The sequence below is a fragment of the Phyllopteryx taeniolatus genome, chromosome 19 (genome assembly GCF_024500385.1).
Source record: "Phyllopteryx taeniolatus isolate TA_2022b chromosome 19, UOR_Ptae_1.2, whole genome shotgun sequence".
In the NCBI taxonomy this organism is placed as follows: Eukaryota; Metazoa; Chordata; class Actinopteri; order Syngnathiformes; family Syngnathidae; genus Phyllopteryx; species Phyllopteryx taeniolatus.
Window position 1 is genome coordinate 10,600,825 of NC_084520.1, and position 463,504 is coordinate 11,064,328.

Below are 463,504 nucleotides of genomic sequence, written 5' to 3' on the forward strand. Positions count from 1 at the left end.
TGATTATTGATCCTACTATGAGATTATTGCATCAATTCCAAATAGCCGGAGTGAAATGGTCATTGTTTCTTTTCAGTTATGAAATTGAGTGGCCGCTTGCTCGTAACGCGTTTTGACCGCCAAAGTTACGAGGACGATGCCTATTTCTAATAAGTGCCTCAAAGAAATCTTGCCGTGGAATGTCATTAACTTCTGTTGAGTGGTAGGCGTACCCATTTAGCAGATATTGGTGAAGTGGTTCCATGATTTTGCCAATATTTTTCACACTGTGCCTATTTCCGTTGATGACTGCTAAAACGGCACACTTCGGCGCTGGTCAAAAACCACCAAAATGCGTTTGACATGGTTTATTGCAAAATAATTGGAGGTGGAAATTTCTTGATACATTATTATTTTATATCTACATGTTGTTACGTGATTACTGACGATACTGTTGTGTGTTAATATGTGATGCCTTTTAATGCATTTTGCCATTAATAATTGCCTGTAACATTTCACCACATCCGTGGAATGACCAATATAAATAAAACTAGACTATTTGTGCTTATTATGATAATCAAAATGAGGTTAACGTTGTTCATATGATCAACATTATTTTTGTTAATTATGATATGAAAAACATGGTTATTTTTCTCTATTGGTTATTGTTATAATACAAAAAAGATTGTTTTTCTTTATTATTAAGCTATTTGAGGTCTCTAAATCCACAAGTTGACGCCGACTGTTAGCACTGAGGTAATGGATAGCGTGTGTATGCTGCTTTTATTGAGTTAACTAATTGATTTAAAATTAAATATGGACATCGACATCCTCATCAATAGCCTCTTAACAATGCAATTCATTATTCATATTAGTGTTTCACTGCTGCTGCTTGTGTGTGTATATATGTGTGTGTGTGTGTGTTTGCGTGCTTGTGTGTGTTTAATTAAATTGCCTCACTTAGTTTTAAGGGCCCTGGTATTACATGTAGAAAAGAAAAAAAATCCTCACCATCGCCTCTGACGGGACGAGGAAGACTCGCCCGGCTCATCCCTCCTCCTTCATAAAGGACACCAGGGAAGAGACCACTTATGTCAGGACTTCATCATGTTCACAGTCTTCGTCGTCTCACTCCTGATCCTCTCTGGTAAGCAAAATCAGGCATGATTGAAATTCTTTGTATTGCTTTTAGAATACTGCTTTCATTTATATTTATTGTTTATTTGCAACATAAAGTATGCAGTGGGTTTGTGGTGAAAGATGTCAAATTGTGGGTTTCAAAGTCTGTCTCAGTTTGTTTTCTTACGGGAGATTAGCAGAATTTAATGTTACTAGTTAAATACTAAAGGCACGATCATGTTTGACTGATGATATGAGACCAACGCCCAGCTGCTGATGGCGCTTCAACACATTGGCAGCGTTATCACTCAAAGGACACTTCATTAGCTACACCTGCACTCGAGAGATCTGAGGTTCTGGGTTCGAATCTCAGCTCCGGCCTTCCTGTCTGGCGTTTGTATGTTCCTCCTGTGCTTGCATGAGTTTTCTCTGGGTCCTCCCGCTTCCTCCCACATTCCAAAAATATGCACGTTAGGTTCACTGAAAACTCTAAATTGTCCTTATGTGTGGATGTGAGTATGAATGTTTGCCTTTCTGTAGTATTTGATCCCTTCTTGATGTCATTTATTACGCTTACAGTACATCTTTCAGATTATCAAATCAATTTTAATATCTCACAAAGACAAACAAAGTTAATACAAAATGCAGTTGCTAAATGATGTTTTGTTTATTAGGGGGGTGTAAAAAAGTGCAAACTGTAGGCCAGTGCCAAGCCCGGATAAATGCAGAGGGTTGCGACAGGAAGGGCATCCGGCTTAAAACTTTGCCAAACAAATATGAGCGTTCATCTAAAGAATTCCATACCGGATCGGTCGTGGCCCGGGTTAACAATGTCCACCACCGGCGCAGTCAACCTGCAGTGCGCCGGTGGAAATTCAGCTACTGTGGGTCGAAGTCAAAGTGGAAAGCAGAAAGAGAAGAGGAAAGCAAAGAGCCGAGAACTGAATGTGGGGACTTTGAATGTTGGGACAGGAAAATCTCAGGAGTTGGTTGACATGATGATTAGGCGAAAGGTTGACATATTGTGTGTCCCGGAGACCACGTGGAAAGGCAATAAGGCTAGAAGTTTAGGGGCAGGGTTTAAATTATATTTACCATGGTGTAAATGGGAAGAGAAATGGAGTCAGGGTTATTTTATAGGAAGAGTTGGTGGTAGACTTTGCAAAAGGGATGCAAATGGCTGTAGTGAACACTTTTTTCCAGAAGAGGCAGGAACATAGGGTGACCTACAAGAGTGGAGGTAGAAGCACGCAGGTGGATTAAATTATGTGCAGACGATGTAATCTGAAGGAGGTTACCGACTGTAAGGTAGTGGTAGGGGAGAGTGTGGCTAGACAGCATAGGATGGCGGTGTGTAAAATGACTCTGGTGGTGGGGAGGAAGATTAGGAAGACAAAGGCAGAGCAGAGAACCATGTGGTGGAAGCTGAGACAGGCCGAAGAAGACTGGACAACTGCAGCCAAGGTGATCAGAGAGGCAGCCAGGAGAGTACTTGGTGTATCTTCTGGCAGGTAAGGAGAGCAGGAGACTTGGTGGTGGAACCTCACAGTACAGGAAATCATACAAGGAAAAAGGTTAGCTAAGAAAAAGTGGGACACTGAGACGACCGAGGAGAGGTGAAAGGAATACATTGAGATGCGACATAGGGCAAAGGTAGAGGTGGCAAAGGCCAAACAAGAGGCATATGATGACATGTATGCCAGGTTGGACAATAAAGAAAGAGAAAAGGATCTATACAGGTTGGCCAGACAGAGGGATAGAGATGGGAAGGAAGTGCAGCAGGTTAGGGTGATTAAGGATAGAGATGGAAATATGTTGACTGGTGCCAGCAGTGTGCTAGCTAGATGGAAAGAATACTTTGAGGAGTTGATGAATGAGGAAAATGAGAAAGAAGGGAGAGTAGAAGAGGCAAGTGTGGTGGACCAGGAAGTGGCAATGATTAGTAAGGGGGAAGTTAGAAAGGCATTAAAGAGGATGGAAAATGGAAAGGTAGTTGGTCCTGATGACATTCCTGTGGAGGTATGGAAACATCTAGGAGAGGTGGCTGTGGAGTTTGTGACCAGCTTGTTCAATAGAATTCTAGCGTGTGAGAAGATGCCTGAGGAATGGAGGGAAAGTGTGCTGGGGCCCATTTTTAAGAACAAGGGTGATGTGCAGAGCTGTGGGAACTATAGAGGAATAAAGTTGATGAGCCACACAATGAAGTTATGGGAATGAGTAGTGGAGGCTAGACTCAGGACAGAAGTGAGTATTTGGGAGCAACAGTATAGTTTCATGCCTAGAAAGAGTACGACAGATGCATTATTTGCCTTGAGGATGTTGACGGTACAGAGAAGGTCAGAAGGAGTTACGTTGTGTCTTTGTTGATCTAGAGAAAGCCTATGACAAAGTACCCAGAGAGGAACTGTGGTACTGCATGCGGAAATCTGGAGTGGCAGAGAAGTATGTTAGAATAATACAGGACATGTACGAGGGCAGCAGAACAGCGGTGAGGTGTGCTGTAGGTGTGACAGACGAATTTAAGGTGGAGATGGGACTGCATCAGGGGTCAGCCCTGAGCCCCTTCCTGTTTGCAGTGGTGATGGATAGCCTGACAGATGAGGTTAGACTGGAATCCCCGTGGACCATGATGTTTGCAGATGACATTGTGATCTGCAGTGAAAGCAGGGATCAGGTGGAGGAACAGTGAGAAAGATGGAGGCATGCACTGGAAAGCAGAGGAATGAAGATTAGCTGAAATAAGATACAATATATGTGCATGAATGAGAGGGGTGGTGGGGGAAGAGTGAGGCTACAGGGAGAAGAGATAATAAGGGTGGAGGATTTTAAATACTTGGGATCAACCGTCCAGAGCAATGGAGAGTGTGGTCAGGAAGTGAAGAAACTGGTCCAAGCAGGTTGGAACGGATGGAGGAAGGTGTCAGGTGTGTTCTGTGACAGAAGAGTCTCTGCTAGGATGAAGGGCAACGTTTATAAAACAGCGGTGAGGCCAGCCATGATGTACGGATTAGAGACAGTGGCACTGAAGAGACAACAGGAAGCAGAGCTGGAGGTGGCGGAAATGAAGATGTTGAGGTTCGCTCTCGGAGTGACCAGGTTGGATAAAATTAGAAATGAGCTCATCAGAGGGACAGCCAGGGTTCGATGTTTTGGAGACAAAGTTAGACAGAGCAGACTTCGATGGTTTGGACACATCCAGAGGAGAAATGGTGAGTATATTGGTAGAAGGATGATGAGGATGGAGCTGCCAGGCAAGAGAGCTAGAGGAAGAGCAAAGAGAAGGTTGATGGATGTCGTGAGGGAAGACATGAGGGCAGTTGGTGTTCGAGAGGAGGAAGCAGGAGATAGGCTTACATGGGAAAGGATGACGCGCTGTGGCGTCCCCTAAAGGGACAAGCCCAAACGAAAAGAAGAAGGGGGGTGTAAAAAGTAGTTTTTAAATCATGAGTTACAAAAGTTAGTCTTTGGAAAGCTGATTCCCACCAGATTCGTCAAATCAAGAAGTCACTTAAATAGTACTTGTCAGACAAAGTGAAGTAGCCTACAATATCTCATCAATAAATGTATAATGCCACAATCCAAAGTGATAAAAAACCAATGAGAAACTAAGTGAAGCCATTTAGAAGGCTTTGGGACTCAAGTGAACCACGGTCAGAGCCATTATCGTCTAATGGATAAAACTGGTAACTGTGGTGAACCTTCCCAGAAGTTGTCAGCCAACCTAAATTACTCAAAGACCTGGATGACCGAACACTCGTACCTCAAATCATCTTTCTTTTTCTTTCTCTTTAGCCATTGTAGCAGACGGCGTGGCGTCAGAGCCAGACGGCTGCAGTTACCAGGATGTCTTGAACCACCTGGGCCTGAATCGAAGCAACGAGCTTTTCTCCATGACGCGGCCCGTCAAGTACTACAAGAAGGCGACTCGTGTGTCCCTGGAAGTGCTGCTGTACGCTATCCTTAACGTGGTAAATGATGCTTATACTTTATTGACATTGTTGCAAAAAAAAAAATACAAAATTAATTATATCATCATTGTTGCATTAATTGAGCTGTTTTTCTTCCTAAAATTGGTTCTTTAAAATGTATTTATTTTTTCTTTATTCATTTATCTAAACAAAATAATTGCTTCATGTATTTATTGTAAATAAGAAAAAATATTAGTAAAATATTTCTGGGGTATTATATATGTAATTAATATATTATATATATATTATTTTGTTATTATTGGTTATTATAACTAAATTAATTATAAATCATACAATTAAAACATGAAAAGGATTTATTTTACATTTAAAAATTACTGTACTGTATTTTGTCAAATTGTTAGAATGAAAATAATGAGATAATAGAAGGATTTCATTATTAACAGATAATGCATATATAATAACAGTTTAAAAAGTAAGTTATTAAATGATTGGTTAAATATAACTAGTTAATTATGAATTATACAATTAAAACATGAGAATGTTTAATTTTATTTTTCAAACAAAAGAATTCACTTAATTTTTTTTTATTTTATTCATTTACACGGTTCATTCATGACTTGGTCTTTTTGTCCATTGACATGGCCCTGGAGTATAAAGGTTTTCGCCTGCACGCAATGGCAAAAACTCGAATCCCTCACCATTTATTGTCATCCAACGGTCTAGTATCTTTAAATTTGCTGTCAGTTGGACAAAATGTGTAAGACGAGTTTGTCTTTGAGGGACTCTTGGAAAGAAAGGGCAAACATTTCCCTGAAATGGCCGTTTCAAACCAACACAATCGACTCCCTGTGTTTCCTTGAGACTTGTTGTGGGTCTACTTACGTTGCCTATACAGTGTAGTTGTGTTTCATCTCAAACAAGACCAAAGCAGTTTTTTAAAATTAGATGTCCACCTTCCAGGTGGAGAAGGAGCAGAAGTTTGTTCCTTATGTCTGGACCGTCATGGTGAGTTCTGCTTTGAAATTGGTGGTGTTGATGTTGATCTTTTTTTTTTTTTTTTGCGCTCAAATGCACCCATATTACTGTACAGTTTTTTTGTGGCCTAAAACGTAAACGACGGTGAAAAGTTATTGGAAATTAAAAAAAGATTTTGTTTTTTTTATTTTAAACTGTTTGAAAAGTTAAACATTTTAGACAAACTTAACGCCTTCCAAGAAAGAACTCGACCGGTACTTGGTGGTAGTTGTAGTGGCGTAAGGCAGCTTGCGTAAAGCGTTTGTCAACTTTGAAGAATGTCAGCAAGTGACGTTTTCATGGAGTTACTTGAAGGAAGCTACATTGCTACTAACCATCATTAGTTAATTGCTGTTCACGTTTAAGAAGGCCTCGCTTAACGCAAGACATCAAAAATTGCCTTGTACTCTTGCTGTTCCTCCCCACGGAAATCTTTAGTAAAAGGCGAAAGATTTATACGACTTGGAAGAGAAACAAGAGTGGCGTAGCTGCTACGCTTGCAGACAGCCAAGCCATTGTGGGTGATACGATGTTAACTTACGGTGTGCGTCATATCAAACGTCATGCAAACGCCATATATATATATAAAACAACCAATGAGCAGCCAGCGTGCAGGCGGAGTCGGGTCTTCATTAAACGTACTGGCATGTGATTTGCGATTCGCCAGCGTTGGCACTCATTTCGGCGAATGACCAATGAGCAGCCAGCGTCAGGCAGCGTCGTGCAGGCGGGGGAGGGACTTAAGTGAACACTCGTTCAGTGAGCTAAGGCCACTGAAGAACTGAAGAGTAATTGGTTCGTTCAACTTCTTCGTGATTCGCTAAGGAGCGACGTACAAGTACGGTTAATGATTCGTTTGCGCAAGGAACGACGTACTACGCAGTGAACGTACTCATGAGTAATTTTAACCGCAAGTCCTGACGTCCTGGCGGGGATAGCTTTCACTACCAGCCGTTTCTTCAAGCTAACGGCTAATGTTGACTCAGTCAGGCACATGAAAACAACCACACATATTTAAAATAAATGTACATTAATAATAAATGTATACACGTACACATACATAGCATTTCCTCCGTGTCTAATGCGATTATTAAAGCTTTTATTTTATAATAATAATACATTGAACTTCTATTGCGCTTCTCAAGACACTCAAAGCCGCTTTCCACTAATCAGATGACAATAACAGTAAAGTGAGTGAGCAGGAAGCCCGGCTGGCGGGGGGTCAGCGACGGTCCACCGCGGTGGAATGCAGAAAAGTTTTTTTTTTTCTTTAATTTCCTCGCCTTTCCTAGTTTACAACACGTGACAACAACAACGCAACGTTCGGTGAACGTGTTGATTGGCCGTGAACCTCAGGGATGCATCATTAAATGAACGAGGAAGCACTTGAATCATTTTGTGAAAACGAACTGAACGATTCGGTCAACGAATCTTTTTAAGAAACTGATTCGAATGATTCAGTGCACTCAAAAGAACTGTCGTTCACATCACTAGTGTTCAGCCGTGGAAATAGCATTATTTCTTATTCACATTTTAGAAAGCCACAGTTACACAAGGCATCAAAAAATTCGTTTTGACTCGTGTTATTCCTCCCCACGGAAATCTTTAGTAAAAGGCGAAAGATTTATACGATTTGAAGAGAAACAAGAGTGTACTGCCTGTAACGCTTGCAGCACGAAGCCATTGTGGGTGATGCGATGTTGACTAACGGTGTGCGTCATATCATAAATCATACATACGCCAGTCATCCCAGTCTCTGAAATAACTACAATATATATATATATAGCAAGCATGAGAAAAGAACAAGAACAAGTTATGAGTCTTGCGACTAATTTTCAAAGTACATTGTCTTTGGTAGGATTATTGCCGGCGTAATCTTGACCGGCATATTGGTTTACTTAGCCTGCTTCAGCACCCAGAGGAGTGGTAGTAACCAACAGTGACTTGCCATGAATCCTGACTTAGTACTGTTCAGCTGCAGAAATAACATTTGCTATTCACATTTTAAAAAGCCTCGCTTACGCAAGGCATCAAGAAATTGCTCTTAACTCTTGTTTTTCCTCCCCACGGAAATCTTTAGTAAAAGTCGAAAGATTTGTACAATATGAAGAGAAACAAAGAGTGTACTGTACGACACAGTTGCAGGCGTCAGCAACATATTGAGAAAAAAACAGCAACAAAAAAACCATGAACTAGTTAATTTTCGGAAAGAAGAACTTAGTTCGAATTTTTGAATTATGAACTATGAACTGAACTAGTTAATTTTCGGAACGGTGAGCTCAACTTTGAACTAGTTCGCGTCAAATATGAACTTTCCCAACACTGTTGTTGGATCCCGTTACATCAGACCTCCGTTAAATTGATGTTCCACTCTTATCTTGAAAAACTATTGTACAAGTGCTTGCGTCAAGCGGTTTATAGTTTCCAACTAAACATAAAAGAGAGAATTTCTGGCTGTGTATTGAACAAAACCACGATAACGTCTTACTAAAGTCCTCTAGCTGAAAGCTAAGATACGACGCAAAACTCCATAGACGGGCTAAAGAAACTATTATCGATGTTGCAGCAATAGTAAACCATTAAACAACTTAAATTTGATCACAGGTGGTAGTATGACATGCCGCCAGAACATCCACTAATACTGAAAAGCATATATTCTTTATCCTCTGTGCTAAAATGACTAATATTATTGGAGATTAGTATGTCTGTATGTGTTATACTGCCCCCTGGTGGCCAAGACGCACACAACCGAATGAGCGCCACAATGCCCATTGAATTGTCACCATGCATTTAATGTATGAACAAATATATGAAAAAAGGTGGTCCTGGAAAGAGTTACACATTTTATTGTTTTCCCAACATGCTCATTGTGCAAAGAAACTGGAATTTGAAGGGTTGAAAATTACAAAGAAAATGTTATATGGTCATAGAAGCAAAAACATTTTTTTAAATCTTTAAAAAAGACCGATCTGTACATGGTCGAAAATGGCCACGAGCAAGCTGAAAGGGTGGTAAAACTGAACAAGGCCTGAGGGTTAAAAGCCTTTTTGTGGTTTTCAGAGGTGGCACAACGAATTCATCTCCTGGGATCCTCAAGAGTTCTGCGGGATCAGTAATGTGTCTCTTCCCGTTGGCATTTTGTGGAAGCCGGATCTCACCATCGAGGAGATGTAAGTGTCGAGGCGTGCTTGACGTCGAGCCCCGCGACGCCCGCCACTCAAAATGTCTCCAAACAGGGCGGAGAAGGACAAAGCCCCCCCGAATCTTTACCTGACCATCAGCGCCGACGGCCTGGTGGAGGTCACAAACGACCAAGTGCTGTTCAGCATGTGTCGCATGAACATCTACAATTTCCCCTTCGACATACAGAGATGTAATCTCTCCTTCAAGTCTATCATACACTCAGGTGAGTCTCACTCACATGTAAAGTAAACCTGTCGGCATGCGAAAACAACAGAAGCGGAATTAAAATCAATGGTATTTTTATGTAGTATTTTTTTTCTTCAAAAATGATTATTTTCATCAAATAACTATATTTAAAACTTTACTTAATATAAAAAAATATTTTAAGAATAACCCTAAAATGTTGAAATGTATGACAAATATTTTGGAAAAATATAAAACATGCATATTAAAATATTATTTAAAAATGTACATGAAAGTTTAAATGTTAAAAATGCACTTTACTGCTATTTTCATAATTTTTGCATTATTTATTCGTATTTAATTTTAATTAGAATAATTAACAATATGTTAGTTTCACCAACATATTTTAAATGAAACTATTGAGGTAAAATATTAAAAATAAAATTAAAATGTAGATGTAATTTTATTTACAATACTTTAAGATGTCGTAAACTATACATTGTATTTACAAGATATTAAAAGAACATATAGAATGTTAATAGTAATATATACATTTTAAAAACATTTACGGCTCAGAAAATGGATGGATGGATGGACACTAGAATGAAAATATTTTAGAAAAAAGTCACTATTACTGTTTGTATTAATTATTCAATTATATATTAATACTGTATTTTTGCTGTAGGTACTGTGGTTTTTATAGTTTTAATAAAAATACTGAAAAGAACATAATACTACTACTATTATTATTATTATTATTAATAATCCAAATTTGAAATAATATCAATAATAGTAACAATAATAATAATATTCAAATAATATTTGAAGGAAAATGTAAATGTTTAATAATTTTTTATAATTTTTAAATGTGCAGTATATCAATTCAAATAATCTTTAATCTAATTAAAACCATAATATATTCAATATAAATAACATGTTTAGTAAAACTATTTTTAAAGTGTCAATGTTAAAATAATTTTTCAAAAATAACTTTCAAATGTTAATTTTATTCAAATTATTTTAAAATTCTAATATACATTGTTAATTTCATTTATAATATAATCAAAATTGAATATAAAGTATTAAGTATTAATACTAAAATACAATTTAAAAAAATTTACCTTACAATGAAAATGTTTTTGTAAAAGCACTTTACTACTGTTTATATTAATTATTAGATAATTTATTTGTATATTTCATTGTAAAAACATCAAAAATGATGTATTGCATAAGTCAACAGAATTGAAGTCAAACAGGTTGCTAAAATAAAAATATGAGACGGTTTCTTTACATTCATTCATTTCAAAACTGAATGACTAATCTGTATTAATTGCCAAATGGGTAAAAAAAGAAAACAAAAAAAGAAAGCGTCATCGTTGATCCTTTCCAGTTCTAATGTCAATAGAATTCCGTCGTCCGTTTTGGGAAGAAATGAAGCGGCGCTAATGAATTCCCGACTTCCGCCGCAGCCAAGGAAATGCGCCTGCAGCCGAGCAACAACTCGTCCCAGGCCACCGAGTGGTCGCGCGATTTGATGCCCACGCAGTTCGAGTGGATCTTCCTCAGCATGAAGGTGACCGCCATCAGCGCCAGCTGCCCGGACCACCAGGATGTCATCATCTACACGGTCTGCTGCATTTGTATTGTGTGTGTGTGTGTGTGTGCGTATATATACTGTATGTGTATATATATATATATATATATATATATATGCTGTGAAGACAATGTTGACATGATTGTCCAGATTACCATGCGGAGGAAACCCATCTTGTACATCATCAACTTCCTGCTGCCCGTCCTCTTCTTCCTGGCTCTGGACTTGGCCTCCTTCCTTATCTCGGACTCGGGAGGCGAGAAGCTGAGCTTCAAGGTCACCGTGATGCTGGCCGTCACCGTGCTGCAGCTCATCCTCAACGAGATCCTGCCCTCCTCCTCCAACTCCATCCCTCTCATCGGTACAAAACCCATCGGAATGATCATTTCCAGAGCATCCGGAAAGTATTCACTGCGAATTCCACATGTAGTTGTGTGACAAGCTTATTATAAAATGAAATAAATTCATTTTGTCCTCGACATTCTGCACACAACACCAACAATGAGGCGCTGTGAATACTTTCCGGATGCTCTGGAAATGCATTGTATTCAACAATAAATGTGTATTTGTTCAAATTCTAATTGAAACGCCATCATCCTCAGCCGTGTACTGCATCGGCATCTTTGCGCTGATGCTGCTCAGCCTGCTGGAGACCATCTTGGTGATGCACCTGTTGGAGAAAGACAACAAAAGTGGCGACGACGACGTGGCCGCCGACGGACACGGAAGAAGCGACGAGCGTAACATCAAACCCGACTTCCACAAGCAACATGGAGGTGAGAACCATCATGCCTTTTATGGACAATGCTCAGACGCTGGTCATTGGTCAGTTTACATGAGCAGCCGCGATTGCTTGCTTTGCTCGCAGAGGCGAACGCTTGGACGCAGTGTGGAATCATTTACTCGATGCCTGAAACTCCAACTGAAGTGATGCCGGTAAATAAAGAGCTGAGTCTCAACATCCCTCATGTGTTCCAAGGTCACACAGTAGGATTTTAATCCCCATTTTTTTTTTTTTTTTTTTTAAGGACCAGGGTGGCGCCCTGTGCCAAATGCTGGAAAAGCTGTCAGATGAGCTGAGGCAGATGGAAAGAGCGATGACCCTGCTGCTCAACGGCAGGAAGGAGAAGCGCAAGATGGGTTACTGGGCGCAAGTGGCAGGCAGACTCAACAGAATCTTCTTCATCATCTATCTGACTGTGGTCATCATCTTTTTGAGTATTCTCTTTTCCAAGTGGACCAGTGTCTAGCGCTAAAGTTATTAACACACATTACTGCCTGTATTCTGTGTCTATGTGTGTTTGTCTGCGCTGTCTTTGCTGAGCATGATCATACAGAATAAATATAGGGAAAACATCTGCTTGCAACTTTAATGTTGGTCATCAAGACCGGCGGTGAATTACAAAAAATCAAGCACTATATTATGTTTCCAACTGGAGTATTTTCCAGTGCCAAAAAAGCATGGTGAGTCTCGCCACAACACACTTCAAATGAAAACAACACATTTTTTGTTGCACTATTCTTGCAATGAATACAACACCATTTCGACATGAAAACAACACATTTTGTCATTAAGATGCAAGTTTTGATTGATTGAATTTTGGAATGAAAATCACGTTTTGATACAACCATGCAATTCTTGCAATGAAAACAACGTTATTTTGTCATTAAAACACTAGTTTAAAATTTAGCCATGAAAATGTTATATTATGAAATAAAAATGATGAACATGGCCATGAAATCAACATTTTAACATCAAGACATACTTTTCAATGAAAACACTACATTTAGTCAATACAAGTTGTATTTTGAAATTACAATGATGAATATGACCACAAAAACACTATTCGTGCAATGAAAATGATTTATTTTGTTGCAAAACTACAAAAACTACATAAGAGTATTTGGGCACAAAAAAACAAAGAAACTAAAATATTTTGCCAAAAAACAGACAAACTCTTTGCCATAAAAACAAAATACTTTGTCCCAAAGCCACTATTTGTGCATTAACAAGAAAGTGTTTTCATCTTGTAATGAAACCTACAAACACAATATCCCAATTCAATATCAAACACAAAGAGAAAACGAGGGAGCCATATTTGAGTGTTAAAGTGGTCAGTCAGACAGACAAGAATGAATGTGGCCACAAATGAGGCGGTAACGAGCATCGACTGGCGCCATGATCGCATTTGCCATTTGGACTCAAATGTGGCCCAGCCCCTTTTTTTTCCCCCTTTCATATTTCCATACGGATCAAAGAGAACACGGTCAAAGCATCATGATGCTCGCTACTGGATCCTTCTTCTTCATCACGCTCCTCTTCACAGGTGAGCTCATTTTCACCTTTATTATTTGGTTTTTGTTAAATTCTATTTAGCCGAAGAGCGTTCATGTTGTTGTCGTTTTGTTTCAAAGGGGTGGTCTCCTCCGAGCGAGTGTGTTCTTATCACGAGGTGCTGGACCACCTCAACATGAGCACACTCAATAGTTTGTACTCCATGACGAGGCCTGTCAAAGACTACAGAAAGCCAACAGTGGTTTCACTTGAGGTCATCCTATACGCCATTCTAGATGTGGTGAATCCATTTATTTTATTTTTTTTAACAGCTTCGGTGTCTCGCACGCCTCTAGAATCTTCTTATGTGTGTATTCATTCATGAATGGGATTTTGTTTTTTTTAGTTTTTTTTTTTTCCATTTTCTATTTGATACTGTGCCTATTAAAAGCCAACACCCTAAAAGAACAAAATACAATTTCGTAAAAAAAAAGAGACGAAGAAAACTATTACTAAAATAAGAAATTCAAATGAATGATATATGCATCTTCCCTGTAGTAGCACTGCAATTTTGAATGACAATTAAAATAAAAAATTTTAAATAAACTTTTTAGAAACGTTTGGGTTACATTTGTAAATAAATAATACAACAAAATAATGCAATTAGAGGGAAGTTTGCAGTTTGAAAAAAAAAAGAAAAACACTTTATGGCATACATGTTAAAACTGTCTGTATGTAAAATTACCTTTTAAAAATTCATCCCTCTCTGGCACCATCATATGCCTTTAATTAATTAAAATGTAATTATTATTTTACAAAGGGGCCAGGCATGACAAGAACAGCCAATCAGAGACTGTTGTGGCAGAAGGCGTGACTGAGGGGGTGACACTCACACACCAGAGCCACGTGGGCCCTCACGCAGATTTGCTTTCATGGCCGGATTACAGTATTAAGAGCGAAAGTTCAAAAGAAGAAATAGGACAGCCCCAGAGACAAAACGTGTGTGAAGGGTGAGGGTAAACAAGGGCTTTGAACGTGCACCGCTAAAAGAAAAGCTGCCATCGGAGGCGTGAGAATCACCACATACTCACCCAGCACTCTAGGATTGACACACAATTATTAACATTTCCGCTCGACAGGTACATTTATTTTCATTTGTGTACATTCTAAAAAATACATTAAACAGCTAGCAATGGCTAAGATTGACTTGTTTATTGAAAACGTTACTACAATGCACATCTAGTTCGTGTCCCCGTTTGTGAGGGGCGCGGCTTTGGTCAGGTGGGCAATCAAATTTTGCTAGCAGCTTTAAAACGGCAAACTGTAGCCCAAATCGGAATTGAAAGATGAATTGAAAGATAAGATGTATGCCACTAGAGTTTTGTCCCTATAATGGTGTTAATAATGTACACTGTAATGAATGAATGTGTAAAACTAAAATCTGGAATTTTACAGCGTTTTTATTTGTGTCCCAATCAAGGCTGAGATCAAACTACAACAAATCCTTCTCTTGGAGGGGCTGTACACTATGTGCACATTTATTCAATAAATACTATAAATTGTGTCAGTGGTGACATCTTAAACAAGACTGAAAGCTTTGAAAATAATTTTGCGGTTAAACGGTCTTACCCTGACGCTGCTTGAAGGCTTTAATCCTTTAAGGCTTCTATCATATTCAATGAATAATTAACCAAGCCTGGAAAAAGTCATTAATGCTTTTATGGTTGCCAGATTGCGGGTAGGTCATCCTCCCCTTCAACAACAACTTTTTATTTACACTTTAATGCAAACTTCTTCGACAGCAGTGTGCAAAAGTCTTAACATTTGTAACTTTTCTTTTTGCCTGTCTACAGAGGGAGATAGACCAGACCTTCATTCCCTACGTTTGGATTTTTACGGTTCCTTCAAAACTCTGTCAATTTAAAAATGGACATACTTTTTTGGGGGGGCGGGAGGGTGGGGAATAATCGTTGTAATTGTATTTTCTGCACAGAGCTGGCACAATGAGCACATCTCCTGGGATCCGGAGCAGTTTTGCGGCATTAAGAGCATTTCTCTTCCCACCGAATTGCTTTGGAAACCAGATCTCACCATTGAAGAAATGTAAGAGTGCCAGTTTATTCAACCAAACATGAACCCTAAACCTAACTCCATGAACCACAAACCTAACCCTAACACCTTAAAACCCCAATGCCATAACGGCCTAACCCAATAACCCCAACCCCTAACTTTCTAAGACAACCCAAAATGTGTTGAAACGTTGCCAGATGTAGGCAGTGTGCTGTTGCCTTACAGGATAGAGAAGGACAAGGCCCCCCCGAGCCCCCACCTCACCATCTTCAGCAGCGGCAGCGTGCACGTGCAGAACGACCAGGTGCTGCTGAGCACGTGCAAGATGAACATCTACCAGTTCCCCTTCGACCGGCAGAGCTGCAACCTCACCTTCAAGTCTGTCATCCACTCGGGTGAGGCTCAGGAAAAGAGGTGGCAAAAGTACTCACACTACTCTTGAGTAGTATTAATGCAGCTAACTGAGTCAGTTGTGAAACTCTTCTTCGAGTGTGTCTCTGTCTGTTTTATACTGCCCCCGTGTGTCCAAGGCGCACACACCAGAAGGAGCAGCACAATGTCCATTGAACTGAAGCAAAAATTGGAGCACGAACAGTTGAACTTTTTTACATTCTATTTAATTATGTCATTACTGTGTGTTTTTTAATAAAGACAAATACGATGGCGAGCTATTTTTCCTTAATATAAAACATTACACTTTCTTAAGGGGGCGAGTATCGTCACGGAACGAAATTCAACTTGAAAGTCAAGGGGCCACTGTAGGAGTAGAAGTAAAATACTCAAATAAAGGTCAGATACCTGTTAAAGTATTGGTACGTCGTAATCCTCACTTCCTGTCTCAGTGCAGGAACTCCAGCTGCTTCACTCGCTCAGCTCCGCCGAAGCCACCAAGTGGTCGCGGGAGGTGATGTGTACGCAGAACGAGTGGCTCTTTATCGGCATGGCGGTCGTCAACAAGACCGTCAGCGTGTTCGGCATCCAGCAAAACATGATCGTTTATACCGTGAGTTCAACAGGTTTTGCCATTAAAACGTTACTTGTTGCAAGGAAAACCACATGTTAACACCGAAATTGTATTTTGCCCCCCAAACCACTAATTACGCTACAAAAACTTGATTTTACAATAAAAATATGTTTTGGGGTCATAAAAAACAATATTGTTTTGCTGCAGAAGATTTTTTTTTTGCATTTAAAACAATAGACATTGCCATGAAAGTGCAATAAATTAAAAATACATTTTACCACGCAAACCATATTTGCAACAAAAGCATTTTTGTAATGAAAAACATTTTTTGGGATTGAAACGAACAGGTGGTGATGACACAAAAGCTTTTTTTGAAAAAAAACAAAAAAAACATTTGGCCACAAAAACTACATATTTTGTCACAAATGCAGCAGTCTTTTCCATAAAAATTATTTTTGCAAAACAATAAATTTTAAAAAGCTTGTTTGCAGAACAACACCACATTTTGTACAAAAAATAAGACACATTTGATAATGAAAACAACATATTCTTGCCACCAAAAAAAATATTTGTCATTGAAAACAATAGATGTTGCCATTAAAATAGGTATTTTTTAATTGAAACTGAGATTTGTCCTTTAAAACGCTCCCCTTTCTAATTAAAAACACCACATTTGAACACCAAAGCTATATATTTGCAATGAAAACAAAGAGGTTTGTGCCACAAAAACACAAATTTGCTGTCTAGAAGTATTTTGCAAGATCTGGCACATGGGTCAAGAAAGAAAAACAGATTCAATTTAACCAAAATAAAAATTCAAAAACAAACAGTCCTTGAAGATGAATTGAATTGAACTAAAAAAGTAAAATACAACTGAACTGTACTTGGCCCGCATACCACAACTGCTAGTAGTCGCGTACTAGTACACTTTGAGAATCACTGTCCTATACCAGTGAGTTTGATTAAATTCCAGCATTAGTGAATAATGCGCTATCGAATGAGAAAGTGTCTCCAAACCTTTGTGGGGACGTCACAGATCAGCATGAAGAGGAGACCTGTGCTGTACATCATCAACTTCCTGCTGCCCGTCATCTTCTTCCTGGCTCTGGACTTGGCCTCCTTCTTCATCTCGGACTCGGGAGGCGAGAAGCTGAGCTTCAAGGTCACCGTGCTGCTGGCCGTCACCGTCATGCAGCTCATCCTCAACGAGATCCTGCCCTGCTCCTCCAACAAGATCCCTCTCATAGGTCAGTCAGACGGGATAGTTCACCCCAAGCGCTAACTGACTTGTTTTGGCCTTCCTCAGCCGTCTACTGCATCGGCATCTTTGCTCTGATGCTGCTCAGCCTGTTGGAGACCATCTTTGCCATGTACCTGATGGAGAAAGACACAGTTGGCGAGGACGGCAACAGAGAGCTCGACTATGTTGCAGGTTAAAAGTCGTCTGTTTTGGTGTTTCAATACTTTTGTCCACGTACTGTCTTTAGCTAGCCAAGTTATTTGGATTTTGCAACAATTAAAAAATGTACTTCTTTTTGACTTTCTAAAAAAAACTATTTTTGCAATGGAATCAATTGATTTAGCCACAGAAGAATATTCTGCAGTGATTTATTTTTTGTCATTGGACATTTTTTGTCACTGAGACACGATTTTATATTATTGTTACTAATTTTGGGGGAAAAAAACAAAACTTTAGCTTTAATCCTTAAAATCCTTTAATCCCTTACATACATTTTCAACTTTTTTTGTTGAATTATTTTACCAGGAACATTATTTTACCAATGAATACGGACACTTTTTTTGTTTTCACAAAACCCCCATGTTTGCAATTAAAATGAAAAAGATACTGTAGTTGCATTGAAAAGAAGACATTTTGTTTGTTTGCAGAAAAGAAGAAAAGTCGATGTTGTGTATGCATCTGCGATGCGCCCGCAGATGAAAATCCACCTGAAATGCTGAAGGTTACTCTCATTCTGCAAAATCGTATGTTATTTATTAGCCACATTTTCACAATAATCGGCAAAACCCTTTGCAGGACGGCCGACTGACGGAGTTCAGTTCTCTGGAGAAACTCTCCCATGAGACAAGGGACTTGATGAAGGCCCTCACGCTGCTTTTGGACAGCAGGAAGGAAAAGGAGGCCAAGCCCGGCTACTGGACCAGATTCACCTTAAAAATCAACAGAATCTTTTACATCATCTACATCATCACCGTGTCTTTGTTTTTAGCTGTCATGTGCTTCATTTGGCAGCAAAACCACCAAGAATGAGGGTTAAAAAATATCCAAATATGATTATTAAGGGGGAATCACACAGTAAACATGCTTTAGACAGCATATGCATGCTGTGGTTATACAATATTCATGATGCATAACTGATTTCCTTTTAATGTAAGATACAACATTTTTCTAATACACCATGCATTGCTGGAAGATAAATTGTATTTATTTCCATATCCCTGCTCTATTAAATAATCCATCCATCCATTCTCGACAGATCTTGTTCACAGGTGAGCTGGGGCCTATCTCAGCTGATGAAAGGTGGCGAACACCCTTGACTGGTCACCAGATAATTGCAGGGCACATAGAGACAAGGACCCTTTGATACTCACATTCACACCTAAGAACTGTGATTAGAGTGTTCGATGAACCGAACGTGTAGCATGTTTTTGGAATGTGGCAGAACACCCTAACGCCGCACTGGAAGGCCAAAGTCCAGATTTGAATCCTGAATCTCAGAAGTTTGAGACAGATTTGACAGACACACTGACTTTATGAAATCATAAAAAAAAAGGTATTTTGGTGTTTTGATCACCTTATTTTTGGAAAGAAACGCACCATTTCTTGTAAACCATTTTTACATTTACAAACATTTATTTATCCATCCAGGTAAGACATTGACAATGTTTATACTGTCTTTCCTATTAATGTAATGTTGTCTTCTTTGAACAAAAAGAAAAATAGAAGTTTATAACTTACTACCTACTCCAAAGGGTTTGAGGTGTCCAACTTTCACATGTTTTAGTAAACTACTTTTTGTTCTCTAACAAGAAGGTGAATGGCAAAATTGACGTTTTTCCCCAAGTACACCCATTTATTAAAAGTTTTTTAAACAGTAAGGTATATAATTTTAAAATTCGTAGGAAATAAATCGTCATGCAAGAGGACATGATGCAGTATTTTTTCACTCCTGCGACATTTTTTATGGGGTCGTTTTGGGGTGTAATGTGTCTCCGGTACTGTTGAGGGCGCTGCTCTCCGCCACGCCTCCACTGCCTTAAATCCGTGACGTGGATTTTCATTCAGAGTCCGAGTAGCCCCCAAACATTCTCCTTACGGCGCCTCAAAACCTCTTTTTACGTCACTTTTGTTACATTTACAACAAATAGCTGTTTTTTTGTAGCTTGCGACGCTTTCGACAGTTTTTACACGACGCAAAGCACAGGTGAGTGTGTCAATAAACCGAAAATGTAAAAAAAAAGGAAGAAGGGGAAAAAAAAAGAATCACCACAAAATTGCCGTCACGTGAGTCCTTTTTTTCTTCCCACAGGTAGACAAAATGAGTAAAAACACCAAAGTGTGGAGTTTGAAAGATAAAATAAGCGATAACGAGATGGATTTGAGTCTGTGTAACCTCTCCGAGGTGCCCGTCAAGGAGCTGGTGAGTTGGCGTGTGGGGAGAGCTTGGAAAATACTGCACACATCTTCACATGACGTGCAATCACTGACTTTTAAAGTGGAATATGAGTCAGTTCATTTCAGTGAAACACTTTCGTTACTTGCTAAATGATAATAAATTCATCCCTACAGGCTTTATTCACCAAAGCGACTATTTTGGACTTGTCCTGCAACAACATCACCTCCCTGCCGGTAAGTCCATTATTATTATTTTTTAAACCTGCAAATGACTTTTTCGTATTTTACTTCGAGAGCTGCAACATGGCAGAATTTTGAACATTTTGAAGGTTCCCCCCCCCCCCTTTATCTGGTGGAAGGTTAAAAAAATACATCATGATTTTTTTGTTGTTGTTAAAACCTACCTGTTAAGATGTTTTACCTTAATGTTTCATTCGGCTGAGTGGACGATGGAGAGAGAGAGAGCGAGAGGCTATATTTAACCAAGCATGGCAGATTTAATAGGAGCTTTTCCTCATATCAGCCTCACATACACAACAGCTATTAAGATATAAAAGTATCAAAGAATTACTGGCACAGGAAGACTCCTAACCCTAATTTGTAATTGTAATTTAGGCTCGAGACCCTAATTTAAAACCCTCACTCTTGTTTAAAACCCCAAATTTCAACCCTACTCCTTACTTGAAAATCTAATCTTACCCTAAAATTTTACTTTGAAGCCCTAACCCTGGTTTGAAACCCCAACCTTTCTTAAAACTTTAACCCTAGTTTAAAACCGGAATCATACACCTTAATTCTGTTTCAAAACCTTAACCCTGCATTAAAACATTTGAAACACTAACCCAGGTTTAAACCCTTCATTAAAACCCAAAATCTGGTTTAAAACCTTAATTTGGAACCCTACCCAGTCTTGAAACCTCACTTTGAAACCTTCACCCTGCCTTAAAACCTTACTTTAAAATCATGACCTTGGCTTGAAACCCTAACCCTCCATTAAAACCTTACTTTGAAACACTAACCCTGGTTTTAAACAGACATTTCAAACCCTAACCCACTCCTGAAACCCCACTTTAAAACCTTCCTTTCTGGCTTAACCCTTGTTGGAAACCCAATCTCAGGCTTGAAACCCAACTATGAAACCAAAACCCAAGTTGTTTTTCCTCTTCTTCCACATGGTAGCCCGAGTTCTGCAACCTGACCCACTTGGTGAAGCTGGACCTGAGCAAAAACCAGCTGACCTGTTTGCCGGACGACCTAGGGAACCTAGCTGGTCTGCAGCACTTGGACTTGTACAACAACAAGCTGATCAGCCTGCCCGTCAGCTTCTCTCAGCTGCGGGTTGGTAGAAGCGCGCACAAAACAAGTGTGGTGCCATTTTTGTTCCTGGCACTAGCTATCACTAAGCTAATAGCATGGGTTTTGTATTTTGCTGTCAGAGTCTGAAGTGGTTAGACCTCAAGGACAATCCCCTGGATGCAGGCCTGGCCAAGGCGGCGGGAGATTGTCTGGACGAGAAGCAGTGCAAACTGTGTGCCACCATGGTAAGAAAGACGCACAGAAACAAAACATGACAAAAGATGAGTAAGCCAGAGATTTTTTTTTATTGTTTCCCTTGTGAGGTTCTCAAGCATATGCTGATGCTTCAGGATGAGGCCGACCGTGCACGAGAAAAGCGACTTTTGAGGGAAAAAGGTCAGGAAACAGAAAGTTTGTTCAGAACTTTAAATATTACAACTTTTTTGGGGGAGAAAGACAAAACTATTTCATAAGATTTATTTTTTTTTAAAATATGAATTTAATGTTAAATCTTTTTAAAAAAATCCTGGAAGAAAATTATATATATATATAAGATAATGAAAGACAACTTTATGGCTTCTGTTGTCGAACAGTCCAGTTTTTCTCGGGGGAGAGTGCTTTCCTAGAAAAAAAGGAGCATTTTCATAAGAGTTTAACTTTTTTTCTCCCAAAAGAAGCGACTTTAATCTTGTAATATTGGTTTAAAAAAAAAAACAAAAAAAAAACCTGACTTTAAGTATTAGGAATTTTTCTTAAAAAAAACCTGTAAAAAAAATAAATAATCAAGACTTTATTCTTGTCATTTTTTTACTGGGATAAACAAAACAAAAAAAGAATCAGTTTTCACATTCACTTCATTCTTGTAATACGATTTTTTTCTGAGGAAGAAAAATACTTGTTCTCATCCTGTTAGAGCTGGAAAAGAAGCGAGAGGCCAAGAAGCGGGAACGCGAGGCCCGAGAGAAGGAGGCACGTAAGCGGGAGAAGGCCGAGGAGAAGGAGAAGCGGCGGAAGGAATACAACGCCCAGATGGCCGCCGCCACCGCCGCTGCTCAGGAACAGCCGAAGAAGAGGACCGAGGAGAGGAAGAGCAAGAAGAAGAATGGACAGGTCTCAGGTAGTGCAACTGCACTCCAACAAGCTCACTTCCCCCAGTTCTATTTTTCATATTCTGCAACTTCCACTGGCTCATTTAAATATCCTCAGTCATTTCTCCCTCGTGACAAAAATTGTCACCTTCCCAAAAAACTGCTGCAAAATAGTTATTCTTGTTAATTTCACATTTATCATGAAGTATTGCATTATTTGAAGATTTCAATTTGGACTTATTAAATACATTTTTATATTGTTATTATAACAGACAGCGCTACTTCCCACATGCAATCAAAAAAGGGCATTAATGTCTTTTGCTATGTAAAACTACTTCAGCCTGAAATATATAGCTACATCTCAAATTAGAATGTTAGACAAGTCAATTTATTTCAGTACTCGTACACTCAAAAGATTCATTAAACATTTAGGGGTGGGAGGTTATTGAAATTAAAGAGTATCACTACTGTATTGTAATATTTTTGCTTCTGGAACAAAACTGTCAAACTCTGACATGCTCAAAAAACGTTTTGTTGAGAAATTCGACTTCTCATAATAAACAAATTTTTGGGGCTCAAAGTAAGGGCTTTTAATAGCAACAAATGCACCTTTTTGCCATTTTAGGCTAATTTAAAGAAGAGGTAAGCCTTGTCAAGTGTTTTTGAAAACAGTCTCTGTCGTGACTGTCTTTCTTTGTGTCGCGTCATCAGAGAAGAAGACCAAGGTGGCGAGGGCGGCATCTAAGCCTCGCCGCTCACTGCTCGGCGTGGTCTTCAAACTCTTCCTGCTACTGCTGCTCGGCGTGGCCGTTGCCGTCGTCGCCTGCCGGATGACGGAGCTACGGCGGGAGGACGTGTGCGTGCCGCTAGACGCTATCCTGGACCGGGGCCTGGCCTGGGCCCGCGAGCGAGAGGGCGAGGTCCGCCGGCTGCTAAGTGACCTTTCCTCTGCCGTCAAGGACTTCCTGGAATCAATGCAGACGTCCAAAAGCTAAAACTGGGATTTTAAAGATAATCTTCTCATTAAGATGGCTGTCGCTGCTTCTCATTCATGCAGAAAGACAAAAGGGGGGAGGGGCACACGTGTGAAAATTCCTATGGAATTGTCGCCGCTCTTTGTACAACCGCCTCTTTTTAAAAAAAATGTCTTTGTCTTCTCACGCCACTTTGCGGCGTTCCTCTCGCCATGAAATAAATGCGCTGACTCCACGCTTCTGTCAAACGAGATCACATGGGAGGGTCCGTGGCAGCCCGTGACGCGGCTTCCCGTCTTTCGCCGCGGGCCGCCTGGTAGTCCTGCTCTGTCACGTGGCCCGCGTGCTGCAACAGCCTCCGACGAAGCGACACGTCCACCGCCGTCTCCAAGGTGACCTCTTTGAACACCCGACACACAGACACCTGCGAAATCGTCACTAATATTTATGTTCAACACCAGCGTTTCCCATCTCCCATGAATAGCTCAAATCTGCAAGGAATTGACCGTCCCAAAAAAGGTTTACAATTGCCAATAAATGCCACAGGATGGCGCCAAAGTACCACTTTCTATTTAACAAGAGTTATGGCCAAACTAGCTCTTGCATTCACTTCAACATAGTTTTTGGCACTAATATGGCTCCAAAGCAATGTTTTTGTATTCGACAATACTTTGGGCTGACCACAAAAATAAGACTATTAGAAACATTGACATTTCCAATGAATTTTTTTCCCCTCGTAAGAATGAAAATTTTCTAAAAAAAAATTTATCTCATAGTATGACTTATTTTCTGAAAAACAAAAAACATCTTACATTTTAGGAAAACATGCTATTTCAGTAAAAATTACAACTTTAAAGTCATGACTTTTTTTCTTATGAAAAAAATAGGACTAGTCTAAACAGTACCACTATATTTATTTAAAAAAAAAAAAAAAACTTTTCAGATGACTTTTTTGTTTTGGTTGTCAAAAATGTCTTGTTCTAGAAGAATTTATTCTTTAAATATTATTTTTTTTACCTCAGACAAATACACAAAATCTCTCAAATATACTATTCATAAAATTATAAATTTTTGTAGTATATTTTTCTGTCATAAATATAATTAAGCCGGCACGGTGAATGACTGGTTAGCACATCTGCCTCACAGTTCTGGGGACCGGGGTTCAAATCCCGGCCCCGCCTGTGTGGTGTTTGCATGTTCTTCCTGTACCTGTGTGGGTTTTCTCCGGGCACTCCGGTTTCCTCCCACATCCCAAAAACATGCGTGGTAGGTTGATTGAGAAGACGCTAAATTGCCCGTAGGTGTGAATGTGAGTGTCAATGGTTGTTTGTTTATATGTGCCCTGCGATTGGCTGGCGACCAGTTCAGGGTGTACCCTGCCTCTCGCCCAAGTATAGCTGGGATAGGCTCCAGCAGCCCGCGACCCCAGTGAGGATAAGCGGTAAAGAAAATTAATGGATGGAAATATAATTATTGATATCGTCTTTACCTGTTGGAAGTGTAGTTTCTTGAACATGGCGATGCTGATTTCGTTGTCCAGGCCAATTTTCGCTTGAAACCTGCTGATGCCGAGTTTGGCGACCCCTGGTGGTAGACAAAGCAATTATCAGAAAACCATTTTTTTTTTTTTAATCTGTGTAAAAATATTTCCTCATTAAATAATTTTTTTTATTCCCCCACAAAAAAAAAAAAAAAATACCACAAAATACATGATTGTTGTATGATTATGACTTCTCTGCAACAAAATACAACCTAATTCTTGTGAGAGTATGACCCACCCACAGCATGGCCCTAATACTTAATCATAGTAGTCCTTGTTTTAAATGTGAATGTACAAGTAATAACATGCAAGAAGCTCACCATAGTGCATCATCATTTGCGTCACCTCCTTCCCGATACCTTGTCCTCTGTAACTGGCCTCTGTAAAGAAATCATTTTTAAGTCAAGCAAGAAGCTAGTGGAGAATCTAGCTGGTTTGTTGACCTGCTATCATGATCTCCAACTCAGCCAGGGAAGGATCTGTGGGGTCTGTCAGGAAGATGTTGACGTCTCCGATCATGCACTGCGCCTCCTCTGTGCCAGAGTCCGCCCAAAGCCGCTTGTCCAGGATGATGAAGGTGCACTCTGGGAAAACAAGATAACGAACATAACCCATTGCAAAGACATACGTTTCCACATTTTTAAAATGGTTCCCAGGTTTCTTCATGTTCGGAGTAAGATTTATTTTTTATTTTTTGGTCATGGTGAAATATGCTCATTTTAGGGTGGATTTGTTTAATGCAGTGCACCGGTCTCTCCTCGCGAAAGTCTTCTCGGGAAGGCCATGTAACTTACTGTCGGTGTCTTCTCTCCAGCTGCGTTGCATGTCATATTCCTGCTCCAGCGTCAGAGGCTCCGAGGCCGTCAGCTGCTGCAGCTCCACAGACTTCATCCACTCGTGGTACCTGATAACATAGATAAAATCTGATCGATAACGGACCGATTGATATAAATTTCAGGGAAGGGCAAAGTACGTATACCTTCTTTTTTTTGTCATCTTTACTTTTTCCATTTTTTTCTTGGCATTTTTCCTTATCTACTTCCTTCCCTCAGGCCTGCTTTTGACTAATGAATCCTTCCAACTTTTCTACCTTGAGTTCTGTGTGACCCCCCCCCCCCCCCACTCCCAGACCTGCATATTTGCTAGAATCTTTCCTTCCTGACCTTCCTTTTTTTTTTTCCTGCGTCCTGTCTTATTTCCCTTAGTTCTGCTTTTTATCCATGCACCTTTCCATCCTTAAACCTGCTTTTCTGCCTTCCACCTCAGAATGTTTTTCTTTCCTTCCCTCCTATCTTCCTTTCCTCAGAACTGCTTTTTATGCATCCTTCACTTTATACAGTTTTCCACCTTCTTTCCTTACGTCGATACTTCCGTCTTACTGTTCTCATTCATGCATCATCATCAAGTTTTAAAACTATTTTTCTGCCTTCCTTTCTTCATTACCTGTTCACCACTACTTTACAAATCACTTTGTACATTTGTTTAGGTCCCCTTTAATGTATGGTCATTGTTAATACACATTTGTTACCCTCTGGTGTCAAGAATAACAAAGTTTCTATTTATCGAGTTCCATTATTTGCCCTTATTCACGATACCTGTACAAACAAAAGTTTTGAATAATAATTACAGTAACAATTCGAATACATACTTTTGGCCCACCCTATATATATATACTTATACAAGAACACCAATTAATAATATCATTAGTACATCTTTGAGTATCCTGAGATCTGCTCTGTATATAAAATCATTAGCATTATTATTGAGATGACGGCGATTACCTTGGGACGTGCTCCGCATTGTACGGCACCAGCACGACTTTATGTCCTTCTAGCAATGTGTTCTCATTTATTTTCATGCTGAAAATCTGTATTATATGAAGCTTTAAAAGTCGTTCCGTAGGCACACGTTTGCAATTTGTGAACGTGGACACCGAGAACTTCCGGGTTCATTCTCACTCTACGCTACAAATTGGACAGCACAAAAGACTACTAGCGTCACACCGTGAACATAATCGGTATTTCAACATACGGAAACACTGAATCAAGAATAGAAGTAGTCAACAACTTAAGTTTCCTCGCGGAATAGTAAAGCTATTAATAGTTATACTATTAATTAATATTATAATAGTATAACTATAACAGTATAACTGCATATTGAGCTATATATCGTTGAGTGCGTTGCAAATTGACTTCCGGGTTAGTTCTCACTCTAAGCTTAAAATCGCAGTTGCTCAGAAAAGTACAAAGGCTGCGCTACTCGCTGGACAGGAACGGTATTACATTTTTTATTTATTTATTTTTTGACTTGTACTTCACAAGAAAATGCTTTATAAACTCAACGACACTTCGAAAATTTAATGTTCAACACGTTTTAAGTTATTTTCTCTTTTTGTGTGAAACATCTCACCTGAAATGATTGCATCATTGTCAAATTGGAACGAATCAACCCCTGAGTCAGTTTGTCTCAGTAGCTTGTATTTCCATATACTGTATGTCAAATATTGCAGATACAACCTGCACACAAGGTTGAGTAGGCTCTAAGCGGCCGTGCAGAGTCCGTGCCACATTTTGACCTCCTAGTGTGGTGTGTTGACGATGTCCATCCAATCCTGCAACTGCAAGCTCCTGGCGTACATGAACGGCCCCTTTACCGTGGGGAAAACATTCCAGACGCGCCCACAATAGATTAGAAACTGCGATACAGGGAGACCATATTAAAAATAAATAGATATATTTTTTATATACTTTTACCACTCCAACATGCCTAAAACCCATTTAAATTTATTAAAACACACTTTTTAAACACATTTAAAATGTATTTGAACACAAAGAAAATAATTGGAAGCATAAAATATAAGTATAGAAAATAATATATATTGTAGTGTCTGTCCCTTTAAGAGGCGGGGCCTAGTGGGATGACATGCAATGCTATAGGACAACTAGAAAATGGTCAACGCACCAAATATAGCGGTACCTCGATTTACGAGCTGTCAGCCAACCTTTTTCTTTTTTGGTCTTGAGTTGCAAGCAAAAATTGGAGTTACTAGTGCTAGATGGTGCTAGCGAACTTCTTAACAAGCAGTAGTTTGGCAGATAGTGAAAAAAAACAAAGCCAAGTGCTTGCTTCAAGCTGTTTATTGCCACTCCCAATTGAAGTTTACTGTAAAATTAAACGGACGGGCTAACAAAACTAGGAACGATGTTGCGTTAGTTAGTTACAAAACTTTAAGCAACGGATACGTGAACACAAACGGTGGAGCAACACCTGACAAACAAAATAATACTTACGGGCATAGATTCTTTATCCTCTGCAAAAAAATAATAATATTACTGCAGCTTACTGAGCAGTTGTGACTGTCTTCTTCATGTGTGCAGTATATTGTACTGCTTCTGGTGGCCAAAGCGCACACGCCATCATTTTTATTTGTGGCTGGAACGGATTGTGTGTGCCACCTGTGCACATACGTGATGGTGGTTTTCAGTGTCCAGGTCCCTCCACAGCACCCTGCCAGCCTGTCCCAGCTCTCCTTGCAGGGGAAAGAGCACCCGGCCCACCGCGTGGCGTTTGCAGTCATGTGACACGCTCAGCACGCCCACACTGAGCGTGGTCTGTGACACATGCACTCCTGACACCTATATGTGTGTGTGGGAGCATAAAAACTGGGGTCATCAAGTCTACGAGTGTTTGCGTGTGTGTGCGTTCTCACCTGGAACAGGAAGCGGTCGTTGAACTCCGGGTCGGGCCCGGTGCCACCTGGCCCTGGCCTGGCGGGGGCGTCGGTCGTCTGGCAGCAGACGGAGCTGCACCAGGGTGACGTTGTCGTGGAAACGAGGCGGGAGGTTGCCCAGGCGGCGCAAGGAGACGGCCAGCTGCTCGCTGCCGTGACGGTACTCCACCGAGAAGCAGAGACGGGCGGGCTCTAATCCAAGCCCCCAGAATGCCAACCCTAAACACTAACCCCCTAACCTAAATCCCAAACCTAACTCCATAGCACCTAATCCACAGGTGTCAAACTGGTGGTCCGGGGGCCAGATACGGCCAGCCACATCATTTTATGTGGGCCGCGAAAGCAAATCAAAATTGCTCATTGTGTTCTGGTGTAATACCATTGAGATATTTGCAAGCATTTTTTTGTTACCAATCCCACTTTGAAAAGAAATGTAATCGTCGAAAAGCATGTTTTTTTTATAGGCTTCTGTTATGCATCAATGTGTCGTGCATACTGTATGTAATTACAGTATATGAGGTAATCTTTCATTCATATGGGTTGACAGTTGTAGCGGCCCTCCGGGGGAAGTCATAACTACGATGTGGCCCGTGACAAAAATGAGTTTGACACCCCTGGCCCAATCCACAATTCTCAATTTAACTGTAACCCTTGAGTTGCCGTAACCCCCAACTAGAGGTGGGAAGAATGCCCCCCAAAAAATGTACTTAAGTAAGAGTACTGTTACTTTTTATCAAGACTCAAGTTAGAGTAAAAAGTAGTCTTCCAAATAATTAAAAGTTGGTACTCAGTGAAAAACAATTACTCAAGTACTGACTAACTGGTAATTTTGGATTTATTATGTTTTTAATCAGAGCTTTAACGTCAAATAGACAAAAATATAAATTAAGAATTTGCAACTTCTGATATTGTCCAACAATATCACTTAACTACACTAATACTTCATTCTTTATAAAATAACAAATAAATGAAGGCAAATTCAGCGACATAACAATTCGTTTCAAACAAACTTTGTTTACACATGTGAAGCGGCACAATAGTCTCACGGGAGAGGGATTACATAGAAAAAAGTTCTTGTAGGCTGAAATGTGGACATTTTTATGCAGGCACAAATGACAGCGCATGACATAGCTTTTCTTTCTCAGTGTGTAAATTAAACATACTGCACTGTATATGAATTGTGAAGCCTGAGCCATTCCCTTTCCCCACTGTCGACCAACCTTAACATAAACACTGAACGCGAATACACCTAAAAAGTGACGTGTTGTCATCCAAGTAGCAGCAGTGGTGACCTACTCTGAACGAAGAGAGATCCCCGATGGGCCAGAATGTCCCTGCGAGCCTCCGTCTTCATCACCTCCGCCTTCTCCTCGCTCTCCTCCGTGTCGCTCTGAGACGTCGTGAAGCGAGGCGGCAACGTGAACGGGATCTCGCCGGGCCTTCATCGCAGAAAAAATACACAACACGACATTGTGGATGTCCAAAGGCAAGCGGCGCTTGTGAACCAAAGGACACATTGTCATGTACAAATGTGCACAGCTGGGTTAAAAGTCCGCTTAAAGGTATTGACCTGGCGTAAGAGCCTTGCAAAACCGGGACGACCGGAGCGGTGCATGCTGGGATGTGAGGCGCAGCGGCGACCGGCTGCTGGTATCGTCTGCGATCACGTCTCCTCTTGCTCCTCCACAGACAGAACATCACCAGGCCCAGTAGGACAAGAAGAAAAAGAAGCAGCACCAGACGTCCTGCAGCGAGGCCGACCGGAACCATCGGACCTAAAGCGCATGACACGCAGACACAAAGTTAAGCAGTGCAGGAGCTCGCATGACATGTTTGTTCACCTGAAATTGTAACTTCTTCTTGTTAACTTGTCTTCAGTTAATGTATGTTGTCTGTTACAACGTGTATGTGCGTGCGCGTGAGATGGACACAGCTGGTTTCTTCTCACATTGTCACGCCCTCTATTGGCCAGCCATTTTATTAGGGATAGAGCGTAATGGAAAGGAATGGATTGACTTAATCCCACATATTACAGATTAGCACATGAACTGAAGCGCGCGCTGGTCTTCCAAAAACATTAGAAACGCTGCATTTAGGAGCACTGCAAACTACTGTATAACCTCACAAATCAAATATTATTCTCCATAAAATGTTGTTAAAATGGCAATAATAAATACACTTAATAAATGTAATCAAATACATCAACAGAACAAATACATAAAAAAAGAACATAGCATCATTTAAATAAAGCGTGCCTAAAGTATATAAAAAAAACAAAAATTGCCTCAATAAAAATGAAAAGAAATATGAAAAATACATCAAATACAAAAACTACACAAAAATTAACTGAACAAGAAAAACATTTAAACTATTAAAAAAACTTTACATAAGAAATTAAAATGTAAAATACACAAAATCATTAAAATTAATAAACTCCTAATGTAAATTAAAAACAAAAAAAAACATGAAATAAGATTTTATACCAAAATTAACTAAATAAAAATGAACTCAAGAAACAACATTAAATTAAAAAAAACAAATCCTAACCCTACACCTTACACTATTGGAAAGAATAACTAAAAATCTAGAAAATTATTAAAATAAACTTCTTAACTTACTACAAAAATAAAAAATACTGAAGTAAAAAAATAAAAACATGAATTGAAAATATACACAAAAAGTAACAAAATAAAAATAAACAAGAAAAAAACATAAGTACATTTTAAATAACAATGGAAAGAAATACAATTAAAATAAAAAAATGAACCTTAACCAAATAAAAAACATTTTGAAAAATTATTAAAAAAAACTTAAAAAAATGAAAATGCATTTAATAAAAAATACATATTAGTCTGGCTTCATTCAAAGTAAATTGGGATAGGCTCCAGCTCCTCGCAACTCTGAACAGGATAAGATGTATAGAAAATGGATGGACGGCTGAATGTAGAGGATTTCCCCCCCTCAAGATTCATTAATATTATACTGTACATCCTGTGAACAATGAGTACAAGAATAAGTGTGCATGCAAATCCTGCCAGCTGACCTGATCTTAACTCTTTAGCCACTCACACACACACACAGTGTGCAGAGATTGACCATCGGCTAATGGGATGACAGGTGGCGTGTTAATCCTCGGGGGCCAAGAAGCGGCACACCCACGGCACCCGCTCGCTCACGCACTCTCTCCACTCCCATGATTCATCAGCGCCATATTGACGCTACAGGTTGTTTCACAGAAAACGCACACAAACATACTCACTCATTGGAGTGTGATCACCCAAAAGAAGTAAGTGATGTGTTTGAACGACTGAAAAGATGTTGGGAGGAAGACGGGACACTATTTAGCGGTGAAGAAGAGAACACCGAGGGCTATCTTTAAGGTAGGAAGTGGGGAATTCCCTTTTAAATCCAATAGGAGTCTGGTGTATTGTATATGTATTGTAGCATAAGATGCTGTAGTGTGATGGGTTCTATGAAAAAAAGGAGAATCATTTACAATCCCAGGATTATTAAAATTACCTGGATGTGTAAGGGTGCTCCCTCATCTTCAATCTGGTCTAATTGACCGCATAATCTGAACTGTATAATCCCATTTAGGTTTAATTAAGACTACAATTAAAAAAAATCATTTTTCATAGTGCTTTTCCTCATTTGGGTCGCTGGCGAGCAGGAGCCTATCCCAGCTGACATTGGACAAGAGGCACAGTACACCTTGGACTGACAAGAAACCACTCACATCATTTGCGACTATATTTCTGTGCAGAAACATATAATGTTTCACCTATATCCATCCATACATTTTCTATAGATCTCAACCTGTTCAGTGTTGAGAGAAACCGAAGCCAAGCGAAACGCAGACGACACCCCAGATTGGTTTCCAGTCAATCACAGGGCACATATAGAGACAGATAACCATTCACACCACCTGAGTGGGACCTGAACACAAGCTGCCTCCTCTGAAGTCAGGCGAGTATCCCACTACACCATCAGTGATGCTGTTCACCTAATCAAACCCAAAAAGAATCAGGAACTTAATGAATGTGGTACCTGAACACAAACTGGTCTAGGTGTTGCTTGGTGGTACTTAGGTGTCCAAAGCCATCCTGGTCTATCTCTTTACGATTGCTTTGAGGTCCTTCCTTCACGCCAGAGATTTTGAGTCTCCTCATTTAGGGAAAAATACAACTAGAAGCTCATTTGTTCCCAGAGAAATAAAAGCGATACATTTGCACAAAGCCATATACAGCTAAAGCGTAATCGGTGCATTAGCCTGTGTGTCTTTCTTTTTAATCTGTCGACTGTCTTGTCTGCAAGGTGAACTTTTCCTTCAATTGTCTTGACTGTTTTACATCATTTTAAAGTGTCTGTTAAGTGAAAATAAAGAAATTGAACACACCACAGAGAAGAGTGTTGCCAACAACGCTAGCTAGCTCACTGCATATTGCAATTGTGTTAAGCGCTTATTGAAGTTCTTTTCAGGTAGTTGAGGGCCGACTCATGCCGGACTCCAAAGTGCATCAGACGATGCAGTTTTAGCATAGCCCCCCCCCCCCCCCCCCCCCCCCAAAAAAAAAAAAATGAAAATTTAAATTGTGAAAAACAGTTGAATGCTTAACTGAACTGAACTGAACTGAACCAGTGAGGTGTCTTTCTTTTCAGGTTATTGCCATGGCGATGAGGCCTGTACGACCGGCTTCCGAGATCTACCCGTCAGTGTGCTGTTCCGTCAGTCCGTCCGTGTCCTACTCCAGCTTGACAGTGATGGAGGGACCCGAGGACGACGGCGAACCCCACACGCCCATCTTCTCCATCTCCAAGAGCTCCATGGACGTCTTCAAGCGCGACCCGGTGTGGACCGCCGTGGATCTACGCCGCAGCTCCAGCGTCAACGTCGAACAGGGCCCTCTGCAGCAGCTGCACGGGTGGCGGCGCGTGGGCAGCCTGCAGTCACCTGACCCCCACAACTCGCCCGCCCTCAGCGAGCGCTGGGTGGCCAACATGAGGCGCTGGAGCCGGTGCAGCGGCGGGAGCGGCGCGCACAGCCGCAGCAGCACGCCCGACACGGTGGTGTGGGGTGGAGGGACGTCGCGGCCCTGCAGCCTGGCGCGGGACGCGCCCTGCTGCGCCGCGCCTGCCTCCCCGACCACCCACGCCTCCTCGCCATTCATCTCCCCGCTGCTGACGCCCACTATGCCATCTGTGGATCTCTGCACCTCGTCCCCGGTGTCCCCTCTGCCGTCCCCCACCGTGCTGTTCCCTGAGCAAGGAGACTCCGAAGGGTCCCCTCTGACGTCCACCACCCCACCGCTGAAGCCCTTTTTCCGGGTGACTAGCACAGAGAATGACGCCTACCCGGGTAACCGCTTGCTTTATTTCCAGTATCCCTCCCCGATGGCGTCCTCCGTGTGCTCAGAGGAAGGTGCGTCGCTGTCCCCCGGAGGCCTAACTGAAGAGGAGACGGCGCCGATGTCCGATCCCCGAGCGCGAGTGACAAGTTCAGCGGATGAGGACCAAGAACCGGATGAAGGAGCGTCGGTGTGCCACCTCCAGTTGCCGTGGCAACCGCAGCCGAGAAGGCCGCCGCTGGTCTCCTCCCTAAGCGACTCGCTTCTGGGTGAGGGGTGTAGATGGTCCAGAGGAGGCCTTCAAAGGGAGCCCTTCTTCAAGGCGAAGGCTCGTCGGGAAGTGGTTGACGCGGCCGTGCAGACGCTCTCCCCCGCGGGCTCCTGGTTGGACCTCCGCAGGAACACCTCCCACTCCCCCCTGGGCTCGCCGCCCGGATCCAAGCTGGAACTGAAGGCCTCGGTTGGTTCTAACTCCAACCTGGTGTCGACGTCCTCCAGCATGTTCCCAACGGGAGAGGACGAAGAGGAGGAGGGGAAGCCAAAAGATGTTCTGGAGCGCAGAAGGTCAAGTCTGAAGGCCGGGGAGGAGAAAAAGGAGCTGGGGGAGAGGAGGAGGAGCAGCATGAAGCAGGTGCAGTGGGACGAGGACGGGATGACGTGGGACGTCCACGGCATGTCCGTGGAGCCGGAGGTGCTGAGCACAGCCATACGAAAGCACCTGGAGCTCCACAACAGTCCCCAAGCCGGCAAACGACCCTCCAAGAAGAAGACCAAAGCACCCAAACCTCATGCTCCTCCCGCTTCTCCTCCTGCGGCGCTCCCCGACGTGACCCCTCCGACACGGGACGGGGGAGGCAAAACGGAGGAGGCGCCTCGCGAAGCAAGCAGAGCGGAGGGAGGAGAAGCTGGAAATGACGGCATTTCAAAATCCCCCTCGCTCTCGCGCGGGACCATCCGGAAGAGGAGCGTGATGAAGTCACTGAGACCAGGGTGGTGTGGAGGCTTGAAAAAGGAAGATGACTAAGATAAAAAAAAAAAAAAAAAGATGAGATATATTGATCCTGCTGCGGGGAAATTCACTGGTTACAAAGCAAAGGACAGTGCAAGAGATTTAAAATGTATAGAATATAATGAAAAAGAAACATTATAAAAATAAACAGATGAGAGAAAAGTTTTGAGCATTACTTTAAAACAGCAATATTGTGTTACACAAATATATCTTGCACTGTGTTTTCATACACATACTGTAAGTGGTATTGAAAGTGTTTGTTTTTTTTAATTACTAACTGACTAAATGTACATGGCTACTTCTCTGTTGCTGTTCTTTGCACAGACTATTCAAACTTAAATTAAAGTAAAATTCTTTATTTTACACATTTTATTATTTTGTGTTACTTATTTATAACTGATTTACTACACTGTGGATCAGAAGTCTTGACTCACTTAATTCTACATAGATGTATTTCTTTCTTTCTTAAAACAACGACGACAAGAACAAAATCCTATAAAAAAGTATACTGTAATATGATATACGGTGGTACCTTGCGATACGAGTCATACGACTTATAAGGTTTTCAAAATATGAGCCGTAGTTCAGCCGTTTTTTTTTGCTTTGACTTGCAAGCGCAGACTTGTGATACGAGCGCCGTATGGTGGGAGTAATCTCAACTCAACTCACTTCCCAATAAGCAGCATTTTGGCAAATAGTGAACAATTCTTCAAAAAGAGGCTTCAAGCTGTTTATTGCCACTCCCAGTTGAACTTTAATGTCAAACTGGACATGAAACAGAGAGAATTTCTTCGCCTTTCAGTCCACTAGATTAATACTAACGCTAATTAGCATCTATGTTGCGGTGCTATAACCGTTCAAGTAACGGATAGAATAGAAATGGTCAAGCAACTTACAAAGAAGCACAAAATAACAGTATTCACAGTCATAAATTCTTTATCTTTGAAGAACGACTAATATTAGTGCCGTAGTGAAGAGCTGCGAGGAGGTGAGACGCCCCACTGAACAGTATAGCCATCTTTCTGTCTTATACTGCCCCCAAGTGACTGAGGCGGGCACACCAGAAAGAGCAGCAAAATGGCCATTCAATTGACGTACTGTGACAAAAACTGTTGAATAATGTAAATACTGTATGTTTTTATAAAGTGCAAAATTATGGAGTGCGTAAAATAGACACTACAATAACAATTGTAGTTGTTTTTGGGGCTGCGTGAATGGATTTACGGCGTTACCATTCATTTGAAAAAAAGATGATATGAGATGTGACTATTTTGAGTTATTAAACTCATATTTCAAGGCTCCACTGTACTGTACAAGTGTACAATGTTTCTCCAAGCTGAGCAAAGCATGTGCCATAGAGAGTAAAATTCTGATTTAAAAAAAATGAAAACATAATTAAATGAGCCGCTAAGCAATAATAAATACACAAGTATATTCAGAAAAATATGACAACATAACAATGATATCAAGTGAGTCATGTCGTACCCTTTATTTCATTTATTATATGAATAATTTTATTTAAAATTTATGTATTATTTTATTTTATTTTAACACATTTATTATTGATGTATTAACTTATTTACTATTTTATTTTAATCAAACCTGATGACTTGTGGTACAACTCGTGTTTGTGCTCTCATTTCAATTCACGTGGAATGATACCAGCTGTTTAATATAATTTTTTTCCCCATATTTACATTATTTTATGAATTACAATTATGTGAATGAAAAACCCTTTCGGACTTTTGATTAGGTACCCCTAGAGCTAGAGTGGCATCAAACATTGCACCGCTTTCTAATAATTTGGCACCTCTCATGTGATAGCTTAATATGCCATGTAGAGTTAGTTCTTCGACACAGGCTCTGAACATGAAGGCTCTGGTTAGCTTGTGCGGCTGTACCTAATGTTATGCTCTTTAGCTACAGTCAACTTGTTGAACCACATTGAGGGGCTGCAACCATTCAATGTTTCAGATGAGCATGCACATTCCCATTCACAGAGTAAAAAAAAAAAAAAAAAATCAATCAACAACAAAAACTCACTGGTGACTTCCAGTGTGCTCATCCTGTGCTCTTATTTTCACAACATGTAGAGTAGAGGTGGAACAACATTGTGATATAGTATATATATATATATATATATATATATATTGACAGATGGCATCAAATTTGGAGAAAGTCGTTGAAATGAATGAGCCGTTCTCAGATGAGAAGTTCAATCGGAGTCAAGACCGGGCTCTGGCTGGGCCACTTTCTCACTTTTCTGGTTTTAATACATAAAAAAAAATTTGAAAAAGAGTTGTGTGTAGAATTTTGAGGAAAAATAAAATTCTTCCAAAAAAAATAAAAAATTCCTGTTTGGAATAAGGCTGTAAACAAAATGTGGAAAAGTATCACACTGTGAACACTTTCCAGATACACTGTACTGTATGTATCGTGATAGTATTGTATCCTAACTTACAATGCATATTCTACCTTTTATGCAGTGTTTCTCAACTTGTATTGAGCCCAAGCACAAAAATAAATTAAATCAATAAAAAAAGAATTCTTAAAAAATACAAATCGCACGCACACAACAAAACAAAAAATGTCACACGAAGCATATACACAGTATACTGTTAGCTGAACATGAAGCTATTATGATTTTGTTGCATGAATGGCAACATGTGGATACACAAGTTAATTGTACTTTCTGCCATCTCGTGGAAGAGCATTTCTTTGTTCTGCCAGTCACTTTATGTCACTGGCATGGATACAGCGGATAAAAAAAGTCTACACACCCCTGTACAAATGCCAGGTTTGCCTATAACCTGTCCTAACCTATAACCAAGTAAAGTGATTTAATTTTTTTTTATTTTTGGGAGGGGGGGGGGGGGGGTTAAACTAAACAAATGAGATAATGTGATTGCATAAGTGTGCTTACACCTGCTTACAACTGTTCTGTGTTCAGAATTAACCAATCCAATTCAGGTTAAATGGGAGTCAGCACACACCTGCCGCCGTTTAAAGTGCCTCCGATTAACCCCCCAAACAATTTCAGACGTTCTAGTAGGCTTTTCCTGACATATGTTGCTATCTAGCCAAAGCCTGAAGGTTATGTTCTAACACTGACTGCTATTTGGAACTGTTCAAAATTTCTTCCACCTGGTCTAAGGCCCCGTGTTCAAGCTGAAGAAAAACAGCCCCAAAGCCTGATGTTGCCACCAACAGGCTTCGCTAAAGGTAGAGTGCTCTTTTGGTGATGAGCAGTGTTGCGTTTGCACCAAAACCTGGCATTTGTACAGGGGTGTGTAGACTTTTTATATCCACTGTAGATAAACCAAATAAAAATACTTCTATAATACTATATTGTTAGTATTAAAATCAATCAAAGAAAACTCATGAAAATGAAATTGGATACCTTCCCACAGCACACCTGATGATCTCTCATGCACAGTATTGGGAATCGCTGCTCTACTGTAATTACAACAGTGACTTATTCTTATTTTCTTAACTTTGGAGGGCCGGTTCACCCGAATTACAGAGAGTTATGCATACAATGTATGAATAAATGAGGGCGTTTTACTGTTGTTTATCCCCAGATGTCATTTGGAGGTCACTGTGCCACTGTAATAGGTCACATGACATGATGTTTGTGTACACCGACGTGTGTACTATGTGCGTGTGTGATGAGGCTTTTTTTTTTTTTTTTGTGGAAAGTCATCGCTGCAGGAGAACAATCCAGCGCCTCGTTGTGATACAACTTATTGTGTGTTTGTGCGTGTGTGTGTACCTGCTGCTATAAATACAGTGGGTTACGCGCGGCCTGGCGATTTAGCGTGGAAGACGATGGCTGCCGCGCTTCATGTCGTGTGTTTGCTGATGCTGCCCCTGCTGAGTGAGGCGGCGTACACATACACGCCTGGCAAACAGCATAAGGTGCTGCACCTGGGTAAGAATACACACACACACACACATTATCATGATAAAATGGTCGGTGGCCAGAACATGGTTGTGTGTTTCTTCTAGACTGGCCCAAAGACTGCGGGATGGCCTACTTCAAGCCCAACATGGTCGAGAGGATCGTGTCAGGCAACGAGGCCAGACCGCACTCCTGGCCCTGGCAGGTCTCTCTGCAGGTATATTCATAGGAAAATATATTCTATACCAAACGTTTTGCGCTCAAGGGGCCACGTTTGATTTTTAAAGGGATAGAGGGTCCCGGTCATGCGTAGATGAGGAACAACCCCCCCCCCCCCCACGGTGATTAACTAAGCAATTCATAAATTACATGAACAGTATTTGTAATTTCCTTCTGTTTATTCTCCTATATTTAGATTTCATTTCATGTTATTTTAAGACTTTGTTCTTATATTATTACAAGTTCATTATCACAAAATGTAGGTTTTTTTCCCTTGTAATATTAGGATTTTATTTATATAAAACCTTTTTTTTTTAAGTCTCATAAATGTAGTTTTTTCCTTGTACAATATTATCACTTTACGTAAAAAATATGCATTTTTTGTTGTAATACTAAATTACGACTTTATGCTCGCAACTCACAACTTTATTCTCTTAAGATTTCTGCTTTTTTCTTGTAAGATTATGACATCATTCTCTTAAATTTGAAGTAATTTCTTGTAATACTATGGATGACTTTTTCTTTTAAGATTACAACTTTGTACAAAAATGTTCTCATAAAATTCAACTTTTTTTCTTGTAATATTACAACATTTTCATAAAATCACCTCTTTTCTTTTGTACAATTACAACTTTAGACACATAAATTAGAATTTCTTTCTTGTAATATTCTGACTTTGGTCACATAAATTCCGCCTCTTTTTCTTTTCCTTTTTTTTCTTCTCTTAAATTTGACTTTTTTTCTTGTAATATTATGACTTTATTCCCCTAAAATTACAACTATTTCTCTTGTAAAATTAAAAGTTTAGACTTATTTTTTTGTAATATGACTTTATTCTTGTGAAATTGCACATTATTTAAAACTTTCTTTTGACTTCAGTACTTTACAAAAAGCTTCCTATCTGGCAAGTTCAAAACCCTGCACATTATAGTTATCTATTGTGTTAAGCAGTGGATCTCGTGATTATGAGCTTGTAGCATTTTACCTTTGTAGATTGTTTAAGCAATAAGTTTATGTGGTACGCGGACTCCCTCTAGTGATATGTGAAGGTATCACCACCCAAGTCCAGTTTAGTTATATTTAACTTATAATTTACAGTTAATACAACTGAACTTTGAAGCGTTATATTTAAGTGCAGTGTTAATGTTCAAACTGTGCATAAATGTTACAGTGGCTTACAATAATACTGAATATACATTTTAGGAATAAAACCTCAGTCTCGGGTTTGGTGAACACTTCGGCCTTCAGCGGTGCTGTATTTTAATATCGGTCATGATAGAGGTACTTGGAGCGCTAAGTATTTTTTAGGTGGTACTTGGTGTAAAAAAATTGAGAACCGCTGCAGTAAATGACACACGACTTACTGAGGCTTCTTCTTCTTCATCTGGTAATTTGTCAGGTTCGCCCCAGAGGCAGCAAACATCACATTCACGTGTGTGGAGGAACTCTGATCCACAAGAACTGGATCCTCACTGCTGCTCACTGCTTCCAAAAGTGAAACCTTAAAAAAAAATAAAAATTTGAAATTCAGCACAGTATTACACACTCGAGCAGTTAATAATAACTTCCTTGTTCCAGGGGAAAGGCCGAGGACACCGGCTCGTGGAGGATCGTGGTGGGCAAGCACCGGCTGAGGCGCTCGGAAATGGCCGAGAGGGTCTTCCCCGTGAAGCGCATCTACCGGCACGAGAACTTCCGCTACCCGGCGCACAGCGAGCTGGACTACGACATCGCCCTGGTGAAGGCCGCCGCCGACATCCTCCCGTCCAACTTCATCCGCTACGCCTGCCTGCCGCGCAAGCAGACCAACCTCAAGCCGGGACACTACTGCTGGGTGACTGGCTGGGGCGACACCCGGGGTGAGTCTGGAGGAACATCACACGTGGACAAAAGTATTGCGTAGATCTCTACTTTTGGGAGAATTTCAACAATGTAGCAGTTTGAAAGAGGCCTAAACATTGCTTTGGAGTTAATTGGAAAAGCAAACCAATACCTAAGGACCATTTTTGCAAGAAAAAAATGGTAGCATGGCATCACAAAATGAGGCATATGAGTAGCCATATTGGTATTGGGCAAAACCATTTCAACTAAGAGCAAATTGAAAAAAACCTAAAACCTAAGGACCATTTCGCAAGGAAAAATGGAAGCACATCAACACAAAGCACGTCTAAACCACTTTATTGGTATTGGGCTAAAACCAGTGCTAAAACTTTTCGGCAAATGCGCCATTTTAAGTTGCCAAAACATTGTTGAGAAATTTATTGTATGGTAAATTGGTACCTGAAGTTCATTTTCCCAAGGAAAGTTTCAGTATACGGTGACAAAATTAGATGTTTGGTCAGCCATATTGGTATTGGCAGTGCATTTGGTACCAGGGCCTTCAGTGGGGATTTACCTGACCTAATCCACCTCTTGATACCACCACTATATATAGAAACAGTCAAATCTATCCAAAAACGCAATTTATCAAACATGAAGAAAAGAAAAAAAAAAAAAAAAAGGTAATTAGATCATACTCACCAGAAATGTTGATTATTAGCTGCATCAATGCTTGCAGATGGCTACATAAGTGTTTTGCTAGTTGAACTTGGATCGCTGGCCAACCATGAAGGATGTAAAAATGCTAACTTCCTGTGAGGAGACTTTGACGTGATGAGCCACAATATTGGTATGCTGCAAAATTAGTCCGCTACAGTGAGTCGTGAAATGGTGAATTTAGAGATGGAAAAAAAAGTCTCTTTGTATTTAATTGCACGGAAAATGTATATTCAATGTTCATTTGGCAAGAACAGTGTCAGTATGGGTCACAAAATAAAGTATTGAAACACCTTTGGTACCAGGCAAAAGCCAGTTCGCCAGTGGGCATGTTTCTTGGCGAGCTTTGGTGAACTGCCATCATAAAAAAACAACTTGATACACTACTTGCCTTTAAATCAACTTTTGAGGACTTCATGGTATGGAAAAATCTTACAGAACCAACCAAAAACGTTACAGCTTTAGATTTAGCTTCTTTATTTTAGTGAGACATTTTTGGACAGTTGTGTGCTTTGTGAAAGTTTGGGGAGAGAGAGAGAGAAGCGGTCATTACGTTTCATTCAAATATTCCAGGCGGCAAGGAAAACGTTTCCCTGGCAGAGGCGCTCAACCAAGCTCGACTCCCCATCATCGACTTCAAAACCTGTCGGCAGAAGAAGTTCTGGGGCGACCGCGTGCGAGACTCCATGATCTGCGCCGGGTTCAGGGACACTGAGGATCCGCCTGCCGCCTGTCAGGTTAGTTTCCGCCGCCGTACTCCTGCCGGCCTCAGGCGGGAAATTAAGACATGAACCAGAGCGTCGCTCTTTTCAGGGGGACTCGGGAGGTCCTCTCCTGTGCCAACTGGGCCGCGAGCGCTGGGAGGTGCACGGCGTGGTGAGCTTCGGCCCCATCGGCTGCACGGTAGAGAACAAGCCCAGCGTCTTCACCCAGACCGGCACCTACATCCCCTGGATCGAGGCCACGCGCATCCGAGACTTTTTCCTGCACTGACGCCACTTCCACAGCAATAAAATGTTTGCTTTTCTTTTTAATGGTATTTCCCCTTGATTTATTACATCAGATGATGGGAGACACATACACTCTTCTTCTTGCAGTACAGCTTCTAATGATCATCACCGTGAAATAAATACAAGTGTAGCACTGACAGTAAGGCAAAGTTCATCATTAAAAGATCCACTCGCAGACCTGCAGCCACTCACCCACACGTATACACACACCAAGCACTTCCATCCCAAAGTCTGCACACTGCCTCTTGGAGATAGTTTGGCCCTAATGTCAGAGGAGGAGGAGGACGAGGAGGACGAGGAGGAGTTCAGTAAAGCCGAGAGGACGACGGCGACGACGTTCCGGTCAGGTGGTCCCAATTGTTGTAGACGGCGTAGGCACCGGACAAGGCCAGACCAGCCAGACCCCCGCGGGCCACACCCTTCAGGCCGCCTGCCAAAGCACAGATACAGTGGTTATAAAAACTCTACACACCCCTGTTCAAATGCCAGGTTTTTGCAGTCTAAGAAAATGAGACCAAGAGTAAGCATTTCAAAACTTTTTCCACCACTAATGTAACCTGTAAATCTTAATTGAAAGAAAAAAAAAAACAAAAAAAACCACATCTACAGGTGAAGTAAAAATAAAAAAAACTCAGAATGTGGTTGATGGCTATTGTCAGAATTAACAAATCACATTCAAATTCATCACATGGGAGCCAGAAAAGACCTTCCACCATTTAAAGCACCTCCAATAAAGTTCAGATGTTCTTGCAGTGCAGCAAGAAGGAATAAAACCCTGGACCTCATGTATGGCAATGTGAAGGGAGCATACAGCTCTTCTTCTCCAACCTCAGGGCAATATGACCACAACTTCAATGGCAGGCTGCCAACATAAATACTGCGATAGTTTGGTCTAAAGACACAGAAGAGGCGCTGCAGGGGTGTTTCCATGTCACCAACTGGATTTAGGTTTTTAAAGAGGTACATTTCTATTTAGGGAATATTTTATTTATTTATTGTCATTATTTTATTATTGTGTTTCATCTTTTATTTTTTTGTAATCATGTAGGGCACTTTGTTTCTGCTGCGGTTGTTTTTAAGTGCTCTATAAAGCTAAAGCTTAACAGCAGAATAGACACCTACCGGCTGCCTTAAAGAGCATCCCCGTTAGCGTGCCGGCAGCTACTGTGTTGATGTCGTCCTCTGCTCCTCGGGCCTTCTCGATCACCACCCCGAACGCGCTGTATAATAAGGCTGCAACCACACCACAGACATCATTGTCACATCAATGACATCAATGTGTTTATATTACGATTCTGGGTTGAGTCTTACCTACTGAACCCAAAGTGTTGGCCCATGAAGCCCCTTGCCTGGTCACCATGTTGATAATCCTGGTCAGACAACACAACATTTAGAGGGCAAACGTTTGTGCTCAAGGGCCATGTTTGACGACAGAGTCGGAAGCTAATCTTCCGAGCGGGGGTTTGGAGCGTGGGGGGGGGATAGACGGAGTGTCCCGATCAGACGTTAATCATCGACGTGGTGAGTGGCTGCACAGTCTACCGATTGTCCCAAAAAAAAAAAAAAAGTGCTCGTGGCCCAGTAATTGGGGACCCCTGGTATATTAGCTCGATACTCACTGCACATTCCGCGGTTTGGACCACGCCATGTCTCTGGTCTCCTTCAGGCCCATCCTGAGTCCGTTTAAAGCGCCGAACGAAGCCCCTGTAACAACATTAAAAAACAAGCAAATGCATAGTTGGTAATAGAACGAATAAACAGAGAGCTTTGTTGTATGTTGGAAGTTGCTCCAAAAACCAACAGAGAAGAGCCACAAAAGGCGCCAATGACGTATTTTCGTTCCAACGACAAATGCTTTACATGATTTTGTGGGTTTCATACGAGTAAATATTGCTTCTATAACCAATCACATCTGAATTCTCGTTTTCGTTAAACAACAAGAAAACTCTTCACAGAAAAAGTGTTTGTTTGCATGGCATATACACAAGTGCTATTAATCAAAGTAGTATCACCTCATGTCTCAATTTGAGCCAGGAAAAACCCTGCTATTGTACCCTGAGTGGTCATTTTTCTTGGCAATAATAACTTGAAAAATTTAGTCTTTCTTTTTTCTATTTTTAAGACATCTGTTCATGCACCGCTACCGTTTTAGCAGCGGTATCTGGAAAAGAAAAACAAAAAAACCTCAAATGATGCCCATCCCTGATTATCATAAGAAATGTAGTGGCAAACCTTTACCTGTGATGCAGGAGCCTCCAATGGTGAAAAAAGCCAGCTCGAACCTTCCTCTCGTCTTGTTAGCGCCTGTAGGCAAAATGAACTCCTCTGTGTCCTGAAAAACACACAATTATTGACATTAATTATACATATTTTCATAACAGGACATTAAGTCTACTATAGGCTGTTTTGGGTTCTGCCTTACCTGAACTAGGTAGCGAGGGTCGACGTTAAGGTAAGGCGACAGGGGGCTCATTCCAGTCACTAAAATGTCAGGGGGGAAAAACGACACAAATAGCAACATTAAATCCAACCACACACTCACTTCAGCATGCTAGCCGGTTAGCTGCTAAACTAGCCGCCGAGCTAGTAGGACGCGTACATGGAACACCGGCGAGCTCCGTGTTGGAATATTCCGGCGCTCCACCGCCGAAGAGACCACCGAGACTCGCCTTGAGCCCCCCGGAGCCTTGCGGGTTGTTGTCCATGTCTGGGAGGAGGGTGGGAATAAAAAACAAAAAAACAACAAACAAAAAAATCTTGCTTAGGCTAATGCGCGCTAGTTGTGATGCAACGGTGACCAATGTTAAGCTGTTGTAAGTCAACGCCAGTATTATAGTAATAATATAGTTGACCGAAAGCGTCTATATTTTTTTAAATCATTAAGTGTGTTTTACATAAGAAAACGAGCATGTCTACGTCGGGAACTTGCTGTTCTGTCATTTCCCTGACCTCCACACACACAGCAGCAGCAGCATGCTCTTGCCGTAAAGTGAGGCTGTCAAATTACGTCAACGGCACCGGTCATCGAAAGAGAGAGCCTGGCCACACTGTTGTGAAAAATATCGGGTACCGTCTTCGACGTTCTTGACCATATGTAAATTAAGTCAATCACGAAAGTTGTGTTCAAAGTTTAAAGTAAGTCTTGTCATTTTTACGAGCCACAAATCTGACATCCTTTTACGCCAATTAAGGAGGAACTACGGCAGTTCCCCCGAAGCCGAAAAAATGAATAATACTGATATTTTTTATTAATAATGTGACACATTGTCTTAATTTAATTAGTTATTCGCTTCAAAATGTACAATATTGGTTGTATAAATTTGAAACTCGTCAACCAAAGCATTTTTCATTTACTAGACATCCGCCAATAGAGGGAGCCGTAGTCCACGTTTTTTTCTGCAATGTTACGGATTTGCCAGAGAAGTTTTCACAAAACCCAACATTTTATCAACAGTGTATTTACCTTGTTGATCCACATTGGCATTTACCGTGACTTTTCTTTTGTAAAACGTATTAAAACCATACGTACATTACCCGGTCTCAAAATTTGGACCCAGTTTCTCATTCAATAGCTGCAAAGTTCAGACTTTTGACTGCTTGTGTCGATACAGGAGAGTGAATAAATCTGAAAATAAATGCAATGTTCTTTAGTTTTAGTGGTGATTGTTGCTGTTCTAAAGAATATATATTTTATTCCAAAACGTTTCCCCAAAGGCAAAACTTGCTTTGCCTTTTTTTGCTGTACCACGTAGTTCATCATTATTGCGCTAGAGGGCAGCAGCGAGTTAACAATAAGGAACAGCTGAAGAATAAAAGAGTCAAATGCTTTTGGTTCTGCACTCTTGAGGTGACATACTATGCGTTTTAAAACAATTCCAAAGAGTCTTAAAACATGTCCGTGAAATTATTTCGTCAAAATACTCACCAGACGAATAATTATGACATATTTCTACAGCTTTTTTATTTTATTTTATTATTATTATTTTTTTGCCATGGTGAAATTGGCTCATTTTAGGGGCGAATCTTTCTCACGCAGTGTACCAGCCCTCATGCTGCTTCACATAATGTTGTGCCTATGGCGAGTCCAGCTTTTGTTGTGGGGATCGACTTGCTTCTAATTGCAGAAGCACGATGTGGAAAACAAGTGAATACCCAAGACAAAGAAAACTTTTTTGTGGCGCATGGACACATCGCCAAAGACACACTCCCCCACTTCACCAGCAACTTCACAGAGCAATTAAGTAAGTGCCATTCATAAGAAGCAAACCCTGTTATCTCATATAGATTCCATCGCATTTTTACGGGTGAATGCAGAATTTCATCACCAAGCCACTAAAATACATTTGTCAGTTAGTGTAATGGTTTTGCGCCCGACATCGCCAAACACAAATACTCAAATCATCTTTCCCCATTGAAATGAAGGGGCATGCCATTAATCCATTCCAGTCCTGCCACCCCCCCCCCCCCCCCAACAAAAAATATGTTTGTGTTTTTTAATAAAGAAAAATAGCACTCTGTAATATTGTCGATACTTGATAAAAAAAAAAAAGAAAAACGTAGAATAATGACATAATTACATAAACTGTAAAGAATCAAACAGCTTGTGAATCATGATTTAATGCCGTAATCCAATTCATTGTGCTGCTCCTTTTGATGTGCCTGCCTTAGCCACCGGGAGGCAGTATAAGACTACACTCATACAGACAGAAACAAAAAAGAAAATTAATTCTACTGCTACTGCGACTCAGTAAAATGCTGTAATATTAGTCATTTTTCATAGAGCATAAAGAATATATGCCTGTGAGCATTGTTATATCTGTTCCTGTTATCTATATCCATTGCTTCTAAAACTTCAACTATCGATGCTAACCGTTAGCATGGAAATAGCGTTTTGTGTTGTTTATTATTATTAAGATAAGCATACTTTGCCAAAACAAAGTTGTTGTTTTAAACACAGTATACCGCATGTAATCCTCTTTGTTTCATGTCTAGTTTGAGAGTAAACTTCAACTGGGAGTGGAATTAAAGAGCTTGAAGCCACTTTTTTTTTAATGAATTGTTCACTATTTCCCAAACTGCTGCTTATTGTGAAGTGAGTTGAATTGACTTCACTGCTACCATGCAGCACTTGTATCTCAAGTCGAAGCAAAAAAATCAGCCGCATGACGGCTCGTATCTTGCAAAACTTGTAAGTCGGGTCACTCGTATCTCAAGACGTCACTGTCGTATGTCCCATTTAAAGTTGTGATGCTTGTTTAACTTGAAAGATTTAGTTCCGTTTGATGATCATTTGACTTGCTTAACGTTACGCGGCGAAAGTGCGATACTTGGATCCGCCCGTCAGGAGGGCTCGCCGCGCCTTCTTTCCCATGATGCACCGGTGAGATGGACCACACGCACGCACCCATACGTGCACGTTTTAAAACGTGGCCCCCCTGGGGGCCCATCTGCTGCCCCGGCTCAAAGCAACACTGAAGGAATTCAGTGTGCTGTTGCCGAATTTCCCGAATAACACAGCATCTTAGCTGGGTATTCTGCCATTGTGTATGTGTGTGTGTGTGTGTGTGTGTGTGTGTGTGCGTGTATTCACAAGGGGCCAAGTGGAGCGATGAAGTTTGCCATTGTCACCCAGTGTGGGTGTTTTTCAGACTCTCTGGCATCATCTGTGAGTTAGTGTTCTCTGTGTTGCTGCCCAGTGTGCCCACTGTCTTCCCACAATGCCCCATTCAGGCCTCGGGGCCTCTCTCCCACTCTCTCTCTCCTTTTCGTCCTTTTTTGCACCCGTAGAAGGAGGGGGTGCTGTAATCATCGTCAAATTTTTGTGAAATAGCTGTGATGTCATCTTTTATTTTTGTTTTCATCCCCACACTCGCTCTCGTTCTCTCATTTCCTTCCATCTTTCTTCCCTTTCTGTCTCTCTGTGAGCTCCCAAACACAAAAGACAAGGGGAGGCCGCGACAGGACCCCAGTGTATGCTGGTTGCCGGGAGACGGGGAGACAGTGTTGGGTCTTTAAACTGCTCTCAGTGAGTGGTGTGTGGAGTTTCTTTGGGGGTGGGGGAACTGATGGGGGCACTTATTTACATGGGAAGAGGACAAGGGTGAGCGCGAGGATTGGAGGTTTGAAATACAACTTTTTTTTCCCCCCCCCCAACACCGTCGTCGCTCCTAAAATCATTCCGCAGCATCAAATATTTACAGAGCGGAGGAAATTCAGAGCTGTTCATTATGTGGAGAATGGATAGCAATCTAAATCAACTTGTCTCACATACGCACACACACACACACACACACTTTGATGGTGGTGGGAGCCTTGGTGTGCGTTGGCTCGCCGGCTGGCGCTGACTGCAGAAGACATTAGTGAAGCGCTTCAACCCTCCTGTTGTGTCAGATTGACCCATTTGAAAGTTAAAGAAATACAACACAAAATAAAGCTGCAATTAATGGACCTTTTTTTTTAATGGAATATCCTCCAAATCATCAAACTTAGACATTGTGTAGTAAATGGCACAGGCAAAAATTTAGCATGGCCTACCTGTCCAGGATACCTGCTTCTGATTGGGGCTAATTTGGGCAAATTCGTAGAATAGCGTCGTAGAATTCGCCCAAAGTTGTTGTTTCAAATCAAAATGGCCGCCTTCCTGATTAAATCCGGACATAGATGCTTGAGACTTTTTCGTGCATCCTGTATCGATAGACATGTCCGTCTGTCGCCACCAGCCTTGGAATCATTGTCCAATTTTGATGGCATGCTCTGTCAACATTAGATGGTGCGGGCAAAAAAACCTTGGCAATTTAGTGTATTAATAGTTCAAACCCCAACACCAAACTATCAGACCAAAACATTTGAATATCGTGGGCATTTGGGCGGCATCTTAGGATGTTACAGAAAGATCACAAAACTACACAGATAAGGTAGACTGCAGCTCCTGATGTCACTCACTAGGCCACGCCCCTTAAGCGCACACGAATACAACAGGACAGTGACTCAACTCTGTAAAGCAATTTATTTCTTTACATTCTCGTTTATTATGTTTGTATACAATACAGTGCTGTTTTTAGATTAAAAAAAAAATAGTGGTGTATTTTGGCATTGCAATTCATTTCAATGGATTTGGTATAAGAATAAATTGAGTTAGGTCATGTAACAAATTAAGATCACATGTCAAGATACGACTGAACTCCATTTTTTTTTCTTACATTAGGGCTCGTTTGGACGACTTCACGAGTAGGAATTCGTCAAAAGTTAAGCCAAGGAATTCACCCAGAATTACTGCTTCAAAACAAAATGGGTCACTTCCTGTCCAGTTTCACTCGTGGGTGAATATGGCAATTAAATTTTGTGTTGTTTGGTGAAACTGGTGTCTGGGGTCAATTGTTTTCAAACTTTCAAGGGGGTGCTACTGCGTGAATTTGGCGGGACCCCTAAAATACACATATTTTCACTAGCATACACAAGCTTAAAATAATTGTGAGTGTTCGGGCAAAAGTAATAATAATTAATAATGAGATTTACAATGTCATGTTTTTTTCCTGGGTCAAAGTGACCTGTGAGCATTATTGCTGTGACTGAGAAACAGTAATAAGAGGGTTTAGAAGACTTGATTGAAAACAGGAAAAACAGACAAGAGCGCACACACCCATCCAAACACATGCATCCACTCCCCAGCAACTTACACCCCCTTCAAAAAAAAAAAACAACAACTCTTTCCCTTTACTGCTATCTTCCTGTCCAGAGGACTGTCAGCGACGGTCACATTATGTTCTTTCTCTCTCAGTAATCAGGGGAGGGGATGAAGCAGGCTCAACTCCAAGCCTGAAGTTCAATATCAAACCCCCACCACCACCACCACCCCTCGCCCCCCACCACCCAACAAAAACTCCACAATGAAAGCAGGAAGGGCAGGCAGAGGACGAATGAGCCACCCATGGCTGCATTCACCGTGGAAAACGCTGTGTTGTTGTTTAACTTTGGGATTTAAAGGGAAACTTTGTTTTCAGCGCGCGTGACGTGACTATATTTTTATTTTGAGGGCCCAAGCATGGCGTGCCAAGAAGGCCCCTATTGAAAGTGCTTAGTTTCTTTTACACTCCTTTGAGGGCTTTCCCATACTTAAAACAAATTCATTAGATTTTGCAAAGTTACATTTGGTAAGGATTGTGGGCGTGTACAGAAAAAATAAAAATAAAAAAATCGTCTCGGTAATTCAGAATTCAAAATTCAGCCCCCAAAGGCAGTTTCACTAAGCAACAGAAAATTTGCCAGGCATGTCTAACATGAGTAGACAGAAAAACGTTTCAAGAACATATGCCTGAAAAGATACAGGAAGTCTGCTATTTTAGATCAAAGCAGCCATATTAAGGTGACTTCCAACTGTCCTTCAAAAGTGAACTCCTCCCTGGTAATTTTGTCTGATTGTATTGCGGAAAAGTTTGATGACCAGGTAGCGGCCCAAGAAGCCATTCGTGAAAAGACAAGGGAAAAATGCCATTTCAGATCAAAGCAAAGACATTTTGTCCGATTGCGGCCAAATTGTAAAGCTATATAGCGGTACTTGACAGAAAAGTGACGCTAGACTATGAAACACAGTCCTTTTGTGTGGGTGGAGCTTTTCGGCCACATTTAATGACTCGCCATGAAGTCAGCTCCACAAGGTCAAATTTCGACCAATTGTCTTGTGTGTGAAGCTCTCATCCTGAAGATATTCATAGGTGCCCCCCGCTGGCAGAAAAGTATATATGCAATAGTGCTGCAGCCGACACTCCCATTTCCTTCAAATGTCTCCGTCTGGGCCCGTTGTTGTTGTAGGAGTTGCACTACTTGCCGTGATCCTCCGCAGATGTTTCAGGGCGAGCTTGCGCAATCAATTTCCCTTATATTCCCTCGACATTTAGACCTCCAAACCTGACACCCGTGGCCGCCCCCACCTCTTTTCTCCCCCTCCTTGTTATACATGTGCATGCCTCGCAGAAACCATGGTGAGCCGGGTGTGTTTTGTTCTCTTATTGCACAAATATGTGTAATGCCCTCTTCAAGCTGGAGACAGGATGGAGAGAAGAGAGGGAAAAGGGGAAGTAGGACGGAACATCTTGTGGCCTTTTCCCCACATTTCATGTAAAGGGCTGTGTTTTTTATTGCATTTGTGTGTCCGTGTGAGAAAAGGCCTTGTTTTTGGTGATTAGTATGCAGAAAGGAAGCCCATTTGCATAATTAAGTGCTATAGAGAGTGAGAGAAGCAACAAAGTTGGTTAGTTTTTACAACAGAGTTTAATGATCACAACGTTATTGCTGCTCACAATGTTAGAGTCCATCATTCCCATATCCATCTTATTATGTATGTTTTAGAAAGAACCCCCCTCAAAAAAGCATATAGACAGATACAATTGAAGTGGTTAAACACAGAAGATTTTAGTACACCCTATACAGTGGCCGCTGAAGGGCAGATTAATATGGAACTACACTGTTAATTGTCAAAAAGACAAAAAATCCAAATAAAATAAAGGCACAAGAGGCAAGCGCTGGCGCTCTTCTCCGAGGCTCCAGTTAACACACAAAACAGCTCCAGTATTTCAGGACACACTGTCGTATAGATATGTATACACAGAGCAAGGCATCAACTCTGAAAAGGTCATTTAATGTACAAAATAGCATATAAAAATACATATAAACTCGTTACAGGTGTTACGACCGCATGTTTTTTCATACCAAGGCCTCGGTTGGCTGTGTTGCATGTGCTCCTTTATATAGGATGTGTGGGCAAGTTATGACAAAAAACATATTACAGTGTTCCATCCTCACGCATACATAAAAAGACATCTTATGAATCACTGCTTAATACTGTGTGGCACTTGGACAGGGATTGGGCAGTAAAATGAGGGAGAAAGCGGTAAATTGTAATAAAAAAATTTAAAACTGGTGATTTTTTAAAAACATTTTTTAAAGGCACTTTTGTTGAGATGTTGTGCAAATGTCCTTCCACGTGTTCACACTTGGCATTTAAACCCTGCGTGTTGACTCACAGTACTGCGAAAGAAGCATCCGGATCCTTGACTTGATGACTGTGATACTTTGGCCCTTTTGGATTTCACTTTCTTTTTGCGGTGAGAGAGGGTCCGCCTTGGCATTTTACTTCGCTCGAGGAGGGTAACGGAAGCACAAAATTCAAGGCACTCTTTAAAACGTCAGTGATATTTAAAAGAAAGAAGGCCTTGAGTTCCCTTGTTTTTTTTTGTTTTAGTTTTTTTTTTTTAATGGAAGCATTAATAAAATCAAATGAAATAAAACCTCAGAGGAACTCTTTAAAAAAACTGTAGTCCCTGTAGTCAGGTGCTATTTGTAATAAGTATGGATGTTCGATACCACAAAACCACTACTTTTCAGACCGATACCAATACTTACTTGAGTACTCGCTGACTACCCCTAGTACTTTTGATACATAACATTTCAATTAAATTACATATAATTGTGAAGAAAGGCCCTTCTTACTTTTAGACAAGCACGATGATTCACCGATATGTCAAACCGCCATAGTGTAGCGCCAACTACTGCCGAAGAGGAATTACTTAATGTCAGATCATCGGTGGCTGGTATCTGCAGCCTATAGTACCAGATAAGGTGAACTAAGGCTGGTATCGGCCCGATACCGATACCTTGTATCTGTGCTATAGTAATAAGGACTGATAAAATGCTAGCATACTAACAGTTGGTATGCTATCATCTAGCAAGATAGCAGCATGAGTACAGAAAGGGCTGAGGCTAGTCAATAAGGATTTAACATTTTGCCCTGTAGTCGGGTTCCATTTCTAATGAGGATTGATAAAATGCGAACATGTTAACCATTAGTATGCTAAAATATACAGTTGCAAAGTAGCAACCTGAATGTAAAAAACGCTGTGGATTAATAAGTATTTAACACCCTGGCCTGTAGTGGGGTACTATTATAAATGAGAATTGATCAAATGTGAACATGCCATCAGTTTGTATGCAAACATAAGAGAACTCCATCGGGATGGTCATTAAGGATTTGACATCCTGCCCTATAGTCAGTCGCTATTTCAAATGACGACTCATAAAATGCTAACATGCTAACACTCGGTATGCAAATATGTAAGAGAACACTCTCTGCAAGGTCATTAAGGATTTTTTTCCCTGCCCTTTAGTTGGGTGCCATTTCAAATGAGGACTCATGAAATGCTAACATGCTAACAGTTGGTATGCTAACACACAGCAAGAAGTACAAAAAGCGCTGAGGCATGTTGATAAAGGTTTTTACATCCTGCCCTGTGGTCTGTTACTGTTACCCCAAAAATTAACATGAATTAAATGCTAACATGTTAGCAGTTGGTTGCTCGTTGAGATGAAGTAGAATGCACAATATCAACAGCTCTCTCTCTCTGTGGACGGTTTGAGTGCAGGGTGAGTTCAATTAGAATCTTCAGTAGTTGAGTTATAAAGAAGAGTAATAATTATTGCTTATGCAGGAGCTCGTTTGGACCCCCACAATGACGACGGTGGGCAATATGCGAGAGGAAGGCACGTGGGCTAAAAGTTTGATGGCAGCGGTCCCTGCTGGGTTATCGTCGCCGGGCCGCCGTCCGCTGCTGGTTAGATGGAAGGGTCGCTTCCGGGGCCGGCCTCTGGTTGGCTGAGCCGGGTAAGGGTGGGAGGGGGGCGCCGAGGGAAGGAGAGCGCCAGGGCTGGGGGGCACTTGGCCAATGAAATGGGGTAGGGGAGGGGGCTGGGGTCATCAGTGGGTGGAAAAGGTGTCATGGGTTAGTTGCCGTGGCAGCTAGAGTTAGACGGGACACAGACAGACCAGGAAAGGAAACGGAACAAAAAAAAAAGAGGCACACAGAAGGGGACATAAAAAGAAAAAAAAACAAAAGATAGAAGAGAGATTAGTTTCAGCTAGTGGCGTCGGGATGACAACAAGGCAATTTTCTTTTTTTCTACGGTGGTTGCACCCGGTGCTAGGGGCAGAATGCTCCGCTGCCCCCAGCATCATGTGACCACCGTTACCGTTATGCTACTCATGTTACCAGACGGTGAAACCATGAGGTAGAGGAGGAGATGCTGTGGTTACCCAAAGTGCACACAGCGACGACGAGCCATGACTGTGCGTGCATACATTGGCTGTCCTCGAGGATGTGTAACAGTATTCTTGAAAAAAAAATCTGCCTTTTAAAGTTTTTTTCTCAAATATATTTTTTGCCCCTCAAAAATCTATAAAAAAAATACATTTTTCCAGAAAATCTGCATATACTTTTTTCTTGAAAAATGAGATTTTTTTTTAATATCAAACTTATTCTTGAAAATTGTCGACTTTGTTTTCTCAAAAATACAAAAAAAACCTCAGATATATAATACATTTTTTGTCCAAAAATATGGTTTTCCTTGAAATTAAATAAACTTTACTTTTAAAAAAACTTTTGCGGTAAAAGACAAAATAATTTCCCTCGAAAAATAGAATTTTTGTCCTCAAAGTATTTTCTTTCGACAATATACTAGCATTTCCTTGAAAATATGACTTCTCTCGAAAATATACACATTTTTCTTCAAAAAATTAAATGATAAAATCTCTTGATCTCTTAAATTAAGATTTCTCTCCTCTACAAACTTAAAACTTAAAAAAATACTACTACTTCTGCCCTCAAAAAATAGGACATTTTGACTTTAAAAAATACAACCTTTTTGTGAAAATCTGTTTTTCCTTGAAACACCCTCAAGTTTTTCTGTGAAAATATAGGGCTTTATATTTGTAAAATGAAAAAATTTTTTGGGGAGCATAATTGTGTCGTCCAAATTCGCATCTTGCACTTTTTCCATGTGGAGTTGCCGTACAACTCCTGCAGATTTAGCACTGCGTGCACTTTGGGTAACCATGGACGGCATGGTTTCATGTGGGTGAGAGCGTGACCCTCTCGTCGTAAGGAGCTATAGAGTTGCAAGTAAGCCTGACTGATTACTAGTATTATTGATTATGCTTTGTTCCATTGGCTAGGAAGTATTAGCAGAGCGGCTAATGGCTACTGTGAGCAGAGAGGTGCCGTAGTAAGAGATAGCAATGAGAGGTTAAAAGATGGTGATTTGTTTGTTTTTTCAGAGGAAACAAATTCAAAATAGACAGTCTAACTACAAGAATTTAGAGTCTTTAGGTTGTCTTTGGAGATTTATTTTGTTCTCAATAGTCGTCTTTATTGCCTTTTAGTGTTTTTTGTTTGTTTGTTTTGTACAACAGGAGCACCACTGCTCACACATACATATTGTAGCTAGCTAGTCCATGTCTATATTGCATAAAAACAGTCATGAGGCCTGTGCATTGAGAAGGTCACCTCATCTTTAAAAACAACAAAATCAAAACAAAACAAAAACACACACACAAGCACAACAACGCTGCCTTCCAGGGAACAGTAGGAGCTACACACTCGGAACAGAAGTCTTACATGGAGATACTTCATCTATAAAAAGCATACTGTAAAAATAAAAATGTACAAACTAAAAAAAAAAAAAAAACTACAAATACTTTCAAGCGATTTTGTTCCATTAGCTTCATATAAGCACTTTAAAATCCCTATATACAAATGTATTTGTCTTTTTATTGTTTGCAGCTAAATACATGGCAACAGCACCACTCTGGCTAGGAAATATAATATGAAAGATGTAAACAGTCCCAATGATAAAGTCCAGTGGGCGACTGATAAGACCACAAACAACAGTATTTCATACAAAAACAAAGAAAAAGAGCTCGGAACACAGACTTCAGTAGTCATCACACGCTGTGTTTTAGTAGTAAAATGGGATTAAGTGGCGTGTAGTCATCGGGCACAACACTTTGATCATTCACAACAAAATGTGGGAACTAGTGGAATGAAATCGGGTATAAATAAAAGGTTCCCATAGGACGTGCTGGGTAATAAGTAGCAGAGATGGAAAAAAAACAAAAAACCAACAACAACAAAAACGAGAACTCCCGAGTCCAGGAGTCACAAGGAAGGAAGTCACATGAATGGAGTGATCCACTCTAATTGAGAGTGGCCGCCCGGGTTTGCGAACAAGAGATAAGAGCAACCCCCACATCCCCCCACCCCACCCGACATGGCTCCTCCCGAAATGTCACTTTTACTGCAACAAAACTGTTTTCACATTTTACGCCAAGCTTGGCATGCCATGCTAAGACACACACAAACACATAAACTGGTCCCTTGGTCTGAATGGGCGCACGCGCGCACACACACACTCACACACACACACGTACACAAAAAGTGGCTGGTGAGCTAACTAACCTCTGTCTGTGGTCACTACCCTTTGGTAAGGATGGATTCTCTTGTCTTGGCGGCGTACCTTAGCGGTCATGGCAGCTGCTAACAAGCGCGATGACGTTGGCCAAAACAGAACACAGAAGGTTACTCATCACAAAAAACACATCATACAACGTCAGCGGCCACTTCTGGGAGATTTGAGGGGATGGTGGGGGGGGGGGGGGGGGGGGTTGGGGTGGGGAGGTTTATATTTAACCCTCCTGTTATGCTGTGGGTCAAATGGATCTGTTTTAAAATCTAGGAAAATTGTTTTTTGTTTTTACAAATTTAGGTTAAACTTCTTCTATTAGGCTTATTTTTCCCTTATCTTTTTTAAAAATAAGTTAAAAAATTATAATTTTTGTTGTTGTTGATTACACACAAAGCGGGTCACATTGACCCATGAACATTGTTTGTACGAAACATGCAACAGGAGGGTTAAAGTTTGATTAAAAAAAAAATAAAAAATTAAAATTATGATAAAACTTGTTCTGCTCGAGTCATTTCTTTATTTAAAAATTATTTAAAAAAATAGAATTTGTGTTGTATTTTTCATGATTAAATGAAGAGTGACTCATTGACTCAAAAAATATCTGGAAAAAATATTTAGGGATTAAGATAAATCTTCCGTTGGCCTTATTTTTGTCTTTTTTCTTAATTTCTTATATTACATATTTATAAAAATGTTTTTTTTAAATATTTGCAAACACCTCCCTTCCCATACATGCTCTATTAAATATATTGACCTGGCAGTGATGCAGCAGGTGAAAGGAGTGTGCAGAAATGGCTAATTCTTTTCTTTGCAAATATTATACACTCATTGTCCAATATAGTTCATATCATACACACATACACAAACAAACACACACACACCTTATTTCACCTCAATTTAACACACAAACATAAGTGATAAGTGTTTATACATAACAGGATTGTTAAGTCATTCAAAGAGGACAGAATTTTGTTGTGTTGTGGTCTTCTGTTCTCTAAAGATTAATCCAACCCACTACTTTCTATTAAAAAAAGCTTCACTAGTCGCTTCAAAATCACACTAATGAGGCACTGGAATCATTAAACAAGCTTTTTAAAAAAAAAAAAAAAAAAAAAAAACATCACAAACAGCGCGTGCTAGAACATCTACACTAGAAAAATGTGTTAAAATTACAAGCTGAACTATTTTTCTGTTAAAAAAAAAAAAACAAGGTTAGAATTGAATGCGTCACACCACCACGCTAGTCAGCTAATAGAACGTCACGAGCGAGATGAAGCCATGGACACTTAACTATAGCACGAGGAATCTGTTGTCCTACAGTGTGAGCAAGCTGTGAGCCTTTGCTCCGTAACATACTGTAAGTATTTAGAAGGATGGGTGGGGTGTAGGTTCTGGAAAGGGAGGGTTTTGGGTTTTGTTTTGTTTTTTCCTCTGCAAGCCAGTCCGTGTGCACTAAGATGAATAGCTAATCGCTTAGCCTTTGGTTGGGAAAGCCATACCTGCGAAAACACAGGACGAAGGGACTATTAGCCCGATGATGAGCTTCTGCATGCAGGTTTACATGTGGATGGATGTATTACGAGAGCTGGACACAGATGGCTGCCATCACCCATCTTCATCTATTGTCATTGATCAAGTTGTGTGACGTTAAGGGCTGAGGAATACAATACAGAGCGTACGTGGCATCTGTAAAGCTGACGTTCGCAGCAGATTTTAAAGAGAAAGTGCTGCTCCCGCGAACAAAGCTTTACTATCACTATGACAAATATCCAATGCCACCCCGTGTGCGCGGTAAACGTCTTTACCACAACATACACTGCCTGCACAGCAGATATGGCATTTGTAAAGTTGAAGTTCACAGCAGCGTTTAAAGAGAAAGTGGCTGCATTTACTTGAAACCACCACGTGTCATTGTACAAGTCATAACCGCAACACACACCACCTGTGTGTGTGTGTGTGATATATGTACAGCTGACATTCACAGTAGCAATTAAAGCTAGAAAGTGTTGACCCGTGAACAAATAAACGCCGCACCTCAAACAGTGGCTGTAATTACCGGTTACCACCAAGTGTCGCTGTGTAAGTCTTAACCGTAACGCTAACTGCCTTTAGAGCATGCGTGGCATCTGTAAAGCTGCAGTTCATGGAGGCATTTAAAGATAAAGGGCTCTATTATTGGAGACGGCGCATCTGCGGCGGGGCACAAATGCCGGCATATCCTGATTTTCGTGCAAGCGCAAGGCTCGCTGCACGTTTTCAGGGCAGCAGAGGGAGTGTCCTTGGGAATGCGCCTGGCGCAGTGACAATTTGGTGGCAGAAAGTCAATCAAAACGTATGCCTGCTCGGAGCACGTCTAACTGCTGGCACAGACTAGACCAGTGAATACCAACCAGTGTGTCGTGGCACATTAGTGTGCCGTGAGCGCTCTTCAGGCGTGCAGTGGGAAATTATAAAATTTCACTTAATTGCTCAAAAAAGTATTTATTTACAAGAAATAATGTTCTTTGTTCCTCTATTTATGCCAGTGAGGCATAGTGACAGACAGAACAAATTAATTGTCTTCCATTAGATGGCAGGAAGTACATACAGTAATTAATGTATCCACTTTTTGTGACATTTTTGTTTGTTGGTGTGCCGTGAGATTTTTCAACTGTAAAATACGTGCCTTGGTTCCATAAAGGTTGGAAATCACTGGGCTAGACTGCTGGTCTAACATGATTATGGTGAATTTGATCAGGGCACAGGGACACTGAGGTGTGCTGACACATTTAAGTCGCCACCAATGATCAACAGCACATTCTGTATATCCACTCACATTGTCTGTTGCCACACCGGACAAGAACAGTGACAATGCTCCACTCACATACGGATTGCTGCCATTACACATCGCCATCTTCCGCACAGAAGATGTGTCTGTCGAGACTGCATTGCACCATATTTAAAGGGAATAAGAGGAGCCGCTGTGATTGGAGTCGGCTATAAATACTCCCGTAGTGGTGCAGCCTGCCCACTCTCGGGTCTGCCGGGTTGGGCTGATCTACAAAATTACCAACACCGGTCTATGTATGAATGCAGCTGGCATCTTTACCACAACACACTGCAGGACACATGTGGCATCTGTAAAGCTCTAGTTTTAACCACAGGACATATTAGCGAAAAGAGCAATTTCTGTGTGCATGGCATCGACTAAATTTTAATTTTTGGGTTGATGCCTTGGAGCCAAGCATCCAGTTCTCATAATACATCCCTTGTCCAAGTAGGAACATGATGAACCGTAGCGATTAATTACCTAACACGCCGGTCGAGTCGATGGGGTATTCCAATATGGAGGGCGTCAGTGTGTAGGGGTACTCGTAAGGCGTGTAGATGATCCCAGACTCGGGTCCTTGTTGCACCAGGGCTGGATGCGGGTTGCCGCCCGGCACCAGGGCTGAGCTCTGGATCTGACGAATCAGAGGCATGATGGTCGGCGTGGTCACGGGGGCGGGGTTACGCAGGGTGGGCGGCAGGACGGGCGTGGGGCCGGTGATGATGCGAGGGGCCTGCGGGGTGCCGAGCGGGAAGCTGGCGGTGGCTGCGGCACACACACGCACATAGGACGCACAATGATTGTGTGTGCGCACCCACACATAGACGTATACACAATGGACAGGGGACGAAGAAGGGAGAAACAGTCTCTGTTACAAGGAACAGAGGTATTGTTTGGATATACAGTGGTCTGCTGTGCAAAGACCCCCCACCATCCTCCTCCCGGCCCCCTCCCATCCTGTGTTTTGATCCTTACGTGTCTTGACATTGGCGTCTCTGTAGGTTCCATTGAGGATGGCCAGCTCCATCAGCTGCATTTTCTTCAAGTTGTCCTCACCTTCAGCCTATACAAAGACACACGCAATCTCAATCAATGTCAAAGTTGAGGTTGTAGGGAAAGGAATCTTATAAAGTCATATTAAAAATGGACGCCACCAGAACTCTGAGATTCCCAGGTAATCAGCAAAGAAAGACAAGGAAAAGGTGAGAAATATAAAGTCTTAGCACTGCACATAGTATTTTATCCTAGTGGTGTTACCGTATGACTGTAGATGTGGTTTACCGCTACAGAACGGTTGTTACTGTAAAAGCGCTGCAGTATGTAACGCCAGCGCTTATTTGTGCTTTTATATGACATGTAACTATAGACGTATTTGTGAACTTTTGAGCTGCATGTCAGCAGCCTGGCCGTATTTCTATCACTCTGCTTCTCACTGGGCGGCACAGTGGACGACTGGTTAGCACATCCGCCTCACAGTTCTGAGGACCGGGGTTCAAATCCCGGCCCCGCCTATGTGGAGTTTGCATGTTCTCCCCCGTGCCTGCGTGGGTTTTCTCCCGGTACTCCGGTTTCCTCCTACATCCCAAAAACATGCAGGGTAGGTTAATTGAAGACTCTAAATTCTCCGTAGGTGTGAATGTGAGTGCAAATGGTTGTTTGTTTATATGTGCCCTGCGATTGGCTGGCAACGAGTTCGGGGTGTGCCCCGCCTCTCGCCCGAGGGTGGCTGGGATGGGCTCCAGCGCGCCCGCGACCCTAGTGAGGATGAGCGGAACGGAAGATGAATGAATGAATGAATGCTTCTCACTGTCCCATTTGTCCACTCTGCGCCTCCTTATAATATGATATTATCGCGAATACAGTTAGTCATTCAGCTGGAGTCCATGTGCTTTTAAACCCAATTGCAGGCTGTCAGAGCAACAGGGGGCGCTGCAACTCCTAACCCCCGAAGACTAAGGCCATTTTAGCCAATCAGAGACTCGAAGAAAGTCATTTCCAGGAAAAGGCGCAAGAACATCAAAGGCAAATGGAGCAAAAGGAATGCAAGTGTGGATAATAGTGAAGAGGGGTGCACTATTGGCTAGCACATCTGCCTCACCATTCTGAGGTCCGGGGATCGAATCTCCAGCCTTCCAGTGTGGAATTTACATGTTTTCTGGTTATTTTAACTTCCTTACACATTCAAAAAAACGTTAGGTTCATTGAAGACTGAAATTGTCAATTGGTGTGAATGTGAGTGTGAATGTTTGTCTATATGTGCCCTGCGATTGGCTGGTGACCAGTCCACGGTATAGCGCACCTTTTGACCAAAATCAGCTGGGATAGACTCCAGCTCACCCACCACCCTAATGTGGACAAGCAAGAGCTGATAGAAGAGAATTGAAAAAAGCCAAAACACAAACGCTAACGGCACACACTTTGACGTCATGAATCTCAATAGTGTCTGGAAGCAAAGATTCTGTCATCGTCAGAGACTCTGAACAGCACCCAGTCTGTGCTATTCTGTGTCCAACAAGCTAGTTGCACCTTAGCTCCAGTTACTGCCCGCTGAGAAGCTCGTCTGATTTACTGCTTCAAGGCAAAGTTGTGGGGTTAAGCCAACACATATCATTAGCCAGAGGCTTCTGCAGCTACATAGAATTAACAGGTGCTGGTGCTCCCGATAACCACGACGTCTTATGGCCTTAAACTTTGAGGTTCGACTGCAATAGAATTCATGCCACTGGTCTTTTCATTCTGCCCCAGTTGTTGCAAGAGAAGGCAGCCTTGTGATTTCCCAATGTACGATTGTGTGTGTGTGTGTGTGTGTGTGTGCCATTTTCCACGTGAGCACCAGAGGGCGGGACGTATGTAGGTGGCAATGGAGAATGCTACCGATGCCGAGGAGTCCAATCAAAACGTCCCCTTGTGCGCGGACAACAACAACGACGACGAAAAAAGGGGAAAAAAAGGAATATTGTAGCCGGTCGTTGGGAATGAAGTGAGTTGTGAACGAGTGAAAGGAGTGATGGAGTGGGGAGGACGAGTGAACAGACTCGCCATTCATTCACACAGCCTTTCAAACAACCCGGTGTTGCCGTGGCAACCCCTTTTTGTGCATGTTCCCTAATTACCCTAACCCCTTACACATACTCACTCACTCACACACACACAGACACACACACACACACACTTTTGGACCGACAATCCCCTTCCCCCCTTCCGTGCATACCAAAACGCTAAACTCTCATCCCCGCTTCTTTTGAGATACTCACAGCGGGGACGAGGAGTTTCTTGACTTCGTTGATGGCCCGCTGCAGCTTGATTTTGGCACGGTTGTTCGTGTCCTCCACCGTGATCAGGACGTGCAGGTCCTCGCTCAGGTGCTCCCAGTTAGGCTTGCCTCGGTTCATCTCCTCCTGGATGGAGTAGAACAACAAGAAGCGTACTCGGTTTGTATGCGCGGCATGGGCCCTATCCCATTCATGCGCTACAACTAGCGTCATGTAATGTGGCTCAGTGGGTGTTTTCTTAATCCTCCTGTTATGCTGCGGGTCAAAGTGACCCATTTTAAAATTAAGGAAATGAAATTTAAAAATCCTAGTACGATTTAGTCTACGTACGAGTCCTGAAATTCACCCAAAATGGTTGCTTCAAACCAAAATGGCCGATTTCCTGTTAAATTTGAGGCATGGGTGCTTGAAACTTTTTTGTGCATCCTGAGATGATAGACATTCCAACCAAATTTCATTGCAATCGGTCAAACTGGAAAACCTGCAAGCAGTGATGAACAGGCCCTCGCGCCCCCTTTTTCATGCCGAGTCCCCGAAATTATGACCAAACGTAGACACTTTGCTACACCCACATTAGAAAGCATACAGTGGGTAGAAAAAAAGCTTTTCTAGCTTCATTCGTCTGTCCAGGTTACATGGTTCCGATTGGGGCTCACCTGGACGAATTCCCAAGTAGGAATTCGGCAACGTATGAGCCCTGGAATTTGCCCAAAATGGGTGCTTCAAACCAAAATGGCAGACTTTCTGTTTCATTTTGTACATGAGCCCTTGAGACATTTCATGCGCCCAATTATGATAGACATGTACACCCAATATCATGTTGATCGATGAAATTAGTGTCGAGGGCTATTTTTCAAGGGGGTGGTACTGATAGGTCATGCTTGGGACCCCTAAAATACATAAACCTTTACCAGTAGAGCAAAAAAAGGTGAATTTTTGCATGTTAACCCTCGTAAAAAGATGATTCAGTTGTCGGAAGGACAAAGTTAAAACTGTAATCAACATAAAATTATGCAATGAAAATGGTTGATTTCACATATTTGCAATGACAATTGCAATGTATTGAGTTAATAATGAGATATAATAACTGGGAACAAAGGCGTGTTGTCTCGAGAAATAACTCGTCATGGGTTATGCAACATTCTCAAACTCCCTAAATCACTAAATTTCCTGCAATTTTCCAACAACTCACAACTGTTGCAACATGTTTCTTGCTTATCATTGTTGTGTCCTCCATTCCAGAAGACGGTTATCTGAGGGAATCAGTTAGTTTTCCATTTTTGTTGGAATAATAAACGTTTTTTATTCGCTAATACGTAAAATCTGTGGAAAAACTAACTTCTGTTGTAGTAACAGTCCCAACAGCCTCCCTACAGTATGCATTTGCTACTATCTTAAAAAGTTCATGTGATCGAAAAAAGATGACATTGAGTTTTATATTTAAAAGATTTGCTTGCATTATGCTCGTCTACTTCACCGTTTAGCTGCAATGCTAAGATAGCCTTTTTTTGCTTCTCTGATCATATCAATATTTGCAGTTAGCTCAATGGGGACATATTATGGAAAATTTACTTTTCATTGTTTGCATATGCCTGACCACTCATCAAGTGTGAAATTAAACAACCATGTTTTTGTTTAGTTACAGTATGTGTCTGTGAGTGAAACAGTGGTGCTAATTAACATAATAACCACCAACATAAAGTTTCTCAGCCAATGACATGAGCGACGTTCCAGAGCGAAAGAACCACTTTGACATGACCACCCGAAGCACTATCATATCAAAGCCAAAGGGTAAGCAGAGCTGCAGCGTTACCACCGATTAGGGTTAGCCAAAGGAGTAATCAGAATTAGCTTCTGATAATAGTGTTATAAGGATGTGGTTAAGTTGTTGATGTGTGTGTGTGTGTGTGTGGGAGGGTTATTTGTCTTTGTCGATGTAATGCGCCACACTGCTGCACTAACTGAGCGCAATTCAGTGGCTTGGTGATGAAATGCTGCCATGAATGATAATGCAATAGAATCTCAATGGGCACTCGCTTTGGGTGTGTGTGGAGAAGGTGTAGTTAACTACATAGGACAAAATCCAATTACTACTTTGCTATTGGCCATTTTATTCCATTTTATAATCAGTGATGTATAAATACTCGTTTTTCTTACAACCCCAATTCCAATGAAGTTGGGACGTTGTGTTAAACAAATAAAAACAGAATACAATGATTTGCAAATCATGTTCACCCTGTATTTATTTGAATACACTACAAAGACAAGATATTTAATGTTCAAACTGATAAACCTGATTGTTTTTATCAAATAATCATGAACTAATAATTAATTTTGTGGCTGCAACACATTCCAAAAAAGCTGGGTCAGGGTCATGTTTACCACTGTGTTACATCACCTTTTCCTTTAACAATATTCAATAAACGTTTGGGAACTGAGGACACTAATTGTTGAAGTACAGTCCGCGGTCTCCGTTGTCGTATTTTACGCTTCATAATGCGCCACACATTTTCAATGGGAGACAGGTCTGGACTACAGGCAGGCCAGTCTTGTGCCCGCACTCTTTTATTACAAAGCCACGCTGTTGTAACACGTGCAGAATGTGGTTTGGCATTGTCTTTCTGAAATAAGTAGGGCCGCCCGTCCATGAAAAAGGCATTGCTTGGATGGCAGCATATGTTTCTCCAAAACCTGTAAGTACCTTTCAGCATTAATGGTGCCTTCACATATGTGTAAGTTACCCATGCCATTGGCACTAACACAGCCCCATACCATCACAGATGCTTTTGAACTTTGCATCCATAACAATCCGGATGGTTCTTTTCCTCTTTGGCCCGGAGGACACGACATCCACAATTTCCAAAAACAATTTGAAATGTGGACTTGTCGGACACTTTGCATCAGTCCATCTTAGATGAGCTCGGGCCCAGAGAAGCCGGCGGTGTTTCTGAGTGTTGTTGATAAATGGCTTTTGCTTTGCATAGTAGAGTTTCAATTTGCACTTACGGATGTAGCGCCGAACTGTATTTACTGACATTGGTTTTCTGAAGTGTTCCTGAGCCCATGTGGTGATATCCTTTACACATTGATGTCGGTTTTTGATGCAGTGCCGCCTGAGGGATCGAAGGTCACAGGCATTCAATGTTGGTTTTCGGACTTGCCGCTTCCATGCAGTGATTTTTCCAGATTCTCTGAACCTTTTGATGATATTATGGACCGTAGATGATTAAATCCCTAAATTCCTTGCAATTGTACGTTGAGGAACATTGTCCTTAAAGTGTTTAACTATTTTCTCACGCGCTTGTTCACAAAGAGGTGAACCTCGCCCCATCTTTGCTTGTGAATGACTTAGCAATTCAGGGAAGCTCCTTTTATACCCAATCATGGGACCCACCTGCTCCCAATTAGCCTGTTCACCTGTGGGATGTTCCAAACAGGTGTTTGATGAGCATTCCTCAACTTTCTCAGTCTTTTTTGCCACCTGTCCTAGCTTTTTTTGGAACGTGTTGCAGCCATAAAAGTCTAAGTTAATGATTATTCCTAAAAACAATGAAGTTTATCAGTTTGAACATTAAATATCTTGTCTTTGTAGTCTATTCAATTAAATATAGGTTGAAAATTTGCAAAATCATTGTATTCTGTTTTTATTTATGTTTAACACAACGTCCCAACTTCATTGGAATTGGCGTTGTAAATTCATATTTTGCAAAGACTATTTTTAATTGGGCACTTATTGTAGCTTGCTGTACATTGAGCAGCGACTGATTACCAATTAACCTCCACTACTGCCAATAGCGATCTGGACAGTTCTCTGCATAGTCTTGAGAAGTTTACCACAATGCTTCCTCCGGCATCAACCCCACAAGGACCATTTCCTGCCTGTCAGTGTTGTGCCTCTACTAAAATCTTCCATAAAGCTGTTCGCTGTCTTGGTGCCAGGAAATCAGGAGTTTTTGTTGTTAGTTTGGTTCTACAGAAAAAAATGGGAGTAGTGAGTTTTACTAAATTTTGATCACAAAATGGCAAATCCCCTTGTCACTTTGAATAGACGCTACCTTAACTGTGACCTGAATGACAATAGGAATTGGACTTCGACATATACAAAAACTAAACCTTTAAGAAACAATGCTAAGCTAAGCATTAGCACTGCAGCCTGCCACTGATCATGCCCACAGGCAAGAATTGTGAAGAATTTTAGCTTCTCTGCTCTAGTTCATATTTCATAACTCGGAAAAAAAATGTAATAGGAGACGAATATTTGATGCAACCACACGCTGGTCGAAAGCAAAGTTACGAAAGCGTCCGTCACAGTGTGGGCCGTGTACACGGGAGTGAGAGACGCCTGCTCTGCGAATGTTTTGTCAAGTGAGATGTATCGTTTTGAAGAGCACTAAAAGTCAACATCTTTCTCTCGCCCCCCCCTCCCACTGTGTCTCTGTTTTCCTTCCTCTGTGTGTGCGTCTCTCTCGGAGGGTGTGCGGGGTAGGGAATGTTCTAGAGAGAGAGATAGAGAGCGTGTACAAGAGAGAGAGAGAGAGAGAGAGAAAGGGAGGTGGGTGGGGGTGCGTCAGATGGAATGCTGGACTTGCTCCACCTGCCGTTTGGAAAGCTGGAGCCGTCCAACGGGAGGAGACACCAGGGGAGAGGAAGGAAAGACAGATGGACAGACCAGCGGGACAAGGAGAAAAAACTGAAAACACATTGTGGGTGGCGGAGAGAGAGAGAGAGAGACAGACAGACAGACAGACAGACAGGCAGGCAGGCAGGCAGGCAGATAGATAGATAGATAGATAGATAGATAGATAGATAGATAGATAGATAGATAGATAGATAGATAGATAGATAGATAGATAGATAGATAGATAGATAGATAGATAGATAGATAGATAGATAGATAGATAGATAGATAGATAGATAGATTAGATAGATAGATGTGGAAAGCTATGATTTCAAATGGCCCATGAAGGCAACACCCGATTATATTCTGTAGATAGAGACAGATGATGTGAGAAAAATTAAGATTTCTGACAGTCCCTGAAGGCAACACTTCTTCAGATTCTGTAGACCGACAGACAGTGTTGGGACTGCCCATGACGGCAACGCCCGATTAGATTCTGTAGATAGCTAGAGATAGATAATGTAAAGAACGCTATGGGTTCAAACAGTCCATGAAGGCAACTCCCGACTTCATGAGCTTTTATGTAGATGGATACATAGTGTGATGAAAGCTATGATTTCAGACTCTCCCTGAAGGCAACACCCAATTTCATTACATTTCCTAGTTTCTCCCATTTCCAACATTCATCTATTGAGCAACCTTGATTTGTGATGTCTGGTGACCTCCTGACACAAGTCATTACAATTATTTTGAGTGTGTCAAAGGAACAGCGCTTCCTGTGAAAACAGGAAGTGAGGCCTCGCTCGGTCTCTATTACTCTGATTAACCCAATGCCACCTTAAACCACAAATATGTATTTTTTTCCTTTAATGTAATACCGTTGAACTCATATACACTGGTTTATAATAATTTTAATAATGCTACTGCTGTTGCTATGGCTAGCACCGATCACCTACCAGCCTAGACACATCTTATGTTGTGTTAGAGTTACCGTCTGTGCTGCTATTGAATGTTGTGCCCTGCGCTCCTAAACACACCAACATGGACGGACAATGCGCATTCCCAGACTGGAGCAAAACTGTTTCTTAGTGCTAATTTAATAAGGGTTTCCATTCAGTAAATACACACCAAGATTCATGTTCTGTTAATGTTTACAACATTCATTCACTGGCTAACAATTAAAGTAAATGACACATCACAACTCCAGGGGGAGTGCTGGAGACACCGCTGTTCCTTACATATCCTTTAATAAGTGAATCTTCAGTAAATGTAATTAAACAACGTGTGCAAACATTCTTGCCGTCTATTAAGGACACGCAGAAACATTGCGTTAGCGTTTCGCGGATTCACTGAATTCTTTAGCTTCTGTAAAGGACACTTCACCAATGTTCCTAATTAATCTTTTAAAAAGTTAGTCCTTAGTTACATCCATCCATCCATCCATTTTCTGAGCCGCTTCTCCTCACTAGGGTCGCAGGCGTGCTGGAGCCTATCCCAGCTATCATCGGGCAGGAGGCGGGGTACACCCTGAACTGGTTGCAAGCCAATTTCAGTAAATTTAATTTTAAAAAAATGCACACACATTCCTAATGAGAAGCAGAAACATGTTAGCACATTGTTGGCTAACAATTGAAAGGAAATTCACAACTCTAGGGGGAGCACCTTTATAAACTGAAACTCATCAGCCAATTGGAGAAGGGGTTCCACGAGTAGCAGACGAAACCAAAGGATCAAGAAGATAATGTTGAGGAATAATCGAGTAATACTGTTTTACTCTAATTTGAAAGCATTTTTTGACCAGATTTCCTGTAGGCGGTATCACACTAAAACATTCCTCAAAAAGGAATTTTTTTTCTGACACAAAAAAATTTCACCAGAACCCATCATCCGATTTTCAAAACTCTTAGTGCATATTACTTAGGTTGAAGTTGCCATTCCAACCAGACTCAGCATTTTGACAGATTGTCATTTTGGAGAAATCCTGTCATGTTGCTGCTCTCAGGGGAGGCCTGAAGCCTCAGCTGTTTCTTACTTCTACTTTAATAAATGATCCTTCCATCCATCAATTTTCTATACCACTTATCCTCATTAGGAGGACCCGCAGAAAACACACGAAAGCAAAAGGAGAACATGCAAACTCCACACAGGAAGACCGGAGCTGAGATTCGAACCCCAAACCTCAGAACAGTGAAGCAGACATGGTAACCAGTTGTCCACCATGCTACCAAAAGGATTAATTTTATAAACAGTAATATAGTCGCAGTTTGCATTATTTACGAATTTACCTATTCATGTTTTTTTCCTGTGGATCCTCTCTTCCCACTCTTCACGTAAAAACTCATCTAGTCCCTATTTTGTGGTATGTCCGAAACACCCTAAGATGCCACAAGATGCTGTCAAAGTGTTGACTAAATTGGAACGTGTCAAGGAAGTATGTTGACGTGATATGTCTCGACTGAGAGTTAAGCTTCATATAACAGGGAGGAGCCAAGTATAGCCTGGGTTGTTAATGGTAAGTATTGAGCGTCTTCGCCGCATGTGCATGTACATGCACACTTCTGGTGCATTTTTTCAAAATCAGATCATCTATAGCCATTTAGGAGGATGTTGCAAGATGAGTTTGAAATCCGCTAATGCGTTTGTGGTATATTCACTATTTAAAAGATGACTATAGACAATTACAAACATTTTTTAAGGGGGGAGGCGTCAATAACTCATGCTTTCTTGCTCCCCTGATAACTTTATTAGAAGAAACGGTCCTATTACAGATAAGAATAAACACTGATGTAGCCTGTTAGCGCTGAGCATGTTTGTCCATTGGCCAAGCTTCTTTAGCTTCTGTGGGCTCATAACTGAAAGTAAAAGACACTTCACAACTTAAGGGGGAGCCCTGGAGCCACAGCTGTCCCATACGACTCCTTTAATAGGCGAGCCCTTTCAGTAAAGGCAATAAAACAAGATCGACAAACGACCCGAGAGTCTGTTAAAGAGCTGCTCGTACCTTCTTCTTGTCTCGCATTGAGCCTTTCCCGCGCACCATGATCTTGCAGCCGGTCTCTGCCTCCAGCTGTTTGGCCGTCAGCCCGCGCGGGCCCAGGATCCTCCCAACAAAGTTGAACTGGACTCAAAAAAAAAAAAAAAAAAAAAGAATAAAAAGAATATCATACACAAGAGGGGTGCATATGATTTGAGTCCATTTGAGGTCGGCGGGGGGCTTGTGTGATGTGTTTGTGTTACCAAGCGTGACTAAAATAGATCATCATAGGGGGCGCTTAGCGGTATGAGAGGACGGCGGCACTCGCTTAACCTTATCTGTCACAGAGACTGAGTGATTAACAAGACAGCTGCCCCGTGTGTGTGAGTGAATGTGTGTATCCTCGTCACTCACACACATACAATTTTTTTCTCAGTAGCTGCTCGTCGACACCGCGTTGACCTCTGACTCACATGGGCGCGCGCACACTGATAGAGACGAACGGCTCCTCTAAATTTAACCTTGATCTCAAGCGTTTGCTGTCATGTGAGTGAGGACAGCCTACTCGCTGATTGGCGAGCTGATGTGTGGTGCTGGTGGAAGGGAGGTGAAGGGCAGGAGGAAAAAAAAAAAAAAAAAAAAACAACAATAAAAATTGTTGAAAAAAAAAATCATGTGAGCCCTTCAATCTGAATCAACACAACTCATATTGAAGTACTTAACTGTACTTGGCGGCAATCGGGAGGATGTGCCGGATGCTCGGGCGCTTCATAGGACATTATATTTAGGGCAGGGGTAAGACTTAATCCACCTTTTTAAGTGCCTGTAAATATGGATGCGGTACGGGGCCCCGCAAACGCTGATTAAAACTGCATGAATAATCAGCATTTATCAGTAAACAAAATTTATAAATTGAATACAGTAATTTGATCATTATATCTGTTTGAGATGAAGTTGATTCAAAATTGCTTTCCAGCATTTATTTTTCGCAGATTGTCTCCTTTGTTTGACATCACAATTTATTCCCTGGTAGCGTGATGACTTTATATATCATTCATTTCTTTTTATTCCAGCAACTGAATTGTTTCATTTGTATGACTTAATAACAATAATAATAATAATAATAATAATAATAGTAATAATAATAATAATACAATTTATTTATAAGCTGCCTTTCAAGCCACTCAAGGTCACTGTGCAGGACAATTAAAGCACATTTAATATACAATTAAATATACAGATTTTTTTATCACATTTTACTCCCTCACTTCCTTTCAGCACAATGACTTTCGAAATCGTCTAATTTCTTATTATTCTAGCATGTAAATAGTTCCCTTGTATGACATCACAGGTCATTTCCTATTGATTGGATGGGTTTAGAAATAGTTTGTTTGTTATTATTCCAGCAACTACATTGTCTCCTTTGTATGCCATCACAGTTTACTACCTAATTTCCTATTGGCGCAGTGACTTATTATTATGGCACGTAAACTGTCTCCTTTTTTTCCCTATGACATCACAGCTGATCTCTTATTGGCATGATTAATTTAGAAATCGTTCGTCTTTAAAAATTATTTGTTTCTTATTATTCTGTCATGTATATTTTCTCCTTTGTAGGCCATCACAGCTAATTTCCTATTGAAGTGATGACTTTAGAAATTGTTCATTTCTCTAAAATGCAAAATGACTACTTATGGGATTTAAGGTACTTGTACTCAAAAACTCAACAAACAGTGTGCTCACGAAAATGTTGGTATTTTAGGGGTGGTGGACACTAACAGTGCGTCTGATTTTCACATAGTCCAGCACGGCTGTCCATCACTATGCAGGAAAATGAATATAGAAACCAAACTGTGAAATGCACAGGTGGTCAGCAATTTTGATTAGAAGATGCCGTCTCCTTTTTTTATAGTTTTAGTATTCTACTCAAACTGTGAATTCAAGATCTACTCCACTAACAATTTTCAATGATTTTCAATTTGCTGTTGTAGTTGTAATCTATCTTTTCCTTGGAAATGACTTTCCTTGGGCTTCTGATTGGCTAAAATGGCTTGACTGTTTTGTTTTTTTCATGCAAGTATTCTGTACATAGATTTAATGACATTGACCGGTCTAGTGAAGCCCAACTGACTTTTTGGCTTCCCTCCCGCTGCCGACAGGAGATAAAAAGGGACTAGGGTGAAAAGTAAACAGCTGGCAAAGGGGTTCGAAGGTCACACACTGGCCCCCACTCACGTCAGGGTACTCTTTGACCGGGACGTAGAGTTTCTCCTGCAGCTGGGCCACCGGGCCGACGGCTTCGGGCAACTCCTCCATGTCACGTCCGTTGAACATGCCTCCGTTCACTGTGTCGTTGTACATGTCCTTGCGTACCCGCCCGATCTCTGCCGGACAAGAAAAAAGACACTGTGAGAAACCAATGACAATCACTCCTGCTATGTTGACACATGTTCGTCCTTTTTGACCAAGTAAATATGCTCGGGAGGTCACTGTGACCCAATAATGAAACCGGACAGAAAGGATTGCTCATTTTGACAACACAGGCAACGTCTGCTCTTATGCGCAGAGGTCCAATTAAAACACTGTCATTCTTGTAATGTTTGTTTAGGCTTTGAACCGACGGCCCACAATGCCTCTGTAATGACACCCCGGCGCAATAATAAGTGCTTACATGCCGACCGCACGCACGCACACAAACACAACCCAATGGCTGCCTTGAGGCGCAAATATCATCTGACCTCAGCAGGCTTGTTGGCTAGCTACAATTCAAGCCTCAGTGATCCCTTAACAACCTCTTATGACCCCCCCCACTTTTGGGTCATGGCGACACTTTGACGACAACATGAGAAGTGAAAGAAGCTGGCGAAACGCTGCCATCATCAAGTCATCTTGCGTTTGTTTCGTGTAACAAATGAATAGCCGTCACGTCGATTAGCATGAGCTGACGTACAGCACGTGTCCACAGTACTCTGAATTGGGCTAAAGGGTGTGCGTGAGGCATCCGTCGCGTCTGTCCGGTCTGGGCGCCTGTCCACATAACTCGGGCCGGGCCAGAACACGCCGAACATGGGCCACTTTGATTCTAAACGCGGCTGTCACGCTATCATGTGGTGCGAGGGAGATAGAGACGCTCGGCCTTCCGCCTATGTGCGTGTGTGTTTAAAATAATGACTTGACCTGATGTCAAAAACTCAAGTAGCGAGCGTCATGTTTAAAAAAAGTATCAAAAATGACTCGAGTACATGATTGGAATGACGTGATTATTTGTGTATTGGTGCTTTAGTGAAGAGGAATGGAACAAGTTTCCCAGTGACATGTTGTGTCGTTCCTGTGCAGGGATGGGCTGCATCACTCCCACCATAAGCCTGCGCATTAGGTCACTGGCAAAGACTAACAACTGTCTGTTTGTTCCCATCACCAACTCACTCACTCACTCACTCACTCACTCACTCACTCACTCACTCACTCACTCTGTGTGTGTGTGTGCGCATGTAACTGATAAAGCACAGAGAAAGGCATATTGTATGAGACGAACTTAAAAAAAATCACATTTGGTCAGTTTAAAGTGACCCCCCCCAAACACACACACACACACACACACACACACACACACACACGTACACAGAAACCACCACTTTACCTTCATCCAGCAGCCGCTCCAGATGCGTGAAGATGCCGCTGAAGTTGGGCAGTGAACTCATCACCTTCCGGTCATTCATCAGCTGCATTAAGTAGTCCGGATTGGACTTGGGTCTCTCCTTCACCTCTGTCTCCCCGACCATGGCTGGAGCGTCGACGCAAAAGCACTCTGCTGGGATTTAATATAAAAAAATATATATTGTGTGGTGGAGGGGAGGTGGGGTCTTTAAAAGAAAAACAAAAAGTCCACAAATGCCAGGACAACACCGTCTTCCGGCCGACGAGCGTGTCTCTCAAGCGGCTACTCTTCAAATCACAGCCGCCCCCCACCCCCTGCTCGTCTCCGGATGATGCGAGCCCCTCCGCGACTCTCAAGTTGTTTTGAAAGGTAGGGCGGCGAGAAAAAGTTCACTTGAGAGCTGTTCGCGAACAAGTCGGCGGCGGCTGCGTTGTCCCGGAGCCGGGTTCGCTATCATATGATTACAGTAGCGCGGCTGAGCACGAGTGGGGCTCTGGGGAGCGCGCCGCGCGTCACCGCCAACGCCTGAAGGGTGGAGGCTCGTGCTCGTCCCCATTGAGAAGCGCATACTACGACGCCTCCTCCCCTCCCGTGTGGCGTCGCGCACGCGCACGCACAACTGTACGTACCGGGCAATGTGAAGGTATGCGCATCTGTTGCTTCGCCGCAACTGTCCCGCTCGACCAGGGGCGCGCGCCTGCGTTTTTCCGGCTCGTTTAGCTCGAAGGCTAGCTAGGTTGGAACATCGATGAGCATACTCTTACATTCACCAACAGGAACACTTGTTTTTCTAGATTTAACCTAACTATATAACGTAAATATATGTGTATGTTTTATTTATATTCGACATAATGTATCCAGCAATTCACGTGAATTGGATTGTTGACATACAGATAGACACCAAGTTCGTTTAATGTGACTTCTGTGATTAAACGCAAAGCATTGTGGGTAGACATGGCAGAAGAAGTGTGAATCTACGCATTGTTTTGACCTTATATACACGCAGAAATAAATTGTAATGCCATTATAATCTGTTCCAGCCCACCCAAAAACCACCATTTTTAAATTGCGTTTTTAATAAATAAAAATATCAGTATTTTGTTTATAGCAGGTGTCTTCGAACAAAAGTTAAATACATGCATATCTTTCATTTATTCAAATATATGTAAACACAAATGAAGCGTAAACATCGGATATTGTCATCTTTTGTAGCTCTCTAAGACATCCTGTGTAAAACAAAAGCCAGTGTAGACGTTTAATATTTCTGGAGTTGCTTTATATTTCTCCTGCCAATGGGCTCCGCCAGTCACCTGAACCTGAAGTGCTACGACCTGTTTTGCTGAATGCGGACGTTGGTTGCGCATAATTTCTATGTGTGCGTTTACTGGGGCTTTAAAGGGTGTGGCCTAGCTCCGACTCCAGCTTCGATCGGCCATTTACTACCAGACTTTACACCGATTTTATCGGCCTTATCGGTATCGGCCGATAATTAGCATTTTATGCTGATCGGCTTTAATGCCATAATTCGCCGATCCGATCAATGACGTCATTAACCGGCTCCGCAAAAGACATTTATTACGCGTCGGCATCGTGCACAGTATATTTAAATCCAAAAGCTAGTTTATTTTTAGCCTTGTCGCGTGTCTTTTGGCGTAGTCCTGTAAATATCTGAAGGCCAAAAAAGTTATGTCGGCAGCGTGGAACAGACAACACGTCTGAGGCAGACAACACGTAATGCCCGAATCAGACTAATGCTCTTTCATGATTGCACTATGTCAGACTACTGCAGTAAAATCTTGTATTCCGATACCACCGCATCCCATTTTTTACGATCATTGGGCTTTATTTTGTCAACTCAAATGCGACCGGATACACTCGTTACCGTGGCGACGACGACAAGAGTGGATCGCGCCGACTATATTATGTGGACAAAATGGGGAAAAACGTGTGTTGGTGGTCACCGGTGCTCAGGAGAGGAGAGGATGTTCGTTTAAGGCTTTCTTGAGGTATGTTCCCGTACTTTTAATACGATACAGCTCGCAAGCAGGCAACAAAAACGTTAGCCTAGCAAGCGAGTGGTAGCACGAACGGTAGGACGTTAACATGCCGCCGTTCTGTCGAATCATGCTCTAAAGTTTCAGTGTGGGTGAAGTCATTTAATTAAAAATAAAGTAATTTAATTACAGTAAGTTAGCAACCATTATTTCTGTCATGTAATGTTGGTTTGACCAGACTGATTAGAATACACGATCTGACTAGAGCAGTGATTTCCAACTTTTATGGAGCCAAGGAAGATATTTTACAATTGAAAAATCTCACGGCGCACCAACAAACAAAAATGTCACAAAAAGTGGATACATTAATTACTGTATTTACTTCCTGCCATCTAATAGAAGACCATTCATTTGTTCTGTCTGTCACGGTACCTCACTGGCATAAATAGAGGAACAAAGATACTTTATTTACTTTAAATATATTTTTTGGAGCAATTAAGTACACAAGTACATACAGTAAATGAACAGGTCATTTAAATAGACAGATTCCTCCATCTTGTGATCGGATCGGTGATCGGTTATCGTTTTTCTTAAGTCGCTGATCGGCCCCAAAAATCCTGATCGTGTAAAGCCTATCTACAACATGGTTAGTTCAGTGTGAGTGTGTTATCATTTTAGATTTGTGTGTTTGAAAAGTTTTTTTTCACTTCATTCGAGCGTGGCGTATCTGAAGCTCACTCAAAATTTTTCATTTTGGCTCGCAACACAAGACAAAAATTCAACCAAGCGACAGCTCGTAACTCAAAGATCTCGTAAGTTGGGGCTCTTTTAAGTCAATGTAGCACAGTATTTTGTTGGTGTACTGATGTCCCCATGATGCATTTCACATGGATCGGGAAAATGAATTCATGCGTTAATTAGCATAGTTAACTGGTTATCTTTGATTGATTATTAGATACTATAGTTTCGTTTGATAGCTTGCTAAATGCAGCATTTATTGATAAATTCCAACATAACTAAAATTTAAGAATCAATCATAACAACCTTGCTACTGTAAGTTTCAGCATGGCTTAACTTGATAGTTATCTAGTTTTGATAATTTAGCTCAAAAAATTGACTCCCTACCTAAAAAGGTTTATAATTGCCTATATTTTATAAATATAAATATTTTCCATGACAATTAATGTTATAATATCTTTACCAACCAGGATTTAGCATGTACAATAAACAAACACGATATTCTCAGTTGCTCCTTGTGAACATTTAGGAGTTAAATGCAATTTCAGTCCCAAAAAAGCTGAAGGGGAATTACCTTGGCTTTACCACACGTCGTCAATGCAGAGTTTATTCAACTTGTGAGGCTCTCACGTTGTCACTCTTGTGAGTTTGAAAGACAACAAGTGAACATAATGTGTTTTCTATTCTGTTTTCTTTCCAGTGAAGTCAGGCTAGTGGGGCGTCACACCACGGCATCCTGCGGCTGTGCGACCAGGTGGATGCTTTGCTGAACTAACAAGGCAGCGCGAAGTGTGCGCTTGTTCTCGCTGGGTGGCTGCCTGAAATGTCAGCGACGGAGGGACAGATAGGTGCTAGAGTCTAAACATAACCTGCTGTAAATCACACACACACACACACACGTAGGTGAGACAATATGTGCGTGTGTGCGTGGCTGTTGGCGGGTGGGTTGTGGCCTTGTCTATATCTGTGTGTGTGTGTTTGTGTGTGAATTGTGACGGGGCAGCATGGTAATGGCTGGTCAGCTGGTATGGCGAGTATTCAGGGCGGGGGCTGTGCATTGTCCTCTCATGGCTCCCCAACAATGCCCCTCTGAGCAGCTCGCCACACATCTACCAGTCACGGGCCTCTCTCTCACCCATTCTCTCTCTGCTGCTTTGCTTTCCGTCTGCCATATTTATTCAGCCGGGGCGAGGCGTAAAGTGAGACGTGAGGGTTGTTGTGAGAGCCGTGATGCCCCTGACCATTTGGGCGAAGGTCAAGCAGCGAGACCCCCTGCCGTCTCCACCCCCACCCCCCAACTCACCATGCTCCAAATCAAACCACGTCATTCACGCTGGAGCTGCCAAGACACATACATACCTCCATACAAACGTCATCACATGATGCACGCGTTGAATAATTTATAGAGCCTAATCAGTTCTGAAAGGCTGTTTTTCAAAAATAATGTGCTCCCGTCGTGCATATGTACACATAACTGATGGCATTTTATGATAAAGTGACAAAAGATTGATTGTCGGTCTAATGTTTAAGTCATAGGAACGTCAACGTTTGAGTGTGTTATAAATCAAAGAGCCACGGAATCCTGTCAGACACACTCCAAATGTTTAAAAAGTCAACAAGGCAACAACATTTGTATTTTTGTCACATTTCACTTACTCCAAAACTTTTGTCCAACTAATGAAAAACATGTACATCCAAATATTGTTAGTTTTATGTTGGACTAAGATAAATATTTTAGATAAAAAGGGTGTTAAAAAAACCCTCTGGCAATACGTCTGTTTTTCTTTCACTATTCACTTCCCGGAAGTGTCTGTATTAAACATGTATCCAACTTTCATGACTATATGTCTGAATAAACTATTTCTGATGAAAATGGCAAAAAAAAAACAAAAAAAAACCTCTTCACTTTCTGCTTGTGGAATTGGTCCCAAAACTTTTGTCTTGTATGAAAAAGGCGTATCTACAAATTTTGTGAGTTTCATATCAGAATAACATCAATATTTTGGATAAAAAGGGCAACAAAAAATAACCAGGTCTATTTCTTTCACTTTTCAATTCATGTGTGTGGAATTTGTCCCAAAACTCTTTCCCATATCCAATGGAAAACATGTACAGTTCCTACAAACTTTGTGAGTTTTACTGTATATCCGAATATCAAATATTTCAGATTAAAAGGGGAAAAAAACTAAACAAAACCAAAGAAAAAACACAGTTTTTTTCTATAATAATAACAATAACAAATAATTACTGATATTTCTGATACAATTACAAAATATTAATTGTCTGTTCAATGTTTAAGTCACTGGAATGCCCAAATGTATTCGTGTGCGAAATATGGCGTCTTCACTTTTCCACATCGTGTTCATCAGTGAAGGCTTGTGAAAAGACGCCTTCTTGTGGACGATGGGCACAACTATGTCTGGTCAAGATCTAAAAAGTCACAAAGATGAAGAAAATACGGAGAAAGTGAGTCTTCTAAAATCTCCAAAAGGCAAATTGTTGCAGATGATTTGTTAAATGAATAGAATTTTAACAAAGCGCTGGGGGGCGAAAGGTCTCAGGGCATTACCTCCTCTAATCTGCAGGGGGCGACAGAGCAACAAGGTGATAGCAGCAGCTTCCTCTGATTGGAAATTAAAGTACTGTATTAGACAGTTAACATTTTGGTTATTATGTATTTAACATACGAAATGTTTTATTTTAATTTGTATTTAACATAATGTATTCAGTAATTCACGTCAATAAGAATTTTGCCTTCTAGACATACAGACCGACAGATAGATAGATAGATGGCAGCATGAATTCAACTCCTCTCCTTGTTTTTTGTCTTTGTCTGCTTTCCTCCTCTGACTCTTACGTGTACGTGACGTATAAGTGCTCACGGTAGGACATCAGCCGCTCACCTGGCTGAGGGAGCTCAGGCTAATCTCCAATCCGATTAGGCTCCTTATCTACTCAGCGCTGCTTTTATGTTCTTTGGAGCCAACTGAAATAACGTACAAAGAAGAGACGGCCTCTTTCACCCTCACTGCATCAGGGAACGGGAATGAACTTCAACTACAGTGATTAAAGTCCAGATAAATGCCTCGAAACGATGACTGAATCAATCAGGTGTGAAGGAATCTTGACTCTTCATCTTATCAAGACATATGGGATGATTCTATGCTCTTAACTCTCCAGGGAAAGCTTGAAGATTGCCCTTTTCTATACATTAAGGTGTGCTTGGATGGGTTTGGTGCGGAGGAACCCACATTAGACAGCCAGAGAATCCTGACAGACATTCTCCAAACATCTTCTAGAAAGTCTGGAAGCTGTCGTAGCTGCAAACCTTGATGACAGTTATTTTCGTGAAATGTATCATATTTATCCTCAAAAGTTTGTATGTAGTCTTGTGAAAAATATACTGTACATTGAAGTTTTATCTACGAATAACAATTATTTTGGATGAAGAGGGGGAAAAACAACTGTGGATGTAAGTCTGTGCCGGTATTTCCTTTACTTTCACTGTTCACTTGTTCACATGAAAAATATACATATCTACACATTTCGTGACTTTTATATCTGATTAAGAAATAGTAAATAATAAAAAAAGAAACCTGGGAAATTCTTTTGGGTGGAAATTTTCCCAAAACTTTTATCCATATGAAAATAATGCATCTACAAATTTAGTGACTTTTATATTCAAATAACCTAATAAAGATGATGGGCAAAAAAAATTGTCTGTGTTTCCTTCACTTTTCACTTTTTATGGATGGAAGTGGTCCCCAAACATTTGTCCATATGTAATAATAAAAAACAAAAAAAATATGTACCTCCACATTTCATCACTTTTCGAGCCGAATGAAAACATGTATTTCCAAAGTTTGTGAGTTTTGTATCCAAATAATATAAATATCTTTTCACTTCTTGTGAGTGGAATTCCTCCCAACACTTTTGTCCATATGAAAAACATATACAGTACCTCCAAATTTAGTGAGTTTTATATACAAATAGAAAATATAAAACTTGGCACAGTGGCACACAAATACACAAACCACTCTTACTGACACACACACACACACACACACGTTTGTTAGGTCAAGGCATGTGAAGTCTTCCCATGTCCATCCATGTCAAAGCAGTAAAGAGCATAATTGCCTTGATCCGGTTGTGGACTTAATCGGGAGCCTTGTGGCCCTCACTGTGTCTCGGACTTCCTTGATGCGACGGCTCAAAGTCAAAAGACGACAAGACCACCATATTTTCTCACACAAACTCTGAAGTGATTTTATTGGTCTTTCCTGTTTTCTAGACACACAGCCCATATACATGCATTTACATAGACAGATTACATTATATATAGTATATATATTTTTTAAAAAAAAGAAGTTTAAATCATCAGTATTTCTACACTATGTACAAAGACCGCCACCCCGATGTTAAATATACAGAGACTGAATGATCGTCTGACAAAGGATGTGAGGGGCTTTGGGGGGGGCAAAATATTTAGCTGCCAAATTCATTCACAATATATTATTCCTATGAACAAAAATAAATAGATTTTCTCTTCAATTGTCCTGTGAATACCTCGGGTTGCTGTGACAGGGGGGTTGCATAGTAACCACCATCCCCATCCAAATCTCTTTGATTGGATCTTATTTGCAGGTGTACCTAATGGTGTGGACTCTTACATTTCATCCTCGTCTTGGTTAACTACGCCTCTGTATTTACTACACATGTACAGCAGATTTCGTTCAAGGAGCCAATAAAAAAAAAATCAAATCAATCAATCAACCATCTCACACGTCCCTTTAATCCCGTTTGGGGGTGGTAGCGGTGTCAGTTTTGGCAGGGCGTGAGGGGAGTCGATAGGTCGCTCAGCTCACAGTGGCTACGCCGCCCTCCTCGCCCCCCTCCTCCACTTTGCCGCCTTTGCCCACGGCCTTCATTTTGGCCATGATGTCGGTGAACGTTTCCTTGACCGTCTTCTCCAGGAGCCAGCCTTCGCTTTCGCTTTCAGGGTCTTCGGGGTTGGCCAGGGTGGACAGGGAGCTGTGGACGTACTGCAGGCCCACCGTCACGGCAACCTACGACAGGACGGGGAAAACGCTACTCAAATAAAGCGGAAAATGGCATGGAGTCACAATTCCATGAAAATTAAATGGGGTGGGGGGGGGCATGCCATTTTTCCTCAAAATGACAAATATAGACTGATATACAGTAAATCTATGAGTACTTCCACACCATCAACGCTAACTTTTGATTGCCTTTGATGAACTTAACTTCCAGGGAGTCGCCTTCGTCCAGGTTTCTAGAGCAAACTGTTGTCTGCTGGACTTAAGACATTACATAAAAGTGTCTGCAGCCAAGACAGGAAAAGTAGGGGCCAATTTAAAGCAGCCACCAAAACCCCCGGGTCTTGCGTCGACTTGTTTACAAGCTTCATCAGCCATGTCAACAGCACACAGAAGTTGAGCGAGAGGAGAGATTGATGAGGAATTGCTACTCTTTAGGGTATTGGTACAGGCGAGATAGTGAAGGGAAGGAGGAATGATTTTTGGGTTGTTTAGGGAAGAGACTGCAGTGAGTATAAATGAGGAAAAGGAAGAGGGAAGCAGGCGACGGAAATGCCAGCTGGGTCAAGTGTTGCTCACCTGGAACCATGTGATTAGGAAAAGTCGTTGCTCGACACTCTCCTCAAGCACTTCCTTCAATGTGCGCTGTATTATGAATATTAATTGTATGATTATACAGTACCAGGAACGGCTAAAGGTTTATAGAAAAATTTGATATTCAATATAATTTTGATATTCTATATTTCAGCTTTGTGCTATCGATGACTAAATAGTTATTAATAGGTGTGCAGGTGTGGGTATACTTATTGCCCCCCAGCTCGGACGAGAGGGTAGACTCCCTCCGCCTTCAGATGGGGGGACGGGTCCTGACTGTTGTTTGTGCCAATGCACCAAACAGCAGTTCAGAGTACCCACCCTTTTTGGAGTCCTGTGAGGGGGTGCTGGAGAGCGCTCCCGCTGGGGACTCCATTGTTCTGCTGGGAGACCTCAATGCTCACGTGGGCAATGACAGTAAGACCTGGAGGGGCGCGACTGCAAGGAACGGCCCCCCCGATCGGAACCTGAGTGGTGTTCCGTTATTGGACTTCTGTGCTCACCACGGATTGTCCATAACGAACACTATGTACAAGCATAAGGGTGTCCACACTTGCACTTGGCAGCAGGACACCGTAGGCCGCAGTTCGATGATCGACTTTGTGGTCGTATCATCGGACTTGTGGCCGCATGTCTCGGACACTCGGGTGAAGACAGGGGCGGAGCTGTCAACCGATCACAACCTGGTGGTGAGTTGGCTCCGAGGGTGGGGGAAGATGCCGGTCCGACCTGGCAGGCCCAAACGTATTGTGAGGGTCTCCTGGGAACGTCTGGCAGAATCCCTTGTCTCCGGCAGAACTTCATCCACGTCTCGGGGCAGGCGGGGGACATTGAGTCCGAGCGGACCATGTTCTGCGCCTCTATTGCCGAGGCGGCCGACTGGAGCTGTGGCCGTAAGGTAGTCGCCTGGCCTGTGGGACTCCTGAGGCAGCTGATGGGTACCGGCTGGCCAAGCGGAATACAGCTTTGGTGGTCGCTGAGGAAAAAACTCGGGCGTGGGAGGAGTTCGGTGAGGCCATGGAGAATGACTTCCGGACAGCTTTGAGGAAATTCTGGTCCACCATCCGGCGTTCCAGGAGAGGGAAGCAGTGCACCATCAACACTGTGTATAGTGGGGATGGGGCGCTGCTGACCTCGACTCGGGACGTTGTGAGCCGGTGGGGAGAATACTTCGAAGACCTCCTCGATTCCATCGACACGCCTTCCCATGAGAAAGCAGAGTCTGGGTTCTCTGAGGCGGGCTCACCTATCTCTGGGGTTGAGGTCACCGAGGTGGTTAAAAAGCTCCTCGGTGGAAAGGCCCCGGGGGTGAATGAGAGGCGCCTGGAGTTTCTAAAGGCTCAGGATGTTGTGGGGCTGCCCTGGTTGACACGCCTCTGCAACATCGCGTGGACATCGGGGGACAGTGCCTCTGGATTGGCAGACTGGGGTCACACTGACAAATAAACCAAGAACCCAAATAGACAGTATTTTTTTTTAGATCTTGTAGCACCCAACTTTTTAAAACATATTTAATGTGACTATTAAAAATAGTGTGATACCTTATAGTATAAAACTTTTAAACTTATTATAAATAATAAAATACTGATATCTTTTTTAAAAAAAGAAAAAAAATACTGACATATTGTAATATTCAACATTTTTTTCATTAAAATAGTGTAACATTTTGTAACCTCAACTTTTTTTATTTAAAAAAATTTATTCATATACTGAAATTGTGTGATATCATGTAACAAAAAGTGTGATATCTAGAAACGTTCAACTTTGTTTAATGCATAGTATTTCCTTAAACACATTTGCATGTACTGTACTGATGTTGGGACATGTTTAATTTTATTAGAATCCACGTGAGGCCAATAAAAAAAATGTGCTGTGGGTTGAAAATGGCCTGCAGGCTGGACTTTGTACGCTACTGTTTTTTGTACGTTTACGGCCCAAAATATTAGGTACACCTTCACAATCTTATGAGATCCAATCAAGCAAAATATGCACAGGTACGTGAGGGGTACCCTGAGAGGGGTTTCTAATACTCTTGGGGCAATTTTAGCTACATGAAAGGGCCTTATATTGAATCCATTATACTGATGAGGTGTACTTTACTAATATTGTGGTTGCTGAGTGGTCGTTAAGACATGCTGATGGTGTAATTGTTTTATGTTCCCTGACCTCTAGCAAGGTGACCAGCAGCACCAGGGCGCCGATAGTGGTCATCATGCCGCCATAGTAGTAGAGCAGAGCGTCGCGGCAGCCGCTCTTCCACACGTTGAGGTCCTCGGTGTAGTGGTCATAGCTGTAGTGCGCCGAGTTGTTGGTCATCTGCTGCTGGATGCACGGCCGTGGCGAACTTGGGTTACAGCAGCTGAAGGGCACGCCGTCCATCAAGTACTGGCCATCCACATTGCTCCCGATGCGGCTAGGAAACAATTATTACACTTTTATTAGTGTAAATAGTTTAAAGTATAGATTAATATGTCATTAGTCTAATTCATTTAAAGTCATCATTAAGTCTACTTCCGTACTTTCAATTTAAAAAAAAATACCAATAAGCTTTCTAAATATTGAGGGTTTTTTTTCTCTAGGTTTGTGTCGATTCGCAGTAATCCAGGTCATGGTAATCCGTAAACAGTGAACCAAGGCAACTGGACTCTTCTTGTTTGTTAAATTTGTTGTGTTTTTTCTTGTTTTACGAAAACGTCCAAATATGACCTTGGTAACAATGCTACTAGGAAAACAATGTAGTTTGCATTGTAAAAGAAAGTAAACAACAACTAAGATGCTACACTTACTTTAACATAAAAAATAAAGTAAATATCAATTTTTTTAAGTTGGGTATTTTTTGTTTTATATTGAAAATAAAATAAATGTCAATCAAACAAAAATGTTAAATCAAATAATTTTTTTCTTTTACAAATTTCATTTTTTTATGATTTGTATTTTTTAAAATACAATCCTTAAAATTCTTTCATGTGATCTGTATTAAAAACACAAATAAAAATGTAAACTACAAAATGTAAAATATATTTTCTACATGATTTGCATTACAAATACATGTGAATAAAATAAAGTTAAATAATGATATTACTATTTTTATGTGATTTGTATTTTCTAAGATAATTAAATTACAACAGATTGAGTTGATATGATTATTATTTAAAAAACACTAAATTCAGATCAAATACAAAAAATAAAAGGAAAACATTTTTAATATGATTAATGTTTCATCATTTTGTTCAGTAAAAAATAATTTACAATTATTAAAGTTATGCCCCTCTGAACCGTAACGGTTCAGCTGTAGGAACATCCTTGATTAACCATAAATAGAATTGAGCCTCAACAATGTAATGCAAAGTGTTCCGCGACAGTTGACTGACACTTGTGGGTCAGAGTCGGAAACACTTAATCCAGAATCAAACCGAGTAAACCTCTTTGATTGCACAGGAAACGCGATATATGGGTCAGTGCGCAGAACTGCAACCACTAAGGCCTTAAAATATTTAATGAACAACATTTCACCTTGACTTTCAAAAATGTCAACACAATCACTTTCCCTCCTTCTTGAAATCTTTGAAAAACTTCAACAAATTAGCTTTCCCAGAGTCCAGAGGGGCTGATTGGACAGGACGCTGATGCTTGAAGCGCTAATCATGTTGGGAACACTAAAACAAACTGGCACAACATTAGGTACACACCTCCAACTGGTGTTTTTAAGATTTTGCGTCTCCTCCTACGGTTAGGGGTTGTTTTAAAATTTTTAAAATATATAAAAATATATACTATACCTATAGAAAAAGAAGAAAAAGACAGAGGTAAGGCCAGCAGATGAAGTTTTACCCTAATTTAAGAAAAAAAATAATAATAGACCCGCAATATGACAGGATGGTTTTTATGAACCTGGATAGGTTTCTTTGGCACACCAAAAATGTTCATGGGTCATTTGTGACCTGCTGCATGTTTCATCATAAATGTCATCAAAACTGAGCATTTTTAATTGACTGACTCTTGTATTGACTTTTACTAGCAGGTGTACCTAAAGTTGTGGTGAGGAAAAGTATTTTGACGTGTACTTTAAATCCTCCCTGGGCTGGTTTGACTCCTCTAATTGGTTTCTGCCCTTAATCCCACACGACCACCCTCTCACACCCGACCCTGGCAAAACTGCCTAATAGCCTCCACCACTTACTCATTCGCTGTCACCATTTTCGTCACGCTAATCTTCAAAAGGGCGCGTTCGAATAACACACCTGCCCTTACCTACCTTCACCCCAAATCCACTTATACTGAACTCATCTTCAGAGTACCACCACCTCCATATCCCTCGGATCAAATGACCAGTAGTATTACTATATTAACACTATCAGAAGCGCTGACCTATATTTACAACCTCAATTCTAATATTTGTTCCATGAAATTGTATTAATTTATTCCCAACGGTCTATTCTTTGAATTTCGTAGTGTTCGTAATCAGATTTTGCCCTCTATGTGTTGCCAGGTCAATCGAATCAGTGCAGAGCATTCAGAATCAGTAGTGCTGGCTGATGTAACTTAAACTATATTAGCAATAGGACTGTGTCTTTAACCTGTGTCTGTTCTCTGATTGGTTGCTCTGAGCACGTCAAGTTCAACTAGCAAAACATATCTGTAGATTTGCACACATTAATACATTTAATAATCAGCATCTCTGGAGAGTGTGATGTAGTTCATTTATTTTGGGGTTTTTTTGTCATCTTATTAAATAAATATTGATTCTGAACTGCTTCAGATGATGTAGGTGGCAAAGTACCATGCTGTTATATTGCGTTTTTGTCACTATTAATGGTTTCTATAATTTTGTTGTGATAGTGGTGGTATGAAGAGGTGGATTAACCAGGTAAATCCCCACTGAAGGTCCAGGTACCAAGTGCACCGCCTGCCACTGCAAATGACACATCAAATTCATAGGAATATTGTATTCTACTCACTCTCTGACCTCCTTGGCCCTGAAGTCTAGGTAGCGGTTGCTGACCCACTGTATCTCGAACCAGTCCCGGAAGTTGTCGTTGCCGCAGCAGCGGAACTCCATCTGCATCAGGTCCAGCGTCCGCTTCATGTAGCAGCGTCCCGGCGTGTCCGTGTCCTTGTAGTAGCGCATGCCGTTGCGCAGGCCCTCAGCCAGCGTGAACTGCAGCGGGATGCGCATGATGAAGCACAGCAGAGCCGTGACCACCAGAAGGGCGTTGAAGACCACGCACACCACCAGGAAGGTCTTGAGCATGGGCTTCCACTTGACGAACTTGCTGGGGTCCAACGAGTCGTAGCAGACCTTTCCGCCAAAGGCGTTGATGCTGCACGCCACCAGCCCCATCAGGATGAGAAGGTTGGGCAGGAAGTGGCTCTCGTTGTTGTCCATCAGCTCCGAGCGCTTCCGCAGCTCGATCTTGAAGAAGAGGCCCATGCTGAAGACCAGCACGCCGGCCATGACGGCAAACCAGAACAAGAACCATACGCTTTGGGCGAGCTTCACTCGCTTTTTCAGATCAAACTTGACCTTCATCAAAGCCATTATTCAACAGGATGTGTCCTTTAAAAAAAAAAAAAAAAAAAAAAAAAAAAAAGTCCAGTTATATCCTAAGAAAACTTCTTTCTAGATGGTCGTTTTTTAGTAACCCAGTCGCGGTTTGAACTTTGACAGTCTCCTTTGATGAGTCAGTAATCCATCAGAGACCATTCCTGTTGTGCCCCGGCCAAGCCCAATTATGTTATTCATTTAAAGCCACCGCCATTCCGCCCCAAAAAAACTTCCCAGTTCGACGCGTTCCCTTTGCTTGGATTTCTCCAGGAGGATTTTTGCATGGATCCTCATGACTAAACTCACCAAGTTGCAGTACGTCATGCTAAGCTCCTGTAAGCGGCCTGATCCAATTTGCCAGAAAAAAATCCCCCTGCACAAGATCAGCCCGATTTGAAGTCGCAGCCCAGGGGACCCTTAATTGGTTTGAGTGATCACGCGGTCGCCTTGGTTACTTTCATGACGGGATCTCCAAAGACGAGCAGCATGGAAGCGACGCTATTCCAGGAGTCATTCACAGGCGCAGGTCCACAGGTTCAAAACAAAGCGGATGTCCTAACTGCTGGAGGCCATTAAGACATCAACAGTACTCGCACAAACAGTACGGCTAGTAATATTCCTGTGCACTCAGTGGACACTTGTTCAGGTACACAATCCAATGACATCCAACACAAGAGCGTCATCAAGAAAAAATTATATGTATTAATATAACAATGTTTATTATTATGGTTGTAGTTCAACCTTTCTTATATTGTTAGCCTAATAGCATTATTGCCTAAATAATTTAAAAATATATCTAAAAAAAATCAATATTAATTAAAAAAAGCAATGGCCTTGCTAAAAAGTGTATGTTTTCATGTCTGTGTAAATTTTTAGTCAGCTGCAAAAGTTGAATTGAGGCAACTGGACTTCCTGGTTTGTTATCTATTTTTTTCTGACACTTCAAAAATTACGAGAAAACTATTAGTTCTTAAGCACCTGTATTGGACTCATTTACATGCACAGGTGTACCTCTAATTATGAATGTAAATTAAAGAGTCATATATCTAAATCCCCTGAAAGTTTCACTTTAAAATAAGGTTACCGAGAAACCAACTTTAAAACCCACCAAATTCGCATATGTTGAAATAACAGTTGCACAGTAAATATAAAACTGCCCAAAAGAAATTGAGGCTACGGTCTTCACTTTGTTGGTAACATTCATTAAATAAATCAAGGACAACTTTTATTACAGCAGCTTTTTTAATTATTTCCACACATACCAACATTTTACAGTTGAATGAATAATGGTAAAGTTTGTCATTTAAAAGGCACTGAAGGGATCCTAAGGGTCCCACGTGGTCTTCCGGTCTGCTTCGGGAATAACCGTCCAGTTGGGCGATAGCGTCCCTGCGGCGAGCCAATTAAAGTCGTCCACCTGGTCCCAGTTGTTCCGCTCCGGGTCCAAGCCGGCTGCGCGGAAGTCCTCCTTCAGGTTAGGATAGGACCAGGAGTACGGCGCAAAACTGACGCCACGACAGTCCTCCACGATGGCACGGCTGGTGACGTGCAGGTAGACTCGGGTGTCTTGGGTGTTGTGGGTTCGCAGCTGCTGGCAGGCCAGAGCCATGGTGCTGCTCTCACAGCAGTCCACGAACACGGAGGTGGACACTGGGCCGCACAGGATCTCACAGCGGTCGATGTGCTTCAGGTGCAGTGTGCTCGGTGTGCCGTAGAGTCGCACCTTGCAGTTGGACAGGTGGGACAAGAGCACGTCCTCTTTATTGATCTCCTCAGCCGTCTTAATGAGGACCACGTCGCTCATGTTAGAGAAACCGCACTGTGCACTAGCAGGATCTCCATCCACTTGTGCGGCGCTGTGATCTGCAGGTGGTGAGACAACAGAGTCCTCCACCGTGGCGGCTGAGGTCGCCTTAGTGCGACCCCGGAAGCCGAACTTCTTCTTGGGCAACGCCTGCTCTCTTGTCTCGTTGAGGCACGTCTGCAGCTTCTGGAGGGCCACCTGGGCTTTCCGCTGGTCGTAGGTGGTCAGGAAAACCATGCTGTCGTTGAGGAACTTTTGCAACTGTACCGTTTTGCTCGTAGCCTCCTCCAGCCTCTGCGCCACCGCCATTTCGTCCGCGCCCAAGCAGCTGCGTAGCAGCCCCTCGACGGATGCCCGCTCACCGTTGAAGGTGTTGAAGAAGTAGTCAACGCTCTCCTTGGCAACCGAGTGGTTTTCTTTGGCTTCTTTCCGACGCTCCGCGTCCTCCAGCCTCGCTTTGTGAAGCTTCTCTAGCCGCTTCTTCATTTTAAACGCGCCCTTACAGCTCTCCGGCTCGTCCACCAGACCCACCTCTTCAGCCGCTTCCATGTTGTGGTTCGGTGATGACGTCAGTGATTCTTCTTCGCGTTTGTTTTAATGGCGGCCAGCGCCCCCTGCTCCAGATGGCGACACTACAACGTAAACAGTGAGCGTTAACCTGGCGTTTTGCAATTAAGTTTTCGTTTTATCTGTCATATTATTATGTAGCAATCTGTGAAAGTGTTCATGTTTAGTCCAAACCTAGAAAGACTTGTTAAAATTACCTTAACCTGTCGTAAGTGCGTTAGAAGAGCAATGCTCGTGTATTGTAAGCTGAGCAACAACCACGACCAACCGTGTTTCTGCATGACTTTAATATCTGATGTAAAACATGACGAGTGCTCTTTGACTAGGACAAAATGGAGGCGTGTAAGGATCTTCAGAAGGAGAAACCCTAACCAAAGTTTATTATTATTATTTTTTTTAAATATGTGGGACCCATTATAGTGAGGATAAGCAGTACAGAAAATGGATGGATGGATAGATGTATTTGATCCGTGTTTTGTTTTCCGTGTCTGGATGCTAACTGAAATGATGTATTGTCCCTACAAATGATAAAATAATAATTTTTTCCATAGTGCTTGTCCTCAAGTTAATGTATATGAAAGTAAACTTGTTGTCCTGTGTATGAAAGATGAGCACTAGTCAATGTCTGATCTTTTGTAAAAACAGTAACAGTTTTAACATAAACATCGCATGTCCTATTGGATTTGTTTATTTCATACCATAGAATAACTCACACACACTTCATCATAAACAGAGTAGGTCAATGAACCACACAAGATCCAATTGTGGTGTTTTTATTTCAATGATTATTCCCATGCAGACACTGTCCAAGACAGGAAAATGGCCATCACAAATACTGTATAGGTCAGTGATTCTCAAAGTGTTGTATTTAACTTTTAAATACAGTTCAATACATTTTTATTTAATCTTTTTTTTAAAACATTTAAGTATGATTTGCAAAACATTGTAATGGAGTCATCATTTAAATAGTTTTCTTTTCCAATCTATAAGTGCATTGATATTGTTCAAATTGTGCATAATGTTGATGTTACACTTTGTGTATTTAAAACAACCACATAACTATGCCTTAAAGTCCACGAGTTTATTCAACAAAGTGTCTGCTAGTTTAATGCAAACACATAATGGGAAATGCTATTGATGGGCTAACAAACACCATCAGCGTTGCAGTGTTGTAAACTCTGAAGAAACCGATATTTGAGTGCAAACAGTGGAGCAACACATATAGGCATATAATATAACAATACTCACAAGCATACAGTCAGGTCCATTGATATTTGGACATAGGCAATAGACAATTCTCATCTTTTTGGCTCTAAACACCACCACAATGGATTTGAAATGAAATGAACAAGATGTGCTTTAACTGCATATACACAAACTGTTGTAATTCCTACACCTTAAATATGCATATACAGTATAAAAACCATTGTAATTTCTACGTCGTTTGCCTTATTTAGATGTAAATATCCTCAAATTAAAGCAAAAGCAGTCATCTCGTTCCTTTCATTTCATATCCATGGTGGTGGTGTTTATACCAAAAATACGAGAATTATGTCCATGTCCCAATTTTTTATGGGCTTGACTTGTCTTCTTTATCCTCTGCGAAGAATGACTAATATTATATTGATTTGTCCATATACTACACCCAGGTGGCCGAGGCGCACACACCAGAAAGCGCAGCACAATATCAATTTCAGCAAAAAATGTGGCAAAAACGGCTGAATTTCTTTACATCCTATTTCATTATGTCAGTACTGTATGTTTTAATAAAGTATATTTTAGAATGTTATTTGTCTCATTAAAAAAACACATTTCAAACCTTTTTTTTTAGGGGGGGGGGGTAAAATGGATTAATGTTATTTCCATTCATTTCAATGAGGAACGATAATTCAAGATACGAGTGTCTTGAGTTATGAGCGTGACCACGGCACGAATGAACTCATATCTCAAGGCACCACTATACTTGGAGAGCTATGCTTTTTTTTTTCCTTTTCATGGTGATACTAGTGTCATTCAAACGACAATCAAGGTTTTGGCCGGCAGGGGGTTTGTGTGCACATTGGCGAATGGACAGGAAAAAAAGAATGATGAAATATTATGTATGTCAAACTTTTTGTCCTGTGTATAAAAGACGAGCACTAGTCCCAGGTAACTTTAGCCACACCTTTATAAGAGTCGCTTGTCATGTGTGACGTCACGCATCACAGGCCCGCCTTCTACTGTTGGGGAAAGTTCACTAATTGCAATACGGCGTCATTTTCAATATGCATTAATGAATGTATTTTTTAAATTTTTATTTGACCAAATCCCCCATCATGTCAACTTTTATTATGGCACAAGCAGGGGCGTCGTGCGGGTTGGGGGGAGGGGGGCCTGCTGGTGCTGCTGTGCCCTCCTTGAACTTGCTCTTCCAGCGGCGCGCGCGCTAGCCCCCACAGCCCGTGCAGCCATGGCGAGGAAACCCCGTTGACAAGGCACTGCTTTTTCATGACGGTGAGTTCCCCCCTTTGAGTGTATTATCATTTTGGGATAAAAATTGCAAGGGAAAAAACACACACGGCCTCCTTCCCTGTTCCTCCTTCGGGGAGGGTTAGGGAGACTACTTTGAAAATGGAGCCGAGGCAGCACAGTGTGGGGAGACAGTAGTGAGGCGAAATAACACGAGTGGTGGGAGAGAGGGAGAAGAAGGAGGAGGAGGAGAAGGAGGGGGCGAGCGAATTAAAAGTTGGCCAAATGGAGATATTGGGTTTCAAGTGGACTGGAGAAGGGAGTAAGAAAAAAAAGGGGTTGCCTCCGCAAGTCTTTATGTTATGCAAATCGGGATAAATATTTATAGATGAGTTTTTCCGTCGAATAGCGCTTTCAAATGGGGAGGGCGTCGACGACACCAGTGCGGGCTAGCTAACCGAAAAGCCGCTCGTTTTGCCGTCAAACGGTCTCCGGAGCGAACGAAACCGACGAGGACGAGGACCGCGTTCAAGAGCGACTACACCCGCCGGCACAGCCTTGGCTTCGGGGGAAATGTGACGTTTTGGCCGCTCGGGACGAGTGCGAAAGCCTTGCCCAAAACGCATCAAGGCAACCACGTCGACCGGCCCCCGGACTGCGAATGTGTCGATTCGGGGCTATTTTTGGAAATAAAAGCTTACAGGCCGCAAATTGAGCCGATTTTCTAGGCTTCTTTTTGAAACGGTTTTTGCAACGCGGACGTGTGACATGGCGTACCAACTAGGGCAGATTTGCTTTGAAAAGCAATTCGAGCTTTGTCCGGCACTTGATTGGCACCGAAGCTGGATTTTTGTCGGTGGTACCTAACGGCGATTATTTTATTTTTTATTTTTTGCTTATCGTTAGGCTTAAATGCATTTTTAGGCCATTCTACACGTCTGTTCTTCTATACGACGCCATTTCACAGTTCTTTAGCTACGACGCCATTCCAAACTTGTTCCTTTTCGTCTTCACGTTTGCCTTTTTAACCAATTCAAATATAAATGAGCGTCTTTTGAAATATTGTGGCCTTGATGTGTTATATGTATATATTTTATATTTGTTGTGGTGTTTTAAACAACATAATGGCTGCCCAACGATATATATATATATTTACCACAAGTAAAAGCTCCATCCCCCAACAATGACGATTCTCTGTGATATTTTCACTTCTTACGCTGTTTTTTCATTTGTTTTTCTCGGAAAACCGCTCAAAGAAGAGCATTTTGAGCTCAATGGTTGTTGGTCTGAGTAGTTCAAAGATGGAGGGTGAACGTGGCTGGCGCAGCGCTAAAAAAAAAAACAAAAAAAACGACTGTCTGGCTTTGATAGCAGCCATTTTGTTGTTCTAGCTTGTCCAGTGTAGAAAATGCCACTTAAGCCTCTCATTACTCGCAGTATGGACAATAAGCATTCCATTCTAATGCTGAAAAACTGTCCACGTTGCTCCTAAACACATACACAAGAAACTCAAAACACTGTTTATACTTGGTTGCTTTCCCCCTTGATTATTTGCTATGCAACACAACACACTTGATGGCTGACATAAAGCCAAATATCCATTATGTCTGCCCTTCAAGGTTATTTTGAGCATGGTGCAGTTGCTTCTACATGAGTGCCAATTCTCACCCTGTGAGGTGACTGGTGTGGGGCAGGAAAGTGATTTGTGGCAGTACTGTCACAGCAGCCATGTTGCCTGAATGAAGGCCATACTGCACGCCGTTGGTGATTCATTGCATCGGCTTTCTAGCTCTCCCGTACTGTGTGTCTCCTAACTTATTACCACAGTCATGTCGTCACCTCCCTCCCCGCAGCCTATCTCGTTACTGGAAACGTAAGGGTGTTACATGACTGGATCCATGCGGCCCGATACTAATCTGTGAGTGACACAAAGTAATGAATACACACACATTGGGCACAACATTTGGTACCCCTGCTCCCCATTCAATTCAACTTTACTCAAATAGTGCGAGATATCTATATACAGTGGGTATGGAAAGTTTTCAGACACCCTTAAAATGTTCACTCTTTGTTGTATTGCAGCCATTTGTTTAAATCATTTAAGTATTTTTTTCCCCTCATTAATGTGCACACAGCACCCCATATTGACAGAAAAAAACACAATTGTTGAAATTTTTGCTTATTTATTGAAAAAGAAAAACTGAAATATCACACAGCCATAAGTATTCAGACCATTTGCTGTGACACTCATATTTAACTCAGGTGCTGTCCATTTCTTCTGATCATCCTTAAGATGGTTCTACACCTTCATTGGAGTCCAGCTGTGTCTGATTATACTGATTGGACTTGATTAGGAAAGGCACACCCCTGTCTATATAAGACCTTACAGTGCATGTCAGAGCAAATGAGAATCATGAGGTCAAAGGAACTGCCTGAAGAGCTCAGAGACAGAATTGTGGCAAGGCACAGATCTGGCCATGGCTAAAAAAAAAAACATTCTGCTGCACTTAAGGTTCCTAAGAGCACAGTGGCCTCCATAATCTTGAAATGGAAGATGTTTGGGACGATCAGAACCCTTCCTAGAGCTGGCCGTCCGGCCAAACTGAGAAATTGGGGGAGCAGAGCCTTGGTGATGGGTAAAGAAGAACCCTAAGAGCACTGTGACTGAGCTCCAGAGGTGCCGTCGGGAGATGGGAGAAAGTTTTAGAAAGTCAACCATCACTGCAGGCCTCCACCAGTCGGGGCTTTATGGCAGAGTAGCTCGATGGAAGCCTCTCCTCAGTGCAAGGCACATGAAAGCCCGCATGGAGTTTGCGAAAAAAAACACCTGAAGATCATGAGAAATAAGATTCTCTGGTCTGATGAGACCAAGATAGAAATTGCTGGCCATAATTTCAACAATAGTTTTTTTTCTGTCAATATCGGGTGTTGTGTGTACATTGATGTGGAAAAAAATTAACTTAAATGATTTTAGCAAATGGCTGCAAGATAAAAAAAAAAAAGGTGAAAGATTTAAGGGGGTCTGAATACTTTCCGTACCCACTGTAAGTTTGCCAAACCACTTTACATATCATAAGCATCTTATACCTCTACAGAAGGGGGAAAAGTACTCACACTTTGTGCTAAAGTTGACATATACAGATACTGTGTAAAAAGACTGGTGAAAGTGTTGATTAGACTCCTTAAGTAAAAAAAAAAAAAAAAGTGCAGACTCTATGTACAAATGTAAGCATGCGTTTTTAGTATACATTTTATACAATTTCTATTTAGATAAAGTGGCAAAAAAATGTTTTAATTTCTAGCTAGCTAGTGTTGGCTCAGCAATGTTATGGGAACATGTTTTAATGTGAACTGACTAACAAAAATCCTAAATTAGCTAATGATAACTGAAAGAAATACAGGTTACTTGTATTTTTTCAGATTTGACATATTATTATTATTATTTTTTTGAATGCCAGAAGCTTGAGGTTTTTAGGCTGGTACAAGACACAGAACATTCTCAACAATTCATCCTTGGAGCTGACAACAGTTGTCTTAATTAAGGTCCTGGATGGGGAATAACTGTTGCATCATCATCGTTAATGCTCTCTGGTTCATGTTGCTCCATGTCGCTGCTGTCCCTGTTTTTTTCCGCCTTACAAACCCCCAAAATTAAAATCTATCAAGATAATCTCATTACCTTTTAGGATTTACGTCTTTTTTCCATTGTGTCGCCATCTGTGGAGGTTGAAATAAGTAACAAGTCTCTTTTGACAAAGGAGTAGAAAGTACATCTGTGTGCAAATGTAGGGAGTAAAATAAAAAGTCATCAGAAAAATAAAAAAGTACAGATACCTGATCAATCTACTTAAATACAGAATGAAGTACTGTACCTCTAAAACATGCAACCAAAATACTAGCAAACTACAGCTGCTATGACAAACTATCAATAAAACTGAGCATTATTATATGTGAGGAGGCAGTATTAATGCAAACCTTGTACATAATGAAGTGTCCAGTGAGTGTATGGCAGTGAAGTAATCTTTTAAAGTGACTTTTAAACACATTTCACCTGGTTTATTCTTTATCTTGAGGTGTCATGGACGATGAGGACGATCGTCATCTTCTGGATATCTTAGGGTAAATAAGCAACAACCAAAAATAACCAACATTTGCATTTGATAATAGCGTTACATGAGCATGGGACCTTTTCCATTTTTGTTCAATTACTCTTTATGGTCCTTGACCTTGACACAGTTACTTTGTTTTCAGTGATGTGGATGCATTGAATGACTATCTCCACGGCAACAACAGCAAGTCTGTAAGTGGCTTTAAAAAAAAAAAAAAATGTAAAAAAAGATATACTGCCATAAACATTTGGCATGTTAAAATGGAGCTTTCCATTCTTTTGAGGTCAGCGTTACAGTGTTCTCTCTCATGCAGATTGAAGAGGACGATGTAGCCAATGCTGCGTACGGCTCGGATGCGTCTTTCTTCACTGGTGATACTGTGAGTATGCGGGTTTGAACCTCTGGTTCAAAATAAATTGTGGTTTGCTCTTCGTGGAGAGGAATGTAGACGTGTCATACAATTTTATTGCCATCGTCCTTGCCAGTTATTAGTAACAGCTGGCACTTTTGACAATAGAAATGATCAATTAAATTGCTCGTCTTGATGTTTATTCAATATAACTGAGACCTTGTACAATAGAAATAAACATGACTAGAGATTATCCACTAAAATGAAAAAGAAATATCCATTGTGCAATGTGGAGTGCATCGGGAAGTTTTCACAGTGCTTCATTTTATCCACATTTTGTCAGGTTACAGCTTCATTTCCAAAATGGAGTAAATTGATTTTCACCAGAATTCTACACTATCACACCTCTCCGTATTTACAGTATCTTCATAACCTCCACTGTGCAAAATAGAAATGAACAGAACAACTAAAAATAAGTAACACACAACAAAATTCCACAGCACTTTCCATCATTCTTCAATTCTCTAAATGCTTTGTTTAGGCAAATGCTGGAATCAAAGATGGCTCCTCCACAATGGCAGAGTTTGGCGGGGATCCAGCAGGAGATGGCCTCCAGCTCTCCAGCAGCCACTCCTTTATCGAGGACCAGCTGGGAGCCAATAGCCCCCCCGGAGGCGGCGTGGACCTCGGCGAAGACCAACCCTTCGACATCCTCCAGAAATCCCTCCTGGAGGCCGACATCACGGAGCAGACGCTGGCACAGGAGGCTTTGCTGGACGCCCAGCCCGCACCCACCCTCGTGCAGCCCCCCGTACCCTTCCCTTCCCAGCTGGTCTCTGGGGGCTACGGAGGGGGTGTGGTTACCACGGCGGCGTTACCGACCGGACAGTTCCTGCAGGGTGTGTCGCCGCTGCCTAATGGCTCCACGCAGCACATTCAACTGCTGGGCTCGTTCGGGGCGGGAAGCGGAGTCATGACCCTGAGTGGTCTGGAAAGAACACCTCAGATTGTGCTGAGGCCGGCGGGCCCCGTCAGCGCTGCGGGGTCTCCGGCTCCGGGCGGGCAGGTGTTCGCCCCCACCCAGGGGCATCTTGGCCAAGTGGGCTTCAAGAACATCCCCCTCCAGAATGTCATCATCCAGAGAGGTCCGGGAGGGACCCAGGCTCTTGTCAGGCCGATCCAGCCTAAACCGCATCAAGCTGGGGCTCAGACTGTCTTCAGCCTCCAGCCCACGGCCTCCAACTTGTCTAGTGTGGCTAACAGTGCTACAGCGCAGTACACTGCCAATGGCTCGCTGGTGGTGGATCAGCAGCAGGCGCAAACCAGCATACAAGCGGGACAGTTCTTGCTGCCCACTTCTTTGGCCATCCACAACGGCCCCCCCACGGACTCCGCTGCTCAGATCACCGCCCACAACGCGGTGCAGATTGTCGGCGGGCAAAAATTTACAGCTCAAGCAGACGGGCAGCTCATTTTGAATCAAGGCGCGGTGAGCGGCGGCACGACGCAAACTTGGAAGGGCGCAGCGCCCACGGGGTGCGCCCCCGGCCAGCTGGGGCTGGTCAGCCAGGGGCAGCTCCCGGGTAGCCCCGTGCAGCGCCTCCTAGTGACGCAAACGCCCAACTGTACGTCGTTGTCCCCTTTACCAAGCACGGTGACGCCAGCGCAAGAACACAGACAGGTGAGGGTAACATGGGAATGTTGCTTCTTCTGGCTGTGTTAGGAATCACTCACTATCCACTATATAATGCACTATGTAGTGAGTTCGCCATTTTATAGTGCTGTTCGAATATGTAGTGACAATAAGTTATCCACCTATGTAGCGCCCTCAATGTAGTCCACATTGCATTATGAAAAGTAGGACGCAATCGATGCAATATATCCCATGATGCATTACGCTGATGAAGAAGAAAAAAATAGTTTCAGTTTCCGGGGTATTTTTTTGATTTTCATTTGACCGATGAGTGCACAGGCTGACTGGTTAGCACATCTGCTAACTGTTCTGGGGACCTGGGTCAAATGCGGACTCACCTGTGTGGAATTTGCATGTTCTCCCCGTGCCTGTGTGGCTTTTCTCCGGGTACTCTGGTTTCCTCTCACATCCCAAAAACATGCATGGTAGGTGTGAATTTGAGTGTGAATGGTTGGTTGTTTATGTGCCCTGCGATTGACTGGCAACCAGTTCAGTTGGCTCGCAACCCTAGTGAGGATAAGCGGTACGGAAAATGGATGGATCCAGAAACCCTATATCGTGACTAGGGAATGAGTAAAGAATTCCAAACACAGTCTCTTCTTTCCAATGATGGGTCACTTTCTGATTTCCCAGAATGCTTCAGGATCTGCCATTAAACAAGTGCAGCTCAACGCACAGAAGAGGCCCGCCCCCGCACCGCTGACTAAGGGAGGAATGTGAGTTCTGCCGTCGCTCCTTGACACCTCACACAGAAGAGATAAACAGAACAACTAGAAATAATCCAGTCAAAAAGTCCAAGACACGCTTGGTCACATGCACACGCTCAATGTACGCGTCATGATTAGTGTAATCGTTCCTCGCCGGTTATTCATGATACCGACACAATAGAAATAAACACGACTAGAAAGAATAAATACAAATGTAAAAAAAAAATCAACGGTATGCTCAGGTACATTATAAAGTCAATGTGATTACTCCACCAGTCATTAATGATATCTGCCGCCTTGCAGAGTAGAATAGAATAGAAATAAACAGCACGAGTGTAATTAATCAAGTCAAAAATGCCAAGGTTTTCTAATTTTCTTTTTTTTTAGGGTTTTACAGCAGCTAAGGGAACATCATGAACGGGTAGACACGCCCGACCGGAGACAGTTCATGTCGTTCAGTGATGTGCTGCAAAGGCTCCTGCCCTTTCACGTCTTCCAAGGCACGCCGCCCAGCCAGGAGGAGTTCTCACAGGGTACCTTGATTTTCTTTTTCTGCCATTTTAGGCTAATCACAGCTTTAATGTTCTTCTTTGTATTGCCAGTGGATGAGGAGTTTGATTCAGTTGCAGCGCACGTGTTGATGAGGACCCAGGCCATGATCAATAAATACAGACGACTGCTTTTGGCTGAATCTGAGGTATTCGACGCTTGCCATTTTTATGTTGTAAGGCATATCTGTATGGAAACCTTTTTAGCTATCCATGTAACTTGAAATGTTCTTATTCAGTACAGACAAATGTCTCCACCCGGTTATTGTTAATTATTTTCTCTCTTTTAACATTTGTATCCAAACAACATGGTTTATATATATATATATATATATATATATATATATATATAATAAACATTAAAGCTACCTGCCTTTGGTGGTGTCATTTCTTTAATGAAAAGATGTAATTAATTTGAATTTGTACTTAAATATTATTTTATTTATTTGTATTATTTAAGGCGGCACGGTGGACGACTGTTTAGAGCGTCTGCCTCACAGTTCTGAGGAGCAGGGTTCAATCCCCGGCCCCGCCTGTGTGGAGTTTGCATGTTCTCACCCGTGCCTGGGTGGGTTTTCTTCGGGCACTCCCGTTTCCTCCCACATCCCAAAAACATGCATGCTAGGTTAATTGACAACTCTAAATTGCCCGTAGGTGTTAATGTGAGTGCGGATGGTTGTTTGTTTGTATGTGCCCTGCGATTGGCTGGCAACCAGTTCAGGGTGTACCCCGCCTCCTGCCCAATGATAGCTGGGATAGGCTCCAGCACACCCGCGACCCTAGTGAGGAGAAGCGGCTCAGAAAATGGATAATTGGATGTATTATTTCATTTTAAAATATATACAAATTGTTTCTTTACATGTTATGTTTTTTTGGAAATACCTTCTTTTATAAAAAAAAAAAAAAAAAAAGTCCTGATTAATAACCAAAAAATAAACATTTATTTTTGTTGTTGTGGAGATTCGTTTTAATGGCATGGGGAGCCCATCTTATTAATTTATAAATAATATATAAATAAATAAATATAAATGTGTCCTCTCTATTTAGCGTATTGTCCCTGGCATAATAAAAAAAATATTTTTTTTACATTTCTGTTTTTAAGAAAAAAAATGAGCTACCTGCTCTTGTTGGAGATGAAAATGTTGTATTACTTCATTTAAATAGAATTTTTACTTAAATTTGTCTTCCTAGCATGTCATTTTCTGAATGAAAAACCATCACAAATTTTGTATAACCACATTATCTCAGCTGTTTATTTTTACACATGGACGCATTTTATTTTTATTATAACATTTCTGTTGTTTTTATCAGCTTGTGACTTGTTAATATCAATGTATTTTATGGAATAGTGAAAATGTATAACATTTTTACATCACAGATGAAACAGCTTGGATTTGTGATTTAACGTCGACTCTTTTGCGACTGTTGAAACCTTCTTATTGTTATCACATTTGGCTGCCATAAAAAAAATGTTGTCACTTCCCTGCGGGCAGCATTCCAGTCCTTCGTCAGAGATGGTGATGATCGATAGGACCTTCAACCAAGAGGAGCGCAGCTGCCTGACGCAAGACAAGCGCATGCTCCTCGTGGATCCAGGTAGCAATTGTCCACTTCCATGTGTTGTGAATCCATTTTCGGTCTCACTGTCTGCTCTGTTCTCCCAGACACTTTCTTGGATGACTTCTGCTGCGGGCTGAAATCCAAACGTTTCCAAGATCCCATCCCCTCTCCACCACCGCCGCCGCCGCCCACCACAGACACGGAGAAGCCGGCGTACAGGACAAAATCGCAGCCTGGCTTTGGCGACCCAGGAGGACGAGGCGGTGGCGACAGACTCCAAGCTTCACCTGTGGAGAACAAGAGCGTCCTGGAACTGAAGCAATCCCAGCAGCAGCGCTCAGGGCAGGAAGGTAACCACTCATCTTTTGCAACAACAGAAGGGGGGCACACGCACCACCAGACAGCGTCGCCCCCGCAGCTGGACCCGGACTCAGCTCTGGAGGCGGCCGTTAACAGCATCCTGGAATGTTAACAAACCACATGGAATTCTGTTGTCGTTCATTAGTGAAGTTTGTTCTGGTCTTTATGTAGCACTATCTTTGTTTTATTTGAGCAGATGCAGGGGGTCCTCGGTTTACGATGGAGTTTCAATCTTGGGTAACCTGAATTTGAACACAAGCTGAAACGCAGAGTTTTCTCACTAAACTACACTACATATTAGTAAAGACGTAGTTACAGTAAATATTGAAATGAAAAACACTTATTGGTCATAAATAATAAACATTACAATTAAAAACAGTAAGTACGGATCTAAATGAGTGCCTTAATGTGCCGCTCGACGCCGTATTCTTGTGCAAACTAGTTTATTACATGCTATTCAAAACCTCAAAATGTCATAATTACAGTCAATAATTGTGTGAAAAACACCTAGGCTAGAAATATAAAATGAGAAAAACGAGCGTGCCTTATTGTGCCATGTGTCGCCATATTGTTACGCTGCTGTGCAAACTCTGACATTTTGTGATGCATGTAACCTCAAAATGTCATAATTACAGTATATATTTGTTTGAAAAGCACTTTTAGGTCATGAATATAAAACATTCAATGAAATACAGTAAGTACGGTGGTTACTGAGCTTGTCTTGTTGTGCTGCATGGCAACCTAGTCTAACACTGCTGTGCAAACTAGTTAATTATACGCCATTCGGAAACTCAAAATTTCATAATTATGTCAATATTTGCTTGGAAAAAAAACCTAGGCCATTAATGTAAAACAATCCAATGACAAATCCTAAGTACGGCGCTAACTGAGCATGCCTTATTGTGCCACGTAATGCTGTATTACGCTGCTACACAAACTAGTTCATTTTGCGCTGTACATAACCTCAAAATGTCGTAATTACAGTAAATATTTGTATGAAAGACACTTCAAGACCATAAATCTAAAACAAACCAATGGAAAACAGTAAGTACAGCACTAATTGAGGAGACCTACTTTTGCTGCGTGACCACGTATTCTTACGCCGGTCGCAACCTGGAAATGTCGTATGTCGCATAAACTGAGGACCCCTGTACTCTGGAGACAGGCACTTCTAATCACCTACGACGCTGTGGGAATGTGTGCAATTGAAAGGATCCATAGTGTTTATTTCATGGCCAGTTTGCTCACTATGGCAACTCCGTGCCTCCGGCTTTTATTTCAAAGGGTTTACATGAAGAATCCTACATTTCCTTGACGAATTGCACTAAAAGCCGTTTTCATCGGACTGCACACAAGCGGCACGTAAGCCAACATGCCATAGCCGCTCATTTTTGTTTGGCATTTTCTTTGGCTGTTTTCCCTTTCTTTTGTACCTTAAAGGTACGCGAGCCCCTACACGCCAAACACGCAAACTTGCCTATCATTTCAATGTGTTTGCGCTAGGGGGAGATTAATCCTCAGATTGAGGAAGTTACTTTGTTCATTTTTTTTTTTAATCACTGTTTTTATTTACTTTGGTTTTAAGATGGAAGGTTCAATGATTGTACGCTTTGTCTTGTCTGCTCCCCCCCCCCCCCCCACTTCTCAGCAGCACAACCAAAAAAAAAAAAAAAAAAGCATCTTTTGTTGACATCACACAGCACTAAAACTACATTTTGTTTATGTATGAAAAATTAACCCTGAATGATTAAGACTGAATAAATTAAATCCAATACATTTCTGCCCAAGTTTAAACCTGCTAATAAACTTCAACAGAAGACTGAAGGCTTTTTTAAAATGTTTATTTTACAACCATTAGTGCATTTGGACGTCTGTCTCACAGCTCTTAGGTTTGGGATTCGAATCTCAGAGTTTGCATGTTCTCCACATATTCTGGGTTCCTCCCACATTCCAAAATCATGCATTTTAGGTTCATTGAAGACTCAAAATTGTCATTAGGTGTGTGCGGTTGTTTATCTCTATGTGCCCTGCGATTGGCTGGTGACAAGTCCAGGGTTTACTCTGCCTCTTGCTTCAAAGTCAGGCTCAAGCTCACTTGTGACCCTAATGAGGTCAAGCACTATAGAAAATAGATGGACAGATAGTTCTTCTAGCCACAGCTGTGCATTTGACTAAAACATGTCTGGTTTTAAAGCAAGAAGTTTTTCTTAAGCCACGCGTTGCCATTTTGTTGTCATCAGTATGCGGCCCCATGCTACTTGTTCCGCTTTCTACCCATATTGTCAAACTTGATCTGTATAGTTTGTCATTTTCTATAAACAAACAAAACCAAAAAATATTTATAATTTTTGTATGGAAGAAGGAAAAAAAAAAAAAGAATGTAAAACAAAAAGAAAATGGCAATTATTTTGGATTATGTTGGTGTCACTTGTTCAATGTTGTGTTGCCCACAGCAGCAACAATAAATTCATTTTGAATACAAATAAAGCAGCCGAGTCTCCATTGCTATTCTGTTTAAGCATGCATAATGACAAGCTGCGGCGGGGGATCAACCTCAAGAGACAGGTCTGGATATTTGCACCATTGCTACATCTGCGTTCGAAGATTTTATCCATCTAAAAAATCTCCCTGTTCCCTTTTAATCCTCTTACAAAACCAGCACACGTGATGCATGACAAACAGCCCCACGTTTGAGCACACGACTCAACAGTAACGCAGAGTGGAGCCCTGAGGAACTGCCCAGATGGCTGTGACTAATAAAATGACAAACAACCTATTCCGACTGTTCAAATTGGCAATGATTTGTAAATAACTGGTGAGAGGGGCGATCAAATTAATTATATGAAACCAACATTGTGTGACCAAGCCACATTTTTTATTTTTTTACTCAATTATTTGTAGTTGGTGTTTGTATTTGTGCATGGGAATTTTTCATCTACCTCTGATCTTAATGGTACTTCCTCCAGCGTTCATGCTCTAAAAAACAAACAAAAATTTAAGCACTTTCCTCCTAAATCTTGACACGTTAAAGACACATGTGTTTATACGTTTACATTACTTACTAAGATGAGGGTAAGACCAGACGTAGCTAAGCACACAGTATCCGGCCAGCAGCATGCCAAGGCCCCCCACACCGCCTTTCCTCACGTCGATATACTTCCTGTAGTACCACTGCCAGCCTGTGCGGGAGGCACAGTGCACGGTTTTAACAGACCAATGAGCAGGGGTACCTAATGATGTGGCTATATAGAATATGTTGTCATCTTTTGTATTCACTTCTGTGCATCATTTCCACTGCGTCTCCTGGGCGACGCGGCGTCCTGCAGGCCAGCCACTCAGGAAGCTCCCGTAACGTCACCTGACCCAGGGTCCGCCCTGCACAGTAAAATAAGAAACGCTGACAATGAGGATGTGGTACGCTTTTGACCCAAATGTTACGAGACCATGGGAAGTTGGAACATTTCTGGACAGTCCCTTTCAAGAGGCTCCATACACTGGATCCTAAGCCAAATTGAAGCAGTATTTTTAATCAAAAAAATAAAAACTGAATTACCAAAATAAAATTTATTTTCATATACTGTAAATTATGATCAAATAATATATAGCACTTATATTTCACTTTATATTTTACATTTATAAATGCAAAATATAATCAATGTTTTTATAAAATCCATAAGAATGGGACATTTTTATTTAATCTATTAAACAATGTCCAGGACTATAGAATAATAAAATGCATAATTTATTATTATATTTTGCCTAAAGTGATGAATTTTAATTTAAAAAAATAATCAAAGTGTACAGAACCTATAATAATGAAAAACACTTTAAATTATATTTTGCATTTATAAATATAAAAATAAAATAATACAATAAGGAAGCAAAATAATGTTTGGAACAATTATTTGTATGGTAAAGAATTTTTAAATAAAATGTTCATTACTGTGCAAATAACTAGGTAAACAAAACATTTAATTGCATTTCACTATAGCAATGAATGGGCAATTCAATAAAAATAATTAGTGTCCTTTGTCTTGTCTCCTGCATTTCAAAGTAAATGTATAAATGAAAATCAAATTGCATTTGAGGATGGTCCTCTAACAGGGTCCACACTGACCCTAGGTCAGATTTAAGCACTTCAAAGATTAATTTGTTTTCAATTTAAAAATTCAATATTATTTTAAGTTATATTTTACATTTAGAACATTTTCTGGGCAATTTAATCTATTAATTGAAATGTAAACTAATATATTGATTTAACTTTGGACCGTACTGCCAAATATTAACCTGAGGAGTTGTCTTTCCGCATTTCCATTGACGTGAATGCGTCTCCGCCCCTGGACTGGAGGTCGAAAAAACGTCCCGGCGACATAGAGGAGAGTTCTGTCCGGTGCAGACCCCCTTTGGATGTTTGGAGGTCGGACACAGGCAGAGGCTTATGGGAGGTCGCTTTATACCCACAGGAATCATCTTTAAGCAGAAATGGTGACTCTTTTGGTTGTAAAATGACGCTCGTACTAGCTGGACTTAAATCTGGACTAGGTTTAGTGGTTTTTTGTGTGGTTTTAATCTGGATGGCAAGCCTGCTGGTCTTGGCCCAGCCTAATGTGCTTCCAACGTGCTGGAGCGTAATCCTGGGTCTCTCCTTCCCTATGGCCACTGTTTCTTTTTCTGTGGATTTGATTTGTTTCTTTTTATAGGCATTTTTGGGTTTTGGGGACTCCGTGGGTAACAAGGTTTTGGATTTGGACTGTGCGCTTGTGGCCAGACTTTCTGGTACTGTATTCAATCCTGTTGGAATCTGGCTGGACTTTGCTGCCTCTATTGAGGCGCGGATGCCCTTCTTTTTGGGTTTAGACGTAGACAGAGGTGAAGTATTTCCACTCTTCCCAGACACCTCTGGAGACATCTTATTGAGCGGCAGCGTCTTCCTCTCCTTCGTTTTAGACGAGTCTGCTTCTAGCTGACCGGATGGCGTAGACGCAGCAGGCCCACGTTGACTCAAAGGGGGCTTGGCTGCCTTGCAATGGGGCAGGTGGCTCTTTAACCTCTTGTAGGAATTCCCACAGAATGGACACACCTCTGTAGTTGGAACAGGAAAAAAATATGATTGGAATGGAATTTTTATATACCGCATGTTGAGAGTTACACGTGCTGCTGTCATATGTTGAAATTAGTAGCAATTACCCTCGGGCACCTTTCAAAATTACAATACTTCCCTACTACTGTACGGTGCATCCAGAAAGTATTCAGTGCTTTCAGTTTTTGTAGAATTTTGAGGGGGAAAAATACATTTTTTAATAAGACTAAAATAAAATGTGCTTTAGCTACTTGCTGGATTTGCTGTAAGTTTTTTTTTGTCACAAGCAAAAAAAAAAAAAAAGCATAATTTCAGCAGTGCCTCGAAGTAAAATATTAAGAGTGATCCAATCCATTATCAAGTCAGCCTTTTTCCACCTTAAAAACATTGCCTACTCTAGGCTACTGCAACAGAGTCCTGTTCAAGTTCAATTTTGGGCTACTCTACCAAACTCTACTGCCAGTATGTCCAGAACTCCACTGCCAAGTGTTCTCGCCCCCATTGGGAGCACCATCACCTCCACCCTCGTGCACCTTTCACTGGCTCCTAATCTAGTTCCAGATAGTCGCTGAACTTCTCCTAATGACTTCTAAATTCCTCCACGCCTTGGCACCACCATACATCACCGACCTCTGTCATCTCAACATCCCTGCCCGGAAGCTGCCGCACAACTTCTGGTTTGTCCAAAGCACATATTAAGTAACATGAACAGACACACGCGCACACACACACAGATAAGCCCCAAAAATTGGTAAACGTCCTTGGTTTACATAAATAAAAGGTATTATTACAATGAATATTACCTAAACTACTACTACAAATAATGATTTATTATTAGTAGTAGCTACTAAAGTTAAGTATTACTATCATTAGAAGGTAGTTTGTCACGTGACGTCACGTATTCGAAACTTACCGGGGCCCATTTCGCACGTGCCAAGGGGAAACAATAAAATAATTTATAAAAGTTAATTTATAAAATTTTATAATCGGGAATTAAACGTATCTTAGTTTAGAAGTTACTAATTGCTCTCAACGCCGACAGACTTTAACAGTCATGTTGTGACAGGCGAGTGTAGCAAGGACCCCTGGTTACACTTTGGTGGCCAGTCCGAAGCCGGAATGAAATGGGTAAAATTAGTACAAAATGTAGTTTGGCTTTTAATGCGCCCATGAAAGGGACTGTAGATGATCGTATTAAATGTAAATAAATTAATTTAATTTACAGGCGTATTGTTACAACAAGCTGCGATGCCGATCTACTTACTCACGCTCATTTCCGGTTTGTGGTTACAAAAATAAATAAATAATAATCACAACGAAACAAAGCGAAATATTCCAAAGCAAAAAAGAGGTACTGACTAGTGTTTAAACTAAATGTGAAATAGGGCGAGAAAAATTTGCAATCACACAATGGTAACGTTTCTTTAGAAAAGTGTGTTTTATTGATAAAGTTTGAGTGGCATGACAGTTGACACAGGGAAATAATTTCCCCAAAAAGATGACAGAAAACATCTTTGGGGGAAAAGCAGTGATTTAGAACGACAAAAACAAAACAAAAAAATAAACGTTTCTACAACCATTTACATACAAAGAGATAAACCTAGGTATTATTTACAATGGAAACAGATTTGGGTATATACAACCAAAAGCTGAGCGTGGGCTAGTTTTTGAAAGGGGCGGGGAACACCTGGGAAGCTCAAAGGAGTGTGTGGCGTTTAGCAACAAATGGAAAGGAGAGCTCTGCGCTTTCATGGAGATTCTTGAATGCTTTCTAAATCAACCCTGAGAGAAGTGTCGGCTGGTGTCCGTTAGACAAAACACAACCAAGTTAACTAGTAATGGACTGTGGAAAGGAAATGCATTGTTGCCGGAAATGATCAAATTTCACTTTATTGGTAAAATAAAATAATGAATTCTTTACGACAAATAATGTATCATTGTCCATCTATTTATGCCAGTTTTGTTTTTTTTGTAATGATGAGAATGAGACGATCATCATTTAGTATACCGTGCTACCCTGGATATTTGTGAGTTGGCACTCGCTGATTTTTTCGAGCGGAGAAACTCTCCTGTTATTTGTTGAAAAACTGTTTGCCGTTTCTGTGCTTACGCCCAAGCCCTGTCTAATATAAAAGTAGTGCTTTGGGACCAAGATAAGGAACTATGTTGAAGAGAGGGGAGGGGCGGTATTTACAAATGCCATAGCAGTCTAATTGTAAGATCATGCTTTGCTGCCATCTATAGGTCATTAAAAAACTTTTAAGGGGTGTTCAATTACTTGGTCCCAGTTGTGATTAGTGGGGGAACACTATATACTTTGTTACAGTTTTGTTTGGTGGTGTGCTGTGAGATTTTTCCAATGGAAAATATGTACCTTGGCTCAATAAAGGTTGAGAAACACTACAGTAATGGTCTAATGCACTGTTACCCAACCGTTATTGAGTCCATCCATCCATCCATCCATTTTCTGAGCCGCTTCTCCTCACTAGGGTCGCGGGCGTGTCGGAGCCTATCCCAGCTATCATCGGGCAGGAGGCGGGGTACACCCTGATCTGGTTGCCAGCCAATCGCAGGGCACATACAAACAAAACAACTATTCGCATTCACATTCACACTTACAGGCAATTTAGAGTCTTCAATCAACCTACCACGGATGTTTTTAGGATGTGGGAGGAAACCGTAGTACCCGGAGAAAACCCACAGGCACGGGGAGAACATGCAAACTCCACACAGGCGGGGCCGGGGATTGAACCCTGGTCCTCAGAACTGAGAGGCAGACGCTCTAACCAGTCGTCCACCGTTATTGAGTCAAGGCACAAAATTTACATTAGAAAAATTGCACAGCACACCACCAAGCAAAACTGTCACAAAGTGGATACATAGGTTAATTCTGCCATCTGGTGGAAGTGCATTTAATTCTCCTGCCTGTCACTATACGTCACTGGCATAGATAGAGGAATAAAGACATTTATAGTCAGTAGGTTTTTTTTTGGGGGGGGGGGGGGCAATTTAGTGAAATTAGATAATTTCCCGCAGCGGACTTGATGAGCTCTCATGGCACAGTGGTTGGGATTTACTGCTGGCACAAAATGCAGGATTTTAGACAGTAATTCAGTCTCTGTTAAGGCATCACAGGTTCATTCAGTTTTTTTCCCCGCAGACATTCAACTCGTGACCTGGGAGATGGTCGGGGCTGGGAAAATTTGAGAGAAAGGTACAAGTTGGCTGTCTGCTCTTTATCTATTCACAAAGCAGCACGGGGCAGGGATGGACAGTGCAATAACCGACTCGAGTTACTTGAGTGAATTCAGTGCTCAGACAAAAAACAAAACAAAAAAAATACGGGCAAACAGAGACAACTGAAACCTTTGAGCGTCCTCTCGATTCCCCGGTGTGAAACGTTTAGCGTGTAGCCAAAAGACGTCTGGTAAGCGCTGCACTGCACCATCAACGACCAAACCACGACTCACTAACGTATAAGCAGCCGATGAGTTCTACCCGATTCTTCTTCTCGAGTCCCGCTTGTAGGTCGTGCACAGAGGGTCATTGGAGCATGAGCTGCTTGAGGTTGTCGTGGAGAATCGTGTCCTTGACGTCTCGGAACACCAGCCGGATGTTCTCCGTGTTGATGGCGGTGGTGAAGTGGTGGTAGAGCGGCTTCTGGGTGGCGTCGCGTCGCTTGGCCCGGAAGCACTCCACCATGAAGGCCTGCACGTCGGGCAGGCTGTGCTCGGGCCCGCTGTAGTCGGGGAAGTAGTCCTTGAGAGGCACGCTCTTCACCTTCTCCTCCAGCAGGTCCATCTTGTTGAGGAAGAGGATGATGGACACGTTGGCGAAGACGCGGTTGTTGACGATGGTCTCGAAGATGTTGAGCGACTCGCACAGCCGGTTGGTCTGACGGTCCTCCATCAGAACCTGCGGGGAGCATTCAAGTACCATACTAGAAATAATCCAGACAAATTGTTTCTTTAAAAATGAGCAAATCATTTCTCAACATGTTTCTACCAATAATGTGAGCTAGAATCTGTACAACACATTTGTTTTTTATCTTTTCAAGGGGAAAGTAAAAACATCAAAAATAATGTGGCTGCACAAGTGTGCACACCCTCATAACTGGGATGTGGCTGTGTTCAGAATTCACCAATCACATTCGAACTCATGTCAAGAGTCAGCACACACCTGCCAACATTTAAAGTGGCTCTGATTAACCCCAAATAAATTCCAGTTGTTCTAGTAAGCTTCCCATGACATTTTCTTTGCTTTCTAGCAGAAGCCTGAAGTTTTTGTGCCAACACTGACTACTATTTGAACTACTCATAATTCCTTGCACCTTGTAAGGGCCCAGTTCCACCTGAAGAAACGACGACAACATATTCTTTAAAACACTTGAGAAAATATTTTAGCGTCTGATGTGACCAAGGCTGCACCTTTTGGTTACTCATTACCAAAAGAACACTACACCTACAGTGAACCATGATGGTGGGATAATTACACTTAAGGGCTGTTTTTCTTCAGCTGGAACTGGGCTCTTAGCCAAAAGTGGTGGAGGGAATTATAAACAGTTCCAGATAGCAGTCAATGTTAGTACAAAACCTTCAGACTTCTGCTAGAAAGCAAAAGGAAAAAAACTGAAAAAACCCCCAACAACAACCAAACAAACAAACAGGGAAAGCAGACTAGAACATCAGAATTGTATTTTGGGTTATTCAGAGGCCCTTTAAATGGTGGCAGGTGTGCGCTGTCTCCCATTTAACATGAGTTTGAAAGACATTGGTTAAATTTGGGCGGCACGGTGGCCGACTGGTTAGAGCGTCAGCCTCACAGTTCTGAGGAACGGGGTTCAATCCCCGGTCCCGCCTGTGTGGAGTTTGCATGTTCTCCCCGTGCCTGCGTGGGTTTTCTCCGGGCACTCCGGTTTCCTCCCACATCCCAAAAACATGCATTAATTGGGGACTCTAAATTGCCTGTAGGTGTGAATGTGAGTGCGAATGTTGTTTATTTCTATGTGCCCTGCGATTGGCTGGCAACCAGTTCAGGGTATACCCCGCCTCCTGCCCGATGACAGCTGGGATAGGCTCCAGCACGCCCGCGACCCTAGTGAGGAGAAGCGGCTCAGAAAATGGATGGATGGATGGTTAAATTTGCAACAGAGTCAACATACCAGTTACAAAAATGTGTGCACACTTGCGCGACCACATTTTTTCAGTTGTTTATTTTACTTCCCGACGCAAAAAGATAAAAATCAATTGAGTTGTACAGCAATATAGGTTGCAATGATGGAAAAAGTTTTGAAATGATTTATCTTGGTCAGATTTTTTTTATATCACAAAAATCTGGCACTTGAACATGGATGTGTAGACTTTTTATATCCCATGTACCTGTCCTATAATATAGGCTCCTTACACCAGTAATTCATGGTAATGGCCACTTTTAGGAATAAACAGAACCACTACAAATAATGTACACAGTAAGGAAAGTTGCAGTCGTGCATCATTGTACTTCATTTGGTTAGAGGTCTTCATTTGGCATCTACACAAGTCTGGTCTGGAGAGAGAGAGAAAAACAAAAAAAGAGGGACGTCTCCTCCTCACCTGGTCGTACTCGGAGGAGGATACGAGGAAGAGGATGGAGGTGACCGAGTCGAAGCACTCGAACCAGCGTCGCCGCTCGGACCGCTGGCCGCCCACGTCCACCATCTTGAAGGGGACGTTCTTCAACTCGAAGTTGTACTCGTGGATCCCCTTGGTGGGCTTTCGGGCCAGTAATATGTCCTGCTGACTCGGCAGGTAATTCTGGCAGGTGCAGAGACACAAAATTATTTTATTGAAAAAAATGACTTCTATGGAAAAATTTGAAAAGACTTTTCATTAGACAGCGGAAAATCCAATGAGGGAACAAAGTATAAGAAGACAACTGCAGACTACAAGCTACAATAAACGACACATTTTAAAATTAATGTATCGTAACTGCTCAATGTAAATACATTATATGACAATAATTTTATTTTAATTTACTTTTTAATTCAAAAATGACTACTAGCACATTTTTCATATATTAAATTACATAAAAATATTAAAATATATAGTTTAAATAAAAATGCCTTAATATTTTGTTACATGACAGAAGAAAATAGAAACACCAACTACGGCCACAAGCACTGTAAAATATACAAAATAAATCAGCACTAAAATACTACATTTTGAAAATTTAATTGAAGAAATATAGATACTTAGACAACTTTAGACAAGGCACAATAAAACATTTTATATGAAATCGTTATCATCAAATCTAAACCGTTTTCATTAAATTTTGAACTTGTAATTAGTGTTGGTTCGGGTGTATTGAATGTTGTGGCTGTCTTGGCGGTGAAGCATTTATTTAACAGGATCTCCCGTGGGCGACGTTGCCTAGATATGAGGCAGCGACCTCAAAAAAGGGGTGCTGGGGGGCTGCAAGGTAGGAATCTTCCAAAAACAAACAACCAAACAAAAAACAAACAAACACAAAAAAAACTTACCGGCTCGCCAAGCTTATCCAGATTATCCAAGAAATACTTGACGGACTCGCCCTGCAAGACACACACACACACAAGCACGTTACGGTTAAGTCACATGTGGATGATGTAGTTGGATGAGCCACACAAACACAAAGAAATGGAGACACTAGGATGTCTGCAAGTTTTCTAGAAACTTCTGCTGAAGGGGCAATTAATGCAAGCCCAGACACGAGGCCGCCGAGACACACATGCATTCCTTTATCAGCTCGTGTGTGTGTGTATGGAGGGATTTTCCTTATCGTCTTTCCTGGTGTCTCTCTTTGGGACTTTTAGTTTTGTTAAGACTTCTCACTGGAACAACCTTTGCACACATTTTGTGTTCATTTCGCTATTTGACAAAAAAAAAAAAAAAAAAAAAGCAAATAATCCTAGTGCCGCATTTTCAAAACATTTTGAAAAACTAATCTGACCTGAATAACCTGTGTCCGTATTGCGTGTGTGTGCGTACGTGAGGCGAGTCGAACGGCTAAGCTAACGCGGTGAGGGAGAGAGGACGCTCAAAATGGAGGACAGGCGTGCGGCGACGTTTCGAAATCGTAAACGAATCGGTCAGACGGGGAAGGAGAGAAGGAATATAAAAAAAAAAAAAAAAAAAAAGGAGAAGCGAGACAAGCACTCACTCAGATTTTCTGTGCTGTGAAAGCGAAACTGGAACATTACTGTATATATCTATCACTCATCAGACCCACGCACACGTCCAAATTTCCATCGCGCGGTCACATATACGCTCACACCTACTCTTGCACAGGCGTGCACGCATACAGACGTCGCTCACACACTGTATCACATGCACACCCACACACGTGCAAATTCACACTCGCACACTCCTACTCAAATTCACTCGCACAGACTCCCGAGCACACTATTGCACAAAAACCTGCACCCCGTCACACACATGCAAACACTGTTTCATACTGTATATAACATTTAGATGAGGCCTGAAAACCTCAAATGTGACTGTCAAATTGTATTTGGAAAAATAGGGATCATTAGGGGTCTTCAGTCAGGGGCCCTGAACGCACCGCAGAAGAAGAGGACGTTAGCACCGGCCCGGCATAGAAAAAGAGCGGGGCGTCGTCCCTTGAAGGCCGATGACATCATTTACGCTGGGCGAAGGCTGTCCCAGTTCGAGGGCGCCTTCAAACGCAGCCTTTTACCCGTGATCTGTTTACGCAGGAAACGAGTAGGGCCTAACTGTGCACTCTGCTGGTTGCCTTTTAGACAAATCCTACAGGATCAATGAAATTCTGAACAGGAGCAAAGCTTTTAGGGCTTGTGACTGAATAAAGACAGACCCCCTTCTCCCTCCAGACCCTTTGCAGCAACATCAACACTCCATTTTCTTTCCAACACATTATGGAATTTACAAAATTACGGCAATAGTTCAAAATGGTCCAGAAACAAACGTACTTCCTGTTTTGATGACAACGACGGTCCGTTTAGGCACAACATCGTTTATTTATTTTTAAATGCGCATAATACTGTATCTGAATTTTCGTGTCAGTCCCTACACTGCGTGTGTTCCGTGTGCAAGTAATACTAAGTGGGCGAGCCACTGCCCCCCTGTTTGTAAGCATAAAGCAGTTTAACGCCAGATCAACATTCCAGTTCTGATCACACTTGTGTCTGTGTCCTGGCGTTAACAAAACACCATTGAGTACCTGCTGCAGCAGCCTTGTGCAACTCAAACAAACCCATAAAAAAGTGTATTTTCATGTGAAAGAGACGTGAGGAAGTGTCAGGCGACTCAAGGGGCGGACTGGATCTCAATCCACGGTTATAGAGAGCGTCCAGTGAGCAACTCAGCTAAATGTCTTACAACAAGGAGGAAGGTGTAAACAGGAAGCTGACCGAGTCACATGACTGTCCACTCAACAGTCAGCTGGGAGGAAAAGGAAGGTTCACTTATATTAGCTGATGCTTTTCGACCCACCAGCTGGAACTCACGACGGCGGTCGTAGGCGTGCTGGATGCCGGTGTCGGCCCACAGGGCTTTGGTGGCGGGCAGGTACTGCAGGAAGACGGGCGTCTCCAGCTGCCCGCGGACCATCTTGGACGAACGTGTGTCGAAAGCCATCAGCTTGTCGCCCCGCTGCTGGTTGCCCGGGTCCCCCCATGGAATGTGCAGCTTCTCGCGGGCGTCCACCAACACACGAATGCCTGGAAAGAGGGGAGGGGCGAGAATTGACAGGTTAATTAAACACACACAAATGCTTCGATATTAGTTGGAGCAAAATAAAAATACAGATGAAATCACGACTAAATAAATGCTAAACAAATTGACTACATTCCTCGAGCGTTAGAATAAATATCAAAATAAAAATTAATTTTGCACCAATACCAGTATCGGTTTATGCGTCGATACTGTAATTCTGTACTCTTACTTGGAAAAATGCTCCGATACTACAACACCGATGCCATTTGACCAGTGGTAGGAGCCGTGTGGGGATGGCACGGATGACAACACTTTTAGCCAACCGCAAATTATGCCCTGCAAAACGGATGAGCCCAGTCACCTGCTCGGCTCTGGCTCAGCCAACCATGCTACCGTCACGAAGCCGCAGCCAGGCAACCCGGTTGACCTTGTCTGTAGCATATCTATATACTGTAACCTCAAAGATTAAGCCACGTAAGTCTAAGAATGCACAGACATGTACAGTGAAACTGTGGTGGGGAGAAAAAAACAAATCTACCCCTCAATTTATTGATAAAACAGAGTCCAGATTAAAGAGAAGTAGGCCATGGTGTGATAATGTATTACTTTGGTTGCCCTGACAGTTTTATTTTAGAACTTAAATGCCTTGTGTTACAGGCTACATTGATGTGTGTCAAGACAATTACAGATACATGCAGTTGGATATTAAAACATCAGTAATTACACATTGCTACTATAATACCTTGTCAGTTCCGGCATTCATTTTGATATTGTTTAATTGTGCCAAATCATTTTGAAAAAAAAATCAGATTACTTGATTAATCAATGGGATAATCGGTAGAATACTCAGTTCTGAAAAGATAAAGCTGCAGCCCCATTTGTTAGTAATTTATTTTAAAGGTTAATGTAGATTTATTTTGAAACAATATTAAAAGTGTTTTGTGATTATCGTTTTGGGTATAGTTAGTGGTTGAACTATTAATAAAGGCAATTCTAAACATTTTTTAGAGGGGGCTGTCCATTACTGGCAAATTGTTTCCATTTGCATCAGGGCTTGATCCCTAACCCCTGCAAACAGCGAGGGTTTTTTTTTTTTAATCCCAACAAATTTGCATACGCATAATAGAATAAGCAAAGTAGCAATTGGTGTTGTCCCAATCTGATCATGTGATCGGAAATAGTGCCTGATCACGTAATTTTCAGATGAGAAGGATTTTTTTTCATTTTCTTAATATTTTAAAGGACATAAAGCAACATGATAACCCTGAAGTACAAAGATATTGCCAAATGGAACATCAATATCTTCTTTAATCAATCAATATATTTATATTACACAATGTAACATGATTGGGACGTGCCTGGTAAAGTGATTCCAACCAGGGCGGGCAATTGCAAATAATGCAAATAATTGCAAATAATGTATCATTGTTCTGTCTGTGCCAGAAGTTTACTGACAGTCAGAACAATTAAATGGTCTTCCACTACATGGCAGTAGGTACAATTGTACCTACAATAAATTGGACGACAATTTACCTGAGGGACGTTTTTGTTTGGTGGTAAAATATGTGCCTCGGCTCAATAAGGGTTGAGAAACACTGGATTATATAAATGTACTAGGGTTAACTTAAAACCTGCTGTTGCCCAAGTCACACAAGCATAAAGCCACATCTAGCAAAGTTTGCAAATGACCTCATTATATGACTTTAGAAACAGACTGCTTTGACTATACTCTGATTTATTGCACCCATGTCTATTTTATTGTATGGCAGGTTGACCTTAGTCTTACTTTCCATGAGAGAAGTGGCCTGCGGGAACACCTTAGTTGCTTCCATCCCATTTGAGGTGCTTGTTGAGCAACAATTCCCACTTCAAGCTACTTTAGTGACTTTGAAATAGTATGGTTAAAACCAAGCGACGATACAACCCGGTAATGTATGCATAAAACAACACGTTCGAACATGTAGAAGGGGGCTCTCGTGTAGGGTGTGTCGAGGACTGTTTATGTGCCTCTCTGGCCAACTTTTCCCGGCCATTATTAAACAAGAAAAAAGCTGGCCTCGCCGCACATCCACACGTTGAGACAGAGAAAAAATGCGACATTTGCTGTCTCTCTTTTTTTTTTTTTTTTTTTTTTAAGTCGACTTTACCTTTGATAACGTTGCTGTAAATGGTGGCTCGGAAGTCCTCTCGGGCTCTCTGGTCGAAGTCCTGGCCGTGGATGATCCGCATTTGTTTGAGGAACGTCGACTTGCCGCTCTCGCCCGCGCCGAGCAGCAGGATCTTCACTAGGCGCTTCACGTAGGTTTTCTCCCGGGAGAGCCGCCGGTCGATCTCCTTGGAGCGGCGGACCTGCTCCACCTCGCCGCTGTTGAGCAGACACACGGGCAGGCAAACTTTGAGCACGGAGCGCGACGGCAGGAAATCCGCCATGTTCGCGAGAGCCTCATCGATGCTAATTTGGCTGCGCTGTGCGGCGGCGTAAGGAGGCACGGGACCAAGCCCCTTCCCTCCACTCAGGAAGTAGACTTGTTTGGTCGGCCGTCTGCGGTGTGCGCGGACACGGCATGATTAGCTCGTTAAAACTCCGCCATATCTTATCTTTGTGCCGTTTGGACGTCGAGGAAAAGACGTATTTATATCGACTGTAGTTTACACGTATGACGCTAGCTAGGAGGAGGGTACGATGTAAGCGCTAACAGAGGTCTTGGTGTGTGTATGTGACGCCATATCAAAGCTATAAGTGACAAAAATAGGCATTTTATTATTCTATCAAACGCAGGAACGACCGTAAAATTAAACTTTAAACTCTCGATAATGGAACGTCGCCCTCCAGAGGGCAGTGGTGGTACCAGTGGTGGGTAGATTAGACAAACAATTTACTCAAGTAAGACAACTGTTACCTCACAATAATGCTGCTCAACTAAAAAGTCGTCCTCCAAGTAATTACTTAAAGATATAAAGTGTAGGGGTGGGTAAAATATCGATTAATCACAACAATAATTAACTGATCACAATATTCTTCACCCAGTTCAATATCGACTCAGGGAGTCCTCTGAATTGATTCACAGTCTGACCGCTGGAGGGCGCATAAAATCTACCTCTGCACACTTAGCTATAGCCAGAAATGAAGGTCATGTGATAGTTTTTTTAAAAATTTTTAAGTGATCTATCACAATTTCCAAGAGGTAAGAAATATTATTGAAGTTTGCAAGCCCTTTCCTTTTTCATGCACTCTGGTGTGAGTAGCCCATCCCCCACCATTTCAGAATTTGAGCTGTGCAGTGACACGGTTGGCAGGAGAGCGACCGGTCAGCAGTCACATTATGTTAATCGCCGTACCGTGGCCCAAGGTTGAACCCAGGCAGGCTTTCACCTGTCATGGTGGGGTAAGGTCTCACTTGCTGGGACAGCTACCCTGTTTTTGTGCCAGCTAGCTATCGAGCTCCCTCAGCAGCTGGCTAGCTCTCGTCAGCTTCAATTCTGAAGGCCGAGGTGCTTGACTCTGCTATGCTGTGGTTGTCCTGCTCCACCCTTGAACTCTTTTCCATCTGCCTTGCAGTGGTTAATCCTGCTTTACTTTCTCCCGCTCATCTGTCGTCCATCTCCATCTCCAGCGTTGGCTCCTTCATCCCTGCTGCTCCTCGGGCTCGGCTACCGGACACTTTTTCCAGTGAACGTTTTTCATTTTGTCTTCAAATCCGCTACGCTGGATGGGATGGACATTTGCTCATACACGCTAACCCCCCGTTACTGTTATTGTTTCTGTTTATTATACCGTATACTGTAAAGCGTCTTTAGGTGTCCAGAAAAACACTATAGATATTGATTCATTGTAATTTGAGTACTGATATTATTATGTCCCCACCCATGAGTAAATTGTTGTGTGTGCTTATTTTATGATTATAGTCCAAAGTTACTATTAAATTTTGAAGGCGAGCCTCCTCTAATGTAATTTACATTACACAAGCTATCAACAGTAGTGGTATTTGATTGACAGTTAACGGCTGAGCGTGGCGTGGTTTCAGCACATTCAGTGGACACACCCACAGTGTTTCAGAGTGGCGAACCTGGCTTTATTTGCCATACTTTTTAAGTCTCCTTTTATACAGTATATTTTACGATGTATTTTTTTAATCATTCAAATTTGGCAACGTTGTTAATAACACTCTTCTCTGTAGCGTGTCAAATTTACATGACATTTATTGTTTTTTGTTTGTTTCTTGCTTTACAGGGTCTTTAAAACTAAAATTTGTCCCCTTTCTTGAGCCTTGGGTAGTAGATACCGATTTTACTTGGGAAAACTCTCACGGCACACGTGATACCACCAAACAAAAATGTCACAGAAATGATCGATTGTGAAATAATGTTCCTCTCGTCTCAGTTGGGGCTCATCTGTATGGACTGGGTCTTTGGATCTGGAGGGAAAGATATCGAGTCCCGCTGCAGCTAAAAATGTAAAAATGGCAACCGCTATGTATTTATGTGATTTATAGCATGAAGTTACATCAAAGACACCCAGGAGTCGCAATCAAGTGGATTCATAGCACCTGTAATGTTTTAATCGTTGTTTTAAAACTGGAATCACACACAAAATGGATTTCAATGTGCAGTACGGTTTTTATTTTGAGACGAGAAACTAGTTAACCCATATGACGCTTGCTTGGAGCACAAGGAGGCCATGTAAGCTCAAGCAGAGGTTTTGGGTGTACAGTCGACGACAAATCTCAATTTGTAATCGACAAAATAATGATTTTATTATTTGTATTAAGCAGGGCAATGAACACAAACGGACACTAAAACTCAATGATGGAAACCTGCCATCTAGAGGATGCTTTTGGTCATAGTAACTTTGCTTGGGGAGAAAAAAAATGCCGCCTTCTTATTGGTCCATTGCTTTCAGGTTGAGGTATGGTGCGTTCATAGGCATCGGAGATAAACTCTTGTAAAAGGCTGTCTTTTACGGTCGAAAAAACGAAGTGACGCCTTAACCATGTTTAAAAACGCACCACACCTGAGCATTTATTATTGCAACTAGTAATTTATCGATGGGATCTTGTTGATTTGCCACTAATAGCAATACAACTCTTTTTTTCCGAGCTTTTGGGGAGCACAGGAAGACACCACTGTTACTGATCGTTGCACGTCCCCTCCAGCCAGCAAGCATCCCTACGCGAGACAGCTCACAGTTGCATTGAGCGTGTGCGTGCGTGTGTGTGTGTGTAGTAAGTGGACATTATTATCATCGGTGATCATGACAATTAGAAACACTCTGCGGGATCACGGGCAGAGGTATCGACCACGGATGGCGTGTCTGAAAAAGGTAAGGTTCTGCTCAAACAATACGATGGCTCCATGATAGTATGTATATCCATGGGCATGGAACACAAAACATGTATTGTTGAGGTGTGACACAACCTCATGTAATCTTTTGCATGGATAGATTATTTACTCTGACTAGCAACAATGATGTTGTTTGTATGGCTTCAATTATGAATGCAAATCATAACCACCAGTGAACAGGGATGATGAGAAATGCATGAAATGTTATCAGAATGTCATCTCCTGGTTACTAAACTGTGTTCACCTCCTCATAGTAATAAGGTCATGCAGTTTAATAAGCATTAAGCCGGGATCATTGTCAGTGAAGCGGACCCCATGCAGAAAGAAGTTAATCCAGCTACTGGAGCTTGACTCATCTTGCCCACATCACGCATGAGGAGGAAGGCGTGGGCATCTTTATTTATACTTTTGTGTTGATTTGGCTCTAAAGTTGTCAGGATGTCATTTTTTAGGCTCCGCGCCATACTAACGGAGGTGTTGTTTCCTTGCGTAGGTGAGAAAACCCACTCTAGCTTTAATACATGAAGCAACATCCAAAACACTCAGGAGTCATGACCCACAAGATTAATGTTATCTGTAATGTTTTAATAGATGTGTTAAAAGTTGTGTGGGACGTCATTGGGCTTTGCTCCATACTTACGAAGGCGTTTCCTTGAGAAGGTCTTGAGAAAACCCCCTTCAAATTTAAAGCATGAAGCAACATCAAACACACTCAAAAGTCACATACAAAGTGAAATCATATTGCCTGTTCTAATTGTGCTGTTCGAAAAGCTGTGTAGGATGTCATTATAAGGCAGCGCTAAATACTTAAAGAGGATTATATTAACATGCGAAGGATTCAAAGCATGAAGCAATATTAAAAGCACTCAGGTGTAAAAAAAAAAAAAAAAAAGTATTATATCGTTCAATGGCAGCACTGTACACTTGAAGTGGAGTTACTGCCACTTTATTCAAAGCATGAAGAAGCGTAAAAAAAACTCGAGTCACACACAAAGGGAATTCAGTTACCTGTTTTAGTCGCGGTGTTAAAATGTTATGTAAAATTGCTTTTTTGAGGCAGTTCTCAATAGTTACAGAGGAGTTATTACCATGTTAAGGTGCTCCAAAGAACACTTTGGTTTCAAAGCATGAAGCAACATCTAACACAAAGTGGATTAAGGTTACCTTTAATCTTTTAATAGCAGAAACTTGTGTGAGATGTCATTTTTAAGGCAGCACCGCATAATAACAGAAGCGTAATTACCTCACGAAGATGCCACAAAAACATTAATGTATTCACGGATTCAAAGCATGAAGCAAGCTCAAAGGCACTCAAGAGTCGCACACTAAGTGAATTTATGTCACATATGATGTTTTTAATTCCGGAGTTCTGAAGCTAAGAACCTAAAAGACATTTCAGTCCCAAGCTACCCTTGCAACCCGTTGTCAAAGCAACCCTTCTAGCCCCCACATGGGTTGTCACGGTAACCTCTTCCTCCCCTCGCAGGCGGAAAAGGTATTGCTGGAGATGCAGGATCCCAAATCGGGATTGAAGTCTCAGCCACAACGACTTGTCATCACCACAATACCGCATGCCATTACCGGTGAGCACACACACACACACACGTACACACAGATGAGTAGTGCATACTTCATGCTGAGTGATTGTGTAATCAGCCGATGATAGCCGAGACGCGTGGCCTCAAACTCGAGAGCTACAGATTTTGTAGCCATGACAACCCCGTGGCCCCATCAAAGTGAGGGGAAAAAAGTAGGAGGAAGACGTGGAGGAGAAGAGGAGGGAAATTAAATAACAAGTAACAGAGACGGAAGCAAATGGATAACAAGACATGGATAGAGGAGGCGATTTAAGAGGGAGAATACTTATGAAATCTACTTTACTTTCCTATCATACCTTTCTCTTTCTTGTATCAGTTTCTTTTCTTTTTTGTTCATTCTCTTTCCTGTTCTTTCCTAACTCCTCACACTAGCCGGAAAGCCCCACAGACTGTCAAGGTAGTAAACTGTTGTGTGTAAGAGGGGATTTTGCATTTACACAAGCATGCACACACACACACACACGCTCACACTAACACTGTGTCAGTCAAAGGATGTCATTTCAATATGTGGTCTTCAGGCGAAGACATTGTTGCTTGGCTGGCAGACAGATTCCAAATAGACACAAGAGGTGAGTTTAAAGCCCAAGAACTCTATAACACTTTTAAAGTCGACACAAGGAGACAAATATGTGCCCCCGTGTTGCTGTGCTCAGAGGCCAGGTGTTTGGGCTCCATGCTGGTGGCGCTGGGCTTCGTGTACCCTCTGCAGGACCACAAACGCTTGCTGCTCAAGCCCGATGCGTCGCTCTATCGCTTTCAGGTAACGCAACAAAATTATGGTTGTTTACATTCGTCACAAACCCAGAACACGCATAAGGAACTTCTCTAGGCTAGAACTTACACCCAGATGTTCACGCGCACACTAACCGGCCAACCTGACGCCAGCCTTTGGCGTCACTCACAAGGCCACCCCCGTTAAAGGCAAACATCCAACACATGAATACTACAGTATGTACCGTAAATACACTTTATGGAACCAGTTTATTTATTTACATTCTCTCGTATGCTGCGATTTATATCTTAGAATAAACGGAACAAAAGAATTGTGGCGGTTTTGGGGGGCTGGAACGGATTAATGACATTTCAATTCAGTTCAATGGGGCAAATTGATTTTGTTAAATAAGTGAATTGTGTTACAAGCTTGGTCACAGAACTAATTAAACTTCTGTCAGTGTACACCTGTATATACTTTTCGTGACATCTTTGTTTGGTGGTTTGCCGTGAGATTTTTTTTAATGTAAAATATGTGGCTCAGCTCAATAAAGGTTGGAAAACACTGCTTTACATTGTCATCCACACACGACATCAACACACTTTTCATTTCAGACGCCGTACTTCTGGCCCGCCCAGCAGTGGCCCGTGGAGGACACAGATTACGGTAAGCACGTGATCAAGTTTCTGCACATCAAACCAAACGCACACTGCATGCTCTGATACGTCTGCCTGTGCCGCAGCAATCTACCTGGCCAAGAGGAACATACGCAAAAAGGGAATCCTGGAGATGCACGAGCAGGTCAGGGAACGAGAACGTGACTGCTTCTGCATCTGCTGCGGGCGTTTACTGTTGTGTTCTTGTTATTTTCGTACTTCCTCAGGAGCAGTACAACCGCCTTCATAAGTGGATGAATCACAAGTGGGACTTCATCGTGATGCAGGCGAAAGAGCAGTACAGGTAGGACATGAACACTGTGTAGTGCCGGGCTTTGTTCAGCATGAGGGCACCATATTTGGTCCCCCAAATGCAAGTAGGAAGCCTCCCTATTAGGCTACTGAAATGAGTATTAAAATATTTACCAAATATTTACATTGTTAAATAATCAATCCATCACATCTGAAAAGTGCAAATTTTGTTTATAAGTGAGTATTTCCTTTGCCGGCTAAGCAAGATTACAGGTACGACTTGTTTCGTTTATTGCATACTGCTGGCTAATAAATCTACAAATGATAATTTTACGGCTGTAAAGTTCTGGAAAAGCTTGAACCAAATATTAAAGCTCAAATTTGAGCTTGGAAAAGGTGGATACAGTAAATCCTGCATGAACAAAAAAATACTTGAAAATATTCTTGTATTATACAGTATATACTGTAAATATACAGTGGTGCCTTGAGATATGAGTGACCCTACTTACGGGTTTTTCGAGATACGAGCTGTTGTTCGACCAATTTTTTTGCTTTGTCTTGCGAGTAAAAATTACACGTTATGTTATGTATTTAAAGCGACCACATAGCTTTGCTTTACGACAATCCGTTTAGCTTAATGCTAGCAAAAAATGTAAAACGCCACAATGCCATTACCGAGACACGTACTAAACGGATATTTGGACACAAACACATGCAAAGAGACAATAAAACAATACTCACAGGCATATATTCTTTATCCTCTGTGAAGAACGACTAATATTACTGCTGAGGAGTTGTGACATCTCCTCTGTCTCCATGTATATTTGTATTATACACGTAAGAAGCTTGCAACAGGTATATAAACCCTGCATAAACAAACAAACGAAAGTAAAATACAATATTTTTGTGCTATTTTATATACATTTATACATTTATTCGGTTTCAAATTGTAACAATCAGTCAGCATCTGTGGTTTTTAATGACTTTTAATTTCCATTTTGCACTAAGCAAGGTTTAGAACTGATAGGCTGCAGAAACTAAAAAACTGTTGAAACTAAAATAAATGCTTGCAATAAATATTCTTGTATTTTATCTAAATGAGACTTTATGTTATTCACGGGCATAAAGTTGACATTACTAGGTTCCCATTATCATTGAAATCATTTTATGTTAGTGAAGCATAACATTATGAAGTGAATGTGACAATAAAATTAAACAAGGAGTGTTGTGTGTGACTACAGGGCCGCTAAGGAGAGGAAGAAACCAGACCGTGTGGTGTTTGACTGTCAGGAGAGGGCTTACTGGGTGGTCCACAGACCCCCGGTGAGACAAACACACACACACACACACACACACACACAAAAACACACGTTACTCACATGGCAACTTCACGTGGACGCCAGTCACTTGCCGACTGGAAATAAATTGCACCTCCTTTCTTTGCGGGGTATTAATTAGCTCTACCCACGATGTCTCGTTACCATCACATCTTCCATCCTAGCCAAAAGGTCACGGCTTATTAATATTTCACGCCGCGGAGGAGAATTACCGCCACGTCGTCACTCCCATTTCAACCTCCAGACTGTACCATTGACAACTTATGTTAAGTTAACGCTTTACTTTATATTAATAATTGACAGTAATAGATGTTTTTGTTTTTTGGGGGTGAATATGCAGTCAAATTCTACAAAACTGATAGGATAATGCTTCATGATGTTGATGGATAATGACCCTAGAGACATTTTGAAGTCTTGAATTAATACAATTTAATAAATTAATAATTAATAAAATAAAATGGCCAACTGTGTATTAATTTATTTATTATATTATACTTAATATAGATTTCTTCGGGCGGCACGGTGGACGACTGGTTAGAGCGTGAGCCTCACAGTACTGAGGACCAGGGTTCAATCCCCGGCCCCGCCTGTGTGGAGTTTGCATGTTCTCCCCGTGCCTGCGTGGGTTTTCTCCGGGCACTCCGGTTTCCTCCCACATCCCAAAAACATGCATTAATTGAAGACTCTAAATTGCCCATAGGTGTGACTGTGAGTGCGAATGGTTGTTTGTTTGTTTGTGCCCTGCGATTGGCTGGCAACCAGTTCAGGGTGTACCCCGCCTCCTGCCCGATGACAGCTGGGATAGGCTCCAGCACGCCCTCGACCCTAGTGAGGAGAAGCGGCTCAGAAAATGGATGGATGGATAGATTTCTTCAATTCCTTGATAAATATTGATTGTATGTATTGATTAATTTATTTACGATAGCAACTAATTAAAATTAAGATATTACAGTTAAAATTAATTTAACTGTTTTATCAACAAATGAATAGTCAAGTAGTTATTATTATTATTATATTGTTTATTAATTATTGTATCATTTATTAGTTATTATATAATATAAATAAATATAAAAGATATATAATATAAATATAAAAGTTATATAATATAAATTATGTTTATTTTGTATATTCTTGTACTATAATTTTATTTTTAGAATATTCATTGAGTAAATTCTTTTTTCATTAATGGTCACATTTTTATTAATGAATTGATTATATTATATTTAATATATATATATATATTATTATTATTTAATGGTTAAAAAAAACTATGACTTGCCAAAATAGTGGCCCGGACCAAAGGAGCGTCTCAGTAGCTTAATGGTACATTTTAATGTGACCTCGGAAATGAAAGCTGAAAGTCCACAACACTTGATTCTTCTTATTGCTTTTATTTCTGGTGGTATATAAAGGCAAAATCATAAAAAGTGTCCGAATACCTTTACACTACTAATGTTCATTTGTGCGTGTGCGCGTGTATGTGTGTGTGTAGCCAGGCACCGTGAGTGCCATGGACTACGGACTCGACCGGCGAATCGATCCAAACGCAGACGAGGTAACCGGTGAGTGGATGTGATTTCCATCAGTCAGCTTTTATTCCGTAATACTTCCGATTGTCCTTTTCCTCACTAAGCATGTTTCCCCTTTCCCTTGTCTTCTGTCTCCTGCAGGCCTTTCTCACCGCTCTCTTTCTCCTAAAGTGGTCGTCTTCCACACGCGTCTTACCTATAGTTTGTTATTATCTGTGCCGTCACATTCAGTGTTTTTTCTTCTCGCAGGCAAAAACGCCCGACTACTACGAGAGAATTGTAAGAAGAATAACGTGTCTTGTTTCGTTGCAGTGGATAATTTATTTTGTTGTATACTCTATCGTTTATGATCATCTCTTCTTCCTCTATCTAGATGATCTTCACCCAGCAGTCCATCATGAGGCCCAGGGTCAAGTCGTCCGTATCCATCAGCGCGTACGTTTGTCGTCTTTTGGTGTGTCTTGTCTCGTCTGTTGATTTCTATTGTGCGGCTGTCATGCGTAACTGGTGACAGTTTAATTGATTGTATTACACGTACGTTGTGTGCTGCAGACTTTTTTGAAGCTGCATTATTTGTTGTAGTTATAGATTTTATTTATTTATTTAAGGAAGGAAGGAAGGGAGGGGGGAAGGATGGTTTGAGAGGAAAGAAATATGGAAGGAAACAACTTTGGTATAAAAGGAAGGAAGACAAGGATGGAAGGTAGGTAGGTATGATGGGTGGAAAGCAGGAAGGAAACAAGGAGGTATAAACAAGATCAAAGGAAAGAAAGAAGGGAGAGATGGAGGAATAGCAGGGGGAAGGAAGGGAGGAGGGAACAAAACAAGGTTATATGAAAGAAAGGAAGGAAAGAAGTGAGGAAGGAAGAATGGAAGGTAGGTATGATGGAAAGGAGGAGGGAAACAGGGATATATGAAAGGAAGGGGAAAAAAGGAAGGAATGGAGGGAGGAAGGAAGGAAAGGAAGTAAGAAAGAAAGGAATCAAGGTTGGTATAGAAGGGAAGGATGGAAGGTTGGTATTTAGGGTGGATGAAAAAAAGGAAGGAAACAAGGATGGTATGAATGGAAGTAAAGAAAGGAGGGAAGAAGGGAGGAATGGAGGGAGGAAGGCTAATTTGAAAGGAAAGAAGAATGAATAGAAAATAGGTAAGTCGGAGGAAGGAAACAATGATGTATGAAAGGAGGGATGAAGGAAAGAAGGACAGAAGGAATTGAGGGAGGAAGTTTGGTATGAACGGAAGGAATACATAAGTGTAAATATAACAATATATATATATATATTTTTTAAAGTATATACTTGGGCCCACCCTGTATTATTTCTAATGTGCGGGGTTTAAAAAAAATCTCCAGTGAATGCAGTTCTGCTTTTTAAAAATGTCTTTTTTACAGGTTGGTGAAATATAGCGCCACTTACAACAACCACGACCCGTTCCTCTCCAAATGTCTTCCCAGCAACCCCTGGCACACCGACGACATCACATATTGGACCTTGAACATGCCCAAGTAAAGTACACCATCATGTTACGTAACACTTCACTTTTAAATCACATCCTTCCTTCCTTCCTTCCTTTCGGCAGTGTAGAAACGCCGACCAAGATGCGTGTGGAGCGCTGGACGTTCAGCTTTGGCGAGCTGCTCTCGGACCCCCGTGGCCGCGACGACTTCAGGCGCTTTCTGAAAAAAGAGTTCAGCGGTACAGCGATGATGATGATGATACCAGAAGAAATGTGGGATTCCAAAATGATCGCTTTTTTTTACAGGTGAAAACTTGGCATTCTGGGAAGGCTGTGAGGATTTAAAGTGGGGCACGGCAGCGACGATGCAGGAGAAGGCAGAGCAGATCTACAAGTAAATGCTTTACTCATTCGGAACGTTTTCATATTCTGTGGATTAATTTCATTTGTTGCGTTTATTTCTATTGTGCAAGGTGGAGGTTTATCAGGAATAACATCTCCATCAAACTGCGTTGTTGGAATGGACTGATTATTATTATTCTCGATCTTCTGATCCCAGGACGTTCCTGGCCCGCGGTGCCCCGCGGTGGATCAACATCGACGGGAAGACGATGGAGATCACGGTGAACGGCCTGAAGCATCCGCACAGATACGTGATGGACGCCGCCCAGACCCACATCTACATGCTCATGAAGAAAGTCAGTAAGCGATCACCCAAGCTTGGCGGCACTTTCCTTTCAAAGAATTCACCCCTGAGTGTGGAATTGCAGGACTCGTACGGCCGCTACATGAAATCGCAGGTTTTCAAGGACACGTTGAAAAAGGCCAACTGCCCCGAGGAACACAAGTTCACGTAGGTGGTCCGTGCCTTCGCTTGTCTCGATCTCCTCCCTCCTTAAGCCTTTCTTTTAACATTTTAACATTACTCGTGCTCTTCCAGCGACGCCCAGTTGGAGCAGAATGCCAAGAGCCGGCGGCCCAGCCTCAGTCCCATCGTGCTCCGGCAGCAGGAGCTGGAGGAGCGCGCCAAGATGGCCACCAACACGCCCGTCGACATCACGCAGGTCATGAGCAAACTCAGCAGGCACAAATGATGACGCTGTCTTTGTCTGTCAGCTTGTTCTATCAGGGCGTTTTCCAAATGTTGAGCATTTTTGTGTGACTTTTATTAGTTTATTTACTATAACTTTCATTGTAAATAGATTATTATTAGTAGTAGTAGCAGCAGCAGTAGTAGTCGCAGTTGCATTGTTATTCATATTGTTACTGTTAGATTGTCGAAAAAATCTTTTCCTCCACTTTAAAATTCTGTAAAACAGGTATTATTATTATTATTTATCATTATTATTATTATCATCATCCTGTAGTATTTCTTTGACTAAGTTAGCCATTTCTGTCAAAAAATCCGTTAATTATAACTTAGTTATTATTATTTTTAATTAATCTTATTAAATAATTGGGTAATTGTTTTATTGTAAATAATAAAATGAAAAAGTATTTGTAAAATAATTTTGTTTTTATTTGATTAAATAATTGTGGCGGCACGGTGGCCGACTGGTTAGAGCGTCAGCCTCACAGTTCTGAGGTGCGGGGTTCAATCCCCGTCACCGCCTGTGTGGAGTTTGCATGTTCTCCCCGTGCCTGCGTGGGTTTTCTCCGGGCACTCTGGTTTCCTCCCACATCCCAAAAACATGCATGAATTGGAGACTCTAAATTGCCCGTAGGCATGACTGTGAGTGCGAATGGTTGTTTGTTTCAATGTGCCCTGCGATTGGCTGGCAACCAGTTCAGGGTGTACCCCGCCTCCTGCCCGATGACAGCTGGGATAGGCTCCAGCACGCCCGCGACCCTAGTGAGGAGAAGCGGCTCAGATAATGGATGGATGGATGGATGATTAAATAATTGTTACTATTATGTACAGTATGTTACAATTTAAAATTAAATCCATGATAAATAATAATGTTTAAAAATGAGGATTGATTATTTTATTTAAAAAAATAATAATTATTATTTTTACATCATCAATAAATAAAAAAAATGTGGCCCTTTTGCAAAAAAGTTTGCCCAACCCTGATCTTAATTGTTTTCATCCAGTTTTTAAAAAAATCTTTAAATGTTTTTTTTTCATTTTCTAAATCACAATCGTGGCCCTAAAGATACATTTTAAATTTACTTAATTATTATTTAATTAAGATATAAAAGAATAAAAACATATTTTATCTTTCATTTGCCTATTTTTTAAAAATAAAATACACAATTTAGTAAACATATTTTAGTTCAGACCCCAAGTGTGTCGCTTTAACTACTTTCAGGTGGAAAAAGAAGAGAATAGTGTTTAGAAAATTGTCATGTAAATCATCCATCTGTCATATTTCTGTATGTTGGCTCTGTTTACTGTTTGTTTCCCTCCCCCACTCCCCATCCATGAATCCAAGTACGACTTGTACTGTCTACCGCGTGCATGTCATGACGACTGTAATAAAACATCCACCAACGCCTCATCTGTCTGTCCCGTCATTCCCCCGCCGCCGATGTCCATCCGGCCAATGATGACCATCCTCATTAAGTTGCATTGTCAGCTGAAGAGTCTATTGATGGAAAAACGTAAGCAAAAATCATATACAGTTCTGGATTTATTTATATATCCATTTATTTTAAAAATCATTGTGATGTGCCTTGCCTTATGTCCAACTAGTACCTACAAACTGCAAAGTTCATGTTCCTGTAAAAATGTTTCATTTGGTCTTTATTCTACTATCATTACGTCTCGGGCTGGGCAATATAGGCCCAGCTACATCGCAGATTTTGATATTTTTTTATTTTAATTTAATTTTTTTATTTTTTTGTGGAACGTACTGTACTGATTGTTCTTTTGTAAACTAGCTCAACTCTGTTCGCAGCTATGTTGTTAGTGCAAGCAGTGCACATCAGTGGGGACATGCCTTGAACTCCAAAGACAAATAAAAATGTAATAAAAATCATCCTGCCAAATAGTCTTGATCGAGAAAATCACCTTGCCCTTATCTTTCCCATTTAAATGGCAACATCTGTAATCTCTTGAACCTTCCTGTGTCTTTGATCCCACAGCTATGCCGCTTCACCACCCCGGTGCCCCACCTGGCCGTGTACTCCGGCCTCACCGATTCCCCCTTCCCCAACGCCTCGCCCTCCCTCGCCATCCTTGCTCCGTGCCCGTCGCCAGTCAGCGTAGCCCCGGACAGCACCTCCGGCTCTGAGCGGCGGGCGGAAACCGGTGTAGAGGCGGAGCGGGGCGGCGAGACGGTCCAAGTCCCCGGCCAGACGTGCAAGTCGCGGGTGGCGCTCTCCCTTCGGCGGTTGCTGAGGCGAGGCTGCGGCGTGGGCGGCGGCCCCTCCGCCGTCTTCGCCAGCCTGTCGCCCAAGTGCCACGCTGCTGCCGGGGCCAGCGGGCGCATCCAGCCAATCAGTCCGGACGCCTCCAACCAGGCCCCGCCCAGGAAGCTTGGCAAGTGAGTGTAAAGCATTTACAAAGATTATCATCAGAATATTTGCAGTCAGACTGCATTATTTATTATTATTATTATTATTATTATTTCTATTGTGTAGGGAGGCATTTATCATTGATATTGGAAATGGCAACAAGAACAATTGCCTTAATCATAACTGAGTGTGTTGTGGACTTTTCTTTTTGCCTATGGATTATTTCTCAAATCATCTTTCCCCACTGAAATGAATAGAAATGCTGTTAATCATTTCCAGCCTCATAAAAACCCAACAAAAAATGTTGTAATGTGTTTTTTTAATATGGAAAATAGCACTTTATAATATTTTCTTTATAAAAAAAAAAAATGCAGTAATGACATAGTTAAACAGAATGTAAATAATTAAACATTTGCCACATTTTGTGCTTCAAGTCAATGGACATTCTGCTGCTCCTTCTGGTGTATGTGTGGCCACCAATATAATACAGACACGGATATACTTGAAGTTGGTGATCAAAACTTTTCAGCTTCAGTAATATGTCATTCTTCGCACGAGATAAAGAATATATGTCTGTCAGTACTGTTATAGTGTACGTCGACATGTGTTGCTCCCCCGGTTGTGTTCAAATATCCGTTGCTTAAAGGGTTATAACACCGCCACAAAGATGCTATTCATTAGCCCATCTATTGTGTTGGCGTTGATTTTAGCCTTAAGCTAAACAGAGCCCAATAAAGCACAGCGATGTGATTTTTATAAATACAAAACGTGTAATTCTTTGTTAGTTTGACAGTAAACTACAACTGGGATTGGCATTAAACCTCTTTTTGACATTTTTTTTACTATCTCACAAACTGCTCCTTTTTATGAAGTGAGTTGAGTTCACCGCCACCACATAGCGCTCAATCTCAAATATTTACTCACAAGTCAAAGCAAAAAATTGGCTTGTATCTCGTACAGGTCACTTGTATCATTGTATCGAGGCGGTTATCATGAATAACTGTCGAGAGGAGTTATCACATTAATCCCTGTCTTCGTGCGGCAGCTTTTTTCAGATCAAGGTGGACATCCCTCCGGAATGTCGGATCTACCCCATCGAGTCTGAGGACGAGGAAGAGGACACTCGAGGCGCCTCCCAGGGATCTTTGGGGGCCAAGGAGATCATCTGCCCTTGGGAGAGCCTCACCCCTCACAATGGGACTGGCTAAAAACAAAAACAAAAGGTACTGAAGGTTTTTTTTCTGAGCTTTCTTCACAACATTCCACCTTAAATATGATCAAATGTGCCCTCTAATGTCTGCTGTTTGAATGTCTGAAAAATTGTAGCGTTCCCATTCCAACCTAATTCTGAGTAGCCCTAGTGCAGCCTTATTGATTAGTATACGCCTTATTTAGTTTTTGCCTTACACCGACTAATAATGTCAGTAAACAAAAACAAAAAGAAGAAGGGGAAAATACAATTATAAAACGCCAAAGACAACATTTGGACTGAGCCCTTTGCTTTTAACTTTAGCCTTCATGTTTTTAATATATTTCCTGTCCAATGAAAAACATTTCTATTTTGTGAGTTTTTACTTTTTGTAACTAAGATGATTAAATAAAATAAATACAAAAATGTAAGTAATTTTTGTGAGGGGTTTGGATAATAACTAAAAAAATGTGGAGGTACAGTGTTCCACTGCCATATTGTGCTTTTTTGTTCAGGCCCCCCTATATATTGCCAATTTTTAAGCGATCGTTTTTGTTTTTTTAAATGGGATTTTACAGTATACTTACTTACTGTAATGCCCTCGCATGTGGGAAAGGACAGCCACAGTCACTGATGTGCTTTTCAGTCAGTGAGAGCAGTAAAACAGAAGCACACTCGTGCAGAAGCTGCTGTCGTCCACAGCTCTCCCCAGACGTTCACACGCAGACTTGCGGACGTCGTAGGCCAACAGGCCCCGCTTCTTAAAGGCACGTGCATGTATCTAATTATAGACATCACAATATGCACAGTATTTTCCTTACAGTTAGTTTTTTTGTGTTTAGATACATTTAGGATATGTTTAGAAAGTGTTTCATTGAAATTTCAATGTTCTTAAAGTATGTGGGAGGGGTAAAACTATTACAGTTGTTTTTATATGGCCTCCCAATATTGCAGATTTTCACCTATTGTGGGTGGGTCTGGAACATATCCACCGCAATAAATGGAGGTTCACTGTACATGTTTTTCAATGGACGTAGTCTATACATGCAGCATTGAGACGGTTTCTTGTGTATGTCGTGAAGTAATTTTAGCAAAACCTAGTTTTGTATGCGATGCTGTTTTTGTACCGTAGCAATGTTTCGGTGCTCAGCGTGAGCGACGCTTATCATAACATGTTTACAGATTGAAGAATGTGAAATGTTATTTTTAAATGGCGTGGTGTTGGACGGGTACATTCTGCAGCTTGTGTCAAGTGCCTCAATGATGAGTACATAAATAAATAAATAACTTGTGTCTTAAGGTGATATGTATTGATGATGTGTTTGTTTTATTCACTAGGAGACAGTAGAGCCAATGTCAATCATTCACAGCCAATCAAATAAGACAAAAATATGAAATTAATGGTACATGAATGTGTAACGAAATGAAGGGATTAAATACATGGGAATTTGAAAATAATGATAGCAATATCTTTCCAATAATATTAATGTTGATGGCTAATAATGATGATGATTATGATTGTTGAATTTTTCAGTATTTTTAAATTCATATATTTGTATTATTTTAAAATGTACTTTTATAAAAATATATATTTTTTATAATTTATCATTATTCACATTTTTATTTAGATTTATATTTTTAGTATTGCATTGTTTATGTAATTATTCAAACAGTCCCATTGGTAATATACAGTAGTTGAAGTTATATTGGCCAGCACAACTGATTCTGAAGGCCCTGGGCAGATTACACTGACATGGCAACACAGAGGCTGAAATCCAGTTGGACAAAATAAATCCAACAGCCACATACACGTACTGGAAGCAGTGCAGCCAAGGGAAATGTTACAAAATTAACAAGAATAGAATGTTTGGAATAAATTGGCACACTTTCATGGTCCAAATATGAGAATTTAGGTTTCTAGTGCTTCTGATCGTGTTTAGGCTGGCGCTGACTGCCCAGGACTGGTCTTAGTTGGACCTGGCCGATTGTGTCTTCCCTCTGGCAACAAAATCACTGATGCTGGAGTTCTGCTTGACACACTCAGACAGCATCAGGATGTTGTTACCAGAAGTTAGCAATGGTCCATCTCTACCTCCCTCCATAAGAACGTGAAAGATTCTGCAATGAAAGCCAGAATTTACAGCCCGAGCTTTTCTCCAAGAAAACAGTACACTATTTCAGTACTAATGTAACACGGCATGTTCCTGTTGTATTTCACGTTCTATTTTCACATTGGACTCATGATGGATGGGTTGAGTCTCAGTTGCTCATAATCTGATATAGCCCACGTCATGCATCCAAATGTCAGATGAACGAGTGAGAAATCTTTGGTTTCACTCTGAGTGGCTGCATGGAAGTTCAGAAAGACTAATTCATATCTGCTATAGATCCCATGCACTGCAATGAAATTGAATGAATTTCTTTGCATATTTATCACATGCATTGCATCATCAAGCCGATTTCCACCTGTCACAAAGACAAACCAAGTAAATACAAAATGCAGTTTCTAAATGGTTTTTTTATTTACTAAGGGAAAAAAATGGTTTCAGGGGGCAATTACTTTTTCACAGAAGGTCAGATACAATATATCAGAAAAGTGAGTACAGCCCTTACATTTTTGTATATATTTGATTAAAACCTTTAATGGGACAACACTGAAGAAACGACACTTTGCTTCTATGTAAAGTAGTCAGTGTGCACCTTGTATAACAGTTTAAATTTACCGTGTTCTCAAAATAACTCCACACACGGCCATCAATGTCTAACTACTGGCAACAAAAGTGAGTACTAAGTGAAAAAAACGTGAGATACTGTAGATTTGGTTCCCCCCCTTAATTAATGCAGTTATTGTTTAGAAACTGCCTTATATATTTACTTGGGTTGTCTTCATGAGATACTGAAATTGGTTTAATGATCTGAAATTTAAAAAAAAAAATGCATATACATTTATAACTAAATAATTGGTTAAATAAATAAATAAAATATACATGTATTCATTTAAATTTTATTACAAACGTTACCCTTAGAAATTGCACAAATTATTAATTTGTTATTAAAATAAATGATTTTACAATTTAAAAAATCATCTACCAATGACTCGCCCCATCTGTGTGTTTTCAAAATCAATTGTGGCCCTTGAGCACAAAGGTTTGCCCACCCCTGGTCTAATATAAAGATGCCATGATTGGCCATGTCAGTGTTTAATTGAGCAATATGTTCATGATTGTTGTTGCAGTAGTACTGAATCATACCAAGAACTGTTAGTTAATCAAAATATTCGAAACGTTAATAGTATCGGTGTGATGCGCTGCAGTTCTACATCTTCACTACCTTCAATAATATTGATATATACTTAAATTAGTAATCTAAAACATTTTTGTTTTTGTGTTGGATTTCATTCGATTAGTTATTAGATTAGATTACATTTTATTTGAGTCCTGCATTTTGTGCAACATGTTTTCACAGCTTTCGACCACTAGAGGAGAGTACATTCACAGACAAACGTAAATCAAATAATAATACAATATGTGTATTACTATCATTGCCAATTCTCGGTAAACCAAAACAAATTAAACCAGTGATAAAAGTGCTTTTGTAATCTATGAATTCTTATAACAATGTACTTAATGCGTGAGCAAAATGATTATGCAATTTGATTATGAAATTTCAACACATTTGTGTGCGCACACACGCACGCACACCCACGCACACAGAACTGTTTTGAGTACTTCATACAGGCAATTGAAATGCAAAGTTGAATTGTTAATCAATTATTTTCTAAGAGAACGATGCACTTCAGTCACACCTCAGTTAACAGGCAAGACAAATTTAAACGTCTCATTAAACCAAGGGTGAGATTAGTACAGCCACATGCAACTCACTACGTTGTTTAATTGAATTTAATTCCACTGAGCATTTACACTATCAAGAGTCCTACAGCATTTGGTGGATTCATTTAGCATTTTTTTTCCCTAAAACGCATTGATTAAAAACTATTCAGTGTTTATTTATTTTTTAATCATTAATCTCATTAAATAGTTGGTTAATTGTAAATAATAAAATACATAAATATTCGTACATTAACCTTTTTTTGATGAATTTTGTAATTAATCATAATTACATTAATATAAATAATACAATTTGAAAGTTTTTTGTTATTATTTTATCACTAAAATAAACAATTTACATACATTGCAAACATACAGTATTAATCAAATAATAAATTTTATTTTTATGAAATGGTTGATAATTAGTAAAATTTCAAATGAACATGAATCATTATTGTTATTATTCTGATTATTAAAATTGAATAAACTATTTTAAACAAAATAGAAAAATGTAAATAAGCAATTTTACATTTTGTATTTAACAGTGGGTAAATTAATTCTAATGAATTCATCGTGAATAATAACTTGAAAAATAAACATGCATTATTGTTGTCTTACTTAATTGAATAGTTAAATTATTTTTAATTGACTGTAAATAAATAATACAAAATTAAAATGTATTGTTTTAATATTACAAGAATTTTATGCAAAATAACAACATACATATTTACATGAATTATAAATAATTTGAAAATGAGAGTGGAGTGTTATTTTATTATTAAAATCATCTTACATGCATATTTTCGACAAATGAATTGGCCCATCTGTCCATTTGAAAATCAAATGTGACCCTTTAGCACAAAAGTTTGCCCACCCTTGCATGAAACAAACATGTCCTTTCACAGTACGTAACAAGGAAAGATTGTTTATGAATGAAGTTCTCATACCTCTGTTTGATCTCATGACATGCTCATGACTCCAAGACAAAGCACAGCTCCAAACTCAAGTCTCAAAATGACCTCTACACCACTCCCTGTTTCGCAAGTGTCTCCTCACCAATACAGCTGCATATTGTGCAACCAACACAAACGTAGTCATATCTCTTCATACACCACCAGAACAAAAAGTGCGAATTGCCATCCATCCCTCTCTACCTCTGTCCCATCCCCCTTTTTTCCTCATCTCATCCATCACACAGGAAGAGTGGTCTTCCTGAAAACAAGCACGGGAGTAAGGAAAGGCTCAAGGCCGACGGTTGGGGGGGGGGGGGGGGGGGGGCAGAGGATGTTTTTGTCGTCGCTCCGCTCCTCGGCCTGTCGCACCGTAGCTCCATCCTGAGGAAGCGGGCCTCACGTCACCGTGTGGTCGAGCCAGAGGCCCTCACGTGTCGCCTGCGTGACGCGGTAGCGTTCGCTTCAATCCATTATTGCCTCACACATGGCATGTAAAACACTGCATTGCAAACCAAATTGTTACTGACATGCCTTTACATATGTGACCTATTGAGCAACTTGAAATCAATAACAGAGAGCCTTTTATTAGAACAATTTAACTGGATTTCATACAAGTTCCATCGATCCATTTTCTGTAGCGCTTGTCTTCATTAAGGCCACGGGTGAGCTGGAGCCAATCCCGGCTGAGTTTCAACAAGAGGCGGGGTACACCCGGGACTAGTTGCCAGCCCATCGCAGGGTACATATAGACAAACTACCGTTTACAATCACATTCACACCTATTGACAATTTAGAGTCTTCCGAACATGCCTGTTTTTGGAATGTGGGAGGAGGCCAGAGTACCCAGAGAAAAAAACCTACACAAGCACGGGGAGAACATGCAAACTCCACACAGGAAGGCCAGAGCTGAGATTCAAAACCCTGAACCTCAGATTGACAGACTGTGTGGCAGATGTGCGAACCACTAGGTGCACCGTGCTGCCCCCAAAAGCAGAAGCTCATTTGTAAAAAAAATAAACAGACACTATTTTGTGCTACTTGGATGTATGAGGCATAACACATAGTGCCTTGAGATACAAGTGACCCAAGTTACATTTTGATTTTTTTTTACATACAAACTATCGTTCAGCCGTGTTTATTATTTGTTTTATTATTATGATTTTTTTTAATCTGACTTGCGTGCAAAAATTTGACATTGACAAACAAGCACACACACTCGCATTCACACCTATGGGCAATTGAGAACCTAAAACAAAACTAAAATGTTTTGGGAATGTGGGAGGAAGCCTGAGTACCTGGAGAAAATCCACGCAAACAAGGGGGAAACATGCAAACTTCATACAGGAAGGGTGAAGCCAAGAATCGAACCCCTAACCTGAGATCTGTGAGGCAGATGTGCTAAACACGTACCGCCTGCTGTCATCAGCTTTCATATGCTAAATGTAACATGTGGCGACAAGGAAACCGCGTCCTGATTGTGACAGAGGCCAGGATAATAACAGGATGTTTACAAGCTGTGGAAATACTGCACGGGTGATTATGAGAGTGGCAAGGAGCCACTGAATGAGACTGAATTTAATTGTATTCATTTCTGTCCATATGCACCATGTTTATCATTCATCTCCTTTTGATATATCGTGTGTCCCCATTAGGTCATGGGGAGCTGGAGCATACCCCAGCTAACTTTGGGTGAAAGGCAAACTGTGCCCCGATCTGGTCGCTAGTCCAGTGACTTACAAGCACTTAATCTAGTTCACTAAATAGGTTTAAAAAAAAAAAATCATAATTAGTTTTCCACAAAAGAAAACGTATCTTTATTGATCGCCAGACCTCAATCTTAAGGGGGCACGTAAAATTCATGGGGCGGGGGGCACATTTCTTTTTACCCTGCAGACAGTATATATATATATATACACAGTATAATTTTTAAAAATATATTTTTGATAACTTTGATGTTATCGAAAAGACAAATTTGTGTATTATGTTTCTGTTCCTTGTTACACTTTTGTTAACAAGAGTTTACAGTATTTTCTTGTGTAGTCGTGTATGTTGGGACCGAGCAACATTGTCTCACTTGACTTATGACTTGCTTATCCCAAGTAATTACTTGACTTGCTTGAAATTTAGTGAGGATTGAACTTGACTTTTTGCAAAATCTTGAGATTTACGTACCTGTGACTTGCACGTACTGTATGTGACTTCCTCCCATCTCTGCGATGTCTTCCATCTTCTTGGTGCGTCAGCCCGTACGTTAATCATGTCTGAAGTGGTCAGCTGCAGGTGACGGCGGACAGAAGGACGCTGGTGGTTTCTGACACCCGGCGGGGAGTGAAGCCTATTCACTGCGCTGCCTGGTTTCTTTCTTGCACGTCAGCGGTCACACATCATACCGCCGTGGCTGCGACATCCACCACAACAGTCACGGAGACTCATCATGGCCATTACTGACGTTCTAGCTGTCTCAGACATTACCTCTGCTATCAATGCGTGTAAAGGTAAGAGCTTATCACTTTCTTTTTGGTCTGCTGTTAGGATGCCAGCGCCAAGATTTAAGGTCTTATTTGTTTTTTTTTTTTACTCCAGCAAAGGATTCCTTTAACCCAAAGATGTTTTTTAAAGCTGTGGGTTTATCAAAGAAGACTCCAACTGAGATTGAGAGGGTCTTTAACATCTTGGACCAGGACAAAAGTGGCTTCATAGAGCAGGATGAGTTACAGTTGAGTTCATTACTGAGTTTCTGGCTTTTAATTTCTCTTGGGTGTGTTTTCCTATGAAAAGCATTGATATTTTCGCCATTAGACTCTTCCTGCAGAACTTCTCCAAAGGAGCCAGGACTCTGACTGCCGCTGAGACCAGAGCCTTCCTGCTCGAGGGGGACTCTGATGGTGATGGGAAGATTGGATGGGAAGGTAGTTGATAAATAGATTATTTTATTTTGATTTTTATTTGAGTGGAGCCTGGAATCTTCCCAAAACCAGACTAAAACATCCAGTTCAGTGTAGCTCATGCATTAGGAAACAAACATGCTAAATAAATATAGTTACAACAAAACAATAAATCCATACAATGTCATTAACCAACAGAAGGAACATCCAGTATCAAATTGATCACATATCACTATTAACATACAAAAACAAATAGGAAGAAGTGAAACTGTAGTTCTAAGTACCAATTCTGTGTCTATGTTGTGTAAGTGTCAAAGGGAATAATAAAGCACACTTCCAGTTGCAACCTAGAAAATAACCTTAAAGACCAGATATGTCGATTTATTACCCAGAAATAGCATACACAAAAATAGCTAAAATTTGCCATTTTAAGGTCGAGTTTTACCATTTCCAAAAAAGTTATCGCTTTATAGGATTTTAGAAATCAGATAAATAACAACAATATTAATGGCAAGACGCTACATCAACCTTAAACAAGAGCAGTAAACCCCCACTATTTGTGGGACATCGAGGGACCGAGCCCTGCTGCAAAGAGCAAGAATCTGTGAGTAATTGACGCCCCCTTAAAGGGTTTGCATTGCTTGCAGATGTAAAAAAAAAATAAAAAATGGAGGCAAAGGACTACTTTTGTCTAGATGAAGCTCCTCAACTAACTCCAAATTCTTTACTTGCTTTCATAACAGCATTGGTTTTGCCTGAGCACAAAAATGTGAATTTGAATATTACTGTTTAACTCACTTCTTATGAATGTCATAATAAGATTATATACAATACTACATTTTCTTTAATCTCTTTGCTTTATATTTCAGAGTTTTCCGCGCTGGTCAAGTCTTCTTAAGAGCAGTGTTATTGCTATGGTTTTATTGTATGGTAATGATCTCAGGGTGGACCTCTTTTTATAATGTTAACTCATGACAGCAAACAAGAAGAGATTGTATGTGTGTCGAGTAGAAAAACATTACAAGCGTATAAATAAATGGATCGTCTCTGTTATGGTTTAAATAAAGAAACTTATCTCCCTCACAAACCGTAAGTATTTGTTATTCATTTATTAGATGTAGTATGGAGTGGACGTTGCTTTATGACCAAAACGCACGGACGCATCATACACGTTTTTATAGATTATGTTGGAAATCACCATCAAATGGAGTGTAAATGATATCCACCCATCCATTTTTCTATCCTGCCTGTCCTGCTCAGGCTTGCAGGAATCTGGAGTCCATCCCAGCTGACTGCAGACAAAAGGCGGACTACACCCCAGATTGTTTGCCAGCCAATCGCAGGGCACATACAAACAAACAAGCATTCCCACTCACATTCACACTATATGGACCCACAACCACTGAAATGTGAGGCAGATGTGCTAACCAGTTGTCCGCCATGCCGCTATAAAAATCATATAGTTTATATTCTTGTTATTGATCCTAGTACAGTAGTAGTAGTAGACATATCTTGACTGTAATCGGTGTGGTGTGCAGTTGAGAGCGCAACAACTTTGGCACAGTTTAACCTGGGAACCTTGAATTCTGGCCCAGCCTCAAACTGGTTTGCGGAGAACTGGCCAGCGGCACCGCAGTTCTGTGCCAGTACATTTCCTGTTGTTAATGAGCCCTTTATTTAAAACTTTCTCACAACTTGCAACCGGACAAACGCAATGAGATGACTACGATCCGTCCTCTGCAGTGTTAAATTACTAAATGAATAGAAGTAGTCAAGTTGTATTCTGTTTTATTTCAGCATACATGTTAAGTATGTGCATGTGATTTCAATATGTTGAAGGGTTTTAGGTCATTTACGGCCACGATAAATCCAGTAAAGTTCATTTTACTTATTATGTTATTCAGAATCTGTCGGGGGGGGGGGGGCTATCCCCACTGTGCTTAAATTACAGACGCCTGATGTGCTTTAATTGCTGCTCTGCGAGGATATTTGTAATGTAACACGGATATTAAAGTAGGTGCAGGAATAGTTACAGTATCTGAGGCCCGTGTCGTTCAAGGTGAGAGACCTCGCTTGACCGTGGCAAGTGTCAACGCGGAGAAATTTAAAGACGTCTCAGTCGATTCCACCTGCAGAACTTGTCAAATACATAATTCATTATTAAAGGGGAAGCTTTGAAAAAATATATATATAAATAACGCACTGCTGGGTTACATCAACACTGCTACTCGGGCCAGGGTGAAGGCAGTCATTCATTTCACATTCGCGTGCAGCCTTTACTGCAGGAACGGTGATTTCTTTTCCTAAAATAGCAGCCTGAATACTTTCATCACCATACGGAGAAATTGAAGGGGAGTAAGATGTGGGACTATTGATTAAAAATCCAAAAGCTGGCAGACTTTGCTCTGAGGCGCATAAGCATCGAGGTGTAGTGATGCCCAATCGAATCGCAGTGTTTGAATCAGTCCCTCTGCTCTCGTCACAACTGGAGCTCATCGTGTGATTCACATCAATACACTGCAGATATCATCCATCCATCCATCCATCCATCCATTATTTCAAGTGTGTATGTGTCTTGGTATGGAGCAGTAGTGTATACTTTGTAGACACAAGAACTGAGCCTGCAATACATTGATTTAAGACATCATGCATAGAACTAAGCTCTGAGGCGCACGTTGTGGACAAACCTAACTTAGGAGGGAGTCGGTTGCTATGATACCAAACAAACTAGCCCAGCTGTCTTACATGTCGAGATGACGGCCTTACGCCAAACGAAATTTACCTTCATCTCCCACTGCGCTTGTGTCAAGTTAGACGACGCGGCCTTAGTGCGCGTTTCACCCAAACCGGCAGTGTGTATTATTAGCCCCATGCAATATCAAGCACTTTTTCACATGGGCCTACCATTTAAGCATCTTCATTTAATGGACATATAAATAGAACGGCTCTGTCTACTGGACACATTTTTACCATCTGCTTGGACCGCACTGCGCACCGTGTCAAGTACTCGGCCTATGCATCAAATTTCAGGGGAGCGCAGGTATATAAGTTGATGTGATGTGAGCACGGAGCCCCACTGCAGTGAGCAGATTCTTTTCAGTGAATCCTGTCGAGTCTTTGAGATATAACCTCAAGGTGAGTTTCACTGCAGCTTGTGGCTTTACGAGCTTCAACCTCATGTGATGGGACGTGTGCAACGCCCAAAGTTAAGAACTACCATCCAACCACAGGACTTTTATTTTGCCTTTCGCTTCTTTGTTCTGGAGAAATTGGACTACCTTTTCGTCTTTGCGAGCAACATTTCCAGTGAACCTGATGCATGCATATAACTGTGTTACTTGGATCAACATATTAGCACATCCATCCTGTTTTATTTTGTTCTCTTATCCTGTGCTCCCGCAGTTAAAGATGGCATTCGCTGGAATTCTGAGTGACTCTGATGTCACTGCAGCCCTTGCTGCTTGCCAAGGTAAAAACTCTGATGATGAAGTCACATGGGAGCCTTAAATCAAGATGCGCACTTTATTAACTACACTTGCACAATGCGATCCAACACAAAAAAAACAAACACAAAAAAAAACTAATTTCCACACATTTTGTAAATTAACTACAAGCAGACAATGTACTGTACATGCCGGAGCAAAATATGTGAGCATTGCTGACAGGGTGGACAATGGCAGGGTGGACATTTTTGGCTAATGTTAGCATCTAAGCAAGCTCCCTGTGTATTGTGTAACTAGTATAATTTGAAATTTCTGAAAGGTTTTGCATCTCATTATGATAGTGTGAGCATCTTAAGCTTGACAGCGACCAACCACACACTAAATGTGATGAAAATTATGCAAGTGTAAATTTGTATTCTGCAGCAATCCAGTTTCTCAGCCTCCATTGAAGAAAGACAAAATACTGGTCGAAACGTCACTGAAAGCACCACAGGGTTGTTTAAAGGGGCAGGTATCCCATAATGACGGTGTGGACATCAATTTCAGTGACACATGCAATAAATAAATAATAATCGCATACATCCACTAAAAAACATATAAAATGACACATTGAATCAGGCGTATCACTGCTGGTAATGTGTGCAAATATTTGGCCATAAGACCTCAGAGTTTAATTATTTTGAGAAAAGAAAAAAAAAAAACACCCCTGGTGTATGTGTACCTAATTATGTGCCCAGTGACTTTGATTAATTAAAAAAAAAAATAATAATAATAATAATCAATTATTTATTGAAATAAATCAATAATTGTTCAATTTGTATATAAAATAATTTATTTTAATAGAAAATATGATTACAAATACAAATGAATGAATGAATATATTTTAATTAACCAATTTTAGAGCGGTGTGTGCTTTTACATGTAGGCCGCACAATGGCCAGCCATAGTGTAAGTGTACATAATCAAATGTCCAGTGACATATACCCCCCTAATGTCCCTGCATAGAAAATTACTAACTGTACATGTAATTTCAGTGTCAGAATATGTATGTTGTAGTGTAAATCCCATTGATTTTAAAGCTGCGTGTAATACGAAATGCAGTCAACATGCAATAGTTGGAGATGATCGAGCACCTGTCAACCAGGCAGCGTGTGTGAGCGCCACGTCACTAATGTCCGTCATTCATCCGTGTGTGTCTCCTGGCAGCTGCCGACTCCTTCCGCTACAAAGAGTTCTTTGCCAAGGTCGGTCTGGCCGGCAAGTCCACCGACGACATCAAGAAGGCTTTTGCTGTCATTGACCAGGACCAGAGCAGCTTCATCGAGGAGGATGAACTCAAGTAGGCGACCCCTGATCCCTCCCTCCCTCTCTCGGCTTAGATTTCAACTTCTCAGAACCTTGTTGTGCTCGGATCGTGTGTCTTTAAATCAGAATGATGTCAGCTCCGCACAACATCTGAGAGGATTTGAACGGCTGGGTGTTGAACACCATGGCGCCAACGCGGATTATGTTTGTCACCTTTAAAAAATTGCCATACAGGATGCGCTATTTTGTTCATTATTAAATCATCAATCATTTAAATCATCATGTAGTGTAGTTAAAAATGTACATTGAACATGCTTAGAAGAGAACAGACCCATCATTTTAAAAATAGGTTTTTCTATAATGTGATTAAAACTATATACGGTGGATTTAAAAAATCTACACACCCCTGTTCAAATGCCACTTTTTGCGATATGCAAAAATCAGACCAAGATAAATCATTTCAAAATTTTCATTTTCAACGTGTTTGAACGTGATTGGTTAATTCTGAACACAGCCATATCCCCAGTTATAAGAGGGTGTGACACTTGTGCAACCCTTTTAGTTTATTTTTACTACCCCACTCTGAAAGATTTCTCTTTTTTTCCCAATTGAGTTGTACATGTTATACTCTAGGTCACATTAATGGTAGAAAAAGTTTTAGAATGATTTATCTTGGTCTCAATTTTTAGATCACAAAAATCTGGCAATTGAACAGGGGTGTGGAGACTTTTTTTTTTTTAACAAATCTGTTTAAACATATTTTATTTAATTCTTTTATAATATTTTTTTCCCCATTGTAAGGAGACTTTGTGGACTCCTTGTACATCCAATATCATCGTGGTGAAGAACTAAAAATGAAAACAGAGTCAAAGGTGCCTTTGATGTGACCTTCATCCTCACTGTTTGTCTCTGGCCCTGGTGCAGGCTTTTCCTGCAGAACTTCTCTGCTAGTGCCAGAACTTTGACTGACAAAGAGACCAAGGAGTTTCTCCTGGCCGGTGACACTGATGGCGACGGCAAGATCGGAGTTGAGGGTGAGAACATGTGTCTCTTTGTCCTCACAGAACTCCCCAGTCAATCACCAACGGGGGGAAAAAATGATAATTGGAATCAAAATACACTATATATACAGTATATATATATTTTATCCTATATTTTACACCAATCAGTAACAACATGTATGACCATCTGCGCAAACTAATGATGAGTAATTCAAGACAAATATTGCGTTTAAGAATAATGATGAATTTACAGCATACCTACGGTTTCCAGTATTTTGTAGATGAAATGTTCAACCAAAATAGCCAAAACAGCTCTAAGTACGATGCAGTAGAGTTCAGTTATACTGTCGTTTGCTGTGGTTTACACTGAAAACATTTGTATGCATTTATTTTACCGATTTATCAAATTAAATAAATGTTTTATTGATTTACTGCAAATTTAAATATTGTGATAAAAAGTATTAGTAAAATAAACAATTGTACACATATATTTAACATTTCTTTGATAAAATATTTGGTTAATTAATTGCAATTAAATTGACTGATTCTATTTTTATTAAAATTGAATTAATTCTTTTATATATTTGTTCATTTTTCTTTTATATATTTGTTCATTTTTCTCTTAAACATATTTGGTTGGTAGATTCATTGCAAATAAAACATTTGGTTGAATAAATATTTGGTTGATTAATTGTAATTAAACTCTGAATAATAACAGAAAATGAGAATGAATGATTATTTCATTGTTAAAATAAATATTTTTTTATCTGTATTCTAGATTTTTTTTTTCAATGATTTGTTGGCTTCAAATGATGAGAGCATAGAGTATAATTCAACTTTCTTTCTTTTTTTCCCCCCTTTCTCTCCCCAGAGTTTTTAGTTTTGGTCAAGTGTTAAACAAACAAGCTGACCAACCTCTTACTTGACTACTCTTAAGGAACAACTTGAGCCCAGATGCTCGCCTCTTCCCCTCTCTGACTTCATCTCCATTTTTTTTTATATTGGCCCCTTGACCTGTGAAGCCAAATTGAGGCGCTTCACCTCCTGTTGGCGTCGTTGATGTACGGTGACCTTTGCGGACTGTGAGATCAGTGATGGTGCAACTGTTGTGGTAATCAGACGGACGATGAGAAAACAATAAAGGTGCTTTTTTTCAATACTGTGTCTGTCGGTGGTCTTTATGCCATCACGTGTGAAAATTAACAACCAAGTAAGTCTTCTGTTGCCTATTTTTGAGGCGTTGGGAAACTCCCTCCCCACTGTTACCAAACAGTGGGGCTCATTTACATAACAACCCCCTTCATTTAACTTTCTAAGACATGCTGCTGAGCCTGCACTTTTTGATAGAATTTTAAAACAAAGATGCCTATTGTCTAAGACAATCGTCAGTCTCAAAATTGGTAGCAATTAAATAATAACAGATAATTTCTTGAGGCACAGTGGTTGGAAATTGCTAGACTAGCAACCAGTTCAGGATATTATTTGTACAAAATAATTTTCTAACCAATGAAATTGCATAATAGAATCCCATTTACTACATTATAAAGAGAACTCTTTCTATAGTACCTAAAACACCTCCGACAAAGAAGAAATGATTTCATTATTATCAAAGTAAATACAGATTTTTGAATTTGATTCAGCACTTGTGTCGGATCTTACAGCATGATGCAGGTGTGCCTAATGAAATGGCCGTCACGATTGCTCAGTTTGTGATTACCAGGTGGCACTGTCGCTCTAATTTTCTTTTTACAAAGTTGGTGAAAGCCTATTGATTTAATCATAGCTTCTGCTAAATAACACCTTCGCGTTAATTACATGAACACATTGTTGTGGTACACACAGTACTACTGGCAGTGCTGACACATCAGACCCCAGAAAGAAAAGAACCTGGAGAAAATAATGACCTTAATTCCCTTGGTTCTCTTCCCCTACCTGTGTTGCATTAGACAGAAATGCTGACTGAACCCGCCAGAGAGGAAGTTGCCTTCGCAGAGGGAACCCATCAGTGAGAAAGTAGCTGGTTGTCATGGTAACCAGGTGTAATCATCCCCCCCCAAAAAAAAACATCCCTGGAAAGAACTTCCATTTGTGCTGCAACCGGTGAATTTTTTGTTTTGTTTTTTTGTATCGTTCTTTAATCCACGGAACTGAGCATTTACACGATCAAGACTCCTGTAATTGCTTTTGAATTATTTTAACTTAATATTTTCCCCACATTTATCTCAAATAAATATAGGTAATATCAAGGAAATGTGTTTTAAAAACATTATAAATTAAAACAAATTGACGTCTTTGTGTAACATGTTTGTATTCATTTTATTAAATAATTGGTTAGTGGATTATAATTGAATTAATTATAATTCATAACGTAAAAGTTACATGAATTATTATTTTATTATTAAAATTAAGTACAGTATTTTACGTATTTCACATTTATTTATTTTTATTCATTTATCTCATTAAAAAAGTACTTCATTTGTTCATTGTAAACTGTTGTTTTTTTAACTGAAATTGTTTCATATTTGTTTGTTTTACTTTGATTTTTTTTCTCATTAAATAATTGGGTAATTCATCTATAGTAAAAAAATAATAACTAATATTAGTAAAAGAAACCATTTCATTTAATTATTTTGTCAAATAATTCTCAATTTAACGCTGACTAAATTAACTACAAGTAATAGAATAAAACTGTAATTAATTAATTGTATTAATAGAAATTACTTGTTTTACGTTTTTTTCTTTTCTTAATTTAATTTGATCATACTCATTGTATTCCCTGATGGGAAATTCAGTTTACACTCCAATGTATTTTAAAAAAAAATCCTTCCTTTATTCCATTACATAATGGGTTAATTGATTTATTGTCAAAAAATATTATTACATTATTTTAGATTACATCATTGGGTAATTAAAGACAAAATAATAACATAAAATGATGATTACATTTTTGATTATTTTTAAAGTTTTTTTGTATTTTTATGTATGTATTATTATTATCATTTATTTTAAAATAATGTTTACCGAAATGTACATTTTTCTTTTTGCCTCATCTCACATCTTTACCTCATCTGTCCATTTTAAATGTTCCAAAGTGGCCCTTGAGCACAAAAGTTTGCCCACCCATCATGTATAGATTAAAGTGACTTGATTAGATGTGATATGTGTGTAAGCTCTCGTGTGCTCATGCAGAGAGAGGAAGGGATGGAGGATGGGGAAAGGGGTAGCGGGTGGGGGAGAGCGCAGAAGAAAACTTGATTGGATGAAACCCCTTCACGTTCTAGCTGAAGGAAAGCGTGACCAGCGGCTATAAAAAGTTAAAGTGAATCGGACAGGTAGAAGAACACGAGAAGGAAACGAGGCTGTGCGAACATCTGATCCAGCATTGGAAATTCAAGCATTCCCATCAGAGTATATAAGAGTGAGGCAGCTATCAGGGGGCACCACCGAGAGTTTTTCGCCGTTGTTTTGGACCTGAGAGGACACCCAGTTGACAGAGGTGAGTCGCACATCTGCTCTAACGCGGGTGTTGGCCAGGTGAGAGACATGCGCGTTCCATTTCAAAGGGATGGCACAACACTACATGTACCCACAATAATGAATGTACTTCAATTAGGACCTCTCTGACAGGGTCAATACAAGAAAAGAGAGGATTATTATATTTACAGCTCTTGTAATGCACAGCACTAGACTGTGAAGGTGTACCTACACTCCAAAACCAAAAATCTAACCAAGATAAAAAATATTTCAAATATGCTTGTAATATATTCCTCATTTAATTATTTTTATTTCTTGTTTATTTTAACCCCAGTTTTTGCAATGTAATGCTGTGGTCGACGAGTGTTTTAACATATAAAATTGGCATTTTTCATTTTGGTGTTGCATCTACTTTGACAATCTGGATTCGTAGTATATTAAATATACAGCAGAGACCCATCCCTGGCTTTTACCCTGCCATTATCCCTCCTAACATAATAACCAATATGTAATTAAAAAGCCCCCAAGGGGCAATTTAGTCAATTAACCTGGTTAGTCAGGCATAAGATGAAGTCATAATATCCATGGACCTTTAAGACAGACTGCATGAAAACATCAAACTCAATTTTTAAATAGAAAAAAAGGAGTCTAGAGTGAATGAAAAATGGACAATGACCGAACGCGTGAAGAAGGTGAGAAAATCAGCTGTGTCAAATTTTCAGTGTTTCTTTTCACCCTGCAGAACCAGCATGTCCCTCACGTCCATCCTCGCAGCTGAAGACATTGAAAATGCAGTGAAAGACTGCCAAGGTGACACACGCATACCAAAGCATAATATATGACAGATCAATCTCCGATTTCCATGACCTCAGCAAAGAAAATTAAAGACGTTTGTAATCTTTTCCCCGGCTTTCACTTTTGTAAAGTACCCTCTTATCTCCACCTGCAGATGATTGCAAAAGCTTTTCAATCATCCCGTGTGTTTTGCTGGTGGCATGACTTTGCTAAACTTTAAAAAAAAAAAAAAAAAAAAAAAACAGTGAGTGGGGTATAGAGCTCCCCCAGGCCAGCAGCCACAGGCATTTTTCAATCTCACTTTATCGGCCTCCTCTATCAAACTATTTCATATACAGTGGTACTTCAATATACGAGTGACGCGACTTATTAGTTATTGAACTTCACAACAAACAGCAGTTTGGTCGATATTGAACAGTTCTTCTTCTTCTTAAAAAAAAAAGAGGCTTCAAGCTGTTTATTGCCACTCCCAGTAGAAGTCTACTGTTAAACAAAACAGAGAATTTCAAGTGTACTTAACCTAACTTTGCGTTGCAAAAGTCAGCTAGTTTAATGCTATCATATAATGGGAAACACTATAGACGACATACCAAAATTAGCATTGACATAGCTAGTCATAGCCTACAATCAACTTATTTGATTTGAATACAATCTGTGGCAACAGATGCAGATAGACAATATAACAACACTCACAGGCATATATTCTTTATCCTCTGCAAAAAACATTCTAATATTATGATTATTATTGACGTTCTTCTTCTGTGTTTCATCATCAAATCTATGTGAAGTGGTGCTTTTAGATACAACGGACCCGGCATGCAGTTTTTTGTGACGTGAGCCTTCGTTGGGCAGATGTTTTGCTTTGACTTGCGAGCACTTTTAGATAAACTTTTAAACTTTTAGATACGAGCACTGTATTGTGACAGTAAACTCAACTCGTCACAATAAGCAGCACTCGGCGGGTAGCAAAAAATTCTTCAAAAAAGAAACTTCAAGCTTTTTAAAGCCGCTCCCAGGTGACGTTTACGGTCAAGCTAAACATAAAACAAAGACAATTTCTCGTTGCATATTTTAAACAACCACAGAACATTGCCTTTAGAATCCCGCTGTTAGTTTATTGCAAACACATAATGGAAAACCCCATTGAAAGACTAACGATTGGCAACAATAGTCACGGTGCTAAAACCCTTTGCACAATAAATATTTGAAGACAAGCAGTCGAGCAACACATGTAGACAGACAATACCACAATACTCACAAGCATATATCACATATTCTTTATTTTCTGCAAGAAAAGGACTAATATTATTGCAGCTGTCCAAATCTCTGCAGCGATATTAGGAATCCCACTCATGCTCTAGGCAGGCCTTGGAGAGGGCGTGTCCTGCCTAGAACATGAGTGGGATTCAGAATGACGCTTACTCGTTTGGGTCTAAATGAGTGTATAATACTGCACCCTGGTGGTCAAGGCGGACACACCAGAAGGAGCAGCACAGTGTCCATTGAATTGAAGCAAAAATGTGTCAAAAACTGTTCAAGTCTTTAGATTCTATTTAATAATATAATTACTGTATGTTTTTAAAAGTACAACATTATAGAGGACCATTTTCCTAATTGAAACATAACATTTCATGTTTTTGGGGGGGCTGGCTGGAACATATTAATGGCATTTCCACTCATTTCAATGGGGAACGGTGACTTGATATACAAGTGTGATTAGGGAACGAATTATAGTCGTATGTCAAGGCACCACTGTATTTCTGCAGCTCCGGACTCATTCTGCTACAAGAAGTTCTTCGCTCAATGCGGCCTCTCCTCCAAGACGCCTGAGGAGGTCCAGAATGTCTTCCGGATCCTCGATGAGGACAACAGCGGTTTCGTAGAGGAGTCGGAGCTCAAGTGTGACATCTCATTGCTTTTCAGTTGTATTTATTTATTTCACATCACTGATAATACAATGTTTGCCCCTGCATGACAGAGAGATTACCTCATAACTCACACAGCTGTATTAAAGCCATCCATTTGTAATCCACGTGGATTATAAATGTGTAAGTGTTATTATGGGGTTTGTGTTACATAATTCAGCTTTTGGTGTTTTATCGTGATTTGACAAAGTGGCGTGTCCTTATGAATTCCTCTATTTCAAATATCGACACAACACATCTTGTTACGTGTATGAGTGTCATTTGGGTTTGTGCAGGTTTTTCCTGCAAAGGTTCGTCCCCGGAGCGAGAACATTGACCGAGGCTGAAACCAAAAGCTTCATGTCAGCAGCGGATGACGACAGCGATGGCAGGATCGGCGCAGTGGGTCAGTATCTGATTTCATGCAGTTAAACAAGCTTTCGATGCGAGTGAGAGAGAAAACGTTTTTTCCTGCAGGCTGCTATCCTGAAGCAGTGAAGTTTAACTAAACCTTTCAAATTATTTATGATGTTGGACAAATTTCTATATGCAGTACAGTTGAGTCTGTTTCGTTAAATAAAATATACAGATTTTATTTTTGGTGGATCCTTTTTTTTGTTTGGAGCCATTAAGATCACCTGGAACATTTTCAGCCCACAGTATCTACATGAGGACATTTGAAGTATCTACATGAGGACATTTGGATTAGGATGCTCATACTGTAACTGTCCATGCAAAAAATTCATTTGTTAATTTCACAATGTTTTGTTTCTTTGTAGAGTTCCAAATGATGGTCCTGTCCTGAGTTCCTGCATGTGGATCTCTTCAGTTCTTGCTTCCAATTCATTGATTTTTTTTTTTTTTTTTTTTAATTTAGTTGGCTTGTATTTTAGTCAATATTCTATGTTTAAATGTCTGCCCCTCCCCCATTAATAGACAATAATTATTAAAGTCTGCCCTTCAAACCTGTGGCAATGAAAGAAATGAAATGTGTGGTCTCTCTGTCGTATGATATAAAGTTGGTACCAATACATACTACTGGTCATGTGCCTTACAACACTAGATTGCCACGATTAATGTCGTAGTATTGTTTATGCACAATGCCGTGAAAAAGTAGTGGCTCCGATTCTGTTTAAGGGATTTCTTGATTGAATAGTTCTGGAGTTAATCAGGCGTTGGTGTCATGAGTGAAAATTAACCAAAAAATTGTGATTAGCCACAATTAATTCATGATTTAACAAGGTGGGAATCACTTTTTCACAAAAACTGTCAATTATCCACTTTGGAAACCTTTGACCCGAGGTATGTGCTTCCAAGCTGAAAATATTTTACCGAGTTCACCTGGCCTCATCTGTACAACTCGAAAAGAGAGAGAGAGAGAGAGAGAGAGAGAGAGAGAGAGAGAGCGAGCGAGAGAGAGAGAGAGCGAGAGAGAGAGAGAGCGAGCGGGGTGACGCTTACGTAAGGACCAGCTGAGCCATGCAGTTTGAAGGCTCATTTTGCTTTTTTAAATTGATGAGCATTTAAAATCTTGGTTAATTAACTTAAATACATGTTTTGACAAAAGGGACATTTTTAGAAGTAGAAGCATCATCATGATCAGATCATGTGAAAATAAAGCATTTATTTTTTTCCAGATAATGTGAAAATAAATGACTATTATTATTATTATTATTATTATTATTATTATTATTATTATTATTATTATTATTATTATTATTATTATTATAGTAGTCTCTCACTTTCAGTGGGGTCATCGGAACCATTTCGTGTTTGCAGTGTTTTTCACCCGGACAGTTTCAGACGTAAACGCTTAGCTGTCAAAAGCAGGAAGTGGACGATTGTGTCGCTCCTCTTCTTTTATCGCAGATTTTTCACTGGTGTAACACAACAACGTGCACACGAACTCGTTTATTTATGCTCTGTAAGGTGAGACTTTCTGTTTATCTTTTACGATTTCGATTTTGGTGTTTTTTTAAAGCGATGAATGTCCGAACACCGGGAACTCTTGCTATAGGCTAAGCTAAGCTAACTTGGTAAGTGCCCTCTCTAGGTTTTAGCTCTGTTGGATGCTCTCCTCGTTGCACTTTTTATTTGCAATGTGGACTTATAATAGAGGTATGGAATACGAATTTTGTTAAAATGGCTATTTGAAACCGAGATATTGATGTAAAACCTCATGGGATTCATTCTACAGTACTACATGTTAATTTATTCGTGAGCAGGAGGTAATGCTGTATTATAGCCTTGCTCTTACTTTTCAGCGTCAACTCACCAATAAAAGTGGTTTTGTTTTTGTTGACACGTACTCTTAATTGCACTACACAGCTAACAGTTGTAAATAACCAAGCTGTCTTTAAAAATGTAGTTGTTTTCTACTACACCTGCAAACAGATTTCCTTTATTTTCTTCCGTTTGGTTTTATTTACTTCCTTTTGGTTTAATCGTTACAGGCATATTGCATGAGATCATGTAGGGCTAGACCATGTGGCTGTAAGATAAATATTATTTTTTATTGTACTATGGGTTATTATGGCAACACTATAAAGAAAAAATAGGAAAAGAGAGAACATTTATCTCTATTTTTATTGCCCAGTTTATACAAACGCAAACACAAAAGTCAGTGAAAATTTGATTTCATTGATCCTGTATAGTTATGTTACCCATAAAGTGCATGTTTTCCTTCCGCAGGCAAGGAGCAAAGTGGCAAAACAATTATTCGCAATAAGAAAGAGAACATTTATATTTCTATCTATTTTTATTGCACAATTGATGTCAACAAAAAAGTCAAATGTGTGATTTTATTGATCTGTAAAGTTGTTACCCATGAAGTGCTAGTTTTCCTTCCGCAGGCAAACGGCATGCCAGCAAAACAATTATTCACGCAAAAGAAATCAAGACAAACGTGACACTGATGCTGATGATTAGGTAAAAGCGGATTCATTTTCTTTACTGCACAAGGTGAGCTTGACAATACCCTGATATAAATATTCTTGTACGTATTCTTTTGACTTGTAGCCCCAGAATGGCCTCAGGAGTGCAAGAGAAACAGTACACGGCATCTCTGCTCAATTTCTTTGTTTATAATCCCACATTTGGACCGCGGGAAGGAGAGGTGGGCTCCACATCACGGATGATGTGTGCAATTTACACCTGGATTGATGCGCTTATTGTATTTTTACCTCTGTGCTGAATATGAGTGATGTAGTGGGATGTTTTTATTACTCTAGGAAGAGAAGAAGATTCTTTTTTATCACCCCAGTGATGTGGAGAAGAATGAGAAGATCCGAAATGTGGGCCTGTGTGAAGCTATTGTCCAATTTACCAGGTAGTCATAATAAAAGGGAAACATTGCAATAAGCTAATATTAATGTACATCAGATGTGTGTGGTAAAAGAGCTAAGAGAGTAGCTCATGTTTGTTTTGGGTTTTCTCATTCTAGAACATTCTGCCCAACAAAACCAGCAAAATCCCTGCACACGCAGAAGAACCGACAGTTTTTCTTTGAGCCTGAGGACAATTTTTGGATGGTCATGGTAATGGTCAAAGCTTTTCTCCTGTTTGCTTATCTTTTAATGGAATGTGATCCATTTTTCTGTTTAAAGACCACTTGTTTTTGCGTCAAATTTATTGCTCAGGTGGTTCGAAACCCAATGATCGAAAAACCAAACAAAGATGGCAAACCTCCTACAATAGAGTATCAGGAAGAGGAAATTCTTGTGAGTGTTCGTTCTTTCTTCAAATACTATCAGCTTTAAGTTGTTTACCATGCTTTCTGTACCCATCTCCCTGTAGGACACAGTCTATGGTGCAGTGGTAAAGCAGTGCTACAGTATGTATAAGGTAAGTACTGAAATTTTTTGTCTCTTGAAAATCTACTTTTTTTTGGCATTTGAACAGGGGAGTGTAGTCTTTTTCGATCCACTATATGTGATGACTTTCCTTATGCTACAGCTTTTCAATGGTACCTTTGGGAGAGCCATGGAGGTTGGCGGAGTGGAGCTGCTAACTCAAAAGCTTGAAAAGTTCTTCTACAGGGTAAAGAATTTAAGATTTATGAAAATATTTATGTAATTGGGTTGCTGTTGTTTTAAAGTGAATTAATAACTTGTTCATATATCTAACCATTACACAATAACCAATAATAACCAATCTCATATAATGATATCACCTGATTAATGTATAGCAAGTCTCTACAAAGAGACAATAGCAGCTGGTCTGTGTTTACATTTTGACAAAGATGGTTCACAAAGTGAACTAAAAGCTACCATACGTAAAACATTAAACAAGAATGGGGTTCATAGGAGAACACCAGGAAGGAAGCCGTTGCTGTCTAAAGAAACATCGTTGCACGTTTGCAGTTTGCTAAAGAGCACTTGGATGTTCCACAGCACTACAGGCAAAATATTATGTGGACAGATGAAACCAAAGTTGTGTGCCTTTAAGGGGTGTGGCTTAGTGAGTGACATCAGGAGCTGGAGTCAGTCGGTGCAGCGGGTTATTTCAGGGTGAGTGTCGTCTGCTCCTTGCGAGTGTTCTCATTTTGTATTTGTGTGTTCGATTGGTTGTCATGTTCAATAAATGGCTGAAAGTGCATGGGCAACTGTGGCTCTCCTTGCTCACATGCGAGGGCATTACGGTGCCTCAATTGTTCAGTTTTTGTAAGCGATGGCTCATAAATTGTGGCACTCATAACTCAAGGTACCACAGTTTAATCAAAATAACCAAAACGACATAAAATAAGACAAAAAAAAAGCATTGTTTCTGCTTTGCGTATGTGTATTTAATATGGCACTGTCTGAATTTTCATCTTTCCAGTATCTGCAGACTCTCCACCTGCAGTCCTGTGACCTGCTGGATGTATTTGGAGGTATCAGCTTCTTCCCGCTGGACAAGATGACATACCTGAAGATCCAGTCGTTTGTCAACCGCGTGGAGGAGAGTCTCAGTCTCATCAAATACACAGCCTTCTTGTATAACGACCAGCTCATCTGGTAACAGGACGGGCACGTCTACTCTGCGCACGCTGCTTCTGTAGGTGTTGAATTTTCTTTGTGTCTGCAGGAGCGGCCTGGAACAAGATGACATGAGGATCTTGTACAAGTACTTGACCACATCGCTGTTCCCCAGGCACTCCGAGCCGGAGGTGAGGGACGGGCTGCAGTGCACTTCAGGCAGCGAGGATGTTTTCGATACATGCTTTATACACGCGTGTTGCACATTTTATTTCCCCCTCAATTGATCTTCTTCCATTCTCATATAGTTGGCCGGCAGGGACTCTCCTCTGAGGCCAGAAGTTGCAGGCAATTTGTTGCACTATGGGAGGTAAGTCCCTGAATCAATGTGCTCAAGGGCAACATTTGATTTTTAAAGCAGACAGATAGGCCAGGTCATTTGTAAATGAGATAAATGAATAAAAATAGAAAGAAAGAAATACAGGTGTTTCAGTTAAATAGATAATAGTTAAATGTGTATATAAAATTGTTAATTATAATAATGACATTCATTTTTATTTTTAATTTCTAAATATGATTAATGAGCCAATTAATAAAATAAATGCAAAATTGTTAAATTTACTACTCATATTTGGATTTATAAGAAATCAAGTAACCCATTAATGTTAAGATGTATCTAACATATGTATGTTTAAATAATTAATTCCCATGTTTTTAATGTTATTTATAAATAATTATAGTTAATAAATAATCTTTTAAAAGTATGGATTTTTTCCATTTTACTACTATGAATGAATACCAATGTATAATTTTAACTGATTAATTGTGAGGAAAAACTGATAAATTAATACAACAAATATCACAGGACCCGTGATAATGTAAAGTAAATCCTTGGAGGGCCAGATTAAACAACAGAGCAAGCCACATGTGGCCAGCGGTCCATACTTTTCCCACCCCTGTCCTAAACCTAGCATTCCCTTGCATTTCCATGCAAGCCACAGATTTGGGTACACCAGTACAATTTAATGTGATACAGTACAAGAGCAGTATTAAAAATATTCCTTTATGAATATAATAATGCTCAGTTTTAATTGTGGGTGCAAACAGCTCTTAGTATGACGCATGCATCCTTAGCACACATTAGCATTTTTTCTAACGCTAATTAAAATGCTGTTAATTGATCAATTTATGCAATAAAAGCTGTTTCATGTAGTAAATCACTGATTTGAGTATATCAGCATTTTAAATCAAGTATTTGAATTTGTCTGTCAACGTTACAACATTGAATGTTTTCTTGTTCCAATCTAGTCATACAATGTACCCATGTGAAAGATGTGCATGAAAAACACGTTCTACAAACTTAGATACACACACTGTTCTTTTCAGGTTTTTGACAGGACCAGCCAATCTTAAAGACCCTGAGGCCAAATTCCGTTTTCCCAAAATATTTGTCAGCGCAGAGGAGGGCCATGAGGAGCTGCATCTGATTGTGTATAAGGTAACATTTTGTAAACACAGCCAAGTCTCACTTGGTCTCCTGATTTATTCTCCATAGTTTTGCTTAGGAGTGGCAAGCTCTCAGGGCTACGATTTGATTATTGGTGCATCTTGAAGACAAGCACAAAAGGAAAGAATGAAGGAAACAAGGACGGTATGGAAGGAATGAAGGAATGGGCTCACTGCCACTCTTAGGATCTCTACCCGGTCAACACACACAAACCAACACCCGTAATTGAAACCCTAACACCGGCCTTGAAACCCCAATTTAAAACCTTAACCCTTGAAGTCATGATTTGTAACCTCAACTACAAAACCTAACCCATGCTAGAAACCTTAATGTGAAACCCTAACCCTAGCTTGAAACCCTCCTTTGATACCCTAACATGAGCTTGAAACACCATTTTGAAACCCTAATCCTGTCTTGAAACCTTACTTTGAAACCCTAACCCTTGCCTAACATAACTAAGGCTTCAAAATAAATAAATAAAAAAATCATCTAGGAGTCTTGTATTGAAATGGATGTAGCTCTGAATTTGTGTGGTGCTGTGTGTTTCAGTGGTCTAGAAAAGTTAGAGGAATGTTGCAGTGTCAAAGGAGGACATTTGAAGCATTTATGAGATTAAACTGTTTAATAACTTTAATCATATTAAGTGTAAATGAAATAAAAGAAAAGAAAAATGGCCCACCCTGTACAATGGGCAATAGGAATGTGGGCTGCTAATAATCATTTTCATCTGCTTCACGATGCATCTAAGAATTTATTATTTCTGCCATGCATAGTTTTGCTGTATGAAAGAGATGTTCATATAATGACTTTCATCATGTGTGAGTGGATGAAATCAGCATGAAATATGATGCAGCTCTGAGGATATGGTTTTTTGAGGATTAGACGTGCATTTTAAAATATTGAACATGCACATCCCATGATTCTGAGCACAACTAATGCATTTCATACCTGTGTGACCTTGTTTTTGTGTTTGAACTTCTGTTCTTTTCCAGGCGATGAGTGCGGCTGCCTGTTTTATGGTCAATGGTGAGTGTCTTATGCCGCATTTTTCGCCCCATTGCAGATTACAGGTTTGTCAAAACGTTATTTTTCTTCAACACATCTTCTGTCATGTCCACTTTCCACTTTCAGCCTCTGTGGAGATGACGAGGGAGTTCTGTGAGCAGTTGGACGGCTTGGTGGGTCCGCAGCTCACCTTACTGGCGTCTGATATATGCGAACAGTTCACCCTCAACCGCAGGATATCAGGGTCAGTTGATGCAACAAAATGGCTTGCTCTTGTTTTGAGTCCCTTCGCTGAAAACAAGGTATTTTTTTTAACACTTGAACGTTGCTTCATGTTGCAGAAACTAGCTACATGACTTTACTGTAATACAGAGCTGCCAAATGTTACGGAACATCCGTATTTTGTTACAAAAAATCACTCAACGCTGACTCATTACGGCCAGAACACTGATTGTTACGGATATTAGGAGTGAAAAAATTCCAACGTCCAACATTATCGGCCAGTATGGCTCTGTGTCTGGCCACCGTAACAAAAATGTCATAATTGAATTTGATGAAATGAACACTATATTGTTTTTTTAAAAAAAATTTAAGAAGAGAGGGGGGGAAAAACTGCTTGGCGCAACAAAGATGCATTATTTGTAGTACAGTGAAACCCCCGCTATATACGGGGGAAAGAGACCATGCCGAAAATCTGCAAATAATTGACGCCCTCCAACAAAAAGGGGTTTGTAATTGCATATACAGGAGATGCCACAGGATAGTGGCACTATTTATTATAGGCAAATTGTAACGGCCAAGGAGAGAACATAAAACACACAATGAACTAAACCTTACAAAACACCAAGATTCAACCAGATGGCGCCAAAGTAATACTTCAATTACTTTGGCCTGAACACAAAAACTGAAATTAGCCTTTATTTTCAGATAATAACTGAAAATAAAAATGTGCAAATATGCAAATTCACAAATGCTGGACCGCAAATATGTGGGGGTTCACTGTAAATAAATAATATTTTTGGGACCAATTATGTGAAGTTGGTTAATATCCCGTGGGAAACCTGATCTCTCACGACAGACCAATGTGCTGCGGCACAGTGGGCGGGAATGACTGCTGTAGTATGTATTTACTAAATTGGGCAAGAGGCTCCTAATTCCACACTAGTAACAAATGTATTAAATAGCTGACATTTTTTAAACTTTGGGATTGTACTGAACATTTTGTAGCTTCGTATAGACAGCCGTCGTGCATCCATCTGCCCCAGCACTTTGCTTCTGATACATCCGTGACTGTAATCCAAGCATCGACTTTAGTGAACAAGCCACTGAATAAATAATGACATCCTGAATTCCTTTTCTGCCGCCTGTCCTGATTTGGCCGTTGTCGACGAAACTGCGTCAGTAACTGCTTCCTCAACTAACTTGATCCATAGGCCATAATCCTCCAGAGTGACTTATCATTGTGTATAATTCATAAATCCTAGCACCACGGTGGCTATTTTAACTGCCATTATGGTTAACTGACTGACTGCAAGAACAACAATTTAAGTTTGGTATGACATGGGGTTTTCTCCTCAAATAGGAAATTATTACTACTTCACACTAATTACTTGCAGAAATCATCCTTAAGCATGACAGGTGATTCTTGAGCAAAGTCACGGTAGAGCCGCACAATTCCAATTTCATGATTGATAGCTGTTTTTAAATTGGTAATGCTGCACTGAATGCATGGTGTGTGTATTTTTTGTTCTACGTCTTCAATGTTGCATCCATGTAGGCCGGAGAAGGAGCCCCAGTTTAAGTTTATTTACTTCAACCACATGAACCTGGCAGAGAAAAGCACGATACACATGAGGAAGACGGCCAGTGTCTGTCTCACCTCTGTCCATCCTGACCTCATGAAGATTCTGGGGGATATCAACTGTGACTTCGCCAGGTAAAGCAGAGAACATTGGCAATTTTAGGAAGCGGTTCGGAAAATTGCTGGCCGCAGGTTAGGGGGCTTGCTTCAAGTAGATCACGTTGATTAGATGATGAGAGCACTAAACATCTTTTCTTTTTGTCTCAACATTGTGTGAAAAGATTTGGTTAATATATTTAATTGTGTGAAGTGGCTAAAGCCACAAGCACTGATTCTTGGAGTAGAATTGTGTCATATTAGTAGATAATGCCCCCCCCCCCAAAAAAAAATTAATAAATAATGCGGTGGTCATTTAGACAGCCATCCAAAGAGTTTATTCTACCTCCTTTATTGATTTTCAATTTAGTTTCTTCTGACAGAACACAAAAATTGTGATTGTGAGTTTTTGCTTTGATTGAAAGCGTTAGTAAAAAGGAAAATAATTATTTTTTTGTTTTTGTCTTTAGAGTTGATGAAGATGAGGAGATCATTGTAAAAGCTATGACAGACTACTGGGTTGTTGGCAAAAAGTCCGACCAGAGAGAACTGTACGTGATCTTAAATCAGAAGAATGCCAATCTGATTGAAGTCAATGGTATGTTTATAGCCAACTCTTCATACAAATCTCCATTATTCTATAATAACATTTCATGTTTCATGTTTTCTCTTCCGCAGAGGAGGTTAAGAGGCTTTGTGCGACACAATTCAACAACATATTCTTCCTGGACTGATGGAATGAACACAGAGACTTTTTGACCACACTACAAACTGTCAGTGTTGCAGGGTATCACGGCAGCATCAGTGTAATGCAAAAGTTGCATTGTAAAATTAAAAAAACAAAAATATTTCTCATCATTATTTGTAATTTAACCTTAAAAATGTCATTTTGTAAGTAAGTGTACAAATGTACTTCATTATGTCATTGTCTTTGCACATAACTTCTTTTTAGAGAATTCTTTCTTAAGATGTCAATGTGTCTTTTCATTGTACACTGTTTCTGTTCCTCAAACTGCTATTTCGAGTTTTTACATTTTTTTTTTAAGAACATCACATCAGAACTTAGTTTTTTAAACAACTACTAAATTTAAATAAATTATGTAGTAAATGTACATACTGTAAATAGCCTCTGTTTCTTATTGAAAGTTAAAGGGTGTTTTAGTAAGGTAGTACAAAAATGGCTTAGGAATCATTATCACGTGTATGGTGTAACTCCTAAATGTTTAATAACACCCATTTTTAGGTGTGTTTTTTTGTTTGGTTTTAGGCCCCCATGCTAACACCAGTGACAGGGTGGGTAACCATAGATCTTGGAGCCTTCCATTATCGTGATATTGTTGCGTTTGTAATTATAGACTACTTGCTTCAGGTGCAATCAGATGAACACATGAATGTGGTTTTAAAGAACACCTACAAATAGCCCTTCACCCCCACGTTGACGACTTATGGTGGTTAACACTGTTAGCTAACGCAGCTTTGCTTACCTTATGGCTTTGACATGATAGTTGGCAAAGGTGTTGTTTTGCTCTGGAACGTGAGCCAGCCTAGCTGATCATGTCAATGGAGGTGGTTATGTTAACTAGCCCCACTGGGGAAGTGCAGAACTCGCTCACAGGCATATTTAGAAAAAGGCAGATACCTAAAGATTTACTTGGTTGTGGTTAATTCCATACTTGATTGGTGGGCAGGAAGTCCAGCGACCAAACTATTTGCATACTAACATTAAAAAGTCAATTTTCTGTGGTATGTCTCCTTTCGATAGACATGACTGTATACAGGTACAGTATTTCTAAATGCCCTACCATCAAGTATGAATCATTAATTTTTTTTCAAGCCATTGTCAGAATCATAATATTATAGATATATATTTATTATATTATGACTGTGGGACAAATTAGCGGAACCTACAAAATTCACAAGCATAATCGTGCTTTAACGTTAACGTGTTTACAGCATCAGAGGTGACGTACAGTACAGTATTGTACAACAAAGAGTTCTCAACTGATGGGTCGGGACCCAAAAGTGGGTGGGTTGCAGATAGCTAGTAAAAAAACAAAAGCATGTATTCCTATTTTAATATTTTTCCAATATAGTACAGAGGCGTTCTAAGTTCCCACACAGACCATAGTAGGAATGTGACAATAAATGTTACATCCTTGTTCTCTAGCCACTAGTTTTACTCTGTAAACAAATGCAGAGCAGCTCAGCCTTTGGCTGGCGGAGGTAATGGCAAGTAATATACCTTTTGGTACAGAAAACTCATTTAAAACGACGTTAAAAAAACAACCCAATTTTGTTTTCTTAATTTCTATGAAAGTGGGTCACGACTTAGGAACAATAGGAAAATGCGGATCCCAGGGTGACAACACTTATATGAAATCCTTAAAAGATATTCCCTTATTTGTACAAACAAATCAAATTATGATTTTATAGAGGTCTGCTGGAGGTCCAAATTTGTTTTGACGAACGAAACAAAAACTATTTATCGAGATCAGCCGTCGTTGTTGTTTATATTCGCCTGGAACGCTTTGAGATCGCAGACAGTACAATCCGAGTGGGATAAATCCCATTTCCCAATTTTCTTGAACCCAGTGTTGACATCAAAACATTATTAAAAAAAAAAAAAAAAAAAAAAGTGTCCGAGGCGGAAGTACAATATTCAAAGAGCCAATGAGAATTCACTGTTTGCCTGACGTCAAGCCAATCAGATCCTTAAGATTTATTCAAAAAAGTTAGGCGCTGGTGTTCATTTTGTTGTTTTGAGTTTGTTGCTGGGAGAAGGCTGCGTCTTGTTCCATACGCTATTTTTTTGCTGACCATAAGGTAAGATGAGTTTTCAATAATTATCCGCCACACGGTGTTGAAAATTTGCTTTTCGTGGTTTTACAAAATTAGTACGTAGCCACCTGAATGCTAACTGCAGCCGTAGTGGACTTAGCTATGTCAATACAAGCTAACTCTCTCGTTTTTAACTTTTTTTTATTTGACCAGCCCCGACATGTTATTATCACCTTTTGGCAATTTGATTGATACTGCGTTATAACCGAAATTGCAATTAGTAGCGCCTATTTCATCCCACCATTGGTGACAAGAGGGTAAAAAGACGTATTGATTCGACTCGGGAAAAAAAAAAAAAAAAAAGTACAGTCTCTGAAATGTGATTGAGTACAAAGTAAAAGGTAATCAGATAAAAATGTATACACAAAGTTCAGACACCTGGGGGTAAAAAAAAAAAATACAAAATCTAAGTATTGTATTTATACGTATTACTTCCCACCACTGTCTCCCCTATTTACCACAGGCTCATCGTCACCATGGATTCCCGATTTTCCTACTTGCGCCATCGGGACAACAGTGTGACCATGCTGAGGATCAAAATGTCCCGCAGACTGAGTCAGAACCAGAAGGAGAATCGAGAGCGGCTTGTGGATGCACGAAGACCGCTGGACAATCTCCAGGAGCACGAAATGTTATGTCTGGATGACTCGACTCTGACCAAGACATCACCCATGAAAACTATAACAAATGTCGAGGAAAATTCTGCAAAACGTATGACCCGCGCCCCCACCCCATCTCAAACACACACACATGAATTAACCCTCATTTTGTATGTGCATGTGCACCTCATTATTAGTAAACCGTCTTTGTTTTACACCAAATCCGTTTTATCTGCAGACAAGGCCAAAGAAGAGAAAGTCAAACAGCTTGCACGTTGGAAAGAGAGAAAGGCCCTTGAGAAAGAGAAGCAAAAGCAAGCGAGAGAACGGAAGGGAGTGTTTAAGACTGGCCTGTATCGTCCTAAAGACACCGTTTTCATGATTCATCCGGTACCGGCTTCCTCGGCCAACGCAAATGAAGTAAGTAAAAACGGTTTGATGACACTACCACTTTTTTCAATCCTTCACGGTAGAGGAGCAACAATTAATTGTCAACTAATCAATTATCTAATTAATTGACAATTATAGTATTTTGATAATCAATTAATCATTCAGAGACCTTGTTTAACTTAAAAATGTCCAAATCCTCGGAATTTTGGCCTCTCAACGGTAAATATTCTCAGATTTCTGTAATCCCCCATGAAAGCAGACTGCTTATCTTTGTGTTGAATCAAATAAGACATTTGCAAACACCCGCTTTTACTTTGGAAAACAATAATCAACATTTTTGCCTATTTTCTGACGTTATGGACCAAACCAGCAATGAGATCATAATCAAGATGTGTATTTTCTGCACTGTCAATATAAAATAATGTCCTCTTTTTAAATAAAGGGATGCACATTTTAAAATGCCTTTTTGTCCCTCTAAAAAATCTGATTAATCGACAGAATAGAATAGACAAGAGCTTCATTGTCACTGTCACACAAACTGAAAATAAGTTAGGCATCTCCCAATTTGCAGCATTGTGGTACACAACAAAGTTGACATGCCACACAATTATCAAGAGAGACTCATTTACAGAATGTACAAATGTTCACATTTGGGAAAATGAGCATTTTATTATATGGTATTTGGCTATTGCACAGATAATAATCAGACAATATAGCACCTTTTTTTAAATGATCAGATTGTGATAGATTAATCGATTTATAAAATAATCGTTCGTTGCAGTCCTAGTTCACGGTTTCATTTCACATTCCCAAAACATGGATGTTTGGTTCATTGAAAACTCTCAAACTTGTTTTAATTGCGGGCCACATCGTACTTATGGTTGCCAGTTAGGACAGTGACATAGATGTGTAATCACTTGGGTCGTACATGCCAAGAATGATGGTTCGCTACGTTACCTTGGTTTTGAGGTATTGGTTCGGTTCACGTTTGTTATGAGTTGTGTAAACGGGAACAGATTTAATAACATTTCAAATTAAACATTAACAGTTTGTCTTTCCTTTCTAGGAAGGTGTAATGTAACCCTAATAATGTCTTCTTTTTAGCAAATAAATGATGTCGACTCGTGCAACAGTAACAGCTTGAACAGTGTGAATTATTGTGCTGTTAAAAACACTGGTAATAGTTTTTTTTTTTTTTTTTGCTGCTTTGGCAATCCTGCAATTGGCTGGCAACCAGTCGAGGATGTACCGTAACCCACGTCTGCCCCAAAGTTATTTGGGATGGGCTCCAGCTCACCTGTGACTCCGAGGACAAGCGCAATAGAAAATGGATGGATAGATAGGGTGTGTGGCAATACTTGCAATAATTATGCTTGTTCTTTATAGACCAAAATAAACGCAGCTCCATCACAGAGCAGCAGAGTCACCCGTTCAATGAAACAACAACAGCAGCAGCAGCAATCGCAGAAGGTGTGACTTGATCTAATCTTCATTTTTCATATGCTCTCATGTAAGATAACGCGGTGTCATAACTTTGCCTTTCTTTCCCCTCCCTTTTAGCAGCCTCTGAAGACGCACAATCCAAATACGGCAGCTAAGAAAGGTACATCCTAGTTTGCTTAAAGTGATTTTCTAGAAACATACTTTTAAATATTTATATACAAATAGTTGGGTGTATGAAGATGTAAGACATGGAAAACTATCTGATGTCTCCTTTTTAATATGACTTTGAAATATGAAATTGTATTCCGCTCTTTTCAGGTCCATCTGGCACTCAAAGACCAACCAGGGGAGCTTCGACTAGATCAGCCAACAGGCTTTTTACAGCAGCTCCCGCAGTGAAAAAACAACCAGCCGACAAATCTCCTGGTATGACTTGGTGCAATATAAATGAAAATGACTTGACTAGATGGAAAAACAAGACTTATTATATCAATAGACAAATATATATTTATATGTGTGTATAATTGGTGTTATTAATTTCTTCTCCCTGTAGTTTAGTGATTCCCAACCGCTGTGCTGTGGCACATTGTTTACATTTTTATTTGATTTAAAAATAAAAAAAAACTACAAATAATGTATTTTTGTTCATCTATCTATGCCAGCGTTCTATTGTGACTGGCAGAACAATTACATGATCTTTCACTAGATGGCAGAAGGGTCAATTAACCTGGGTATCTGTTCCCGTTAATACAACCGAATTCTTGGCACACACCTAATTAGTAAATTGGTGATTTAAATAGTAAAAATGTGCCTTGGCTGAGGTTGAGAATCACCAGCATAATACCACCTCTTTTACCGTAATAAAGTAAAAGAAAACAAAAATTGTCATTTTGAGTGTGTTATGAACTGTGTTTATCACTGTAGCTGAAAAAGCATGGAAACTGATCCTGAAAGTGCTTGTGACATTTGCAAAGGTGTATGAACTGCATGTATTGCTAACCAATCAGATCAGAGAATAACAAGGAGCAGAGCCATTGTTTTCCCTTTGCCGCAACCCTCTGCAAGTGGAAAGAACTGCACAGGTACAGTATTATGCAATTTTTCAGACTACTGGTATTACTCATTACCCCCCCCCCCCCCCTCATGAGAATAACGGGTCTACATCTTCTGCAGCCGACAACAACCTCGACTTCCATCAAGCTGCGCCCGAGTCAAGCATTTCTGTGCGTGTAACACATAGCACGCTTTAAAATGAACTTTTCCGTTTACCAGTAATTCAATTAACGTCCCTATTGCTAATTCTTGCCTTGCGTAGCAGCCTTGGTTAAAGGAGCGGGACAAGGTGGAGCCAGAGGAGGAATCTCGCTGCCTCAAAGAGGAGAATATAGCAGGGGACACAGGACTCGCTGAGAAGCCCTCTTCATTCGCTCCTGAGGGCTTTGTGTTCCAAGCTCCCGCTGGCTTGAAGGCCTTTAACTCTGCACCCCTCAGTCCTCGCTCAGCAGATCTATTTCTTGCCCCGAGGTCTGCGTCGCCGTGCTCGACACGCTCATGCGTCCATTTCCCTGCTGCCGAAATACTCAGTGATGAACGTCAGACTGAGCCAAGTGAATCTCCATGCCGCTCTGCTCCTCCTCTTACGGCGGCTTCTCCAATCCCAAGCAGCCCCGTCGAATCAAAGCATGATGTGCCGTACTTTAGGTAAACAACCTGAAATCTCTGTACAGTGTTCCCTCGGTGATTGCGTGCGGGAACACTAGAATGCAAATCTGGACTCCCCAAACGGGTCTACTGTATTTAAAATGTGTGTCCAGTTGTAAATATGTTTCTTTTATGATGTCCAGGTCAGAGATGGCCAATGAGACAGACCGACTGACATCTCTGTGTGGTCAGTGGGAGACTAAAGTGGATGATGAGTCAGTCCCTGAAGAAAGTGAGTAAATCATTGTGCTATACAGGACATTTGCTTTGGTGCAATTGAAAAAGACCCCCCCCCCCCCCCCCCCCCCACCTGTTTGTATGTGATCAGTGAGAGGCTGCATCCGTACAACCGTGGGCCAGGCCAGGCTGCTCATGAGGGAGCGTTTCAAACAGTTCAGCAGCCTGGTGGACGACTGTGAGTTGTGCCGAGGGGAGAAGATCACCACCTGCACCGATTTGCAGGGCTTTTGGGACATGGTTTATTTCCAGGCGAGTTCTCAATATACGGACCATGTTTGTTTCCAGATAGCACTGAAAGATGCCTGTCACTTTGCACGGTTTGCCTTTCTCAGGTAGATGATGTACATAGGAAGTTTGGTGACCTCAAAGAAGCAGAGGAACGAGGCTGGGTGGAGGTACACAACCCGCCGCCACAGCAGAGGAAAGCAGTCAAGGTGACCAAGTAAACTCCTTTTTAGTGTCCAGCAGAGCTTAAGTTTGACGCCTGTGTTCTGGATTGTTGTATTAGTTTCATAGGCACTGTATGTACTTACTGTATCAAGTTTGAATAATCTTTTGTCTCGACAGAAACCGGCAGCAGGTCCTGCCAAGCCAGCAGTAACCAAGGCGGCGGCCAACTCTCGCCTAGCTGCGGCGAAAGCGGCCATGAGAGCCCAAAAGCGGGCGGCCGAGGCAGAGAAGGCCGCAAAGGCAGCAGGTGACGCGATGGAACACGAGCACAGCTCGTCCTCTCAAGTAGCAAAACGCCAGTCTGATGTTGTGGTCTTTGATGGAGGCTTCTTCCGTGTGGAGAGCCCAGCCAAGACACCAGGTAATCCTAGTATAGAGATTCTGCTGTGGGGTCTATAGTTGAAATGCAGAGGTGACAAAAGTACTCAAGTAGAAGTACAGATACGCGTTTAAAACAAAACAAAAAAACTGGTTAAAGTGGTGAGTCTGAAATGTACTCAAGTACCATAGTGTCACTGTCAATTACATACACAATACCCATTTTGATAACTTGGCAAAGCTGGGGAAAAAACAAAACAAAACAAAAACTGCACACCAAATAGTTGCCCTCTTTTATTAACTTGCATAGTGCTCATACTGAGAAGAAAATCACATTGCATTTTTGTTTTTTAAACCAAGAGCTAAGCCAAGAGTCACTATTCGGGGTGTGGTAATGGAGCAAATTGGAAGTAAAATGAAGACGGATTCAACGGCTTGATTCAAAACTCCCTCCTGATATTTCCTCAATTCATCTGATCGTCACCAAGAGTGCCAGATAAACCTAGCTGCACTCCATAGCTCCTGATTAGGTGTGTAAAACAAGCTAGGGTAAGTCTTCATGACCCAGAACAGGAGGGGGTTGAACTTTGTAAATAACGCAAGGTTTATGCCCAAAAAAACGTCTAAGTCAGGAAGCACCCCAAAAGTGCTGTCTTTTTTCCATTTTGTTTTCATCTGGAGAGGTTAATTTAGACAAAGGAGTTGTTTTCGGGTGTAACTCAAAATATACAGATACCTGAATAACCTGTTTTCAGTATAGTACTGAAGTACTGGTATGTATCGTTACATCCCACCACTGCTGAAATAACACTGAGACTACCTAAAATGCTCCAGATTTCCCTGACAGAAACGTTGTGTATGGTTAGCCTCAGGGTGGGTGAGAAGATCCAGCCGACTGGGTGCTGCCGCGGCTCCACAGGCCTCTCCCTGCGCCAACGATGCCACGCCAAGAAGAGTTATTCGTCGCTCCCTTGCATTGGCACAGACATCCGGCACGCCAGTTCAGTCCAACTGCACGCTCACTCCCCTCGGCCGTGCCACCAACCGTACCTCCAGATGTTCGCCTCGGCCCTCCCGAAGAGAAACAGACCCATCTCTTTGTTTCAGCCCTCTCGTGGATGCGCCTCCAGGCGGCACCCAACTGAAAGAGCCCCCCCGTGCGAAATTTGAGCATCTGACTCTGCAGAAAGAAGGTATGATGATGCATAGAGGTGCTGTGCGCACACGCACACACACACACACACACACATACCCAGTGAATGTGTACTTGGGTTTCCATAGCCAAATAAGAGCCATAGTGTTTTATTTACCATTATGGATTATACACTGCAGTTCAAAAGTGTGGGGATCGCTGTATTTTTTGTAATACGGCACGGTGGAAGAATGGTTAGAGTGTCAGCCTCACAGTTCTGAGGACCCGGGTTCAATCCCCGGCCCCGCCTGTGTGGAGTTTGCATGTTCTCCCCGTGCCTCTGTGGGTTTTCTCCGGGCACTCCGGTTTCCTCCCACATCCCAAAAACATGCATGAATTGGAGACTCTAAATTGCCCGTAGGTGTGACTGTGAGTGCGAATGTTTGTTTGTATGTGCCCTGCGATTGGCTGGCAACCAGTTCAGGGTGTACCCCGCCTCCTGCCCGATGACAGCTGGGATAGGCTCCAGCACGCCCGCGACCCTAGTGAGGAGAAGTGGCTCAGAAAATGGATGGCTGGATACCAAGTACCTACTTGTTTCTTGGTATACAGACAGAACCAAAACAAACTGGGGGAAAAAAACAGTTTTTCTTCCAAGATAAGGCATTTTCTTAGAAATGGTCTTATTTTGACCATAAACTTATGAGTGGTAGTGGATCTGATTGTTTCTTTCCCCCCCAAACAGTGGTCATGGACGCTTTTTGTTGTAAACTCACATACTGCATTAGAAAAATTTCATGTCACATCACTAAACAAATGTCAGAAAAAATATGCAAACTGAATGAATGCTTAACTGGTCTGAGTTTATTCAAATTTAAGTTGGTTGTACCTTCTGCCATGTCGTGGAGGAGCATGTAATTGTTCTGCTTGTCACTATATGTCACTAGCACAGATAAGAGGTACAAAGATGTATTATTTGTACTGGTTAATTTCCTAATAATCTCTTGTAGTCATCACTGCACTACATGTCTTGGTGTACACTCTTGGTTTACTGTAAATGTGTCTTTTCTTTCTTCACAGTTTTGCACACTGTCACCACAGCACCTCCCCCGTTAACTTCCCAGTCACCACAGGTTCAAACTTTTATTTCTGTAACTTATGACCATTTAAATTAACATGAGACTGCAGTAACTTGATTTGTTCTTACTGTATATTCATACTGCGTTCTATTTCGGTGTGTATTTTGAAGGCCCAGACAGCTGAAGCGTCCTTGTTTCTCTTCACTCCAAACCCCAAGGACAAGATACGGCCATCTGCATGCCCGAGTGACCTGATGTACTTCACTCCGCCACCCTAATTGCTAATCCAAATTTTATTTTTATTTTTTTGGTTCCCTTTTGTGCGAGTTGCTTCTTGCTTATCACATTATATGAAGGAGGGCAACAGCAGGGAAGAACATATGTTTGAAGAAGTGATGGATCTTATGACTCCAAGCATCCAGTTCACGATCTTGGGCCAGCGTTTGTTGCCACTGACGTGCCAGTGCTGTAGAAAATTTAAGAAAACAAATATGCATTATGCCCCTTAAATTAGGGCTGGGTGACAAATAGATTTTTCGTGATTCATTTGAGTTTATTTGTTAGGACTTTTTTTTATTTAAAAAAATATGTACAGTTTCTACAGTTTAAATTGTATCCCGGCTGTTGTGCACTGCTTACACTAACAACATGACTGTGAACAGAGTGAAGTTAGCTTACAAAAGCAATAGCAGTGTTTCCCATTTATGGATTTGGATGCTATATTCAGCCACTTTTCCAAACTCTTTAGTGACTTTTTCAGAAAAGTGGCTAGTGAGTTTTAATTCCTATTAATTAATAAAAGCACAGTCAGTGTTGCAAAGTTAACATGATGTGATATTCAGCAACACCGCTCTAGCAGTGACTATTTTTTCTGAAAGCGCCAATAGTGAGTTTAATTCTCGCTAGGAAAAGAATTTGACATTTTTCCAAAAGGAAAAAAGAAACTTTAAAAAAAAAAAATCCATTATTTCTGTGAAGTTGAGGCAAGTTAATGCTTGGAAAAATGACGTTCATCAGGAGAAATAAAACTGTTTTGAATCTCGTTGTCATTTGTTTTTTTTAATTCTATTTGCAAAGGGGAACAATCAATTGAAATCGTAAATTGGATTGTTGTGAAATAAAATCGGAAATTTGATTTAAAGGCCATATCGCCCAGCCCTACTTTAAAGTAAAGCTACTTTTAGACATGATATTAACTGACTAAATAGGAAGTCATCATTTTTAGTTGTATCAGATGGTAACTTGTGTACAAACCTGAAGAGGATCGCGACGGTCCAATCTTTGGGTAAGGACCTGTCATCTGTTGAGCAAATTTAATCTGGCCTGTTACTGTGACTCACCTCCATTTAATTCTATATAACAGTGACAGAACTGAATTATTTTTTTAACCCACCCCCCATTTCAAGCAGTAAACCAAAACAGTGAATCCAAATCAAAGCGTGACCTGTGTTTTTTTTTTGTTTTTGTTTTCCCTCACGCACACTGAAAAACACTCACCTGCTGACACTTGACCTCGCCACAGCCAAGAAGAGCCTCAAAGAATTCCAGAAATGTAATCTGTAGCATAATTAAGGGCATTAGCAAAATGCAGATGTTCAGTCAGTCAGTACATCAATGGTTCAATTGGAAATACTGTACCTCATTTTCCATGCAGGCGGACAGGTTGCTGGGATCGAGGGTCTCTGCGGAGATGATCTCCATTACCCTCACGATGGTCAAATCACTGTCGTAAAGATTGAGATCCTAGGGAGGCAGACCGAGAAATGCCTTTGACAGCTAATCATGTTAGGGTAATTGTAGAGGTATATTACTTTAACAGTACAGTGATTCACTTTTTCCACATCTTATGTTAGAGCCGTATCACAAAGTGGAATAAATCGGGTTTTCACTGGGTGGGTGCACTCCGGCTTCTTCCCACATTCCGAAAGCATGCATGTTTGATTCATTGAAGACTCAAAATTGTCCATTCACACGCCGTGAACCTAATGAGGACACTCACGATAGAAATATGGGTGCATTACTTTTGGCCATGTGTACCATATGTGTTCAAAATAATACAAATGCATGATAAAATACAGACATTACATTACATTAAGAGTTTTACCTTATACATCCATAGTATATGGCGGTTTGTCATGGTGCTGTCATCCCTGGGGGCTTTGTTGACCCTGCAGTAAGCCTGATACACCTTCCAGCATTTCCCTAGGAAGTCCACGGCTACAATTGTTCGCTCTGGTGGCTTAAAAAGGAAGCCTGGACAAAAAAAAAAAAAGCTGCAATTATTAAGTACAGATTTGTATTTAATGTAGTGTAATCACGCTGAAACAACATAATATCCCATCCATCCATCTATTAGCCTGAAAGGTGGCGTACACGCCGGACAGCTTGCCAGTCAAATCGCAGGGCGCATATACTGTAGACAGTTCACATTGGAACCTTTGGAGATTTTAGCCCCAGGACCACATATGGCCTGCTCCGTACTTTCTTTATTTTTTTTAACTGTGCATGATCAACAGTGCGATAATATTTGTAGAATTGATTTACTTATTTTTCTCCTTCTAAAAATTGGTTTATTTTAATTTTAAAATGGGTGTATATTTTTATTCATTTATCGTATTAAATAGTTGGTTAATTAATTTATTGTAAATAATAAAATACAAATTATTAGTAAAATAACCATTGTACATTTAACACTGAATTTGTTTTTTATCAACTAATTAGTTCACGAACTGTAATAAAATTAAGTATAAAACATGAGAATAAAATACAATTATTTTGTTATTGAAATAAACTATTTTACATGTATCTATTTTTTCATTTAGCTCAATAAATTATTGGTCAATACATTGTAAATGAATTTTTTTTTAAAAATATCAGTCAAATGAAAGAAAATACATATAACAAATACTAACAATTGGCTGATAAATCATACCTAAATCAATTATAAAGTAAATAAAGCAATATTTTATTATTAAAGTAAACCATGTTAACATTTGAAATGTATTTATTAATTATATATTCCTCTAGTTCATTAAAGAATTGGTCGTCAATTGAGTCATTGGAAATAACTAAATACAAACTATTAGTAAAATAAACAATGTTACACACGATGCATTTATTTAATTCAATAATTGATCAGTTAATGATAGCTAAATGAAGTATACATGATAACATAATTATGTATTAGTTTGTAATTAATATGAACTATTTAACATCCAGTATTTTACATTCCCATTGAAAAATTCAATTTAAACCTCACAAGTGTAAGAGGCGCTAACATCTCTTTCACTGTGCTGTCAACACAATATTCCATTAATGTTAGATCCGTGACCGTCGTACCTTTTACATTCTTGGCATGTGGAAATATGTCTTCTATCAAAAGTTTGGAGAAGCACGCAGCCAGAAGGTGATTCGATGACCTGGAGCAAGAGCATATTTTTCACCCATGTTACTAATACAGTTTAAAAAGCTGCAGTTTTGTCTAAACTGCTCAATCTTTAAAAACTTTGCCAGGGGATTAGAAATGCAGAAAATCCAAAACATCTTACTCCATGTCCTCATGGTAGATGTGGAAGGCAATGATCACAAGGCAGCTGAGGAACCGACAAAGCATTATGGGAGTGAAGGGGGAGTGAACCTCTGCTGGCTCCGGGTTATCTTATGCAAAAGGAGAGTATTCAATCCATTAGATATGGATTTGCTATCAAGTTCCTGTGCTGTACAGGCGCAAATAGTACACTACAGGTGCATCTTCATCAATTAGAATACAAAAAATTATATCCGTAATTCAATTTTTTTTTAAATGAAATCATATGGTGCCAAAGCCCCGTCTAAATATGAAAGTAGTACAATAATTGGTCCAAGGAATTATCATAGCACTGTGGCACTGTGGCTGGGAATTACTGTACTATTTTATTGAGATGGCGAGAATACGGGGTTGTTCTCACCTCGTATGTAAAGGTCGAGCTCCGCCAAGGTGACGCCACGGTGGTGGACGTAACAGTCTTTGAGCAGGCGCCACAGCTGCATGCGGGACAGCAGGAAGGCGCCGCCTGGAATCTGAGGTTGGCCGAGTCGGCTGTAGAAACGATAGATGGACCTCAGCTCTGTCTTGTGCCTCAGCAGCACAAACCTCACCTGTTGAACGAAGTGTCAGCATGAGGGAACAAACAGGACAATGGTTACCTTGTTACGCCAGTGATTCCCTGCCAAATTAGTGTGGCAAATGAGCCACTTTTACAAATAGTTCCTTTACTCAAAAGAATTGATCTTTGCGAGTGACATATAGTGACAAGCAGAACAATTAAATGCTCTTCCACGAGATCGGTTGTTCTCAAAGTGTGGTACAAGCACCACTAGTGGTACGTAGACTCCCTCTAGTGGTTTAGTTTGAATGAAATCCAGTACAGTATTTTAAGTGCAGTTCAGTACAATTCAGTTGCATTGACTTTTAAATACAAAACATTTGCTTTTAATTATTGAGAAGCATTTGTTTTCAAACATTGATTTAGGTACATTTGTATTATTTTCCTATATTAAAGCACAGTGTTAATGTTCAAACTGTGCATGATGTTATAGCGGCAAACAAAAATGTTAAATGTACTTTTTAGGAATAAATCATCTGCTTTGTTTTTGATGAACACTCAGGCTACTATGCTACTATATTCTAATGTTGGTCACTATGCTTTTACGTCTTACTGCATTTTTGATGTGGTACAAAAACAATCCCATTTCCGATTCAATGGTTCAAATTCAAATAAGATCAAAAACGGTGTAAAAATGCTAATCATGCAGCCCTACTAAAAACTGTTAACAGTAATAATATTGATAAAGTAATACCTCTGATTGTCATTCTTTATCATTTTTTCTACAGGAGTAGCTAATGTTGTGCTAGTGGGAAGTGGGAAGCGACCTGTTTGTGCTCAATTTCGTGTTTTCTCCCAGGGATTTTCTCCAAAGCGCAATCTATGCTGACAGTCATGTCCGGTCCAAGAGAAGATTCGGCCATACCTGATGTGGGCAACGCACGTGGCACAAGAGGCAAATTATAACATTTGAACATTTTCCATAGCGCTTGGCCTCATTAGGGCCACGGTTGAGCTGGAGCCTGTACCAGCTGATTGGTGGACATTTTAAGAGTTAATATACCTAACATGCACCTCACACAAGCATGGGGATCACATGGAAACGTTGCCAAACTGGAAAATTAATTTTTAAAATCACGCGTGGCGGCTCTTTACCATGTAGAACGGGGGCTTGGTTTGCTGTCATATTGGGGGTCACCATCTTGTCATTAAGGAATTGTCCTTGAAAAACATAGCCGTCCTTGAGGGTAACTTTTCCCTAAAGATAAAATACAAAATGAGCACTTGTTGTCACTTTTAAAACATTTGCGTGACCCACACACAGTTAGACAGCTAGCGAGATAAGAGAGATGCTTTATTCACACAAAGTAAAAACATACTCAATTCACCTTCCCGTGTTTTTTATTGTCCTGCCATCCTCCCTCGTAGACGGCACCGCCAGCGTAGTAAAAGATTCCCGGTCCGTGCCTGTAACCCTGGAAAAAATTCCCCGTGTACTGATTGCTGGGACGGAATTCAGCTCCGGGTTCGCTTCGCTTCATGAGCCACACGTGTGTGCCATGGCCTTGCTGCCGCCACAAGAAAATCTGTCAGCTGAATCTCTACTATACAGTGGTACCTTGACTTACAAGTTTAATTTGTTCTGTCACCGAGCTCGTAACTCAATTTGCAAATCAGTTTTCCTTTCTAGAACTGACCAAAAATGTGATTTTGTTTTTTGTTTTCATTAAAAAAAAAGAACTATATTGTATAAAAAGCAAAAATATAAAAGCGAATGTAAAGAAATAAACAGGTTTCATAAAGTGGAATTGTGCAAACGTCACATTTCTTACACCCTACCTGGACTCCGTCGTGCCAGTTGCCAATATAGAGCTGTCCCTGATTTAGCCACCTCATGGTGCCCTCTCCATTTCTCAAGTTATGCTTCCACTCACCAAAATAAATGTTACCAGAAGGGTAGCTGTTAGGAGAAAGTCGACACGTTGTAAAAGTAGAACTAAGAAACAGGAAGTACAGATATCTGTTGTCAAATGTAGAAAGTAAAAGTGACCAAGTATTTTATTGTATTTTATTTTTTTACTTCCTACCACTCATTACATCATAATACATATACAGTCCAGTATATTTTACCGTCTTATTCCCCATCCCTCTCTTTCGTTCATCACCCAGTTGCCTTTGTACCAAGAAGTCTCCTCCTGGTTATAATACACAGTGCCCTAATTAGAAGGACAAACCAAAACAATAACAAAAAGACTAGGTTCAACAAGATCCAGAAGGTCTAGGACCGAGATCTTACATCGAGATACACATTTCAAATCAACAGATGAGGTTTTAATCAGATAAAATTAGACAGATGAAATCAATCTAAAATAAAAAAATTCTATTCTATTCTACGCGCCACAGCACAATGGTTGGGAATTATTGATCTGGAGCAGTGATTCGTAGTGTGGTATGAGTACCACTAGTGGTATGCGGGCTCCCTCTAGTGGTATGCAAAAGTATCACTGAATAAAATACAAAAAAAGATTTACATTTAAAACACAAAATCTATCAATCAATCAAACATAATAGAACTGCGCTTGTAGCTATCCATACAGCCTGTGTAAGCTTTTTTTTTTTTTAATCCAGGACAGTAATCTTTGTTTTCATGCATATTTTAACATAGTTTTTTTTGTTTGTTTCTATATTCAAATGCTGATTTAATGTTCAAACTGTATTTAAATTTTATTTGAATTAATTAAAACAAAATGTAATACAATGTTGTGTCATTTCCAGCTAAAAGATACCCAATCACCGAATAAAATTCACTTTAACTCAAAATTTGGCGAGGGATATGAATACATTTGGGCTTAAGTTGTACATCCCAAGCATCGGCATAAGTTTGCACCCCTTCGGAGGTAAAGTATATAGAAAGTGGTGTAGTATGCGTTACCTTTCCGTGCCTCTTGCTGTGATTCCATTGCCCTTTGTACGTCACGTTGCCACTTTTGTGGGTTCCGCTGCCATGCCTGACACCATTGCACACGTCACCTTCGTAAGAGCTGCCGTCCGGCCAGGTGTACTTGCCTTGGCCCACCGGCATGTTGTGCACAAACTCTCCCTGTTTGGACGACAACCACGTAATAGTGTTTATACGCATTTCTGTATATGTAATAAATAATACGTAATCCATGTTTATCAGGTTCCATTTATTCTTCAATTTATTATTAGTCATAGCCTACCTCATATCTCACCTTGTCGGCCCATGTGAAGACACCAGTCCCATGCATAACTCCCATAGAGAACATGCCCTTCAAAAACAATGCTTTAGCTCCATTATTGTATATTTAATTCAGGGACACATTTTAGGGCTGAAGAGGACTTAAAAATCTTTCACATTTTATTTTAAATGCAAAGATAGTGTTGTGCTTGTAGCCAATTTAAACAACGATAAGCAACATGGTTTTATGTATAAAATTGGGAAAGACTTTATACTGTAGCTCAAGTAAAAAAATAAAATTCAATATTCAGTTGAATCAAACATCCAAATTCTTTGCTCTGGCCAACTTAGAATTTACATTTAACTTAGAATTACTCCTGTAATATTTGTTGCATTACTTTAGCTGTTGTTTTTTTTACCCACAAAATTGTTCAATTACAATGCATTCATTCATTTTTTCTATATTTTTTATTCATTTGTCTCATTAAATAACTGGTTTACGAATTTATTGTATTACATAAAATGAAAAATATTACGAACATGGAAACTTGTGTTTATAGACATTTAAATTTGTTTGTAATTAATATAAATAATTATAAAGAGAATTAATTATTGAACGACCTGGCCCTTCTTATCCATTTTAAAATAAGTCACTGTCTGTAAAATAATGATTGTATTGTTTTCAAATGTCACATGACTTGTACCTTGTAAGTGTGGCCTCCTTTAAACTTGGCACTCCCTCTCCCGTGGAACTGTCCTTCTCTGGTTTCCCCCTCATATCTGTCAAACATCACATCCATTCGCAAATTGCGGTATTAGGAACAACAACAACAAAATATCAGCAACGTTTATTCACCTCTGAAAAGTTAAAACAAAAAACGAAGGGAGTTCAAGTAAGCCATCGTCGTGCTGCTCGTCGCCATCAAAATGCGCCTGTTTTGTCTGTCTTACTAAATTTGAACTCCCGTGTATCATCGCGACATTTTTTTTTAAAATGACCAATATTATTCAATTATTCCTTCATTCTATAAAAGCAAATCATTTTCTATTCAACTTGGGTCCAAAAGTGAAATGTAAAGAAAGGAGTCTGTCTGAAGCGCCCCAAAACGACACAGACAATAAACAGGCTGTTTCCACGGCAACTAGGAGCAGCAATAAACATACTTACGTAAATACCGCATTCAAGATTGAATTCTACGTTGACGTCGCCGCCATATTGAATGGGTCAAAGTGGAGCGATTGGACATGTCTCATTCTTTTGACTATATTACTATTATACTAAAAGAGATTAAGATTGAACAATGACTTTTGATTGTTTTTGGCTATTGCCACAATATTTTGAAAACAGAATTTGCTAACTTTTTGGCTAATTACCAATAACAATAGCTAATTTTCTTGTGCAATTAGCAGTTAGTTAAGTTAAATTGATCAAATATTAGTAGTTTCAGAAAATCAGTCACATCTGCAGTGCTGTGCAAAAGTCTTCATCCACAAGCACCAGATTGGTTTTCATGATTACAATTCATTTTGCAGGATTACAAACAACACGAACATTAAAAAAATAAAGTCCACTTAATTTTGTAGAGGGATTATATTTTGTTGTGCTGCCCATGTTGGAGAATCCCGATTAAAAAAAATACAGAAAAATAAATAAACATGTATCTCTGAAACATTTTTTATTTGACATATGTAATAACGTTTGTTCACGTCTAAAACTATACTGTGTGTTGCTGTAAAACTTAAAATGATAACATCTTGAAAGAATTTAAGAGTAAAAAATATTCAAAACAGTCACATACAGAATTTACACCAGATATAAACAGCATCTATAGATTGGGGTCAGGTTTTGATTCATCGAGTGAATCAGTGGGTTTAAGGCAACTTGAGCCAGTGAGTCTTCGAGCGTTCTCTCTCAATCTTGTGAGATGATATCCAGGTTGACCAGGTGTCTCATCGTGGGCCTCCCGTGAGGACAGTTCCACGGCTGCTCAATCTCACCCATGTGTAGCACCAGCTTCTTCATCTCGCTTGTACTCAGTGCGGTGCCAATCATCACCTGGGAAAGAACACGAGCGCCGACGACATATGCAAACGTGTCCAACTAGTATTCCGACAAATGGCGGGAAATTATAAACTCACGGATTTCCGACAAGCTCTGGAGGCGAACATCTGCCTGACGCGTGACGGCCGACACATGACGCCCGGGCTGTCGCTCAGCATGAAGATCAGCTCCTCAATGTCTGCTGGACCAAATGTCCAGTTCTTACTTGTTGGCAGAGATACCAGCTTGACCCTCTCCATCACCTGAGCTACATTGAAAGTGGGTGGGGAAAAAAATGCTTAATAGGTGAAAAGAGAAATCGGGTTTTGAACTTGATCACGCTAAATGTCATCATGCTCATACCTTCCTCGTCGACCTGAAATTCAAAGCCATTCTTTCGGAAAATGTCGATGTTTTCCATAAGTACGTTCTCATTGACTGCAGTGAGGTCAAGTTTTTGAGGGCTGAAAATGACAGAACAAATATGACTAAAATGGTAATGGTCACATATGGAATACTTCATGACGCTACACCCTCACAATCTATTACGATCCAATACAATAGATGAATACAAATATAATATAATACAGTGTGGCCAGACCAAAAGTTTTGTGATCTTGGTTATCTTAGTCAGATTTTTCTACAGGTACATTATACAAAAATCAGACCACGATAAACATTATCCACCATACATGTAACGTTTCACCTGTACAACTCAATTTTAAAAAAATGAAATCTTTTCGAGATGGGACGTAAAAATAAACTGAGAAAATGTTTTAGCAGAAGAAAGACAAGTGCAATACTGACAATTACAATAAAGATGAAAGTAAAAGTGTACGGTACACAAGTATACGTACATTCGGATACTTACACAATGAGTTTTTGTCCTTGGAGCACGGTGTGTTTCTGCAGCATCTCAAAGTTGTATTTCTCATCAGTGGCGTGCTGGTCAATCATGAAGATGTCCGAGTTGAGTTTGGTGATGATAAAGCCCAGATTAAACTGGCCCACGATCTCCATCTCTTTGAACATGGCTTTGCTGCTCAAACACAAATTCAAACAAACCAATTTCAATATAAATAGAATGTAAACAAACAGCTTACCCCCCACATTTTTTGCTTCAATTTTTCTTCAGTGGACATTGTGCTACTCCTTCTTATGTGCGCGCCTTGGCCACCTGGAGGCAGTACAATACAGACATACGGATACACATGAGGAGACGGTCACAATTGCTCCGTAATCTGCAGTAATATTTAGTCGTTCTTTGCAGAGGATCAAGAATACATACTTGCGTATTGTCATATTATCTGTCTACATATTCTGCCAAACTGCTGCTTGTTGTGAAGTGAGTTGTGTTGCATTCACTGCCACCATACAGCGTTCGTATCTTGAATTTTTGCTCACAAGTCGAAGAAAAAAAAAAATCGGCCAAACAACGCTTCATAACTCAAAAAACTAAGATGGGTCACTCGTATCTCAAGGCACCACTGTACATTGAAAAATTTGAGTTCAGCTCATGAACAATGGGAGCAAACGTAAAAGTGTTGCGTTCAGATTTATGTGATTCTACCTGATTTCCTTCTTCAGCTCCTCCTCTGCATGTTGGCTTTCACCCGGGTTGATTTTGGCTCTGAAGCGTCGGTACTGAAGCTCCTCACGGGCTTTTTGCTTCTGCTTTTGGGCCTGTAAACTCGTCATCTTCCCGGTCACTTCTTGCAATGAGAAGTGGAGCGGCACCGCCCTCTTTTGTAAACTGACCGGCGCATCCACCGCGCAGCACGGATTCTCTTTCTTGGCTCTTTTCGGATCTGGACTCATAGTGCTGCACTCGCTGTCATGCATCTCCTGGACAACTTTGTGGCTTTCTGGCTCTGTCGCTGCTTCCGTTTTTATGTCGGGTTCTTCCGCATCAAAAGCAGGTGAGTGTGGGCCAAAATTCTGACTACCTGGTGTAGGACTTATGTCACAACTGGACAGAACAATGTCTTTGGAGTCCATATCACTGCAAGATGTCCCCTTGCCATACCTGAACCCATCAAGCACTGAGGAGCCTGTATTTAAACTGTGTGTGAGTTTTACGGGAGATTTTACACTTGGATGATGGGCAGCAGTTTTCCCAGCGTCCTTAAAGAAAGACTTAAGGGTTTTCTGTGCTGGGCCGTTATTTGCAGCTTTTGAAGTGTTGGATTTGAAACCACCAATGACGCCGTGCTGACTTGAAAAAGCAGCTTGTAGAACAGCCAGGTTCAGTGGTGACTTCGGGCTCTGCATCACTGCTTCGGTGTCTTCAGATTCTAGCATGTTCTCTTCAGATTGTTTAGATGTAGTCGCTGCAAAATAAATTCACAGATAGTTTTACAAAGAAGATTTTCTAAGTTTGTGAATAAAACAATCTCATCTTACTGTTGCCGGGGATGAGACTATCGTTTAGACTGATTTTATTGACACCAGCCTCAAACATGTTGATGAGACAAGACTTGAGAATAGCCAACAAGAGCTTCTCCTCCTGAAGGAAAATCTGCCGCTTGTCTGGGGTAACGTTTACATCCACACACTCTGGGGAAAAAAAATAAAAAATGTACAGTTCAAGTTGGTGCTTCTGATATCAGAAATTACAGCGAACCCACTTTCATTTCAGGGAATAAATTCCAGACACACTCGCTCTAATAAGTGATAATCCATGATATAGAGAGACCATATTAATTACCTACATGGTTTTACCGCTCTCAAAACGTTCAAACACATTTAAGCTTCTTAATACACACTTTTTAAACACGATCTAAACATATTTGAACACATAAAAGCAAGCACAAAATGTATAGAAAATACTCTACATACTGTAGTGTCTGTGTGTTTGATGCATGTGCCTTTAAGAGGCGGGCCCTGGCGGGGTAGCATGCAATGTCAGCGAGTCTCCATGTGAGTGTCTGGGCGTGAGCCGTGGCCAAAAGCAGCTCCTGTGTGAGTGTGCTTATTGTGTTTTACTGTTCTCCCAACCTTCAATAAACAGCATTACAGTAAGTAATATTATAGTGCACCACAAGTAATTGACCCGCCCCAACTGCCGATAGATGCCACAAGATGGCAGAAAAGCACTACTTTTGCCTAAATGAAGTTCCTCAACTCACTTCAACATAGTTCCTTAACCCCGCGATGCCACAAGATGGTGGCAAAGTACTAGTTTTTTAAATGAAGATCATCAACTTACTGTACTTCAACACATTTTTTGAAACCAAGATGCCACACAATCGTGCCAAACTACTTTTGTCTAAATGAAGCTCTTCAACTTACTTAAACAGAGCTCTTTGGCACCAAGATGCCATAATATGGCGGCAAAGCAATACTTTTATTGCTGAATATGTGACTTTGCGAAAACCGAACCGCAAATACGAGGGGGTTCACTGTACTGTAAAAACCCATAAAAATCGATTGCTATGAAGCGCAGATTTCCACGATATAGCAGCAATTTTCAGGACAGACCGATAGATACAGTCCACCAAGAAATCAGCGAAATAGCGGGGGTGTGAATGACGAACCACGATATACTGAGGGAACAATGTAACAAGGCTAAAAGTCTGTTTTCTTACCTGAGGCAACTTCTATGTTCAGGGCAACAAAAGGATACTGATGTCTGTTGTACATATGATAGATTTCATTCACAAGTTTGGTCACCTGCGAGATGAGAAGAACCAAAATTGAAGGTGAAAGCAAAAGCCCCTGTTGCAACATCTTATCCCCACTAACGATTCCAGTACACACCTTTTGGGGATCACATGGTCGCTTGTTTATAAAAAAGAACTGTCTGTCCGTGGCACTTCTTCCCACACCATGGTCTGCTTGCGACACAAACCCTGTGATGCTGCCAAAATTGTGCTTATCAATATAAAATACACAGGACACCACAATGCAACAGCGGAAGTCACCTAAAGAGCTTTTTGGGGAGTTCTGCGTTCTCGAGTCCATATTCTTCCAAGACCTTCTCGTTAGGGGGTACTTGCTTAAAGGGTAGAAGGTTCTGGAGCTGCAGAAACAAAGAAAGAATGTTCAACAAGTCCGACATCTCAGAGAAATGAGTGTTGCGAAATCTATTTCCCAACCTGTTTGGGCCCAAATACAGCTCCTATGTTGTCTCTCATATTCCGGCTACCACTCGTGCTGACAACTGTGTTGCGCTTCCCTTGCCCACTTTGGTTGGAGCATGTAATGCGCACTCCTGAGGAGATGATGCAGTAAGACTGCAAAACATGCACCATTTTGGTAAACTCCTGAAAGACAAACGGCAAATCAATCCAAACATTTAAAAAAAACCAATGATGATAGAAGCTAAAGTTGTTATAAAAAGTCTACACTCCCCTCTTCAAATGCCAGGTTCTTGTGATGTAAAAAAATTTGACCAAGATAAATCATTTCAAAACCTTTCCACCATTAATGTGACCTATAACCTGACCAACTCATTTTTTCCCCCCCCAACAGGGGAAGTAAAAATAATGAAATGAAATAATGTGGTCTCACAAGTTTGCATATTCTCATATTTAAAAGGTGACACGTCTGTGCTGAATCCCATTTAACATGAGTTTGAATCAGGTTAATAATTATGAACACAGCCACAACACACTTATAAGAGGGTGTGCAAACTTATAAAATCACATTTTTTCAATTGTTTATTTTTACTTCCCCTCTCAAAAAGATTGGAAAAGAAAAATCTTTGCGTTGTACAGGTTATAGGCCAGATTAATGTTGGATTTTTATTTTATTTTAAATGATTTATTTTATATCGCACAAACCTGACATTTGAACTGGGGTGAGTAGACTTAATATTCACTGCATTATATGCAATAAACTCAAATTAGTCAATAAAACCACATTACACGACATTAGGTACTGTGCACTCTCACAGTCTAATCAGTCACTGACATGATAAATGACTGCATCATATTGAGAGTTATATAAAACAAATATTCAACTGGCCTTCTTAATATTGCGCTGGAACTCCTTGTGTCTGACCGGCAGGGTCAGGAAGAGCTGCTGCAGGCTGACCGTGGTGCCTTGCTGCCGCGGATGAGGTACCCGCTGAACCAAGTCACCTTTGTGGTCAAAGAGCAGCTTGGTCCCCACAGGGCTGGACTCATGGCATGTCACCACACTTAGGTCACTGGTGGGAGAATGACAGATGGACATCGACATTTGATTTCGATAGTATATATCACTGAGAGGGCTCACAACTTGATTCTGATGGTTAAAATAGAAAATCACAAACATCATACAGTTAATACAAAAATGTTTTTACTGTTTTTTTTTTTTTTTTTACACAGAGGAGGCAGTTGTCGGCTCAAATGGAAGCGCATTATACAATTTGAGAGCAACGGACTGCAAGGCTCCATCACAGCGGTGGGCATAGCTTTGCTCTCAAAGGCTACATTGGATTTTTTTTTTTTTTATGGAAAGGTGTGACAAGTCACATGTAGATGATGTTAAAATAATAATAATAAAGTGACATTTAAAAGTGGGGGGAGGGGGCCAAATGTGACGCCCAGGCCATAATATTGCCCTCCATTGCTCGATCACTTTTGGTTGTTGACACCAGATGCACTAATTCTGGAGGAATGTGAACATTGAGGTCTCTTTAAGTAACTTCCATTCATGTATTCTGGAGTGCTTGGAGATAGTCTAATGAGGTTTTGTTCAGAAAGGTGAGGAGAGAATTGCTATAGCCAGGACGTGAGGAGATAAAAACATGAACGATTCAGAATGAGATAACACGGACCTAAGCTTTGGAATATTTTTTAAGGCGCAAAAAGGAAGAACTGGTCTCTGTTTACAAACAAAAAGCATGGCCAGATCAAATATCACACCAAGGTTTCTCAATCTGGGTCGTCATTTGTAGACTGGGACCCTGAACATATGGCGGCTGTGGCATTAAGAAAGGCTGTAGTGATACCTCAGAGCACACAAAGAGCTGAGGGCTTCGCCTCTGAAGCCAAACGTCTCCACGTGGATGAGATCGGAGAAATCCCTCAACTTTGAAGTATGATGTTTTAACGCTGTGGGACAGATGAGATTTCACCATTCAAATATCTTAACGATTAGAATGGACGGATAAACTTGCAGATACGTACTCAACCCTTCAAAGTTGGCCTCCTCGACGCCTTTTCCATTATCCGATACCTCCACTAGTTCTATTCCGTGCTCTTTCAGCTTGACATCTGGAACATTTAATAAAGTTCTACTGCAACCTTGAAGGCGCTAAGATCCATACAACTTGAAGTATCTGTACTTCTACTGAAGTATAGTGTGAGTACTTTTGCTGCCTCTGATTCTTTCTTACCAATGTTGGTGGCCCCAGCATCAATGCTGTTCTCCACCAGTTCTTTCACAGCAGTGGCCAAGGTCAGCACCACCTGCCCTGAGCAGATTTGATGCACCGAGTGCTTATCTATGGCCTTGATGGCTCCAGCAGGTTCCGAGCTGCTAAACACACAACAGGAGATTACAATGCCCATGCACGGTTTTGCTTCTTTCTATTCAAAATCAAAAATCAACATACCAAATGTCAGTCATCTTGCAGGAAATGCTACATGAATTAGCGAATAGAACGTCCGGAGGTTTTACTACTAAATATAAACGTGCTTAATTGTAAAACGTAGATAATAGGAGACGAAATGATGTTCCCATTGTTAACTTTTCCTCATTTACTCAATATTCATTCATAAAATAGCTGAACTAAAGTTAGCCATGAAGTTGTAAACAAACAAAAATGAGCTCTCAAACCGAACCGCGCAGTGGGGACTGATTGTTTGAAAGAGTCACTGCTGCGTAAAAACTGCACATATTGACTGAGGAATAATAAACCTCAGGGACCGCGATAGACAAACTCAAAATCAAAATACACATAAAGAAATAATATCATATAAACGAATAATATCGACATGTAACCTCTCAATGCAACGTTTAATCAACGAGGGACTATTTTAAAGAGTCACTACTGCGTATTAATTTCGCATTTTGACAAGAACAAGGACCGTGATAGAAGAGAAAATTACAAAACTATCCATCAGTTTTCTTTACCGATTGTCTAAAAAAATTGAATAAAAGAAAACAAATAGGAGGATACTAAAGGAATAAACTATATCTAAATGTTACCGCTCAATGTAATGTTTCATCACCGTATGCACTTTTAACTTTGGCCGAATACGGTTTTAGGACGCACACACAAGTGCCTCATTGTGTTCAACGTACAAATAAAGCTTTGTCATGGGAAGGCAGGGAACCTATTGATTTTTCTTAAAATATATGTAAAATATCCCCTTATAGAATTTAAAATTATCAGTTCTTGTTTCACTTCTCATGTTTTTAATGACAGTAAATAATTGTTTGATAATAAATGGTATTGCCAGACGGTCCCTCCTTCTAAATCTGAGGAAAAAATGGCCGCCACCTTGGCTCGGAGTGCAACTCGTGAGAGTTTCTGTCCGAAACTTGTAACCAAGTTGATATTGATTAAACAAATGTAGCTAGCCAAGTTTTACTGTTATTATTATTATTATTTTAACAATTGTAGGTAGGTTTCGCTCACGTTAATTCCGGTTCGACGTGATTTAATTTGGCTAATTAACATGTACAGTTTAACGTCCACCAACAGGCTCGTGCGATCAGATGAATGTTCTAGTAGCAGTAATAAGCTTCTAGTTCCCCGAAGCCGCCTGCTTAAAGCCGTTGGTAATCATGACTGCACTAGCCTGCCAAGTCTTGCCACCCAAGACGACGATGAAGTACACTTTGACAGTAAGCAGCTTTTCTTCTTAATAGTTTGTCTTATATAACGTTTCCACACGTATAGTTAGCTTCGTGTTAGCCAGTAGTCGCCTTCTTGGTTTGAAATGCTAAAACGTGCTCATTGCTTGCAAATACGTTAAAGGCTTGGAGAAAATTTTGTTGCTCGAGTTAAATACCTTTTTAAAGTCTACAGATTGGGATGAATAAAAAAAATCTATCTATCTATCTATGTAGCTATGTAATCTAATCTAAAACTGTAAACATCCTGAACATGCTAAATAGTGCATACGTCAGTGGTGGGAAGTACTTTGTTACTCTTTGTTTAGTTTTCAGGTATCTCTACTTGAGTATTTATTTTTCAGATGACTTTTTAATTTTACTCCCTTCATTTGAAAACAGATCTGTACAGTACTTTCTACTCCTTTGTCAAATTTGGCTCGTTATTATTTTTTTAATATATAACTCTGCAGATGGCGACACAATGTAAAAAAGTTGTAACTAGAGAGAGGTATACATTTTGATTTACTGATTGTTTGAGATCTTGGGCACTTAGACAACGCAAACCGGGAAACAACGATTACGCAACACATTCAGAAATATATTCTCCATCCGCAGCCTTATTTAAGAGTCTTGTTTACCTTTTTTTTTTTTGCTCTGCTAAGTTATCAAAATGTTATAAAAATACATTTACAGTAAAAATTCATATTTACTTTTGTACTTAATTATGTTTCAGAGGCTGTGCTTTATTTTTTCTTTAAAGAGTTCATTCATTACTTCTTTCTTAATTTACACAAGTCCAGTTATCTGTACTTTTACTTAAATGGGATGTGAGGACAGGTAGTCGTTCGGCGCATCAGACTAGTAGTGGTGCCTCAGGCGTGTGGAAATATTTTACTAAAAATGAGACTGGTAGCCGTCCCTTGCAAAATATGTAAGTTTCTTTTCGAATATAACAAAAGCAAAAGTGCTGAGAACGCCATCTGAGAAGGTGTCAGCCCACGAACAGCCAAAATCCTCACGTCAGCTGTCAGCGAATTCACCAGACAGTTTCTTGTAACAGTGAAAAGACAGACAACATACTGTAGCGTCCGGTTGGACGACAGAAGTTCAAGCGGTGATCGATCAATAACCTCTTCATTGCGAAAATGAATGGTTAATGTCAACAACTCGTATTTCGGTCAAACCATCCCATAGACACACGGGGCGCCAGCCCCCGACTCTCATTCAGTCACTGCTCGCAGTCAGACACACAAAACCTAAGCTCCTGAACCTCAAAACCAAATGCTTTGAAAGAGTCTACAAAACACAAAAATTTAAATAATTCTCAGTTCTTTATCGGTTTACCATTTCCTTTAATCCATGTCAGTACTGTGTTTAGTTGTATTATTTATTATCTATGGACTTTACAAAGTCATTTAAGCAGAGCAACACAATTTTCTACAAAACTTTTAATACAGTGGTTCTCACACTCGGGTGTCTGAGGCCGAACTTGGGGAGCCACAAAATAATTTGCAATAAATGATGTCGTATCCAGATATCATTACAGAGCTACACATTCTGCTACATGATGAAGGAGGTTAGAATATTCTTTGAAGAGACAGCGCTTCAAGATCGCGCTGTTATTATATTATCTCATCATGCTGCCTCTCTGTTTATAGTGTTTAGGGAGGTGGAGGTCTGGTGGCCACTGGCCCCTCAAGATAAGCATGACTGCTGTACACGCCTCCTTCTATATTAACTAGATGAGCATATTTGCCTTAAAATTGAACAGGATTCTCATTAGTGCTGCTCTGGGTGATGTTATGGAAGCATGGACCGAGAAGAAAAAAATATTGTTGAAATAATAGCTAAAGCAATCGAAGAAGGTAAGAGAATTATAACTTTGATAGAACAGTTTGTGTTCAGTGTGTCTTTATTTCCAAAATAGGTTGATTGTCAAATCATGAGTGCCAAATATATCTGGAGTGTAACACTTTTTAAAGGGAAGTTATTTTTTTTTTTTCATGAGTACAAGTACTTATATTAGGATACTCGCCGATACTTGAGTATGCCATTACGTCTTGCAGTTTGGTCAAAAACACAAAACACTCACCTTTCTTGAACATGTTTAACACTTTTTATACTAACAATTTGTCATTACCTTCCAACTGCATGTTTTTCTAACAGTTACATTTCACTTGAATGGAGCCTGTGGTAAAAAAGGTGTCTTAGTGTGCTGTCTCAGTCTGACCACTAGGGGGCAATATGTCAAAGAATTACAGTTGACCCGTGCAGTTGACCCCTGTTTTGACATTTGTGAATTCACCCATTGTTGGATTATTATTTTTTTTTTTGGCTAATTTATCCGTTTTTTTTAATTATTATTGAAATTTTTTTTGGGGGGGTGGTTTGTGGTATCCCCTGCTTGTAAGCTTTTTTTTATTATTATTTTTTTTTTATTTATTTATTTTTTTAACCCAACCCCTCTCTAAATGTTTTTTTTTTCTCCACCCCATGGCAATCATAAGACAGCGTCAATTATTGCTGGATTTTTTGCTTTTTACAGTCAGGCTCGATCACTATCCCCTGCAAATAGCGGGGTTCCACTGTACATTCAGTAGATAGAGAGAAATGCACGAATGCTTTTGAGAATACCACAAGTTATTATCATATCAAACTGACTGGAAAACTGAGGCGATACTTCATTACACCATCACTTCTCTTTACTCGTTTGTGATGGGAGCCCGAAACTGAGCAGTGCAGAGCTGAACCGGCGACTGGGCTCGGGAAACTTGCTGCTTGCTGGACAGCCCGCTGCTGCAACTCGTGTAGCGGAGTTCATCAATTTTGGAAAGCAAAATTTGAGGTCGGCTGTATCGGTGTGTCGTATTGGAGTTATTTTTTATTTTTTTTCGTCAGAGTTCAGTTTGAGTATAGAAATAAGTTATCAACACCGATAGTTATTGTAAACAACGACATTGTATGACAAAGGAATCGTAATTCTTAGTTGTTATTGGTGTATGATTAATGAATTTTCCCTGTATGTCCAGCTTCTGACGCCGACAGTAACCATGAAGTGCTCATGGCAGGTAGACGCTACCCGTCCATCCAAGAGTTTGCCTCAGCTATCCCCAACCACCTCCTCCTGGGCTCTCTGCTGGAGCACCTGTGCTTTGTTTATGAGAGTAATCCAGCACGCTCTCGAATGCTATTTAAAGGTACGGACTACAATGTTACATTGATGTTAAATCCTGCTTCTGCATGAACTTTTTCAATTTCATTGTTTGTCTCTTTGAAGTTATTGGCCAGCGCTTAGCTTCTATGAATCTTCTCTCACCTTTGGCCATAAGCGACGAGTTCAGCACGGTCAGACTCCAACACAACCGGGCCTTCACCGAGCTGATACATGCTGCCAGCTCCTCACTGTACCCACAGGTAATATTCACCAAAAAATGTAATACTTTATGAGACTAAGGATATCAATATATTATGAGGAAATATTAATGGTATGACCCCACTATATAGTATTGAGACAGTGGCGGATGGTCTCAAGACTGTTGCGTTTGTGATAATTTTGACATGCATTCATTCAAATGTTAGGTGTTCCGTTTCCCCCATGAAAAATGATTTTTGTTCTTGTGATTTTACTCCCCCTCACGTGTGGCCCCAATACTTAATACTCGAGCTTTTTTTATTAGTTAAACACGAACAAGAAATCTTGATATAATTCCAGAATTGCCTGTATATTATATCACCCTTCTGTTATAATTTGGTTTTTATTTCAAGGGTAGCCTCCAAGTTGATATTTGTATATGTATTTATAAAAATGTGCGCGCGTTTACATGTTGCACAGTATCTGAATATGTACATTCTAATATCTTATTTAATTGTATCCCAACAGAGGGACAGGCCATAGTTTCATTTAGATAACTTGCAAATTACTATTTGTAACACTATTTGAGATTTTTTTCATATGGGTAAAAAATGGTATCGCTTCAATTTTGACAAAGATGACATCTTTCCTCATCGATGTCATAGATGTTATTGTCATCTACAGTCATAGAAAAAAATATTAGACCGCTGTGTTTCTTCAATTTCTTGTTAATTTTAATGTGTGTTACCACTAAAGGTATATTACCCGAAGAATACAATGAACGTGACAAAAATACTGCGGATTCTATGATACTTTATCCTGGTTGACATGCTGAAGCTCAATTGTAATTCCAATGATTTTGGTTCCTGTCAAGAAAGGCATGGAAAAATGATTAGATATCAGCTCTTAAATTCAACCATCATGAGCTATTTTTGATGTCATCATTCTAATTGTTCAAACAAATGTACCTTTAGTTGTATCAGGCATTAAAAATGAACAAAATACTCAAGAAAAAAGGGTGGTCTAATAATCTTTCCCATGACTGTAATGTCATACAAAGATAGTTAGCATTTGAGTGACCTTATTTTTGGAATCTAAATGTTTTGTTGAACATCTTTTGGGTACATACACAGTATGATAAACAATTATAATTGAGATGTATTGTGGTAATTTTACATTCACGCATTTCTAGTTTAGTTTGTTGCCGCCATTGTTTATGGCTTGATTATTGTTTATGTTCTCTTCTCATTTGATAGGAACAGCAACCGCTTAACATAAATGCACACAATCCTGCCGTAAGGTAAGGTTTACTTGTAGTTGTTGAAATACTTGAAGCATCTCAAAGTGCTTTGAAAATCATGATACAAATAAAATGCATTATCATTACGAATGATCACCTGACCTGTTAGCTTTATGACATTCCATAGCATACGCATATGGCAAGTAAGGAAAATGTGTCTTTAAGTTGCTGTTTGTTCTCCTGCAGACTGAAAGAAGGACTGTTTCAAGCACAGACGTCACGTTATCTGAGCGAGTTTGAAGAAATCGGTAGAATTGGAAAGGGATCTTATGGAAACGTTTATAAGGTACCTGCTGCATTGTTTTTTGGGATTATTGAAGAAACACAGGAATGGGATCGGTTGCCACATTTATATTACCTGTGACATAAAGGTGGTGAACAAACTGGATGGGCAGTACTACGCTGTGAAAAAGATTCTCATTAAAAAAGTCTCCAAGGATGATTGCATGAAGGTGAGCGCTCAGTGTAACTTCAAATTCGGTTTCACATTCAGATAACAGCTCCTAATTGCGATGTTCCTGTTTATGGTTACGAAATAGGTCCTCAGGGAAGTGAAAGTGCTGTCCAGCTTGCAGCATGTTAATGTCGTCGGCTATCACACAGCGTGGATGGAGCACGTGCAGCCAACGACATGTGAGTACACGCCTGTAAATCTTTTTGTTTATGGCAAGTCTGTTGTAAACGCAGGTCAAAGCTGTAATGGCAAAATGTCTCCCAATGTAGATACAGAGACTGTCCTACCTGAACTGGCTTCACCTGCACAAGAAGACACGTAAAATAACTAAAACATTTACAATTAACAATAGTAACCTTTTATGCCAAAAGTATTTATACCAATCACAGTAATCACTCAAAGAATCCACGTGGAATTTACCATTGTATGACTTGTTTGCTGTATGTAATAATTTCTATTAGCGAGCAAATAATGAGTCTAGCTTTAACATAAATTGTCTGTTATCCTTTTTTTTTTTTTTTTTTGCAGTTCAGATGAGGACCCTGACAGCAGTAGCTCAAGTTTCTCTGTAGTTTTCCAAAGCGCTAGCCAGCCACAGGCGGATGGTTGTTCAAATGCCGCGGTGCCTCCGAGTAATGGCCCACCTCCTAAACCCCTGGCACTGACGCAAGAGAAGGGTCAGGGGGTGTGCCCGAACATGATGCGACGCATCCCAGAGAACTACGTACCCTGCGTGTTCCTGGGACAGAGAGGGCCCATTAACAGTTCCAAATGTCCCGCCGTTGGTTGGGACACGTCGGGACTGTTGGAGGAGGAGTCCAGCAGGAGCAGCATTGAGCTCAACAACAACAACAACACCACCTGTGCTGAAAAGAAGTGTGAGCACTACAATAACAATAAACACATAGCAAGACCCTCGAAAGAGGTAGGTGCAGTAAGATACATTTCCTTATTCTCCCTCTTGTGTCAGTTTACTGAATCACTTCCAGTAGTAGTCGTCGTAGTGAAACACTTCTTCTTCTTTGTTTGTGTCCGCATGACCATTATACTGCCCCCAGTGGCCATGTCACACACACCAGGGGAAGGAGCAGTAAATTAATCATGATCCACAAACACTTTAAATCTTTGCATGTTTTTGTAAAGTACAATATTATTGAGTGCTATTTTCCTGACTAAAAACACATTACAAAAATTATTTTTTTTGTGGGGGGGGAGGCTTGAACAGGTTAATAGCATCTCCGTTCATTTCAATGGAAAAAGGATTTGAGAGTTTGGAGGTACAACAGTGGTCACGGAATAAATTAAACTCGTATCTCAAGGCACCAGTATGTTTGAGTGATGCATCTCGACTGAGACAAGCTGAGAATGTCGTAGAAGAGCTAAGTGGCTTCAATTTCTCGTGGTTATTCGCTTTTGTCGTGCGATCGACACTTGAAAACCAAATGTAGTCAACCAGTCTTCCCTCTCACATCCCCAGCTTGTGCAAAGTGCAGCTGCACACAGCTCTGTTGGCCGCCTGTGCGTTTGAGAGTCCATTTTAAAAGGATTTTATTTGTTAAATCTTTAAATGGTCTTGCTTCGCCTTACCTCGCTGAGCTGATTTACCTGTACACTCCTGCCAGCTGCTGCTGGATTTAAACAGAAGCTCACGAGGGACAGCATTTTCTGTTGCTGCTCTTAAAATGAAGTTGGGTGGATTGATAGCTAGCTACACTAACTTGCAGAGGAATAAAAAAAATCACTATAAGTCAGTAGTTAAAAAAAAATAAACGTTATTTAAAACTTTATTTTAAAGTGCAAAAATAAAAAATACTAATTATACATTTAAAGTCTCTGTGTCCCAATCTTCCTTTGCACATTAGCTTGGCCCCTTTACACTTTTATTTCTTTGGCTTTCCAACAAGTGTGAGACAATGATTTTGGTTTATTGTTTATAATGTATCACTGATTTTAGTAGTAATTTGCAAATATTAATCATCTGTAATTTACAGCGTTTTGTTTGAAGGATTTGTTTTTTTAAGTGCTTTATAAATAAAGTTATAAAAATGGTGTGTGCAGGTCCACCTCCACCTGATGCTCTACATCCAGATGCAGCTATGTGAACGTTCACTCAAGGACTGGATGACCGAGAGGAATTCCAAGCCCAAAGAGGAGCAAGCCTCAAGATGTATTCGCCCGGCATCAGTTACATACTCAAAATACAATATATGCATATAATTTATTCAAATAATATGGTTTAACATGTTTCCAATAATCTTCTTCAAAGGTCCTTATGGATGTGTGAATGCTGAGCAGACGTTCAGTCTGCTAAGGAAGTTACTCGAAGGGGTGGAGTACATTCACTCACGGGGAATCATTCACAGAGACCTCAAGGTAATGTGCTTTGGAGCCTTTGTACCATTCACTGGAAAAAAAAAAAAAGTGGCACTTGAAGCTAATTATCGTGTTGTCATTTCTTCCCAGCCAAGGAACATTTTCCTGAACGGTCATGACTGTCACATTCGTATTGGCGACTTCGGTTTGGCCTGCAGTGATCTAATACTAGATAGTCATGAAAGCGCCCTTTCTCCCCTAAGTGGTAAGACTTCACTGCTTCCAACATTTTAACACCAGAAAACCCGGTTATTTGTTTTGATATTATGTTTTTCAGATTGCCCACATACTATGGGTGTCGGTACATTTGTTTACGCTTCACCAGAGCAACTGAAGAGCTCCCATTATGATTCAAAGGTATTTATAGTAGGAGTAAGACAGCTGAATAAATAAATTTCAAAAAAAAATTATTTTGCTAAATGTTGTCCTTTCTCTCACAGACAGACATGTACAGCATTGGGGTGCTTGCTCTTGAGCTTTTCCAGCCCTTCGGAACAGAAATGGAGCGAGTCCGGACATTCGGGGACTTGAGGGAGGGCAAAATACCAGACTCCTTCAGCAGCAGATGGCCTGTCCTAGCCAATTACATCTTGAAGCTGACGAGTCATGAGCCCAGCGTACGGCCCACAGCCAGCGAGCTGCTACAGAGTCAACTGTTCTGCAATAAAGATGTGGTATGTTCTCTTAAGTTCCGGTTCTAATAATATATCAAAGTCATACTGTGCAACTTTATGGAATCAAATGTATTCATGGGTTACTAATTCTGTTAATACTTTCATGTGTATCACCATTTAAAAAAAAAAAAAAAAAAAAAAAAGTCACAAATTCCTAAATCTTTGGCAAACCAGATCTTCGAATGACTTCAATGAAATATTCCTGTTCCAATTTTCTTCAATCAGGTGATCTGTAGTTTGCAGAAAAAGGTTGAAGAACAAGAGGACGAAATCCTTCATCTGAGAAAACAAATACAGCGGCTCCAAAGTTCACAGAGTACATTTCAGAATTGTCAGAGCTGGGAAAACACCTGACACTTTAAAGGTTCACGGTGTATCTACAATTTAGTGGCTTACTTTGTGTGTGTGTGTGTGTGTGTGTGTGTGTGTGTGTGTGTGTGTGTGTGTGTTTGTGTGTGTGTGTGAGTGTGTACGTACAAGTGTCTTGGACACTTGTATGTAAAGGTGTATTATTCATCATTCTGAGGTCATTTAGAAAAAAAATTGTTCATTAACATATTTACAATGTATTTTACAGTATTGGGCAGAGATTGTTTTTGCCCCATTGTCAACACTTTAAGTAAATGTATAGAAGTTCTCCTCTTTTGCATATGGATAAATTATTTCCTTATACATGGTACCCATAAAGTATCTTTACAATTTAACAACTTTATTACAAACGCAAATGATTCCACAAATTTTATTATTTTGTCAATTTTAATCCCTCAGTATTTGCATGCAAGGAGAGGTACACATTTTGCCACATGCGTTTTGGAGATTTCGTTACGCTCCAGTGAAACCAACATTGAACATTTTGGCCATACTGTAATTCCAAAAGGTATGTTTGCCACAAACACAACACTGCTGATCACCTAAAAGAAGTGTGGTGGCAGCAGGCTGCTTTGGGGCTGCTTTTCTTTGGTTGGACATGGGGCCTCAGACAAGGTGGAGGGAGTTACAAATAGTTAAAAATAGCAGTTGGTGTTAGCAGAAAACCTTTATGCTTCTGGTAGAAAGTAAAAAAAAAAAATGGGTTGAGTTTGAATGTGATTGGTTAAATATCAACAAAGCTGCGTAATCATAAAGCACCACAGATTAGAGGGTGTGTGCACTTGTTCAACCACATTATTTCAGTTATTTTTACTTCCTCTCTGGATAAGATTTTTTTTCCCCCCTCAATTGAGATGTGTCGTCACAGTTGTATTAGTCACATTAAGGTTGGAAAAAAGTTTTGAAAAGATTGATCTTGGTCTCATTTTTTGTGCATCACAAAAATTGACATTTGAACAGGGGTGTGTAGACTTTTTATACTGCAAGGGTGAATGTGATTGAATGGTGTACCCTTGAGATTGCTGGTTACCAAGCCAGGGCATAATACCGCACTTCTCACTTTTATAAGAGAATCGATCGTTTATTCAGATACTGTATATCTGCTACAACGTCAGTCAAAATATGTTTCGAATCCATCAGCGTCATTTTTTTCAAGTTGATTTGTATGTGTGTAACGCGCACGGTGATGTTTGTGCGTGTACACAAAGGTCGGCGGCACGAACGTGCGACGGATCTTCACGCAACGCGTCGAACGCAAATCAAACCGCGGAAGTAGCCAATCACGGCTCTCGTTTGGGCCCAGGTACCCGGATGTTTCTGTGGACGGATCATCTACGTCATTGTTCACCGCCGGACGGACGCCCGCTTGGAAATAACCAATGGCTTTACAATCGCTACAAACGGGCTTTTAACAACATTCCAGGTGAGCGTCTCGACGCGTTTCGGGTCGAGAGGTGTTTCGACAACGCGGCCGCCGCGTTGCGGTGGACCTGAGCCGACCGGGTTTGTTGTGGGATCCTTACACCGGTTCTGTCATGTCTACTGGAGCGGCGCAGTGAACACACGGCGACCGGTGTCGAGCCCCTCCTTTCTGGGCTAGCTACGCGTTCGTTGGGGACCCCCCTTCCTCGCTCCACTCTTTAAAAGCATCATTATTATTATTATTTTCAAAAAGCCAAACCGTAATGTGTTCCGGGGATGGGAGGTGGTGGTGGTGATGTTCTCCGCCATGTCAGCCCCGTCCATCGTGCCAAGTCGGCTAACGACGTTAGCACGACGCGTTAGCTGCGTTATTAGCTTTTTTGCGCAACTGTCGCCCTTTCTATGGAGTTGGCCCATATAACGTTCACAGCGGTGCTTATTTTGGCTCGAAGCTACGTTTCAAAGTTGCTGTTGCGCTCCCGTAAGCAGGCACACATGTTTGCGGAATGCTTTATTGGAAGTGAGCGGCTGTGCGTGCTTGCAGGCCTAGCCGCAGCCAACGTGAGTCAGACAGTCCGTAACAGAGGAGTGGGAGGGAACAGCTGCTTCCCGACCAGGAAATTCGCCTTTTTTGTTTTTTTCACCCGGAGTAACTTTATTAAACGGAAAGTTCAAATTAACACTTTTTTTTTCTGCTTAACGGTCAACCCTTTGGGGAAAAAAAACAGTTTTTATGACGCCAAGGACGTTTTATGTTCGAAAAATGTCGTTTGTGGCGGGTTTTTGCGTGTGTGCAAGTGATCACATCCAGTATTCATACATACGAAAGTGAAATTATTTAACGATCTGTTATTAGTCATGGAGTCGCGATTGTTTTTGTGTATGACGTTATTTCTCTCTGGCACTTCATTGTGTTCCACGGAACGTTATTTATATATTGTAGTGGGTCCACAAACTATCTTGACAGTTTTAAGAACGCACAACAGGAAGAGGTGTATTCAATGAGGCAAAACCTTTAATACCTACTCATTTTGTAATCAACTTGTTTGCTATTGTAATACAGCACAGTGACTCGTGGTTAGCGCATCTGCCTCACAGCTTTAAGTTCGGGGTTCGAGCCTGTGGAGTTTGCTTGCTCTCCATGTGCTTGTTGATTTTCTGCGTTATTCTAGCTTCCTCACACTTCCAAATCATGCATGTCGGGTTCGTTGAAGACTAAATTGGCCATAAGTGTGAATGGTTGTTTATTTTACTGGTGTCAGGCAGAAACTTACTATGTTCCTTTTTCCCCCCCACAAATCTTTCCTATTGGTCACTGATCAATATTGTCAGTCCCCACGTCTTAGTGTAATTTTTTACAATTATTGACCAATCTAAAGTGTTGGAAATGGCTTGCCCCATTTGATGATGCAATATTGAATAAATGTGCGTTTTTGTTTTGTTTTTGTTTTTTTCTCCACTGAAAAGTGATGATTTTGAGATGAGGATTCTGCCCGATGCCAGCGATATGTCACCTACAATTTGGCTGGTGAGGTGACTGTACCCCGTCTCCCTCGCCCAAAGTCACCTGAAATCGGCTCCAACTCACCCGCGACCCAAACGAGGACAGGCGCTACATAACGTTAAACTTTAATTAGCCACAGACTCACTTGAAATATTTGAACAAAGCAGTGATTGTTGCTGATTCTAAAATCTTTCATGTGTTTCCCCCACCCGCAGCAATGAACTATGACCATTGTTGACAGATCCTCCGAAAATTCTGACCACGAGTCAGTCGGTTGCAAGAGATCCCCCTTCACCAGTGGAGACGGGATGGACAGCAGCTGTTCTAGCAGCTGGGCGGTGGGCTCCACCCTGCCCACCGACTCGCCACGACTGAAGGGTCCAGGGGGCTGCTTGGGCCCGACGCCTGGTGCTGTTATCTACAATAGTACGCCTTCCTCCGTGGACCGACCCAAAGAGCAAGGTAGGAGGTTTAGTACCTTATTTGTCCTTTTATCTTGAAGTTCTCTGATTAAGTATGTAGTATTGTATGTATATTAATATAACATTGTCAAGCTGTGCTCAAACATGACCAATAAACAATGTTTCACTATGGCAGGTGTCAACTCATGAATACCTGTTGGGTGATGACAGTGTCTTACCCTTGACAAAGTTTGATCAACCAAGAATGTAAATAGTTGTTTTGTTGCTCTGCATTCAAATGAAGCACCTCCTGGTGTTCATCCTTTTCGGATTTTGTTTTGGGCCTTCATTGCCAAGCTAAAAAGTGCAAACGGGTGATTGATCACTTTAACATGCACACAAATTGTGATTTGTTATTCAGATGAGTTTCGTGAAGGTGGTTTGCAGCAGCCTGACTGATGCATTGTCAGAAAGGCCGTGCTTTGTCTTCACATAGTTTTGCCAGCATCCCTCTTTTATTAGAACATTTGAAATATATGAACATGATGGCCCAGGGTCCTTTATTTAATAGGTAATGTCGCATAAAGGCGGGAACTGGTTAATGGGCTGCTCTTGAAAAATGCACAGTCTAATTTTCATCTGTTGTGTGTCCAGTGTTGTGCAGCGGCGACGGCATCGACGTGCCGCAGAAGGTCCTCTTCTCTCCCGAGCGCCTCAGCCTAAAGTGGAACCAGGTTCACCGCATAGGCGCCGGCCTGCAGAACATGGGCAACACTTGTTTCCTCAACTCAGCACTACAGTGTCTCACTTACACGCCCGCATTTGCCAACTACATGCTGTCGCGGGAGCACTCGAAAACATGCAAGTTGTATCTTCTTTGTCGTTCACATCACGGCCGCTTTCTTTCTCGCCACAGCCATGTGTGATGTTTCTCTCATCTGGTTCTGCCACAGGTCACGAGCCGGGCTTCTGTATGATGTGCACCATGCAAAACCACATCATTCAGGTTTTTGCTAACTCTGGGAATGTTCTTAAGCCAATTGGTGTGCTGAATGAGCTCAAAAGTAAGTTCTTTGTAAAAAAAAAAAAAAAAAAAAAAAAAAATTGCCTTTGCACAAAATGAACGACAGGAGGCGCTGTTTACCTGTTTATTTTCATGAATTTGGAGGGAACTCGTTTCAGGGAGGTCATATGTTTTGTTTATATATATATTTTATATGAATCCAGATTTGTTTTGTTTCCCCCCAAAACAGGGATTGCAAAGCACTTTCGCTATGGAAGCCAGGAGGATGCCCATGAATTCATTAGGTACACGGTGGATGCTATGCAAAAGTCCTGCTTACCTGGAACCAAGTAAGTTTGATCCTAAATTGAGAATGTGCCGTGTATACACACAGTAAATCGTAAGTTGTTGCATTTGTCAATTTATGCTCGTCAGTTAACCCTCTTTGCTCTGTTGTGTGACAGATTGGACAGGCAAACGCAGGCAACCACTTTCATTCATCAGGTATTTGGTGGTTACCTAAGGTCCAGAGGTAAGTTTATGTCATGTCAGTTTATGGTTCTATACTTACAGCATTTCTAATCTGATTATCTTTGGTTTGTGTTTCTTTTTCAGTTAAATGTTTAAACTGCAAAGGAGTCTCTGATACATTTGACCCTTTTCTGGATATCACTCTGGAAATCAAAGTGACTACACAGAATTATTTCCATCATTTTGCAGTGTGATTTATGTAGTTATATTCATTTCAAATGAAGGTATTTAACTTACAGATTGTCTCCCGTTGCAGATGGCACTCAGTGTCTCAAAAGCCCTGGAGCAGTTTGTCAAGCCAGAGCAGCTGGATGGAGAGAATGCCTACAAGTGCTCCAAGTAAGTTTCTGCAAAAAGATTTTTAAGGAGGCTGTTTTTACTTGGTGTTTTGCAGCCACTAACAAGAAAAAAAATTCTCCCAGGTGCAAAAAAATGGTCACAGCCTCAAAGAGATTCACTATCCATCGCAGTTCCAATGTGCTCACACTGTCTCTGAAACGCTTTGCCAACTTCAGCGGAGGAAAAATCACAAAAGTATTTACCAGTAACTTGATTCGCTTACAGAGTGCTTCCACTGCTTGTATGTTAATTTCCTATTCATCATCCTGTCTTTGCTCATCAGGATGTGAAATATCCCGAGAACCTGGACCTGCGGCCCTTCATGTCCCAGTCGCAAGGGGAGGCCCAGCACTACGGGCTGTACGCTGTTCTCGTCCACTCTGGATTCAGCTGCCACGCTGGACACTACTTCTGCTATGTTAAGGTACTAGCTCTACTGGCCAACTACTGTATTTTTGTGACCATAAGGGACACCATATTAAAAGGCGCAGTCTCAGTTACGGGGTCTATTTCTGCATTTAACACACACATAAGGCGCACCGTATTATTGGGCGCCGGCATGGTACGGTAGCATACATGCACGCTAAAACATACGATAGCATGCATGCTAGCGTATGTTTCTAAAAAGGCAGTTCGGTTGTACTTTATTGAAGTATTTAACAATGTCCTCACGTTATTTTTTGATCAATCCTCATCCACAAATCCATCAAAGTCCTCATCTTCTGTATCCGAAATGAACAGCTGGGCAAGTTCTCCATCAAACATGCCGGGTTCCCTCTCGTCATTGGTCAGTGGTCAGTCTCGTTGGCGGGGGGGGCTGTTCAGCAATGATGTCGGCGTTTTCCTGCTTCCTCCACTTGCGACCCATGGATTCGTTGATCTTGAATTCTCTCGCGGATGCTCGATTCCCATGTTCCCCCGCATAACTGACAGCTTGCAGTTTAAACTGTGCTTCGTAAGCGTGTCTCTTCGGAGGTGCCATTTTCGGGGGTCCTTAGCCAATATATACCTAGTACTCTTTCACGCGCACCCTTCCCCCTTTAACGTCCGCATGCTGTCCTCAGTCACGTTCGCCTTTCCTCTATATAAGCTGCGTGTCGGCAGGAAATGCTCCCAGTCAGTCAAGCGGAGCGCTCATCAAAGTCACACAACATTATTTACAGATTTTGGAACTCGGCGCACACTTAAGGCGCGCCGCATTATAAGGCGCCCCGTCCATTTTGGAGAAAATGTAAGACTTTTAAGTGCGCCTTATGGCCGTGAAAATACGGTAATTACTGATGGTCTAACTTTTTGGGCTGGTGTTAAAGTTGGTATTCCCTCTTTCATGTCTCCCAGGCAAGCAATGGTCAGTGGTTTCAGATGAATGATTCCTCTGTGACTGTCAGTGACATCAGGTCTGTTCTGAACCAGCAGGCCTATGTCCTTTTCTACATCAAGTAAGTAAACCTTTAACATCAACTGATTTATGTTTTAGTACTTGTTGCACATCAAGCGCTGCTACTCCCGAGTTCAGACTTCCTCTTTCATTTATAACCGCTTCATAAAACAAAAAGCATATATAAATAGATGTTTTATGTCTTTGTTTTATGGGCTGTTTTTTTTATTTTTATTTTTATTTTTTTTATATAAATTGTTTTTGGGACAGTGGCCTTCAGGAAAAGTACTTTTGGCCCTCTGTATGTTCCACATATATTGAGGACCATCAATATGCTACCATACCATAATAACTAATGTAAAGTGTTGTTAATGCCAGATTACCCTATATCCCCCCACTATATTATCGGTTTCAATAGCAGGCAAACATTTGTATTTATTTTTTTACTAAATATGTTGCTTTAGTACCCTTCACATCTTGCTTTTTCGACATGTCTGTCTTCTTGCTTTCGCTCTGTTTCTGTCTCGCGTCTCATTGGTTATGTTGTGTTGTTTCACAAGGTCCAGTGATGGAAAGAAAGAAGGGGACTATTGTCACATGACCCATAACTCTGCTGTACCTGGTCAGTCGTCACCCAGACCAGTGGCGATACCCCGCATCAACACCGCCGGCCACCACAACAACAACGTCTGCTTCATTGGACCGCAGCTGCCCCCACACATGGCCAAGGTAATGTTGATCTCCAAAACAACATCACGATTATCATGACCAAAATTATCATTATTGTCGGTATCACAATATTACTGAAATAAATCCAGACAAAATGACAGATACACACTTCAAAAACAAAAACAGCTACCCTATGTACACCTTAACTCTTTGGTTCAAGTTGGCTATATTGAAGTTATTTAAGGATTTCTTGTCCACTCAAGAACTGTATCCTGATGTTTCCTGCATCAAGGCTCAAGACGGAGCTTTGTCACTTCCTCGAAGTCTAAAGTCGGGGTTACCTGCTCTCTCGGGCTCATTTTCCCCGTTTTCCTGAGCTATAGTCGCATTATGTAGCCAGTGTCTGACCAAGTTTTTGTCCCCTCCGCAGAACTCTCTCCACATAAATGGGAATGGATCTTTGAGGGATTGTCCCAAGCCCAGCACCAGCAGCAGTGTTACGGGAAAACCGAACCACGGTGCGGCCTCCTCGTCTTGCACATCCCACTCAGCCAGCCAGGCGTCAGTGATCCCAGAGCACGACAAGCGCCTGAAGCTGTCGTTCTGCATCGGCCAAGGCAAACAGAATCGCCCCACCTCTTCCTCGTCCTCTGCCAGCGGCTCCTCCGCCTCCTCGTCCTCCAGCTCTTCAGCCGCCTCCTCCTCCCAGTCTACCTCAGATGCTCGCTTCATCCCACGTCAGCTTAACCACGTAAACGGCACGGCGCGCAGTAACGGGGATCACCAGGTCGGAGGCAACGGACCGTCGTCCTTGGTTCCGTACAGCCAAGAGCTCTCAGAGGAGTCGGACCAGGAGAACGGCGGATCCCTGGATAACGGCTGCTCAGTCAAGAGTCACCTTAATGGAGACAAAAAAACGAGGGATGAGTTTGCCAAGGCTCCCCCGGCAGCCAATGGGGACTCTGAAGCGCACCACAATGGCAACGGTTTGAATGGAATTACACACAGCATATCGAAAACCAACCAAAATGGACACCGTTATGGACTTCAAAAAGTCAATGGACATAATAGTGCTGAAAGAGTAAGTTATACTTTTCCTTTTTATTACGTCTTTGTAATGAGTTCCAATGTGCGGTTCCACACCACTGGAAATTAGAACCACAAGATTGAAATTTAAAAAACATCAATGACCATCAAGCTGATGATTTTTTTTGGGGGGGGGGGGAGGTATAGGTATGTTGGCATCTATTACTATCATTAAAATGCCTTTTTTGTGCCTTTCAGATCTCAGACAGTAATGATGGAAGATTGTCATCGGAGGGGACTTTCACTGTGAATGGACTGGACACTGACCACTTTCAACCAAGGTAGCTTTTCAATACAATTGAAGCATCACAATTTGCTGTCACCATTAACATTGATACAGTATAAACAATAAAATATCATTTTAAACTCATTTTACAACATTACCCTTAAAATTAATTGTCGACAGATGATACTGGAAGTGTATGAGTAATTGAAGCCTTCTAAAATGTTTTAGGATCGCCTATATTAGAAGTTTAACCATGAATATAGTACAAACTATGATCCCAAAACACTTAAAATATAACTTCAAACATCGGATTTGATTATTTTTTTTTTTAAATGCACCGTAAGTGCATGTGTAAGTAGGTCAAAAGTGGTGGCATGGTGAAGACTAATTTCTGCTAACAACTCAGGCTAAACTTAGCTCCTCCCTGACATGGAAAGCTTGTCTCTCAGTCAAGCTGTAGTACTTCAACATACTTCCTTGACACCAATTCTTATTTAGAGAGTCCTTAGGCGGCATCTTGAAACTTCTCAGGGCGTTTCAGAAAGAGCACGAATAGCTGAGGATAGTTTCCTCGAAAAAAACCATGACGAGCGAAACCTGCAAATTTTGTAATTGCTTATAGAATATGCAGGGTTCACTGTAGTCCCGTCTTGACCTTTGCCTGTCTTGTTCTCGTGATTGCAGCAAAGAGGCGTCCCAGGCTAGTTCTGTTCAGAGGATCCAACCTGCTGCCAGTGAAAGCCAGCACATTGCTCCTGATGTAAGGGCTACACGTCTGTCCGATCCCCCGCCTCAGCAAGCAGCCTGCGAAGCAGCGGCCGCTTCCGCCAACAAGATCCATTCCTCCACATCGAGCGAGTCCGCATCCATCAGCCCTGCAGCCTTACCCACCTCGCCAGACTCCTCCCACAGCACCAGCGGCACGTGCGCGGTTCTACCGAAGGTTCCCGTTCGCACAGATGAAGTCAAAGACGTACCGCTGACCAGTGGTTCATCGGCAGCAGCCTCCGAAGGGCGTGCGGATGTGAAGGAGCAGCTCCAAGCCGGTCCCGCTTCCAGAGGCTACGAAAGGCGGTCGTCTCGGGAAAGGGGTCGAGACAGGGTGTACTCGTCCGACTGGAGCAGGGACAGAGACGGTTACTTCAGGGACAGGAGTCAGGAGCGGGACGCGAATCGCTACAGACGGAACTACAGAGACCACCACTACCACCACCGCTCATACAGGGATCCGGATTATTACTATCGGGACTGGGAGAGCGAGCGTCGCTGGGATCGGACCGTTCACCACCCCAGGGAGCGGGACCGCGACCGGTGCTCACACCACTACCACTTCTATGACCACCAGCGATCCAGGGAAGAGCGCGATTACGAACGCTGGAGCTACGGCCACCGCCAGTCTCACGGCCGCTGGAGGCGGCAGCAGGACGGTCGGGAATTTCGCGGGATGAGGGACGACGGCAGGGAAGGGGACAGCTACCCCTGTAAAGACGCTTGGGCGTCGTCCACCACGCGAAGCAGGTCGCCGCATCGGAACGCTCTTCCGCTGTCGGAGGAACAAAATCATCGAAGGAGCGGTCGCTCGGAAGAGCGCCACAGCAAGAGACACAAAAAGAGCAAGAAGAAGAAGTCAAAGGATAAAGAGAGATACCGTGAGAGTGGGTGAGTAATTCCATCTGTGTGTCGTAACTACACTTTATCTTGTTTTCATTACTTGTCCCACTAGACCAGGGCTGGGCAAACAAACAGAAGGGGCAGGTCATCAGTATATAAAAAAAAAAAAAAAAATTATAATACTAATTTCATTTATTGTAATTAGTAACTGTAATTATAATTAATTGACCAACTATTTAATAAAATAAAGAATTACCATTGTTTATGTACTGTTATTGTATTATGTAAAAAACAATTTTATGACTGAACTAATGCATGCAATTTTTTGTTTTGTTTACTTATGAATTTAAAAATGTTAATTTTAGGACTAGCTTAGATTTTTTGGGAATTATTTTTAAGATGCATTTTTAAAATTAAAAAATTAATATTTGATAATTAACCTTTATTATTAGTATTTCATGTAAAATGTAAAATATTAATATAAAAATGTATTTCAATAAAATAGAGCATGCTCATTGTTTATAATTATCATTAACCAAGATGTTTATCTAACAAAACTTTATGTAAAAAAATATATATATAATTAATTAATGGATTTTTTAAATTTGTATTATTGAATAAAAAAAAACATGTTTGTATTTCATGTAAAAATGTTTACACTAATAGTAAAATGATGCACTGATTTTTATGCACAATTATAATTATAATGACTTAATATACACAAATATTACAGTATGGAATATTGTTTAATAATAAAATACTAGATGATCATTTTTAAAAATTGAATATAGTTTAAAAATGTAATTGTACTATTTTTCATTTCATTGGTTACAATAAATCAATTAACCCAGTACTTACGTAGATGAATGAATGAATACTTTTTAATTAATGCCATTTAGGAAAGACTGACTAAATGAATGCAACAAATGTTACAGGCCTCTTGATAAAGTAAACGCTTGACATGCCGGATTACAGAACAGTGGGCCGTATGTGACCCCCGGGCCCCTCTTTGCCCACCCCGTGTACTTGACTCAATGTTGCTCGCAAGGGTAATTAGCTTTTTTGAATCTCCCGTCAGGGGCTCCGACTCGGACCGAGGCTGTGAAGTCAAAAAGAAGAAAAAGCGGCGGCACCAGAGTGAGCAGCGCAGCCCGGACGGCCGCAGCCACAAGGCTCGCAGCAGCGAGGAACACGAGTGCCGCAAACGGCGCCGCCTCCAGGACGGCAGGCACGGCAAAGACGACTGCTCCACGGAGAAACGGCGCCGCCTCGACGACGACGTCAGCCGCGATGCCGCCGGCCCCTCGTACAGCACCTCCCCTACCGCGCCTGCACACGGGCCATTTCACAGCCACCTTAATGGACACACAGGTGGGACACGCTCATTATCGGAAAGTAAACATGAAGTCTGAAGTAAAAGGCTCACAATTTTTTGTTTGTGTTTCGTAGGAAACGGTTACAGCCAAGCCAGCGTTGTCTCCCATTGATGGTCCAGCGTACTGAGCAGTACCATGAAGCACTGACCGTGAGTGGGCAGTTAGTACATGTACTACATAAGTACTAAAACAAACATAAACTCATCCCTTTACATCAGGTGTGGGCAAAATATTAGTACAAATGACCCGCTCTGTTCTTTAATTCTGTCCGCTGAGCGTTTACATTATCAAGGGTCCTGTAATATTTGGTGCCTTAGTGTAGCGGTCCGTTTCTAAATTTGGTCAATTCAAATGCATTTTCTGTTTTTAAATTCCTTTAGCCCATGAAATAATTTGCACATGAATACATTTTGAAAAATAAATACTTTTTGTTTTATTAAATAATTGGCGGATATTATGTATGATTACATCAATGATAATAAAATAACATTATGAATAATAAAATAACAAATGAGGAAGCTTTACTTTATTAAAATAAGCACGTTTACATAAAATATTAAAATATAAATACAATTAAATGGCTAATTAAGTAGGATTAAATTTTAAATGATAAAATAACAAATGGGCATGGTTTATTATATTAAAATAAACAAGCTTACCTAAGATACAAAAATATTACTAAAATAAAACAAATCTATTTTAATTGATAATTGGCTAATTATAATGAAATTCTATATAACATTTTATTAAACGTTTACATAAAATATTTGTAATATTAAAAAATACATAATTATTTCATTAAAAAGGTTTAATTGTAATTACAATATTTACAAATAATAAACGATGACCTTGAACTATTTGAAATCCACATGGTTTGGATGTTTATTTTAAACTCGTGTGTGTTTTGTGGCCCTTTAGCACAAATATTTTCCACCCCTGCTTTACAGCTTATATTTGACTTTAATGCTTCTTCTCTTGTTCCAGAACCCCCTGCCCAAATATACAGCGGAGGAATGATTCAACGACATGGTGCTTCATTGAGAAATAATTGTATTTTTACCACATGTCAAGTGTTTTAAATATTCACTTTTTAAAGCATCGATTTAGTTGCAGTAACTCTCCCACTCCTGTCGGACGTGAACGATGAGAAATATTAATATATACATGTACGGAACACACAAAGCCTGGAGCTTAAAACATCTCAACTGCTGCTCAGTGGAACTCAGGACTTGAAAACTCATCATCATCCACTCGCTTCATGTTAAAGGAAAACCCAACGCTGCTGAAAAGAAGTTTGGAAGGTCGCCACGTGCGTAGATGATTTTGAGTTTTCTTCATCTTCACCACTGGGAGGGGCAAATTGGTGGGAGGTGTGGAATTTATGAACAAAACCAACAAGCAACGCTTGACTCACTGATACCTCCACGATACCCTGAACTGACTTGAGCACATTTCCCTGAGTTTTATTTTCAAACACACGCTGGTATTTTTCAACTTGTTTTGCTTTTTCTCTAAGTCATTCCTTTCTGTCTCTCTTTCAGCTCACAATCTGTTTTAACGAAACTGAAAAGAAAAGGACAATATAATAATGCTGTCGGACCATTTGTATTGCTTATTAATGGAGAGAAAAATCTGATTTGCGTCTTCTAGCATCATAAGGAATACTGTGAATTTAATTTTTCAACTGTACTATCAGTTACTTTTATATATATATATATATATATACACATAAAAGTCCTGCATCAGGATTATAAATGGATGTTGTTTTGGTTTATTTGTTTTTAGACTAACTTGTTAATTCTGCTCATATTGTCTGGACTAAAGTCAGCCATGAGTATGGATTGTGTTTTGTTTTGCAACTTTTTGACAGAAGTTGAAAACTTATTCCTTTTAATTTAGCATGTTAGCATTTATACATTGTACAAGGTAAATGCCTTAAAATACATTTTGTTAATGTCAGAAATTGTACTGTTGTCTTTGACTTTTTGGTTAAAAAAAAAAAAATGCACTGAAATAGCTGGAAAACTGATGGAAGGGATGAATTCAAAATATTTGGGAGGGGCAGTGGGAAATTTGTTTTACTTTTTACAAAATAGATATGTAATATCCATGTGTACACCATTACAGTAAATAAGCACTTAACTGAATGCAACCTGATAAACATCTGTTCAAAGGTCTAGTCATTTTAGAAAAAAAAGAAGCCCCGAGAGAATCTCATGGCTTATGAAATAACCAAAGAACTGCTCAGCGGTCATATAATTATTTTTCAAAATCCTGTAATTTTTTTTCTGTCTTTTTTTACACCCCCGTCATCTGTTTGCATCTTTATCGTCCTGTCATTTACACACATCATCATGATTGTAAATTGTTGAACTAAACCGTGAATTAATGGGCATTCAATGACTTGCAAACTATATAAAAACAAGGAAAAAAAACCATTATGTACATCATATACATGCAGATTGTAAAATGATTTTGTTAAAAGAAAATAAATTACAAAAATAATCACAAAGGTGGCGCTTCATAAAATGTTAACACAGCTTTATAAGAAGCGATGCTACTCAAAAGACACCCAATAATAGTAATACAGTAGTGCAAATTATTCTTAATCTGCTAACCAATATTCCAACACAGGGAATATGCATTTTCCACAAGTCAAATACACTACTCACAAAAAAAGTTTGAGACGCTCTCCTTTCGTTTGGAATTCCAGGATGAACCTAATATGCACTTTACAGGTGGGCTTAATTTGACCTCAAAACGTTTGGAACGTACAGTTATGCTTTCAGGTACAAGTTTAATTGGTTCCGTGACCACACTTGTAACTCAAAACCCTCAAATCATCCTACCCCATTGTAATGAATGGCAATGCCATTAATATGTTCCAGCCCCACATTTTTCTCCTTCTTGACCACCAGGGGCAATATAGTACAAAGAAGAGTTTCACAATGACTCGGAAGCTGCAGTAATATCAGTCATTCTTCGCAAAGGCTAAATAATATATGCATGTGAGTGTTACGTCTTACATGTGTTGCCACACTGTGTTCAACTACCTGCAACATCAGCACTAGTTTGGTTAGCCTGTCTATGGCGTTTTGCATTGTGCGTTAGCATTAAGCTATCAGACTTCCCTCACCAAAGTTATGTGGTTGTTTGAAGTGCACGCATAATAATCTTTGCTTTTATGGTTTGTTTGTCAGTAAACGTCAACTGGGAGTGGCAATAAACCGCTTGAATTGTCTTTTTGGAAGAGTTGTCTGCAGAACTGCTGCTTATTTAGAAGTGAGTTGTAGCAGCAGCGTTTGTATCTGAAATTCTGTCTTGGAAGTCAAAGCAAAAAAAAATCGGCCGAACATTTTAGGTTCATCTTGAAATTTCACCCAAAAGCCAATATCCCAAACTGGTTTGGGGTTGCGTATTCGTCTAAAGCTACGAATAAATCAGTCCGTTTTGCATATACAAATCAGACCAGCTGATTAATTAGCTTTGAGGCTTCCCATCAGGACAGAATTGTTGAGAGCGACGCCCTCCCCGCGGAGTGAAATAGATGCAGTTCCTTGTAAAATCCTGCTCAGGGTGCCAAAGTTCCTCCTTCCTAAATGTTGCACAAAGTTGCTTCTTCTTCATAGCTTTCAACTGAGAACTGATCCACAGGTGAGTTTTTAAACGGGGCTGGATTCTGCTCGCCTCGGACCTGGCAGTGATGCAAAGGAGAGACTTTGAGAGAGGCCTTTGGTTATTTTTTATTGGCTATCCTCCTCTTTCTGGTGGCCAACATGTCGTAGAAAGGATCTCTGCTGATGCTGGCCCTGGGAAGATTGGACAGAAAACATTACTGCGCAGTGTAATTACATTGTGTCCAAAATAAGTATGCTTACATTATCAAGTTCACGTTTAGAATGTTTTTGCGCAGTGTAGTAGTGGCTCATGTATGTGATTCACAGTTCTGAACATAGGAACTCCACACAGTAAGGCCCGAGCATAGATTTGAACCCTGGACCTCATAACTGTTGAGACAGACATGCTAACAACTAGTGCACTGTGCAGCTAAGTATTGACGCTTGTCCTATCTTGAATGCCGCCATGTGGCCGCACAGCCACTGAATTCATGTAATAATCATTACATTGTGTTCTAATCAGATTTTTTTTTTTTAATTAATTTAAGCATGTGTGTGGCAACATTAGAGAGCACAGGGGGTCTGTAATCAAATTTAGAGCTCTGAAATTCCATCCATCCATTTTCTAGAGTACTTGTCCTCATTAGGTCACATTAGGGCGAATCGGAGTAGCTCGGGGGAAAAAAAACAAAACACGCAAGTACCTCCACATGCTAACCACTAGTCCACTGTGTTACCCAGCTCTGAAATAAATTAGGAAAAATGTAGCGAGGAAGAAGATGAGGGAGATGATCTATGACCACTCAGTTGTAAATTAGCTTCAAAGTAGGAAATAAAACAAATGATTTACAGCCACCTACTGTACTTCCACATACTTTGTTCTTTAATCTGTCCCACCGAGCATTTCATTATCGAGTCCTGTAATATTTCCATTTGCATTACTTAAACACTTTTGTTTTAATCAATTACATTTAACATTTTTTATTGATGGTATTATTTTCACCAAATCAGTTAATTTAAATGTATTAGCTCATTATTTTTATTCAATTATCTCATTACATAACACATTAATTTCATGTGAATATTAATATAAAATGAAATATTATCTATGGCAAGTATTTTTTTCCTAAATTATTTGATTCAATTGTATTTGTTGCATTAAGAAAGCATTTTTACCTCTAAAATTGATTAAATGTTTTTTTCACTTTTGATTCATTTATCTAATTCAAATATGTGTTCATGGATTTATTGTTAATAACAAACAAAAATGAAAAAAAAATATTTTACATATATTTTAATTTTGGTAAATTATTGCTTAATTAATTCTAATTACATTTAATATAAATACAAAGGCCTGTCTGTCCAGTGAAAACATCAAATGTAGCACAAAAGTTTGTCCTCTCCAGATATAGGGCACATACAGCACGCGTGTGTGTGTGTGTGTGTGTGTGTGTGTGCACGCGTTGCATTGCGTGCGTGTGTGTGTGTGTGTGTGTGTGCGCGTGTTTGTGTTCACTAATCAAAAGGAAGTGAGCTTATCCAGCAGAGCAAAATCACCTCGGTGTGTTATCTGTGTGAAAGTGTGAGAAACAGACTCCTGTTTGGTCACCGCTGTGCGTGTACGTGTTCCACTGCGCGTTTGTGTTGGATATTCGTCTCACACACACACAAACACACACATAGGTGCAAGTATTGTGTCATCGTCAAGGTTACCCACGAGAACCCGACACGTGGGATGTGGCTAAGTGCCCCATCGGTGTAAATGGATCCACACAAACACAGACGCGCTCACTTGATGGATTTGATCCATTCCTCCTTCTCCTCCGGCGTGGGGGCCGATATCCTGTAAACAACGTGGTTGCCCTCGACGACCCGCCCGTCCGCTTCGGTTTTGCAGGCCTTGATGACCTGGCCTTTGTGGTTGGGGTTGTAGAGCTCAAAGCAGTTCTAGCACACATACCAGAAAGCCAACACCGTGTGAAGAACTGTCTCAAAACTTTACAAAATCTAAGGATTGGATGTGTTTCCTTACTGGTTTCCTGGGCTCATCCACCTCTCGGATGCTGAGGTTCTCCAAGGGGATAATCCCACGGGGCTCTTTATCCTGGAAAGAAACATCATCGTTAACTAGCCAGTAATAACATCATTAAATGGAATGTAAAGAATTAAATCATTTTTGCTTCATGATTTCATGATTTTATTCAGTGGGGCTCCTTCTGGTGTGCGTGCCATCGGCCACTTGGAGGCAGTACAATATATATGCACACACACGTATACACGAAAAAGACGGTCACAACTGCTATGTAAACTGCAGTAATACAGTATTACTCATTTTTTTTGCAGAGGATAAAGAATATATGCTTGTGAGTATTGTTATATTGTCTATATACATAAGTTGCTGCACCGTTTGTGCTCAAATAAAAGTTGTTTTAGGGTTATAACGCTGCAACATCAATGCTAGTTTTGTTAGCCCGTCTATGGCATTTTGCATTGTGTTTTAGCATTAAGCTTGCAGACTTTTGGCAGACAAAGTTAAGTGGGTTGTTTAAATACACGGTGTGTGATTCTCTTTGTTTATTATTTAATTTTAAAGTCAACTTCACCTGGGAAATAATAGTTTGAGTTTTTTTTTGTTTTTTTTTTAAGAATCTTTCAATTTCTGCCAAACTACTGCTTGTTGAGAAGTTCACATTTTTTTTGTTTTTTGTTTTTTTGCTTTAGTTTATGGACAGCGTGCACATATGTTAATCAATATCAAAAGACAGATTAGCAGAAATCTTTTTTCCATCTATAGTCCAGTTGGTCTCCCTTGAAAAATGGCTGCGCCAACAATGCAATGCTAAATACAAAGTTTGGAGATACAATTAGGTCCAGAAGTAGTTGCAATGTGACCGAGTTCTATGATTTTTGCTTTGATACACCGCCGCAATAGATTTGAAATAGTACCATTAAGATGTATACTGTAATTTACTTTCAATTCAATGTTCCGTGACGCTATTCAAATAAAGTTGAGCTGGATTTCCTGTACACGTTTTGCCGCCCTTCTTTTATCCGGAGCAGAGAAAAAAGTGTGGAAGCGACACCTCGAGGTGGCTACTGAAGTGTTTTTCTTGTTCATCCTGGTCACGTAGGGGACAGCGCCCCAGGGAGACGTAACCCTACGCTTTCCATCCTCCTGCTCGTGCACCATTATATCAACAGGGCCAGATGTGTACGTGCGTGTGTGTGTGTGTGTGTGTGTGTGTGTGCTGACCTTGAAGAAGAGCCCTCCATCCTTCATGTCATGGTAATACTACTGAGGGGGCACAGGAAGGGGAGTGTATGTATCCTAGCTAACATTTAATGTTCACAGTTGTGTGTGTGTGTGTGTGTGTGTGTGTGTGTGTGTGTGTGTGTGTGTGTGTGTGTGGTGGGGGGGTGTTAGTGGGTTGTCCTCACAATGCCAGGTGTGTAGTGACATGCAGCGGGTTGAAGCACTTTCCACGGGGCCAAATGTGCAGTGTGTAGCGTGCGGATTTTCCCCCAAGAGAGCTGATGTTGGTGTGAGGTTCATTTCGGTCAAAGAGCCAAGCTGGGCGGCAAAAACCTTTTAACTTAAAAGTACATTTTGTCTTTTTTGCCTTCTTCCGAAATTTCAATCCTGCTGTGGAACTGAAAGAGAATTAAGTACGACTCGTGAATAAAATCCATGTCATGTGGTTTTATAGTGTAATGGTTATCACATCTCCTTTCCGCGCAGAAGGTCCTGGGTTCGATCTCCAGTGGAGCCACAGATACTCTTGTTGTACTGATTTCCACCCTCGGGTGTCACAGAATTTACAGCTTGAAACTATGAATGTACTGGGCCAGCTTGACCCACTAGAAATAGAATCGGGGTGAATGTGTCCCACAAACTAAACCAAGTTTCACACCCCTTCTGTGCTTGAAAAGCTCAGTGGCCATCACATCTGCTTTACACGACATTTCGATCCCCAATGGAACAGTTTCATTACTGTAGTTAGCGTGTTCACTTTGATAAGCTTAACCGACACGTCACATTTTGTGTAACAATTGACGCTGGATTCAGCCGGTTGGCTTAGCCTGGATTCAGAGCAGAAGCAAAGTGTATCAATGTCTACATCGCTGACGTCAGGCCAAAAACCTCATTTCTCCAAATTTGGCTCATTTCGTATTTTTCACAAATCCATAAAATATAGCTTTGGCCATGCGTAATCCCCAGTGGAACCATGCTTATTATATTATATTTTATGTGTTAACTTTATTTTGTCAAGTTTATTTGTATAGCCCATAAGCTTAAGGTTCTGGGTTCAATCCCCAGTGGAACCAGTGTCTGAAATGTATATATGTATGTATTTTTTTTAAAACCTCATCATTGCAAAACTCAAAGGTAGCCCTTGAGCACAGACGTTTGCCCACAGGAAAATTTCGCTGATACGGAATTGCACATACTTACGGTTGTGTATTCAAAGTAATACAGGCAGTTGTCAGTCAGGATGAACCACCTCCTCTTCCACGTCTTCACCCTGCCGCCTGCACACAGCGGAAAAAAACGAGAACAAAGACTCAAGTACCAATTCCAGGTGAGCAGGTGGATGTGTGCTCGCACTACAAGAGGCTATTATACTGAAAGCTTTCATTTAATATACTGGAATCCTTTCACACGTAATATCATGGACTAAAATGCTTGCATAATTTATTGAAATCCTCTGACACTTAATACTGGAATTCTCTCATTTAATACACTGAGATGCTCTCATATTTTACATTAAAATGCTCTCACATATACTGGAATTCTCTCATTTTGAAACTAAAAGCCTCTCACACATCATACTTAAATGTTCTCACACTTACTGAAATACTCTCAAATACTACACTGAAATGCTCTCACACATTATGCTGAAATTCTCTCATTTAATATACTGAAATATGGATTTCATTCGCGTTTGTGATGGCATCTGACTTGGAGGCAGAAGTGACAAGTTGCATTTCTTCGCTTAAAGGAAAAGTCCTTTTGTCAAGACACGCAATCCCGCCTAAAAGTAGATTATTTGGATTAGTGGGTATTCAGTGATGTAATTAACCTGCATAATACAAAACAACATCATGGCTTAGTGCTATGCAGTCTGTAACATGTCTGCTGCAGACTTAACAGACTGTGCACAACACAGCCGTTAAACTGATGTAATCAATATGTAATGTTCACTTGACCCAGATTTTTCTACAGGATGGCAAGAAATCAACGTTATTTATATGAGCAAAATTTTGGTCTGTTTGCAGTTTTTAGTAAGCCCATATTTAAATAAAAGTCTTCTCCAACAGTGCAATTTTAGTAGCTTTAGTAGCAGTTGAAATTCTGGTGAAGAAACATTTGTGGGTCAGGCCACACAAATAACAAGAACAACAAAAACTGAAATGCATTTTGCGCTATGACAATTTTAGCCAATTACAAGCCCAAATATGTCTTATATGGAAATGGCCCAACGACACTGCCCAATTGTCGGAAAGGGGAATTGGTTACCAATATCTGCTATGTATAGCCGATATCTGCGAATAATTGATGCACACACAAAAAGGTTGATAATTTCCTGTAGAAGCCACAAGATGGCGCCAAAAGCACTTTCTTCCCCCCCTTTTCGTCAAAGCTATGGCGTGACTAAATGAAGCTCCCCCCTAACTTCAAATTAGGTGCGTGGCACTAGGATGCCAACAGATGGGGGCAAAGCAAAATGTTTATATGAGACACGGATTTGTCCTACGCACACAAACAGTGAATAGACGATTTTTCAGCGATGGATAGGTGGCTAGGTTCCCCACAAAAATTGAGATTGCCTAACTGCGACTATGCAGGGGCCATAAGATGCTGCCAAAGCCCTGTCTATATAGGAATTGGTGAAAAAGAAGTATGGTAGATTGATACTGAACATCTTGACTACAACACTAAGATCTTTGTTAAATTAGGGAGGTGCCACATTTAGCCTGGGATGTTAGCGGAAGTTACGTCGAATGTTCATTTTTGAAAAATTCAAATAATATGTAAACCATTTATTTTTAGGGGTAATGTTATAAGATGTATTTCAAATTATATTAAACTGTTCACTGAGTCATATATTGTGTGGCATAATTAAGGTTTAAACTACGAACACAGGTAATTGTTAAAAAATTTAAATAAAAAAAAAACTAGCGGGAGGTCTCAATTATTCGCAGTTTTCCGCTATTTGCTAACGAAATGTGTTTTCGAAAACCTTCCCGGCTGGAAAAACTCTGCTTTTCACTCTAAATCCAATTTTGGTGGCCGTTGACAACTATTGAGTGACCCCTCAGATGTGAGGTCTTGTGCATTGCTGAAGTCTACTGGCTCCCACTGGACACTGGATGATAGATTGAAACACAGCAGGATGCTCACTCCTCCTATGGTGCGCTGTATTAGTATTTATCATACTGAACTGGAAATAGCGACAGGAAAAAGGAGCGATTCATTCATCCAAAACAATCCTCAAACCGAGCGGCGTCCCCTCTGATGGAGTTCAAATGAAAATGGAATTCAGTGATGGGGGGAAAAGCGGGACCTAACTTGCTGATCTGGCAAGCGTGGCTGGCAGAGGACAGAAAAGCCAGAGCCAAAGAATGCAGATGAAAGGTGGGGGACGCGAGGAAGAGGTGGTGGAGTGGAGTGGTGGGAACTTGTGAGGCCAGCAGGGCAGGACCAGAGAGGGGAGATAATCAAAAGGGGAGAAGGTCTCCATTATTTCTCTACATAAGCAACTGCACAGCAGTGGGCGCACATTCCCCACTAGTCCATTCACTAAAAGCTTCAGCATGAGTACATGTTCTGACAGACTGCAGAACTGGATGGGGCAAAGGAGGTGGTCTCTAAAAGTACAAAAGAAGAAATGACCCAGTCAGAGGACCTTTTGTCCCTTTTTTTAATGCAAGATTTAATATCACCGCTAGTAATAGTTTCGACTCGTGTTTGCCATCTACGTTTATAATGTGGCCTCCTTGTCATTGGCCTTCATATTGTCACATAATGAAAAGCCTTAAGTTGATTAGAATGGCGCTTCCCCGTGGTTAGTAAAAGGCTAAGGTGAAAGAACGGCACTTTGCATGTGTGCACCTCTTTTCACAATGTCAGTGTGTGGGTCGGCCTCCTACAGAGCACAGTTAATGACGTCTAACACTGAATTGTAGACAACATTACCATTATTGAGATTATTCCATTATACCTGCCCACTTGGTTTTTATTGTAGCATTTTGTGATACTTAAAAACAAATATATATATAAAATAGGTGAGAAAACGGGGCAACATTTTTCCATTTTACATTTCAATTACACGTTTAAAAGCACGATCAGTCTCATGGGTTGGAGATGTGTTATTGTGTTTAAAGTGGTAATATAAACAAATAAACAAGTGGCAAGTGTGTGCTGAATCCCGTTGAACATGAGTTTGAATTTGATTGGTTAATTCTGACCACAGCCACATCCCCAGTTATAAGAGGGTGTGCACACTTGTGCAACCACATTATCGTGATTCATTTAACATGTCGATAACTTCATCATGAAGGGCTGAGTGAATGTGAGTGTACGTACCAAGCTTTAAGAGCCAGCCTTCTCTGTCGGGGTTGAAGAACGTGTGCGTTAGATCATTCCCGTCATCCTCCGGGATTTTAAATGGCTCGTTTTTGATGCTGTCGTAAAGATTCTGCAGAACAAGGAAAGGTGGACGCTATTCATCAGAGTAGAAAACTGCAAAGAAGAGGCTCATTTACGACGGGAGAGACCACCGTCGTAGGAAACCCCTCCGAGCGACAAATCCTCACCCTGAGAAGCTCCTCTGGCAAGTCTCCTCCTTCGTTGATCCCTCTGTTCATGGAGATGAAACGCTCCACGGGGGGCTTGTCTCTGACGTTGGGGTTATGCAGGCTGGTATTCAGCATGATGATAGCAAATGACAGCACGTAGCAAGTGTCTGGAAGCAGCGTTACAATATTCCAATTTATTATAGATGGGCATTTGTGGCCATGGAAGCCTCGTAGAATTTACAGCCTTAGTTGTACCGGCTGTAAGACAATGCGGTTTGGATAATCACATACAGGTGGATGGATTCATTCGGTATTTGTCTTTTACTCGTCTTCAACCAATTAGTGATTTTGCATTACTATCAGTCTCAACAAGTACTTATAGAAAAACCTTCTATTACCCATTATTACAGAGTATGAGAATTTAGATATATAGCTAGTTAGCTAGCTAGCTAGGATAGCAACATATAGCTAGCTAGATAGATAGATAGATAGACATGTCATCTATAAACAGATAGATGACATGTTTTCACAACAAAACGCTGCAGCAGTTTCCTTTTCATTTTCTGTAGAATTACCTTTTAGTGAATAATGATATGTGCAAATGTACGTAATGCTCACTTTCAATCTGCTTTGCCTCCTCATGTATGCACAACCAACCTCATTCTCTTTATAAGACATCCTAAAATATTGACCAGTGTGTTGTTGTGACTGTGCTCGTCACCAGACGCTGTTCTCGCTCAGCCGGGTTGTGTCTTTGTGAATAATGGATGTCGCTACTCTTTGCTTCCCTCCGCTGTGATGTTTGTGTGATGTTACTGTAATCCGCTTGATCCTTATTGAGCCTTAGTTATCCGACTCTTACAGCTTACTGTTATACAGTAGATGCATTCAAAACGCCCTTCACTTATGGTGCATGCTTTTGTGGACCCCTGATCAATTTATGCAGAAATCCAGGTCTATCCAAAAGGTTCACATACTTTTTCTTGAAACTGTATATAGTAGCCTGCAGTATGTCTGACCTGTGGACTGGAAGACCCCGGGGTTACATTGGCAGTAGCGTGAAGCAAAGGCCTCCATCATGCGATCGATCTTCTGAGCTTCACCTGGCAAACGGAAACTCCACAGGAACTGCCTAGAGAGCAAACAGGAAGCAAAGGAGCCGTTCCGTTGGCGTCACCAGTTATCAGGATGTGTTAACGATGCTTTTTTTTTTTTTTTCTTCTTTTGTTCAGTTTAGCTGACCGTAGTGCTTGAACGAGGTTGAGGTCAGCAAACTCGTGCAGCTCCACAAAAGCCTGCAGCACCTTGATGTTGAAGTCATCCCTGGTGAACGAACAGACACATTCCATGTCGGAAAACAACAAGGTAATCCATACGTGAGCGAGTAAACAGGTGTTGAATTGGGCCTTTCTTCAGCATTCCTGTCATGATTGCTAATTTATTCGCACAAGATGCTGAGAGGTGGCGTGTGGAAGCAATTTAAACAGCTGGCCTGTGCTTTGCCTTTCCAACCCCCTCAAGGCATTGGCTGGCACATGTGCCAGACTGATGAAAAACAGCTAAACCCAAAACCACACACACTGCGGGTTTTTGGGCCGTCTTAGAGTTCTGCGGTAAAACCTGTAGATCCGCTATCATCTTTTTGGGAGCCGAAGTGTTTCGTCTTTTAAGCAAAGTTCTGAAACAATAACATTCTTCATTTCTTTTGGGACAGGCGGTTGTTTTCCCTCTGAGTGTGTGTGCAGGGGCTTTGTTCCTCTTGAAGTTATCTGCAGCCAGACAAAACGCAGCCAAAAATAAGTCCTTCCCTTTGTCGGCCATTGAACCACGTACATTAATCCCATAGAAATGTGCTAAATATCAACTGTAATGGTGCAGTACATAGTGTTAGTGAGAATCTAACACAGAAATAAAAGTGACGGAGCCCTGCCCGAATAGCAAAAAAAAAAAAAAAAAAAAACTAAAATATTGATAATTGCCTATATTAATAGGTTAAACCATACAACATGCCACAAACTATGATCCCAAAACATCCATCCATCCATTTTCCAAATTATCCTAAAAAATAAATGGCTTACAGATGATTTGAGTTTGAAAAAATGCACCGGAAGTACGCAAGTACATGCACAAGATTCTCCCTAACTTCCACTGACAACCCAGGCTAAACTTAGCCCCTCCCTGACATACAGAGCTTGTCTCTCAGTTGAAATGTATCACTTAAACATACTTCCTTAACACCAATTGACTGTGGTCTCCTATTTATACAAGAGCTTTGGCGGCATCTTGGGGCGTATCAGAAAGAGCACCAAAAAAAAAAAAAAAACACAACCCCCCCGGATAAATAAATAGGGAATTACTATACACTTCACATGAGAACTGATAGAAGTGTGGCAGCAAAAATTCTTGCCTGGACAAAGTGAGAAATTTGTGATCACAGATGATGACCACATGTTCCCCCTGGATAGCTTAGGGATTTTCTCATGCATTCCAATCTGCAATTATCATGTTGTAGCTTTCCCATTATACAGTCTACAATACAACTTTTCAATTCAACCAAAGGAGAACAAGTTACAAATGAAAACTACATCCATCTACACTAGTTAAACAAGCACGTTGGATGGAAATTTCCCTCAGTATGGAGAGGAGTTCTATATTGATAAAATACAAATCTCTCTGAAAACTGAGCATTGTTATTGCTTTGTGCAGTATCCATCCATCCATCCATTTCCTGAGCCGCTTCTCCTCACTAGGGTCGCAGGCGTGCTGGAGCCTATCCCAGCTATCATCGGGCAGGAGGCGGGGTACACCCTGAACCGGTTGCCAGCCAATCGCAGGGCACATACAAACAAACAACCATTCGCACTCACATTCACACTTACGGGCAATTTAGAGTTGTCAATTAACCTAGCATGCATGTTTTTGGGATGTGGGAGGAAACCGGAGTGCCCGGAGAAAACCCACATAGGCACGGGGAGAACATGAAAACTCCACACAGGCGGGACCGGGGATTTAACCCCGGTCCTCAGAACTGTGAGGCAGACGCTCTAACCAGTCGGCCACCGTGCCGCCCTTTGTACAGTGCAGACATATTTTTGGTAACAGCTCTTGTATTGGTTGGCATTACATCGTTGGTGCTTACACTCTACCTTATGTTGATACCAGTGAATGAACATTACCTGTATGTGAAAGATCAAGATAAATTATACAGGTCTGGTTGCACCAATTACGATGAGAGTCCCCCAACCAAGTGCTTGTTTAATTCATTAATTTAAATTGATCCCATTCATTTTCTTATCTCTCTTAATTCCATGTGTTGTTCTTTCTTTTTCCCTTCTGTTTCCCCTCCTCTGCGTGTAATGATAGGTTGCTGCCCCAATGTAAAAGCCCAATTACTGATAATTAGAGAGTGTCAACCCTCAGTCTGGGTTTAGTATGGTAGGTGGCCCCTTTGGTGACGGTCCATAAATGAAGCTCTTTGGCAAACGGTACAATCACTTTTACAAATTCTACTTTTATACACAGTTAGTGCTTAGAAATGGTTGATATATGACCATTGGAGCAAATGAATCCCCAGTAAGATACAAAGCTAGATTCTACGTCTCACCGTTCGCCGAGGTAGTCTCCGATAACCGTCTTGTTGAGACCCTCGCCTTTATACAGGAACTGGGCAATGTCTTCTGGAGTGTGCTGAAGGAGGTCGTTCTCCAGTAGGAACTGGATTCCCTGGAAAAGAGGAAGGGGAAGAGACGGACTGAGTCCACCTCGCCAATTGCTGACTGAGGATCCAGCTTAACATGAACCATTTCAAGGTTTTCTGGAAGGTCTGAGCATGATGAAGAGGTGAGGACAGAGAAGAAGAAGAAGAAGAATACCTTTTTAGGGTCCATGTTAAATTTCTTCCTGCCCATTGCGATCTGCTTGTTTCTCTGGGTTGTTTTACTGGAAGATATGGTGACATAGACAATAAGGATATTGATCTAGTTGGACTACAACTCTAACATTTTTATGATATCTGAGATGAAAACTTGATCCTTACCAAGCATGCCTGCATACTGACATACCTCAGTCAAATGTCAAACGTGAGCGTCTTACCTTTCACCAACACACGTCAGCTGCTCGATTTCTGTCATGACCTCGGCGATCTCAAACTTCAACCTCTATAAAATGGACATTTTAATACAGATTAGATGCAATGCATTTGATATGAATGACGCAAAGTTGGTGTATTACAGTAAATGGTTAATTTTTACTACTGTAGTATCTACGTACACTGACAGGTCACACCATGACTTTTTAGCTCTCAGTATGATGTTGTGAAGTTCTACACCATTGTAAACAAACACAATAATAAAGATTTACAGACTGACCACAACACTAAGAATACTTTGCTACTACTGCACCTTTACATAGATAACTCAAAATCCATGAGTGCAGATCAGGGGTGGTTGAACTATTTAGGTCCAAGGACTCCATCATGATCCTAATGCCAATTAAACAATGTAATGATAACATATTCATATATTCATATTTTTTTCCAACATGATAAAAATAAAGATTCTTTAAGAACAGAGACGTGTTTTGTTGGGATAAAACGCGGCAATCTTAAGAGAATGAAGTCATATTTTTTAAAGACAAAGTCATATATATACGTATTTCGGAAGACTACAAGATAAAGTTGTGATATTATCATATTAAAATACATTCACTGCCATTAACGGCTTTAGAAGTCAAATATCCATGTTAACTGGGAGGCCCCAATTTTGCCACTGGGGGCAGCATAAGACATCCATCCATCCATCCATTCTCTTTTACCGCTTCTCCTCACTAGGGTCGCGGACTGCTGGAGCCTATCCCAACTATCATCGGGGGGGGGGGGGGGGGGGGAGGCAGGGTATACCCTGAACCGGTCGCCAGCCAATTGCAGGGCACATAGTAACAAACAACCATTCGCACTCACATTCACACTTACGGGCAATTTAGTCTTCAATCAACCTACCACGCATGTTTTTGGGATGTGGGAGGAAACCGGACAGTATAATACAGACATATATAATACATGAAGATGGTCACAAATAAGTGACTCAATAAGATGCAGTAATAACAGCTGTTTTTGTAGAGTATAAAGAATATATGCCTGGCTGTAAGTATTGTTATATTGTCTGTCTTTTAACTATCGTTACACTGAGTGAGTCGTGACATTGATGCTAGTTTCATTAGCTCGTCGATGGCTCATTATGTGTTAGCATTGAGCTGGCGGACTTTTGAAAGAATTTGTGGCCTGTTGCAAACAGAATGTAGCTGTCGTACTTCGTGTACAGTTTCACATAGGCACACACACACACGCACACACACACACACCTCAATGTCGTCGAGCAGCTCTCTTTTCCTGCGTCGGATGTTGCACAGCTCATCCCTTTCCTCCAAGGACAGATCCTCAGGAACTGAAACACATGATGGAGAAAACACAGCTTAAGCGCACACACACATACTCATTTGTACACAGTTCCCATCCTCCACTGCACACAAGCGACAACACATACAGATCAAAAGGCGATTCGAGGGATCGCACCAAGTCAAGGGAAAAGAGAATCCAATCTGGTACCTCTGAGCTGCGAATGGTCAGCAAAACATAAAAAAAAGTGTTTTGCTGTCGATCGCTGCTGCTTCGCTGACTGTTTCACCTCGTTTAGATGGAGCGAGACGCATCACGAGGCTATGTCTTCAGTCGTAATTAACTTGAGAAAGAAGGAAAGGGTTTTAATTAATCCACTTCAAAGTGGCCCACTCCTCCTTCTCCACTCTGCCCAAGGGATAATTCTATTAATAAAACCAATCCAGATTAAGTGTCTCCGACACTAGATTCTGCTATTTAACATCCATCCTGGAGCCTATTAGAGATCCAGGAAAAATCTGAGAAAGCAGAACGGAGGAGTCACTTTTTTATCTCAATCTATCCTTCTAAAGCACATTAACCATGTTTGATCTTGCTTTATGAGGCACATGTGGCACAAATCTCTCTGCAGGGCTAATATCGCCTCCATGTTGAGGAGGGAAATGATATTAAAAAAATTTAAAAAATCACGCCCTCAACTTAACATTTACATACTGTTCATTTTCTATGCATACTACATAACATGTTCAGGGTCAATAATTAAGACTCAAGCAAAGAATATCCTCAGAATAACTGTCCAAACAAAATTATGAACTGCAGAGCTTTTCCAAAATACTCTATATTAATAGCCTGTCTGGCAGTAATAAATAGTTAATCAATAATTTCAGAGAAAATTTTATTTTTATGTGCTACATTGCAGGTACAGTGGAACCTTGGTTTTCGTATGGCCTAGTTTTTGTATGATTCGGTTTTCGACGACTTTTTGTCGTCTAGATTTGGTCACAGTTTTTGTATGTCAGCTCGGTTTTCGTTCAAAACAACGTGTGACTCAGCCATTCATTTCCCGGAATAGGCGCATGTTCATCCGAAGCATGTCGTATTAAAGGGTTCAACAGCCGGCAAGGCGTATTCCACAATGTAAGCTTTTCTTAACAACTCAAAGCAATAACCCTCCAGGTCTGTTCTGTAACACTCAGGGAACATACTGTAGTGTAGGCTATGCGTAACAAATACTGTCAAAAGTGAGGCTTTCAAAATAATAGCATGCACTGTAATAACACAGTTTCACTACACTTTCTTGGGCCACAAAGTGGCTTATTTAACAGTCGCACTCAAGAAACAAGCACAAAACAGTTTGAGTGTGACTGCTAAATAAGCCACTTTGTGGCCCAAGAAAGTGTAGTGAAACTGTGTTATTACAGTGCATGCTATTATTTTGAAAGCCTCACTTTTGACAGTATTTGTTACCCTCATGTTGCCCCAACTTCTCTAACTGTTGCCGAGCAGCCCAGGAGGGTTGTTATTGTTATCCACAGGCCTAATATCGCCAACATGTTGCGGAGGGAACCGATGTAGAAAAAAAATCACCAGATTTCATCAGTCCCTCAAGTTAAGTAAAACAAGGTCACTAAGCTCAGAGCGAAGCATTCATCCCACTTTTACTTTGACAGCCTGTTAAGAGAAGAGTGGCCACACATTTCAATGACCTCATTGACTGTATTCCTGAAACGCTGTGTTTAGAGTCAGGGTAACTGTGGGGGGGGGGGGGGGGGGGGGATACATCTGTGGGATTTCCTGTGTGGGAGCTGCGTTTAACACGTCTTAACTTTGGGGCCATATTTCGTTTTATTCCCTTCTGCTGTGAAGGTACCGTGACAGAGGGAAGGAAAATAAAGATGTAAATTAGTGGTTGTTAGGCTATTCAAAGCCAATTAAAGGCTCTTAACAGAAAAACTTTCAATGCTGTTCATAGTTTTATGACTTTTTTCCCTCCAACCTCGTGCTGACATTTCTGGCTTCGATACATTATCGATGGAAAGTTTGGACTCACCGAAATTTCTGTATACTGTATATATAGTACAGTGGTGCCGTGAGGTACAAGTTTAATTTGATACGTGAACTCGCCCATAACGCAAAACGTGTCTCAAACAATCTCTCCCTAATGAAGAGAATGGAAGTGCCATTAATCAGTTCCGGCCTCTCTCAAAAAGCAACAAAAATCTTGTACTTTACAAATACATAGAGTAATAACATAATTAAATACAATAAAAGAAATAGTAATGAGTTTGTGCATCATGATTTACTGCTTCATTTCAATTCATTGTGGTGATCCTTCTGGCATTCCCGTCTTGGCCACCGGGGGGGTGGGGGGCGGCTTTATATAATACTGTACTACAGACACAAATAAAGAAGAGTCAGCATTACTCTCAGTGACTCAGTAAGGTGCAAACATGCAACAATATCTTTCACAGACGATAAAGGATATATGACTGTGAGTATTGTTACATTCTCTGTTTACATGTGTAGTCTCACTGTTTGTGTTCAAATATCCGTTGCTTAAAGGGTTATAACACCGTGACGATCGATGCTAATCGTTAGCCCGTCCATGGGGTTTTCAAGTATGTGTTAGCAGTACGCTAACGGGTGCATTTCTAAGGCCAAGTTGTATGGTTCTTTTAACTGCACAACGTGTAATTCTCTTTGTTTTATGTTTAGTTTGACAGTAAACTTCAACTGGGAGAAGCAGTTGACATCTCGAAGCCTCTTTTTTGAAGAATCCTTCACTATTTGCCAAACTGCTGCTTATTGTGAGATGATTTGAGTTGACTCCCACCATACAGTTTTGTGTCTCCAGTTTGTGCTCGCAAATCAGAGCAAAAAAAAATCGTCCGAATGACAGATGGTATCTCGAAGAACTCGTTAGTTGGGGTTTTAACTGCCTTTGAATCCTGCATTTGAGTCCTTCCTCATGTCCTGTTCATGACAGTATGTCTGGTGAATTATATACCACTATTAAATCCCATTTTCTATTTTCTTGTCCAGTGGGCTCATGTACAAATATTTTGTGTCTTAATTATTTGCATAAAACTTACAACTTACAACCTAATGACATCCATTTAGGCTGAAATGTAAATTATTGCAGTACTGTAGCAACAAAACCCCAAACAAAAATGGAAAACCAAGGCTTTGTGATTATTTATACTGATGATGTGCAAACAACAGGCATCCCTAAACCTCTCACATAGATGCCTGAGGCCCTACATTAGCTAATGAGCTAATGTCTTACTCACGACAACAACGCACACGATTGCAATCTTGATTCATTCCAAATCTAATGAACGGTAGCCATTGCTCCATGTCATTAAAGACCAACCCCATTACTGTCCGACTGCTACCATTATCCTCCATCCCAGGCTGCTCTTAACTGAATCTTATTGGTCTTTCCAAACTCTTAATTTGACTGTACAATCAGCACTCACATCTTTGGTCCAGTGGATAATCTTGTTTAGCGATGTTGGAGGGGCTTTTCTGCAGAGGTGGTCCGCCAATTCCATTATTAACACACTTCCTTCAGTGACCTTTCATGACTCATTTCTTAATTGGGTTCTTCAGAAAGCAGAGAAGAATGTGTGGGACTAACAATACCTCCAATAAAGGCTCACTTTATTGATATTCTACTAAAATCAATAACACAGCGAGCTTTACAGTGACCACTTGGGTCATAGTAATCAACTGTATTTTGTAATGTTACAGCCTTATCCCCCCCCCCCCCCCCCCCCCAAAAAAAAGATTCATTTTTCAATAAAAATTCTGTTGAATATTGAGTAAAATATTAATTTGATTCATTTTGTAATGACCATGTACCGTAACAAAATGTGGACAAAGTACACTAGCCTGAGAGAGCCCAGAAGGTTTAACATCCATCATGTGTCCAACCACACAAGCGGCTCTCATTATAATCTCACCCACTATCCCCCAAAAACAAATCCCCCTAAATCTACTTTTTGGAGTATAAATCCCCTGCTTCCCTGTGCACCCGAAGCGAACAACTGTCCCCCACAAAAAAAAAAAAAAAAACGCCCACTGGCTTTGACTGCTTTAATTTAAAGGAATGCAGCCAAATCTTCTCTTCCATTACTTTCAAGAGAAGTGGATCACCCGAAATGCAAATGAGCTTCAACGCCAACAGCGGCAGTCATGCAGGAGTAGCAAGGTAGTTACAGAGCAGTGATTTCCGACCACAGCAGGAAATTATCCCTTGTCACTTACTGTAATTGGTCTGAAAAATATGAGTTATTTACTAGAGATAATATATCTTTATAAGTAGATCTATGCCAGAAATGTTTCGTGACAGGCAGAACAATTAACTGTTCCTCCACTAAATGGTAGAAAGTACAATTAACCTGTGTATCAATCTTTTGCCATTCATAAAACAGAATAAAGTGGTTCACCTACAGCGCACCATCGTAAATAATTTTCTATTGCGGAAAGGGCTATATTATACCGCCCCCAGGTGGCCAAGACGCCACACAGCAGAAGGAGCAGCACAGTGTCCATTCAATTGAAGCAGAAATTGTGGCAAACACTGCTGAATTCTTTACATTTTAATTAATTATGTCTTTCATTTCAATAGGGAAATATGTTTTGAGATTCAAGTGTTTTTGAGTTACGATCGTGGTCGTGAGATGAATTAAACTCATCTCAAGACGCCACTGTATATACTTATTGTGACATTTTTGTTTGGTTGTGTGCCGTGGGATTTTTCGAATGTAAAATTCAGTTTGTGCCTTGACTCAATAATTGTAGAGAAACCTTGTTTTAGAGCAAATGGAGCTCACAGAGAGTGAAAATCCCACGCTCGCTTAACATGAGCTGCTGTGTGACGGGGACTTGATTTAGCCATGGTTCTGTGGCTTTATTCAGAGACTTAACGCACTGTAATGCTTTGAAAAAAAAAAATAGATGACCCCTGTTGCTCTGCTTGGCAGTACAGCAAACAAGTGGGTCTCTAATCTAAAACCCGACACTCCCCCCCCAACCCATTGCCTCCCACTGCATAAGCATTCACATTACAACCCAGGTCGTACAGACAGACAGACGGACGTGGTGAGACACACACACATACACACACACACACATACATAGAGGAAGACCAGCTGGCACTAATCCCACACACTCCTCCTCCCCTTCCCTCTCACAGCCCCAATATGAGCGGAAGTGTGATGTATGGCCGGCCAATACGCAGATGTTGCAGCTGCCCGATTTTAACCTACTTTGCCTCTGCTGGCTAAAAGGAAGCACGTGGAGAAGCAGATAGGCTGTTTGCTGATGTGTTGCTTCTCGGGGTTTTCGGGTGTGGTGCTACATAGCAAAAAAAAATGATGGGACGTCATCCGAGTGGAGGAGCTGGACGCTATTCATAGATTTGCAATGCTGCAAAGGATGGAGCAGGGGCTGGAATGGTGAAAATGAAAATGAGTGATGATAAAAACCATCGAAATGTTGTTTCTTGTACTTTTGTTTTCATGGCTAATGGTTTGCTGGGTGCGGCTTTTTTTTTTTTTTTTTTTTTTTTAGTATTACAAAAGACTGCATTTTCAGCATTTTTCTTAATTCTTTACTAAATACATAATGCGCAACATTTTGATCCATCCATCCATTTTCTGAGCCGCTTCTCCTCACTAGGGTCGCGGGCGTGCTGGAGCCTATCCCAGCTGTCATCGGGCAGGAGGCGGGGTACACCCTGAACTGGTTGCCAGCCAATCGCAGGGCACATAGAAACAAACAACCATTCGCACTCACAGTCATGCCTACGGGCAATTTAGAGTCTCCAAGTAATGCATGTTTTTGGGATGTGGGAGGAAACCGGAGTGCCCGGAGAAAACCCACGCAGGCACGGGGAGAACATGCAAACTCCACACAGGCGGGGACGGGGATTGAACCCCGCACCTCAGAACTGTGAGGCTGACGCTCTAACCAGTCGTCCACCGTGCCGCCAACATTTTGATGTTGATCCAAATTAGGATTTTTCTGCCTCGGTTCTGCTGATAATTTTATTACGCATTTTATTTCATCCCTATTTTCTGCTTCACTGCACTGTTTTCATGTACAGTGGTACCATGACTACGAGTTAAATTTGTTCCTTGACCAAGCTCATAACTAAATTTTCCCCATTGAAATGCCGTTAATGTGTTCCAACCCTGAAGAAACCCACAAACTTTTTTGTTAATTTTTTTGCTCAAGAAAAATAGCACTGTATTGTATAAAAGCATAAAGAAAGAAACTACTCTTATGAAGAGTAATTACTGTACACAATGTAGTATTCGTGTGTTGGATGTGTGCCTTTAAGGGGCGTGGCCAAGTGAGTGCCATCAAGAGCTGGAGCAGGTTGGTCTGGGTGTGAGCGTCCAGGCGTGAGTTGTGGCCTAAAGCAGCTTCTTGCGAGTGTTCTCATTTTGTATTTGTGTTTTTGACCCATTCAATATTTGGCTAAAATTGCATCGGGCAACAGTGGCTCTCCTTGCCTACAGGCAAGGGCATTACAGTAACGTAATTGCGATTTTTGTTCCTACTGCAAATATGTCCGACGATATCATGAATTTTCAAACCCGGTAACCAGTTGTTTCTTTTGTGACCAAGCACATCTAATTTCTCGGGGAAAAAAATGTTAACCAAGCCTTACATTTAATGTTTTTGGCTTTCGGGACATCTCATAAAATGAGCGAGTATTTTTCAAGGCGTGGTGGAGATGAATGCTTAAAAACAAAATGTTAAAAGAACAATAAAATACATTTATATGGTATTTGTTTGAGCCAGTGGTATGGTACCGCCTCAACTTGAGCCAGGAAAAACCCTGACTGTTGTTTGCACTGCTGTTAGCGCACATTGGTAGCAATAAACCAGATTATTATTAGTTTTTAAATTATCATTATCATCATAATCCATTTACTCTCCTTACATTATATAGTGCTGTGGCCTGTCTATCTGAGTCTGCGTGAGAAGAAAGATTTGGGGAGCTTCTAGTTTTAGCTTTAACTACCTCACAGAGGATATGGGGCTCAAAGAAGCTGATTGCTCGGGTTAATCTGCAGTTTTTGGGGATGGGGACCTCCTGTTGAGAACACATTTGCAATGGGGGTGGTCTGCACATGATGTCCTCATTCGATCACACATCTGCTCAGAATCAGCGCGATGATAATATGTTCGAATCGACGGTAGGATCTGAGGGGTTTTGCCGTCCTATCTCTGGCAGGCCAAAATAATCATTATGCGAGTCTGAGAATGAAACACGGAGATAATATTTCTTCTAGCATCTGGACAGAGTTAGGGTCAGTCCAAACATCTCTGTTGTAGTTCACTCACTGGTGACCATGCAAGTTTTAGACTGTGAAAAGTGTGTAACTGCAAAGTCTTGGTTGTTATTGTGCGTTAAGATGCTCGTGTTTACATTTGCTGCGTGACATATAGTAAGCACAGGCATTGATTTAACAATATGTTGAACAATAGGTTTATTATTTCAGTCAGTGATCTTTTCAAACCGATGTAATAATTCCTAGCGAAGGCAAACATCAGTGATAAAACCCGACGAGCCGACACGCTGACACGTGACAAATATTTGAAGGATTATTTCCTGACACACACCTCTGCTGCAGGCGTCTCTCAAGTGACGGACAGGAAGCAGAATGAACGTAATAATCCGCCCGATAAGATCCGCAACATTATTGCGATGTGTATCCAGCTTGAAAAGCAATTTTAAAATGCTCATGTGATCTCTACAGTAAAGGAGCTCTCTGATATGGTCTTTAGTTGGACAGGATGTACAGAGCGTAAGGGACAGGATACCGCCTTCAGGGTCACTGCTTATGCATGGGTGGCCTGTCACCTGTGCTGCGTCTATCTTCTGGATAAGGACAATTGACATTAAATGCAAATGTGCTCACCTTGTCACAGAGAAGCATGAAAACATGTACAGAAAGTAAGAAAGTGCAGGAAATGAAACAAATGTGAGCCAGAATATTTTATTAAGGTAAGAATGAGCCAGGTGTTAGTAAAATTCTCCATTATAATGAAAAGAGCCAAGAAACATTAAAAAAAAGTCTGGTCCCACTCATGTTTTGTATGGTCAGCTGGAAATGTAGCACTGTCTTCTTTTAACACCCTACTCAGGCCAAGTCTATAAGAACACATTTTTTGAGACCGTATAGTTTTTCTCAATGGGAAAACAGTTTTTGGATGTCATTCCGCTGTGTTCTGTTATAGTGGAACCGCTAAAGTCCAATGCAACTGAGGTTGTACAATTCAGAATTCAACAAAAATAACTGTGAAAATTACATTACAGGTAGAAATTTAAGATACAGACAGTTTGACGCTATTGCCATCATTATGTTGAAATGTGAACAAATGGAAGGTCAAGCAGCATCTTGGAGCAGCTCGTTTTTGTTTTGATCACCTTCTGTTATTTTCAGTTCAATGAAAACGCAAAAACTACTCCACCACAACCCTTTACATTTTGGTACGTTTTCTTAATACAGGTGTGGATACAAGAATGTACTTTAACTGTTGCAGTCCACTTGCACTGGGGCCAAGAGCGAGCAGTCACCACCAGATCCAGCGGGCACATCAAGATTTTTTCAGTCAAACTAAGACATGTTCAGGTTGTTGGCCTGCGCTCTACTCAGTACAGTGTTTCTCTGAATTCGCTTCTGGTACCAAGGAACTATGTTGAAGTGAGTTGAGGAGCTTTATTTGGACGAGAGTAGTGCTTTCCTGCCATTTCGTGGCATCTTGGTTCCAAGGAACTATGTAGAAGTAAGTTGAAGAGATTCATTTAGACAAAAGTAGTGCTATGCTGCTATGTTGTAACATCTTGGTCCCAAGGGACTATGTTGAAGTGTGTCAAGGAGCATCATTTAGACAGGCTTGGAGAGCTTCTCCTTTCGACAAGCAATAAATCCACGAGAGACTACCTCTCTGTTCAGTGTTGCCTCAGTAGCGAACCCATCCCATCCACCTTCACACACACACACACACACACACACATGCATGCATACTGTATACTACCATGGTGATGGGAACATGCATGGAAGCTTTCTTAGTCTCTCTCCTAATCAGCTCCATATGTAGTCTCCTCTCTCAGATCTTAATAGGAAAGTCTTTTGAAAGTTCCCTCTCACTCTCAGGCGCTTTTACTCGCCGTTACTATCTGGGTCGGAGCATTTGTCACGGCGCATGTGCCATAATGCATAGTATATTTAATCTTCTACTGTTGCCCCACAAACCCTGTAATCTTGGCAGTCAAAAGCAATTCTCGGTCTTCACAAAATCTCCTCTTAAGCCTTTAAACAATATAACCGATGTGAGATTGTTGTGTAGTAAATCTTCGTAGGCACACAAAGGAGACATATTTTGTTTCTAGACAGGCTGCAAGACATTTGGAAGCGTTGAATTCTATTTGGCTCAATGCTTTTATAGCAAAGGATTTTTCTTCCCTGCGGCTTAGCCAACAACAGACATTAACAGGAAATCAAGACTTTTTTTTCCCCCCAAAATGACTTCAACTTGAAAACAAAGACAGTCACAAGACTGAATTCATTACTGAGTGTTTTGTTTAGGAGAGTTATGGATTCCTTTGACTGCCTTTGAGCTATTGTTGTTAAACACCTGCAACTCATAGTGATTTTTCTCCAGGCACTCCGGTTTCCTCCCACATCCCAAAAACATGCATGGTAGGCTAATTGACAACTCTAAATTGCCCGTAGGTGTGAATGTGAGTGCGAATGGTTGTTTGTTTGTATGTGCCCTGCGATTGGCTGGCAACCAGTTCAGGGTGTACCCAGTCTCCTGCCCAATAATAGCTGGGATAGGCTCCAGCACGCCCGCGACCCTACTGAGGAGAAGCGGCTCAGAAAATGGATGGATGGATGGATGGATGTTTGCTGAAGATTATGCTCAAATAATGGATTGATTGTTTCTCTTTCTTTGTTGTAGCTACAATTGAGCAACAAGTGGATTTGTCATACAATAAAATACCTTCAACATTTGAATTTTGGCCTGTTTTACTGCCGCATCTCCTGCTTGGAGAGGGGGTTAGGTGGCAATGAGGAAAGTGAGGCTGTTGCTTTGAGGATTCTGCATCGACCGACCAGAGAAAAACCTGAGGATGGATGTTTTTTCTTGACCAGATGAAGGGGTCGAGACCAGGCGATGTCGTTGATTCTGGTGAACTGCGGGGCCTGTGAAGCCCTTGAAGACTCTTTTGTGATTGAGGTCGATCTAAATAAGCTTTACTTGACTTAAACTCGCTGAAATAAAGTGTCATTTCCTGCCATCTAGCAATTCTTCTGCAGTTAGTCCACCTCCAATGACGAGCTACCCCAAGTGACTGTCTGGTGCCCTCCCACACAGTGCGCCTACAGCCACAGCAAAGACCGTACCCTAATCACACCACTTCCCCTTCTAACCCATTAATTCCCTCCGAGGCGCAGTGCTAAATGCCAAGAAGTCACACATACAGTGAGTGGATTCAGGCTTTTACAAAAGCTGCCTTCGCTGAATTCCCCCCCCCCCCCCCCCCCCCCCCCCCCACCCTCCCCCTCCCAGCAGTTAAATGTCTATTAGGTTTGGGGGGGATAAGTTCAACAAGAAAAAAAAGAAGAGGAGAAAGGTACACATAAAATTGCGCACATGGGCGAGTGCACCATTAAAATGCTCTTACTGACAAAACAGCAGCTCTTCAGTCAGATACGACTTACAGTAATTTAGCACCACACCCACGCACCCCACCCCAAGTAAACAGAAATAAATTGACCTATAGAGGCTGGAAATGTGGTCATTGGATCCAAAACCACATGAACTTGAAGAAGCTTACGTCATGCCATCCAAAATTAACACCTATCATGTGAATTTGCCTTTCCGTGAACTATAAAACACACCTGAGGGCAATAAAAACCCAGCAAATGTGTGCTCCTCTTTTCACTTCCCTGTCTAGCTGTAAGTTGTGAACACTAATATAAAAACACTTACAGTAAGTATACTGTAAATTGTTTACCCAGCGTCGTTGATTGTGCTGTATGTAAATTCCAGCGGTTCTGTTCAGGAAGTCAATAAAAAAATGACGAAGGCCAGTCATCAGTGCAAATAAAACATCAGCACAGTTGATGTTTTAATTCTGCATATGAACAAGAATTGATCACACAACACGGGCCAAAGTGCAAGAGGTTTGCGCACTTCCGCCTTCCCAGGATCACATGACTCTGTCTATTAAGACTTACCATGTTGTTTTTACTGTGGAGCTTCTTTTTTTTTACTTTCCATCCAACCATTTTCAACACCGCTTATCCTGGTTAGGGTCGCGGGGGGCTGCAGCCTATCCCAGCTGACTTCGGGCGAAAGGCGGATTACACCCTGAACTGGTCGCCAGTCAGTCGCAGGGCACATATAGAGACAGACAACCATTCGCACGCACATTCACACCGTCACTGAGTGGGAACTGAACCCACGCTGCCCGCACCAAAGTCAGGCGAGTGTACCACTACACCATCAGTGACTTTTTACCTTCCATTTGCAGTAAATAAAAAAGAATGTTAGATACTACCACTGACACAAGGGAGGTGTCGTGGCTGGTAAAATGAGAGATCTGGGCTTGCCATGGCAATGTCAGAGGAACTATTCCCACTATTACTACAAGCAAGTGCAGCATCATGGTGATTTAAAAATGTTTTCATCTACCCATTCATCTTCTGTCCCGCTTATCCTCATTAGAGCCGCAAGTGCGTTTCCGACCAGGACCCTCCGTCAGCACCCCAACTAACCCCTTGCCGCCCGTCGATGCATATTTTCCAATTGGGAACCTCTGACAGCACCACAACTCCAACCCCTCATTGTTGGCCCCAGGCATCAGCACACCTTTGCACACCACTGTTATAACCGTATATATATATATATATATATATATATATATATATATAGTGCCAAATCACAACACACACACACACACACTCACAAACACACACAGTGATGCGTGAAAAGCAGCCAGCAATGACAGCAGCAGAGCCTGACAAAGAAGCGAACTGCGATGTGCATGTCAAGAAGATAGAATCGAATATGGCACATTTGTCCAAACTCAAGTTAATGTTATTTTATGCAGCCCGTGAAAGTTTGCCACAATTATTCTTACACGTCTGTTCAAAAGTAGCTGTGACATATTGCTGTGTGTCTGCTCACAGCCGACAGGCTCCTCTCCAGCGGTGACAAACTTATCGGCCTTACGACGCCACGCGTGCGATACGGGCCCGCCCGGAATGAAGGTGTGCATGTGAGCAATGTTAAGTGACGTGCGCAGCGGTGACCGTGCGAGCAACTGAGTGAGAGTCAGGCGACGCTCCCCATTAGTTTAACATTTATGGTAAGTTATCTGAATAATTCATTCGGTACAGGGGCTGTTTCCAGTCTGATCACAAACAGCATGTCTCGGCGCTCTCTGACAGCCCGTCACATGATTAACACTGACTACGAGGGTGTACATTTGTGGGTATGTGGTGTGGTTTTTTTATGTCTACGGTTTGGCATGCATGTCTGTCTGTAAGAGCTTAGAGTTCCACCACCTTGCTAAGCATTCGCAAACAGAGATAAAGCAGAGTTAGCAGTTCTTCCAGACTGTTAAGAGCATGGATTAACATCATTGCCATGCAGGGATACTGTACACGACATCAGGGGTGTCAGACTTGTGTTCATCACAGACCACATCGTAGTTGTGTTGGTTGCACACAGGGGACCACCAAAAATCACAGTTCGGTACATACCTTGGTTTTAAGATTGCCCCATCACATGACATAATTGACCCTGCGTTTTGGTTATTAGCATTTTCCTGGCAGTGTCCAGGTTTCTTCAACTCGTTTTCACAAATGGCCAACCACTGGCCACGGGTTTTGCTGCGATTCGAAATTTGAATTGCACCTGAACGACGTTGCAACATTGCAGAGGTAACGGCCAATTGAAAATGCCACGTCGTATGAGCTTTCACAACAAATTTACGTTTATGGGTTCCAAGCCTTGCACATTAGAATTGACTTTGCGACTACAACAGCTTCCACTCTTCTGGCAAGTCGTTGTAGCAAACCTCCATGTTCTATAGCGCTCATCGCCAGCCAATTACAGGGCACATTTGGACAAACAACCATGTATACTCACTTTCATGCCTATGGACAATTTAGTCTTCAATTAACTTAACATGCATGTTTCAAGATTCAAGGTATTGCAAGATTCAGTGGGGGGTGATTGTGCCCTAGTTTAACTCCTGATTAAATAATTAATTGATGAAGTCATTTTAAAGAGGCCCTGAAACAACATCCAGATTATTATACATTCAAAGCTCACTTTCTGCGACATTTAATCTCACTGAGTATCCACGATTGTAAAGCCAACCAATGTCAGAAATGCCACTTTGTCTTAATGAGCAAAGGCCCATTTGCCCATGCATCTTTAAACATAAGTATGGTTAGGTTTAATGAACTTAGTCCATTCCGATACAGATCTAAATATCTGGGTTTACATCCAGATGAGAAGGGGGGAAAATGGGGAAGTGGCAATGACGATGCCTGTCAGCTCTTGGTAATCTCTCACAGTTTAACTGTCACTGTTATCAGACTGTAGCCTGTTTATGCTTGATGTCAAGGTAGTGTGGATTATCTGCTGGAGGATACACTGCATGTGTGATAAGTGAGACGATCGGATGGCAGTGGTTGTAGTCGAAGCGACAGCCACCACTGCAAAAACTCAAATCTAACCACAATTTTTTTTGTACTGCAGCATGCAGGTAGCATAGTTTTAAAGAAAAAAAACCATTTGCTCTTATTTGATCTTTTCTATTTACATTCCATTCTGTGGAGGTTTCCTCACCACACTTTTCCTATAGAGTCACACAGGCCACTTGATTAGGTACACCTGCACATTGTATGAGATCCAATACAAAACTTAAACTCGGCAGGAAAACATCTGACTTTTTTTTAATGAGTTTTTTTTATGTTTTACAAACAAAAGACAAATGTATATAAAAATGATAAGTAATGTAAAGTCAGTCAATTGAGAATTTGATTGACACTTTCAGAGCGGAATTAATGGTGATTAACTGTGGCGGCACAATGGATGACCGGTTAGCACATCCGCCATTGTAGTTTTGTGGAACTACACTGTATCATAGAGAAAACTGTGTATACAGACTGTCCCCAAAGTCTAGACACAAAGCCAATTGACAGCAATGTGGAGTTATTGCATTGAGTTCATTTGAATCTTGCAAAACGCATCTACCTAATTTGCATTACAAAAGTTGATTTAAAAAAAAAAAAAAGAAGTTTTTGGTCAATGCAATGAACCCCTGCGTGTTCACGATTCGGCATTCGTGGATTTTGGGGGGAACCTATCCGCTGTTAGTCACTGAAAAACTCACCTATTTGCTGTTTTAGTGCTCAGGACAAAGCTATGTCTATATAAATGTATTGCTTTTGTAACACCTTTTGGCATCTTGGGGGCAAGGCACAATGGTGAAGTGACGGGAGACGCTTAATTTAGTCAAGCCATAGCCGTGTCTAATAGAAATAAAGTGATTTGCTGACATCTTGGGGCATCTATAGGCAATTACAAATCTTTTGCCATTCTCTGCAGCTTCATCGATTCCTGTTACGCTACATTCCAATAGAATAAAATGTTGAAAATGTCATTTATTGAAAATTGCTTATGTGTCTAGACTTGAGGGACACCCTGCAATATTGTTATCTTATTTCAGAATTTAAAATGCACAAGGAGGGCCAAATAAAAATAAATAAAAACAATTATACCATGACAGTTTCATTTTGATGCAATGATGTTCCAAAGTCCTAAAACTTGTATAATAAATCAATACATAATATAAACTGATTTTTAAAAAGTGCACCTACTGTGTTGGCTAGTGAGTGTAGGTAACAAGTGATTTTGCATGACACATTTTTCCCAAAACTGTGTTTGTTTAATCTACAGTTATCAAGTAACATTTGGTGCCACTGGATTTCATCACCAAACTACAAAGGAGAGAGATACATTGCTTGACTGACTGCCATCCATTTATCTTATCAATTCCACCCAGTTTGCAGACTTCAAATAGAAGATTGAGGGAGAGAGAGAGAGACTTTATAGCTTTGCAACAAGGGCTTCAAACACATGGAATTGGGGTGGGGGGGAATGCGGACAATTCAATTTTTGTTTTGTTTTGACGGGAGCAAACGTAGTCAAATGCTTTAAGCGATGAAATAGAATTACCCGCAGGAATGAAAAGTAGCTGTTTTTTTTTTTGTGTGTGTGTGTATGGTGCAATGATTTTAGTAGTCATTGATTTACACATAGAGCGTCCATCCATGTCAGCGAGCGAGTGGGAAAGGAGGAAAACATCCTTACCGTGATTGTCTTCATCCATATTGATTGTAGTGGTGACAGGGTAGTCCTCTTCAAGGTGTGTCCAGATGAAACCTCACAAATGTATATTTTTCCTCTCGTATTGATCCCTTTTTTCTTTTTTTTTTTTTTTTTGTCGGTTCTCCTCTGTGACAAGCCTGTGTATGTGTGAGGCTGTCAGACGTCTGGCCGGAGATAAACAGGTGATGGCAAAATGAAGGCACTAACTACGCGAGAGCAAAGAGGCAGCAATCTTCCTACGGATGAATACTAATCAGTTCCTTAATTGTGTGAAATGGAAGTGTGTCTCCGCGATGAGACTGTTCTCCCCAGCTCTCGAGTCTGATTCATCCTCCGCGAGTGTGTTCACATTGGCTTCGCTGCAACCGCCTCTACGTCACCAAGCCCCGCCCCTGCATTAATAAACAATAGACACGCGCGCGCGCGCTCGCGCGCACCTTCCCTGTTAAATGAATGAGGACGTTTTGAAGGCTCATTGTGTAAAAAGATGAGGTGATGCTATTGTGCGTCAAAAATATTCAAATATTCACAATAGGTGAAAGAAAAGTGCTATTTCACTTATTGCATTTGGATGCAAGAATTTAAAAGTGTTGTTCTTACCAATGAAAGATGAACAAAAAAAACGTTAAATAGGACAAGTCATAAAATACAGGCAGCACAGTGACATATTGGTTAGCACGTCTGCCTCACAATTCTGTGGTTTTAGGTTCGAATCTCAGTGGGTTTGTAGGTCACCCTGTGCTTGCATTGTGGGTCTTTTTCGGGTACTTCCTACCACATTCCAAAAAATGGCATGTTTTAATTGTCCATGTAGGTACGTGTGAATGCTTGCGTGTTTATGTTTGCCCTGAGATTGGCTGGCGAGCAATGAGTGTCAACTTAGTGCCAGTGGTGTGCAAAAGGGGGTGGGGGCGGGGGGGCAAACAGCTTTAGGTGGGCATCAAAACAGCCAAAATACCCCGCCCCATTGACAAATGTATTTCACTCTGAAAAGGTGCATCAAAGCAGAAAATCCTCTGTTGAAGTTGTTTGGTTTTGTACATTTAGGAAATGCATAGATAGACAGTCCGCGAAAAAAAAAAAAAAAGGTGGCTCTATTTTTGTCTAACTGTCGTGTGTGGCTTTTGCACTTGAGCTCGTCAAGTGTCTGGATATCTTTTGTCTATATAGACTGTAGGCCTACTGAATCCTCAAATGAAATAAATGAGACCCGAGGGGTCAGGACGTCAAACTCTACAGAGGGTGGAGAACGAGGGCGTCTTCATCACTTCATTTCCTGTTCTCCAACTTTCTTCCATTGTCCCCTGTGGTGTCGCACAATGAGTCCTCAGCCTCACCCCCTTCCTGAACTCTGAGCCGCGAGCCGGGTTCAGGATCGTCCCTGGAAAAGCGAGCTGAGTCACGAGTTCACATGGGCAGGGACACACAGGAAGTATTGCTCTAACTCGCATCATGTGCCTGTATAATTGTGCTTGTGTGGAACTACATCGCATCGTATTTAAAGCTGTGTCTAATATTTTGGTAACTTATTCCTGAACTTAGCTACATGAGAGGAAAACAAATATTTGATACAGGTCTCAGTATGATGCAAAGTTGTTTAAGGTGGGTTATCAATTACTCGTGCAATTTCATTATTCACCACTGATCAAAACACTTAACTCCGCAGAGCCAGGGGAAGTCTGACCGGAGAGCAGCAATTTAACACAGCATCAACGAAAACCTCGATTTAGCAGAAGCTTCAGAGAATGATCAAGCTTGACCCATGCTTCACATTGTTCAAAAGCTTCAAGCGGAAGATTATGATGCTCCACTGTTTTCATCAGTGATGGAAGTAACAGGCCGTCCGCGTGGTTTGTCAAGAACAGATCCTCTTTCGAGAAACTTGCCATGGATAGCGTAAATTGTACTACGCGTTGGCGCAGTGTGACGGCCATAAATCATCACAAACTGGCGCAGAAATGCAGTCGGGGAAAGAAAAACTTCTTGCCAGGTGGCAATTTTACAACGCTGCTCCCATGTCAATTGGCTAGCCATGGTGGAGCAGCACAATGTCCATTGAATTGAACCAAAAATTGTGGCCAAAACAGTTGTATTCTTTAAATTCCATGTGATTACTGTATATTTTTTTTATAAGGTGCAGCATTATACAGTGCTATGGTTGATGGTCTAAACCCAACTTGATATGCTTACAAAAACTGCACCGCCTAAGCTGTCAAATGCAGATGGCCTCACGTCTGTCTTTTGGAACACCCTGTATACAAAATAAAAAGTACACGTGTTTCACATGTTCTTCTCTAGCTTGCAATTTGCTTTCTTACATGACAAATATAGGTTTCAACCCCTCCCCAAGCCTCCTTTTGGCGTCAGCAAATTCTACAGCACAGGCAGTCACAAGTCATCTGAAGCATGTGACCATATAATTCCTCCGGCCTCAGAGGCAGCTCGGAAGTTATCGAGTGCTTGCTTCGCTTGAGACACTTACAGCTGGCTATTCCATGTCCGACATCCATGTTTCCAGTTCCAAAATAATATGATCGGACTCCTACTCTCAGTTCAGTCGCGCCAAAGTCCTGTGAGCAATAAAACACTAACTTGATGCATGTGTTATTCACAACATGCACTGAGTTTACCATCCAGATACAAAGCATCTGTCCTGCAAATGAATGAGGATGCGCAAATATCATGTGAGAGTCACATTTATTATTCATTCTTCGCTGATTAATTTTTGACCTACAAACTACACCCTAGCCAGCACTGAAATGTAATCTTATTTTAAGAAGAAAACGTCAAAGTTGGGCCAATTGTGCTGGAAGCTGGCCCTTACAAGGCAGTAGATGTCAGCCAAATTAAGATATGCCATAAACACATCTAGGGAGATGAGGATGAAGTGACCCAGAGCCTTGCTGAGTGCTTGCAGATGACCACGTTCGTGTGCAGCGAAGCTGAGCATGCACATGAGGGTTGATACGGTCATATCCCCCGCAATGATTCTGATAATGAAAGTCACTACTGTTGATTTACTGCAAAGGGAGAGCGAGCGCAACTCTGCAATAGTCTCCCATTTGCTGTCTGATTTAAACTACACTCCGAACCAAAAAGCATTGGACAGCTTGTCAACACATTCCCAAAGCTTTTGAAAATAGATATTCATCTTCTGTTGCTTACAAAGAGTTGTTGACAAGCCTTCTGGGAAATGTAGGCGAGTGTAATCCCTGGGGGAAGAGTTGGAACACACACACACACACACAAAACCAATTGTATTACAACATGTGATCAAAATGACCACAAATTCAACTATTTCCCAACTATTCTCTCAGGCTTTTATTTTTTTTTATTTGTTATTTTTTTTAGCTGGCAGCTCATTGTTCTGGATGACAATTCAGCATCAGGCGGCATCCTAACGTTTATGTGAGGGATATGCTGTGCCATGAAGCAGAAAAAGGACAGGGAGATTTGGCAGGAACCCTCTCCAAAAAGAGTTTATGTGTAAGTGTAGAATGGTACCTTTACTTACAAGTGTCCAACTGAGAGGGGGGCGCGTTCAGATACGATACACTCCCATCTGAGTGAAATTTAAAAAAATAATAATTAAAAAGCAACAATTAAGGTACTGTAATACCCTCGCATGTGGGCAAGGAGCGCCACAGTCGCAGACGCACTTTCAGTCATTTATTGATCGGGATAAACATGAAAACACACAAATACAAAATGAGAATACTTGCGAAGAGCTGCTGTAGGCCACAACTCACACTCGGACGGTCACACGCAGACTAAAAATGGACAAGATTATCGCACTACTAGTCACTTTAAACTGCATACATTCCTTGAAGTCTCGGCGCCCTTTGCACAATGGTCTTTGCACTGGACTATTGCGATATTAGTCATTCAAACTGCTCGAGGACTCTGAATATTTTTGCACAATTGTCAAAAAAAAAATTTTTTTTTTAAATTGTACGGGCATTACCAGATAACTAGCAACCCTTTATTGCTCAGTGACTGTTTTTCTCAATGTCTTTATTTCTCAAAAGTCTTCTCTGTCAATGGACTGTCTGTTGTCGTACTAGAGCGGCTCCAATTACCGGAGACAAATTCCTTGTGTGTTTTTTGGACATACTTGGTAAATAAAGATGATTCTGATTCTGCTTCTGATTCATTTCACAGTTGAATCCCTACTCTGTGATGACTGGTGACCAGTCCAGGGTGTGTTCTCCCTTTAAAGCGCAGGTGTAAAACTGGTGGCCCGGGGGCCAGATCCGGCCCACCACGTCATTTTACGTGGCCCGCGAGTGTGTGCATCGACTTTGTGTTTCTTGCTAAAATACCAAAATTGCAAATTGGCTTCACTTTTAAAAATATTGAGATATTGCAATATATATAATTTTAAAATAAAATTGATTCATACTGTAGTTGAACAAACAGTTTTTACTGGCTTCTGATTTCAAAAGTAATTATCCATTAATTTGTGTATATGTAACAATATGTGGCGGCACGGTGGCCGACTGGTTAGAGCGTCAGCCTCACAGTTCTGAGGACCCGGGTTCAATCCCCGGCCCCACCTGTGTGGAGTTTGCATGTTCTCCGTGGGTTTTCTCCGGGCACTCCGGTTTCCTCCCACATCCCAAAAACATGCATTAATTGAAGACTCTAAATTGCCCGTAGGTGTGACTGTGAGTGCGAATGGTTGTTTGTTTGTATGTGCCCTGCGATTGGCTGGCAACCAGTTCAGGGTGTACCCCGCCTCCTGCCCGATGATAGCTGGGATAGGTTCCAGCACGCCTGCGACCCTAGTGAGGAGAAGCGGCTCAGAAAATGGATGGATGGATGTAACAATATGAGGCAATCATATAGGTTTGCAGCCATAACGGCCCTCCGAGTGGAACTATAACTGCGATGTGGCCCGTGACAAAAATTATTTTGACACCCCTGCTTTAAAGCATCAGCCGAGATAGGCTTCTCCTCCCCGTGACACTTAATAGGAGAAGCTGCATTAAAAAAATGCAAGAATGAGTCACTACTCTGTATTAAATATAAAAGGCAATGTGCTTTTTTTTTTCCCAATGCCATGTGCAGGATGCTGTATCGCACCAACCTACTTGTCCCTTGTGCAAAATTTCCACCGCGTGGTACCCTCAAAGACAGAGGCAGTCATACTGAAGCAGGCCACACATGATGAATGAAAGGGGCGACACAACACAGGAAGGTCATGGACCATCTTTCTAAATGTGAGCTGCGTTTTAAGTCTTGTTTGAGCAGAAACTTCCCATCACATCCAACATCAGCATGTGACTCACCTCACAGCTCCATTACATCTGATCCAGTTGGCACACCAAGATGACTCATGCCCTATTGTTACCATGCCACGTTTTCTGATCAGATAAACATCGCTCTGTGACTGTTTGGGACCTAACAAGTCCCCTCCCTCCATGTGATGACTAACGATCTGCATATGCTGCACAGCTCTTGTTTCTGCGGAGATGACATTTCCGCGACAGTTTTCATTTGTGTGTGTGTGTTTCCTTCTATCGGAATAATACATTGCATTTAGCTTATGCAGGAGGTGGGTATTTACTGTATGAGGATGTGAGGTCTGAACTCTACTGCAGTGTTTGCCAACCTTTAGTGAGCCAAGGCACACTATGATGACATTCCTGTGGAGGTATGGAAGCATCTAGGAGAGGTGGCTGTGGAGTTTTTGACCAGCTTGTTCAATAGAATTCTAGTGCGTGAGAAGATGCCTGAGGAATGGAGGAAAAGTGTACTGGTGCCCATTTTTAAGAACAAAGGTGATGTGCAGAGCTGTGGCAACTACAGAGGAATAAAGTTGATGAGCCAAATGATAAAGTTATGGGAAAGAGTAGTGGAGGCTAGACTCAGGACAGAAGTGAGTATTTGCGAACAACAGTATGGTTTCATGCCTAGAAAGAGTACCACAGATGCATTATTTGCGTTGAGGATGTGGATGGAAAAGTACAGAGAAGCTCAGAAGGATCTACATTGTGTCTAGAGAAAGCCTATGACAGAGTACCCAGAGAGGAACTGTGGTCCTGCATACGGAAGTCTGAAGTGGCAGAGAAGTATGTTAGAATAATACAGGACATGTATGAGGGCAGCAGAACAGTGGTGAGGTGTACTGTAGGTGTGACAGAGGAGTTTAAGGTGGAGGTGGGACTGCATCAGGGATCAGCCCTGAGCCCCTTCCTTTTTGCAGTGGTGATGGATAGGCTGACAGATGAGGTTAGACTGGAATCCCGTGGACCATGATGTTTGCAGATGACATTGTGATCTGCAGTGAAAGCAGGGAGCAGCTGGAGGAACAGTTAGAAAGATGGAGGCATGCACTGGAAAGAAGAGGAATGAAGATTAGCCGAAGTAAAACAGAATATATGTGCATGAATGAGAGGGGTGGTGGGGGAAGAATGAGGCTACAGGGAGAAGAGATGGCAAGGGTAGAGGACTTTAAATACTTGGGGTCAACCGTCCAGAGCAATGGTGAGTGTGGTCAGGAAGTGAAGAAACGGGTCCAAGCAGGTTGGAACGGGTGGAGGAAGGTGTCAGGTGTGTTATGTGACAGAAGAGTCTCTGCTAGGATGAAGGGCAAAGTTTATAAAACAGTGGTGAGGCCAGCCATGATGTATGGATTAGAGACAGTGGCACTGAAGAGAAAACAGGAAGCAGAGCTGGAGGTGGCGGAAATGAAGATGTTGAGGTTCGCTCTCGGAGTGACCAGGTTGGATAAAATTAGAAATGAGCTCATCAGAGGGACAGCCAAGGTTCGATGTTTTGGAGACAAAGTTAGAGAGAGCAGACTTCAATGGTTTGGACACGTCCAGAGGAGAGAGAGTGAGTATATTGGTAGAAGGATGATGAGGATGGAGCTGCCAGGCAAGAGAGCTAGAGGAAGACCAAAGAGAAGGTTGATGGATGTTGTGAGGGAAGACATGTTGGCAGTTGGTGTTCGAGAGGAGGATGCAGGAGATAGGCTCTCATGGAAAAGGATGACGCGCTGTGGCGACCCCTAAGGGGACAAGCCCAAAGGAAAAGAAGAAGTGAGCCAAGGCACATATTTGAATCTAAAAAAAATCTCACGGCACATCACCAAACAAAAATCCCTCAAACAGTATACAGTATATACTTAAATACTGTATCTGAGTTTGTCTTAATTTACTCACTCAGAGTGAAAACTGTGCCTGTTTATTTGAACACAAAGCTATTTTGGTTTTTGTTATGATCAGCAACGGGTGTATGCACAGATTAATTGTTCCTTTTGACATTACTGGAACGCATTTAATTGTTCTGCCTGACACTTTATGTCGCTGGCATAGATAGATGAGAGAAGGAGATAAATATTCAGGTCAATTCAAAGAAATAAAACCGATAAGGTGCCACTGGTTAAGCCACCAAGTTGCTCATGGTAGGAGTTAAACCGATTAGTCAACTAGTCGCCGAGTCGACTTTACTACTCCGCGTCGATGTAAGCTTTAAGCGAAATGTCTGGCCAACGAGGCAAAGTTCTCCATACGTCTGCACGGGTTAATAAACTGGTTGGGGATGACAATAGCGGTTAGCCTCGTTAACTTCAGCTATTCTGATCGCCGCTAGTCTTAAAAGATTCATACCACGGGACCATAGGAATTGCGGCGAGCAACGAGGGCACCATCTTTGTCACCAAAATGACATGTCCAATAATGCACGGACAACAACCAACAGCAACAACTTTATTCATCATAGAAGTTGTGTGATACAACACCAACATCATGACACTTGTCGCAGTATGACACGCGGCCATACTAGCGTGTGGAAATAGTTTACCAAAAATGCAAAATATGCAAGTCCTCGAATACAATAAAAGCACAAGTGAAATAGAAACAGTGAAACGGAAATGCTTAATTTTTTGGAACCCGGCTACTTTGTCAGGTCTTACAGAGCGCTATGGAATGGAACACAAGATGAGATCTGCCATTTCGCTGAAGAGAAACACGCAAGCTCCCACTAATTACAACGATAGATTCAGCGTAAGGATGAGTTGTGTTTTTAATCGTTTGTTTTTGCTCCGTCAAAATATGTCTGCTGAGCTCTGCTAAAAAAAAATATCAATGACATCGGCAATTAATCGACCTAGACTCGAATTTCATGCTGCTGTAGTGGGCTAAAAAAAACAAAAACCAAAAAACTTTAGTCGTTCAACCCCGAGCTTATAGTAGTTTTTATGGCAACATAAACAGTACTGTACATGCACACTGGAACTGGAGATACTGTAATTACTGCACCAAAGCAAAAGCTTCAGCAACCATCTGTTTCATGAGCTCATTGAATCAGGGGAAATGGATTGCAGGCATGTACTGTATCCCTGATTGCGCTTTTAAAATGTTGACTTTTTCCTTCATCGGGTGAGAGCAGACTTCTTGTGGACTCAAACAGACAAAGCACTGTTTAAATGTAGATTTTCACGTGTGTTTTTAACAACTTTATACTCATTAAATTATTTTGAATTTTATTTAAAATTTTAAATTGGATGACGTGTTATATTATACAATAAAGAAAATTGTAAAAACAATGCCATTTGATTTCTTTTGATAGCGTATATAAATTGACGATGGAGGAGACTACCAAACTGGAATTTGAAAGGTTAAAAAAGAAAAATGAATGGCTATTTCATCGTAATGACATGAACTGGTGTTTTTTAAAAACTTTATGCAATAAAAGAAGCAAAAAAAATTCTTAATCTTAAAGATTCCAGCCTGTGTCGCACAAGGGTAGTCAAATCGAACAACAACAACATTCAGAACATGCACTTTTTTGTTGTTTTTTCACAACACCCAGTATGTGCACGGCTATTACTGATGACGTCAGAGGCTGCCGCCAGCAGGTGGCAGCATCCGCCTGTCCTGGTTTGACCGGAAGTGCCTCGCAGGGATTCTCCGGCTTCATCTCTGCCCAAACTGGGGCTGTTTTCCCTATTTAATTATCGACTCCAGAGTTGTTCTTTTCTACCTTGGGTGTTGCCTTCCCTTTCCTCGCAACTTTGGCGTTTCTTTCCATCTAGTCTTGCCGTGTAGGTGGCAGGTGTGTGCCAATACCTGCTTCGATACCCAACTTTTTAAAAAAATTATTATTTAAGCGTTGTCACGTTCAGGTCTTTACTGTTTTTTTAAAGGACTTATTGATTTTCGACTGGCGTTAACCGGCTAAGCTAACTGAGCTAAACAAGGAGCCAAATGCAGGCCATTAAGTGTGTGGTAGTGGGTGACGGGTGAGTTCAACTTTATTCAATATGTTCACAGCGACGTCTCAGGCAGCTTTAGTCGCGGTTAAGGGCTTAAAGTGTTGCTTTTCCTTTTATTTACGTTGACCCAGTTAGCGGCTAACAGGCTGCCAATATGAGCAACAGCTGTTGTTCCAGATAGCTCAGCAGGCATACTTATCCTCACGGTCCAATTTAGACACAGCATCTTATGCAGCAGGCATGCAAAGATGTTTTTCCTCTGTAAAATATATCAACAGAACAATAATAAGAGTGTGTGGTTATTCATTTAGTTTTGCTGTGATCTTTTGTCATGATAAAGCAAGAACACTTACCTCGCTACGTTTGGTCGCAGGTCAACCAGGGCTGGGCGTTATGGCCTAAAAGTAAAATACGTATTTTGTTTCCCTTTTAAAAAAAAAAAAAAAATCACTAAAATTCTATTGTAATCGATTTTTTTCCCTTTTCTGTTGTAGAAAAGCTAAATGACATTACTTTATTCAAAACAAGTTTTGATTTTTCTGTTTTGTTTTCCCAAACAAGCTTTGTAACATTCACACCCCCCCCCCCCCATTACTTATTTTTTCCCTTAGCATTAATTCGCATCTATTTTCTACAGAAATAATTGCCATACTTTTTTTCTTCTTTGCAAAGTGGTGCTTCTTGGAAAAATGTCCCTTTTTGTCAACACATGTACATGGTTGTTAATAAATTAACATTTTAAATGTCTGGCGGCAGTCCTGAGGTTCGGCGTTCGCATCTCTGTTTCGGCCCGCCTGTGTGGAGTTTGCACATTCTCTCCGTACTCATCTATGGGTGTGAATGTGAGGATGAATGCTTGTTTGTCTATATGTGCCCTGCGATAGATTGGTGACCATTTCAGGGTGTACTGTAGGCCGCTTCGCCCAAAGTCAGATAGGATATGCTCCAGCTCACCCGCAACCAAAACGAGGACAAGAAGTGGTACAGAAAATGAATGCATATTAAAAAGTGTAGTTCTGCAACCACAATAATGAACCAACGCTGAAATGTATACAACTTTGAGGCTGTCGATCAAAACTAAGCATCATTATCTTTTGTATAATATCCATCCATTTTCTGTACCACTTCTTGTCCTCGTTTTATCCTCACTAGGGTCGCGGGCATGCAGGACCCTATCCTAGCTATCTTTGGGCGTAGCGGGGTACAGTACACCCTGAAATGTCACCAGTCTATTGCATATCATTATTTAGGAAAATGGCTATGTCATGTTTTTAATTAAGATCCAGCCATCCATCCGCATCATGGGTGAGCTGAAACCTGTCCCAGCTGACATTGGGCGGGAGGTGGGGTGCACCCTGGACTGGTCGCCAGCCACATGTAGACAAACAATTAGTCATATCATTCTTGTAATATTGTAGCATTTTTAGGGGTGCGATTACAGTATCTGCACCATTTATTAAAAAAATATATATATATTAAAACATGCATCCACATTAATGTACACTTTAAAGCAAAGCTAATGTTCTGTTGACTGATGTTTCTCTTCGCAGGGCTGTGGGTAAAACATGCCTACTCATCAGCTACACTACCAATGCTTTCCCCGGGGAGTACATCCCCACTGTGTAAGCCACACTTGATAAGCTGGAGGGACACAATGATTATGTATTTGTTTCCGCCTCCAAATGATTTTGAACATCTCTGCCCTCAGCTTCGACAACTATTCAGCCAATGTGATGGTGGACGGCAAGCCGGTGAACCTCGGCCTTTGGGATACAGCAGGACAGGAGGACTACGACCGACTCAGGCCGCTGTCCTACCCACAGACCGTATGTAGACTAGCAGCACTCACTTGTCGCACACCATGCTGTTATGCCTTCAACTTGGCAGGCCCGGACGAGAGTGTGCGCACTCAGCAATTCGGAGCCTTGTATCCATAGTACCTATACACTGTCTGGAAGGCAGCTGAAGGGAGTGAAAAGAGCTCTTGTTTTCTGCCTTTTGTCCTCACTACAAATCTGCCTCTGTGTCTCAGAAAGTGGGAGACAATCTTAATTGAACATGGAGTTTCTCCAGGATTTCCAATGGCATGACAAAGTATTCCCCTTCCTGATTTATGGGTTTTTGTTTTGTTTGTTTTTGCATATTTATCATCGAAATGTTTTAGATCATCTAACCAATTTTAATATCTCACAAAAACACCCCAAGAGTGTTACATGAACTTATGAGTCACCAAACTTATAAGTTTTTCGATACAAGCTATCACTCAGCCAATTGTCGTTTGTCTTGAGTTGCAAGCAAACTTCATAAGTAGCAGCAGTTCGGTAGATAGTGAACAATTCCTCAAAAAAGAGGCCAAGTGCTTTCTTCCAACTGTTTATTGCCCCTCCCAGTTAGTTCACTGTCAAATTAAACATAAAACAACACATTGTGTATTTAGCCAAACTACATAACTTTGCCTTACAAAAGTCCGCTAGCTTAATGCTAAAACACAATACAAATTAGAATAGATAGGCTTATATAATAATACTCTCAAGTGTATATTCTTTATCCTGAGGAAAAAAAGGGCCATTACTACAGCTTAGTTTTGACCGTCTTCTTCGTGTATTCATTATGTTTCTAATATACTGCCTCCTGATAATTAGTACCAGGAGGCCGATTGAATTAAAGCATGAAATCATGGTGCGAAAGCTGTTTAATTATTTACATTCTATTAAATTATAATTAAACTCAGGTCAAGGCACCACTGTAAATATCAAATGCACTTTCTAACAAGCCACACATCTTCCAATTACTCCTTCAGTTTGGGCCCTTGGTAAACAAAATCATTATGGAAGTGCATTTTGTATTTTCTTGGGTTGTCTTTGTGAGGTATTAAAATTGGCTTGATGATTGGAAGCACTGAAGTGTGATAAATATGCAAAATAATCAGAAAGGAGACAGGCCACATTGAGTACACTTGCACAGTCTAATAAAATCTTCAGCAATGTAAGAGCTGTCTGAAAAGTTCTTGTCACAAAGATACGAAACTTCAGGTTTGATTCCAGAGAGGTCTTCTTTTTATGTATCTTTAAAATGTACGATTATATAATAATTTTTTTGTCCAATGTTGGGTTTTCCCCCCCCCCCCCCTCTAGGATGTCTTCCTGATTTGCTTCTCATTAGTTAGTCCCGCATCTTTTGAAAACGTCCGCGCTAAGGTGAGATTGAAGCTTCCTTCTAATAATCATAACAATAATAATGTTTTTCCATATTGCATCGTTTGTTGTCGTTGAGGCCACTCACTGTCTGTCCTCTGTCTTTGTCCACCAGTGGTACCCCGAGGTGAGACACCATTGCCCCAACACCCCCATCATCCTGGTGGGCACCAAGCTTGACCTGAGGGATGACAAGGACACCATCGAGAAGCTCAAGGAGAAGAAACTCTCACCCATCATCTACCCTCAGGGCTTGGCCATGGCGAAAGAAATAAGTCAGTGCCACACACCACAAAAAGAGCAAACCATTTAAAATACTTATTATAAAAGGGGAGTTTTCCGTCTTAAAACTGCTAGCAAGGTTTGAATCTAGCCTCACTTCACTAATCACTCCCTCCCCGATTGTGAGTCTCTGATCAAAGCCACGCCCCTCACTAACGTACACCGTGATTTTCAAACATGGCCGTTCATAATGGCATGCGATTATGAAAATGCCTAGTTTTGATAGGCACAGAGAGTGCATACCTAGCTTCAACAAAATAGCAGCACTAGCAATACTATGCCAGCATTAGCATTGTAAACAAGCCGACGTTAGACACTGATGCTACGTTGGTAGCATGACTTATTTGTAATCAGTGTTGCAAGTTACCTTAAAAATGTAACTAGGTTACTTTGCTCATTACTTGATTAGTATAACTAACTTAGATTACAAGTTACTTTCTTAGTTGCATTCAGTAGCTGCCAAGTAGGAGTCATATCGCTTATCCACAGTACAAAAGTGCATTGGCTTAACTGTACACATTACTTGGCAATACAGTCAAAGCAAGTTACAGAATGACATCAACATGAACCAATAACTTCCTGGTATATATTACTACGTAGCTTAAAGCTATATTAAATGCACTCCTTCGAAGGTGGACTACAGCCACGGCCATTGTCTTAGTGCAGACCTGAGGTGCCAAATAAGTACTTGAACATTTTATAAAAAAAAAAAAAAAAAAAGCATTCTAAAGTAAACTTCTCTGCAGACTCTTAGAAATATGACCACATTATAGTCCACAAGATGTTTAAGACACCAGTAACTACTGTACACAAAGCAGTGTGGCAAATGCAAATGAGCACAATATAAATTACTAAGCGAATGAACGGTGTATTCACGGTTATTCATTGGTGCACACTAAACACTTGCAGTGCTGTACAGACCCAATGTGGCCGCGTGATGATCCAGACTCTGTTCATTGCTCCGTAGCACGTAATGAATAATCAACCCACCATGTGTTGCGCGCTTAACATGGCAGGTAAATATTACAACGTAACTCTGTTCTTAATATGGAAATAAACAACAATCATGAACTCTAATATTTAGAACCTTTCTAACACTCCTTAACAAGAAAAATGACGAGAAAATAGTGTATACTTACCACAATTTTTTTTTTTCATGAAACCCTGACTGTGGGTTGTATGATAAACAATGGCCCCTCGGTCATGTTCGCTACATTGTAAGTTACCTGGCATCTTACCAACTGTGTAAGTTGCTGTTGCTCATTGAAGTTGCTCTGCTCTGTTAAATTCCTCTGTTTGCCTTATGCTAGTCACCATAGCCACAGGGTTATTCGTGTTAGATGATTTGTTACTCAAAAAAAGTGGTCATATTAGAGTAACGCGTTACTGACATCGCTGTTCAGAAAAGAGTTTTACTATAACATGTAATGTTACCAATTTGAACTTTTAATTTTTGGAATGTACAATCAATTGAAAAACAAAAACATGCTAACCATACCTGTTGAGCAGAAATGTTGTCAATTCTGTGTTGCTTTTGAATTCTCTCAGCTGCCTGAGGTCCCTTCTCTCTGCTTCTGTTTGTTGTTCCTAACTAGCCAATTATTTTTTTTTTGTCCACCAGGTGCCGTAAAGTATTTGGAGTGTTCAGCTTTGACACAGCGCGGCCTTAAAACGGTGTTCGACGAAGCCATACGGGCGGTCCTGTGCCCACCGCCTGTTAAGAAGAGGAGAAGGAAGTGCAGAATTTTGTAGAAGCAGTCCAAACTCAGCCACTAAGAAGGAAGAGATTGTTTCCCAGCTTTCCTGATTATTCTTTTTTTTAAATATATTTCAACGCTCTTACTAGATCAGACCAGGTCCTTGTTTTAAAAAAAAAAAAAAAAAAAAAAAGAGAAATTATAATGCTAATTTTTTGTTTGATCTGGAGCAACATGGCTGCTGAAATAAATCCAGTCCTTTCTATTCAGTGTTGGGATTATGAAGTTGTTATATTTTACAAAGACATTTTTACTGTCTATAGAAATTCCTGAGGCCTTCAGAACAGGACAACCCCATAAGAGAATAGTCTGTTTTTAAAAATAGGCTCTACAACCCCTGAACCCACTTCCAGGTTGTGGTAAAATTCATTAATTTCTCCTTTTATTATTTTCTTCTCAATTGTTATTGAAGGACCTATTGTTTACCCTCTGACTTAAGAGTCAGTCTGTTTCCTGTTTTTTACTTGCATATTACGTTTATGAAGAACCAGTTGAATGCTTTGTGACAAGCGTAGTTGAAATGATGTTTTTTAACAGCAGCTACTAAGCGATGCTAGCATCACAGTCTGTTAGATAAATATGGAAGTTGTTTGAGAATACAGCATTTCAATGCTAAGTGATTGTTGGAGGTGCAGAGACTTTATTAGTTGAATTTCTTATGGTAGTTGCTTATCCAACATTAACATTTAACAAGCTCTTTTTAAAAGAGCTTTTCTTTTTTTTATCACACCTGTTGCAGTTTGTCATGAGGAGCCCATGTTTGTCGTACAATGTGATTGTCACCTGTAACCGTTGAATGTTTTTGGTCCCCCCCCCAACCCCCCAAAAAAGGAAGACTCATTGTTTCAGTGGAATGCTGAAAGCGCTCACTTTGAATTGCAGTTTTGCCAATACGGTATAATTTCACTTTTTATAAATAAAGTCATCAAAAATGCGATGCTTGATTTGTGTCTTGTTGAGTCAGGCAGAATTTTGTTGTTTTAGATTATTTGAATAATTTGCTATGACCACAACGACCACAGTGAATGGTCGTTGTTCTATAAATGCCCTACAATTGACTGGTGACCAGTCCAGGGTGTACTCCGCCTCTTGCCTAAAGTCAGCTGGGATAGAGTCCAGCTCACTGGCAAACCTACTGAGGGTAAGTCCGAAAGAAAATGGTGGAATGGGTGTTTTTGTCATACATGTTGTATGGTCCTGAAAGGAAAAATGTCCCCCATTGATTGAATGGTGATGTCAAGGCAAAAATGTTAACCCTTTATTAAACAAGAAAAATGACAGATACAATTTCATCAGGTGACTCAAGGTGTACCCTGAGTCACCTGGGATTGGCTGCAGCCCACCCAGACACTAATAATGAAGAAACATTATAGAAAATGGACGGCTCGATGAAGGCATTTCTTCAGATGTAAATTGCTTCATGGTTGGTTGTTGGTTGCTTCCCACTGGTCAAACACCAGCTTGGCACTCACTGCATCTTCGACCCCCATTCCTGTCCAGAATAACAGTCATCAAATGTCATCATCCTGTTGTATTAGTGGGGAAAGTACATAATACAAATATTGGTTAGCGCTCACCAAGGGATTTAAACACAGTCGTCTTCTCTCTAAGTGCAGGTTTTCCTCCACTGATAACTTCTCCGAGCTCTGCAAATATTTCCACCTGAAAAACAACGATGCCACTTTTTCCTCACCTATACATGCACTTCATTACTTACTTCAATGTATCAAAATTGTACGTTAAAGAGATAGTAACACTTCCATTTTGATTGACTAATGTGGTTATTATTCTATTGATCGGTATAATGTATACTGCATCCGCAAAGTATTCACAGTGCTTCACTTGCCGCATTTTGCAATTTTACAGCCGTATTCTAATGGAATAAATTCATTTCCCCCCTCAAAATTCTACACACAACTTCGCATAATGACAAGATGAAAACATGTTTTTTTCCCTGACACTTTCGTAAAGGTCTCAAAATTAAGGAACTGACATGTACATACAGTATGTAAGTATTCATAGCTGTTACGCAATACTTTTTCGATGCACTTTACAGACTGAAGTCTTTTTGAGTATGATACCACAATTTTGGGGGGCGAGGTTAGAACGGATTAATGGCATTTCAATTATTTTCAGTGGGAAAGATGATCTGAGATATGATTGCGGTCACAGTACAAATTAAACTTGTATCTCAAGGCGCCACTTTACTGTCTTTATATAAAAACAGCGAGTGCCTGACCTTGGAGAGGATGATGTCACCAGACTCGGCCATGGCTCCCTCCCTGCTGTCAACATACACCACCGCCGCCTCCATCAGCACGTCATCCAGCTCTCGCCAATCCGGCCTGCAAGCTCCCACCGCTGCCCGGCGACAAGGCTTTTAGTTGTCAACTGGAAAAAAGAAGCTGTTTCCCCCACATGAACTTATTTTGGCTACTCACCTGCCACGTGGGCTCCCGGTTTGACCCACTGGCCGAAGAGCACCGGCTCCAAACTCGAGGTTACCGTCACTATGACGTCAGCCCCCGTCACTGCCGTCTCCGCGGAGTCGCAGCAGGTAACAGGACCGCTGACGGAGTCCCGAAACCGGTCCATCCCTTGTTTCCTGTGGCCCCACACGCGCACCTTTCACGAAGACTCAATGTTAAGCTCAACATTTGAAATTAGCACTCCATCTTGCGACATTTCCTAGCTACGAGCTGTCACTTGATAGCGTCTGACTCGAGTCAAGTCATGTGAATCGAGTCCCCCCCCCCCACGACCTCTAGTGTATAGTATATCGTATACATTGTACAGTATAATGTGTGATTAAACATCTTTAGTACCTCTTTAAATGAAAACATCTCAGTGAAGACATTGTAATGGCTCAGGGCCTGTTGTCCTGTTCCCAAGATGGCCAGCACCTCTGCTTGGGGGGGCATCAGCAGCTGTACAACAAGAACACTTTTTAACACGTTGTTAGCGGATGTTTTCAATGTGAAACGCGAGAGGCGGAGAGCAAACCTTTGCCGAGATGGCCGAGACCGCGGCTGTCCTCACGCACGTGATGCCATTTCCCTCCATCACCTGCAGATCGGCGAGGCCATTAAACCAGCTTACGTGTGCAGGTCGTGCAGATCCGGGCGCTACTCACGGCCTTCATGCTTCCATTCTCGGGGTCCAGCAGCACCACCGTGGCTTGAACCGAGGGCAACTCGGAACCTTTCTCCCGATTGTAGAAGCCCACAAACTTTGTGCACAAGACTCCGTTGTTTTCCATGTACGTTGGCATCAAACACATGAATCTGTTTTAAGGACACCTGATGATTTTTTATTTTGCAATATTAAAGAGTTCCTCTGTGTCTTAGTAATATGAAAACACGAGCACACTCATGCAGGAGCCGTTGCCAGCCACAGCTCGCACCCAAACACTCACGGGCAGAGGCCCCGCCCCGTGAAGGCACATATCTAACACACAGATGTACAGTATTTTCTATATGTTTTAGTGCTTGCAATTTTTTTGTATTCCATACACTTCTAATGTGTTAAAAAATTGTGTGTTTTAATATGTTTAAAGCATGTAGGAGGGCTAAACGTAAACTATTTATCCATCCATCCATTCATTTTTTGTACTGCTTATCCTCATTAAAAAACATTTATTTGGTCTCTCAAAGTCCTGGACAATTAATTGATTTAATCGATCAATCTTTTTTGGGGTCACACTATTATTATTATTTGACCCCTTAGCGGCTTTCCTAACCTACTGACATGCAATGTTAGCACTGAAGTCATGCCGGTGGTTAATTTAGTGATATTAAATTGTCAAACATTTCAAATGTATTAATGGTTGTGTTTTAAGGGCCAGTTTCTCCAATTTTTGAATAATGTCATTGTTATTTTATTTTTATTTTTATGGAAAGAGAGAAAAAAATCAGATCAAATTGCAAATCCTATTATGGGGTGAGGAAAAAAAAATCTTTTATTTTCGCGAATGATCAACCGCGAATAGTACCTCCAATCATGGCTCACCTCCCACTCACGGCCAAAAAAAAAAGTGAGAAGAATGGTACAAAACTTTTTGCAAGCACTTCATGCTTGTAAACCAGCAACAGTAACATAGCACATGCAACCAACTCTACCCGTTATGTTTTTGCAGAGGCAGAGTCGACCTCACAGGTTGGATCACCTCCGAGCTGTCCCTGAGGGAAAATTTGGCCAACGCTTCCTCCAGACGAGGGATGAGCTCTCCGCAGGGTAACAAACGAGAAACTTGATGGTCCGAGATGATAACCGGCGGTGCAGCCATGGTAGCAGTGCAGCACGCTTGAGATACTGGAGAGGGGATCGGTTCTCTTTTTGCAGTCGTGGTCAAAGTCCAGAGTCAAGCCCGAGCTGCGTTCAAGAGCGCAAAGGTTGTTTTTTGTTTTTTTAAACACTTGACTTGAACGGAAGCCTTGTGGTTTTCAAACTAGGGTCCACAAGCACGGACCGAAGGGATCCGCATGCCGTAGCATGAGGGTCAGCCAAATAATTTTGTATATAATGTCGTGCTTTTTAAAGTGCATGCCTATATATGGGAACTGGTGGCCAATAAAATCAACATACTAAAAAAAAAAAACTACTACTCCCATGATTGTGATGTATTACAAAATTCAAGGAATAAAGTTGTTCTCCTGAATAAAACTTATATTACAAGATTATTTGTAAAGGTATTTTTGAAAATCAAGACTTTCTTCCCTCATTGAACTTTTTCCATTTTACAACTTTTACCTTGGAAAAAATATACTGTCCTAACAAAGTTTTATCCCAAAATGTGTCCTTGTAAAGATTTTTTTTAACTATTGTTTATATATATATATTTATATATACTCAGCTTTACAAATGTTTGAAATGCAAATCTTGCATTTTTGATGCAGACTAACTCACATTGTATGGGAAAATAACTACATAAAAACTACCTTTTAGGTTAAAACATCCAATATCCATTTTGTGATATACTACGCCAAGTAAAATGAACCTAGGAATCTAAAAGGCAAGCAGTAAATTTTAACATTTAAAATTTTACTCATTACATGTATTTTACAGAAATAAGGCATTTATCAACTTTTGACAATGATGCTGTGTGGTGTGACAAAAAAACAAAAGCAGAAAACACCTTAAAAATACCTTTTTTATTATGACTCAGGCAATTGTCTGACAAAAAAAAATAAATACACTTAATGTGTAATTGGTCCTACAATAAAGGGACAAAAATCATCCCACATGTTTCATAACATGGTTATATCCAAGTTGAGACTTGGAACTTCTCATTTGTAAGAACAGCGCAACAAGAAAAAAATTACACGAGGAGTCTCTCGATTGCCATTTGGACCGTCTGGATCTGGGGTTTGAGCTGAGACCCCTCCTTTATAGTGACCGAGGTAGCGATGACGGGACGCGACACCCCGCAGGCGCGTCCCAAGGCCTGTTTGGAACGGACGAACACATACGGGACGTTCTTGTCCTCGCACAGCAATGGTAGGTGGAGGATGATCTCCAGCGGTTCAGAATCAGCAGCCATGACGATGAATTCAGAGATTCCTCTGTTCAAGGTCTTTGTGGCTGGGAGGTCGGAAAATAGCAGGTCATTAGTGTAGGGTTGCAAAAAAGAAATGTCAGTGTTTCTGAACCTTTGAGACGAGGGACATTATACTAGGGATGCAGCATTTTTAGAATCTATCATTCTAACCATTATCACATCAATTCATTGCGGAATCCGATAAATTATTTTTGTATAGTTAAACAAAATGTGCATGCGAGGCGCAGTTATTTATTGTTCTCACCATCCTCACGTTGCACACTGTAATATCTGTGTGTGAATCAGAATCAGAATCTGATTCTGATCTGTGGCTGAGTGTGTGTGGCTTTCAAATTGTTCAGTATTCATAGCACCACTTTAACCACATGCATATACCACAAACAGCAAAGTCACAGTTAAGGACAGAATTCTGAACCTTTGTTTTTTTCCTATACTATATTGCATTTGAGCCAAGCCAGGAGCCCCCTCACCTTCATTGGCCCCCTTCCTCAGCTGCTTGTAGTTGGAGGCTTGCTGCACTAAGTCCAGGATGGTTTTGGTGAGCGTGGCGTCAGCCAGCGGATAAGCCTTCGGGTTCACTGGGGCTTCAGTCTGCACACAAAAGCAGGAGCGGGGGGGGGGGACCAAATGATCACACGCACTAAAGTGCAAGAGTGACTTTTAAAGTTGAGCTGCTCTCGACCGTATGTAGCTAGCAGTTAGCATACGCATGCTAATTATTAGCCTGTAGAGCCCCCGTTCTGTAAATCACTCACCATTGTGAAAAGTTATTCTTGGTATTTCGGCCCTCTCGGCGAAATGCTTCACTGAGGAGTATGTCCCTTCTGCTGGGGGAGAGGAGAACAACAAAACGCGAAATTAACAGGTTTACTTTTCACCGCTATGACCTGAACAAACGTTACTACTTGAAGCTAGTTCAAACGTTTGCTTCACGTGTGGATTTGCGCGCATGCGTAGTTGCAATTAATAGCGACGAGAACTTCTTCTTCTTCTTCTTCTTCTTCTTCTTCTTCTTCTTCTTCTTCTTCTTCTTCTTCTTCTTCTTCTTCTTCTTCTTCTTCTTCGTCGTTTAGCGACGGTTCTTAAATTTGTTAATGGTCCACTTTCGCCGCCCAGTGATCAGGAATGGAACTGCTATGGTTTACAGACAAGGCAAATTAGATAGATAGATAGATAGATAGATCATTATTTAAAATATTTTTTTCAATTGTATTTTTTGTATTGTTTTGTACATTTTCACTTATTTAAATGTATCAAATTTGTTGTTGCACTTTGTTATACTCGCACCGTAAATTATTTTACAAGTTGCAGTTTTTCCCCCCAAATAAATAAATAAATAAATACACCAGATGATACTTTTACAGTAAACGCATAGTATACTGGTTTATTTTTGCTATTTCAGTAGGCCTAGATGGCCACTTATTGCTTTATTACTTGGAATTTATTCCTGTTCTGAACAGTTGTTGACCCAAACTCCGTACCAGTAGCCGGCGGTAATGCACCTAAACGTTATTTGCCAACCGCCATTAAACAGCAACACCAAGAAGAAGAAGTGGTAGGGCACTTTGAAGCCGCCATATTGCTTCGTCGTCCTGGCTTGAAGGAGAGAGCGAGGGGAGATGAAGGGGATTCGGGGATTCACTCAATTATCGGTAAGGACTATTCGTTAACCAGTCCTCCGGAATTTAATCGGGACGGTTTCTCACTCGCCATCTGTGTGGCGAATAAACGCCCGATTTCACGTCCCGATTAGCTGTGGGCAAATGGGGCTGTCATCTGAACCTGGGAAGGATTGTGCTTCAAAAACTCAATACTATAGTCAGACCTTTGGTAAATAAAACAATTGTAATACTCGGCAGACAGGCGGGTGTCCACATTCAAATGTGCAGGCAAATAAAATTCGCTGCCAAGGTTTATAAGAAAAGAAAAAGACCTCACAAGGGAGGTAATGAAGGGAGCTTCCATTTTTTTTGTGGCTTCATATCAGTCCAAGGTGGAATAGCTTTCATATTTGAATTCAATATATCTAAATTATTTAACATGTAGCACAGTGGTGCATGTGGCCTTCTTTGTGGAGCAATGTGGCTGCTATTCGACACAATTCAAAATCGTCATAATAATTTGGATAATGTCCATTTTAAAAATGCAGCATATTTGTAATGTGGTTAGCACGTCTGCCGGACATTTCTGAGGTTCTGGGTTTGGATCTCACCTCCTGTATGCGGTTCGCTTGTTCTCCCCATGTTTGCGTGTATGTTTTCTTTTTCTTCCTGGGTAGTCCGGCTTACTCCCACATTCCCAAATCATGTTAGGTTCACTGCAGATTCAAAATTTGTCCAAAGGTGTGAAAGTTGTTTGTGTCTATGTGCCCTGCGATTGGCTGGCGACCAGTCTAGGGTGTACCCCACCTCTTGCCCAAAGTTAGCTGGGATAATCCCCAGCTCATCCACGACCATAATTATTCCAAGTGCTGCAGAAAATGGATGGCGAGGAGCATTTTAATGAGTATTTATGAGATCGTGATGTTGAGCAATTTGAGAATATTTGGACTGTTGTAGTTAGTTGTATTATCCCACGCTCCCATCTCCTGTTTTCCCAGACGAGGCTTTACGCGGCACAGGCTGCCCGTAAGGTGGAGACCACCAGGGCTGCCGAACATGTTAAGTTTCAGCCGCAAGATGTGCAGGTCAGTGATTGTTGACGTTGTGTTTCTTCTCCACAGAGGCGCTTCTGTGCAGCTGCCAGAGCAGGTCGGTCTCTTGTAGAGCCCCTGGCTGGGCTCAAGCTCTCTCCGGGGGCTGCTAAAGTTTCTTTTAATCATTAATTTGACACTTATTTTCACTATCTGCTATTTTTAAATATGTTATTTGTATTTGATCTCTGGAAGTTGATCCAGATTAATTGCTGTGAAAAACCTATGGGGGGAAAAAACCCAAAACTTTCAAAGCTTATTTTTTGCATCAGGAGAAAAAAGATGAAAGGGATTCGGGGACTCAAGCTTCCAGAAGGGGGGAAAAAGCAAAAATTCATTGTCATTTACCTTTTCTGTAAACAAGGGTAAAAACAGATTAAAATCAGATTTTTGTGAAAAATAATCAGAGTCTTTTCATCAAACATGATTAAAATAATCTAAGATCTCCATCTTTATCGTCTTCCAGCTGACCAGACTGCCCAGTGGACTGGTGATAGCCTCTCTGGAAAACTACTCACCAGTTTCCAAGATTGGTGTGTTTGTTAAGGCCGGCTGTCGTTATGAGACTCCTGACAACCAGGGCGTTACCCATGTCCTCCGATTGGCCGCCAACCTGGTATGATGCATCACTGTCATCAACTCTCACTGGGCTAGAATTAATTTTCCCATTTATGATTACATTGAACGCCCTCTACAGCCCAGCAGATAATTGACGCACCCGAGAAAGAGTCAAAAGATGGCGGCAGAGCACTTAAAACGGAGCGGACCATAAGGCCTCAACTCCATGCATCTCGCATGTACACAATCATGAACCCATGTTACATATATGACTGCATTGCGTAGTTAAATTACTCAACACAAGCAAACCACCTTCACATTAGGCCCATCACTAGACTTAGCATACCAGCCTAAATAACATGCATATGACATCACACATAGTCAAACAAATATATGCACAAGCAGTTTACGCAAAAGTTATTAAGTTATTAAACTCACCATTTGGCATTTACGCACTGTCTTTAGTTTGGTTTTGGATTATTACTATTTAAAGTTGTCTAATGTCTTAAAAAAGCAGCAACTGATGCCAAAAGTTAATCAGGTTTTTTTTTTTGGTTTTTTTTCCCCCCCAGACTACCAAAGGAGCTTCAGCTTTCAGGTTATGCCGGGGTATCGAAGCGGTAGGAGGCAAACTAAGGTTGGTGACCCTCAGAAAGCACTGACTAGGAAAAACTATTTTAAGGTTCTTTCATATTTGTGCCTCTGCAGTGCGTCTTTGTCCAGAGAGAACATGATGTACACTGTTGACTGCTTGCGAGATGACATGTAAGTTAGCGCCTACCATCTTAGATTTTTTTTTCCCCCCCACAAAACTCAAGTTTTCCGATTTTAATCGAATATTCCACTTCATTTACAGAAAAAGCAAATGGCAGTGACAGTTTTTCCAAAAAAGTTTTGCTTTTATTTTTTCTTTTAGAAGAATCATCTTTTATTGTCATGAACATGCATGCACACGAAATTTGTTCTCTGCATTTAATCCATCACAGTGAACACATACACATGTTAGTGGAACACACTGGAGCAGGGGGCAGCTGAAGCGCCCGGGGAGCATTTCGGGGTATCGGTGTCTTGCTCAAGGACACCACAGCCGTGAGTCCGGAGGATGTTGGCGGATGGTCCCGTCGGGGTTTTGAACCTAGGTCCCCCAGGGTGGCAGGCGATGATCTTAACCATTGGGCCACGGCTGCCCAGGGGGGTGAAACCGAGCCTCCCCCTCGGGGGAAGAGCGCCCCCGAGAGGAAGAAAATGCCTCCTGGGATTTGCCATATTCCTCCTAACAAGAATTGCCATGCCATGTTGTTAGTGTAAGCAGTGCATGTCAACGGAGACACACTGAACTACAGAAGCCACCCCAAAAAAATTTATTTAAAACATCTTACTGATGAATAAACTAGAATTGATCAATTAAATCAATTTATTGCCCGTGTAGTCCGTGCATGCACATCTGCAATGTTATAAGCAGGCACTTTATTTCATAATCCTTGTTGATTAGCGACACAGTGATGGAGTATCTGATCAATGTGACGACGGCGCCAGAGTTCCGACCGTGGGAGGTTTCCGATCTCACACCTTTGGTGAAGATTGACAAGGCCCAAGCAGGACAGAGTGCTCAGATAGGTGAGCGGGTCAACATTTTCAAAGCATCACGCACACACGAAATAAAATCTTGCGCTTTCGGCCTATCTTTTTGTCCCAGCTGTGGTTGAAAGTCTCCATGAAGCCGCCTACAAGAATGCTCTGTGCAACTCTCTGTACTGTCCTGACTACATGGTGGGCAATGTCCTGTCTGAACATGTGAGTATGGTAGTCCTATTCTTTGTCCCTGATTGTGTCCAATCTACTTTAAACTGTTGTTGTTGGTGTTTTTGTTTTTTTTGTTTCCAGCTGCACCAATTTGTCCAGAATAATTTCACAAGTGCAAGAATGGCTCTTGTTGGACTTGGTAAGGAAGTTGTTATTGTCGCACTACAGTATTCTTGGTAATAGAAATAAATTGATACAAAGGGCCTCAATGTCTGTCTGTTCACCAGGCGTGGACCATAATGTTCTGAAGCAAGTAGGAGAGCAGTTCCTCAACATCCGCAGTGGCGCCGGAACGTCAGGTGCCCAAGCTCGTTATCGCGGAGGTAAGCAATTCATTTTAGTTACAGGGATTTCTCCTGGCTCAAATTGAGGCAGAGGTTGTACCATTCTGATCGTTCCCACTAGGGCTGCATGCTATTGTTAAAAAAGGACATTGCGATTTTCATTATTTATTTATTTATTTATTTTTAACACTGCCATATATATTGTGATGGACAAAATACAGGATAACATACTCAAGACATAAAAACCAGCACACATTTCACTTTTGTATCATTTGGACAGCTAGTGTATAATCGCACAGTTGAGCACAAAAATATACTGAGTCATTTGTATGACATCAATCTGTTATAAATGCCCTCTAGTATTAAGCAGGTTATAGATTTCAAGCTAAATTAATTTCTTCTCATGCCCAGGTATATAGTCATTAGCACATTCTTAACACTAATCATTTTTTTTAATCAATCTGTTATTTTACACATACGTTTTAACAAAATATGCATTAGTATTTCCATATTTGACTTGTGCAGACCTAACTTTGTCTCTTCACAAATGCCATAGCTGTCCCACCCCAAGTGTAGTCTGTGACGACATGCATTCGTTTGTTGCATTCTGAGAAGCGATACCTTAAATGCAGGCATGTAATTGTTTCCCATGTCTTCATTAAAAATTATCATAGAAGATATGTATAATCTACAACAATCTGGGCTGCTCCGTTTGTGTTGTTTGAAGGATTATAATTTATGCGGCATAGGCGCTAGTCTTACTAGCATCTGATTAGCATGTTCAACCAGGTCCCTCTGCTGGTCACTTATTAATATTACAGTTGATTCACTCCAAATCAGTACACCAACATCACATGACCCTGCGATGTGATTATTTTGCACTTGTACGTTGCGATGACGATGCTTAAAATAATACATGCATTTGTGTAAAATGCTAGCACAGATATGTTTGTCCATGTGTGATGTCATGTCAGTTTGTGCTAGTGTGTTATTTAGACTAGTATACTAGCTAATAGAATTGATGAGCATCACATGAAGGTAGTTCGTTTGTGTTTAGTGATTGTAAGTACTGAATTCAGTCGTTTATGTAACATGGGTTCATGATTGTGTACATGCTACATGCTCAGTGTTGGTGCTTTAGGATCCTCTCCGTTTTAAGTGCTTTACTTCGTATTTCATTACTGCATTTCACAGCTGGAGGCAGAACATGTAATCCTCATAATTTTCATTTGGTAAAATGTCCCCCAGCACTCCATGTAGTACATTGCAGTGTTCTCCCTAAAGAGTAAAAACAAAATAAAGCAATTGTTTTTTTTGTTTTTTAAAAAAATCAACTTTAGTTTTTTGTTAACTTTTACACTACTGTGTTTTTATGTGATAACTTATTTTATGCGTTTTGCTTTTTCAGATTTTTACCCTCACTTTAATAATGTCGGCATCATGTTTTTCGGAGAAATCTGGCATGGTTGGTTACAAAAGACACTTCAAAATTGTCTGACACATTTGCATTAGGAAAGGCAATCCGTCATTCGGCTCTTCTTCTTTGTCTTCTTATCTGACATTTATTAGGCCGACTTCAAACTGTTTCTGATTCTGCGCGACTCTGGCATAATACCCCAGATGGAGTTATAAATGACACCTAACTAAGCGTAACGCTGGTCAAATTTCATGATGTCAGGTTTAGAGCCGGTGGTGGACTGAATTTTATATGCAAGAAACCCCCTGAGTATCATTTATAACCACTCACAAAAGGCAATTAAAGCATGTTCCGAACCATTTTACGGATATTTCTGTCCCACTCCAGGTGAGCTTCGCCTGCCAAGCACCAGCAGTCTGGTCCACTCTGCGGTTGTGAGCGAGGCTGCGGCCTCGGGCACCGGTGAAGCTGTGGCCTTCAGTGTTCTGCAGCACCTGCTGGGAGCTGGTCCACGCATCAAGAGGGGCTCCAATGCCACTAGCAAACTGGTGCAGGGTGTTGCCAAGGCAACTGCCGACCCCTTTGATGTGAGTAGTTGGTTGATGATACACACACACTGGGTGTATTTTTCCTTTTCCTTAGGAAAAGAAAAAGTTTTTGTTTTTTGACAAAATGTACTTTTCCACACCTATTTTACTCACTTTTCATGTTAAAATGGCGTCAAAACCAATCAAACATTTACTTTGGCAGGTAAGTGCTTTCAATGTTAGCTACTCTGACTCTGGGCTGTTTGGAATCTACACTATTTCCCAAGCAGGATCCACCGGCACTGTGAGTAGAATCGTCGCTGTAATCGGCACAAACTCCAGCAGTGCATGTTTCCAAATATGAGAACCAATGTAAGACTTTTCTCCTGCCCCCGCAGGCCATCAAGGCCGCTGTCGCAGAGGTGAATGCTATCTCCGACGGCGGAGTCACAGCTGCTGACCTCACTTGCGCCAAGTAAGAAACATTGAGATTGAAAGCACACAGCTGAAGTCCTCTCACACAACACACTTGTGTACCATTCTAACAGCCCAATTCCAATGTACAAAGGGATCGAAAAGTCAAGAAAAAGTCTTTTAAAACAGTGACTTTTCAATCGCTCTGTTTTCAACTCCTGTTGGGCCGCTCTTGTTTCCTCTGCAAAGGGCGTCACTGAAGTCTCACTTGCTGATGTCCCTGGAGACTTCAGATGGTCTGCTGGAGGCCATGGGCACTCAGGCTCTGGCTAGTGGCTCCTACCACTCCCCTGAAGAATTTGCCAAAAACATCGACAATGTCTCCTTAACGGATGTAGCCAACGTAAGACCCTTGTCTGCAGCTGTAGTCGTGCTCCGGTTACTCAAGTTTTTGATTTTAGAACCATTCAAGAATTTTTTGTCTTGTTCACTGTCTGATGATTGCTCTTACTTAATATAGTATGTCAAAACATAAGGTACACTTGTGCAACCTAAGGCAGTGTTTCCAAAGGCATGTATTTTATATTAGGGCACACCACCAAAGAAAAATGTCACAAAAAGTATTGACAAGATACTATTGACAAAATAGTGAAGTAACTATGGATACACAGGTTATTTGTGCCTTCTGCCTTCTAGTGGAAGACATTTTTTTTTATTTTTCTGTCTCTCACTTCACGTTGCCATTATGGACAGAAGAACAAATATACATTGTTTGTTATAAAATATTATTTTTTGAGCAATTCAGTGAAATAATCAAATTCAGTGGGACAAATATACAATACTTACATATAAAACAGATTTATGAAGTTGTATACTGTTTTCAACAATCATACCAAAGATGTGTTTGAAATATTTTTAACAAAACATTACAAAAATATGAAGTTGAATGGATCTCATTAGACGGTAAAGGTGTACCTAATAAAGTGTCCGGGGTGCATAGCTGTAGCTGTATTATTTATCAGATCAGTTAGTTTCCTCAATGACTGAAGCACATTTTAATGATGCTCATTTTGGCATTTATTTTCAGGCTGCCAAGAAGTTCGTGTCTGGCAAGAAGACCATGGCATCCAGCGGGAACCTCATCAAAACCCCCTTCATCGACGAAATCTAAAACCCTCCTCCATTTCTTCCTTGCCTTGTCATTTCACTTCTTAACGGCAAAGCAGAATTGGTTTCCTCCACTGTAACAGAATGACACAATTTACGTGCTGTTGGTCTGAGATATATATATATATCTGTGTAAGATATGTTTTCGGATAATCACATCATTTTCCAGCTCACAAACAGTATAATGTATAGCTCATGTAAAATAATGAATAAATTATATCTGCCTGACAGAGTTGTGATTTGTCATGCTGAAATGTGTTTTCCAAAACATACAGGGTGTTCACGTCCATCAGGGCTCTTTACCATTTAAAGCAAAAAAAAAAAGCAAAATAGACAAATCTCTGGATTATTACAAAAAAAAGTTTTTTTTTTTTAAATAAGCCTCATCTAATACTATGGGTTCCTCCGCTTATCCCTTAATCAACACTGTCCCTGACTTCCTAAATGTCTTGCACAAATTGGCAGACGTGTGACAATGGATGTATTTGAAGAAGCTATTACAATGCTGGTTGGTTTTCAAACATGAGACATGCAACTTGAATTTTTTTTGTTATCAAAATGTGTTTGTATATAATTGACAATAAAAATTCATTTTTAACTTCCACTTGGAGGATTAAGCCTCTCCGTGATGTGACTCATGGTGTCATTAATTTGGCTGGTGGTGGTCAATGTACGCAGAAGTACATTAGTTGAATTGGTGTTGCAAATTTTTTATTTTATTTATTTGCACCTGTTGTTCTAGTGTAGTCTAGTACTTCAGCCACCTTAACAGGAATTCACATTCTTAATTTTATTGTCATTATTTTTAATACTCTGTTCTTGTTCAACGAGATACCTGAAGTCCACTCAGTAGCTTGGGTCACTTGCTCTCGCATGTTCTCGCGAGACCTGACGATGACAGCCTCGGAGAAAGCAAGCTTGCTGGATTTGAGTTTGTTTTTTGCAGCTTGAACACGTCTACTTTTCGGAGAAACCCACAACGTCGTCTCGCTCAGACGTTTTTTGATTTTGTCTTTTTTTTTGTTCAAATACTATAAAATAAGTTAACGCGATACTGCATTTTGTTTTCGACAATTGTCAAACATAAGGTGGAGAGTGTTTCGGAGGGGCTGCGGGAAAGTCGACTGCATGGATTTATTATTATTATTATTGTTATTACTTTTAAATCATCGCTGGACGATCGTAGCGGCTAACACATCCACTTTGTGTGATTAATCCAGCCGTCTTGCCGAGGAATATCCCCGAGAAAGTTGCCGGGATGGTGGTTCGGGAAACCGGGCGGTGATTCCCCTCCTTACCTTACTGGAGGAATAAGAGCGATTGTTTCGGATGGAGCACTTTCTCTGGGATTTCACGCAGCGAGCGTGATCCACACCGAGCCGTGGGCACTTGGAGGTGGGATAGAGCCACAAAGACCCCTTGGCAGCACCGGACCCCCCCCCAGCCCCTACCGTGTGTGTCCACGGGAAAATGGATAAACTGACAGTGATATCAGGATGTCTCTTCCTCGCTGCAGAAGTCTTCGCCATCGCCAGCATCGCGAACCCGGACTGGATCAGCACCGGAGAGGCGGCCGGTAAGTCGTCAACGCCGCAAAAACTCTTTCACCGAATAACTGCCTCGTGAGGACTGTTTCAAGGGGACATATGATGGAATTTTTTTTAATTTTTAATATTTGTATACAAATGTATGGAATGTCCGCCCACCCATCAAGAGTGACAATAATTAAAACACCCTAAGATCCAACAAGATGGCGCCAAAGTCCTCTTGAGTCAAAAGCACAGCGGTCCCTTGTCTGACAAGTGCCCCCGATTTACAGTTTTTCGAGTTACAAGCCATCACTTCGTCTTTGTTTTCAAGTTACGAGCAAGCAGATACGCCCCCACTCATGTGAAGTAGCTCAATTCAGCTCAACCTTATTTCTAAAGCACTTCAAAACACACACACACACAAATACACACACACACACACAGCTGTAAAAAGTGCTGTGCGTAATAAAAATCTAACATAAAACACAATAAATAATAGCAATAATAATGATAATAATAATAGTAAATAAATACATTTAATACATTTTTTTATAATTAAAATGTACTTCTTTAAGCTCCTGCAGCGCCTACTTTGTCTTGAAACCAATATATATATATATATATATATATATATATATATATATATATATATATATATATATATATATATATATAAATATGCCCCATACAATAAACAATGGCGTGAAATCACCACCCCTTTATCTTAATTAGCCGTATATGATTAAGGCAGGAAGTCGAATGACTGAGGATGTGTGACTTTTAATGAGGTCTCTTGGGAGCGAGCGACCTTCCACCTGGAGGATTAAACCACTCTGAGATGTGACTCATGGTGTCATTAATTTGGGCCTGAGGTGTTCAATGTACACAGAAGAACAAACAGAAGCAACAACAGCAACACAAACGTCAGTTGTTGTTTTTTTTAAATTTAAATTTAAGTTATTCCTATGTGATGTATTAGATGATTATTATACCTTGTCTATTTATAGACATTTTCTGAAATTTGAATGGTCATTGCTCATGTTTTGTTTTGATTTAGGTGTTTATTTACATTGAATTTAAATAAATAAAAGCACATTTCAATTTAAGATAATTTAATGGTACTTTATATATATTAAAAAAACATTCATCTTCTCCCTTTAGTCTGGTCTACTTGCAGTCAAAGAGGGACAACCTGTATTATAGTAGTGTTCATTTTAAAATATAAAATAAAAAAATGGGGGCTTATTTTAAGCCTCTCTAACATAATGCACAGTTTCAACAATAATGCTGTGCTTGGATATAAGGGGGGAAAAAACTATAGTTAAATAATGATTCAGTTCAAATTTATAGCACATAAAAGTAAAAATATATATATCTATAGTATTTAAAAACAAACCGTTCTTAAAGATTAAGTAAAAAATGTGTTGCACTTAAAAGTTAAATAGAACTGACCTGCACTTAACAAATGTACTCAACTGGATTAAAAAGAAAATGTTTAAACCACTGTAACATTAGGCACAGTTTGAAGATTTAATTCAGTGATAAGTGAGGAAAAAATAATTGATTCAATTTTGAAATAAGGCTGTAACATGACAAAATCTGGAGAAAGTCAAATGCTGCGACTTCATTCCAAATGCACTGTGGTGTCATTTTGTTCTGTATGCATAATATACAGGTGTCCTGTATATCTTCTCCATCCAGGCTCTCTGACTGTCGGCCTGGTCCGACAGTGCCAGACCATTCACGGGCGAGATCGGACCTGCATCCCGCCGCACATGCCCCCGGAGTGGGTCACCACCCTTTTCTTCATCGTGCTGGGCGTCCTCTCGCTGACCGTCACTTGCTTTCTGCTGGTCATGTCCCACTGGCGCCGAGAGGTCATCCGGTACGCACGCTGGATCGCCTTCACAGGGCGTAGGTGTCCCGTCGCTTCCTTCCTCTTCACTTAAATAGTGTACATCTGGAAACATGAATTATGTTATACAGTTGTGCTGCTTGTTGTTGATGTTCGCTGCCACCATCTGTACTCATAACTGCAATTTTTGCCCGCAACTAAAAATATATATATATATATATATTTTTGTAATTTATAATTATTTTGATTTTGATTTATTTTAATTATATTACAAATTGTAGTAGTGTTATAATACTTTCTATATCTTTTGGAAGAAAAAAATATATCTATATATATTATTGTGTAACTTTTTCATCATCATCATCATTACCTTTCAAATGATTAGGTCAGTGGTTCTCAAAATGGGGTCCCTGAGCCATAACTAGCGATATAATTTGCAATAAATTATTATGCTATATCGCCTTAAAAAAAAGAAAAGCACACCGTTTTCTTAAAAAAAAATATATATGAATTTCTTATTGTCATTTTATGACTTTTTCTCAAAAAATATCCAACTTTTTAATTCCTGCGGCATCTAGGTGTACATGGTAGTTATGTTTAATTGACATCAAGGATAATGAGGGAGTCCTTGGAAAACTTTCTTTGGATCCAAGCAGTCTGAGAAGCCCTGGCTTTGGAATTGATTTCCTTTTTCCCATGTGTTGCTCAAATGATGCCGCTAAATGAATACAGTATGTAACTTGGTATGTTCTCCTAATTGCTTCAATGTTTTCCCACAGCATCCAAAGAGGAAGCCCTATTTTAATTGTAATGCTCTCTTCCTTTTCTTCTTCTGTCAGTGGTCCTGTTCTGTATGGCCGCCCTCATTTTCCCAATCGGCTTCTACGTCAATGAGGTTGGAGGACAGCCATACAAGCTGCCCAACAACACCGGGGTGGGTTCCTCCTATGTGCTCTTTGTCCTGTCCATATTTTTCACCATCGTGGGCCTGCTGTTCGCCGGGAAGGTTTGCTTGCCCGGTTGACATACTTTACGCACGGGAACACTTTGCCATTTGGAGGCCGAAGATGCAAACCCTCCCCCCCCCCCCCCCCCTCCCCCCCTCTTGAGAGGCTTGGCACGCCACTTCCGATTGGATCGGGAGCTACAGCCGTCCATCTGTTTGTTCAGAGGGAGTGAGAGCCGTCCTGAAGGAGCGCACATGTAGAGGAATTTTGAAAGGATGGATTTAATACGTCAGCTCAGCGCCCAGCTGTATCATCGACCATCTTAAGAAGGAAAGAGATAACCTCTATCACCCCATTAACGAAAACTGGGACAAGTGCGATTGGAAGAACTGATGTGTGAAAATTCAGTCTGTAACATTCGGTGACATTGATTTCACTTTCTTTTTTATATTTATTTTTCTTGTTTTATAATTCTTTTTTTTTTTTTTATGAAAATGTCTAATATATTCCAGTGTATAGCCACCATTAACGTGTAGAGATCAAATTGCCTAAAAGAGCGCTCAACCTTAAACTACGAGCATTCATTTGGTGCTTTAGTTGAGGATTTTAGCGATCATTTTTTATCTAATGGGAACAAATACCTGAAAACAGTGAATCGCTCCTATTCCGCTAGTAACTGACGCCCCCCCCCCCCCCCAAAAAAAGGGCCACCAATTAGATACAGACGTCTGCAATAACAAATTTGCTTAAATCACATTTAATTGTATGTAGAGGTGCAACGATTAATCAACAACGAATTGATGATCAAACTAATCACCTATTTTGATTATCAATTAAGCCATCGTTTAAGGTAACATTGTCCAAATCCAATATGCTTTTACTTTGGTAAACAATTATGAACATGGCATGTTACGGACCAAACCAGTAACTGAATTATAATGAATTCATGTTTGTGCATTTTCTGATAACGGCTCATATCTCCAAAATCTTGTAAGTCGGTCACTTGTACCTCAAGGCACCACTGTAGTGTTACTGCTTTGACCTGAGCACAAAACTGTGAATATGTGACTTTTTTAGTGAATAACAGAGGATAACCCCCCTCCCCACAAGAAAAAAAATCTATGAATAGGTGACTTTGCAAATAACGTAGCATGAATATGCAGGAGTACACTGTATTAGAAAAAAAAAAATTGAGCGTTTTTTTTTTTTTTTAAAAGCAACTGAAATAAACATTATTTTCTGTGTCATAATGGATGTGACTAAGGTGTATTATTTTGAAAGTAAAATCAATATGTATTTATTTCCTCCCAAAACTTGTTTGCCCCCTTTGTATCAGCAAAATCAACTCAACGTTTGCAAACTTCACTGAATATCTCTGGCTGGAATGCAGTTCATTTACAGAAATAGCTGCACAAACACAAGTGCTATTCTATGTAAGCGTGGTTATTTGAACTAAAACAGACTCTTTGCAGGTCTATTGCGTTGTATTATATATCATTAAAAAACAACAACTTCCAAATCCATAATTCTAAAGCGTGTCAGATCAATTCACGTAGAAAAAAACTGTTCTGTTTTCTGTATCTCTAATGAGGCAGAGCTTCACCATATCCTCGCACCTACTCCCCCTCCTCCTTTGTCTGCACAGGATCTTAAGGTTGCCATGGGAACGTCATCGGCTGTGGCAATAGTATATCTTTATGAAAAGATCCAGCAGGAGGAATCCAGTCGTGCGCGCGTGTATCTGTGTGTGATAAAGTTCACGTGTAGCTTCACCGTTCAAAGTTCTCTTTGACGTTCGACGTGAACGCGACAGACACAAACGTTTCTATTTTAAGGCCCGAGTATAGTTTCATGCAAGCGAGCCAAGAGATGAAGTGAGAGCACACGGAGGCAGGATTTATCTTTATCTGCTCGTTTATTTGCTTGTCTTCTTGTGCAAAGACAAATACACAAAGACTGTGATTGTGTTTTGTGCAGACGGGGAAAAAAAGAATGTGAGCAACAGACGTTACATCCCAGACCTCACCACCAAATGCGTGCAATTTATTGTTGAGAATGCTAATTACTAGTCCAACATACTCAGCTGCATCCCTGTTTTTTGTTTGCAAATGTTGCACTGGTTAGGAAAACACATGACGTATGGCAAACGAGGGCTACTCTGGTGTCACAACGTAAAAATAAAAAAGGGTCCAGTGACAATCCTAGCTTGAATGCTCATGCCAGAAAAAGCAAAAGAAATATTTTTAAAATGTCTTTAAGCTGTTTAATGCTACTACCAGTTGACATTCACTGTCAAACTAAACATAAAGCAAAGACAATTACACATTGTATATTTCAAACAACAACAAATTGTATGTCTGCTACTGTTGCGAGTTACGTTGGTGTGGAGACCTTAATATGAAGAAGCTTTTGACTGAAAGGGTTTCGCAAAAAATGCAGATGTTTTTTTTAAACAGATTTTTGAATGGGACCTTTTCAGAGAGAGAGGGGCTCCTTTCATTTTCTATTTTGAGTGGGACTTATTTTCTTAGTGTCTTTTTTTGCCATAGTACTAGCGTGACTACCAACTCCAGGAGACTAATTCCTTGTATGTTTTAACATACTTGGCCACTAAAGATGATTCTGAAAATGAATACATAAATAAAATTGTGTTGAAGACAAGTTAAATATTGAATGAATCTTAACTTTGCCAATTAGTATGAGTAAAGTCAAAGTGAAGTCCAGTCACTCATTTAAACAGTTTGATTAAGTTCTATTTCATGCTTTGGTGGAAACATAGTGAGCTGTTAATGGTTATTGAGCTCAGTGGACGGCCTTATAATAAGTATGCGTCCTCACAGACGTAATTTAAAGTGCACGGGACTGTACAGGAGGAGGAATCAGTCCGACCCCCTGGAGGTAGCGTCCTTCCTAATGGATGAGCTAATTCACTGTAAATAAAATGCAAAGGTATTTGTAAAATATTCATAAAATATGTATACTGTACATTTACCAATTATGTATTTTATTAAGAATTGGCTTATGAGTCTTAATAAGACAAATTACAACTAAGGCTGTCAATTGATTATTTTCTTAAAAAAAACAAAAAAACAGATCACATATGTATTTTGATTAATCGCAATTAATCCGAGACAATAAGGGGCAGAGGTGTATGAGCTTTTTACTTTTTATTTAAATTCAAAACACTGGGGGAAATGTTTATTCTATATTTAGCCTATCAGTCTTACTTGGTAATAAAACATGAGGCATACACAAACAAATAAAGGAATAAAAAAAAATTATGAATTAAAACACACATAATACAGTAACACAAAAGGAAAAACATACAGACTGAACATACAGACAAGATGGCAGTTTCGTCCATTTGCTACTCTTCGCCCATTACTGACTTGATTATTTCTGCTCTTTTCACTTTGGCTGCTTCCTTAAATGTGTTGATGGCCTCGTTACATGATTTTATCTGCGAGTGAAGAAGACACAGGATTAGATACACAGGCAATTACAGGAGTGTAAATGTGGGTGTTTGCAGAAGCTCATGTTCAAACTATAACTCAATATTTTCTTTGAGTTAAGTTAAAAGTAAATAAAAATCTCATGTCAAGCATTACACGAGCAACATACAATTTCAAATTTCTTCCTCTCCTTCATCAGCTTGAAAAACTCTTCCACAGTCAGATCTTCCTCTTTCTTCTTCAGGGCAACAAAGTAGCAGGAAGGCGAATGGGTTATGTGCTCTTTTCTGTCAAGAAATGGAGACACAAATAAGCAGTTGTATACTTGTTTGGTTTTAGAGAAAAATTCATCTTAGAGATGAAAGTCCTTTTGTTGCTTGCAAACACAGAGCAAAAACCATTACTATTATGTTGCACAAGGCAACACGGCACGTAGTGGTTCACATGTCTGCCTCACAGTTCCGAGGTTTTGGGTTTAAGTCTCATCTGTGGTCTTCCTGTGTGGAGTTTGTATGTTCGCCCCATGCTTGAACGTGTTCTAATGGCTGGATGGATAAATTGTGAATGGTTGTCTATATGTATCCAGGGTGTCCAAAGTTAGCTTGCATAGGCTCCAGCTCTTCCGAGACCATAACAAACAAACACTATATTAAAAAAAATAAAAAATAAAAAATAGATGTTGTGGACATTTCTCCTGTGTTGCTGTGTCAAAAGGAGTACAAAAAAAACAAACCGCACAGCCTGATTTAAAGTTGTGCAAAAGTCACTATTTTATTTCGCGGAGTAATGCGTCCAACTTACCCCGGGTCATCGTCGGGCTCCCAGCCTTCCAACTCTTTAAGGCAAAAGAAGCACATGGCGATGTCCGGGCTGTTGTCTGACGGTGTGTGGATGAAGCCAGCCTTTGCCATCTGTGGAAACACAACAATGGACAACGTTTGAAGTTGATTATAAGATCGTGCTGGGGCGACATGGCTTTTCTTCTCCCAAAAATCTGATTTCTGATTTAATAACTAGACTTTCCCTTTTGCTTATAGAAAAGGTAAATGATAAGGAAATTATTAGGATTGCTCTTGTTTTCCTCCTCTTTTGTTTACGAACTGTTTCCATTTTGAATGTTATGCTGTTCGACAGCTAAGGTAGGTCGTTAGCTCACCGTTTGACAAAAATGGAAGACTCACGTTTTCGGGTGTGCAAATGCAGTCTTTGTCGAACGGCCACCCTTCGTAAGTCTTCAGCCTATTTTCATAAAATAACATTTTCAACTCTTCGTCCTGAAATAGCTCCATTTGGTTCTTCGGCCACCTTTCGTGAAGAATGTTTCGTCGTAACGGAAAAGCGTTTTCAATTCACAGCGCCTTTAGATAAGTCTGTTTTGATTGGATGAGAAAGACGCTTTTCTTCTTCGGGGATAGCAAACACGGAAGTGTATGTGGACACCCAGTGGTCACTTTGCTCAACGTTTGTGTCTCCCTTGTCTAAAGGTTGAGAAGTAATCCAGTAAGTGGCGGTAATGAGTCTTAACGCTATTGGCCAACTTTCATTAAAGAAGAAAAGAAGAAGAATAGCTCAACTGCTATTGGTCAGAATTAGACCCGCGGATCTCTCAGTGGGACTTTCGCATCCGGTGTAAACATCCAGCGTCCAATGATGACACCCGCAGCAGCACGAAATATGTATTTTACTCCACATTTGACATTGAAGTTGATTCCACACGTTTAATACCTTTTGCCGGTGGCTATGGAAGGAAGGTGTGTGGTTGAGACGCTGACAGAATTTGGCTTTTCGTCGGAGTCATGCAGCCTGAGAGTGGGAGCCGATGTGTTCCTCTCCACTGGAAGCGACGAGGTTTATGTCTTCAGCGACCAAAACAGAGAGTTAAAGGCAAGTTTGGGATGTGTTTGTAAAAAGTGATGAAGTAACTATAACAAGTTACAATAATTATTTTTTTGTTTTTAGAAAATAAGTTGGACTATGATATGAATAAATTCTTTTTTTCGAGAAAAAGGAACACAGTTACAATCATCGGGAATAAAGTCCTATTTTTTTTAAATTATGATTTTTAAAGTCAGAGTTTAAAGTGGGACGAAAGGTATATTTCAAATAAATTATTAGTTTTTTTTACTTATTGTAATATTATTCCTTTTGTTCCAGAAAAGACACCTTTATTCTCTTAAAAAGTAGGACTGTTCTCGAAAAAGAAGCCTTTTTTTTTAGAATGAATATAATAACACTTTATTCCTGTAGTTGTACTGTATGATTTTTTTTTTGGTAAAAGAAAACTTTATTCATGTAGGGATGTCAGATTTATGAAATGATTAATGTAGCTGCTCTCTGTTGCAGCCATGTTGTTAGTGCAAGCAATGATGGATGTACAAGCACCAATACTTTGAACTATGGAAGAAAAAGGGACAATTAAAAATCAGTTTCAAAAAGAAAATCCTGAGCAGTTACCTTGATATAACCAATGAAACCAATTAATCGCCCAGCCCTCCTATTAATTTGACTTCTGCAGGCCATCATCCTCTTTCCTGGTCCTGTGAGGGACCTGGTCGTGAATGAAGACAAGCAGACCCTCTATGTGGCCTGCTGCAGTGGAGTTTACTGCATCGGTTTGTCATCTTTGCCATCCAGGTTAGAACTCTTTTATATACCTCCCCACATACTCTAATGATATCCAATACAGGAGCTGTTTAATACTAATCACTTTTACAAAGAGAATAATATTCAGTTTATATTGACAGTGTAAGAGAGCTACAGTCAAAACTTTATGGTTGTAGTGGTATACTGTAGAACTGAAATGTGTCAAAGTTACTGACTGAATGACATTTTATTTACCACAATAAGGTATCTTTGTTTATCTGTCTATGCCAGCGACGTGTAGTGACAGGCAAAACAATTCAATGCTCTTCCAGTAGATGCCTATGGTACATAGTTAACTTGTGTATCCACATTTTCGGACATTTTTGTTTGGTGCGACGTGCGATTTTTGCAATGTAAATTATGTGAGCCGTGCTTAATAAAGTTTGTGAAACACTGCCCTCATGTAAGTGTTCTCTCTTCTGCTCAGGGTTCAAAGCTCCAGACCGTCCTCTATTGTGCCTCATATGAAAATATCTGGCGAGCATCTGGTTATCAGAGAAGAGGGAGTATTAGCCCTACTCTTGGTCAACTCTGTGCTCCTGAACCTTAGGCTGACAAAGACATCCTGGCTGTTGACACGCTACAAAATAGCCGAAGAGTCAATATTGGGCAGCTATGAAAGGCTTGGTTCATTTAACGCGCCAGTGGTGTCAGACTCAGGGCATCATATCACAGATGAGCGGAGCGAGAGGAGGCCCGTGCTGTTTTGCGTCCACTCTGCAGCTGCACCGTCCTCATCAAGCTTACCAAGTGGTCACGTCTGCCTTGAGCCGGTCCTCTTTAAAGTCCTATTCGGGATTGACGCAGCCTTAGCCAAATCACCGGTTATCTTTTGCGGTCTGCTGGACGGCCGTCTGTGTTTCGCCGCTCAACGTCTACCAGGATCACAGCTCAGAGTCCTTCACAGCCTCGAGCAACCTGTTGTGTTTGTCGGTGCCTCTGCTGGGACTCGAACAGATCCTGCAGAATGTTTGGTTGCGCTGGGCGAACAAGGTAAAGTTGTGCTGGTCACATCCAAGCAAGCAGGACCGGAAGGAGGAGGCATCGTAGCTGCTTTTACCGAGGTGTGTGTGCCCGGACCTGTGGTGTGTGCCTGTCTTGATAAACGCTGCCTGTACTACAGCACTGGTTCGGACCTGCTGGTACTGGATCTGTCACAGGCCTCCACCGGAGGATCCGAGGCGGCAATGGGGCAGGCAGGGTCTCAGAAAAGTGCTTCTGCGCCTCAGAATGTCATCAGTTTAAATGTGTGTAGAGTCATTGCCTTGACAAAACATGCATGGAACACCGATGGTAAGAAAATTTGGTAAATTATGAAGTTTGACATCAAATTGAATGTCTTAGCTTCTCAGAGGGACGGTCAAATTCGGTTCACCTGGGTTTTATAGTGCATTTTAGGGTTATCATGAAATATCCCTTACTTTTTGTGAGTAGTGAATCGCAAGGAATATTGCTTTTTTTTAATTATTATTGTAATGATCCATCAGTCTGTAGATTATTTTACTACTATTCGATGCGTCAGTTAAAAAATGTTTTATAAATTCAATCCTTTTATTAAAAAAATGGGACATTATTTCAAATTGACATTGCAGAAAATGCACAAACAAAATTCAGTTACTAGTTTTGTCCGTAATGTCAGAAAACAGACTAAAATGCAAAAAAGCAGATGGTTGTAAATGTTTTATTTAGATTAAACACAAAGCTAATCAGTCTATTGTCATGGAGGACTACAGAAATATGAGCTAAGTTACTGTTGAGAGGCTGAAATAAATAGACTTCTGACAATTTTAAATTCTCTAAACGATTGATCGATCAAAATAGTTCTCGATGAATTTGATAATCAATTAGTTGTTGATTAATCGATCAGTTTTTGCACCTCTACATTTTAGTCGTGTTTTTATGAAAAATATGTTACAACCCAAAATCCATGATGTGTCTAGCGACCTGCAAATGCAATAGTCTAATAAATATTGTATGTATGTATTTTTTCTTATAGTTATGTACTTAGCTACTAATGACAGCTATGCACAGTGACTGAACATGCTCGAAAATAAGAGTTCAGAAGTGCTTGACTTTGACTGCGGATAGGCATAATAATTGATTAATTGTTTTTTAAGAATTGTGTGCAATCGATGGTTGATTTATCGTGCCTGGAAGCAAGAGGCAAAATGAAGTGCGTGACTTGGAAGAAGGGAAACATGATATCAGCGGTGGGAGGTTGAGCTACATCCACGCAGGCTTTATTCTGCTCAACACATTTATCTAAACAGGAGTTCAGAACATTCAGAGTGAGATTTCTTCCATCCCTCTAAAAATAATAGTTAAAAACAATCAATTAATTGATTAAATTTCCCCATAGTCGATCAAGGACTTCCCTAGTTTAAACCCCATATCTCATAAGTTCTTGATTATTTCTATTTGGTGTATCTGTGTCCTTTTTCAAACCGAACTGAGAGAACAGCTCTTTCTGTACCAGGTAGAGTTCAGCTGCTGGGACTGTCCTGCAGGGGGCAGCTCCAGAGGATTAGTTTGCCTGTTGGGTTGCAAGATGGCGGTTCGTCTCAGCCTCCTTCTTCACATGTTGGTCGCAGCATCAGAGATGTCCTGTCAGCTATTGGAGACGTTTATGAAAGGTACGCCTTCGGTATGTCTTTTTTGACAATTATCCAATTGAATCCGGGACTGTACCGAGTAAACTAGTAACAACTGACTCATCTACTCATACCTGATTTTAAAGCCATTCTTTAGTTCATTTTGTCCATATTGTGTTTGTTTAAATACATTTTCAAACAAAGAAGTGTGTTTTAATAAGCTAAAGTGGGTTTTAAGACTAGGCCTGTAAAGTGCGGTAAACTCCAGGGGGATTCATTTGAAAAGAGACAGCTCATAGTTTGTAGTTTGGGCTAAAAATGTATCATTTGTGACACCATTCTTTGAAGTTTTCTGATACACCTTATAGGTTTGAATGTGTTTATAGCATGCGGGAGGGGGTAACACTATATGGGGGGGGGGGGGGGGGGGGAAATCTCTGTCGTGGGTTTACACCTATTGCAGGTGGGTTTGGAACGTATCAAATCCATTGTGTTACTCTATGTAGGCAAACCTATGTAAAATGTGTCATTAACAAATCGAGCTAACTTGAAATGGATTGATTTTTCCTTTAGATCATCAGTGCTGAAAGCGTCAATCAAATCCAGAAACCAAACACTTAAACACTTGAATCAGGTGCTCAACATCAGCTTCTTATTGAACACCGAAGCAGACGGCAGGACGCTCGCGCCCGTTCAGGATAAACCAATTCGTTGTCACGCCACTACCAGCTGGAGCACATTGCTTCAGAAAGACTCTTTGAACTTGAAATGCGTTCTGGATAATGGAAGTTCTTATGTTCTGGAGCGAGGATGGACACTAAACATCACAGCGTTCCCTATGTGCGACTCCCCCGAGGGGGAAAGCTGCTCCAAACATTATTCATTCCCATTCCATAATCTTCACCCAGGGGAGAAACTGGAGATTTCCGTGCCACTGGCTACAGCAGGAGACTTGTCGGTCCCTTGTAGTGTTTCCTGCTCTCTCACTTTCTCATTTTCAGGTCTCCTCGGAGAGGAGGCAGTGACAGAACTGCCACAGGGTGGTCTTGTCAGTTTGCCGTTGAACACACTGATGGTGGATTGGTTACACGTTCTGCGGGTGCTCAGTCCAGCAGACGCAAAGAGAAACGCCACATCTCAACCTTACGACGTCACCGTGGCGGACACCATCCGAGCTTTTTTGAAATCACGCTGCGGCGTAGAAAGGGACGCAGGGAACGAGCAGCATTCTGCAACCATTAAGGTGTCATCTCAGTTACTGAGGGACATGTTGAAACCTTCAGAGGGAGGCCCTGAGGAATCCGAAGCGGTGTCTCCTAATGTGTGCATCTCACTGCTGGACTGGCTCCTCTGTGAAGGCCACGGAGGGGTGAAGATGCAAGGAGACAAGATGGCTCTCACCAGCCCAGTGGTCCATGCTCGAGCTCCCAACGGGCACACGATAAAGCTCACGGCAAAAGAGGTATAAAGCTCATTTTTGTGTATGGCAAATAAGGCTGAAACGATGAATCAAATAACTTTTATAATTCAACTACAAAAAATGTGGAAACTGAATCTCTGCCTTGAAGCCTTGCAGTGAACATTATTCCACACGGACGAATGTTACTTGTAGACTCACGCGACACACCTTGAAGAAATAGGCTGGCGTGGTAGCAGCGAGCCAGGAGGAAAGCGTGTGTAAAAGACAGAATGCGCAATGAGTCTCCTGCAAAGCAGACCTGGCTTCCACAACAGCAAGTCTACAATTACTAACACAAGGTATCCATGTTAGCCAATTTGATTCAGCCGACCAGAACATATTTGTAAAGCCTCCACATAGTGGTCAAGGATAGACACAGCTGTCGGTGCACTTTCAACCAATTTATTGAACAAACGGTAACAAAACAAACACGTAAGTAGCACATTCATACACAAGCTGCTACAGGCACGACTGAGGTCCAGGCACTCAAGACGCAGACTGGCTAACGGATTAGCCAGTTAACAAGCAGCCGCTAACCTGAGCTCACAACAGCCAACTCGACGCTCTCATTTGCTGACTCCATATCACTCACCAGGGAAAAGCCCCACCTTTTAGAGGGAAAGTAAACCCAAATTCTTTTTGAAAGAATATGTTGTATGTGCCATCACGTGTCTAAACACGGTATTCTGATTGATATTACGTTCGTGGGAGAAGAATTAAACCTTAATGAATCAATTTTCATCCAGCTCAGAGGACCGCCATGTTTGGCCATATTGCCCTCTGCTGTCGACCGAAATTAACATCACAATGTCTCTCGCGCTTGGGTTGTGAATGTCACATGACCAAACCTGGAAAACAGATAGCGGACTCCCTGTGTATGCTGCGATAACTAGCTAACTACGGGTTGATGACACGATGGTTTGAACAAAATTTTAGAATGTTTGGGTTCAAATCATCATGTTATCAACTCATAGTTGATAGTGGGGATGGGGCACTGCTGACCTCACTAAATTCAATGTATTTGAATGTTTTGTATTTAGTTGCCCTTTAAAAACAACAATAATACCTGCACCTCACGTACACATTTTGTTGTTCAATTATTAAAATACAATTTTATTCGATTACACAATTAATCTCAAGGATAATCAAGAGAATCATAGATTTTATTGATAGATTTTATAGATTAGATTAGATTTCCGGCACGGTGGCCGACTGGTTAGAGCGTCGGCCTCACAGTTCTGAGGACCCGGGTTCAATCCCCGGCCCCGCCTGTGTGGAGTTTGCATGTTCTCCCCGTGCCTGCGTGGGTTTTCTCCGGGCACTCCGGTTTCCTCCCACATCCCAAAAACATGCATTAATTGGAGACTCTAAATTGCCCGTAGGCATGACTGTGAGTGCGAATGGTTGTTTGTTTCTATGTGCCCTGCGATTGGCTGGCAACCAGTTCAGGGTGTACCCCGCCTCCTGCCCGATGACAGCTGGGATAGGCTCCAGCACGCCCGCGACCCTAGTGAGGAGAAGCGGCTCAGAAAATGGATGGATGGATGGAGATTAGATTTCGATAGTTGCAGCCCTCGTGGCAAAACGGTATGTGTGATGGAGTTGTGACTTTCTTGTGCAGGTTAACCTAGCACAGGACCGTGCTGTGGAGCGGGAGGAGCCCCTGGTCATCGTGGAAGTTCAGATTGAGAGCTCCTCATTGGCAGATGTTTGTGGAATGCATCATGCAGTCTTGCGGAGAGTACAGGTTACAAACCATCTTTTTGACACTTCTTGACTGGCCATTACTCATATTTTGTTATGATTTTGGTGTTTGCTGTCCTCGAGATACAAGTCTAATGAGTTAGAAAATTATATCAAATTTAAGATAATTAAAAGATTATTTAAAAGAAAACATTGGTCTCCCACAAATACATGCGTAATGAACAGAAGAGTAAATCAATATTTGGGGGACACCCTGTAGATGAGAGATGAGTTAAGTATATTTTTCTACTTCTTAGAATGAACATCTTTTGTGCTTTGATACAGAATTTGTTGCAGAAGGCGCCTGACAAGCCTTCTTCCACAATCCAGATGCAGAGTTTATGTGTGAGAGAGGCTCTACAGCGTGCAGAGGTAAGTCTTGCAATTTATTGCTAATTAATGTAATGAGAGAGTTAAGAAATGTGTTAACTTCTTTAGCTCATTATACTTCATTTCACGTGTCTTATTCTAATTAATACAGTATGCTGACTTTCTGTTCTTTATATCAGAAACTGTTACGGCAGCTCCAGCAAAGTCGAATCTCCTGCACCTTTGGTGAGGGTGTGTCCATGGGCAAGGTGACATCATGTCTTCTCAATGTGTATGAAGAACTCAGAGGAAATGAAAATTCTCTGCTTATTATTTAACATCTGTCCCAGCAGAGCCGACGCACTGTGCCTTATATATATATATATATATATATACATGCACAAGAGTGTGGGAAGAATTTGTGGCTTGACTTATTATATTACAGCTTATCTGTAAGGAAGCAATTATTTGGTTCTGGACTTGTGACCTTACAATAAATGAAAAGAGCTACTCTATCTTTCTGAGCTATCCATTTCATTATTGTGTGACCCATCCATCCATCCATTAGTTCATTTTTAATTTTGATTTTTTAAGTGCTTGTCCTCGTTAGGGTCATTGGGTGAGCTGGAGGGAGTCTATCCCAGCTGGTTTTGGTTGAGAGGTGGGCTACATACGGGACCGTTTGCCAGCCAATTGCAGGGCACATATGGACAAGCTACCATTCACACTCCAATTCACACCTGTGGGCAATTTAGAGATTTCAATTAACCTTACATGTATTTTTTGGAAAGTGGGAGTCAGCTGGACCTGCTCTATGTGACCTGACTTTATTTCATTTTTACGTCACAGTAAAATTAATATACTGTATTTTATATACTCCCTAGTATCTAATACTCAAGGTCAACATGTACACAGAATTTAGTAGAAATTTGTACTAAATGTATTGTATTTGCTCAATTCAACTTGAAATAGACACGAAAACACTATATTGTATTTGGATACCAAAACACTATCGATGTAAATAGGCGTGACTCATTTCATGGCAAAGCACAGAGCTGTTTCAACTGAAACCAACATTTGTCTTAATCACTGTGCAATAACGTTGATACAGAAATCCTATTATATTCTCCCAAGTAGATGTTCCCATAAATGTGCCCAAAATAAATCCAGATGACACGAAGACTGTTTATTAAAGGCGCACCAGTGCTTCAAATGTCAACTGTATTCCAGTAGGGGGCAGCATATTACTGTAAGATTTGTATCAATCAGTCAAGTCAGTAAAAACATTAGGACAGTCTAGTGAGGGTAAGGGGTTCAGAAAGCGGATGGACGGATGTAACTGCTCACGAGTGTACATTTTTGTTGTTGAACAAGCATTACACTTGATAAATAAAAAGAAAAATCTCATAAAATAACATGTTTCATAGTTTTTTTTATATAACTACGCTTTTAAAGCTGACTGACTGCAAAGACCATGTTTATTTGTTTTCACTTTTATTCTTAATCTCTAATAACTTATATTTGACCTCCTACTGCTGTTACTGTTTGCTGCACTTGTAGTCACACATGTAGTAGTCTGTTTTTTAAAAGTACGATTTCATACAAAAGGCTTTGATCTGTGATATGAAAAAGAAAAGCTGCATTCTTTTGTTACTTGGAAAAGGGAAAAAACGAAGCATTATTGTGGTAAAATATACCATTTTCCCCCTCAAAATTATGAGAACACGTTGCACATAGGGTAAGCTTTGACATTGGTAATCATAACACTGGTTTGAGTTGCCTCAACTACAACAGGTATAAGTGTAATGTGGGAAGGTGCCCAATTTGCATTACAATGTGACCATACAACCCAAACATAGACCATTGCTATGAACCCTCTTTGTCTACATCGCCAAAAAAAGGGAGAGGCAGTGAATAAAAATACACTGAGACAAGAAAAAAAAAAAGGGCTGAAATTATTCTCTTGGTAGTATGTAGTGTGCATGAGTGTTAGTTACAGTACAGTACAGTACAGTCTTCTACTGTTTCTCGAAACCAGATCTCATCTGCTAATAAACTCCCTGGGACAGTTGTGCCACACTAATGAGGGACTCTGTCTAAAAATTGACCTTCATTTTCCCTTAACAGTGCCAGTGTCTTTCTCAAATGACCCCCATGCGTGGAAAGTGTCATTACACATTGAAAGCACCACTTAAGTTTCCTTGAAGAAGAAAGGACGAGGAGAGATAGAGTACTATACAGCTCTGGCCCTAAAAAAAATATAGGCTCAGGGTTTATATCCAAAGGGTCAATCATGATGTGAGGCAACCATTTGAATTACTATTTCGCGAATATTAATTAGAATAAGAGCATAAGGGCCTCTTTTCAAAATCCATCTGTATTGTACCTCAAAGTTCAATTTCTAGACACTGCTGTTTCCATGACAACAGAGCCAACAGCGAGGTCACAGGTAACCCCCGTTATTAATACTCCCACAAAGCCGAGCTGCTCAAGCTGAGTCCGTCTGCTTTAAGCGTGCCTCCTTGGTCCCCACGCAGGTACCGGCCATTCGTGCTCCGGATGGCGAGGCGGCCGCGCTCTCGGAGCTCCACGCTGAAATCCTCGGGGGCTTCACCATCCGAGCACACCAGACCGGCACTATTGACGTACCAGAAGCGACCGTTCACACCTGAGGGGTAAAATGCACCACATCACATATCCTCAGCTATACACTTAAAAACGGTCCTATATGCGTATTTGTGTGCTCTTTTTGTAAGCACTGCCCTAAGATGGCACCAAAGCCCTGGCTGATAGGAAAGTAGTAATTGGTGTCAAAGAAGTATTGTTGAAGAGTTACATCTAAGCACTTTTCCTGTTCAGCACTCCAGAGGCTGTAGTAAACACAGCGCCCCGTGAAGGTGAAACATCATATTGCACGTTTTGATTCAGTTAACTGCCCGGCGACAGTTGACTCGTGCTGAGAGTGCGGGACACACCTGGCCCATAACACTCCCCAACGGCCGTAATGTGTCCCTACCACTTAAATCCGATGGCTGAACGGCGACACGTTATATCATATTAACTGGCGAAAGCCATGCACGTAAAAACAAACAAAACAAAAAAAAAACTCAAACACAAACGGGAGTATATGGCTCTAAGATATTTGGATGTCAGGGAGGAGCTCAGTTTAGCCTCAGTTGTTAGTGGAAGTTACAAATCTGCAGATCGTCTGTAAGCCATTTATTTTTAAGGGTAATGTTGTAAACTGAGTTTGCAATTACACTGTATTAAAGATTACTCTATTATTATACTATTAATATAGGCAATTATAAGCCTTCTGGGTGTGTTAATTAACCCACATTTTGTTTTGTTTTTTTGCTATTTACGGCTTGGTCCCTATCCCCCGTTAACTGGGGTTTCACTGTAAATCCATAGGCACGAATATGGAACTTGTTGGCAGGCAAAGTCAAGTTCTTCCACATCAACTCATTCAACCAGTCACGGAACAGAAAAAGTCCTTTTCCAAACTCTTGGAAAAGACGGACTTGCATGGAAAACATTTTTGGTATAATGAAGTGTAAATATTTCCCCTCACTCAACTAAAACCACATTTCCAAAAAGCAGCAAAGTGGAACAGTAAACATGGTTCGGCCTTCCGTTTCCACTGTGGGAAGTGTTAGCATGAGCACGTTGTGACATCTTCATATCGCAACACAGTGTAATCTAACAATAAAATAAACAGAAGAGAGGATATATGTTTTGCTTCTTCAATTCAAATCCTGTTGTTGGACAATCTACTCTCTCGCAATTCTCTGTCAACTACAAATCGACTAGAAAATTACTTTGCTGGACTATGTGGGTTAAATGTAAGAATCATTTATTTTGTAGATGTAATTTTATGTGACTTGAAAATACAAATAACTAATTGTATTCTTCCATATTGATATCATTATGGCAATAAGGTTTACCATAAAAATGCCTCATAGCAAAAAAAAAAAAAAAAAAACAATTGAAAATGGTGCCATGTGACTGGCTGGTGAGCAGTACAGGGTGTACTCGGCCTCTTGCCCGAAATTAGCTGGGATAGGCTCCAACTCACCTGTTGTGGTACCATATACCCAAGTTTTGAAGAACTACTCATTCTTTAGCAAAGGTGGACTGTCCGGTTTGGTGCTTGAATTTAGGCATCTGTCACTTAGTAGTCCTTCACAGTGAAGTATGATAATGAGTCAGTCTTGTTTGAGCGGCTGTGTTGTGCGCTGACCTTTAATATGATAGGCGCCGTTACTGAATTGCAGGCTGAAAATGTCGTAAACAGATCTGCTGGCGTCCAGAGTGTTGGAGTTCTTGTGGTGGCAGACGAAACCATTCTCCCCTCGTAGAATTAGCATGGGCCGGTTAATCAGTTTCAGACTGAGTTGTTCGTCCTCCCCTGACAAAAGACGACAGCGACTTTTACAAAGAGAAGTATATCTGAGTCCAGAAGTAGGTGGAAATTTGGACCCAAAAAAAAAAATCTCACCTATGGAATCACTGACAGCCAATAATTGTCCATTCTTCTTGGTGCAGATGTATTTTCCATTGTTTGCTTTTAATGCCAATTTGTGACCAAGCCACTCCATTGCAAACATGCTGTTTGCTGATCTGGCCATAAAATGCAAAAGATTGTTTACATCGACTTAATGCATTATTATACTCATAACACAAACAAGATAATAAGCTGAAAGCTCCAACTGATTTGAGCCAATAATGTAATACTGACATATAGTCTTGACATTTAAGACAGCTGAGCAGGAACGAGAGCATCACTCACAGTTGTGAGGCTGTCCTTTGGATGCCTCCGTGGGCCACCAGGGCCCAGTAGTTCCCTTGCATGGTGCGAAAAGTACACTTCCTGCTCTCCTTGTCCATCTCCATCTGAAACGTCTCCATGTCCGTCTCATCTTCCTGGTTGGCGGCGAGGCTTACTCCTGGGACGCGAACAGCAAAGTGCCATCACAGATACCGTACTATTTAGTAATCAGATCAGAGAAATCTATCCCTTGTTGCTGCTCCTAATTTTACTCAGCAGTAATGAAGTTTTTTTACTGTAGAGTACAGTACTCAAGTAGATTTATGAGCTACTGTATGTGCTGTATGTGTCTAATGAGATGCAGTGTAAGAGCTGTATGATTCTGCTTTAGCAGAGATGATAATGCTTACTTTTAATGGACACTGTTTTGTTTTGAGAACAACGCTTCTGTGAAACACTGCAAGTGTGACTTAACATTGATCCTGTCATACTATTATGCAAGTGTAATTCATTTTATTTTCCACTAACGTATGCCGTACAAGTCTTTCCTTTTTCAGTGGGTAATTGTTGGTTTTATCATCTTCGTTTGTGGACGGGTAAAACGGTTGTTTGTCACATGGCCACTAGACAGACAGATTGTGGAGGCCTAAACCCCTAATTAGATGCATAACACTATATCCCCAATGAATATTCTAAATCCCTTAACAACGGCCTGCTTATCTCTCTCTTCTTTCTGGTCATCCTTCTCTAATAATCTCCTCCTCCTCCTCCTCAACCCTGACCCCCCCCGAGCCCCACCTTCGCCCCCGTAACCCCACCTTTGGGGCCTGCCTATCTGCCCTTTTTCACAGCTGGGTTCGGATATAATCAGCTTTCGAGTGCTGCCCGTCCAGCCCCTCAATCCGCTCAATAAAAGAATAAAGCAAAAAACAGGAACAGCAGAGGATTTCTAGGTCCACACTTAGCAGGATGTGCAGATAATTGGCAACGCCACTCAAGTCTCAAGAAGCGAATGATCAAATGTAGGCAGAACAAGCTGCAAAAACCAAAATGCATTTACATTAATAAGCTATCTCAGAAGCAAAGCAGACTCTTTTGCAGCCTGAAATGCTATATTAAGTATCAACGTATTACATGTTTTCAGAATAGACATTTGTTCAATGACCGAAGAAAGTGTGTGGTTGCTATTTGACAAATATTGGCCATGGACTTTTACTAGTTGAAAGATGTGTATGTTTGTATTTTTAAACGTTGTGGCATTTTTTTTTCCTGCACAAAAAAAAAAGGTATGCAAGACATTATTAACATAACATACAGCGGTGCCTTGAGATATGAGTTTAATTCTTTCTGTGACCATGCTCGTACCTCAGGACACTCGTATCTGACGTCGTCTTTCCTCATTGAAATGAATGGAAATGCTACTAACCCATTCTGTTTCGTTTTTTTTTTTTTAATGCGGTGTATAGTTATTAATCAATTGCTCTTCTGTTAGATGTTAGTTAGAAGGCACATAATTAACGTGTATTCACCTTTGGTGATATTTTTCTTTGGCGGTGTTCCGAAAGATTTTTTTTCTTATGTAAAATATAGTGTATGCCAATAAAGGTTGGGAAACCCTGCACTTTATAGCCACCATCACCAAGTTTACAAATGCTATATGGATGCAAATATAGAATAATCTAATGTACCATGCTATCGCTACCCCCTTTGAAAGCGCTTATTATTTCAGCAGATTCTATTTGTTTTCCTATTTTCGCAGCAGCTTCTTATTGCAATTCCATACAAAAGAGAGAAAAGCGAGAGCGTGACGACACGTGACAAAGATGTCATGGTCGCTGAGCTACCTGGACACATTAACGTACATCTTATTAACTCGTGGGGCGTCAGTGGGGGTCGCACGCAGGCGTGACTCATCATTGATATTAAGTCTGTTTGAAGCAGACATGGCCGCCCCTCTACTGTGCCGCCATGCCTGAGGGTACTCCCATATAGTCTCTTCCATCCTGAGTCAATGTCATGCTTTGTCTATCTGTTCCATGTGTCCATTTCACACTAATTCAACCAAGAAATGATCCTCTGTCAGGGCTCAGCTGGACTTCGCAGCCGCTTATGCCGTAGACGGGAGAAGGACGGAGGAGGAAACGGAGAACAGCGGAGAAAAAGATTGGATACACTGAAATCTACGGAACCAATCTGAAGATATCAATACCTCTGCTGATGGCCATCACAAGGCTTGGACAAGCATACAGAATAAGGCCTTGTCATCACAGCCGTGATCAGGGTTCAAGTACGTAAGCTACGTTTCGTTCCTTACAGACTCGCACTCAGATGGGATCTTTGCATGCGCTTCAGTTTGGGATGCGACCCCAGAACCGGCTCCACTTTCGGGCGTTCTTCTACCTGCAGTCTGAAAGTGGAGCAGGCCCAACTAATCCATCAGCCATGGATGGACCTGCCATCTATTATTAATGGCAAGCTGATGCCACTATCCTCCTGCCTCTTTTTCCTTCTTTCTCTCAATCTGTTATCCTTCTCTACTGCACTTTCTGTTGCTTTTTATGTTGCTCTTTTTCCCCACTTTCTCTTTTTTGTTTTTTTTTACTTTGAGAGGAGAGATAAAAGCACAGGGATGCACATATTGATGAGAGGGCAATATCATTCGAAAGTGCGTTAATGGCGAGAGAGTCTTCTGCCAAACCGAGATCTCGGACTGTAACAGTATTTGATGCATCATCGTAATCTTGTGATATCATGCAACTGGGATGACAAGTGATTGGATCATTGCCACATTATTGCTTTTCGGGCCATCATACGATCACACAAGTTGAATATTTCTGAATCAATGAACTGTTTGGAACTAATCTTACTTCTATTTTATATTATAGAATATTTATCCATCCTATATTTTTATTATAATGTTGAGTTGGACAGATAGATACTTTATTGGTGTGAGAAAATTCAGTCATCTTTCCAAAAAGTAAAAAACTGTTCATGAAAGAATATTTACAGAGACAAAATATTTAAAATGTGTAAAAGAAGGCAGTTATCGGACTAATTATCCACAGGGTAAGTAAAAGTTTCTTAGCATGGTACAAGTAAAAATGTGGTCAATACAACTAAGTCAAAGTTCTGGGTTCTCGAATCTCGGTTCTGGTCTTCCTCTGAGGAGTTTTTATGTTCTCTGGTACTTCGCCTCCCCCGCACTTTCCAAAAGCCTGTACGTTTGGTTCATTGAAAACTCCAAATTGTCCATAGGTGTGAATGTGAGTGTGAATGATTGTCTACACATACAGCCGCACTTCGATTTGCTAGTGATCCAACTTACGATTTTTTTCGCGATATGAGCTGTTGCTTGGCCGATTTATTTATTTATTTATTTTTGGCTTCACTTTGTGAGCAAAAGCATCTGAACACAAATGATGTAGCAACACATGTAAACAGACATTATAGCAACACTCACAGGTATATATTCTTTATCCTCTGTGAAAAATGAATATTATTACTGCAGCTTACTGAGCAGTTGTGACAACTTCTTCATGTATATCTATGTCTGTATTTTACTGCCCACTGGTGACCGAGGCGTGCACAAACTGTTTAATTCTTTCGATTCTATTTAATTTTGTTATTAATTTATGTTCTTTTTAAGTGCAATAACGTAGTCTTATTTTCTAGTTAGAAAACATGTTTAAAAAAATCTGTAACGGATTAATGAAGATATTTGAGATTTGACTGTTTTGAGTTCCGAGCGCGGTCACCGAACAAATTAAACTCATAAGCCAAGGTACCATTGTGTGTACCCTGCGATTGGCAGGTGACCAGTCCAGGATGTAGCCCGCCACTCGCTCAAAGTCAGCTGGGATAGGCTCCAGCACACCCGTGACCCTGAAGCAGTAGAAAATGGATGTTTGGATGGAATAATCATCTTTTTCAAACACAACGCCATTCGTGTGAATGCAAAAAAAAAAAGAATAAATAACAAATTACTGCCTTTACTAATGATCTACCTTAGTAACATCCGAGCCTCTTTTATCGCTGGATCTGCTTACTCCATTAGCAACGAGAAGGAGCACAAAGCGAGCTCAGGTGACTGTGGTTCTTACGTCCTTTGAGAATCCCCCGAACAACACGTCTACTCCCTTCTCCACTTTCCATTTCACCTCCAGCTCCTTTCCTCATCATGTTGGGCCGCAAATGTACATGTCCCTGCTTCACTCAGCCAACTCAACAATTCCTTGTTCAATTGACAGTAAAAGGGCTTGTTGCACACAAGTACGCTGCAATGCTACATTGCTACTGTGTTTGCACCAAACATACAGTTTGGAATCACAGCCAAAAAGTTCCACCTTGGTTTCATTAGACCATGACACATTTTCCCACGTGCGTTTGGGAGATTTTGTTATATCACAAAAACCTGGCATTTGAACATGGGTGTGTAGACTTTTTACATCCACTGTAAACAACTGCCTTCTGTTAATAAAGATATTACGATGGCAACAGTTTGAGTCGACCCTGTATTTTAACTGTATTTCTACTTCCTTTTTTTCCTATGTGGCCAGCGTTGCGGAATTGACTACGTTCCACTTCAGAGGTTTCACTGTATTGTTATATTAATACGACTCTGGGCTAAGTGGAAGTATTTGTTTGTAAGGCAGAGTTTGGAAAACTTGCGCTTGAGGGGCACATTTGATTTCTAAATGGGTGGATGGACATTTGTAGATGAGGTTAAAATAAAAAGTAAAAGGTCACATATTTTGGCTAATTTAGACCTCGATAGAGTGACTGTCTAACATGGACTTAATATAAAAGTGTCAATTTCATTTAAAAAAAATCACGTTGGTTTGTCATACGAGTGTCCAGAAAAGGCCCCTCTGACAGCTACTTTTGTTTGACCTCGTTTTGTATCTGCTTTGTCCATATTTGGCTGAGACCGCCCCCTTTCCTCTGATTGGTTAACTCCGTGTAGAAGACCCATTTGTGAGAGCACACGTGTTTCTTATGTTGACAGCGCTGGCTCGGGAGCGGAAAGGGAAGGCGGAGATCTTCGCTAGTGACATAGATAAGCTTGAGAAATTTGAATGACCTGGTTTCAGGCCTATCGGCAGAAAAGCATCTGGAACTCAAGAATGCATGGACGATTTTAATTCACACTTCATGTTTGCTGAGGCACCAGAGAGCCAATATTATATCCCAAATACTAGAAAAAGTGGGTTTGGCAAAATATGGGACCTTTAAAAACGAGTATGTAAAATTATTAAATAATAAATGAATACATTAAATAAATATGTATATTTTTACATATTTATTATATTTATTTTATGAATTCAAGTAGTACATTATTTTAATAAATTGAATAATAATGAATCCTAATTTTCAAAATTATTTTAATTAAGATTTGATAAAAGATAAATAAATTAACCCATTTTAGTTAAAAAAAGAAAAGAAAAAAAAAAGACAAAATGAATGCAACAAATATTACATGACTCTTCATAGCGTGAATGCTCAGTGGGCCGGATTAAAAAAATTGAGCAGGCCGTACGTGGTGCCCTGAGCAGCACCACCATTCTTTGCCCAACCCTGCTCTAATAATATACAGTATTTAAGTTATTCCTTTCTTTTGCGTCCTATCCAGCTCTCCGATTGTTGTTGACCCCTTTTTAGTGTTTCCCTGATTTTCTGCAGCATTGTTACAGAGTCAGCGGTCACTGGGTTAGATAAGGTGACTCAAGAGGGGAAGTAGCTTTTGACCAGGGGGAGCTTGTGTTTCTGAAAGCAGACTCTCTCTTTACCTTCCAGGAACAGGGGAATAACTTCATCAATAATTCAACACACTTCACCTCAACACTCGCCACAGTGGGATATTATGATAGTGTGTGTGGGCGTGTGTGATGGTGAAAGATTACGCTTTTGGTTGTGCAAAACAAGCGGAAGGAGGAAGAGAGGAAAATGTACTGTAGGCATGACGCAAGTATGGAAATTTACAATTAATGTGCACAGAGCTGCAGCGTGCTCTCTTGGCGTTTGCAGTACCTTCCCTTCAACCAATCAATTTAACCCGCTCCCAGTCATTTGGTTTCTGTCGGCAGCTCCCACTGCTAACCAGCAACAATGAGCAGCGGCCAGATTGGGTTTCAGCGAGCTGGGATGGTGTAACGAGAGCCTGCAGACAAGAATCTGCAGCCAGTGACCGAGCATGCTGACAGTATGCTAATCCATCCCCAATCAGACCAGCACACGCCTTTCAACCATCAGCAACTGAACACTTTGCAACCACTTGTAGCGCACTTCTACTTCTTTGTAAAATGACCCTCGCAATTGCAATCTTGTGAGTTTTGTGCACGCATCAAAGAAATGTGGCCTTGTTTCGGACAAGAATGTACTTTGAAGCTGATGTGAGCAGCTGTAATCCATCAACGTTGCGGTGCGATGCCATGTCCGCGTGCTGATCAAATAACCCGCTTCAACTGCCCTGTGACAAGACCAAAGCATAAATACATAATGCAATATCAACACAATTCTGCTGCGCGCAATATAGGTTAAAAGCAGCTGTTTCAGTAAGCCCAGCAGGAAAACGCAGAGTGTTAACAGCATTACGTAGCAAAGCCAGCACGGAAATCAATAGAGTTTATTTTTATTTTTATGATTGATTATGTGGTAAAGGACTTGGAAAACAATGCTGCGCTTTGACACCTTGGAACAACACAGACGGACATCCAATAACTGTCAACCTCTGTCAAGTACTGTACTGTATTGAAGTATCCCATGTATATCACAATTTTTGTGCTCTGTCTGAAAAGCCGGAAGATGCAACAAGAATGGCACCAAAGCCCTGACAAAATAAGAACGTAGTACAGTGGGTCCAATGAATTTGAAGTGATCCATCTTAACTGAAAGACAAACTTTGTATGTTGGGAGGAGCTACGTTTAGCCTGGGTTGCTCCGGAAAGTGTTCACCAGGTGAATGTTCGATATCAAATCACTTTACTTTTAAGGGCAATGTTTGAAATGATATTAAACTGTTTTGGGATAATAGATAGCGACGTAGTTACGGATTAAACTATTAATATTGGCAGAAATGTTTTCGGGGGGTGTCAATTACATTTTTTGTTGCTATTTGCAGCAGGGCTTTGTCCCTATCCCCTGTGAATAGCTGTCCTGTAATAGGAAATATTTATTTCCTGATTCCTGATTGATTGAGTTCTGAATATGACTAACAGAAAAATCCTAATGGACTCGACTAAACATATTGTTTATGTAATATTATCTAAAGAAACTATTTTCGATAAAGCTCTTAGATGATCTGAGGATACCTAATAGGCCAGTGCAGAATTTGACCTCTGATAGTAACACACTATTGTCAACCTTTGTCATTTCTAATCTTCCATCCATTCATTTTCAATAGCTCTTGCCCAATAGTTGCTGCTCAGCTGACTTGTGGAATTCTGTTTCAGACTTTTGGAGAGCAGGCAGACTACAGCATGTGTAGTTATTTCCTTTTACCTACCTTGCCTCATGGAGACGTATTTCCCATTGGCTGCCATAAGAACCACCTGTGGCTGGCTCTCCTCCAGGTCAAACAGTTCATCTTTGCCCGGCTTCGAGCAGCGGCCGGACCTCAAGGTGCCAGTGGGGCCAGTAGGAGACAGGTACTTCCCCTCACAGTCTTTGAAAGCTAACTTTCCACACTTGAGCTCCAGCGTGTATGTTGTGGTCTTGTCGCTTTGCTTCACAAGCTTCCCATCATTGCTGAGAAAGCGACTGTCACAGGTCTTCAGGCAGTACTTCCCGTTCTGGTAGACGAGAGTAAGGATTGAGGCCACACCCCAGGGAATATTCATATCCACAGAGATCTCGCCGTCCTCCTCCGAGAGATGGGCGTAGCGCTTGCGGGCCACCGACAACAGGTTGGCCTGAGGGTGCAGAGCCAGGTGCACTGACCACAGCTCGGCATCGGTGATGCCCTGGGCGAAGCAGGACAGGTAGTCCCTAGAGCCGCCAAAGAAGCGGAGGTGCTGCTCGGACTGAAGAGCCCAGCGACCGTCCGACTGGGCCACGATGAGGAAGCGGCAGTCTGAGTGGCGGCCGTCGGTCTCGCAGGTCACCTTGCCGTCCTTGTCGGAGGCCAGGTAGCGTCTGAGGTGGCTGCGTAGGTACACCACGCGAGAGTCCTGAGTGTCCTGCTCAAGAGTCCAGATCTGCTTCTTCTTCATACTTGGAGCTGATGCATTGACCTGACAGACAGAGACAGCATACAGTTTTAGGGCGACGTGGCCAAAATCGACTGAACTGTCGCGCAGTGTGCGGGATTCAGCAGCTAGTTTTTATGAGAGTCCGACCGTCCGCGACTGGTTGTGCTGTGACAATCCGCTTCTTCCTTGACAAGTGCGCCATGTTTTTATGGTTTAATGGAAAAAAAAATAATACAGTACCATCTACTGTATGTGGAACCTCAAAACTGATACAGGGTCGCAGTTTTTCCATTGCAGCGCATCCGTAGATGTGCGGTCCTCAATCACTTGGTGCGCGGCGAAGCGTTGCCAACTGTATTGTTTTTCTATGGTCCACTTCGGTCGCGTTCACTTGGTTGACGGGCACTAGTGTAAATTTATAGTTGCAAGAAAAAGATGACTGATATTGACTGGGTTCTCTTCATAGCGCCCTGGTGAATAAAGATAATTCAGTTTCAGAAGCAAAAATGGTTTGCTTGGTGTCAAGGGACGAGTTGTGAAAGTATCACATTAGTCATCAGCAAGTAAACACTGCTTGAAAGATTGTCAGCTTCCTACAGATTGCTTAGATGTGCTGCTGCGTGGTGCAGGGGCAGAGATACGGGGTCCTAGTGGGATACAGGGCCGCAGCCCACCCCAAAATTCTGAAAAATCATAAACTAATTGCTTCATCACCTTTAACTGTGATGTAGCAGTTTTTCGAAATAACTAATACATAGATACGTCGATATATATATGACTAGACTTACTAATATATATGACTATAATATAATAAAAGCAATATATAATGGCTTGTGGATTGGTTTTAGTGTGTTTAAAAAAATTAAAGTTAAAAAATCTAATCTAAAATCAAGTTTTCCCTTGAATCCTTGGCTTTTTCTACATGCGGCCCACGGAGGAAAAATTATGGATACCTCTGGCCTAGGGGTTCACATAATTTTTCAACCTTGCACTATGCCGTTCACATGTTGTGTCCAATAATAATATTATAAGAAAACATATGCTGTAATTATGCGCTACTAGTTTATGAAGAATTTATGCAGAAATCTAGGTCATTTCAAACGGTTCACCTACTTTTTGTTTCAACTGCATATACCCCAGAAGTAGGGCATAATTGAAAAGTGCTGGTTGTATATATTTTTTTTTGTTAGTACCTTGAAGCCAAACATCTCAGCAGTGAGGTAGCGACCTTCGTGGTTGATCAGACCAAACTGAAGTGTCAAGGGGTGATTCCCGTCGGAAGGCATCTTGACCTATAAAAAAAACAAAAAGAAAGATGGACAACATATACGGTAGGGAATGGATACCAGTATCGCTATCGATACCAGTACCGTACATCTGTGCAGTACTCGGTACTCGTAAAAATGCTGATACTACGCACCGATACGTTGAACAACTATGACAACACTTTTAGATGGCTGCAAATTACGCCGTCTTTAAATTGGATGACGAACTCTGCTCAGGTGGCGACAAAGGCGGCTGGCTGGCGAGCGGCGAGTTTTGTAGCCCCTTCGCCTCGTCCCAACGCCGTGACGTGTAGCGACGCGGCACATCAAGTAAAGATTTCAGCACAATTGCAAGACGTAATGGCATTATCAAGTATCGGTACTCACTAATTATTGCGAGGGTCCAAATCTGGAAAATGTCGCATCGGTGCATCTCTGCTACATGTAGACTTTAAAAATACGGTGTTACAACGCCCAATTATGCCTTTAATGTGAATGCATGGCTCAAAAGTATCAGTACACCTGACCAATACTGCTACAGGGAATAAAAACGTCATGGGAGTTAGTTCCCCTTTGCAGCTTTCACGGCTTCCACCTTTCTGACACAACTTTTTACAAGATTTGTGGATATATTTTTGTGTCCACTTGTAAGAGGGGGCCGGACAACAATCTGTTTTGGCTCATGTTGGATACATACACTTGTCCGAAATGTTACCTTGCCTTATGCGCACTACGGCCACCTGTCGTCACGGAGGGTTATCTTCTTTCACATCTTTACTTTTCCATCTTTCTTTTACTTTTGTCAGAATTAACTAGCTAAAGTCTTTTTGGTACATTTCAGTTCAACTTTTTGGCCTCGAGCAACACCACAGTTGGTGGTTAATGCTGCTTATTCCAATTAGTCTGCGTCGGTCCTTTGTTTGCTGCAGTTGTCTAACTTAAAATAATGGTTTCAGTCCATAGTGTGAAAGAAAAATAAAGTTCCATTTTATAAATTAATGGAAGTTGTTACAGTTAATTGCAGTGCTGACAAGGTAGATTTCCTAGATTTGACCAAATTACCAATGACTCACGCTGTTGTGGGAGAATTAGCAGTTAATTTAGATTTATTCCTTTCTTTGTAGCACTCTGCTAAATCAACAGGGGCAGAAAAAAAAGAATGGAGGTGATGTCATGGGGAGTGATGAAATGCAAACATCGCTAAGACAGGAAATCAATTCATTAAGGTACAGCGTATAAAGCACTCCAGAGACCGCCAAATTCCTACCCCCACCCATGGCTTTCACGATACAGTTTTCCAGCCACAGCCTCCTAATTTACTTACTGTGGTTTTGTGGCTTCCTGCAACTCTAATTCCTGCTCCCAGATTTAAGAGGCTTCTTTCTCCGAGTGACCTGTTGTAATTACTGCGTCTTTTTTCCCCCCCTACGTGTCCCCGTTCTGCCGTTTCCTCCCAGACTTGACTTGCCTAATCAGGTTAGACGCAGCAAAGACTTCAGTCAACCTCCTCGGCGGAGAGCCTGTCGTCAGCCTCTCGTGCCGTGTAGACTAATTTTGCTCTTCACTGCTTATCTCCTCGTCTTCAGCATGCCCTCCCCCTCTTGCCTGTTGAACGCTTTCTCGTCCAGCTTCAATCAACTTCTTGTTTGACGTCTTCACTCCGATGGTTCATTTGCTAGGTATCCCATCTTGCCAGTCTTTGCTTCTTCTTCCGCTCATCTTCTGACATTGAAGTTTCTTTTAGCCCGAGCCCTCTGAACCTTTTTCTTCTACCTTCTCGAAATCCTGGTACCCGAAGTTTGACCACTAGGGAAGAACATCCTCAACCATCCAAGGACTCCTTTGCTCCTTTCCCAGAACATAAGGTGCCCGTCACAAAAGAATGCTTGCCTTTGTCACCTTAAGCATCCCTGTCGCCTTTTCCAGCTGCCGTGTATACTTAATCTTGCTTTTCTCTGCCTCCTCTGCGCTTTTCCCTCAATTCTTCTTCGTGCCTTCCTCTCTGGCACATGAAGACAGGTAAGTAAAAACACACACACATGCACATGCTGATAGTAACCAGAGCACTCCTTGTGCCTGCTCCCTTCGAGCTCCCATTACCCGCCAACACAGAGGGTTTAGTTACACACCTTCTCTGATTGCACATTCCCTGGGTCAGCACTAATAGGACCAAGAGGCAGACTTTTGTCTATGCATCCCCCCGCCCCCGTGTGTGTGTGTGTGTATGTTTGTTCGATAATAATCTCGCCAATCAGCCGATTGTCAGACTTCTTCACCGATTAAACCGACATGTCTTCTCACGAATCCTCCTAATCCTCAACCCAGTCATCTCAACCCGACTAATCTACCGCCACTGCCCCATCCGACTATACGGCAACACGCATCCGCACGCACCATAGAAACATGCACACATTGAGCAATGCACATCAGGTCAGTAAACATTAGATTTACCGGGTGCTCCTCCTAACCTGGATGTGAACTTCCACTCATATAGAGCAAAATGTAGTAAATAATCTGTTATATGCACAAACATGTCCAAGGGACCAGAATAAAATATGATTGTTATCAAAGGCGTGCCCTCAATCATCTCTTTGTGACGCTGCCAATTGTGATTATTAGTACTAGTATTGGTGGTTCGGTTGATTGTATACTGTAGTTAGAGTGTTATACAAAGTCTACACACCCCTGTTAAAATGCCAGGTTTTTGTGATATAGAAAAAATGAGACCAAGATTAAAACAAAAAGAAATGGTCAGCATTATGACCTATAACATGTACAATTCAATTGGGGGAGAAAAAATAATTATAACTGTGATGTGGGCCTTTGTTGAAAGTGAACCAATCACATTCAAACTCATGTTAGCAGGTGTGTGCTAACACCTGTCATCACTTAAAGTGCCACTGATTAACCCCAAATCAAGTTCAGATGTTTTACTAGGCTATTCCCGACTTTTTTGGTGCTTTCTAGCAGAAGCCTGGATGTTTTGCGCTATTTTGAACTGTTCCTAATTCCCTCCACGTTGACGAAGGCCCCAGTTCCAGGCGAAGAAAAACAGCTCCAAAGCGTGATGCTGCCACCGTCATGCTTCACTGTAGGTTTGGTGATGAGCAGTGTTGTGTTTCAGCAAAACGTAGATTTTGGAATTATGGCCAAAATGTTCAACCGTAGTTTCTTTGCACCACATAACAAAATCTCCCAAATGCATGTTAGAAAACATGTAAAATAGTTTACTTTGATAATGGGATAGTGATTTGTGCCCATGTTTTATTTCATTATTTATAACTGGCAACAACATTACAGTATAACCCCTTACACAATCGAATGTGAAAACGACAATGCTTTCATTTTTCATTTAGCAATGTGTCTATTAATAAGGTTGTAGTTTGTAGTGGTGTACAAGTGCACTACGTCACACTTAAAGCTGTTTCTAATATTTTGGTTGACACTTTTATCTTCATAAGAATATTACATGAACACCTCTCAAACTATAGCTCACTTTACACTTTTATTGTAAAAGAAAACACAAATTAAATAATACATCAAATAACTGCAGTATTGTAGATGTGAATCTGATTCCAGTTGTTCACTGATCATCAAAAGTGCTACAAACAGCAGAATTAAAGTGATGAACGTTAGGATTTCTTCTGCTGTTACTCTCCTGTAATTTGCTTCCCCCTGTTGGTTAGGAGTGTAGAAATATTGCATCGGTTCAGATCGCCTGAAACTGTAACCTGTATAAAGGAAATCCCAAAAAGAGAACATAGTGACACTACTTACTTAGATCCACCAAAAGCATGTTTAGACTTCCTGTAAACACTGAAAACTCTTTTATTTTCATCTGATTGATTACCAAGATGTTTTGTAATGGTTATTATACCAATTTTCTGATTTTATGGAATGTACAGTGCGATGCGGGTATGCCCTGGACTGGTTGCTGACCAATCGCAAGGCACATAGACAAGCAACTATTCACACTCACACCTATGGACAATTGAAAGTTTTCCATGAATTGAACATGTATGTTTTTGGCATGTGGGAGGAAGCCGAAGTACTCGGCGAACATGCAATCTCTGTAGTAAACTGATCTGCATGGCAACTGCAATTAAAGAGCCCACATTTGAATGCTCTTTAATCCTCTTTTTTGCGTCAAATGCAGACATACACATTCACACTTAAATGCACATGAGTGTGTGCGGTTGAGGTGACAAAAACACTGCTCGCAAATCAAAACAACTCATACAGCGTTATTGTCATCAGCACCATTATTTTCATTACTGTTACTATTATCACTTCCACTGTAATTCCGCGTCATGTGCGTTCTATCTCACGCGCCATTAGTTCAGGCCCCGTGGCCCCCGGGGGCCGCGTCATCGTCTGCTGATGTGCCGGCGAGTCCGCCGCCGCTGTCGGCACGCGGACGCCTGTCGATAGCTAGCCAGATGTTTTTTGTTTTTTTTCGTCGCCGCCCCCCCTCCCCCCTCTTATTGTGTGGGGCGACCGTGCCAGGTTCACCGTGGCAACCGTGTGATGATGCTTTAGAGGCCATTACGTCGGCCCTCTGATGACACTCAAATAGCTATCATTACACCTCCTCCAAGGAGACAGAGCGGAGAGGGGAAAAAACGGTACAGGATGTAGACAGCAGCGGGAAGAGGCTGAAAGAAGAGAGGGGAAGGGAACGAGGGGGCGAGGAGAGGAAAGGTGAATGGTGGAATGATGGCGTGAAATTGCACGGCAAGAAGGGATGAGAGAGAAGTGGGAGTGACCGGGAGGGAGAATTCAAAATGACCGTTTTGGAGTTAACAGCCAACGGGCCTTTTCCTCCCCTATTAACTTCTATTCTGCCATTACTTGGGACTGTGGGGGGCCGGCTCGCACCCCGCAGCGTCCCGTTATACTCCTACTGGCACCCGTCCCTCCGTCGCAGGCTCCCCCACTCCTTCCTTCCTTCCTTTCCCAAATCACGAACTGGATGAAAGTGAGATCAGCTGCTTATTTGTGTTTGTTTCCTCTTTTTTTCTGGCCCTTTCTCTGCCATCAACTCTTACTATATATTAATCCATCCATCCATCCATCCATTTTATATTCTGCAATTCTCCAACACAACAAGGAAGCTAGAATATTTGCAGAAAACCCCAAAGGCCAGAACCCGGATTTGAACCTACGACTTCTGAACTGTGAGGCAGACATGTTAACCAATACTGCTGCCCCAGTTTTGATCTTTAATGTAGGGTTGCATTGAGAAACTGTGAAGCAAAAGTATTTGGACAGCAGTATTGTACTGTGTAAACACTGTAATAGCATTTGCTCTCCACATAACCTGCAAACCCGAAAAACGGGAGAACAAAACGTGACTATAAAACTACTACTACGAAACTGAGATAATATTTTTTGGCAATAAAGAAAAGGGGATTTCTGTTAGTAAATACCTGGAGTCACTCGCGCTAAAAACCAAAGACCAAGTCCGAAACCTTGGGGTTCTGACAGATTCCGACCTGACTTTCAACAGTCTTATCAAATCAATTACTAAAACTGCCTTCTACCATCTGAAGAACATATCCAAAGTGAATACTTGCATGTGTCAAGCAGACCAGGAGAAGTTCATCCATGTTGTTATCTCAAGTAGACTTGACTATTGTAATGGTCTTCTGACTGGACTGCCCAAAAAGACCATTACACAGCTGCAGCTCATTCAGAATGCTGCAGTTCGGGTTCTGATTATTACAAAGAGGTCAGAGCATATTACTCCAATTCTAAAGTTCTTCTTTACACTGGCTTCCAGTCAGCTTTAGAATAGATTTTGAAGTTCTGCCACTGGTCTATAAATCACTAAATGGTCTAGGTCCTGAATACATGAATGAAATGCTAATGGGATGTAAACCTAGTAGGGCTCTGAGATCGACAGACTCAGGTCACATTGTGGAGCACAGAGTCCACAGCAAACATAGTGAAGCAGCATTTCGCTATTAATGCTGCACACAAATGGAATAAGTTGCCAACAGAAGTGACATCAGCCCCAAGTGTGCGTGTTTTAAAGTCCAGGTTAAAAACTCTTCTTTGTTCCCATGCTTTTTAGAGCATTTCCACTTTGAAATGTTTTAATTGTATTATAATTTTTTTCTCTTTGTTTTAAATGTATATAAGCTGTTTTTTTCTTAGTTTTTAAATGCTTTTAATCATCTAAAGCGCATTGAGTTACCTTGTGTATGAAATGCGCTATATAAATAAATTTGCTTTGCTTTTGCTTTGCTATACCTCATGTTTTGTCCTTCATTTTCTTTGGGCTCTGTTGGCAAACCAGCTTAATGCTGCATTAGTGCCACCAACTGATAATGTCCTTCCTCTGCAAGGAAACCAATGTGACTTGATGGTGGCAGGAAGTTTTGAAGTTTGCTCCCACCATCTAGCGGTGGGGGTCTGAAGCATGCTTGTAACGCAAGACAAAAAAAAATAAATGTATGGCTTGTATCTTGAAAATCTTGTAGTCAAGACACTCGTATCTCAAGGCACCACTGTACTTCCGTAGCACAAATTACTACTTTCCTATTAACCGGGGCTTTGGCACCATCTTGTAGCATCTTGTCCGTTACAATAGCGCACAAACAAAATAGGCTGTGAGCTGCGAATAAGTGATTTTTTTTTCAGCTAATAGCTGGGAATAGGTTCCAGAAAAAAAAAAAAAAAAAGTGAATTTATGAATAGCTAACTCCAAATAGACGGGTGTTTGTTGTCTTTGTAGCAAATAAAAGACCATTTTCAGACCAACGATGTGAAATTTGATCATTTCCCGATGATCTTGCTAATCTCTGTTCTGGTTAATTCCAGAGCGGCTTTGATGATGTTCTTCCACACCGAATTCCTCCGACCATACCTTTATTGGCCTTGCTTTGTGCGAGAAGGAAAAACTGCCTTCCCGAAACTTTCTAAAAAGTTGCATTCCCTATCGACCGACCCTTCTCCTTGCAGATCTACTCTTCTTGTCAAACTAGGACTATGCACTCCATGCCCCTACAAATTATAGCAAATTTAAACTGCCGCTGACGGGCGTGTTCGCAGATGTTAGTACCCGCAGCCACCGCTGGGAGGCAGTGTCAGCCTTGTATTTCGACAGTTGCGTGCTGCGGGTTTCACTGTACTGTACATCTCTTGGAGGAGGAGAAAAAAGAAAACAGGACAGAAGATTGATGCTTGTTTCGTTTCTGTTGGTGCCTGTGTGACTGCACAACCCTGAGAAGGGAAGAACCCTCTTTATAAATGGCTGCATTTAATGCTTGGCTTTTTAGTGGGGGCTGGGGGTCTTACAGGAGCAAATCAAACCTGAAACATCAATGCAATTAAAAACAAGGCTGTCGCGGTTGCACAACAGGAGCACGTTTTGACCCACGAATATATGTGTGTGAATTGAATGTTACGGCTTATTCTTCACTACTGCTGCGCTTGCATTTCTCATGTGCTTTTAATCTCGCTGCTTCTCGTGCATGCTAATTTGATTATGATTAGGGGAAGGTTTTAAAAAAAAAAAAAAAAAAAAAGCAGCGTCCTGGTCGTTCGACGGTCTCACCACCGTTCTCTCCCGTCCCAAACGAGGCTTTGAAATAGTCCGGATCAATTGATATATCGCGTTTCTAAAAACAAACCTCTGGATCATTCATTAATTCGGATTTGGCTATCACAGCGCGGGGTTGTGTTTTATGGGCACAGCGGTTCCTTCCTGGGTGACATGAAAGAGTTAAATATCAACGGGCTAAACGTGATGAGTGCGGGAGACTGTGGCAAACACACAGCCAATAGGCGCCAAGATTAACACCTTGCTCGGCCGCGATTGGTCCGAAGCCTGATCTTGTCCTTTGGCAAAGCAGAACCCACGTGGGGTTGGGAGCCCTCGTCGCAGCCTTCATTGGCTTAGACTCCAAACTCAAAAGCCACCTCGTCACGTGATTGGCTATCGCTCCATTCGGCGCCACTCCCCGGCGTGTTTCCACTCCGCGAAGGAAGGGAAATATCCCTCTCGCGAGCTCCGTGGCTTGCTCGCGTTTCGTCGTCTCGTCGCCGTGGTCTCGCTCCACATTTATCAACAAGTCACAGCGAGCCTCTTTACCGGCGACAAAGTACGAAAAACACGACTACCGCGTGATATTTAACACGGTGTCGACGTGTTTTCGTCTGTTACGCTAAAGTCCCACTGCAAGCATTACCTGAGGAAGCACACGCACTTTTTGTGGCTGATTTATGTCTATGTGACATCACGTGTACGTGGCACGCACACACACAGAGTGACATGACTAACCTTTAATGAGGTCATTATATTAGTAAAGATGAACAGGCAGTAGAACTTAATCCAATTAGACTTTATAGCTACAGCGTCCAACCAAATGCACATGCGTCCATGCTTTCTACTAACTACATTTATTCATCCATCCATCCATGCAGCATCTATTCATCAATCTATCCATCCATGATTTCATGTGTTCATCCATCCATCCTTTCATCATCCTGATTACCAATCCACTGGTACACCCATTCATTCATTCATTCATTCATTCAACTGCTCCATCCATACCCCATTCATTTATCGTTTCATCCCTTTATGCACATGAACGTGGGTATTCATTCATTCATTCATTCATTTATCTGTGCTTGTATTTAACGCATCCATCCATTGATCCAAACTGTCACAGTGGCAGTAAATGAACAAGGTCATTAGAGATATACTGGGAAACGTACTGTAAACTGCATTTTCTAAAAGCGAGTGTTCTCTACATGTTATGACTATTTCATTACACAAGTAGGTCAATACCTACCTATCTCTGCTACTCTTTCCCACTTAGTTTGTACTTTGTGTGTGTGTGTGTGTACAGCCGAACGTGTTATACATTACTTTACAGTTGCAACAGGGAATTAAGATGATACCAATTACCTCACAGTTAAAACAAAATATAAACGTACAATACTAACAATTGAAGGATTTTTTTTGTCCTAGAAAATTGCATCACCAATTGTAGACGTTGGTAGCTGCCTCTCTCAAGGGCTTCAGCAATACATGAATGATTTCTCAGATACAGACAAAAACCTTTTCCCTGCACCAGCATCTACACTATATGAAAATTAATCACCTGATTTGGTCGGCTCGATTTAAGTCTATTAAGCACTAAAGCCTTGTAATGGTTGACCTTATAAGATTTACCAGTTTCAATTATGGTCTATATTTATTGTTCGCTCGCTCGCAAGACTACACTGCCCCTAAAGGCCTTAAAGATTATTGCTATTTTAATCTAATGCAGGTTAGCTATTATCTTGTGTACACACGATCAAAACGACGACACCTTCCGAGACTAAAGCGGCTCCACACAACAGTTTAGCACCACGGCGCATCATGTTTACGGACGTGCACGACATGATTATGTTCAGGATTCAGACATATCTTTTCACCTTTTTAATTCATGAACCTTTCTTTAAATCCATTTCAGAATCTATGAGAATGAACTTGTGACTATTTCGAAATTGGTGACCTTGACGCATGCTTGTTTGCTCCAAAAACGTGGTACATTTTTTACAAAAGTAGAAAAACTTTATTATTTACTTATTTTTATTTTTGGGGATTTAATTGAATCAAATGTTCTGAATCACTCATTGTATAGTGCCCTATACAATGAGTTTGCCATTTTGTTGTGCTTGTTCAAATGTACTGAGCGTAGCGTATCCCACAACACATCTTGAAACGTCATTAACAAGCAACGGATACATCGCGTCAATACGGAAAACTGATTTCCCCGTTTCCAGGATATTGTTTGATTTTTAGCATGAGACAAATTCATGAGTTGTGGCGGGAAAGTATCTTTATTCTATCTAGAGCAACACATCACAACACAAATGACCATTAAGTGCTTTGTTTCAATTACTTTTGTGTATTTAACCAAACCACATCATTTTGCCTTACAAAACTCAGCTAGCTTAATTAACACATAATGGAAAATGCCATGGATGGGCTAATGAATAGCATTTATCTGGCAGTATTACAATACTTCAAGGAACAGATATTTGAACACAAACAGTTGAGCAACACTTGTACACAACATAATAAAGATAATATAACAATATTCACAGGCATATATTCTTTATCCTCTGTGAAGAACGACTAATACTAAGAAGCTGAGACCGGCTCAATGTATAATATATCCGTATGTATGTATGATAATACCCCCTAGGTGGCCAAAGCGCACACACGAAAATGAGCAGCACAATTTCCATTGAATTGAAGCAAAAAATGTGTCAAAGCAGTTTAATTTCTTTACATCCTATTTGATTACGTCATTACTGTATGTTTTTATAAAATGCAATATGAAAGTGCTTTTTTCTTATTAAAAGCATTACTATTTATTAAATTTCTAAGTGGCCCCAAACCTTTTGAACATTGGTGTATATATTATTGATTTATTAAACAAAAATAAGTAAATATCGGATCCTTTCTCTTTGAAAAAAAAATCTATAATAAGTAATTGTTCTATTTCTGGAGAGATAGTTTTTTGGCTAACTTTTTAGGCAGTATTTTCGAGAACAACGAAAATCTGGCGCAGCGGGCGCCACAACTCGGCGCCACAACTCGGCGCCACAACTCGGCGCCACAACTGCGCAGACCGCTGTTGGTAATTTCATAGACCAGCGCAGGCTGACGGATCAGAGAGTGGGCGGGCTGCGCCACTATGGGAGTATTTACAGCTGACTTAATTTGCCGAGAATCAAAGCATTCTCATTCCCTTTAAAGGTGTTGCAATTAACCGACAGTCTCGACAGAGACATTTCTACGCGGAAGAAGACAATGCGTAATCGCAGTGATCTGTGCGTGAGAAGAGCATTGTCACCTCTGGTCGGCGTGATAAAAAAATGTGACCACGTTTACAGAATGAGCTGGTGATAACCGCTGGAGACTTAAATATACCCGTGGACCTCAGTATGTCTGCCTGTGCCCTGACCAAAATCGCGTTAGACCAGGAGTCTATCAGGTGGCAGGACTTAGACGTGGTCTGAGCAGGCATAAATCTAGATCAACTTGCTGCCACCAAATCGTCTCTCTGCAAGGCGCATGCCCAAGGACGCTCCCTATCCTGCGGCGGAACGCCCAGCTCGGCGCAGACCGGTTTGCCAAATTGGCAAACACGCATAGTGAGCCTTGCGCTTGCATGAAAATCAGGATACGCCGGCATTTGCATCCCGCCACTGTTTACACTGTCCCTTATTAGCTTCTTCATCCCCTCGTCCTTCTCTTGAACACTACACCAATTCTGCGATGTCAGTTCAGTTGACTTCTAAGGTGACATCGGTCAGCTACCAGCAGGTCCGTGCCGCCGATTTTACAGTAGCTTCTGATACGTCATCAGCAGGATGCGGCCGCCCTCGCCGAGTGACATCCCACAGGAAGGGGACACACGGGGTACCCCCTACGTGTCCTGGGTGATTGTTGTTGTGGCGATGGCGACCACAGTGGTAGTTGCCAGGGAGATTGGTGTCCGCTTGTCTTGACCCGTCCCCCACGTGCTGTCACCGGGGTTATTGATGCAGGCTGCTGCTTGGTATTGTGGGAGCGCAGGAGGGAGGGCGAAGAGGACAACGGTTAATGAGTTCAGGAGGAAGAGGGACTCTCCCTCCACACTGCCCCCCACCCCCCCACACCCCCGCCTCTCCTTCATTTCTCATGGGGGTCTGCCTTGTGTGAGTGTGCATTAAGAATGGGGGTCTCTCGTTATCCATCATGGTAAAATGCACTTTGGCTCGCGCAAAAATGCTCACACACATAAACCCTGCGCGCTGCTTTTATGCAGAGCGCTCGCAAAATGTTCTACTGCCCCTCTTTTGGAACAGTAAACATGCACACACACACACACACGCACACACACACACACACGCACACACACACACACACACACACACACACACGAGAGATGCTGCCTGAAGCTAGGGCCAAGATTAATAATGACCCATCTCTCCATTGACAGATCCAAATATACACTGTTTGGAGAGAGAGATGAAGAAGGTAAAGACAATGAATGATGGGAAGAAGAAGAGGAGATTAAATGGTCAAAACAAAAGAGGAGGGGCTACTGTACAGGAAAAATAGAGCTGCGGTAAAAATCGTTACCCTTGTTGGGGCCTCGACATCTGAGCGAGTTCTCGAGTTACGATACAAGCAGCGGATAGAGAACAATTCTTCAAAAAGAGGTTAAATGCTTGCTTCAAGCTTTTTATTGCCACTGTCAGTCAAAGTTTAAACATGTAAAAAGAGAATTACACGTGGATTTAATCAAACCGTGTAACTTACAAAAGACTGCTAGCTTAATGCTAGCACACAAGACAGGCTAACAAAACTAGCGGTAGTTATAATCTGTTAAGCAGTTGATATTTCAACATAAACGGTGCAACAACACATCTAAACAGACAATATAACAATACAAGCAGGGATATATTATTTATCCTCTAAGACACGTCACCATTTTTCTCACTAAATATACTTTCAAATGTGTGATTGACCTGAAAATTTCACCAGATGTTGGGAACAACCCAAGTAATCCATACATGCAAAGAAAGTCGAACAAATAAGATCGGAAATTAAGTTGTGTGAAAAATTTGAAATGACAAAGGGAAAAAGTATTGAACACATGAAAAGGAGGTGCAAAAAGGCATGGAAAGCCAAGACAACAGCTAGAATCTATCAATAATCAAACACCAATCCAGCCCCTTGTCAGTGCAAATGATTCAGTCCTAATTGATGGTCTACAAAAAGGTCTCATTGCCAAGGTGTGAGTCAAGACTCCTCTCATGATGGGTAAGAGCAAAGAGCTGTCTCAAGACTATCGCTAACTAATTGTTGCAAAACATAACGATGGCATTGGTTGCAGGCGCATATCTAAGCTTCTGAATGTTCCAGGGAGCACAGTTGGGGCCATAATACGTTAATCATACCACCATAAATTTGCCTCAATCAGGTGCTCCTCGCAAGATTTCGGACAGAGGAGTGCAAAGAATATTCAGAGTGTTGTCCAAGAACCAAGGACCACCTATGGAAAGCTTCAAAATGACTTGGAATTAGAAGGTACTAGGAAAACAGTGAGTAATCCACTCCGCCGCCATGGCCTGTATGCACGCTCACCAGGCAAGACCCCATTTATGAAAAAAAAAATGCATGTCAAAGCTTGTTTAAAGTTTGCTGAACAACATTTGGACGAGCCAGTTAAATACTAGGAGAATATAGTCTGGTCGGATGAGAGCAAAATTTAACTGTTTGGATGGCATAATGCACACGTTTGGAGAATAAAATGACACTGCACATCACCCTAAAAACACCAAAACAACAGTGAAGTTCGGGGGTGGGAACATGATGGTGTGGGGCTGCTTTTCAACAAATTGTACTGGTACTGGTATTATTGAAGGAAGGATGAATGGGCAAATGTACCGAGATATTCTTGACAACAATCTGCTGCCATCTACGATGATGATGAAAATGAAACAAGGGTGGAAATTTCAGCGGGATAATGATCCAAAACATACGGCCAAGGAAACTCTCAATTGGTTTCAAGGGAAAAAAAATAAGCTGCTACAATGGCTCAGCCAATCACCTGACTTGAATCCAATCGAAAATATATGGAAAGGACTGAACCTCGAGGTCCATAAAAGAAGCCCAAGGAACCATCAAGATTTGAAGACTGCTTATGTGGAGGAATGGGCCGAAATCACACCAGATGCACGCGACTAGTTTCTCCATACAGGAGGCGTCTTGAAGCTGTCATTGCAAACAAAGGCTTTTGTACAAAGTATTAAATAAATACCAGTTGGCGTGTTCAATACTTTTTCCCTGTGTCATTTCACATTATTACACACAACTTAATTTCGGATCTTATTTGTTCTACTCTCTTTATATGTATGGATTACTTGGGATGTTCCCAACATCTGGTGAAACTTTCCTGTCAAAAGCACCTTTGGAAATATATTTAATGAGAAAAATGGTGACGTGTTAAATACTTATTTCAGCCGCTGTATGCAGTATATGGACACACACACACACACAAAGAAGCAACAGCATGGATTAATGTCTCTGCCTCAACTACTGTATTTCATTTATTAGTGTCAGAGACCTTTTGTGATGAGGGCATTTTTCAGGTTGCTAACCATTATTCCCCCAAGGCCTCGGCCGAGCTCCATAGGTTCTCGAAGCACTCTCTCTCTGTGTGTTTGTGTGTGTGTGTGTTGGACTTTTTGATGGTAAAAACGTGAACGTCTATCTTGAATAGTCGCTATGTTTGTGTTGACTGAGACGGTGGGGTCACAAAGGCGCCTGGAAGCTTGATTAAATTCTTGGTTCATGTTTAACCCACAATTTGTGTTGTAGTGTTTCGCACCTCAGTCCTGTGCTTTGCCTTAAAAGCACTGGCGCGCTCCTTCTAACATGAATGCATGAAAGAAATATGTAGCCTTTGATGAACAAATATTCATTTTTAAGTTGCTCTTTATTTAAAAAATTCATTTTTCAAAGTTTGGATTAGCCAATTTTGGAATATTGTATGAGATCTCTATCTTTGCCAATAGGACTCGTAATAAAAAAATACAGTCACTAGATTTTTCTTCCCCCCCCCCCCCCCAAAATCATAAAATGGTTATTGCGAGGATGCTATAACATACTGTATAATTTTTTTTATGGTTATCAACAATTTCAAATGATGCTTTTTAAGTAACCCAAAATGGTGCTCTTTTTCAATTCATAAGAAAATAAATTTTTGATTCTATTAAATTCTAATAACAAATTATTAACACAATATTGAAGGAAAAGTCAAATGAAGTCTTTATACAAAGCCATTGTTATATAAATTCAACATTTTAACCCCCGAAATTTACTCTAGTATGTTTAATTTTAGTAACAGATTTTTTACGATATACTCATCTTCCATTATATTTCATGTTCATTTCTTTTAATCATTATCGTTACCTTTTTTTTTTTGCTGCTTGACAAGAAGAAAATCCCATGGTTTTACTATCTTATAGTGAGGCTATACACTTCATTACTATTTTTGTATAATCATAATCATTAATCGCACAAGGGTGCATAGTAAACAGATTAACGAATGTCTTAACGCCATGTTATTAACTCATTCAGTGCCAGACCTCCCAGTTAAAATGGACAATTGACTTCTAAAGCAGTCAGTGGCACTGAATGTGTTAATGTCATCAGTCATTATTCCGAGCACAACCAATGTCAGGAGGATAGAAGAATATTGAGACATGTTGTTTGTCTCACTTGTGAGTTTCTCTCAGGTCATTGTGATAGGTTGCCGCATACTCAGCAGATTCTATACGCTTCAATGAACAAAACATCCTTTCAAGGGCAAAAATAAACTTGGAGCTACTTAGGCTTGTGTTGACGTGTGCAAAAGAATAGCAAACAAAAAAAAAAAAGAACGGCAATAATCTCACAAGTTTGGTTAGACTATAGGAATGATCATGAGGATATGCAGGTTTCACATTCACTTGTATATATATATATATATATATATATGGACACACACACAACATGCTGGTGCCAGACTGAGAATAGGAAGAAAGCCGATCCAATGAGATGTCTTCATCTTTCTCTCAAAGGTGAAAATAGAATCCAGACGTTCCACACAGTCTGATGTCATGAGGTCACATCCATGATGTCATGAGGTCATATTCGTGACATGGCAACAATACGAGGGAACTGACATGCCTCCATATTCTGCATGAGGTTGTGCACTCTTCGAGCAATTTAAGAGGCATGTTTTTATCCGGTAATACTAAAGTTGATTTTCCTGGGAAGAACCCATGCTGCTGTGAGTGTTTGAAAGGATGTGACAAGTAACGAGCGTTAGAAATATTCCGATGCATATCAGTCATATTTTGGAGTGAGAACAGCAGTTAGTACATGGTAAACTGGGATTCATCCGTGACGAGAACACCGCGCTAAAGTGGCAGACAAATGCGAGCGTTTTGCCCACTCGAGCCGATGACAACGACACACGCCACACCTGTGAAGTGGACGGATTATCTCGGCAAAGGAGAAGTGCTCACAAAAGATTTAGACAGATTTGTGAACAATATTTGAGAGAAATAGGCCCTTTGTATCAATAAAAATTTGATTTCAGCTCAGGAAGAAATAGGAGCAAAGTCAAAAAGTTGCATTTATATTCTTGCAAAATACATTTTACAAATATTTTGTGTATCTTATATATATATATATATATATATATATATATTTTTTTTTTACAATAAATCCATTGACCAGTTATTTAATGTGATAAATGAACAACGAGATGAATACATTTTAATTTTAGGAAATGTACTGTATATACAACTGATTGGCAAGCAGTCCAGGGTGTACCCCCGCCTGTCGCCCAAAGTCAGCTGTGATAGGCTCCAGCTCACCCGCGACCCAAATGACGACAAGCAATAGAGAAAATGGATGAATGGATAATGGGTTTAATAACAGTATATTATTATATTGTATTACCCCCTCTGGCTGTCCTCGTCCTTAAACCTGCCTGCCTCGCCTTCTGTGTCTGGTCTACAGTCTCTATTCCTTTTCTGTAAATCTACCCCTCATCTCGTCTGAATTCGAACAATATTATTTATTCCCCCGCTGCAACTTCATCCGTCTGATGGTCCGCATGCATTTCCGGCCATTTATCCAGCATCGCCGTGTTGCTGATGTGGTGCAATGGAGGCTGCACGGAGGGAGTAAATAAACAAAGCGGGGGCCGGGAATCCGAAAAGATCTTGTCTTTGCATGAATGACGCTCATTCATCACCGCCTTGCCGCTCCCTCTGTATTTCTTTTGTGTATGGAAGAAGATTTATCTTTAATTCTAATGGAGAGTCGGGTGATGGAGGAGGGTGGGAGGGCGAGTGGGAGATGAGAAATTATTAAATGTCACCTCCAGTTTGATGCCACCAGAGGCGGGGATGTCATCTTTGTTTGGTGGGCTTACAGTTTAGCGCTGGTCACGGGGGGGTCTATATAGTACAAAAATGTTTTGGATTTCTAGGAATGATTTCCCTCTTAGAAGGAAAGACATGAAGGAGACAAATCAAACCAGTTTTACAGGTGTGATACAAAAAACATGATTAACAGGTGTTGCAAGGTGTTATGTTCCTTTTTTTGGTCAAGAAATAATTGAATCACTGCATTTATCAGGATTCCTCATCCCAGTGAAACTCACATTAACATCACACAGACGCTGAAAAAAAAAAAAAAAAAAAAGGTTTTATTCTCTTTGTTTACACTTGATACATCTTTACAAGCAGTGGCGGTCCTAACTTGAATAGCGCCCAGTGCGAGACCTCCGCTTGATGCTGACTTCCTGGCATGTCTAGTGTCAGGCGTGTACCTAATTGCGGTCATTAGGTGTCGACCATCATGTTTAGACTTTGTTTTGGTATAATAATCTTAGTTGTATGTGTTTTACATGATTGTTATTTCGTTTGTTGTACCGTGACTGTGAGCGGCTGTCTTCCTTCCTAGACAACGCTAAACTCTTACTAACAAAATGTTTGAAAATGCCTGCAAAAGAGGTGGCAAATTCCCCATATGAAGGCCAATTATTTAAATGATGACAAAGCCGTGATAGTATGATTTAAAAAAAAAATATATGTTTTCTATATTCAGGATTTTGGGTCGCCTCAGTGAAACCTCCACCATCCTCCATCCACTCCCTTTGCGCACCCCCTACGGACGCGTTATTAGGATTCCCACATAGTTTCTGGGCAGGACACGCCCTGCACCTGTCCATGTGGAACACACAGACACCCTTACTGCTTCCAAATGGGAAAATGTTGAATTTGAGCGTGTCCAGCCTAGAAACTATGCGGGAGTCCCATTAACGCATTACAGACACCCCACCTTACAATGACCAATTAGCCAGTAGTCCATAATGGATGGTTGTTTGCTGCGTTGTCCTGTCAGCGGATTGAATTAGCGCCTCCAAAAGTGTGTGTGTGATCATCTCATGGTGTCTTAGTACAGTAATAAAACATAGTTAGAAATGGCTTCAATCCTGTTAACAAAACAGCACCTTAGTGCAGGCCGCTAGATAAATCAAAGGTGGGTCGTTGCCATGTCAACTGGAGGCAGTTGCGAATCACTGCCCTAAACAGCTATATCAAGGCTCTGTGCATATTAGACAATTTATCAAGTCTGCTTCGGTGGCTGATTTCTGTATGATGAATTAAAAGAGCATATTTTTGTTGACTCTTGCAACATTTGCTTCGTGAGTCGCTGCTTCGCCGTTTCTTCATCACACCAGTGGCGGGCGGCGCATTTGTTAACTGGGCCTTCAGTGGGGACTTACCCGACTTAATCCACCGCTTAATATGGCCATTATCACACCGCAGTTATGAAAACCATCAATACGACACAAAAACGCAATTTAACAGCACGCAAATGTGTCGTGCACGTCATCTGAAGCAGTTCGGAATCAATTGTTGGTGGCCCACGAATGCACCTCAGTGAAAGTATGTTCCTGCTTCTCCCCTGATGCAACTACGAACAGCCCATGTAGCCTACTTTGCTGTTACAATTAGCTCGTATTCCCCAACATTTATTACTGTGTGTTAATGCCAAAAGGTGACTTTAAATACTTAATACCATTTGTGTAAAGTGCCAGTGCGGATATTTATTTGCCCATATGTGATGTCATGTCAGTCTGTGCTTGTGTGTTATTTAGGCTAGTATGCTAACCAACTTGGTGAGTCTCATGTGAAGGTGGTTTGTTTGTGTTCAATAATAAAACTATCGTTTATGTAATACGGGTTCATGATTGCGTACATGCTAGTAGCATGGTGTTGATGCTTTATGATCCTCTCCGTTTTAAGTGCTTTGCCGCCGTCTTGTAGCATCTAGACACAATTACAACCCCCTTTAGGGAGGTGTCAATTAGAGGAATATTTTTGCTACTCCTGGCAAGGCTCAGTCCGTAGCCCCCGCTAATAGCAGGTTTCACTGTAATGTGCATGGATGTGTTTTGCTAGCTGAAGTTGGGTGTAGCAAGTTTTGCTCTGACCAACCAATCAGAGGACATAAAAATGCTGACACCAGTGTGGCCGTGTGAGGACGAATTTGAAATCTGACTGGTTAAAGAAACAGCCCTATTGGTTATATAGTTTAAGTAACATCACTACTTATTCTGAAGGCCATGGGCAGTTTACATTGGCATGGCAACACCTGGAGGCTGAAATCTTATTGGACAAAAAATAATAATAATTAAGCTATACACAGCATATTATAAGCAGTGCAGCCAAGAGAAATTCTACAAAAACAATGATTCCTAATTCTAGTTAATACAATTTCAAGGAACAAATCATTAGAATTTAGGTTGTAAGCAGCGAAGAACCCGAGTGTTCACCACTGCACCACATCATGGTGGTACGGCTTGCCACACACGCTCACCGACTCGTGTCTTTGTACGCAGGACTATTAAGACAGCGACAGACTCCAGTGCTCACACACTTAATTGTGGTAATGTTTGACTTCACGGAATCATTCATCCATCCATCCATCCATCCATCCATCCATTTTCTACCGCTTATCCGAGGTTGGGTCACGGGGGCAGTAGCTTTAGCAGGGACGCCCAGAATTCCCTCTCCCCAGCCACTTCATCCAGCTCTTCCAGGGGGATCCCGAAGCGTTCCCAGGCCAGCCGAAAGACGCAGTCTCTCCAGCGTGTCCTGGGTCGTCCCCGGGGTCTCCTCCCGGCGGGACGTGCCCGGAACACCTCACCGGGGAGGCATCCAAATCACATGCCCCACCCACCTCATCTGGCTCCTCTCGATGTGGAAGAGCAGCGGCTCTACTCTGAGACCGAGCTTCTCACTCTATCGCTAAGGGAGAGCCCGGACACACTGCGGAGGAAACTCATTTCGGCTGATTCTGTTCATAACTTTTATGGACAGAATTTCAAGGCGCAGCCGAGGCGTAGAGGGGGTCCGGTTTGGTGGCCTCAGTATTGCATCTCTGTTTTTTCCAGATGATGTGGTTCTGTTGGCTTCATCAAGCCGTGATCTCCAACTCTCACTGGAGCGGTTCGCAGCCCAGTGTGAAGCGGCTGGGATGAGAATCAGCACCTCCAAATCTGAGACCATGGTCCTCAGTCGGAAAAGGGTGGCGTGCCCTCTCCGGGTCGGGGATGAGATCCTGCCCCAAGTGGAGGAGTTCAAGTATCTTGGGGTCTTGTTCACGAGTGAGGGAAGAATGGAACGGGAGATCGACAGGCGGATCGGTGCAGCGTCTGCAGTGGTGCGAACTTTGTATCGGTCCGTTGTGGTAAAGAAGGAGCTAAGCCGAAAGGCGAAGCTCTCAATTTACCGGTCCATCTATGTTCCTACCCTCACCTATTATACAACCTATGTTTCAATTACCTGGCACCATACGCATCCCAAATACATATCTATACCCGGCTTGTTGTGTGTGCACGCATGTGTATTCATGATATTGTTTTTGTCTGTGAGAATTAAACTGATCAAATCACAGTTTTTTTTTTAAAATATAAACAACAATGGAGGATGAACTAACGTGTCTTGATGCTACATTTTAGTCAGCACCTTACTTTACAGTATGACCGTGTGTGTGTGTGTGTGAGGCAGCACATATATGCACGTTTGCATATTTGCACAAGAGGCGCATGCTGTCAACGGCCAGTCAGTTGAAAAATTGAACATCTCCTCCTCAAGCTCATTTCTAAACATGTCCGCAATAGTTTTTGGTTACAGTCACTGATCGCACTTCATCGTCAGTTACTGTGAATATAAAAAGAAGAATTTTGTTAGCGTGCCGACACACACGCAGACAGACTCACACGCACACACAGCAGAGCATGAGTCAACATTAGGGGAATAAGAAAAATAAAGAGCACATAGTCCACTCATTACGTGCTGAACAGAGCCCACTCAACCAGATCAGAGGCCTGCGTGTGAATGAGAGCGATAAAGAGGGTGCGCTGTGTGTGTGTACTCATGTCAGTCATCTTGCTTCCATTGGTCCACTGCAGGAATTTCAGTCGAATGATCAAGATGGTGACACGAAGGTTAAAAAGGGGCCAAGTGAAATGACATGGAGGGTCGGATCTGGCCCCTTTTACGAAAGCTTACCACCAGTTTTTTCCTTGTCTTCTGTTCAAAATTTGTTATCCATCATAGAAATGCTTATGATCAAATGCAGGAGCAATTATGTAACACGATAGAGCGATTATTAGGGTTCTTAAAAAGAACATAGTTTGGTGAGGGACAAGAAGTGGAACCGCCTTGTGCTCTAGGCACACGGCTAGGCTGTAAACGAACACAGTGCGGCTCAGCTTCCAGCTACCAAATCTGAACCGAACCGTGGCCTTACCAAGGTACATAGAATATGTACCGAACGTTTTTTTGTTGTCGTCTGAGGGCAACCACGACTACGATATGGCCTAAGATGAAAACAATTTTTACACCCCTGATGTAAGCGCTGTGAAGCGCTCTGTTGTGACGTCATTCATTACGCAGTGGAGTTTAAGTGTGTTTGTGTGAGGACGAAAGTAAAGGCAGCATACTAATCAACGTTAAGGTTATCTGCATGAATAATACGGCAGTGTTGGATAAAGAGAGGAGTGGATAACCAAATTGTAAAAATTAACAAACAAACAAATAATTCACTTTGTAATTATTTTACCATGTATCTGCTTTTGTAATAAGAGACTGTATGGACACCCTGTGTATAATTTCCAAGTATTACATTTTAAGCTGACACAAAATTAAAATGTCATATGTCTTCAATCAAAGCCAAAAACTATCAAGCTCCACTTTTTTTTCCCACTCATCTGGAAAAGAGCCCTGAAAATAAGTCTGACACGTGTGGTTCTGTGGTCAAAAGAGCCCACAATCTCCTGTAATAGAAAACCACAATTAGAAGCGACAAGCTACTGCTTTTCTGTGATTGGATGGACTTAAGACGTACATTCTGCAGTCTGCTGTTGACAGTTGTTGTTGTTGTTGTACGGAAAGCCGTTCGAGCGTTTATTTGACATCCTTGAGATCCATCTTAAGGTCAATCTATGTATACACATTGTCCTCACTCGTAAGACAATTTAGTGCACTAGTAGAGCAACTAGAGCACACTAGAGCAACTTACTAGTGATACCTTGAAATAAGGCTGGTATTGACCTGATATAGATAGTCTCGGTAATCAACCTATCTCTAATATCAAGACATTGAGACGTTTGAGCATTTAGCGATATACTTGATATACATGTTAAGGTCATGCTAGTAGGCCGAAAGAGCCACCGGTGTTGGGAGATTTGTTTTACTAGTAAGACACAGTCGTCCTACTATGTGCAAAGAATTGTCTTACTGGTAAGGAAAAGTACATGGACCTTGAGCTGGATATCAAGGATAGGGAATAAAAGCTCAGACTGCTTTCCGTACTGTTGTTTCTTTGATGAGTGTTTAGGGAGGTTAAGCTTCATTCTTCTGTGCTCTGTGTCGACCGCGTCGAAAGCCACACGTGACGTGAACCTCCGACTTAGTCACAAGTGACACTGATTAAAAATATGAGCTACGGGAGGCCCTTTGTTCACCGCATTCACTGATGGAAATCTATTGTCGTGGTCTCCTCCCCCACCTGAGGAGGACGAACGGCTTCGAACAAAGAGCCGCGCGTCGTCATTGTAAATGCGCAGGTTGGGGCTTGGGAAATTTAAGATTTTGTATTATAATCCACATTGTCAATAAAACAACCCACCTTCACCTCTCTCCCCTTTTGCACACTTTGCGGCCTTGTAAAAGCCTCGCTCCGGCTCCTCCTCCAGCCGTATATCATTCAGCCGTTGCGCAAACATACGGTGCGTCATTATGAGGCCGCTTGTCACTTTTCTCAGCAGGGCGCTGCATCTTGCACTGCTTCTTTTTGATGTCTTTGATTGATCATAAAGACATTAACTTAATTATCCCAAGACAGGCGCCGTGAATAAATATAGCCTCAACAAGGAAAGAAGAAAATGGAAGAAATATTCATTATCTTTATAAAATGCAAATGTGCTTACTCAAACGGCAAGAAATCCAATTTTCCAGAAAAGGGATTTGAGCAAGAATGCATTTGACTTTTTCTTCGTTTCTGGCCTTTTGACTAACAGGGGGCTAAACAGCATGTCAGGGGGAGCCCGACTCTTTGAAAACAGGGCGGGGGTCCGGTCAAGGCTGCGGGAGTCTGTAAGAAGAAAGGACATGCAAGGGGGGAGACAACTGAGCTTGTTTGCCATCAGGTGTGTGTGAAGATATCTCCAAACATTTGGACCCTGGAGATAACCGCATGCCAGAGAAAGGAGAACGGGGGCGGCGGCGGGCGGCGGCGGGGGCGGGGAAGCTAAAAATGAGTGTATTACCCCAGGACCACCTAAGCCTCCTAATCAAGATATTTCCAATCTTGTGCGTGCCTGTGTGTGTGTGTGTGCGTGTGGGAGAGACTGACCAAAAGAGAGAGTGTGTGTGTGTGTGCGTGTGGGAGATAAAAGGCAGTGAATCAGAGGGATCCCTCATCAGGCTTCCTTAAAGCTGAAGCTGGATGCAAGTTCCCTTGTGTGTGTGTGTGTTTGCACCGCCTCGACCATGGAGACCAAACCTGCACAGGAGTAATGAGCAGTGCTCTGTTGTGTCTATGCCATTCATTCCGCGCGTGTGTGTGTGTGTGTGTCAACGCTGTGATGCTGCATTAATTGCACGCCGAGTCCTTGCCTAATAACGCCGCGACACGTCAACTCAATCACGCGGCCTCCGCTGCATTCGGGTTTTGTAATTTGGCTTTTAAATGAAATAAACGAGCTATCTGGGAGATCGCCGGGATTACAGTTATCATTATGCGCCCACCCCCCACCCCTCCCTCAAGCGACAAATGCCACCCTGTGATTGGTTGATGACTTTCTCGTGAGTGGCACTCGCCCTGTGGGGTCGTCTGGCGTGAGCAGCATGCAGAAGCTAATGAGGCGCAATTACAAAATGTGTATCGCCCACTGTTTTCGTGACCATCGCTTCAACCAAGTCATTCATGCGCCCACATATTACTGCCATATTAAAGGTAGATGAAATTAAAAAAAAGAGGTATTATTACAAAGATTTGAATAATGATTCAATCAAGGCAACTGGAGTACAACTCTAATGCTCCTTTTCGACTACGCACAACACGACTCTACTGACGCTGATCCGAAACAGGCAGAACCAGGTAGCACAGCGTACTATTTGTGGCACAGAATCAGAATCATCTTTATGTGCCGAGCCCATACTAAAGAGCAGCGGTGGCAAAAGGGCTCTCACTCTCTACTTGAGTAGAAGTACAGATTCTTCAAAAAAAGAGTAAAAGCAGCAGTACTGATTCAACTCCATTGAGTCAAAGTAAAAAAGTAGAGACTCTAAAATGTACTTAAGGACAAATTAAAAAGTAATTCATTTCTACTGATGAATTTTATACAATACCTGTTAGCCGGTACTAACAGAAAAAAATACTGTTTCAACTCCATTATAGTAAATGTGAATAAAAGTATAGACATAGACGCTGAACTCAAATGAATATCATGAATGAATCATTTTACGTCCTAATAATAACAACTGAAAAACACTCATTTAACTCCTTTACTTCACCAAAAGTAAAAAAATAAATAAAATAAATACTGACTGAAATGTACTTAAGTACAATAATAAAAATTCATGAACTTTTACAGTCACTTACATCCACTAACTGTTAGCTTACTGAATAAAAAGTACTCGTTAAGAAATGAAATATAATTAAGTACAAAAATATAGAGTAATGCATTTTTACAAGAAAGTAGAAAGTACATCCATGTGTTTTCTAATATAGGTAATCAAAGCCAAACCATGCCAGAAAAAATAAATACTAAATACTAAAGTACAGAATGCAAAGAGATGACCCTGCATTCGAGGAAGGACGCCGATGACGCAGCGATGGCGCCCATCCATTGTATGAACTTGCTTCAGGATTACCAGAAGTCCAGTCAAGAAACAACCAAGTGGACAACAACCATGTCATCCAAGAAGTGTGGACTTGACAGTGTGGACATTTTCGCTTGGTTTAGGGGTTGAGTGACCCCCCAAAAGGGGGGAATTATATCGGAGAAAAAATTCAATCTTGACTTGAGCTCCTTCAGACGAGGTCAAGATGAACCATGGTATGACAGTTGCGACGCACGTTTCTGGATCAACCGCCTCAATTGCCGTCGTTATACAGTATACGAGATTGTGACGATATAGTATATAAAGTGTGTGTTGATTCCTCACTCCTACAGCCAACTTGTCCTGGGTGTTTATTTCCACGACAATACCTGAAAAATACACTAAAGGACAGTGGACGCCCGTTGGTCTATGTCCTACAGAATTCATTTTTCAACTGGGAAACCCAAGTAGAGCTGAGTCGAGTGACATCCGGAATCCAAAAGACATTTTGGCTCAATTAGTTTCCGTTTTGTTTCAGCTCGAGAACCCTGATCTCAAGCCCACGACACACATTTGGGATGAACTACAACAGAGAATGTCCAACTTCGTTTTCACGAATACACAAAGAAGCTCCCAAAACGTCAGCGTCCCAATACTTCCAGTGTATCATTTTGCCCCGGCGCCATTTTGCACCACCTCTCGGCATAAGCATGTACAAAGAAGGTGTCAATTAGACTGACTAATTAATGACAAATGGAAGTCCATCCTTTATGTCCATCCTCAAAGGAAAGCTGAAGAGCTTTCTGAGTGCAGCACATCTAAGAGAATGATTCCTTTGCGGCCTTCTCCTTTTCCCTTTGTGGCTCTCGCCGAATCCTTCTCCCATTGTCTTCGACCTCTGCAAAATAATCTCACTTAGTCTTTTTCCCCCTTCACACTCAAGCCTCCTTCTTTCCCCCGGCAGAGCTCTCTCTGCCTCTCTCCCATCCGTCGATGTTTTCCCCTCCATCAAGGCCCCTGTGATGCTTTTCTTCCTTTTAGCTTTCTCCTTTGTCTTCCTCCTTTTGTGTTTCCTCCACAGGTAACGCACTCGCCCAGTGACACACGTGTACAGTACATACTAGGGTCTGAACCGTGTTTCGGAACAACACTGCTGATGGACGGTGTATACGTCAATACTACAAATCAAATGATATTACCTTGGAAATATTCTCTAAACCGCTGGGAAATATACAAAATATAGCATGCTACAAGGGCATTGGTTATTTCCTCTGTCAAGCATAAAATGTGTCAGCTTCCAATTTGATAAGCGTTTGTTGGGTCATTTATTTAGTTAACAAGCCAAGGAGGAGCCATTGACTTTTAGCGCTGGATTTTTTTTCTCCTTTCATTGTTACAGTCTGCTTGCACTGGGCTAAGCAAGGATCTTTAACCCGGCCCACCCAGCATCGACATTATCAAGAGTCCTGTAATATTTGTTACATTAAATGAGCATTTTTTACAGTAAAATTGGATTGGTAAAATGTATTCATTTACAGTGGTGCCTTGAGATATGAGTGCCCTGACTTACGGGTTTTTTCGAGATAAGCGACATCATGTGGCGGATTTTTTGCTTGACTTGTGAGCAAAACTTTAAGAGCACTTTATGGTGGCAGTGAACGCAACTCAAAACAAAACAAGCAGCAGTTTGGCAAACTGTGAACAATTCTTCCCAAAAAAAAAAAAAAAAAAAAAGTTGAAAGCCACTCCCATTCGAAGGTTGCTGTCAACGTAAACTTATAACAAAGAAAATGACACGTTGTATAATTAAAATAACCATATAACGTTGCCTTAAAGTCCACTAGCTCAATGCTAACACAAAATGGGAAATGTCATAAACGGGCTAACGAATAGCATCCATGTGGCGGTGTCTTATCGCTTGAAGCAACAGATCCTTGAACACAAATGGTGCAGTAACCCATGGAGACAGACAACATAATACAGGCAGAGATTTTTTATTTTCAGGAAAATAAAGAAAGAAATAAAAACGCCTAATATTACCATAGATTACTAAGTAGTTACAGTTAAGTGAAACTCCTCCTCCTTTGTCGGCATGACTGCATTATACTGCGCCTGGTGGCCAAGTAGCAGCCACCAGAAGGAGCTGCAATGAATCATGCTGCACATTTTCATTCTTTACACTCAATTTAATTATTAGTATGTTTTTATAAAATCAAATAATTAAAAAAAAACTGCTGTTTCCTTTTTAAAAATACATTACCAATTTTTTTTTTTTTTTTTGTGGGAGGCTGGAATAGATTAATGTCATTTCCATTCATTTCATTGGGGAAATATGGTTTGCGATAGGAATGTTTTGAGTTATAAGCGTGGTCACAGAATGGATAAAAAATGTAACTCAAGACACCACTGTCTTTTGTATTCATTTAGCTTCTGATTCTGATCTAATTGGTTTATTGTAAAACAAATAGTTTTTACATATGCATTTAAGTATTTGTGTTTATTTTATTCAATAATTAGTTAAATGGTTATAATGCAATCAAATTTGGCAAGGAGTCGAAAAAAACTGAAAGCAATTGGCCAAACAATCTGTCATTCATATCCAGTTTCTATTAAGAAAAATCTGTCAGTAATGTACGTTTGTGTCCCGTTTCAATAAAACCGCTGCTTTCGCGTTCGTTACAAGTCTACAAACAAGCGCCTTCGATTTCACAATGTCTAAAACTTGCACGAAACAGCTGCCTGTGTCTCCTCAAAGGACACCGATTGGTCTGTTAGTTTTTTGGAGCGGACATGATCCATAGTATCTGTTTGAAACTTGGCAAGATTGGCGTTCGCATAGCTGTGTTGCCGCCAATCTGCATGCCTTCACAAGGATATTGGAGCCCATCAAAAAACCCGTTTATATCTCATGTATTTCGAAGCTCCGGTCTGTTTGGGATCTTGGAACGGTCCGAGCTTTTCCTTTCTTGATGGCGCCACGTCTTTATTTGCACGTCTCTCTTGAGAGACGTTAAGGTTCCCTTTCAACACTTTTCAGGGTGGAAAAACCTCAGAGGTCATCACAGTCACTCATCACCGAAACAACCTCGTGGTAGATATCTGAGGTTGCAACACAGGCTTACTTGAAGACCTTCACTCTCCCCACAATATTCAATATCAAAAGGTCATTTCAGTCCGATGTAATAAACACATCTAACCTCAAACACTAATCACCAGAGAATGGAGTAAGTCAGGTGTGCAAGTCATAAGACAGTCCGAAGTCTTAACCTTTAAGTTTCAAGCAAGTCCCAAGAAAACAAATCAAACGGGTCAAGCCAAGTCCCCACGAAATTTCAAGCAAGACGAGTCAAGACTGAGGTCAAGCAAGTCGTTAGTCAAGTCATACAGTACAATTTTGCTCAGTCACAACTCGGGGTTAAACTGACTTCTGGTAGTCGACGTTACGAGTCCGCATCGGCGTTTAAAGCTTGAAGTCGACTCATTGTTTTTGGCATCTCGTCTTCCAATCGGCCAATTTACGGACGACTTTGGACTCGCCCGTCTGCTGCCGTTGATGGCGAAAGATAATCCACCGGGACTACAATAATCCGCGGAGCAGTGAAATAGCCAGCCAACAAGGTGACATACATACAGTTTTTCATCATCGTAAGACTTTGCTTCTTTATCTGAAACCGGTTGGGGACTGTCGTACTGTGCTAAAACTCCGACTCTATTTTCACCACATTAGCGTTGACTACACAAATCTTTTGTCATTCAATACCTAGTCACAACATATATTCGCGCATTAGCCAGTTTGTGCTCAGTATCTGCACTTGCATTAGTTAACTGTAATAACACAATTGCAATCATTTTTTTAATGGTCCCAAAGCAGTCTCTGCATTTTCTATTACTTTATCGTCTTCTCAATTAAACCCATAACCGACAAGCTGCTTAGTTAATGTTTGACCAGCTCAGTTAATGTAGCTTAACTGTCTTTGCGGGTTTTACAGTGACGGATGAAGTTAGATGTAGTTGTTACGTCTCTTCGTGTTGCGAACCTTGCATGTTACCTTTTTCTTTTTCCAGATTTGATCAAAAATATACTCATTGAATCCAAATGTCCAAATCTTGCCTCTGTATTCCGCATCATAGGATACTGTTTGGATTGCTAGCTAGGTTTGTGAGTATTTTTCTTTAAAAAACAATAACAAATGAATAAATGTCCATCCTTCCATCCATTTTCGGTACTGCTTATCCTCACTAGGGTGGCGGGCGTGCTGGAGCCTACCCCAGCTATCTTCGGGCGGGAGGCTGGGTATACCCTGAACCGGTCACCAGCCAATCGCAGATGAATAAATGTACAAATTGAAATGATTTTCAAACATAAACAGCTAAGATTTTTTCAAGGCATGTAGTCTAAAGCAAACTGAGCCTCAATGAAAACCAAGACAAAGTCGAGTCTTTCGTAAGGTTCAGCCAAACAAGCAACAAATCCTAAAATTGCCGACTAAAGCCTGACGACAATTCAAGCTGTATTTTGCATGCACCGGCGCACATTCAAGGGGGTAAGACAAGTTGAGGAAGGCCGCACGCGGCCCAGCCAGTCAGCAGTTGCCGACTTTAACAAACACGGTGAGTATCCGAGCAGAGGGGGATATTTAGGGAGAGATAGAAGAAGATGAATGATGGTGAGAAAGATGGATGAGCGGGAGATGTGTAAAAAGAGAAGGCTCGTGTCTAAGGGACGGCGTCTCCTGCGTCTGGAGATGAGCGCTTCTTTGCATGTGTGTGGATAATACGGGGTGTTTATTTTTAATTCATTTTGTATTTTCCGTCCGTTTGATGGACAGCTTAACGCCAGACTTGTAAAAACAGCCGCGCAAGATGTTTCACATGCCAAGGGACATGTGGAGGGGAGAGGGGGGTTGCTGACACACACATTCGCGTAAACTTACACACAATAAACGGGAGGTGTGGAGTTGCACTATTATTTATTACTGATCATGTGATGTGGGTGATCAGTCATTGGGTGGAAGGGTATCATCGCAAGCTAAAAGCAAAGGATGTTGTCTCAACATTTTCCCCGATTAACGTCTCCCATCTGTAAATTTGCAACATTTTACTTTGGGGGACAATTGAAACATTGTGCAACTTGGCAATTTGTTTTTTTGTTTTTTAGACGATTGAGCAACAAAACTGAGTGGAGGTCTTTTATGAAATAATCATGAGGGTAGAAAGCTTGTGCAACAAACACTCACAAGACACTCCATTAGGCCTCATGTAATACACACAGGAAAAAAAATGGGCTTAAACAACGAGAAAAAAGTAATGAAATGAGGAATATATTACTTAATTTAAGCAACATGAGCTTCCAACAGAAGTAAGTAAGTCAAAAAAGTTGCAAAAATGGTAGCAATGGTTGGTGCTCAGTGCTAACAAATCAGTCTCTCCTGGCCTCACTAGATTTACAACCTAAAGTCCAATATTTAGTTCATGAAGTTGTCTAAACTTATTGCCCAATGGGCTTTTGTCTTCATCTCATAGCTTTTCTGTTGGTTTGCTTCTAGTACAGCGCAAACTTGGTTTTCTTGATTAATCTGTTTCAGAAATTCAGACTAAAATCGAATTGTACATAAACCAAAGCAATATTTCCCATAGGAAATAATGTAAATCCAATGAATCTGTTCCAGACACTCAAAAATCTTAACAAAAAAACATATATGTAATAATAATATATAAATGACTATTGAAGTGGATAAAGGAACATGAAGTGGATGAATGAATATTTAACATCACTTTTACTTATTGAAGACTCCTGATGACGTGTACAGCAAGGAGGGGAGAGAGGGAATCATTTTTGTACTTCGCTAGCAGTTCTTTCATGAATTCGATTGTCTTTCTTGCCTTCTTTATCAAATAGCTGGAACTCGGAACTTCCTTTCGTGCTGTGTAAAAAGGGTTCAACAGACGTTTTCCACAATACAAGCCTTTATTAACAAATCAAGGCAATAACAAGCCGCCCGGTTTGCTCTGCAACTCTTGGACAAACTACTTGTGCTTGTTTATTGAGTGCAGCAGCTAAATAAGCCACCGTAGGACCAACGAAAGTGTGGTGAAGGTGTATGATTATACCGCTCTCTTTTATTTTGAAGGTCTCACTTTTGACAGGATGTGTTACGCAGCTGTTGCCCGAGCAGACCTGGCTTGTTATTGTCTTGATTTGCTAATTAAAGCTTGCATTGCGGCACACGCCTTGCTGTCTGTTGAGCCCTTTTTACACAACTTACGTAGTGCTTCGAATGAATGTGCATCGAGTCAGGTTTTATTTTTGTATTTTTATTTTTTTGCGAAAACCAAGCAGATGTACGAAAACTGGGACAAGATTTAGGCCCCGAAAACTAAGGCATGTTTTCTGTCCAATCAGATTTCAGCCTCTATGTGTTGCCATGTCAATCTAATCTTCCCAGGGCCTTCAGAATCCGTAGTGCTAGCCCATGTAACTTATAGGACGTGAACTTTATTTGTGGCTAATCAGAGGCACTTTAAATGGCGGCAGGTGTGTGTTAGTTATAAGAGAGTGTGCACGCATTCCAAGTTGTTTTTTTGCAGTTCCCCTCTCGAAATTATTTTTCTTTATTTATGGTGAAAGAACTTTTGAAATAATTTTTCTTTGTCTCATTTGTTTGATATCACCCAAATCTGCCATTTGAACAGGGGTGCCTAGACTTTTTACAGCCACTGAATCTTAGCAATGATACTGTTTTGTTAACTAGTCAGATTTCTAATGCGCCTCGCAGGGCCCACAAAAACGTAAGCATTTTTCCGTTCTTTGATTGGTTGGTCATAGCAAAACTGTTCGACTTGCAAAACATACTGTAGCCATCTGCACACATTACAGTCATAATCAGCATCTCTCGTATTTTAAATGTTTCAAGCTTTTTGTTGTTTTTTTTTAGTAGATAAATATTGAATGTGCGGCACGGTGGACGACTAGTTCGAGTGTCTGCCTCACAGTTCTGAGGTCCGGGGTTCAATCCCCTGTGTGGAATTTGCATGTTGTCCCTGTGGTTTTCTCCGGGCACTCCTGTTTGTTTACATGTGCCCTGCGATTGTCTGGCGACCGGTTCAGGGTGTACCCCACCTCCTGCCCGAAGATAGCTGGGACCGGCTCCAGTACTCCCGCGACCCTTGTGTGGATAAGCGGCTCAGAAAATGGATGAATGGATGCAATATTGAATGTGAGCTGCTCCGGATGGTGTGTGTAGCAAAGCTGTGTGCTGTCACATTGTGTTTTTGTACAGTATCAATGATTTCAAAAATTGTGACACGATAGTGGTGGTACTAAGAGTTGGATTAAGTCTCCACTGAAGGTTCGGGTACCAAATGCATGGCCTGCCGCTCATAAATAATGTAGTATCGGACAATGCAAGCACTTCTTCTACATCTTCCATTTACTTGAGCACTGATGGTGCTAGATGTTGCCCAGCCCGAACATGCAGAGTGGTGGTGACTCACGGGAAATGAAGGCAACGTCTTTAGTACAACCACAACCAGAGGGCTTTTTTTTGTTTTGTTTTTTTGCAATTTTGGAGAGCAACCACTCTGCAGCCTCTCTGTCATAATAAGGAGCCGCCACTCAAAACGGCTGCGACCTGCGGCTTATTGCAACACGCTCCAGTCTGAGCCGGCTCGCCTGGGATTCCATTCCCACATGCAATCTTTATGCCGAGCGACACCGTTTGCTAAATTGGGGGGAAAGAGTCGGAGAACAAATGTGGAAACTGAAACACGCCGGATGGGCCCGAAAAGAAAATTAGAAGGGAAACACATGCATTATACATAATGAAGAGGAGGAGGAGGAAGAGGGGCTCAGACAGAGAGGAGACGTCTTGTCATCGCTAAAGGAGAGCCATGGAAAGATGGACAAAGGAGACATCCCGAGGGACTGTGCACTCATTCTGCATGGCTGCCTATCCGTCACCATGGCAACTGTACGTGTGTGTACATTTGTACGCGCAGTGGTGACCAACAGTGAGCTGTGTGAGGGTGTTATGTGGGGGGGATAAAATGTGTAGGTGCCTCCTGCTGTGTTAGCAAGAATACTTTGAAACTGGCTATGATCACATTCCACGTCGTCATACGTGTGTGTGTGTGTGTGTGTGTGTTTACAGACAGAGCATGTCTGTAGATGGAGAGATGTTATCATTTGAAAGCAGGACCCACAGTCGATGAGTGATCTGCTGCGTGGTGTGATTGATGAGCGACGGACTGATGAACACTTGATGAGACGAAAGAGTGAGGCGCAAACACACACGCACAAGTTGTATCCACGCTCAGGGCACAACGCCGCGACTCAAATCTCGGAGGTTCATGTGGAGGCGGAGCACCTGTAAGCCGGTAGAACAGGCTTGTGGGCCAGGTCATTTGTGGAGGATGTACGAGGGGGGGGGGAAATCGTTACAATTAGTATATATATTAGTATATAATAATCATCATCATCATAGAAGTAATAATGAAAAATAACAATAATAATAACGTTATTATAATGATTTTCATTCAAAAGAATTTAATAAATAATAATACATTTTAATTTTAATTTAATGCATGTGTAAAGTTGTTTATTTTCCTTACATTTGAAAACAAAACTCACCATTTAGAATAAATTAAGCAAATAGATGAAGAATAGTATAGAAATAAAATGAATAAATCAGTAGTAGTCGAGTTTTCAAGTTAAAATATTGATGTCAAATAATTTATTTTAGTATTTAATAAGAATAATAATTATTATTCATTATATTTTTATGTCATATTTATAAATATTTCAATTCAAACTATATAAACAATAATGTTAAAAAGATAAATACTAATTTTAATTTAAAGTCTATGTACAATTTTGTATTTTACTAACTTTATTTTAAAGTTTACAATTTTCAATAACATTTTGCAAACCGATCTTACTGAAAAAACAGAAATGAATCCAACAATACAATAATAATAATGACACTGTTATTAACAGTTCATACATGTGTATACGTTGTTTATTAATGAGATACTGTTGTAAACTATCGCAAGGCTTTAAATAATAATACAACAATAAATAATATATAATTGAATTGAATTTTTTTTTTTTTTGAAGGATGCCATCATGAAGCTTTGTTTAGAACATTGCCTTCATTGTAAAGCTGTTCCGGCGTCCAGACTGAGCTGATTTATTATCTTGACAATAGATAGTACAGGTGTGCCTAATGATGTGGCCAGTGGGAGTAGAAGCACATAATAAAATAATAAACGTTTGAACATTGACGGGATCGTAGATAAAATGTTCTTTGCAGAGAACGCCCGGCCGTCATAAAAATGTTATTCTTATGTGGCCATCGGTTTTCGTTCGCGCTTTTCCTCATGAGGGTGAGCCGGAGCTTCTCCCAGCTGACTTTGGACTCGAGGTGGCGTGCACCCTGGACCGGTCCTGTTTATCCATTGAAATCATTTGATTAAGCACTGCAGTTGTGTGTCCACGCACACACGCGCTGATCAACTCGACAAGAAACCAGTCTTTCTTTGGTCATTGTGTTTGTGCGCATGTGCGCGTGCAGGGCGGGCTCGCCCGTGAGGCCAGATTAGCAAACGCTAAGGGCGCCGTGGCCTCTCGGGGGCGCCCCAGAAAATCGGGTACAAATTCACATTGAATACACAGTAATTATAATAAAACAAATGATTAATATTAACTCTTAATTTCAAGTCACAACGTTTTAACTTTGAGGAAAGGAAAATAGAAATGATTTTTAGATCAAGAGACTACGTCAAGGTGCGTTCGTTTGCTGCGTTGGCTTAGATGAGCACACGTGCGTCACGTGCTTTGATTTAGCTCCAGCGGATTTTGAAATGTACGATGTCGGTTGCACTTCAAATAGAATATGATAAAGATACTAAAATAATTACATTTTTGAAGGCCGGGGCCACCTAAATGGTCAGGGCCCCTTGACAGTTGGCAAGTCCAACCCCCCCCCCCCCCCCCCCCCCCCCACACATACCCTGTTCGACACCCCTGCCTGCATCAACTGTTTGACACGCACACACAAACACGCACTGAAAGTAAAAATAAATACGGTAGGTCTTAGTGGAGGAGGCACACACACAACTAATTAGGATTGGTTGAGGGACAGCCACTATTTGAAAAAAAAATACAGTAATGTATATCCTGCGGCACGGTGGCCCGACTGGTTAGAGCGTCAGCCTCACAGTTCTGAGGACCCGGGTTCAATCCCCGGCCCCGCCTGTGTGGAGTTTGCATGTTCTGCGTGGGTTTTCTCCGGGCACTCCGCTTTCCTCCCACATCCCAAAAACACGCATGAATTGGAGACTCTAAATTGCCCGTAGGCATGACTGTGAGTGCGAATGGTTGTTTGTTTCTATGTTCCCTGCGATTGGCTGGCAACCAGTTCAGGGTGTACCCCGCCTCCTGCCCGATGACAGCTGGGATAGGCTCCAGCACGCCCGCGACCATGGTGAGGAGAAGCGGCTCAGAAAATGGATGGATGGATGTATATCCTGCATGTAAGCATCATCATGCTTACATGCATGGACGGAATCTGTATTCCGTGTACAGATATATATTGAACTATAGTAAATACTGGGGGGAATCACTTTTCGACAATGTTCTAATTTATTGACATGCCGCTGTCGAAACTGGATTTGAATTGATTTTTTTTTTTTTTGAAGGTGAAGAGTTCTATAGGGAACAGTTTGTGGCGTGTTTGTTCACATGTTTTGCATGAATCTTCATCACGTGGGCTCACTGTCAACCCATGACACGGCACAGCGTACGTGACCTTGACGGAAAACGCTCGTGTTTACCCCATAACACGTTGTGTGTCTTCACACGGTGAGAAAGTGACAGAGGCGCCTCCATTAACACGTTCTCTAATTACATTTCTGCAATTTATCACCATGGTAACCGCAACTTGACATCAACCGCCTTCGAATGGCGCGTCCGAAATCAATATGTTTTTAATTGCCTTGAACGTACAATATGCGTAAAGTCTCTTTTAACGTAAGGTAACGTGAAGGATCTCAATAATTCCGATTCCTTTCATAAGACAAGGTCTCCCAGCTTTTCTCTGATTTCGATTGTGATCAGGAGCTGAAATGTTCGGTTTAAGGTGCACGAAGCTCCTTCAAGTACGGAAAGTCAATAATTTGTAATGTGGAATTTTACCAGCATGTTTGCTGCTACATGCGTGAGGCGTTAAGAGTCGATGCAAATTACAGAAGGATGCTGTTAGGCTTTTCTGTACTGAAAAGTCCAAAAAAGGAGACACCCTAAAACGGTTTACTGTATGTGCGCATGTCATTTCTGAAATATGTACACAAAGAAACATTCACACTCACGTTCACACCTATGGACACCTAATGTGCACACAGCACCCCATATTGACAGAGAAAAAACAAAACAAAATTGTTGACATTTTTGCAGATTTATTAAAAAAAAAGGTAAACTGAAATATCACACAGCCATAAGTATTCAGACCCTTTGCTGTGACACTCATATTTAACTCAGGTGCTGTCCATTTCTTCAGATGGTTCTACACCTTCATTGGAGTCCAGCTGTGTCTGATTATACTGATTGGACTTGATTAGGAAAGGCACACCCCTGTCTATATAAGACCTTACAGCTCACAGTGCATGTCAGAGCAAATGAGAATCATGAGGTCAAAGGAACTGCCTGAAGAACTGGTTTTATTTCTTTATTTGTCAATGTCTTCATGTCTCCAAAGTGTTCTCTGTCAATTGACTGTCTGTTGTCGTACTAGAGCGGCTCCAACTACCGGAGACAAATTCCTTGTGTGTTTTTTGGACATACTAGGCAAATAAAGATGATACTGATTCTGAAGAACTCAGAGACAGAATTGTGGCAAGGCACAGATCTGGCCATGGTAGCAAAAAACATTCTGCTGCACTTAAGGTTACCTAAGAGCACAGTGGCCTCCATAATCCTGAAATGGAAGATGTTTGGGATGATCAGAACCCTTCCTAGAGCCGGCCGTCCGGCCAAACTGAGCAATTGGGGGAGCAGAGCCTTAGTGAGAGAGGTAAAGAAGAACCCAAAGATCACTGTGACTGAGCTCCAGAGATGCAGTCGGGAGATGGGAGAAAGTTGTAGAGAGTCAACCATCACTGCAGTCCTCCACCAGTCGGGGCTTTAAGGCAAAGTGGCCCGACGGAAGCCTCTCCTCAGTGCAAGACACATGAAAGCCCGCATGGAGTTTGCTAAAAAAACACCTGAAGTCTGATGAGACCAAGATAGAAATTGTTGGCCGTAATTCTAAGTGGCATGTGTGGAGAAAACCGGGAACTGCTCATCACCTGCCCAATACAGTCACAACAGTGAAGCATGGTGGTGGCAGCATTATGCTGTGGGTATGTTTTTCAGCCGCAGGGACAGGGAGACTGGTTGCAATCGAAGAAAAGATGAATGCGGACAAGTACAGGGATATCCTGGGCGAAAACCTTCTCCAGAGTGCTCAGAACCTCAGACTGGGCCGAAGGTTCACCATCAAACAAGACAATGACCCTAAGCACACTGCTAAAATACTGAAGGAGTGGCTTCAGATTGTTTTTGAATGGCCCAGCCAGACCCCCGACTGAAACCCAATTGAGCATCTCTGGAAAGACCTGAAAATGGCTGCCCACCAACGTTCACCATCCAACCTGACAGAACTGGAGAGGATCTGCAAGGATTGGCAGAGGATCCCCAAATCCTGGTGTGGAAACACTTGTTGCATCGTTCCCAAAAAGACTCATGGCTGAATTAGCTCAAAAGGGTGCTTCTACTAAATACTGAGCAAAGGGTCTGAATACTTATGGCTGTGTGATATTTCAGTTTTTCTTTTTTAATAAATCTGTAAAAGTTTCAACAATTCAGTTTTTTCCCCCTGTCAATATGGGGTGCTGTGTGTACACTAATGTGGGAAAAATAATGAACTTTAATGACTTTCGCAAATGGCTGCAATATAAAACAAGAGGAAACAATTTAAGGGTGTCTGAATACTTTCCGTACCCACTGTATATATCTTAATAATTGGCATTATTGTCAGCTGGGATAGACTCTAGTTCGCCCACGACTCAAGCTATAGAAAATGGATGGCTGGATATTGTACTAAACGTATGCTGTCTTGTTGACATGAAAATAATGCGATTTTGCTGCCCCTCCCTTTTGCATGGAATATTGTTTGAGAAAATGGAGAGAAAAGAAGCTATTTGTTAGTATCGATGCCGCCGTTGCATGTCGGCCCATGTAAATTGATGATAAAAGATGCAGTGCAGCTAATTTGCTGTATTTTTCACAGACAGGCGTACACCTGCAGCTATTTAAAATCATCCCTGCTGTGTATGCCTATAAGGGAAAGGAAAGAAAACATAAGGAAGTAAAAGGTATATGCATGCGTGTGTGTGTGCACATTTAGGATGCGGATGATCATTAGTTTGTATAAATACAATGGCACTGCCAGTTTTACAGATGTAGCTCAGATAATATTTGTTGTTGTTTTTTTTGGGAGGTCATGCGTACATTTGGACCACTGCAGCTATCAGGTGTCTGCAGCTCGACAAGCTGAGTCCAATAAGACTTCATAGATGTTAGAGTGACTGATGTAAAATATCAAACACCAGCGGCAACTGTGACTAGGCTCCAAAATGTTGCACAGGGGTGGGCAAACGCATTTGATTTTTAAAATGAACAGATGGGCCAGGATGAGGTAAAAATGTTAAAAAAAAAAATCTAAAAAAGTTCATTTTAATAATGAAATGTTTTTTTTTTCAGCTATTTATTTCTAATTAATTTAATCCTAATTAAATTACCAATTATGTGTAGAATTATTTGTTTTAGTATTTTTTTTTACCATGATTTAATTTAATTACAATTAACATACTAATTATAATAAATGTTTAAATGTACCTGTATGTGCATAATTGTTTATTTTACTAATATTTTTTAAAATCTTTTTTTTACAATAAATTAATTAACTGATTATTGAATGATATAAATGTATGCAAAAATCAATAAACAAATTCGATTTAACCAATTTTAGAATAAAAAAAAAAACACCTAAATAAATGCACAAAAGAACAAAAAATATCACTGCTTAAGTACCATTTAGTTTTGTTTAACGTTTTAGTACAATAAATTTGCATTTAATAATAAGAACTGTTTGTTCATAAACTATTATTTACGTGAAATAATTGATTCAACTTTTATGTGCAATACATTTTAATGTAATTATTATTTAAGTACATTATTTTTCCATTTTCCTTCATTCAAGGGCAGTGTTCATGTTCAAACAATGGCTTCGAATAATATTAAATACAATTTTTAGGAATCAAATCTGTCTTGTTTTCAATGAACACATAGCACTGATATGCTTCTGTATTTTAATGTTGGTCTTGATGGTGGCACTTGGAGAGCAAAGTATTTTTTAGGAGGTTCTTTTGAAGAAAACGTTTGAGAAGCACTGATGTAAAATGTGAAAAAAGATGATGAATTTCTCTATTGCCACAAAATTCAACAAATGAGATCCAATATTCCAGAGCTTTGTCTCAAAGTCTATCCTGACGAAAGTATTTCCCAAAAAAGTACTACTGTAATACTTTGGTTCCGTTTCGATCGGCACAGTGAGAGAGGTGTTCATTTAATAATGTGTTCATTTTTTTGATTGTAGCTTGCTGTCTTGTTTCTGATATTTGGCGGCAAAAAAAGAAAAAAAACAAGAAGAAGGAAATCTCAGGATGATACAGTGCAGCTCTACACTCCAACACACTACAACTACAATTATAAACATATTGTATTAAGCATTATGATCTGTTGATGCAGCTCTTTTTCATTTCTTAAGACACCGTGGAGCTCTTATTTAAAAAGCTAAACTGAGTTGGAAAATTCCTTTGGGAAGAGATGAGGTAGTTTTTGTTTGCTGATGACCAACGGACTGTGAAAAACAGTCCCGAACTTTGTATTTACCCCGTGACTGTAAGTACAGTTGTGCTCATAAGCTGACATATCCTGGCAGAATTTGTGAAATATTGGCAACTTTTGGGAAAATATGACTGATGACATATATTTTTTTCTTTGCTATATTTGGTTTGATGGTGGTGCTATTCTAAAATGCCTTATCGTTAGATATGAATGATACAATAAACGTGTTTTGCCTGATCACTCGTGTTTTCTTCAAAGAATGGTACACATCTTACAAATATTGCCAGGCTATTTAAACTTATTAGCAAAACTGTAGATAAGTAAGTCAATTTCATATTTTGTACTTTTTTCCCCACAGAGAATTCACAAAGTGATTTACACAGTTAAAATACAGACACAAACGTAATAAAAAAAATAAAAAATCAAAACAATCAGTCTGACTGGAATGCCCTCCTAAAAACTATTCTTCACTGCTTTTTAGATAATTTCTCGATAAAAAGCTGCTCTTAGTACAAATGTCTAAAATAAATGTCTGTAAGTTTGTACAATTCGACAAAAAAATGCTTAAACAATTTCCACAAAACCTTATGGCAAATTTGGAGCATGGACCAAAAAATATGAACACAATTTTCGTATAAATGCAGGATTCATTACCCCCCCAAAAAATGCAATGATTAAAATTGCTTTATAAATCTCAACCAAAAAATTCAAACACATTGTACATTCTAAAAACCCGATGGCCAAAACAAGACCAACAACTTGACGCTGCACCGTTGATGTTGCCACGGCTTGAACACTTTTCTCCCTTGAATATGGTGTGCAATGGTCCAGCAAGGAAAAACAAGTCGTTTTTAAAAAAAAAAAAAGTGTTGGTAGAAGGAAGAAAGAAGATTATGTTGGCGTCATCGACTTCCACGCATCCAAGAAGTCATGATTTATGTACGTGTACCATCTGTTAACACAGAATACGTTGCACAACTACCAATGAGTCAGACTGACTTCTGTCACACACGCGCGCGCACACACACACGCACAAAGATAAGATGGCGACTGGTGACGACCTCATGCGGGCTCATATGAACGATAGATGAGGCGATGCGGAGAAAAGAGCTGATCTTCTTACAGCTCCTCTCAGTGACCTGAATGTACCCCAACACACACAAATACACACACACACACAGATTGAAACTATCTGCAAACACGTGTAGCATCCCAGAGCAGCTGGCAACCATTTATTTACCTCACTGACAGGTTCAGCCTGCATCTAAATGGAGAGCTTTCTCCAGACTCGACGCACACACACTCATAAAACATCGCGCGACACACACGTTACTATTTCACCGCTCGCTCAGTTTATTTTCCCCCACACACACACACACACACGCGCATACTGCTGCATCAACGGAAGCGCACTATACACACACAAAAAATGACACAGCGAGCAGCTGGTGATGGATAACCTCTGGACTCCTTCAGGCGAGCGACGTTTTCAATGCGGCGTCCCGCAAGGCTCGCAAAAGAAAACACGGCAAAGCAAACGGACGCACCTTTCTCTGACACTGCGGGCACACTCACAAGCTGCAAAACACAGGCCAATGCTCCAAACGTTTTACAGAATCGCACTAAGAGGTGGGTCACATGCCTTGACTCGAGTCAGACTTGAGTCGCCGATTTCGGGACTCTCTTCTTGCTTGGCTAAAATTTCTGAATGACTCGACTTGACCTGGACTTGGTATTCATGAGAGTCCTTGACAAACTACATGACTTGACAAGTCTTGCCTATTTACATTTGCAAATCGGCATTTTCAATATAGTGGGCCATTTGCTTTTTATTTATTTTTTGGAGTAACGCGCACAGATCTGGCAACCCAGTAGGTATCGAATGACTTAAGATTTTTTGGTTGTCAACTTTGATGAATGTGATGAAAATAGAGTTGAAGTCAAGTAATCGATGACGTCGTTGATAGTTTTTTCAGTAGTGCGGTCGCCAACCTTTTTGGCGCCACGGACCGGTTTCACGTAAACATATATATCGAAAGACTGTCATAAAAAGTATGCTGAATGTATTTCAACAAGCATGTCTCATGAAGCATTTCTTTTGTATTTCCCTTATTGTATTTGAGAATAGACTTGCGTCTCATTTTGCACCAAATATTTCCACACAGGCTGTATCCCGTACTCCACTGCAACAAGTGTTACGACAAAGTCTCGTAAAGTGACACAAAGTGAATAAAGTTCTCGTTAGTATACAGGTGTTGCCCGCGCGATACTGGACGTAACCATTTTTGGCGGTGAAGATGGCGCTTCACTTCGCGCCGTTGCCCTCGTTCCTCGCCGTCAGTTCTGTGTTCGCGCTGAATAAATCAAGATTAGTGGCGATCGGAAGAGCCGAGGCCTGCTAGGCTAACCGCTATTCTCATCCACAACTGTCTTATTTTCGTACGCTTGGACCCACGCAGATGAATGAAGAGCGTTCGCCGACGGTAGCGGACGGGCGAGTCGAAAAACAGTCAAAAAACACGCTATTAGGGCTTATTCGACTTCAAGCTTTAAACGTTGAAAAGCTCCTAGGTTGGGGCAAACTTTGAGAGGTGACTTGACTGCGTAAACACACTTTTCTCCCCCTATAAAGATATGAATAGCTGAACACGCACACACAAATGAGCCTGCGGCATGTTTGCTCTCACTGGATGAAAAGCCCTCTCTCATTAACCCGGAGGGCACCCTCATACCCCCACCCGTCCTCCACCTTTCCCAGCCTCCCATTGTGCCCCCTATCTCCTGCAGCATTCTGGGTAAAGTAGTCTAACAATGTCATGCCAGATAAGCTCAATGCAAACCTGCTGATAAGGAGTCAAAGACTGCACTTAACGTCTGTGTGTTTTCAAGGTGTCGTTTGACTGGGGAGTGTGTGTGTGTGTGTGTGTGTGTGTGTGTGTGTGTCTGGTCATGTTGGCTGGTTGTGGTGTTCCATATCTCTGTAATAACAAGCTAAACAGCTAAAACATGGCAGACAAAAGGAAAGTAAACACAACTCACGCCATTGGTCAAAGGAATGTGTGATTTTAAACTGTTGCTAAGGATCATTAGCAATGGTTTTTTTTTAAAGAAGAAGAAAAAAAATGGTGAGTCACAAGTTAGAAGTGAGGCTAATATGCTTGTTGAAGGGAAGGCTATCAAATGGAAGTTTACGGGCGGTGTTAAAACAACACTGCCCAGCCGTCTTAATGCGGCGGGCACACGGCAAGCAGGCTGCAATTTGAGGTCAAAGGTAAACCCTCCGTCCAGACATTAATGTCGCAATAAGCCGTGTCACAAAGGCTTTGGTTACAGTGCCATAAAAAAAAAGGTGTGAATATACCACAGGAAGTCAAATAAAACGGGAGTTATTGGCTCACCTTGTTCCAGAAACTCCACACCCTGCCGGGGATCATCTCAACGCTCCTCCCAGCGTCCTGCTTAAACACGCACACACACAAAAATGAAATTAAAACATCGAAGTGCTGGAATGCTTCACAGTGATGCTTTTTACAGCTATGTATGAACAATTGAACACACGGATTAGGACGTATGAAAGAAACACATCGTCGCTGTCGAATAAAGAATAATCGACATATTTTTACAGCGTATTTCTCACCATGCTGGAGTTTGCTAGTTTTAGGGGGTGGATGTGTCTCATGCAGTGAGCAAGCCCCCGATCATCCCGTCCGGCACGTGGGCCGAATGCCTGCGTCTACAAGCGGATGCGTAGCCCAGAACGTGGAAGTAAAAGAAAGCAGTCGAGCACAGTGGCCAAACACAAAACGATACTTAAAAGTACTTCAAAGTGGGGAAGAAATGCAGAACAACTCAGCTCATTGACACATTTTCAGATATAGGAAAATAAAAGATGCGGTTGTATAATTTCACAAGTAATGTCTCGGCAAACACTCCAGAGACCCAAATATTTGTATACTGACCATGAGAAGTCCCCTGTAAAGAAATGTTATCTGTGTCAATTTGCATTCATGCTGCCTTCCTGAAAACTGGGAAATTGGACCACCTAGGAAAAAATACACTATGACACTGTTCGAAAAATCGATGTACTGTACCCTGAGTTCTCAGAGTATGTTGGATAAAAAGCTAAATTAGCATATAAACTATATTAATTAGTTGCAACCAGTTTTGTTCATAGGAAGAGCAGTTGCATGTGTACCTTTGCATGAAGTTATTTGATACAATATTTTTAAAATGACCAAAATGTCTCTTCACAAAGCGCCAATTGGAGTTTCCCAGCAGCCTTAAAGTCCCTGCAAGTGAAAATAAAAGTCTTCTGAATTTGACACACCACACAGAGCAGTGTTGTTAACAAGCCTGCCAAATTTGAATGATTAAAAATATCCTTCCATCCATTTTCTGAGCCGCTTCTCGTCACTAGGGTCACGGGCGTGCTGGAGCCTATCCCAGCTATCTTCGGTTGCTCAGTGAAATATGCGACTTGTCTGCTAAATGGGCTGAAACCACACCCTTTGTGGGGCTTTTCCGCGCCGCGACAACGAAGCCCTCTAAAGCCACGCCAGCCTGAAGCCCAAGTCCATATGCTGGCTGTCAACTCAGCCCCCCCCACCTCCTCTTTCCCCCCCCCCCCCTCCAACATCCACTCTTCTCATCATGACATGCATGCACTCACAGCCAACAACAAAGCTCTCTAAAGTGCTAATAGCGTATCCGCAAGGAAGATGCATTTTCAGGGTGGAGGCATTACAACACTTTGAATGCAACTAAATTACAACTGTAGGAGGAGCGCTGACTGGAGCAAAGCGCTTGATTTCTCCTTACTTCTGATTTAAGTGAGTTTGAAATCCATGCAGAATGAAAGTTGATATCCTCGCTTTGTTCATTTAATGATCGTGTTCCGTTTTGATTCTGGTTAAGACCCGACCCACCTGCACAGCCTGCCGGCCGTCTCTCATGAGGCACGGCTAGATACGGTTTCGCATCCCACCCCCCCGAAACACCACCCATTACATCTATCAACTCCAGCTACAGTTTCAAATGGCTTGTTCCTCTCTCAAATGACACCCCACGCCCCTACATCATTCTTCTTTCTCATTTCTCCACGCTTTTATCCCATGGCCCATTTTCCCTCAGCTGACAAACGATCGCCATTGATGAACACAAGGCGCTATTCACAGAGCTCACGCCCAAGAGGGAAGGGGAAAAAAGAAGCAAAACAGGTCAGATGCTTTTTTTTTTTTTACTTTTCGTAACAATCTTTTTTTTTAATGAAACACAAAAGGGCAATAAAATTAAGATAAATATTCTTTCTTTTTGTACATATGGAAATATGTAAGAAATACCTCCATAAGAATGAGTGAAATAATATATTTTCCATCTTAACCATACAAAGCGGGTTCCAGTGGGGAGAAAAGAAAAAAAATGTTGCTTCCAACGAAATGGGATGATCAGAAGTGAATCCAGTGTTCATCAGCTTTCCCCCCCACCATTCCCTTTTTTTTTTGTTTTTTTGTTTTTTTTTTAAACAAAAGAGTTTCACATCTCGAAAAGTGTTTGTCAACATAGTTGTCAAACGTCGGTCCAAGCCCTACAAAGAAAAAGGCATTTGTGTTCTCCCCCCTGTACATCCTATACAACAGTCATCACAGGCTTGCATAAACGGTAAGACCATGGTGAACTAAGAAAACCGGTACACACGCACGCGCGCACACACACAGACAGACATTTTTGGCAAAGCAGGAATAAAAGTGACAAGCATAATTTGCGATTTGATCCTTTTTTTTTTTTTTTTTTTTTGTCTCTCAACATTGTCCCATTGATTGGCGCTGATTGTCCTTCACAGTCACGTGATGCCATTCTGGTTGTCATAGAGACCTCAAGTGCATCAGCTGGGCAGTGTGCTGACAATGTCGCTGCGACGTCTCTCCGAGGCTGTCATAGCAACACTGGATGAACATGAGAGGACGCACGACGAGAGGACCTCTACTTCAAATACCTCTGTGATTGCAGGGGTCCCGGATTCAGATTTGATTGAACATTTTTTCCCCCCTCCTTCCTCTTTTTAATCATTCTCATAATAAAATTATCTTGTAATGTGATGTAAGTGTAAACTCACGGGTGCTTTGGTATATTTCTTTTAGATGCCAGATAAATATTTACATTTGATAGAAATACAGGCTCAAACAGACCGACTGGATTCTTTACGGATCAGTGAAAAGCAGAAACTTGGTTTCTTTTCCAGTAAGTTTCCAACAGGAAATGCAAAAATTACAAGTTAGACATTATTTAAAAGAGCTGATTTCTGATCACTCTATTAAAATAACTGCTTTTTCAACATATTTACCCACGAAGCAGGGCTTACTACCACACCAGGCATACATATTGACCTCATCTGTGATCATGTTCAGTGCATTCAAAGAAACTTATTTCAATCTCCTCCCCCATCCACACAACCTTTAACATTGAAATAAAAACCATCTCCCCTGCAAAAAATGGACAAATATCTATGTATAGTATTTACATTATCATACATACACATAATTAAAGCCAATCATCACTCTCCCAGAAACACACACATTAAAAAAAAAAAAGCAATCCGACTACATGTACATGTCTTTGCACCCAAATAGAAGGATGCGAGAGAGGTATTGATGTGTATGGCTTGACAGGAGGAAAACATTTGTATGTGTTAAAGACATGGCATCATCTTGGCTTGCAACCAGTGAGCTCTTGCGCACAGTCCAAAACGACACTGGAGTTTTCATTTGTTTTGGTCCTGTTGGGGATCTCCCAGCCAACAACCAGAAAAGCAGTGTAAGACCTCTTCAACCTTCCAAACCAGTGCGGCTTACAGTGAGTTTCCTTCCTCTCCTTCTCCGTCTTTGTCTCAGAAAGCAGAGTCGCCGTGACATATCCGAGGTACCGAACTCCAAAGTGCTCATGTCCGTGGTTCCTGTTCTTTTGCTGCAAGATATTCAGCGAGTCGTAGGGGGGGGCGCGGGGAAAACTGAAGCCTCCTGATGCTCGAGTTTACAGGAAGAGGTCTCTGACATAGATTTCCAAGAACTAACCAGACTCCTTTAAGTGCCCGGTACTGCCGGGATTTATCCCGCTGGGATATATCCCGTTGCCCCTTCCGTCCGTTATGACGGACTGTCATCGAAGCGGTCAGCTCGATAGCTTTGGTCACTCTAGCTGCGAATGCTAGGACACGATAGCCATGCCGTCAGCGCCAATCAGTTGGCCGGTGGTGGGCTCGTACGTGCCAGCCAGGTAGAAAAGATCATTCGCCGTGGCACCAGACTTGTGTTCGCGTATCATGTGATCGTACTCGGCCCTGCTGACCACCTGGCAGCGATGGGAGATGGTCTGGACGTCGTTCTCGTCCTCGTGACTCGACTGGTACAAGGCGTTCTGGGAAAGAGTCGGTCACAATGTTATACGAAGATTTTTCGTTTTCTGAGAACCAGTGATTCCGCCTGACTGTGCTGTGGAAAATTATTCTTTTGGTACAAAATTCATTTTTTGTGCTCTATGCCAGCAATGTATAGTGACAGGCAGAACAATTAAACACTTGGACTACATTGCGGACGGTACAATTAACCTGTATCAACCTGTTGCCATTCATACAACAGAATAATACTTTTAATAATAATGCAGATTTGTTTTCGTTAAAGAAAATCAGCAAAAGTCGATAGAGCCCATTATACTTATGTATCAGGAAAATGAAAACAAATTCTGTCATATTATTTATGTTTGCCATTGTGGAAAAAGGTGTACTTTCATTCCAATATGATATGTAGCGTCTAATGTTAAAAATGTATATACAGTATATTTTCACTGAGAATCAAGGCCTTCTTGCGCCATAGTGATCTAAAATGCATAAAATCCAAAGTATTTGGGATTTCATTCTGATATTTTCAGAGATTTAAGTGCGCATAATTAGAGATGTCCACATAACATTTTGTGACGATTGGTTAAAGTTTTGTGACATTAAGTATTTTTTACATTATGCCTGGCCTGTCCTGACACGGGATTTAAAAAAATAAAAAATAAATTGCGTCATTGCAAGCACACAAAGCTGAATGTTTCTTTGAAACACCTAATAAAATATGGATAATACTTAATTATTATGCATACGGATAGCAGCAAATCGATGGTGCGCATTATACATAGGTAGAAGGGCTTTTCTGACTGCACTCTGAGGTCTTTACCTTGCCATCGCAGTGTCGCTTCCCCAAGCGAGTCTCCTCCGGGTGGTAGAACCACTTGACCCTGACCACCATGCTGGAGCTCCACGACTCCCACAGGCTCTCCACTCTGCCGACGTAAGGCAACTGGGGTCGGCCGGGCGACAGGAACACGGCGCAATCGCCTACCCGCACAGTCTCCTTGCCGCGCACGATGGCCTTGTAGAATAGCTTGCGGGCTTTACCCTTCAGACCTCTCCTCTAGTGGCGGAAGAGAATTAGGAATAGGACTCTCAGCCAGGATATTAAAAGCGCTAATCTGATATCTCTGGATATGATGTTAAGGTGTGCTCAGACAAAGGAGTTTTTCTTTTTCAAAACTATAATTCACAGAGTATCAAATTGACATTGTGGACAAAGTCTGACATCAAATATGCAGAGGTCTGTTTCTTATTTACTGGCAGAACTACTATGGCGAAGTGTAATTAACCACTAAGGTAGAGTCGAGAGATTCCTTCAACATGAGACATTTTTCCAAGGATCGCTTTATAATCCTGACGGCAAATTAGATAACTACCAAATGCACCCTTAAATGCCCTTGGACTTATGTTCTTAACATTCCGACCTATAATATTCACGGCCTGTTTAATAGAAAGGAGGTTAACCAATTGCTACCAATTTGGGCCATCTTGAGTGTGTTTTCTCTTACCTGTGTTGGGTTACCGGACCATTTCCACAGCTGGCGTCCAGGCAGTAGTGGAGCTATGTTGGCTTGAGGCTCAGGTGAGGACATCCTCTGCCTTGCTGCTGTCAGGTCCTTGGAGGAAGGTTTAGGGCCACTCTGACCTTGATGGTGGCTATTAGGAACTCCTTCCTTCTTCTTCAGTTGGGTCTTGGCAGAACTACTGTTGGTCGCCACACTCCCTTTGGACATGTACTCTGTCCTATCCTCTGTCCTCCCCTTTGACCCAGAGTGGGCCATGCCTGCCTTGGCCACATAGGGACTAGCTGGGACTGTGGTGGACGGGTTGGAGTTGGTGGACTCGGAGCTCAGGTTCTGTCTGTGTTTGTGTTTGTCCTGCTGGAGCAAAGCACGACGCAGGAGAACAGATGCGGACTCTTCATCGGACGAGTAGGAGGAATCATTGTCTGAGGAACAGAGGGATGAGGAGGATATGGAGCCGGAGGAAGAAGAGGACGAAGAGGAGGAAGAGAAACAGACTGAGAGGCGGGAGAGAAAGCGTCCGCTACGATGAGACGTGGCCGCCGTGCCTCTTCTTCGCGTCCTAGCATCTTGACCGCCATCTTCGTCATCCTCATCCAGCTCAGAGTAAGAACTCGGGCAGTCGCTGTGGTAGTCCAAACTGTAATCCCCAGTTTGGCCCCCGTGGCTGGCTGGCAGTAGATCTTTTTGTAGAGTGGCATCGCCTTTCAAAAGAGAGTCTGGCTGAGTTCCGGAGTTCTCTCTATCCCTTCCTCCCTTCTTTCCATCCTTCACCAACATGGCAGGGTGAATGTATCGCAGCGGAGAACCCACAGAGGACAAGGTTCTACCTCCTTTGCTTCCATTTCCGAGTCGAAGTAGGGCCTTGCCATTCTTTGTTTTAGGCGATGTCACCCCTTCATGATCAAGCTTCACCAGGAACTGTTTCCTGTCTCGCTCACTAACTGGTTTCTTACTTCCCGCTGCCATAGACGTGGCGACAACTGAGGAGCAAGGAGAGGGGTCCCGAGGCCCAGAGGAAGATCCTGTGTTTGCATGTCGCGCTGTTCCGGAGCTCCCGCCACTTCCAAAGGCCGAGTAGCCGTTGGCAATACTACTAAAAGAGTCAACCGCAAAAGGGGAGCCAAAGAAGCCTTTCAGGGGGGCTGTGGGTGTGAGAGAGTGGGAGGCCGGGCGATGAAACAACCCCACGTCTCGCTCTTGAAATCTCTTCTGGGTTTTACGGGAAGTCCCGTTGAAGAGGAAAAAGTCGACCGGCGGTCTCTTCCTGGGTGCGGACCAGCTGACCACAGAAGTGTTGCCTTTGGTCCGAGAGTCTGACTCTGATGTTGCTGTGCTGGCAGTCTTAGGCACTGAGTGGATTTTCTTGGGCCTGCCAACTGAGCAAGGAGATGACAGCAGAGAGGAGTTGGAATCAATATGACGTGACAGTTCTTGGGAACAGACCGAGATTAATAGTGAAAGTAAGAGCTCCAGAGAAATTTAATATCATTATCTCCACCAAGGCAGGTAGATTTCAACATACCCAATACCTGTCTCTACCTGAAACATTACTGGGATGAGTGACACGCATGTTTCTCAACGACACAAAAACACTGATGACACGTCATAAAATCATGATTAATGTGGTTTTACAGAGCATAAAAGGAATTTTGTTCATATATCTCCATGACAATGTGCTCCTCTGTGACTCATAGGTGTCACGTAATTGGTTGACAGTTAGAAATGTGATCCGAAGGGCTGTCTGCGTCTATGCGGAATGTACTTACAAAGTTGGACAGCTATGTCTAAAAATACAGTATATACATGACCATATAGATTCTTACAATTCATTATACAACCCCAATTCCAATGAAGTTGGGACGTTGTGTTAAACATAAATAAAAACAGAATACAATGATTTGCAAATCATGTCCAACCTATATTTAATTCAATACACTACAAAGACAAGATATTTAATGTTCAAACTGATAAACTTGATTGTTTTTAGCAAATAATCATTAACTTAGAATTTTATGGCTGCAACACGTTCCAAAAAAGCTGGGACAGGCTCATGTTTACCACTGTGATTCATCACCTTTTCTTTTAACAACATTCAATAAACGTTTGGGAACTGAGGACACTAATTGTTGGAGCTTTGTAGGTGGAATTCTTTCCCATTCTTGCTTGATGTACAGCTTCAGCTGTTCAACAGTCCGGGGTCTCCGTTGTCGTATTTTACGCTGACAGGTCTGGACTGCAGGCAGGCCAGTCTATTACCCACACTCTTTTACTACGAAGCCACGCTGTTGTAACATGTGCAGAATGTGGTTTGGCATTGTCCTGCTGAAATAAGCAGGGGCGTCCATGAAAAAGACGTTGCTTGGATGGCAGCATATGTTTCTCCAAAACCTGTATGTACCTTTCAGCATTAATGGTGCCTTCACAGATGTGTACATTACCATCACAGATGCTGGCTTTTGAAATTTCCATCCATAACAGTCCGGATGGTTCTTTTCCTCTTTGGCCCGGAGGACATGATGTCCACAATTTCCGAAAACAATTTGAAATGTGGACTCGTTGGACCAAAGAACACTTTTCCACTTTACAGCTCTGGTGTTGTTGCTAAATGGCCTTTGCTTTGCATAGTAGAGTTTCAAGTTGCACTTACGGATGTGGCACCGAACTGTATTTAATGTCGTTGGTTTTCTGAAGTGTTCCTGAGCCCATGTGGTGATATCCTTTACACATTGATGTCGGTTTTTGATGCAGTGCCGCCTGAGGGATGGAAGGTCACGGTCATTCAATGTTGGTTTTCGGCCTTGCTGCTTACATGCAGTGATTTCTCCAGATTCTCCGAACCTTTTGATGATATTGTGGACCGTAGATGATGAAATCCCTAAATTCCTTGCAATTGTACGTTGAGGAACATTGTCGACTATTTTCTCACGCACTTGTTCACAAAGAGGTGAACCCCGCCGCATCTTTGCTTGTGAATGACTGAGCAATTGAGGGAAGCTCCTTTTATACCCAGTCATGGCACCCACCTGTTCCCAATTAGCCTGTTCACCTGTGGGATGTTCCAAACAGGTGTTTGATGAGCATTCCTCAACTTCCTCAGTCTTTTTTGCCACCTGTCCCAGCTTTTTTGGAACGTGTTGCAACCATAAAAGTCTAAGTTAATGATTATTTGCTAAAAACAATAAAGTTTATCAGTTTGAACATTAAATATCTTGTCCTTGTAGTGTATTCAATTAAATATAGGTTGAACATGATTTGCAAATCATTGTATTCTGTTTTTATTTATGTTTAACACAACGTCCCAACTTCATTGGAATTGGGGTTGTAAGTCATGTGCTCTACCTTTTATAGGAAAACTTAGTACAGTGCTCATAACTGGACTATTTACAGTAAGACTTTCCTTCTCACCTGGTCTCTTCTCTTGAGGTTTCCCTGCTTGTTCCTCATTGGCTGATTTCTCTGTGAGTGTGTCTTTCTTCTCTTGTGTGGCGCTACGTCGACATTGCCGGCCCGGCGTGATCAGAAGCGCTGGTGATGGTTCCGCACCTGACAAGGAAGCTTTGTTAAATGATACTTTCTGGTTTTTTTTAATATCCCCCAAAGAGTTCTACTCACAGCAGATTTGGTATCCAGGTGGCAGAAGTCGGATGTTCGCCAGTGTAATCCTTCCTCTGTCCCCGTCATCAAACTCCACCATCACGCTTCCGTCCTTCTCTTCACCTGCACCCCCTGAAGCAGAGCCCCGAGGCCCAGAGCACATGAATATTGTGTATTTTTTCTGTGGGCGTTTCTGTAGATTTGTGTCACACACCTCGGTGGACATAACCGGGGTAAAGGCAACGTGAGCGCTCGCTCCAGTAGGCACAAACCCGCGTCCCCGCCGTCAGGATGGCCTCAGTCTGGGGCCGCACATCCAGAACCTTGACCGATATACACAAAATAAAAAATACAGTCCATAAAGGCCAAACATCGCACAGGTCTTGCACCAAACATTAGAAGCTGTACATGCGTGGTTTTCAAACTAGGGGTCAGCGAGCCGTAACTTGGGGTGGGGGCGCGCAAAATAATCTGCAATAAATGATGTCGTATCATTTTTAAAGTGCATACCAATAAACTAAACTAAAGAAATTACTTCTCCCTGCCTTAGCTTTGAGTCAATAAAAAGTTGTAATATGATTGTGATGTATTTTAAATATGACCTCCATGCATGCACGCAGCATTTGTAGCTCTCTCTCATGCTCTTTTCTCATGAATAGTTGTACACGTCAGATAAGGTGACCTCGGCAAAATATTTGTGACTTGGAAGCACATATATCAAGTCAAAAGTTTCCAACATGTTGCTAAATCCCTGTTGTTGCAGTGGCAATGTTCAGTGCAATTGACTCCACGGTGGCCTTCCACTTTCCTGTCAAACAGAAAATGAATCCACTCATTTTGTCTGTTTGTTAGCAAATAAATTAAGCCCGCTAGTCACTATTTTTGAAAATTATTGCTGGAGTTGTTGGAAAAGTGACAAAATATATTGACCAAATCCCTAAGTCAGCATCGAAAACTAAGAGAAAACCACATTTTCTTAGTTGTTGCCCCAAAATTGTGGAATGAGCTGCCTCTGCACTTTAGACAGGCCCATTCAATTTTTGTTTTTGAATCCTCTCTTACTTTTCCCCCTCTGGCTTTTATCTCAGTTTGAGATGTTGATTTTCATCTTGTTTTTTTAAACTGTTTTATCATTGTACTATCATGTATTTATTTTTAAATTGGTGTTTTTACCTTTATTTTATATTGGTCTTGTTTCGCTGGTATTTTATCTATTTACATGTATTGTTCCTTGATGTGTTTTAATTTGTATTGCTTAGCTTATGCTGTCCAAAAATGTTGTTCTTGAAATGCTCTATAAATAAAGTTAAAATCGGATTGGATCATTAACTGTTCTTTTGTAGACCAGCTAGCTAGACATCCATCCATCCATCCATTTTCTGAGCCGCTTCTCCTCACTAGGGTCGCGGGCGTGCTGGAGCCTATCCCAGCTGTCATCGGGCAGGAGGCGGGGTACACCCTGAACTGGTTGCCAGCCAATAGCAGCTAGCTAGACATGTTACTAGCCATGTTGTTAGTTGACCCATTGCACATCAGTTAGAGACTATGGATAAATATTACATTTAATTCAAATGAATTTGGTTAAGTTGCTCTCATTACCTCATCATGAAATAGTAAAAAATAAATAATTCCTACGGCATTTAGTGGTACACATGGTAGTTTCAATGTTTAAATGGCATTCCGGTTATGAGCGGTTCCTTGAAAAAAAATAAAAAATACATTTCCCTGGGCCAGACACCCTTGAACGGAAAAAGTTCAAGAACCCCTGCACATGCTTTTACGGTATCACACGACTGAAACTCACGGCTTCCTGTAAGATTTGCTCCAGTGAATAGATCCGGGGGCGATTCCCGCGCTCCCCTTCAATGACAACACTGAATCTAGGGGACAAAAAAGAAGGAATGCATATGAAGGTCAAACCTTCTCAATGCACTATACAGTAGAATAAGTGTTTTGTGTCAGCGGAACTTACATATCAGGTAGGTCCAGAGTTTGGACAAGGGCAGCGTAGAGCAACTCATCCTCCTTGGAGATCAAAATCTTCAGGCCGTCTACTAGCATCTCTTTACTAAGCACACAGTTGGGCAGGGCTGATGAGGAGAAAAGGATGGAATGTGACATATACCAAGAGAAATATATATCATTTGCGTGTAAAATGGATAATTACTATGTAAGGTCATTGGTATGGCACGCTCTTCACAAATTGTTATTATCCACGTGTCATTGTTGGGCCTACCAGGAATTTTGCAAGGCATTTTGGGAGGAAGGTGCACCATCGTCTGTTTGCTCCCCTCTTCTTCATCTTCCTCCTCTCCTTCGGAAAAGCTGCTCTCTTCATCCAGGCGAAAGCCGTCGTCAGCGGTGAAGCTCTGCAGGAGTCGGCTGACCGCGTGACCCTGGGCCTGGAGTTGGAAATAAGATTTGACATCAGTGTGCAGAAAGTCGCATGCAGTATAAATATGTACTGTTGACTCAACATACGCAAAGGACAATTCATTAGGTACAAGAACATCCAATACAAGAGTTATATCACCAGGTATGCTATGAGAATAATGCTCAGTTACCTTGAGCGAATGCTGGGAAAAATATAGACATTAATGGTAGCATTCCATCCAAAAAAATGTTCTTCTTCTATTTATCTTTTGTAAAAGCATCGCCACCTCTTAACAGATTCCAATTCAAAGAGCAAAATGCAGCTTTCAAATAGCGAGGCTCAGCTATTACTTTTGATTGTGGACAGAAAAGCCAACGATGCAGGAAATGATGTCATAGCATCGCTTCAAAGCACTTACAACGCATCCAGTGGGATTGGTCCGATTTTACCCCTATAATGCTCACAGCCCCTGAGGGGGGAAGATGTGTATGATGTCTGTGGTTTGCCATGATTAACATTAGGATTCACTTGCATATTTGGAAGGATATGCAATTTATAATTGAACATTTTTAATAGTTTCGGTCGTGCAGAGCTGCATTGCATGATAGAGGTTTTATAGCCTCTCTCTACACAAACGCAGTCTGTGGTCTCAGTCGGAAATAAAGACAGTTGAGTTTGTTGCTCAAGGACACCACAGCAGCAGGGGCGCAGATGGGATTTTTGAACTGAAAGGGACCAAGCCGTCAGCAAATGATTTAAACGCAATGAATTATTTTCGTGGAATTCTTTATTGCTTTCACTAGTTCAAGCACTTATTTTCATAATAGCCTACGGCCTAGTGGTTTGCACTAAGCCACTGGAAAATTGGTATTTGAAATCATGGCGAAACAATAATGAATTGTTAAAGATCCTACCCCACTATAGAACAACTTCAGCCTCTTGGCATCAGCGGTTACCCTGCGCAATTGTGACGTGCCGTTAGCTAATTAGCTATGCCTTCACCGTGAAAAAAGGCATCTTTCCTTCGGATAGTCCGCTGGTGTGGTCGCTTTAGAGCGCCCCGTAGTCGTGAGGACTCGGTGGCATATATTCCAGTCAATGGAGACTAAACGATTTTCACGGCTCAAATATGTAGTTTTGTGTAGGCATGAGACAGATGCTAGACAAAGTGACATCCATTTTCCCAAGTGGTAAAATTGGTATTCAATTCAATTGACAGTTGAGAAGGGCGTGTTTTTAGCGTATTCAGCGGACACGCTGACAGCATTGAAGAGCAGAGAACTGATCAATCTTTCATGATTATGAAGCCTGATATTATATACTTTTTAATCATTCAAATTTTGCAGGATTGTTCACAAAAAATCTCTGTGGTGTGTCAAATGGAAAAGACATACATTCATTTGACAGGGAATTTATTCAAAGGCCTACTATGGTGGAACCTATTTGTCTGGAAATTTCATGCATTTATTAATTGTAGTGTAAGCAACAACATATGTACATGATTAGAAATAACTATGTATACTGTACAACACGGGTGTCAAACTCAAAATTCACGGTGCGCCAAAATAAAAAATTGGGACAACGTCACGGGCCAAACTCAATATTTAATGAGAAATCACTGCGATGTGCACGTTTCCCTTCTCTGCAGAAATGTAGCGTTAAAGTTTATCATATGAAAACAAACTTGAATTTTGCTTAAACACCGAATATGGAATAAGCCGAACCATCCGTCCATTTTCAACACCGCTTATCCTGGTTAGGGTCGCGGGACGCTGGAGCCTATCTCAGCTGACTTCGGGCGAAAGGCGGACTACACCCTGAACTGGTCGCCAGTCAGTCACAGGGCACATTCGCACTCACATTCACACCGTCACTGAGTGGGAACTGAACCCACGCTGCCCGCACCAAAGTCAGGCGAGTGTACCACTACATCTGGAATAAGCAAACTTTAATATTATAAACACGAGAAATCAAATTTGCAATAAAAGACATCAGTGGTATTTGTTTGTTTTGTATTTAAATAGATAACTAGAATTCATTCTTCTGTTTTTCCATCTTCTATTTATCTATCTCCAACTACCTTTCTTTTTATGTAAACCTTTATTTAAGGGCCAACAACAAAACCACCTAAAAAAATAAGAATGTCTTTCAATAAAAATCCAAACTTCAAACTATTAACAGTCCCTGCCTAGAAGTGGATAAAGGGCACTTAAAAAAAACAAAAAACAATTCAATTATTTTATATTCTCTGTTACAACCACGTTGCTCCGCACACGACAAACAGGTCTGTCTTTTACTTTAGTGAACAGACAATCTGCCTCCCAGCTGTCTTGGAAGTTAACTGTTTTCCATCTTTCGTTTGGCCATTTTTGGGGAGGGGAAGTGTAAATTTGCTCGAGGGGACTGGCAGCATAGTTGCTAACGACTGCAACAGAAAGGGAAGGGGCACTCGCCGGTCGGGAATGATGAGCCAACACACTAGCAAAGCATTTGTAATATTAGTGGCGCATGTGCTATATACTGGCGGGCCAGCTCTAATACACATTTGATATGGTCTTGCGGGCCAAATATACTTACATCGTGGGCCAGGTTTGGCCCCCGGGCCTGAGTTTGACATATATGCTGTACAAGAAATTCACATTTCAAACGACATAAATAGTATTACCAGGAATTTGCAGCCAAGCAAATTTACTGTCTCGAAGTAGACTCAACGAAGGACCCAAAAACATCTCGCCTCCTTTCATCACCCTGAACATACTGCTGGGCAATTTCTTGTCTGCCCAGTCTATCAAGCCTCTCGTGGTGAACGTGGCACACACCAATGCCACTGAGTCTTTTTTGAGCCACGGTTGATCGCAACCACGTCTTCAATCTGCGCAACCCACTAAAACTGCGCTCTGCCTCAGCAAATGATATGGGAACCACCATCAACAATCTCACGAGTGTCTCTACCTGATCAAACAGGACACGGAGCTCTGGGGGCATTTCCTTCAAAGCCTGCACAGCATCTGCAGTTGTGTTGATCTTGCACTTGATTTTAAACAAGGCTAGTTGGACTCTCAAGTCTTCCTCTTTTAGTTCAGGATATCTGCGAACTGCTGCGTTATTTGTAATGGGGGTCAGGAGTGAGTTTTCCAGTTCTTTAAATGTTTGAATGCCTGGTTCCATAAACCTCTCGGTAATTTGTGCATCTACTGTGTCTAGGACACGGTAGAATTCTACTCTGTAAAAATCCACAGCTGATCCAGATCCAGGAGCCTGCCCAGAATATATTTTTGGGAGTCTAAGTGTGCGGGGTGAAACAATGGTCTCTAGAGACAGATTCCCACACCTGTCCACTGCCTCCTTAAAGACCGCCTCAAAGTGTTCGGTATTTCTTTTGGATTTCAAGCCGTCTTGGACCAAGGAGACTACAGAGAGAATGCCCTCCATTGTCTGACTCTTATTCTGGAGAGCTGTGTTTAGAACCTCGAGTTCACTGATCACATCTAAAGCAAGCAGAAGTCCCAGTACGATGTTACCCTTTTGTAGTCGAACACATAAGCCCTCTGCCAGGCTTGCCGAGTCAGACTGACTCGCAGCCATATCATCTAGTGCACTTAGTATCATCCCATATTGGCTGAGAACAGCACGGATAGCTCGTGAGCGTACAGTCCACCTCGTGGGACATAAAGGCCTGACGGACACAGCTGGTCCTTGTTCTTCGGCTGAAACAATAGCTTTAAACTCGTCCTTCACCTTACCAGACTGCCCAAAAAATGTGCCAAGGTCACGTATCCAGTCAATCGCATTTCGCACAAAACACGAGGCTGAGCAAGCTTGTTGAGTAACTGAATCGATGTATCGTGCTCGGCATTGTATGTACGGTGCTAGTGGCTGTACTCGCTGAATGACAGCCTGGGCACTAGAGTACTTTCCAGACATACTCGAAGTTCCATCATATGCCTGACCTCTGAGGCCAGATATTGGCAAACTCAGCCTCAACATAACTTCCAAAATGGTGCTAGCAAGGTTTTCACCTGTTGGAGAAGTTGCTTCATACAACCCTATGAAGTCTTCGTGCACCAGCAAATCTTTGTCAACATAACGTAGGCACATCACCTCCTGCTCTACACCAGACACACCCCTCGCCCCATCGATGATGATGGAATACTGCAACACTGGTAAGGACCGGATCTCATCTGCAATTTTCCTGATAATTGATGAGCTCATCAAATTTATCCGCTCATTTTGACAATCCCAGGATGTGTGTACCCCCGTCTTCGCGGATAACCACCTACTGAATGACTGATCATCTTCAGCTTTGTATTTCAAAAGCTGGTCAAGGTTACCTTGATGTCCATGTCCTCTAAAGGCCAAGCCCTGCCTCGCCAGAAACATCTCACCCCCGATTATTTTTAACAGACAAGCTCTGTTTTCTGCCTGCTCTGTACTGACTGCACTGATCAACTTAGGAGCAACTGGACTGTTTTCATGCGCGGCAGATGTAATAGCCAGTTTGTGACCCTCTGTTTTCTCATGCATGGAAAATTTTTCAAGTGCTTTTTCCCAGTTTTTCAATCCAGTGTTGACAAAAGCTGGGTCTATGCTCTCGGCTTGCGCCGGTTTCCCTGTCTGAAAGTATTTAGAGCAGTGAAAACACAGAACACCATCAGTACCCATACTAACATGCAGCCAGGGATACTTCTCATACCATGCTTTTTTAATTGTCAGTGTACGGTTTTTGAGCAATTGTTTTTGAAAAACTTTAGCGTCACATTGATTTGACTTTGTATACGTCATTATCATGTCCACTTCCATTCTCTCTCTGTCGCCTCCTGTCTTTCTTTGTTCTTTCCCTGCTTCTTCTGTCTGCATTTCTTCTCTCTCGCCTTCCTCATGCAGTCTTTTTCTACTGTGGTTGACCCCGGGCAGATCCTCTCTTGAATGACTAGGGCCTGCCTCACTGTCATCAGGAATTGCCTGCAGGCCAGGAGAATAATGTTAAATTTTAAAATTACATTTTAATTACTCTTCACAGTTGCTCATTAAAACAACATTGTACATAAAAATTGGGGGGGGGGGGCCTAAAGCTATTCACCTATATGGCCTAAAAAGGCTTTTATATTACATTTAAAATGTCGGGCTGGTGAGATTCATGCGACTTTTCGAGTTGGAGATCGGACTTCAGGGGGAGGGGTTCTGTTTAAATTTCTGACTCTGAACACGGAAATTCCTACATTTCTGTATGGGGATGCAGCAATAGCACTTTTTTCAGTGCTATGTATGGATACACTGATACTGAGGAATTTGATCAAAATGCGTTTTATTTTGATCCAACTTTGTTGAAAACAAACTTTTATTGAAATATAACACTTCCACACACAATTAAAATGTTCCAAAACACTTATCTTGGTATCACTCAAATATAACATTTCATTGATTGTTTATTATTATTGTTATTATTATTATTATATTACTTTATTTAGTGTTTTTTTATGTTTTGTGTTTGATCTTAATTATGTATGGCACTTTGTTACAGCAGCTGTTTTTTTAAAGCGTTCTATAAATAAATTTGAGTTGATTCATGTTGGCTCTTATACAGATGTAATAATCACATTCCGCTTCCACAAGGGGGCAGTGTGGTGCACGCATGCAGATAAAACACGTAGCTTTTAAGAAAAGACAAAGAAGAACGTCGCGGCAAAGCTGCATTACTATAACTCGTTTATCGCAGAGTAGAAAAAGAAATATGCTGGTGAGTGCTGTTATATCATCCTTCTGTACATTGCTGCGTCATTTGTGTTTGAATATTTGATGTTTAAAGGTTTATACTGTGACATCGATGCTACTCGTAAGCCCAGCTACGTAAGCGTTTTACTGTAAACCTCTACTGGGAGTGTCAATAAGCAGCTTGAAGCAAGCCCACGTTGACTCCTTTTGAAGAACTGTTCCCTAGCTGCCGAAGTGCACACTGCATGCCCAGGGAGGACAGAAAAGTATAGTATATGAGAGGCTATCACGTGTCGTAGTCTTTTTACGAGTCCGAGTAGAGACGCACAGGATCGGCACCCGATACTGATCTTGGTGGATCAGGGTCACGATGAATCTGAGGGGGTCATATCCGCCCAATTGAGGGTGCCATCTGTGCGCATGCACAGCAGTGTGGACAGACTGCTGACATGAAAACCTGAAGTCTAATTTATTGTTCTCACCGCCAGTAACACACACCTCAGATACTACCCGTGCCCAGACAGGTTTAGGCTAGTCTCTCTCCAAAGAAAACTGATGAGTGATGATGAAAGTCAGCTCATACAACAGGTTTCTGCTTGCATTTAGGCTTTCCACAAGATGCTAAATGTACAGGAGGTTGCATTTGTGTTGAATTTTCCAAATTAAGACCGTCCATTTCCCATGAGACTGTATATTTTTGGGGTGACAAACGTTTCATCACCAGAGGCAACGAATGATCATCTTCCCACTCTTAGTGCTGACAGTGTTTATGTGTTGAGCGTGTGTTAGATGGGTGTGTTCCAGGTTATACTCAAAAGATTATCTTTATACTCCTCCTTTATGCGTTTTGGACATCCTGTTATGGTGACTCAAGCATTAAAAGAACTGGAGGCGTTAATGGTAGATTGGAATTTTTCCTGTCAATGTGTGTAGCTCTTCAGATGCCATCACAGGAGCCTTTTTTTCCCTCCCTGCTTTTTCTTTTCTCAGCCCTTGTTTTCATACAGTGAAATTAATCTTTCTCCCATTCACTGGCCATCTGAGCTACTGAGCTGTCTAAAACTGTGGCTTGTCCTCTGAATGGGACGTAAAAACAATTTAGAATTATTGCTCATACATTTGTTGAAAAAAATAGGCCACAGTTCGCAACTCCAAAACAGGCATCAAATGTCCTTCCAACAACACGACCAGCCACAAAGAACATCGCTTTTCCTCAACACCTCTTTATGTGAATGAGTGGCAAAACATAAACTCCTCCTGCGTATTCTGAAAGCCAACAGAAGCGCCATATAGTCTTATTGTGGTTGAAGATTGCAGTGGTGCAAAACTGCATTGCATCATCAAGTTCTAATGACCTTAAATCAGGGGTGGCCAAACTTTTGTACTCAAAGCCCACATTTGATTTGTAAAACAGACAGATAGGCCAGGTCATTCGTACATAAGTCAAATAGTTTATTTTGATTCCAACATATATCTTAAATTGTATCATTTATCATTTAGTTATAATTAAACAACCACTTATTTCATACAAATAATTAGACAATGTTAAATGTATATGTAAATTTGTTTTATTTTTCGTCATTTACAATTAATAAATAAGTGTAATTTAATTGACCAATTTTATGAAAACATGGCTGATAAATGAAAATTATTAAATATTGTAATAATAAAAACATTTTAAATTATTTATCATTGAGTTAGAATTAAAGAGAATATCATTTTAGAAAATCAAATTAAAATTGTTAAATGTATATGAAAAGAAAAATGTATATGAAAAAAAATCAATTAACCAATTTTCCAATGAGATAAATGAATACAAAATACAAAATTGCTAAATAGAATAACATTTTATGAAAGAACGGCTAATTAAATATAACAAATATATTAAATATATTATTAATGAACGAAGCGGGCCATATTTCGCCCACGAACCAAATTTTGCTCACACCTGCAATCGATCACCGATTGATCTAAAAAAACAGATGGACGGATAAATATATCGATCGATAGACTGATCCACTGCAAAATACAACCACAATAATAAACATAATACAATTGTTCTGTAAAAGTGGCAATGGAAACTGAGGATTATTATTTTAGCAGGGGCAGATTTGTTTTTTTATATGGCCTTTGCTTCTTCAAAATTGTCCGCTAAGAATGAATTTACTTTTCATGTAGTCTCACCTTTCCCAGATCACTGTGCGCTGCTAAGTCTCTCCTCGTTGCATCCTTGCAATTCTTGTTATCTTCTATTAGAGCTCCATGGTTCACCCGACCGTCCCCAAAACTGCAGCCCGTTGAAGAGGCCGCCCAGCTGGGAAGACAAGCTCTTCGAGACCCGTGGTGACCTGGATGTTCACTTTTACAGTTGGCCAGGCAGTGCTTCCTGTGGGCCTTTCTCTGGTCAGCGATGGCCATGTTTCCTGAGTGTGACGACGACGACAACAACAATGTTAAATATCAAGCATAAAGGAAAATAAAGATAAATGCGCATTGAGATCTCACCTGGAGGTCCTGGTTTCTTAGTACTGTTTTTCTGGTTTGAGTGCAGCCGAGAGGACTGCGCAGAAAAAGGGTCGGTACAGTTTGAAGGGGCTTCTTTGGAAAATGAGCTAATCCTGATGTCATTGGCTCCCTCATCGCTGTTGCAGCTGCAGTCCTCCTCATCCTCTGCGGAAGCACAACATCAATAGGATCAGTCACATAAGGTTTGAATGATCTGAATGCAAACACCATTAACTACGTCCAGGGACTTGCTTGACAGAATGTATCGACAACAGACTTTCAATATTCCTCTAGCGTTGACGCGCACGTTGAAAAACTTACAGATTACTAAGTAGGTTCAGTGGCCACAACATTATGAGTTGTAAAAAAACATTTATTTAGATCAAAACAGTTTTGATTACCAATGCTAGAATGTCGTTTTATCATATGTTCATTATCGTGTGTTTTTTTGCACCGGTGAAGAACTGTTCTGCACAAATATTTGTTAGCTTTTTATCTCCACAAGAGAAGCAAAATATCAGAAGCACCTCTCAGTATGATATAGTGTAGGTCTACACCATTCAAACCTCATATCCAAATAGAGATTTCTGTAGGAAGGAAGAGGTCAATATGCAAAATATCTGCATTGATTTGATTTGTCATGGAAAAATGTGAAATGTACAGCGCCATGAAAATTGTTTTTGGGGTGCAGAATAACTAATACCTTTTTGCCAACCAAACTTGAGACTCAGCTCTCTTATTGAATCTCATTAGATTGTGTAAGGTGGAGTTTGCATGTTCTCCCCGTGCCTGCGTGGGTTTTCTCCGGGCACTCCGGTTTTCTCCCACATCCCAAAAACATGCATTAATTGGAGACTCTAAATTGCCCTTAGGTGTGACTGTGAGTGCGAATGGTTGTTTGTTTGTATGTGCCCTGTGATTGGCTGGGAACCAGTTCAGGGTGTACCCCGCCTCCTGCCCGATGACAGCTGGGATAGGCTCCAGCATGCCCGCGACCCTAGTGAGGAGAAGCGGCTCAGAAAATGGATGGATGGATGGATGGATAGATAGATTGTGTAGGTGTACCTAATGTTGCATACTGACAGTATGGAAGCACCACAGGGTGTTAAAAGTGGAACAACTCTTGGGATGGTTAGATTGTAATAGTTGGCGGGTTCTTGTACTGCAGTGTGGTGACGGGAAGCCAATTTGGACATGCACACACGTTCACATATGCCGAACTTGATTTACACAGGTGCGCACTCACATCTGATAGCTATTGGCAACTGCGTGTCACCGACTGCAAGGGTCGTGTCGAGTGTCGGCACATCACCGACACACTTGTCACTTACGCAGCCGTCGTCAACACTTCGCCTCCGCCACACACACACACACGCGCTCTATAGACAGTCACACACTCGCGCAGCAACTACATGTCAATGTCATCGAAAGGCCACAAGGTCAGCCCATTTCTTCCCTGCAGTTTTGTATTTTAGATCGTAAAATGTAGGGGGGAAAAAATGCTCCACGAGAGGAATCATTGTGTCCCCTCAGCTCACGGGAACCAAAAAGGGAATCCACTCTAAGCCGCTGGGGCGAAGAAGAGCGACGAGGACATGGGTGTGACATTCTGTACGGGGCAGGAGCGAGCTCCTGTTACTGTTCCGTGTTGGGGGGCCTCGGCGTGGCGGGGCAGGAGGGGGTTACATGTGGGAGCGTCGTCGCATGCCTGCGGCAAGTCGTTAACGGTTTTAATGCTGTGTCAGAAGAGCCAGGAAGTGAGAAGGGGCCACTAAATGACGGGAGACATTTCACTCGCAGATGCGCCACGTGCAAAACGAATACTCGCTCTCGCACACAGACACACACATGTGCCGGTATGGCACAATGTCTGCTGATCATCTCTGAGCTGTAATCCAACTCTTTACATAAAACTATAGGTACTAAAGAAAACAACGGCTTTGTAAAACCACTTCATGTCTTTATATTCTCAATTATTTTTTATACAACACAGTGCCATTTTTCTTTATTAAAAACACACAACCAAAAATGTTGCTGACACGTTATTGTGGAAACACACCAGAACACCGTCAGAGTAAAGTTTTCATCAGAATCCATTGCCTCGATGAGTAGAAATGTTTAACACAAAAATCTGTGATAAGTGAATGGCGCAATTAAGTGGAACTAGGAAATCGGTTTACAAACACATTTATTAGGAAAATATTGCTTGGGTTTACTAACTATGGGTTTACTAATTTCTGACATCCACGCAGAACGCTCACCTGTGCTTTCTCTCACACAGCTTGAACGTTATTTTCTCCGGCATTATGCATTTCTGGGATGTTTGATTTTCTTTGTATGGCTCCCAAGAAAGTGAAACATGCGAGTGTCTGCGCTATTAAGAAACCTCGGAATGTGTACGCAGCGTCTGCTGAGCTCTCGCTGTTTAGGTAAGCCCTGCGCAGGAGAGCGCCAAAACACTCTCTAGGCCACAGCATTGAAAGGCACAAATCACAGAAATGTACTACATTGTGTGACTTTAGGCTTAAATACATTTTATAATACCAGCTTATTTACTTTGTCTTTTATTATGTTTTTTTATATTTATACTTTACAATACAGTGGTAATTCTTTTTTTTTTTTTTTTTTTTTTTTTTGGGGTGGGTGGGGCTGAAACAGATTTCCATACATTTCAATGAGTAAAGTTGATTTGAGTTACAAGCATGGTCACGGAATGAATAAAAACCAAAAGTCAAAGCACAAGTGGATACGTTTTTCAAACTTTAGCAGTACAATTGAAGATGATGCATTGAGAGAACTCACCATGTCCTGAACTCTCGCTGACTTCCTGCTTCTCAGAGGCACGGTTTGAGCTCGGAGCTCTGTTTGGGTCGGAGCTCACCAACGCCTTCGGTTTCCGACCCCTCTTTCTCTTCACGGTCTGACTGGCCCCCCATTCCTGTTGTGGGTCTTGACAGAACAGCAGCAGCAGAAAGTTAGCTTCTCTGGTGGAAAACCATTATCTGGATGCACGTGGATGTAGTCCACACCTGCTCCTGCGTGTCCACAGTGACTCTTGGGCCCTTCTTCTGGCCCAGCGGCCACTCTGCAGTGCAGCGTGCCCGCTGACGGTGCGGCACGCTGGGCTGTGTCCTTCTGCTTCAGCTGGCATACCCGCTTCGCCAGCCCGGAACTCAGGGCGCTGGGTCGACCTCTGTGTTTACAGCCCGCTTTTAACTGTAGAAGCAACACACCGGCTTATTATTGAGTCAACAATGAGAGACAAGCGCACTATCTTCTTAAACATGTCGTGAGCAACTGTGCTGTACACTATGATGCGCACACCCTACAAAATCCCTACATTACCCTGTGTAACCACCTTTTGCTATTAATACAACAGAGTACTAGCTTTGTGTTCAACGAGACACTGAGAAAATTTGTTGGTAATTTGAGACTATATCATCATTTAGTATACACTATATACTTTTTGTCACATTTTAGTTTGTAAACTATATGCCTTGGCTCAATAAAGGTTCGGAAACACTGCTTTAGGGAGCCTATTTGTAATATCCTGGGATTGCTATGAATATACGATATTTTGACTCAGTGAGTGTTTTTTGGTTGCATTAACAGACATTTTCTGAGGTAACTGCCACGTTTAGTTGACAAATATCCGTCCACTAATCGAAATTTAGCAGCAGAAAGTGGACGTCTGTGTCGGTGGCACTGACCTGTGTGGCGCTGAGGCTGCTGAAGTCATGCTTCTTTCTGACTCGCTCTTCATCCTGTAAATTAACACCAGCCCTGGAAAACACATCAGAGGGAAGATATAGAGGAAAGCTGTCATAAAAAAAAGAAAAAAAGAAAAATTAAAAAAAAAATAAAAATCTGTTGCGACTGTACACCCTTCATTCCCGTCATTGTTACGTTATCCACTCTCCGCTTCCCCTCATTCGACCTTGTCTCATAACTTCGGTGAGGCAAAATATTCTACTGAATCACCACATTAAAAGGGTGATTCTGAAGATGTGTGTGTGTGGGGGGGGTGTGGGGGGTTGGTAGAGGAGGGAACGGGCGAGATGAAGCAGTCTCCAGGGAGTCTGTCCGTTGACCGGAGCTTCGGGGCTCGATCAATAAACACTAACATCTATTGAACACTACACCGCCGTCCCTCCGCCCCCACACCCCCCACCCACCCGCACCTCTCGCTGTGTCCTTCCTTCATTGTATGCTTGCTCTTTCTCACACACACACACATACACAGTGTTAGCAGCTGGTGTCTGAGGCATGGGAATCTTATATTCCCACAGAGGGAAGCATTGGCCCTCAGCATCAAGTGAGCCCAGTTATGAAAATTTTTAATGCTGCAGCACACAAGTGTTTGGAAAGCAGTTTGTGCACAAAGCTTGACGTCAGCCCTTATCAACAACTTTTGGCATGAAGTGTAACGCTGACAAACAGAACTTAAGGGGGGGGGGATTGCGTCCCAGGTCTTCCCCCGACACTCTTTTGATATCGATAGCAGGGCTTCTCAAACTTTTTGCAGTCTCGGGACCCCTTCCAGAGAGCCCCTCATAGTCCTAACACCAATTAAACGTAACTACCATGTACACTGCTTAATGCCATGGAATTGTTTATCCATCCATCCATCCATCCATTTTCTGAGCCACTTCTCCTCACTAGGGTCACGGGCGTGCTGGAGCCTATCCCAGCTGTCATCGGGCAGGAGGCGGGGTACACCCTGAACTGGTTGCCAGCCAATCGCAGGGCACATACAAACAAACAACCATTTGCACTCACAGTCACACCTACGGGCAATTTAGAGTCTCCAATTAATGCATGTTTTTGGGATGTGGGAGTTCCCGGAGAAAACCCACGCAGGCACAGGGAGACCATGCAAACTCCACACAGGCGGGGCCGGGGATTGAACCCGGGTCCTCAGAACTGTGAGGCTGAGGCTCTAACCATTCGTCCACCGTGCCGCCGGAATTGTTTTAAGTTTCAACCTAAATATTCATGATTTTGTTTGTTTCATTTATTACATAAAAGAACAAAAGCAGACATGTTTACATGAAAAAAATCTAATGAAAAGGAGCAGAGAGACAAATAAATCAAATATAAGAAACATTTTATTTCACATTCAAATGTCCCTTTTAGCCTCTCCATTAAAATAAATCCAAAGTCTTATACATGACTTTTAAGCTAGGTCACATTTCTTAATTAACCATTTCATAATTATTTAATACCGTTGATTGAATTAGCTTTTTAAATATATTAATTCAGCTTAACTCATTTGTTTCTTTGTTTAGGTTGTTCCATAACTTTAAGCCTTTCACTACCACGACTACCATGTCCATCACTTTGATGCTAAATCTTGCTATTTTAAAGACTTCTGTACCACTCAAACTGTAGCTGCTTAATTTTGGGGGGAATATTTATTGGTAATAATTTTTTTAGCCTTGAATATATGTAATATTTTAGAATTAACTATATCATGGAATTTTAATATGTTAAATTTAATAAATAATGGGTTCAAGGGATCTTTACTAATTTCATAGCTATATACAGTATATTCAGTCACAATATTTAAGGACTCATTTGAATGTTTTGTCGCATGCCCTTTAAATTTTGTCCACATGTTGCCGCGTGCAAACGCACGGTTGCTATTCACTCCTGCTCTCATCGCTTCACCATCATGGTGCTCTCCCAGTAAGAGGAAAACATAAACAAGTTGCTTATTAATCACAAAAGAAACGCTGTTCAGGCACGCAGCAGCCAGCTTTAGTAATTAAACTCTTCTTGTCTCTGTGTGTTTGTCTGTGTGTCTATATGTATGTGTGTATGTGTAAGAATTGCGTAGGGATGTGTGAGTAAAGCCTTTCATTGGCATTCCCATTAGCGTTTCTAATAATGGCAACCGTGACAAACCTTGAGTTTCTCTAATCATTTTATCCAGGCGAGGGGTGAACATGCCAACAGAGGTTGGGCGGCATGAGAAAACACATTCATCATTAAGCGTGGCGAAATACTGAGGGTGTGTTTGAAGCGCGCGTGTGTTGTGTGTGTGCATAAATGTGTGTTAGTGCGAAAACGCGAGTGCCAAGTAATGTGTGGCGGTGTGCTGTAGTAGGCGCGGCTGGTGTCGAGTCGTTTATCACTGTAATAATTGTACATCAGGACTTTGCCCAGCTATATTAATGCATGCTAATGGTTCACAGGGAAGCAGCACATAATCAATGCGAGTGATAGATATGATTAAAAGTGATTAATGATGATTAATGAAGGGCCTCCTTGCCATCATCAGTACGGTTCTTTCAAAAATCCTGCCTAGCGTAAAGAGTGCACCCCCGTTTAGCGCGGGGGGATACATTCCAGAACCACCAGCAATGAGTGAAGATCAGCGCTAGAGAGAGAACATATAACAATTTTTTTTAAATAGTTTTATCCCTTCACGCGCTTGAAGCACACTTGTTAAACACATTGTAACCATATTTGAACAAAAATTGCAAGCATAAAAATGTACAGAAAATACTAGATTAGAAATATTAGATTTGTGCCTTTAAGAGGCGGGGCCTAGTGGGGGGCATGTGATGTTGGTGAGTCCGCTGGTGAGTGTCTCAGCGTGAGCTGTGGCTGACAGCAGCACCTTCGTGATGTTTGAGTTTTACTGTTCTCCCTGCGTTCAGTAAACAGCTGAGAAGCGAATTGGTGACTGTGGCTCTCCTTTCCCACATGCTAGGGCATCACAATCAGTACACAATGAAACCGGGACCGGGCCGTGCTGCGAGTAGCAAAAATCTGCGTGTAATTGACGCCTATAGATGCCACAAAAGGACTTCAGCATGTGAAGTGATGCCTTGGCATAAGTGACCGGACGTACAATTTTTAAGCGATACGAGCTGTCGGGGCTGATTTTTTTTGCCTAGACTTGTGAGCAAAAGTTGAGATATGTGCGCTGTAAAGTGGCCGTTTGGCAGAGAGTGAACAATTCTTCTTCTTTAAAAAAAAAAAAAAAAAAAAAGGCTTCAAGCTGTTTATTGCCACTCCTACTTGAAGTTTACTGTCAAACCAAACATAAAACAAAGAATTAAAGGTGTTTGTAAAACAACCAAATAGCTTTGCCTTGGAAAAGCCTTGTTAGCGTAATGCTAACAAACAATGCAAAACACCATTAACATGCTAACGGTTAGCCTCAAGATGCAGTTTTAGAGCCCTTTAAGCAACACATATTTGAACATAAACAGCGGCGCAAGACATGCTGAGATAATACAACAATACTCGCTGGCATATATTCTTTATCCTCCACAAAAAATGACTACGTGGACTTATGGAGGAGTGACTGTTTCGATATATATCCTTATGTGATCCTTATGTACATGGTTTTATTATACTACCTCTATGTGGCCAAGGCACACACACCAGAAGCAGCAGGAGAAGTGAAGATAAAAATGTGTATAAAGCTGTTTAACTCTTTACTTTTTATTTAAGTATTGTCATTATTGTATGTAGGCGGCACGGTGGACGACTGGTTAGAGCGTCTGCCTCACAGTTCTGAGGACAGGGGTTTAATCCCCGGCCCCGCCTGTGTGGAGTTTGCATTTTCTCCCCGTGCCTGTGTGGGTTTTCTCCAGGCACTCCGGTTTCCTACGACATCCCAAAAACATGCGTGGTAGGTTGATTGACAACTCTAAATTGCCCGTAGGTGTGAATGTGAGTGCTAATGGTTGTTTGTTTGTATGTGCCCTGCGATTGGCTGGCGACCAGTTCAGGGTGTACCCCGCCTCCTACCCGATGATAGCTGGGATAGGCTCCGACACGCTCCTAGTGAGAAGCGGCTCAGAAAATGGATGGATGGATGATTGTATGTTTTTATAAAGTAACGATCATTTGGGGAAAAAAAGTGATATAGTAGTGGTGTGGACGGAGAACCGCAATTTAGCGGGGAACACTAACTCCCAAAGAGTGAGTCTGTCTGTGTGTGCGCCTGCGCGCAAGCAGCTCCTTCCAGCGCCCAATCAAGCAAATCACCAGCTTTCGGAGCATTTTAAATGCATTCATTTGAAGTAGTAGAACTTCTTGAAAAATCAACCATGCCTTTCACTAAAAACACAAACACAAATCAGGCCAAATGAGCCCGAGCTCGCCAATCAGGCTGATTGTGCGGGCGCCACGTCGCAGGACCTCACCGAAGTCTTTTGGAGGAGTCTGGAGCCTGCACGCCGGGGGTGGACTTGCGCTTACGGGGCCGACCTGGCCCCCTGCGGGCAGGGCTGCGAGACGTCTCCTCTTTCCTGCAGACGGGAAGGGAAGAGATGAGAGATTCATCTCAGAATTCGGGACAACCACAGAGGGAACTTGTGCTGGCTGCAGGTCAAATTGTGTTCAGGTACGAGCAGGGAGAGGGCATCGTGGATCAGGAGGAGGCAGAATGACAGCAGTATTGTGGATGTCGAAATGCACAGCAGTGCAATGGTGTGTGCGTGTGTGTGTGTGTGTGTGTGCTTACTGGTGGTCGTGTTTCCTCTGAAGCTTGGCAAATTCTCTCTGTTTCTCTTTGTAGCGGCGCTGTAGCTCAGCCAGCTGGACACGCATGGCCAGCTCTTCCCCTCCCATCGTCTCCATGGAGCCTTTCACCGGACACACCTGACACACACACACAAACACAGCAAGGGAATTTTAATGCTGAACACAAACTGAGCTCAACAGTCAGGTGGAGAGCGCAAGTAGCCAGTTTGTGTCGTGGATAGGCCAATGATGGCGACGACAGACTGTGATGTATCCAAAAGCTCAGTTCAATCCCTGTAATAATGACTTCTAATTTACTTACAAATGTACTTTAACAAGCAAATGTAGTATGTGATGACTTGTTTATGTCTTAGTCCTTTACTTCCCCATCAGTACCCCATCCATTTCTATCCCTAGTAAGTGGAGTAAGTTTTTCTCCCTACTTATTTCAAGTAAAAAATTGCTTGGAACAAGTGAAAATTGTCTAAAAACAAGTTACTTTTTACATGATGAGTTTTGACTAGCAATAAGATAAATATTTTGAGATGTTTAGTTTTTGCAGTGTATAATTTACACACAAGGTACTGATATAAGTAAGGAGCCAAGTTTCGAACCCTAAACCCCAGAACTGTGAGGCAGACACGCAAAACACACTCGGGCAAAACCTCACCGGCTCATGACGAGGTGTCCAGCTGCACTTCCTGCGCAAATTCAGCCTTTCCCGAATTTGACATTGTTGCTCGGCGCCATCGTGAGGAGCCCCTCCCCCCATCTCCAAGGCCCGGGCGGCCGCCAGCGTTGCCAGACTGTGCAGGTCGAAGGTCAGCATGCGCTCACCTGCGGAGAGACGGATGGTGGGGGATGGGGGGTTCAGATTGATACATCGCTTTAGCGACATGACGGCTGACGGCGTTACACAACATGTTGCGCGCGGCGAGCTGATTTATTTTGCGAGTGACGAAGCCGTGCCTTCAAGAGTGGTGCTGTTTATGATATTAGCTGTGTAGTTTATTTGATGTATACTGCTGTTCCTACCTAATCGCGCACACAAACAACACGTGCGCGCACGCTAGTGTCGGGGGGGGAGATGTAGAGAGCAATCACTACATCTGTCAATGTCATTAGCTCTGTCATTGTCACAGTGCCAGTAGATGAAACAGAATATTCATGAGACTGTCCACACACACACACACACACACACCTACATAAATGAAATACACACATGTGCAAGTACAGCAGTTTTGCTGAGCCGCGTAGATGTGCGAAGTGCATGAGATTGCAGAGGACTGGAGAGCAGCAGACGTGAGGGAGGGAGAGGAGAACGGAGGGAGGGGGAAGCAATAAGAGGTAAAGTGTTTATTGAGCTATCTATTTATTCTCCCACATCTCCTCATTATGGACATGGACAGAAGCCAATTTAGCCTTTGGAGGAGTGAAGAGTGGAGCATCACGGCTTCCTCTATTGGGGTGTGTGAATAAGATAGAGTAGAGACTAACAAAGCTACTTATGTATACAGCCAATGTTTTTTTTTTTAAATAGTAAATGTTTTGTTCAAACATTCAGTCAATGCAATGGCGTGGTGGTGTTGTTTGTCCGCCAAGATATTTCTTCTTATCAGGTAGTTTTGTGGAAGAGCGTTTCTACGTGCTTTAAGAATTTCTTTACTTAAAAATCTAAAAGGTATTTTCACGGGTTATTGGTTATCTATTACTGGTTGTGAGTAAGTATAGCGTGAAATAAGAAAGGGGGTGATCAATTCAAGCATGTTTTCCTACATATTGGGTAAATCACTCATAACATTTATTTTGCCACAAAAGCCCTTCATTTTGCAAGAATTTCAAGTTAGGGAGGATCTAAGGACCTGCAAAGTGATAATAAATATTTTATAAATTTGACACACTGCAAAGAAGAGCATCGTTATCAACCCTGCCAAATTTTAATGATTAAAAAAATAATTTAAAAAGTATAAAGTATAGAAAATGAAGTTTGAAAAATTGCACACAAAAAAAAAATCGTTGTCCCCACTCTGACAATGGGGCTATTTTTATCTGTCTATTTCCGTCTATTTAATGTGAAACCACTAAAAAAAAAAAAAAAAAAAACATGCTGCTTCATCTAGCATCTTTCTTATGACTACAAATCCATACATGTTTGAGATGTGAAAATATATGCGCTTAATGTGGAATATAGCTTTTTGCCGCATGATTTTTTATCTGAGCTCCTACTAATTAATCTATAAACCACTGAGTCTCTTAATAAATACAAAACAGTGGGGGGAAAAAACATTTGCTCAGTTATCAAAAAAGTGTTTAATGAGTCAGATTTGAATAAAAAGGAAATATGAAAGAATAGGGGGGGAAAAATCCAAACACAAAAGCTCCTGTCTGTGCCCAAATAAAAGAAATGGTGCTAATTTATACAGAGGAGAAGGTATCTTGATTCCACCGCTATCTGTAATTGCGATCTGCAGTGCACGTCTGAGATATTCTTCCGCACCAAGAAGCAGTGTGAATGCATCTGCTCGGAATCGCTTTCATCTCCCAAACACAGTCACGATGACAAAAATTGCCATCAGCAGTATTAATAACATTCCATGCGGGGAAGCCAGAGCGGGTTTTTTAAATAAATGTGCTGCGATTTGGCCGACGTTTTGCAAGCCGTGACAGGACTTACTGATTTCACACCTTATTATTACACATACATGTAAACAATGCACACTGTATCTATCACAAACATACGTACGAGAGTGATTTCTGATTTTCACATGTATTAATTCTCTCAAGACGACGGAGGATTTACGGACACGATTACAATGGTTTAACAATTGAAAAAAAAGTGATGAGAGTAAAATAAAAAATAAAGAGTGAAGCAGAGAGGCAGGAAGCAGCCTAGTGGGGAGACACAGAGTCTGATGGAAGAGAGCAGGGATTCATCTGGGATTACTTAACAGCTTATACACACACACACACGCGTACACACAAGAGCTCACAGACGCACACGCGCTGGCATAAATAAAAACACTTTCTCAAGAGGGACAAGAGGAAAATAGGAGCGCTTACAGGAGAAGTGTTTAAAAGGAAAAGGGTCTAATTAGCAAAGCAAGACGCCAGAGCCTGGGGGACATGATGGTGTGTGCGTGATAATGTGTGTGTGTGTGTGTGTGTGTGTGTGTGTGCGTGCGTGGGCTCATTACCAGAGGTGGGTAGAGTAGCCACAAATTGTACTCAAGTAAGAGTACTGTTACTTTGGAATAATACGACTCAAGCAAAAGTAAAAGGTAGGCGTCCAAATAATCACTTGAGAGTATGCAGTGGAAAAAAAACTACTATAACTGGTGGGTAACTTTTTTTAATCAAAGCATGAACATCACGAGACAAAAATATAAAATGGGATTGTGCAAATTTAGACGTTGCCCAATAATAGCACTTCAGCTGGAACTTTGAATTTAATCTTTATAAAATAACAAATTAAGGCAATTTCTGCCACAAACAAATTCTCAAATTAACTTTGTTTGTGTACACTTTTGAAACCGCACAATTACGATCACGTGACTGCTTGACTTCGCTCAATTGGTCAAATGGCCTCAAACATCACCAGTAATTCCGTTGGATTGGTGAAATAGTCATGCGACGGAGCCCAAGGTGGAATTTTCTCTGACAAATCAAAACATATACATCATGCACGCAATAATAGACTATTAAGAAAAAAGTAGCGAGTGGAATGTAGCGTAATGTAATTGAGTAAAAGTACAACTTCTTAACAAAAATACCAAACTAAAAGAAAAAAGTACCTACCGGCAAGGTGTATTTTTTTGTACTTTACTCTGACAAGTACAAGTTATCCCAAAAATCACTCAAATGTAACATTTATGAAATGCAGCTAATTTACCCTTCTCTCACAATTATTATTATTATTATTCTTTTTTTAAAGGACACATTAAATTAAGATGGACTTGTCACCTTCATCTGGGTTCTCTTTGCTCTCCTGACTCCTCTGCTGGATCTCCAGCTCAGCCAGTTCTCCCAGGATTTCCATACCGTGGTGGAGCAGAGGGCTGGGAGCCCGGGCTGCGGGGGCAGGTGCGTGCAGGGCATCTCGGGTGGCGCACAGGGTGGCGGCAATGAGAAGCTCCAGGCTCCACATGTAGGCCCCTTGCTGCTGGGCTGCCGCGCTAATGGAGAGTGGGGGAGAGCCATCCGTGGGTGGAGAAGGAGAGTGGGACACTTTCAGCTGCTCTCGACTCTTTTCAATCTGCTTGTCTTCTTCACTGTCAACGACCAATTCTTCATGTTCGTTAGTCTCGTCTTCCTCCACGGTGCAGTCTGTTGGCTCGCACTCCATTTTTTCTCCTCCGAGTTCCTCTTTTCCGCATTCCTTCTCAACCTCATCGTCTTTGAATAGCTCCGCTTGCTTTAAGGCTTTGCTTGGGGCCGTGGCAGGGCCGTTTGGATCCAGGATACAAGATGGGGAAGGGCAAGGCAGCAGGCCAGAAGTGGTCTTTTCATGCTCCGGAAGAGAGCATCCATCCCCTCCACTTTCCACCTCCTTTTCTTCTGGGGGTCCACTGTGGGATTCCACCATTTCACAGTCTTTCCCCTCTTCCTCTTCCTCTTCCTCCTCCTCTTCCCTCCTGGTCTCATCTTTAGTGAGAGGTGGGATGTGGGGAAGAGGCTGGAGAGACTTTGAGTCAGGCTCCGCCGGCTCCGAATCCTGCGAGGCTTGCTCAGCCAAGCGGGCTTCGGACGGTGAGGGCCCAGCCTTGAAACCCATGGAGAGTGGAGGGAAGGTGTAAACAGGTGGCAAGTCTGGTGGAAAGAAGAGAAAAGTGAATGAAACTTTTCCCACAAAAAGGAAAAACTAGCACATTGAATATAGAGCAAAAAATCTAAAAAATCTTGAGGGAGAACGGGGGATTTTGTATCGTTCGTTCATTTTTCATTTTTGTTTTAAATGTATGGCCATTCAGTTTTGGGAGACAGAATGACGAATGTGATTAAAGTTGGCATAATACACTGACAGCTGGATGCAGATGGAACAGTGTGTGAATGTTACATTATTCTATACTCAAGAGTGTGTGTGTGTGCGTGCGTGCGATTGAGTGAGAGCAGGATATTGATGACACGCTGCCATTTCCCTGTGATTGCGCCACCAGCCCTGTCACCCATGCACTCCTATTATTGATGGTATCCCTCCACCCCCTGACAATGCAGCCAGATGAATGCATATCCTTCCGCCTGTACTTCTCAAGGACCCCTGAAGGGTAAGGAGGGCAGGTCTCTCTCTCTCTCTCTCTCCCCCACATGCACACTGAGGGCCTATATGCTATCCCTGACCTCAAGAGCTGGTCCTCTTTAGCTTGGAAAGAAGACTATTGCACACATTCACACATATACCTGGGCTTGGAGAAGACCATAACTTATTTCTTGACTATGCTAAGACATTTTGGACATTGGAAATTTGAGGTGACAGTTTGGCGAAGTAGCATTTCCAAATGTATGTAAGGATGGATTTTGAGCAATAAAAACTTAAAAGCTCTGACTTCAAGCCAATCAAACACCTTTGGGATCCACTAAAACAAAGATCATGAGAGCAAGTCCCTCTGAAGTTTAATGTACACGCATGTCTCAATAGTTTTGTCTAATTAGTCACAGAGGTGGCAAAAGTACTCACACACTGTACTTAAGTAGAAGTGCAGATACTTCAGTAAAACTAATCTGGTGAAAGTAGAGGTACTGATTCAACTCCTGTACTTTAGTAAAAGAAAAAAGTAAAGATGTAAATATATTTAAGTACAAAAGTGAAAAGTAAAAAGGAATTTTTACTGTCAATTGTATACAATCAATAATGTGGCACAATGTATAAACAAGCTTTACACACAAAATAATAGAGAAGAGAAAAAAAGTAACTGGACACAACTTTGCTCTAACCTAAATTTTGAGGCCGTGAATACCCAGATGTCACAGAGAAAGACGGAAGAGCAAGGAGGGTGAATTCATTTATTTATTTATTTTTAATCCAACTTAATAGCCAGCGTGTGGTCAGGGGCTACATGGTGGCATGGTTGCTTTAGAGCGCCTCGTTGTCGCGGTGGGAAAAAGCCCCACGATGATCTGGTGGTATAAAATCCAGCCCCTCAAGGCTTTAAAAGTGACGTGCGTAGCTTCTGTCACCCCCTAGGCTAGAATTCTGTATTAAAACACCAGAGCCGTCTCTTTGATATGACATGGGCAATACCTAGCCCCCGCCTCCCCACCGCGTGATTCTACAATGTTTTGTTTTTAAACAAAAAACAAGTTACACATTGCATGTTTTAAGCAGAGATATTGTTTCAGTTCAAACCTGTAGTTATGTATAGACATGAGAAAGTTGCTAGACAAAGTAGCATCCATTTTTCCAGGTTGTAGTAGTGAGTGTAGTTTCAGTGCAACGCAATAGCTTGATTTTTCACAATTTTGAAACGTCATTTGATATACTTGGCAATTTTTTTAATCATTCAAAATCGGCAGGGTTGTGTTCTCTGTGGTGTGTCAAATTTAGAAGACAGATTTGTTTTCATGTTACAGCAATTTTCAGTACTGCAACTAAGTACTTGTACTTCTTGTTACTTGCCACCACTGCTATACAGTGTAGTCACTTAGTCACCGCTACCTTTTTGCCTTCATACTTTCGCTCACCAACGCTCTCAGCATTTATCAATTAACCATTAACATTCCCACTCACCAGGCTCTAGGGATTGCGGGTAGTCCTGAGGTGGCTGTCCCTCCCCCCTGTCGCTGGTCCTCTCCAGGCCTTTGGGTAGAAGCGATGGTGCAGGACTGAGTGCCGGCGAGCGAGGGGCCGCCGCTGCCGGGCTAGGGGCGGGGGTCAGAGGATTGGGCGGGTGCGTTCGCCTGGAGGGGGAATGGTAGCAGGGTGACTGACGACTGCTGGGACACAGCCCCGGTGACGGGGCGGATGTCTTTTGTGGGGGAGGCGTGTGCGAGAAGGGTTTGGCCATGTGCGAGGACGTGGTGGAAGAAGAGGATGACGTTGGGGTTCGCGATGCTGAAGGAGCGTCTTCGAACGTAGCGACTTGCTCATCGTGTTTTCGCTGTCAACACAAAAAAATAGAGATCGTAATCATGAAGAATGACTGGCAGAGTTTTCCTCTTGCTTGTGTCACCAGTTATTATCATGAATGCATTTTACCAAATGTAGTTATTATGTAAATGCTGTTAATTTAAAAACATTTAAAAATGTATCATGGCAGCTGTGCCAGGGTTAAAAAAAAACTATAACAACGATTGGTGCAATCTAAGTGCTGAAATTATCTAAATTTACATTTATCCACTATATTATTGGTTAGCACATCTGCCTCACAGTTCTGTTGTTTGTTTCTATGTGCCCTCCGATTGGCTGGCGGTGTACCCCGCCTCCCGCCCGAAGATAGCTGGGATATGCTCCAGCAGCCCGCGATCCTGGTGAGGATAAGCGGTATACAAAATGGATGGATGAATGGATGGGTATTATTTGTGTCCATTTCTTGTTTCTCAGAATTTCCAGGCCATATCTACACAAACATGGGTGCTATTTAAACATACACACACACACATACGCATGCACAAAAACAGTTTGTGGACTTTCAAAACCTCACAAATTAATTTTAAGCTTACAGCAAAGAAAATCACTGTGACATCACAGGATTATCCCCATTGATTACAGTAGGTTTAAACTTCCCTCATTGTCTGTCTTGTCTGCCCGTCTGTCTATGAACCCCCACCATCAATGTAAAAAGTCTACACACCCCTGTTCAGCTGCCCTCGCAATTGAACAGATTTGGAGAATTTTGATTTTCAGATTTTTGCAAAGAAGAGTGGACAAATATTGGTACATCGAGTAAGTCACACTGACAGACTCCTAAGACTGGGTGCTGTAATATAAGCCAAAGGTGCTGTAAAAACGCATTTTGCTGCATTCCATAAAAGTGGGAAGTCTGAGTTTTCCGACCTCCGACCAGAAAAAGTGCACTGGAATGCCACTCAAACTGGGAGGTCCAAGTCGCGAAGTCAGATAAAAAATATGTACCCCTACTTCACAGAGTTGCTTCAATCTGACGTGACTCAACAATGTCAACCCCCACGGAGACACAAACCACGAATGGTACAAAATTTACTATATTAAAAAAAATATGTATCTTTATTTAGTAATTCGACATAACGTCACGTAACAACGGTAACGCCGCTCCATCTGCATAGTTATTCGGGGGAAATGTATGAAATGCTTATTTTACCTCGTTTTTCCTCCTCTGTTTTTACTGTGTTATAATGCATCTTTAATGTGTTATTTTGTACAGTGTTTAATAGTTCAAGTGGTGTCAATTTTAGCCATCTATAGTGAAATTGGTCTCAATTTTAGTCGTGCATTTACTGCTGCTTTCGGGGGCACCCTTACTCAGAATGGGTAGAGTGATTAGCATATTAATACCACTTGCAGGCCTAGAATTCAACAAATGTCAGCTGGTCCACACGTTGAGTGCGCTGCATAGCGTGCAATGAAGTCATTGTGCCAAATAGCCTTGAAAATTCTGCGAATGATTCCACAGAATCGTTAACTTTAGAAATGGTTCTTCTGAGTCGCAGTTTTCGAAATTCGATTTCTATCCCTTCAACTGGTACAATCCGAGTGGTATAAAGCCATCTTCCCACTCTTCTGGAATGCAGCATTACTTTGAGGGTGCCCATACGTATACAACCAGGTTATTGTACAGTTTTTTACTTTGCCCCTCAAAAGATTTGTTTGTTTTAAACTTGAGTTGTACAGGTTATAGGTCAGATTAAAGGTGGAAAAAGTTGGTCTCATTTATTTTACATCACAAAAACCTAGCATTTGAAAAGGGGTGTGTAGATGTTGTATATCCTCTATATCTAGTTATACTGTTATATATAGTATTAGGTTCATCACGCTTACATTTACTAGTTATATCACACCCAGTTGTTTTGGGATACCCGAGACAGCGAACGGAGGTTTTCCTTGGTAGAAAAGACAACAGTATACATTTGGGTCTGGCCCTAAAAAAACGTTTTACACAACATCCCCTCTTTTACATCTTTTTTTTTCATTTAAGTATTAGTGGTACCTGTCCCAAGGAATGGCGTTGCAAATGTTCCATGGCCCGTTGCTGTTGCAGTGCATACAGCTCCTGTTGCCGTAGGAATGAAGAGCGAGAGTAGATGGGGTGATGCTGGAGGTGAGGAGGGGGCCCACGGGCTCCGTAGACAGGAGGCCACGGACCGGATTGCTCTAAAACGTCTGGAAGACAGACAAGGCAGTGGGGCCCGAGATTGACTTTAAAGCTCGATGTGGCTCCTTTATCAAAATAACGAGGCCATATGGGCAGGGAGCAGCATCAAAGACATAAAAACAAGTGTGTCACAAAGGTGCTCTTTGTTTGTGGTTGGCTGAAGCAATCTTAAAACATACTTCACTCCATTCTGCTTTTTACAAACTATTTTAAATTGGGTGTTATTCTGTGCAGCCCCGCCCTGTACTCAAATGAAACTAACACACACATATGCCTCCTTGGCTGCTTTGTCACTGGGAACCTTTGTTCTGTGAGATTAGCCTGAGTGGGCTAATGTTTCCCATGGGAAGGGTTCAGTGGATGCACTTCCCTTCTCCGCAGGAACTCCCACGGAGAGGAGCAAGGAAGGCGGGAGATAATTAAATTTCACAGCCTGTTTGCAAAGAAGCATTCGAACACACACACACACACACACACACACACACATTCTTCCATCTCTAACATGGATAAGATGTAAAACAGAACCCTTAACGCTAAGCAATGTCTCGTGTTGGTCCAGACATGACGACACAACTAAGTTTAGATGCACACACACACACACACACACACACACACGCCAGCCAGAATCCTGTCACGAGAGAGATGAACGTCAGTTAAAATGGTTTGCATAATGCCGGGTCCATGCTGCTGAGGGCAATGGAAATAGCTGCTCCTATTAACGAAGCTATAAAACATGCTCCCACTGACAGAGGGACTTAGTTGAGCATTATATTATGATTAGCTAATGATACTAAAACTCTGGGAGAGAAACAGGAGCAGTTCCGTTAGAGCAAATGGAGAGAAGGAGGGAGACGGGACGTGGTGGACAGAGGGCAGTGAGAACTCGATGTGTACTTTTGTGTGTCTTGGGATATACCAAGGTGATGATGAGGCCCAGGCTCTGTAGGAAGAACCATCAGCGGGGAGCTGGAGTCTTGGGTGAGTGAGCCAAGCACAGGCTGCAGAGGGCTGGGTAAACCTGGGGGGAAGCTGGCACTCATCCCCACATGGTTCAGACCTGGAACAAAAGGTGCAATAGGGGTCTCAGCATGCAGTCATCCAAACCAATTGGTGAAAAAAGACCCTTCAAATGTTAGTGAAAAGGCAAATTTCAAACAATGACAGGATTTGCTATACAATGAAGCCTCCGTTCATCGCAGAGGTTACGCTCCATACCAAACCACCATTGGGGAAAATCCACGATATAGCGAGACCTTTTTCATATATATATATATATATATATATATATATATATAGTTTAAGCCTCATACTTCAAAGAGGCACCTGTGGGTAGGCAGCGTGTTACAACATCTCTGCTAAGTTTCACCTTTATTTTTACTTTTCCACCCTTTTTTACCATTTAGTGTTCATTTTACATGATGCTAAACAGTTGTAAACTATTTACAGTGTTTTAGCCGTGACATTTTTCGGCGAAGAGCATCGCCGCTTGTTGTTGTGCATGCCTGTGAATCAGCAGACCGTTTACAACAGATGAGTTCTCTCCTTTATTTGTACATTTCACCCTATTATTGTGCTAAACCGTGTGCACTATTACAACATTTTAGTTGTGATATTTTATTTAGTGGAGAATATCAGCGCTATTGGACTTGCGCCGTTTGTCCACGATGCAACACAACAAATTAGAAACAGCACACTTACTATATGAATGTCCCATCCAGAGGGAGGGACTTCCTGTTCTCTGCATCCAGTGGTGGTGAGCCTGGTGAGCATGTGCAGCGGCGTCTGCCCCCAACTGGCTCGCGCCTCCAGGCACCAAGAGGTGAGAGGTCAGGTCACCGTGGCAACTACTTGAAGGGTGGATCCTGGCAAACTCCAGTCGATCCTTGCTGTCCCTTGTTATTCAGAAACAACTTTTATCATTATCATCATTATCTGTCTTCGTGTCGTCACATTCACAATTATGATCATCATCATCCTTGGGATCTTCATTACCACGACAACCATTATATTTATCAAGGATGAGTGACAGCGACAGTGGCTGCCATCATCATGCATTGGTCTATGAATTCTACTTACCTTTTAAAACCCAAATTGAGCTACAGAATAAGAGTGTGATACTTCAGAGACATTTGTTTTAGTCCCCATAACATCACGGCTCATCTCAGAGAAAAAGGCAGACTTAAGAGGTAGTGTTGCCCTGTGTGTGTGTGTGTGTGTGTGTGTGTTGGGGTGGTACAGAAATATTACATCAAAGGATGAGAGCAGTAAATGGAGTGACTGAGGGGGTCTTTAAAGAAATGGCGAGCCTCAGTCCAAAACACATGGAAAGAGAATGAAAGAACTGCAAAGAGACCAAATAGACGCGACGATGTCTAGACGTCTTCGTTCATGCTTTGGTGTTAGTGAATTAGAAAGTACCTAATGATCAATTCTCTGTCCCTTTCTAGGTGGTGAAGAGTGATCTGATCCTCTGTCATCCTCTTCCTCTCCTCTGCCTCGCGGCCAAGTGGATACATGGGTCGGGACACCCCTAGAACACAAATGCAGCTCAATGCTTACAACAAACCCCATAGCAAAATGAACCAGATCATTAAAACACACTTTTATTGTTTCTTTGGGGGTTTTTTCTTCCTTTGGATGGTAATTGTGGTGCTTGTGCTATTGTCATGCTCACAGTCTACCAAGGCGTTTGTGTAACAACAAAGCGCTGTTTACAAACTAAACATGTTTGTGCTAAAATTTGATTGTTCGAACTAAGTCCTTAAATTACTGTTCCCAACTTGAACAATTTTAGGCATCCTCCATCTGGGTACCCACCACTCACAAAATGTGCCTTTTCTCTTTAATACCCTTGGGAACTTCACTGAACTACAACGCTTTGTGAAAATGTGACTTTAAAGATACTTCAATTTTTAGAAGGCCTGCGAATGTGATAAAATATGGCATTCATCCCATCTATGTATAATGCAAAATGACATGTTGAGATAGAAGCTGTTCTCAATTTTGATTGCAAGATTCTGGTGTGCTTGAAAATTTGTCTGCAAAGTTATAATTGGCTGGCCTGTTGAGTCCCCAATTAACATCAAACGGACCAAGAAATGGAGGATACACCAACAGCTCATATTTCCTATAACATAGCCCAAAGCCCCAAAATAGCATTAATTGACTTTCAATGCAACGAACATAGACTATGTCTGACCTTTCATGCTGGGCAGCACTCTGCCCTGTCTGCTGTGTCCAGGGGTGTTGTCTGGAGAACGATGGGGGGGCCTAGCCACTGCTACTGCAATACCCACCGGAGGCTGCCTTACCTCCCCGTCTCCTGCCTCCCCAGCCTCCCTCCCGCCTTTTTCGCCCTTCTCTCCCTCGTTAGAGGAGCCTCTGCGAGGAGGGAGCGACTGTTTGGGTGGGTCTTGTAAGGAGCTGTTCTTGCCTCCGCCTCTTTCCCCCTTCTCTGATCTCTCTCCGCCCTGCTTGAGGCAGCCCAAGCCTCCAAAGGGGCTCCGCTGGGGCAGCAGCAAAGGCTGCTGGGAGCTGTAGTTCATTAAGTTCTTCATGGCGTTGCCCTCTCCTCCTGTGTTGTGTGATGAGGGATGGGATAGAGGAGTAGACTGGTTGCTGTCTTTGTTAGAGGTTACGTTCACGAGTCCCCTCATATCACTATTGCTAGCAGATGTATGACGGGAGTCTTTTCTCTGGTCCTCCTGGGGCCCTCTTCGAGCACCCCAAGATGTTGTTACATGACCGCCATCTCGTCCCTTTTCTTCTGTACCGTGGCTGCTGTGTTGCTGGTGTCGTATCCTGGCAACCTTTTGTCCCTCCCTCTGAACTGCTGAGCCCACCCTTCCATCAGAGTGAGATCCTGATTGAGAGCAGTCCTTAAAAGGTGGAGAGCCATTCTTGGATGCAGACCAGCGTCCAGCCCCAAGGTACGTCCCCTGGGCATCTGGTGGAAGTGAAGGCCGGTAAACATCCTCCACAACCTCCACATCTCGGAGGGATGAGGTTCTTTCCAGGCTGCAGGGTCGCAGCTCGGACTGAGAGCTCGCATTGGAATTATGTTTTTGGAAGTGCTGTTGTTGTTGGCTCCAGTCGGGCAGTTTGTCAGCCTTGCCGTATCCCAGCTGCTGCAAATGTGTTTGGGATTTGTCTTTCTTCTGGCAACTGCTAAGGCGACTGAGGTGATGAGAGGGACTTTCATGAGATCCATCTCCATTCTTGTCCTCTGCCTTTTTACCACCACTTCCTGCTCCACGGCACTCAGGGGCTGCCAGATCTCCCAGCGGTCCCACAGAAGGGACGAATGTTGCACCTAAGACTTTTGCTTCCCTTCTAGACCCTGCAGAAAGTGGATCTTTGGAGGGTACAATGGTAATATGTGCTGGGGGGCAGTAAAACTCCGGATGCGGATGGTGATGTGGGTGAAGCCAGCTTCCTACCACTGCTGAGCCCATGTGCAAGGTATGAGGAGGGGGTGGCGGAGGTGGAGGAGGAGGCATGGAGTAGGAGGGCACAGAGTGCGGTGGTGCCAAGATGGCTGTGGCTGCAGCCGCACCTCTTCTTATACATTCCGAGGGGGCGGTTGAAGAGTCGCTGATCCTCATCTCCCCATTTATGGGTTCTTTATAGCAACGCCTACTGCCTCCAGCAGGAGTTCTCCCTGCTCCACCCCCACTACAGCTGCTTAATGTGCTCCCTTTTTCACTGGAGCCAGTCTCAGTACCAGAAACACTAGACAGTTTACAGGCACTCATATGTTTCCCTCCCTGACTGTCACTGTGGTCTCTGTGCTCCTTGTGACGCTCCAAAGGGTGTCTGGAATCCTCCTCCCTGCTTTGGGGTGTGAGGTGAAGCAGGGGAGCATGGGAGGGATGCGGGTAGGCTTTATGATGGAAGCTTGACGGAGTGGCAGCGGGGCTGGTCTGGTGAGGATGATGAAGCTGGTGTTTGTCTTTATTTTCCTGGTGGCGCTCCTTACTGCTAGATCTTTCTTTCTCCTTTGACAAGGACGCAACAATTTTCTCGCCCGTGTCCCTGGTGCTCTTGACACCTCCTCCTGCGCTGTCCGTCCCTCGGCTGCAGGAGCCGAGCGGGTGGCCAGAAGCGGTTCTGGTGAGTGGGGGAAGGCTGTGATTGGTGGAGAGCAGAGGGGGCTGGGTTGGAAGGCCTCTCAGGTAGAAGTGATCTAGGAGAAGAGATGACATATCTTGAATCATTACAGTCGACGGATGAATGGAAACCGATGCAAAATTCAAGTACAGTGGTATCTGACTTACGAGTGCCAAAATGTATGTGTTTCAAGTTATGAGTCATCTCTTGATTGTTTTTTTGCTTTCTGTTGTGACCCAAAATTTGAGTTGTCGTTTAAGTGAAGCGAAAAGAACAGGCCAAACTGTCAAACATCCTAATACAAAATGAGAATACATGCTGTCAGCCACAATTCACACCCAGACGCTGACACACAGACTAACTGGCCAACCTGACTCCTAACGTCACTCACTGGGCCACACCCCTGAAAGGCACACATCCAACACATGAATACAGTGGACCCCCGCTTATTCGCAGTTTGGCAGTGTGTACATTAATCACACTTTATTAAGCCAGTTTATTTCTTTACATTCTCTGTTATTTTTAAATGTTTTTATACGACAGGGCGTACTGTGCTATTTCTTCTATTTCTAAAAACAAAAAATGTGGTGGTTTTGGGGGGAATGGAACGGCTTTATGGCATTTCAATTCATTTCAATGGGGAAAATTACGATTGATTTGAGTTATGAGCTTGGTCGCAGAGCACATGAAACTTGTAAGACAAGGTACCATTGTAGTAAGAGAGTCGGTGCACCAAAACGTACCTTTTTGAGTTTCATAGAAGCGGTGCTGCCCATACAGACTGTTGTTATGGTGATCCAGGGGACTCATGGGAAGAAAAGGGGAGGCAAGACTTCCTGAATAGCCGGGGTACCCTGTCAAAGGGAGGGGAGAGCATTGACATTCAGCAGCTCTCCAAACATACAATTTATTTCTACAACCTATCATGAAATTGCCACTTTGTAAAACAGAAAAATACATGGCTAAATTCACTTTTGCACTAACATGCCACATGACTTGACATTATTTACAGTGGACAAAGTGGTGACAAAAACCACAGCAGACAGCCACTGCCAAATTGCAGCATTTAACCGGATGGAATTTGCTTTCCTCCTAAACACATTTCTTCACCCCCCCCAAACCCAAGACAAATACTGTGAACTCTCACAGTGCGCGCACGCACACACACAACCCTCCCAGGAGGTCGCTGGGAGGTAAATGGTCGTTCCACTCTGCTCCCCGTCTTCAAGGACTTTGAACTGTATTGTGAAATTGCGGAGGTCTCGGCGGTGGTGCTGACAGGGAATGGAAGGCTGTAAGAATTGGGTTCGGATCACTGTGGCTGTGTGCATGTGAAGATGAAACTGCAAAAATCACAGCAACACACACCATACAAGCGGCACCCTCTACACACAGGGGGACCAAAAGGCTCGAATCGTGTTTGTGTGCGTGCTCTGTTCTTCGGCAGCTGGTTTCATGCCCCACAGAGTGTCCTTGCTGTCCCGTTAATTGGCAGCCGTTAAAAGTTTAATGGTGGTGGCCAAAGTAAACAGCACTCCATAAAAACTACGCATTCCACAGTCACACTGCAAAACCACCAACACCCCCTTTTCTGCTCCGACGTGTCCGTGTGTGTGTGTGTGTGTGTGTGCTTGGTGGGGTGGCGGGGGGCCGGCGGGGGTACGCAACACTGTGTGCGTGTGTACGTGCGCGTGATTACTCTGAATGGTTAACAACCAGTGAATCTAAATGGCAACAATTAGCCAAAAGGTTTTATCAGCCATCTAAAGCCAATCCCCCGAGTAATGACAAGTGATAAAATTCAGGAGGGGAGGGAAGATGAGAGGAACAAAGACTAAACTAAAAAATAAAAAAATGAGATGGGGGACCAAAAAGACGAAGGGTTAGAGATTGAATAAATGAAAGCGAGTAAAAGAGAGACCAAAAGAAGAGGGCCTGTCAATATGAAAAGCCCGTAATGCGATGTTGCTGCCATGAGGCGTACAGGGAGGCAAATGTGTGTGCGTTGTTTGGGATGAGGCGGAATGGAAGATGAAGGGAGGAGTGAAAGGGAAGTGGAGAGCTTTGAGATGGAAGAGATGAGAGGACGGCGGCGAAGAAAGTAAGAAGAGGAGCCATGAAACAAGGACAGGTGTGTGTGCGTGTATGTGTGTGAGCACGCGTGCGTGCGTGTGTCGGCCAGGTCTCTCCTCTTTGTGCTGGCTCCACACTCCACTCTCTGGACACTGGCCAACTGGCAGCGCGCCCAGCGGAGCTCCCTGGCTTGAATTCTTAAAAACAATCATTTGTAGTGTGCCGGCGTGCTCGTGAATGCGAATGTGCACGCACACACGTGTTCAGAACATCAAAAGCTGAGCCACTGCAGACACAAAATCTGTCTGATAGGCAACACACACACCCACACCCACGCACACACATCCGTGCTCTCCATTGACTGCGGCTGCTCTCTGCTCCGTTGCCATCCCGCCGCCTCTTCTTTCTATGAAGCTGATTTATAAGACAGCCACTCCAGGAGACATTAGTGCTCATTTCCAGGGCTTAAATGTTGCTATTTATTGCCAGATGAGCTACAAATGAGCCGGTTGTCTCGTTTCAGAACTAGAACGCTGAATCACATTTCTGTGGTCCAACTGTTTTGTACAAATTTGTCAAAAAAATTTGAACCTTGCCTTTTGAAAACTGCCAAAGACGAGAAGCACACGTGCATATTGAGATGTGACTTTGTCTCCTCCCTCTTATAGAGTCAGCCACGCTGTTTCTTGTCATTATCCATTCCCTTGAAAATGTATTAATTAGTCAGGGTTTACTGTCAGAATTAAATTGCCGTTGTCACTGCAGGACTATATAATGTTTCCACTTTTATGGGCTGCACGTCTCCTTTTTTTTTTGCCAAGTGCCAAGTTACCCTTAAAAATGTCTCCACATCTGATTTCCATGTGAGCTAAACGGTTGACATAAAATGATTTGGTAACAGGTTTTTATTACTCACACAGACATAAAAACATCTTTTCTTGATGAAAAATGTCAAATGTTTCACATTTTATAACAGTTAAATAGGTAAAGATGTGACTGACTCGGCTCACAAGTTTTTAAGATATGAGCCGTCAGTCGGATGATTTTTTTGCTTTGACTTGCGAGCGCAAACTATACGAGCGATGTCCCGTGGCAGTCAACTCAACTCACTTCACAACAAGCAGCAGTTTGGCCGATAAAGAACAATTCTTCAAAAAAATGAGGTGTCAAGCTGTTTAATAACACTCCCAGTTGAAGTTTACTGTCAAACTAAACATAAAACAAAGGGAATTACACGTTGTGTATTTAAAACAGCCAAACAACTTCGCCTGAGGAATGCCTCCGCTAGCTTAATGCTAACACAAAGGAAAACGTCATTGACGGGCTCACAAAGAGCATCAATAGGCGCGATGTTATAAACCTTTAAGCAACGGATATTTGAACACAAATGGTGGAACAACACATGCAGACAGACAATACCACAATACTCAGGCATATATTCTTGATCCTCTGCAAAAAATATAGAATTTTGTAGCATACTAAATCCCTGAGAATAGTGGCGACTCTTACTCGTTTCCTGTCTATTATACTGCCATCCGGTGGCCAACGTGGGCACACCAGGAGCAGCACAATACATTGAATTGTATTTAATCATGTTACTACTCTGTTTTTAAAAAATCCAATATTACAGGGTGCTATTTTCCTTATTAAAAAACATTTTGAAAAAATTGTCAAGTTTTCCGTTCATTTCAATGGGGATATGTGATCTCATGGCACCACTGTAACAGCGACATTGTTTACGTTACTGAGTAGAGAGTGGAAGTCAATATGTATACGGCACCAGAATTATGCAGCTCATATAGAGCACCACCAGTCATCCAATTGATTTCATGCATCAATACCATATTGATTATTAAGAAAACCGACTCGACGGCTGACTAGGTTCTATTTCAATCCACACCAACAAGAGTTGTCATGTTGAGAGTTCTTTTTCCTTTTTAATTTTCACCTTCACACATTTTGGGAAGAAGAGGTGAGGCATAATACAGCCTCTTGTGCACAATACACAATGCTAAAATACACACACATATGCCCCTGAAAAGTACAGATAACTGCTACGTCAAACTCGTTGTTTGGCCACAAACGGTTAACTGTCAAAAGAGGACACTGTGTGGTGTAGATCTTTCTGATCAGGAAGGGGGCCGTTGGAGGTCCGTTAGCCCACAGGGGGGCCCTGAAGGTGGGGCCTCTGGACAGGGGTGGAGAGAAGATGGTGGAAATAGGGGTACGGTTTCAGTGTTTGAGGTTTTTACTATGCTGTGAGGCGATGGGTCTACACACACATACACTCTCTGGATCCTTCATCACACACGCTCAATGAGATTTTACATACATGAGCTGTCTGTTATGTTTTATAGAAATATATTTGGTCACCTTATTTCGCTCAGAGTGGCCAAATATTACACACTAGCCAGCATGACGCAGTACATCACACATCAATCAGTACTCCACTATGGAAAACCGTTTGAACATTTATTCGATACCCTTGATATACAGCCTCAGACTGGAAACCTCAGGGCACCAGGCATTTGCCTCATGGCAAGTCCGCCCCTGGTTACTAGCGAGGTAAAAACTGTGCCCTAGTTGATATCTGTGTGCTACTAGTACTACTAATGAAGTGCTAGATGTTAACTAGTAGAATTTTATGTCACTGGTACTACTAGTAGCTTACAGTTGTCAACGAGTGCACAGTTTTGCCTTCCTATTAACATGTAGTTATCCAACTTAGTAGAGGACAAACAGCACAAGGACAACTTTGGCATATTAGTTAGTCAAAACTACCAGTGGGTATTTTAGTGCTACTAGTAGGGTCAAGAAAGCTACTAGTGCTCCACACATGAAAACTAGCTGGGCCTAATAGCGTTACCTTTGCAGCAGGGTCATTTACAAGTAAGGTTTAAGTGTTACAACTAGGCCAAAAGTGTCACGAGTAGTGGAACAAACATCACTAGTAAGACAAAGACTCGTTCTACTAGTGTGCTAGTTGTGAGGACAAAGAGTGTGCTAGTACAGTGGTTCTTGAACTTTTGACACCAAGTACTACCTCGCTTTTCAAGTGCCACCACAATGAACAACATTAATATACAGTAGCGTAGTAGGCCAAAGTGTTTCTCATGAATTGTACTAAAATAATAAAAATGTATTCAATATAAAATATTTTAACCAAAATAAATGAAGTTCTTAAAGAATAAATACAAATGTATTGAGCTTAAAAGTTAAAAACAACTGAACTTTTGTTAGGGAGTGAGTTTTTTTGGCGTACCATTAGAGGGAACCCGTGTACCACTAGTGGTAGTTGTACCACACTTTGAGAATGACTGTACTTGTACATGGACCTACAGACGTGTATCGAGGATATGAAATAAATACTCAACGGGCTATCCATACACCACTGCTACACTACAACCACAAGAAACGCGCTGTTAAATTATTGCCGCTCTGACAATGTTAATAAATACTGAGCGTATTTATCTTTTATTTATGACAAATCTCTCAAATTGGATAGTTTGTGCAGGTGGTGCAGCTGGCGAGGACACACCTGTATTTGAGAATGAAAATTAAGCCTACCATAAAGTATATCATTATGTTTTAGGGTCAAGTCTCGGTTTGCGGTTAAATGTCGTTCTCAGGAAATGAATGTAAGTCAATGTAATTTCCTCTGTAGCGATGGAAATTGTATATGTGTGTGTGTAACGAGGGTGTACGACCTCATAAAACCCTCAAAGTGGGTCAGGAGGCGAAGGATGATGAGTGAAAGGAAGTCAATGAAAAAAAAGAAGAAGGGTGTGTGTATACTGAAAAGAGTGATATTTACTTATGACATTGACTTTTTAGTGATCGTGTTCAAGGAGAAATTAGAACCCAATTTTGGGGGGTCGGGGTACTGAAACTCTGCCAAAACCGGTGCAAAACACAAAGCCACATGCTTCTAGTGCCAGATGAGTTCTGCAAGTGTGTATGCGTATTTTCAGTAGTGTCATGTGAGGCATCACAGCTTCATGTGTTTGTCCTCACTGTTGGTTAAACCACTTAATGGCTTCATCGCCATCTAATCCCAAAACCAAAACCTTGGATTAACCAAAGACCAAATGCTATGCGCATGTGGTTGTCTGTGTGTGTGGTTGTGTGTGTATGTGTGTGTGTGTGTGTGTGTGCGTGTGCGTGTGTGTGTGTCACCTTCATGTGAATGAGGGAACCAAATAGGGGAAGCGTTCGAATGAGGTCCGCTCCTGTAAGAGGGAGAGGATGGGGAGGAAACGGGTCCCGAGGGGTGAGGCGGGTGGGAGGCCGGCGACCCCAAACTGCTGGACAGGAAGGAACCCATAAAGGAAGCACCTGAGAGACAGGGGAGAAAAAAAGGTTAGAGGTTACATGTCTGAACGCTGCTGATTAAATTTGGCTCTGGAGAAGAATGAAAGCGTGTTTAATTAAGAGAACAGATGTGCAGACAAATGTCCTCTACTGTAAAGCCTAAAAGAAAATGACAGAACGCTTCGTTGTAAACTTTATGGTTCATCCTGAAAAATAAAGAAGCGGTTAAACACAATTTTCACTTATTGTATCGTGCAGCAAGCACTATAGTGGAAGGCATTTATTCTTTGTGAAAAGTAAAATCAAGCGCACCATATTGGGTTGCTAATACAATAGTATTATATCAATAAAAGTAGCGCTAATAAAAACCTGCCCTCTGTTCAAGATAGACTTGTACCGCAGATGTCCCAAATATTATTATTATTTTTTTTAAACATACTCACCAGATTTTTTCCTTATTAACTCATAGTGAATATTAATGTGAAAATGCTTAATTAATTAAGGTAAGTATCACTTTAAATATCATTTTGCAGTTACACAGGTTTGAAATTAAGATAATGTCTCTTTCATTGCCATGACAATTCTGGATCACCTACTTCTGGCTTCTGTAATATTGGTGGACAAGCCGGGACAACTTTCATGTCGGGTTAAGGAGATGTCGCAGAGACTGATCAAAATATTGTTTGCAAGTTATTCGACGTCGCTTGGTCGATTGTTTTGCTTTGTGTTGTGAACCAAAATTTGCGGGACAAGGATGGAGGAGTGGAATCACTTAGAATCGCAGCATAATGATATTTTCAACACATTTCTCCACCGCTACTGGTTAAACATGCTGAGCACTTGACAAGTCTTTCCGACAGAAATCACACAGGGACTCCGTGGTACGGTTCCACTACGTACACATGACGAGAGCGAGCGTAGCAGTTGAAGCGGCGAGTGAACTGGCTCTGTTTGGTTTGGCTCGTTTGAATGTATCCGCACTTATCAGCGCGCTCTCATTTGGTGGAACAACCTGAACAGTTGTCGGGGGAAGGAAAAAACAAATCCACAGGGAGTCAGGTAATTAGTCGCTGGATGGGGAGACGGAGCAAGTGTGGTGGGCTGGGTCGTTACCCATAAACACTGCCTCGCCGAGACAATTACGACAACAGTTCGCATCAGAGCGGCGCGCGCACATACACGCGTGCTCACACGCCTGCGTGTGCAATACCTTCACCTCCAACCCAGCCTGACAACCACACAGTGCGCCCAGGCACTTCTTTTTTTTGTCTTTATAAATAGAAATATATAGACAAAAATAGTGGGAAACCTGGTCATTACAGAAACAGGATAAAAAAAATATGACTTGGCTCTTTCTTTCAGGGAATGTTTAGGGGTCTTGCCCAACATCTACACTGTACAGTTTTCCCTCGCTCCATCGCTCATGCCCCCAGGATCACTTTTGTATTTTATTTTTTTTTTTCCCCAAGTGGTCAAGGATAGACACAGCTGCAGGTGCACTATGTCTTATTGAACAAACGGTAACAAAATAAACATGTAATAAGCACCGACATACCTGAGCTGTTATGGCCACAACTGACGCCCAGGCTCTCAAAAACACAGCCAGTTCACTGTTAGCCAGTAAAGTCACAGATACTGTATTATAGTGTAGAATGTAAGGATGGTGACCCCTAGTGGAGAACATTAATACCTGTCTGCACCTCACACGCACGTTTGTTGTTTAATAATGCAAAATTAATTTCTACCTGTTTACTCAATTAATCCATGGGATAATCGTTAGAATAATCCAGTCTGAAAATATTCAATAGCTGCAGCCCAATTTACAGTACTATAATGCCCTCACATGCTCACGCAAGAGCTGCTGTCGGTCACTGCTTACGCCCAGGCACTCACATGCAGACTTGCTGCTGTCACATGAAACTCCTTAAGGCACCGCCTCTTGAAGCACATATCTAACACACAGACACTACAATATATACAGCATTTTTCAAATACATTTTATGCTGTAAATGTTTTTTTTTTTTTCAATGGATGTGGAACAGGGCGGCACGGTGACCGACTGGTTAGAGCGTCAGCCTCACAGTTCTGAGGATCCGGGTTCAATCCCCGGCCCCGCCTGTGTGGAGTTTGCATGTTCTCCCCGTGCCTGCGTGGGTTTTCTCCGGGCACTCCGGTTTCCTCCCACATCCCAAAAACATGCATTAATTGGAGACGCTAAATTGCCCGTAGGCATGACTGTGAGTGCGAATGGTTGTTTGTTTCTATGTTCCCTGCGATTGGCTGGCAACCAGTTCAGGGTGTACCCCGCCTCCTGCCCGATGACAGCTGGGATAGGCTCCAGCATGCCCGCGACCCTAATGAGGAGAAGCGGCTCAGAAAATGGATGGATGGATGGATGTGGAAGAGATACCAGCGATTAACTGGTTTCACTGTCAAACACCGCTTTATGTGATGTCATCTTAAGCCCAACAACCCCATCCAACCACACTCACACGCACACACAACTCTTTTGGGTTATTACCAACCAACATCAGTCTATGTTTTTGAGTTCTTGTAATTAGTAGAAGTATGTATCAGGATTTGTTCTTTTTTTTTCTTTTTAATGATTCTGACTCACTTTGTTTTATTTATGCTTTCCTGTTCTTTCAAAGCACTTTGTAAAGTCATTTTTTTTTAAAGGTGCTACTTTTATTATTATTATTATCAAATGGATTCATTGATTCAGTAATAAAGAAGTGTTCTAAGGTTTTTGTCCACAGTGTGTACTTCCAATATAAGTCTAAGAAAAAAAACAACAAAGAATTTGGGCAAACCTTCTTTTCTTGATCTATTTTTTTTCTAGTGTCTGTTCTATTTTTTCTGCCCATGTTGAAATATTTTGGAAGATTTTTTTGTTTGTGTTGCTTTTTTTTCCCTTCAAGCTGCAAACCACACTTGTACAACTGTAGATCAGTGGCCTTTCAGCCAGTCATAATAAAACACAGCTCATATACAGTACGTCTCGGTCTGGCCCCCTGGCAGTGTGGGCACACGCATGCACGTCAAAGAGAAAATGATAGACTCACTGGTCTGTCTGTACCTCATATTTTACGACATACAACAGAAAAAAAAACTAAGTTATAAGCTTCACACTCCATTTTTTAAGTTATAGCCATCTTAAAATGCCTTCAACACATAAAAGTTCATGTTGATTAAATAAGTCAATAAAAAGCTTTATGTCAAACACTTAGTGATATTGATTAGGGCTCTTCGAGTTGTGATGCTTAGCATTCAACTGTGCCCCTTTCTTCCCACAGCTGTTCTTCAGTCTGAGCTCCACCCTTCCCCCATGTCTCCATCTTTTTCCATTTACTTATCTCCATCCATTTTCCCTGTTTTGCCCCCATTCCCTCTTTCCTGTCACCTCCCTCCCTGCCCACTCAGTCTGTTTTATGTTGGTGAGTTGAGGAGAAAATCATATTTGCCCGCTTCCTCTGGCCCACTGATATGGAAAATCATCTGAGAGGCCACCGCTAACGTAAACCTTATTGCTGTCCGTTTTCCCCCTCCTCCCCTTCTTCTCTTCCTGCCCTCTGTTTCCGCCTTTGTTTTACCCTGATCCCAACATTCCCTTTCCATCTGTCACTGTTACATCCTCCCGTTGTTTCCCCCCGTAGCTCTGAGCCCAAACGCCAAATGATGAATGCGAAAACGCCGTGCGTGAACTGACGAGGTACAGTGTGGCAGTAGAGGGCTGCGTGAGTCGCAAAGACCAGCTAAACAAACGCACCCTAGCCCCATTCAGCCAGGCTTTGTTCCTCACATCAACCGCAGACGTGCATGCACATCAAAAAAATAAAATAAAAGCAACTGTGACCCAAGTGAAGTTGAGATTATGTGGTGCATGTTACTATTTATGTTATTTGCTTTAAACAGAACGCTCTTTCTGAGAAAGATGCTATATTAAGTCCCCATAGTGGTGATTAAAGTAGGAAATGCACTTGTATGCGTGCCACTCTCCCAGATGGCATCATGTGACAGAAAAGCGTATCAATACAGTCGCACTGAATCCTCCGATCAGATGCTGACAATCCAAGACAGCAAAAATGAGGACCTTGCGTCACTTTAATTCCTTCATCTGTACTGACAGTTTGATTTGTTGATTTATGCTTGACAGTAAATGACTGAAGCTTGTACAGGCTGGGGGAGGCGGGGGGGGGGGGGGGGGGGGGGGGGGAGTAGTGGACCTGCAGGTTTGACTGCTTAGCATATTTTTGGTGTCATCATAGATAATAAAACTTTAACGAGTCCCCACAATCTTTTCAGGAACTTTACAATGAACTTTGCTCCCCAAAATCTGTACATTTAGTAAAAGTTAAGCATTTAAAGCATCTGACATTTATTTTGTTTTAACAAGTAAACTAATGACAAATCTATTTGCAGGAATAATAATAACCATTTTAGGTTTTTTTTTAAAATTTAACTAACATAATTGAGGGCACTACAGTTGAACTCAAAAACACATCATTATAGGAATATGTCAATGCCAAACTTGATTATTTGATTATAACCCAAAAGGTTGCTCGGAAACTTTTTTAGAATAACAGGCTCATTGTATTTAAGCGCCCTGAAAGTTTCACAGGTGCAAGGCAGCCTTTTTTATAAGTGCCAATTTTAATTAAACACGGTTCAATGAGGGCAGGTTGTCAGTTTAGAAACAGTAAAATGATAAATGCTTTAAATGGAAAATCCAGGGAAGGTGTGAAATGATGAAAAGCAGCCAAGGTTAGCATCTTATTTTTGGATGATAACAAATCTTCTCTCGCACTTATTTTAAACTACTCATATAAAATATGTACAGAATGCTGCTTGCAGCGACATGAAACAAAAGATTGAGGTGCATGGGGAAAAAAATAATAACCTCGTAGTCTGTTTTTTTTGTGCGCGTGTCACATGTCTGAGCAAAGATCGAAGGTGAAACCTAACAGCGAGATGAAAGATAGCAGGCCCAATCGTCCCAAGGTTTCTGTATTCTATAGAGGGGAAGGGGGGAGGAGAACCATAGAAGAGGAGGAGAGAAGGAAGATAAAAAAGGAATATGACTGATATTACAAGGCAAAATGTTCTCACAGGAAAATGTTTTAAAACATGTACAAAACGTTAAGCTACAGTATATGTTTGCACTGGACTAGGGCTGGGCGATCGGGCTTAAAATTCTTATCACTGTGTAACAGTATATATGTATTGCGAAATGAAATTAAGTTGAGAAATAATAAAGTACTTCTGAATGGGTTCCTTAGTTAAACTAAATTGATTTAACCAATTTTTTTAAAAAATCAAAAAAATAAAATAAAAACAAAGATATAATGTTATTTTGGAACATTTAGTGTACGGATCTCAAAACTCAAAACTAAAACTCGGCACTCTATGGTGCAAACCAATACCAATAACATTGCTGACAGTATAAATATTCAATATACTAGATGTACTTTTGACCTCTTAGGCTTCTCCTGGCTGACGTAGGCGGTAATGTACTCATTCATTCACAGTTTTCGGGCATGTGTGCTTGCTGTGTATTTTATCTCTAGACATTAATTGACCTGCTAATCTGCTGTTTAAAGGTGACTCTCCACTGTAACACGCTTCCATCCGGACTTCTGTTAAAAGTGTACCGTACCACCTAACCCCGCTACGCTTCATTTCACGTTAGCTTAGCAGTTAGCGTGGCTTCTCAGTCTTCACCTATTCTCTGTTCTTGCTCAGTGTGTCACATGGTTAGCTACACCTCATCCTTCTTTCGCAATAACGATACGTGTTGGCCGTGCAGCTTTTTGCGGCCACGGAGACGAAGATTAATCACTCTGAGGAGCGTCTCTGCACTGTGTAGGGAAAGTGATTAGCTGCACTAGCGAGCCAGCCTCAGCTCATAGCTGGTACGGAGCAAGTTAGCTTAGTGCCTAGCGTTCCCCCCGGTAGTTCCCGAACAGCGAGGAAAGCAGTGAGGATGGGTGACTGCTCAACGTGGATGCACGTACAGCTGGCAGCTCCTCCAGATGCGTGATTGGACGTGCTTGAAGCCATATTTACACTGAGTCAGATACGATGACGTCATCAACAAGCGGTATTTCGATTGTTTGGTATAGTGCAAATCAATACCGTAGGCCAAATTTACACCATCAACCGCATACACCACCAAGCTCTAAAATTGACTATTTTGTAGTATGATGCGCGTCGGGGAAAAGAAAACTTGGAAAGACATGCCATGGACTACATTATATTTTGTCCTAATTCTAAAGAGTGTGAAGAAAACAGCATGTAATGGGTTGAATAGACTGCTGCTAAACAATACATACACGCTCACACAGACACGCACACACACACACACACACACTACTGAAAGACTCAGTCAGACGTTACAATCCCAGTGTGTGTGTGTGTGTGTGTGTGTGTGTCAGAGGTTCTGACTCTCGTTAGTTTGGCTGCTACGCCTATTGCCGTACACTTGGCAACCTCTCGTCAGTCCGACCCTTTCATAAGCCTCCAACCACCAAGGGCCCTGGCATCGAGCCTCCCGCCAGCATGTGTGTATGTGTCTGACTATGAGTGCGTATGACTGTGTGCGTGTGTATTTAGTGGCAGGAGTCAAGCCAGACCTTTCTGATCTGTTTTGACACCACAGAATTGCACAAGTGACAGGGCTACTCAAACAAGGCGGTCGCGGAAGGCTCGAAGACGCACACACATGCGCACACGCACACTGGGGATGCAAACACATTCAGTGTGTCAATAAAGGACTGAACAGTGCTTACAAAGAATATGTTCGGGGGAGCAAAAGGAGTTCTTTTGCTCGACGACATCCAGATAGCATGTTCCCTTCCGCTCTATCTTATTATTCATCAACTATTCCTCTTGACTCATTCATGTTGGAGTAAGCGAGAGAAAAGCAGGGAGAGTGGCACGCAGGCAAAGCATAGCGTGTCATCTGGGACGAGCGGCTGCACTGAATCACATTACGGGAAAACGAGAGAGAGAGAGAGAGAGAGAGAGAGAGAGAGGACGGAGAATGGAGGAGAGAGGGAGAGAGAGTGGAGGGGAAAAATGAGATGAAAGAGCAACAAATGAGAGATTTCCCTGCGAGGCGCATAAATCAGCAGACTATGAACAGCAGCTCAAAGCCTGACTCCCAGATTGCGGACCAGAGTCTCGCCCCACACACACACACACACACACACACACACACACACCCAACTAAGATTCCCGTTCTCACCGCGATTGGCATCAAGCTCCCCCACAAGACACATTACCTGCTGGCTGGGAGAGCCGGGTCATTACAAAAAGCAAAGAATCAATCATAAAGCGGACTAGCAGGCCAGACTAAATGAACAGAAAAGGCCGGTTTTGGAAAAATGTCTTCCATTGACAAAGGTGACCGACAAAATGCTCCATCAAAATATGAGTAAGAAGGAACAAGTTCCTATTCCTCACCACAGACTTTTTGGATGCCACACACAACCACCTTTAGCAGGCGCTAGCCCATACACAGTGTATATATTAAAAAAAAATGTTTAAATATATATATAGTACACCCATGTTCAAATGCCAGGTTTTTGTGATGTAAAAAAAAATAAATGGATGAACCTGAAAATCCTTTTCAAAACTTTTCCCACCATTAATGTGGCCCTATAACCTGTACAACTCTGTTGATTTTTTTTTTCTTTTCAAGAGGGGAAGTAAAAATAAATACTCAAATCTTGTGGTTGCACAAATGTTCACACCCTCTTATAGCTGGCATCTGGCTGTGTTTAGAATTAACCAATCACATTCAAAGTCATGTTAAATGGAAGTCAGCACACACCTGCCACCATTTAAAGTGCCTCTAATTAACCCCAAATAAAGTTCAGATGTTCCAGTACTATAGGCTTTTCCTGACATGTTTTTACTTTCGAGCAAAAGCCTGAAGGTTTTGCGCTAACATCGACTGCTATTTGGAACTGTTCATAATTCCCTCCACCTTGACTAAGGCCACAGTTCGAGCTGAAGAAAAACAGCCCCAAAGCATGATGCTACCACCACCGTGCTTCAGTACATATTGGTGTCCTTGGTAAGGAGCAGTGTTGTGTTTGCATCAATCATCCCTTTTGGAAGTATGACCAAAAAGTTCAACATTGATTTCTTTGGACCATATCAAAATCTCCCAAACACATGGAAAAATGTGTTATGGTCCTCAGAAATTGAGGCTTAACATTTTGGCCATAATTTCAAAAATGTTTTATCTTGGTCTCATTTTTTTTCTTTTTTTTTTTACACAAAGAACAAGAATTTGTACAGGGGTGTGTAAACGTTTACATCCATTGTAAGGTTAAAAACAGTGGTGGACCGTGTATTTGGTACCTGGGTCTTCAGTGGGGACTTACAGACTCTATCCACTTTTTCATACGACCACTATCACGTCACAATTATAGAAACTCTCAATATTATAAAAAAAAAAAAAACAACACAAAAGCAATACAACAGCACACAACTGTGCCAGGTACATCATCTGGAGCAGTTCAGAATCAATATGAAATCCATCCATCCATTTTCTGAGCCGCTTCTCCTCACTAGAAATTAATAACATAAAATATATATATTTCATGCTCATTTACGATGTTGATTATTAAACAGATATGTTTTGCTAGTTAAACTTGACTCTAACAAGTTTTGCTCTGACAAACCAATCAGTATGGAAAAATGCTTATATTATTATGTGAGCAAAATCTGAGATCTGGTTGGTTAAAGAAACACTCCCATTTACCATCCACATACTGGAAGCAATGCAGCCAGCAGAAATGCTGAGAAATTAAAATAACAGACTGTTGGGAAAAAAAGAAGCAGCGAAGGCTTTCCCACCACTGGTTAGAAAGGAAGGAGGTGGGTACAAAACGAGGTGGGGGGTATCAAAGAAGACCAGGGGAATTTGAAAAGAACGGGTCATACAAGACACGGTCAGATTGGTATGCATGCGCACGCACACACAAATACACACACATGAATCAGAAGCATAAGGTTGCAGATATTTTTAGGAATGGCTTGGTAAGAGTCAACAATGCAATTTCATCTAGTATGTGTGCGCGCATGTGTAAACTCGCTGTGGCAGTTCTAGTCCTTTTCCAGCCAAATATGCCTGTGCCACACCCTCATGGTCCAATTGCATGCTCTCACATTCTCACAGTGTGAGATGAGAGAAGTGTTGGATGAGATACACCTGGAGGCCCAACAGCAAAGCCGTCACTGAGAGCAGAGCCAGAGACGGAGCTGAACAGCACCGGTCGGCTTGCTTGTTCTTGAGCAGAGGAAGTTGAGACACAATCCAAGTTTGACACATTTCAAGTTAATTAGTGCACAATCCCTATTTAAAGCCATGTCCTCTGGTGCTGGATTACGTCTCTCCTATGCTTTAACATGTGTTCCTCATTACAATTACAGCTTGAAAAACCTTGGAAGTTGGTGTGAAAATATCGGTGTAATTGCTCTTCTCTTTCTTGCACAAACATTACCCAGGAATGTTTTCTTAGAATAACAGATTCACATTTTTCTGTGACATTTTCACACGTACACAAAAGAACGCTATTGTCTCATCAGGTGGGACAAACATTCTCAAATCTGATTTGTCACTACTAATATAGTATAATCTAATAAAATTATCAGAGTCTCTTCAAATGTTTTGGGTCAAGTCATGTTTCTAGTTGGAAAAGCTCAATTTTTTACGAGAGAGCTTCACTTGTATATACAGGGGATATAAAAGGTCCACACACCCTAGGTCAAATGCCAGGATTTTGTGAAAAAAATAAATAAATAAAAATCATTTCAAAACTTTTCCTACCATTAATGTGACCTATAACCTGTATCTCTCAATTGATTTTTTTTTAATCTTTTGAAGAGGGGAAGTAAAAACAAACTCAAATAATGTAGTTGTAATTGGGATGTGACTATGTTCAGAATTAATTAATTAAGAATTTATTCTGATTAACCCTAAATTCATTTCAGATGTTCTAGTAGGCTTTTCCTAACATTTTTTTGCTTTCTAACAGAAGCCTGAAGGTTTTGCGCTAACACTGACTAGCATTTGGAACTGTTCATAACTCCCACCATCTTGACTAAGGCTGCAATGACAGCTGAAGAAAAACGGTCCCCAAAGCATGATGCTGCTACACCATGCTTCACTGAGTAGTGTTGTGTTTGCGCCAAACATACATACCATTTTGGAATTATGGCCAAACAAGTTGAACCTTGGTTTTATCGGACTGCAACACATTTTCATAATTACGAAAGAGATTTTTTTTATCGTCCAAATAGCGGAAACATGTTTTGTAATGATTTAGCTTTGGTCTCTTTTTTTATATCACAGCAACAAACTGGCATTTGAACAGGGGTGTGTAGACTTTTTACATAAACTGTACACTCATGGGCACAGTTATGGGGACACGTGGGAATTAAGAATGGAAATTGGAGAAAATTTGTAATAGTCCAGCTTTATTTTTTACTCTTCTGGGAATATGACAGCCAAATAGTACACTTCATTTTGCCTCAATAGCGCAAAGACATAATTAATCAACAGTTTTCCAGAGAAACAACAGAATAGTTCATCCAAAAATTGTCTGGATGGATTCAATTGGGTTCAAACTGTCTTGGTAGGTTAAAGAATTAACATTTAGGGTGAAATCATTTGACTATCCTCCCTCGTGACTGATTCATTAAGAGGTCGGTCTCAATACTTTTGTCCCAGTCGTTTATGTAATAAGATTGTGCTTCCGGTGGAAACAAAACACACCTACGCGGCACAGCAGTGAGGAACTGGCTCCCCTTCAACCGGGGGACAAGTGTGTCAAAGCCAGGCAGCATCCACTCTGCTTAAGTATCCTTGGGCAAGACGTCCTGCCACGTCTGCAAAGGTCAATTACCCAGAGGGGGGGATCAAATATGCATTTGAATTATGATTATGACAGAATACTACTTATAAGCCATCCACGCCACTTCCACCTATACGACGCCCCCCCAGTCATAGCATACTATCACTAAATCTGGTAATGTGTGTGCGTGCGTGTGTGTCGACACATGACTGTGTGTGCTTAACCACACCGCTCCGTATCAACCTCCACCATCGTGAGTTGAGGGGTTGTGGTTCCTAGAGAAGCACTTTACTTAAATTAGACTCTCAACGGCTCGACGCGCAGGTGTCAGCCTCAGCATGCATGTGTGTGTGTGTGTGTGTGTGTGTGTGTGTGTGCGCGTGCGTGCGCGGGAGTCTGCGTGTGCACACTGAATGTGGGTGTGTGTGTTGCCGGTGTGCGCGAGGAGACTAAACAAGACAGAGGATCGGCAGACAGCGAGCGCAGCAACAAGGGAGCAAGCACAGGGAGAGGATTGGAGGCTGTGATGAAGAGAGAGAGATGAGAATAACCTAGCGTGACCTTATTTCTGCGAGGCTTTCCCTCCACTCTTCGTGCTCCTTCATTTCACTCATATTTACACAGGAATAAAAAATATGATTTGAGAGAGTCGCCGAGATGAAATTAAGAGGTGGTGGAGAAAGATATAGATGAACTAAAAAAATGTGTAAGGGACTACTGAAGAAAATAAATTACAAATTAGCAATTTAACAGTAAATTACTGGTTTGAATTCTTTGTAGATTTTTTTTAAATATTTGAAGCCAAAAGTAAAAATGATATTCAAGCATGCATTGATAATTGTATTAAAATACTACACTCAAAATTTTCAATGAAAACCTTGATGGTTTTATGAGACATTCAAGATTAGAATGATAAAAGTTTTTAAATCATTTTAAGTTTCAGGTAAAATACAAAGATTCTGGTGATTGCAGTTCAAAGCTAATATATGCACATATTTAACTTCAACATGTAATGGCACACTGGCTTACAAGGGGAATAATGCCCTATCAAAGCCTTGTAAAATCAACCTTAGCCACAAAATTAAGCACACTTGAACAAACAAACATCACGGCCAAAACAAAAATAATAATGTTCAGTGATGACAGACGGCAATTAAAGGAACAATGCATATTGTTATTTTTGTTTGTTTCACAGCCAAGGAGCAAACCTCCTTCCAAAGTTCTTTTACACTCCTTTAACAGTTAACTGATTGATAGTTATTTTTTTTTATTTTACAGCTAAGGAAGCGCCAGTAAAACACAAAAGAAATTATTTTAAAAACACACTCGTTAGTTCTTTTTTAGTACCACTATTTCAAAAACAGTTCAACATGGCATACTGCACTTTTTGTCAAATATGCTAATTAAAAATAATGTGCTTCATTTGTTTATCCCTATCCATACTGTGATAATGGGCTCTTCTATACACTGCAAGCCATTAAGAGAGAAGCTTCACTTCCTCACTAAGAGTGCCTATTAAACAGATTTAAGACGTTTCCTATTATATAGAATGATAGTTTCGCAAAATTTCCCATTTTTAAGGAATAAACTTCCCTACATTTTAGCTGAGATCAGCAAAACAGATCTGTTGCTTGTGAAATACATTCCTGCTTGCCACACTCCTAGATTCTAAAACTTTAGTGTGACCTCTTTTTTTCAAATCCATCTTTTAATTATATTTAATTCAACTCTTAGTTGGCTTTGCAAATAATGACAAATATTGGAAAGCATTAAAGATGATTGTTATCAAATACGTACTCAACGTTGGAGACATTGTTCACAAACACACACACATATATATATATATACCGTGTGTGTGCGTGTGTGTGTGTGCGTATGTATATATATATATATATATATATATATGCTCAAATCAGACTCCATATATCAAGCATGCACACATGCTTCCAAACATTACAAAAACACAGATCAAAACAACTGAGAAAGACAGTGGGCGGTTATTAACGAGACAAGAAGAAGAAGAAGAGAGACTTTAGCGGCAATCATAGCTGCGCACAAGAAACGACAGAGGGAGAAAATGAGAGAAAGACGGTGAGACACATGCAGAAGTGGAGAGTTTCAGTTTTAATCAACCTGAATCCAAAATTTAGACAGGTACATGGAGAGACACAAGAACCCCGGTGGGATTAGGACCTTGTGTGTGTGTGTGTGTGTGTATGTGCGTGTGTCCCGCGAGACTGATTAGCCATGAATGACTGATGACGGATCTTTGCTGTTGTTGATCTTTTTTTTTTTCCTCCTAGCTCTCTCTAGTTGTTTTTTTTTCTTCACTAGTCGCAGCCTGCGGAAGAGTATGGGAGGGAATACATACACACACGCACACACACGACTGCATGTATATTCAACAAAGGCTCCTGAATATATTTAATGCTTTCATGTGTGTCACTGTGTAACGATCCATGCTGTTCCACACAGCTCCTTCTCTCTATTTCAGACTCCCAAACACACACATACACACACAGCTATGCATTACCTATTTAATATCTACCTGTCTGTCACACCAATCTGTTCCGTCTACATGACACTACAACTATGAAGAAACCTCCAGCATTGGGAAGGCTTTTTAATCCTCACCTCCAGATGAACCTCCAGCCCCCCCCCTCTCCATCCATCTGAGCCCCTGACAGCAAAACAAACTGGACATAGACCCGCCTGAATGGAAACCATTATAATATGAATGGGGCAAACAGCTGAAATGAATAAAGGAGAGAAGCGGGACACAAGAAAAGCATCAAACAAGTCCACTCGAGTGTCCGTGAGTCAGGCCCTAAATGTGACCCCGAGACGGATAAAAAGACCGCTCGTCTCAGGTGTCGTTGGACTGAGATAAGGTGATCGCTTTGTGGGGTGTATGTGTGTGTGTGCTTTCAAAGACGGAGGTGCGTGTGGCGAGGAGACTGTGACATCATACCCGACTCCGCACTCCTCCGCGCAAAGTAATGTCGCCTTTCGGTCACGTAGCATAAGCAGGGGGATTGCCTTGACCCCGATGACAAAGACAAGAGCCCATAAAATAGCAGTCTGCAAACACACACACGCACACACACACGCAAATCTTTTCACTGATTGTGGCACTTTCATACCAGAAAGAGCAGCCATACACATACACACAAAAAAAAACATGAAACAGTTTGTATTGCATTTTTAAATAGACAGCTATTATGGTCTTTTAAGGTTTGTATTTTTCTGGCCTCTAATGTTTTCTCAATATTTTACAAGAAAAAGTCTTGAACTCATGAAGCAATATGGGCATAATCAGGAAATTATTCAAAGGTATTATGGCTTAAATGTTGCCTTAATAAAATATGTAAGGCTAAAACTGTGAATTTACAGATTTATGAGTCTGAAAAGCTTTTTAAAAAAGATTCACAAATTTTTATTGTAGATAAACCATATTATCGGTACTTTTTCTTCTGTGGTCCATAGAAATTCTGGAAATATTGATCTTTGCAGTGAATTACAAAAATCCACAAAATCAAAATGAAAATTGTGAAAATAAAAAGTAAAATCTTGACATTTTCCAATAACAGACACAATAAGAGTATTGTTTTAAGTAACTTTGTCACTCTCAATTATCATAAACCAAATGTTATTATTGTGACTTACTAAAATAACGAAAGCAGTGCTATGAATGGTAAAAATATTACAGAATTTTAGAATCATGAAGAAATTGGTTCTAGTTTATATCTTAATGTACATTTTTAGAAAGTGTATACAACACATGCACATACCGCAAAGCAAGTAAAATTGGACTGCTTTTGTCCATTCATTTAAAAGGAAATTTGTAAAAAAAAAAAATATAAATTTTTTTAATTACTGTTTAATTGAGCTCTTCAACACAAAACTCATCCAAACATGCCACTCATGAACTTTGCTTTGTGCACTGATGAATAATCCTTTTGGTACCGAAACGTGTCTTTGACAGACTGTTCCCACATAATTGTCAAATACGCTCAAAAGGCAATTTAAAATATGTATTTAATCACAGCACTTTGCATTCATTCCACCACTGGCCATGTGTAGTTCAACACTGCAAATCCACCCAAGATAAGAAGGAAAAACAATGAGGCAATGTCGACGAGGAGAGGAAGTGATTTGAAACCGAGACAGAAATAGGAGGAGTGCTGAGAGAAGCTGGTTTACTTACAACCGCAGGAGACTACGGGCGTGTGTGTTTGTGGAGTTAGATGGATATGAGCGAGAGCAAGATGGAGGGGGGAGGGGACAATCGAGAAGAAAAGAGAGTGACAGCGGAGTGTAGCGTGGGGAGGTACGGGGCTGCGAGGAAGAGGTGAAGGAGGAAGAGGAGGGAGCCCTGGAGGACCACTCGAAACAGAGAGGAGCAAACGCAGAGCAAAGGAGAGGTGAAAGAGGGAAGCAGAAGGAGAGGAAGAGGAGGAGGAAGAAGAAAGGCGAGCATGTGGTGGAAGAGGAACGGGGCGGCGGCGAGGTCTGGTCTGCGAGGGAGCAAAAGAAGTGGGGAAAACGGGGAGAAGAGGAGAGAGGAAAAGGAGCACATGGCCAGAGAGAGTCTGGCACTTTCCATTCACATGCCAAATCATCAGATGGCGGCGTGCGTTCACAGCCCCGAGATGTTGAAAGCGAGCGGGCCCGACTCCCTTCATATCACCACCACAGACAATAAGCAGCTGTTCACATGTTGGATGAGAGTTGGAGGCCAGACAAAAGTCTTTCTGTCCTTCAAGCAAACGTGCCTGGGAACAAACATGCTCTTCACTCAAGACTTGGACATCAAAAAGGGTTTCACTCAATATAGAATTATATTTCAGTGGGCTTCCATTCATGTGACCCTTTGGAGGTGGACAATTCTGTAGGTGGCGTTATTACCACGGTCATCCTGATTTGATGCAGATCAGTGGCACGTTGTGTGCTGTGATTTATGTTTAAACTCATGGTTAATTATTTTCTTTTTGTGTAAAAGAATTTTTGAAGATACAGTGAACCCAGTTTATCACGGGAATATGTTCCAGAGCCAATCATCAATATAGCAAGACCATATATTTTAAAAAAGACAGTTTATTAAAACACACTTAAATTCATTAACGCACCCTTTTGAATGTATTCCATCGCACCTGTTCTCACTCTTGAGCACAACTTTCTAAATCAGATGCAAAGTGTGCTTGCTTCAAGCTGTTTGTCACTCCCAGTTGAAGTTTCATATGAAACTGAATACAAAATTAATTTAAACACTTAATATTTAAACATCCAAACAAATGTCTGCTGTCTTAATGCCAACATATAATGCAAAACGCTGTGGACAGGCTAACTGAAATTAGCCTAGTTCAGGGTTCACCAACATGGTGCCCGCAGGCACCCAATAGCTCAAAGACCACGAGAAGCCAGCAAGCCCGGTCTAAAAATAGTTCACAGGTGAGATAGAGACACTTACCAGTGAGCTGCAGCCAACATTTTTTGTTGCTATTCTTTTTTAACTTGCATCAGTTTAAATTTGGAAATGACAATATTTAAGAAAAAAAATCTAGTTCAAAGGTCAGTATTGTTGCGTATGACCAAGCCGCAGCATTTGTGGAGACAAGTTGGATTTGAGCACGTTTGTTATTTCAGAAATGTGTATCAAACTGGTAGCCCTTCATGTTAATCAGAACCTGAGAAGTCGCTCACAGTTTCCAAAAAGGTCACTGATCCCTGGCATAGATGTTACGGTAATTATAAACCTTCAAACAACTGCTACCTTCGCTGTCTCTTGTTCGTAATCACGTTGCATCTCTTCCAGGAGACCTCAGTGCTGGCTGGTATGTTGCGGCACAATGTGGAATTATACACTAAAGGCGGGCAACTCTAAACAGGGACTTGCCTGTCTGCTGTAAAAACCCAGACAAAACGTTCACTTAAAAATCAACAATATAGCGGGTGAACACTGTATGTGACAATAGAGCACAAACTACACAAGGCCAAACAATCCTAATTTGAATAAGCACCAGATTGTACACCTCCATATACACGGCTCCTGCCGCGACACTCCACAAAGGTTTTGTGGAAATTGGTAAAGTAGTTTATGATCCCGCTCACTAACAAACGTGTACAGTATGTTTGAACAGAAGTGAGTTGACAGTTTGCTGCATCCAATGGCAGCTCAGCTGGCTGCAGCCTCCACCAGCTGTCTCCTCCCCACGGGGGGTCGTCTTGCACGGCGCGCCCGGGAAGTGCCCCCCGTGCCCTGGGCGCAGTCGAGACGAGCCCAGTCTGCCTGAGACGCTCATCCATTGCTGACTCATCTCACATCTACACACACCTCTCTCTCTCTCTCTCTCTCTCTCTCTCTCTCTCTCTCTTTCTCTCTCGCTTTCACTTCCTGTCACTCTCTCGAGAGGCGACGGAGACGCCAGCCCGAGGAGACGAGGATGGCGACCAGTGGGTGCCGTCAAGCGATTGTAATCTGACTGGATTACCAACCAGGTGGAAACATTCAGCCTCTTCACTCCCTTTTCTCTCCCTCTGCCATCCCTTCTTCGTTAGTATTCTCATTCAATTTTTCCAGCCTTTCCGTCTCCTTCGTGCCTTTAAATACACTCGCACATGCACAACGATGCACTTTAGCTGACTCATAGTTACAAACAATACACGTGCATTGTCCTCGCCTCCCAAGTCATGTGGTTCGTGTGTGTGTGTGTGTGTGTGCGCGTGTGTGTGTGTGTGTGTGTGTCAATTGGAGGATGAAGGGGTGTGTCTCATCTGTGCTGCCTTGACGATCAAAGCTGAGAAAACTTCTACCGATGAGAGACATTAGGATCAAGACCAATGGACACATGCTTCTATTCGCCGTGAAGAACGGTGAATTTAAGTGTGTCTCAAACATGACCGAGCATGAGACCAGAGCGAAGTGAAGGTGTTTGTTGGAGGGAAGGGGGGCAGGACATAAAAGAAAGAATGAGAGAGGTGGGGGGGGGGGGGGGGGGAAACGGGAGAGGTGATGGAGAGGTTATCTGCTCTTACAGAAACATTGCGATTATGGTTTATTACTTTTTCAAAGAGCACACAGGCTTTCGGATGTGTGTCTTGTGTGTGCAGCTGCAAGCGGGGACGCGCAACAAAAAGCTTTTCTTTGTGTGTGTGTGTGTGTGTGTGTGTCTTAGTAGGTCACTCACGCACACTCTCTCACACATACACACTCATGTAAACAAAACTGCTGTCTGGGAAGTAACACACCTGTTCAATGACAAGCTGTGCCACGCCCTCCATAATACTGCACACCTGTGCTACTGCAGGCTAAAACCTCACACACACACACACACACACACACACACACACAGCTACTGCCCAGGGCTAACCACACAGAAATGGAAGAAAGAAACTGGAAGAACAGTACAGGTTAAAAAAAAAACAAAAAAAAAGAGGGGGCAGCAAGGCAGACAGAGACAAAGGCTTTCTTCCCACCGCTCCTATCAGTAATCAGAACGCCAGTGTAATATCATTATGGGGTTTTATCAAATGGGGGGTTTGTGGCATTGGTATGCGACCATCATTCCATCACCTTGTCAACCGTGTCGATATTCAAGCAGACACCATGCTGATCTAAATAGGCTTCATAAGGATTGACAGATCGCAAGCTTTTCCAGGGAGTGGGATCTATTGTTTTTGGTACACTCAATTAGATGTTTTTTTAGAAGAAGGAGAAGGTGGTAGGAATTGTGGGTATGGTTTCAAACAAACGACCCCTCACACGCACACACGCGCAGATGCATGCACACACACACACACACACACACACACACACACACACACACACACACACACACTGCCCTTCCTCCTCCTGTCCCAGTACAGCCAACTCGAAATAATATCTATCCCCTTAGACGAGGCCTGGAGCGAGGCATACAGCTTGCTAAATCTCTAAGGGGGGCAGGCACAAAAGGTATAACCCCCCCCCCAAAAAAAACTCACCTCCAAGCAAATACGCACATATAGCAACCCCCATCATCAAAACAGCAATCCTCTATGCCCGTCATGTCAGTCAAAAGCCCATCAGAGACATGCATGGAGAGTCTGGATATCTGCGAGCTCAATACAGTGTCATGCACCTTGAGACCCAGCGAGAGGCCCCCTTGAATATATTTCAATAGCATTATCACCTCGCATTACTATGCTTTCTCCCCCTCCAACATTACAGAATCAGGTTTAAATTGGACCATAATGCATGTGAGCGAGCGGCGCTATCAGTCTTTGTGCAGAATAATCTGGTTAAGGCGTTATGCAGGTTAGAAGTGTGTTACTTTAAACAAGCCCATTTTACATGTATAAACTCTTTGTTGGGAATTTTTTTTTGGGGGGGCGGGCAGCGCTGGGGGAATAATTCCAGTTAAAATAGGAGAAATACATTTGAACTCTCTCATAATAGGCTGCACAATCTATGTGGCATAGGTTTTTTTTTATCCTACAATGAACGAGTATTATACAAAATCTATAATTATGTATTTAAAACGCCATCAAGAGTGTGTGTCTTACATAAGAGCAATACAAAATGTAGAACCTATATTTAATTTATTATACATTAAAATTAAATAGGCATGTTCATAAACTGGAGGTATACATTATTTTTCAAATAAAATGTGTCAGATTTGTTTCGTATTCAACGACAGACTGCTTGGAAAAAAATTTAAGCAAGTATGTCAGATTGGCAAAATGGTATAAGATATTTATATAATAGAAGAATAAATGTGGAAAGTAAAATTATGAAATACAAAGTATGTGTGGATGCTGGTCGTATTTATAAGCGTATACAGTTAATTGAGATAGATAGATAGATAGATAGATAGATAGATAGATAGATAGATAGATAGATAGATAGATAGATAGATAGATAGATAGATAGATAAGTGATTTTTGAGTATCTTTAGAATATGCCAATAAGATGGGACAAGTGGCTCCTATACAGCAGATCTATAGGACTGAGTGTCTTGGTCCATTTGAAGAATCCGCTGCATTTGCAAACGTTAATTAACGAGCGCTCTCATCGGACACGTTCACGTGCATCCAGTTAATCGCAGTATTTAAACACTTATATGATTTTTAAGTCGTGGTCCCCCCTCCCCCCCTGCACATCTACACGAGGATATGAACACACAGGAGGTACCGTCCCATCCCCACAGCCCTGCCCCCCACACCCGCCCCCCATTGTGACAGGATACCAAAGCTACTTGTTAAATCTAATGCATGCACTGTCAACCCATTCGCACCCCGTCACGTCGCCGCTCAATATAGAAACCGGATTTTCTGGTATTACCCGCACCTCCATTAGCCAGAGCACCCCTCGAAGCAGCAGCACCCCCACACACAAACGCTACGACATCCATCGGCCCACCAGAACCCGACCCAAAAGCTCCTATATGACAGCCATGCACTGGGACGTGCACGGTTAATAGCCTTCATTTATTGTTTAATGGGAGGTGTAAGCGGTGGCATTACCCAATCTTAATTAATTACATCGAATGACAATGATGAGTACTTTGCTAATTGATGAATTATATAAATGTATGGCAAGATTATGCCACTGGAAACCAAATTATTAATCCACGTGCGATAAATGGATGTTTTTGAAATGGACCAAAATATGCTGTATTAATTGGTTAACGAATGAATTACATACATGAAAGTAGAGAGATCATGTGTCCAACAGAGTTGACAAGCAACTCGTGTTTGTCAAACAAACCAGCTGTCTTTTTTAAAACTCGTCAATGTTCCTAAAGTTTGTATTTTTTTTAATATATATATATATATATATTTATATATATATGTATATGTACTTATTTCTTCATTGCGTTCATATCCAGAAAAGACGATTTCATGCAAAACTGACCTGAGTGCGGAGCCATGGAGAGATGGGATGAGTAGTACTTCCCCGGCTGGAAGTGAGCGGGGTGCTGCACGGAGCTGTGGCCGCCTGACGCCATCCGAGACGCGGCGCTGTGAACCAGCGCGCTCCGCTCCGTCAGGAGGTGGTGCGGAGGAGCGAAATCACGGCTTTCCATCCGGGCGAGGAGCGATAAATCCCAAATCCGAAGTAAAATCCGGAGGCACCGAAGATCTCAGGCGCCCAGATGCAAATAATCCCCTTTATGAACTTCGGGATCCGCTCGCATTGAGCGGAGTTTTGGCTTGGCAGGGTGGAAAGTGAGTCCCCGTCATCTCCTACAAAGGAGAAGGCAGGAGACACGTCAAAGCTCTGACAATAATGAGTCAAGCTGGGATGGAGCCGTGCAGAAAAGACTCGGCTGACACACAGTCGCCGCTCATGTTCACACGATAAACAAACAAACAAACCAAAATCACATCGCACTTTTGGAAGAAAAGAAAAAAAAAGCTTTACGCACTATATCCTAGCGTCAGTTAATGAGAAACATGTAAGGTGTGCTGATGTCCAATACGAACAACACTCGGCCGCAGCATGCATATGCATGCTCTATTTTGGCCCCCCTCCCAGGGTCCTAGATGCAAACCATCAGCTTCCTATGCATGCATCCATCATGTTAAAAAAAAAAAAAAAAAAAAAAAAACCGCTCCCCTTAGATTGTTCAGACGGAAAAACAATCTGGGCCAGCATGCAAATATGACGAAAATCATGCAGAAGCCGTTTTCGTCCTAAATTATGACCATTGTTCTGCAAACTGCACCCCCAACCGTGCTCAGACGTCACTTTGTTTACACTGATAAAATTGCATTTGTTCTCCCACTTGTCATAAAACCCTCATATGCACCAGAAGATGGAGACGGTATGTGTGTGTGTGTGGGGGGGGGAGGGGGAACTAAAATAAAAAAATACAATTGCTTCTTTCTGCATTGTTTTAATGTAATAATTTATGGCGTATTTAAACGTATTCCACTTCTTTTCAGCCCTTTACAATAGATGCGACTGTGCTTGTTTCTCGTATGGCAACATCAATGAAAGCACATTTCCATCAACGTGTGCACGATTGCAAATGCGATGTGTGTGCAGCACACGCAGCAAGCAGCGTAATCACAAATCAAATCACCTTTATGCCTCGGTGCGATGGGTAGCGTGGCAATAAACAGTGAAATAGTAGGAAATCATCGACTTTATATGTATGCCTTATAGCCCGGGTCATTTACTTAAATAGGGCTCCCTGTGACGCTCAGATGGGGAGTCATCTATTGGGCCTTTCACTGTCCATCTAGAGCTGCAGATAGAACCTCCCAGGAACCGAGGAACAAAGAAAATAAATTCTCTAGTGGATCACATGCTTTTATGCTAAAGAGCATTATAGCATGCACTGTAGAACTTTTTAAACCGTGGGGGCACTTTTAAAGTTGCGTAACTTAATGTGTGTCAATATGCTTTAAAGTGCATGCATGTTTAAAAAAAAAAATGATAAAAAATACCCAGACCTGCTTGAGTGCAGGTCGCACGTTTGAAAAATCACAATCTAATGGTTTACTGTTTTTGCATGTAGAAAATATCGATTGTGATCAGAAGAGAAGAAGTGCGCGGGCCAACGGAGCGCACAACAGGAGAGCGAAATGGACTCTCCCTCGTTCCTGCGTGGTTTAGAAACAATGGTCTTTCTCCACGGGACAGCGATCATAAACAACTCCGCTATGACATCGCTCTATACATTTTTGCAGTTTTTTTTTGTTTTGTTTTTTTTTGCCGCCTCCCGAGCCGTAAACACACGTCTTTGTGTTTACGTTCCACGTAAACAGAGAGCCACTCCGGCTACATTTTAACAAGCTGATTCTGTGTCTTGTGTTATTGCACGCCACGCAAACACAACGACGTGAGTGGATCTCGCATGTATGAGTCAAAGAAAATGACCATTTGGAAGCAATGTAGTGTGTGAGTATGTGCGTGGGCGTGTGTGTGTGTGTGTGTGTGTGTGCGTGTGTGTGAGACCCTGAAGTGTGCGTGCGTGTATGAGTCCGTCTCTCTCTCTCTCTCTCACACACACACTTACGCAATATTACACTACAACTATATTGTTAAGCGAATCAAACTTACAAAAGTTAACATGCAACGAGATGTGGCAAAAGTGACTAAAAATTCGCATCTGGTGTCGTGCAACACAATTCCAACAATACACGAAAGGGTAATACAAAAAATATATATATTTTTAAAAATCCACTATCTACTGAAGCTTTGGACAAAAAACTTTTGAAAATGCATTAAATTGCCAAGTGGCCCGGGTTAAAATGTAAACCCATTACTTCCAACAATTCGGCAATAAAGTCGAGTCACAATGCATAACAGCGACACTAAATCCAGGCCGTTCAAAGGGGCCGGCTAAACGCGAGAGGCAAGCCCAGCCGAGGCGAACGAAGCCCGGCGTCAGATCAGCCTTCGCACCGTGAGAAAGAGGGAACTATGTGGGGGTCTTTTTACCTTTAACCGGGGCTTTTTTCCCCTCCCTTTAACCCCCACCCCCAAAATACACACATATGAACGCACGATAATCAAGTAAAATTGTGTAGTGAACAGAATCCATCATTTTAAAAAATAATTGAATGAATGAATTAGAGACAGGAAACGGGGAAAAGGGGAAATAGTCTTAAAGTAACAGGAGAAATCGACAATACTGTACTGTAAGACTCACTTTTTTTGTTATAACCCCTTTAAAAACAATATTATTAAGGCAAGAGTCGGTCAATTTTAATGTACAACTAAATATTGTATTATATTGTATAATAATTTTTTTTAAAATACAAAGCACCCTAGTCTGATCGAAATGTTGCATTTAAACGATCCTATCATGCCAGCCAGAAAAGAGTCACATTAGTGATGATGAGAAATAAAACAGAAAACATATTTGCTACTTACTAGTAACTTATATCCCTTGTATGGCGAGTGGTGGCTAAAAGGAAGAGTATCGCAGACGAAAAAGGGGGAAAAAAATCATACAAAGTGAAAATCCCCGAGTCGCAGAGATGAAACATGTGGGATTGATTACATCCTATGCTGCTGCTGCTGCACACTGTGCTGTGCACTCACTGGAGGTATGGCACAGACGCGCCGTAGAAGTTCGTAGCTTGTAGTGAATCGAGAACCGTTCATGCAGCCGGGGACTCAGACACGCCGGGAGGAGGAGGAGGAGGGTGGATGGTGGGAGGGGGGGTGGTGGTGGTGGGGTAGGGGGGGGGGGGGAAGTCTGTGTGCAGGGAGGGTGAACGCGCGCGCCTACTGGTTTGAGGACGACAATGTGAAAGCGTGCCCGTGAGGCGCCCCCACCATCGCACCACACGCCCCCCCCTCACCACCACCACCACCCTTCCATCCGCCCTTACTCCACCCTAGGTTTCTCTACACACACACACATACAAGCATCCTCCCTCCCAGTCATCGGTAAGCACGCGTCACCATTGGCTGTCCATCCGAGCCAATGAGGACGTTGCTGGAATCGAGGAGGGAAATGGCTCAGGGTTTGATTTGAAGCCCTTCTGCGAGCACCATGCATGGCCACGAGCACTACGAGGCCTGCTAAATTCTCAACTATTCTCTTCTGTATTGCACGTGCCTCTACTGTAGTCCAGCTAACTCTCTTTCCATTGCACGTTTACTACATAACGGAGAGGTCGTGTCAACTCAAGGCCCGGGGGCCAGATCCGGCCCGCCACATCCTATTGTGCGGCCCACTAGAGAAAAAGTGTCCACTTCAAGTTTTCTGTGCAATGGATTTTTTTCTTTCTGGTAAAAAAAATAAAAATAAAATATTTTACTTTTTTTTAAATTTTTTTAAATACAATTCTATGGAAATTTGTGTTGTTCATTTATGGTTTTATAAGCATTTATTTTCACCAGTTCCCTACATTAAATATAAATTGGACTTGAGTGTACAGTATACAAAAATATTTGTTTGCCACAATTACATGACTTCTGATTTCAAATATTTTTTTTTTAAAATATGTAGAACAATGTGGCCTGCGATGAAAGTGTGTGGCTATAGTGCAGTGATTCCCAACCGTCAGGTCTGTCAAGCAAAATTATGTAATGTCACGTATTTTGACTTACTTAAATTTTAAATGTAAATAAAAACAGCTTAGGCTACTATATACTAATAATTATTAAGTATTATTATTAACATACTCCCAAACGAGAAAAATAGTGTATCCTGTGAATAACTATGGTTTTGAAAATTGTGTGTTGTGTGTGTGCTGCAAAGTGTGAGATGCCACCTGATTTTCATTGTTCTTGTAACAGTGGCAAAGTTCTACTCTATTTCATTAATTGGTCTGAAAATTATTATTAAATGATATTTTCGGGGAGGGGCAGATTACCATGACCTCGATGACTAAGAAGCTAGACAAACTAATCGTGCATACTTTATCAATCTACTGCCAATCACTTCATTTATGCAATTACATTTAAGGCTTTTAGTCTATTTAGAGTTTTGATATCTCTTGAAATGCGCCACACAAGGAAAAACATTGATTCAAGAAAGAAAGAAAGAAAGAAAAAAAGAAAGAAATGAACCAACAATGCAGTTCAATACAATTGTTTACAAAGATACTAATCTTCTATGTTTGTATATTAGGCATAAAATACAATAATATAAAATAGTTTCCATAACAATGTCAGTTGCAATGACTTGATCAACAATGAACCAATTTAATTCCTGGTCACATACAACAGTACTGATTTTGATTTGTTTATCAGTACTGTATGTTTATGATTGTGGTTCCTGTTTCCAAAGAGTACGGCACCTCACTGAGAGGTAAACAGAGGTTTTCATTTAACCTCGCAAAATTTTAAAAAATAAAATAAATAAATACAGTATTAGAAACATCTCTCCGCATGACAAAGCAGTAGCTGTTAACTTTCACCACTGCCAAAATCGATCCAGACCTTTCTTTGCATTATCTTGAGAAATTTACCACCCTGCCTTCTCTGGCATCAACACCACAAGGAGCCTCGCCTGCCTGTCTGACCTCTACTGGAATCTTCCATCACCCTGCTGTTTGCTCTCAAGCCGGCCATCAGACGGTGGCCATCGCTGGCTACGCGTCCGCTCCTAATTTATTTAACATTTTAATTAGCCCATGAGTTAGTCTTAAGCATCCTTGCGTCCCTTGAAAAACACTATATATAAATCTAAATTATTATTACCATCAATCATTGAACAGCTGTGCCAAACGTTCACAATCCATGTAAAATGACGTGTAGGCCAGTTGTGGTCCACGGGCCTTAAGTTTGACACCTGTGCAGTTTTTTCAAAGGAGACAAATTCCTTGTGTGTGCTTGGCCAATAATTAAGATTTTGATTCTGATCTCATTTCATGAAATTCTAGTGCACAGGTGTACCGAGTATGACAACTTCATGTTGACAACTTAAAAAGAATTCAACTAAAATAACATATTTACATTAACGACAATGGTATTGGTTATGTGATCATTTGCAGTGGCGGGCAGGAATGAAAAATATATACTTACTTACTGTACTTATAAGTAGATGTTTCAGGTCTGTGTACTTGAATTCCTTTTTCTGTTGTTTTTATTTTATTTTATTTTTTTACCTTAACTCCATCTGAGGCTAGATACTTTTTTCCAACCTCCACATGAAAAAAGACGTCAACTGCCGTTGAGATTTTGATTGAGATCTTGGGGACTTATAAAGTGTAAAAAAACGTGAACCGGGGAGCGTTAACTACAATGACGTAACAGATTTGGCAAAGATATTCACCATCCATGGCCTTATTTAAGACAATTACTTAATATTGTCAGCTCCAAGAATAATTTGTGGCGAATGCGCTGTGTCTTGTGCTAGCTCTAAAAACCACCAGCTTCTGGCATTCTACTCTGGAAAAACACGTACAAGTCAAATTATTATTATTTTTTTAAAGTTATCACTAGCTAATTTAGCATTTATTTGTTGTCAAAGCTAATGGAACACGTTTTGATGCATAAAACCTTAAGCCAGCTAGTTTATTTGTCTTTACAGTACGAGCGCTATAAAACTTAATAAACGAGGGAAACTATTTCGTGCAATAGTCTTTTTTTTCTATTGTGTCAAAACAAGTATTAATTGTACATCATTGAGAGTAAAAAAAAAAAAGAAAATCTCCTTTAAGGCCATTTCGGAGTCTGTAACCTACTTTTTTATTTGAACTTTTACTTAGTAGGGGACAGTTATGAACAGTACTTGTACTTTTACCAGTCTTTTTCATAAACAAGCATCTGTAGTTCTATTTAAATACCTCTTATCATTTGACACATATGGGTGGGTGTCTGCATTGGTAACGTAAAGTTTAAGTTTGCCGTTTTAATGTCCGTCGGGCTGTGAGACACATACGCGCAGACACAAGGTGCCTTCTACACCACTGTACTCGGGGTCAGCTCTCCCTATGCTTGAGGTATTTAGCCCATTAAAAGTGGAAGGATATGGCCTTGTATGTTTCCACGTCGAAATACATGAGCTGCGAGAAGCTAATACAGTATTCGCGTCCGGCTTTGTTTACACTGGCACTTGAAGGGTTAACGAGGCTGGGGCCACTAACGCGCGTCCCGATTGGCTGGCACGCTGCCAAGGCGCTGTCCATCGCAGAGTGTAAACAAGGCTCTGATTGGCTGCTGGCCAGTCCGCACTGGGCTGCCTGAAAAAAGCAATTACTGCCCCCGCGGTTTCAAGGCGACCCGCGCCGAACGATGAAAGGAGATAAGGAGGAGCCGTTTCAAGGCCCCCCTAACGAAACCCCGGTTGGCCCCCAGAGCAAAAGGAGAGTCAAGAGTGACTAAATCAAAGAGAATACCGTAAAAAGGGGGGAAATTACACGCCGAATGAAATGTAGAGGGGCTCGGTGCAAGAACAACCAACAGCAAGTTTGTGTTTAGGGAACGAAGAGGAGAACACGGCGACGCGGAACCGGGAAGGAGCTGACTGAACGCGCGGGGGTCCCACCAAAAGTTTTGTGCGAGTGGACGAAGGATGGTGGCCACTTTTCAAAGTGAGTCGTGTAGGCCTGCTGCTCCCACACACCCTTGACATTCTCGACCGAAATGTGCTCCAGAGAAGATTCAACGACGTAGAGATGTTGCTGTTCAAGCGCGCTGTACATTCTACAGACACTTTAGATTCGCCACGATTAGGAAGTGCACGTGTTTGCTTTTCTTTCTTTCTTTTTTTTTTTTTTTTGCATCTCAAAAATAATTCGACATTTTAGCCGCTGTAATTAATATATTTAATTCATATTTATACCATTTGATGTCCTGACAAACGGAAACAGACGTGAACGTATCATTTGCTTTGGTCCGAGCCCAAACAAAACACTACAGTAGATATCCGTACAACCACATGATGACTTTATACACTGTATGTGCCTTGCTAGTGAAGAACATGATTTTATCGGAAAATTAATTACATATAGGCCTGTAATTTAAAGAAAATGTAGTGGTGGGAGTAGATTTATTAGGCCTATAATTAGATCATCTTTGCCCTGTTTGCCTATTGAAATAGCATCGAGAATTCCGTAACGTTGCACTTACTGTATATATATATATAATGCTGCATATATGTAATTTGCTATATACGGCTATATAATTTGCCGCATATAAAATGTGAAGTGCACGGTATAATGTGTGCAGCCAGAATTTGTCACATCAGCACATGGAAAATAAAGTTTACTTCAGTCCCAAACTTGTTTGTATAGGCCTTCAGGACAGCAGTAATTGCAAAAGCACAGATGGAAAAAAATAGTGATAGTCATACATAATTTTTTTTTTTCTTTTTTTTTTTTTTTTACATTTTACCATCTCCAACATATTCGGTCAAAATCCCACCCAAAAAAACCACTGACTCCCTCATCCCAATCATATAGGTCTCCAGAGGTTAAAAAAATGCACATACAGTATGCAATTTGCATATGAGTAAAAAATGTTCACAGTGCAAACTGCATGGTTGTGCAGCCAGAATTGGTTACAGCTGCACATGGCAAGTGAAACTTAATTCATCTCCAAAGTTGCATGGCTACAGTATATAATTCACGGCATTAAATAACGCTGAATAAAAAATTTTTTTTGTAAATATGCTGATGAAAGAATAGTGATATTCTTCCATATTCCTTTACATGAATTACTTGTCTGATGATTTGGTCCAAATTGAATCCTAATAAAGGAAAAATATCATTAAAACACATCCCAATTTTATAGGTCAGAAGTTAAAAATGTACATACAGTATAGATGAAAACAACATTTTCTTCATCCCCCAAATTGTTTATATACAGCATAATAAGTCAGTGAATGCTAATTAATAAAGTGAGACGGTACTGAGTGTGCTGTGCAAAACAAAAATATACAGCAGAGGGTAAATAGAATTTCATCTTGATAAATTAAAATTAGTGATACTGTAGATTAGAACATTTAATTAATGCCATAGAATGTTATTGCAAATGTGCAGGTAAAATAATGGTGACGTATGTTAGTAAGCGATATAGATACACAAGATACTGTATATGAGATAAGGATATAGTATAAAGATAGTAAGAATAGTGATATTCTAATATATTCAATTATATTTTAACATTTTATTACTTGTATGGTGACAATTTGGTCAAAATCTAATCCTAAAAAAAATTGAAATCAACATTGAATTACAATCTTATAGGCCTCGGGAGGTTAAAAAAATGCATATACATCACTATGTAATTTGCATATCAGTCAAACCATTCACCTTGTAAACTGCACTGTATACAGTACAGGAGCACATGGGAAATAAAGTTTATCCCACCCAGAAGATTGTTTGTATACAGATTTACTAAATAGTGAATGCAAAAAATGTTGATGAAAAAACAATGAAAGTCTTACAATTGTTGCAGTCATATTGGTTTACATTTAAACATCTCATTACTTACATAGAGAATTTTTCCAAACCTAATCCCAAAAAGGAGAAATTAACACCGAATCCCAATATATTTTATTAGATATCTATTATCGTTTTTTTTCACCTAAAACGTGGTGGTTATGTGTGTGTGTGTGTGTTTTTGTATGTCCCTGCGTCCCAGATCCCGCGTGCCGGGGGTTGGGGTGGGTGGGCAGCTGGGGGGGGGGGTTGCGGGATAATTAATGCGGATTGACTGATTGCTCTTGAAACAGAGCGGTCCTGCGCTCGGATTGTCCTCAAGCAGTGAAGCGTCCCTGACTGACACTTTCCACCTTCCCCTCGCGGCTTTCTATTCTATAGGGGCTTGCTCTTCTCCTCCTCACACTCCTGCATGTCCTGGGCTGCTCGTCTGCAGTGTAGCTCGGTAGAGCACGCCAAGATGGTTACTCAATAAAGTACATTTGAATTAAAACATAGTGCACTCTCACTTCTTAAAAAGATTACTTTTACCCATCGTTTTAATTAGTGGAAAACTGCACTGAGAGGTGCATCTGATATTTTGCCCCGATACACAATCAAAACATTAGAAGTAGCACGGGGCTACCATTGGGTACAACTTAAGTTATAAAATGCCAGCCAATACAAGAGCTGTGAAATGTATTAAGACAACTCCAACAAATATAATAAAGCCCAACATAAGCTTAGAAATGGCTCCCAGTATCACAATGTTTAATTAATACATCTACTACATCTTATTTTGTACTAGATTGCATTAGATTGTGCAGATGATATACCTAACAAATTGGCCAGTGAGGGTAGAAGGTCCGTCTATATATGAGCATGCTGAAGCATGTTAAATGGTAGATGTACGATGGTGTTCAGAATATTTAGCCTCCCAAATAGGGGTCGAACCAATTAATCGACTAGTCAACTTTACTACTCCGCATCGACGTTTAAAATGAAGTCGACTAATCGTTAATTGTATGATTTTTGGCATCTCCTCTTCCAATCGGCCAATTTACAGAGGACTCGGCATATTGGTGAGTTGTATTAATGAATTAATTTATTTCTATGCAGTCAGTTGAAATATGTCTTAACGTGAAATCGGTCTGTGGTGCGAAAAGTTTTGGAGACCGCTGTACTGTGCTGAAAACAATATCGGCATTAGCGATTAATCCACTTAGACTCGACTTTCATTACAATATAGTCCACTACAAAAATAACATTTCAATCTTTGACGCGTCTCTTGTATTGGATCAGATTGTGCAGATGTACCTAATAAAGTAGCTAGTGAGTGTGTATGCAGAGACAATGACAATGTCTCGAAGCATCAATTTCCTAGATCAACTATGATGTTCGTAATATTTTGCCTCTGTAATGGAGCTAGAAAAAAAAACCCTAGAAACACTTCTTCATGAGTATGATGCAGTACGGTACAAACACACACGCGCGCACACACACACACACAGTCTCTATTGAGCCATTCAACTCCACATATACTTTCTGGAAGTAGGCGAATAAAATATTTCCTGCACATTACCAGCAAGTGGCTTAAATGCCATGCCAGCCACCCTTAATATTAAATGACCAAACTTTTTGAAACATCTAAAAAAGACCCCTTTAAAAAGTCATAATTCACAGCCAGTGGGAAACATGCCGGATTTAAAGGAGGTCCAAATGGGGGGAGCCAACTCCACGGGTGCCAGTCAAGGAAAGGCAGTCGTCCCCTATTTCTGATAGAATTACCAAACACAGCCGTTCATTTGGGAGCGGGCTCCCCTCAAAGTGGTCCGGCCATTTCATGAGACAAGAGACATTCGATTACTGAAAAAGCCTCGAGTGTGAAAAAACAGGGCTAGACGGCATCATTTTTGTACTATTCCGATGGCCGACACTGTAAATATCGCCCCCAACACGCAACAATGAAAAGACATGACTGGACGCAAACACAAGGTGACCTTTCCTGGGATCCATGCTGCTGCTTGTGATCATGCAGACAAATGAAAAGGAAATTCGTAACGTCTGTCCTTTGGATGAAGATGATGAAGAAGAGATAGATGGTGGTAGAACGTGGGGAACGGTTGGGCGCCAAATTAGTACCTGTCACACAGATATATATCCAACTGTAATCAGCTCCAGGCCTGTGTGGAGACGACACCAGCATCTATTTATGGGCTATCAAAACATGCAGGTAGAGGCTGTAATTATCGTTACGATTTATGGCCATAGCGTGTTGTCTTGCATGTGTTTACATGGTAAACTCAACACTAAATTTGAAAATGCGATGATATTTCTGGTTTGCATGAAGTGAACAAATAAACTACTCACGACATTTCACGAAGATTTTCTCGTGGGGTAGAATGTAAAGAAAATAAAACTCACTCGAGTGTCTTAACTGAAGATTACAAACATGTTTTGCTAAATTCTAAAATGTCCAGGAATGTTTAGGTTGGATTTAGCACTCTATAGGCCACCATGGGGTCAAAAGGTCACATGACCCTGTGCAACACAACACTCATTTTTGGAAGAGTCTTTGAATTATCTCAACAAAAGCTTTTTGCATAACTCACCCTCTGTGATTTAGTGGATCCATTAGAAATTAATTTTAGGAAACTTTCACTTTACAGCAGTGGTTGTCAAACTTTTTACAAAACGTAGAACCTCAGAAAAATACTACGCTCCAAGAATCACCATCATGACTAACATTAAAATGCAGTAGTGTAGAAGGCCAGAAACAAGGCACAGGCTTTATTCCTGAAATTATAGTGAATATTATTGTAACCCACTGTAACATTATGGACAATTGAAACATTAAAACCACTTAAATATAGGGGAGACTATACTTAATGCTTCCATTAAAATGTATTGTACCTAAATTAAAGTTTGAAAATAAATGGTTCCAAAAGATTACATGCAAATATACTTAAAAGTTAAATACAAATGGACTGCACTTAAATGTACTATACTCGATAAATCAAAATAAGCCACCGTAACATGATGCACAGTTTGAATATTAACATTGTGCGTAACTATAGGATAATAAAAAAATTACTTCAATGATGATTTGATTTGCACATAAGTAAATATTGTTCCTAAATAAAAGTTGGAAAATAAATTGTTCTAAAAGATTAAATGCAAATGTAAGTTAAATACAACTGAACTGCACTTAAATGTATTATACTGGATTAAAAAAAAAGATAATCCACCGTAACGTTATGGACAGTTTGAACAGTAACACTGTGCTTGAATGGGAAAAACTGTACTTAAATGATTCAATTAAAATGCATTATACAAGAGTAAATATTGTACCTAAATGTTTGAAAACAATTCTAAAAGATCAAATGCAAATGTATTGTACTTATTATAAGTTAAATACAACTGAACTGTATACAAATGTATCAGGAAATTACTCAATCACCATGTTGACTGTACAGAAGATTAAAATAATCATAAAATCCCGAATAAGCTTATCCTGAACTTTTATATCCTTTTGATATATTTTCAAAAATGCATCATGGAGAATTTGGTCTGACCAAACTGCACATACCGGATCAAAATTAGCAGAATTTTGCATTTCTTTATCCACGCATTAAGTAATACGGTTCTGAATAATGCATTATCATTGCTATTATTCATTCCATTATGTTGATGATGATTGGCATCATTTTGAGTAGACAGCCTTAGTGTTTTTTAATGAATTGTACCAATACATATAAACTAAATAATGATCATCTTTTTACTGTAAATTGTACAATAAAATAGATTTTGTATCATGCCCTCTGCTCTGTATACTGCCTCATTCAGTTTAATAAATAACTAAATAAAAAATGTGTGTTTGATATTGATTATTCCGGAGGTTTGTATCTCCACTTTTTGGAGGGACAATTACTGTATTGTTGTTTAAGAACAAACACGAAGTGATGTTGACTAGCTGGTCAAAATTAGGCTGAGGGAAGTGGTGGTGTGCATTGTGATAGTTACGATAACGTGTGCGTCTGTGCGTGTGTCTGTGTTTGTGTGAGAGTGAGATGCAGATAAATAGCTTGGTGTAACACAAGCTTGTGCCAAGCCTATATGATGCAAACTCAAAAGGGAGAGCACATTTGACATGGTTGAATCGGTGTGTACGCGCCACTCCGTGACACCACATTGCCCTCGAGAGGCCCCAAATTGATAAACCTTCCAACAGTTACTCGATTTCCAAGACAAATTTGTCACGTAAGAGCCATAGAACGTCCATCCGTCCATTTGCATTGACTTAATTGGCAACCATTTAAAATTAAATGCTGAAATGCAAAAAAAATAAATACAAATCCTGTTCAGTTATTGGAAGCGCACAATGTCGAGTTGTAACTGTAATTACGCATGCTAATTTAAACACGTTAACAAAAAATCTTATGTCTAGTAAGTCGACTTCAATCTCCATTTTAACAAAAACAAGTATAAAACACCTACCTATAAAAACAGCTTCTTGTCTTTACAAAACTTTAAAGTTGCATCAACTAACTATCCAGAAAGCCAGTGCAAATCACCTCAAACTTAAATAGTTCCACTTCCTCACGTCTTCTGTTGAGTTTAAATACGCCGTGAGATTTTCCCCACCGGATCCTGAGGACGCGGGGCTCCGTGACGCCCGTGCACTAGTACATTTATGTCACGCTCTCTCACACAATAGGAGCAATGGCAAGACAGAATCTAACTCCTCTACCTTCTCGTCTTTCTGCTTTTTTTTTTTTTTTTTTTTTTTTTTTTTTTAAATCATGGGAGGTGGCAAAGGCACATCATGGTGAGAGTTACACCCACTTCCACTCCTGCCGGCAAATATTAAGCAGTATCGTTTTGTTTGCGAATATGATTAAAGTTGTTCCGGATCTAGGTTCACAAGGCCTAAAACTATCATTCCACGCACACCCCTCATGCATGAAACATGTACATTTGCGCATCACTCTTCGTGGATGCTTTAACAAAAGTCACCACTCCACATGTCATTTCTTTATTAATAGTTTACCCAGTGATAGATCTAACTTCTGTCTGGAGGTCATAGTGCAGCCATCGTTAAAGACAAAGCAAACCCCCGATACATAAGCTTTTACAAGCATTTTGGACGTAGACACGTACACGCTGGTCCAATTGGAGGAGAACTATAAACATTTAGCACGGGCGTTAAAGTCCACGGCATTTTCCACGCACTTGCAGCCCCGCAGCCTTTGATCACTTCCAAGCGGTCCGGACAAGTTTGTGCGTAAAAGTGAATTTGCCTCACGCGTCGAGAGGGAGCGGGTGCGAGAGAGTGAGTGTGTTTGTGTGTGTTACCCTGCTCTGCCGCATCGTAATGATTGCCAACAGTCGTGCCGTTAAAAAACTGAAAATTAAAAAAAGAAAAAGAAAAAAAAACGCAAACAATTTCCACTCGTCGGCCAGTTTTACGTGCCGGGTAAGTGGAGGCGTAAAACAAACGACGAGCAGGGAAATCATTGAAAGAAATGAGGTGTTCGTTGCACTCTTCTTCCTCCCTGCATTTTCAAAACAGTAACCCACCCCCCGTACACCCACACCCCGCCTTCTTTCTCTATTGTAGCCCCCGCCAGCTGCCCCCGCGGGGTCACCGCTCCAACAGCACCACGTCACCATCACGTTAACCCCTGCGTGGCCACGTCCGGAACACAGGAGCGTGCCGAGAGGCCCGGGATGTGTACATGCATTAACGAGGGGGGGCGACTGCGTTTCAATATTCGGGTTGCAGTTCCCATACAAAAAAAAACAAAACACACGCACAAAAAAAAAGAGAAACTGGTTTCCTCCAGTATAATTCAAATTGATCGGAATTCGATGATGTAATGGTGGGGTTTAGTTCGACTTTTGCACTGGAGCAAACTGACAATTTGTTTTCAATTTTTGTGCACGAACGAGTTAAATTATTAGACACACTCTCCACATGATGCAGTGCAGTTCTACTCCACAGGAAACAACATATTGCCAAATTAATCCCTGTCAGGGTCAAAACATTTTTGTAAAAGATAGAATTGTTTATGCTCATGAAGTGATGGCCAGTTGTTGTACTGTTTGTGACCAACAGTAACCACAAGACAACAGTTTCAAAGTGTTCTTGTGAAAATTTAGTAGGAAACTGTAGAATTGACCACATTTCTGTACATTATGACTGGACTATCTTCTACAGGCTTCAAATTGGTTATACAGTGGTGCCTTGATACGAGTAACCCGACTTATGAGTTTTTGAGATACAAGCTGTCGTTTTTTTTTCTTTAACTTGAAAGCAAAAATTTGTGATAAGAGCACTGTATGGTGGCAGTGGACTCAAGTCAACTCACAACAAGCAGCAGTTTGGCAGATAGTGAACAATTAAACAAAAAGAGGTTTCAAGCTGTTTATTGCCACTCCCACTTGAAGTTTACTGTCAAACAAAACATCTAACAAGGACAATTGCACGTGTTTTTAAAACAAAGACATCGCTTTGCCTTAGAAAAGTCAGTTTAGCTTAATGCTAACAAACAATGAAAAATGCTATTGAAGAGTTAACAAATACCTTCAGTGTCGCAGTGTCATAACCCGTTAAGTAACGGATATTTGAAAACTAACAGTGTAGGAACACGTGTAGAGACACAATAGAACAATACTTACAGGCATATATTCTTTATCCTCTGTGAAAAATGACTTTTACTGCAGCTTACTGAGTTAGTCATGAAATGCTTCTTTGTGTGTCTCTGTCTATATTATACTGCCCCCAGGTGGCCAAGGCGCACACACCAGGAGCAACACAATGTCCATTGAAATGAAGAAAAAAAATGTGGCAAAAATGGTTTCATTCTTTATATTTTATTTAAGTCATTACTGTATGTTTTTATAAATTACAATGATGCAGTGTATTTTTCTTATTTTAAAAACACTTTTTTTCAGGGGAGGTAGGAACGGACTCATGGCATTTCAATTCTTTTCAATGGGGAATGTTGAATTGAGATCTCAAGGCACCGGTGCACTACACAAATATAAAGTATTCCTTTTGACATCTCACAGTCTACAGGGCCAAATCAAGCATGATATGATAACAAAGTGAAAAGGAAAAATGGCTAAGAAAATCTAACCGTATAGAATCTCCCCCCCAAAAAATTAAATTGGTCCTTTACAGGCCCCAACAGGCAACTCCTTTTAAATAAACCTGCCAAGCTCACGCAGTCATTCTAGTCCAAAGCAGACCTTACTCCATTGAAACTACGAAACTATTCTGCACACCGAAGCCATCACGCACATGCATGCATGCACACGCGCGCGCGCGAACACACACACACACCGTTCTGAATGGTTTTATGTCATGATGATTGATGAAAAGGAGAGGAATGTGTCAAGATCAACCTCGCCCATTTATATTTGAAGATAATAGTGAACCACTACATTGCAAAGGACACAGGTAGTATCACCACTGCCTTAGTGAGGATAAGCGGTACAGAAAATGGATGGATGGATGAATATAAGTACAACTTAAAAAGAAGTAGTAGAAATAACAAAACAAGAAAGACTCCCCTCCCAGCACATATAGTCCTCCTGGTGCCGCTGCATGTTTGCCACCATATTCGTGTCCGTCAAGCTTTATCACAGTACCTGATGCATAATTTAGCATTTTTCAAGTTTTAATGTATACGATTGACGCCCACCAAAGCTCGTTTGGATGCCCACCATGGGTGGATGCATGGGGGCCACCGCCCTGCTCTCCTACCTCTTTGCATGCCACTGGTTTTAGCTGTAGCAGACATTTTTCAGGAACGTTAAGATATTACTTCAAATTATTATTATTATTATGTTATTTCCGTCACTGATTGTGTAGTGGTACACTCGCCTGACTTTGGTACGGGCAGCGTGTGTTCAGTTCCCACTCAGTGACGGTGTGAATGTGAGTGTGAATGGTTGTCCGCCTCTATATGTGCCCTGCAACTGGCCGGCAACCAGTTCAGGGTGTAGTCCGCCTTTCGCCCAAAGTCAGCTGGGATAGGCTCCAGTGTCCCGCAACCCTAACCAGGATAAGCGATGTTGAAAATGGATGGATGTTATTTCCTGAGGGAATAATATGGGAAAGGTTTCTACAGACAAATTGGAGTTCGACCAGCTTCCCAGAATGAATTGTTTTACACCCTTGAGGTTCCACTGTATTTTGTTCCCGTTTGTATAGCTTTTTTGGTTTGGTTTCATGGACACTTCAAACATAAACGGTGATTTCCATCCTATTGTCTTTGCAATCATCTTAAAATGATTTTTTTTTAAAAAACGCTTGTGATTTCTCAAAAAAAGAAACTACAGAAATCTTCACCTACCCATCATATCACGTCTTGCAGAAGTTTTTGGCAAGAAACTGAACAAGAACAGAAAGCTCGACAAGCGTTCCAGACAGACCCGTTAAGACATCTGTTTGACTTAAAAATTCCTCTGCTGGAGCTCACGGAAGCTCCTCGTGTTTTCTTCCTGTCATAATCTGAATGCCCCCCCCCCTTCACCACATCCCGATCCTTGTTTTTCAACCAAGCTGTAACAGGAGAACACGCTCAACCTGACCCCTGACTGAATGGTTAAATAGATGCCATCCACATACTCACCCCATCCATCTATTTCAACTCTGATGAGGAACAATTGTGGTGCGTTCAGTCAAACTCGGAACGCCTGCAGCCCTGAAACTCGACCCTTTGCTCCTCATTAGAACAATCTCGACCAAGGCCCGTTTACCGCGAAAGTCCTCTCTCTTTCTCTTGCTGTGTTTCCTAAAAATACTTCAGTGGTGTAGTCCTTACACATATCAGGTTGTTCTCATACATAAATACATATTTGTAGAATTCCATTCCTTTTCGCAGAGCAGGAAAGATTTGGCTTTGAAGGCTGTGAAAGGCTTGAAATGTCCAGCGTATTCACAGTGGGCCTTATCATTATGCGGCAAGCACATCTACGCAGGAAACATCTGTAATATTCATCACTAAACAAGCCAGCTTCTGAGAAGACAATACTAGATTTTTTTTTTTTTTTTTTTTTAAAGACAAACATTTCTGGGACAAGCTTTAAAGACCCTGTAAGTGAATTCAACGATTTGTTTTTATAAACATTTTGCATGTTGGACGATCATTGCTGAAAATGTACAAAGACTGAAAACTATGTAGTGTTGAAATCACTTTTATCTCAAATCATCAACACTATGAATCCGTTCCAGCCTCCCACAAAAAAATTTAATGTGTTTTTTAAAGAAAAAAATGGCACTCTTTAATATTGTACTTTATAAAAACATACAGTAATGAAATAATTAAATAGAAATAAAAATAATGTAACTGTTTTGTCACACTTTGCATCAATTGAATGATCATTGTGCTACTGTCCTCGGCCACCTGGGGACAGTATAAAATGGACGGACAGATATACTGTACATGGACGTCCGTACAGTATAGACGTCTCAGCTCCTCGCAGAGGATAAGGAATATATGATTGGGAGTAGTTATACTGAATGTCTAGGCAGGGTTGTTAACAACACTCTGTGGTGTTTCAAATTTAGAAAATGTTTATATTTTCAGTTTACAGTGACTACCGTTGATCATGATAAACTCAGACAAATATAAGGGATTTACATCTGACACTTGTCGTTTGCTATATGCTGTAATACTGTTGCTAACCCTGAGAGAATGCATGCACATGTGATATTTATGTGTGCGTGCGTGTATGTGTGTGTCTGTGACACAGCTGTGATAGGTTAAGAATCAGATGCTAAACTTGCCTCTGGTTCCAATTTTAGCTTGCAGCTTCTTTTTTGGCAAATGGCAAACACTTCAAGGTGGCACCGGACTTGAAAACGGTGCCGCTACAGTTTTTACACGGTCATGTGATTTCTGGAGAGTGGCGGTTCCTTGCCTCAGAGGCAAGTGCGCACCGTACACAAGACACACAAGTTTTTAGAAGTCCCAATAGGATAGTTGCCACAGCCACAAAAGGGGTGAGCTAAGACAGCAGAGCATCCTGGGATGTGACTTCTTGCCAGTCCACTAAAATCGCTCATTTTCCCACACATTTTCTAATGTGTCATAAAAGACTATGACATCACAGGACGCACAGTGGTTCCTTTTACAGCGGATCGACCACACTGTATGTCTCTGTGAGTTATGTGGCATGTACGTATATGCATATTCGACACAGCAGCATTAAAACGCATTGTACTCAAGAGACAAACAGAGACATCACTTTGATGTCAAGCCGGGGCAATAAGACCCCTTCCCCACCACCCATACCGTCACCCATCCATTCCATTTTTTTTTTTTTTTTTTTTCTAACATTGCAGCTGCTAATGGAGCAGCCGGAACAGTGACAAAGCTAGCTTTGTGAGCCCCCTCCCCTCCTCGGTCTGCTGACGAGTCCACTTGTCCTCCATGTCACCCGCCCCCCAAGCAGTCTTCCAATCATTACAATAAAATATAAAAAACATCTTTTCTCCCTTTTAGAATTCACCCTGCCATTGCCCTCCACATCTGCAGCAGCGTCACGCGGATCGGCGCGGCCGGTCCGGGCCAATCATGAGATCTTGGTCAGGGTCTCGCCGAGGAATAAGGGAAGTGTGTGTTGCAGTGGCCATGTGGGAGGGTCAGAGGTCAACTCAAGGCTGATACCATCATTTGGACTAAAAAAGTGGGTCAACTCACTTTTACTCTAGTCCTTTTGCGGTGTCGATTGTTGCCTAACTGTGCATAAAACTGTTGAATTGAAGCAGCTGGACTCTTCTTGGTTTCAACAAACAAGAAGAGTCCAGTTGACTCCTTTCGACTTTTGCGAGTAACCATGACCTGGATGACTGAGAATCTAAACAGACTAACTGTGCATACTTTATCAATCTATTCAGGGGGCTGGTTCTAATGGTGAAACCGCATAAATGCGAGTGGTGTAACGGTTCACGGTTTTGTACTAACTGTACCTTGGTTTTCAAGATTGCGGTTGGGTTCACATTTGGTGCAGTAAAATGCAAAACGGACCGCTTGCGTGCAAACGAACTAATTGAATGAAATGGATGATGAAGAGTTAAAATAAATTCCTTTTTTGGAAAGTGGAACATCAATAATTTCGTTTGTTTTCGTAAAGTAAGTGCAGAATGTGTAGCTCGTATTTTTAGGAAAGTGGATCAATTGTTTGTCTTCTTTTTAGTAAAGTGTGAACTGATATACCGCAAGTCTGTCTTCTCTTTATGGAAGTGCAACATCAGTAGTTCATCTTTGGGAAAGTGCAATCAATTATTTGACTTCTCTTTAGGAAAGTGCAACATAAATTGTCTTCTTTTTAGGAAGGTGCGACAATCATTTAAATTATTTCAGGAAAATTTCAAATTTACAGGGAATTTCCATTCCTTTCCCAACCACTTGAGTGTGGTGTGAGAGATTAAGTGAAAATTATCCAATTTCACTTAAATTGCTCAGAAAATGATTATTTATTTACAACAAATGTATCTTTGTTCATCTATCTATGCCAGCGACGTATAATGACAGGCAAAACAAATAAACGCTTTTCTGCTAGATGGCAGAAGGTACATACAGTAATTAACCTGTGCATTCACTTTTTGTAACATTTTTGTTTGGTGGTATGCCATGAAAAATGATGAATAAAAAACAATTTTAGGAAAAACTGCCAAATTAATGCAACAAATATTACACAACTATTACAATGGAAATGCTCGGTGAAAAAACAACAGCAGTCCGTATGTGGCCCACAGGCCATACTTTGCCCGCCCCTAGGTTAGATTAAGGTCAGTTATACGCTACTTCAAACCACGCAGACCAGGTGAGTGAAAACAATAAGGATGAAAGTCATCTTAAATGTGGTAATTGTTGCGCTGTGTAAAAAATGTTTACAAAATTGAATACAAAAAAATCACGCCCACACACCCTATGTTGATCACGGGACCAAGTGAATGTGACAATATGAGCAGTGACGAATGACTTGGAGTTGAGAGAGTTTAGGCGATCAAATGTTCATGTGTGAATATTCCATTGACCAACATGAGAAAACAATCAAACACACAGGCGATATATGAAGCACAGACAATGTAAAGAAAATGTTTTTCAACTTTTAATTGCCCCAAAGCTAAGGTAGGGAGGAGTAATTGGTTTATTATGTGTGTTATATTGGGCCAATGATCCCCATTTCTACAGTAGGTAGAGTGGATATTAAGTCTACACACCCCTGTTCAAATGCCAGGTTTTGTTATATAAAACTATGAGACCAACACACACTCATAACATAAAAAACACACTCTATCGCCCACATCTGCAAAAGTAGTCACCCCTTTCTCGTATCATCCAGGCAGAGGTATCCTTAACAACAGCTCTGTTTATGTTGTAGGGGGAATTTTACATAAGGCAGATGTATTAGAACATCCATCTTACTTGTATGAAATGATCCCCCCACTCAGTCGACTTTCCTCGGCCAGCTTTCGTCATCTCGAGCAACAAGTGGCCTCTTCCCTAGATGAATTTTGACATAAAGCCGTCTGCTCCTATGCTGCTGACATGAGGCAGATCGAGAAAGGGGAGGGGATCTTCATTGATTGCGTTCAGAGGCTGACAGGTATACATGGATGAAAAATATTACATATGAATACAGATGCACGCCTTAAAGGCACCCCCACACTGTTATTTTTCTCTTCTTGATCAACCTGAGTGAGCGGGCCTACTAAAATAAAATTTTAGTGCTGCGGTAATGTTGAAGAGTAGCATGGCGCCGCTGCTAATGGTGGGATCATATCTATATCACTGTTCCTACACTCCGCTTCATGTTCAACGCTGAGCGCCTGTCATCATCTGCCGACACTTGGCACAGGATCCAACAAGGAGCGAAAGTTCAAACAAGTGCACATAAAATCAAAATATAATTACAACAATGTGATAGTCCTCCACTATAAATGCTGGCAAAGAAATTATTTTTTTTCCTTCGGTTTGTGGTTCTTCAGTTTTTTTTGGTTTTTTTTTAAATTGATTTACAGAACACATCACATTGAGAAATCAAACGGATGAAGGCATTAAAAATGCTTGTGCAATTTGGAAATTCAGCATTATGGAGGAAGATGTCTTAAAAGCTGCACAAAAACTTTGAAGCTGACCTTTCGTGTGACATCAGCATTTTGTGCTGGCCAAGGATGCGCCATTTTCCAGCGATGGCCAGAGTCCAGCCAACGGACTATGTAGGCCCACCGTACACCGAGCGACGTGGCCGAACGTGACTGACCTGTCGCGCAGTGTGCACTGTTCTACAACTAGTTTTGCTGTGATTTGAAATTTGAAACGCAGAAGAACGGCATCGTAATGTCGTAAATGCAACGGCCAATCAAAAACGCCATGTCGTGTCACGTCATCGTTTCTGGGTACGCAGCGAGATCCAGCCAGCTGCCACCAAGCTGTACCAATACACTTTATACAGTACACGTAATATACAGGGTGATTCAAAAAGAATGCGCCAAAATCAGCACGCAATATTTCAAAAACGAAAAACAATAGAAAACTCCAGCTTGGACACATATGTTGTCCATCCATCCATCCATTTTCTGAGCCGCTTCTCCTCACTAGGGTCGCGGGCATGCTGGAGCCTATCCCAGCTGTCATCGGGCAGGAGGCGGGGTACACCCTGAACTGTTTGCCAGCCAATCGCAGGGCACATAGAAACAAACAACCATTCGCACTCACAGTCATGCCTATGGGCAATTTAGAGTCTCCAAATAATGCATGTTTTTGGGATGTGGGAGGAAACCGGAGTGCCCGGAGAAAACCCACGCAGGCACGGGGAGAACATGCAAATTCCACACAGGCGGGGACGGGGATTGAACCCCGCACCTCAGAACTGTGAGGCTGACGCTCTAACCAGTCGGCCACTGTGCCGCCACATATGTTGTACATACCTTAAAGTTTTTATTTCATGTTTTACAAGTGCTCAATGTGGGCACCACCGGCAGCACGGACAACATCAAGCCGATATGAGAATTCTTCCCAAACGCGCCTCAGGATGTCGCGGTCCACCGTGTTGATTGCAGCTGTTATTCGATCTTTCATGTCACCGATGTTTGCTGGAAGTGCTGGAACATAAACTTTGTCTTTAACATACCCCCACAAGAAAAAGTCTAAAAGCACCCTGCACCCTGACAATGGCATTTGTTTTCACAAACTCAACCACTCAAAACGCTTCGTGCTGAGGAGTCGCCATTTTGAGTGTAAAAAAAAAACAACTAAATTTGTTGACAATTAAATGGCGTCAGAGGAGTACGTCACCGAAGCGGAACTACCAACTATACAAAGCATGTTTTTAGAACTTGGGAGGAAGCCAAAGTACCTAAACACAGGGAAAACATGAACAACCCAGTCAGGTCAGAGCCGAGATTCAAACCCAGAACATCAGAACTGTGAGGCAGACTTGTTAAACACATGCTCACCGCACTGCCCACCTCTGAAAAATGTCATACCAAATTTGAGAGGTCAAACCATCCGACTTGTGATGTGCCACATTACACCTTTAACATTCATCATTGACGTTAAAGTCTATCTTTAAGTTTTAATTTTGGTTAATTTCACTCAGTTCGAGCCTGGAATTTATTTCTACTTCAATTATTTTCTCATTTCTTAGACCCTAGAGGTTCCAGTTTACAGTCACAAATATGGAAATTAATGTGCCTTTTTCTGCCTTTATGGACTTGATAATTAAATCTACAATGTGGCTTCAGGTGAAAGTGCACGTGCATCATTTGAGTGAGGTATTATTAGAGGCCATTCTGGGGAGTTATCCATTAATTTGGGGTTAAAGGCCATTTGCATCCAAACAAAGGGGATATGGGCCATCCATCTCCACGCTGAGGGGAAGGGGGTTACAGTGGGCCACAGAGAGCGGGAAGGAGAGGGTGAGGAGGGTTTGGGTGTGGGGCAAGTGTGTGTTTGCGCGAGTGTGGGGGTGAAGCAGATAAATCTGTTGCCCTCAGGGGTGCATTTACATAGGTGAGGACTGACTGTTCGGCAAGCAGAGAGTGATTTATCTGAAAATACCACCACTAACACACACAGACACCTATAGTACTCACTGAAAATGTTTTAAAAACTATGCACAAAGTCGACACACCCCTGTTTAAATGGCAGGTTTTTGTGTTGTAAAAAAAAAAAATGACACCAAACACTTTAAATCGTGGCAGGTGTGTGCTGGCTCCCATTCAACATGAGTTGTGATTAGTTAAATGTGAACACAACCACAGCCCCAGTTGTAAGAGGGTGTGCACACTTGTGCAACCACATTAGCTCAGTTGTTTATTTTTCCCAATTGAGTTATTAAAGGTCACATTAATGGTGGAAAAAGTTTTTGCTTTTTTATCGTGATGTCTCTATTTATATCACAAAAACCTGGAATTTGAACATGGGTATGTAGACGTTTTGTATCATCGGTATACTGAAATAGGAAAATAGTGCCATGGCACATTAGTGTACCATTAGAGATCATCCAGTGTGCTGTGGGAAAATAAACTTTCATTTGTTTCAAAAATGATTTACTACGAACATATCTGTGTTCATCTATCTATGCCAGTGACATATAGTGACAAGAAGAACAATTAAATACTCTTCCACTAGATGGCAGAAGGTACAATTAACTTATGTATCCACTTGTTGCCCTTCATACAACAGAATAATAGCGCTGAACTAAAACAGGCCCAAGGTTTCACACTGAGTACATCTGTGAGTAAATTGACAAGATTATTTCAGTATATACACTTTCTGATACATTTTTGTTTGGCGGTGTGTTGTGAGATTTCTCCAATGTAAAATATGCACCTTGTCTCAATAAAGGTTGGGGAAACAAGACCCTATAGCACTCACTTTATCCCTTGAAAAATGCAATTTCCCAAAGTATGTGTAGATTTATTCAAAGCCTGTGTGCACATATGCATGGACACAACAAAGCTTTCTACACGATGCACGTCCTGCACATCCTGTGCACCAAATCTTAACATTATACCTTCAAAAAGAGCCAAGAAACCAAACTCTATATTTGAAACAAAATGACTTTTCCATATATATATAAACTATATATATAAACTGTGTATATATATATATATATATATATATATATATATATATATCGCAGCCGAGTGTGAAGCGGCTGGGATGAGAATCAGCACCTCCAAATCTGAGACCATGGTCCTCAGTCGGGAAAGGGTGGCATGCCATCTCCAGGGCGGGGATGAGATCCTGCCCCAAGTGGAGGAATTCAAGTATCTTGGGGTCTTGTTCACGAGTGAGGGAAGAATGGAACGGGAGATCGACAGGCGGATCGGTGCAGCGTCTGCAGTGATGCGGACTTTGTATCGGTCCGTTGTGGTAAAGAAAGAGCTAAGCCGAAAGGCGAAGTTCTCAATTTACCGGTCGATCTTCGTTCCTACCCTCACCTATGGTCATGAGCTGTGGGTCGTGAACGAAAGAACAAGATCCCGGATACAAGCGGCCGAAATGAGTTTCCTCCGCAGGGTGTCCGGGCTCTCCCTTAGAGATAGGGTGAGAAGATCGGTCATCCGGGAGGATCTCAGAGTAGAGCCGCTACTCCTCCGCATTGAGAGGAGCCAGATGAGGTGGCTGGGGCATCTGATTCGGATGCCGCCCGGACGCCTCCCTGGTGAGGTGTTCCGGGCATGTCCCACCGGGAGGAGACCCCGGGGACGACCCAGGACGCGCTGGAGAGACTACATCCTTCGGCTGGCCTGGGAACGCCTCGGGATCCCCCCGGAAGAGCTGGATGAAGTGGCTGGGGAGAGGGTAGTCTGGGCGTCCCTGCTGAAGCTACTGCCCCCGCGACCCGACCCGGATAAGCGGTAGAGAATGGATGGATGGATGGATATATATATATATATATATATATATATATATATATATATATTGCAGCTGCCTTCTTCTCATCGTGCATGTAGCTGCTCCCCACCCTCACACACAGAAAGTACTTCCTAGCAACCATTATAATGCACACACATTCACGCACACGCGTACACGCACACGCAACATGCTGGGGCTCCCTCCGAGCGATCAGCGTGGCGTGGGCTTCCCCCTCCTTTCCCTCCTCCTCCTCCTCCCCTTCTTCTCTCCACCGCGGCGGGGGAGAAAGAGAGAGCGATCCCCTCTTCACAGCTCTCCCGCGGAAGCCCCCCGCATTACAGCCCGCCTGCCTACCATGAGACGCGGTCACACCGGGGCTCCGTGCCCCGCTGGAAGGGGGAAAAAAAAAAAAAAGGACGACGTGGGGAGAAGAGATAGTTGCGAGGCGGACGGAAGAAGAAAATGGACGGCGAAAGGGAGCTTTTCGAGATGTCTGACGAGCTGTCGTGGAAGAAAAACAACCGGGATGTGGGGGATGGGAACGCCCGGGAGACGCAACCGACAAGCGAGCCTTTCTCCGGGGCGTAACACCACCGCTCGGTGCCCCCTCTCTTCCAAAGGGCGACAAGTCAACAAGGGGGTGCCGCGTTTGGGTGACGAAATCCGGGGACGGTTTTTGGCGAGAGAGTGGGGGTAGGCACGAAAGAAGAAGAAGAGACTGCAGCTCCATAGTGCAGACGCACACCCTCCCCCCCCCCCCCCCCCCGCCCCCCAACTCCCCACACACGGCCACCCTCTCCTCCCACAGCCGCCCCCTCTGCGACAGGGCGCCATTTTCGAACGCCGTTTTCGGCACGAGGAGCTTTATTTTGCTGTGGTTTCACGTTACACTTTTGGGCAAGAATGTGTACGGACGAGATGGACAGCGGGATGCAAACTGGGCGATCCATCATCCATTTTCCTCCGTTTGCTTGTTTTTTGGGGTATTATTTGCACAGGTGAGGAAGCGAATCAATTCATTGTTTTTTGTTTCTTTGTTGTTTTTGTGTTGTTGCTTTTTTATTTAAAAAAACAGGGTTCATTTAAAATTCGTCTGATAATTACGTTGGCAAATCGCAAATTCGCTATATACGATACAATAAATTAAAATGTTCAAAATAAGATGCCAGTGAATTTAAAAAAACTTATTGGTTATAATAAAAAATATAAATATATTTTCCTTGTAAAATAAATATTTGTACTATGTCGTTTTATTGAATACAAATTATAAATAAAGTAATAATAGTCGGTTTACGGACGCTGGCAGTTATTCCCTTTTTATAGAAAATAAATTTTAAAATCATACAAGTCTAAGATCAAAGGTATTAAAAGTAAAAATCAATTACTGTTTAGTAAGCCCGCGTGTGTCTGCGTTTGTGTTTCCCCTAAAAACTGATGTATGATTGTGACCTTTTTATTTTCAAGTATAATTGACTTGACATTTTTATTTTATTTTTTTAAATAACGTGTCTCGATTTTAAATGAGGAAAATAAAACAAAATTATAATTCCAATCTTGAACATAACGACACAGAATGAGAACATAATCGTGTGTGAGCGTGTAGTTTACACTAAAAAACAGTATTACTGTGATTTTCTTTTTCATTTTCAAGTATAATTGACTTTACCTTTTTTATATATATATATAAACGTGTCTTGATTTTGAATAAATAAAGAAAAACTCAATTATAATAAAAAATTTAGACATACTTGACACCAGAATGAGAGCATAATCTCGTGTGTGTGTGTGTGTGTGTGTGTGTTTACGGCAAAGGCTCATAAAGCTCCAGACAGAGAAACTTTAATCTTGTTTGTTTTTTCAACATAGCCAAACCATTTAATTTGAAAGGGACAGCCTTCTCTTGTTTTGTCTGATTTGATGTTGTATCTGCCTCGAAATTCTACAGACTTCCGAAAATGTGAAATTACAGGCCGGCTGCAGGAGCATAGCACCACTTTACATAATTACACAGAGTGGACTCACTTTGAAGAACACGCTTTTAGTTGTACTAATCCCCACAGAACCTGCATGACCGCTTTTTTTAAATGCACATGTATTATCCTTATTATTTTATTCGCAGTTTTGGATTTCACAATAAAATTTTGGACCCCCAAAACAAAATAATCCACGTTCTCTTCCTCTGCGTGTGTGCGAGGATTATTTCACACTCTGCACAAGTGATCTCTGGCAGCTTTGTTGAAGAGTGCGATACGAACACGCGTGCTTAGTTTATTTTGAAAATCTCAATAAAGCCTGCATCGTGACATTTTCTTTTTTCCCCCTGCTACCGGACGTTAGGCGTTGATTACGTCCCCACCCCAAAAAACAAACAACAACAATAAACAAACAAAGCGCGAGAGAGTAACTTGCAATTTTTGAGTGATGATAACAACAGCAAGCTAAATTCAAATAATAATTTCACCATTAATTTCTTTTTGGGGATCACGTGTTTGAATCCAAGTTAAGGCTACTTGCAAGATGCAATATTACAAGTACTTAGACGTGAGATTGTTTTTTTTTTTTTGCAAAAAAACAACAAAAACCAATAATGTCATAAAAACCATACTATATTTATGGGGCTGATTATATTTACCTTATTTTGTATTCACACTTAAAGCCTACTTTTAAATGCTACCGTTGTGCTCCTATCTTGACATTTACTATCAGGATTTGTGAAATATTGATCTTTTGTTAAATATGTTTGTGTATTAAACTTTTGAGTTGAATTTGAAGCCCATTAAAATGACTATAAATGCGTTTTGCCAGATCACTCACACATCTTACATATTCTGCCATATTATGTCAATTTATGAGCACAACTGTATGTATATATAGGCAAATGTCACATACTATATATTGTTGTTATCCGTACTTATTCTTATTATGATTCTGAATTATATCATTGAACATACAAGTATTTCTCACATGTCAGAGTTCTATATACTGTATATATCATGTATTGTAGTGTAGTATTATGTGAAATTGTTTTTCATTTATAATCAAATGAGCATAGATGTTTTCTTCATTTTTGTAAGTCAAATGAATTGTGATGTGGAGGAAAAAAAATAAAACGTATGCAACAATAACCGGTAGTCTGTGTGTTTGTGTTCTAAAGAATGTGAGTACACTTTGGTGATAAGTGGAGGAGTATGAGGACTACGGGGGCACGGTGGGTTCGTCCTGAGCAGAATAAGACCCAGACTGCAGGTTCTGTCGGTCCGGTTGGAACTGACTGACCTGACAACAATCACGTGGTCCATACCCAGTGTCCTATACTGACATCACAGCCCATTAAGAGAGGCAAATGAACTAAATGATGAAGCTTTGAAGTGGAATATAAGAGACCATCATTAAGTCTGGGGAGCCGGCCTTTTTCATTACACGCTGCTAATAGCAACACAACGGTTTCCTCACTTTGCTTTTGATGAATAAGACATCCTCTGTTTTCTTCATGCTGTTTTCCCCATTTAAACACATGAGTCAGATTAAGATAATTAAATGAAAACATGGTAAAATGGCACACCATTACCATTTACTATCTTCTTCAGAGGAGGTCTTTTATCTAAAAAGTTACTTTTGAGGACGGGGACCATGCAAGTATACGCTTGTCTGCCACAATATTAGGTACACAAGCACAGTCTAATGTGATCTCATGGCTGAAAAGAAGATGTCAGCTAGTAGTTTGGGTGTAGGCCTGCACTGCATCCGACTGTTCACTACAAAATAACTATAACTACATGAGAGGGTGAAAAAACAGACACATTAATGAACATTTTAACTGAAGAAATCTCTACAGTGTCAAAACACCTTTCCAAAATGTTAGACGTCTCTGTCATTGGCTGGTGCAAGTGGCCTGTGAGTGTACTGCTGCAGAGAATATGCAAACACATTACATATGAGAGGTTTTCACTAGTAGTTAGTCAGAGGCGGAGCTGTCAAGAGGTGGTGGTAGGGTACTCCCCCACTCCCCGACACCTCCGCTTAGCCCCTGCTGCTGCTACTGGGAGAACTCCCCCACCCTATAGCGAAAAGGCACCCAGCTAAGAAATACAATATAAACTCAATTAAATGCAGTCTCCGCTGCGATTTACCGCAATGAATGATAAATTGGCCGTCGTTCTCACACGGTGGGATCTCTGAATGTGCAATAATAGGCAGAAATGTTGGCTAAAATATGCAGGAGCTCACATGGTTTATCAAATTTAGTCCAGGAGGGGCAACTGGGTGTGTGTGCCTTTTGTTAGAAAATGCCTGCTCAAATAACCAGGTTTGTCTTGCATGTTGTATTTTAGGTCAAAGTGGGTTAAATTGCCCCTTTGTGCCATGGCAGAGGACGGCCTGCAAGAAAAAAATATGTCCAGAAAGCTCACGGCATGACATTAGTAAATGGCAAAAGATGTTCCACCAATAAACTGTGTAAATAATAGTTAGAAAAACAATAAAGGGAGGGTGTTACAAATAATTCAAACCTGTTTGAATTATTCAATTTTCAGGAGCAATGGAGACGTACATGCAAATATACTCAAATATTCTTGAGTTATTTGTTACCACAGTTGCATTTAAATTCATTTGAACACTAACATTTGCATTGTACATTATTATAAAATGACATATTTGCTTTCATTTCTGTTGTGAAATGCATGCATAAACTTACATTTCGTTAGGCTATTAGCAAATTGCCAGTCTTTTTTTAACATCTTCAGAAAAGAAGAAAAAAAAAACAGTCAACGGACAAGAAGAGTGCAGTTACTTTGTGGATTACCAAGATCTGGATGACAAAACAAAGTCAAAACAGACCTAAAGATTTTTATTTGCATTCTTGTGACAGTAAGTTAAAAATGACTAAGGTAATTTTTCTATCAGGCTATTGATTTTCCAACTTTACAGCTTAGTGTGATTCTTACAGTGAAAAATAACACAAATTGCAAATTTTTGGGCTATAAGGAACTATTCTGCAGCTAAAAAAAATGATAGACTTACATACAAAAGTGTTAAGATACTACCGTTGATTATCTATTTAGTTTGAATCAGTGTGGTGTGTGATCATTGGTAGGAGCCATTAAAAATTGAGCACTAATTAAAACCCGAAACACTCACAGCCTGTTTGTAAGCATCATGTAAAAATAACAAAAAACTATTACAAAATTAATGATCATGTGATTAATCTGCATAAAAATTCAGATTATAAAATGGAAGCAAATTCAAATGATAACAATTGAAGCAGCCACCTGCCGAGTGTATCAGTCCATTGAGGGTCAGTCAGGAGTTTGGAATGAGCCTTAAAACAAAGACGGCTTTTTACGTGATGATGACTATATAGTCCTAATAAAATAAATTTTAAAGTAAGAAAATCTAGCTGGTCAGTCATAAATTCCATTCTCATTTTACCACAGTGGACGAAAAACACCAAGCCTGCTATTCATTTGTGGATGTAAGACTGCGTTCCAATTTATTTGATTTTATTTAGCCTTTTAGTCAGAACACTAAAAGGATCTGCAGCGAGCTTTTACCTATTCAGTAGTAGAGAAATAAATCAATGAAACATTGCGCCGCCCCGTTTACAACGGCACCTAACATTTGAATGCGTAGGAGATGCGCAATTTCACACTATACTGGCACAGAAAGACGATTTAAAAGTGTTGTAGAGTCTTTTTAATCTTAAAAAAAGAAATGTGGAAATGATCAAAAGCTTCGCACACAAGTCAAATACTACAATTCAAAATGGATTTGTCTAATTAACTTGGAAGTCTGACTGTAGTTCAGAATGCATCAAATTTAAGTTGTGATGGGGATGTACCGGGAAGTCCAACAGCAAAAGATGTTTATCATAGAGGAATATTGATTTTTGCAGTGGATTGACTGACACACACACACACACATGCAGGCACACACTCACACATGCATGCGCACACACGCACGTACACGCAGACACACACGCGCGCACACACACACACACACACACTCTCTAAATTCTGTTCCCTTTATTCCATTAATCTCTGTGAGCTGTGTAAAATACTGGAGGGTGAGTGTAACATTGTGCAGCTCTAATGTATCCCAGCCCTCATTTTGCCTGTGGCATCCATATGTTTAATTCCACTACAAATGTTTTGACAGCAAATGAAACTCTTTTCTTATTCCCCTCCTCCCCCCTTTTTTAGGTTTGTGGGGATTTTTTTCTCTCCCTCCCTTGTCTCTCAATGCATCTAAAGGGGGTTTCTCTCACAGTGACGCTTTATTTAATTAGTTATGGACCACCTGGAGTTTGAAAATCTCCCCTGGCTGATGTCAGATTCCGTCAACTACGCAAAAGAAAATAACGGATTACATTTTTCATTATTATGTGCAATATTAATTTGACTTAATGTGAGGTACTGGCCTCACTGGTCACAAGACTAGGGACAGCTTCAACTATTTTAGGCAATATTTAGGTTATTTATACAAAATATTAGAAAAAGCCACAACAATAAATGATGTTAAATTAACACCTCTGTCTGTAACCGAGCATTATTACTGGTTTAATTTTTGGAGCGGCTCTTGTATTAGATGAGTGAGATCTTTATTGATCCAAGGCACATATTTTACATAAGAAAAATCTCACAGCACACCACCAAAAGAAACAAAAACTATCTACAGTGGATATAAAAAGTCTACACACCCCTGTTCAAATGCTAGTAATATAATAATGGTGATGTGTGGTGGTTGTTTGTAAATACTTTTCAGACCAATTAAGTTAAACTGGCAGCATAGTGGTTGGGGCTCTGTAAAATAGGGCCACGTTTTCTATCAATTAGAATTGAGGCTTTTTAAATATGGGAATTTCAAAGGCAGGCTATTGCAGGATGTTAGCAGAAAAGATCACATTGCAACACTGAGACATACAAATTAACATTATAGGTTGACAACCATGATCATAATTGGTTTCACATGTCCGCCATTGGAGCAATGGTCTGCGGCATGCAATTTAAACACAATAATAAACATATTGTTAAATAAATACCTCTGACAGATTTAATTAAAACGGAGCATGTCTACCTCACCTTCATGTGCTCTATGTTTTTCCTAAAACATTTTTGTTTGTTACATCTGTTACAAAGAAAAACGTTAACCCTTTTGTAGACAAGAAACAGGACAAGCACCTTGAGAATAATGACAATTTAAGAAAAAACTTGCACGTAAGGAGACAGTTCAAATATAAACTGATGGCTGGCCTAATAAGCGTGTCTCGATTTCTCATTAGAAGAGGTCATGCATACTATAGACACATGAACAGCCAGTTATCATCTGCCTCATGCAACTGGCACCCCCCAACCAGATATCTTTGTCTTACAGCAAAGTGATGATACAATATCAGCGAGAGAGAGGAGCAAGGTCTGCTTTCTTATCCTCACAATAAAACAAAAGCTTATATGAGGTTGTAATTAACACAGAATACAAAGGCATATACTGTATTTTTCCTCAGCCTTTTGCGTTAAGCCGCCCCCCCTTCCTCTCTCTCACACACACACGCAGCACACACACACACACACACACACACAGACACGGACAGCGGTAAAAGCAGAATTTTAAATGCAATGTGTAAGTTGTATGTTTTTCTCTGCTCACCATGGATACCACCAATGAATGTAATGTATTATGCAACTATATCACACTGTACAGTTTGTTGTCTATGTGTTTGTATTTTATTTCGCTTTGTTTTAACTCCGTTGTATGCTGCCAGGTTAGCGTTACAAATGAGAATTCAATTCTCAATGGCCTTACCTGGATTAATACAGGTTAAATAAATAAACATGTTTTTCTTTGAGTCAATCTTAAGCCTTGTGTGTTAAGTCTCTCACTCACACACGCTAACAAAAGTGTGTGTGTGACACTGCGGTAGTGAGAAGACACTATGCTCTGTGTGTTGGGAGCTTGGCGGGAAAGAGGAGCGAGGGATGGTCAGATAGGGAGAGTGTGGGAGAAAGCGAAGGGCTGTGTGGGCGTGTGTGTGTGTGTGTGTGTGTGTGTGTGTAGCAGGAGGTTTTTAACGTGTGTTTCCGGTGCAGGATGGCCCATTCATCATTCTCACATGGTGGGTTTACTTTGCCAGTGATAGAGAAAGCTATGAGGAGCAGAACTACGGAGAGAATTAATGTGTGTGTGTCTTGGGAGGAGGGGCACGTCAACTGGAGCCGATGGCCAAACCAGATGTGAAAGTGCGTGCCGGTGTGCGTGTGTGTTTATGTGGCGGGGTGTGTCGCAGGGTCACATGTGCCTCTCTCCTCATGTCCTGTCATACATGTCAAAAGACACCACTTACTTTTTCTCCCCCCCACCATCCCCATAAAATTAAAAGGAGGTGAAGCTCACTCACAGCTGAGCCTTGCTTCATTCCTCTACCCCCGCTCCCCCCACCCCTTTTAAAACAAGTCCTTTGTTTTAAATGCTATCACACGAAATTGCATGAGTGGGCGCGCGGGTTCAGCATGGGGTCAGGTGACATAACTGATGATCCTTTTACGGCCTCAAAAAAAAAAAAAACGGCGCCGCCATGGCAACAAGCGAATATGCAACATCTTGAAAGAGGAGAGGGGGTCAAAGGTCAGGAGAGGAGGACAGATGAGGAGTCGCATCCTTATAGTCGGCGTACGCGCTCAACGAGTCCATACCTGCGACGTCGCAGGGTTTCTGTCCGCGGGGGAGCAAATGCGGAACGAGCTCGACTGGAACGCTCGGTGCCGACCTTTGACCTGTGAGATCAGCTGGTCTCAAGTTGTGGGGAAATGACAAGAGCAAGCCCAAAAGGGTGAGACACAGCCTCGCCTGCTGGCCTCATGGTGAACCGCAACCGCACAAAAAAGTATGCGTCGGGTGAGGTCAGATCCTTAAAGTCCTTACGATTAAACTCTGGAACGTCGTGAGACGGGGGACACAGAGGCGGAGTTGCGGTGGTAACCGGGAATCGAGAACACCTGTGGGAATCTGGAATTTGTCTTATCTTAGTCATGCACGAATATGACGACAATGATGCAAACTCACTGTGGACGTGCACGCACACACGCAAAACTATTGTTTAATGTCACTCAAAGGGGCACTGAAATTAGTTTAAAATGTTCACATTATTACCGGGTATCATCTCACTGTACAAATCTATTGCAGACGTTAGCCCTGGTGGGAAAAGTATGGCCCCGGGGCCACATGCCGCCCGCACCGTTCTTGAATCCGGCCCACCGAGCATTGACATTATCAAGAGTGCTGTAATATTTCTAGCATTAATTCAACCTTTTTTTCCACTAAAATTGGAACAGTAAACTGTATTAATTTCACTTATTTAAATAGTGTTATTTTATTGTATTATTCAATTACCTCATTAAACGGTGTTAATTGATTTATTGTATATTCATTCAAATCTTGTATATACATTAAAATCTTTGTAAAATAAAGTACAAATACAGTATGTGGCCCATTCCACGGAATCGGTGCCATTTGCTTGTTATAACGCTCTCAAAATTAAGTTAAAGTTTTGCCTTTTTTCAACTCAAAATCTGATAATACACATACTGAACTACTCAAAATATATATTGTTTTATTGTACTGAAACTCCTCATTTGAGTATAACATGACTGAAAGTAACAAAAGCGTTTTTAGCAAAGAATTAAAATAGTTCAATTGAAAAAAAGATTTTAAAACAAATTATCTTTTCTTTATTTTATTTTACAGTATCTACGAATCACCCGTTTAAAAAATCAATGAAACGTTTGTGCTCTTAAGCACAAAAATTTGCTCACCCCGTGACAGCCTCTGGTGCATGCATGCTTGCACATACATTAAAGTTACTTGTTTATACAGCACTTTATTCTATTGTAAAGTATTTCTCACATGCCACCACTTTGACGTCGCGCAGCTCAATGTTGCACGATTTGTACAAGTGGTAAATAACTTTACAACACAATCATATTTACTTCAGTGTAACACGTTTACTTACTTATAGCTTATATGTCATGTTTTTCTACTGTACATATCACATACTGGCACTTTACACTCCTTTATGTTGTACAGAAGTGATTCTCAAAATGTGGTACGCAGCCTCTCTAGCGGTACGTAAAAGACTTACTGAATTAAAAGTACTAATACAATTTACATCATACTTGTATAATTTATTATATTAGAATGAAGCTTGTAGCTATGTATACAGGCCGTTTAAATTACTTTTAAATCCAGTACAATACATTTTAAAGTACAGTTCAGTTGTATTTAACTTTAAAGTACAATAAATACATAAATTAGTACAAATATATTTGCATAGTACAGTACATTCTTTACTTTACAAACAGTTCAGTTGTATTTAACTTTGAAATACAATCAAATATATTTGCATGTAGACTTTAAGAACTGTTTTTAAACACTGAAATACAATTATTACCTAAATTATGTGCAATACATTTTAATTGTACGGTATAAAAGTACAAAACAGTACGTTAATTGTAAGTAGTTTTTTACTACCCCAACATTTAAGCGCAGTGTTAACATGCAAACTGTACAGAATGTTACAGTGGCTTCAATGATTATATATATTATACATCGATGTACTTTTTAGGAATAAAACCTCTGCCTTGTTTTGATGAACACTTTATTTACTGTATTTTGCTGTAGGCCATTATGGTAGTACTTGGAGAGCTACATATTTCTTTAGGCGGTACTTGGTGGGAAAGGCTCGAGAACCACTGTTGTACAATAATGCTATAGCTCTATTCATATTTTCCCCCCTGTATTCATCATTCTATATTTAAGTGTATGTTGGCATCCACATGGATGGAAAAATTAAGAATTTTATTGTAGAGGAAACATTTCCCTACTGTTCATATGACAACACTATTCATAGGACACTATTTTTTTTAAAAGACTGGCATGTTGGAGAGGATGGAGGGGGGCATACATGTTCCGATGGGGTTCCTCTTCGTGTGTGTGTGTGTGTGTCTCTGAGTGACTGCAAAAGAAATGAGGGATGATCTTTATGTGGCAGCCTATTTGCTTTTGAATTCACAAGGTTCAGAGGCCCCTAACGAGAGGCATTGAGTGCAGGGGGCGTTGGTGGGTGGTGATGGAAGGAGGGGGGGTGGGGGGGGGGCGAGAAGAGGGGCGTCATGTCACCGACTGTACTGTCAGCAGACACACAAAACGAACACACGCAACTTGCTCCGGCCTGTGATCAAGCCTCAGTGAGCGTCACTCGAGAGGATGCACACGGAATTCAAATTCCCAAGTTAACAGCCGGATATGAGTCAGGATCTTCTGAAGCAACATTTTAAAAGGACCAAAGATTTTGGTTTTGTGTTTTGCCGAGTCTACTTCTTCCAATTAAATGCTAATGCAATTTTTGTGTTTACCTGTCTGACAATGACTCAAATAAATGGATCCCGTAGGAAATAAAGATAATTTTGTCAGGGGGGAGTTTAAATCAAATCAATTGAATGTTGAGCTATATTATTCCCAAATCCTCAAAGATGCTGGTGCCAGCTGTTGTGAAACTGTCATTTAATTCTCTTCTAAAATAAAGTGAGGTTGAAAATATTAACTCCAATATAGACAATGAAAAAGAAAATAGCAATCAGTTACAAAACTGGCGTGATTTGGTTTGGGATATTAATGTTATTGATGTTGAATTTCACCCTGGCCAAAAACTACACTTAAAAATGAAAACTGAAATTAAAAATAAATATTACTGGTGACCCATAACCTATTACAAAACAAGTCAGCACATTTCCTCACTGAGATCATTAAACCAACTTAGCAAAAATACAAAATGGTTCTTTAATACAAAATGCCCAAGGGTGTTTTGCACAATTCCCCCCAAAAATATTCCCTCATGATTTTTCTAAGGAGCTGCAGTCTGTCAGAGGTCTGGTAGCAATGAGAGTTTCCTTAAAGGTCAGCGGGGGAGTCAGCGGAGAGCGAGATGCATTATAGGGGACTGCTAGGTCGCCAGCCTGGCCTCAGGACAGCCTGGGTAGGCCTGCTGACCTTTTCTGATGTTGGCGCAGCTCTGGATGTGGAGAGTGAACCAGTGTGTGCGGCCTGAGGGGGGATTAAAGGTGGGTCATATCTAAATGTGCCCATATGTTGAGGAGAGTGTGCATACTGGAATTTATCATCCCTATAGCAGAGGGAGGGAAGTAACGAAGTACAAATACTTTGTTACTGTACTAAGTACATTTTTCAGGTATCTTGAACTTGAGTATTTTTCTGACGACTTTTTACTTTTACATTCGAAAACATCTCTACTTTCTACTCCTTACTTTGTCAAAACAGGCTAGTTACTTTTTTTAATCTATGTGGACACGATGTAAATAACAAAAGATGCAAAAAGAGAGGTAAAGTCAACCATGGTTGAGATCTTGATGGGCTTAGCTCTTGGGGTCTTGTAAAGAGGGGAAAAAACAGGGACAGCAGTGACATGGAGGAATGTAAACAAGGGAGCATTAACAATGAGGGAAACAGATTTAGAGAAGCCATATTTTCCCCAGCCATGGCCTTATTTGAGAGAGGTGTTTGATGTTGTCGGCAGCAAGAAAAATGTGTTGTAAAAGCATTGTCTTGTGCCAGCCTAAAAAACACCAGTTTCTGGCGTTCAAAAATTCTTCACCTAAATCCACCTAAGAAAAAACACACACGGATATATTTTTCAGTTATCAATAGCTAATTTTAGCATTTTTTGTTACACAACAACATTATAGTGGAACATGTCTTTTGATAGCATATAAATCAGGCAATGCAAGCTAGCTCTTCAAAACGTGACATGTAATGGGATTTTTCTTCTTCAAGTTATTGAAAGTGGGGAAACTATTTTATATTTGCTTTCATTGTGCCAAGTTATCAAAACAGATATTGTAAATGAGTATATATCACAGTTCAGTACGAGTACCACTAGGGGTGCAACTACGCACCGAAAATACACACGTCGGCAGGGGAGGCGATCGACTCAACCCCACTCCACGAGAACACCGCCCTGGGGGCTGCCCTTGTCGCCCATATCTAAAACGGCCATTGAATGTTCAAGTAGTTAACAAATATATGGAATATACTTTTAGGAATAAAACCTCTGCCTCGTTTTTGATGAACCCTTGGGCCGACTACACTGCTGTATTTTATTCTTGGTCATTGTGGTACTTGGAGAGCCGAGTAATTTTTGAGTTAGTAATTTGCATAAAAGGTTTGAGAACCAATGTTTCACAGTATATTATTAACAGTAAAAATTCATTTTCTTTTGTATTTAAGTAAAATTCAGTCTGTACTTTTTAACTTTCACTTAAGTTACAGGAGTTGAATTAGTACTTTTACTTTTACTAGCCTTAGTATCCGTACTTCTACTAAAGTACAGGGTGGGAGTACTTTTGCCACCATATAGGTTTTAAATGTTTAGCTGTCATATCGGGGAGTAAATAACATACTGTATATCGAAAAGGCGGGGGCTTCTTACTTCGTCAAACAGCTCGTTTTACTGTTTTAGGCTTTCAGCTTGGAACAAGCTGAAAGGAGAAGAGTAAATAAAGTGGCCGTTATGTGTGGGCTCCACTAAATAGCTGCTCTCTTGTGTCTCCAAAAGAGAGGCGGAAGACGTGATCACGAGGAGAGCCTGTGTCTTTTCTTCTCCTCGCCACTATTAAAGGCTCTCTTCTTCTCTCCGCCCCACTTCTCTTCTCAGCCTTCCCTTTCTGCTCCCTGCGTCCCCCGTCCAGTCCACTCCTGCCGTCCTTATCCTCCCCACTATCTGCCCCACCACAAAAAAAAAAGGAAAAAAAAAAACATGCTTGGCCCGCCCAGTGGCTCTCAAACAGGCAGGAAGGCGAGATCAATGGTGTCCACGGCGAGGCCTGAATTTCGATGAGAACAGAAGAAAGGAAAAGGAAGGGAGAACAAGTAGAGGCGGGGAGGGCATGTAAAAAAGGGAGTGGGGTGGGTGGGTTGCGGCGGGGTTGTAGGATAGTATATCCCGCACGGAGGACAAAAAAATGGGAGGAATGTTGAAAGCTATGTCGACGACGGAGTGAGTGTCACAGAGTCTCACAAGGCCCAATGCTGAAATCTGGAAATTGTTGAGAATTCTTTCGAGTGAATCATGCATTTTGTTGCTGAACTGTGTGGGAGAAAAGTCTGTTTGAATCAGTGACAACGGGATTTTTTATTTGATCGTCATTGTAAAAAGTCTTCACTTTAAAAGGCTCTCCTTTTAAACTGTCAAAAGTAGTTGCAGGCAAGTATTCGCAACTTCTGTCAACCCTTTTCCGTGGTGTAATGTATTCTAAAGCAGTGTTTCCCAACATTATTATTATTATTATTTTTTTTTTTACGAAAAATCTCATCTCACAGCACCAAACAAAACTATCCAAAAAAAAAGGCTAATCAGTATAATTTTATACCTTCTGCCATCTAGTGGAAGAGCATTTAATTGTTCTACCTGTCACTGTAAGTCGCTAGCATAGATAGATGAACAAATATAGATTACTTTAGTAAATAATACTAATAAAACCTTTTAGACCAATTTAGTGAAATTCGATAATTTCCAATTGCAACTGATGATCTCTTGCAGCACAATGTGTCACAGCGCACTCAGGAATCACTGTTCTCAAGCATTGAATGCGATCTACAACTTCAACCGTCCTTTCATACATTATGCTCTTTTTTTAACTATAGACTCTTTCTTACGGAGTGATATAGTTATATGTTTGGTTACTTAAATATCCTATAAATGAGTCCCCATATGTCTCATTTAAAAAGCAGATCTTTTGTAGAGGATATTTTAATTGTGTAAATAAATTAGACGTGACAAAATAAAATTACATTTTAGATTAATTTGGGAAAGTTATACTAAGGCCCAAAATACACACAATAACATCAATTAAACTTGAAATTTGACCCTAGAAAGATGAAGCAAATCTTTATCCTTAATGTTAAAAAAGATAGTTTACAGTATCTTGTTAAATTCTGCAGGCCTTCCAAAAATTAAGTAAAATGTGGATTATGCCATTATTTATAGAGTTACAAAAGACTGATAAATTAAAAAGTTGAAAACTTTCCATTGTAATTAATGCTTAAGCATAGATTTACTGGAATAGATTCAAAATCTTTTTTTTTAAGTTAAATCAACCAGATTCCATGAAGTCTAGCAGATTTTATTTAAATTAGTTGAATTTTAAACAAGGTCCAGAGGCATCAGTATAAATGTCTCTCCCCACCCCCACCCACCCATTTTCAGGCTATTTTGCTTTGTTTTGTTTTTTCAAAACTTGCCTCTTTATAGCAAGTTTGCAAGAAACTGACATCCTGAATCTTATGCCTGGATCAGACTACAAGACAAATTTGGTCTCTCATGATGGCACAATGTCAGACTACTGCCATAAAATTGTGCCGTGTCTTGGTCAGACGTAAACAACTACTACGATGTTTTGTCGTTCCCGACAAAATATATTGGGCCGGATCTGGGAAATCGCCCGCAATAGCAAATTGGGTCAATAATTAGAAGAATGATCTTTATTTGTTGTGAACAGATGCACATTAATTTTTTCCTCTGCATTTGACCCATCACAGCAGTGGACACAGCAAACACATTTGTGAGTGGCACACACTGGAGCAGTGGGCTACTTAAGCACCCGGGGAGCAATTCAGAGTATGGGCAATGCTGGGGGTGGATGGTCAGTGTCTTGAAACAGCGTCCCCAAGATGGCAGGCGCTGATCTTAACCACTTGGCCACAGCTAAGGCATTATACAAGGTGTGTCAAAAAGGTTCCAGGACTGGCATCAAAGAAGATGTATTTTAAATCCAAATTACAAACTTTACAAAAGTTTTTTCCGTCCAAGTACAGTCATCCCTTGCCATATCGCGATTCACAACGCTATCCTGAGCCAACAGCAGCCAAGTCTACAGTCTCGTTCAACTCATACAGTCTCTCATTCGCTGACTCCCACATCACTCAACAGGCCAGGCCCCGCCTTTTAAAGACACACAAATTCAAAGTCACAGATATTACAGTGTAGAACGTGAGGATGGCAACCCATAGTCGACAAAAATACCTGCACCTCACATGCATACTTTGTATTGGTATTACGCATAAAGCTTTAAAACATATGAATTATAAAATAAATATACGGTTGCTACTTCGCAGATTTCCATCTACAGCGGGGGGTCCTAGAATGTAACACCCGCGATAAAAGAGGGGCTACTGTAATCCCGTTGGAGTCCAGCGCACTTTCCCAGCATTCTCCGCTACGCCTTCATGCACTCCTAGAAGGATTCTTCAGGGATCCTGTGATCACAACCATCTTGATGTCATCCACAGCTTGAAAAACCATTGATGACCTCCTTGAAGTTGAGAAAGAGGAAAAATTCAAATCACACAGAGCAAGGTCAGATGAGTAGGGAGGTTGCTCCAGCACGGAGATGTTCTTCTTGGTCGAGAACTGTCAGATGCTCAGGTCATTGTGAGCAGCCACGAGTTGTCCTGCCACAACTCTCGCCTCTTTTCACACACTGAATGAAGCAAATGCCGCTGGCTGTATTTGTAGACCTGTTGGTCGTCCGTCTGACCCACATTGAAGGGGAAAACCCATACTTTGTAGTTTGGGTTTGAAATGTATCTCGTGACAACAGTCCTGGAACTTCTCTGACAAACCGCATATACGCGCCACCCCATTTCCACCGCTTTACCCATTCACCTTGGACAGTAAATTATCACTCCCGTTTCTGAGGTTTGCAGCCGTGTTACCTGTGAGACCCTCCTCTGTCTTGATGTGAATGTGAAGTAATACCCACCCTCTGTGTGCCAAACCCTAAACGCTGCAAAAGGAAGCCATGGCGCATGCAGCTGCACGCCCACACGGACACGCTCACTCGCAAAACGTTGATTTATACGTGAACAAATGGACACAAATGTTCGTATGTGCTATATAAAACTCCCCCGCGCGATAGATCCTGGGCAACAGGTAGACTTTAGCGCACGCACACATGCGCACACACACACACACACACACACACTCACAGATGCTGTAGATCATCACGGTGGGCTGGAACGTCAGCACTCCCGTACACAGTAGGCCTTACAGCAGATTTAATAGAGGAAAGCAAGCATGAATCCCCACAGTCATTCTGTTCCACTCAAACATACCATTCACAGCACACTACCCATGTTAATGCGTGTGTGTCTCTACGTGTACAATGTGCATATATGAATAAAACTGAATGTGTTCTAATGCAAATTCGATATTTGACATACCTGTGTGTGTACCTATGGCGTATGGGGTCATGCATCTTGTATAAGAGTGGATTTGTGGATGCACGTGTGTTTTAGCGAAAGGAGCTATATTGACCCATCAGTGCTGCTCTGTCACCTCTTCTCTTTATGAGTCTGGCCTTTGAAAAACAAACTGGATTTATGGTGAGTTCGAGATTGTGTGTGCGTGTACGTGTGTGCTTGAGTGTGCGTGCGTGTGTGTGTGTGCGCGTGTGTGCGAGGGCAGGGTTGCGGAAAGGCGGGGGTAAATTAGGAAGGACATCATTTCCAAATGATATTTTAGAGTAGAAAATGGGTCCTTTCTGCAGTCAAAATGATGAGAAGGTCGTGAAAGACTGAATGAGTTTTTTCTGGGAAGAACTTCCTGGATCAGTAAAAAAATGCACTTCATATTTTTGTAAATAACATTTTTTATATTGAATGTTATGATAATAGTACAGTTAAACTGTAACTGCTTGGAAAAAATAGAGTGGTGCCTTAAGTTACGAGTTGAATTCATTCCGTGACCATGCTCATAACTCAAAACACTCATCACAAATCATCTTTCTCCATTGGAATGGAAATGCGATGAATCCGTTTGAGTCGCCCCAAAAACCCAGCAAAACATTTTGTAATGTGTTTTTTAAATAAGGAAAATAGAACTAATGTACTTTATAAAAGATAAAGTAATATAATTAAACCGAATGTAAATAATTAACCAGTTTGTACATCATGATTAATTCATTGCGGCCATTTCTGGTGTGCTCGACTTGGCCCCTGGAGGGCCGTATAATACTGTCTTGCAGACACTAACAAAGAAGACTTTCACAACTACTGTAAGTGACTCTGTAACTGCAGTAATATTAGTGAGTATTGTTATATTGTCTAAAAAGTGTTGCTCCACTGCTTGTGTTAAATATCTGTTGCTTGAAGTATTAGAACACCGCCACGTAGATGCGATTTGTTGGCCTGTCAATGGAATTTCCCATTATGTGTTTGCATTAAGCTAGCGGACTTGTGTGCTTGTTTTAAATACGCATATGTAATGCTCTTTGTTTTATGTTTAGTTTGACTGTAAACTCTAACCGGCAATGAACAGCTCTTTTTTTAAGAATTGTTCACTATCTGTATGGAATAGTGCATATGTTTTTGTATGAATTCCAACTGAATGCCCATTAATATCATGTACTATTGCTGAGGTCAACTAGAAAAGGGCCTGACCTATTCTTTGCAATATTTAAAAAAAAAAGAAAAAAAAAGTCTGATCCAATTTGAAAGCCCTGGCCTTTGTCTCATTCACACGCAGAATGTTTTTTTTTCACAAAGGTTCAAACGGATTTAAGGAATAATTTCCACTAAATTAGACTTTTAACCGAGATTTTGCTGTTTTCACAAGCGTTGATCAAGTGAAGGCATGAAAAATGTTTTCATGGCACAGTAACGCGTTTACATCAGAGTTAAACCATTAGAGTGTGTGCTGTTTACACGTGTTGACCTAAAACTGGGTTTTTCTGTGGGGCGAGAACAGAATTCTGCGTGTAAACACGATGACAGATGTCGATATTAACACGTAAACACTGCTCTGCATACGTGTGCAGTGTGCAGATGGGGACCTGGCATCTCTCTCTCCCTACGTCATCTTCAAAACGCTACGCTTCAAAAAATTGATTTCGCAGTCGGACTACCTAACCCCCCACCTTCCCTTGGAGATGAACAGAATACACATCGCCTCTCAAATTTTGTATTTATTTTTTTAGCTTAAATCATGCCCGAGCAGACATGCGCATTTTCTGGGGGCCTTTATCTAGGATGGGAGGACAACGTGATTGCTGATGAGTCTAATGTGTGGTCCATTTGCCTCATTAATGAGGCCGACACACGCCGTTCAGCCAAGAAAACGCCTATTGTCCCCTTTACCTTGGAGCTCTTAATGTGCAGCATTAGCCCAGCAGTTGTTAGTACTAGACTGTAGTGCTTTGCTGATGGTCAAATGACAGAGTCTTAATAGAAGATAGAGGGGGACGGCCGGGACAAAGGTGGGCAATGTTCGGTGGGATGCGGCCAATTCCAGTGTAAGAGGCCTGTCTAAAAACCCTATTCATGGGCCGTCTAATGCTGGTGTGTAATTAAATGTGATTACTGGAGCAGAGGGCTCCTCTCTGCCTCTCCGAGGGCCACACACAAGCACTGGAGGCGGCATACATGCGCTCATTAAGGAGCTGCTAACAGATGTACACAGGCGGCAACCACAGGCGGACCTTGAATCTCTCGTTGACACACGCACGCAAACGTAAACAGATGCAAGAATGAACTCCTCTCCGAGATTTTAGATACTCGGGGATCAGGATTGGAAGGGATATGAAAGACCATGGGTGGCTTTGTTTTTCTCCTTTTTTTTCCACTACCAGCAAGGAGTTTGTGATTATTTGGATGGGAATAAAACATGAATTGGAGTGGCAAAGTTTCCATCAGACAAACTAAATCTTTCCCAGAGTGCACACAAATCAAACACACCCACATGGAAGATAGCAAATAAAAATCAAGGCATCTTGTCAGGGATAATCACACATCAAGCAAGCTGAAATCTAAACAAAAATCAATTACGGATTACACACACACACACACACGCATGCACACAAACACACACACACACACACCTTGTCTCACCACCTCTCTGCTCTCGCTTCCTGGGCAGACACGGTCCCCTGGTGCTCATGGGAAATAGTGAGCCTGCCAGGCCCCACAAAGGCGTCCCTTCAGCCGCCCGCATGTTTGACCTGTGCGGGGTCACTGTTCTGCTTTGTGCCCCGTGACCCCCTCGGTCACTCGGGGGTCACGGCGAGGACCTCGGGTCAAATCCAGATGCCTGCGTCTAATTTCACCCAAAGTGGGTTATCCGACCAAATCTGCCCTAAAACGTGCCCCTCGTCCCGCCCTGATAACCCACTACTACTTCCAAACACATGACTGACCCCTTGGAATATACATTGGTACTCTGCACTGTTAATTGGACTACTGGGGAGAAGAACTCAAGCATTCACACACACACACACACACACACACACACACGCACGCGCACACACACAGGCCTGACCCCAACAACTGCGCCAATATGCCAACCCGTGGCTTTTGCTCTATCCTGAAGGATTAGGTGCAGAAAGACACACATGCAAGTGCACAGATACACACAGAGACAGACACAAACACAAACACACGCACGCGCACATTTAAACGCAGCAGGCCTGGCCGAGGCTCTACCTTGAGGGATTAGGCGCAGAAAGACAGGACCCTCCAGCCAATCAACTGGTCTGTCACATCGATTTTGAGGGGTCAGTGGTGCACAAGGAGCAGGGCTTTCCTGTCCTAACCTCTCTGATCACACACATATGCACACTTACACACACACAATGACCAAAAAAAAAAAATATATATATTCATCTAAATGACAATTTAATTGTAGAACAAACATGTATTAAATAAAAGCAAATGGAATGTGGGGGAAATGTGTTCAAATAGACAATAAAAGTGTATTTCCTCAAAGAGTGGCCATTTGTGTTTATCTGAAGTATGTGGGGTCAATTTGAGAAGGGGATTCCTTCTGTACAAATGCTTGTGTAAAGTGTGGAGCTAGATGTCCATGGATTGGTAGACGTCGGATTGTTACATCCGTGCACACACAATGATAACAGAATGATAACATAAGCGGTTTGTAGTTTTTCATGCTAAGCGCCGATAAATAATGCAGTGCAGCTAGAGGCAGAACTAATTGTTTCCTCACCCACTTAGCATTGACGCATCTGCCTGAACAGCGCGGCGGAAGCAAACAAGCGTGAGTGCTATGGTGACCTTGCATCTACTTGAAGGGGACGTTTGCAATGTTAAAACTGCTAGCAAGATTTGAATGTAGCCTCACTTCACTTCGGTTGGCATGTATGTTACACTTGATTGATTAGCAGCCGCTTATTTAACGACAACACCTCGTCAGTCCTGCCTTCTGTTGCTCATTGGTTGCTTTTCCACGGGCATGGTGGTTTCTTAAAAATCTAATTAGTGGTACAAAATTGGGCCAGGGAGTGATGATTTTTTTCCCCACAGATCAGTTTATTCAATTGCTACTTACAGCTTTAACAAATATACCAAAAAGTGATGTTTCTTTTTTTTTTAAAACAGCAAATTTCCTGTTTAGGTTTGCGACATGGTGTTTTTTTTTTTTTGCTATTTGCAGCTGGGCAACAACAAAAATCTAGCCGACATACACTTCCATACATCCCCCAGCTGCCTCCCTAGCCATCACATCCCAGCCTCTGAATAACCTTGATCCTTGGAGATACCGCACAACCCTGCTCGGGCAAAACACTCCGGGTTCCCTCCTCCCTCCACTCCTCTACTCTTTCTTCTATTTCCTGGTCAAACAACACAATAGTCTTCTATCAGAGAGGGCACCAGGCAGGCAGCAGGAATAAACCATCACAAGTTACATTTAAGGTGCTGGAGTTTGTTTTTTTCCCCTTGGGTATTCTGTTTTTTTTTTTTTTTTTTTTAACCCTCACACCTTTAGCCTCTGCATCCCCCCTTGTTTCCCTTTCCTGACCGGAATCTGAAGGCTGGAAAAACAGGATCCATGTATATACATAGATATATTAGTGTTGTTATGATTACAAAGCCAATCAGTGAGAGAGGAAGTAGGCCTCACTTTCAGAGTCCAAAGTTAGTTTATGACAGCGTTCCGTTTCTACGACACTGATGTAAACCGATTTTGTACGCAGGTCGGAACGCGCATAGTCTTTTTCCCTAAAGCAGGAGTAAAAAGAAGAAAACATTCCTTACCTTTTTTCCAGTAGTTGGCTTGCACAATGGAAGCTGCCTAGTTCATTGCATAACCACAAAACGTCGTAGGTCGAAGCCCTGTAAATACAGCAATACCCAAACACAAGTTAAAATATTCAAAATGCACTTTACTTTTACTTACTACTATTACAATACTTACTAAAGTATTGAACCTCTGACTGAAAATCAATTGTTTTATACATTGTTACTATTAAGGCTGTTTTCACTCACTAATCTACATTTCAGTTGCTCTTTACATTGTCTTAAAATATCTCGGCCAGGGGGATCAACTCATACATTTAAAAGGGTCACAAAAAGAAGAGAAAATAAATGCTAGAATCAGTGGACGATGTGGACCCCAAGCAATTGGTTAAATGAAACCATCTGGGAGGTTTTCAGTGATGCTATCTGCTGTCAACTGCTCTCAATCGAGACATCTGAAACATGGCATCGGCATCTCAATTTATCAGATGAACAGGTGAAAGACTGAAAATGTTGGAAACAAATGACTAGATTAGATTAAACTTTACTGTCTTTACACGTCACGAATACAAGGCAATGAAATGCAGATCGCATCTAACCAGAAGTGCATCAAGCAGTTAGTTAAAAAATGTGTAAACCAGCATAAATAAATGTCAACATGAGTTTCTGTTTCTACAGGAATGGCTATGTAATGTACTATAATAGCTATACAGTGTTCTATGAGCGCAAATAATTATTTTAGGACAAAAAAAAAAAAAAAAAAAGACTGATTAAACAGAATACACATGCATATAGTAGTGC

At 41.2% G+C, this 463,504-nt stretch overlaps 34 protein-coding genes, 2 long non-coding RNA genes and 3 other non-coding genes across 78 annotated transcripts; 19 read left to right on the forward strand and 20 right to left on the reverse strand.

The window, feature by feature from the left end:
- The first annotated feature begins 4,768 nt into the window (after nucleotides 1–4,768).
- LOC133469634 (5-hydroxytryptamine receptor 3A-like) lies at nucleotides 4,769–13,254 on the forward strand. Its single transcript, XM_061756930.1, has 10 exons — nucleotides 4,769–4,781; nucleotides 4,891–5,066; nucleotides 5,988–6,032; nucleotides 9,102–9,211; nucleotides 9,278–9,447; nucleotides 10,877–11,034; nucleotides 11,152–11,362; nucleotides 11,604–11,777; nucleotides 11,870–11,937; nucleotides 12,030–13,254. The coding sequence occupies exons 1-10, from the start codon at nucleotides 4,769–4,771 to the stop codon at nucleotides 12,249–12,251; spliced, it is 1,347 nt and encodes a 448-aa protein (XP_061612914.1). The 3' UTR covers nucleotides 12,252–13,254.
- LOC133469833 (U5 spliceosomal RNA) lies at nucleotides 6,410–6,524 on the reverse strand. Its single transcript, XR_009785798.1, has one exon. It is a non-coding gene; the product is annotated as a U5 spliceosomal RNA (small nuclear RNA).
- On the reverse strand, nucleotides 7,581–7,694 carry LOC133469830 (U5 spliceosomal RNA). The gene has a single exon (XR_009785796.1). It is a non-coding gene; the product is annotated as a U5 spliceosomal RNA (small nuclear RNA).
- On the reverse strand, nucleotides 8,052–8,165 carry LOC133469832 (U5 spliceosomal RNA). The gene has a single exon (XR_009785797.1). It is a non-coding gene; the product is annotated as a U5 spliceosomal RNA (small nuclear RNA).
- On the forward strand, nucleotides 12,032–18,795 carry LOC133469326 (5-hydroxytryptamine receptor 3A-like). Of its 3 annotated transcripts, none has more exons than XM_061756228.1 (11): nucleotides 12,032–12,162; nucleotides 13,261–13,328; nucleotides 13,417–13,577; nucleotides 15,130–15,174; nucleotides 15,270–15,379; nucleotides 15,572–15,741; nucleotides 16,189–16,349; nucleotides 17,347–17,557; nucleotides 17,617–17,742; nucleotides 18,198–18,271; nucleotides 18,346–18,795. In XM_061756228.1, the coding sequence occupies exons 2-11, from the start codon at nucleotides 13,280–13,282 to the stop codon at nucleotides 18,577–18,579; spliced, it is 1,341 nt and encodes a 446-aa protein (XP_061612212.1). In that variant the 5' UTR covers nucleotides 12,032–12,162; nucleotides 13,261–13,279; the 3' UTR covers nucleotides 18,580–18,795. The 3 variants fall into 3 exon arrangements, with proteins under 3 accessions (XP_061612212.1, XP_061612214.1, XP_061612213.1); XM_061756230.1 differs by having other exon boundaries at nucleotides 16,194–16,349; nucleotides 18,346–18,483; XM_061756229.1 differs by lacking the exon at nucleotides 17,347–17,557 and having other exon boundaries at nucleotides 16,194–16,349.
- Nucleotides 18,796–18,926: 131 nt separating this feature from the next.
- Nucleotides 18,927–23,537, forward strand: lrrc59 (leucine rich repeat containing 59). Its single transcript, XM_061756231.1, has 8 exons — nucleotides 18,927–19,753; nucleotides 19,859–19,969; nucleotides 20,119–20,178; nucleotides 21,124–21,282; nucleotides 21,381–21,485; nucleotides 21,564–21,636; nucleotides 22,154–22,357; nucleotides 23,040–23,537. The coding sequence occupies exons 2-8, from the start codon at nucleotides 19,868–19,870 to the stop codon at nucleotides 23,321–23,323; spliced, it is 987 nt and encodes a 328-aa protein (XP_061612215.1). The 5' UTR covers nucleotides 18,927–19,753; nucleotides 19,859–19,867; the 3' UTR covers nucleotides 23,324–23,537.
- A 7-nt stretch (nucleotides 23,538–23,544) lies between these two features.
- On the reverse strand, nucleotides 23,545–26,851 carry nat9 (N-acetyltransferase 9 (GCN5-related, putative)). The gene is made up of 6 exons (XM_061756232.1): nucleotides 26,624–26,851; nucleotides 25,637–25,746; nucleotides 25,286–25,426; nucleotides 25,163–25,222; nucleotides 24,792–24,886; nucleotides 23,545–23,726 (listed from the first exon to the last, which is right to left on the reverse strand). Exons 1-6 carry the CDS (start codon nucleotides 26,698–26,700, stop codon nucleotides 23,556–23,558), a joined length of 654 nt encoding a protein of 217 aa, XP_061612216.1. The 5' UTR covers nucleotides 26,701–26,851; the 3' UTR covers nucleotides 23,545–23,555.
- A 173-nt stretch (nucleotides 26,852–27,024) lies between these two features.
- Nucleotides 27,025–30,511, reverse strand: syt15 (synaptotagmin XV). The gene is given in 6 exon segments (XM_061756931.1): nucleotides 27,025–28,477; nucleotides 28,552–28,596; nucleotides 28,598–28,764; nucleotides 29,848–30,011; nucleotides 30,143–30,347; nucleotides 30,414–30,511. Coding segments are annotated over 5 exon segments (789 nt in total). The 5' UTR covers nucleotides 30,343–30,347; nucleotides 30,414–30,511; the 3' UTR covers nucleotides 27,025–28,264.
- LOC133469325 (G protein-regulated inducer of neurite outgrowth 1) lies at nucleotides 28,490–35,214 on the forward strand. 2 transcript variants are annotated; one of them, XM_061756226.1, is made up of 4 exons: nucleotides 28,490–28,732; nucleotides 29,852–30,134; nucleotides 30,262–30,421; nucleotides 33,232–35,214. In XM_061756226.1, exon 4 carries the CDS (start codon nucleotides 33,241–33,243, stop codon nucleotides 34,939–34,941), a length of 1,701 nt encoding a protein of 566 aa, XP_061612210.1. In that variant the 5' UTR covers nucleotides 28,490–28,732; nucleotides 29,852–30,134; nucleotides 30,262–30,421; nucleotides 33,232–33,240; the 3' UTR covers nucleotides 34,942–35,214. The 2 variants fall into 2 exon arrangements, with proteins under 2 accessions (XP_061612210.1, XP_061612209.1); XM_061756225.1 differs by lacking the exons at nucleotides 28,490–28,732; nucleotides 29,852–30,134; nucleotides 30,262–30,421 and adding an exon at nucleotides 31,395–31,952.
- Nucleotides 35,215–38,714: 3,500 nt separating this feature from the next.
- On the forward strand, nucleotides 38,715–42,615 carry zgc:112285 (uncharacterized protein LOC561476 homolog). The gene is made up of 6 exons (XM_061756748.1): nucleotides 38,715–38,857; nucleotides 38,935–39,044; nucleotides 40,446–40,540; nucleotides 40,625–40,905; nucleotides 42,155–42,318; nucleotides 42,395–42,615. Exons 1-6 carry the CDS (start codon nucleotides 38,755–38,757, stop codon nucleotides 42,572–42,574), a joined length of 933 nt encoding a protein of 310 aa, XP_061612732.1. The 5' UTR covers nucleotides 38,715–38,754; the 3' UTR covers nucleotides 42,575–42,615.
- On the reverse strand, nucleotides 42,595–45,721 carry timm23a (translocase of inner mitochondrial membrane 23 homolog a (yeast)). Its single transcript, XM_061756749.1, has 7 exons — nucleotides 45,191–45,721; nucleotides 45,014–45,072; nucleotides 44,830–44,923; nucleotides 44,211–44,295; nucleotides 43,903–43,961; nucleotides 43,714–43,824; nucleotides 42,595–43,021 (listed from the first exon to the last, which is right to left on the reverse strand). The coding sequence occupies exons 1-7, from the start codon at nucleotides 45,294–45,296 to the stop codon at nucleotides 42,897–42,899; spliced, it is 639 nt and encodes a 212-aa protein (XP_061612733.1). The 5' UTR covers nucleotides 45,297–45,721; the 3' UTR covers nucleotides 42,595–42,896.
- Nucleotides 45,722–52,209: 6,488 nt separating this feature from the next.
- On the reverse strand, nucleotides 52,210–74,705 carry qki2 (QKI, KH domain containing, RNA binding 2). Of its 4 annotated transcripts, none has more exons than XM_061755972.1 (9): nucleotides 74,194–74,705; nucleotides 72,789–72,937; nucleotides 70,581–70,697; nucleotides 62,944–63,087; nucleotides 60,665–60,752; nucleotides 60,170–60,454; nucleotides 58,380–58,403; nucleotides 56,874–56,948; nucleotides 52,210–54,379 (listed from the first exon to the last, which is right to left on the reverse strand). In XM_061755972.1, the coding sequence occupies exons 1-9, from the start codon at nucleotides 74,333–74,335 to the stop codon at nucleotides 54,357–54,359; spliced, it is 1,047 nt and encodes a 348-aa protein (XP_061611956.1). In that variant the 5' UTR covers nucleotides 74,336–74,705; the 3' UTR covers nucleotides 52,210–54,356. The 4 variants fall into 4 exon arrangements, with proteins under 4 accessions (XP_061611956.1, XP_061611955.1, XP_061611957.1 ...); XM_061755971.1 differs by having other exon boundaries at nucleotides 56,874–56,951; XM_061755973.1 differs by lacking the exon at nucleotides 58,380–58,403 and having other exon boundaries at nucleotides 56,874–56,951.
- Nucleotides 74,440–80,669, forward strand: LOC133469198 (uncharacterized). The gene is made up of 3 exons (XR_009785636.1): nucleotides 74,440–74,580; nucleotides 77,644–80,054; nucleotides 80,124–80,669. It is a non-coding gene; the product is annotated as an uncharacterized LOC133469198 (long non-coding RNA).
- A 528-nt stretch (nucleotides 80,670–81,197) lies between these two features.
- prph2a (peripherin 2a (retinal degeneration, slow)) lies at nucleotides 81,198–88,476 on the reverse strand. Its single transcript, XM_061756910.1, has 3 exons — nucleotides 87,550–88,476; nucleotides 84,758–85,004; nucleotides 81,198–82,009 (listed from the first exon to the last, which is right to left on the reverse strand). Exons 1-3 carry the CDS (start codon nucleotides 88,128–88,130, stop codon nucleotides 81,800–81,802), a joined length of 1,038 nt encoding a protein of 345 aa, XP_061612894.1. The 5' UTR covers nucleotides 88,131–88,476; the 3' UTR covers nucleotides 81,198–81,799.
- Nucleotides 88,477–89,359: 883 nt separating this feature from the next.
- On the reverse strand, nucleotides 89,360–90,525 carry tbcc (tubulin folding cofactor C). The gene has a single exon (XM_061756821.1). It carries the CDS (start codon nucleotides 90,487–90,489, stop codon nucleotides 89,461–89,463), a length of 1,029 nt encoding a protein of 342 aa, XP_061612805.1. The 5' UTR covers nucleotides 90,490–90,525; the 3' UTR covers nucleotides 89,360–89,460.
- A 2,358-nt stretch (nucleotides 90,526–92,883) lies between these two features.
- bicral (BICRA like chromatin remodeling complex associated protein) lies at nucleotides 92,884–104,768 on the forward strand. Of its 3 annotated transcripts, none has more exons than XM_061756773.1 (10): nucleotides 92,884–93,000; nucleotides 97,029–97,074; nucleotides 97,207–97,255; nucleotides 97,378–97,443; nucleotides 97,955–99,094; nucleotides 99,740–99,822; nucleotides 100,201–100,346; nucleotides 100,416–100,510; nucleotides 101,855–101,957; nucleotides 102,026–104,768. In XM_061756773.1, the coding sequence occupies exons 2-10, from the start codon at nucleotides 97,034–97,036 to the stop codon at nucleotides 102,391–102,393; spliced, it is 2,091 nt and encodes a 696-aa protein (XP_061612757.1). In that variant the 5' UTR covers nucleotides 92,884–93,000; nucleotides 97,029–97,033; the 3' UTR covers nucleotides 102,394–104,768. The 3 variants fall into 3 exon arrangements, with proteins under 3 accessions (XP_061612757.1, XP_061612758.1, XP_061612756.1); XM_061756772.1 differs by lacking the exon at nucleotides 92,884–93,000 and adding an exon at nucleotides 93,012–94,873; XM_061756774.1 differs by lacking the exon at nucleotides 92,884–93,000 and adding an exon at nucleotides 93,011–94,873 and having other exon boundaries at nucleotides 101,855–102,090.
- On the reverse strand, nucleotides 102,081–108,474 carry si:dkey-21c1.4 (uncharacterized). 5 transcript variants are annotated; one of them, XR_009785731.1, is made up of 7 exons: nucleotides 108,275–108,473; nucleotides 106,569–107,363; nucleotides 105,558–105,656; nucleotides 105,344–105,460; nucleotides 105,221–105,257; nucleotides 102,316–102,381; nucleotides 102,081–102,208 (listed from the first exon to the last, which is right to left on the reverse strand). XR_009785731.1 is itself a non-coding variant. In XM_061756782.1 (6 exons), the coding sequence occupies exons 1-5, from the start codon at nucleotides 108,282–108,284 to the stop codon at nucleotides 105,229–105,231; spliced, it is 1,050 nt and encodes a 349-aa protein (XP_061612766.1). In that variant the 5' UTR covers nucleotides 108,285–108,473; the 3' UTR covers nucleotides 102,246–102,381; nucleotides 105,221–105,228. The 5 variants fall into 5 exon arrangements, 3 of the variants coding, with proteins under 3 accessions (XP_061612768.1, XP_061612766.1, XP_061612769.1); XR_009785732.1 differs by lacking the exon at nucleotides 105,221–105,257 and having other exon boundaries at nucleotides 108,275–108,474; XM_061756782.1 differs by lacking the exon at nucleotides 102,081–102,208 and having other exon boundaries at nucleotides 102,246–102,381.
- Nucleotides 108,475–108,775: 301 nt separating this feature from the next.
- Nucleotides 108,776–118,535, reverse strand: LOC133469564 (guanine nucleotide-binding protein subunit alpha-13-like). The gene is made up of 5 exons (XM_061756781.1): nucleotides 118,220–118,535; nucleotides 115,851–116,077; nucleotides 113,879–113,929; nucleotides 112,953–113,153; nucleotides 108,776–111,276 (listed from the first exon to the last, which is right to left on the reverse strand). Exons 1-5 carry the CDS (start codon nucleotides 118,500–118,502, stop codon nucleotides 110,905–110,907), a joined length of 1,134 nt encoding a protein of 377 aa, XP_061612765.1. The 5' UTR covers nucleotides 118,503–118,535; the 3' UTR covers nucleotides 108,776–110,904.
- Nucleotides 118,536–118,692: 157 nt separating this feature from the next.
- LOC133469562 (regulator of G-protein signaling 9-like) lies at nucleotides 118,693–134,903 on the forward strand. 6 transcript variants are annotated; one of them, XM_061756775.1, is made up of 19 exons: nucleotides 118,693–121,392; nucleotides 122,899–122,995; nucleotides 123,529–123,579; nucleotides 123,664–123,770; nucleotides 124,337–124,388; nucleotides 124,465–124,523; nucleotides 124,606–124,682; nucleotides 125,872–125,953; nucleotides 127,460–127,522; nucleotides 127,638–127,775; nucleotides 127,870–127,931; nucleotides 128,887–129,000; nucleotides 129,075–129,190; nucleotides 129,258–129,345; nucleotides 129,511–129,649; nucleotides 129,722–129,804; nucleotides 129,892–130,015; nucleotides 132,039–132,439; nucleotides 133,456–134,903. In XM_061756775.1, exons 1-19 carry the CDS (start codon nucleotides 121,324–121,326, stop codon nucleotides 133,616–133,618), a joined length of 2,085 nt encoding a protein of 694 aa, XP_061612759.1. In that variant the 5' UTR covers nucleotides 118,693–121,323; the 3' UTR covers nucleotides 133,619–134,903. The 6 variants fall into 6 exon arrangements, with proteins under 6 accessions (XP_061612759.1, XP_061612760.1, XP_061612761.1 ...); XM_061756776.1 differs by having other exon boundaries at nucleotides 127,746–127,775; XM_061756777.1 differs by lacking the exons at nucleotides 132,039–132,439; nucleotides 133,456–134,903 and having other exon boundaries at nucleotides 129,892–131,447.
- LOC133469566 (uncharacterized) lies at nucleotides 132,713–138,673 on the reverse strand. The gene is made up of 2 exons (XR_009785733.1): nucleotides 138,374–138,673; nucleotides 132,713–133,614 (listed from the first exon to the last, which is right to left on the reverse strand). It is a non-coding gene; the product is annotated as an uncharacterized LOC133469566 (long non-coding RNA).
- A 1,992-nt stretch (nucleotides 138,674–140,665) lies between these two features.
- LOC133469499 (parvalbumin, thymic-like) lies at nucleotides 140,666–142,351 on the forward strand. Of its 2 annotated transcripts, none has more exons than XM_061756671.1 (4): nucleotides 140,666–140,874; nucleotides 140,999–141,095; nucleotides 141,179–141,288; nucleotides 142,134–142,351. In XM_061756671.1, the coding sequence occupies exons 1-4, from the start codon at nucleotides 140,814–140,816 to the stop codon at nucleotides 142,160–142,162; spliced, it is 297 nt and encodes a 98-aa protein (XP_061612655.1). In that variant the 5' UTR covers nucleotides 140,666–140,813; the 3' UTR covers nucleotides 142,163–142,351. The 2 variants fall into 2 exon arrangements, with proteins under 2 accessions (XP_061612655.1, XP_061612654.1); XM_061756670.1 differs by having other exon boundaries at nucleotides 140,690–140,874; nucleotides 140,963–141,095.
- A 1,955-nt stretch (nucleotides 142,352–144,306) lies between these two features.
- On the forward strand, nucleotides 144,307–148,170 carry pvalb3 (parvalbumin 3). The gene is made up of 5 exons (XM_061756672.1): nucleotides 144,307–144,399; nucleotides 144,667–144,733; nucleotides 145,914–146,046; nucleotides 146,937–147,046; nucleotides 147,885–148,170. Exons 2-5 carry the CDS (start codon nucleotides 144,673–144,675, stop codon nucleotides 147,908–147,910), a joined length of 330 nt encoding a protein of 109 aa, XP_061612656.1. The 5' UTR covers nucleotides 144,307–144,399; nucleotides 144,667–144,672; the 3' UTR covers nucleotides 147,911–148,170.
- A 2,088-nt stretch (nucleotides 148,171–150,258) lies between these two features.
- On the forward strand, nucleotides 150,259–154,137 carry pvalb9 (parvalbumin 9). Its single transcript, XM_061756030.1, has 5 exons — nucleotides 150,259–150,509; nucleotides 151,230–151,297; nucleotides 153,049–153,181; nucleotides 153,483–153,592; nucleotides 153,966–154,137. The coding sequence occupies exons 2-5, from the start codon at nucleotides 151,237–151,239 to the stop codon at nucleotides 153,989–153,991; spliced, it is 330 nt and encodes a 109-aa protein (XP_061612014.1). The 5' UTR covers nucleotides 150,259–150,509; nucleotides 151,230–151,236; the 3' UTR covers nucleotides 153,992–154,137.
- An 825-nt stretch (nucleotides 154,138–154,962) lies between these two features.
- On the forward strand, nucleotides 154,963–164,289 carry ccz1 (CCZ1 homolog, vacuolar protein trafficking and biogenesis associated). The gene is made up of 17 exons (XM_061756062.1): nucleotides 154,963–155,115; nucleotides 156,039–156,114; nucleotides 156,205–156,301; nucleotides 156,417–156,514; nucleotides 156,629–156,722; nucleotides 156,825–156,905; nucleotides 156,982–157,029; nucleotides 157,141–157,224; nucleotides 158,005–158,180; nucleotides 158,251–158,332; nucleotides 158,450–158,511; nucleotides 159,528–159,639; nucleotides 160,641–160,674; nucleotides 160,780–160,897; nucleotides 162,431–162,589; nucleotides 163,021–163,148; nucleotides 163,229–164,289. The coding sequence occupies exons 2-17, from the start codon at nucleotides 156,101–156,103 to the stop codon at nucleotides 163,282–163,284; spliced, it is 1,443 nt and encodes a 480-aa protein (XP_061612046.1). The 5' UTR covers nucleotides 154,963–155,115; nucleotides 156,039–156,100; the 3' UTR covers nucleotides 163,285–164,289.
- A 959-nt stretch (nucleotides 164,290–165,248) lies between these two features.
- On the forward strand, nucleotides 165,249–173,782 carry dlgap5 (discs, large (Drosophila) homolog-associated protein 5). Its single transcript, XM_061756063.1, has 16 exons — nucleotides 165,249–165,373; nucleotides 165,852–166,099; nucleotides 166,226–166,407; nucleotides 167,764–167,847; nucleotides 167,941–167,980; nucleotides 168,139–168,246; nucleotides 168,828–168,902; nucleotides 168,994–169,043; nucleotides 169,136–169,521; nucleotides 169,665–169,753; nucleotides 169,850–170,010; nucleotides 170,094–170,195; nucleotides 170,329–170,572; nucleotides 171,396–171,722; nucleotides 172,742–172,794; nucleotides 172,911–173,782. The coding sequence occupies exons 2-16, from the start codon at nucleotides 165,865–165,867 to the stop codon at nucleotides 173,016–173,018; spliced, it is 2,244 nt and encodes a 747-aa protein (XP_061612047.1). The 5' UTR covers nucleotides 165,249–165,373; nucleotides 165,852–165,864; the 3' UTR covers nucleotides 173,019–173,782.
- Nucleotides 172,506–181,142, reverse strand: rsph10b (radial spoke head 10 homolog B). 7 transcript variants are annotated; one of them, XM_061756055.1, is made up of 17 exons: nucleotides 180,881–181,142; nucleotides 180,729–180,804; nucleotides 180,059–180,115; nucleotides 179,758–179,925; nucleotides 178,956–179,041; nucleotides 178,665–178,785; nucleotides 178,214–178,393; nucleotides 177,981–178,083; nucleotides 177,653–177,750; nucleotides 176,688–176,877; nucleotides 176,289–176,397; nucleotides 176,080–176,159; nucleotides 174,845–174,993; nucleotides 174,379–174,483; nucleotides 174,238–174,297; nucleotides 173,995–174,040; nucleotides 172,506–173,206 (listed from the first exon to the last, which is right to left on the reverse strand). In XM_061756055.1, the coding sequence occupies exons 1-17, from the start codon at nucleotides 180,997–180,999 to the stop codon at nucleotides 173,082–173,084; spliced, it is 1,872 nt and encodes a 623-aa protein (XP_061612039.1). In that variant the 5' UTR covers nucleotides 181,000–181,142; the 3' UTR covers nucleotides 172,506–173,081. The 7 variants fall into 7 exon arrangements, with proteins under 7 accessions (XP_061612039.1, XP_061612041.1, XP_061612044.1 ...); XM_061756057.1 differs by having other exon boundaries at nucleotides 178,956–179,020; nucleotides 180,047–180,115; XM_061756060.1 differs by having other exon boundaries at nucleotides 178,214–178,300; nucleotides 180,047–180,115.
- A 543-nt stretch (nucleotides 181,143–181,685) lies between these two features.
- Nucleotides 181,686–189,348, reverse strand: pms2 (PMS1 homolog 2, mismatch repair system component). Of its 2 annotated transcripts, none has more exons than XM_061755159.1 (15): nucleotides 188,610–189,348; nucleotides 188,391–188,530; nucleotides 188,182–188,268; nucleotides 188,004–188,106; nucleotides 187,034–187,217; nucleotides 186,163–186,330; nucleotides 185,989–186,086; nucleotides 185,825–185,924; nucleotides 185,653–185,737; nucleotides 184,469–184,621; nucleotides 183,636–184,395; nucleotides 182,937–183,104; nucleotides 182,429–182,529; nucleotides 182,164–182,333; nucleotides 181,686–182,080 (listed from the first exon to the last, which is right to left on the reverse strand). In XM_061755159.1, exons 1-15 carry the CDS (start codon nucleotides 188,621–188,623, stop codon nucleotides 181,937–181,939), a joined length of 2,475 nt encoding a protein of 824 aa, XP_061611143.1. In that variant the 5' UTR covers nucleotides 188,624–189,348; the 3' UTR covers nucleotides 181,686–181,936. The 2 variants fall into 2 exon arrangements, with proteins under 2 accessions (XP_061611143.1, XP_061611142.1); XM_061755158.1 differs by having other exon boundaries at nucleotides 188,391–188,533.
- A 151-nt stretch (nucleotides 189,349–189,499) lies between these two features.
- On the forward strand, nucleotides 189,500–198,628 carry eif2ak1 (eukaryotic translation initiation factor 2-alpha kinase 1). 2 transcript variants are annotated; one of them, XM_061755160.1, is made up of 15 exons: nucleotides 189,500–189,847; nucleotides 192,868–193,035; nucleotides 193,116–193,252; nucleotides 194,447–194,490; nucleotides 194,677–194,776; nucleotides 194,862–194,942; nucleotides 195,030–195,123; nucleotides 195,214–195,262; nucleotides 195,473–195,869; nucleotides 197,003–197,111; nucleotides 197,211–197,317; nucleotides 197,408–197,522; nucleotides 197,595–197,674; nucleotides 197,758–197,991; nucleotides 198,217–198,628. In XM_061755160.1, exons 1-15 carry the CDS (start codon nucleotides 189,679–189,681, stop codon nucleotides 198,343–198,345), a joined length of 2,013 nt encoding a protein of 670 aa, XP_061611144.1. In that variant the 5' UTR covers nucleotides 189,500–189,678; the 3' UTR covers nucleotides 198,346–198,628. The 2 variants fall into 2 exon arrangements, with proteins under 2 accessions (XP_061611144.1, XP_061611145.1); XM_061755161.1 differs by lacking the exon at nucleotides 189,500–189,847 and adding an exon at nucleotides 191,576–191,703.
- A 149-nt stretch (nucleotides 198,629–198,777) lies between these two features.
- usp42 (ubiquitin specific peptidase 42) lies at nucleotides 198,778–212,347 on the forward strand. 3 transcript variants are annotated; one of them, XM_061755155.1, is made up of 18 exons: nucleotides 198,778–199,783; nucleotides 201,250–201,748; nucleotides 202,342–202,548; nucleotides 202,641–202,751; nucleotides 202,941–203,040; nucleotides 203,155–203,222; nucleotides 203,306–203,376; nucleotides 203,478–203,560; nucleotides 203,644–203,755; nucleotides 203,844–203,984; nucleotides 204,899–204,999; nucleotides 205,499–205,667; nucleotides 206,038–206,688; nucleotides 206,892–206,974; nucleotides 207,604–208,578; nucleotides 209,609–209,901; nucleotides 209,980–210,055; nucleotides 210,891–212,347. In XM_061755155.1, the coding sequence occupies exons 2-17, from the start codon at nucleotides 201,511–201,513 to the stop codon at nucleotides 210,015–210,017; spliced, it is 3,441 nt and encodes a 1,146-aa protein (XP_061611139.1). In that variant the 5' UTR covers nucleotides 198,778–199,783; nucleotides 201,250–201,510; the 3' UTR covers nucleotides 210,018–210,055; nucleotides 210,891–212,347. The 3 variants fall into 3 exon arrangements, with proteins under 3 accessions (XP_061611139.1, XP_061611140.1, XP_061611141.1); XM_061755156.1 differs by having other exon boundaries at nucleotides 201,502–201,748; XM_061755157.1 differs by lacking the exon at nucleotides 198,778–199,783 and adding an exon at nucleotides 199,785–199,863 and having other exon boundaries at nucleotides 201,502–201,748.
- Nucleotides 212,348–212,430: 83 nt separating this feature from the next.
- On the reverse strand, nucleotides 212,431–242,511 carry LOC133468899 (cytohesin-3). Of its 2 annotated transcripts, none has more exons than XM_061755162.1 (13): nucleotides 242,139–242,511; nucleotides 226,682–226,764; nucleotides 225,416–225,480; nucleotides 225,196–225,262; nucleotides 224,928–225,046; nucleotides 222,566–222,646; nucleotides 222,343–222,455; nucleotides 221,342–221,490; nucleotides 221,112–221,223; nucleotides 217,977–218,053; nucleotides 215,556–215,627; nucleotides 215,316–215,470; nucleotides 212,431–213,715 (listed from the first exon to the last, which is right to left on the reverse strand). In XM_061755162.1, exons 1-13 carry the CDS (start codon nucleotides 242,155–242,157, stop codon nucleotides 213,643–213,645), a joined length of 1,185 nt encoding a protein of 394 aa, XP_061611146.1. In that variant the 5' UTR covers nucleotides 242,158–242,511; the 3' UTR covers nucleotides 212,431–213,642. The 2 variants fall into 2 exon arrangements, with proteins under 2 accessions (XP_061611146.1, XP_061611147.1); XM_061755163.1 differs by lacking the exon at nucleotides 242,139–242,511 and adding an exon at nucleotides 226,926–226,944.
- Nucleotides 242,512–251,033: 8,522 nt separating this feature from the next.
- LOC133469308 (ras-related C3 botulinum toxin substrate 1) lies at nucleotides 251,034–257,546 on the forward strand. 2 transcript variants are annotated; one of them, XM_061756204.1, is made up of 7 exons: nucleotides 251,034–251,219; nucleotides 251,311–251,406; nucleotides 252,930–253,001; nucleotides 253,088–253,205; nucleotides 254,514–254,576; nucleotides 254,689–254,848; nucleotides 256,477–257,546. In XM_061756204.1, the coding sequence occupies exons 2-7, from the start codon at nucleotides 251,372–251,374 to the stop codon at nucleotides 256,605–256,607; spliced, it is 579 nt and encodes a 192-aa protein (XP_061612188.1). In that variant the 5' UTR covers nucleotides 251,034–251,219; nucleotides 251,311–251,371; the 3' UTR covers nucleotides 256,608–257,546. The 2 variants fall into 2 exon arrangements, with proteins under 2 accessions (XP_061612188.1, XP_061612187.1); XM_061756203.1 differs by having other exon boundaries at nucleotides 251,034–251,406.
- Nucleotides 257,547–257,857: 311 nt separating this feature from the next.
- On the reverse strand, nucleotides 257,858–260,982 carry crym (crystallin, mu). Its single transcript, XM_061756202.1, has 8 exons — nucleotides 260,731–260,982; nucleotides 259,746–259,896; nucleotides 259,616–259,678; nucleotides 259,438–259,539; nucleotides 259,054–259,237; nucleotides 258,852–258,973; nucleotides 258,190–258,274; nucleotides 257,858–258,104 (listed from the first exon to the last, which is right to left on the reverse strand). Exons 1-8 carry the CDS (start codon nucleotides 260,895–260,897, stop codon nucleotides 258,031–258,033), a joined length of 948 nt encoding a protein of 315 aa, XP_061612186.1. The 5' UTR covers nucleotides 260,898–260,982; the 3' UTR covers nucleotides 257,858–258,030.
- Nucleotides 260,983–261,743: 761 nt separating this feature from the next.
- On the reverse strand, nucleotides 261,744–263,162 carry snu13b (SNU13 homolog, small nuclear ribonucleoprotein b (U4/U6.U5)). The gene is made up of 3 exons (XM_061756008.1): nucleotides 262,925–263,162; nucleotides 262,640–262,760; nucleotides 261,744–262,192 (listed from the first exon to the last, which is right to left on the reverse strand). The coding sequence occupies exons 1-3, from the start codon at nucleotides 262,925–262,927 to the stop codon at nucleotides 261,930–261,932; spliced, it is 387 nt and encodes a 128-aa protein (XP_061611992.1). The 5' UTR covers nucleotides 262,928–263,162; the 3' UTR covers nucleotides 261,744–261,929.
- Nucleotides 263,163–263,666: 504 nt separating this feature from the next.
- LOC133469416 (cytochrome b-c1 complex subunit 2, mitochondrial) lies at nucleotides 263,667–271,635 on the forward strand. The gene is made up of 14 exons (XM_061756444.1): nucleotides 263,667–263,821; nucleotides 264,769–264,855; nucleotides 265,328–265,477; nucleotides 265,992–266,056; nucleotides 266,128–266,184; nucleotides 266,912–267,036; nucleotides 267,116–267,213; nucleotides 267,304–267,361; nucleotides 267,450–267,545; nucleotides 269,311–269,510; nucleotides 269,674–269,754; nucleotides 269,849–269,925; nucleotides 270,114–270,267; nucleotides 270,952–271,635. Exons 1-14 carry the CDS (start codon nucleotides 263,789–263,791, stop codon nucleotides 271,033–271,035), a joined length of 1,365 nt encoding a protein of 454 aa, XP_061612428.1. The 5' UTR covers nucleotides 263,667–263,788; the 3' UTR covers nucleotides 271,036–271,635.
- Nucleotides 271,636–271,932: 297 nt separating this feature from the next.
- LOC133469369 (uncharacterized protein C16orf52 homolog B-like) lies at nucleotides 271,933–276,571 on the forward strand. Its single transcript, XM_061756327.1, has 3 exons — nucleotides 271,933–272,607; nucleotides 274,262–274,474; nucleotides 275,255–276,571. Exons 1-3 carry the CDS (start codon nucleotides 272,502–272,504, stop codon nucleotides 275,437–275,439), a joined length of 504 nt encoding a protein of 167 aa, XP_061612311.1. The 5' UTR covers nucleotides 271,933–272,501; the 3' UTR covers nucleotides 275,440–276,571.
- Nucleotides 276,572–278,512: 1,941 nt separating this feature from the next.
- Nucleotides 278,513–280,213, reverse strand: birc5a (baculoviral IAP repeat containing 5a). The gene is made up of 4 exons (XM_061756328.1): nucleotides 279,996–280,213; nucleotides 279,616–279,725; nucleotides 278,984–279,101; nucleotides 278,513–278,822 (listed from the first exon to the last, which is right to left on the reverse strand). The coding sequence occupies exons 1-4, from the start codon at nucleotides 280,101–280,103 to the stop codon at nucleotides 278,730–278,732; spliced, it is 429 nt and encodes a 142-aa protein (XP_061612312.1). The 5' UTR covers nucleotides 280,104–280,213; the 3' UTR covers nucleotides 278,513–278,729.
- Nucleotides 280,214–280,287: 74 nt separating this feature from the next.
- Nucleotides 280,288–289,282, forward strand: faap100 (FA core complex associated protein 100). 2 transcript variants are annotated; one of them, XM_061756323.1, is made up of 9 exons: nucleotides 280,288–280,698; nucleotides 281,330–281,448; nucleotides 281,885–282,523; nucleotides 282,581–282,750; nucleotides 283,934–284,090; nucleotides 284,622–285,510; nucleotides 287,129–287,254; nucleotides 287,536–287,622; nucleotides 287,760–289,282. In XM_061756323.1, the coding sequence occupies exons 1-9, from the start codon at nucleotides 280,555–280,557 to the stop codon at nucleotides 287,895–287,897; spliced, it is 2,469 nt and encodes an 822-aa protein (XP_061612307.1). In that variant the 5' UTR covers nucleotides 280,288–280,554; the 3' UTR covers nucleotides 287,898–289,282. The 2 variants fall into 2 exon arrangements, with proteins under 2 accessions (XP_061612307.1, XP_061612306.1); XM_061756322.1 differs by having other exon boundaries at nucleotides 281,885–282,750.
- Nucleotides 289,283–289,382: 100 nt separating this feature from the next.
- Nucleotides 289,383–346,262, reverse strand: fscn2b (fascin actin-bundling protein 2b, retinal). Of its 3 annotated transcripts, XM_061756325.1 has the most exons (8): nucleotides 345,323–346,262; nucleotides 345,084–345,140; nucleotides 301,710–301,808; nucleotides 299,832–300,558; nucleotides 292,352–292,508; nucleotides 292,061–292,182; nucleotides 291,803–291,970; nucleotides 289,383–290,227 (listed from the first exon to the last, which is right to left on the reverse strand). In XM_061756325.1, exons 1-8 carry the CDS (start codon nucleotides 345,362–345,364, stop codon nucleotides 290,022–290,024), a joined length of 1,578 nt encoding a protein of 525 aa, XP_061612309.1. In that variant the 5' UTR covers nucleotides 345,365–346,262; the 3' UTR covers nucleotides 289,383–290,021. The 3 variants fall into 3 exon arrangements, with proteins under 3 accessions (XP_061612309.1, XP_061612308.1, XP_061612310.1); XM_061756324.1 differs by having other exon boundaries at nucleotides 291,803–292,182; XM_061756326.1 differs by lacking the exons at nucleotides 345,084–345,140; nucleotides 345,323–346,262 and adding an exon at nucleotides 303,106–303,902 and having other exon boundaries at nucleotides 291,803–292,182.
- Nucleotides 346,263–347,784: 1,522 nt separating this feature from the next.
- On the reverse strand, nucleotides 347,785–462,785 carry bahcc1b (BAH domain and coiled-coil containing 1b). 7 transcript variants are annotated; one of them, XM_061755569.1, is made up of 28 exons: nucleotides 462,722–462,785; nucleotides 414,805–415,136; nucleotides 393,907–394,065; nucleotides 388,401–388,511; nucleotides 385,748–387,733; nucleotides 384,967–385,078; nucleotides 384,247–384,440; nucleotides 383,465–383,605; nucleotides 382,384–382,556; nucleotides 379,989–380,358; nucleotides 377,228–378,073; nucleotides 373,938–374,104; nucleotides 373,269–373,405; nucleotides 372,949–373,053; nucleotides 368,494–368,566; nucleotides 367,813–367,999; nucleotides 367,586–367,732; nucleotides 364,784–364,948; nucleotides 364,463–364,701; nucleotides 356,429–356,594; nucleotides 356,165–356,282; nucleotides 355,997–356,072; nucleotides 354,407–354,515; nucleotides 354,211–354,324; nucleotides 354,004–354,141; nucleotides 350,581–351,974; nucleotides 349,896–350,132; nucleotides 347,785–349,095 (listed from the first exon to the last, which is right to left on the reverse strand). In XM_061755569.1, the coding sequence occupies exons 2-28, from the start codon at nucleotides 414,974–414,976 to the stop codon at nucleotides 348,886–348,888; spliced, it is 8,046 nt and encodes a 2,681-aa protein (XP_061611553.1). In that variant the 5' UTR covers nucleotides 414,977–415,136; nucleotides 462,722–462,785; the 3' UTR covers nucleotides 347,785–348,885. The 7 variants fall into 7 exon arrangements, with proteins under 7 accessions (XP_061611553.1, XP_061611555.1, XP_061611550.1 ...); XM_061755571.1 differs by lacking the exon at nucleotides 462,722–462,785 and adding an exon at nucleotides 432,089–432,106; XM_061755566.1 differs by lacking the exon at nucleotides 462,722–462,785 and adding an exon at nucleotides 428,223–428,454.
- Nucleotides 462,786–463,504: the final 719 nt, after the last annotated feature.

What these genes read in the sequence shown, in the direction of transcription:
- dlgap5 (XM_061756063.1), top strand. Translation starts at nt 165,865, where the DNA reads ATGGATTCCCGATTTTCCTACTTGCGCCATCGGGACAACAGTGTGACC. An exon ending in AGCAGCAGCAATCGCAGAAG is followed by an intron (nt 167,848 to 167,940) that starts GTGTGACTTGAT and finishes CCCTTTTAGCAG; the next exon opens with CCTCTGAAGACGCACAATCC. An exon ending in CGCCCGAGTCAAGCATTTCT is followed by an intron (nt 169,044 to 169,135) that starts GTGCGTGTAACA and finishes TGCCTTGCGTAG; the next exon opens with CAGCCTTGGTTAAAGGAGCG.
- fscn2b (XM_061756324.1), bottom strand. Translation starts at nt 345,364, where the DNA reads ATGAGACACATCCACCCCCTAAAACTAGCAAACTCCAGCATG. An exon ending in TGTGGAGTTTCTGGAACAAG is followed by an intron (nt 301,809 to 345,083) that starts GTGAGCCAATAA and finishes TTTTTTTTATAG; the next exon opens with GTCAAGATGCCTTCCGACGG. An exon ending in CGGCGCCTATCATATTAAAG is followed by an intron (nt 290,228 to 291,802) that starts GTCAGCGCACAA and finishes TTTACCCCTCAG; the next exon opens with GTGTGAACGGTCGCTTCTGG.
- lrrc59 (XM_061756231.1), top strand. Translation starts at nt 19,868, where the DNA reads ATGAGTAAAAACACCAAAGTGTGGAGTTTGAAAGATAAAATAAGCGAT. An exon ending in AGGTGCCCGTCAAGGAGCTG is followed by an intron (nt 19,970 to 20,118) that starts GTGAGTTGGCGT and finishes TCATCCCTACAG; the next exon opens with GCTTTATTCACCAAAGCGAC. An exon ending in GAAGAATGGACAGGTCTCAG is followed by an intron (nt 22,358 to 23,039) that starts GTAGTGCAACTG and finishes TCGCGTCATCAG; the next exon opens with AGAAGAAGACCAAGGTGGCG.
- tbcc (XM_061756821.1), bottom strand. Translation starts at nt 90,489, where the DNA reads ATGGAAGCGGCTGAAGAGGTGGGTCTGGTGGACGAGCCGGAGAGCTGT.
- timm23a (XM_061756749.1), bottom strand. Translation starts at nt 45,296, where the DNA reads ATGGACAACAACCCGCAAGGCTCCGGGGGGCTCAAGGCGAGTCTCGGT. An exon ending in ACCCTCGCTACCTAGTTCAG is followed by an intron (nt 44,924 to 45,013) that starts GTAAGGCAGAAC and finishes TGTGTTTTTCAG; the next exon opens with GACACAGAGGAGTTCATTTT. An exon ending in TGGAGGCTCCTGCATCACAG is followed by an intron (nt 44,296 to 44,829) that starts GTAAAGGTTTGC and finishes ATGTTGTTACAG; the next exon opens with GGGCTTCGTTCGGCGCTTTA.
- bicral (XM_061756773.1), top strand. Translation starts at nt 97,034, where the DNA reads ATGGACGATGAGGACGATCGTCATCTTCTGGATATCTTAGG. An exon ending in ACGGCAACAACAGCAAGTCT is followed by an intron (nt 97,256 to 97,377) that starts GTAAGTGGCTTT and finishes TCTCTCATGCAG; the next exon opens with ATTGAAGAGGACGATGTAGC. An exon ending in CCGCTGACTAAGGGAGGAAT is followed by an intron (nt 99,823 to 100,200) that starts GTGAGTTCTGCC and finishes CTTTTTTTTTAG; the next exon opens with GGTTTTACAGCAGCTAAGGG.
- zgc:112285 (XM_061756748.1), top strand. Translation starts at nt 38,755, where the DNA reads ATGGCTGCCGCGCTTCATGTCGTGTGTTTGCTGATGCTGCCCCTGCTG. An exon ending in CCTGGCAGGTCTCTCTGCAG is followed by an intron (nt 39,045 to 40,445) that starts GTATATTCATAG and finishes GTAATTTGTCAG; the next exon opens with GTTCGCCCCAGAGGCAGCAA. An exon ending in ATCCGCCTGCCGCCTGTCAG is followed by an intron (nt 42,319 to 42,394) that starts GTTAGTTTCCGC and finishes CGCTCTTTTCAG; the next exon opens with GGGGACTCGGGAGGTCCTCT.
- faap100 (XM_061756322.1), top strand. Translation starts at nt 280,555, where the DNA reads ATGGAAGGAAGGTGTGTGGTTGAGACGCTGACAGAATTTGGCTTTTCG. An exon ending in TTGTCATCTTTGCCATCCAG is followed by an intron (nt 281,449 to 281,884) that starts GTTAGAACTCTT and finishes TCTTCTGCTCAG; the next exon opens with GGTTCAAAGCTCCAGACCGT. An exon ending in ATTGGAGACGTTTATGAAAG is followed by an intron (nt 284,091 to 284,621) that starts GTACGCCTTCGG and finishes TTTTTCCTTTAG; the next exon opens with ATCATCAGTGCTGAAAGCGT.
- LOC133469325 (XM_061756226.1), top strand. Translation starts at nt 33,241, where the DNA reads ATGGCGATGAGGCCTGTACGACCGGCTTCCGAGATCTACCCGTCAGTG.
- LOC133468899 (XM_061755162.1), bottom strand. An exon ending in GGAGACTACCTCGGCGAACG is followed by an intron (nt 222,647 to 224,927) that starts GTGAGACGTAGA and finishes TTCGTTCACCAG; the next exon opens with GGATGACTTCAACATCAAGG. An exon ending in CGGGGTCTTCCAGTCCACAG is followed by an intron (nt 221,491 to 222,342) that starts GTCAGACATACT and finishes CGCTGCTTCCAG; the next exon opens with ACACTTGCTACGTGCTGTCA.
- snu13b (XM_061756008.1), bottom strand. An exon ending in GAGGAAGGGGGCCAATGAAG is followed by an intron (nt 262,193 to 262,639) that starts GTGAGGGGGCTC and finishes CCGACCTCCCAG; the next exon opens with CCACAAAGACCTTGAACAGA.
- pms2 (XM_061755158.1), bottom strand. An exon ending in TGCTGGGGCCACCAACATTG is followed by an intron (nt 188,269 to 188,390) that starts GTAAGAAAGAAT and finishes TAAATGTTCCAG; the next exon opens with ATGTCAAGCTGAAAGAGCAC. An exon ending in ATTTCAGGTCGACGAGGAAG is followed by an intron (nt 182,334 to 182,428) that starts GTATGAGCATGA and finishes CTTTCAATGTAG; the next exon opens with CTCAGGTGATGGAGAGGGTC.
- LOC133469308 (XM_061756203.1), top strand. Translation starts at nt 251,372, where the DNA reads ATGCAGGCCATTAAGTGTGTGGTAGTGGGTGACGG. An exon ending in TGTGTGGTAGTGGGTGACGG is followed by an intron (nt 251,407 to 252,929) that starts GTGAGTTCAACT and finishes TTCTCTTCGCAG; the next exon opens with GGCTGTGGGTAAAACATGCC. An exon ending in TTGAAAACGTCCGCGCTAAG is followed by an intron (nt 254,577 to 254,688) that starts GTGAGATTGAAG and finishes TTTGTCCACCAG; the next exon opens with TGGTACCCCGAGGTGAGACA.
- prph2a (XM_061756910.1), bottom strand. Translation starts at nt 88,130, where the DNA reads ATGGCTTTGATGAAGGTCAAGTTTGATCTGAAAAAGCGAGTGAAGCTC. An exon ending in AGGGCCAAGGAGGTCAGAGA is followed by an intron (nt 85,005 to 87,549) that starts GTGAGTAGAATA and finishes ATTGTTTCCTAG; the next exon opens with CCGCATCGGGAGCAATGTGG. An exon ending in TGCTGGTCACCTTGCTAGAG is followed by an intron (nt 82,010 to 84,757) that starts GTCAGGGAACAT and finishes GTCCTGTCGTAG; the next exon opens with GTTGCCGTGACGGTGGGCCT.
- rsph10b (XM_061756054.1), bottom strand. Translation starts at nt 180,999, where the DNA reads ATGATACACGGGAGTTCAAATTTAGTAAGACAGACAAAACAGGCGCAT. An exon ending in AAGGAGGCCACACTTACAAG is followed by an intron (nt 180,116 to 180,728) that starts GTACAAGTCATG and finishes TTGTTTTTGAAG; the next exon opens with GGCATGTTCTCTATGGGAGT. An exon ending in ACATGCCAAGAATGTAAAAG is followed by an intron (nt 174,994 to 176,079) that starts GTACGACGGTCA and finishes TTTTTTGTCCAG; the next exon opens with GCTTCCTTTTTAAGCCACCA.
- LOC133469634 (XM_061756930.1), top strand. An exon ending in AGGATGTCATCATCTACACG is followed by an intron (nt 11,035 to 11,151) that starts GTCTGCTGCATT and finishes ATGATTGTCCAG; the next exon opens with ATTACCATGCGGAGGAAACC. An exon ending in CTCCAACTGAAGTGATGCCG is followed by an intron (nt 11,938 to 12,029) that starts GTAAATAAAGAG and finishes TTTTTTTTTAAG; the next exon opens with GACCAGGGTGGCGCCCTGTG.
- LOC133469416 (XM_061756444.1), top strand. Translation starts at nt 263,789, where the DNA reads ATGAAGGGGATTCGGGGATTCACTCAATTATCG. An exon ending in CAACTGCCGACCCCTTTGAT is followed by an intron (nt 269,511 to 269,673) that starts GTGAGTAGTTGG and finishes TTACTTTGGCAG; the next exon opens with GTAAGTGCTTTCAATGTTAG. An exon ending in AAGCAGGATCCACCGGCACT is followed by an intron (nt 269,755 to 269,848) that starts GTGAGTAGAATC and finishes CTGCCCCCGCAG; the next exon opens with GCCATCAAGGCCGCTGTCGC.
- bahcc1b (XM_061755569.1), bottom strand. Translation starts at nt 414,976, where the DNA reads ATGGAAAGCCGTGATTTCGCTCCTCCGCACCACCTCCTGACGGAGCGG. An exon ending in GTTCCCTCATTCACATGAAG is followed by an intron (nt 388,512 to 393,906) that starts GTGACACACACA and finishes TCCCTTTGACAG; the next exon opens with GGTACCCCGGCTATTCAGGA. An exon ending in CTGTGGACACGCAGGAGCAG is followed by an intron (nt 367,733 to 367,812) that starts GTGTGGACTACA and finishes TGTTCTGTCAAG; the next exon opens with ACCCACAACAGGAATGGGGG.
- crym (XM_061756202.1), bottom strand. Translation starts at nt 260,897, where the DNA reads ATGGCTGCACCGCCGGTTATCATCTCGGACCATCAAGTTTCTCGTTTG. An exon ending in TCTCGGCCATCTCGGCAAAG is followed by an intron (nt 259,540 to 259,615) that starts GTTTGCTCTCCG and finishes CTTGTTGTACAG; the next exon opens with CTGCTGATGCCCCCCCAAGC. An exon ending in GACTGTGTTTAAATCCCTTG is followed by an intron (nt 258,105 to 258,189) that starts GTGAGCGCTAAC and finishes TATTCTGGACAG; the next exon opens with GAATGGGGGTCGAAGATGCA.
- qki2 (XM_061755971.1), bottom strand. Translation starts at nt 74,335, where the DNA reads ATGGTCGGGGAGACAGAGGTGAAGGAGAGACCCAAGTCCAATCCGGAC. An exon ending in GGAGCGGCTGCTGGATGAAG is followed by an intron (nt 72,938 to 74,193) that starts GTAAAGTGGTGG and finishes CTTGTCCGGCAG; the next exon opens with AGATCGGGCGGGTACGCAAG. An exon ending in AGAAACTCCTCGTCCCCGCT is followed by an intron (nt 60,753 to 62,943) that starts GTGAGTATCTCA and finishes GTCTTTGTATAG; the next exon opens with GCTGAAGGTGAGGACAACTT.
- ccz1 (XM_061756062.1), top strand. An exon ending in ATCAGGAAGAGGAAATTCTT is followed by an intron (nt 156,906 to 156,981) that starts GTGAGTGTTCGT and finishes ATCTCCCTGTAG; the next exon opens with GACACAGTCTATGGTGCAGT. An exon ending in TATAACGACCAGCTCATCTG is followed by an intron (nt 158,181 to 158,250) that starts GTAACAGGACGG and finishes TTGTGTCTGCAG; the next exon opens with GAGCGGCCTGGAACAAGATG.
- LOC133469369 (XM_061756327.1), top strand. Translation starts at nt 272,502, where the DNA reads ATGGATAAACTGACAGTGATATCAGGATGTCTCTTCCTCGCTGCAGAA. An exon ending in CAGCACCGGAGAGGCGGCCG is followed by an intron (nt 272,608 to 274,261) that starts GTAAGTCGTCAA and finishes TTCTCCATCCAG; the next exon opens with GCTCTCTGACTGTCGGCCTG. An exon ending in CTGGATCGCCTTCACAGGGC is followed by an intron (nt 274,475 to 275,254) that starts GTAGGTGTCCCG and finishes TTCTTCTGTCAG; the next exon opens with TGGTCCTGTTCTGTATGGCC.
- LOC133469499 (XM_061756670.1), top strand. Translation starts at nt 140,814, where the DNA reads ATGGCCATTACTGACGTTCTAGCTGTCTCAGACATTACCTCTGCTATC. An exon ending in ATAGAGCAGGATGAGTTACA is followed by an intron (nt 141,096 to 141,178) that starts GTTGAGTTCATT and finishes TTTCGCCATTAG; the next exon opens with ACTCTTCCTGCAGAACTTCT. An exon ending in TGGGAAGATTGGATGGGAAG is followed by an intron (nt 141,289 to 142,133) that starts GTAGTTGATAAA and finishes TTTATATTTCAG; the next exon opens with AGTTTTCCGCGCTGGTCAAG.
- birc5a (XM_061756328.1), bottom strand. Translation starts at nt 280,103, where the DNA reads ATGGAGCTATTTCAGGACGAAGAGTTGAAAATGTTATTTTATGAAAAT. An exon ending in GAGCCCGACGATGACCCGGG is followed by an intron (nt 279,102 to 279,615) that starts GTAAGTTGGACG and finishes ATTTCTTGACAG; the next exon opens with AAAAGAGCACATAACCCATT. An exon ending in AGAGGAAGAAATTTGAAATT is followed by an intron (nt 278,823 to 278,983) that starts GTATGTTGCTCG and finishes CTTCACTCGCAG; the next exon opens with ATAAAATCATGTAACGAGGC.
- LOC133469562 (XM_061756775.1), top strand. Translation starts at nt 121,324, where the DNA reads ATGACAATTAGAAACACTCTGCGGGATCACGGGCAGAGGTATCGACCA. An exon ending in CAGGCGAAAGAGCAGTACAG is followed by an intron (nt 124,683 to 125,871) that starts GTAGGACATGAA and finishes GTGTGACTACAG; the next exon opens with GGCCGCTAAGGAGAGGAAGA. An exon ending in CCGCCCAGGAAGCTTGGCAA is followed by an intron (nt 132,440 to 133,455) that starts GTGAGTGTAAAG and finishes TTCGTGCGGCAG; the next exon opens with CTTTTTTCAGATCAAGGTGG.
- eif2ak1 (XM_061755160.1), top strand. Translation starts at nt 189,679, where the DNA reads ATGTACAGTTTAACGTCCACCAACAGGCTCGTGCGATCAGATGAATGT. An exon ending in TCACCTGCACAAGAAGACAC is followed by an intron (nt 195,263 to 195,472) that starts GTAAAATAACTA and finishes TTTTTTTTGCAG; the next exon opens with TTCAGATGAGGACCCTGACA. An exon ending in TCATTCACAGAGACCTCAAG is followed by an intron (nt 197,318 to 197,407) that starts GTAATGTGCTTT and finishes ATTTCTTCCCAG; the next exon opens with CCAAGGAACATTTTCCTGAA.
- nat9 (XM_061756232.1), bottom strand. Translation starts at nt 26,700, where the DNA reads ATGAAAATAAATGAGAACACATTGCTAGAAGGACATAAAGTCGTGCTG. An exon ending in GTTGGAGATCATGATAGCAG is followed by an intron (nt 25,223 to 25,285) that starts GTCAACAAACCA and finishes ATTTCTTTACAG; the next exon opens with AGGCCAGTTACAGAGGACAA. An exon ending in AGAAACTACACTTCCAACAG is followed by an intron (nt 23,727 to 24,791) that starts GTAAAGACGATA and finishes ACGATTTCGCAG; the next exon opens with GTGTCTGTGTGTCGGGTGTT.
- usp42 (XM_061755155.1), top strand. Translation starts at nt 201,511, where the DNA reads ATGACCATTGTTGACAGATCCTCCGAAAATTCTGACCACGAGTCAGTC. An exon ending in TCCTGCTTACCTGGAACCAA is followed by an intron (nt 203,041 to 203,154) that starts GTAAGTTTGATC and finishes GTTGTGTGACAG; the next exon opens with ATTGGACAGGCAAACGCAGG. An exon ending in ACTACTTCTGCTATGTTAAG is followed by an intron (nt 203,985 to 204,898) that starts GTACTAGCTCTA and finishes CATGTCTCCCAG; the next exon opens with GCAAGCAATGGTCAGTGGTT.
- pvalb9 (XM_061756030.1), top strand. Translation starts at nt 151,237, where the DNA reads ATGTCCCTCACGTCCATCCTCGCAGCTGAAGACATTGAAAATGCAGTG. An exon ending in TGCAGTGAAAGACTGCCAAG is followed by an intron (nt 151,298 to 153,048) that starts GTGACACACGCA and finishes GTATTTCTGCAG; the next exon opens with CTCCGGACTCATTCTGCTAC. An exon ending in TGGCAGGATCGGCGCAGTGG is followed by an intron (nt 153,593 to 153,965) that starts GTCAGTATCTGA and finishes GTTTCTTTGTAG; the next exon opens with AGTTCCAAATGATGGTCCTG.
- pvalb3 (XM_061756672.1), top strand. Translation starts at nt 144,673, where the DNA reads ATGGCATTCGCTGGAATTCTGAGTGACTCTGATGTCACTGCAGCCCTT. An exon ending in AGCCCTTGCTGCTTGCCAAG is followed by an intron (nt 144,734 to 145,913) that starts GTAAAAACTCTG and finishes GTCTCCTGGCAG; the next exon opens with CTGCCGACTCCTTCCGCTAC. An exon ending in ATCGAGGAGGATGAACTCAA is followed by an intron (nt 146,047 to 146,936) that starts GTAGGCGACCCC and finishes GCCCTGGTGCAG; the next exon opens with GCTTTTCCTGCAGAACTTCT.
- LOC133469326 (XM_061756228.1), top strand. Translation starts at nt 13,280, where the DNA reads ATGATGCTCGCTACTGGATCCTTCTTCTTCATCACGCTCCTCTTCACA. An exon ending in CCTACGTTTGGATTTTTACG is followed by an intron (nt 15,175 to 15,269) that starts GTTCCTTCAAAA and finishes TTTTCTGCACAG; the next exon opens with AGCTGGCACAATGAGCACAT. An exon ending in ATCCACCTGAAATGCTGAAG is followed by an intron (nt 18,272 to 18,345) that starts GTTACTCTCATT and finishes AACCCTTTGCAG; the next exon opens with GACGGCCGACTGACGGAGTT.
- si:dkey-21c1.4 (XM_061756782.1), bottom strand. An exon ending in AGTGGAAATGATGCACAGAA is followed by an intron (nt 105,461 to 105,557) that starts GTGAATACAAAA and finishes CCTCCCGCACAG; the next exon opens with GCTGGCAGTGGTACTACAGG. An exon ending in CTGGTCTTACCCTCATCTTA is followed by an intron (nt 105,258 to 105,343) that starts GTAAGTAATGTA and finishes TTTGTTTTTTAG; the next exon opens with AGCATGAACGCTGGAGGAAG.
- LOC133469564 (XM_061756781.1), bottom strand. Translation starts at nt 118,502, where the DNA reads ATGGCGGATTTCCTGCCGTCGCGCTCCGTGCTCAAAGTTTGCCTGCCC. An exon ending in TTACAGCAACGTTATCAAAG is followed by an intron (nt 116,078 to 118,219) that starts GTAAAGTCGACT and finishes CCCTCTTTCCAG; the next exon opens with GCATTCGTGTGTTGGTGGAC. An exon ending in GCCGTCGTGAGTTCCAGCTG is followed by an intron (nt 113,930 to 115,850) that starts GTGGGTCGAAAA and finishes TGTGTCTTGCAG; the next exon opens with GGCGAGTCCGTCAAGTATTT.